This window comes from Acinonyx jubatus, chromosome A1 (genome assembly GCF_027475565.1).
Source record: "Acinonyx jubatus isolate Ajub_Pintada_27869175 chromosome A1, VMU_Ajub_asm_v1.0, whole genome shotgun sequence".
NCBI classification, from domain to species: Eukaryota; Metazoa; Chordata; class Mammalia; order Carnivora; family Felidae; genus Acinonyx; species Acinonyx jubatus.
In genome coordinates, this window is record NC_069380.1 from 169,082,530 (window position 1) to 169,659,245 (window position 576,716).

At 39.1% G+C, this 576,716-nt stretch overlaps 1 protein-coding gene, 2 long non-coding RNA genes and 2 other non-coding genes across 9 annotated transcripts; 2 read left to right on the plus strand and 3 right to left on the minus strand.

Moving 5' to 3' along the window:
• The first annotated feature begins 1,070 nt into the window (after positions 1-1,070).
• On the plus strand, positions 1,071-26,634 carry LOC128316344 (uncharacterized). Its single transcript, XR_008300095.1, has 2 exons — positions 1,071-1,371; positions 26,539-26,634. It is a non-coding gene; the product is annotated as an uncharacterized LOC128316344 (long non-coding RNA).
• On the minus strand, positions 22,351-218,896 carry LOC106973158 (uncharacterized). Its single transcript, XR_008300091.1, has 10 exons — positions 218,667-218,896; positions 218,141-218,253; positions 193,494-193,607; positions 179,162-179,294; positions 163,341-163,384; positions 147,432-147,495; positions 137,577-137,664; positions 73,249-73,429; positions 72,932-72,992; positions 22,351-22,495 (listed from the first exon to the last, which is right to left on the minus strand). It is a non-coding gene; the product is annotated as an uncharacterized LOC106973158 (long non-coding RNA).
• An 885-nt stretch (positions 218,897-219,781) lies between these two features.
• On the plus strand, positions 219,782-219,915 carry LOC113594897 (small nucleolar RNA SNORA13). Its single transcript, XR_003415384.1, has one exon. It is a non-coding gene; the product is annotated as a small nucleolar RNA SNORA13 (small nucleolar RNA).
• Positions 219,916-222,255: 2,340 nt separating this feature from the next.
• Positions 222,256-473,920, minus strand: EPB41L4A (erythrocyte membrane protein band 4.1 like 4A). Of its 5 annotated transcripts, none has more exons than XM_027036063.2 (23): positions 473,505-473,919; positions 360,598-360,702; positions 335,322-335,373; positions 328,168-328,246; positions 319,816-319,913; positions 318,546-318,666; positions 315,984-316,071; positions 313,667-313,755; positions 313,001-313,064; positions 296,928-297,019; positions 295,476-295,553; positions 289,959-290,080; positions 269,242-269,332; positions 266,025-266,108; positions 265,218-265,328; positions 258,347-258,394; positions 257,269-257,346; positions 245,102-245,221; positions 229,455-229,502; positions 228,793-228,861; positions 227,428-227,538; positions 226,102-226,183; positions 222,256-222,997 (listed from the first exon to the last, which is right to left on the minus strand). In XM_027036063.2, the coding sequence occupies exons 1-23, from the start codon at positions 473,601-473,603 to the stop codon at positions 222,863-222,865; spliced, it is 2,064 nt and encodes a 687-aa protein (XP_026891864.1). In that variant the 5' UTR covers positions 473,604-473,919; the 3' UTR covers positions 222,256-222,862. The 5 variants fall into 5 exon arrangements, with proteins under 5 accessions (XP_026891864.1, XP_053081745.1, XP_026891874.1 ...); XM_053225770.1 differs by lacking the exon at positions 473,505-473,919 and adding an exon at positions 361,766-362,659; XM_027036073.2 differs by lacking the exon at positions 258,347-258,394 and having other exon boundaries at positions 473,505-473,920.
• LOC113594921 (small nucleolar RNA U13) lies at positions 409,289-409,392 on the minus strand. The gene has a single exon (XR_003415413.1). It is a non-coding gene; the product is annotated as a small nucleolar RNA U13 (small nucleolar RNA).
• Positions 473,921-576,716: the final 102,796 nt, after the last annotated feature.

Below are 576,716 nucleotides of genomic sequence, written 5' to 3' on the forward strand. Positions count from 1 at the left end.
CACTGAAATAAAGATTTAGGAATACAAAATGATTAAATGTGTAACAGCAAAGAGAAGGAGAGCAGGGTGATGTTCATCAGTACATTGATGGGTTTCAGTAAATACATCAAAGGTAGAAAATGGCAAGATGTGCATGGCCTATGACACAGCAATTACACTCCTGGGATACATGTAAGTTTCCTTCTCACATAGGTCTATTGGGTACGTGTGTTCAAATAGTCTTTGCATATGTACACAGTGGTCATTATGGTAGTGGGGAGCTAGAAGAAACTTAGGGAAATAGATAATTAAGGAGGAGTGAATGCATTCCAGGATACACTAGGTAGCAACAGAAAAGTGATAAAGTAAGTGAAAATTTAGTGAATAAAGTAGAAACAGAATGAAAAAGCACAAGATCACTTATATAAATGAAAAACTCTAAAACACAATGGTGCATATTATAAAAATTGCATACTGTATATTTAAAGGACATGTGAATACATCACTGTGGTTTCCAATAGGGGAAAGGCAGGTGGAAAGGAATGGGAATGGGGATTAGGGAAGAAGGGAAATAAATATAATAACAGAGCGTACTCATTTAAATTACTAATAACTATGTGATCTGCACATGGTACCTGGGGTCCTATTGAAAAATATGTTGAATAGATGGATTGGATGACAAAGGGAGGGGGAAGCCACATTTCAGAATGAACTAGAAGGGAACTAATCTGTACACTCTAACATGAAGAGGATCCTGCACCATTTACACTGAGAATCTCCTTGAGGATGCACTCTAAATTTTGACTGTAAGCAAGTCTAAACAATTTTATTTTTCACTATGCTGAATACGTTACTTAGATTAAAAAATAAAAATTAATGACTGAGTTGGTTAAGCATCCAGCTTCAGCTCAGGTCATGATCTCATGGCTCGTGGGTTCGAGCCCCATGTCGGGCTCCGTGCTAGCAGCTCAGAGCCTGGAGCCTGCTTCAGATTCTGTCTCCCTCTCTCTCTGCCCCTCCCCCACTCACACTCTGTCTGTCTCTCTCTCTCAAAAAAAATGAATGTTAAAAAATTAAAGAAAAATTAAAAATTAAATAAGAGGGTTGAGATATATTGAAAAAAATTCAACTTCCTCCCTTTTTTGCAAAGAACACAGTGAGACTGCCTGAAGGAAATGTAGGTCAAGACTTTAACATGCAGAGTACCTACAGTCTTATGTATTCAAAAACTTGATTTCTCCTCTGTGCATATGAAGAAAACCACTCAGAAGACTGACGTGAGGCTCTGGAGAGTGGCTGCCCCAGAGCAACCATCCATGAGAGCAACCATCCATGACACTGGTTTAGGCTTCCGTCAACCCTATGAGGACTTGGGTTTCTTAGGATGTGAAGGTTAGTGAATCTTTTATTAATAAAAGTCAAGCTCAGAGGCGCCTGGGTGGCTCAGTTGGTTAAGTGACTTCAGCTCAGGTCATGATCTCACAGTCCGTGAGTTTGAGCCCCGCGTTGGGCTCTGGGCTGACCGCTCGGAGCCTGGAACCTGCTTTGGATTCTGTGTCTGCCCCTCTCTCTGCCCCTCCCCTGCTCATGTTCTGTCTCTGTCTCAAAAATAAATAAAAACATTTTTTAAAAATTAAAAAAAATTTTTTTAAAAAGTCAAGCCCATCTTCTACTACATGAAAGGAAAATACTGAAAAACTGAACCAAGCACTAAATTAGAGAAAATCTAGAACTCCAGTGGAAAACAACTTTATTGATTCCCTATGTTTGCCACTGACATCGCAGCAGCAGGTCTCATGACACGACTCAGCAAGTCCAGCTCAGTCAGAAGGTTTGCTATGTTATATGGCAGTTGCAGCCAGACCTTCCTGTCTAGGTGAAGAGATCATCCAAATCCCAGGAAAACAAAACACAGGCTAAAAAGCCCTGCAGCTGCAAATAATTTCTGTCCAGTCATCAAAATGGCTCTTTGCTTTCACTGTGATTACCATATAAAAGTTCAGAACTAAATAGGGAAATAACACAAAAACATGATACTTGGGCAATACTCGGACAGCTGGGAGATTCTGTGTACACTGTAAGTTGAGTAAAGAAAATAATTGAGGCTTTTAAGAAAAGAAGCAGTACAGTTGTTTCACCGATCAAAGACAAAATGGATAAGCTCTCAGAACACTTTCTTTCTCCTCTATAGGTTATCACTGGGCATTATCTCAGGGGACAGTCAAATATCATTTAAAAATGTTTCTATTGAAACTTTATTCCTTATTTCCAAAGCAAAAACTTACAAGGAAACTATTCAGTCATTTTAGAGCATGAAAATGAAAAACTAAGGGGCTGCCTGGATGGCCTTAATCGGTTGAGTGTCTGACTTCATCTCGGGTTGTGATCTCACAGCTCCACTAGTGAGTTCAAGCCCCCCACAGGTTCTCTGCTGTCAGGGCGGAGGCTGCTTTGGATCCTCTGTCTCCCTCTTTCTCTGCACCTGCCCCGCTCACACTTTTTCTCAAAAATAAACAAACATTAAAAAAAATAACACAATGGAAAATTAAGGCCACATCAAATGGTGTCTGAAGATACATCTATCTCAAGGGTTGAATTTAAGTAGCTGATTTACCATTTAATCTTGGGACTGCCTGAGCATTCACAATTCTTTTTACAATCTTATAGTTATCATGAGACAAAAGAGCAGAATTTTTATGAGGTCTAAAAAATACAGTAACTCCAATTTGTGAATTGCTCCAGTTTTGTAAATAATAATAGAATAATAATTTTTGAAAAACTCTTGGCTTATCTTACTTCAAATACAGCATATTAAATATAATCAATATAAATAGCTCTGTTTATGATGAACAATTTTATTGTTTCAAGAAAAGTGGACATTTCTGTGATTAAGGCTTAAAATCAGTTTACATTTTCTGTCAGCACACCTTGTGCAATTTTTTTTCTTTTGTTTCGTTTTGCTTTGATTTTTTTGATTCATTTGTTTGAGGTCCTGCTGAAGCAAAATTAAATATGGTGAAATTGGGGGATTTAGTTGTGATTTTCCTTGAAATTTGACCTTTTAGAATCAAACCAAATGGAAAACCAAGCAGTTTTTCAAAAGCAAAATTACTTTAAAAAAATGTTTATTTATTTATGAGAGAGAGAGAGAGAAAACACAAGCAAAGGAGGGGCAGAGAGAGGGAGACACAGAATCCCAAACAGGCTCCAAGCTCTGACCTATCAGCACAGAGCCCAATGAGAGGCTCAAACTCCCAAAATGTGAGATCATTGCCTGAGCCGAAGCCAGAAGCTTAGCCAACTGAGCCACCTAGGTGCCCTACAAGTACTTTGGTGATTTAACCTGGTTTCCTAATTTCAAAGACAAACTAACCTACTGATTCCAAAGCAACTCAAATGTTGGCCAGCTCTTTACTGTACTGATGATCCAGGCTGCCTGAATGTCTTTTATTTTCAGGCACCGAGACTATAATTGTTGATGGACAAGAGCAGACACCCCTGTGGGTATGTGCCTTAAGGTTATGACCAGAGTGGAGTTATGTCAAGGTCAGGATGGGGAGGCTGTTCACATGAAGTTAGGAGTCATCACAATATTTACACAGCTATCAGGGTAAATTGAAATCAGATCTTCTGTAATAGCATTGTAAGATGTTTAATCACCAGGAAAGTTATAACGCAAGTTAAGCACAGGATGCTTAGGCAAACAATCTTGGTGAACAAGTCTTAGAATATCATCCAAGTAGAAGGCTCAGGGGGATGGCTTTAGTTATCATGCCTTTTGAAGTTGCTTTATGCTGCTGATGCTGGGGATGTCGACAAAGCAGTCATTTTAATTCAGAGACAATCTGATGGGGACTAAAAACTAATCAATACACTTTTGACTGTTTTTTATTACCCAATGATGTGTGAAACTGATATGCTTATATTATCCTAAAACCTCACTACACCCTTTAGAGACTGGGGATTGAGCGGAGCTTAGGAATTGGCAATAGTGAAAAATAAGTGAGTCTGGGGGAGAAGGATGGGTATGAAAGGGACAGATAGACACACAGCAAATATCAAGGCATTGCTCTCCACGCTGAGGCAGAGAAATACTTTCTTCTATCATGTAACTTACACTCGAGGTCAGAGTGGTTGAGAAAAAACAACAAATAACTTAACAAGGTAACATCAGACAGCTTCAGTGTTATGAAAAAAAAATTAAACAAATAATATGATAGAGAACTCCTGGGGGAGTATTCATTTGCCAGGCAGACCAAGAAGGCAATGGAGCATAATAAGTGAGAGAAAGAGAGAGAGAGAGAGAGAGAGAGAGAGCAGTACAGATGAGGCTGGCCGGGATAAGAGTGATCTCAGTGTGGCTCATCCTGGGCATTATTGACATTTAAGGCCAGATGATTCTGTGTTGCAGGGGGGTGTTGAGTCCTGCAGGGTGTTCAGCTTTGCTCCTGGCCCCTCCCTAATGCCAGTAACACTCCACAATTGTGACAACCCAAAATGTCTCCAGATTTTGCCAAATGTCCTCTAGGACATTTGAAATTCTCCAGCTGGGAACTACTAGCTCATGTAAGGCCTTAGAAGCAGGAGTAATAGACAAAATATAGAACACCTCATGTGGCATGAACATCAGCCAATCAGGTTGGGCGCTGTCTGTAAATAATCCATATGGCTGTACCAGTGTATCCTGGATGAGTATCAACCCCGCTACAGCTCATGGTAAATTCTTTGGATCTTATCATAATTGTGACTTAAAGCTATCGTAGTATTTTAAGAAAGAGAGCAACATTTTTGTTTTCTTTTTATGTTTTTAAAAATACCATCTTCACTGCTAAGCAGAGACTAGATTTCCGAGCAGGGCAGCATGAGAGGAAGCAGGGAGATTAGTGGGAGGCTGTTGAAAAAGTGTGTGTGCAAGATGCTGGAGTAGTCACAGCAGTGGAGATAAACTGAAGTGATCACAACACATTTTAGAGATGGAGAGCAACCAAAGAATCAAGGATTGTAACTGGGTTTTGGCTTAACAATTGAGTAAATGGTGGTCATTTACTAAGATGGAGAAGACTAGGGCAAGAACAGATTTTTGCGGGAAAAATCAAGAATTTTATTCTAGGTATGTTAAGTTTCAGATGCCTCTGGAACATCCAAATGAAGTTGTGTAACAGGTACCAGTGCCATTTGGATACCTGAGTCTACAAAGTTTGTATATTTGATCATCAACCAGCATATACAAATATAGTAACAACGAATATCCAGATGTCTATGCGTGAACTTAGATAATCAACACAGGAAAGGCCACCAACCACTTAAACCAGAGTATCTGCTCATTTTCTGAGGAATAACTTACATATTTTATGTCCTGCCTCCCATAGCTTCTGATTTCCCCATTACATTTGACTAAGATTAGCCTCATTTAACATCAATTAACAAATAGACTGACCTTTGTACTTACTTTGTTTTCCACCAAAAAATCTTGAGCAAATACCCCTGTGTACTGTTCAAAGTGTTAATAATGCAAAATTCAGTGCAAATCTATTAGACACTGGGGTGGGGCAAAGGGCAGGGATAGGAACTCACAGCAGATGTTTGGGTCACAATATAATTCCTTATTGTTCCTCCTTGAGAGTCCAGGAACCCACAATTAAATACCATCTATTCTTTCTTTTATTTATTATTTTTTGATGTTTATTTATTTTTGAAGGAGAGAGAGAGACAGAGCATGAGGGGGGAGGGGCAGAGAGAGAGGGAGACACAGAATCCAAAGCAGGCTACAGGCTCTGAGCTGTCAGCACAGAGCCCCACATGGGGCTCGAACCCGTAAACCACAAGATCATGACCTGAGCCGAAGTTGGAGGCTTAACCGACTGAGCCACCCAGGTGCCCCGATACCATCTATTCTTTCAATATTCAGTAAATTTTATCATCATACATGTCATTTAGTATTATTGAATTCTTGATTATAGTATTGGTTTTGAAGGACAGGTGTCATTTCATTAGAATCAAACCTGGCTCTAACAGAGGTCAGCATACACCACTATTAAAAATAAACAGAATCTTACGTTCTAATGACACACTGTGATTTTTCAAAGCACTTCCTGCGCTGATGAAATTTTATTTTCACCACAATTTGTGACATGGGAAAGGCAGATATTTGTATATCTATTTTAAAATAAGGAAACTGTTGTCCAACTAGAGTCAATGATCTGGCCATGGTCCTATGTTGGTAAATATTAAAAACATAATTGGAACATAAGTGTTTTGACAACGAGTCCAGTACTGAAAATAAGTACTCTGCCAGTGAATTCTACAGTCTAACGCACACCACATGACACCAAAAGTGAACTCTTGCTTGACTTTTTCCTGAAGAGAATCTGAGCTGGTTCTCAACACAGACATATTTTCCTATGTTCCTTCTCTGTAATCTAATTTTCCCGTGCTTGACAAAATTAATGTGGCTGCCTTCTGTGTTAAACATGCTGTTTTTCCTTCTGCTTTCTTGGCTCATCTCTGTCCTAGCTGATATCTTCTTGAGACTTCTTTGTTGGCATCCTAACTTTTCCATGATTACTTCACAGTCTTATTATGACTCAAACAGTGGGACAGACTATGAAACTTGAATTATCTTCTCTTTTTCCAAGCTTAGTGGGTTTACTCTAACTTTTTTTCTCCATTATTAATAGACTCCCTTTTGCTAACCTAAACTCTTTATTCTGCACTGAAAAAAATATTTTTTTACTGATTTAAAAAATAATATATGCTATTATGGAAATGTAGCAAATGACATACAAGTACAAAGAAGAAAATTAAATTACCCACATTCCCACTAATCAAAGATTAGTGAAATTTGATTGCTTGATTTCTTCTCTTGTTTCTTGAATTAAATACTTAATTAACAATTTAAAATCCTTTCTTGTTAATGTGAGGAGATTCAAGTCTATGAATTTTACTCCAAGCACAACTTTGGCTGCGTTCCATAATCTTGGGAGAGAAAGGAATAACATGAATTTAGAGAGGCAACGTGACAGATCGTGTAGGGCCTTGTCAGCCATTGTGAAAACTTAGCCTTTTACTGGAGTGAAAGAGAGGTTACTGGAGAATTTCAGGCAGAGTAGTGACATAATTTAACTTAAAGGGTCAATTAAATTGCAAAGTTAAAATGCCACAAAAGTACAAATCAATCTAAGAAAATTAATAAGCAATTTAGCCCTCCTGTCTGTAGGTGATTTCATAGAAATATGTTTTCTAATTGCAATAACCAAAGTCTAATAAGCACTTAAGTAAGTATTAATTATTATCATGTGATCCTAAAGTTTTAACTTCATAATACCTAGACTATTATATCTTACATAACAAGTTCTCAATAAATACCTGTTAAATTAAAAGAAGAAGAAAGGAAGGGAAGGAGAGAGATGAAGGGAGTGAGAAGAAGAGGGGAGGAGGGGAAGAGGAGGAGGGGACAGTAAAATCACTTCATCTACCTACTTCTACAAATAGGGAAGTACTTCTATTGTTTAGGGAAAAAAATTAGGGTAACACATCTACTAATAGTCTTTTTATTTTTTTCATTTATTTAAATTCAAGTTAGTTAACATATAGTGTAGGATTGGCTTCAGGAGTAGAACCCAGTGATTCATATAACACCCAGTGCTCATTCCAAGTGCCCTCCTTAATGCCCATCACACATTTAGCCCACCCCACCTCCACGTCCCCAGTAATCTCTTAATATTTAGGAAATATATAAGCCTATGGTTTAAAAGCAAAGAACTTAGAATTCTTACATGTCTTAAAACTGCTCTTAAAAATTTACTGAGGTTGTGTCTGTTTTTACCTGTATAATATTTGCTTTCCTTACCTTCGTCAGTAATACCAATTTTTTAAAGTTATATTCCTAGCTCCCACCCCTCTATATACGCACAGAGAGAAAGACAAATTCTTGTGAAAAACTGAGATGGTGCAAGAAGATAGAGCTGAGTTTCTTCCCTGATTAAGAGCAGAACAACAAAGTGCTCATTTGGGCTTGGTTTTGTTATTAGTATTTTAAACAACACTGATTTTTACACTGAAGATTGCTTAATTAAAGGATTATATATTAAAGAGTTATTTTATGCATTTACAAAATGAAATATGACCAGCTTCTCTATCACTGAATTGAGCAGCTTGCTATATCATTGGATAATGAACTGAGTGGTAAATTTGCTTTTCCCATGTGAAGCCACTTCCAGCCCAAGTGGCTTCTAAGTCTTTATGATCTAAAAGCACCAAAAAGACAACAGAGATACTTGAACAGAGATTACAGCAGAGAAGTATATTTGTGCAAATCCCCATTATCCTTCTGTAAGGGCTGACACATCAAATATATCCCATCTACATGTCATTTTCAGTTTCTGATACAAATTCCACCCAGAGCCTCAATACCAAGCTATGTTCTCTTCAGTCTTTCCAATCAAAGATAGATAACAGATCTAACAGTAACAATTCATCTGACAGTTCTGTGATGAACATGTGAGCCACAATTGGATACAGATTGCTCTGCCATCATTGCATTATCATCCCTGCAATTCTAAACATAAAATCCTCCTTTTGTGGATTAGGTAGGCAGTTATAATTTAAATGTCTGGGCCACAGCTTTGTGATTTCCTTCTTTCCACATCTAAGACTGACCTGATTAGTAAGTCTCGGGCAGGCACCATATGATTTACTGTTATCATATAATGCACATTTACAAGAGAATATAAATGACTGAATTTTTCGTAGACTAATGTTATATTTTCCATTTCCTTAAATTCAATTATCCTCAGCTAGCCAAATTTATCCTGATTATACCCTGGTAAAACCATCTGCACTTCTGATTGTCTATATACCTCCCTGAATTTTCACTCTGGTACCAAAGAAAGATAACATTAATTTTAGTCTCTGACATAAAAGCATTTTAAATGTTTATAAATACAGATTAAATAAAGAACTTGTCACTTCTCTATAAGGGTAAGTTAAATCATCTTTTTTCTATAATGAGAGTTCTCACAGGGAATATCAGAGACAGTCAATGTGTGAGAATTAATTGGCTGCTGTCTTTATTACGGGGGAATGGTAGGAGGGTATCCTCACAACCAAAAAGATGTTAAGAACTGAACAACTCAGAAGGACCCACAGACTTCTCAGAATCGGCTTCCTCCATGAGAAGAAGTTTATGGTAAATTATAACTTGTATCTAAGGGGTGCCTGGGTGGCTCAGTTGGTTAAGCAATCAACTCTTGATTTCAGCTCAGGTCATGATCTCAGGGTCTTGAGATCAAGCCCCTCATCAGGCTCCACACTGAGCTCGGAGCCTGCTTAAGACTCTCTCTCTTTGCTGTCCCCCCACTTCTAAAAATATTTTTTTTTAATTCTAAGATAAGGTTTAAACAGTATGATTGATGCTAAGGATAAAAATGCTTGCCAAGTATGGGTTTGGGCATGGTGCTGTTAGTCACTATCACAGCCCTGGACTGTGGAATGGAGGAACTTGGCCTTAAACTACAAGACCTTAGACTACAAGGCATTCCCAGGAGAGAAGCCCTCTAATGCCATTGGAGTAACTTGCCCAAAAGAAAACCCCATGAGAAGGGACTTACCTGTCTTGTTCACTGCCAGAATGCATCAGTATACCTGGCTTTCTAAAACACAAGTTTCCAAATATAAAATTATTATTTCTGACTCGTCCTTATATACATACTGGTGTGTATCCCTCAAATGGTCTTCTATCACCCCAGCCCCTTCTTGGTCCAGGATGCTTCAGGGGGAGCATCACCTGGCAGAGAAAAGCACCTCTACCATCACTAGTGGTAGTTCTCATTAGCGTTCAAGTGATACTGGCTGCCAAGTATTCTAGAAATCATCCCTTCACCCACTATTCTGGATTATCCCAAGTGCACAGAGCAGTGTCTGCCACATGCCAGCTGATCAATACATTTTTCTGAGTAAATTGATGGATAAATGACCTATTTGCTTTCCTTATTTTGACTTATGCATTTTCCCAGGAACGTTACCTATTGCTAGTTCAATCCAATAAATACCAAATATCTGCATTGGTATCATCCACATTTACAATGCCATTCATTAAGACAAATCCTGACCAAGCACCTCCTATGTGGCAGAAATCCTTCTGGTCCCTGAAGGGACCCTCCAGGAGCCTGAGTGAGCTGGAGATGTGTTTGGACTTTTTCCCAAAAGCACAAATCCCATAAATAATTCACAAATACGAAAGAAAAAGAAATGGCAAAGAGATTAAATGACTCATAAGTGTGCTACTATTCTTCAGGCTTAACATAACTTCTTTTTGGCTTTGGTCATAGTGTCTGAAAGTTATTTTTATGAACAGCTAGAGACATAAAAATAGTCACAACCATATTAGAGGCTGCATCAGCTTGAGGAGACCTCCAGACAGACATGTAAAATCCAAACCCCAAATAACTTATACTCATTGCCTACCTACTATGTGCCACACCCTGTCCTGAGACATATGTACACAGCCTTTCATTTAGTACCCAGAACTATCCCATGAGCAAATTCTAGTTTTTATCTCATAGATGGCATAATTAAGTTGTGAATAGGCCAAATAACTTTCCAAAGGTAACCAGCTGATAAGTGGCAAGAACAAACGTAATCTCCAGTCTTTCTGCTCTAAAATTCAGACGGTAAGCACTGTACCATCTACCTTATACAGATGTACATCTAGTAAGCTTAATTTCTCTAACATTACAAATTTTATGCTAGAATATCCAATTTTTAAACTAAAACAGTCTTTTCACTTTTTGTCCACTTTTTCTTCCCATTTCATGAATTGGTATAAGTTGCTAGGACAACACTCGTCAGCTTTTTCCTTCCTCTCTTCGTTTATCATACTCTTCTCTCTGGCTCCCTCATTCAGCGTGGTGTGACTCCCACAAGTGGCTAAACCCAAGATGGGCTAGGGTCTGCCTGGCCACATTTCAGGTGAACATGATTTACCTGTTAAGCCTCTTTATCCACTCCGCACATTCCCCTGTTCTCCTGATGCCCTTGACTACTAATCTGTTGCCTATCTACTGTGTCCAGTTACTGACCTTACCATTGGAGCTTGACTTATAATCTATTCTATGTATCTGAATGATCTATTCCTCAATTTTCGTAAAAGATACAGATTTGTCTCTTTTCTTGGACTCTGAACTTTCACAGACAAACTTCAAAGAGGATCAATATCTTGCCTTTCCAATATCCAAAATGCCTAAAGACTTGATTCGCCACACTCAATTATAAGCCAACATGGGACTATGTACCCATTTTTTATATCTTTCAGAGTACCCAGCCCAGCCTTTTGTACCTACTAAGTCCATAAGTAAGTTAACAAATAAATGAAGAGTTGCCTACTGGGTGAATAGACTATAAAACACCTGGTATAGTGCATAGATGAAGTAGAATCTAATTTCAGAGGTACCACTTGTATTTCTTTCTTTCTGTACAAAGTGCCTAAGAAATATTTGTTCATGAAGATTACCAGCATTATTTGGTTTACAGTGTTTTTAACGTATTAGTTGCAATATATAAGACATCTACTACCTATCAGACACTAACTTAGATACGCTTTATAATTTTTAATTAAATAGCCCCAAAAATATGGGAGGTAAGTAAGTGTTGGGATCCCTTTTTTATAGTTTTATAAAGGCAAGTTAGGCAGATTCAGAGAGGTTACATAACTACAGATGATCTCCTAGGGAATAAGAAAGAGATTGATTGGATCCAAGGTCACTTTAATTTCAAATCCAAGACTTCATTCCTTCTACTACACTACATTGCCTCATTGAGAGAGTCCTATTAAAGTATTCCTCTTAAATCTGCAGGTGTTTTGGGGAGATGGTGGGACTAATATGTTGTCTTTAATCCATTACCACAAACTAGTTGACAAAAGCATCAAGCTATCTCCTAGCAGCAACAATGACCTTGTATAAATAGAAGTCAGGGTAGGTACACTGTAATGGGAGAAAAGGAGGTTTAAGATTTAAATAGGCATCTTCCCACATTAACAGGGAGGTGAGACTGTACTTCAGGACCCTATATGACCAAAGAATAAGATGATGACACCAAATGACCAGAAGGGAGAGAACCAGAAACCAAAAGAAGAAACTAATAGGACAATAAGGCAGAGAAATGATGGGTACTGAGAACAGGTTTTTCTACTTCACAAAAGGAAAAGGGCAATTTCTCAGTTCTCTCTTTTCAGCATCTCTTGCTCTGATAGTAGGGATGGTCCTATCACTACACAAGATTAACAAGGTATGAGAGGATAAGAGAAGTAGAACAGATTCCACTCTGAAATAATACCAGCTTTTAAAGTTACCTAATGATGTACGAGGGCATCTTAAATTCAAGATATACTTTTAAAAACTAAAAGGATTCCCAGCTTGAATTAGGGGATAAAGTGAATGCAAGTATCCTAGAAAATAAATAGGAAAAAATAGAAGTGGAAATAGCAGTCAAGTGCAAAAGTAGGCACGAGGCTAAGGGAAATATTCTTACTTCAGATCCAAGGATCACCATAGAGAACCATGTAGGCAAGACATCAGTAGGTCTTTAGCGGAAGTAGTTATTGAAAAATAGAGTTCTCAGCCTCTCTTCTTCTGCTTAAAGAATACATCTTTAAGGCAGAACATTTCCATCTTAGATAGTTAGTTAAACTTGAGAAGCTTAAATGTGTAGTCTTCTCTGATATAAACTAGGAATGTGCCCAACATCACTCTTGGGAGTAGCCTTCCTAATTTTTGTAAAAATCTTGCTTTTCACTTTCACTTATTCTCTTCAACTATGCATCTGCATTAATAAAAGTCCATATATGGTAATGGATGTTAGACTTACTGTGGTGATCCTTTCACAATATATACAAATATTAAACAAATATCAAATCATTCTACATGAAAAAAAAAGTTCTTTTAAGTATAGGCACAGATAGCCAATCTAACTGGATATAGTAAATGTTACAAATCCACCCTGAAGCCCTTGGATCCCTTTGACCTTTTCTGTGTCTTTGTGTTGGTTTTGTTGTGCTGTTGCTTTCTGTGGCCTTATCATGACTTTTCTTTTGAGGACCAGCTCAGGCTGCTGAGATGAACACACACAGGGAGCTGGACATGCCTGGGAGTTTGCATTCCCCCAGAGTAGTCCTAAGCCAATGACTGGTACAGGATGGTAAAAGTCCAGCTTTCTGGTCTCTGGTCAAGGGAGCTCTACCCTCCGTAGACTTGGCCTGAAATCACACCTCACACTCTTCTCTTACAGTGCTCTCTCCACTTCCTTCCTGCTTCCCTTGGGAGAACTTCCTTAATAAATTACTTGCCCATGATTTCTCTTCGCAGAGTCAGCCTCTAGGGAACCTGACCTAAGACACTAGCCAAATAAAAACTGACTGGAGTGGTTTGGGTAAAGCTTCAAAGAAGGCAATCGCAGACGAAGGAAAAGGGCACAGCATTGTCTTGGGAACTGGCTCAAGAGCATTTGGGTCTCAGTCAGTGCTTCTCTCCCCAGCACACTTCCATGTCACGCAAAGTGGTTTGATGCCTTTTGTGTGTCTTTCTGCCGCATGCCCCTCGCTACAGACAGCCTTCCCAAATTTTAGGCAGCCATGTCCAAGGACACTCAGGTTAGGAACATAAGACTGGTCACCTAAGTGTACCCTTTCATTAGAGGTGCACACACACACACACACACACACACACCCTGTTAAGTTGTGAGGTACACATGTGGATGAAGCTGAGGGCAAGTAGATGAAAGCCAATTCATGGAATACAGATATACTGGTATATTACTGTGAATATTTTATACTTGAAAATATACCAGTAATTATATACAAAAAAATTGTATGAGAACAGAACTATTTAGGTACCCCAGTTTACAAGTTTTATTAGCCTTTCACCCAGGTGTAATTACTTTGTATTCTAGAATAGATGATTAAGATATAATTCATCTTGCCAAAAAAAGGTATTTGTGTGGCAGGGGAGTGAGAGGGGCAAAGTGAATTGTGGCCTTTTCTTTCCACCTTACTACAGTGTGAGAAAATATTTACATGTTTCTTGGACCTGCCTCGTATTTTGTGGTACCAACAATCATTAAGGCAATTCGGAACACCATCTCTCAATCCTTCCCACCGCTCTTCTGTCAGAAGATATAACACACTATTAGTCACATGAACCCTATGGCCATGGTTTTCAATCAGTTTTAGCCCATAGTAACCCCACAACCCAACATATGCCTACACACAGGCTCATACATAATAAAAACATAAACACAATCAAAGCAAACATTTGGTGAAATAAGATTTGTTCTTCCTACCTGTGTTGCACTCTATTTTCCAATGTTTTCTGTTACAAATGAATCCATTTCATTTTTTAAAATGCTAACAGCAACCAACTAAATTGATTTCAAGGCCCATTAGTAGGTTACAACCAGTGCCTTGGGACATTAAGGGCTTCATCTAGATGCTAATATTCCTAGAAGAGTTGCCCCTGTAAGTTATTATCACCCACGAACACCTTGTTGTCCATCATGTCATTATTCATGTAACAAATGTGTTTTGAGCACATGATCCAGGCAGGGGATGTTGGTGGAAGCCAAAAAGAATATAAGGAAAGAACCCCCCCCCCACCTTTAAAAGCTCACCATCAGGGTCCTTTGTTGTAAGCAATAGGAGCCTATTCTGGCTGATATAATATATAGGAGCTATATATTCTATATAGTATCTAGTTCTAAATGTAATTATAAAGAGTTATATAGTTACATAGATAGAAAGAAAGAAAGAAAGAAAGAAAGAAAGAGAGAGAGAGAGAGAGAGAGAGAGAGAGAGAAAGAAAGAAAGAAAGAAAGAAAGAAAGAAAGAAAGAAAGAAAGAAAGAAAGAAAGAAAGAAAGAAAGGAAAAGTTTTCTCAGGACTATCAGAAGAAAGAGAGAACCAGGTAGACAGTTGCATGGCCAAAGCCACAATCGTAGGCACATTCTAGAAGTGATCCACAACTACCCTGCTGGCTTTCCAAGCTGCATTCTATGTGGTCAGCACTCTGAGCCAGCCCTGGACTCATGGTCACTGCTGTCCTTAGAGAGTCCAGGTAGTGGACAGTGGCTCTTCCCAGTCCTAGGTGGACTATCTTGTCACTGTTTTTCTTAAATACCAGCTCTTGAACCCAAGTCTGCAGTGATTATATGTGTTTGAACTTGGGCCATGTATGTTTGTATGGTGACTTAGAACTTAGATTCTGGAATCAAATTCCTTGAGTTCAAATCTTGGCTTTTCAAATTACCTGCTGTGTGACCATGAGCAAGTTACTTTCTCTCTCTGTGCTTCAGGTTCCTGAACGGCATCAATTTGTTAATAGTATCTACTTCACAAGATTATTGAGGATTAAATGAGTTACTATGTGTCAAGTGCTTAGAAGTGATGATGTCTATTACTATGAGGAGTTGGAAAAGGGAGTATTTGGGCTTTCAGATTTTATCATGGGAGACAGGCTTAGCATACAATCAAGACCCAAATGATGGGGAAATTTCCAAACCACATGATGGCAGTCATAAAAGAATGTCCAATGTCCATTATATAACCTGGTAGACTAGTTTAAAAGATGAGTCAAGTGATGCTCTTGGAGGTCAGGGCTCTGAGGGAATGAAACCCAGAATGGAATGAAGAGCAAGAACTATGGAGATATCTGCAGCCTTGGAGGCTCTGGACTGGGTAAGCCCTGCTGCCAGAAATCTTGAAAACAAACTCTCCAGGGGAAAGTTAGAGTGGAGAAAGAAGGAGGGATAAACGCCAGAGGCTTCCTCAGTTCACAATTTTGCCACGGGCTACTCCTATACCTCTCCATCTGACATAATACGGCATTTTGGAGTACAAGTCTTCAAATACTTTTAGTCATACATCCCCTAAAAGAATTTTGCAAACTATTTACACCCCACAAATTTTTAACATCTAGAATTTTTATCATAAATTTAAATAGTTGAAAAGGTTGTGATTTCTGGAATATAATATACATGCTTTAAATAGATTTTCCTCAAAATCTTGAAGTCTCAGACTTAGCTTTTTTAATTTATAGAAATTGTCTGTCCTTAGGGGGAAAATAGCAATTAAAGCACTCACTTTCAAATCCGTTGGGCAAAACAGACTTAATTTTTGTCAGAAAAAAAATATCTGACATTGTATTTTAATTGAAATGCATGTATTAATCTGTGTTCCTGGTTAACCATCTGACTTCTGAATTCCAATTCTAACATATATAATGGAAGCAAGGAGTCTTGACTTTAGTTTGAAACCTGATGAAATAACATGTTTCTCACTTAAGATTTTTCTATTAGAAGCGCTCTCTCTCTCTGTTTCTCTCTCTCTCTCTCTCTCTCTCTCTCTCTCTCTCACACACACACACACACACACACACACACACACAATGCTCCCTATGAGCTGTGAAGTCTCAAATTGTCCCTTGGGCACCTTGATAGTCCTGAACAATGCATCAGAGTCAAATTTAGAATGAATAAAGTGGGAGGGAGGTAACTATAGAAGGAGAGATGGGAAGAAAGAACCTATAGATTACAGACATATTCTTAGGTGGCCAATTTAAGAAAGAATTCATTTAGAAGTTAAAGAATGGAAGTTTGTTCCTTAAAACAATCCTAGCTTACATACTCTCTGGAAAATGTTCATGTATCCCCTGCAGTATGTGTGTCCCAGTTTAAAACACGCACACACGCACACCTATTCTGGAACATTGTCTAACATGGCACTCTTTAAATCATTATACACTTGTTTTCCATTAGGATAGGTGTAATAAATGTATATGTTTTGTATCTAGAATTAGAGCCAATCAGGGCCAATATGGTAGAGTAGGTAACACTCTTCTCTCTAATCCCACCCCCCCCAACAAAAAAAGGAAAAGGATCATTTAGCAAATGATATTTTAGATGATACATTTATTTCTGCTGTCTTACAAGTAGAAATAACTGCGTCACATGATCAAGATTAAACCAATCGCAGGCAAGAGGAGAATTACCATGAGTGACTTATATTGATCGAGATGTATTCCTGAGTGAGCGATCAGCATATCTATCCTGAGGTAGATACTGAAACAGATTAGAGTTTCCTTTGCAAGAAAGAGAGGAAAATGGCTATTGGATTGACCGTGAACAGGTAGCTAGCTGTGGGAGCTTAACTTTTTATGGGTCCTACAACGCCTTTAGTTCCAAATCAATCTTGGCAAAATAATCTTGTGAAATGATATGAATATTTTATAAAGTGCTATGCCTTTTGGAGCAAATATATAATCCAAACAAGGCAAACTTTAAGACAGTACGGAATTTTGCCAAAGCCCTTTAATGGGGAAAGCCAATGGGTTGAGGAATCAAGAAGTCCTTAGTCCTCCACCTACCCTGGTGGTCAGCCTCAGGGCCTCAGAAGCCAACAACAGCAAACCACGTCTACAGAGGTCTGGCCTCTGGTCAAGGGCCTTTCCCCACCACATGCTCTAAGGAGCTTGTGCTGGCCACAAATATTTAGACACTTTTAAGCTCGATTCCCTGATTTTGTCAAATTGGTTTTTTTTTTAAATCTTTCTTTCTCTTAACATGTGCATGACTGACAGAATTCTATAGGAAATAAGAAATCTGTACAGCAACTTTTACACAATTTCAGGGCTCACAAAATCCTTAGGGAATTAATTCTGTGTGCTGGAATTCCTATGCTACTCCATTTGTCATGGTAACTCCTGTGTGGCAAACAATGTTTTCTACTCCCAGTCATTCACTTGCTCCTTGAGTGATTAGAAACTGAAATCCTTAGGTAGACTCAAAACTAAATAAGTACATGAGTGAATGAGGAAAAGAAGGAAGGGAAGTAGTAAGAAAAACATACTAAATGCAAAGCACCTAGCCAAATTCCTCTGCAGTAAGCAAGTTTAGCCTTTCTCCTAAGAAGGGCAGATATTTTTGCTTTATTCTCTCCCTTCAGTTCCCTTGAATTTGTCTCAAGCAGTTGTCCAGCAGTTGTAAAAACTCCATGAAATTACTAAAACGGATTGAAGCTGAGACATGACAAAATGCTGGAGAGATTCACTTTGGGTGAGCAATGCTGAAAACCTGAATAGCTCTGCAGGTCTCAGGAGCATAGAGAAGCAAGAGCAATGCCTTATGCAGGGCTCTAATTTACCAAGAGCATTGAGAAGTTTGAAACTGAGGAGAAATAACATATAAGACAGCCAATTCAATACTAGATAATTTAATACACAGCTCAAGACTTTGCTTTCAGTGTTAGGCTTCCATGAGGACAAATGGCAAATTTTACTCTGTTAATAACACCAAATGGGAAGAAATGTAGCCCTACCCCTACCCCCACTGGTATAATAGTTCTCTTGTGAGTGGTGAATTTAGTTTCATCTCTAACCTGTTCTTCCAACAACACTGAATATTATTAAAGATGTGTTTTGAGATTATATATTCTCATTTTTTTTAAGACCTTTTAACTAGAATGAGTTTTATATAAACAACAGCTGAGGGGTTCCCCAGGTTTGATCTTCTGTCTAAAGTATAAGCCTTTATATTCTTTTTTTTAATTTTTTAAAATGTTTTTTATTTATTTTTGAGACAGAGAGAGACACACCATGAGCAGGGGAGGAGCAGAGAGAGAGGGAGACACAGAATCCGAAGCAGGCTCCGGGCTCTGAGCTGTCAGCACAGAGCCCAACGCGGGGCTCAAACTCATGGCCTGTGAGATCATGACCTGAACTGAAGTCGGATGCCCAACCGACTGAGCCACCCAGGCGTCCCTAAGCCTTTATATTCTACAAAAGAGGTGACATTGTCCTGTACGCATGGCATGGTGACTGGAAGACTGTTATGGAGGGAGGTGAAGGATCCATGGCAATCTACCTGTTCATTGTCAACCTAGTAGTCATTCCCTGCCCTTCCTTGTAAAGGGAACTCTAATCTGTTTCAGGGTCCACCACCTCAGGGCACATGTCCTGACCCTGAGTCTACAAAAGTCTACCTAAGACACTCATGGCCATCTCCTTCCTCTTGTCTGTGATTGGTTTAGTCTTGAGCATATGATGTAGTTCTGACCCACTAGCAAGACAGAAAGCCAGGAGAGCTCCCAACAAAGGTTCCCTTATGCAAAAATCATGACACCAAGAAGATGCAATCCATTTGTTCTTCTGGATATTGTGACTGGACAGGACAGCTGGTATTTGTGCAGTCATTTCACAACTATGTTGGGAACTAACCTGAACACAAAGCCAAGTCATTAAGCATGGCAGAACAGAAGATGGAAACAACTTGGATTCTTGATGATGGCATTGATGTGCTGAACTAAATAGTCTAGGCAGTGCCCTATTTTGCCTCTTCTCATGTCCTTGTTATTTAAACCTCCTGTGGTAGCTTTAACATATGTCCACAATTCTTTCACTCTTTTCCTTCTAGGAGGTGGAACCTAAATCTCCTCAAGTGTGAGCTGGACTTAGTGACTCACTTCTAAGTGAATAAAGCACAAGTGACAGTATACAGCCTCAGAGACAAGATCTTGAAAGGCACCACAGCTTCCTTTTCACTCTCTCTCTCTCTCTCCCCCTATCACTCATGGTCAGTGAAGCTAGCTATCATGTCATGAACACGCACAAGCAGCCTAAGGAGACATACGTGTGGTGAGGAACTGAGGTCACCTGCCAAGAGACATGTAGGTGAGCCATCTTGGAAACACACCTTCCAGTCCCAGCCAGGCCTCAAGATGACTGCAGTCTCTGCCTACAACCTGACTACAACTTCCTAAGAGACTCTTAGCCAGAACAAACCAGCTAAGTCATTCCTGAATTCCCAGCTCACAGAGACTGTGACACCTTTGTCGTTTTAACAAACTACATATGGGGAAATTGTTGTACAACAGTAGATAGGATAATTTTTAAAATTCGGTCTAACATTTTCTGACAAAGGTATGTTAATTAATAAAATGCTCTAAAAGACAGCATTCCAAAGCCACAGAGTTACAGGTCCTCTGGTTCGTTTTCCTTCTCTAAAAGTCTATATAATGCTATCTGAGATAAAGAGACATCTTTCTCATCAGGCCTTCCAAAAAAGGAGCTAACAGTTGCTCCAGGGGCTTTACTTTCACAACCATCTGGTGAGAGGCTAAAATCCCTCTGGTCATGATTAAACAATTGCATCTCATTGTATCCCTAGAATTGACTAGTGTTTCCCAAACTCTCTGACATAAAAAGGATCCTGAATAATATTAACGGATATTCTACCAAAAAAAAAAAAGGAGAGGAAAACTAGAGACTCAAAATATGTACACAGCATATTGAACAGTTCAGAAAAGTTTTTCAACAAAGACACCTGCTTCACTTTTGTTTAACCCAGAATTTCTCAAGTTTAAGGTGACCATAAACTGTCCCCTTCATGCTCCTTCCCCATCAACAAAAATACCTATAAGCATTGCTTGGGATATAAATTTTCTTCAGAACATAGGGAAACATGAGTGTGGATGAGAAAGAGCTCATCACAATACATTGAATGAATGTATTAGCATGAATGATCAAAATAATCCAGCACTATACTCAAAATACCATAACCATCCTACAGAGACACAGTCACATCCACTATCTGAGTAATCCAAAGTATCTAAGTTTAGACTTAGATTACAAGTCAGAAATGGTACAAGTCAAGAATTACCAATGTGCAATCAGTAGCAAAATAGGACTCATGCACATTTACTCAAAATGAAAGTGCTTTTCTCCAAAAAGATTAGTTTCTTCATTCCCATTATGCAAAAAAAAAAAAAAAATCTGTTCCCCCTTTTAAAATGTTTAGTATTTCAGATGAATGTTTCCTCTCAAATATTTGGTATATGGAAAAAAACCTCTTAAAGAGAATTTTGAAATATTGATATCTGGTATGTAAGACCTCAAATGAGCACATCAATGCTAGTTAAAACTCAAATAATTCACTGATGATGCAGGCAATGCAGCCAAGAGAGCCAAGGAAGCCAAGCTCTCTTGACTGGTAGTGCCAGTCCTTGGACTGTGTCCTTCTGTTAAGCCCACAAATCAAGTGAAGCAAGCCCCACACTCCTGAATAAGTAGGAAGATGACATAGCAGTTCATTAGGACTTGCCCCAACCAGACATTGTCACATAAGGTAGATGGTTCTGCTCTGGAGTTGGGCCAAATGTGACATGACCAGAATACCTCTAACTTCTTAGTATTACACTCTTTTGCCTCTTAAAAATCAAACCCACAATTATTTAGTCCTTCAGCAAAAATGAGATTTATGAAGAGAAATGTATGCAAGTGGGTATGTGAGGAGTCCTACTTCCCCCTCCATCCTCATAGCTCTCTATCTTTGATTCCTGATGTTTCACCATGCCCACCAACCATGAAAGAAGACTACTTTTTTATTGATTCAAGCAAAGACATGAATCCTTTTCTTAGTTCCCTTAGTACAAATGGAGATATGCTGTCATTTGGGAAAGTATCTGATATCTAAAAAGGGATCCCCAAAGAAAATAAATTGATTAATTATGGAGTAATCTTTGAGTGGTCAAGTTTCAAAAGGATGGGATTCTGAAGCTACAACTATACATTGGCCCTAATGGCTAGTAAATCTGTTTGGACTCCTTCCTGGTTTCTTCTGTTAGTTACCCCTTAAGTGGTTAGCCCTTTCCATCTGAGTCAAGGATAAAATGGCTATCTTCTTTCTCACCCACATCCATTACCCTGAACTCTCCAAGTTCCTTATTTTCTGTGACATGAGAGATTCTCTTCTACAGCTTAACTTCGCATATCCAATGGTCAGCAAACCCATGAAGGGTATTACTGCACAGTTCCAAAATCTCTAAGAGCTTCAAGGCACCTGTACCATTCATTTTTCTTTGCTTGAGGGAAAAACAGATATTGCATGTTAGACTGCGCTCACAAAGAGAACTCACAGCTACTACTCTAGAAGCTAGGGAGGACTTAGATGGTGTCAGAAACCAGAGATGGTCCATGAATGGCATCACACAGGACCTGAACAGACCTTGGCTGCCTTAGTCTAGCTTCTCCGTTGAGCCAGACATGAGTGACTCTGAGACTTTTCCTGGACTCTCAGGTGAAAGAAAATGTGCCTGCAGTTCCAGGATGGGAACCAGCCCACATTGCCTACTGCCTTAAGCAATGAGCTACTTAGTATTTGATTTATGTGAGGCCCAACAGAGATTTATTCCAAGTGGACTGTTGTGCCAGTGCAGGTGCCTGAGAAACCTGGAGATAGTAGGATTGTCCTGGAAGGACAGAGAACATCATGGGGGGAACAAGCAGCAAATCCAAGATGGAGGAGGCAGTAACTTTAGCGAGACTTACCTACACAACTTTGAGAGGCTGAAGAATAGATCACCCACACAGCCAGATGCTGCTTTGCCTGTGGGAGTTACTGTCCTCGAAGAACACATTCTGGATGGAGACGCAAAGCATGGTGATGTGGGTGAGTAGGAGGAGCTTGAGAGGGCCACCTAGAAAAGAAAGAGGACTTTTATAGGATTTTTGAGGGGTAGTTTTAGTAATTATTTTTCTAGAAGAGAAATGTAGATGTACAGCATTTTTGAAAGCTAACTGATAATTTCCCACCAATATTTCCCCACTTTTCCCTTCCCTACCTTACACTCAGAGCCACCAGGCTGTGTTCATAACCACATGGAAGAGAGGTGACAGCAAAAAGGTAGAGATTAAAAAAATATTCTATCCAATCCCCAAACAACAAAAGAAAGAAGCTGTTTACTTAATGTAGGAAATAGGACCTTAGACAACACCCTAGAGATCTCTATAACCTAGCATGGTTTGCACTTACCAAAGAATACCAATAGACCTGGAAGGCCAGGAGCAAAGGAACAGAGAATCTCAACAGACCCACAGAGACCAAGGACTGATACCTAGAGAGGAGGATGGACATTCCCAGAGGGGAAAGATGCTGCCCAGACAAATGCAGCTTTACCCCCTTCCACACAGTAGTACTTACTACACATGTACTTTGAAATGTAGCTATAAATCTTAGGGGGTGAGGGAATGAGGACATCTTAAGTGTGTGCCACATAAATGAAATAAAATAAAAATTAATTGAACTGTGGGGGGAAAATAAGGTCCTGTCTTGTTTGAGGTAAGATTATTCCTGAAACAATTACATTAAAAATGTAGGCTATAATTGTAATTCCCACCCCCTTTTCAGAAATGTAAAATGTACATCTTTTTTTTAATATGAAATTTGTTGTCAAATTTGTTTCCATACAACACCCAGTGCTCATCCAAACAGATGCCCTCCTCAATGCCCATCACCCACTTTACCCTCCCTCCCACCCCCATCAACCCTTAGTTTATTCTCAGTTTTTAAGAGTCTCTCTCTCGTGCTCTAGTTTCTCTTCAGATCGCATAAACCCTTTTTTAAGAGTCTCTTATGGTTCTTAGAAGAAGGGAATACAGTCCTCTTTCTATCATTTTAATGGTATGTTCTAGGCACATGTGAATAAGAGTCTGTAGTAGTTTTCTGTAGCTGCCATAATCACGGATCACAAACTGGGTGGTTTCAACAACAGAAAGTCATTCTCTCATAGTTCTATAGACTAGAAGTCAGAAATCAAGGGCTCAGCAGGACCATGCTTTCTCTGAAGGCTCAAAGAGAGAATCCTTCCTTGACTCTTCCTAGTTTCTGGTGTGGTTGTTGGCAATCCTTGGTACCCCATGGCTCATAAACACATCACTCCGATCTCTGCCTCATCCCTGTCTTCCACATATTCTCTTCCATGTCTGTCGCTGTGCCTCTTAAGTACACCAGTCATACTGAATTATGGGGTATGGTCATCTTAACTAATTACATCGACAATAGCCCTATTTCCAAATAAAGTCACATTCTGAGCTTCTGGAGATAGCATGAATTTGGGGAAGGGGGCACTGTTCAATCCAGTATAGTACCCATTGCCATGCTGCCTTCACAGCTGCATCCCAAATGCACAATTATCCTCTTAATTCTCTACAGAGAGAGCAGAGACCAAAGGACAACTTTTGACAAATTTTCTACTAAAGGAGCATAGAAAAGTCATTGAAATGTAGCAAACAAAGTAAATTATAATCCTACTAGCCATGGTTCCTTTCAACGTCAGCAGTTCTAGGCCCATCCAGGTATCTCCTTGACTAATCCAAGAGCGGATTCCATGGACAGAAACCAACTTATTCCCACCAATGAAAGTATTCTTGACTCTTTGGTCCTGGAAACTAGACTTGAGGCCCCAGAGAACTGTTTATCCTTCCCTAGGGTCCAGGGTCTAATTCCCTTTCATTTTCTACTCTTGGACAAACTTTTTTTTTTTTTTTTTACAAGATAACTGGCAATAGTAATGTCCCTTCAGGAGAATAGTACCTTCTACCTGCAGAAGAAGAGAGTGGTCTTATGTAATTAATTAAGAAAGAAAGAAAGTCTTACTATCATTCATGGCATAATTACAGCAGAGCTTAGAAGTTACACTTCAGTACATTCTGAGGTTTTCAGTTTTAAAGGACACCAAAAATTAAGAAGACAATTTTATTCAGTTAACTTAGCAACTCAATGTAGCTTCCAGGAGTCCAGGGGTCATATCTGTCTTTCTCACTAGAATAATTCCCACAGCAGAATCCTCCATGTGATAAGTGAGCTCAACCACAATTCACTGAACGAATGAATCAAAGTTGAATTCAAAGCTTTTTAAACGCTTTTTTTGATCTCCTCCCCAGCATAAAGTAATGCTCATTCCCACTCTCCCTTTCAAATACAAAGTTCCTACACAAAACTCTCAACACTTACTCCCTTCTCCCCACAAAATCATACATTACCCGGGGAAAAAGTATCAGCATAAGGCATAGCTATTTAACTGCACACAGAGGAAAGAAACATGAAACATCCTTCCTCCCCCCAAAAGCAACTAAGTTCTAGGAGACATCGCTCTGGTTAAAGATAAGGCAACTATGTAAATTATAAAATAGAACTCCTGGGTAACCAAAGGACCCATCTATTTTCCCCAAACAAAGGAATACCCTCTTCCCAGGTCTCTGATTCTATCTAGAAATGTGTCAAGGACATTTTTCTGGCTTCTCTACTTCCATCCTTGTGCCCCATCTGCCCTTCCTCCTGTCCTACCAGGTAGCTCTCCATCCGGGTTGACACCAGCCTCTTATCCACACCCCTTGTGGGTTCACTGGGCCCACCATTCTGCAGCTCCAATTCACCTGCCTGTTTAAGATTTAGGTTGTCCAAAACTGACCATTGACTTTTGACCTGCTATTGACTTCTCAGTCCTTCCTTTTGAAATGCTCCTTATGCTGACTTCTGCCATTTCTGGCTTCCCTGTCTTGCTCATGTAATTTAACCTCAACATCTATCTGCCCCTCTGGCTTCTGACTCCTCTCTGGCTCAGCTTTCCTTCAGTATTTCCTCTGGCCTTGTGTCTATCCAGCCCTTCTTAGATTACCAGTCACCCTGGCCGTAGCCTTTGAGTTCTTGTAGTAACACACTCCTCCCTGGCCATCCTCCCCAAGGACACTAGACTTCTGTCTCTCACTATCCATCTCACTGGGCACTCCAATCCTTTGTCCATATTCCTTGTCTGTAATATGAAGACCTTCACAAATGGATCCTTACATCCTCTCCCTGTTCTACTTGCTGCACATGAGGATTATCATACGGGTCATCAGATTACTGAACACTAATTATCCAACACTAAAGTTGGATAAACACTTTATAAACCCAAACTACCCAAATCTACACTGTGAGATATTGTCAGTAACTGCATCTCATTTTTGTTTTATTTTATAATAGATTATACAGTTTTTAGTTCAATTTAAAAAAGTTAATCTTAGCATCTAGACAAGTGAAATTTGAACTTAAAAATTTTCTAAGTTTGCTTCTTCCTTGAGAAAGAACAGTATGAGTATGAGCTCTGTAAGCAGATGGCCTTGTTTGAGTCTTAAATCTGTCACTTACTATATGCATGTCTTCTGGAGCAAATTACCTAAACTATGCCTCATTTTTTTCATCCAGAAACTGGGAATGATACTATTTCTAACCTCAAAGGCCTATTATAAGGTTGAAATGCCTTCAAAAATGTAAAGGGCTTACAACAGAATTTAGAGCATAAAAAGCTTTCCATGAGTACTCACTACCATTATTATTGTTCCTGATTGAAGACTCAATCTACTGCAGTCAGCAGCTCAGAGGTCATCCATGAACTGTAGCAATACTCGCAGAACCTTCTGGCAAAGCAATTAAGAAAGATGATGGCATCTCTATTACAAATATGTAGATGTAAAGTCTTTATTGGGGGGAAAAAAGAGTGGAGCCCTGCTGTCATGCCTTACAATAGCTGGAAAAGCAGTCTGGATCAGTCCATCACTGGAGAGGCTCTGATCTTACTACTTTAGTCATAATCTATCTAAGTAGACTCACAGATTGTTTTTTAATCAATAGTACCTAGAAACCATCTTCTTCTTTCCTTTTCTACCTCTCTCCTCACAATAACTTTTATTCCTGATACAGAGTCCATGGATCCTCACATGGAATACCATCTAGCAAACAAGCCAAATTCCTTACCAAGACTGAGGACTTCTCATAGCACACATTTGACACATTAGGTAGGTCATAGGAATAGGGATTCTGGCCTTATCCCTTTCAGAATGATGGGGAAAAATATAAGAAGCTCTCATTTCTTACAGAGACATTAACATCATAACCAAAGTACCAATTTCCTTTTAAAGACATTTTAGAACAATCATCATTTTCCTCAGATGATAGTCAATCCTCGTTATTTGTGAATTTGCCTACTTGCTAAAATCTATTTGTAAGCCCAAAATCAATACTCGCAGGACTTTTGCAGTCATTAGTAGGCATCGAGTGCAAAAAATTTGAGTTGCTCCATGTGCAAGTTCCCAGATGAGGTCAAACAACGCAATGTTCTGACTTCTTGTTTCAGCTCTCATACTGTAAGTAAGTATTCTTTTCATGATCTATTTAGTGCACATTGTTCACAGTTTTGTGCCTTTTGTCAGTGGTTCTACAGTTTAAAAGGGCCCAAGAGTAGTGTCAAAGTGCTTCTAGTGCTCCTGAGTGCAAGAAGGCTGTGATGTGCTTAAGGGAGAAAAAAAAATGTGTTAGATAAGCTTCTCTCAGGCATAAGTTGTAGTGTTATTGGCCACGAGGTCAAAGTTACTGAATCAACAGTATATTAAATAAGGTGTCTTTACAGAGAAGCATACATAAAACAAGGTTATTGATCAGTTGATATAATGCTATGACCAGTCATTGGCAGTAAACTAACCATGTATTTTCCCTAGGGGCAATGGTTCAGTATTCACTAATTCAGTGTATATGGCAGCTTTATAAAACACAACATGAGTACAGTATAGACTATAACTGCAACAATGAAAATTAACTGTATATCCAAATCTGCATTAATTCACTCCAAGAATTCCCATTGCTAGCCACTCTAAAAGCATAGTAGGTTTTCATAACAAAACTACTCCTCCAAAGTAAATTTACTTGTTATATAAACTGAAAAATTGATTTAAGGAATCCACCCTTTGATAATAAAGGTGTTGAATATACCTCACCTGAAAGAGAACTGTCAGATAGCAAAAACAAAATTTAGTCTAAGAATGGAGATAAAAGAAAAAATAAAACAAAAACCATTATTGAACTGGGAGTTATCACTCCCTTTTCCACTTCCTGATTTAATTGTCACACCCTCTGAGGGTGCCTGGGTGGCTAAGTCAATTAAGGTTCAGACTCCATTTCGGTTCAGGTCATGATCTCATGATTCATGAGTTCAAGCCCCTTGTCAGGCTCTGCACTGACAGCACCAAGCTCGCTTGGGATTCTCTCTATCCCTCTCTCTTTGCCCCTTCCCTGCTTGTGCTCTCTTTCTCTCAGGATAAATAAACTTTTAAAAAAATTCCAAGCCCTCTATCCCATCAGCCCACCAGATAGCAGAGAGATGACAGGCAACTATCACCAGGCATGAGGTTCTACTGACAAGGAGATCAGAGTCTCTTTGTTTATCTAATCTTCCAGGCCCACAAGAAAAGAGCTCAGTAGACATATACCTCCCTTCCCTTTCATCTTATAGAACAAAAACAGGTGTGGCTTTCTCTACCACCCACCACCAGCTAATGCACCTCAGGATGGGCCCTGGCTCCAGGACAGAAAGAAAAGGTGAGTGACCTAGTGCAAAGAATTAGGAGTATCTAAGACTACCTTCACTTTTAAAACCTAATGCAAGGTCAGAGGGTCCTTAAGACCCTCTCTGGCACCAGTCTCAAGTTTGAGTTTCCCCAAGACCATCCTCAGGTTCAACACAGTGCTAGAAGACTCAGGGAACTCAGCAAAAACCATTATACTCATGGTTATTATTTATTATAGTGAAAGGTTATAGGTCAAAAAGTAGCCAAGGAAAGAGGCACATAGGACAGAAGTCAAGAGTTCCAGGCATGAGCCTCCAGTTGTCCTCTGCCAGTGGAATCATGCAAACAGTGCCTATTTCTCCCAGCAATCATCTCTGACAATACAGAGAGCACAGAGAATTGCCTACCCAGGGAAGACCACCCAAAGTACACCAGAATGTACATTTTTGTTTTATGACATCAATTTCTTTTTTTGGATAAGGAAAAAAGGGATTCCTGCCTCAAGGTTGTTCCTGGGAAAAATCAGAATGACTATGGGATCCCAGCCACCTCTGGGTTACAAGCAAATAAATGGACAAACTTCCCTTTCCCAAACAACTGCAAATTATAAAGGAGGAAATCAATAAAAAAATCATCTGGCTTATCAGGCTTATTGTCTGATTGTTTAATTATCTTGTTACAATCAGGAGTTTAATACCTGGAGTGAAAGCTCAAAATCATACCTTTTTGTACTAGTTTTCTAGGGCTTTTATATATAACACAATAACACAGAGTGGGTGGCTTAAACAACAGAAATTTATTTCTCACAATTCTAGACACAAAGTCCAAGATCAAGGTGCCAGCAGGGCTGGTTTCTTCTGAGACCTCTCTCTGGCTTGTAGATGGCTGTCTTCTCCCTATGTCCTCACAGGGTCTTCCCTCTATGTGTGTCTGTGTCCTAATCTCTTTTTCTCATAAGGACACCAATCATGTTAAATTTATGTCCTTTATAATGACCTCATTTTAACTTAGTTACCTCTTTAAAGACCTAATCTCCAAATACGTCACCCTCTGAGGTACTGGGGGTTAAGATTTCAACATACAAATTTGGAGGTGGAAGTGGGGGTCAATTTAGTACTTGATACTTTTTACAATTAATGAATACAAAGCTGGTATTAGAACTTTATGACAGGGCATCTAAGAATGGGATTAATGGCTAAAAGCCTTAGTGATTCTGGCCTGGAGCATGGCTTACATGTCTTAGAAGTAATTTAAGAAGTTGACCTAAGAGAATCCAATCAATGGAAAGTAAATCTTTCAATTATGTTATTGTCTACATAGATTCTATATTTTCTTTCCTAAAGATATTTAACTTTTTTTATATGGACACAATAATATACTTACTACTGATTAATCTGCACCATGTGTGGACTCAGGATTTGACTCTTGGTAATGTTCGGTCCAACATTTTGTAAAGTAACAAAACTACAAAACTACCTTTTTTTTTTTTTTTTTTTTTGCTTTTGTGTTAAGAGTACCTGTCTCAGGGATCAACTCCATAAGGCATTATCTTTTTCTCATAAATATCGTTTTATTAACTTATCCTCACAACAGACATTTTCTTTATTTTCTTACGGTAATCATCTTAGGAAAAAGTGTTTGCCAGTATTTGATAGCTATTTGTTAATAAAATTTTAATTCTGATGCTTACCATAAAATGTTTAATATCATTTAATATTGTTATTGAGAATGACATCAGATAACACTAAAATAAAAATTACTCATATTTGCTTCAACTGTGGACATTCTGAATTTTTTCACCTAAAAAAGTCTCATGAGATTTGTATTCCCATCTGATAAGTGAGAGTCATGATCACATGTGACGGAGTCATTACTCAGACCTCTGATGCTGGTTAAAAACAGTCTCTCAAATAGGCTCTGTTGCTTTTCCTGGTGTCTTGGCTGCACTGTACTACATCTACAACACTGCAGGTGTCTTTCATTCACTGCAGAGCAGTTTGTGCCATTGAATAACAGCACGTGTGCATGTTCCACTTTCTATGCAGCTTTGACAGTTGGTTCCCTTTTGCATCTCCATTCTGTCCCCTGGTGAATTTGATACCACATTAAGAAAGCACCCTACTATTGCTCACTCTTCAACAATAACAGCAGCTAACATTTGTCAGGATACACTAGGTTTCAGTTACGCTTCTTTCTGTGAAATGCATTCTCTTGCCTACAACATTCTCTTCTAGCCCACATCAAGGATCCCTTTGATTAGGACTTCCAAATTGCTATTTTCAACAATGATGTCTCTGAGTTCCAAACCAGTTTCTTCAAGTCCTTACTCAAATTCAGCAAGAACAAAACTCAACTTTCAATGAATTCACCTTCCCTACCATTTCTCTATTTACAATAATCCTTTGTTGCATCGAAGTCCCAATCATTATATACTCAATATCTCGGAATCATCTTCAACTCTCCGTTATCCCTCTTATTTGATTAGCTAGCAATTTCAACCCATGTCTCTCTTAAAAATTTTTATTATTTGTATCTATTCCTACATCTCTATCCCAATAGATTAACACACCAAGGCAATAACTCTTTCTTTAAGTTTAGGTAACACCCTCATCACTCTTCATGTATGTATTCTCTTCATTTATCGGTGTTTACTATGCACTTCTACCCAAATAATCATCCTAATGTACAACTCTTATCATGCTATGTATTTCCAAAATAAAATAGCTTTAGGATATACATGATAAAGTCCAACATTTATCTTAGTTTTCAGTGCCTTGTATGACCTGATCCTATTTGCTGTAGTTTCTTTTGAAGACCTCTTAAGTAAGAGGGAAAGGAAGAGAAGAAAGGATAAAAAGGAAAGGGAAGGAAAATGTAAAAGGAAAGGTGGAAGAAGAGAGGAAAATGGAAAAGAATATCTTTGTTGGAAATGACAGCCACCAACTTCAAAATAAATTAACCACAAAAATGAAATCATTGACACATATAACTAGGAATGTAAGAGCTGAATTTGGCTTTTGAATAGTTGGATCCAGGGTCCTACATGATATCATTAGTACACTGTGTTTCTATTTCACAGCCCTGTTTTCCTCAGTATCTGCTTTATTCTCAGTCAAGTTTTCTGTAAAAAGATGGAAATGATCTAAACCAGTTTAGCAAGCCTATTTAGATAGCATTGGCTTACCTTACATCTTGTCCCCAACTCTGAAGCAATCACAGTGACCAAGGACAAATGATATGGTCATTAATCTGACTTGAAATATATCCTCTTCCTTAGAGTTAGCCAGTGTGAGCCCCACCCGAACAAAATGGACGGAGAGTCGGGGAGAGGAAACTCTTCAAAAAGATTGTGGTGTGACATAACACATGTATGTAAGAACTAAATTTGTAAAAGTTAGTGAGAATACTTACCAATATGGAATTGCCAATTCTACTAATCATCCATTGGTGAGATCTTGTCAACTTAATTCAGTTTCCTTTTTACTTTACTTTCTTTCACTCACTCACACTCACACACACACAACAAACACAAAATAGGCATCGAATTTATGCCACCAGCTGCTCCAAAAAAAACAAGATCCTCAAATGAACCTTGACAAAGTACTTCCAAAATTACAAATGACAAATGTGTATGGAGTTAAGCATGGGCCTTACATTGAAGTTCCCCACAATATTAATTTATATATGTATAGAGCTATGGATTTTAAAGAACTCTCATGTTAAAGCTTTTTTTTTCTTTCCGTTTTTTTTCTTTGTTGCTACTTATTAAACTTACATCTTAATGAAACGAAGATGTTAGTTGAAAGTTGCTCTAAGCACAATGATGTTTTCAGGAGAAAACTATATGACTTTTCAATTGCTTGTACTTATCAGTTTCTTTTTCTTTACTTTCTCTTTTTTTCTTTTGGGCAGAAGGTTTATGCAGAGCTAGAATAAATAATCCTAAAATTTGTGTGGAACCACAGAAGACCCCAAACAGCCAAAGCAATCTTGAAAAAGAAAAGCAAAGCTGAAAGCATCACATTTCCGGACTTCAAGTTATATTACAAAGCTCTAGTGATCCAGACAGTATGGTAATGGCACAAAAACGGATACATAGATCAATAGAACAGAAGAGAAAACCCAGAAATTGACCCACAACTATATGGTCGATTAATCTTTAACAAAGCAGGAGGGAATACCAATGGAAAAAAAGACAGTCTCTTTAGCAAATGGTGATGGGAAAACTATACAGCAACATGCAAAAGAATGAAACTGGACCACTTTCTTACACCATACAGAAAAGTAAGTTCAAAATGTATGAAACACTTAAATGTGAGACAGGAAACCATTAAAATCCTAGAAGAGAACACAGGCACTAACTTCTTCGACCTCGGCCTGAGCAACTTCTTTCTAGATAGGTCTCCTGAGGCAAGAGAAACAAGGGCAAAAATAAACTATTGGAACTACATCAAAATAAAAAAAAAATGTGCATAGCAAAGGAAACAATTTAAAAAAATAAAAGGTAACTTTCATGTAAGGCCTTTTTTTAAATACAGTTTCAAGTTTTTATTTAAATTCCAGTTAGTTAACATACAGTGTAATATTAGTTTCAGATGTAGGATTTAATGTCATCACTTACATACAACACCCAGTGCTCATCACAAGTGTCCTCCTTAATACCCATCACCCATTTAACCCATCCTCCCACCACCTCCCTTCCAGCAGCCCTCAGTTTGTTCTCCATAGTTAAGAGTCTGTTTTATGGTTTGCCCTCTCCCTTTTTCCCCCACTATGTTCATTTATTTGGTTTCTTAAATTCCACATATGAGTGAAATCATATGGTATTTGTTTTTCTCTGACTTACTTCACTTAGCATAATAATCTCTAGCTCCATCCATGTTGTTGCAAATGGCAAGATTTCGTTCTTTATGGTTGAGTAATATTCCACTATATATACTCTATCCTCTTTATCCTTTCACCTGTTGATGGACATTTGGGCTCATGGATTTGAAGAACAAATATTGTTAAAATGTCTATACTACCCAACATCTACACATTTAACACAATTACTATCAAAATACCAACAGCATTTTTCACAGAAGCCAGGACAAAAAATCCTAACATTTGTATGGAACCACAAAAGACCCCAAATAACCAAAGCGATCTTGAAAAAGAAAAGCAATGCTGGAAGCATCACAATTCCAGACTTCAAACTATGTTACAAAGCTCTAGTGTTCAAGATAGTATGGTGCCAGCACAAAAACAGACACACAGATCAATAGAAAGCCCAGAAATGGACCCACAACTGTGTGTTCAACTAATCTTTGACAAAACAGGAAAGAATATCTAATGGAAAAAAGATAGCCCCTACAGCAAAAGGTGTTGGGAAAACTGGACAGCAACATGCAAAAGAATAAAACTGGACCACTCTCCTACACCATACAGAAAAGTAAATTTGAAATGGATGAAAGGCCTAAATGTGACACAGAAAACCATTAAAATCCTAGAGGAAAGCATAGGCAGTAACCTCTTTCACATCGGCCTTAGCAACTTCTTTCTAGATATGTCTCCAGAGGCAACGGAAACAGAAGGAAAAATGAACTATTTAGACTTCATCAAGATAAAAGTCTTCTGCACAATGAAGGAAACAATCAACAAAACTAAAAGGCAACCTTTGGAATGGAAGAAGATATTTGTAAATGACCTATCTGATGAAGGGTTAATATCCAAATATATAAAGAATTATCAAACTCAACACCCAAAAAACACATAATCCAGTTTTAAAATGGGCAGAAGACATCAATTTTTTCAAAGAAAACATCCAGATGGCTAACAGACATGAAAAGATGCTCAAAATTACTCATCATCAGGGAAATACAAATCAAAACTACAATGATATCACTTCACACCTGTCAGAATGGCTAAAATTAATACCACAGGAAACAATAGATGATGGTGGGGATGTGGAGAAAGGGCAAATCTCTTACACCGTTGGTGGGAATGCGAACTGGTGCAGCCACTCTGGAAAACAGTGAGGAGTTTCCTCAAAAAGCTAAAAATAGAACTACCCTACAATCCAGCAATTGCACTACTAGGGATTTACCCAAAGGATACAAAAATACTGATTGGAAGGGACACATGCACCCTGATGTTTATAGCAGCATTATCAACAATAGCCAATCATATTAAATCCTAGGTGATCTGAATAACACCACCATGAAATACAGTTTTTCATTTTACACACAATGCATTCATTTCTCAGGAGACAGTAAAAGATAGTCCCCTGAAAACTTCTCAGTTGTCATGTAGAATTGGTCATTTCCTCCAGCTCTATTCTCATTCTTTCCAGTAAAGTTCCTTGTGAAGAAGGCATATGGAGGTGCCTCAGTACTGCCTCTGCCAGAGCTCATTTTTTAAGGGGTTGACAATTGTTCAGAGAGCACTGTATTTCCTCTTTGTTCTCCTGCCCAATGAGAAAATAAATTCCCATTGATCCCACCTCCACCCAAAGAATAGCCCAACTTCTTCCAAAATTATTTCTGCTTCTCCTTCCAATCATATGTCCTTCCGAGTTTTATAGTCAACCCACTGGGAAGCCAAAATCAAACCCAACCAACTGAGAAACATAAAAGTTCTTGTAACGAAGAATAAGAAAAATGCTAATCTCTGCACTATTATTCCAAATACTTTTCTAAAACATAATTTAGCTAATAAACTTTAATTCTCCTATGGCAGTGGCTATTTGTGTTTTGTTTGTTTGTTAATGTTTTTATTTATTTTTGAGACAGAGACAGAGCATGAGCAGGGGAGGGGCAGAGAGAGAGAGAGACAGAGAGAGACAGAGAGAGAGAGAGAGAGAGAGACAGAATCTGAAGAAGGCTCCAGGCTCTGACCTTCAGCACAGAGCCCAACACGGGGCTCGACCTCACAGACCGTGAGATCATGACCTGAGCTGAAGTTGGCCGTTTAAATGACTGAGCCACCCAGGCACTCCTGGCAGTGGCTATTTGTAATATTCAGGAGCACATTCTATAGTTTTAATGTTTTCAACAAGCGTAACTTTGACATTTTAAAAGGTATAAATTCAAAGAAATAATGTAAAACTATGGAAATCCCTGTTTTTTTAATTCTTCTTCCATAATATTTCATAGTTGACTATACACAGTAGCTACTTTAAAATGTTTTCCTGGGGCACCTGGATGGCTCAGTCAGTTGACTGTCACAGTCTCACAGTGAGGTCACAGTCTCACAGTGTATGGGTTTGAGCCCCGTGTCGGCCTCTGTGCTGATGCCTCAGAGCCTGGCACCTGCTTTGGATTCTGTGTCTCCCTCTCTCTCTACCTCTCCCCCACTTTGGTTCTCTCTCTCTCTCTCAAAAATAAATACATAAATAAAATGCTTTCTTAAAATTAATTAAAGCATTGTCTTTGGAGATCCAAAATGCCAAACTTGCTAGAGAAAAACTTCTTTAATTCAGATCTCATTAATTCAGATTGCTCTTTCAATTAAGAACTAAATTGTCTACCTTAGTTCTACTAATAAGAAATGTGACATGACAATTATATAATGTAATCATAACAGATATGAATTGAGTGCTGATTGGCAGTGCCAGGAATTACACTGTTTTATAGTATCTTATTAAATCTTTATAATGAATGTAAGTAATTCATCTGTTCTTTACAGATGCAAAAACTAAATTTCAAAGAGAAACTAACAAGGTGGTATCTATAGTGGTTAGAACCTAGCTACAAACACCAGGCTCTTATTCAACACACTATACTCTTTCTCCTTCTAGGAGGTAATCACTTCTTGTAAGAGTGCATTAATTTGGTAATTTTTTTTTTAATTTTTTTTTCAGCGTTTATTTATTTTTGGGACAGAGAGAGACAGAGCATGAACGGGGGAGGGGCAGAGAGAGAGGGAGACACAGAATTGGAAACAGGCTCCAGGCTCTGAGCCATCAGCCCAGAGCCTGACGCGGGGCTCTAACTCACGGACCACGAGATCGTGACCTGGCTGAAGTAGGACGCTTAACCGACTGCGCCACCCAGGCGCCCCTGGTAATTTTTTTTATACATACCTTCAAGTAAAGCATCTTAGCAAGCAATATTTTGACAGCATATTTTATCATGTACATCTATAAGTAATTAAATACATTTCTTTCTTGAGTTTTTTTAAATATATCTTGTCATGAGTTGCTGAGACTTTCCTAGACCCCTCTACTAAATTTACTACCAGTTAGTATGTTTACACTCTGCATTCCATACCCATGACCCTCATTCTCATTACTCATAATTTCTAATTCAATATTTGCTGCCATTTCAGTTTTCAAGAGTCCTATTAAATTCTTTGAATATCAGAGTTACATTTGTTGGGAAACACATTTGTTAGTCTCAGATTTTAATAATTAAGATAAATTGCTGTAGAGAGAGGTAGGAAACTAATCTTTCCTATAAATCCAGGAATATTGAATTTCCCACAAAAGCCTTATTCTAATAATCTCATCTTTCCTGTAATGCTATTTCCCTAGTGGGAAGATCAGGTCAATGTGTTCCACAATTTTTGGACAACTTTGTATTTTGGATCAGAAATGTATGGCAGTGAACAGCTGTGGAGAAAATAGAATGCAGTGTGCTGAATAAACACAGGCCAATTCACACTGAAATTAACTCTCACTGTTTTAGCACAACAACCATACAAACTATATGCTTCTAGTCTTTGTTGTAACTCAATCCTGCCTATATAGGCTACATTAGAGATGCCCTGATGGTATTTACTTCTATGTCAACAATCAGTTGGCTAGAATCTCTCCTAGATATTTCAATTTCATCAACTTCAAAGACCATTTGTCTTCTGTGCCCAGTACAGACAAAAACAAGAGTCCTTCCCAGACAGCTGTGCCTAAGGGCCATGCAAAAGTGAGTGGTAGTCCAAGGCATGTATTTATGGAAAAAATTCCTAAATACTAGAACAAATCCAATACTTCTCTCTCCTGCCCCGTCCATCTGTCACCTTTCCCAAGTATGGAACAGCTCACTGTAAGTGGACGATATGTTCCCAGCTGCGGCTGACTCATATCATGACTATGAATCCAAATCAGCATCTTCCCAGTGTGGGAAAAATCTGAACTTAATCAATTCCCCATGTAGAAGGCACTTCCAATTTGTCTCATCCTCTCTGGAGAACAAGAAAGTCACCTAACTTGGAAGATTTGGTGACCTAAACTCATCCAACTAAGATGTGGAATAAAGGACAAAAATTGTTGGTGAATCTCTTACTAGAATGTTCAAAGAAAAAGAAAACCAAACAAACAGAGAACAACAATGAAACCATGGAATCTAGTCAAGAAAACTGAAGTCATGGTAAAGTACAAAAATGAATAAATGAAAAAACAAAATCCTAAAAACCCTTTCTCCTCTCAGCCAGCAATTTTCCATAGCAACCTATTCCAATCACAAATCAAAGTGTTGCTGAAAGACCAGAGCTATTGAAAGCATTTTCATCATCCAGCACAAATGTTTTTATGTTAAATGTGCTATCAAACACCCCGGACTGACTATGTGGGCCACACCATTGAATGAGATAAGGTAATTGCAGCTGCATATCAGGTCAAAAGCTGCTGCTCAATGCAAAGGCATTCAAAATTAAAACCCCTAGAAATTTTTTCAATCATAAAATATTTGAGACATACAAAAAGTCTAGGATATAATATAATCAGCACTCATTTACGCATATGTTTATCCTCCATGAGCTTAAGAAATAAAACATTAAATCTCAGTTTAAGTCTCCAACGTGTCCCACCCTGGCAGCACTACCTTTTTCTCCACATAGCTTATCATTATCCTAAATTTCGTGTTTGTCTTTCTCAAAAATGTCTTTGTATTTTTACTACATGTGTCTCAAAACAACATAATTGTTTTCTATATTTAAAACTTTAAATTGTATAATTATGTCTGCATCCTTCCTATATAAACATTATGTGAGATTTATTCATGATGATATAGGGTTCTTGTTTATTCTGTTATAGCATTTCATTGAACATATATGTAACAATTCATTTGCCCATTTCTCTAGTGATGGAATTAAGGTTGTTTCTATTGTTTTCTATTACCAACAGTGCCATTTTGAAAATTTTTGTACATTTACCTTTGTGTATATTACTGAGTGTTTCTTTAGTGCAGGATCAGAAACCATGCCTGTGGGCCAAATCTGGCCTGCCATCTGTTTTCGTCAATAAAGTTTTATTGGAATACAACCATGCTTCATTGTTTATACATTGTCTATAGGTGCCTTCACACTACAGTGGTGGAGTTGAGTAGTTGTGTGACAGAATCTGAATTTCTGTCAGATGGTTTGCAAATCTGAAAATATTTATTATCTTGTCTTTTACAGAAAAACTTTGCCCACCTCCACGTTAGGATATAAATTTAACAGTGACATGTTTGAGTCAAAGGCTACACGAGTATTCAATTTCACCAAATGTTGCTAAATGTTCCCCAAAGTTATGTACCAATTTAAACTCTCCTCAATAATATAAAAACATCCCCATCTTTACTGCTTCTCATCCTCACCAGTACTTGAAATCTCAAAAATTTCCAAATTATGTCCATTTATTTTGTGGTTCCATTTCAAATATCCTGGAGTTGTTAGAATGGTTCACATCTATATTTGTGTATAACACATTTCAGAGTAATAATTGAAATGATAGAGCAATGACATAATTCCATCCCAAGGTCAGGCTGAGGCATAAAAGTGCCAAAGGACACCTTCCATTTGGTTCCAAAGAGTTCCTCTTCCCCAAACCCTACATCCCCTTCTCTTTCATGACACCTCTACCCGAATCACACTATCTCTAAAGACCTGGATCTGGTCTGGATCATGTATACCACGTTCTTCTATAGCTCCTAATTTACTATCTGAATATAATTTCCTGAAATTACTAGCTGAAATAATTTCCTACTCTTTCTCTTCACAGACATATTGTACTGCTAATCATAGTCCCAAAGGTTTCTCTTGAGTGGAGAGAAGAAAGGAAAGAAGCCCTACTGTTTTCAGTATGAGACACCTGGTCTCCACATTGCACAACCTGAGGGCAGCCTGCCAGCTAGGCAGAAGCAAGAATATGGGGAAAAAAAAAAAAAAAGGAAAGATTCATCTGTGCCTCTGTCTGCTCCAAGGGTGATACTCCTTGTCTAGGCACCTCTGGGATTATCTGATTTTGTTCATGTTCTTTGATGGAAAAAATATTACCTTTTTATTTTTTATCTTCCCAGGGCCCCTGATATTGTTCTGGAACACAAGAGTTGATTTAAGAGTATAGATTTTATTTCATTTAAAATTAGTTGGCTACGGTAAAGCAAAAACTCTTCCTTGTGGATATTTCTCTAATTTGCATGGGTAAATGAGACAAGGAAGTAGCATGGGATGATTATTGGAACAAACCCAGAGCACTGAAATCCCAAATTATGCCTCAGTTTGATAGTAAAGGCTATTGATATAAGTGATTTTAAGGAGGGGAAAGGGCAAGTGCAAGAGAAAAGGGAAAAGTCATTTGAGGAAGAAGAGAGGAAATCATGATGAAGGAAGAGAAAAGCAGCATGAAGAAAGGTTGAAAAAGAGGGTCATTTAATAAAAGATATGATAAATGATTAGCCCAATTCCAGCCACAGTAAACTACAAGTTGGGCTGTCATAATACAGGTACATGTGTTGATACTTAGAGGATAGGAAGCAGGGACTTCCTACCCTGGGGGTGACTAATTCAGGGCAGTGTAACTCAAAACCTTGTCAAGTATGAACTTCCCAGAAAGGCAAGGCAGAAGCAGTTGCTGGTGTGCTATGAGGCCATTCTGTGGCAGACAGCCATGGCCATGATATGCCTTGGGACTAACTCAATGATTTTCCTTTTGAACACTCTATGATTGGGTACAGAATCATCTGAGGCCATTAGTTTTGTTCCCGAAGATTTTGTCCTTCATTACTGGCAAACTCCACCATTACTATCTTTTTTTCAATCAGACTAGTTGTCTTATAAAAATTTGCAGTTTTTAAGCTTTATCTGAGCATGCATTCATTCTCCAGGCAACATGTGTCCCACAAATATTTATTGAGGGTAAACTCAATACACAAATTACTGAGAATATAATTTTTTTTTTTAGAGAGAGAGAGAGGGAGAGCAAGCATGCTCCAGCAGGGGAGAGGGGTAGAGGGAGAGGGAGGGAGGGAGACAGAGACAGAGACAGAGACAGAGAGAGAGAGAGAGAGAGAGAGAGAGAGAGAGAGAATCTTAAGCAGTCTCCATGCTCAGTGCAGAGACCCAGATGGGGCTTGATCCCATGACCTTGGAGTCATGACCTAAGCTGAAATTAAGAGTCAGACACTCAACTGACTGAGCCACCCAGGCACCCCTAGAATACAAAATTTTAAAGAGACAGAGTCTCTGCCCTCAAAACCCTTACAGACATTTAAGTCACATAATGGATAGAAGAAGGACATGAACCAAGTGTCCAGAGCAGAAAATTGGGGGCAATGAACTGTGCCTGAGGGAGTTAAGGAATAGTTTTCACTAGATTTGAGCTGAATTTTGAAGAATGGTCAAGAGGAAGAAGGACAGTCTAGGTAGATGGACCAACATATGCAATGCACAACAATGTGGGAACACATGACATGTTTAGGGGAAATATTTTGAAATAATCACTACTAAGGGATGTGAAGTCTCAGCCTCATGTCCTTGAAGTCTAAGCACAAGTACCTGTGGAAATGTCAGCAAGTTGAGAATGGATTAGGGACAGAGAGCGAGGTATGAGCCAGCTAAGGAACTGTGACATTATTCTCTAGAGCCCTGCACATCTCACTAACTTGAATTTAATTAAAGTGAATTGACATCTAACTTTCAGCTAAGCACATGATTTAGTCTCATGACAGTTTTTGGCCAAAGTGAAAAAAAAATGGGTTCTTTGATGGCACATTTGATGTATCAATGAAGATGATGATCATCTTCAGATATTGGAAGCACTGTCAGGTAGAAGAGAGATTTCACATTTTATGCCCAGATCCAGATGAAGGCCTAGAACCAATAAATGAAAGTTACAGGAATGCAGACTATTGCTCTGGGTCAGAAAAAAAGAAAAATAAAGGTCTATGCAGTATTTAATTCATTACTAACAAATCTATTAATGCAAAACAATTATGTTAATGGGAAAAGGAACTGTTTCATTATGCAAGTGTTCTTTGGCAAAAGTTTTCAGTTTTATCATAGCTTGGTAGTGATACATTTTGGTTTGATTTTTTTTCTCACTTCATAAAACTTCAAAGAATGACATTTTTTAAGAACCCCAAGTAATGCATTTTAGTATTATTTAAATGACTTGCTCTAATAAATGACAATCTCTGTATACTTCAAAGCAGTGTTAGACTGGAGAATAACATTTTCTTCTTAGCTCACAAATATATATTAAAGAGTTAAGAGGAGAAACACAATCAAAAGATAAAGAAAGGTTGAGAACAGGAATGCAAAGCAAGAAATAATCAATATGCAAAATGGAAAGTAACAGGTTCCACACATGTTACAATAAGGACAGGGAGGCCATAAGCAATTAATGCTTCCTGTGTTTGCACAGAGCTAGAAGCTGGGAAGCTGGTTCCCCATATTGTCTGGGGCCTTGCCCTCAGACCATGCTGTGCCCATCTCCTGCTAGGAACAGAGAGAGGGCAAGAATAAGATGTACAATACCTTTTTGAAAAATACATTTTGATGGATATTGGTGACCATTAAGACTGAGTAAGTGCAAAATGTTGCAGATGACAAAGACTAACCTACTGTCCAAAGCAGATTAGAATTCTTTTAAGAAAAAGAGAGTATGTATATTAGTCTGCTAATGCTGTCATAACACATCATAACAAAATACTTCTAAGTGTCTTGAAAAACAGAAACCTATTTTTTCACAATTCTGAAGGCTAGAAGTCTAAGACCAAGTTGTCAACAGGATTGGTTTCTTGCCTTTTTCTTTGGCTTGCAGATGGCTACCTTCTCACTATATCCTCACATTGACTTTCCTATGTGTTTACACATCCCTGGTGTCTCTCCCTCTTTTTATAAAGACACAACTCCTATTGGATTAGGACCCCACTCTTATGGCCTTAATTAACTTTAATTACCTCCTTAAACATCCTTTCTCCAAATACAATCATATTGGGGGTTCCCATTTCAACATATGGATTTTTTTGGGACATAATTCAGTCCATAACAATATTTAACACCCAAGACGTCAGGCCCAAACAAAAGACAGTAATACCTGCATTACTGTTCCAAAGATTTAACTCTAGCCTCTACTTTGCATGCCTTGTGGCATCTTGCTGACCTCTGAAACCCTACTTTTGCCATTTAAGAATTGTCAAAAATAACAATTTCTTGACTTTATACTTAGACTCGGCTTTTCAACTCTTGCCTGCAGAACTCTGAATTCTATTCAAGGACCTTCTATCAACTGGTTTCTAACACAAACACTTCATCCCCTTAACTCTTTTTTGTTTGTGCCCAAGTAGGAGCCTTTCCTACAAAGTGACTTGAGCATGGTTGTCTTCCTCCCCAACCCCATCCATATGTATTTCCCCCTCAGGCTTCTGAGCAGACCTTACCTGCCAGTCCAGCTTCTCAATGGAGCTTAAAATATCTGCCAGCAAGTGTTCCTCTACCTACCAAACTGCAAGGTTTGAGTCAGAGACTTGTGCCTTGTTCATATTCAATTACTTGAGGACTACCATAGTGCTTAGACAAGTAGCAATTTTCTGAAAAATGGTTTTTGAATAAATGACAAAGAACAAATCAATTTTCCAAAGAAAATACATGAGGAAGAAGGCTAGATATTTGACAGTGAGTCTGGGATTTTTGTTTGTTTTAGAAAGGAGAATACATGTCCACATGCACTGATACTCTTAACAACCAGACCTGCACTTTGCCTGGCTGACACACAAAAGGAAAAGGGAAGAATAAGTAAAGGGTTGTAGTAAGAGTTATACTACCGGTGTTTCATTCCTTCACTCAACCAGCATTTATTGAGCACCAGCTACAATCTAGGAACTACACCGCCCTTACAGATTCAAAGAGGAATCCAGTTCTTGTACTTCTTGAGGTCATGATTTGTATGGCTAACAGATATAAATAAACAGAATTATAATACAGAATTTTATTTATATGCCACCTCATTCTACAAAAATAAATGAGAAAGTTTACAAAAGCTCATTAAATGCTGAAGTACAAATTAAAAGTCGAGAGTCAGAGAAAAGGAAAATCTCACATAAATGCAGCTCAGTCAGGACTCTGTAGCTGTAGGTGCTAGAAGTGAGCAAAAAATTGTACCCAAACTACATAGTGGCTAAAAAAACATTCAGTTTTAAGATTTGTGGTAAGAAACATAACTCATCCTTATGAGTTATGAGTTATGTATTACCTGTAAGAAATTTCTTTCTGTGTTTGTATGATGGGAACACTGTGGAGATTTCTAAGTCAACAGGACATAGTAAGTACATACCTGAAATCCTCACTTGCACTCAAGTAAACTAGAAATACTAAATAAAATATATTAAACTACTTATATTTATGTACATAGTGTGGATGAAAGGAATACTGAGAAATACCCAGATGCCAGAAATGTAGTCATTTTGAGCTGAAGTCTGGCAACTCATGGTAAAGAGGCAGATCCTGGGAGTGAACAGAGCCATAGAGTGTGTATGTTAACGCCAACCTGAGGATAAGAGTCAGAATTACCTGTCTTACCCCTGTGGTGAAAAACTGGTTGGTCTTCAAGCAAGAGAACAGGACTTGATAAGCAAATCATCTATTCAAGCCATGTGATTCCAGAATCTTGGATATGTGTCACATGATTGCAGAGGCCTAGTTAACACTATCTAAGTCCAAAAAATCCAGAGTCAAACACAAACTTAAGAACTTGCTCAGGGATATTTAAAGCCCCTAAGGAAAGCTAAAAAGGGAAATCTCCACAATCCAGGGTATCCGTGAGTGAGCTCAAAGAGAAGATAATGCCCTAGGAAAATGAGCTCACAGAGAAGAATGGTAAAACATATGACAATGTCTGCATCAAGATAATAGACAACAGACATAACTCACCGCAAAGAAATAAGAGAATGAGTAAGGGATGCTTAAATGAGTACATTTTAAGTCTTCCAAGATATAAAGAAATCTTTTGTGAAACAGAAAGTTATAAAATGGTACACTGATATTAAAAAACTCAATAGACAAGGCACCTAGGGGGCTCAGTCCATTAAACACCCGACTTTTGATTTTGGCTCAGGTCACGATCTTATGGTTTGTGAGATTGAACCCTGAGTGGGGCTCTGCACTGAGTGTGGAGCCTGCTTCAGATTCTCTCTTTCTCCCTCTCCACCTCCCCCACTCATGCATGCAAGAGCACTCTCTCTCTCCCTCACTCTCAATATAAAAATGAAATTTTTAAAAAAGCTCAATAGAAGAAATATTAAAAGCAATTGAAAATAGAATATGAAGAGAAACCTAAGGACTTTTTTTTTCAGAATGAAACAGAAAAAAATAATTGAATAGGAAAAAAATTAGATTTCATTAAGAGAAATGAAAGGAAGTATGAGAAGGTGCGAAACACTTCTAAGAGGCATTCCAGATAAAGAATAAAATCGAGTCTCTCCTCAATATTTACAAAGATAATAGTTGGGAATTTTCCAGAAGTGAAGAAAGATTTGAGTCTTCGTTTTTAAAACGCCAATTAAATACATTGGTGTGCAATGTAGTGATATTGCAGAATATCAGATTTAGAAAGAAATTTTCCATTTCCCAGAGAGGAAAAAAAAAATTGCATCCACTGAATAACAGCGGGGGGTGGGGCAGGTGAAGCACACAAATTAAATATACCAGTAATGGGGCGCCTGGGTGGCGCAGTCGGTTAAGCGTCCGACTTCAGCCAGGTCACGATCTGCGGTCCGTGAGTTTGAGCCCCGCCTCGGGCTCTGGGCTGATGGCTCAGAGCCTGGAGCCTGTTTCCGATTCTGTGTCTCCCTCTCTCTCTGCCCCTCCCCCATTCATGCTCTGTCTCTCTGTCCCAAAAATAAATAAACGTTTGAAAAAAAAAAATTAAAAATAAATAAATAAATAAATAAATATACCAGTAATGAAAAGGGGTAACGTTATACATAATTTTGATTTGACAAAATAATACAGGTGTATTAGAATATTTAATGTCACCAAATATTAAAATTTGATAAAATGGAAAATCTTCTAGGAAATGTCGAACTACCAGTACTGAACAATCAGTAATTTAAAAAACCTCAACCGGTCAATATTTACTAAAGAAATCCAACATTAGTATATCCTTTCCCCCAAAGCCAGAACCATATAACTTTATTAAACTTAAAAGCACAGATAATTCCTATCTTATATAAATTCTTCAAGAAAATAAGAGAAAAAAAAATGCTGATTTTTATGACGTTAGTATATTTATGCCAAATCAAGACAGTTCAAGAAAATAAGAAACGAATCTCATTGTGAACATAAATGCAACAATTATAAAAAAGTATTAGCTAAGCAAGTCTAACTTTGTATCTAAATATATGTAGCTTTATATAACAAAATACAACATGACCAAATAGACTTGTAAGAATAGTTCATCATTAGAAAATGTAGGGGAAAATAGAGATTTAAAAACTCACAAGAAAAGCATAAAGGACAAGATATATACATTTGGCCATATCAAATGATCATAAGATGATCATTGCAATGGATTTTTGTAAGACACAATAAAAATGCAACAATACTTATTCATGATTCAAAGAAAGAAATAAGCCCTGGTAAGTAGGGATAGAAGAAAACTTCCATAAGAAGAGCTTTAGAAAACAGCAAACATCTTATGTAGAGACAAACTTTAGAAGCATCCTTTTTTTTTTTTAATCTTTAAAAAATTTTTACTGTTTATTTTTGAGAGAGAGCGAGAGATCGTGCGCGAGTGAGCAGGGGAGGGGCAGAGAGAGAGGGAGACACAGAATCCGAAGCAGGTTCCAGGCTCTGAGCTGTCAGCACAGAGCCGGACGCAGCTCTTGAGTCCACAAGTCATGAGATTGTGACCTGAGCCAAAGTCAGATGCTTAACTGACTGAGCCACCCAGGTACCCCTAGAAGCATTCTCATGAAATTAAGAATGAGATAATTTTCATTATGTAGTAAAATTTATGTGCAGAATTGAGAAAACATCTCATCTCAAGCAATAGTAATATGATATACTCTATTTTGCTAAGTTTTATACATAGTCTTATAAATTGTTCAGAATTAAAATATTGGACAAATGCTAATGCTACCATTTTTCTCATTTACATATATAAAGCTAATTTTCCTCATCTATAAGAATTTAAATAGCTATCCTATCCAATGCAAAAGAAAAGCAAATAGGAGATCTAAAGATTAGAAAAGAAAAAATAAAACTATCATTTATAGATGATATAATTTACTACATAAAAAAATCCAAGAAAAACAAAACGTAATGATTTAAAGTGAAGAAGCTAATTCAGCAAAGCTGCTGGATTCAAAGTGATATTCCAACACTAATATTTATTTTTACACTTTATAACTCATTAGAAGTTAATGGGGGAAAAATCCCATTCAAAATACTAACAAAAAGAAGTTACTCAGTTTTCCTGGGTCTCTCTCATGTATGCAGGAAGTATACATGTCATTAAACTTTTGTTCATTTTTCTGTTTAAAAAAAGTAACACAAACTCAAAAGTATGCAATTAAAACTGCCTAAAATACACAAGAGATTTTTAAGCTTAAAAAATGCAGTTATTATACTGAAAGCGTCAAGGAGAATTAAGTTATTAGAAAAAACAAGCCATGTTCATAGATAAGATTCAACTTTAAAAAAAAAGTTCTTTCTCTCCTTAAATTTATAAATTAAATTTAATGTAATTCCAATCAAAATCCCTACAGGAATTTGCATATTGATTACAACATTTGCTTTGGAAAGCTAGATGAATACAAGATTGAGTCAAGTTTTCATAAAGCTAAATTTGTTGGGGCTCCTGGGTGGCTCAGTTGGTTAAGTGCCCAACTCTTCATTTCTGCTCAGGTCGTGATCTCATGGGTACCTGGGATCAAGTCCCATGTTGAGGTCTGAATGTATAGTGTGAGCCTACTTGGGATTCTCTTCCTTTCTCTCTGCCCCTTCCCTGCACTCTCACTCTCTCTCTCTCTCTCTCTCTCTCTCTCAAAACAAACATTTTAAAAAATCCTAAATTTGTTGATACTAATATTGCAAGATTATCCTTACAACATTTTTAGTACAAAAAGTTCATTCTGTTATAAAAATTATGACTTCTCTTAATGTTAATGGTGGCTATGGGTTTTTAAATATTTACACCTAGCAAAATCAAGTCAGCAAACCTGTGTGCATCCCCAATTTTTGTTTTTCTGAAATTTCACTCATCGCTGACATCCCAAAATCTGAGAATCTACTCTGTACCTCAGCTGTTCCAAGCAGATCACAGCTACAGACTGAATTTTCACACTCTTAAGTACTTAACTAATCACTCATTCATTTTAACACTTTCAATAGATGAATGCTGGAGTGGGGGGGAGGGTTGGTTTGAGGCATAGAAGTCAGTTAGTTTGACTTAATTCCACAGTAAGACCTTTAAAAAATGTCTGCCATTGTTCCCAAGGGCATGGCAATAGATGTAGATCGATTATCATAAATCCATCATCACCGAGAAAAACAACTCAGGGGATGGGTCAAAAACCTCATCTTTGAGAATGACAGCACCTGAGTACAGTACTAAGTGATCTGACCAGGCAAGAATGCGGAAGATCAGACGAAGATCAGTAAAGGTCTAGAGCCCACTTCAAGTAGCTTACGAAGTGGCTGTGACAAACAGGAATGGAAGGAGCTTGAATTCTAAAATGGAATTTACACTTAACTCTGACTCACTCTCATTGTATCTAAATTTAAGTTTATAGTTTAGAAGTAGATGTCTGTGTGATGTTTAAAAGTTTAAATGCTTTTTAAGTTACATAAAAAAAGTGTCGGACACCTGGGTGGCTCAGTTATTAAGCATCTGGCGTCAGCTGGGGTCATGACATCACGGTTTGTGAGTTCAAGTCCCACATCTGGTGAGATGGAGCCCTGCTTCTCTCTCTCACTCTCTCTCTCTCTCTCTCTTCCTCTCTCTCTGCCCCTTGTGGAATTCTCTGTCTCTGCCTGTCTCTCATTTGCACCCTCTCTCTCTCAAAAAAAAAAAAAAAGTTGAACAACCGTAGAAGGTGAAAAACTGGTCCTTCAGTTGTGTAAATATAAAGTGATTTTTAAAAATCAACTGATAATATCATTGGAGATTATTTTGACTTTTTTTTACGTTTATTGAGTCCTAACATGTTGACAATAAGCATTTGTATGGCACAAGTCCTCATATTTTGGGGTCATATTTTAGATTTCTGCCCATTGACATGTTGCTGTGAACTTCCAGTTATAAACCTTGAGATATTTTGTTTCAACCTTTCTCACTTTGCTGGTGAACAACAGACCCAAGAGGGTATGTGCCTGTTCTATAGTCACACAGGTAGTTAGGCCAGAACCAAGGCCACCTGGCTCTCAGCCCAGCGCCGCACTACCTACACCATTTTGCTTCTCATAGATGATCTTTTAAGAGGATAGAAATTATTCCCACTCAAGAAGAGTACTCTTCATCAGTCAGCAACCAGGGCCCACTGAATCTAAGTTTGAAAAGGACAACAAACGTTAATAATCAGGAACTAACTACTGTATTTTTATCAGTATTTCTACTGATAAAGCAAGAAATACTATGTTCCACTTAGAAAAGCTTTCCTAACCTAACAGTAGAATGAGATAACATTTGAAATAACATCTGAAGTTTGCTTTACATGGCAAACCATGCTCAAAATACTCTAAATTTACCTATAACATTTTCTGTTCACTTAATATAAAGGGTTTATATGAGATTTTAAGATGACCAATTCTATCATATTCTACAGTAATAAGTACTTGTTTTATTTACTCTACACTTAGGATTTTCAAGTAGCCCTGTATTTCCTGTGTATAATTTCTTCTGGTTGCAAATCCTGCACTTGAGGAAGCATCAGGTACTGCTAATTCCCTAATCTCTCCTGATTCTATCAACTAGAAGTCCCAAATTTGAACGCTTTTTAGGGACTAAGCAAAAATGTAAACATGCCAAATGATGATTTAAAGTGGTAAGGGCACCTGAGTGGCTCAGTCAGTTAAGCATCTGACTCTTGGTTTTGGTTCAGGCCATGATATTGCAGTTCGTGGGATGGAGCCCCATATCAGGCTTGTGCTGACAGCATGGAGCCTGCTTGGGATTCTCTCGCCCTCTCTCTCTCTCTCTCTGCCCCTCCACTGCTCATGCACGTGTGAGCTCTCTCTCACTCAAAGTAAGTAAACTAAAAAAAAAAAAAAGTTTTTTTCGTAAATAAAGTGGTGAGGAATTGATGAACAGGAGAGCTCATGTCTTTGTTTTCATTCTACATGGATTTTGAAAGCATGTAGAATTCAAGCAGGAGTTTGAGTTTCTGTGAGCACTTAGTTAAAATCCTAAGGAAAAAGGGGAGGGAAACTGAGATAGTCCTCTAGAAATGGAAGGCCCTGCTTCTTTAATTTAGGGCTCCTGTCAAGTGTAGAGTCAAATTCTCACTAAGGTGGCACAATTCACACCACACTGTCTCCATAAGGATAAAGCTCAGGTTGTCTCAGTAGCTCAGTGCTTTTATCCCCAAACCATCACTCTTTTGGCCCAGTGTTGACCAATGATGACCAAAACTTGTTTTTAAACCACTTACAGTCCTTTTCCTACACTTTATTTTGCCTGGGAAAACCCCTTCATTCACTGTCTTTACCTAAGAGATTATTCTAAACTTCTATCATTAAAAAAAGAAAAAATGACAATATGTATAAGTAGGTGAGCCAAAGAAAAGTAATCTGTGTAATAAAACTGACGTAGTCAGAACATTTCTGACATTCTCCAACCATAAACTCCACTAAACTAATCTACAAGAGGAAAAAAAAAATCAGTATCACAGAAGTAATGGTCAAGTACTTTTTCCTTTGTTCTTGAATAGATGTTTCCCTAAATACTCAATGAATCCCTCAGAGTGACAATGTCTCAGAGAGACTCTCTGAAGCATAAGCTACAAGCCTGGGACCAAAATATCATTCCACCAAGAACAAGAGATTTTAAAATGGATCAAAACCTAGTTCAGAATGAGAGGGCAATTTGAGAATTGAAGGCAGTCAACTCAAGGAGACTGAACTTCTTCCCTGAGGCCCTGCCTAATGATGTTGTTTTGGGGCTTTCAAATAGGCCCTGCTGTTCTTATAGCTGTATTTACTACAGAAGTTTCTATGACACCAGGCTCAAATTCACAAGTTTCACGTGCTTTGTACTCCAGGCCAATAGACAGTAAGCTTGAAAAAGAGAAGGAAAGGCAGAATGAGGTGATATCTGATGGGAAAAACAGAAAATGTCCAGAAGTGATTCCATTATCTCAGCTCTTCCATTTACAGAAACAAAAGCTCAGTTTATAATAATGATAATGAAATGCTCAAAGCAAGACTAATTTAAGTAGCAATCTTCATTTACATTTTTTTAAATCCATATCCAGTTCATTTCTAATACACAACACTATTTGTATTGGCTAAGACTTAAAAAAAATCTATTGAAATATCATCAATGCATATACAAGAGCAAATTAAACAGATGTGCATTTTTTAAGATAACAAAGCAACACTTATGAAACCACCATGCAGGTAAAGAATAATAACACTGCCAGTACTTGTAAACACCCTACATGCTCCTCCAGATTGCACTAACAACCTTCTCTAAAGGAAAACACTCTCTCAGGGGATAACTGCTCACTTACTTTACTTTATACCCTTACTACTTAGATATATATGTATTTCCAAACAATGTATTTTTAATTTTGTTCATTTAATGTAATTACACCATTACACATAAACTTTCTTGTCCAACATTTTTCATTCAATATACATTTGTGAGGGGCATCTGGGTGGCTCAGTCAGTTAAGCATCTGACTTCCACTCAGGTCATCATCTCACAGCTTATGAGTTGGAGCCCCATGTCGGGCTCTGTGCTGAGAGCTCCTTCCGTGTCTTCCTCTCTCTCTGCCCCTTCCCAACTTGTGCTGTTTTTCTCTCTCTCTCTCTCTCTCTCTCTCAAAAATAAACATTAAAAACAAAAAAAATCAATACACATTTGTGAGATTTAGCTAGGTTGATGTGCAGAGCTGCAGTTTGCTCATTCTATTGCTGTATCATATTCCGCTACGTGAATATATCAGATTTCATTAATCCATTCAACTGCCAATAGACAACTGGATGTATCCAGTTTGTTGTTATCAAAAATACTATTATGAACATTCTTGAACATGTCTCCAAGAGGCTTACATGTACAAGAGTTTCTTTAGGGTATATACCTAAAGAGAGTAAAATTTCTGTGTTACAGAGTGTGCATAGTCTACTTAGAATGCTTTCTGAAGGAAAGAAATCAAACTCTAACTTAAAATAGTTTAAACAATAAGAAAAATAAGAACATTTACTATTCTATGTAATAAATCTAGACAGAAGGACAATCCAGTATTGTTTGTTTCAGTAGCTCAACAAGGTCATCAAGGATCTGGGAAATTTCCATTTTCTGCTCTGCCATCCTCCATGTCTCTCTCATTTTGTTCTCAGGCTAGACCCCTCAGAGTCACAAAACAGCCATAAAAAGCTCCAGACATCATGCCCATTCACAACCACAGCCAAAGGACGAAGAGGGATCTCGGCTAATGTTTCTCTCCTCGGTGTAAGATAAACTTTCCCTAAAGCCTCCAACAAACTTTCTCTTACCCCACAGGTAACAACTACATCACATACTGTGCCTAAGTCAATCACTGGAAAGGGAAATAAAACTTGTCTTAAGCCAATCAAGATTATCCCCACAGGCTGGAAAGAAGTCACTTCCCTAAGTACCTAGCCACCAGGAGGTGGTTGCATCCTGTGTTTCTTTCCCTTAACTTTTCCTGTCATTAAATACAATGGTGTGTATTTTTTGTGGAAAATGAAATTTTAAACACAGACATAAGAAGAGAGAAAATAAACCCTATCCCATGTACCCACCTTCCAGCTCTACAATTAACTCATGGTCCATCTCCTTTCATCGACATCATTCATCTCCCCATCCCCACCCCTGCATTGTTTTGAAGTAAATCCAGCTGTCATTTATAAATATATCAGTAACATATCCTTAAAAGATAAAGATTACTAAAAACTAAAACCATGATGCCATTGTCACATCTCAAAAAAACAAGTCTCTACTTTGCTGTCCTGCCCACTCCCCCTTTCAGTGTATTCAATAAACTTCCATCTCCTTTGTTCTTCCTTGGGGAGTTCCTTCACTGCCTGTGCTGCTGGCCTCCACCTGATGAGGTCACACCACTTTTGGTTAACACCGCATCGGCAGCCTTTGCCTGCCTGGACAGGACTCTCCCCAGATTCTCCAGGAATTTCTCAGGACTCTCCCTTGGTAGACCGACTCCTCCTTGGGGAACTGACTACCTCCTGCGGAGATTACGCCTCAAAGAGGATCCAAAGCCCCAGGGGGAACCCACTGGATAGCTCTTGCCCTAAAGAGTGAGGGATTTCCCCCCCTTGCACTTCAAAGGTATTCTTCCCTCCTTCTCCTTTCTTTTCAGCCTTCAGCAGTCTAACCCTAGTACTCCTCAGACAACTGAAGGTCTCAGGCCAGGGCAGCTCCCCAGTGTCTGAAGGTCTGAGAGGAACAGGTTGGACTATGCAGGCCTGTGAGGGCAAAGGACCCCTCCCCTCTCCTCTCCTCTTCTCTCCTCTCCCACTCCATCCCCCCAAGGCCTCTGTTCCCAACATATAGCTCACTTGGCAGCAGCCTCTCGTCCAGGGCAAATCTGCACACACTATGGACTTGGTTGGGATCTTTTCCTAATGCTGGCCAACTCTTAGCCGCCTGGCTTCTTTCAAGTCCTGCATTTTTTCCTTTGTTCCCATGGATTTAGCTGCCATCTTCATCAACAGGCAAAATATGTTCCTATGCATATGAGTGAATCCAACAATTCCATATACAAATGATGATTTCACAAGGATTCCAGTCCATACCATCAGAGGACTGCTCCCCCCCCCCCCCCCACCAAATTCCATGCACCTGGCTACCAGGTAATTTCAAATTGCCTACCGGCACTGATATAATATCATGCTCCAGTCTATAGCTGATGGACAGTGCATCACACCGCCCAAGTTGCCCGCCTGCCGTCCAGCAGGAAGCAGCTCCTAAGATGAGACCTCTGCCCAAATGCCAAAGATCTGTCATTGTTGATCTGTCAGGGGGGAATGTAGAGGCCACTTTTAGTCAACAGACTTGAGCAGTGGAAACCTGAGTAGGGTAAAAGGGCCCACAGTGACCACCCGGCTGAATGCAAACAGGCTCATTAGGTGGCCCACTTCAAGAATATCCATAAGCCCTAGCTGACCAATGGGCTACTTACAACCCACCATAGGAACCAAAAAAGGAGTTCCCATACCTCCACATTTCCCCCCTTAACTACAGCCTTCCACCACTGCCTCCTGGTAGTCTCTCCTTTGCTGTCCTGCCCACTTCTCCCTTGCAGTGTTTTCAATAAAATTCTATCTCCTTTAAAACAAAACAAGAACAGCCTCTAACATCAACAAATATCCTGGCAGTATTCAATATCCCCAATTATCTCATGGATGTATGTGTGTGTTTAAAAAGTTTATTTGAGGGGCACCTGGGTGGCGCAGTCGGTTAAGCGTCCGACTTCAGCCAGGTCACGATCTCGCGGTCCGTGAGTTCGAGCCCCGCGTCAGGCTCTGGGCTGATGGCTCAGAGCCTGGAGCCTGTTTCCGATTCTGTGTCTCCCTCTCTCTCTGCCCCTCCCCCGTTCATGCTCTGTCTCTCTCTGTCCCAAAAATAAATAAACGTTGAAAAAAAATTTTTTTAAATAAAAAAAATAAAAAGTTTATTTGACTTGAGATCCAAGTAAGTCGCAAACATTATAATTGGTTGATAGATCTCCTAAGTAGGACTAGGTACTCTTGGGGGGAAAAAAAATCAGGGTTCCGGAAATGCAGAGGATGGGCAGTTGAGGAAATGGGAGTACAGGTTAGAGTTCCCAGGCTAATAGGTCCCAACCAGGCTGTGGATGATCTCTCCAAAACACCCCCCCACCCCCAGCCCCCATGATAATGGTCAATAGCCACACCTGGAAATGCTGTAGTGGGGAAGTCACGTTACACTCTAGCAAACCTTTGTCCCTCAAAGAGCAAAAAAATATTGAAGATTTACATCTCTTGGGGAAAAAGCATACCACAAAGAAATGAAGATCATTGAAAACTGAGTTGTGAAGAGCATGGAATTAATGCTAATTCCACTACAGAGGGAATTTATTTTTAAGAAATCAGCCATGAGCTCTTCACAAAGCTAGAACAAATAATCCTAAAATTTGTATGGAACCAGAAAAGACCCCTAATAGCCAAAGCAATCTTGAAAAAGAAAACCAAAGCAGGAGGCACCACAATCCCAGACTTCAAGCTATACCACAAAGCTGTAATCATCAAGACAGCATGGTACTGGCACAAGAACAGACACTCAGATCAATGGAATAGAGAATCCAGAAATGGATCCACAAATGTATGGGCAACTAATCTTTGACAAAGCAGGAAAGAATATCCAATGGAATAAAGACAGTCTCTTCAGCAAGTGGTGCTGGGAAAACTGGACAGTGACATGCAGAAGAATGAACCTGGACCACTTTCTTACACCATAGACAAAAATAAACTCAAAGTGGATGAAAGACCTCAATGTAAGACAGGAAGCCATCCAAATCCTCAAGGAGAAAGCAGGCAAAAACCTCTTTGATCTTGGCCACAGCAACTTCTTACTCAATACGTCTCCAGAGGCAAGGGAAACAAAAGCAAAAATGAACTACTGGGACCTCATCAAAATAAAAAGCTTCTGCACAGCGAAGGAAACAATCAACAAAACTAAAAGGCAACCCACAGAATGGGAGAAGATATTTGCAAATGACATATCAGATTAAGGGGTAGTATCCAAAATCTACAAAGAACTTATCAAACTCAACAGCCAAAAAACAAATAATCCAGTGAATTTGTTTTCCATGGGCAAAATCCAGGGGCAAAAGACATGAATAGACACTTCTTCAAAGAAGACATCCAGATGGCCAACTGACACATGAAAATATGCTCAACACCACTCATCATCAGGGAAATACAAATCAAAACCACAATGAGATACCACCTTACACCTGTCAGAATGGCTAACATGAACAACTCAGGCAACAACAGATGTTGGCAAGGATGCAGAGAAAGAGGATCTGTTTTGCATTGTTGGTGGGAATGCAAGCTGGTGCAGCCACTCTGGAAAACAGTATGGAGGTTTCTCAAAAAACTAAAAATAGAACTACCCTACGACCCAGCAATTGCACTACTAGGCATTTATCCAAGGGATACAAGTGTGCTGTTTCAAAGGGGCACATGCACCCCCATGTTTATAGCAGCACTATCAACAATAGCCAACGTATGGAAAGAGCCCAAATGTCAATTGATGGATGAATGGATAAAGAAGAAGTGGTATATATATATACAATGGGGTACTACTTGGCAATGAAAAAGAATGAAATCTTGCCATTTGCAACTACATGGATGGAACTGCTTATGCTAAGCAAAATTAGCAAATTAGAGAAAGACAAATATCATATGACTTCACTCATATGAGGACTTTAAAAGACAAAACAGATAAACATAAGGGAAGGGAAAAATAATATAAAAACAGGGAGGGGGACAAAACAAAAGAGACTCAAATATGGAGAACAAACTGAGGGTTGCTGGAGGGGTTGTGGGAGGGGGGATGGGCTAAGGGGCATTAAGGAATCTACTCCTGAAATCATTGCTTCACTATATACTAATTAATTTATTTTAAAAAATAAAAAATAAAGTTAAATTATTAAAAAAAAGAAAAAAAAGAAATCAGCCATAAGCAAGAGATTAATACAGATGGTAAAACACCGAAAATTATAATTCCATGGAAAATGATACCTATTGATTAAAATAAAAACACATAAAAGATAATGGCTTCAACTCACCACTTCTTTGTAATCAATTTTGTTTTTAATCTACACTTAGTTTTTTAAATGAGGTTATAAATACTTGAAATGATTGTGATTCTTTTTTTAATGTGGAGTTAAGCTACTAAAAGTGATATAGTACTAATAAGATTGTTTGATGTTCTTCATTAATACTTCTTGTGCTTCTGAAAATGATTTATAGTCACAAAATAAAATACAGAGATTTCAGAAAATTGGAAAAACATCAAAGCAGAGTAAAAAGGCAAAATTCAAGAAATGAGAGAAGAATAATTAAGCAGAAAATATGGGCTAAAGGAAGGAATTAAACAGAAAACGAGGGCAAGAAAAGCCTTCTAACTGCAATAAAGTAAATCCTACTTTAGTTCATAAGACGTTTACTATTTTTACAAAATAATAAAACCGTAAAGCATGTGCAGTCCTCTTTCTCCATTTTCCAACCTTTTTTTCCTTCTCTTTTGACAGTCAGAGGTAGTAGTTTAATGAGCAGAAAACAATGTTGACTATCAGCACAGCTTCTCCAGGGGCTGGACATGGCAGGGTGGTTGTGCCAAATGAAGGGTCTAAGGCAGGTTGGTTCTCAGCTAGGTTGATTTTGCCCCCGCACCCCAGGGGGCATTTGGCAATATCTGCAGACTTTTTTGTTTGTTACAACTGAGGGGTACAGAGTACTATTGTCTTCTAGTGGGTAGAGGCCAAGGCTGCTGCTAAACATCCTACAAGGCACAGGACAGCCCTCTACCATAATGAATTACCTAACCCCAAATGCCAAGAGGGCCAGGTCGAGAACCCCTGATCTGGTGTCGATAGATGAAGAACAACTCTGAGGCACCAGCCCATAATGCACCATTAACATATACAGAATGACTTCTCTCCTTTGTCCAACAAATTCTACAACTCCTTTCTGTCATTATCTTCACCGCCATCAAAATGCATGCTTTAACATCTCACTTCAGTTTACTGCAGGCTCCAAGGTGATCTGGCTTGCTTTGGTTCATGGGCACAGAGCCGACCAGTTGTTTTTCCTGACATTATAATTAATTCCCTCTCACCTTAAGAACTGCAGTGGCTTCTATTTTGTCTATGATGTCAAAGCTAAAGTCCTCATCCTGACACTAAACTCATTATCCATCAATGGCTGCTATTCTGTCCCTTTTGTAATCTTACTTTAAATCCCTTTAGCTCCTTTACTCCAGCAAAGACATCAAGAGATCTTTCTCCCTTTTATCTCCTTCACCTGTTTCTACTTGCCTCCTGGTTGACTCTTGCTATTTTGGTAAAGAATAGTCTGAAAAAAACAGATTGTTTTTTAACTGCTTCTACCATGAATAAGTGGGATGATAGCAGAATCTACTACAAAATTCATGAACTGGAAAGAACTTAACTATGCTCTTTCTAGTATATCTTCATAGCATATATATGTCAGGAAACTGTTTTCAACATTAAAGGCCAAAACAACAAAAAAACATTTTTCAGGCAAAAAATTTCAATTAATCATTTTTTCCATTTTCCAAAAAGTCTAATTAGTGGAGATTTTATTTCATGAAAATCTTGGTTGGAAGCAAGGAAAATTAGGGAGGTATCGTTCACATCTTTTTTACAATCTGGGTTTTTTTAAATCTTAAAGATACTTCAGGGGAATTTTTTTCACATATTGAAAGTTACTGGCTCAAAAATAAGATTAAAATAAAAAATGAAAATTAAATTTACGTTTACATTTTTCTAATAAGGTATATTGCGTAAGAGACTAACTCCCTTATTTCAGATAATGCTAAGTCAGTAACATTTCTAGTACAGAAATTGGAAATGTTTGGCCTGAGTAAAAGGAAATGGGCATGGTTTTAAAATATTTAAGTTCTTATATAGAAAGAGGAATAGATAAACTTTCAAAGTTGCTCATAAAGAGAGAAGCAGAACAAATAGGAGGCAGTAGCTAGGAGTAAGATTGTGGCTCAATATAAGCAAGTAGACTTACAACCTGATTTTGAAAAAGCTTCAGCAATGTCTCAAGAACATCATTTCAGTTAGGAAAATGTGCCCTGACCAAAAACCAACGGCCTTGGCTTCATCCCTCTTTGATATATTAGGCACATGCCAGCCCTATTCTGATATACCCTCAGTTTCTCAGACCTCTGGATGTCAGCTCCTCCAGACACCTGGGCAGCTGCCGTCCATCTGGATACATTACACTTACATGTAATTATGTTGCTCCTTTGCTCCCCTGCAGGAATCCCCTACTGTTTGCAAAACAGTCACCACCCCTTATCATGATTTTCAAGGCCCTTCACAATCTGCTCACTACCATCAACTCACTGTCCCAGCCCAGGTGGATAAGTAAAGACTTTGATATAAAATAGACTGGATTTACTTATTGTTTTAATATTTATGTATGAGAGAGAGAGACACAGAGTGAGTGTTAGCAGGGGAGGGGCAGAGAAAGAGGGAGACACAGAATCCAAAGCAGGCTCCAGGCTCTGAGCTGTCAGCACAGAGCCCAATGCAGAGCTCGAACTCAAGAACCGTGAGGTCCTGACCTGACCTGAAGTCAGTCGCCTAACCAACTGAGCCACCCAGGCGCCCCTGTTGTTGTTTTTTTTTAATAGAATTAAAGGACTGACTTAGGGAAATGTTATAGTTACAGTGCATCCAGATAGTATAAAGGAATTAAGCAAAATCTCCCAGAAGATCTTTGCAGTCAAGTTAGAAAGATGTGAACCAGATACTAGGACATGTAGAAGAATCTATAACTAGAAAAGTGACCCTCAAGTACTGATTACTGGGTGATTGCCATACTAAAAAGAGATTTCCAGTGATGGAGCACAGAATATTGCCTATGCAACAACATGGGTAAAAATATCAAACTCATGGTCATCATATTTGCAGATCATGATGCTGAGAGAAAAAGCAAATGCAGTGACAGGAAGAAACAGATGAAAAACTAGGATCCCAGAATACTGAATGGTACAAAAAGGGACGAAATTCAACCAACTCAAAAACTAAACTGCAAAACTACAAGACAGAGAGACAGTGATATCCCAGAACCATTTGTGGAAAAGGCATGAATATTTTATTCAATTGCAAGCTTAATATAAGTCAACATGTGACTCTCCCTCCAAAAAAGAAACTAATATGACCTTGAGTTGTATTAATAGACATACAGTAGCTATAATAAAGGAGATAAATGTTCCTCTGTCCTCTACAACCTAAATGGAAAAAAAAAAAACTGGTGATATTTAGCCTGAAGAAAGAAGGTAGATTGATTGTTCTCTTTAAATATTTAAAGAAGTGTCATGTAGAAGCAGCCCTCAAAAGTTCGACATACAAGGGGTAAAATATATGAGGAGATAAATTTGGATTTTCCTCCTTAAAGTGAAAACTGCATGGGAGAAAAGAAAGTCTCCATTACTAGCCTGGGCCATTTTTATACAGGCTGTAGGTTAGATTCAAATCCTGGAGAGTTGATCAGAATGCTAGGTGTTTTGATCTCAGATTCTATGATTTGGAGGGCTGTGGGTCACTAGGTAAAATGGTTGATAGTGGGGAATGGGCGGGGGGGGGGGGGCATTAGTGAAGGAGAGTTGTTCCATCCTCAAGAATGATGAAGCAAAGTTCTGACTGTCTCTGAACAAAGTTTTATTATAGATAAATTGCACCTCCACACTCATTTGGTACAAAACCTAGTAATAATAGAGTTAAAGGGGAAATTCTCTTCCCATTTTATGCTTTATAAAGGCTTCAAAATACTTCCTCTTCCTAAACCCGCTCTGCAAGATCTTTTTTCTAAGTTGCACAAAATGTAGATTTGTTAGGCATTTTCCAGGAGTAATTTTTCAATTTTAATAAGCAAAAGGCTAACGATAAATTGTAAAAGAAATTTGGTCCTGGGACACCTTGGGTGGCTCAGTCGGTTGAGCATCTGACTCTTGATTTCTGCTCAGATCAGGATCCCAGGAATGTGGGATTGAGCCCCGAGTTAGGCTCTATGCTAAGATTTTTTTCTCTCTCTCTCCCTCTGCCCCTTTCCCCAGCTCACACTCACTTGCTCGCTCTCTCAAATTTAAAAAAAAAAAAAATCTGGTCCTTGGAACTGAAATTTGTTGTTCTAAATTTGTTTTTTTATTTGAATTTATTTTGTGTTCCCAAGACATCAAGTAAAATAAACTTACCTGCTGCCTATAGGTGGGTCTCCTCTTCTTACATCAGCATCAAAACGATGGCTTCAGTGTGAGTGTTTTAGCTCCCAATACTAGTGACCGACATTTAGTCAACATTCCTTCAGGGTTTACCTGTTCTGGCTTTGTATCAACAGTCCATAGACATGCTTATTCTCTCCAGCTCCTAGGGACTTCCAGGCTCTAGTCTGCATTTATTTCCCATTCTCACCAAGTCATCATGCATTTCTTCGAGACAGTGGATATGTTTAGAAGTCTTGCTGGCCAAAGCCCTTATAGTTTCATTTGCCTGCCTTTCCTTTCTCTTGAGGCAGGAGTTCTCAAATTTACAGTGCATCTGAATCACCTGGGCAGCTGGTTAAAGTCATGGATTTTGAGATCCCATCCTCAGGTTTTCTGATTTAATAGCTGCCTTGAGAGGACAACACTATTTTTAACAAACTCCCTCCCCCTAAAAAGGTTTTTCTCTAACCAATTTCTTTACACAAGTGGTCAACAGGTTACACTGCGAGAAACCATCTTAAAAGGATTCTAAATTGGAGAAATGTATAATGTGGTATTTTTCTCATCAGACCTCAAAAATAATGATCTACCTCTTTACAACAATGGCTGGTAAAGTTAAAAGAAGTCTCTCTTCTGGGGTGTCTAAGTGGCTCAGTCCGTTGAGCATCTGCCTGTTGATTTTGGCTCAAGTCATGATCCCAAAGTCATGGGATGGAGCCCTGCCTTGGGCTCCCCACACTGGGATCTATGTTGGGCATTGAGACTGCTTGCATTTTCTCTCTGCCCGTCTCCCCCACTCTCTTGCTCTAAAAACGGAAACTAAAAAACACAACAGCAACAATAACAAGATGTCTCTCTCTTCCTAACTCAAGAAGAGATAGCAGTATATATGGTTTCATAAAAACCTGCAGTTCAAATGATGATCTGTTCAAATGGTGATCTGTGTGGAGCTAGTTAGAAATGCCCCACCTCAGACCTGCTGAATCAGAACCTGCCCTATAACAAGATATCCAGGTGATTTATATGAACATTAAGATTTGAGAAGCAGGGCACCTGGGTGGCTCAGTCTGTTAAGCGTTCTGCTCAGGTCACAATCTCTTGGTTTGTAGGTTAGAGCCCCACATCGGGCTCACTGCTGTCAGTGTGGAACCCACTTAGGATCCTCTGTCCCCCTCTTTTTGCCCTCCCCCCTCCAAAAAATAAATAAACATTAAAAAAAAAAGATTTGAGAAGCAACTATACCAGAGCACATTAAAATGGTGATAAGCAATATGGGTCATCATATCAGGATTAGATTTGGCTTCAAATAACCCCAAATAACTATAGCTTGAATAAGAAAGTTTATTCTCTCATATATAAAAGTCCAGATTTAAATAACTATGGCAGGTACTGAAACCTTGTTCCATGAGGTCCTCAGGGGCCCAGACTCCTTCTAGACCAAGTTGTGTTTTGTTGTGCAGAATGTGTACTCCACAGTCCTAAAACAATGCCATTCTCATAGAACAGACTGAATTTATTATGGAAGTTTTTCTGCATCTGGTAATAAAGGATTTACAGAATGGGTGCTTTTTTCTGAATCATAAAAACTTGCTCTAACTTTATGTTCCACCATCCCTTTGTCCTTCTGCTAAGCTGGATTTCCAGACATCATATTCATTTTTCAGGCAGAATCCTGGAAGAAGGGGAAAAAAGCATGTACCTGCTATCTAGTGCTGCTAAATTCATCTAATGCTGCTAGAGTCTGAGCATACATCCCATTGATCAGGCTGAGTCCTAGAGACACACTTAGCTACAAAGGAGGCTGGGAAAGGTAGTTTTTTCCTCGGCAGCCATATGCCCTGCTCAAATGTCTATTCTGATGAAGAATGGGAAAATAGGGATGGAGACAACCAGGGATCATACATCTGAATACAAAGGCCTGTCTTTCTGAGATTTCTATAGCAAAATAGTCAACTCTTTCAGAACCTGTTCCACTCAAATAGATGGTTCTGGTTCAACACTGAGCCTCTCCAAACTGCCTCATTTCATGTACCAACAACTGAGGGTGTCTCAATAGTCTCTCCTTTGTTGTGAAGGGGTAGGGGTAAGAAAGTGGTTAGGAATGAAGCTAGAAAGAAGAACAGAAACCCAGGCACTAAAACCAAGGTATAGAGAAGATGATGTTGAAAACAAAGTGGAGGTCATTATCAAAGAGAGACTATCATCAAGGAGACCTAATACTGACACTTAAGAGAGTCAAGCTCCCTAAGTTTCTTCAATTCTTTGTGTTCAAGGCAAATACTGTCCTAAAGGCAGGAGATATTGAGTGTGTTCATGGAGGGGTCACCACTCAAGGGAGCAGGTCCGACTACAAAATTTGTGGGGCAGAGTGTAAAATAACAATGCAAGGTCCAAGGGTACCTGGGTGGCTCAGTTGGTGAAATGTCAGACTTTTGATTTCAACTCAGGTCAGGATCTCACACTTGGTGAGATCAAGCCTCCATGCTGACAGGGTGGAGCCTGCTTGGGATTCTCTCTCCCTCTCTCCCTCTGCCCCTCCCCTGCTCCCTCTCTCTTGTGTTCTCCCTCTCTCTCAAAATACATAAACTTAAAAAAAGAATGCAAGTTCTCTTGTTCAAAAAGAAGGGGAAAGTACAGTTAAAGTTACTAAAATATAAACATTTTTCCTTTAAAAATATCTTTTTACCTATTAAATGTAATAGGGAAAATAGCAATGCATAAGTAGCAAAATAAATGGACAAATTATAGAAAATATTTTGGTCCTTAATTTTATAATACAATAAATAATAGTTTATTAATTTTAGTAGATCAGGAGCCAATGGTTCTTGCAGAAAAATTTTTAAAAGAATAATTCCCATAAAATCAGTTTCATGCATTTGAATTTAATTATAAATGTAAATAAGTACAGTGGCATTTAAGTATTTCCTCTAACATTTTCTGAAATGGAGATTGTACGAGAAAATAAAAATGGTGTCATAAATTTGTAAATAATTCAAAACACCTACTAATATATTCTATTGTTGTATCTTTCTTTTTTTACCAATTATTTTTTTAAGTTTTAGTTTGAATTCCAGTTAACATACAGTGTTTTATTGATTGCAAGTGTACATTATAGTGATTCAACAATTCCATACATCACCTGTTGCTCAGTACTGCAAGTGCACTCCTCAATCCCCATCACCTATTTTACTCATCCCCCTACCTGCCTCCCCTCTGGTAACCATCAGTTTTTTCTCTATAATTAAGAGTCTGTTTTGCGGTTTCTCTCTCTCCTTTCCCTTTGCTTGTTTCTTTTGTTTCTTAAATTCCACATATGAGTGAAATCATATGGCATTTGTCTTTCTCTCACTAACTTATTTCACTTAGGATTATATTATCTAGCTCCATCTATGTCATTGCAAAAGGCAAAATTTCATTCTTTTTTTTGTGGCTGATTAATATTCCATTGTATATATACCACATCTTCTTTTTTTTTCAGTATATGAAATTTATTGTCAAATTGGTTTCCATACAACACCCAGTGCTCATCCCAAAAGGTGCCCTCCTCAATACCCATCACCCACACTCCCCTCCCTCCCACCCCCCATCAACCCTCAGTTTGTTCTCAGTTTTTAAGAGTCTCTTATGCTTTGGCTCTCTCCCACTCTAACCTCTTTTTTTTTTTCCTTCCCCTCCCCCATGGGTTTCTGTTAAGTTTCTCAGGATCCACAAAAGAGTGAAAACATACGGTATCTGTCTTTCTCTGTATGGCTTATGTCACTTAGCACATAACACTCTCCAGTTCCACCCACGTTGCTACAAAGGGCCATATTTCATTCTTTCTCATTGCCACATAGTACTCCATTGTATATATAAACCACAATTTCTTTATCCATTCATCAGTTGATGGACATTTAGGCTCTTTCCATAATTTGGCTATTGTTGAGAGTGCTGCTATAAACATTGGGGTACAAGTGCCCCTATGCATCAGTACTCCTGTATCCCTTGGGTAAATTCCTAGTAGTGCTACTGCTGGGTCATAGGGTAGGTCTATTTTTAATTTTTTGAGGAACCTCCACACTGTTTTCCAGAGTGGCTGCACCAGTTTGCATTCCCACCAACAGTGCAAGAGGGTTCCCGTTTCTCCACATCCTCTCCAGCATCTATAGTCTCCTGATTTGTTCATTTTGGCCACTCTGACTGGCATGAGGTGATATCTGAGTGTGGTTTTGATTTGTATTTCCCTGATGAGGAGTGACGTTGAGCATCTTTTCATGTGCCTGTTGGCCATCTGGATGTCTTCTTTAGAGAAGTGTCTATTCATGTTTTCTGCCCATTTCTTCACTGGATTATTATACATGGAAAATCCGATAGACTCCACCAAAAGTCTGCTAGAACTGATACATGAATTCAGCAAAGTCGCAGGATACAAAATCAATGTACAGAAATCAGTTGCATTCTTATACACTAACAATGAAGCAACAGAAAGACAAATAAAGAAACTGATCCCATTCACAATTGCACCAAGAAGCATAAAATACCTAGGAATAAATCTAACCAAAGATGTAAAAGATCTGTATGCTGAAAACTATAGAAAGCTTATGAAGGAAATTGAAGAAGATATAAAGAAATGGAAAAACATCCGTGCTCATGGATTGGAAGAATAAATATTGTCAAAATGTCAATACTACCCAAAGCTATCTACACATTCAATGCAATCCCAATCAAAATTGCACCAGCATTCTTCTCAAAGCTAGAACAAGCAATCCTAAAATTCATGTGGAACCACAAAAGGCCCCGAATAGCCAAAGTAATTTTGAAGAGGAAGACCAAAGCAGGAGGCATCACAATCCCAGACTTTAGCCTCTACTACAAAGCTGTAATCATCAAGACAGCATAGTATTGGCACAAAAACAGACACAGAGACCAATGGAATAGAATAGAAACCCCAGAACTAGACCCACAAAAATATGGCCAACTAATCTTTGACAAAGCAGGAAAGAATATTCAATGGAAAAAAGTCTCTTTAACAAATGGTGCTGGGAGAACTGGACAGCAACATGCAGAAGGTTGAAACAGACCACTTTCTCACACCATTCACAATAATAAACTCAAAATGGATAAAGGACCTGAATGTGATACAGGAAACCATCAAAACCCTAGAGGAGAAAACAGGAAAAGACCTCTCTGACCTCAGCTGTAGCAATTTCTTACTTGACACATCCCCAAAGGCAAGAGATTTAAAAGCAAAAATGAACTATTGGGAACTCATCAAAATAAAAAGCTTCTGCACAGTGAAGGAAACAACCAACAAAACTAAAAGGCAACCAACGGAATGGGAAAAGATATTTGCAAATGACATATCAGACAAAGGGCTAGTATCCAAAATCTGTAAAGAGCTCACCAAACTCCACACCCAAAAAACAAATAACCCAGTGAAGAAATGGGCAGAAAACATGAATAGACACTTCTCTAAAGAAGACATCCAGATGGCCAACAGGCACATGAAAAGATGCTCAACGTCACTCCTCATCAGGGAAATACAAATCAAAACCACACTCAGATATCACCTCATGCCAGTCAGAGTGGCCAAAATGAACAAATCAGGAGACTATAGATGCTGGAGAGGATGTGGAGAAACGGGAACCCTCTTGCACTGTTGGTGGGAATGCAAACTGGTGCAGCCACTCTGGAAAACAGTGTGGAGGTTCCTCAAAAAATTAAAAATAGACCTACCCTATGACCCAGCAGTAGCACTACTAGGAATTTACCCAAGGGATACAGGAGTACTGATGCATAGGGGCACTTGTACCCCAATGTTTATAGCAGCACTCTCAACAATAGCCAAATTATGGAAAGAGCCTAAATGTCCATCAACTGATGAATGGATAAAGAAATTGTGGTTTATATATACAATGGAGTACTATGTGGCAATGAGAAAGAATGAAATATGGCCCTTTGTAGCAACGTGGGTGGAACTGGAGAGTGTTATGTGCTAAGTGACATAAGCCATACAGAGAAAGACAGATACCGTATGTTTTCACTCTTTTGTGGATCCTGAGAAACTTAACAGAAACCCATGGGGGAGGGGAAGGAAAAAAAAAAAAGAGGTTAGAGTGGGAGAGAGCCAAAGCATAAGAGACTCTTAAAAACTGAGAACAAACTGAGGGTTGATGGGGGGGGGGAGGGAGGGGAGTGTGGGTGATGGGTATTGAGGAGGGCACCTTTTGGGATGAGCACTGGGTGTTGTATGGAAACCAATTTGACAATAAATTTCATACATTTAAAAATAAATAAATAAATAAATAAATAAATAAATAAATAAATAAATAAATTCTCTATCAGGCATGTTACTTATATCTGTTTTTCTTAGATCTCTGGCTGTGGCCTTGTCCTATTCTTTCATTTGGGATAAATTTCTGTCTTCTCATTTTGTCTGCCTCTTTTTGTCTGTTTCTGTGTGTTAAGAAAGTCAGCTATGTGTTCTACTTTTGAAAGTAGTGGCCTTATGAAGAAGAGGTCCTTCAGTGTCCTGCAGGGCACTGTCTCCTGTTTACCAGGATGTGGCACTTCAGGACAGTATCTTATGTTCATTGCTTATGCCCTGCTGTTGTGTCTGAGTCACTTTTCCTTTCAGTGCAGTTGTGTGCACTGGCTCTCTGCCTGTTGTGGAATGTGCTTTCTCTTTGTAGTGTTAGTGGCACCCAGGAAGGCCAGCTGTGAGGGGGTGTACCTGCTGGGGAACTCAGAAGCAGGGTGGCATGTTAGCAAAATTTGTGCTGGGTCACTAGTCTTATGCTGGATCCCCGGAAATGCTGCAGTGCCTGGGGGCTGTGTGCTGGGGCAGCTGGGCATGGTGTGCAGTGGCAGCTGTGTGGCTAGCAGCTGGGTGGGGCATGCATGCTAACAAAATTTTCCTGAGCCCAGGAATGTCTAGCAGCCTTGGAGTGGGCGAGTCCTCAGGAGAACTTGTGGGCATGGCACACTGCTAGCTGGTTATATAGCAAGTGTCTGTGCAGCGCTATCTCCCACAGGGGGCGCTGTGTTTATGCTGGGGGGCAGGGGAGGAAAATGATGCCTGCTACCTCCCTCATTTTCAAAGTCCCCCAACATGCTCCAAAATCAGTATGAACAGATCTGTCTCCTGTTTGCCCCCAGCACTGTGTAAACTGTGATTTTTATGTTGCCTCTCTGCATAGGCTTCTGTCTCTTTAAGGGCCGGGACTCAGTTATCACTCACCCTTCTGGCTCACCTAGTGCTGAGTCAGCTGACTTTTAAAGCTCCAGGTTCCAAGTCTCACTGGTTTTACAAACCTATGGAATTCAATCCCTCTGAAACCAAAAATTATGGGGATTAACCTTACGTATGTGAGCTCCCTGGTGTGAGGGCCTGTTTCTCTGTCTTCTCCATGCACACAGCTACCTCCCTCCTGCAGGCAGCTCCCATCCTGCCTTTCAGATACAGCTTCTTCTCTGTATTTAGTTGTGGAGTTTGTTCTACCAGTCTTCTGATCACTCTCCCCATTTTTTTTACTTGAATGTGGATATCTCATTGTAAATGTGGAACAAGGAGACCCCAGGGTCCTCATATTCTGCCATCTTCCCCCAGACTCCTCTATTGTATTTTCAAATAAAAGGAAAAATCAATTTTACAATTGTCATCTTCATTAGTAACTGGTTCGTCTGAAGTCTCACGTGAAAATAGTGTTCTTTTCCTTCTAATGGGACAATCCTTAAATTTAATTTCTATTTAGGGGGCACCTGGGTGGCTCAGTCAATTGAGCATCTGACTCTTGTTTTTGGCTCAGGTCATGATCTTGTGGATCATGAGTTCAAGCCCCACATCAGGTTCTGCACTGACCGTGTGAAGCCTGCTTGAGATTCTCACTCTCCCTCTCTCTCTCTCTCTGAACCTCCCCCCCTACTCTCTCTCTCAAAAATAAATAAACTAAACATTTTTTTAAATTTAATTTCTATTTATAAGCCTGTGGACATTTGTTTCACATTGTTGTAGCAGTTTTCAAACCCAGAAATTCTAAACTCTTTGAAAAGTGATAGTAACTCCCTAATATGCTTTACTGCAATATCCATGATATGCTTTTGTTTTGTAATTATTTGTAGGAAAAGTTTACTTCCTTGGTGCCAGTGGGTTTTTTTTTTTTAATGTCTTTATTTATTTTTGAGAGAGAGAGAGAGAGAGAGAGAGACAGATTGCAGGTGGGGCGAGGGGGAGGGGCAGAGAGAGAGGGAGAGACAGAATCTGAAGCAGGCTCCAGGCTCAGAGCTGTCAGCACAGAGCCCGATGTGGGGCTCAAACCCACGAACCATGAGATCATGACCTGAGCCAAAGCTGAATGCTTAACCGCTTAACCAAGTGAGCCACCCAGGTACCCCGGTGCCAGGAGTTATTACACCCATGCTCAGTCTAGAGAATTAATATTTGTGCAGAAGCTCTTGGGCCCAGCTTCCAAGATGAACCACCAAGCCAGTGTCACAACCTGGGTCCCAGTACTGGCCTCCACCACACCCTCCCCTTTCCCAAGGCTGCCGGTGCTGCTGTTGCCACCACTAATCTAGACCCAGGTCCAGCCACAGCCATCTCCTCTGGATCCCCTTAGCATCCTGGACCACCCCTGGCTTTCTGTCTATGCTGGGTGATACTCCATGTATACACTGCTGCCTGCAGCCTCTGGCACCTGAAGATCTGTGCCCTCCAGTACATACCTCTGGAGTAGCCCCTCTGTTCACAAGTGTGCGCCTTGCCCCTTCAGGCTCTATTTACAAAACACAAGTTCAAAGGTAAAATTGCTAAGCATGTCCCAACAGTAACAGCAAAACATTAAAGCAAGCACAGGGCCCCTTCCGGGAGGAGAGCCATGTACCACTGCAAGGTTTGTAGATCCATGAGGTTGGCCCTACTGGGGAGGGAAGCCTTGGAGTTAGCTAGGAATTAAATGGGATGTGACCATATTATGCTGTCATCTCAAGAACACAACAGGACGAGAGACTTCTTTCCTCTGTATTTTACTGTACTCATTTCTCAAAACTGTAGTGTTCAGCATTTCTTCTGATCTTGCAGTGCCAGAAGCTGAAATCTTAATTTATAATTTGCCCTGAGTAGCAAAAAAAAAAAATTTTTTTTTAATTAAGGTTAGAAGTTGTTATTAAGATGAAATCCAGTGGACCTACGATGGCCTGCTAACTTTTATCCATATGTAATGCTTATAGGCATTAGCTTTTTCAAGGAAAAACTGCTTCTCTGCATTTTTGAGTTAACCCAAACTATTTTTAATAATACGGATGGCCAGAGTCATTTGACCAGGATGGAGGCTTGTCAGGGGTTTTCATGAGAGAATATTTTATTTGCTCCTCAGAGTCTTGCAGCCTGGGAATGCAGTCCCAACAAGTCCATGCCCAACGCTGAGACCCAGACATTTCTGACACTTCCTCCTATGCTGCTCATCCAGAGGCCTTTCTCTATCTTGTTGTCTTCATTAACTAGAACAATGGTCATCCCACCTCTGGTTTGTAACTGCCTTGGTATTATGACCTACAGTCTGTTATTTTTGTGATCTACTTTTTCACCTTTCAGGACCTCTCTCCTTCCATTCCTTTTCACAAATCTATATCAAAGTCCTGAGTTTTGAATCCTTCATTCGTAGTTAGCAAAGAAGCCGTATTTGTAACTTGAGTATATGTCTATATTGAAGTTCTCCATTTTCTAAGTTACCAGGTTTAACCCTGTTTTTCTGTCCCTAAAATTTATAAAGTGATTTCTTTCTGAAGTATTTTCCCAAATTACATACACATGTATCAATATATGTATACTATCCATTTCGGTTCTCTATTACTGAACATTCCCCCCATGTTCTGAGTGTTAGCTATACTTGTAGGCACTCAGCCAATAAGAGCTGAGACACATACTGCAAAAACCATTGCCTCTGAGTATGTTGCCTTGCTCTCCTACAGTAAGCATGTTCTGCATGGTATCTACTTTCTTCGGTCTTTATTTCTGCCAATTATTTTGGGTCTGGTCAGGAATTTTTATTCTTAATGGCTAACATAACATTTGAAAGTGATAGAGTTGGACATGGCCCAAAGAAAGCAAGGAAAATGTCATGCTGGATGCTATCATTATACTAGTTGTAATGCAGCTGGTGTCACCCTCAAAGAAATAGATGTGAAAACATAGGGTGAAACTCAGCAGACGATCCAGGGTTGTGGAAATACTGTGACATTAGAATGGCATCATAAATATCCCTGTAGCCTGGGATAACTGACCTGCTATTGCTTGAAAAACACCTAGAAGAAAATTGGGCCAGAAGCATGTCATGACTTCAAGTCATTTGAAGAGAATGGAAGAGGTTACTGTCATTAGATGCCAGGAATGCATGGTCTTGACAGCTGTGCTCTAACAATCCTGTGTGGCGTTATTGGAGGTCCTATTTCTCAAAACACATCCTCCTTGCCAAACAGGGTGTGTACATCTTATACAACAATATCTCTATATAGAAGTCATCACTATAAGAACTATTGGCGTTCAGTTTAACCTAATCCTAAAATAATTACTCAGCTAACTGAGTTCATTATATTTGTTAATCTTCCATTTAAATTATAAGTTCAAGATTATCATCTATCTATAAAATAATAGCTGGCAACATCATCCTATCAAAACTAAACACATTGTTTAAGGCTCTGGAGAGACACAATGGTAGGATACATTGCCTCAGTGCTCAAGGACTTTATGGTCTAGTTTGGGGAAAGTGAAAGTGCCAGTGAGCATATATAGAGAACAAAGGCTATGTAAGTTCTAAGGATAGAGAGATTGCCCAGGTAGTCAGGGAAAGTGGAACTTGGGCTGGATGCTGGTAAAGACAGCTTCCATAAGGGGAGGGAACGGTGACGATCCCAAGGCAGAGGTATGGAGGCAGGAACACAAAAGAGGTTTAGAAAGTAGGCTGAAGAGGAGTGCCTGGCTGGTTCAGTTGGTAGAGCATGTGGCTTTTGATCTCAGGGTTATAAGTTCAAGCCCCACAATGGGTGTAGAGATTATTTAAGAATAAAATCTTAAAAAGAAAAAAAGAAAAGAAAAGAAAAGAAAGTAGGATGAAGAGACCAAATTTATTGAAGAGCTCATATAGGGCAGCAGTGAGGGTGACTGCATTAGTCAGGAATTGCTTGGTTGCATGTGATAGAAACCCAACTTGAACTAGTTGAATCAAAAAGGAGAAAATCAGGATAGCAGAGTGTCTTACACAATTCAAGAAAAGAAATCTGGCACTGAACCTGGGAACAACTGGAACAAGGACTTGTGTTGTCTTTCCTCTTGCTCCTCTGGGCTTGTGCTTCATCTTCTGTTGGACTGTGGAGACCACGCCACATGGTAAGAAATATGGAGACTAGCACCACCCCCAGTATCACATCTTACAGCCTCAGCAATTCAGAGCGAGACAGGCAGAATGGGCTTTATTCCCATTTCTAAAATCCCTGAAAAAGACATTGGATAGGGTATAGAATCCATAGATTACTATAGAGACTCACTCCCTCAGGAAGCCTAGGGATTAATGCAAGGGATGCAGGGTAGTTTAGGGAGGGATGTGGTTCTAAAAAAAAAGTGAGAAGGAAAATGGTTATACTAAAAAAAAATACATATTGCATATAGAAACAGTATCCATAAACAGAGAAATTCATACCAAAAATGAAAAATGCCACATTCTGTGTTTCTTAACTTGGAATTACAAATGCTTAAAGCCTCACATCAAAATGTTAACCTGAAATAGAATCGATTCATTCCCATTATTCTTCCCCCAAAATAGTTCATTTCACCTGTAATTATTAAAGTGGAATGCATTTATATTAAGGACTCGTTGCTGCTTTGTATTCTATGCCAGTGTTTCACCAAATCCACATTCCATCCTCCTGCTTTTCTGTCTTTGTTTAACTAAGGCAGCAGCATATAGAACTCTTTTACAAATTAAGCTGCTCTTTCTTCTAGTTGGAGTGAAAGCTTTTTATAATGATAATTGAGGGAGACTGAGCTAACCCCAAAGAATAGATTAACCACATTATATCAGGATTTTATGGTGCATATTATGTTTTGAGGCCTCAGGTTTTACTAATTTCATATAATAAACCATATTATAACTAATCATTACTGCCGTCATTCAGAAATGATTGTGTAACAGCTTCTGATTTAAATAGGAGCTCTGAATATTTCAATGCTATAGTGAATGGTATAGTTAGAAGCATGATAGAAAAATTGATATTTGTTTTATAGCATCCTTGACACTTTAAGAAATGTAGGTTCTACACCCAGTGTTCCTTTCAGAACAATTTTGCCATTTGTTTCCTGGAACATTCCCCTTTGCTGCACCCCAGTGCCTTCAACCCATGTCTGTCCTACCATGTATCTCAAGGCCAGGGTTCAGCTTCCTGGGAGCAGGAACCTCACTGTGTCACAGCACCTAAAACAATGCCAGGACCATAGTAGGCATTCAGTAAATATTGAATAAATGAATGAATTACACATAAAGTGTTTGTTTTAATAGATACAGATTCATAAACATAGAGTAAAAACACCCCTCATGTAAAAAACCAAGGTTAAAATGGAGAGGTCAGGTGACCTCAGAGATCAGGCGAGACAGGGACAAAACATCCTATAATTGCTTCTTTTAAAAATGTCCCTTAATATGCATAAACAGTAAGTTATTCTTTACATACCAAGATGAAGAATTCCAACTTCTTCCATCTCGATTCTGTTAGTGCTTGGGGATAGAGCTCAGTCTCTAAAGAACAAAGAAGTTTCTTGCCGAGAGTTGGCCAGATGATGGCTCAGGACACAGCGCTGAAGTCCACTGTGATTGTCCAGTGTTTCTTTTGATAAATAGCATGATTGCACTGCCTGGAAAAGTAATTCCCTCTATCAGAAGATATTGGCAACAGAGTCATTCTGGACCATAAAAACTGTAAAAGGAAATGATAAGCATGTCATCAAATTCAATCAGTAGGATGAGATCAGCTTCTATTGGGTTTCTTGGAGAACCAGACAGCACATAGCATACTCTGTGAATTAAATCTATCCAAGCCCAAACATGTAGCTTCACCCAGCATGCCACATGTCTTTCTGCTACACCCAAGACATTTTCCTAATTAGCAGAAAGGAAGAGCATATGGTAGAAGGGAGAGGAGGCACCAGGAGTCTGAGGTAGGTATGGGGCAATCCAGATGGAGATATGCAAGAGCAGATATAAAAGGCTAAAGGTCAGTGATGGTCTAGCTCATAGCTAACTGTACTGAACAGCTTCTGGCCACTGTGCTAAGAGCTTCACCTATGTGAACTCACTTAAGCCTTCCAACAACAGTCCTCTGTGTGTACGCAATCCATTTCCTGTATATTAGCCTTGTGCCCAATATCCTATTTCCTTACACTCTTTCTTTCCAGGCCCAGGTTCTTACCTGTCTTGTCTCCTATCTCTTACGTCACATCTTTTGTCATCTCCTCCCAGTACCTCTTCATCAGCAGCAAAATAAGGACCCTTAAATCCCCACTTTACAGATAAGGAAACAGAGGCTTAGAGAGAATAAATTACCAGTTCCCAACAACAAAAGGTAGAACTGGGATCTAAGCCAGTGTCTTTCTGAATCCAGAGCCTACACCCTTCACCCTCACATATACTGCCTTTTAGAAGAAAGTTGTAGATTTAATCTCTTCTTTCTCTGCCTTACTTCACAGCCAAGCCACTGTCTCTCTCCTTCACTTTCAGTTTAATTGGACCACAGCTGTCACTTCCTATCCCAGTTAGATAGAACTGAAGCACTGGAGTTCTTTCAGAGGTTTCTAAGTGATGGTTCACCAGATGCCTTTGGCCTACAGATTAATTTCTCTTAGCCCAGTTCAGTGAGAACTGCTCCATTGGACCCGTTCTCACTAAGTATACCAGTTAGGATGTTTGGGGATACAATTAGCAAAATACCCAACAGAAAGTAGCCTGAAGAAAGGGTTTTGTTATTTTGTTTTGTCTTTTTGTTTGCTCTACATTTCATGTAACAAGAAAGCCTGAAGCTGGGCAGACCTAGTGGTTGTTCAGTAGATCAATAATGCTCCCAGGGACCCAGTCTCTTTCCACATTTCTGCTCTACACTTTTCTACATGTTGGCTTTGAACCTCCAGCCAGTTGCCCCATGATTGTGCTGTACAGTACAGCCCCAACTGTACTCTCTGACCCAACTGCACCCAAAGTGAAAAAGAAAGGGACAGGGACACTGCTTATATATTTTTCTCTTTACATGAGGGAAGAAAACAGTTACATTTCCCTTTATGTTTCATTGGAAGTGTGTTTTAGGGTCATCTCTAGCTGCAAGGAATGCTAGGGAAGCAAGTATCTGGCATTTTTATGGTCTCAATGTGAAGATCAGGTACTAGGAGCTACCAACATCAAAAAAAGAAAAGGGCCAAGAGAAGGCTCTGCCACCCTGCCATTTACCCACCAGTCCAGAGGAGTCTTTTCAGCCCTGGTTGGATTGGCCACTTCCTGTACACAAGCCTTGTGCCTGATATCCTATTTCCTTACACTCTTTCTTTCCAGGCCCAGGTTCTTACCTTCTTGCCTCCTACCTCTTATGTCACTTCTGTCACCTCCTCCCAATACCTCTTCATCACTGGCAAAATAAGGACACTTGGGCTCATTCCAGGTCATACAAGTGTCTCCAGGGACTAAGCAAAAAATAAATGTGTGGAGGGGGTCATGAGTGATACATAAGGACCACTGGGAACTGTGGGAAACTGGAGAATGCATGCCTCTTTAAAAACACTCCAATTCACATTTTAAAGGGACTGGGCTAAGAAAAATTAATAAGCCAAATGTCTCTGGTGAACCATCACTTTGAAACCTCTGAAAGATCTCCAGTGCTTCAGTCTAACATGTCTTCACATATTTCCCAAAGTAAGTTAAATGTTCATGGAAGCCCGTTAACACTCTAAGACCACAGGTGACATGTGCTCAGGCTGATGTAACAAAATAACACGGATTGGCACCTTAAACAACAGAAATGTATTTTCTTGTAGTTCTGGAGGCTAGAAGTCCAAGTTCAAAGTGACAGTAGGGTTGATTTCTAGTGAAACCTCTCTTCCTGGCTTATGGAAGCCTTCTCACTGTCTTCACACAGACTTTTTCTGTGCACACATGAAGAGAGGGCGAGCACAAGTGAGTGAGCTACAGCATCTCTTAATCTTATAAGGGCACCAACACCTTAGTAATAGGGCCCCACTCTTGTGACTTCATTTGACCTATATTACATCCTTCTAGGCCCTATCTCCAAATACAGTCACATTGGAAATTAGGTCTTCAACATACAAATTTTGGGGAAATAGAATTCAGTCCATAATAGTGCCAGTCACTGCTCACAGAGCGGACATTTGCCAAATAATATTGGCGAGGATTATTGAACAGAGAGTGGTGAGGATATTCTAACTCATTTTAGAGCTTTAAACACAGAGTCAGTCAGGTCATCAGAGGATGGTGATCTAACACCTTAATGCTTACAGAACTAAAGGCTTTTTCAACCAACACAATCCTATAAGCAGATAAAATAGATGGCACCCACAAGTTGTGATTGGAAGGTCATGGGGCAGTTCCTACTGAAAAATATTCTTAATAGTTAGTTATATATAAAATTTTATAGTTGGAAATTCATTACTTTAGGGTTTTTTTGTGTGTGTGTTTTCAAGGATCTTTTGTTATGATACAAATACCTAGGGGCAGACTCTTACATTTATATCAGCTAATACCTTATGGTGGCCAAGGGCAATAAATAGGGAGTAGAGGGAGAAGACAGAGATGATAGAAAGTATATAAAAATATGCAATACAGTTGGTTCTAACACACACACACACACACACACACACACACAATTTTGATTTGCCACTTCTCTTGAGAATTACTTCATAAATTATACGAAACCAAAATGAGCAATTTTTATTTTATAATTGAGATTGTATATTGAAAATGGGATATTTCACATACAAAACAGGCTCTTCATTTGAGAAATCGTAAGATCTAGAAAAACTGAGTGTATATTTCCTAATGCTAATAATCAGAGCTGAGTAACGGCTACTCCTAATAGATGGGGCATGTGTTCTCCTATTCGTCACAGTTCTTACCCTTACCTCTGGTTGTTCCTATCACTAATAGGAATGCCAGTTGCCACTTATCACTGCATTTTTACAGGAGCTTTTCTATCATTGAAAAATATTTCTTATGATTATCTAAAAGTGGAAAACAAAATACTGACTATGTAAGGCATTTCCAAAATATAGGGGAAAGCACATAGTAGAGATTTCTGGTATTCATCAATATCTGTGTTCTTCTCTTCTTCCTGGGCTCTACTTTTCCCAGCCCTGTTGGATCTAAACCAATGGAATGTAAACAAGTGACATAGTAGCCAAGGTTGAAAGGGTTTTAAATGGACACTCTTTCTTCATACATTCTCCTCTAGCCAAATGCAAATGATTGAGTGGAGGACTAGGGGATGGTGGAACCACAAAGTAGAAGTGGACTGGATCCCTCACCTAATCTGCTCTGTAACATGAGTGAGAAGTGTATTATGTTAAGCCACTGAAATCTGAGGGTTGTTTTTTACAGCAAGTAGCTGTCTTCCCTGTCTTAACTAAAACAGAATGTATGTTTACATTATGTTTACATTAATTTACATTACCTTACAGGGCTCTATAGGCATCTCAAACCTAGAATAAAATACTCTGTGTAGCTAAAGATTTGTTAATTTTGTTCATCTTTTCTAAGAATCAAAACTCTTAGTTTTATCAATCTTTTCTATTGTTTTCCTGTTCTCTACTTCATTTATTTTTCCTCTTATCTTTATTGTATCCTTACATCTGCTAACTTTGGGCTTTTTCACCTTTTTCTAATTCCTTGAGCACTAGAAATTTAGGTTCTACTTTGAGTGTTTGAGAGCTTCCAATTTTCTTGATGTATAAAAACAAGGTGTGCATGAAGAAAGATGGGTTATAACAATGGCAGCTCAAACAAGAGTGGTTCTGGGAGCTAAGAGTTATAGACATAGAATGCAAGATGTGTGCCTGGAGAAGGTAGGGAGAAACATAGACATAAAAAGTATTTTCAGTTTTTTTCAGGGTTGACCCTGGCTGATTCTTTGTACTCTCCTCTTATACTCAGTGACCTCTCCCTCCCAGATATATACTCTCTTTCATATTCAATCTATAATATCATTTGCACTTTTTACTTGTTGATCTTGAAATCTCATTTGGTTATTGGAGTTGTTTTATATATTCTCCATCAACATGAGATAATGAATTTAAGATTCATGGCGTAACCATTAAGGACAATAAGATGATCCTAGCCTTTCTAGCTAAAGAGACTCTTTATTTGGGTGAAAACAACTAAAGCCCAGAGCAGGAATTTCAATTAGTTTAAATAAAGTTTTTTGGAAAGAAAGAACACAGACTCACTCAGGCTAAGTCAAGGAAAGTAGATTAATTATAAAAAGAAACAAAAACAGATACCTCATGAGAGTCCAAGAACAGAAACAAGTGAATTTCACAAAGACTGGAGTTGCATTGGGGGAAACTCTAGGGACTTCTGCAGCAAAGTACACACATCTTCCCTGTAAAGGCAATACTATTGAAGGGATTTGATTACTCTCTGTACCTCTTTTTCTTTTGGTACAGATTCTTTTTTCTTTCAGCTTAATTGACATATAATTGACATATAATATTGTGTAATTTTAAGGTGTACAACATGTTGATTTGATACACTTATCTACAACATACCTCATTCTATTGTGCTTTGCTTTATTGCACTTTGTAGATAATTGAGTTTTTTACAAATTAAGATTTCCAGCAACTCTGCATTGAACAAGTCTATCAGCACCATTTCTCCGGCAGCATTTGCCTACTTTATGTCTCTGTGTCACAATTTGCTAATTCTCACAATATTTCAAAGTTTTTCATTATTATTATATTTGAATTGCTGCAACCTCACAATAAAACTTGAACGGATGAGGAGTTGCTTCTTATGGGTGAGGAAAGAAAGTGATTTCTTGAGATGGAATCTACTCCTGGTGAAGATGTTGTGAATGTTGTTGAAACAACAACAAAGGATTTAGAATATTACATAAACTTGGTTGATAAAACAGCAGCAGAGTTTAAGAGGATTGGCTCCAATTTTGAAAGAAGTTCTACTGTGGGTAAAATGTTATCAAATAGCATCACATGCTATAGAGAAATCATTCATGAAAGGAAGAATCAATCAAGGTAGCAATCTTCATTCTTGTCTCATTTTAAGAAATTTCTACAGCTACCCCAGCCTTCAGCAATCACCACTCTGAGCACTCAGCAGCCATCAACATCAAGGCAAGACCCTGCACCAGCAAAAAGATTACAACTTGTTGAAAGCACAGATGATGATTAGAAATTTTTAGCAACAAAGTATTTTTAAATTAATGTGTGCACATTTTAAGATATAATCCTATTTCACACTTAATAGACTACAGTATAGTATAAACATAACTTTTATATGCAGTGAGAAACCAAAAATTTGACTCTTATTGTGACATTCACTTTATTGCAGTGGCCTGGAACCAAACCTGCAATATCTTCAAGGTATGCCTGTGTTGCAAATGATCACCACTATAGTATTAGCTAACACCTCCATCACATCACATCATTATCATTTCTATGGTGGTACAGATTCTTAATTTTCCTCCAATACTAAATGGCTCAACATCAACTCCATAACTTACGTAGCTCAAAACTTCTACTGATCGATTCATTCTCCTTTATAACTTCTATTTGTTCAAGTCCCCTCACAACTCCTTTTCCATCTCATGACATTTGTATGTGTGTAATTTTAGCCTCCACTCAACTGCACCATCAGCTCCTACTTTCACTAGTCAACTATGGACAGATGGAGGCCAGGAATTGTAGTCCTGAAAATGACAGCCTGGGCCAAAGGGCTATGGTTCTAGCAAGCACTGGGACTGACATTACCAAGCTATTAAGTTCCAATGGATGAGTTTCATAGATCTATGGTGTGTAATTTTATCAGTGTTTATGTTGCAGTTTGTGTGAATAGGCAAGCCAGGATGCATGCACTCTTTTGTAAATGATCATAAACATTGGTCACAGCTAAATGTATGAGAATACATAGTTGTCCCCAGCAGGGATCAGGATCTGAAATGAATTTCACAGTGTACTTTCCTAGCTTCATCTACCAACCCTATCTGACAGATATACATCCAGCAGTTTTAAAAATATAGGTAAGTAAAAAATTTTTTTGGATAAAGTAATATAGGTTGATAGAATTTTCAAATATTATACATACCCAATAAAAAATTATGTCTCCCTGACCTCCTTTCCCAGCCTCCCATTTCTTTTCCCTAAAGGTAACCATGGTGCTTCCATGATTTTTACACAAATAGATTCAAATTTAAATAAGCAAAGATAGTCTTAATGGGAAAGTAGGGGAAAAAAGCAATCTTACCCTATTTACTTGGACCATTGTGGAGGACTTATGGACTTAAAGAATGGGCTCCTTTTCTTCTACCAGGAACCCTACTGAGTCTCATTGTCCAGCTAGAAACCTCACAAGGGAAATACCAACAACACAGAGCTGAACACTTCCACCATATTCCAGCAAAGGCTCTTTGCAGATGTCAAGTAGCATGCATTAGGCTCCCTCCAAAATATGTATGAATTAGTAAATTAAAACCAGGTGGTGCCTCTATCAAAGAAAGACCAGTTCTTACGGCAAAAACTGTTCCATTATATACAACTGTTGCAGAAAGAAAAGTCTGTGCATTCAGTAGGAGACCCACAGAAGCCCAACCTGATAAATCAGATTCTCAGTCACACCTTCTGTCCTCCCACCATCATTTATATACCCCAGGAAAGTTTTCTCTCTCCAAATAATAAATGTTGAAGTTCTGAGTCAAAATAGATTTTGATGCCTCAGGAAATTCCATAAACCTTTTGGTAATATAGGTAATGTCTCCTTCTCTCTACTCACATGACACAAAGATCTCTAGAATTACTAATGACTATGTAAAACCTCTATGGGAGTCCTGCCTAAGGTTCTTGTCTCCCCATAGTCCTTTCTCTTACCTTTGAGTCCAGGTAATCCATGTCTGTTTGCATTCCCTGTACTCAATTCCCAGTTCTGCAGTAATTTCCTACACTGCCCTAGAAGAGGATGCTAATCTTATCTTACCCAAAAAATACCAAAAGATGTAGTTAGCCCTCTAGAAGCTGATTCCTTCACTTCTTAATGAAGATTTAGGACAGGGGTCCCCAAACTATAGCCCAAGGGCCAAATCTGGTTGATTGCTTATTTGTGTAAATAGCAATTTATTGGAACACAGCCACACTCATTTGTTTATGTATTGTCTCTGCCTGCATTTGTGTTACAATGGCAACATTGAGTAATTGCAACAGATGCTATATGGCTCACAAAACCTAAAATATTTGTCATCTGGCCTTTTACAGAAAAAGTTCTTTGACCTCCAGTTTTGGCCTATAAGGAGGTTAAATCTATCATAAGTATGCTTTTAGCAAATATGTAAGACCTGACAGAGTGATTTTAACATAATAATATTTACACTATCCTAACCTAAATTCCAGAGTTAGCCAGATTCTAGGTTTATAGATTAAACAGTAGCATCAGAGACCCAGGATCTTTACCCTTGTCTATCCTGCTATCCTCAGCAGGTTGACTTACCACTTTCGAGTTTCCAGATGGCTACAACAGCTAAAAGCATCATCATCGGAGAGCATCCAAAAAAGAAGGAAAGTAAAGGGCAAAAAGACTTTTTCTTATAAAATTCTTTTCTTTATAATAAAAGCAAAACTTTCCCAGAAAACTTTTGTAGAAATTCCCTAACTGGGTTGTGTGAGCAGCTTGGACCATTACAAAGGGAACTGAGATTACTGTGATGTGTTTGGAGCCATGACTGTTATGCCTGGTTGCACATTAGAATTAACCACAGAGTAACCAGCAAATTAGAAAATATCACCATTTATGTTCTTCCTGGAGCTAAGCACATTCCGACATAAACAAAAGCAGATTTCCTTTGTCTGGGATGAAAACCTAACAGCTGATGGCTTTTGGGCAACCAATGGTGTTACATGCCACAGTCATGTAATGAACACTGAAGTAATTCAGATAGATAGTGGGACTAGGAGGGGAAGAGATTGTGAGCAAGAATCCACCCAGAATCCTCAATGAAAGAGAAAAAGTTCCCAGAAAGTTTCTGGGCAACAATTCCAATGAGAGTAGAGAGTCATGGATTTCAATGGGGGAGGAACATGCATATGGAGATCACAGGAGCTGGGGAGTGACAAGGGAAACAAGGAATATAGGAAAGCAAGGAGTTCCAAGGATATATTTAGTTCAGTATTGGCATACAGAGGGTAGAATGTTGATGTCATATCAAGGTTGAGGTGTCTAAGAAGACCCATCAGTCTAGAATTCAAAAAAGAGTTCTTTATAGGACATTTTTGAGAATGATAGGCAGGGAGCTACTAACAATTTCCGCAGAAAACGGACATGAACTATGTATGTCCTGAGAAAACCCTATCTACAGGGATGGGAGACATCATAAGTCTGAGTGAGGTTGTTCTGTTAGGTGTGTTAAACACAGAGAAAGGTAAAAGTCTGCATTCTGGTGTGCAACAAACATAAATCAAGTCTGCTGCCAATCGTTAATAGACTGTAGATGTATAGACTATTTTGAACTTCTGCTAAAGATAATAGAAATTCAAATGTTTTGCTTGACATATTTTAAGCCTTGATGCTAAAATAAAATCACACTGTTTTCAGCTAATACGAACAATACAATTACCAAGCCAAACCCAAGTCTTCTAATTCCAGATCCCTTGGATTAAGTCCTAACTTAATCCAAAGACTGATTTGCACATGACTGTAACCGCAGAATCTGAGTGACCTTTTGGTCTCCAATGAAACACCCTGGGAAAACTGTTTTCCCTGCACTCATTTAAAAACAGTAACTGCTCTACATCATTTAAGATCCTTTGTCAAGGGAATTCAGTTAGCATCAGCCTGAGGTCACCCCAGGATTTCATAAACTTTTTCATCCTGTGGACTCCCCTGGGTTTTCCATGACTCATATCAACTGTCCCCAAAAATGTAAGTTTACTTGTCATCTTACAGATCCTGCAGTAGCTCTGGTCTCCCTCTCAGTATCACAACAAATCTGAAAGGAAGTGCCCGAGGGGAGGCAGTAGGTGGAGAATGCTGGGTCACCCACAGTTCACTGCCTCTTCTCCAAGCAGCTATTCAGGGGACTGGAGATGCTGTCTCTGTGACTTCCTGACAACAGCCCATGATCTCCCTATGGGTCAACTCCCAGTTTAGGAAACACTGGGAAAGTACCAACATCTATTTGGTATAATAACAGACTGTGAATTAAATAGAATCCAAGAATGCTAAAATAATAACATTTGCCAAATTTCCTGTATCAAAGGCACAAGAATAGCAGCTTCAATAAATTGGCAAATATTTATTGTTTGCTATTTTAGTAAAACTAAATACACCAGCCTCACTGAACTAATGTAAGCTTAAAAAAAGGCATTCACTCACTGAGCCTTTAGTTTAACAAATACTTGAGTGCCTACTATGGCCAAGTCATTTGTATAAGGCACAAGGTAAGTGAAACACAGTCCCTGCTTTTCACTAAATTTAAAAATCTAAATATCTAAATAATATCTATGTTTTTTAAAAAAGGTAATATGATATTATTATGGGACAAAGGTGTCAGAGTAAGCACAGCATTCACCACTAGAATTCAAATGTGCTTGATCACACCCACAGGCTTGGTATAATGGGCTTACCAGGAATTCAACCACATGAAGTTGTTCAAAGAAGATATTGAGAAGACAGGATCAGGTAGGCAAGCTTGACCTGGTAGAAATGTGTTCATTGTCACGGGGATGCAATTATGAAAGCTTGTGGCTGTCAATAGGATGTTTCCTTTGCCATTTGAATAAAAGCAGAAAAGAGATGTCTTCATTACATCTGTAAGATATTGGGCCAGATAAGAACATAGCTTGGTAACCTTTTCTCAAGGAGAAAGGCATATAACAAGACCAAATATTAACATGACCAAATTCAGTCACTCCACAAATATTTATCAAAACCCTACAGTGTGGCAGAAATAGTCATAGCGTTGTGTGGCCCAAGAAAAACTGGGTTACAAATAAGGGACATAAGCCACAAAGTAATGAAGCTAATATATTTTAAATTAATGAGGCCCTTATTGTAATGGAGGGTCCAACTGGTGATAAATTTTTAAAGGATGTATAAAGGCTAAAGTGGATTCAAAGAAGAATGGTAAGGATGATTAATTAGGAAAGGAAATTGGGCTCTATGAGAAAAGGTTAAATTAATTCCAGTTATTTAACTTGGAGAAGAGAAGACTAAGGGCTGACTTGATCATAATGGGGGGGGGGTCTGCTTTTCTTTTCCTTAAGAGACATGAGAAAATGGGATAAAAATAAAGCATTTATTTAGCCATTGATTCAGTCAATAAACACATAATATGGGTACTGCATTGTTGCCTAACACAAGAGATTGCAGAAGCACAAAAATGAATACAACATAGTCTTTGCCAATAGAAGCCATTTCATTTGGACATAAGAAAGAACTCCTGTGGAAAAGCTGAGAGCTTTCCCCCTAAGGTCAGGAACAAGACAGGGATGTCCACTCTCACCACTGTTATTCAACATAGTATGGGAAGTCTTAGCCTCTGCTATCAGAAAACACACACAAAAAAGGCATCCAAATTGGCCAGGAGGAGGTCAAACTTTCACTCTTTGCAGATGACATGATACTCTCTATGGAAAACCCAAAAGATTCCACCAAAAAACTGCTAGAACTGATTCATGAATTCACCTAAGTTTCAGGATATAAAATCAATGCACAGAAATCAGTTGCATTCCTATACACCAACAATGAAGCAACAGAAAGAGATATCAAGGAATCGATCTCATTTACAATTGCACCAAAAAACATAAAATACCTAGGAATAAATCTAACCAAAGAGGTGACAAATCTATACACTGAAAACTATAGAAAGCTTATGAAAGAAATTGAAGAAGACACACACACAAAAATGGAAAAATATTCCATGCTCCTGGATAGGAAGAACAAATAATTGTTAAAATGTCAGTACTACCCAAAGCAACCTCCATATTCAATGCAATCCCTATCAAAATAACACCAGCCTTCTTCACAGAGCTAGAACAAATAATCCTAAAATTTGTACGGAACCAGAAAAGATCCCAAATAGCCAAAGCAATCTTGAAAAAGAAAACCAAAGCAGGAGACATCGCAATCCCGTACTTCAAGCTATACCACAAGCTGTAATCATCAAGACAGTATGATACTGGCACAAGAACAGACACTCAGATCAATGGAACAGAATAGAGAACCCAGAAATGGACCCACAAACGTATGGCCAACTAATCTTTGACAAAGCAGGAAAGAATATCCGATGGAATGAAGATAGTCTCTTCAGCAAGTGGTGCTGGGAAAACTGGACAGCAGCATGCAGAAGATTGAACCTGGACCACTTTCTTACACCATACACAAAAATAAACTCAAAGTGGATGAAAGACCTCAATGTAAGACAGGAAGCCACCCAAATCCTCGAGGAGAAAGCAGGCAAAAACCTCTTTGATCTTGGCCACAGCAACTTCTTATTCAACACGTCTCCAGAGGCAAGGGAAACAAAAGCAAAAATGAACTACTGGGACCTCATCAAAATAAAAAGCTTCTGCACAGTGAAGGAAACAACCAGCAAAACTAAAAGGCAACTGGCAGAATGGGAGAAGATATTTGCAAATGACATATCAGATAAAGGGTTAGTATCCAAAATCTATAAAGAACTGCTCAGACTCAACACCCAAAAAACAAATAATACAGTGAAGAAATGGGCAAAAGACATGAATAGACACTTCTCCAAAGAAGACATCCAGATGGCCAATCGACACATGAAAATATGCTCAACATTCTTCACTCATCATCAGGGAAATGCAAATCAAAACCACAATGAGATACCACCTCACACCTGTCAGAATGGCTAACATGAACAACTCAGGCAACAACAGATGTTGGCAAGGATGCAGGGAAAGAAGATCTCTTTTGCACTGCTGGTAAGAATGCAAGCTGGTGCAGCCACTCTGGAAAACAGTATGGAGGTTCCTCAAAAAATTAAAAATAGAACTACCCTACAACCCAGCAATTGCACTACTAGGTATTTAGGGGTACAGGTATGCTGTTCGAAGGGGCACATGCACCCCAATGTTTATAGCAGCACTATTAACAATAGCCAAAGTATGGAAAGAGCCCAAATGCCCACTGATGGATGAATGGATAAAGAAGAAGTGGTGTGTGTGTGTGTGTGTATATATATATATATATATATATATATATATATATATATATATATAATGGAGTATTACTCAGCAATCAAAAAGAATGAAATCTTGCTATTTGCAACTACGTGGATGGAAGTAGAGGGTATTATGCTAAGCAAAATTAGTCAGAGAAAGACAAATATCATATGAATTCACTCACATGAGGACTTTAAGACACAGAACAGATGAACATAAGGGAAGGGAAGCAAAAATAATAAAAAAACAGGAGGGGTACAAAGCATAAGAGACTCTTAAATATGGAGAACAAACAGAGGGTTACTGGAGGGGTTGTGGGAGGGGGGATGGGCTAAATGGGTAAGGGACATTAAGGAATCTACTCCTGAAATCATTATTGCTAACTAATTTGGATATAAATTTAAAAATGAAATTAAAAAAATTTTCTGAGAAAAGAAAAAAAAAGAAATAACTGTGAACAACTAGATGATAAAACTCAAGAACTGGCTGAAGGAGCATATGTAATATAAATGCCTAGAGATTCTCGAGAAGACAATCAAGATTGTTAAGATTGCTATGATCACAGGGGTGCCTGGGTGGCGCAGTCGGTTAAGCGTCAGACTTCAGCTCAGGTCACGATCTCGCGGTCCGTGAGTTCAAGCCCCGCTTCGGGCTCTGGACTGATGGCTCAGAGCCTGGAGCCTGCTTCCGATTCTGTGTCTCCTTCTCTCTCTGCCCCTCCCCCGTTCATGCTCTGTCTCTCTCTGTCTCAAAAATAAATAAAGGTTAAAAAAAAAAAGATTGTTATGATCACAGAACTAAATGATTACTAAAGTTCCTTTCTAGAATCTGTGATACTAAAACCTGTACCCTAGTTTTACAGACAACAGTTTCCTACAAAGCAATATTAAAAGGGATATATAACAATAATACATATAACTGAATTTATATTTGACCATTGACTAATGTTTTGATTTCATGTCAAATATTATTTTGCCCATTTTTAATTGATCTTTAATTAAAAACTATACCTGACACCTTAGATTTAAGGGAAAACGTCTAATAATCCCTTTGGTGAAGAGTTAAGAATTTAAACTGAGGATCAAAATCAATATATAGGTTCCCTCTATAAAATGAGAAGACAATTCAGAATGTGATAATTTTGTTTGAATTTGAGTTGGTCAGGTAGAATATCCAGTATTAGAGAAAAATGGACTATGAAAGCTTTATCAAGTCCTTTTCACGAAATGTACTGAGCTACATACATACAGCCTTGAACCATAGAGTCACATCTAGAACATTTGTTGTTCAGCTAGAATGCTAGAAAGAATAGAAACACTTGAAGCTGCCTGCTAGATATCTCTAATTTGGATATCCCACTCAAATTTCAAATTCAACACTTCAAGAAAAAAGAGTGAGAAAGAGAGAGAGATAGAGAGAGAGATCTTATCTACCTTAACTCAAATTTGTACCTTGTATTCATGTCTCTTGATTAAAAGTGTCACCTTAGCAATTATGTATTGTGCACCTATCATGTGTCTGTCAACCTACTAGGGGTTAGGAGTGCAAAGATATATGTCACTGTATTTGCCCTCAGGTACAAGGCCATGTAACCAATTTTCAGTTTTACATAATCAGGGCAGGTTTTTATTTGTTTGTTTGTTTGTTTTTAATTTCATTGAGACCATTATAAATTCACATATAGTTGTAAGACATAATACAGAGAGACCTCTTCTATACTTTGTCTCATTTCCTCCGGTGGTAACACTTTGCAAAACTATAGTACAGTAAAGTATGCAAGCATTCTCCAGAAACATGCTTGTAATCCAAAGCACTTGTATATCAAAGTCAATTTCAAGAACCATTGGCTCAGTTGTGATCATGTGATGTTCAGTATCATGTACCACTCATATGACAGGACATCACTCATTTATCAAGTTAAAATTTATTAAAAATATTTGATTGTCTTGCAGAACACTCGCAGAACTAGTTACTCACAATCCAAGGTTCTGCTGTGTATCAAACTGGCATATTTACATTGATACAATCCTCCCATCTTATTCAGATTTCACCAGTTTTACTTGTACTCACGTGTGTGTGTGTGTGTGTGTGTGTGTGTGTGTGTGTTAGTTCTACACAATTGTATCAGTCGTGTAGGTTCCTGTATCTACAATGACAGTTAAGATACTGAACAATTCCATACTACAAGACTTGTACTGCCCCTTTATAACTCTACCCACCTCTCTCCCACCCCCTCCTCTATCCCTAACCTCTGGCAGCCACTAATCTATCTTCCATTTTTAAAATTTTGTCATTTCAAAAGCATTACACAAATAGAATCATGCAATATGTAATCTTTAAGTACTGACTTTTTTTCCTCTGAGCACAATACCTGAGAGATTCATCCAAATTATTGCATGTATCAGTAATTTGTTCCTTTTTATTACTGAGTAGTAGTCCACAGTGTGTATTTACCATGGTGTGTTTTACCATTCACCTGCTGAAGGATATCCGGGCTTATTCCAATTTTTGGCTATTCCAAATAATGCTGCAATGAACATTCATGTACAGGTTCTTGTGTGAGTATACACTGTCATTTCTCTTGGATAAATGCCTAGGAGCACAATTGCTGGATCATAGGGTATTTCAGTGTTCAGGTTTGTTTTTTTTTTTAATTTTTAAGAGAGAGACAGCATTAACAGGGAAAAGGGGCAGAGAGAAGAGGGAGAGAGAGAATGTTAAGCAGGCTCCACGCTCAGCATGAAGCCGCATATGGGGCTTGATCCCATGACCCTGGAACCATGACTGAGCTTTTGAAATCAAGAGTTCCATGCTCAACGGATTGAGCCACCCAGGCTCCCCTAGACTTTTTTTTAAAAAAGCTGTCAAACTGTGTCCCAGAATGACTATACCATGTTATATTCCCACAAGCAGCGCATGCATGGCCAAGTTTCTCAGTAATCTCACCAGCATTTGGGATTTTCTCTATTTTTTCTCTTAGCCATTCTGATAGATGTATGGTGGCATGCTACTAAAATAGCTTTATAAAAGACAGATGAGCCTATTGTTCTAGAAGGCAGGGTAGAGAGCAACTACATCCACCAGCATCCCCAGGAAGGAGGACAGGAGAGGTATGGGTAGGAAAACATCCAAAAAGGAGATAATATTTGAATTGGGTTCTTAAAAATTGAGTAGATCTTCAGAAACTAGAAGGAAGAGAAAGATACATCTAGCATAGGGAATATAATATTCAGAATCAAAGGGTTATGCAAGAGCATGAAGAACAGAGAGGTCTAGACAGGTAGAGCCCAGGGTGCCATAAAGGGGAAAGAGGAGCAGTGCAAGGAAGAGGACTTCCGTGTGTCATGTCAGGGATTTCAACTACATTCCACAGGGAAGAGAAAGGCTCAGCTATGATGAGGGCAGTACCAGGATTGTTTCTAGTCTCCATGTGCTCCCACAATGTATCCCATATCTGGCTCTCCTTTCCTTTCTTACTGCCACTCCAGCCTCAGAGGCTCACATATCTCAACTGCCAAACCCGGCTTCCATCCACCCTATCTGCTAATACCGGAGCCATTTTCCTATATATGTATATTGCACAGTATATTATTTCTCTGCTCAGAAATTTTCACTAGCCCCTTCTCCTTGTGCAAAACAAAGTCTGAACTCCTCAGAGCTACCCAGGAACAAAGGTGATGTGGCCCCACTGCTCCAGGAAGAGAAGCTCCAGGTTAATGGGATTGATTTCTAGTCCCCACACGGGAAGTGCTTTATCCAGCCTCTAGGCAGGAAACACAAGTTTCCTCTACCTTCTTAGCCTGTGGAAACACTCCTGATCCTTACAAATTTAGGCTTAGTATGGCTTCCTTTTATGAAGGTTCCCAGTCCCCTTCGTTCCTCTATCCCCAAATTTATGCTATTACTCCTACTTTGGAATTTACTATCATTTTGCTTGTATCGTTACTAAAAGTATTTCTTTCATCCTGCCTTGTGCTATAGCTCTCAAGCTTTTCTCCTCCAATAGACTACAAACTGATGGTAGGCATGGTGATAGAGATGTGAAGTACAAAACTGAGTTGTTCTCCATTTATCTGATATTAACACACTTATATGCCAAGGATTTGGCTGCACCTTGCGTAAGGGATATAAACTTTCAAAAGATTTGGAATCTCAACAAAAAATATGATAGGATAAAAACAATAATAATACAAGGCAGAAAATGACTTGTTTCTTAGGCGTACAAAAAAAGAACTATATTTACTCCACGTTCATCTAAAATGTGATTCTGTCTTTAAGTCTGTTTCACTCGAGGTCCCCTACAAACATTTTCCAACAATAAAAAAATAGAAACAAAAAAGAAAAGTGCCAGGCTTGTTGAAAATGTGGCAAAGTCTATTTTAATTTTTTAGTCTTCACTTCTTTTTCTTTAACTATGGTCTAAACTTGCTATTTTCTCATAAATATACGTGACAGTGTATTCAAAACTGTTTCTACACAAGAAGAGGAACAAAAAAGAACATGGTACTATAGTTCAAAAGCCCCTTCTAACATATTTCTGTAGACATCACATCCACTTCCGATAAATTAATGAAAATGCATAAAGTGAGCTGCATATCAGTAAAGGTGCCAGTTCTAGGTATTTTTCAAATACAAGGTCTCAAATAACAAAACTCTCAGGACTGAGTTCAAGGTGACCACTCATTACCTGTAAGATGTGACCAGACTATTTTTTAATAGTTTTTGCTTAACAATAATAAAAATAGAATCAGAAAGCTTAAAAGAAATAAATATGGAATGATGGGCCAATGAATGTGTTGATCTCACTTGAAATTTATCAGGAAAACTTGACATCCTCTGCTCTTTTTAAAAATAATTTAAATAAATTATTCTCTAAATTAAGACCAAGTAAATGTCACCTTTTTCCTAACAGAATTAGTATTCTATTCCCATAGTGTATCAACGGCATTCAATGTGTTTTCCGTTTAAAGAAAAGGAAAAAGAACTATATGTCAAATAATCTCTTAACATATATAAAATAAAGGCCATAAATACATAAAGGTTAACATAGGATTGCTGGGTCCTCTCCTCCCCTAGACACACGATTGTTAGAAACTGATCACTAGGACTGTCTTTGAGGTTCTTATATAAACTGTTTTTACTTGTTTTTATTTCCTCGGGTCAAGTATATATTCTTTAGTTTCAAAAGAAATTCAGAAACACTGAGATCATGATTTTTATTAACTACTAAAATTACAGCCAGTATCTCAACTACATCTTTTGGTAGGCCTTTAATCAGTTTTTAATCACATTCTCCACAAGTACCAGGCACTGTAATCAAAATTTCCCTCTAACTTATTGGGCCTAAGAGGAGTATAATCTTTGGGAAATTCCAACACATGCTTAGCTGAACACAGACATTTCCTTGGAGCAAAAATTTTATTTCAGCCCTGTTTTCTGATTTAAAAAATGAAAATGAAAAATATTTAACCATTAAGTGTACCAAAGAAATTGAATGGCTGTCTGTATCTTTAAGGGGAAATGCTGCCATCTGGACGAGACCCACATAGACTAATAATTGTGAGGTTCAGTTTACCTATAAAAGATGATAGTTACTAATAATATTGACTTATATAAATGTTTCAACTTTTGTGCTTTTTCCCCTTCTCCTCTAAGATTGAAGGAAGTCAGGCTCTTAAAAAGGAGCTTAGAGGAAGGGAGCAAAGAAGCACACTGGAGGGAGGTTAGAGGGTGGAAACGGAGCCACAGAGCAAAATGCAGTCAGAGTTTTTGATGGATCTATGTCATCGTATTAGAGTGTAATAAGAAAATAAGTTCAAACAGGAAGGAAAGAAGAGAGACTTCAAAAGTCCTCTGATGCTTTTAATAACAATAAAAATAATGCTAATATAAATGCTTCCCATCTGACCCATCTGATTGGTGTTTGGAATTTACAGTGCACTTTCACCCACACACATTTTCTTTCCTAACACTCACAATAGCTCTTTGCAGTTAAAAAAAAAATTAGTTTCACGCCACCTCTTACTGTGACATTCAACCACAGGAATGGCATACCTTCTCTTGGTGGCTCTCTGCGAGAATCTGCATTCTCTAATTTTAAACACGCAAGCAAAGTAATGGATTCAGTCATCTGCAGCATGAATAAGGTCTGCTCAGACTGCATTGATCCAACAAGATTATGGATTGTTGATTTTCTTGTGTGTCTGACCTTACTGCTCAGTGCTTGCATCATGTACCAAATTCTAAAAGCTGCTTCTTAATGTGACTTCTGATAATGTGAGCGGTATAAGCCATTGTCACTTAATGACAAATTCGATAGAATTAAAAGGCAACTCTAGGGGCTTCTCTATGAATAAGACAATTCTGTGCTGTTATCTGACAAATCTTTATTTTTTAAATTAATTTAATCCAATTAAATCTTCCTGACTGGAATAACTGCAATTAAACTGAAAAACTCTGGCCAAGCTCTTTATCCTATTTGTGAAATTCAAGCCTTCAAATGATTTGGTGGGTCAGAAATGAATGGTCACAGTTTCTAACTGAGTTGGATTTACAGAAATATTTTACATCTTTTGTTAGTTTGTCACCTAGGATATGTTTAGTCTAAAATAAAGTAGAGACCATGAACATTATTTTTGTGGCCTGAGTTCTGGCCACATGAGACACACAAAGCCTCAGACAGAACACACTGAGTCAGCATTGTGGCCTAGAATGAGGAGGAATGAGTCCTAGATTGGAGCTCATGTCATGGACCAGAGCCCCACGTAGACCAAACAGCTAATGGAGTTGAGTCATTAGCATCTAGGGGCTAAGCCAATCATTTCCAAACTAAGGAGTTTTTTAGAAGACAGATTCCCAGACCACACCCTGGATCTAATACACCCACATCTCTTGGAATTGGGTCTATGGCTCTGCACTTCTCCAAAGTTTACAGGTGATTGGATGATCAGTAAGTTTGGGGAAATAGAGGGCCAAAACTAAAATTATTCTAAGTGGGCATAAAAGTGGGGAGGAGTTCTCCATCTGCTCAGAGACAGAAAAAGCCTCCTTAAACTACTTCTTCAGCATCTAGTGTTGCTAACTCGAAGTCTGACTACAATTCGACTCTTATTCTTTTCTTGGCCATCTGTTTGGTTTTTTGATTGATTGATTTTCTCTCTGGAAATTTAAAATTTGGAGACCAGAAATTCCCTTAGAATGTAACTATATAAGGACACTATTAGTTTGAAGACTCAAACACTTCAGCTCAAGAGAAATTCTTCTATTTCCTTTTCATCTCTTTCATTTCCTATGCTCTGTTTTTCTAGAACTATTAAGTGGATGTTCAGCATCATGGATTAAAAGTATTGTGTTTTGGGGCATCCGACTTAGGCTCTGGTCATGATCTCACAGTTTGTGAGTTCAAGCCCCACATCGGGCTCTGTGCTGACAGCTCAGAGCCTGGAGCTTGCTTCGGATTCTGTGTCTGCCCCTCCCATGCTCATGCTCTCTCTCTCTCTCTCAATAATAAATGGACATTTAAAAAAATTTTTTTAAGTATTGTGTTTTAATTTTTCTTCCATTTTTTTCTCCAGATTTTGTTTTGTTTTATTTTATTGTCTAGAATACTAATTCAGCCTTCAACAATGTTCATCCTGTTATTCATCTCCCACATTTTTTTTCTATTTTGCCATGAGATTTTTAATTTCTAGAAACAGTTTGTGCTCTCTGACTACTCATCTTCATAGGAGCCTTTTCTTTCCCTTCCTCTTCACCCCTCTGCCTCCCCCTCCCCCTCTCCCTCCTCTTAGTTTGCTTTTCTTTCAATGAATAATAGCCACTTGACTCTCTAAAGATATTTTTAAGTGTTTTTTAAGTTAAGTGTTCATATGTTTCTTGAATTATTTCTTTCATAACCTTGGGTCAGTGGTTCTGTTAGTTAAGTTTGATCCTTCTATTGCTTGGCCTCAACTATCTGGTGATGGTTGATTATCCATTAACAGCTGGCGAAGGTGACTTCTGCAGTTCTGATATTGCACAGGGCCTCAACTTTGTAAGACTGCTTTCAGTTTAGTTAACCATAAATGGTTATGGTGGGTCAATGGGACAAATGTCTTAAGGCTCCTGGGCATGGGCTGGCAGGCAAGCCAGGTATCTGTCCCCTTCCACCACTTGCCAACTTAAGAAGATGTGCGTTGTGGCAGAGGAGTGCTTCAAAGCTTCAACCTCCTGGCAGAGCAGCCTGCCCCTTTTTCTCCTTCTCTGCCTGTATGTGTCTCAAACCCCCCACGTGATCTGCTCTCCTCACTCAGACCCCTAAAGGATTTATTTTTGATAATACTTTTCGGGCTTATCCTGACATTGAATTCCACTTGTGCCTGTCATTTGATATAGTAGGGGAAGTGAAAAAGCTGCACTGGTCTGTTTTTCAGAATTTAGCTCTTGCTTAATGACTCTGATGTCTGTTCCATCACCCTCTCCCCGTCGCCCGCCTCCTCTATATTACGTTACTCCAAGCTTGGAGGTTTTCAGGATTGCATCCTTTTCTAATTTGCAAATATTCTCATTAATTTTTGCCTGCTCATGACATTCTTTCTCCTTTTCCAGGATTTTTATGAATTTTCAGCCACCTAAGGGATTCAGGACAAGAGGAAATTCAGATGTGTGTTGAGTTCAATCTCCTCCTACAATTAACCTCTCTTTGATTCTTTCCATATTAAACCACTGACATATTTAACCACAGAAAGGCACAAATACAAATATTAAACTACATCACTTTTAAAATACATAAGAAAAAAATACACACACACATGCACACAACTCATAAACTAATGACATCTGTTTCTTCATGAAAGCATAAATAGATGAATTATCTTATAATTGGCCATTCTTTTTTACTTTCTTTTTCAAGAAAAGCAACTCTATCTGAAAAGATATCTTCCTAAGAGGAATACTGCTGAAGTTGATAAAGCATGCTATTCAACTGCATATATTTTCTATCATTTTCAAAATATTTAGTTTCAGAGAAACCTAAAGTGAATCCATCATCATGGCCTATTGTGTTATACAAGTTTATAATAGGAATGATACCTACAAGGTAGTATGAAAATCTACATTAATCCTCAGTTTCTTGGATGATTATAGACAATCTGCAGTTACTATCTACACAAGGAAATTATTTCTTGCCAAAGCACAGAAGCAGTGTCAGAGGGTCACAACTTCCTATTAATCAGCATATATGCTTCCCTTAGAGATTGCATTTTGAAATCACGTTATTTATTCTTTGTAAATATCACCCAGGCACTTACCATTTCTCATCTGCCCAGAGTGAAGAATCAGGAATCATTCAGAAGTCACACAGCAATTCTATGTGTTCACTGCAACATTAATCATCAGTATAAACACCATCCAACTGATGTAAATTCAAAACTAAGGGCTTTAGAATATCCGTATCATATCTCCAATTCACATCTACATGGCAAATAGGGCATGAAATGACCCATGACAAGAACTTGTTTGTCATGCACTCATGCATTCAATTTGATCTTGGGGTGATGAAGGTGATATTCTCCATAGACAAAAGTATGAAGGAAGAAGAGCAAGGAGCATCTGTGGTAAATGGTAAATTATACAGATTGCCCAGAGTAGCAAACTTTAAAAGTAACCAGTGGGCCAAAAGGCTATGAAAGTAAGTTAAAAGCATTTCTCAATACCAGGCAATGAAAACAGAGCTGTATCAATAGTGGCAAAAATTGTGATTATTCTTTTCCCTGTTAATTTATAGACATTCTCAAATCAGCCATGTCATAGTAGCTTTCCCTCCCAAATTATGGATTAATAGCAAGCCACCACTAAAGTAGAAAAGAGAGAATCTAAAGAAAGGCAATATTCATGCTAGTGGGAGATCCTATAATTTATATTCAATGCAGGTAAAACATGCCTTGGGTCCCAGAGAGCCAGGGATCTGATAGTGCTAAAATGATACATAAATCATATGCAAAGACAATTTAACTTTGATGACCAAAGTTTAAAATATTTTCTAGTGAGGACAGTGTGTGTCATGTTGAGTTTGGAAAGAGAAATAATTGCATTTTGAGTGTTTACTTGTGTATGGAAATGTATTGGACAAATAAATATAAACATATGTGAAGACTTTTAGGCAGGGAAATCTGAGGAATAAAGTATTTGTGCTGTATTAGTTTTCTAGGTCTGCTTTCGTAGGGCCTACCCTAATGGTCTTATTTTAACTTAAGTACCTCTCCAAAGACTCTATCTCCAAATACAAGTCATTTTCTGAGGTACTGGCTGTTAGGACGTCAATATATGAATGTTTGAGGAGATACATGCTATATCTTTTTGCTAGGTTTTGTTTTCTTTAAGAGAGCAACAGTGAATGGGCAGGAAAGATTACCACTTAATTTCAAGTAAATAAGTTCACAAGAGCCCAAGCAACCGAAATAAATGTCAAGCAAGTGCCCACACTATACAAAGGAAGGAATTCTAGATACTCTTTCTTTTCTTTTTTTCTTTCCTAAATTTTTGAGACAGACAGACAGAGAGAGAGAGAGAGAGAGAGAGAGAGAGAGCAGGGGAGGGGCAGAGGGAGAGGGAAATAAAGAATACCAAGCAGGCTCCATGCTATCAGTGCAGATCCCTACCCTGGGGTTGATCTCAAGAACCTTGAGATCATGACCTGAGACAAAACCAAGAATTGGACACTTAACCAACTGAGCCACCTAGATGCTCCAATATTCTTGATTAGGAAAGAAGTAGTGGCAACTTGAAAGAGACACATTGATTCTTGCATTTGGCCCTTACTAATTCATATTAAGAATAATAATATCCAAAAGTATAGATTCATCAACAGATTAGAGAAACATTTTTAACTGCAAAGTAAACAGCTGATCTAGGATTACTTAAGATGAGATCAGAGTTAATTATGTGTGAAGTTCCTTTACTGGAAAACATGATAATACCATTGGTAGTGACATTGTGATATGGGATAACAAGTCAATGATGTTGTCTAACCAAACTTCCAGTTTTCTAGCATCTATATAGAGGGTGATTTTCATTATTAGGATAAGATTATTGATTGAGGTGTTTGTTTTGTTTCTTGTTTTGTTTTGTTTTCAGGTTTGTTTGTTTGTTTGTTTTGAGGAATATCATTAATAGGATATGAGTAGGAATACAAGTAACATAAAATCTCCTGGCTTTTCGATGCTTACTGAAAAGTCAGGCAGACCTGCCAGGACAGGAGTGAAGACTGGCATATTACTTCATGCTAACATCTTCCATTCTGAATTTTCACCATGAAACATCCATGCATTTAAAATAAAAAGGTATAGCAAATCCACTTCAATAGGATTTTTGACTCTAGCTTTATACTCTCCCTTCCAGACCTCATCAGCTGTCTGGAAATGCCACCGAGCAGTCTAGGTTGAAAGAAGTCAAAAGCATCGATGTTTCTTGGCAAACACATATTCCTCTCTTCTGAGTTTCAATCACAGCTTCAAAACCCTATGGGGTGATGCCGGGGCCCGCTTGATTTAACTTGGGATGTGACCTGTTTTAGCTCTTGTGCTGGTGACTCACTAAACACATCTCTTTTATTAATCCTTGAAACTATTGCTATCAATCAACACTGGGGCTGAAACAGCTTTACCGAATGTCAGAAATAAACACAGTGTTTTCCTGTAAGCTCAGAGGTGGGGAAAAGACGAGGGCATTGGATATATAAAACCATATGCTATATCTATTTGGCTTAGAAGGCTTAATGTTTTTCAAATCTGTCTTTTAAAAGTTGAAGCCTAAGTTTTAATTGTCCCTGCTCAGGTTCTAAGGGACATAATTTGCCTACCCTAGCTCTTTTCAGGTTTCTGGTATCTATAAAAAGGTTGATTTTCATTACTAGGACAAAATTGTTGGGTAAAGTGCTTGGTTTTTGTCTCTGTTTTTCTGCTCATGTGTTTGTTTATTTGTTTGTTTATTTGAAGGAGTTCCATTCCCATGCATTGGTTTTTCCTAAATATCCCTCCATCTCTGCTCACCATAGTTCATAATTATAGTTACTTGAAGTCTCCTAAGATGGGAAGGGATGTGAGGACATGGTCTCTTCAACATAGAAACAAATACAGACAAACTTGAATTAAATTTTCCTTTTGGTACAAATCCTAGAAAAATCTAAATAGATGTATACTCAGAAACATATAAAAAATACTTATGAAGTGTTGTTTGAAGCAGCAATAGAGAAACCACATCTGTTGATGCAGGAGTAGTGAATAAACTATAGGATATCAAAGCAAAGGAGCACTATACAGCACTTAAAGGAATGAGGTGAACCTGCATGTAGCAGACATTTGCCATGCCTTTGTGAGTTTCTTGTATTGATTTTGGCTATCCAGTCTTCAGACCTATTTCTTATTTGAAGGGAATTCTTCTGTCACAAGATAGGAATGTTTGTAGATTCATCATATGACTCATCCATCCACTATGTGCCCCGTATGGATCCAGAAAAATATTCTCTATGCCAAAGCTTTTGGTATTTGGTGGAGACACCAGCATTCAGAATATTTAGAAACAAGTATTAGAACAGTGCCTGCTGCATAACAAGTGCTCAATAAATGTTACCTATTCTTATTACCCATCCACACAGAAACCTACAGTATTAACTGGAATAATTTTGTATTGGGGAATGTGAAACTCAAACTTTTTGTAATACTGCACTCTGATTCTGAGCTAACACTAATTCCTGGGATTCAGAATATCATTGTAGTCTACTGATAAGAGTGAGAGTATAGGGAATTTGGGTTAAAAATAGATTGTTGGTGGGGTGCTGCGGTCGCTCAGTCAGTTGGGCATCTGACTCTTGATTTCGGCTCAGGTCATGATCTCACAGTTTGTAAGTTTGAGCCCTGCATCAGGTTCTGCACTGCCAGTGCAGAGCCTGCTTGGGATTTTCTTCCTCTCTCTCTCACTCTGCCCCTCTCCCACTCACACTTTGTGTGTGTGTCTCTCTCTCAAAATAAATTTTTTAAAAAATTTTAAAAAAGGGGTTGTTGGTAGCCTCATAAGTGGGTCCAAGAGGACTCTGAACCTACTATGGGGTTATCTGCCATTACAAACTTGGAGGCTGAAGAACTAATATCCTTAAACAACCATAGACTTCTCACTCAGTTAATATAGCTTCTTGATTCACAGAGTAAATAATATATGAATAAGTAACAAATGAAATGTTCTGGAACACCTCTTCTAACAAAATATCCAACCAAAAGCTGTACTGCAATGCTGGGAACTGGCCAATGTGATATCATTAAAGCTTTGAAATATATGGATGGTGACTTCTATTTTATCACTACTTAATTCTCCAGCTCGGTTGGTCAGAGAAAGAGATGGATGGATGCTGCAGAGTAATAGTGGGAGAACATAATCCCTGAAGTAAAGTGGTTCCCAAAGCACTCTATTATCAAAAGAAGTGGATTTAAAGATGAAGTTTGAGCAATTCTGAAAGTCCAAGTAAATTGAAAAGGAGAGTTGCTTATACTTATTCTGGTCTGATTGTAGAGCTGCTTTATCATTGGGTTGGCTCTTGGAAGCTACCGCCACCAGACTGACTATCTGGCCCATCTGACAAAACCATCCCTCTCAAGAGATGGAGGTATCACATATCCCAGGACTGGTGCCATTGCAAAGTGAGTTTATTTAAAGCCCTCTTGTTCTGAGTCCACAATCACCACGAAGCTTCTGATTCCCAAGTTGTTTAACTTTTGGGAAAGAACAGACTAATGATACAAATTTCATTCCTGAAATCATTGTATTTTTTTCCATGGCTTCTAACCATGATGAAGCTTCTCATGGAGGTTTGTCTACAGGAAAAGGTTGTGATGATCATGCTCTCACATGCACTCCCAGGCCACATTGTAGTTATATTTTCCTTTGTTAACAAATAAAATAGCATTCTGTTGTCTACCTCAGTCATGCAAGTATTTTGGTTAGCATGAGTCATAGTCTCAGGGCCTAGTCACTCCTGGGAAATACAAGTCACTGGGACTTCAAAAGCTGACCAAATTTAGCTGGCCTCTCTTTTCAATGACACTGCATGCAGGAGCACATGTCCATTCAGAACATTGATTTTTTTTTTTTCAGCTGTTGGGAATATTCATTCTGTACCTGAACTCCATTTTTATTCCTTCATCCCTATTGTATGGTAATTCAATTCCCAATTGCCCTTCTATTCCAAGGTCTTCACTACAGGTTCTAGAAGGATTTTCTGGGAACCCATGGTTTTATTGATATTGTTGTCATTGCTATTGGAGATCATGGTCATATGATGAACCTAGGCCAGGGCCCAGTGTTTCCTTCTATAGCCAGCTGTGTCTAGAAACAATTGATACTTGATGTCCATATAACTAGAAAACTGACTTCTTTATGGGTTCATGGTTTTTTTTCCCCCAGAGATACATAAGCTTATTAGTAGTAGCTCTCCCAAGAACTCCCTGTATTTGCCTGTTACCCAAACCTGTTGGCAAAGTCAATACTCTTTATTTCCTGAGTCTTACTTAAATATATTAATCTGGATTAAATAAAGCAGTTTTCTGCTGACCTGTCAAAAATCAACCCCATAAATGATTAAACTTTTCTCAGGTCGTCTTCCAAACAAGTACTGGGCTGCCCAGAAATTTATCTTGGCAAAACTGGAACACAGAAAACTTAGGGCATGCTGGGTAGAAATCTCATCATTAATCCTCATAGAGGTCACTGAGTTTACTTGGCATTCACCTTTGGCCTTTGGCCAATCATGTAGCAACTTTTTCTTAGTGACAAAATAGAACCAAAGGCATTCAGGAGAGAAAAGGAGAAAAACAGGGAAGGAGGAGAAAGGGGGAATAGAGGAAACACTAAATAAAAAATACATCCCTTTGGACTTATGTATCAGAATAATGTGTTATATTCAAATATCAAATATGGGTTTAAAATTTGTTTTATATGTTATTATTTTTATAATTGGCCTACTAGGAGTAAATTTCCAAAGTGGATTTATTATACCCAAGACTTAACAGTGGTACAGCATAGAACTTTTAAAAATTGTTTTAAAAATCATTAGTTCTCCAAATCATGAGTTAGCATATGAATCAGAATAAATGGCTCACCTAAAAAAAGAAAGCTGTGTTAGAGTTTTCATATAAGGTTAGTTTTTTAAAAACTATTTTAAAGCCAAATAGCCCTATCACCTAAGATTAGATTTAGATGTATTGCATTTTAGAAAGCCACTCTTTTCAAAGCTACAAGGACCTTATGCTCCAGCAGTTAGCAAACAATCACAGTTCTTTTTTTTATGATTTGGTTTGCTTGGAAGATGTCCCACTTTAAAAATATGCTTCAATTAGCTAATTGCTTTTTTGTGGGACACCCTATAACATCATAGTGGAAACAGCTGAATTTGTACTTACACACCTGAAATAAAATGAATAAACATATAGGATGTTTTCATTTTTCAGGCTTCCTCAACAGGAAAATTTTGTCCTAAACCAATAAAATAGAAATTTAAAAGAATATATACACAATTATATAAATATGAAAACAATAACGATAATGGAATTTACATCTTTAGAAGCCATGTGGCTCATTTTGCAGATGAGGAAGCTGAGGTCAAGCGGGTTATAAATTAGACAGCTGGTTTTAAAATAGTAAAAACATTTTCTGTCTTCTTTTAAAAATTACTCTCAAAAAAATATAAATAACAAGAAATGGATACAAAAACTTTAACTTCAGTGCAGCTAGGAGATTTCTCTAACCCTAAACCAAATATTTGAAAGCAGAGAGTAGATGGAGAAATGGTAAATGACTTACTTGGTCAACAACAGGAAAATCAAATCTACAACACTATGATACAAATGAGAAGCAAGCCATTGTGATCTTCAGATGCTGAGAAGTTGCAGGAAATGGGGGCAGCAGTCATTACAAAAGCCAGTTGAAAAGTCCTTTTTTTTTTAAAGCTTATTTATTTTTGAGAGAGAGAGAGAGACTGAGAGCGAATGGGGGAGGGGCAGAGAGAGAGAGAGAGTGAGAGAATTCCAAGCAGGCTCTGGACGGCCAGCACAGAGCCTGATGTGGGGCTCGAACTCATGAACCCATGAGATCATGACCTGAGCTGAAACCAAGAGTCAGACACTTCACCAACTGAGACACCCCCGATGCCCCCGGTTGAAAAGTCTTTATCACGAAGCAGCAAGCACTTCAGGTCCCCACCTCTATTACCAGGCAACATACCTCTTCCACCACCACTGAAATACAGAACCAGAGATCTAGATTGGGACACCAAACACAGAGGAGGACTGGGATGTGGTGCCTTGCTGAGCCCGGATGATTAAATTTTATCTGCATTATAGACAGTGAAACTCCCAAGCCCCTCTGCCTGCACAGATTTTGTATGCTAAAAAGCCATCATTATACCCGCCAGGCAGGAAACTGGAAGATCCTCCTTCTGAGAAGAATTGTATTAAATAAAAATCTACAGAAACTCCTATCTGGAAGAAAAAGCCTGCTGGCCATCTTCTTGATATCCACCAGTCTGTAAGCCCCAGCCAGATACACAGACTCCAATCAGTATTTTGCTGCTTCTCTCTTTGTTTTTTTTAACGTTTTATTTATTTTTCAGAGACACAGAGAGACAGAGAACGAGCAGGGGAGGAACAGAGAGAGAGGGAGACATAGAATCCGAGGCAGGCTCCAGGCTCTGAGCTGTCAGCACAGAGCCCGACGCAGGGCTCAAACCCACGAACCGCAAGATCATGACCTGAGCTGAAGGTCATGACTGAGCTACCCAGGCGCCCCTGATTCTCTCTTAAAAATAAATAGGGCACCTGGGTGGCTCAGTTGGTTAAGCGTCTACCTTCGGCTCAGGTCTTGATCTTGCCGTCTGTGAGTTCAAGCCCCGCACAGCTCTGACAGCTCAGAGCCTGGAGCCTGCTTCAGATTCTGTGTCTCCCTCTCTCTGCCCCTCGCCTGCTCGCACTCTGTTTCTCTCTCTCAAAAATAAATAAATATTTTCAAAAATTAAAAATAAATAACTATAAACAGACAGTTAAGAGTGATCAGACATTGAGAAATGTGAAAGATGGAGACCAGATCTGCCTGAATGGGCTTTGTGATAATTATAGGAGTTGGTAAATTCACGGTGTCTGACTGACTGAAGATACTTATAGTGCATCCATTAGATTCTTGGATAATGTTGAATTCAAGTGTACATTTCTTCCCCTCAGAAAATAAGTAAATATTTATTTTCACAATACAACTTTAAAGGTAGAAGGAGCATTTTGTTGTGTTACTACTGCTCTCATTGTAGTTGTTGTTGTTAAATAAAGTGGAAGGATTATGTCCTTAGCAATTATGAGAGGGAGGTTTGTGGCATGGATACTACAAAAACTGGAAAATTCCTTATCTGTAATGCAGATTCATGGATGGGTACACATCTAGCAACACAACGAGACTAAGAATCTTCAGATGCACACTCTTCATTGTAGGTGTTTGCATCTGGAGTTATCTAGGAAACCATGAGTCAATATAAATAATTTAAAAACAGGACAACCCATAATGATATGGATTACCAACATATTTGCCCTATAACACTGAAAAAAAAAAAGAGATGTTTCACAATACAGTTAAAGAAAGTAAAAGTATGGTGACAGTGTTTCTAGACAGGGTGTCTGATCAGCAATGTAAATGATAAAAGACATAAGAGTAATGTTAGATCAAAGCCCTTTTTCCTCTCTGTTACCAATCCCATCTATTTGAACACTCCCACACTTGTCACAGAGACCTTTGCTGTGAACCTTTCTGTGATTGCTCATCATGCATTCTCTCTTCCTTGAGCAACGGGCCGGGTGGTACTTTTTGTCAATTCTCAGACCAGGTGGATTATATGGAACCAATTCCATTTCCAGGTGTAAGGGTGGACATCTGATCCTTGAGTGCCGGTCAGAACATTGTCCCCTGCCCTCAAGCACAGTAATTGGTTAAGCCAAGAAAACATGACCACATCAGATAGTTCCAGGCCTCTAGATGAGAAATTCTTTCCTTTCTGCTACCCTTGAACATGGGAATATTAAGTCTGAGCTGCTAGGAGACCGCCCAAAGAGAAAGCCCACCTGAGAGGGAAGCCAACTTCAGAAAAATGCAGAGCCAAGATTAACAGGCTGATTTGGTTCTGATTATATCAACATATTCGATTTAGCAATGCTGCAGACAAGAAATACCCTGGACTTTTCAGATATAGGAGCCAATGGGTTTATCTTGTTGTTTAAACCAGTTTGGATTGGATTTTCTATTGCTTGAACTAAAAAACCCTGACTAATGCAATCATGAATTTGTATAAGTATATTCAAGACACAGTATAATCTAGTCTCCTTCTTTAGATCATGTAGGCTAACCCCCCCACAGATGTCTCACATCTAAATAGTCCTCCAGCATAAATAGATATCACATTAATAATAGAGTCAAAAAGTTCTTTTTAATCTTTGATTCCCCAACATCAAGCATACTTAATGAGGGAGAAATGCTCAGTAAATATTTATCGAATGATTTAAAAATGACAGGCTGAATAGATGAATGAATAATGTAGATCCCTGACCTTGTCTAACATCAATCCTTGCAGTGTACATTCTCTGTATAGATAATCATTAATCCTAATTTAATGATTTCCAGGAATCTTTGGAAACTACCAGTAACCTACAGTGGAAAGAAAAATATTCAATTAGCTTTATCTAATGCAAATAGAATGTGTCTACAATATTCTTGGTGCGTGGTTAGGGATTGGAAAAAAGTAAGTTAAATTGGCCTGGTTCTTGTGGATATATTGATATATATGGGGAGAGTTCTAAAGGAAATATGAATATACAACTATACATGTACAGTTAAGTGTAATTACTTTTTCAAAAATTCCTCACATGATACTGAATCCCTTCACAACCTTGGGAGTCCTCCTCTAAAAAATACACTAAATTCTTTGTACAAAATAATAATTGAAGTCATTCATTAAACAATTACTCTGTGCCATGCTCTATGCTAAATTCTTTATATACATTATTACTTCTTGAATTCCTCATAACAATTGTGTATGGTACAAGAGAAGATAATTTATCTGAGTTTAAATACTGTAAACATTCAAATAATGCATTTATGCTTAAAAAAACGTTTTCTATGCTCATTAATTTTTACTCAAATTGTGTAATAATAGAAGATCAGTTTGCTACAATATGCTGTGCTAAGGAACAGTGTGATCTCCAAGATATAAATGACAGGCAGGTGATGACAAAGTGGACAAGGTGGTGTGGATTATTAAGGATGGTTAGAAACTGATTCTGACAAGGCTGTTTGATGCTGTGAAAATTTTATAAATCCCCTGGAACAAAATTTATTCGCTAGTGTGAAGTTACTCCAGATGTATAGGTTGGGAGAGAGCCTTGAAAATAAAGGATGGCACAACCAAGCGGAGGCTCCTGTCTGATCTTTTCCAAAGACCTACTGTATCGTTCTCTCCTGCGGCTGCTACAGAAAAGCAAATGCTGATGATTAGTTATCTTTCCAAACATCTTTCTGCAGGTGAAGAACCAATTTCATGTTTCTAAAATAAATTTGGGGCTTAAAAAAATTACTAGATGCTTTTTTTAAAGGTTTATTTATTTTGATAGAGTAAGCAAGGAGGAGGGGCAGAGAGAGAGAGGGAGAGAGAATCCCAAGCAAGCCCTTCACTGTCAGCACAGAGCCTGATGGAGGTGGGGGAGGGGACTCGATTGCACAAACTGTGAGATCATGACCTGAGCCAAAATTAAGAGACAGATAATCGACGGAGCCATCCAGGCACCCCCCCAGATCCTTTTTTTTAACCATTGTTTAGGAAATGAGTATGGTTTATAAGGTCTAATTTTGCAGTAAAAATTTGGTAGGTAAAATATACTAATTATATTTAATATTTACATCATTAAATACTTATATTTTATGTGATATATTTTTTCCTTTCACAGGTAAACAAATATTTTCATTCAATGCAAAATATCCATAGGTATACAATAAATTCTTTAAGTAATTAAAAGTGATAAATGAAAAAAAGTTTCTGTGGGACATCTATTCATTTTAAACTTATTTCTTAGCATACTTGACATCTCATATACCACAAATGTCCAATTAAATGTCTTTTTTAAATCATTGTATTCTTTTGAGTTAAGATATCTAAATTAAGAAATATTAATCTGGAATGAATCAGGCCCCAAGAGTCCAAGTAAATAATCTTTTACTGTAGGTATTAGAACTCATGCTTTATTAATGGAAAAACTGGGGCTCAGAGAGGTTAAATAACTTTCCCAAGGTCAAATAAATAACAGCTAGCTGAACGAAAATTCAAATCTTTGTCTCTCAGATTCCAAAGCCCATGCTCCTTACTACTGTGATATATTATTCAAAAAGCAATGAATGACCAAAGGAAATGCACTATGACTGGTCTGGCCTAGCCCATTTGGAATACAGTGCATTACACTAGATCCAGCAGTATATAATAAATTACATTAGAATGTAACTCAATGGAATCAAGAATTTTTATCTGTCTTGTTCACTGTTGTAGTTCCAGAATCTATGAGAGGTTAACTCGTTTAGCAATGAGAGAATAAAAGTATATTTGTATTTACACCACTAAAAATATTCTTTTTTCTCATAAGCAAATCCTAAGTCACAACTCTTCCATCATGTAATTGTGAGGTGTTTTAAAATTAATAATTATTTTTTCATTCAACAAATCTTATTAGGTACCTACAGTATGCTGGCATATCTAGGTATTTGAGATCCACTAGCAAACACATACATACAAAACTGCCCTCGTGGAACTTGCATTCTAGAGGGGGGGAAACACAACAAACAATAAAGCTGATAAATAATATAGTGTACTGGAAAATAACAAGTGCTATATAAAAGGAAAAAGGAAAAAGAAAAAAGAAAAAAGAGTAGGTCAAAAGTGCAGGGCTTGGGAGGCATGGGATGCAATTGTTAACATTTAATTGTGTGTCAGAGTAGATCTCCTGAGAAGGTGACACCTGTGCTTGCTTCAGTAGCATATATACCGGGAAGGTGACACTTGAGCAGAAGATGACAGAATTAGGCATGCAGAGATCTGGTGGAAGAGTCCTTCAGGCAGAGGAAACAGCCAACACAAGCCCTAAGGCAGGAATGTGACTGGCACATCTGAGCTAGGGCAAGAAGGCCATTGTGACTGGACCAGAGTGAGCAAAGGGGAGACTAGGAGGAGATGAAGTAGAAGTAGCAGAAGAACGAAGTATACAGACTCTTGTGACCACCGTAAGGCTCTGACTTTCACTCCAAATGAAATGTGGCAGGGTTTTGAGCATAGACTGAAGGGGCCAAAAGTAGAAGCAGGGAGACCATAAGGAGTTCACTGCAGTAATCCGGGCTGGAAATAAGAGCGCCGGGGACCATGGCGGTAACAGTGGAGGTGATGAGACGTGATGAGATTTTGGATACATTTTGAAAGTAGTGTCACCATGCTTTCTTGATGAACAGAATATGGAGTGTGAAATAAAGGGAGATAATACTATGGTTTTTGGTTTAAAAAACTGCAAAGATAGAGCGGTATTAACTGAGATGGGGAACACTATAAATAGAGCAAAGTTGTTGGGGTGGAGATCATTTGTAAACATTTGTAAGAAAAAGGCATTTGGGGAAGAGATCTGAAATGGACATGCACATTTGGGAGTCATGTATAACGATGAGTTTTAAAGCCTTGAAACTAGATGTTCATCAAGTCAATGAATGCAGAAAGAGAAGAGAAGAGAATTGGGAGTGAGCCTTACTTCTAGGACTCCCTAGCTAAGAAGAGACCACACAGAAAAACAAGCAAGGAGAGACCACAGGAAAAAGAAGCAAGGAGAATGAAAATGAGCAGCCAGTAAAGGAGTAGAAAACACAAAGGAATAAAATGTATCAATGAGAAAAGGAGAAATAGCAACAGTGCCAAAGGATGCTGACAAATCAAGTAAAATAAAGATTAAGATCAGTTTTAACAGAATTGTGGAGGCAAAGTCCTGATTATAGTGGGATTAAGAGAAAGTGAGAAAGGAACAGAGACATCATCAAATAAACTCTTTTGAGGAGTTTTGTTCCAAAGAACTGGAGTGAAAGCAAAATCTCAAGGTTTTTTAAGGTAGAACTAGTAGTAGTGTTTATGTGTTTGTGAATATGACCCAGGGGAGAGAAAGAATGAAAGAAAAAAAAAATAGACTGAAATCCCAGAATTCCTGGAATGTTTTTGAGTAAATTAGAGGGACAGGATCCAGTGTATATGTTGGCTGTATGTCTGGTCATAAACAGTTCATCTCTCTAGAAACAAAAAGAAAGGCAAAGTATGTGGGGGCAGAGGAGGTGATGAGTGATGTGGAAGTTCTCATCGGTTTGCTTATATTTTTTTCCAGTGATTGGTGGCAGCATTAAGGGCCCACTTCAGGTCGGTAGTCATGAATTAACAGTGAAGCAAGTCAGCAGGGTAGGGGGCATTTCTTCAGCCATGTTTTTCCATGGATGCATGTAGAGAATTGGATTTTTCCAGCGTTTTAGTTTGTAAAGGACAAAGCCAGAGATGGGCAAGGGAGTGATTATAATGATCAGCTATGAAACTAAACTTGGTGAGGAGGCAACTTAGAATGGTGAGGGGGTAAAAGACAATAAAAGGTGTTGGTAGGATCAATGGAGTGGAAGTACTGAACTTCATTATTTTAGTTTAATCCATTTTTTCAACCATTCAATTATTTCTCAATCTTAATTCTGTTATTAAGACTATTACTTCTTAGGGCTCCTGGGTGGCTCAGTAAGTTGAGTGCCCAACTCTTGATTTCAGCTTGGGTCATAATCCCAGGGTTGTGAGACTGAGCCCTGCATCAGGCTCTGCATGGAGCCTGCTTGAGATTCTCTCTCTCCCTCTGCCCCTCTCCCCTGCTCATGCTCTCTCATTTATATATGTATATATGTAAATATATATGTATATATATATTTGTATACATATATATACATGTGTATACACACACACACACACATATATATAAATAATTCTTTTGGGGGGTCACATGAAAATAATGTTAAATACAGCATTAAGCCAATCATTCTTTCCTCTATTCAAAAAAATTTTACAGATGGACACTAAGTACCAGATGCTATGGAATATAAAGTTAAATAAGATTCGTGTTTGATCTTAAATATTTCACAGCCTAACTAAGGAAACAGATAAATGAGGAATCACAGAACAATGTGGTAAGTACAATGAAAAGCTACTATAGCAGGACAGAGGAGAGGCCTTCAAATTAAACCAGAGGGTAACAGAAGACTCCCATTTGGAGGGGATTCTGAAGCAGTGTTTTGAAGATCAAATAGAAATAAAAAAGGGGCCTTGCATGGCTCATCCAAATTATAAATTAAAATGCTGACTGAGTTTGGGCCAACCTAAGCGTTTGAGGCATATCCCAAAAGATCACCTCCTAAATTATATAATATCACTAAGTAGCCATAACTATTCTACCACACATGGCCATTTCACCCAGCTCTGTTTACCCTGTCTTGTCCATGAAGCCGCTTTGAACAATTACTTCGAAAATCTTGCTGAAATCAAAATGCACTCAGTTTCTCTAATCTCCTAATGTGAGGACTCAATCTAAGGGAGACATTGGTTTGCCATTTGTTCTTAGAAAACTCATGCAGACCCTCATAATTTATCACTGACTTTTTCCCCAACTGCTAACAAATCACTTGTTTAACATTCTGTTTTAGGATTTTGCCACTAACTGACATCAGATTCATCATTTGTAACTTGCCTGTTTACAGGGGATGAAACCAGATTGGAAATCAGTATCTCTTTTTGAAAATGTTTTAGGGAGATGATAGTGTTTGAGAATCACTTTCACGCTATGGGAATTGAGAGGAAAACACTGCCTAAGACAAAGGCTGAAAACAGGGCAAAAGATACGGAATGAAAAGACAGAACATTGCCTGGAGAAATGGTGTTACTTAAGAAGTTTGCATTCAGTTCATGAAGGGGAGTAATCTGGGTCAGCCTGGGTAAAGTCCTTAGAATTCAAAGATAAGGTCTTGGTTCTGACATCTGGTGAAGGGCCCTCTCAGAGATTAAGATAAAAGCCAGACTTACTGGGGAAAAACTTGGAAACCACTTTTAAATAAAACAAAGGAAATTCTTTTCTATGACATCACACTAATTCTGCCAAATCCCAGTTTGCCAGCGCTTGTCACAATGTTTACAATTAAGAATTTGAATACATAAAAGTCCTTGGTTACACTGCAGTTCAGAAAGGCTGCCAAGAATCTGGGATAGCTTCTTCAAGGGAGACGGGAAAAAAACACAGAAACATTAAATTGATGGTGACAAAGACTCACAGCTCAACCCAGATAATAGAGACTAGTTGGTTAAAGAAATTTCATTAAATGGGTCAGTCCAGGCCTATTTGATAGCCAGTCATTAATTGCTTTTTTTTTCCTTTGCTTAATTGTAAAAGTTTATTCCCGAGTTTAGTTTTATTTGATTCCCTTAGGGTCTACATTAATTTTTCAATCTTAAAATCAAAACACAGATTTCACATCACTTTTATCAAGGTTAAAAGAAGTGCCTGATCAAGGATGAGACTTCCTTTGATTATCTTTTGGTTAAATCTTACTAAAAAAAAAATGCTTGAGCAAAAAAATATCTGATGAACAGAAAATCGAATATTCTCTGTTCAGTTTTTTCTGGGGAAGCAGGAGGTAGAAACTAGAAATCCTGAAATTGCCAAAATTAAAATAGTCTGATTAGGTTTCTTCTCAACTTAATATTAGGAACGATTTATTATTATGCCAAGACTTGCCAGCCCTGAAAACAAATATGTTTCCTTTAGGGAAAGCAGCTAAGGCGATTAAAACAATATGCCAATGGTTGCAGTTTAGAAATATCATTGGAATATTCTTTCCATTTCAACAGATTAAAAAAAAATTTTTAACCAACATTACTTAGGAAACAGCAACCAAACGGTGTGAATAATTAAATGGGTGGGTACCCCATGGGTGGGTACTGTTCTCTCTATTATCTTATATTCTCTCAACAGACAGCCATGATACAAAAGCAAGAAATTTTGAAAACTGAGCTACATGAATAATTTAGAGTAAAATGACATTAAATATACACAAAATTAATCTGGCATATTTCACGATAAATCATTGTTATTGTTCTTTTATATTATTGGTGATTATGCATAATTGACAATTAGTTTATGTATGTATTGTAACTAGTTATTTACCCATTTTTTTTTCTCTTCCTTAGATCTCAATGCCTGCTGTCAGTGTTGCTTGACAGTTTCCTCCATTCCATGGTAGATTTTAATTTTTATCACTTTACTCCTTTCATGGAAATTAACACAAGATTCTACACTTGGCACCTCAAATTGAGGCCCAAAGCGCTACTCTGAGGACCCCTGTGCCCCTCAGGGCTTTGCCCACCCTATAGCGCCACAGCTGGCCTTCAAATGCCATTGTAACTACTCTCCATTCAGGCCTCTAAGAAGTTCTGACATCTGAAGAGTCAAGAGAATGAAAATGTCTAAGAGTTGGTGATATGGCAAGCACATGCTGGAAGCAGTATACAATGAGGGAGTGAGGGAGCTGGCCAGTCCACCTGACTGGATGAAAAAGGGAAGAAAAAGATGCCAGGGAGAGAGCAGATGTGAGTTTAAAAGGCTACACCAAGATGCCTTCAAAGAAAACACAAAGCTACTCTGGTTATTTTTTCTTCTTATCTAATTTCTTCCTGACATTTGGCCTTAATAGTACCAGATGACTTAAAAAGAAGGGATAGTTTATCTCCACATTATGTGACCAGACATCTTTTTAATCTTATGTACTGCCTAGCACCTGGACCTAGCATAATACCTTAGATGCTGTAGGAAATCAATGAATAATTGACTTACATTATTTTTAATCTTTTTTAAAGTAACTTCTCACTATTGGATATATATTTTCATGAGAACCAGGCCATTGGGTCAGTTAACCAATTACCCATAGATTGCTAAATCGTTAACCTAGAAACAGTCCAGACATCAAGGGCATAGCAGAAAGAACATGTGCCTAAGTCCAGTTCTGGGTTGTTCATCCAGGGTTCTAGGTATACAACAGGTAGAAATCTATTTTATGTCTCAAACCTACATTTTTGTCCCAAGTAATTGTGTGAATTTGACCCTACTAGTGGCTAGCTGCTTGATCTCAGATACTATACCACCTTGGTTTTCTCATCTTTAAGAGAGGTGTATTCATTTTGCTAAATTTTGTTAAGTGGGTCCTGACTGCAAAACATCAGGCTAGACACTTCTATAGAGGAGAAACATGACAGTGTGATGTTCCCTGTTGTCCTCAGGGGCTGAGACCATCCAAATGGGAAGGTATCTATCCTTGTCTAAACATTCACAAGAAACAGTATTTAGGAACATCTCTTAATAAACAATGTTAACCAAAAAAGTAATTCTTCACTTCCACTTTCTTTTTCTTATATTCCTTTTGGGGTTTAGTAAGGACACTGATAAAATGCCTTACATTCCCTAGAGTTAGAAAGCTTTTTATTTCTAATCTAAATCCTTCCTGCTATAGCTTAAATCCATTTCCTCTTATTCCATTCTCATGGAAGACAGAGAAAAACCATTCATCCTCCTCTACATAATAGTCCATCATGTATTAAAGATTTCAGCCTTCATTTCTCCAGGTTACATAATGCCAATTCCTTTCATTTTACTCATATATCTTATTTTCCTAAGCTCTTAAATTAATTCCACTGCACTCCCCTTGGACTGTATGGATAATGAAATAGTCGTGCAGCCCCTTTCAGACTCTAATTGGGTAATAAAGCTTCAGGGAGGCAAGTATTTTTAAATCTTAAACCAGAATCTCACATGATCTTGGATTTAAAACATTTTTGGAGAGCAGGAGGAGGCTGGAAAGCACATGTAACATTGGCACAGAAAGCATGGGAAGAAGTGGGAAAGTACCATTTGGATGTTATTATTTTATAAAAGAGGAAAGTAAGGCGTGTGTCACAGCAAATAAGGAAAAGATGCAAGATTAAAGTTACAATTAAAATAACCAGCTGCCGATTCCTGGTTTTCTACCAAATTGCTGTCAAGTGACTATTATATCCGATCATTGTAACCTAGGCTGAAGTTCAAAAAAAATGCATTATCACAGTTAAATTGGAGAGTGGGGATTCACTATACACAGTGTTGATATCATTTTTCTGGAAAGTCTTCCAGTTATCTACTCTTACCTTTTCCAACTAAGTTCTGTGAAAGAGTCCCTCATTAATATATTCTACCAGGATAAATAAATAAAACCACTGAGAATAATTTATTAGACCTCATATAATATCTAAATCAATTAGTATGTATATGAAATTTTATTTGCCTTAATTTTGTAATTGATGGATAGCATAAACAAAATGTGGTATATCTATACAATGGAATATTATTCAGTGATAAAAAGGAATGAAATGCTAACACATGCCACATATTATAAATAAATCTTGAAAATGTTATGCTAAGTGAAAGAATCTAGACACAAAAAGCCACATATTGCAGGATTCCATTTGTATGAAATGTTCAAAACAGAGACAGGAGACAGATTAATGGTTGCCAGGGGCTTTGGGGAAGAGGGGTGGAGAGTAACTGCTTAATGGGGACAGCATTTCCTTTTGAGGTGATGAAAAAGTACTGGAAGGACATGGTGGTATACTTGCACAACATTATGAATGCGGTTAATGCCACTGAATCATATGCTTCAAAATAGGAAATTTTATGTCATGTGTATTTTGCCACAATAAAAAAATTATTTGTAGTCTCGAAACTGTATGTATAAACACAAAATTAGGCAGAGATAGAGGTGGGACCCAAGAGGACCCTCTTGCAAGTTGGCAATCAGCCAGTTGAATATTTACTGAGAGCCTAGTGAGAGTCAAGTACTGGGGTGGGCACTGAGACATAGCAGCAACAGAGACAGATGTGGCCTCTGTCCCGGTATGAAACTTCATGAAGCATCCATTCTTCCATTTCTTCTCTTCTGCCAAAGATACATTTATTCTTAAAGGCAAAATAAGAGAAAAAGTAGTGATTGGACTCTATTGATCCAAATCTATATGTGAAAATAAATAACCCAAAATGAAGCATATAGCTGCTTAAATACATACAACAAGTCCATCTTGAGTCCAAAAATAAGGATTGGCAAATTTACACTTAAATTTATGTTTAACCTTACCAGATACCATGAAAAGAAGAAGGCATAGTGTATACTGTATCTGCATATGATTGCACAGATAGAAATCTTTTTGATCTTATATACCATTTTTTATAAAGAATAAAACACATGAGACAGTTTGGATTACTGTTCAATAAATACTCCTTCCACACTTTCCCACCCCTCCAGGGGTGAAATATATTCCCCTGCCCCAGTGATTTGGGGCTTGGCCATATGATTCACTTTGGCCAATGGAACCTTAGAGGATGATGGGCATAGAGACCCTATGTGTGTTTGCACAGTTAAGTTTGGTACTTGTGTTTCCACTTTCTGCCACAAGAATATGTCCTGAGCAGACACTGGTCCAAGGATGGTGAAGGACACATAGAGCAGTCTGAAGAAGAGTTTCCTAGTTGTTCTAGACTAAACCAAACTGTTGTTGTCAGTCATGAAATTTTGAAGCACTTATGCAGTGTTATTGTGGTAATAGCTGATTAATACAACACATACATTGAAATAAACTCACCCAGAATTCTCTCACAATATGACTTTTAAAAATACTTAGCAAGTTAACCATCAATAATGAATTAGTTTTTTCTTTCCATATTTTCTTATTCAGTTATACATTTAGTATTAAAAACTGTCAACTGTATAAGATGGAAATTTAAACCATGTAATCTAACTTTTATCTGTTAGTATAACTGGTAAGATTTGCAAGGATGCATTACTGGGATGTTAAGAAATATAGAAACTACATTTGCTGTGTATATGCTGATATAATCAGGTTCCAGTAAACATCTTGATGAAAGTGAATTAATCACTAATTTGACATTTTCTTTTGGCAAATTAGCACGATTAGGTTTCACATTAAATGAAAATGTGTTTGCACTTAAGTACTCCATCAAAGCAAAACCTCTGATGGCATGAGTAAGGTGTATAATTCAATTAATCTCCTCACTACATTCTTCCATTTCAGACATTTCTATCCTAATTTTCATGTTTTCAGTCCCCAGAGAGGGCTCATAAAGCAATGTCACCTTTTGGTAAAATTTTCCTTATGAAATATTCAAGAAGTTTATAGGGAAAGCATCTGGCATATTCAGAAAAACCTTGATGTTATTCTTTTACCTATGTTCCTCCACTGGTCTAGGTGGAAATTTGAAAATTGAGAAAACCATACAGTAAATATTAAAAAGATGTTCATAAAAACATTGCGTCTCTTAACAAACTGTAATTGTTTTAATTTTTCATAGCGGATAAGGTTTTTTCCTACTAAAATGTTACTTTATCAGATAAGCATTTTTTACAAACTCTGTTGGAACATCATGTGAAGGTAATTTTCCTCTCCCTGGATACTCTCTGTCATTCACAGAAGTTCGCTGGAATAGGAAAATATGCAAAATAACACACCAAGAAGAAGAAAATGAAATAATGCTCTTTTTTTAAGTTTATTTATTTTTGAGAGGGAGAGAGAAAGAGTGCACATGGGGAAGGGGCAGAGAAAGAGGGAAAGAGAATCCCAAGCAGGCTCTGCACTGCCAGCATGGAGCCCGATGCAGGGCTCAAACTCACTAACCGTGAGATCATGACCTGAGCTGAAGTTGGACACTTAACTGACTGAGTCATGCAGGCATCCTGAAACAAAACACTTAAAAAATTGTTTTTAATGTTTATTTATTTTTGAGAGAGAGAAACAGAGTGCGAGCGGGGGAGGGGCAGAGAGAGCAGGAGACAGAAACTGAAGCAGGCTCCAGGCTCTAAGCTGTCAACACAGAGCCCAGTGGGGCTCGAACCCATGAACCCTGTGATCATGACCTGATCCAAAGTCCCACGCTTAACCGACTCAGCCACCCAGGCGCCCCAGAACAACACACTTTAAGAAGCATAAACAATCATGGGCTCCCCGGGGTTGGGGGTGGGGTGGTCTGTCAGTTAAGCCACTGACTTTGGCTGAAGCCATGATCTCACCCTGCCTGGGCTCAAGCCCAGTGTCAGGCTCTGTACTGACGGCTCAAAGCCTGGCGCCTGCCTCGGATTCTGTGTCTCCCTCTCTCTCCGCCCCTCCCCTGCTTGCACTATGCCTCTCAAAACTAAATAATATGTTAAAAAAAATTTTTTTAATTAAAAATGAAGCATAAGGAATTAAAGTTTTTTTTTTAAAAAAAGAAAAACAAAAAACTATTCATCTTTGTGATAGAAAAAATATTTGAGGATAGATAAGTAATAGAAAGAGGCAAGGAGATACAGCATCTACTTCCTTGAGGTGGCTGAGAGTTAAACATGACTGTGAAAAGAGCCAAAACACACCCCTAAATAGCCACAAAAGGAAGTGTACCAGAAACTGTATTTATTCATTCATTCAATAAACATCAATCATAGACTATGTACTTGACTAGAAATTTAAATAAATCAAGGAAATGGAGATTATAGGTTGTAGGAACTCTGAGAAACTAGTGTACCGACTAGAGTAGAAACACAGCAAGGAATTCTGCTCTGGGGTGGGGGTGGGGGGTCAGGGGGAACACTCCAGAGGCAGGTCTCCAGAACAAGTTCATTGTATGTGTCCTTGACTACATTAGAGCCCTGGAAACCTCCTCCTGTATATTCATGCACTGTAAAGCAGTAGGCGTTGTGATCAGAAAGAGAACTGAAAGCAAGAGAAGAAAGTATTTGGAGAGGCCTATCAGTTTCACTGTTGTAAAAACTGACAGATGAAATGTTGTGCTGTGTAAATTCAGAAATGCAGTAGACTCCTACTAAACACATTAAAAAAAACCTAAACATTTTTAATGAATTCCTAATATTTGTAAGACCAAGTAAATTTCAAGTCTAAATTATTTTAATCTTTATTTATTTTTGAGAGACAGAGACAGGGTGTGAGTGGGGGAGGGGCAGAGAGAGGGGGAAACACAGAATCTGAAGCAGGCTCCAGGCTCTGAGCTGTCGGCCCTGATGCAGGGCTTGAACCCATAAACCATGAGATCATGACCTGAGCCAAAGTCAGACGCTTAACCAACTGAGCCACCCAGGCTCCCCAAGTCTAAATTATTTGAAATGTTTAAATAAGTTCCAAACCATTTTTAAAGTTTTTAATTTCTGTAGTGGACAGAACTCTGAGATAGCCTCCTGAGATTCCCAGCATCTGGTGTGCACACATCTTCTCCAGTTATGCAAACGAACAGTAATCCAGGTGCTGCTGTGAAGGGATTTTGCAGAAGTAATTAAGGTCCCCACACAGCAGACCTTAAATTAGGGAAATTACATGGGTGGGCAGGACCTCAACACATTAACCCTTTAAAGTAGAGTTTTCTCCTATTTGTCGCAGAAGAGGAAGTTAGAGATTCAATGAGAGAAAAATTCCCCATTGCTGGCTCTATTCATTTCTGATTGCCTCTGTAGCACATCATGACAGATTTGGTGGCTTACAACAGCGAAAATTTATTCCTCTATGTCCTGGAGGTCAGAAATCCAAATTGAGTCTTTAAGAGGTTAACATTAAAGTGTCAGCAGGTCAGTTCCCTCTGGAAGCTCCAAGGAAGAATTTGTGCCTTGGTCTTACAGCTTCTAGAAACAGAAGCATTTCTTGGTTCCAGGCTATATTACTCCAATCTCTGCTCCTGTATTTTCATTGCCTTCTCTCCTATTAGGACCTTTGTGATGCCATCAGGCCCATCCAGATAATCCAGCATAATCCCCTATCTCAAGATCCTTAGTTTAATCTCATCTGCAAAGTCCTTTTTGCCACATAAGGTAACATATTCATAGGTTTCAGGGATTAGGACAAAGGGATCTTTTGGGGTAGGGCATTATTCACCCTGCTACACTGGCTTTGAAGTTGAAATGAGTGACATGGTAAGGAATGTGGGTGGCCTGTAGGAGCTAAAAGCAACCCCCAGGTGACAGTCAGCAAGGAAAAGAGGACCTCAGTCCTACCACTGCAAGGACTTGGATTTTGCCAACAAGAATGCCATTTAGAAACAGATCTTTTTCCAGAATGTCCAGATGAGAACTCATTCAAGCCAACAGCTTCATTTCAGCTGTGTGATATTTTGAGCAGAAAACCCAGGCATGCCATGCCAGACTTCTAACCTACAGAATGGTAAGCTACTATACAGGCATTGTTTTAAGCCACTAAATTTGCGGTCATTTGTTACACAGCAAAGAAGACTAATACAGTCTCAAAATATTTTAATCTCCAAGTGTTTTTAAAATATTTAAAATATTTAATATTAGTTGCAGTATTCACAATGCTATGCACTAAAAGGTATTGAACACCATCTTTTAAATCATTAAAAACCTGAGTAGCATGGATATGTGCAGGTATCAATATCACCTAGCTATTTGTGTTCTTTATTAACATCAGCATAATTACTTTAGTCAGCACATACTCTAGTGACATATAAAGGAAAGCCTTTGAAACCATAACACTCAGTTACATACTAGTTAGGAGCAGGAGACACAGGAAGGACTTGGGAGAAGATAACACCATGCAACATCTACTCTTTCATTTCAATGAAATTTAAACCCAACCACAGGAGAACACTGAGAACTGAAATCCATCTCCATAATCTTGATCAGAGTACAGTTTTTGTTGTTTTTTTTTTTTTTTTGCAAGAGAAAATATAAATCCCTTAAATAGATAGGGAAAATACCAAATCTATTAAAATAAATAAAACAAGCCTATATAGATATAAAAATCTCATCTATAGAACCAGGGTACTACCACAATTTATACCAAAGACTCCAACATATCTACCTTCCATATACAATGAAATCTGGACCCAAACACAGGAGAAATTTGAGAACTTAAACCCATCTCCATAATCTTCATCAGAGTGTGGTTTTTATTATTTTTTTAAGAGAAAAGATAACATCCCTTAAGTAGAAAGGAAAAATAACCAATGGCCAGATTGAACCATGGAGAAAAACAAAAAAAGCACCTGCTTGAGTCATATTTGCATATCCAAGTACAAACAATGATGCAGGGTTGAAGAAAGTAACATGCACTGTGCCATCTTTATGTGAAGCTAACTGGGATAATCCATTGTTATGATCTTTAATACAGTTAGAAGGCAGTCCTCTTTTCTCATATACTACCCCCATTCCCCCCACCACACACACACACACACACACACACACACACACACACACACACACACACACACACACACACACACACACACAGCAAGACATATCTTAAGGCAGCTGATTAATCAGATCTGGAAAATGTTTAGAAACAACACCTATACCAGGCTACAGACTGCCCTCTATCCAAGTACACACATCTCTGTAACCCCCGACACACACACACACACACACACACACACACACACCCCACAGACATAAACATCTTACCTTCCACGTAAGTGTTAAAGGATCAATTTAAACAATGCTTATGTAAACATGATGGGTTTCCCACCCACTCTCTGACAAATAGCAGATCAAGTACTGATCCTATACATTGATCCTATACATTTATGATCCTATCCCCAATCATCAGGCATCAAGAAGGCCTATTCACAGAGACTGAGACCTATCTTCCCCAAGGCCTTCTACCTAGATTATCAGTGACGTAGAGAGGTTTGCACATAAAATTAACAGCAAGCTCACCCAGAATCCTAACTCCATAAGGTTCAAGGTAGAGTCTCTCTTGTCAAGAGCAAACCCCAGACTGTGTCCCCAGTCAGGGAAATGCCTCCTGTAGGCTTTCTAACACTATAATATAGGGTCAGGTTGGAGTCCACCCACTGAGTCATTTCTTATTGTCTCCATCAATAGGAACCAAGAAGGAGCCTTAAGCATTTGGGCATTCCTGCCAAAGACACAGCTTTCCTACTAATTTCTATGTTGAATCAGTCAGGATGAATCTCATTATGGCCTCTAGCCTTTTTATGTTCATCTCCATAGCCCCAGATATCTAGGTCCACCCTTATCTCCTAATTTGTAATCCCCATAAGGCTCTGATAGTTCCTCATCTAACCCCTTCTCCCACCCCTCCTGAAATCCTTTCACTAGACATTTGAAACTCCATTATTAGCACAATCCCAAACATCCTAGCCCCTTCTCTGATTCTCTCCCTATTTTCTTACTCTAAAGGAAACCTGAAGACACTGGTCCTACACAACCCTCTCAAACACAGGCTGGTTTTCTCACAGTCCTCATATCACTGAGTATGGGAATGAGGTGGATATCCTCTCTGTTGCTCATTACCTTTTCATTCCCATCTACCTACACACCTCCAGCTTTATATTTCATGGCATCAGATGATATTATCTCCCGTTCTTCAATATTATTCTATAACTTCTATATCCGCATACCTTCCTCCAGGTTACTCCCCCTCATTTTTCAAACAATTTCACTTCTGGCTCACTGTCCTCCTCTCCATGACTATTCCTTTCTTAATTTTTGAAGACTGCAAGATACATGTACATGATCCTTCAATTTTCCTAGCTTCCCAGTTCCCTTAACTCCTCTCCTCCAGTGATCTTCCACATTACTTTAGCCACCTACTCCCATGTCACATCGTAGACTTGGTCATTTTAACCTTAATCTCTCCATAGTCATAATTTCATATGTTCTACTATTGGATAACCACCTCCTTTGGTTCTTGTCACTCCTTCTAGCACCCAAACTCCAATGATCTTTTGGCTCCACTGGGATTCCAGATCATTAGTCTTACCAACATTCTGCTGTCCCTCACCTTCTTGATATTTCTTTCCCTTCCTTAACCAGCTTTACTCTCACAATCAGTCATTATAATCCTCCTGCTATACATCCTTAAATCCCTTGTCCTTCTTCTCCATCATTATAGATCATTGGCAAATTTCTAACCCTGATGAAATTCAAACTTTTCAACCTCCACATGCCTGCACCTTCGTAGCTGGATGTGGCTACACACACACACACACACACACACACACACACACACACACACACTTTGACTGGTCTCACTTTGAATTGATGGACACAAACCTCAAATAATCTCCTAATGCTCTCTGGCTATTATAATATACATCCTTAGCCTATTCATTTTCTACTCTTTTAGAAAATTATTTTACTTTTTCTAAAACTTCCATCATCTCCTCCTGCATCCTCATTCTTGATCATGATTTTGCTTCCAACTTCACTATGAAAAGGCAACATTTAGAGATGTCTCCTATCTAACCAACTGACAGCCTTGCGTATGTCACCTTTTACCATGGCAGCTTCCTGATTTTTGCAGAGGAAGTAGCTCCCATAGTACATCAGCTCATAGCAGGTTCTGAGAATCATTCTTTGTGTCCCAGTCTAGAACCTGTTTCTTCTGCCCTTCAAGTGATGCTGTAAATATAAACTTCCCAGCTGTAAATTCCTAGTGCTTAAAATAGCCAAAGTAGCTTTCTTTATCTGCAACTTAACTGACTGATACATTAGTCAAAAATTAATAGGAGACAAAATGCAATTGATAGTATTTTTAAAGTGGAATGAAAGGAACATACCCAACAGATGACATATGAAGAAAATATTTTGAAATGGAGATACTCCAGGAAATAGAAAATTTTAGACCAAATATCTTAAATAGGTAATCAGATCAAAGAGAAGAGATGCAAGAGAACAAAGATGAGATGCTCTTTCAAGTGAAGAAGATGCAAAAAGGAGCTGGCAAAGCTAAGGGGGAAGCATATCATTACAGAAATAAAAACCAAATTGGAAACAGCAAACAATGAGCCAACACTGGTGAAGACACAGTTGTAATATGGAGAGGAAGCTCAAGAAAATAACAGAGAAATGAAGATAATAAATTTGAAAGGCAGTCAATACATAAAGAAGAGAACAAAGTGCAAACATTACTCCTCAGTAAAATTCTTTCTCTAAAAGAACTTATATGTTAATGTTAAAAGGTTATCTGTGCTTCATGAAAAAAAACAAAGAATCATAATCTTTCCTACTAATATTATTGTATTTCAAACACAAAGACTCTTATAAGTACTTGAGGAGAAGTATCAAATCTCCTATAAGTGTTTTTAAATATAGAACAATGTCAGACTCCACTTCAGCAACACTAGAGGCCAAAAAGATTTAAAACTACATCTACAGAGGGATGAAGGGAAAAGAATGGCATCCAAAAACTACATATCCAGCCAGGCTGTCATTCACAGAGTAGGAGGAAATGTCTGATTTTGCGATATCTCAGAAATAAATGCACTAAAAGCTCTTCTTGACAACAAAATATACATGAATTCCTAATAGAACCAACTGAAAGATGATTCAAAACAAAAAAATTCACAAGGGAAGAAAACCCACCACGTAACAACTGTTGGTATACACCGACTCAAAATAATATAAATAATATAAGTAAAATAAGAGTAATAGTATTATAATTCTTAAAAGAAAGGCTATATAAATGTTAACTATGATAACATAATAAGTGATCAATGCAAAAATTCCAAAATGGCCCAAGAAAAACAAAGGAAAATATTAAAGAATATTCACAATATAAAACCCCAATATTGCTAAGTATAAAATAATAAAAAACAAATTAATCAATCAGATAAAATCAAACCACAAAATGAAACTAAAGAAAGGGGAATGAAATAGTAAATAACAGGTACAAGATTAATGAATTAGAAAGTGGAAATACAATAGATTGATAAATCATCCTAGACGTAATTCCTAAAATAATAAATTAAATAAATTGATACCTAAATATTTTAAAATAATACAAACCAACATCCACAAATTAAAGAATGAGAGAAAAACACAACTATACCATAAATTAAGAGAATTATAGGGAAAGATTTGCACAATTTTAAGCTAATACATTTTTAAACTGGGACAAAATGGATAGTGAAATTATTTGGATAATTTCAATCCAAATTAAAAATTTATTACAAAATCATGAAGATGAGTCCAAGAAAAGATTGACAGATTATTTAATATAGTTTATGATTACTGGTTATTTTAATTTTATAAAGATTCTTCCCTAAACATCACTAAACCCCAACAATTTCAAAATAAATTGTTTCAAATCCCCAAGGAATAAAATTCCCATGCTATTTAAACTGTACTGGAGGACATAAAAAAAAAAGAGAGAGAAGTATTTCTCAGACTATTTATAACATTAGCATATCACAGCTATCATAATCACATAAAGGCAGCTTTTAAAAAGAAAATACAGGCTAATTTCACTTTTCTGGTTTTAGTCATTCCAGGAAGGCAAAGATGGATCAAAATTAAGAGTTCTATTAATAATGGTCACCATATAGTAACCTAAATAGATTGCAAAAATACATTTGATAAAATTTAATCTTTTATAAGAATTGGCTTTAAAAATCATTGATTTTTGGTTTCAAAAATGTCAGTAAAATAGGGGCGCCTGAGTGGCTCAGTCAGTTGACCATCTGACCCTTGGTTTCAGCTCAGGTCATGATCTCATGGTTTGTAACTTCAAGCCCCACATCAGGCTCCGTGCTGACACTGTGGTACCTGCTTAGGATTCTGTCTCCCCATCTCTCTCTGCCCCCCACAACATTGTCTCTCAAAATATATTAATAAATTTAAATATGTGTGTATATATATAGATAGATATAGTGGTTATAGTCAGGAAAAAAGGTAAAGAAATAATTTCTAAAAATGTCAATAAAATAAACTTTTATAGCTACTTAACATAATAGCATATATAATCCAAAAGCCAGTGTCTTGCTTAATGCTGAAACACTGAAACATATGATTAAAGAAGGAACAAGGTGAGAAGATGCCTAATAGTACCATGATAGATTCACTTTGCACTGGTAGAACTCTGAAAACAGTGTATCAGAATAAGATTTAGAAATAAAATATAAATAAATAAATAAATAAATAAATAAATAAATAAGGAAGGCAATGTCGTTACTGTTTACAGACTATATGATTATCTTTCTGGAAAACCCAAAGTAAGCAACTGAAAAAGTACCAGCAGAAAATAAAGTATTCAGCATTAGCTGGATCCAAAATTAATATACAAAAATCAATAATTTCCTATTTTCTTATATAACATGATGGAAATATATATTTATAATTGAATCAAAAACTACAAAATATTCTGGAAAAACTTAACCAAAGAGTCATATTACCCCAAAGAAAAGAGCACAAAATCCACTAAGAGACATAAAAGAATACCTGAAAAACTATTTTAATTCTATTTTTGGATAGAAAGACTCAATAGTTTTAAGGTGTTGTTTTTCATCAAATTAATGTATCAAATCAGTGTTATAAAAATTGATATCTCCACTGTACTTTTAAAGCTGGATCCATAATTTGAACAAAGGAAACTAGAAGGTCTCTTAAATATTCAAATATATTAAATCTACAGTAATAAAAACATCCAGGATCAGCACAGAAATAGACAGCCAAAATTAATACAACAAACTGTATGGAAATGTATTATTTGATAAGGATGGTATTCCAATTCAGTGGAGGGGAAAATGGACTATTGAAATAAGCAGGTTGTATAATGAGCTAGCCATTTGGAAAAGGATAGCAATTTGGAAAATAATTAAATTGAATCCATGCTTTATATCTTGTTACAAAATAAATTCCAGAAGGATGAAAAACTTACATACAAAGCAAAAACGTAAATTCACAAAGAAGTTTAAAAAAAAATAGTAAATAGTTGCTATAAACTTAGAATACAAAAAGGATTCTAAGCATTGCATTAAACCTAGAAGCAATAAAATAAATTGTGACTATATATGTTCATGTGAAAATTTGAAAGTTCTGCAAGGCAAAATGTACTATAAACAAAATGAAGAAACAGAGGTAATCAGGGGAAAGTATAGACAATACACAGAAAAGACAAAAGCATAATATCCCTAATATATAGGTAACATATTATATACACAGCATATTAATATATATATTAAAATCAGTGTTTAATAAAGCAAATAACCTAATAGAAAAAAAATGTACATGAACAGACAAGTCATAGAAGACATACCATGGACGTATAAACATATAAAAAAAAAAGCTAAACCTAATAATTAAATAAATTTAAATGAAAACAGGATTAACAAAGGTTAACAAAGACTTATGGTTGATACTAGCCAGTATTGATAAGTAACTGGGGATATGTAGGTTAATACAACTTTATTTGGCAAAGCAATTGATAACATGTTGATGGGCAAAATATGTTATTGGCAATCTACTAAAATTATAAAAGTTCAGAATCTTTGATCCAGCAATACCACCTGCACTAATTTGGAGTACAAAAACAGAAGGAATAGTAGTGGAAGAATGAGAACAAGGGTATGAAAAAGAGGAATAAAAAGAAAAGGAAAGGGAGAAGGAAGATGAAGAGTACAGGGAAGAGGAAGAAGAGACGGAGGAGAGAAAGCCAAAGGAGAAAGAGGAGAAGGGGGAGGAGGAGGACGAGGGGAAGAATCCCACAAAAATTAAAAAATAAACTCTGGAAGAATATACACAAACTGTTAGTTACTTCTGAAGGGTGGGGCTATAGGGGAATTTTACCTTATTGTTAAATATTTGTGAGGCATTTAATTTTTTAATAACAACATATTACTTTTGAAATAATAAAATATTTCAAAGTAAAATGAAAAGGCAAGCAAGCTTAGAAAGAGCACTTCTCCCAAGTTGGTTTCTTAGCCACTCTTTTCCCTGCCAAGTACATATCTAGAGAGACTCCATAGATACAACTTTTGATTTCCATCCCAGTTGTGACCATTCCATCCCCTCTGTTCATACACTGCAAAAATAGAGGAGAATGGAATGGTCTCCATCAAAGCTTTACTCATTAACACCCAGCACTGACACAATCTATCTCCCCGCAGTACTCAGATTGTTGATTTTAAGAGCCATTAGGCAAGACACATTGGAAAGCTAGCACTGAGTTACATAAACAATGATCTGAACGGAATGAAAATGTGCTTTGCCAGGTCAGCAATCTAAGAATTCTGTTGGGGAAGAAACAGAAAGTTGTTTATATCAAGATAGTTTGTGATGTATCCAATAAAACTAAAAATCAAAGAACTTACTTGGACAAGCTTGTTCTTATTAATATTTTGGAAATGTCTTATCAGCTAAGGGCCTGCTAGAAGTTGTTATCTTTGCTGGGCAGAGTGAAGAGGAGGGTTTTCACCTTTTGAACTAAAATTTTTTAATCTTTCCTAGCACTGGTTCAATGCCACAAAAAATTCAGTTTATTATTGACTTCTACATAACAAACAATATATTAAATGGATTTATACATATCCATTTGTATGCTTCTCCATGTTTAAATTTTCAGTGCAGGCAATGATAAAATGAAGAAAGGATCTTGGGAAAATATAGTTTAGTAACCAACTCTCCCAATCAATTCATAAATTATTTTAGTTTGTTTTGTTTTAAGTTTATTTATTTTGAGACAGAGAGAGAGAACACAGTGGAGGAGGAGCAGGAAGAGAGGGAGAGAGAGAATCTCAAGTAGGCTCTGCACTCTCAGTGCAGAGCCAGATGTGGGGCTTGATCCCAGGAACCGTGAGATCATGACCTGAGCCAAGATTCAAGGGTCGGACGCTTAACTGACTGAGCTACGCAGGTGCCCCTAAATTATTTTATTTTTAAAAAAAATTTTTTTTTAACATTTATTTATTTTTGAGACAGAGAGAGACAGAGCATGAACGGGGGAGGGGCAGAGAGAGAGGGAGACACAGAATCGGAAACAGGCTCCAGGCTCTGAGCCATCAGCCCAGAGCCTGACGTGGGGCTCGAACTCACAGACCGTGAGATCGTGACCTGAGCTGAAGTCGGACGCTCAACCAACTGAGCCACCCAGGCGTCCCTAAATTATTTTAATTAAGACAGAGAGTCAAACTTCCCTGAGGATCTTTTTCTTCCCGCTATTATTATTAACTCTATTAGCATTAGATCTATTATCATGTCTATTAGCATAGATGTGACTAACAGAAATTGAAGTCAATACCAACCCATCTTCTGTAACTTGGAAATTGTTTAGGGACGTGTCTATTGGATGGACACATGCATACCCTGGATGCCCCTGGGTGTCCTCCATGAAGAAAAGCAACAGCTTGCTTCCCTTTACCTTTCTCATCTTCCAAATGTCATCTCTCATAGGTGCTAGGTAATTATACTTCAGAGTCACTTTAATTCAAACCTCATTTATGCTTTTAGAAGAAAGTATCTTTGTCTTTTGTAGTTTGCCTGTAGACTGAGCTACAAGTGAAGTATGTGATCATCTAAAAACACATACAAAATTTAAAATGAGGACTCCTCTATGAGCAAAACTACCACAGCTGAACTAGGAAAGAAAGAAATCCTGGTACCAGGTGTTCAAGGACTAAAATTAAGAGGCAGATCATGGCTGACTGTCAATGGAGAATGTACAAAAGAGAAATGAAGTTAATTCTTAAGATATCTTGATCTCATTCAGTTTAGGACAAAAAGGAATCTCATAAGGTGGTAGACACTATCAGGACTCACTAATATTCAGTTCTTTCTCCTGGACACAGAAGGCTGCACCTCCTGGCACACCTATGCCTGAGCAGGGCCTAAAAACTATCTATGGCCAATGTTATGGGCAAAATTGCTGTGCCCCTTCTAGGTTGGGATGTTTCTTCTAGGCTGAAATATTTAAGTACTGGCATGAGACTCTCCAGAGCTCTCCACCTGCTGTGTTGATCATACAAACACATCATAAAATGGCAGTGTCAAGGGTGGTCGTGCAGACTTCATCCTGGGTCCCTGAACAACTACGAAGAGCAGAGATCTGCTGCTGTGACTCATTGGGTGTATTCTTGTTTTAAGCCACTGAGATGTCAGGGATTTGTTACAGCTTCACAATCCAACCTGTCTTGACTGATACATACACGTAATCAGTCATCACGGTAATAGATGAATGATCTTTTTTATTTCATCATTATGGCTGGCAAAGATGAGTTGGGGGCTTAGTATTATCATTTTAAATCTAGAATAAAGTCCATGATATAGTTGATTACACACAGATGTGAACATAAAAATAAATAGGTGGCTAAAAAGAATTCTATAGGTAATTTACATAGACTAATAGTGGATTTTTTTTCAGTTTGCCTTTTATTTCCAAACTCATTGGTTTATTTTTTAACGAGTAATATTGAAAGGAGAGAGAAGATTGGAATAAAAATCATCCTTATCTAGGGAGCAGCACAGACATAGGTAATATGAGTGCTTTTTCTCTGTTTTAGTAGTAAGAAGGAGATATTCTTAAATCAGGATGACATGTGCATAAGCCACAAGATGTATCATACAACATCAGGATACACGTTTAGCCTGAGACAGTTCTATTCTAATGAGACAAACAGTTAATGTACTGGATATTTTCTATTTGCTTAAGGCATATCCTTCTCTATCCTTTCCACCTTACTCTTACCTAACAGGCCTTCAAGCAATTCAGCTTCTTGTTGGGTTCAGCCAATGGATATGTTCAGGTAGAAAATAAAGAGGAAAAATATCAAGGCAAGGGTATTATTGCTCTAATTCTCTTCTTGGAGAGTCACCTGAACCTGGCTTTATCCCTCAAAAGAAAGTCATTGGTTGTCTCAAGACAGTGTGCCCTATGCTCATCCTTCTGGCTTTCAGTAACCTCTCCCTCTCCCATCCCTTCCAGCTAGCAGTAACAGCTTCACTATTCCTAGCTCTGGGTTTCCTCACCACCCTTGTGGGTTCCCTATATACCACCCACAAATTTATAATTAGTCCCCATCAAATTTCCAGTGTATTTGTCATTTATTTCCTTTTGGCACCCTAAGTGATTCCGCTAGTTGCTTACTGTACCAAAAGATTAATGAGGATAAACAACTGTGCCTGAAATAAGCAGAAGCCATGCAGATGCACTTAGCAATGAATTGCAGTGAGATTCCCTATATAATGGGAAATTACATAAATACTTAAACTACATATATATGCATATACATTTATGTATATGCATGCATATAACCATATACATATATATATGTAGACACTCATATTTACATATACTTTGTTGTTCACATAAAGTTGCCAAGCCAACTTTTCTGTATGTAGCAGAAACCTAGGGCAAAGAGTATACAGTGTGAATTCACTGTCCTGTGGGAAAGGAAGTAGGCCACACAGATCAAGCCACTCTGAACATAATGTTCTGCTGACAGGACCATTTTCCCAGCAGCTGGAAATATCACTGAGCTAATTCAGAAAAACTGCAGGGCTGAGAGCTGAAGCCATTTACAATGTACACATCAGGACTGGTCAGCAGTTAGAAGGGCCAGAATCTGGACCTGGCAAGATACAGTTGGACGTAGCTGCTCCTGCCAGATGTAGCCTTAAGAGATGGTGACAGGGCACTCCCAAGAGGGCTCTAGCAAACACTGAGAACTTTCCAGATCTGAATATTTGTATAATATTTTATTTCTTATCACCTTGCAACCTTCAACTCTATTGATTAACCTGTGGATTAGTGTATATAGGAAGATAAAAATACAATTTTAGAAGAACAAATCCCCTATAAACAAAGAACTATCAATTTCTAGCACACATTTGGGACAATGGCCAATATCTACCATGACTATTCCACTGTTCTTAAAATATATATGTCACCCAAGACACAGAAAGAAGTGAACTATGGGGCTAAAAATTTCACACAAAGAGCAGCAATATAGATTTTTCTTATTTGTATCACATTATACTACAAATTAATATCCACACCTTCCAAGAAAACAAGGAATGAACTAAAAGTCCACAACTTGTCATAGTTTGATTTCTATGCACTTTTTAAGGTTTATTTATTTATTTTGAGAGAGAGAGAGAGACAGGATGAGGAGTGGAGGGGCAGAAAGAGAGAATCCCAAGCAGGCTCCATGCTGTACGTGCAGAGCCCAGTGCAGGGCTCAAACTCATGAACAGTGAGATCATGACCCGAGCCAAAATCAAGAGTCAGATGCTTAATCAACTGAGCCACCCGGGCACCCCTCTATGCATTTTTTTAAAACTTGTCAATTGACTCAAGGCCCCTTGCAGAGGCTGAACACCCACTGTTCATGTCAATTTTGTGGCAAATGGACTATACTGTACACAGAATTCTCCAGAAGCTGAACTACAGATAGGCCATTTTGTGCATTTACTCTTTTTTTTTAATATGAAATTTATTGTCAAATTGGTTTCCATACAACACCCAGTGCTCATCCCAATAGGTGCCCTCCTCAATACCCATCACCCACTCACCCCTCCCTCCCACCCCCCCATAAACCCTCAGTTTGTTCTCAGCTTTTAGGAGTCTCTTATGTTTTGGCTCCCTCCCTCTGTAACCATTTTTTTCCCCTTCCTCTCCCCCATGGTCTTCTGTTAGGTTTCTCAGGATTCACATAGGAGTTAAAACATATGGAATCTGTCCTTGTCTGTATAACTTATTTCACTTAGCATAACACTCTCCAGTTCCAGCCACGTTGCTACAGAAGGCCATATTTAATTCCTTCTCATTGCCACATAGTATTTCATGGTATATATAAACCACAATTTCTTTATCCATTCGTCAGTTGATGGGACATTTAGGCTCTTTCCATAATTTAGCTATTGTTGAAAGTGCTGCTATAAACACTGGGGTACAAGTGCCCCTATGCATCAGTACTCCTGTATCCCTTGGGTAAATTCCTAACAGTTCTACTGCTGGGTCATAGGATAGGTCTATTTTTAATTTTTTGAGGAACCTCCACACTGTTTTCCAGAGTGGCTGCACCAGTTTGCATTCCCACCAACAGTGCAAGAGGGTTCCCGTTTCTCCACATCTTCTCCAGCATCTATAGTTGTGCATTTACTCTTAATCTTTAAATTTTATTGTTTCTCATAAAAAGGTGTTTTTATAAATTAACTTTATAAAGCTCTTGTGAAATTATCTTTAATTTTTTACTTATTTTTTTAGTATAGTTCTGATTTTAACTAGCAAGTTTCACCAAATAGCACACATGCATAGAAATCAAACATAACTAAATATGACTACTGTATGTTACCTCAGAGAGTCAGTGGTATAATTATACATTTTTATATTTGTCCTGTTGTGTATAGGTTTTGAGGGTGGGAAGATGAAATAAGAGGTGACAGAAGAGAATAATTATTGGAATATATAAAATTAATTGATATGTTATAGAATTCCATGACAGATCAGACTCAATAAAGAAATGGTTGTTACTATATATTGGGTTGGGAAATAACGTGTTAAACATTTTTGTAATTGAATCACAACATTTCATTTTAAAAAGAGAAGAATAACATCAAGTATTATTTATAAAAGAATCTAATTTGTTATTTCACTGGGGCTCTATCTTCATATTTGTATATTAAAATACTTTCCTGAAGAATCTCCTTGAATCTCTACATAAAATAACAATCAACTAGATGGGAAAACAAAACAACTTTTGCATCAGAACCAGTTGACAAAATAGTCCCACAAATCCACAGAAAGAAGCAGGTAACAATAAATCAACAGCATCCACAAGATCTACATGGCATCAGGGCCTGTGTGAGAAAACACACAGGGATGTCTGATGGGTCTGAAAATGAAAGAGCACAATAGTGCACAGGTATTCCTGGAAAGTAAGACCAGCTGATCTGACAACAGCAGCAGAAACTGGAAAGCAATTTGCCCAGTCCAATAGTGGATGATCACAAGGGGCCCAGTTTCTAAAGACTGAAAAGGACTGAAGCAGTCTGGGCCACATGAGTTGTCAAAAACAAACAACCAGAATTCCCTTTCAAGAGAGAGCCCTACATTTGGCAGAAACTTCATAGAGTGAAATAAAAAATCAGCAAGAATTTGAACAATGGAGACAAATGAAAGAGAGGATCCAGATAAGTTAGAGAAGGGAAAAAGAACCGGGAAATCTCAAAAAAAGTAAGTGAATCTGTGTTTTAACATTTAAAAAAAAAACAAAACACAGAACTGGGAGCACCAAGAAATTAAGAAACCTACCTTGAGCCACATCTTTGGAAAGTTTAGGAAAATCAGTTTCACACAAATATGAGCAAAAGGAAAATATCTAGTCAATCCCAAAGCAAAATACAGAAGAAAAGGGGAGCGAAAAACAGAATAGTATCCTCTAGACAATGAAAACATACCAGGAAGATATGGACCACAAAACAGGTCCAAACACAACCTCCTAAATGAAATTGAACTAGAAGTTAATAAAATTATATAAGATTTAAAAGAACAACATAATTCAGAATTCTAAAACTCAAAAAGAGGGTAAAAGATCTAAGGAAAAGATGAAAAATTTAAAAAGTCATTTTAGAAAAGAAGACTAAGCCAGAGGAGACGTAAGGGCAAATAAACACAATACAAAATACCTTAAGGATAATAAGTTACAGGAGAAAAGAAATAAAGGAAGTTATAAAGTAACAAATACTGAAGATAAGCAAAAAAGAGCCAACATATAGATAATCAGATTGCTTGAATATTAAAACCAAACAAGTAAACACAACAAATACAAAAGCATATATTTCATAAAAACTTTCCTGAACTAGAAGTAAAAAAGATTAAAAGTATACAATTTACATGAGAATAATGACCCAGAATGACCAACTGCAAGACACATTCTTATAAAACTACTAGACTTTAGAGGGGAAAAAATGACTTGAGTATCTAAGCAAAAAGAATATAACTTTTTAAGGGAAAAAGTTAAATTACAATCAAATTCTCAACAGCAACCTTTGCACCAGAAGGAAAAAAAAAAGTATGCATGTTATTCAAGGAAAGAAAGTGCAAGCCTAGGTATTTTATCTAGTAAAACTGACTTTCAAGTATAAAATTCACACACAAGATGTTATCAACATGCAAGAATTCAGAGAACATTATTTCCATGACCCTATCCTGCAGAACAATTGTATATAATCTAAAAATCTAGAAAGACATCTATATAAAGATTGTGGGTGGGCATTAAATATATACTTGCTTGTAGGATTATGACTAAATAAGAATTAAGGAGGAGAAATTAAAGTATGCCATGGCTATGTGATCTGACAATGTAGATATAACAAAACCACTTTTTTTTAATGGGGGAATATTGGGGAGAACATTTGCTGAAACAGAAATCATATTGGAGGTAGTGGTAGTATTAGTGTCATCATTCTGAAATTAATGTGTATAGAAGATGTTCTAATTTTATCATCATCTGTGCCTATGAGAATCAGTTCTTAAGAACTCAGTGTGGAAGGCAGGAGATTCAGATGTATTCTATAAGATGTCAAGTAAAAGTCATTAAATCTTGAATTTGAATTGAAAATATCAGAATGAATTCTGTCCCCTGAAAAGTCCTGGAAACAATGACCAACTGATAGCAACGAGTGACCCTGGTCCCAGATTGTGATCCTGAAATAACACCTCCTACTAAAAGAAATTAGAGGTACATGGAGAAACAGTGATTCTAGCTCCAGGCAGGGAATGTACTAGATAGTTGGCCCTGGAATAGCTTGCCATACTGGAGTAGGTTGAATAATGGCTCCCCAAAATATCTAGTATTTTTTACTAGTTTTTAATTTATTTTTTAAATTTTTTTTAAGATTTTTTTTATTTTAGTGAGAGAGAGAGAGCAAGCTGGGGAGAGGGGCAGAGGGAGAGAAAGAGAAAATCTTAAGCAGGCTCCATGCTCAGTGTAGAGCCCAATGTAGGGCTCGATCCCATGACCCTGGGATCATGACCTGAGCCAAAATCAAAAGTCAGACACAATCAGCTGAGCTGCACAGATGCCCCATTGTAAGTTTTTAATTTTAATTCCAATACAGTTAACATAAAGTACTATATTACCTTCAGGTGTACAATATAGTATTACTTAGTACGTATCATGATAAGTATGCTTCACAGAACTAGAAAAAATAATCCTAAAATTTGTATGGAACCATAAAAGACCCTGAATAGCCAAAACAATCTTGAAAAAGGAAAACAAAGCTGGAGGTATCCCAATTCCGGATTTCAAGTTATACTACAAAACTGTAATCAAAACAGTATGGTACTAGCATAAAAATAGACACATTGATCAATGGAATAGGATAGAAACCCCTGAAACAAACTCATGACAAAAGAAAATGCAATGGGAAAAAGACAGTCTCTTCAACGAATGGTGTTGGGAAACTGGACAGCGACATGTAGAAGGCATGTTTCTTACACCAAACACAAAAATAAACTCAAAACAGATCAAAGACCTAAATGTGAGACCTGAAACCATAAAAATCCTAGAAGTCGGGGTGCCTGGGTGGCTCAGTCAGTAAGTGTCTGACTTCGGCACTGACTTCAGGTCATGATCTCGCAGTTGATGTGTTTGAGCCCCACGTCGGGCTCTGTGCTGACAGCTCAGAGCCTAGAGCCTGCTTCAGATTCTGTGTCTCCTTCTCTCTGCTCCTTTCCCACTTACCCCCTGTCTCTCTCTCAGGAGTAAATAAAATTTAAAAAAAATTTTTTTTTAAATCCTAGAAGTAATTTCTCTGATGCTGTCTGAAGCAACATTTTTCTAGATATGTCTCCTGAAGCAAGGGAAATAAAAACAAAAATAAACTATTGGGACGACATCAAAATAAAAAGCTTTTCTACAGCAAAGGAAACAATCAACAAAAAGACAACCTATTGAATGGGAGAAGATATTTGCAAATGACATATCTAATAAAGGGTTAGTATCAAAAATATATGAAAAACATATACAACTCAACACCCAAAAAATAAATAATCCAAGGGAAAAATGGGCAGAAGGCATGAGCAGACATTTCTCCAAAGAAGACTTCCAGATGGCCAACAGACCCATGACAAGATTCTCAACATCACTCATCATCAGAGATATGCAAATCAAAACCACAATGAGATATCATGTCATACCCGTCAGAATGGCTAAAATCAAAAACACAAGAAACAAGTGTTGGCAAGGATAAAGAGAAAAAGGAACCCAATTGCATTGTTGGTGGGAATGCAAAGTGGTGCAGTCACTGTGGAAAACAGTATGGAAGTCCCTCAAAAAGTTAAAACAAAATACCTAGTCTTAATCCCTGGGACCCGTGAATGTTACCTCATGTAGCAAAAGGGACTTTACAGGTGGGATTAAGTTAAAATGTTTGAGATGGGGAGATTATCCTGGTTTATCTATGAGGGCCTTTTAAGAGGGAAATTGGATGCAGAAGAGAAAAGGCAAGGTGCAAACTGAAGCAAGATGAAATGCTGCTGGTTTTGAAGATGGCAGAAGGGGACATAAGCCATGGAATACAAGAATTCCTCTAGAAGCTGGAAAAGGCCAGAAACGTGGTTTTCCAAAAGAGCTACTGGAAGGAGAATTGCCCTGCTGACACCTTGATTTTGGTCCAGGAAAAAAATTTCAGACCTCTGACCTATGGGGTTATAAAAAAACAATCGTGTGTTGTTTTAAACCATCAAGTTTGTAGTACTTGTTATAGCAGCCTTGGAAAATTAATGCCCATACCAAATAACAAGGATGTGATCTAAGACTAGGGTCATATCAAAGGATACCAAAGACAGTTTGTAGAGGCTCTCACCAGCCACAATTAGGAAAATTTGAACTTCATAAGGAGAATAATTACAATAGATTGAAACCCATCAAAAATATTTAAATTCATTAGCTCATAATAATATTAAAACTTAATTGGATACCTTTGGAAGATGCTAGAGGGTAAAATCTTTATCTGAAAAAATGTTAAATAAATGGAAAGAATCAAATATTAAGGACCTCTTCACTGTACAACGTACATCACTAGATAACCAAATAGTAAATGAAGAGAAGCAGTATTTATAACAGTATTTCAACAGTATTTATTATGGAAAGTAAATAATAACATTGAATATTATCATTTGGCAACCTCCAATTTATTAATGGATCTGGGCATAAGGACCAGTGGCTATTACCATCAGAAAAAAGAGACACCCAAATATTACAAGCCTCCTAGTGACAGAATCCAGCCCCTATCAAGCGGATTAAACCAGATTTCTGACCAGTTCCAGATTTCTAAGCTCTGGATCCAACTGTCAATTTGCAAGAAACACATAGATAGAAAAATGTGTTTAAATGCACCATGAGTGTGCAATCAGCAGCATCCAGACTGTGGGAAACTCTACAAGTCAAACAATTCTGGTCTTTCCACAAATGAAGTTGTAAGAAAACAGAAAAAACTGAAGATGGAATTTGTGGATTAAAAAATTTGAATGGCACATCCAATTTCTTAAAAAGTGGGCATGACTAAATTATAATGTCTGGAAAAATGTACAGTAGTGATACACTTTAAAAAAATTTTTTTAACACTTATTTATTTTTTGAAAGACAGAAAAAGACATAGCATGAACGGAAGAGGGGCAGAGAAAAGAGAGAGTCACAGATTCCAAAGCAGGCTCCAGGCTCCAAGCTGTCAGCACAGAGCCCAATGCAGGGCTTGAACTCACGAACCGTAGGATCATGACCTGAGCCGAAGTTGGACATTCAACCAACTGAGCCACCCAAGCACCCCAGTGACACACTGTTCTTTAAAATTCAACAAGGTGGTAATGTCAGTATAATGTCTTTTTTGTTGTTATTAGAAAGAGGTGATTGTGACAGGGTCCAAGCATATGGGAGACACATGTTTCATTTCTTGACCTGGCATGATGGTTACAAAGGTGCCTATGCAATTCATGAATTGTATTTATTTTATGTGGTTTTCTCAGTTTTACTAGAAAATGATTTGAAAAGAAAAAAATACAAAAAGCTAGAATGAGCTACAAAGAAGCATCAGTTTTGTTATTTATAAGATTGCATTAGAAAAATGTTTGATTCTGTTTGGTCCAGGGGAAAAAATATACAAGATGAGCTCAGAATATCTTGCCATACTAAATAGCAAGACCATTTTGGCCACTCCTCCCTACCACCTCATCACTTTTGAGTAGCAAGTAATATGTTTGAAATTCAAAATAAACAACAAAGTGGAAGGAAATATTTCCAACATATATAATATGCAAAGAATTGATAGCAATAGAATATTAAGAATTTCTAAAATTCATTAAGAAAAACACAGCCAGACCAATAGAAAAAAAAGAAATGATAAATGAAAGAATTCAGTGAATTATCTACATAATTATATAGATAGCCAATAAATACATGGAAAGATGTTTAACTTTGCCAAGTATCAGAAGACTCCAAACTAAACACAAATTAGAACAAAAATTTAAAAGATTTTAAAATTTAATCCCCAAATTTAAAAGATTGATAATATTGAGTGTTGGCAGGGCTGTGAGCAAATGGGTACTGTTAGATCCAGTAGTGGAGATGCAAATTACTGTAGCCTTTTTGGAGGGTCATAAGACAGTATCTTCTAAAATTTTAAAGGTACCTACCATTTGACCACTTCAAATGAAGTATCACTTCAAGGTGTCCATTCTTCAGCAATAGGCACAAGATGCATGTTTAAAGATCACCGAAACACTGTTTGAAAAAGTGAACAATAGCAAATAACCTAAATATCCCTTAATAGCAAAATGATGAGCTATACAACTACTTTGTGAGTATAATACAATAGATAACAAGAATGAGGCAGATCTATTTACCTATGTGGATTCCCAAAATATGTTTTATGTGAGGAAAAAAGCAAAAATCAGAAAACATTTACAATATAAAACCCCCAAAAGAATCCTACATATTTTCACATACACATATATGTACACAGAGATAACATCTGGAAGGCTACACAGCAAACCCTCAACTTCAGACAGGAAATAGGAGATGGTAGTGAAGAAGGCTTTTTGCAAAAGGAGGAGGAGGGGAGTGGAGAGGAAGTGAAAGGGGGACGTGAAGGGGAGGCAGAGGGGGAGGAGGGGGAAAGGAGGAAGGGGAGGGGGAACAGATGTAGAGAGGACAAGATGGAGCCTGGCCTAGTTCCAGCTCAGATGCCCTTCATGTCCTCTGTGGCCCTGTACTCTACGTGAACATCCACAGCCACCAGCATCCTCACTGGCGGGACAGGTCTCTGCACCGCCCCCCCTCCCCTGACAGTATATCATGTATTTATCGTCACTAGGGTTACAGCTCCATGAAAGCCTGAATCAGTTGTGTGTTGGTGTATACCCGCTGTCTCAGCTCACATCTTGATTTCATTCTTGTGAGAGACAGAGCAGCAGTCCTGCTAAGCCACGCCTGGGCTGCTGACCCACAGAAACCCAGAGGAAATAGATGTGTGTTGATTTAAGCCATTAAGCTTGTGGTAATATTGTTTTGCAGCATAGAAAACAAATGTGCTACTTCATCCATTAAATGCTATTCGAAAGTCAAAAGAAAAAACGGTCTTCTTTTGCTTTTTGTTCTATACTTTTTATGTTGACTGGATTATGTATTTCTTGTATACTTAAAAGACAAACAAGAATTGCCACTTAAATGTTGCCCAATAAACTTCAGTTTCAGGGTTCCTGGCTGGTTCAATCGGTGGAGCACGCAACAACCCTTCATCTCGGGATCGTGAGTTTGAGCCCCACATGTTGTGTAGAGTTTACTTGAAAAAAATTTTTTTAATAAACTTCAGTTTCTTTTCCTATACTTATTTGGATTTATTATTGTATTGCACTTATCATGGAGGTTTTTTCCTTTTGGCTTACACCTGGATGGGATTACATCGGGACCAAAACAAGAGACTGGTTTTTTTCTGAAATGTCTGCAATATGGCAATGCCACACCCTTAGGGCCCACGTTATTTACTGATCACAAACCAATAACAGCCTATTCCCGGTTCCTGCCACTCATTTCTTCCAGTGGAGAAATAATGAATAAGAAATATTTGTGCACATATATCATGAACACAACACATATTTCATAAGATGAAAACAGCTATTAAGATCATCTGGTTTGATACTTTTATTTTATACAAGAGAAAACTAAAGCCCAGAGAGGCAAAATGACCTTCCCAAAATTATATATCCCAACATATTGTCATTATTTGTTTAAATGTTTAACTCCTTCCATGCAGGGAGTGTGACTTATTTGTCTTAAAATTTCAGCATGTAGCACAATGCCAAATACATGGTAATAACTCAATAAAGGTTTGAAGATACATCAACAAAAGTCTAACGAGGATAAGAGTTAGATATTTGTTCATCTAACAAATATTCATTGAACTAGAATAGTGAGCCAATCACTATTCTAGGCTTTGGCAAAACCCTATCAAACAAAAACTTCCAGTTTATTGGGGCTAGGGATGGGCAGATAAATCAGAAAGTAGTGTGTTACAGCAGGAATTTTGAAAGGGTGATGATGTCATGCACAGTGGATGAATGGCTACAGTAGGTTGCATGGTAAGGCAAGGCAAGGTAAGATTGTATAGTTCAGTGGGGGTTTTTGTTTAACCATTTATGATGCCTGGGAGAAAAATTATACCAGTCTACCTGTATAAGATATATAGGGTTTTTCTGAAAATATGGGCCTTTTAAAAGAATTGCATTGTATCCCTACTGACTTATGTGTCCCTTCTACTCCAGAAATTTTTAAGTTTCTTATTTATCTCCTTAGGCATGGCTCCTCAAAAAAATTTTTAATTTAGTGATTTCTCTAGCCTCTGTGAAATAATTAATGATATTTAAACAAACTCTTAATTAATAACTAGCATTTATAAAGAATTTAAGATGTGTGCTTTTGTAACTCGAATAATCACTTTCTTATTTATGTCTTAATGTGTAAATTGTAATGTGTAGATAGGGTTTTTATTCCCTCTCAAAATAAATGGAACAAAACTGAGGTTGTTCTTTTTCATTTAAAAAAATTTTTTAGGGACGCCTGGGTGGCGCAGTCGGTTGAGCGTCCGACTTCAGCTCAGGTCACGATCTCACAGTTCGTGAGTTTGAGCCCCGCGTCGGGCTCTGTGCTGACAGCTCAGAGCCTGGAGCCTGTTTCCGATTCTGTGTCTCCCTCTCTCTCTGCCCCTCCCCCGTTCATGCTCTGTCTCTCTCTGTCCCAAAAATAAATAAACGTTAAAAAAATTTTTTTTTAATTTTTTTTAACTTTTTTAATGTTTATTTATATTTGAAAGAGAGAGACAGTGCGTGGGTGGGGGAGGGGCAGAGAGAGAGGGAGACACAGAATCGGAAACAGGCTCCAGGCTCTGAGCTGTCAGCACAGAGCCGACGCGGGGCTCAAACTCACGAACTGTGAGATCGTGACCTGAGCTGAAGTCGGACGCTCAACCGACTGCGCCACCCAGGCGTCCCTCATTTTTTAAATTTTTAATTAAAATGTAGTTGACAAATAATATTATATTAGTATTAGGTATACAACATAATGATTTGACAATTATAACATTATGAAATGTTCACCGCAATAAGTATAGCTACCATGTGTCATCAAACACAGTTATATTATTAACTGTATTCCCTATGCTGTACTTTTCATCCCTATGACTTATTTATTTCATAACTGGAACTTTGTACCTCTTAATCCCCTTCATCTATTTTGCCTATCCCCACCTTTCCTGCCTTCTGGCAACCACTAGTGTGTTCTTTATGTTTACAGTCTGCTGTTGCTGTTGTTTGTTTGTTCTTAATGTAACCAGATTTTAAGTGCATCTGTCCCTGTTGCTTACAAGTCTCAGCTTAGGCCCAAAGCTAAAGACAGTGGGTATTAAGAGTTCATATACCAAAGCTGAGCTGTGAGACCATTTACACTGAATTCACCATCACACTGGCTCTATACCCATCAAACACCCACCCACGACCACCCTCACGTATCTATGACAGAAGATGAGGACAAGGAGACAGGGCACCAGTGCTAAGTCAAGAGGCCTCACAGGCTCCAGCATAAGCCTGCAGCAGAGCATGGGGGAGGGAGATCTTGGGAGAAACTGATCATCTCCCCCAGGAATAGGAGGTCACAGAGCTTGGCTTACGACTGTCTCCTGAAGACATCAGCTGGCCCTGATGGAGGGTGAGGGGAGCCCTGGTGGAGAAGGCACACACCCACCAGTGGCAGGAAAGAGCATGATCCACAGGGAACTGGCTCCCCGAGAAGGAGGGTGCAGTGCACCACCAGAGGCTGGACCTGGAAGCAATCAGAAAGCATCAGTAAGGCAAACATCACCTGCACCGAGGAAATGCAGATGGAAGGTTCCCTACAGTAAAGCTGCCCAAGAACACACTAGAGTGCCCTGTGAGAGGAAGAAAGAATATTTAGGCAACTACTATTCCAGGATACCACCAGCTTGGCCAGTTTATACTCCAATGCCCCCTGCCCCCTCTGTGGTTCTTCCAGGGTGAGGGTGGGAAGAGGGCAAACAACTTCAAGGATAGGGATGAAGAGGTGAAAATCCCAGGAGGGGTAATCAACAGGCAAACTGTGGTCCCCATGCCCATTATGGGTTTCCAAGCCTGGGAAGTTTTTAATTGGGTAAGAGACAAAGGATTTAAACAAGATAGAACTTTCTAACATCTGAACTTGAGACTGTCTCTAATTCCTGAAAATGCCTGGAAGTCTATGAGATCTGCCCAAGATAGCTTCCTGGAGTGGAGAAGGGACATCAGACAGAAAAGGCTCAAGGACAAAGTAAAAATAAATAATGAAACAAAGTTGCTTCCTGCTGGCATCCTACCAATGAAATATTTACATAGTAACATTTCTAGGTCCAGCACAGAAAAGCTACATTCTTTGGAATTCCTCAGGAGAGGGAACCAACAGATAGCGAGGACTGACTCTGTACCCTCAGTGTATATCCTTGTCTTTACAACTCAACAATGATAAAGTAAGGATTCATACATTCTGAATCTTGCAGATGAGGAAACTGAGACTCAGAAAGTTTATGTAAATTGCCCGAGGACACAGCCAATAATAATGATGGGTAGAACATTTGCTGAGTGGGATGTGCCAGCTCTGTGCTAAGAATTTTATATGCATTTCTCATTTAATCTTAACGGGTACCCCGTGAGGTAGGTTCTAGTGTTAGGCCTAAGACAGGAAGTCAAATTCGGGTCTTTCCTGCTTCCTCCTGCTTCACCATCCCGGGCAGCCTGGTACTCAGGAAGCCAAAGAGAAGCTCAGTTCAAGAACTCTCCTCTCACCTGCTTCAGTGTAGGTGAGGACAAGGTCTTAAAGGCACCCTCACAGCGAAAAAAGTGTGTGTTCTAAATTTAATGCCCACTTTTCCTTTCATGACAGGAGCAGGTAGTCGCAACAAAATTGCAGAATAGAGTAGATTTTACTCACTATCCATTTGTAGCCCAAAATTACTTGATTCATACCAATAGTTGCTGGGTTGTTTTAAAAATACTCATTTTCTCTATTTAAAGCTGTCAGACACAAACTCTTGGGTTGCAGCCTGATGTAAAATTAACTACCAAGCATATTTATACTGCCAAGAATAAAAACTTAGAGCCATAAAGTGTGGATGGTTTACTGTGCTATAGTTAACTTTATAGTTAGCATTAGTTTCTTTCCTAAGGACGAGCACAATATAAGGTCTGGGGCATATCACTGAATGCCAGGCAATCACAGAGAAACATATTTCCAGAAGTCATTGAAACTGTGCTAGGTGGAAAAGAAGGATAAATAGTTATAGCACACAAGTATACAAATTACACAAGTCAAAAGGACAATGGAGCAGACAGGAAGATGATCACCCTGGTTTTCTTGAAGCAGTATAGAATGTGGTATTTGTAAATCTTAGTTATGATGGTACTGAATCTACAAAGACACCCTCAGGAATCACCTCAGCCCTTTATTTTTAGCTGCAAGGCAAGGTTACATTCTGCTCTGTTTCAGTAAAAAAATGGAATTTGCTTTCTATTTTCTAGGCTCTGCTTTAATTAAGAAACCCTACTACAGAGACTTAAGTTAATTTTTAGAAATCAATTGTATAACCAAATCCATGTCTCCTCCACCCTTTGGCTGAGCATGTTTTTAGTAAAATGTATTCTGTAGCCAACAACTTTCATTCCTTTGCTGTATCAGGACTTCTTTTTTGGGTCCTTAGCTCATAAGACACAAAGACGTACTTCTGCTGCTACGGAACTGGTCTTCAAGGAAGGCGATAAGAAAAATGGAGGATGATAAAGGCCTTAAGGTCTTTTGACAGATTTCCAAACCACTTTTTCCTTCTTGGAGTTTGCTCAAGTTATTATCCTGTTTATTTTCCCCTCATGATAATTAGTTTTTAAACCATTAAAAATCACAGATCCTGTGTTCTGTTTTGGGTCCAGAAAGCAAAGGAGTACTAGAAAGGTTGCATCTGAATCCTCACCCAGAATCATGGAAAGAGGACACACACACACACACACACACACACACACACACACACACACACACACACAGAGTTTGTGTACCAACATCATTGGTGAAAAAGGAAAATCTTCAAGGAAGAACACCAGACCCTCAGAGCAGATGTGGGCGAGGCTGGAGTGAGTGAAGGGAATATCACATCACGGTGGTTACAAGTCCATGATCTAAATGGCTGCCAACCCTTGCTATGATTTTCCTTTTGGAGACAGTGTGGATGGGCTTGCATTTAGGCGAAGCACCAGGCCACAGTCAGCATACCCAACCCAGTAGGGTCATGTTACACAAAAGTGTTTTTAATTGACCTGAAGGAGGTATGGGCAGACTGTCTCTCCCCAGCAGAGAATTTGGTAAAGAATGTCTACGGGCCCATCTAGCCAACCCAAAAATCCCCCCTAAACTAAAGAGCTAAAGTGACTTTCCATGATTTGGTGTGTTGAACAGTCAGTCTCAAAGCCAAAGAAAAACAGACACCAGCAAAGTGAGTAGAAGGAGAATGAGAACTGACTGAGTCATCATATAGAGAAGTTCCCTTTCTAGGGAAGTTCCAGCTGTTTTTCCTCCCAAGAGCAAGCCCTCAAAAGGAAAGGAAAAAAAAAATAGATGAGTGTACTTTGCACAGATTTGGATATTCATATTTGGAACATCTTTTGAAAGCTTCAACAAAATGGCCACAGAAACCTGAATAAACACGGGCAATTTTTAAAGTAATGACTGCTCCTTTCAAACCAATCTCAGAAGCAACAAAGAGTGTGGTACTGCAACGAATGGTTCAGCAATCCGTAAAAACAATCCCACTTACGGAAGTGGGTGATACTCGTGCATCACAAGTAACAAGGAAACATGCTCTATTTCTGAAGCCTTTATGGTGCATGTGTTGGCATTTATACTGGACTACTCCCTCTTTGATCTTAAGTGACATTGCATTATCTAAATTTAGCCTCTTTTTTCCCTTATCACATTTTTCTTATGTCACATTTGCTCTTGGGTCAACATGAATGCTGCTGCGCAGAAACACACATGCTGGTAATTGTATTTTCCTTACTATGTGTTTCTTCTCTGTTGTGGATTAATTCTTATGATCCTTGTCACAAAGCCAAGCAAATCAGATTTATGTTCATGGAAATATAACAAGAATTTTGGAAATGTTTGCAATTGATCCCACATGTTCCGTTTGCTTAGATTCATAAAGCTGCAAGGGAATTTCAAGAGATAATTTGGGGACTTTAGAGATGAAATTTTATATATTCTGATGTCATTAACTAATTTTCCAGAAGGAAAGATTGTCTGAGCAAAGGAGTGGTTTCTCTGCTATCAGAGAGTTCTCAATGTTCCGATTGAGCCCGCTTTTGTGTAAAAGAATACATGATTTGCAGATAAAGGGATTTCTGATGTCCGCCCCCCCCCCCCCCGTGAAGGTATGAGAAGTCAACTGGTAGACACCACTGAACACCTTTAAAAATTCTAGTATCTAGAGAGATTGATGACACTAGAATTCCAACCAATTAAAAGCACAAAATATCAATGAAGCATTTAAAAGTAGTCATTATTGTTTCCTAAATGTAGTGATGCAATCTAAAATAGAGCAGATTGAGTGTGCTTTCTGCATGGTTGATCTACAAGGACTGGTCTGCTCAGTTGCTCTTCAGTCAGGAAACTGTTTTATCATTTAGCCTCCCAGACAGTGTTTGCCTTGAGGAAACTAAAAATGTTTATAGTCTTTTAGGCCAGCCCACCGCTGTTCAGGTGTCCACAGTTAAATTGTTCAAACTAGGTGGTTGTTCATCTAATTTTTAAGCCCCTTCAGAAACAGGAATCTCATAACCTTCTCCTTCTACTAAAATGCTTCCTAACTGTAAATTTACTCCTCGTGTTACTACCAAACCCACTAGAATGAGGGTAGACTTATCATGGCAGCAGACAGACTTTGTTCACTGATACAGAATTGCCAATGCAGGGTAGGTGGGAAAGAGACAGCAGCAGGAAATGAAGAAGAATATTGGGACTAGCTCATGAGCACATGGCACACAGCAGTGGTTCTCAAAGTGTAACCTGTACCAGAGTCACCTGGGGGGCTCATTAAACAGCTTGCTGGACCCACCTCAGAGTTTCTAATTCAGTATGTCTGGTGTAATATAATGCCTGAAAGTTTGCATTTCTAAAAATTTCCCAGTGATGCTGATGCTGCTGGTCTAGAGACCACATTTTAAGAACAACGGGCCTACAGTATTTGTTCCTGCAAAAAGTCATAGCTCCCTGAGACACAAGAATGTGTACAATATAAAGACAGAAAAACCTTAGGAAAAAATATTTGCTTTCCTTTCTCCTAGAAACATGTTTCACATACCATAAGGATTAGATCTGCAACCATTTGTTTCCCTACTGATGGAGTTAATTGCTCCGATCCAGAAAGACCCCAAATGGTTACAGCCTAGACTGGAGTGTTATCTCCCTAGGTATTTACATTTCAGGGAGGAAGGAGCCCCAGAACTTGCAGACATCTCTTGGTGGTAAAAGCCAAGACACACAGGGCATTCTGGCTCCTGGAGGGATTTTATTTATAAACCAAAGGGCTGGAGCGAGGATTCAGGCCCATTATGTTTCCAAGGAGACAGGAAGGGAGGGGAACAGCTGCCTCCTTTCCCATTAGAAGCAGAGAAAAATAATTTTCCTCGTCTCTCACCTATGAAGTGTCCAGCCACTCAAGTAGGATTATTTGGCCTTTTATCACATTGCCCAGAGATGAGTTCTGGGGCATGAGGAGCTGACACACTTTTAAAATCTCTCTCCTACCTAGAAGACTTTGTGTACACATTCAGGATAAAATTAATAAAAACTAATATGAAAAACCCAACAGCATCCCAATGCTAAATGAGCTCTACTGTGATTAGGATGCCTAGCATCTCTCTCTTTTTTAATTTTTATTTATTTTTGAGACAGAGAGAGACAGAGCATGAGCAGGGGAGGGTCAGAGAGAGATGGAGACACAGAATCCGGAGCAGGCTCCAGGCTCCGAGCTGTCAGCACAGAGCCCGACGCGGGGCTCGAACTCACAGACTGTGAGATCATGACCTGAGCGAAAGTTGGAAGCCTGACTGAGCCACCCAGGCTCCCCTAGCATCTCTTGATAAGAGTCAGGAGTGCAGCCAATTGATCCTATAAAAGGAATATTAAGAAATTTTATCCAAATGATTTCTATCCAATCAATAACCCCCTATGTTACAGTTTATTGCATGTGAGACCATTAACCAGTTTCCAATCTAACTTAACAACCTCATTCTAACATTCTCTTACTAAATTTCCTATAATCGCCCAGTTTCTCAAAATTCTCTTGCAGTCAGCTTTCCATCTTACTGGTTCCCTCATTAATTGAGGAGTTGAGTAAAATCATTGATAGCTATTCAGATTTGTATGAGTTATGCTTTTAACTTTTTGGAAATTATATTTATGGGCAGGTCTAACAACCACCAGTGCAACAGAGCCTGTGGCAACTGGGCCAGCCCCTAGTCTGTGTTGCTGTTGCAACTCCACTACCACCTCATGGAAATTCGGTCCATTTTCTCGACAAACGACTCAGCTGACTTGGGCGAGCATCATCATCCCTCTTCCAACATCAGTGTGCACTCTACCCTGCTTGAAATGGGGGAAAACTTTAACCCTCATGCCAGCTCTTTGGCAAAAGGTCTTCCTAGGGCTTCAGGGAACACAGTTCCAGGCACCCTTGGACAGTCACATAAAATCCCATTTAAATGGTACCCTCCGGAGTTGTGCATTGCGGATGGCTGGGGATAGATCCCAGGGAGAATTGTCTTAGGAGTATTTGTATTTTATCCATACTCATTAAGCCTGTGGTTGTATAATTACCCACTCATCCAGAAGAAAAAGAACTATTCTAGGTCTACATCTGGGACTATACGACTAATAAAGAAAGTAGATGATAGGTTGCTTACAGGTATATAATGAGCCTCAGTCTTTTCCATTTTCTTGCTTTTATGCAGAAAGTCATCTCCTTTTCTGTATGAGAAAATACAATTAGTCATCTATTGACTCTCAAACACTGAAGAAACACAAAGGTCCACAAAGGCAGTGCAAGCTCTACTGATTCCTTTCTAGGATACTTTTGCTTCAGAAGCAAATTCTGGTTCTTCCCTCCAGCTGTATACACAGCCCGTGTACATGGTTTGTAGTGTAATGGCCCCTGGTAGGAATGATTTTGCTGAATTGCTGTTGGTACGACACCACTGATCTACACTGAAGCCTAGATAATCAACAACCCTCAGAGATGTATCACGACACCATAGGAGAACTCTGCTGAGAATATCATTCATTACATCACACCATGTCATTTACATTAAGGCTCCAGGAAATACCTGCCTGTCTCCAGCCTCAGTGACACTTCTGTAGCTTCAGTGCCAAAAATATATTATATAATATGTACCACTTTATCCATCCATATATTTCTTTTCTGAATAGCTTCTAAAACATGAGACACAAACTTGAGACCCTTGGTGGGTCTTTGTGGTTGGCATTTTTAAAAATTAATGTTATTTCTTGCTCCATTTTAATATCCATGTCTTTGTGTTGCTTTTGTCTGTTTTTCTTCAAAATTATATTATCTTGCATTCTCCACCACCCTCTCCTACATACACATACATGCGTATGAGCACACACACAATGGCAAATATCTGTAAACTTAAGATCTTTCTGAACAAGGCAGGCAGTGGAGGGAAGGAACGGTGAATTCTCTAAGGACAAGATGTAGTACTCTAGCCATCTATTGACTTAAGCCCTCATTATTACTCACACATCTTTTTCACCTATGATTCCCCACACCCTGTATTTTCCAACCTTTCTTTCCCACTTTTATCATGAGCAATAATCAGCTTATCCACCATTCAGTAAATTTTCGACAAATACAGTTCTTGATATTAGGGACCTTTTCTCAGTGTCGCAAGACACTGGAATATATTGGTTAAAGAGAGTCATTTGTTTGGGGAGAAGTGGTTTTTTGAATTAGTGGTCAGTAATTTGTATATTCATGTCTCTGTGCCACAAGAGTAAAATTTATTACTGCAGAATATGTTTCTGATTGTGTTTTAAACTTTCACTGGCCACTAGCAGCATATGAAGTACCAGAAACACCAGCATTAGACCTAATTACAGCCCAGTGGGCATGCTGCCTAAAATGGTCATCTTCTTGCTTCTGTCTAATATAATTTTATTTGTTTGGCTTACCCTGTCAATTTAGGTTTTATGTGTCATCTCTTATCCATTATTATTTTTAAAGGCCTATACATACATCGCCAAGAAAAGAAAAATCAAATTTGCACAAAACATCTGAGTCCCAATTTTGTTATAAATTCTGAGATTTATTTCTTTAATAATGTATCAAGAGAATCTGAATAATAGCCTTTTTACAGATTTTAATGTTGCAAATTCTAGATGTTAAACTTTTAGCCTTAATTCTTATAATTTCCAGGAATTCAAGAAATTTGGAAATAACTCCTTCAGAAACATACTTTACTACTGCATGATAATTTCTTGTCTATCATGATTACTCTTAGAAGATCTGGGACCAGGTGAAGGTTACCCTTTCCTCCAAAAGAGGCTCTGGTACTGAGTTTTACTCTTTGTGAGACTACCTAAATATTTGTTAACTGTGAAAGGAAGACACACCTTCCATCATTTCATCTCTGCTGCCCTTGAGATGCTCCAGTTCTAACCCATGCTCCCTCTCTCAGCTCTCTGTATTCTTTGGCTCATAAGCAGACAACATAAGTGGGAAGCATCATTAGCATTAAACATGCAAAAGAAGGTGGGGAAGCAGCAGTCCCTCTTCCTTTATTTAGACTTCATGAAGGCTCACAAAGACAGTAACGTAGAAAGAAATTACAGGGCTCAAATGGAGAGTTGTAAAAGTTCCCTCACCAGAACAGTAATGTAACAAGGGCGCTATAACTCATCCTCCCTACCCCTGATCCCCAACTCATCCAAGTGCTAGGACTGGTTCAAGAATTCATGCTTTTTGTTGGCTACTTCTAAAAATTCCAGATAAGTGACAGCCATTTGGGCATGCTTCCTTCCTTGCAAATCCAAAAATGAAGGGACTGAAATCTAGCACCCCCCACCCCTCCCACGGAGACATGTGAGTCACTCCAAAGCATCAGGAAAGTTTCTATTCTGGCAAAATGTCCACTCTCCCCTCCTTTCCTCATCTTCACAGCAGTTAGAAACACACTGAGAAGCTTCTGGTTATTCCTGGTGTATACAGACCACATGCATTTACCTAGCCTGCCCTTCAACACCCCACTAAGATGACATGGAAGTATGAGAAAAAACCTATGCCTTGTATTAGTTTCTTGAAGCTGCTATAACAAAGTACCATAAACTTGGTGACCTAAAACAGAAGAAACTAGTTTCCTCGCAATTCTAGAGGCTAGAAATCTAAAAGCAATATCACTGGGCAGAAATCAAGATGTCAGCAGAGCCTCTGCAGGCTCTGGAGGAAAAGCTGTTCCTTGCCTCCTCCAGCTTCTGGTGGCCATTAGCATCCCTTGCCTTATGACTGCATGACTGCATCACTTATCTCTGTCTCTGTGGTCACATTTCCTTCTCTTCTTCTGTCTGTAACAAATCTCCCTCTGTCTCCCTCTTATAAGGGTACTTGTGATTGCAACTAGGGCCCATCTGGACATCCAGGATAATATCCCATTTCAAGAGCTCTAATTCAATCACACCTGCCAAGTCTTTGCCACATAAAGGAACACTCAAAGTTTCCAGAGATTAGGACATGGATGTATTTTTTATTTTCAGGTTTGTTTATTTATTTTGAGGGGATGCAGGGAGGGGCAGAGAGGGAGAGAGATGCAGGGCTCGAACCCACAAACCGGGAGATCATGACCTGAGCCAAAATCAGGAGTCGGTTGCTCAACCGACTGAGTCACCCAGGTGCCCCAGGACATAGATGTCTTTTCAGGGAGCAATTATTCAGCCTAATAAGATACCAAGGCAGTAATCAACACAGTCCAAGAAAGCACAATGTTTTAGAAGAATAAAGTAGACGGAACAGTGAGGATTGCTGTAACAGAACAGGGGAGGAGGGGGATACTAACAAAAAGTTAGCTGCTGCATCTACTTAGCATCCCTCTCCCAACCTTACAGGAGGGCACTGATTATTCTCTGGAGACATAACTGTCAGGAAGTCCTCACAGTCATGGCCATCAAGGAGAATGGAGGGGAGGAATATGGCACAGGAAGAAAACTAGGAAAAACTCAAAGTCTCCATGGTGAACTGAAGAAGGTTTGTAAGCCCCTTCCTCTGACTTACTCCCAAAATTCCACCATATAGCCCAAAGTCATGGAAGTGAGGGATTCTTTCCTGGAAGAAAATGAACAATTTCAGAAAAGTGCACCTACAAATAATAACATTTGGGGGCATCCCAATGAAAAGACCAGCTCCTTCCCTTAGGTCCTATAGCAGAGGTTCTTAAATTTTTTGGTCCCAGAACTTCCTTATACTTCCAAAAATTATTGAAAGCTCCAAAGAGCTCTTGTTTTACAAAGTATAGCTATCAAATTTTGCCACTTTAGAAATGAAATTAGGAATTGTAAAAAATACTCATTAATTCATTTCAAAATAACAATACAAACCTCCTATATAATAACATAAATAACATATTTTTATGGAAAATAACCAATTACACAAAACAAAAAATTTTTAGTGGGAGAGTGGTATTTTTGGTAACCTCTTTAATGTCTGCAAAAATACATGTGGGTTCTCATATCTACTTCTGCGTTTAATTTGTTGCAACATATTGTTTTGGTTGAAGTAGATGAAGAAAATGCAGCGTCACACTAATACATAGCTGGCAAATGGAAAATAATTTTAATAGCCTTTTCAGTTAACTATGGATTGGGACTATACCACAACTTGAAAAGCTAAAGTTTCCTAAAGGTTAACTGCAAGGCAGAATCTGAAACCATATCCTCGAACTTTTTGTACTCTGTTACACTGAAGTCCATTGGTCTATTCTGCACTTTGAAAGTATCTTTTAGCCATGCACGATTTGGTAACACCATGCTTCTATCATTTCAAAAATCTTTACTCACTGAGTTATACAAATTTCCCAAATGTTGACACATTTCATTATATGATATCAAAAGGAATCACATTTATGATATTACCACTGATCTCATCAGAAGATTCTGTAACTATTGGTAAGCTGTCAAGTTCCCAGTGGCCAATACAAGTTTTCCAAATTTCTGATTTTTCTTGAAAGCCTGAATTTTATCATTGGCAATAAATATTGTCAGTTGCTCTCCTTAAGTGACAGGCTCACTTTGTGTTAAAAAACTGTCTGCCAAATACCCAAGTCCGACTAACCATAGTTTGTCAGTCATTCTTTCAAGTAAAAATGGTTATGGATCCATGGGGGAAAAAAATGGCGACTTCAATTCTCACCTGAAACAATTGCACTAATGCTTTTCCTTCAAATAGCCATTGTACTACAGTATTTGGCACAAGTGCTGTTAGGCATACTTGCCATTTTCTCACATAAAATATTATGAGATGTGTACTTAATCTATAAGTTTTACTGTTTCACTAAGGTCATTCTTAAGTGAAACCAGCGTATTTTTACAACAGCATGTGGTGGTAAAGAATACTGGTATAGCTTGGTGCCATTTCCTTTGTTCATGGCAAAGGTTTGAGCAGTTTTATCCATCAGTGTTTTGCACCACCAATGAAAAGGCAAATGAGACCTGGTATTAATATGAAAATACTTTTGACCTCGTGAACTCCTGACAAGTTTCTCTGAGACCTCAGTGTCCTTAAACAATACTTTGAAAACCATTGCCCTACAATGAAATGAACAAACCTGCTCTTCATTGTGCATTTTAGTTGCTTATGTAAAATTATGAAGAGTTAATTAAGAATCATGTTCACAATGGACTTCTCCAAAACCACTCAGGCTCAGTGATTCACTAGAAAAACTCACAGGACTAGTAAAGCTGTTATACTCCTGGTTATATTAATAAAAGGATACAGATTAGAATCAGCAAAAGGAAAATGTATATGGGGTAAAGTCCAAGAAAAGCCAGGCACAACCTTCCAGGTTTCCCCTTTCAGTGGAATCATGTAAGAATGCACTTAATCCGGGGTACCTGGGTGGCTCAGTTGGTTGAGCCGCTGACTTCAGCTCAGGTCATGGTCTCGTGGTTCATGGGTTCGAGCCCCGTATTTTGCTCTCTGCTGTCAGTGAAGAACCTGCTTCAGATCCTCTGGCTCCCTCTCTCTGCCCCTCCCTGTGCTGTCTCTCTCTCTCAAAAATAAATAAACATTTAAAAAAATTTAAAAAAAGAATGCATATAATCCTCCCAGCAATAATATGTGACACATGCAAAGTGTTGTCAAATAGGGAAGCTCACCTGAGCCTTTGGTGTCCAGGGTTTTCATTTGAGGTCAGTCATGTAGACAATTAGTACCTGTATGACTGACCTCAGCTACTCAGACTTCAGGCTCCTTCCTCCAGAGCAAAACCAGGAATGCATCATGAATCACACTGTTAGCATAAACTGTTGGATTGCACTGGTACAGTGTGGTCTGAGGCCTCAAACATACAAAATCAATCTTATCAGGCATACAAAATCAATCTTATATTCGAAGGGCTCAGAATTTATCTTCCAGGAGCCAACCAAGAATCTTGAAGACAGGCCTTTGTTTGAGATTGGCTGGTTTTAATGCAGTCCTGCTAAGTTAACCCTTTCCTGCTCAACCTGCCTCCAACATGAAAGAAAAAGATAAAGACCAAGAGCTGAAAGAAACATAGAAGGGACAAAAACGAAGCAAAAGACAAAAAAAAAAAAAAAAAAAAGATATTGCTACACAATAATCAGAGGATAAGAAAGAGCTCTTAAAAACTAATCATCATAAAACATCCAAAATAAAGAAATCAATCAAATGGTCGAAAGTTAAAATAGAAGACATCATTGAGAAAGTAGAGCAAAAAACTAGAGTCAGAAAATATTAAAAGAAGGGTTAAAAAAAGTCCTCTAGAATTGATCTATGGTGGCCAATGAATGACAGGAGTACTAAAATGAAAGAGCAGGGAGGATTGGGTTAAGGAAGTAACACATTTCCCCAAAACTGAAAAACAAGAGTCTCCAGTGTGAAAGAGTCAACCAAGTGACCACAGCAATGAAAGGATATGCATCGTTTCAAAATTTCAGAATGCCAGAGATAGTGAGAAGATCCTAAAAGTTTCTAGAGAGAGAATGCCTGTCAATACAAAAGAATAAAAATGAGAATGGCACCAAACCTCACAATAACAATACTAAATGCTGAAATACAGTGGAGTGATGATGCTTCAAGATCTAAGGGAAAATATTTTTTTCTACTTAAAATTCTTTTCCAAGCCAAAATATCAATCAAGTGTGAAGATAAAATAGTTTTGACACAAAAGGGTTTTTTAAATGAACATCTTATGCACTCTTTTGAAGGATATGCTTCAGCAAACAAGAGAGTCAGTCAACAAAGAGAAATTCATGCATTCCAGGCTCCAACAAAGTGGCTCGAACAAAGGAGACAAAGAAAAGTCCAGTAGGATCATATGTATCACTCTGTCTTCCAGAACATACAACCTCTGGTGGGCAGTACCAGTCTACACAGGTTGGTCATATAACGTCCTTTAACTCTCAAAAATATCCAGATTTGACGATAAATTACGTGGTTATTTTAATTATAAGTCATTGTATTATCAAACAGCTTAGCTAAATTATTCTGTGGTAACAAATGACCCTGAAATCTGAGTTGTTGACAAGAAGATGAATAGGTTTCTTTCCCACTCATGTTCACCACGGGTGTCTCTTCTTTTTGCCTTCATTACAAAGGTCAAGGCTGAAATAAAAGATCCTTGTTAAGAGATGCCAATTTTGAAGCAGAAGGAAAAAATGATGGCAGAACCACAATATGGCTCCTAAAGCCCCTGCTTAGAAGTGGCACATATCACTTTCACTCATATCTTATTGGCCAAAGCAAGTTACATAGCCAAATCTGATCACTGAGTTTAGAATTAAAAAACACCCATAGTGTGGGTTCCAGTAAGGAGAGAATCCATTGGGGTTGGTGGAAGTAAATTATTTTTGAAAATAATTTACTTTACCACAGGTATTTAGAATTACTTAGTTTTAAAACTCTGTATATGTTTCACTTTAATCAAAATAAAAATTTATTTTAAAGTAGTAATTCATGAAAAACCTTGATTCTTGTCCAGGGAGCAGTCACTTGGATAGCTGTGCATTAAATCCTGGCATTATTCGTCAATACAGAACTAATGTTGTTTCATGGAAGTTATAAGTAATATCAGAGCTCTCCAAGTGAGCAGTGTAGATCACTAGGTAAGACTCTACTCACTAGTGACTTACCACATGACAGGCATAAGTTTCAACACAGCCACGCAGTGACAAATTGACCTAAATCTGTGTACTCATTCATTCCTTCATTTAGCACACATGTACTGAATACTGGAAATCCAAACTCAATTAAGATTATATAACTGCCTCCAAGGAGCCCTAAATCTTGTTGAAGATGTGACAATTCTGATAATACATGTGGATGTATACCATCATATTTTTTTACAAAGTTCTTTATGAGCACTGTTGGGTTAACCTCGTTCACTGGTCTGTATCTCACTGTCTCCTTCCTGCTGTGGCCTAGTTGAGGTACTTAGAAATATCTGTAATTTTTAAACTATATGGCATTTCTCCTAAGTAGTTAAGTGACCAAATATTCTACAATGACACACTTTTTTTTTCTTAAGTTTCATGTTAATTAATCATTTCATGCTATCTATCCGGAACATCTTTCTCTGATAGTCACTGCCAATAGCATAAAGGAACACAGAAGCACCATTGTAGGAATTGCCATTTCCCAAAGAAAATCTCATTCCAATTAGATCCATTTACATAAGACCTGATTAAGAGAGCCTAAATTTCATAATTGTAATACCCCAAATTACCAGCTAATGTGTAAACTTTCAGTGGTAAGCAAAAAACAAAACAAAACAAAAACAGTAACAACAAAGTAGAATGAAAGTGTAGAGCATCTTAAATAAAGGTAAACCAAGTAAGAACCAGACTAGGTGAAATGTCAGGCTGCCACTGATGGTGTTCCCTAAAGACCTCTCCTCACTGATCCACATGCTGAATCATGAGTAATGACTGAGTTCCTTCTCCGGGTTGCACATTCCTAAATCTGCAATACATGTCTTCCACCCCTCCCTTGACTTCTACTCACTTCATGAGATCAGCCAAGCCTATTTCTAAAGTCAAGGCAGATCTCAGACACCACCTCCATTATCTGAGGGAAAAAGTATTTCCTTCCATTTTACCCAAGCTGACATCACCTAGGAGTAGAGAAAGATGAGAAAATGTAGGCAAAAACCTTCTGAGAGCTGTGCTTTATCACCCACTGGGAATAGTGCTTGTTATGCAACATCTCATTTTATCTTCTCATGAGACCAGTGGGAACTTCAAATCTCCATCTTACAAACAAAAAAATTATGTCCCAGAAATCTTAACACTTTGCCCAAGATCACATTACTAGTAACTGGTGGAGCTAGGATTGAACCCATCTGGACTTCAGAGCCCATGACCTTAATTGTATATTATACTGCTTCTATGGCTGCAAATATGGAAGAGAATGTAGTAATAGAAACTCCACAGTAGCAAATATCTTTTTTTTGAGAGAGAGAGAGAGAGAGAGAGAGAGAGAGAGAGAGAGAGAGAGAGAACCCAAGCAGGAGAGGGGCAGAGAAAGAGGGAGAGAGAATCTTAAGCAGGCTTCACACCCAGTGCAAAGCCAAAGAGGGGCTCTATCTCATGACAGTGAGATCATGACCTGACCCGAAATCAAGAGTCACTTGCTTCGGGGCGCCTAGGTGGCGCAGTCGGTTAAGCGTCCGACTTCAGCCAGGTCACGATCTCGCGGTCCGTGAGTTCGAGCCCCGCGTCAGGCTCTGGGCTGATGGCTCGGAGCCTGGAGCCTGTTTCTGATTCTGTGTCTCCCTCTCTCTCTGCCCCTCTCCCGTTCATGCTCTGTCTCTCTCTGTCCCAAAAAATGAATAAAAAACGTTGAAAAAAAATTAAAAAAAAAAAAAAGAGTCAGTTGCTTCACCGACTGAGTTACCCAGTGACTCTCAAAGTAGCAAATATCTCGACTATGCACCAATTCAAGTCAATCTGCAGATAGATCAAGGGAACTAGTTAGAAACTCATGTGGAACATGAGTTTTATGTGGAACATCCACCTTTCCTTTCAAACATCCCCAGCTGGAACAACAAATACCAAATGACTGAACATAGTAAGAGGCTAACAATATTAGCTGGGTGAATTTACTCAACAATCTCAACAAGAACCTACACAAAATACCTTAAAAGCTAAATATGTTCATGCTACTTCCTAGAGCTAGTACAGCAGTTTGATTTATTGACAACAATTTGTTCCTTGTTGGGGAAAAAAATCTTACCAGACAGGAGATTTCATATGCATACTCACTGCAAGTTAATAACATCAGGAATTTCAAGAACAGTGAAAGAGAATAGTGTTTTTTAGTTGATAAATAAAATGTTTAGTTTTAAAATATATCATGTCTGTTCTAGTTGTAATTTGAGCAACATTAAAAATTAAAACAAAAATTGTTTTAATTTATTAGCAGCCGTATTTTGTAGAATCAAGTTTTTACTTATAATCTATTATCAGTAAGGAAAAAGACTTGTAACAACACACATATAACACTTACAATTTATTTTTCAGCAGAGATATTCAAGATATTTGTATTTCAAATGTTATATATACTCCAAATATCTAAACCCACTTGTATTTATTCTTTAAAAGGAAAAAAGGTCAATTTCTAATTTCACAGAACATTAGTGTGTACTTTGAAAGTATTGATTTTGCCTCTGACAGAGTTATTTCATTCCATTAGAAAATTATGGCTTAGAGGTTATTAGAAACATAGCAGAATATTACATGTGCATGATGGCAATTTGTTACTGAGTTTTCTCAATTTTATTCCCTGTAGATTTCTACTTCCCTTCATGCAGATTGCCAGACATGCCATACTAAAAAAAAAGGAATGATAAGAAATTTTAATTTGTTAATTGGATTAGAAGAATTTTCAGAATTATTATTCAGACCATTGGTATATTTTAAGTTATATTATTTACATATTCTAGGAATAAAAATAAATATAACTGAGAATTTTCACTTATATTCACTAAAATATTCACAGAATTATTCAAACTAGATTATACAAAGCAAAATTCTTCAACATTTACTTTGATTAGCAAGTATTGGTATATCTATAAGTTGTTTTTATTTCCCAAGTTCAACTGATAGGAATTATTTTATTTTTAAAGGATATATTATCCTATCCTGAACATACTGCGTGGCATTTTTTTAGAATAAGCAAAGTGGAATAATGAAAACAAAATCTTGGGAAATTCAGCTATTCTATTCTAGTCTGTTTAATCTGAAAAAAGGAAAGGCAGAGAGAAGGTAAGGACATCATACAGGATACATCACATGCACAAACACTTTTTAAACCGTATAACTGTATGAAAACTAAAGATATTATTATTCAGAAATAATGACACATTTTTAGCATCAAAAAAGACAAAATATACTGTGAGAACTATAAAACACTGATTAAAGAAACTGAAGATGACACAAACAGAAAGGTATTCCATGCTCATGGATTGAAAGAACAAATATTGTTAAAATGTCCATTCTACCCAAAGCAATCTACAGATTTAATGCAATCTCTATCAAAACATCAACAGCATCTCTCACAGAAGTAGAACAAAAAATCCTAGAATTTGTATGGAACCACAAAAGACCCTTCCAGATATCAAGAGATACTACAAATCTGTAGTAATTGAAAAAAAAAAAATAGTGTGGTACTGGCACAAAAAGAGATACATAGATCAATGAAACAGAATAGAGATCCCAGAAATAAACTCATGATTTATATGGTCAATTAATCTTTGAAAAAGGAGGCAAGAATATCCAATGGGAAAAAGACAGTCTTTTCAACAAACGGTGTTGGGAAAACTGAACAGCTACATACAAAAAGAAAAAGAAAGAAAGAAAGAAAGAAAGAAAGAAAGAAAGAAAGAAAGAAAGAAAGAAAGAGAGGGAGGGAGGAAGAAACAACCACATTCTCACATCATACACAAAAATAAACTCAAAATGGATTAAAGACCTAAATGTGAGACCTGAAACTATAAAAATCCTAAAAGAGAGCACAGACAGTAATTTGTCAGATATCAGTTGTAGCAACATTTTTCTAGATATGTGTCCTCAGGCTAGTGGAACAAAAGCTAAAATAAACTATTAGGACTACCTCAAAATAAAAACCTCTGCGAAGCACAGGAAACAATCAACAGAAGCAAAAGACAACCTACTCAATGGGAGAAAATACTTGCAAATGACATATCTGATAAAGGGTTAGTCTCCAAAATATATAAAGAACTTATACAACTCAACAGTAAAAAAAAAAAAAACACAGATAATCTAATTTTTAAAAACCCAGGCATTTCTCCAAAGAAGACATACAGATGGCCAACAGACATATGGAAAGATTCTCAACATCACTCATCATCAGGGAAATAAAAATCAAAACCACAATGAAGTATCACCTCACACCTGTCAGAATGGCTAAAATAAAAACCACAAGAAACAACAAGCTGTTGGCAAGGATGTGGAGAAAAAGGAATCCTCATGCACCATTGGTGGGAATGTAAACTGGTGCAGTCACCGTGGAAAACAGTATGGAGTTTCCTTAAAAAATTAAAAATAGAATTACCACACAATTTCACTAGTGGATATTTACCCAAAGAATACAAAAACACTAATTCAAAAAGATATATGCACCACTATGTTTATTGCAGCAATATTTACAATAGCCAAATTATGGAAGGAGCCCAAGTGTCCATCAATAGATGAATGTATAAAAAAGACCTGATATTAGGCACCTGTTGATGCTCAGTTGAACATCAAACTCTTGATTTTGGCTCAGGTCATGATCCCAGGGTTGTGGGATTGAGCCCCATGTCAGGCTCTGCGCTGATCTTGGAGCCTATTTGAGATTCTCTCCCTCTCTCTCTCTCTCTCTCTCTCTCTCTCTCTCTCTGCCCCTCTCCCCTGCTCTCTCTCTAATAAAAAAATTTTTAATAAAAAAAAGATGTGATATATATATCTACACACACACAATGGAATATTACCCATCCATAAAAAAGAATGAAATCTTGTGATTAGCAACAATATGAATGGATATAGAGGGTAAAATGCTAAGTGAAATAAGTCAATCAGAGAAAGACAAATACCATATCATTTCAGTCATATGGGGAATTTAAGAAACAAAACAAACAAATTAAAAGAGAGACAAACTAAAATACTGACTCAAATATAGAGAACAAACTGATGGTTACCAGAGGGGAGGTGGGAGAAGAGATGGGTGAAATAGGTGATGGGGATTAAAGAGTACACTTATGATGAACACTGAAAAATCTATAGAATTGTTGAATCACTACATCGTATACCTGAAACTAATAAAATACTGTATGTTAACTATCCTGGAATTAAAATTAAAATTTTTAAAAAATATAAAACACAATTCCTTAAAATTTTGTAACTGAACAGACCCTAAATATTTTAGTCCTTCTAAAAAAGGTAAGCTGGGGTGTATAACTAGTTGACATCAGAAATGAAGCTAAATTTCTATTTCACTCACTTTTTACTTGGCATAGTCATTTTTACATTTCTATATTATTTCTATACTGGCTCTTTCTAAATACACATATTCACTGAACATGTCAGTCACCTCACTGTTTTGAGGATTTTTATAAAAGAGCAACAAGAAAACATTGAAAGGTTTTTAATGGAAAAATGGCATGACTCAATTTATGTTTCTAAAAGGTCTTTCCACTACATGGAGAATGGATTAGAAGTATGCAAAGCAGACACCAAGAGACATGTAGTGTTGAAATGACAGCTAGGATTAGTGTAGGGCTCTATAAATGGAGAGAAGCAGACATATTTAAGATATATTTGAAAGTACAGTACATAAGACTCAGTGATAAATCTGATGGGTGATATGTAAGAAGGAATGACTCTTGGTGTTAGCTTTTTGTTTTAAGTTTATTTATTTTGAGAGAGAGAGAGAGAGAGAGAGATTGAGATCATTAGCAGGAGAGGGGTAGAGGGTGAGGGAGAGAGAATTCCAAGCAGGCTCCACGCTGTCAGGGCAGAGCCAGATCTGGGGCTCGATGTCAGGAACCATGAGGATCATGACCTGAGGCAAAGTCAAGAGTCAGACACTTAACCCACTGAGCCACCCAGGTGCCCCATGCTTTTTATCAATTAGGAATATTTTTGTTTTGAGTTATGTTCTCCCTCTTGGATCTCTATTGTATTAATTCAGAGCATACCTTACTTGTCAGTTTTCCCCACACTTCACCAGACTGTCAGTACAGTTGATTTATCTTCATCAGTGCTACTGTGCCCCCTTCCTGGTAGATTATCACCCAACCCCCCAAAGGAATTGACAACATGGGTTTGAACTGCACTGGTCCACTTATATGTGTATTTTTTTTTTTTGATAAATACAGTACAGTACTATAAATGTATTTTCTCTTATGATTTTAATGACATTTTCTTTTCTCTAGTACTTTAAGAATACAGTATAGATTACATGTAATACACAAAATATGTGTTAATCTACTGCTTATGTTATCAGTAAGGCTTCCAGTCAACAGTAGGCTATTAGTAGTTACTTACGGTGAAAGTTAAAAGTTATACTTGGGTTTTCATCTGCGTGGGGATTGGTTCCCCATGGTCCAAAGGTCAAAATCAAACCATCATTGAGCTGTACACCTTAAACTTATACAGTAATGTATCTCAATTATTTCTTAATATACAGTGGTGTATATCAATTATTTCTTAATAAAACTGGGGTAAAAATAACTCTCTCAATTCAACAGTAAAAAGGCAAATACTCAAGTTTTAAAGTGGGGAAAAAAGATTGAAAATACCTTCATTCTCCAAAGAAGGTATATGGATAGCCAGTAAGTACATGGAAAGATACTCAGCATCATTAGTTACGAGGGAAATGCAAATCAAAACCACAATGAGGTATCAGTTCACACCATTAAGATGACTATTATCAAGAAGACATGCAGTTACAAGTGTTGGTGAGGATGTGGAAAAATTGAAACTCTCACACATTGCCAGTGAGGATATAAAGTAATACTGCCACTATGGGAAACAGTTGGCAGTAACTCAAAATATTATACATAGAGTTACTATATAACCCAGAAATTTCTACATATGAAACTTATAAAAACTGATGTATAAAAAATATATGAATAGTGGAAACAACCCAAATGTCCATCAACTTATGAAAGGATAAACAAAATGTGCTCTATCCATACATTGGAATACTATTTGGCAATAAAAAAGAATAAAGTACTGACACACACAGTAAGAATGAGCCTCAAAAACATTGTGTTAATGAAGAAAGTCAGGCAAAAGGCCACATATTATATGATTCCATTTATATAAAATGTCCAGAATAGGCAAACCTACAGAGATAAAAGTACATTAGTGGTTTTCAGGAGCTGAGGGAAAATGTGAGGTGGGGGAGGGGAGTGATTATTAATGGGTTATAGGATTTATTCTTGGCATGATGAAATGTTCTAAAATTAGATTTTGTGATATTACACAATTTTTTAAGTACAATAAAAAACATTAAACTGTGTGTGCATTTTAAATGAGTGAACTCTAAGTGATATAAATTATATATCAATAAGATTTCTTAAAAGCATATTCACAGCAAAACTGTAACAAAAGAAAACTGAAAATAATCTAAATATCATCAACAATAGAACAAATAAAGAAACTTGAATATGCATGCCCTACAATATCCACAGAAGTAGAAATGAGTGAGCTTTGTAAGAGCATAGAGAAAAACCACAAAAACATATCACTGAATAGTAGGAGGAAGTTACAGAAGTACCAAGAATAATTCCATGTATGGAATTCAAATAGGTAAAACTAATCAAAGTAACACTTCTTTGACTCGATTATTCACTTAAAGGGAAAAAAAAAATCCATGTCATGGTTAACAATTTGTCTATATTATAAAAAACTTTAATTTTATTTATTTATATGTTTGTTTGTTTTTAAGTAGGCTTCATGTCCAGCATGGAGCCCAACACAGGACTTAAACTCATGACTCTGAGATCAAGAGCTGAGCTGAGATCAAGATTTGGATGCTTAAGTGACTGAGCCACCAAGACACCCCAAGAAACTTTAATTTTTAAAGTTAAAGATCATTCTGCTGTGTAAAAAGCCTTCCTCTCTAAAAATAAGCCCTAGCAACATCTTTATCTTCACTCTGTACTTTATTTTACCAAATTCTTATTCAATGAAAGTTAAAAGAAAATAACAATCTCTTGACACCAGAAACGTCAACATAGGTGGTAAAAACTAAACATTACAAAAACATCCACTAAACATGGCAAACACAAGAGTCAGCCCGTATTCTATCCTACTGAGAGTGATAGCATGTTAACAGTACAAATGAGGGCAGGAGCTTCTATTCCAACTGGGCATGAAAGACTTCGTAGAGCTTCAGAGTATTTCAAGAACTTCTGCTTCAAATAGAAACAGGTTGTGAAATAGAGAACGTTTAAAAGCAAACTGTCTTTCTTTTGAGGCCATTTTCTCCTTTCACAATTCTCTGCTTACATATTTACAGTCTGATTAAATGAGAAATAAAACTACAGTGCTCCCACACTTACCGATTTTCCATGTGGTTTGCAAGATGATTTGGGTGGTATCATTTCTGAAAGAGAAGCGAGGGACAAGATCAATGGGTTTCTCGGTTCGACTAACAGGAGATTCTGATTCAGTGAGGCTTAAACATGTGAATATTTTGAAAGGCACCACCAGAAATTTTAAGGAAACCACTGAATTATAGACTTCTTAAAGTCTATAAGTGGCAGGCCTGTGACAGTGCAAGTTTCACATTATAAAATATGATAACTGTGTAAAGCAACTAGCTAGTTAGCAACATCAGAATGGTACAGGGCTGGCCAAGTCATCAAATCACAGATCTTGGAACATAAGCAGAGTCTGCTCTATGATAAGCAGAATAGCTGTCTTATCTAGTCAGAAAAACTGAAATCACACTCCAGTAGGAAGGCCCAACATTTGTTGAACACAAAATCAGTAACCAGAATGCATTCCTTAAGTAATGTACATTCCTCAAGGTACTTACTCCCAGGGAAAATGAGAAATTACATGATAAGGAGTTCTCATTCTCCAGGTATGTGCTAATATTTTTCTTCTAGATAGGTGTAAATAATCTCTACATTGTGATTGGGTCTCAGTTTTTACCCAAAGATTTTTATGCCTTTTTGCAAAAATGGACATTAGGAAACAAGAGAAAATTGTTAAGATCCAGATTTCTCTATTTCTCTAACGTGGCAATGAAGCAGTAGCACAGTATGTAAAACAAAAAAACAAAACAACAACAACAAAAAAAAACCAAACAGCTGGAACTAAGGCAGAAACAGCTAGAACTAACTGAATATTTTATCCATTTGTGGTTATTTAGATAATAGTCATCTCCTACAGACTTCACAGAAATTTTATAAGAAGTAATCTGATTTTTGTTAATGTTTTTCTCATAAGGTCCTCAAATTCCTTTCAAGGGTAGATTCTCTCCTGGGTTTTCCATGGATGCCACTTCCTACAGACATATGTTCATGAAGGGCCAGAGGAATTACCCAAATAGGATGGAAAGAGGGCCAAACACAGTAGTCCAGGCATGTGACAGAGCTGAACCTTTTTTGGTATCTACCAGTTCCCACACCCAGTGCCACCAGACCCCTCTCCAACAGAGCAGGCCTACTGGTCTGATCATACTTCCTCTAGGCTACACATCACAAAGAGGAGGTTTTCTCTCATCCCCTTATTTCTACCTGGGACTGATTCATTGGTTTAACTTCTCAACTTTCTTTGGAAAGGAAGTTACATAAATAAAAACTTTCTTCTTGTTAGGGCATGTTGACTAAAATAAAGTTATCTTTGACTCCCAATATACTTTGAGAGGACAAATGCTAACAATTAAACACTACATAGCAATATGCCTTTTGCATTTTATTCTTTCAAGAAGAGGAAGAATATGAGAATAAGAAAACATACAACTTGTTTAAAAAATGGCCAAAGACTTTAACAGATACCTCACCAAAGAAGATATATAAATGGCAAATAAGCTTACAAAGAAATGCTCCACATCATATATCATCAGGGGAAAAAAAATTAAAGCAACAACGAGATACTACTATACACCTATTAGAATGGCCAATATCTGGAACACTGACAACACCAAATGCTGGCAGGGATGTAGAGCAATAGGAACCCTCATTCATTGCTGGCGGGAATGCAAAAGGGTACAGCCACTTTGAAAGAAAGTTTGGCAATTTCTTACAAAATTAAACACACTTTTACCACAAGATCCAACAATTGTGCTTCTCGGTATTTGTCCAAAGGAGTTGAAAACTTCTGTCCACATAAAAACCTACACATGGATATTTATTGAAGTTTTATTTATAATTGCCAAAAGTTGGAAGCAACCAAGATTTTTTTTAGCAGGTAAATGGAAACTATGGTACATACAGACAATGTAATATTATTCAGTGCTAGAAAGAAAAGAGCTATCCAACCATGCAAAGACATGGAGAAACCTTAAGTTCATATTTCTAAGGGTGATTTCATTCCGTGTGTGTGTGTGTGTGTGTGTGTGTGTGTGTGTGTGTGTGTGTGTTACTTTATTGTGGAAGAGAAATATGGAAGTATACCAATGGCATTCTGGTTTAGTGCAACAGTGATAACCTTACATCCACAATTTCACCTCCCATTTTTTTTCCTTCTTTCTTCCTCTCTTATCTCTTCCCCTATTCTTCTCTACAGTGTAGTCTTCTTTCCTAAATCTATGATGCTTTTTGGGTCATTCAGCAGTTTTCATAATTCTCCTTGAAGATTTTGGTCCTTGGAGCACATATATTCTTTCAGTTCCAGTTAATAAATATACCTTCATAACCTTCTTGGCTTAATAATATGAGAAACAATAGAATATGAGAATAATCTAACTGGAAATTAAGCATCATTAAAGAATGGAAGGACAAATAAACCATGAAAAGTATTTATATGTCCAGTTTAAAATCCTTGCTCAAATGATCAACTGCTGAAATAGGATAAAGTAATTAACTTTATAAATTCAGCTAGCAAGACATATTTCTCCAAAAAGAATGAAAAGAGGGGCACCTGGGTGGCTCAGTCATTTGAGTGTCTAGCTCTTGATTTCAGCTCAGGTCATGATCTCAGGTCGTGGGATCTAGCCCACGTGATGGGATTCTGCTTGAGATTCTCTCTCTCCCTCCACGCCCCCACCCCAAACAAAACAAACAAACAAAAAACAAAAGAATAAAAAGAAAATGGAAAATTGGCCTTTACATTTTAAAAACACATTTTTCTTTCAAAATCGAATAAGGGAAAACTCTTATATTTTTGATGAGCTAATTTTGTTAAAACAAATATAATTAGGCCATGCTTTGAAAAATTTTAAGTGATAACCTTCTATGGATACAGAAATGAACCCCACTCCCAACAAGAATTAATTTTTGCCCTCTTAAAAAGTCTTTTTCCTTTTGTCTTTAAAATCTCTTTAATCAGCAACTGAGTGAGAAGAAGTAAAACGTAATAATAGAGTAGATGATGAACCTGAAGAGTGGGGGAGCACCCAGAAAACCAATAAATATTCATTGGAAGGCACTGCAGACCAGCTTAAGAACAGAAGCTGAAACTGGCAGTTTCTAAAGCTAAAAACAGGTGAGAGGATGAAGTATCTAGTAAACTTTGAAGAGACCCAAGTAGTCTATGAACTTCCAGAAGTGATCAGCTGGGGCTCTCTTCCAAGACAGAGACCACACAGGGAGGAGATCAAGTTAAGCAGGATAGTGACAACTGAGACAAAGGAGGAGAAAAAGCTTATGGGAAGAAACCAGGAAACCTCAGGAAGGAAGTCACCATATTACTTAATACTACCTAAAAACAACAGAAAAAGAAACTAGAAGCTAGAAATACTTCCTGAGTCATCTCCTTCTAAAAGTTGAGAAAAACTGGCTTCTCCTAAAATTTGGAAAGATGAGGATTGAGGTCAAATCTTATACCTTATGAAAAGGAAAAAAGAGAATAAAGGAGCAGAAAAACAGTACCAATAATGAAAGCATGCCAAAAGGATGTGCCCATATATCAGACCAAAACTACTTCAAAATGAGCAAATAGACATTAAGAAATGGTATAAGACATGAAAAAACAATATCAGAATCATAAAAAAAACCCTCAGAAATAAAGTGACAGGGCTCATACAAGAAATAAAAATAAGTTTTAAAAAACCATTTCAGTAATGAGGAATAAACAGAAGGAGCAAAAACCATTTCAGTAATGAGGAACACAGGAGGAGCAAAAAAGCAAATAAACATAATACATAATGCCTGAACAGAATTGTAAGGTGAAAAGAAATATGTTAAAAATTAGAAAGGAATGGAAGACATAAATAAAAAAGGAACAGACAAAGTTAAAAAGGATTTAAGAGACAGTGACAAATACTAAACATAAACAAAGAGACCCAATACTGATAACAGGAGCCTCTGAAAAAAAGAATACCTAAGCAAGGTTTGAGAACATTTGCCAAAAATTGAAAACTCAATAAAACTTCCCTTAAACTCTCTGAAACTACATATCGAGATTCATAATTATCAATACCGAGACATATGCTAGCAAAATGGTTGGACTTTGAAGAAAAAGAGAAATGCCCTTCGAGCACTTTTTAAAAACTGAGCAAGGGACTTATAAAGAAAAGGAAACTAGATATTCATCAAATTAATTATCTGTTGGCACTGTTTTATGCTACAAAGAAAATGCTGTTAACATATATAGTTAAGACATTCTAGGGGCGCCTGAGTGGTGCAGTCGGTTGAGCGTCCGACTTCAGCCAGGTCACGATCTCGCGGTCCGTGAGTTCGAGCCCCGCGTCAGGCTCTGGGCTGATGGCTCAGAGCCTGGAGCCTGTTTCTGATTCTGTGTCTCCCTCTCTCTCTGCCCCTCCCCCGTTCATGCTCTGTCTCTCTCTGTCCCCCAAAAAATAAATACACATTGAAAAAAAAAAAGACATTCTAAGAAAGAAAATGTAAGCCAAGGATTTTACCCAGCCCAAACTGACTTTCAAATATAAAGAACAATTGATATCAATGTGCAAAAAGTTAGCGACTGTGTTCCCATGAGCCCTCCTCAGGATCCACTAGAGAACAAGCTTCAAACAACCTGTATAGCCAGAGAGAGATTACCATAAGACACTAAATAAATTTTATTTAAGCATTAAATAGTTTCATGTAGAACTACAACTAAATGACGATTAAAAGGAGAGAGTATACTACCTGATGACTCTAAGCTCAGACGACACAGATAGTAGAATCATTTTAAAAGGAGGGAAGGGAGAGAGAGAGAAAGAAGAGCATATGCAGAGCACATTTTTAACTGTTTGGAGTAATCATTGTTGGTAATAGCATTAGCACTGCTATTATGAATGTGTTGTGGTACAATGTGGAATAAAGCAAGGGGATAATTACAGGATGTTCAGCTTGGAAGAAAGGAGATGAAGGCATAGTAGAAAAGAAGCTAAGTTAAAAACCCAGTAATACTGAGGTATCCATAGTGCTCAGCTTGTGGTCTTGAAAGATCATTTCCACTAAAATAAACCAGGGCTTTTTAGAGCATGCCCTCAATAGGGTGGTATCACCTCCCTCACCACCAAGGAAGAGAAATTTGATTTGTTGGGGGATGAAAAAACTCTTTTAATACAGTGGTTTGTGGTCTTCCAAAGCTCAACTCTACCTAAAAAAAATCTCATCTCTTAATATTTTATTTCTTTAATTAAGAATACATTAATTTAACTTTAATTTTCTCTTGGGGGTGGTGATGATTTTTTAAAAGGTTGAGAGATAGATACCATCTCAGAAAAAGAGTTGATTCCGGGACTAGGGAGGAAATACATAAAATAAATCTGGAGTATTTTGTCATGCCAGAGAGGAGGAAGCTATGAAAGATTATTAGGGTTATGTCAGGAGGACTCAAGAACCAACTTAAAGAGGCTCCCATCTGCCAAAGATGGACAATTTGAGCTTCACTAAAGATAATAATAGCAATGGACTGAAATCAGCCAAATATATTTGAATCCATCAATTCATAATGATACTAAAAAGTAGTCATTAGTCACCTTCAGAGATTAATATGGAACTAATTCATTATTTCATATCCTACGTTTTTATTAGGCACTATACCATTATTTTGTGAACTCAGTGAATTACGAGATACAGATTACTCCCATTACAAAAATAGAGACAACCAGACATAAAGTTTCCCCCCCACCCCACCACCCCATGGTCTTTCCAAATACCAATTAGAGTTTTACCAAAGGGACTAGGCCTGAGTCAGGTCAGGCTTCTGGATCCATCTTGCAAATACTATGCCAAGAAATAAAATTGATTTTTAAAAAATGATGAGTTTTTGTCAAAAGGATACAGAACAGCTGTAAGTTCTGACTAGCCAAAACTGCATCAAGTTGAGCATCAAAATAAATGATAGCAATGGGTTTTAATTGTTGAATAAGATAATAATCCACGTGTAGTGCCTGATAGAAAGGAAGGAAGGGGAAAAAGGGAAGAAGGAAGGAAGGAGGAGAGAGAAAAAGGAAGAGCAATTTATAATAATACAGTTATTTAGAATAAATATGAAAAGAATGATGGAATTAAAAACTGCAGCCATGGCAGTAATAATTAAATCATGCAAACATCAACAACAGATGCTAAAACTAATAGGAGAGTTTGATGAGAAACATGACATTTACATAATCTCAACACATCTCCCCACAAAGTACTTACTAATTAAAAAGGGATTAAAAATAGGTACTTCACTGTAAAGAAAACTAAACCTTTACAATAAAGAAACCTTAACCAAGTGATTCAATTTAGCATTACCAACAATGGGGAAAATTGATATTGTATGGCTCCTGATGTGATACACTGAGCAAAACAAAGCACCTGTATAATATTTCTGCTGAAAGTACATAAATGGAATTGCATAATGAGGAAACAGCAGACTCCAAAATTGAGGGACATCCAACAAAAACAATAATAACAACAAAAACTGACCTGTATTCTCCTAAAATGTCAAGATCGTAAAAGACAAGAAAATGTTTAGAGACTATTCTAGACTGAATAAAAATGAAGAGACAACTAAAAAGCAACATATGATCCTGAATTGAGTCCTGAATCCATTGTTAGAAAGGGCACCCATTGGGCCAATTAGCAAAATTTAAATAAGGTCTCTGGATTAGATGATAAAGTTGTGTCAATGTTAATTTTCTTATAAAGATGGTTATATTGTGATTACCTAGGTTGTATTGTGATTTTTTGTTTAGAAACTGCATACTAAAATATATAAGGAAAATGGCACATCTTGCCTGTAACTCACTTTTAGTTGATTCAGGAAAAAGGAATAGTGCATGTATTGCACACACTTGAAGAGACAGAGACAATGACAAAGCAAATGTGGTAAAATGTTAACATTTGGTAAAACCAGGTAAGGATATAGGATGGTTCTTTGGCTATTCTCATAACTTCTTTGAAAACTACATACTACTTCAAAATAAAAGGTTAAGAAAAAGCCTCTCTGTTAAACAACTCTTGGGTCAAAGAGGAAATGAAAACCAAAATTGCAGATTATCTTTTTAAGAAAATAATAATAAAAACACTGTATTATAGCCAATGAAGAAAACCTATGGTCTCAAATATTTATATTGCTAATTAAAAAAATCTAAGTATTACATTCAAGAAATTAGAAAAGGCAAGCAAAATAAATCCATGAGAAAGCAATATAACAAACATAAAACCAGTGGTTAATAAATCAGAAAAAAAAGAAAATGAGTAGAATAAATAAAAATCAGATTAACAAAATAAAAACAATAAAATAACCCATGAACAAATTTATTCAAAGAAACATGCAAGTTACAAAACAGCATATAGTATATATTCCATACTTCCCATGTCCTGCCTCACACTCTCTTGACCCAGCTTTGACTGCAGTCATTGCTGTGGTAAGTAATGCACACAGGTGCACCCTATTCCTCAGTTCACCATGGGGTGTTCTGGAGCTATGGCCAAGATAAAACAATCCATCTGAGAGCTGACAGAATTCCCAATTTACTGGCATAAGATCCAAAGCAATCTCTTAAAGTGAAGGAGATACACAAGCAGGCATATGTCCACAGACAAAGAGAACAATGGAATAGTTTATTAAAGGCTCTGCTAAGCTGCCAGTTCCAGAAAGACACGGTGTGAGGTTGGGGGACTCTCCTTCCAGATGTAGTTATGTGTATTGATCTATATAGGTTATGCTGTCCACACCTGGAATCTGAGAAACAGGGTGCCAGTAGGACTGGCCTCTCTCACCATTATTCCTGTGACCAATTTGCAGAATTTGTGTTTTCTGTCCCCTCAACTTTATTCTCGTCTGGACACTTGCTTCCAGAAATGCAGTATGGGTTCCACCGAAGTTGAAGCTTTGACTACCATGAGGACTTTGTGAAAACAGGTAAAGAAAGGAATCACCATATTGGTGGAGATAACTGACTCTAAATACCCGAGGGGTAAGGTTTGCTGTTACACAATGAGAGCAAGAGGAGTATGTATGAAACCCAGCAAAATCACTGGGATAATATGTTTCCATATTCAGTGTTCTGATAAATTTCAGCTGAAGAAAGAGAGCTAAAGATATTGAACACTCAACATATATGTCAGGCATTTGTTTTACATGTACTTTCCCACAAAATCTTTTTTTTTTTAAGTTTATTTATTTATTTATTTATTTACTTACTTACTTATTTATTTTGAGAGAGAGAGAAAGCACGAGTCAGGGAAGGACCGAGAGAGGGGAAGAAAGAGAATCTTGAGCAGGCTCCATGCTGTCAGTGCAGCCTGATGTGGCGCTCGAACTCACCAACGAAGAGATCATGACCTGAGCCCAAGTCAGAAGCTTAATCGACTGAGCCACCCAGGCACCGTTCCCACAAAATCTTTATAACAATCCTAAGGTATAGAAATTATTTCCTTCACTTACCACAGAGAATGACAGGGCAGAGTAAACCCAGATTGGTCTGACATCAGAATCTGTGTCCTTTAATCATCTCACTCCATCTTAGGGCACTGAGAGGAAACTTGAGACATGGCCCCAACCTCACAAGAACACTGTTGGGAAAAATCTCCATCTGTGACATCCATAGATGTCATCCACACTTGAAAAATCCTATGCAAAATAGTAAAATCAATGCATTTGGACTCTGGAATACTCCAGCCTCTTTCTCCTTAACTGATTTAGAAACTCGCCTTTTACAGGCTTACACTGCTGTTAGATCACCCCTTTATTGACCAGATAGCTAGCCCAGGCCTATTCCTAATTCTGTAAAGGTATCTCCTGCTCCATTCCCACGTTTCGTTGAAATTACCATAACTTTGTTGTCATAGGTCCAACTGAGTGTCATAAAAACAATTTTAAAGGTTGACTCATACTAACATATGACCAATATACGTAGCTCTGGAAACAAGTTTAAAAACAATGCTATTATATCATCACTAAAAGTGAAGGCTAGCTATAATTTCCTTCAAAAGACCTAATATAGTACTATAGTACAGTAGAGAGATATATGAAGATATTCTAAAGCCATTCTATGTGGTAAATAAATTAATTAAGCATAGTACATTTATTTAGAAAATGATTACAACTGTCCATGGACAAAGTTAGTGAATTTAGAATTACTACATCTTAGAACAAATATGGTCAACATAATTCAGTGTGTTCCTTACCCTAGAGAAGCCAAAGATACCAGAAGAGAGCAATGGCCTTACAAGAGCACAATCTCTCTAGATAATAAAAATTTTATGTAAGAAGAATGAGCAAAACAGGTATTTATGGGCAGGAACACATCACAGTTCCAAACTAATATGTTCACTCAGTTTCTCACTTTAAGCCCCAGAAGGCACCATCAACAAGTCTTCTTATCCCACAGAAGAAATTTAATATTTATCTTTCTATTAGGCTTATACCAACTACCTAAATAATACAATACACTAGAGAAGCCATGAATAATAGCATGGATTTTAAAAGCTGTATAAGGTAAATAATCCCTTTTCTGCTTGGAAAACAAAGCTAAAACCTCTGGCAACAAGCATATTACTGAGTACTTTCTGGACACAATGCTCGTTAAACTAGTATTTACTGAGTACCTACTATGTACTATACCAGACATTATGCTTAGACCCTGAGGCTACAGTTGATGGTAAAAGCCTCTCAGCCCCTGGTGATCCCTACACCTCCAGTTATTCATCCTGTGTAATCCCCTCCCCTTGAGTATGATATAGACCTAGTGACTCCCTTCTAATGAACAGAAGTGACAAAAGTGATTGGATGTCACTTCTGAGATTAGGCCGTAAGGATACTGTGGCTTCTGTCTTGGATTCTCTCTCTCTCTCTCTCTCTCTCTCTCTCTCTCTCTCTCTCATCAGTCACCTTAGGGAAAGCCACCAGCCATGTAAGGAGGCAGCCAGGCCCATATAAATTAGCCTGGAAGTAGATCACCTAGGTCTGCCAACTACCACAGGAGTGAGCTTGAGAGATCCTTCAGCCCAACCTCAGGAGAGATCCTGAGCCAGAGACACCCAGCTACACCACACATAAATTTCGAACCCACAGAAACTGTAAGGTAATAAATGTGTGCTGTTTTAAGCTGCTACATATGGGGTTAATTCGTTAAGCAACAACTGAGAACTATTACACAATGGTTTATAACACAAACAAGGTCCTCACCTAAGTAGAGCTTACAACTGAGTGGGTAGAGATGGATAATAAACACAGACATAGATAATATAATTTCACATAATTTTAAATGCTATGGAGAAAGTCAAACAAAGTAACGGGATACAGGGTGACTGCATAAGTGAATGGAAAAGGAAGACCTCTCTGCAGAGACCAGAGCGAAGTGGGCCTTTGCATTCGAGGCGAAGTATAAGTGCTATTATAATAAGTTAAATGAAAAGGTAGATATGAGAATCCAGCTAGCTCCTTTTAAACCAAACATTAAATAAATTTGCAAAACTATAAAGCAATGTCATTCTTTTTAATAATTTTTGTTTTTAAAAATACAGTTTTAATTAAAATGTCGGGTAACATGCATTATTGTCTTTAAATGAATTAATAAATATGTTTAAATTTTGTTTAAATTTCTAATATAATAAATATAAACAGCTATAACTCACATAAACAAAGTCTTTTGAGGATCCTCAACAATGTTTAGGAGTGTAAATAGGTGCTGAGACCAAAATGCAGAAGAACTGCTGGTGTGGAGTACTGTAGCAAATGCTATGGAGTATGGATCTCATTCTATGTTGAATGGCATAAAAATTCCATTGAAGGATTTTTAAGCAGGAAGATATGATCTGATTTAAGTTCTTAGAGATTATCTGGAGTTCTGTAAGGAGAATGGACTACATGGGAGAGAAAGATGGAAACCTGGCAGTACTTGGCAAATAATTACCCACACATGTTTTCAGGCAGACCTGAAGAGGATAGTTCTGAAACTGGGGGGTTGGATTTTTTACATCAGAAAAAAAAAATCCCATGTGAAAATAACCGGTATCTCTATTATGCAACTGAAGATGTGCTACTATCATATTAATTTAAAAATAAAGGAATAAACAAATCCTGATGATTTTCAATGCAACATGGAATTTCCTTTCATTTTTTCCTCAGGCCCTGGGGATTTATTTCAAGCCCTTATGTTGTACTCTGTGGACTTTACCTAGGCACACCATATAATTTCTAAGCAAAATAGCAAATTACACTTTGGTGACATTTTCTGCAAGATGAAACAATCAGAAAACAGGGCTACCTGCTGGCTACATTCGGCTTTGCTTTTGCCATTATGAAATTCATGCTTCTATAAATTGGCAGTAATAGAATTTCACCTACCTTATAAATAGCACTTTTCAAGTTGGATAAAATGTTATCTCCAACAGCAGTATGCCACAGAAATAGAAAACAAACAAATCAAACAAAAAGCCCTCTAATTTTTGCATTGTTGGATGAAATGTGGTGGGCTTTTTTTTCCTGCCAACTATCAACCCACAGAAACAACAGGATCTAGTCTGAAGTTCTATAAAGATTTCAGTTAAGATGAATGACTATGGATGTTTTAGATATCTTTACTGAACTTTTCTGCCAACTTCAATGAATACTCACTCAACACTGTCAATGACTAGTAAACCCTAGCTTGATTTTTCTCCCATAAGTAATATTACAGAAAATATAGCTAAAATACTAGGAAAAACAGAAATTATATGTCTTCCCAAATTGTAGGAATTTCTGATCTTGTTCATATCTTCCTTTGTGAATTAAAACACCAAGGTAAGTGCCTACCTAGTGTAACCTAAATATAGTAACACATCTTACTCATTAACATTAGTAATCTCCCTTTTTACCTTTAGAATTGTAAAAAATAAAAACAAACAAAAAAAAACCTCCAATAATTTTATTTTCTCTGAGTAGAAAAGAAAAATCTGCATGGCAAAAGAATAAAATGTAACACCATAAAGAGAAAGGAAAACCTGCTAAGGATTTGGTGTAGTATGCCTGATTTGGGCAACAGGGTACTATTTTAGCTTACATTGCTCAGCCTAGCTTTCAAGACAGGGAAAAGTAAGCAGAAGAAAGATCAGATTTTTAAAATTCTCTTTGGGCCAGCCTCAGGTAAGCAATTTTAATACAGCTATTGACCAGTGGAAGAAAAGAAATTATTTTCCTGGACATGTGATTACAAAATCAAATGTGGAATAAATGCAAACAAACCTGATATTAAAAGGCATAGCTTCTATGAAATGAAAGTGTGATTATTTTTTAAGCACTCTTTCCAACTTAATGAAATTTACCAGAGTGAATTTTAAATAGTATGTCTGAAATAGCACTTTATTTGCAGAAATTCATTTCATGCAAATTTTCAAAACTGTATTTAAAGTAAAGTACATCAGGCTTATTAAATTATGTGCATGATAGCTAGAACAAGGAAACCCTGGAAGTCAGTTTAATTTCCTTCTACTTCTCCCCTTCTCATATCCTTTTCTTTCACTCTTATTGACAGGCTCTCAAGACCCCACTGTTCCTGCTCTGTGGGGTGGTAATTGCCATATGAAGCAGGAAGCTTTAAACAGAAGAGGAATTAGGTATGCCAGGGCCAAGCTTACCTGTGGAAGCTGACATCATCATGTGATTTTAAAAGTTCCAAAAGACCTCCTTGCCCTCCCTCCCAAATTTTGCCCACTGGCTTCTACTTCAGAGCCAGAAATTGCCATAATTTCTACTCATTGACCCAAGGAAGTGAAGACTCTTACCTAAATACCAATATTATATATGAGAAAGAGTGTAGCAAGGTTTAAGTGGAAGGATAAAGAATGAACGTATAAGAGTTGTGAACCTGGCACATCAGTGGGAGACTCTGAAATCCAAGGTAATTAAAGTGGAAATTTCATCTACAATACACTTGGTAAGGGTGAAATGAGGTAGATATAGGGTCAGTAAACTGGAATCTTAGTAGATAAGTAACATGGTGAGTAATGATTGTTCAATTTCCAGAGAAAAATGAATCTTCTCACTGGAGCAGAAGTCCAAAGTCTTGAGAAAAGCTGATTCAGGAGATACAGGGAAAAGTAGGCACCAAAGAAGCAAATCAGAGATAGGTCAGATGAGTTTTTCCCTGGGGACATCTTAAAGGCATCAGACAACTTCCTAATTGATAACAGAGAATATGATCGACTTTTACTCAAACATTTGAGATCACAGCATAGAAGTAAAGTGGAGTTGTCTAGTTGGTTGACAGTAAGTATCTGTAACTTAAAAGATCAAACAAGACTGATGACCTAAGAGAAAAAAATTACAACTCATCCACAGTGAGTTGATGGAGTGAGATCACCAGGAAAATATATTAAAGAGTAAGACAGAGAATATAGCTGCAAAGACCAGGAGTAGCTACTGAGCTAGAAAAGGGGCAAGAGAAAGATTTTGGGATGAAAAAGAGGAGCCAGAAGGGTCTAGAAAACTAAAGGAAGAAAAAAAATTTCAAGAAAAGTGTAGACAACAGTGTCGATAGTTGGAGAGAAGCAGACAGAATAAGAACTCTGAGTAGAGTAAGATGGAGGGCACTGATGAGCTTTCACTGCATAGATTCAGTCAAATATAACAGGCAGTATAGGCTGTGTAAAAAGAAGATGGAGGCACAAAATATAATCTACTCACTGGCCATTAAAGGAAATAGAAAACCGGATGATAACTCAAGGAAGCAGTGATGTCAAGGGAAGAATTTTCTCATGGTAGAGGAGACCAAAAAGAGAAAGTAGATCTTATTTTCTCCTTCTGGCTTGAAGGTAAATAGTGAGCACAAGTAGGCAAGACATGTTTTGACCACAGGTCCCTTTAGAAAACAAACTGGGACAAAATTAACTCCCCCTCGAAAGTAACAGATGTTGGTGTCTCTGCCAGATACATTGTTCAGGAATGAAAGACATTTCTGCAAATACTCCTCACTCCATTGCACCCCATCCCACTCCCACCCTGCAGACACTGTGTGCTTTCTAGCAGTTTCCCACCCACAGGACCTCCATTCAGCCCTTTCCTGCATCAGGCCTGGTGGTGCTAAGACCCATTCACCTCCTCTGTTTCAGCTGAGCCATCTACTTGCCTCTAAACCAAGGTTTCCCAGCTTCTGCACTATTGTCATATTGAACCAGATACTTTTTGTTGCCGTGGCGGTGGGACTTCCTGTGCATTGTAGGGTGCTTAGGAGCCTCCCTGGCCTCTCCCCACTAAATGTCAGTAGCATGCTCTCCTACAGTCCCAACAATTAAAAAAGTCTCCATATACCGCCAAATGTTCTGGGGGCAAAATACTTCAATGCCACATGGAGAATCACTGCTACAGACACTTCTTTCTCTTGATTCTTCCTAGAGTTCAATACACACACCCTCTCCCACCCAGTTTCTCCCACATTTCCTGTCTCTGAAACAAGCAAATGACACTTTTTTCTTTCCAACAATTTTTCACAAGTCTAAACAAATACAATCCTGAAAAATTCCACTTTCAAGTATGCTAACGAAATGGCCATGCCCCTAGATTCCAGGGGAGTATGATGGGAAAGGAGGGCTGCAGGTTCCATGCTCCCTTCCTGGGATTCCTTCTTGGCTAAGCCTGGGATATGGCTGCATCCCAATTATGGTGACACTGGATGCCAGACCCACCTCCTGATTCACAGTCTTGGACACACATAAAGGTTGCACAGCCATTAGATCCGGTAGGTTGGCTTCATTATTTCTTGTCAGGTTTTGGCCTCGCGGTCCCCCCTTTTTGCCAAAAATTTCAGTGTAGTTTCTCGGCAGTCTGTTCTTCTTTTGCTAGTCCTCTAACCTCTATCCTTCCGATATTTGGATTGCCCAAGTTTTGGTCCATTATTTATAGACCTGTATCACATGTAGAGACTTATGGCTCCTAGCCCTCATCCAAACAGGAGAGTGAGGAATAGCATCTCCCACTAGACTCCAAGTCCCCCTCCTTGGCTCCAGGCTGCCCTGCAATGACCTGTGCTCACTCCTTTAGTCTTCCAGGTGGTCTCCAAGGCTCTGGCTGTGTGATCGAGCCCTCTCTCCAGTCTCATTTTTCTCTGCACTTTTCATTTGACTAAAACATCTTTTTGAGTGTTGAAACTAGTTTGAAATGTTAGACTTCAATAAATTCTTCCCATAGTCCAAGCAAAGAAGTACATCCTTGCTCAGTAAAGTGAAAAAATAACAGATACATATTGAGTCTAATAAATTATTAATAAATTTCTAATGGATGACACTTGCTTCACCACTTTTCAAAAGCCTCTCTGAGTCATTATTTTTGTCCTTTCCCTCATCCCTCTGAGGAAGTAGTTCTTTACCAGGTCAAGTCATTTTACACAGACCCCAGCACTAACTGATAATTTAGTTATCTTAGGGTTACATCCCTGACCTCTTGATCAGTGCAGACATTAAAAGTTCTTGCTTCTAACACTCATACATATATCCACATCATTCAACATCATTCTCCTGTAGTCTATTAGTCTCCTTAGGGTCAATTAGCAGTTTTTAAACCAAGATTAATACAAATAAAAAAAATGGTATGGGTTATTATGGGAATATCTCCACAACCTACTAATAACTTAAAAATACAAATTATAAAATAATACAGTTAGCAAAATGTCTTGTGTTTAGAAAAATATATACAAAGCAAAATTATATATATAATCATTTGTATATATAAGTGATTACATGTACATACTATGTATACATTTATAAATCCATATATATGCATATGTATATATAATTTCCAAACATAAAGCTAGAAAAGTTCAAAGACAGAAACCACACTTCAGCAGGGTTACCTTTGAGGAGTCTGGCACTGGAGAGAAGCTGATCCATGGGGAGAATCTTCTATAGTGCTTCACCACGTGGATTCAGGGTAGAGAGACCATTCCCCGGGAGATGAATGTCAGGGTGTTCCTCCTCCACCTGATTCTGTGTTTTAATAAGTAAAAAAGTACATTAAAAAAAAAGTTCTTACTTCTACACTCGGCCACTTTATTTTTGGAAATGTATTTGCATATGTCTTTGGAATCCTCTCTTTGAATGATTTCATTCATTGTAATATAAGGCAATATTTATTGGTCCCATAAAAAGGAAAGACGTTTGGTCTCCTATCTTTCTCATGTTTTTATCATCGTGAGGATGGTTACCATTTATCAAAAACAGTCTATCCTTAATAATACTCTCCACCTGGCTCCCAGATCAATCAACATGCCTGTAAATATTTTTCTTTCAGCCCTCTACCCTCATATAAACACCTAGAGGAATAAGTGCCTGTTTTTCCACTACCTTCTGGATAATTCCTTTAGTCCCTGCTCCAAAAAATAACTAAACACTTCCCCTAAGGCTTTCATAAAAAATTCCTTCTAAATCCTACCAATTCTCCTCTCAAACTATATAACCTAGCTGAGCCACTGACTCCAGCATATGCCTAACTTGAAAGAAAGAAAGAAAGAAAGAAAGAAAGAAAGAAAGAAAGAAAGAAAGAAAGAAAGAAAGAAAGAAAAAAGAAAAAGGAAGGAAGGAAGGAAGGAAGGAAGGAAGGAAGGAAGGAAAGAAGGAAAACAGAAAGGAAGAAAGGAAGAGAGAAAGGAAGAAGAGAAAGAAAAGTCCAACCAGAAATGTCAGTACAGGAGTCCAGGATATCCACTACCACTTTACTTAGGACTGACAGGACACACACACACACACACACACACACACACACACACACACACACAAGCCCAGCCCTTCCCTTGAGCAAAGACTCTTGAGAATCTGTAGAATGTATATATTGAATCGATCTACTCATGTCACAGATACAACAGGAAAGAGCTTTCAGATCATTCTATTTCCTAACCTGCAAGATGAAGAATTATCATTTATAATCATTTCCCACTGCTAAAAACTCAATACATAACAGTAACTTTAACTCTTGGTTTATAACCAAACTTTTTATTTAACTGACCTGGAAGGTTGATTAAAATTCCATTTGGTGTTATAATTTAAAAACAAGTGAGATGACACTTCTAAGAATACATACACATCCACTTTTTTGAGTCATTTGGAAGGATTATAGAAATAAATGAACTGCACAACGAAACCAGTAGAAGTGAGAGTTGGTCCCTGTGGGTGTGTGGGGATTGAGTATAGCAAGGAAGTGATAAATTGGGAAAGGAGAACAGGATGCATCTCTCTTTAGGCCACAGAAAATAACATAGGAAACTGTTAAAGAGTGTAGGAAGGGTTTTCTCCCACTTCTTTCCTCCCACAGGAAGTCACTAATACTTTCTGAGAAAAGAGATAAGTCGTCTAGTTTTTACCCATTAGTTAAAAACAGCAATTTCTAGACTTAAGCATGTTAGTGAGGGCTGCCCTTTACAACAGCTCAAGAAAACTCCACTTAGAAAGAAAACACTTGACAGTAATCCCCATTGTTTCTAAGGTAAACCCACTCTATATTAAATGTAACTTTAAAACTGTGACTTTTATAAAGAATAGCAAGTGGGTTAATACTGGAAATTCTAAGGCCTTGCTAAAAACACTTCAAATGTAAAATAATCCTTATCTAGAATTAATGAAGCAAAAGGGGGAGCATAAACAAACGTATGCTTTTAAGGGGCATTTTAAGTATGAGTATATGACATGCCAGCCTTTTGAGAACCTTTGGTAGAAACAACTCAGTGGACCTACTTGGTGCCCCCATTTCCCTCCTTATACCCTCCTCTGAATGATGTGAAGTAGGTAGCTCATAACAGATCTTAGTCTGGCATCCTTAATCCAGAAAGACACTTTAAGAGGCCAGGTCAGTTTCCATGGAGGATGAGGCTGGAACATCTCCCTTCCACTCCTTACTCCCCCCATACAGGTGCTTACTCCCCGGGCTGTCCCCAGAATTAACCTTGAAGCCCGGCAATCAGAGAAGACAGACATATATTCAATCTGGTAAAAGTCCTGAGGCTAACTTCTCATCTCTAGAATTTAACCACTTACTAGCCTGCTCCTAAATCATTTTCACTAGGTCATGATGAAAAAAACATTTTTATCTCTAATTCAATCACAATTTATGGTTCCAAGAAGAAAATAATGGCATTGAAAGTCAAAAGTTATTTACAGAACTTCTGATATGTTCTGCCTTCTAGTAACATGTGATTCTTTCCATAGTTCTATTTTTTATACTGACTCCAAAGAAATAGGTTCTTAACTGTTTAACAATTTTGAAATTATTATATAATCTTTTTAAATTATTTAGAGATCTACATTTAAAGACTTGAAAACTAGAGAGAATTTACATTGTTGACTTCCACAAAACAGCACATATTCAATACATACCATCCTAAAATTTTGGGATGGGTGAGTGTTGGTTTACAGGTATGTGTTGTAACCTGAATGAAAATACCCCTGAAAAGAATATCTAACTTCCACTGCCATTTGGCATGCCAAGCTCTGGAGGTTCTCTTTCTCCCTGTTTTAGGATCTCTATTCCCTTCACACGTGCTAACTCAGCCCACATTGTTTTGTTGACATGTAGAGAGTGAGGGTAGGGTATAAGTCTTAACAGGTTAGCATTTTGACTGCTAGAAGACTAATATTACTAGGCAACATATCCATGTTTCTTGCCTGATAATTAAGACCCATATTTCGGGGATCCACGGAATCTCAACACCCCAGAAATGCCATGTAGCATTAAATATTTCTGTGCTTTCTTTCCCACTGTTATGGGCTAAATTTGTATCCCCACCTCCCCCAAAATTACTTTGCATAAATAATTACATTAAAATGAGGTTATTAGTTTGGGCCCTGGTCCAATATGACTGGTGTCCTTATAAGAGGAAATTTGGATATAAACATGCACACAAAGGAAAGACAGGAAGAAGGCACAAAGAATATGATAAGACAGGAAGAAGACTATCATCCACAAGCCACAGAGAGAGGCCTGTAACAGATCCTTTGCTCAAGGCCCTCACAAAGAGGCAATCCTGCTCACACCTTGATCTCAGACTTCTAGTCTCCGGAACTGTAAGAAATTAAATTTCTGTTGCTTAAGCCACTCAGTCTGTGGTACTTTGTTATGGCAGCCCTAGGAAACTAATACACTTACCAAAGGAAGAAGAGTACAGGAAGTTTTAAGATGCCAAAATGACAGATTGTAAAACAGTAGGAAATGGGGAAGTTCATTAAGATGACAAGTGGGAGCCAACAGGTTACATAAGAGTACAACTGTTATGCACTCCCCATAAAGGAAAGGATTAATTTTAGGTCCTGCTGGACCATGCAGAAGGTGTAAATTAAAGAAAATTATCTCTCCAATCCTAGGTTTAAAGAAAAAGAAAACCCCATAGAACACTGAAATATAAGATACAAGGTAGAAAAAAGAAATCTGCCATATTGAAAGTCTATTACTTAAAATAAGTAGTCCTAACACTTGAATACATAAGACATTATACAAAGTCTTTGAAGCTGCACAGTGGCAATTCTAGGATTCCTTTATAATGCTGAAAAATGTCCCACTAATGGACTTCCAGGAAAACGCTAGTAAAAACAGGCCTAGGATAATTGCAGAACAGTGAATTTAGGCTGGTAAGAAATAGATTTCAATTATATTTATCTAATCATTGATAATGGATTTTCCCCAAAGTAATTTTTTTATATCTACAAACTTCCTTTTACTAAATAATGATATATAAATGGTGACTTGAAACAAGTCATTAATCAATTTTGGCTCTCTGTTTTCCCATTTATAAAATTGAAAATACATGGGTTATAGCTACACAAATACTTGAGATACCCAGACTGAACTTACTATCTTCCTGGATAAGAGCCAGCAGAGGTGGCACATACAAAGAGCATTTAATATATAACACATTATTCTTTTTTGCTCTGATCATTCTCATTCTATCATCCTGCTCACTAGGGTGGAGAAATGTACCATCTAATGTTTCACAAAAGAGAAAACATTTTTCTGTCTTTCATGTCGTGGAGAAGCCTGAATTATCTTAATCATACATTGTGCTCTTGTCTTAAATATCAACACTCCCCTTGGTTTTCTATCCATGAGCCAGAATATTGGGTTGATTATTCTCCTGGAAGCACACTCTTTGCCAAGGTTTACCATTATTTTTCATTAGTTTCAATTCTGAAAGGAAGGAGACAGAGCCTATATATGATGATGAATGGGGTTAAAGGCCCAAGGACTAACATGATTGTATAAGAAGCTACTGCTGGGTGATATATGAACATATTGGAGTAATACATGCTAAAAATGAGGAGGCAGCACAGAGCAGTTGGCAGGACAACAGGCAGCCTAAATTACATCATTCATTTAATAGGTCTAACATATGGTAGCTATTAGATCTCCAAAACAAATGCAAGGCTAACCAACACTCTCATAGAAAAAAGGCTTCCATTCTTAATTTTTTTTTTTTAATAAAAGGCCTCAGTCCAAGTTGCTGCCAATTCCAACACAATAATAACATATATCTCTAAACGAAATAATAATCTGGACCTTGCCAAGAAATTAACAGTTTCACCTGATAATGTATGCTTTAAAATGTTAAATGTTCTTGTTTTTGTCTTTTACACGTTTCTTAAGGAGCTATGCAGGAATTCAATGGGATAATTTAATGGTTTTAAGCAGCAACTGAATTCTGTAATATATAAATCAGCTCATAATTGTTTTCCGAATGAAAGATACAAATGCTCTATATTAAAGCTGGCCTTTGCTTAAAGCAAGTGAAACATATCTTTGATTCTGTCATTTTCCAATTAATCTCATTTTTGTGTTGCAAAAAACATAGGAGAAAGCTCCAGTGATCTTTTGGGGACGTAATTTTGCCCTTGTTTTACATGGTTTTCAAATAGTTACCCTAATCAGAAAAAAAAAAAGAGAAAGAAAGAAAGAAAATGAGTAAAAGAGCAAAGTACAACCACTATCTCTCTATTAATAATCCCCAGAAATGTTTTTTTATCATAATAAGTAAAACCTTTCATCTAGATGCCAGTTCTTGTGGTGAACTGCTCTGGAAGTCTCAGGCCTTTGTGAACACTCCAGAAGGGAAAGGACCTAAGACTGACAGATGAATACAAAACAACTTCACCCCAAAATTCAAACAGGGACCCAAAAGATAGCTGCTTCCTCATTGCCTGCCTCTGAATTCTATGTTTTATTCAGGTCTTTCCCAGCATGACCCTTGTCCTTTGAATTCAATTCCTTCCAACTTAGCCCCTTGCTTCTTTAATCTGACTTCTCCCTCATCCCACTTTCCTTTTCCCAATTGTTTAAGGCTGGAATATCATTCTTCTGCCCAGAAATTTCCAACATTTTAAACTTTTTTAAGATCATTTCTCAGGGCATCCGGGTGGCTCAGTCTCAGTTAAGTGTCTGACTTCAGCTCAGGTAATGATCTCACAGTTCATGGGTTCGAGTCTGCATCAGGTTCCGTGCTGACCATGTGGAGCCTGCTTGGGATTCTCTCTCTGCCCTTCACTTGCTCGCACGCTCTGTCTGTCTGTCTGTCTCTCTCTCTCTCTCTCTCTCAAAATAAATAAATAAACTAAAAAAAAAAAAAAAAGAAGGGGCACCTGGTGGCTCAGTCGGTTGAGCGACCGACTTCGGCTCAGGTCATGATCTCACGGTTTGTGAGTTTGAGCCCCTCATTGGGCTCTGTGCGGCCAGCTCAGAGCCTGGAGCCTGCTTCTGATTCTGTGTCTCCCTCTCTCTCTGACTCTCCCCCACTCAGGCTCTGTCTCTCTCTGCCTCAGAAATAAATAAACATTAAAAAAAATTTAAAAAAAAAGAATATCATTTCACTTCCCACTATCCATTCACCTTTTTCAAGATGCATTCTCCCAATTTTCCTCTGGTAAACAACTTCTTCCTTATTCTGTGTAAATGCTTATAGTGAAATTAACTCCAGCCCTGTCTCCAGGGGTATGCAAGAATCAAATCATATCAATCAAACAATTACCTTCTACCCCCCTTCTCTTACCATTAATCTCTACTTTAAGGTGATGATGAGTTTAGGATGGGCATGTGAACCAATCAGATCTGATGAGATACAAGTTCTAGAACTGCTGACAAAGACAAACTCTGTTTTATTGGGCATAACCTGGGAAGATACAGACCTGTAGTATTGGTGGACATATTTCCAATACATGAAACCCAAGAATGAAGCCACAGTGAATGATCCAGAGTGAAGAGATGGTGTGAGACCACTGTGAGACTATTTACTGCTGCCATTTACTTCTTACGTTACTATTTAATTATCTCAGGAGTAGAATTGTATACCCCTTGAGATCTTGGTACCTTAAGCTATGTTCTTGGTACCTTAAGCTATGTCTAACATAGTTCTATATTTGCTCTACCAAAAAGGAATTACATAAATCTAATAATGTGTACATTATAATAAAAGGTATGTATATCTTTGCCCCACATTCTCATTCACACCCCAAATTCAAATTAACCTGAGAGACGTAAACTATTCTTCCTTCAATGTGCCTCTCATAGTGTGAGCATCTCACCACACTGAATGTGATTCTAGAATTTAAAGAAACCTTAAAACAACACTGTCCATAAACTCAAGGCACCTACTTCATATGGAGCTCAACTGAAGATTTAATGAGATTTTAAGGGAGGAGTGCCTGACTGACTTACTGGGTAGAGCACGCAACTCTTGATCTCAGGAGAGTTCAACTCATCTCTGGTGAGTTTGAGCTCCATGCTGGGCATAAAGATTACTTTAAGGAAAAGAAGAAGAAGGAGAAGGAGGAGAAGGAGGAGAAGGAGGAGAAGGAGGAGAAGGAGGAGAAGGAGGAGAAGGAGGAGGAGGAGAAGGAGAAGGAGAAGGAGAAGGAGAAGGAGAAGGAGAAGGAGAAGGAGAAGGAGAAGGAGAAGGAGAAGGAGAAGGTTTTAAGGTAATTTTCACTATGAATATTTGTGTCAAGTTGATTTCACAAACAAGCTCCTGAATAATATGCAACTCTGTTTTATGTGACAGGCTACTGCAGACCCCAGTCATACTAAACTCTGAAGAGAGATTGATGTGGGGTCCCTGGGTGGCTCAGTCAGTTAAGCATCTGACTTCAGCTCAGGGCATGATCTCATGGTCTGTGGGTTTGAGCCCCGTGTCAGGCTCTGTGCTGACACCTCAGAGCCAGGAGCCTATTTTGGATTCTGTGTCTCCCTCTCTCTCTGGTCCTCCCCTGCTCATACTCTGTCTCTGTCTCTCTCTCAAAAATAAATAAACATTAAAATTTTTGTTTTAATAAAAAAGATTGATGTGATTTAAGTGTCTGTAGCAGGAGCTTTATATGACATTTCTTTTTTTTATGTTTTTTTTTTAATTTTTGAGAGAGAGAGAAGAGAGAGAGAGAGAGAGAGAGAGCACGTGTGCACGAGCAAGTGGAGGAGGGGCAGACAAAGAGGGGGACAGAGGATCCAAAGTGGGTTCCGCCCTGACAGCAGCAAGCCCGAAACAGGGCTTGAACTCATGAGCTGTGAGATCATGACCTGAGCCAAAGTTGGATGCTCAACCAACTGAGCCACCCAAGGGCCCCAATATGGCATTTGATAGCATACTATAGGAGAAACTTGTCTACTTCTCAGCTTGATTTTCAGTCTCCAGAAGACCATCATTGATTGTCATGAGTCCATGGGGACAGGACAGGTAACTCAGAGAGAATCTGCAATATGAGAGTGTATAAACCTTTAAATTCTTATAAAACAGTTCCTTTTCCTTTTTGGCAATGCTTATGCTTCTCTGAGCCTCATTATGGTTTTTGTCAAGGAGAGCTGATGAATAGGAACATAAAAATATGAAAGTCCCAATACCAGGTATCAGAGTGAGACCTCAGAGATGTATCAGGGCTTCAGACAGAGACTGACCTTGAGGTACATGTAGGCAGATGGGACGCTGACAGCCTCACACAGATGCCTGTGTCCTAGCATGGTACACAGGCACAGAACATTCCTATCTCCTCTAGCCTGGCATAGAAGAAACAGCAGAGAGAGCTACCTGAGCAGAAGGGGCCATGAAGACTGCTAAATGTAAAGGATAGAGAGAATGTGGACACCAGCATGGACGGGTGACCACAGGCCAGGTGGGACAACGTACAGTCCAGAGATCCCAGTGTAGAAACTGCTGCTTCAAGATCCCTGGAGCATAGGAATATATGAGAGGCTCTTCTGGCCCCACTTGCCAGGCATTCCACATAGCCATTCCCCCAGAACGGCACTGGGGCACCAGAGCTTAGAGCCCCTCTCGAAGGCTCCACTGGTTCCCCTTCTCACCCTCCAGCCTACAGGATCTTTCTCTAATCTTGAGGGAAGTCCTATTCTCTTCCTCCTACTCTTTCTAAATATTTTTTCCATACCCCAAATACTCTTAGTTCCCTAAGGACTTAGGGTTTGGAACACAACTCTGGAGAGGTTCTTTCTATGCTGTCACTTCCCTTCCTGAGGTGATGAGCTCAGAGCTGACCATCTGCTCCAAATGGAGAGAGGAAAGGAAGTGCCAAAAAATATATAATAATAAATCTCAAAGATACTATTCCACAATATTTTCTTCCTAAATTAAATATTTATAGCCCTGTAAATGTACTCTATCTGCAGGTGTTACTCCTCACCCTCACCAACTGCACCCTTCCGAACACACACGTACCACAGGTTGAGAGCTGGGTCCAAATCCCAGATGAGAACTGCTGTGCACAAAGCAGCCCCTGACCACAGGAGTGTTATTTCCCCCAGGCTCCCAAAGGTGAGAACAGACCATGGGTGAGTTCTTCCCCTTATAATGCTCCCTATCTGAAGTTCCCCAGGAAATTCTTCCATCCCTCGTTAATAATCCCTTGGCTCCCTGCCCCCCAAATTCACCCATCACTTCCACTGAACTGAGAGGAGGCCTTGAGGGACTCACTTTACAAAAGAAGTGAAAGCTTTTGTTGACTTAAATAAGGCAGCAGGTGTATGACCAGGCTCCCCAACCTGACTCTCCACCATAACTTCATGCCTAAAATCTTTAAGATCTCTGAGCTTTAGAGGTCTGGAGAAAGAAGGGATATGAGGGTTTACTGAACCCAGACTCTTGAAGGTACAAAATGGCTCTATTCTCTGTCCTCTAAGTTTTCTGAGACGCTTTCCTCCTACCTTCACTGAGTAGGCCTTAGCTCCAGTATTAGTGGCTGATGGTTTCATTTAAGGTAATTTCACCATTAAAATATTCTTCTCTTCCTACTAACAAAACAAAATAGGGGTGTTCTTGTACTTCACCAGAGTCTTAGAATTGTCCACCTTCCAATGCAGAGCAGCGTCCTCTCAAGGCTTGTTAAGGAGTCCTTCTCCAAGAGATGTCTGGCTGTGGCCCTGGCCACTGCATCAATCCATAGCACAGTAAAGGGACACCCACTTGGCAGAGCATAAGGATCCTTCTGCCTTGGAAGCTACCTTAAGAACAGCCTGGGTCAGGGGATCCCAAAAGAGCTGCTATGATAACTGCCCATCTGTGCCATCTGTCAGGGCCTGAGCTGGTGCTGCTGGAATCACTCCTTCCTCTCCGGAATCCACTGGCTAAAATCACTGTCTGAGAAAGATGCCTTGAAAAGAACATATCATGCACCTACCTTTTTAACTACCTTCTTGGTACTCATAGAACTCAGATCTACCCATTAACTTTATTAAGGTTAACAATTGTCCTCTTCCTTCTCCCCACCACTCTCAAGTTGCCCAAAAACTTCAAAGCATTTTTTGTAGAACTATTGCCAATTTAAATTTCACTACAGTCCCCTGGTTTTCCTGAAATCACTGGTATCTTGAGTACCTACCTTGTCTTGGCATGGGATCACAGTGTTGCCCCAAATGGCTTGGCCTTAATTCTGGAGAGTATCAGTAATCTGTATTTCAGGATGTGCTGCATGAGGAATCACAGCAATTCCGGACAGGCCTCCATGGGTATTGCATACAAGTCTTGATCCTCAAAGCAAGTGTCCTACCAACACAATATTATTTTTCTATAATTCAGTCTAGCTTTTGTTTTAAGCTCCATTTCACTAAGAGGCAGAAATGATATCTGGTCCTTTGTCATTCTTCCTTTCCCCACTGCCCTTTTCCTGGGTTGTAGCTAAGTCCCCAGGGATTCCACAGTGCCCTGCTATTACTGGTCACCTACTAAGGCATCCAATGTCCTGTCTGGTTTTCTCTCATCACCATTAAGACCTCCCTCACTTCTGTCTGCAGGGCGAGTCCAGTGACTTCCTCCCCTGCTTATGAGCCCTGCTTCAGTGACTCAGGAACTTCTGTGAGGCCATTTGTGGCTGGTATGCTGAAACACACCATGTAGCAGTTCCTGTTCTGGATTTAGATCCTTCCCCATGGTTTCTCCTGGAAAGTGGGCAGAGAGCCCTATCTTGGGTCTCACAAACCTATCTCAGGTTGCAGATTCTCCAGAACATTTGGAGTTAAGTCTCAGAAACACTGGTCATTCCCTGCCAAGGGCTTGGCCTGAAAGACTATGTAGGATGACCATTTTCCACCCATGCCTGGAGAAGTAAAGAAAGCTTGTGTGGAAAGAGAATCAAACAGGTCCCCATAGAGAAGCAGAGAAATAAAGAAAAGGAGCCAGGAAATTGCTACCTTGGATCCTAATGGTTTTTTGGTCATAGTCTAGTTCCTCATGAGGCCAGAATGAATCTTGGCTTTTGGATTCTTTAATATAAACTTTTATCTTTCCAAAAAAATTTAATTTGAGTAGGTATCTGTTAAAATGGATTCACATCTTACTTCCAGGTTTGATTTTAAAGTCAGTAACTTTTTAAAAATCACATACAGTAAAACTATCCTTAAAATACACTGATTAGGGATGCCTGGGTGGCTTAGTTGGTTAAGTGGCTGATTCTTGGTCTCAGCTTAGGTCATGATCTCATGGTTCATGGGTTCGAGCTCTACATTGGCTCTGCATGCAGAGCCTGCTTAGGATTCTCTCTCTCTCTCTCTCTCTCTCTCTCTCTCTCTCTCTCTCTCTCAAAGTAAATGAATAAACTTTAAAAAATACATTGGTTAAAAATTATAGTGTGCAATTTTTTTGGCAACTACAAGTTGATTTTATGCCCCCCCCAATTTATCACTTATAAGTGTTTCACCATTCACTTCAATTAATTCTTCAATTTATTCTTCAAGAATGTGGATGAATCTATCACCACTAATATACCTGATCACCAGAACAATACATTTCTTTCCATTGTCAATGACAAGAATAATTTTAAAATTAAATCATTCATACATTATTTCCATAGGTTTTGACCAACCTGCACTGACTGCTGACTACTTCAATCCTCTGTATTATTTAAACTTTTTCTTTCAATTTCTTTCTCTCTTGCTTTCACTCTTCATTTAAAGAAATTCTGAAGTTGAATAAGTTAATTATGCATATGATGAAATCCTATTACACTTGCAAACAAGCAAATGACATTGGAGATCACCTGCTTTTAGGACAACTTCTATTCATTCTGCCAATGTGGAAACTAAGGGCCAGAGAGCAAGTGCTCACAGTCATTTCAAAAGTATAGAGTGGTGATTAAGAATATAAGCTCTGGAATTAGCTACCAGGGTTAAATGCTGGCTCCACTACCTACTAGCTATGTGCCGTTGGGCAAGTTCCCTAATCTCTCTGGCCTCAATCTTTTCCTCTGTAAAATGAGCATAATTATAATAGTATCTACCTCACTGAGGTGTTGTGATTAAACATGAAAGTATAAGTGAAGGGCTTTGAGCAGCACTTAGCACATAGTGAATGTTCAGTAGAGGGGAGACTGGCTGGCTCAGTCAGTAGAGGATGCAACTCTTGATCTTGGGGTCATGAGTTCAAGCCCCGTGTTGGGCCTAGAGCTTACTTAAAAAAAATTTTTTTTAAGTGAATGTTCAGTATATGTTAGCTGTTGGTTTTTATTAGTCCAAGGACATGAGCCAATTAGTAGCAAAGCTGAAATGAAAACTGAGCTTTCCAAATACTTGGCTGGTGCTCTCCCCGTGCCAGGATCTCTCTCATTGTGTTGTCACGACAGTTACCGACCAATAGTAAGAAGTCAGTATATGCTTGTTGGATGAGTGCAGAGGTGATAATAATCTCTGATCACAGATCACTCCTGTCCTACATGGCACTGCTCTGATCACAGAGCAAAAATCCATGTGTTGGACTTTCAGTGATAATAATGGTGAGTCAAATGAGTCCTTGCAAAAATAATTTATTTAGGAAAATACGCATAATATATTTCTAAATATTCCACAAATTTGAGATGAATGGTGCTAAATATATATATATATACATATATGTATATGTATATATATATACACATATATATGTATGTATAAGAATAATGTGGAAATTTTGTGCATCAAAATGTTAACACTATGGTATATAATTTGGAGTGTTCTTTTGTTGTTTTCCTTTGGGCTTTTATTCACTCTCAAGTGTTCTTCAGGGAGCATGAATTTTTTTTTTTTTACTAGAAGAAACAAATAAATGATTTCATTTAAAGGTAGATGGACCAAACTAAAAGTGAGTTCAATACAAATGGAAAAATTATTGATAGTATCCTTTGTCAGTAATTCTTCATAATTCCCCAGCTTCATAAGGCAATTTTGATGGAATTCAATATGAACAACTCAAGATTATGAAAGTAATTACATTTAGCTTAATTAAAATGACTAATTGTTCCACTTCTGCTCACATAACACCTGGTAGGACTGATGCTCAGGAGGCTGGGCCTAAACAGCTTTAAAAATGCACAGGTGCTAATTAAGAAAAAAATGTTTTCCAAAAATCTCAAGTAGACCACAACTTGGGGTCAGAAATATCACATTTGGCTTGAAATTACATGTCATATACTCCTAAACACATAAGCAGATAAATGTACAAATCAATAATAATAAGAGGTAGATGCCATGTAGTATGTGACACCTTGTCAAAAGTTACTGCGAGCAAAACGTTTAATCCATCGGTGGTTTTGCTTTTCAAAGCTTCCCCCTTCTCTTCTCCCTCTGCCCATTCAAATCAACTGAAGTGAGTGGATATAACAGTGGAATACTGAGTGTGGTGGGCAGCCTTGAAAATGGCCCCGGTGATTACCATCTCTTCCTCTTCAGAATGGCATTCTATAACCCCCATCCCTGCCTTGAGTGTGGGCTGGACTAGTGGATTACTTGTAACAAATACATTATGGCAAAAGTGGTAGGATGTCACTTGCAAGATTAGGTTACAAAAAGACTGTAATTTCCTTCTTGGCCACCCTCCGAGGGAAGCCAGCTGCCATGTTATGAGCTGTTCTAGGACTGTTCCTGTCCTACATGGCAAGGAACTGATGTCTCCATCCAAAGGCCAACAAGGACCTGAGGGCTACCAACAATAATGTGTGTGAGACTGGGTAAGCAGATCCTCCCCAGTCAAGTCTTGAGAAAATGACAGCTCCACCAAACACCTAACCTGCAGCCTTGTGAGGGAGCAGAGGCACCCAGTTCAGCAACCCCCAGACTTCCTGACCCATGGAAATTGTGAGATAATAATGTTTGTTTTAAGCCCCTAAGTTTTGCTGTAATTTGTTATGAAGTAATAGATACCTAGTAGACTGGAGAACAAAAAGAAAGCTTAAACTAATATCATACAATATAATCAATTAATAACAATAATAATAGGCATAAAAACTAGAACAATTTGGGTAACAAAATAATGTTGCATTAGATCATAAAGTGGAATTGGATTATAATGTATACATACATTGATACTGATATATATAAATTATTGAAAAAAAGGAGGAAGGAAGGCATGTATCTTACAGAAAAATTCCAAATAATACATATTAGCTTCTCCCTATCACAAGGAGGTAGATTAATCTCCCATGAAGGGATGAACTTAAAGATTTGATTCCAAAGAATATAGTATAGATAGGGGAAATGTGACTTTACAATGGAGAAACCTGGAAAACTCCACTTTATCTAGTGATCAAGACTAACAACAGCAGGGATAAGTCATGTGGATATATATTGCCCTTTCCCCACAGGGGCACCACACCTCTGTGGTATTCTTCCCCAGAACTCATAACCCAGTCTAATCATGAGAAAAATAGCAGACAAATTCATAGTAGGGGATATTCTACAAAGTATCTTACCAGTACTGCTCAAAACCATCAAGGTCATGAAAAACAAGACTGGGAAACTATCATGAACCAGTGGAGACTATGGAGATGTAACAACTAATGCAATGTAGTGTCCTGGACTGGATCCTAGAACAAAAAAGGGACATCAGTAATAAATAAATAAATAAATAAATAAATAAATAAATAAATAAATAAATAAATAAGCAAGCAAGCAAGCAAGGCTTCTCCACTTCTCCCTGTATGTCTCTCTTCTGTGTGTCTTTTATAAGGACACTTGTCATTAGATTTACAGCCCAATCAAATAATCCAGAACAATCCCATCTTGAGATCCTTAATTTAATTACATCTGCAAAGACTCTTTTTCCAAATAAGGTCACATTCACATATTCCAGGAGTTAGTTTGTGGACATATATTTTGGGGGGCCACCATTCAATCTACTACAGATGTTAACATTAGGAGACGATGGATGAAGTGCACATAGGAACTTGCTATATTGCCTTTGCAAATTTTCTGTGCACATAAAATTATTCCAGAATAAATCATACTTAAAAAAATAGTTAACATTTAAGCAAAGTTGGCTTTTGACATAAAAATTCAGAGACTGAAATAGTAAAAAGAGGTATCCACAGACATCATTTTGAGGACAGCAACATTGGCACAGCAGACAACAACACTGGCAGCAGCTGTTATCTATAATTTTGTAAAGAATAACACTTAGATTAATAACAATACTACAGAAGACACTTGAAATAATTTTGTTTTTTGTAAGTATGTCTAAGTTACCAAAGATGGAAAACCATCCTGCTCTTTCAAATATCTTCAACCAGAACTTGGAAGTGAAGGATGTGAATTTACTTTTATGTTTGGTTACTTTTCCTACCCTTTTTAATTACAGATTTAGAAGAAAGGGGTCAATATGTATGTATGTATGTGTGTGTGCGTATATATATATATATATATATATATATATATATATTTACAGATTCAACATCACAGCACATTTCCAAACTCTACAAAATTTGCTCTAATTTATTCAGTGCTTTAAACAAATGCAAGATAAATAGTTCCAATGGTTGATCCTTCTTCTGTATTTATCAACAAAGGCATTCCTACAGTTCAAACCTGTGATTTAAAAGCTTAAAATTATTATGTGGAGTTGCCCTACCCAACTTTTTTTTTTTTGGTCTCCTTTCTGAGATACATTCCTATCTAATGAACATTGATCTGCTTTCTTTTAATTTCCTTGGGTTATTTTCCTTAATATTATAAAGTGGGATCTATTGTTTCAAATGGTTCATGTTGAAAAGTGATTTCAAGTTTATATAGAATTCTCACTCTTGTGGTTAGAACTCTGCACCTTTTTGGTATAGGGGGAAAAGTCTGCAGTTAGATGACAGTCAGATATGGACAAATTCCCACAGACATGGAGTACAGGAATGTCAGGTTCCACAGCCCTGGGATCTAGCCCTGACTACAGACCAAACTTCACTGACTTGGTAGAATGACCACTCTTTCTTTCCAGAGTCATCCAGGGTCAGGTAGAGATTAACAGAAAAAACAGGAAATTGATTCTCCATTGCAAGTTTCTCTGTGCTTCTGAACACAGAACATGCAAACCCTCTTAAAATAAAGCACTTGGGGCACCTGGATGGCTTAGTCGGTTGGTTAAGCATTCGGCTTCGGCTCAGGTCATGATCTTGCAGTTTGTGGGTTCGAGCCCTGCGTCAGGCTCTGTGCTGACAGCTCAGAGCCTGGAGCCTGCTTCAGATTCTGTGTCTCCCTCTCTCCCTGCCCCTCCCCCACTCATGCTCTGTCTCTCTCAAAAATAAATAAACATTTAAAAACAAACAAACCACTTAGGAAACTCATTAGGGAGAGTGCAATCCCTGGCTTTTTCCCTCTGAGGAAAATACACACTGTTCTTCTCATACCTCATCTTTTCCTCATCATCAGATTCTAAAATTAGAACATATTGTGCTGTTTAAAGTGACATATTTACCAATGTTGAAAAGAAAGCGAAGATATAAGATATTATAATGTTTAAAAACTATACAAATCACTTTTTCCTCTAGTAGCCAGTTTTTAAATCATAAAACCATGCGCTTTCTTTACCAATCCAAAGATGTCCTCCTACTTGTCCTTCTTTACCTCTTCCTGTCTCATTTGAACCATTATGAACACTCCCTTTCCTCACGCCTATATCCCAAATGTAAGTTCTAGTCATCCCACCTCAAATCAAATGATCTCTGAGAAGTTCCCAACTGTTCAGTTCTACTTGCCTAGTGTTATCTTCTGCGAGAAGCCCTTACTTCAATTGCAGGAAGAAATTTCCTGGCAGTTATCTTCTTTAATTTCCCACCATCTGTTTCTTTCTATGTTCTTCCAATCTTCCTTTCTTCACAGTGATCATCCATTTTAATCACTGAATTTCATAAGACAAAGTTGCCTATGTGACCACACCCCTCCCTCACCAACATCCTTTGGACTGTTCTAGAGGAACAATTATAACACTCAGACTATTAAACTAGGCATGCCAGAGGGGCATTAAGCTAAACTTTTTTGCGGGGAGGCATAACGTAGGGCATCTAAGTCTTACACGGCAATAGCAGGCTCTGAGTACATTGCTTCTTTTCCCCATATTCTATCATTTTGAGGATCCTTGGAGAGGGCTGACTCTGGACTGTTCATGAAGACTTTCACACCAGGCTATAAGATTCCTCAATGTAAATGATAGCTACTGCCACCGTTACCCTCCCTAGAATCCTACAGGGTTGAAGTCCACTGTTGCTTTCTTCCATTTGTTGTCAGTCTTCTTCCCATTTTACAGATCTCCTTATGTTCCAGCTTCCCATTTGCCTGAACACATAGTTTCCTCACTACATCTAAATATTGTTTAAAATTTTAAAAGATACTCCAAGTTATTTTACCCATTCTCCCAAAATAACATCTGGTATTTCAAATCATAGCCATGATACAAGAATGAAAATATTAACTTTATTGTGGCTATAAATATGAATGAAAATACTTATAAGAGTGGCTCAAGAATAACCTATTCACAGAAAATTAATACCTTTATTATAATAAACTGTTCATAATAACTGATAAGTCATTCAAAAGTGATCTAAGAAAAGGACTTCAGAAACTAATTAAGTTGTGACATCTGGACTACATAGATCAATCAGCAAGAATAGAAAAACGCTGAAAGAGTGAGATTTTCAGTCAGAAGATTAAGGCTCAAATCCTATCGCTGCTACTTACTAGCCATATGACCTTGAATAAATTTCTTAACTTTTGAAGTATATGCACCCAATACCTTTTTTAGTAAAGTAGTTGTGCTACCATTTTTCATGCCTCCTTATATCCATTCCCTTTGACTTTCAGCTCCTCCCATTAAAAGTGGAGATTTTGGGGGCACCTAGGTGGCTCAGTCGGTTAAACATCCGACTTCAGCTCAGGTCATGATCTCATGGTTCGTGGGTTTGAGCCCCACATCAGGCTCTGTGCTGACAGCTCAGAGCCTGGAGCCTGCCTCAGATTCTGTATCTCCCTCTTCTGTATCTCCCTTCTCCTGCTTGTACTCTCTCTCTCTCAAAAATAAATAAACATTAAAAAAAATTTTTTTTAAAGTGGAGACTATTACCTCATTCCCTGAATGAGGGTAACCTTGTACTTTGGTCCATAGGATGCAGGAGAAGTAGCAAGATGCAGTACCTCACCTGAGCCTTGAGAGGACTTCCTGCCTTCACTCACTCTCCTGGAACCCTCTGACATGCATGTTAACAAGCCCAGGCTAGCCTGCTGGAGACATAAGTCCAGTCACTCCTATGGGGCCCAGCTGAGAAGACCACCAAACTCCAGACCTATGAATGAGGTCATCCCAAACCACTCAGTTCCCAGAAATCTGCCAACTTACTGAAGATGCATGAGTAAGCCTGTTTAAGATCAGCTGAGCCTGTTCTAAACCAGAAGAATCACCCAACCAAGCCACAGACATGGTTAACTAAAGTCTTATTGTTTCAGGCTAGTAAGTTTGGGGACAATTAGCTACCCAGCAATAGCTAACTGATACATATACTATATAGGTTGTTGTGAAGGTTAACTGAAAATAACACAAAACACATCATGTACTCCTTGCCATGCTTAGCACCTGGTAGATGTTTGATAAATTGCAGTTATTTTTATTATCATACCAAAATCATCTGTATTTTTAGGTTTATGAAGTAACATTCCAAAAGACGGTGTTTTCTAATATTTCTGTTTGAAATCTGTATCAGGCAGGGTACAAATGACAGAAATCCAAATCAACTTACATTAAACAAAAAAGGAGTGGTTTATTAGAGCTAACATCATACAGAACTAGAGCCAGACCTCAAACAACATCACCATTTCTTTCCTCTCTTCTTTGTCTCTCTCAGTGTAGGCCTCATTCTGACAATTGCAGAAGGCCTGCTCCACAGAATGATAAAATTAGCCATCCTCAGCTACTCATCCAGCTCCAGGAACTCAAAAGCAAAAGCAGTTTTCCACTATAGGAAAGTCTCAGACCAGGGCTCTCATTGGCCTAGCTTGGGTCATGAGTCATATCTTAACCAATCACAATGGCCAGGGGGAAGAGGCTCTCTGACCCCATTAGGTCTTATGTAGATCCTTGTGTAAAGAGAAGCAGTAGAGACTGCACTAAAAGAGTAGGAAAAAAGAGGAAATGTGCTGAGTTGCAAAAATAATACTGCCAGAAGCCTGGAATAATAACATGTGCTGCTGCCACCCTCTAATTCATGACATGTACAGTTGCCTCTTATTACCACTGGCCTACATCTGTGGACTTGGAAGTCTATAGCTGTGTAAGGAAGAAAAATAACCTGCCCTCAGAAACAGAATTCAGTGCTCTTTGTTGACTTCTTTCTCTGTAAACACTCCTTATAAGTCTCTTAACCACCATGATGTGGAGCAGCTCTGGGAACATAAGGGAAATTAAACTAATGCACATGTATTTTTAAGGAAAGGCATTGTATTACACTTGACTTTCCATTCTCTTACTCTTATTCTATTGCATTCTAACAAGGTTTTTGGTGTTCTGGATACTGAGATTTTAGAGCCGTAAGCTGCCATGGCTGAATTTACACCTAAGCTTTAAAGATGATGTCTCTTGTGAACTAATCATAGGATTGTGGAGATAGAAGAAAACTTAGAGATCATTTAAATCCAAATTGGGTGAAAATAGCAAAGATATCTCAAGTTATAGGCTTTGGAGTCACGGGTGCCACGGTTTTTGCTTTTGCTGCGCTGTTCTAGTTCAATGTATGACATAGATGCTGCTGTATATATAAACATGCAATCCATGTATTGTGCTATATTTCAAAAATCCTCCATTCAGTATCATTACAAAGACTGAATGTCTTTAAAATTCAAAGCTAATAAGTACACGATCTAATTTATAACAAATTATTGCTATTGCTCAAGAGGTCAACCCAGAAATGAGGAATTCCAGCAAAGAACTGAGCAGATTAAGATAAATGTTGCCTTCTCATTTTGTTTATTTTATGATATTCTAATCAGTGGCTCATTTTCATTTGAACTGAAATACACACCTTACTGTATAATTTTAAATAACTAAACTAGTTAAAGCAATGATTTAGTTGTGCCAACCCTTTCCAGGGCATGTCAGAGACTCTGACGGGAATTTATAGTTACATTACCCTACCTTACAGAGCAGTTTTATTATGAAGAGACTTAACATTCAAGACAAACTAAGTCTATTTTTTGTTGCACAATGAGTAAGAACATGCAGAACTATCTCATGAATTCCAAGAGTTCTGGGGAGTTCTTTAATATTTAATTGTATTTAATTGACATTCCTTTTATCTCCTTCAATTTAGTTTGCCTGTGACTTTCCAGCTATAAAATGTAAAAACCACATGTAAACTGAATCAGCAGAATTAATATGGGTAAAACTCTTAAAATATATGTGCTCAAAATGCCGTATCTTACTAAAGCTTATCTATATAAAGTTTAGCAGAGGAAAACTACTAGAGAAATGCAGAAGGTAACAACACTATATCTAGGCACAAAACACAATCAGTATGCTGAAAGAAAATGGAGATCCCCTAATGAAATTTTTTTTCTGAAAGAAGTTCTGGGTATAAATATTTATAAATACTAAAATTTTATACGTATAGAAGACATATATTGTGTATCTTGATTGTGAAGTGAAATTGAAAAAGAACTACATAGCTAAAACAAAGCAGGAGATCATCTACAAGTGAAGAAACTTGGGACCCAAAGAGGTGGGTGACTTGAACCTATGAACACTGCTATTTGGTGAAAGCCCACAACCAGAATCCACGGCTCTGGCATTCCCACTATCTATTTATTAGGTTGGTCTGCACAGGATCCAAGCAGAAAGCAGCTTTATTCTTTTCTACACTGTCTCTTCAAACCTGCTTTCTGGACTCCTTTTCTAAACCCTTGAATGGAAGGTCTAATAGCTCTCTCTATCCCTTTAAGTTGCAAGAATAATCTTACGTATGTTAAAAGTCTCTTGTTTACTATCAAAATTCCAACATCTTATTGAATTTAAATTGGCTCCCCTGAGCTATCTTCCTAAGATGCAGGCCTGTGGGGTTAGGTTACTCTACCTTTCTTGCCCTTAAAAATAACCCCACTTCTGGTCTAGGGAAACACACACCTTTGCTACACCCCTTTCATGGTGGAGAAGATTGTTTCTACCAAAGGTCTCTCTCTCTTTTGAGCTACTGCCAGGTATGGGTAACTTCAGCCAGTCTCTCTTAGTGAGTATCACTGTCCTTGAGTCTCCCAAATTCCAAGGCATACATGTCAAGCTCTCCCAGAAGTTCCCCATGGGGAGATGGGTATCTTACGGCACACTAATGAGTCTCTCAAACAGTCCTCATCACCAACTCTTCAACTCCAACCTCAGAGGTAAGCAATGGGCTAAATACAGGCAGAACTGGTTACCCAATCATTTGACATGACCCATTTAGGTAGTAACTTTAGAATTTGGAAGCACTTGGTACCTATTATGTTTATCTTGGCATTGGGGCTTTGACCATATCTTTGAGACAACAGGAATAAAGGTCACATTTTAAATCTGATACTGCCTCTGCTAACTAAAGACATGGAGAAGAAAAAAAAACATATATTAGAATTAATGAGATAAATTAATATTGAGAAATGTTCAAAGGTACCTTTTCTCTTTTTAAAATGTTTATTTGTTTTGAGAGACAGAGAGAGTGAGAGCAGGCACGTGGGCAAGGGAGAGGCAGAGAGACAGGGAGAGAGAGAATCCAAGCAGGCTCTGCGCTTTTGGCACAGACCCCAATGGGGGCTCAATCTCATGAACCGTGAGATCATAACCTGAGCTGAAATCAAGAGTGGTACACTTAACTGACTGAGCCACCCAGGCATCCCTCAAAGATGCCTTTTCTTAAGGATTTTTTTTTAGCTTAATAATGGGTTAAGAAAATAACCATAAACAGAGAATTGGAAGGGACTTTTAAATTCATTCAACTATCTATCAGTTGCTAAGACATTTCCATGCTTGAATACTCTAATAATGGAGAAGTCACCATCTTTTGAAATAGTCTGTACCTATCTGGGGTTGCTTGCAACCATCAGAGGGTCATTACATGAAATGCAAAACTGTCTAAGGTCTCCACCCCCTCGATTTTGATTTGAACACAGAATAAGTTTAATCCCTCTTTCACATGCAGACTTCCAAATATGTGAAGCCAGTGTTACTCCATCTTCTGATGTAGTATTTTCTAATACTCAGTTTCTTCAGCCATGCCCTTCATAACAGTGTTTGCAGCTCTTATCATCTTGCTTGTCTCCTTCCTGAACAGTCCCTAGCCTAGCAATGCTCCACTCGAGGTACAGCACCCAAAATCGAAGACAGGGTGGTCCAGCCAGTAGAAGAGGGAACATCTCCTCTCTCCTTTGCCATGCCACATTTGTTTAATAAAACCTAAATTAATATTTACTGACAGTCATGGTACACAGCTTATTTATACTATATTCACTGCCAACTACACTCCCTTAAGTCTTTTCTAGATGTGCTACAGCTAAGATATGACTTACCCTGTATATATGCTGTTGATTTTAGGACTCAAGTAGTGGCCTTTACATAGATCCTCTTATTTTTTTTAATATATATTCTCCTTAAAATCACTCTTCTAGCACTCACCAAGTTCAACTAGCCTAAGATTTTAGAACTCTATTTGACCACTTAATTTATTCTCTTTAACTTCATATCATCTCAAACTTTGTAAGAATGCTTTCAACATCTTCATCCAAATCACTAATAAAAAGTATTAAAGAATAAAGGCCAAGGACATCCCTAGAAACATCCCTCCACTTGACGTCAATCTATTAAACAGCACCACCTTGATAGTTAATCAATTATCAATATACATAATGACACTTATACCTCACTTCAGCCAAAGGTGTGTTGAGAGACCTTGTCAAGTGTGTTGCTCAAATCAGATTTCTAGGTTTTCCACCCTTCCCAGCTCTGGAGGTCTGGACACTTTGTTTAAAAAGGAAAGTTTGCTGTGATGGGTGTTAAACCTAGTCTGGCTTCTCGTGAATAAATGGTGCTGTTTCACCAATCATTTATTTTATCTTACAGAATTGATACATTTGTTATTATAATTTACTGAAGTCACTTCTTCTCCTTTTGAAAGTTTGAAGGATAAGAATCCTCAAACTTCTGTCTTTTAGGCCTTTTTGGGCTCTCTATGGTTTCTCACAGATCCCCCCACATCCATGGATGCTCACTTTCAAGTTGCCTCAGTACAAAGGATTTAGTTTACTCAGCTGAGAGACTTCATATCTCTAATGGAGCAGCTGGAAATTCTCTTTCAGTGGCTAAAACAAATATTAACATTAATATAACTAAAGCCACTGATTAGAAAGCCAGGCTTTGGGTTTTGAGCTGTTTGAGCTATTCCATGTACCTGAGGAGCGCCTGTCTTACAGAACATCCTCCAACGCTTCTATCTGCTCCCCAAAGAAAGACTCTAGCACCATGAAAGAGCAAAGTTACTGATATGGAAACAGATGTCTCTAAAAATACCCTTGGAAATATATGGACATGAAACACATGCCATATATATATTTAGTTATAAAAATAAAAAATCATATTTTTATCTAGCAACTATTTATTTCCAGATATGTGACTAAGCACTGCAATCAAGTCATACCTGACTTAAAAAAATACTTAGACAGATTGAGCTGTCTAACCCACAAAAGAAGCATCTATGAATAATTCAACCCCAATTGCCATGTATATTTTCTGGCAGGCTGGCTCCTGACTAAAGCACTGGCTTTACTCTCCTGACTGACTGGCTTAGGACATACAGTTCTGTGGCATAGGTAATCTTACCACTTAAAGATGTGTCAGTCTCGTCTGGACTGGAAGCCATAAGATGTTCTTTTGGGTTACTCAAAGTAACATATTAAAACAGGTCTTTCCTGTCCAACTTCACCAGATTAAAAACAAAAACAAAACAAAACAAAACAAAAAACAAAACCTAACCTCTAAAAAAATAGTATAAAACAAGGTTTTAAAAACACCTAGGAAGATGGGGTGATTCTACTCAAATATGGATATTCAATTACTCATTTCATTCCAGTTAAAGTGTAACTACAAATTACAGTGAAGATTTTGTCCTTTGCTTGTACTGCCACCTGGTGGTATCCTGCTTATACTAAAACAGACCCATAAAGGAATTTTTTAAATTAGCATTCATTTACCATTCAGTTTGCAGTATCACCGTCATTGACAAGTCAGTACTTTCTATAAAATGGTGCAGAGAAAATTTTACAGAAGTCTTTGTTAACCAGGCTAGAGACAAACGACATCTTACTCAAACACACCATTTATATACGAACACATTAAGCATTAATGATTAGTACATTCACAGTGAAAAATCTGTTAAGAAAAACATTTAAGCCCAACTTTCCCAAAATAAGTACAAAATTAAAGAAACAAGGCCTCTATAAACACAAACAGGCCTAGCTTTTAGAAAAAAAAAAGTCGACATAAATATCAGAAAAACAAATTGTAAATTGTAAATTTAGGGGTCAAATAGTATTATTACAAATCAGTAGGGTTACAAAAATATTTTTCACTGAATTCCTTAAGGTGTTGACACTTCTTGGTATGTTTTAGAATTCACGTTTCTCTTTTGTAAAATCTCTCTTTTTGCCTTTGATTCTACTAGGTTCTCAGCGTTCACACGGATTAACATGAATGATTTAATTATTAAGGATTGTATTTGTTATGATTATATTTATTATAAGAATTTGGCCAATATGATACATGGAATTTCTCTTTAATTATTAAAGACAAAGAAATTTAAAATTTTGCCAAATTAAGATTATCAATTATTTTCTTACTCCCTCCAATGGTTTTGTTTTTAAAATAAATTTTATTTATTATTTTGAAAGGTAATACTTTCTCATGATCGAAAAGTAAGATAAATCGCTCTACTACCTCATCATTCATTGTAACCAGTTTCTTGCCACCTTCCAAGCCATTGATTTTCAAGTTTATTCAGTACTGTCTATAATCAAGCAAGTATTTTTACATAGCTCTTTTAACATTTTTTCCCATTTAATTCTGTAAACTACATAGGCCTTATTTTGCTTTACATCAAGTAAAACTTTTTTTTTTTTTTCAACATGACAAGTCACTCTTGCCAGCAACATGTGTGGGTTAAACCCATCTTTCTCTGCTGATTTGGGAAGTTTGCTTTAAGACATATCAAGACTTAACATATACTCAGAATTGCTATGAGTTATATCTTCTATTCCATTGATAGATGAGTACTTGTGCCATTATCATACAGATTTAATTATCTTATAAAGTTTAAAATATGTCTTAATATTAATATTAGAATAGAATTAGAATATGTTGAATATTTGGGGTGCCTGGGTGGCTCAGTCAGTTATGCCCTGACTTGGGCTCAAGTCACAATCTTGGCAGTTCGTGGGTTTAAGCCCCATGTTAGGCTCTGTGCTGGCAACTCTGAGCCTGGAGCCTGCTTCGGATTCTGTGTCTCCCTCTCTCTCTGCCCCTCCCCTGCTCATGCTCTGTATCTACCTCTCTCTCTCTCAAAAACAAACATTAAAAAATTTCTAAAAAATAGAGTATGTTTAACATTTAATATTAAAGAAGGAGTTAGTCCTCTACCATTACTATTTTTCTAAACTGATATGGCTATTCTCATCAATTTCTTATTCCAAATGAACTTGAGAATAATTTTTGTTAGGTTCCCAAAGAATTTGACCAAGTTACTTTAAGAAAGAGACTTGGTGAGAATTTCTCTAAATTATAAATTATTTTGGGAAGAATTATTACCTTTACACATAGGTTATTAGTAGAATAAGCAGCCTTAGTGATAAGCCTTTCTGATGTTCTTAAGCTGGATGATTTTTCAAGGAGCAAATTGATGAAGAAACTCAAAAGGTGTTTTGTGCCTGCAAATATGGCAGGAGAGATATGCAGGAAAACCCCCTAATTCAGAATAATTAAAAGTGCTGGATAAAATATTTTTAAATATCATCCTAAATTAATGGTTGAGTTGGTTAAAAAATAGGGGAAGTCCTCAGAGGCCACAAATAAAAGACAACTTGAATACAAAGCAAGTTCTGGAGCTGGCATTTGCTTGGGACCTCTCTCCGGGTGGCTTAGAGTTTAGGCTTCCTAGAGCCATATGAGAATCAGGAGATAAGACATGAGGCCTGAGTGAAGTGGGAAACAGAACTTTCCATGTATGACCCGTGTGTAAGGTTGTGTCCCATGAAAGGCAACATCCTTGGTAAGTGAATTAGGTGAGGAAAGGGGGAATAACCCTATAGAGACAACCAGTAGAGACAATAAGCCTAAGTATTATGAAGAAGGATAAAATGAGGGGAAAAGTTTCCCTTGAAAATTACTAACACCAGTCTCTGCTCATATAGAATAGGGTACATCCTATCTTATGTGCAGTGGATAGGATAGTCTGAGAGTGTTCATGGGTTAGCAGTGTCCCAAGTACCCAGCAATACCAAACATAACCCTTTCTAGAGGAACAGACCCAAATGGATACCACAACTAAAAAAAAAAAAAAAAAAAACCTAGGAGAAAATAGACAAGTGACAGTGAGTTGAAACAGAGTTAGACTATACAAATTTTTTATCTATAGGATATCAGATGAGTGTTTAATATATTTCAAGAAATAAAAGAGGGTACATAACAAAGGAACAAAAGATATCACAAATAACCTACATCTTTGAGAAAGAACCAAAGAAAAATCCTAGAAAAATTTCTAATAATTGATATTAGCAACTCAACGTTTGGATCAGGTTCAAGATGGCAATAGAAGAGGCTTTTTTTTTTAATTTATATCCAAGTTAGTTAACATATAGCATAATAATGATTTCAGGAATAGAATTTAGTGATTCATTACTTACATATAACATCCAGTGCTCATCCCAACAAGTGTCCTCCTTAATGCCCCTTGCCCATTGAGCCCGTCCCCCAACCCAAAACCCCTCCAGCAACCTTGTTTGTTCTCTGTATCAAAGAGTCGCTTATGGTTTGTCTCCCTCCCTGTTTTTATTACTTTTGCTTCCCTTCCTTTATGTTTATCTGTTTCATATCTTAAATTCCACATATGAGTGAAGTCATATGATATTTGTCTTTCTCTGACTAATTTATTTCACTTAGCAAAATACACTCTAGTTCCATCCATGTTGTTGCAAATGGCAATATTTCATTCTTTTTAATCACTGAGTAATATTCTCATATAAGAGGCTCTTGACCTCACCTCCTCCTATGGACACACCAAATCTACAGCCACATACAGACCAAGTATCTCTGAAAAAAAGCCAGAAACTATCTGAGTGGCTCCCACACATTGGGTAAATGAGAAAAGACTCACATAAAACCCGGCAGAAGAGGCTAACAAACAATCTCACCATAAACCCCACCTCTGGCACAGCAACACACAACCCGGAGGGAACTTCCAACTTCAAGCCTTGCACTTCCACCTAAGAAATGGGTGACCAAAACGCCAGATTTTGAAAGTTAATGGGGCTTGCATCCATGAGACCAACAAGGCTATAGAAAACTAAGAGACAGTTCTTAAAGTGCTTACAAGGACTTACCACAGCAAACTCCTTAGGGTCCAGCTTAAACATGGCCAGTCTTTCTGTGAAAGAGGTCTATCTACACATCTTAATACCTATAGCCTGCACAGTGGGCCTCTAATTTAGTGCACAACAAAGAGCTGACTACAATACCCTCCAGAGACCAGGGAGCTGGTGGGTACCACCTTTGTGCTCTCTTGCTGCTTCATGCCAGATTGCCAATATTTCCAGGAAAGGAGCTTGTGTATACATCTGGGGACCCAGTTTTTGTGGCTGCCATCCAAAAGATGCCCTTTCATCACCTGGCTCTAGTGGCCAGTGTGGCTCACATTTTCAGGTCCCTCCCACAAAACTGTAACAAACAGAGAAATAGTTCTTGGCCACTTATCCCCTCAGGACACAGTGCTGAGGCCACAGACAGAAATGCCCATCTCCCAGTCTTCCCCTGAAAGAGGCATATTTGATATTTTAAAAGCTGCTGCCTGGAAGTTAAGCTTCCAATGAGCCTGAATGTAGGTGTTGACTGAGATCCTCCCCTTTGGGACACTGACAGGTCTTGACACACTTTCAATACTGGAAGCCACCAAGAACAAAAAAGACTGCTTAGGCAATCACAAAGACTTGAGAGAAAAACAATAGCTAGGGCAAGGTTGAATGATATGGTTCTTCTTCCACATGAGAACAAGTCCATCAAGACTAGGAAATGTGTTTATTTTATCTAATGCATAGAAATCATCACTGAGAGGAAAAATGAAGAAATAGAGGAGTATGTTCCAAATGAAAGAATAAAACATCAGAATAAGACTTAATGAAACAAAAATAAGTGATCAACCTGACAAAGAGTTCAAATAATGGTCATAAAGATACTCACTGAGGCCAGGAGAACAATGCATGAACAAAGTAAGAATTTTAACAAAGGGATAGAAAATATAACAAAGTACCATACAGAAACCACAGAGCTAAGGAATACAAAATCTAAGCTGAAAAATTCAATAGAGGGGTTCAATAGCAGACTGGTTGCAGTGGAAAAAGGATCAGTTACTCAAAGATAGAATAGTGGAATTCATCCAATCAGAAGAGCAAAAGAAAAAAGAAAAAAAGATAGCTTAAGGGACTGTTGGGACACTATCAAGCAGGCCAATATTTGCATGATAGGGGATCCAGAAGGAGGAGAAAGAGGTGAAAAACTTACTTGAAGAAACAATGACTGAAAACCTCCCTAACCTGGGGAAGAAAAAAGACATTCAGAACTAGGAATCCTAGAGAGTTCCAATAAGATAAACCCAAGAAGACCTACACCAGGATGCATAATTTAAGTATCAAAAGTAGAAAGAAAGAAGAGAATTTTAGAAGCACCAAGAGAAAAACAATTTGTTATATACAAGGGAACCCCCATTAGACTATCAGCAGAAACTTTGCAGGCCAGCAAGGAGTGGCACAATATATTCAAAGTGCTTAAAGAAAAAACTGCCAATCAAGAATACTCTACCTGGCAAAGTTGTCCTTCAGAACTGAAGGAGAGATAAAAAGTTATCTAGACAAGCAAGAGCTTATGAAGTCCAGCACCACCCCACTGGCCTTATAAGAAATGTTAAGGTGATTTCTTTTTTTTTTTAATTTTTTTTTTCAACGTTTATTTATTTTTGGGACAGAGAGAGACAGAGCATGAACGGGGGAGGGGCAGAGAGAGAGGGAGACACAGAATCGGAAACAGGCTCCAGGCTCTGAGCCATCAGCCCAGAGCCTGACGCGGGGCTCGAACTCACGGACCGCGAGATCGTGACCTGGCTGAAGTCGGACGCTTAACCGACTGCGCCACCCAGGCGCCCCAAGGTGATTTCTTTAAGCTGACATGAAAGGGCTCTAATTAACAACAGGAAAATATCTGAAAGTATAAATCTCACCAGAAAAGGTAAAAACATAGTTAAGTTCAGAATAACCTAATGTAATGGTGGTGGGTTAATCATTTATAAATCTAACATGAAGTTAAAAGACAAAAGTAGTAAATGTAACTGTAACTACAATAATTTGTTAATGGATACACATGTAAAAAGACAAATTATGACATTAAAAATATAAAACATGAGAGGGGAAGTAAAAATGTAAAGCTTTTGAATGCATTTAAATTTAATTGTTATCAGCTTAAAATAGACTAGTATAACTCTAGAATGTTTGATGTAAGCTTCATGGTAACCACAAAGCAAAAGCCTACAGTAAATACACAAAAGATACACAGAAAGGAATCTAAACATATCATTATAGAAAAGTATCAAGTCACAAAGGAAGAAAACAAGAACAAAAGAATTACAAAACAGCGAGAAAACAATTAACAAACTGGCAATAAGTCCATACGTATCAATATTTACTTTAAACATTAATGTACTAAATTCTCTAGTCAAAAGAACAAGAGTAGTTCAATGTAGTAAAAAAATATAAGACCTGGGGCACCTGGCTGTCTCAGTTGGTAGAGCATGCTATTCTTGATCTCAGGGTTGTAAGTTCAAGCCCCATGTTGTGTGTAGAGATTACTTAAAAATGGAATGGAATGGAATAAAATAAAATAAAATAAATAAGACCCAACTATATGCTGCCTACAAAAGACTTACTTCAGCTTTAAGGACACACATAGACTGAAAGTGAAGGAATAGAAAAAGATATTCCCCAACCTGGGGAAGAAAAGAAAGCATGGGTAGCTATACTTAATTAGACAAAACAAACTTTAAGACAAAGACTAATAAGAGACAAAGAAGGTCATTACATGATGATAAAATGGTGAATCCAAGAAGAGGATATAGCAATTGTAAATATTTATGGACCCAACATAGAAGAACCAAGATATACAAAACAAATACTTACAGAACTAAAGGGGGTAATAGACAGCAATACAGTAATAGTAGGGGACTTCAACACCTCATTTTCATCAATGGGTAGATAATCCAGACAGAAAATCAATAAGGAAACATTGGACTTAAACTACACATTATACCAGAGGGATTTAATAGACATTTACAGAACCATTCCATCAAAAAGCAGTAGAATATTTATCTTGAGCAAATGTGGAACATTCTAATTCTCCAGAATAGATCAATCATATGTCAGGCCACAAAACAAGTTTTAATAAATTTAGAAGACTAAAATCATATCAAGCATCTTTTCCAATTCCCATGGTATAAAACTAGAAATCAATTATAAGAAGAAAACTGGAGAATTCACAAATATATAGAAATTAAACACGTTACTGAATAACAATGATCAAAGAAGAAACTAAAAGATAAATAAAAAATATCTTCAGACAAATGAAAAAGGAAATATAACAACCAAGACTGAAGGGATTCAGCAGAAAACAATTGTTAGAGTGAAGTTCACAGCAATAAGTGTCTATAGTAAAAAATGAAAAAGATCTCAAATAAACAATCTAACTTTATACCTTAAGGAACTAAAAAAGAACAAATGAAGCCCAAACTTACCAGAAGGAAGGTCATAAAGTTCATAGCCAAAATAAGTGAAATGGAGATTAAAAAGACAATAGAAAAGATCAATGGAACTAAATGTTCTCTGAAAATATAAGTAAAGTAGGTAAATCTTTAGCTAGATTCACTAAGAAAAAAAGAGCGAGCGAAGATGCAAATAAAATTAGAAATTAAAGAGGAAATGGTGGCATAACTACTAAACAGAAATACAAAGGATCATATGAGACTACTATGAACAATTATACTCTAGCAAATTGGACAACCTAGAAGAAATGAATAAATTCCTAGGAACATACTACCTACCAAGGCTGAATCATGAAGAAATAAAATCTGAACAGACCAATAACAAAGAGACTGAATTAGTAAACAAAAACCTCTTAATAAACAAAATTTCAGGGTCAGATGGCTTTACTGGGGAAGTCTACCAAACATTTAAAGAAGAATTAAGGGGTACCTGGGTGGCTCAGTCAGTTAAGCATCCAACTCTTGGTTTTGGCTTAGGTCATGATTTCATGGTTTAGGCTCTTCACAGACATTATGAAGCCTGCTTGGGATTCAATCTCTCTCCCTCTCTCTACCCCTCCGCTGCTCACATGTTCTCTGTTTCTCAAAATAAACATTTTTAAAAAATGAAGAATCAATATAAATCCTTCTTAGACTCTTCCAAAAAATAGAAAATAAAGGAGCTCTCCCAAACTCATTTTATGAGGCCAGATTTCCTTGGTACCAAAACCAGATAAGGACACTATAAGAAAGAAAATTACCAGCTAATATCCCTGATGAACACACATATAAAAATCCTTAAAAAAAAAAAATTAGCAAACTGAATTCAACAGTACATTAAAAGGATCATACACCATGATCGGGTGGGATTTATTTTAGGGATGTGAGGATGGCTCAATACCTGCAAATCAATCAATATGATATACCACATTAATAAAGTGAAGGATAAAAATCATATGATCATCTCAAAAGATGCAGAAAAAGCATTTGACAGAATTTAGCATCCATTCATGATAAAACTCTCAAAGTGGCTATAGAGGGAACATATCTCAACACAGTGATGCCTTATGCCATATATGCCACATATGACAAGCCCATAGCTAACATCATACTCAACAGTGAAAAACTGAAGACTTTTCTCTTGGAAAAGGACTATGACACCCACTCTTGCCACTTTTATTCATCCAAATAGTGGAAGTCAAGCTAGATTTATTAGGCAAGAAAAAGGGAAAAACAAGCATCCAAATGAGAACAGATGAAGTAAAAGTGTGTCTAATTCCAGATGACATACTATATACAGAAAAACCTAAAGACCATCAAAAAACTTAAATGAATTCAGTAAAGCTGCAGGATACAAAATCATTATACAAAAATCAGTTGTGTTTCTATACACAAAACTGGCAGAAAGAGAAATTAAGAAAACAATCACATTTACAACTGCATCAAAAAAAAAAAAAAATACCTAGGAATAAATTTAATCAATGAGGTAAAAGACCTATACAATGAAAACTATATGCCACTGATAAAGGAAATTGAAGAAGACATAAATAAATGGAAAGATATTCAGTGCTCATGGATTAGAAGAATTAACATTGCTAAAAGGTCCCTAACACCCAAAGTGATCTACAGATTCAATGCAATCCCTATCAAAACTCCAGTGGCAGAGTGCCTGGGTGGCTTAGTCAGTTAAGTGTCCAACTCTTGATTTCAGCTCAGGTCATTACCTCGCGGTTCATGGGATTGATCCCCCTGTCAGGCTCTGTGCTGATAGCACTGAGTCTCCTTGGGATTCTCTCTCTCCTCACTTCCCCTGTGCTCATACCCACACACACTCTCTCTCAAAATAAATAAGCATGAAAAAAAAAAAAAACTCCAAAGGTAGTTTTCATAGAAATAGAACAAATGACCCTAAAATTTGTATGAAACCACAGAAGATTCCAAATAGCCAAAGCAATCTTGAGAAAAAACAATCTAGAAGCATCACACTTCCTGTCTCTAAACTCTATTACAAAGCTATAGTAATCAAAATAGTACAATGTTAGCATAAAAACAGACATATAGATCAATAGAACAGAACAGAGAGCCCAGAAATAAACCCATGTAAGGCCAATTAATATATGGCAGAGGAACCAAAACTATACAATGGGGAAAGGACAGTCTTCAACAGTGACGGGAAAACTGGAAAACAACATGCAAAAGAATGAAACTGGACTACTATCTTATACCACATACAAAAATCAACTCATAATGAATGAAGGACTTGAACATAACACCTGAAACCATAAAGCTCCTAAGAGAAAATATAGACGGACAGTAGGCTCCTTGACATCAATCTTGGCAATGATTTTTTTTTGGATTTGATAACAAAAGCAAAAGCAACAAAAGCAAAAATAAACACATAAGAATTACCTCAAACTAAAAAGCTTCTGCAGAGCAAAGAAAACAACAAAATGTAAAGGCAACCTACAGAATAAAAGAAAATGTGTGCAAATCTGATAAGGGGCTAATATCCAAACTATACAAGGAACTCCTACAACTCAATAGCAAAAAAACAATCCAATTTAAAAATGGGCAGAAGATTTGAACAGACATTTTCCAAAGACATACAGATGGTCAAAAGACATGAAAAAATGTTCAACATCACTAATAATCAAAGAAATGTAAATCAAAACCACAATGAGGTGCCACTTCACACCTGTTAAAATGGATATTATCAAAAAGACAAGAAATAACAAGTGTTTGTAAGGATGTGGAGAACAGGGACCCCTTGTGCACTGTTGGTGGGAATGTAATTGGTGCAGGCACTATGGAAAACAATACTGAGTTTCCTCAAAAAATTAAAAATAGAATTACCATATGACCCAGCAATTTCTCTTTGGGGTATTTATCCAAAGAAAACGAAATTATCATCTTGAATATTTACAATAGCCAAGACATGGAAAAAACCTAATTGCCCATCCATGAAGGAATAGATAAAGCAAATTTTATATCTAAAACAACATATGTGTTTGCTTTATCCATAGTGTGTGTGTGTGTGTGATCAGCCATTAAAAAAGTAGGAAATTCTGCTACTTGCAATAATATGGGTGGATAGACCTTAAGGATATTACACTAAGTAAAATAAGTCAGAGAACTACAAATTCTATATGCTCTCACTCACATGTGGAATATTCAAAAAGAATTGAATTTATAGATACAGAGAACAGATTGGTAGTTGCCAGAGGAAAGGCATGGATGGGGGTGAAGGGAGTAGGCAAATTGGGTGAAGATAGTCAAAAGGTACAAACTTCCAGTTCTAAGATAAAAAAGTCCTGAGGATGGGATGTACAGCATGGTGACAATAGTTAACAATACTGTACCGTACATGGAAAAGTTGCTAAGAGAGTAAATCATAAAAGTGAACAAGAAAAAATTGCAACTATGTGGTGATAGATGTTCACTAAACTTACTGTGGTGATCATTTTACAACATATACACATGTCAAATCACTATGTTGTATACCTGAAACTAATACAATGTCATATATCAATTATATCTCAATAAAATTAATTAAAAGTAAAATAAAAAGATAATCAGATAATATAATAAGGTATGATAAATCTATTTTTGGTCTTTGTCCCTGGTTCTTGGCACAGAGCTCCTAAAACCTTTGGATATTCTGAATGACAAAAGCATCTTTTATTATTCGGGACAAGCCCCTTCCAGTTATGTTTATATCATAAAGGTGACTCTTGATAGTCTCCCTTGGTAGCTTCAGGAGTGGAACTTCTTGCCAGAGGAATCAACCATGTGACTACAGAGATGGAATTTTCAGTTCTACCCATCTAACCCCCATCTTGGGAAAAGTGTGAGGGGTTAGAGATTTTGTTCAATCACCAACAGCCAGTTATTTAACCAATCATTCCTGTGTAGTGGAACCTCCATAAAAACTCCTACTAGACAGGGAGATTCTTGGTTGGTTAATACATCCAAGTGCTGGGAACGTGGCATACCCAGGGAAGGCATAGAAGCTCATGCTCCTCCTCACACTATACTTTGCCTTATGCATCTCTTCCATTTGGCTGTTTCTGAGTTGTAGCCTCTATAATACACTGGTAATAGTAAGCAAAGTGTTTTCCTGAGTATGTGAGTCCTTGTAGTGAATTACCAAACCTGAGGTGGGGGAAGGGTCATGTTAACCCCCAAATTTTTGGTTGGGCAAAAGTGTGAGTAGCCTGACCATCCCATTGCAGCTGGCAAATGAAATGAGGGCAGTCTTGCAGGAGTAAGTTCATAACCTGTAGGGTCTGATGCTAACTCAAGGGAATTAGTATCAGAGTTTAACTGAATTAGACACCCAGTTGGTGTCAAACAATCAAAGAATCGGTTGGTGTGAGGGAAAAAACTCAGAATAATGAACAACTTCCTGCTAACAAACTTGAAAAGAGACATTTTCCTAGGAAAGATGTTTGGAAGTCATTCCAAACATGACTGAAGAAGAAAAAACCTGAATGGTCCTATAACCATTAAAGAAATTCAATCAGTAGTTAAAATTTTTCCCATAAAGAAAATACTAGGTCCAGATAGTCTTAAAAGTCTGTGGCTTATGTTTAAGGCACCTGGGTGGCTCAGTCATTGAGCATCTGATTCCGGCACAGAATCAGATTTTTTTTTTATTTTTAAAATTAAAAAAAATTAATTCTGGGTGTATCTGGGTAGCTCAGTCAGTTGAACATCTGACTCTTAATTTTGGCTCAGGTCATGATGTCGAGGTTCATGAGATTAAGCCCCATATCTGCCTCTGCACTGACAGCGTGGAACCTGTTTGGGATTCACTCTCCTTCTCTCTGCCCCTCCCCTGCTAGAGTGCATGCTCTCTCTCTCTCTCTCTCTCTCTCTCTCTCTCTCTCTCTCTCTCTCTCCCCCCCAAATATAAATAAATAAACACTTTAAAAAGTTAATCCTGACATTATATTAAATTTTTTGGAGAAGAGGAAAATTTCTCCAAGTAAATTTATAAAGCCATTACAGGCATATTCCACAAAACATTTCCCTGATGGATGTTTTCCCAGTAAATTCCCTCCTGTATTTAATTCTCCAATGCCGTACAACGTATATATCTCTCAAACTAACATGTCAACTGATATTTATGTAGGAAATGCTTTATTTAGCACCCCAAAACTCAATACATTTTTACCACCACCACCAACAACAACAAAGGTATAGGAAATGCCTTGAGTTACATTACAAACGTTGGTAAGATGTCCACACCATGTCAGCAAATCAAAAGCATACTGAATATCAAAGAAGGGGATCACAAATGCTACTGGTGATAAAAGAAGCATTAAAATATCATCCTCATTGTGAATCATCCTCTGTCACATTCGCAGTGTCTTTCGTATTTCATATTGCCCTTTTCCCCATGGTTTTATAGAATAAGAACCAAAAATGTTGACAAAGCGTTAAAGAACTTAATGGAGAAGGAAGAAAAAAAAGCAGAAAAGTAGTAACAATGAAAGAGAGGCTGTTACTGCTGACAAAGCAACTATTTATTAACAACTATATTGTTTAGTGATTCAGGAAGCAAAGTTATGAATATTTACATCCTAATGCTATACTTTGCTATTTAATGGAGGTTTGCTTACCATGTTTTAGTTATATTTTAGGAAATTGATTTGGGTTAACAAGCCACCCAAATTTATTTAAATAAATTTATTTAAATAATTTATTTATTTATTTAAAAATTTATTTTAAATTTTACCATTTAAAATAAAAATAGGGGCACTAGGTGGCTCAGTCAGTTGAGCATGTGACTCGTGATTTCAGCTCAGGTCCTCATTTCAAGGTTTGTGAGTTCAAGCCCCATATCAGGCTCCATGCTGAGTGTGGAGCCTGCTTGGGATTCTCTCTCTCCCTCTTTCTCTAGCCCTCCCCCACTTGTGCACATGCTCATGTACTCTTTTTCTCTCTCAAAATAAACTTTAAAAAAAAAATAATGAGAAAGAGATAAAGCTTTTGCAGATGATGTGATTTTTTAGAAGAAAACTCAAAGAAATATGCAAATGACTTTAAATTATAAAAAGTATTCAAATTATTTAATATCTGTTGGATATTAATTTGGATCTATAGCACCCACCATAAACAAACATCAACCTCATAAGGTTAGAATGAAATGTGCATCGTTCATCTGCAAAACTGTACTTATGCTCCTGATGAAAAAATTGGGAGTGGGACAAGGAGGGGGATAAGAAAAACAGCTCACTTCTCACTCTCTGCCCCTTACAGGGAGTTTGTTTGGTTGGTTTGTTTTGCTGCCATAACAAATTAACACAAATTTAGCAGCTTAAAACAACACAAATTTATTATCACACCTCTGTCGACAGAAATCTGGCATGAGCCTCACTGGCTAAAATCAAGGAATCAGCAGGGTCGTGCTCTTTTCTGGAGACTCCAGGAAGGAACCTGTTTCCATGCTCATTCAGGTTGTTGACAGAAGTCAGTTTCCTGCAGTTGTAGAAATGAAGTCCCTGGTCCTTGCTGTCACCTGAGGGCCATTACCAGCTTCTAGAGCTGAAACTGTATTCTTTGACTTCAAAGATCTTCCTCCAGTTTCAAAGCTAGCAATGGAAGGTTGAGTCCCTCTCCTGCCTTCTCTTTGGCCACATCTCTAATTCCTCTGCCGCCTTCTTTGATTTTTATCTCATCTCATGGTCCCTAACATTAATCACGTATTCACAGGTTCAGGAGAGGAGGATGTGGAACATTTGGTGGACCATGATTCTGCCTACCCCACAAGGAAACCCAGCTTCTTCCATGTTTGCACTATCGCTACCTGTAGCTTGTACATCCTTATAATAATGCCTCAACCCCAGCAGGCAAGGGTGGTGGGAAAACTAGGTAGAAAACATCCTCTATATTTTTCTTGTGTCCTTGCTGCTGGCCTTGGCTTAATTATCGGATTTTCTTTATCAGGCTGTGTGAGGTTGAAGCAGACAGGAAGATGAAGAATTTAGAATTGATTTCCTGACAACACTAATCCAGTAATTGGAACAAATGCCTCCCCTCTTTCTACTCTTGAAACCATCCAGAGTTTGGGAAAGAGATATAAAGGGGACAATAGGAAAGAGGAAGGCAGGAGCAAAAATGTCAAGCCATTAAAAGACAAACATAAGCATATTTGTCCTTTCCTTAAGAACTCAACCCAAGAAGATTCCATACCTGGGGTGGTGATAAATGAGAGGAAGAGCTAAGCTCCTAAGAGTCATTTGTTGGGTGTTACGATGTATTACGCAGTGCTAGATGATTCCACAAGCCTTTCTTAATTCTTTAAGCTAACATGTAGTTCATGGGTATAGTTATTATCCTGTAAATGAGGAACCTTGGGGCTCAGAGAGGTGGTCATTTACTTGAGAGAACAAATGTCAGAGCTGGATGTAAACCTAGGTCCGGGGGCTGCTCCAGCTCAAGGGAAGTTCCTCTCTCCCTGACTTCCCCTAGCAAGAAGGCAAGCTTGAGATTTGTTATGAACACTACACTGTTCCCTTCAACGTCTTGAAATTATAGAGGTATCCTCCTTCCCCAACCTTTCCCTCCCCCAGATGTTAATGACTTCCCAATGAAGGTCTCAGTTATTTCCTTTCTTGTGATCATTACACATTACTCCTTCTGTATGTCCCCATTGTCTGAGTTGATGTTACCATTCAGTCTAGTACTTATGTAATGACCACTGGGCCGTGAGCTTGAATTTTCTTTTTCTTTTCTCCTTTTCTCTCCCTCTCTTTTTCAGAAGATTCAAAGAAACAAGGAAAGGTGCTGGCATGTGGTCTCTGGATAAGTCTCCGCTAGGACTTATAGGAGCAAGGAAACCCCCTTGCTATCACACAGCAGGTTTTACTGCAGTCTCTATCCCTTCAATGAGTATGGTTATCAAGCAAAAAGCCAATTAGCAACCTCTGCTTTACTTCTGTGGTAATAATTAATCAACTCTAGAATTTCAGACTAAAATCCCAACTCCTACCGCAAGTACAAAGCCTTATATGATTTGCTCCTACCTGTCTCTTCCGCTGCGTCTTATGCCACTCTGTACTCCTCAGGCACCTGCAGCCACACTGGCCAAGGCCTGCTTCACAGCACTGGAAATGTGACTAGTCTCAACTGAAATGCGCTGGAAGTATAAAATATACACCAGACTTTTAAGCAAAATATATCACTAATATATATCACTAATCACTAATGATTTTATATTGATTACATGTTGGGTTACAATGGAAACTAATTTAATTTGTTCCTTTTTATTTTTTTATTTTTTGTGGCAATTTGAACATTTAAAATGAATTCGTGGTCCGCACTGTATTTCTATGGGACAGTGCTGCTCTACCACATTACCTTCTTTTGTTTCCCTACTTGACACACTGTCTGGACCTACAGTGTCCATGTTATCTGTTTAGTACCTTTCTCGCCCAACCAGGACGTAAGGCAGGAATACTGTCCTCATTCACACCTGATTCCCAGGCATTTAGGACAGAGCCTGAAGCTTCCTAAGTACGCTACAAATAGTCTTTGAAGGAAACGCCTTACTCTTCCTCAGCTGGAGACTGAAGAACTCGAGGTCTCAAGTCCTCTGAGTTACACCCGTGGCTCAGAGCGGACCACATGCTCCCGACCCTGGGAAAGAGGGAGGTGGATGCACAACCAGACGGGAAAAAAGCCTTCCGGAAGGTAGCACCGGTCGCACGACGCACAAACGAGGCGGCAACCCCAAACCCCTTCGCCCTCTTTCCTCCTGGAGCCCCGCCCCACGGCCAATCATTGGGCACTTAGCCCTCGCGCCACATTGCGGCGTCTCGCGAGGGCGCAGCGGCCAGTGGTACAGCCCGTTCCCCCCGCGCTCCCCGGACAGTGGGTCCTTCCAGTCGTAGAAAAGCATTGTGGGAGGAGACCCCGGCCTTTTCTAATTTTGCGCTGCGGGGTAGGGGAGGTGTTTCGCGCTTTCCGGGATGGCGGGGTTGGGGGACGCGGGGTATCTCGGTTTCCGAAGGGCCCAGGCGCTGAGCAGGGACGCGCGGCCACCCTGAGGGCGATGGGATATGGTTCGCCGCTGTGCCGGGCCCGAGGATCCCGTGCCGTGAGTCCGTGGAGGGAAGCGGCCCGGCCTGGTCTCCGCCACGTTGTCCGTGGACCTCAGAAGACCCCAACGCGGCCCCCAGGCTGCGTTCCCACTCCAGGAAGTGGAAGATGGACTTGAGTGCATTTGAGTTTATTGGACGCGTACTGTGTGTCAGGGAATTTTTAATAGAAACAGATTTCTCGTGAAAGAGAAAGGCCTCACCCTGTAACTGCATGTATGCCTACCGTATCCCATTTGAGATCAAGTCTACATAGGAGTAAAGTGCCGTTTAAGGTTTAGATCTCGATATTTGTTTCAAGATAGAGAACTTGGCGAGTGAGCGGCAGCAGCTTCGCAGGTGAGTTTGCATTTAGTGCAAGGAGGAACCAGTTGCATCCCAGCTTTTGAAGGTTTTAACCACTTAAAACACTTTCTACTGCAGTTCTTGTTAACCTAGTCGGGTTTGAATGGCACAAGAAAATCTACAGCTGGTATTAATCACCTTTGAGCTCATCCACAGAACAGTACATTATGGGGTCAGCAACTTTGTGCCATAGATAGAGCAGTCCTTGGGTAGGTTTCTTGTAGCCTTTGTGTTGCCCGTTCACTTTTGGAAACTAGTGAATGTGGTGTCAAAAAAGGCGTAAACTAAACACTTTGCAGCCTTTTCCTGCCCTTGAATTTGGTATCTTTGGCGTAGGAGCTGCACAAGTAACAGTTTATGCTTTTACATTAGTTGACACGTGTGATCTTGAGTCTTAAGCGTATAGCTTCTCTTAAGCAGTTTTTAACTACATTTTGTTCAGGTGAAAGACGGATGCTTGAAGCATATCCTGCTGCTAGCTGAATTCTGTCTTGGAGCACCAAGGGTGATCTAAGGTAGGATGCTGGTGTTGTAGTGCTGTCTTAAAACAGTTATTTGTAATGCAAACTTCTAGGTTGGGGTGCTTTAATGGGTATTAGTACCGCAACGTGTAGTTAAGGTGAAGTTAACGGCAAATAGGAAAGCCTGTTCCCAGCTTAGTTTCGGAATTTTAAAATACGTGTTTCTTTGTGTAGTAACTAAATTTCCAACACTTGCCAAGTCTCAGGTTTTATGTGGACGTTTAAAGCTGAGTCCAAAATGCAATTCAGAAGGATATACTGAGTTTTATTATGAAGCTTTTAATGTTTGATGCACGTGAATATATGTCAAATTCAGTGCTTTATTTTGTCTTTTAGGATGTCCTTGATGAATTCAAAACCATCACAGGAAATCTTGACAAGAGTTGCTTGGATCATTTAAAATTCCCAGGAGTCTGAGGGTGTACTAAAACAACTGTTTTGGAACTGTCCATAAATCTACCTTTAAAATAGTGGGGCTATGAATAAATACTTCTTGTGCTTCTTGGAGGTTTGTGTATTAAGTAATTAACTGCCAGCAAATAGCATTCTTTTGAAAGATCAAAGGGAAAGGGAGGGTTTCTATCCTCCCCGCCCCTGAAACTTGAGAATGGTTTAATCTCAGCTAAGATTGATATTCAGAGCTACCAGTTATGGAGAACTAAGTGCTTGCTTTCAGTGCCTTGGCCTGGTGAACTAGAGTAGTTGGTTTTTAGGTCACAGGTGTGTTTTACGTTGTCACTGCATTTTATTTTTTTACCCTCCACCTCAACTTTGTAGGAAAGAACAAATAGTCTTTGGGCATTGAAACATTTATTGAGTTTTTCAGTAACGTACTAGGAGGTGGGAACACAAGGGTGAGCAAAACACAGTCCCTCCCTTTGGAAGCTTAGAGTTGAATGGCAGAAATATCATCACAGATATGAAACTGCCTTTGTGAGACAAGTCTCATTCATGAGTTGACCAAGGAAACCTGAGAAAGCGGTTGAGATTAAGGGCAGTTATTTTTGCAAGGCAAAGTTGGGAATGGCATATGCAGAGGCCTTGGCCTAGGAAAGATACAGGTTTGTGACAGTTGTAGTTACTTTCCGTCTTAAGCGTCCTGATTTAGATAAGAGTTGAGTGCTTAATGAGGCTTGAAGGTGGCTATTAAGGGAGCCCATGGGTGTTACAGAATGAGCCTGAGCAGGTAAAACAACAGACCACATAGGGCTCTGTTTAAAGCAAGGGGAAATTTTATAGTTGTCATGTGTAAAAAAGGAGATGCAGGTGGGCCAGTTGTTGAAGCAAGAGAGGACCACCTTGGACCAGGGTGGTAGTAAAATTTGGAGATCATTAAGCTATAGAGAGCAGAGCTAACAGGACTTGGTAATAGGGGAGGTGTCTAATGATTGCTATGTGTGTAGTTTTGCACATTCACATGGTAGTGGTCCTGAATCCAGGGAGCAGCATTTTAAACTGTTGAACTGGGATTGCCTTTGAAAAATCTAAGTGGCCTGGCAGAAAGACTAAGCTATGGAAATAAACCTTAAGGCTATGGGCATAAATGAGATCCACCTGGGGTAGAGGAAGAGGCCTAAGCTCTGGGAAACTAATTGATGAGGTAGAATAGCATCTTACTGAAGAGCAGTAAAAGATGGTCAGAACAGTGCAAACAATGAAATACTGCACTAAAAATATGGCAGGGCAGCCTAAAGTTACCTTTGGGATTTGGTGACAGGTGATTTTAGCGTAAGGTGTGTAGTGGAGGAGGATCTTAACAGTTTACAGTCGGGATTAGAAGAATTGACACCAGCTGCAGATAATCCTTTTGAGAAACTTGGAATGGGAGAGGAAAATAGTAGCTGGAGAGGGATTTGTGGTTGGAAAAGTTGGTTGGCTTTTATTTTCCTTTTTTTAGATGGGAGAGTTAATAGTTTAAAACCAAATGGCAAGGATCTAGCTGACAGGAAGTGGACAGGGACAGGAAGGCTGAAGGAGAGTGAGTTCCAAAACACAGGTGCAGGGACAGGAGGAAAGGAAGGATTAGTGTTGATGACAGCTGGAAAGTGTGTGGGTAGGGAGATAATGTCCTGCAGGAGTATCTGTTTTCTCTGGAAAGTGGAGTGGCAAAGTCATCCTCAGATGAACTCATCTTTGGGGGTGGGAGTTAGAGAGCCAGGCAGGATGGAGAGACCATTTGAGGTTGGGTTTCATGAATTTATAAACGGAGGTCAACTGAAATCTACACATAGCATTTTCTTTTTTTTTGAAAACACAAGGACACTAGAAATTCAAAGCAACACTTAAAAAGCTTTTTACATTTGTAAATAACCAGTGGGACTTAATGCCACAAAATACAGTATTACAAAGAACATTTATATGAATAAAAACTTCAGTCTGAAAGTGAGATCTCAGTCTTCATACATCTGTGCACAGGCTGAGATCCACCTAGAGTTGGGAAGAACCTTTTTGTCCACTTCGTGTACCTAGCTAGGCAGCTGCACACTAGGATTCCAGACCTTTGATCAGAACCACCTGATCTTGGTTGTGGACACAAGATAACTGGAGTTTCCAGGAAGGAAAATAGGGCATCAAGGCATGAGTTTTCTCAACCCTTCTTTGAGTTGCCAAATAAAAAGGCCCTTCAGCACAAATACACTGTTAAACATTTAGAAGATGCAACAGACTCCCATTTTTTTTCTGAAGAAACACTTTTTGCAGGTCCAAGATATTTGAATAATTCACAGTTTGAAAGTAAAGGTGGCACACACACACACCCTTCCCACCCCTATTCTCCGGCCCTTCACTGGATCAAGTCCATCTTGAGGCGTGAAGCTTGGACAGTTTTCACTGTTTTTGCTATGTGTTTTCCAGTCAGATTGCTTGTAGATGTCTGAGATTTTTCTTCAATCAGGCTATCTTTAGATCCATTTCTTCTCTAGAAGAAAATATATTCAAAAGATAAAGTAAGATTCAGAGAAGAAAATGGCCAAATCGACTTTATTAATACATCAGAAATTAAGGTTCATAGTATCAAAAGCTGTTCAACAAATACCTTGTTATGACATGAAGATTGTAAAGTTAAGTCTGATTGTAACATGCATAATACACTAAATGCATGAAAATTAGTCCTAAATCACTTCAGCTAAATATTTCTAGTCATTCCTAAACCAGACTCTCTGGTTGAATCAAGATAATTTTAGAGTGTGAGACCTCTGAAATGGAAGATGTCTGGATAATCTGAGGTAGGGGAAGGACAGTGTATGTGAAGAATGGAAAGCTAATACAGCAAGAGAAAAGTTGCTGGGAGGTCACCTAAAACAAGCACTACCTTGTAAGTCACTTTACAGTAAAACCGGTCTCTGCCTGCATATCTTAAGAAAATAAAGTGAGAGTCCATGATTCATCCCACCTTTACCAGCCTTCTGCATGAAAAAAGGAAGTGAGGTGTAGACAGGCCATACCACTACCAGAACTCTGGCACCATGACAGAACTTGGGAAATGCAACTTCCCTGCTTCCCAGTGTCATTCAAGTCCTTTCTCCATGTGGCAACCACATCAGTGGTTTCCTTTTGGCACTTAGAATAAAGCCCTGCGAAATCTGTCCCCACCCTCCTCCATGCTCTGAGCACACTGGTCTTAGCTCAAACGCCCCCGGGACCTTGACAGACTTCTCTCTTGCTCTTCCATCTGCACCTGGGTGGCTCCTACTCTGCAAGTTTCCAGCTTTATACATCAGTTCCTGAGATCACTGGTCACCCTATTTCTGTCATCGGTTTCTGAGTTAACTTTCTTGGACCACCCTATTTCTGTAAAGTCACCTGTTGATTTTCTTTTATTTTTTTTTAAATATATGAAATTTATTGTCAAATTGACCTGTTGATTTTCTAACTGAGCCCTTGGTTTCTTCATAATGCTTCCCTAATGATTTTGTTAACTTTTATGTGTTCTATGTCTAGGCCAGGAGTCTGAACATTTTTCTCAGAAGGGCCTAATTATAGACTACATCTGGTTGCTGTTGCATGTTGTGCCCCCCCCCCACCCCTTAACCCTTAAAAAATGTAAAAGCAATTTATTAGCTCCTAGGCCATACAGAAACAGGTAGGCTGGATTTAGCCCATAGGCTGTAGTTTACTGACTACCCAGCCAGTGCCTGTCTAATGTGCTTATTAGGTATTTGTTGAATTCAAAGAGATGTCACAGAGACCAGCTTTGAATCAGTGCCACACTGATCCGTAGATGCATGTGAGCTGTTGTATGCAGAAAAGTGAGAACTATTTCAATGTGCAGAAGTTTCCTGCGATTCCTTAGTGATGGTGATCAGGGAGTCTAGGGTAGTTAGAAGAGCGAAAGTACAATAAAATTCTTTGTGCTGAATCCAACTTTAAATTTTAAGACAGAAAGTTCTGAAAAATAACTGCCTGTTTATCCTCACAATAACCCTGACAGGTTATTTATGTTGCATAGAAATTGAAGTTTACAAGTTACACGGTTTGCTCAAAGTCACACAAGTGGTATGCAGAGACAAGGAGACACAAATGCAGGTCAATCTGAATGCAAAGCCTAAACTCCTAATCTTGAATATAAATTTTTAAAATACTATTGACTTGAAACAATTGTTTGCACAACCTATTGGCTCTTCCAGATCTACCTAATCAAAAATGAGGAAGATGTTATTGGATGTAGTAACTAATCATCCAGTCCTCCATTCAGGACTGAGGCATTCACTCCCCCAGCTGCTGGGAGTGTTGGCTGATATACGGCTAAAAAACTAAGCCCTCCCCCAGGAACTGCCCTCAGCTGAAGACAGCCCCCTCCTTAGGGCACCCTTCAACAAGTGACTTGTTACATGGTGAGTGTCTGTGTAAAGGCCAAGTGGGAGAGATCCAATAGGCCCTCTCAGCTCTAGAGCTCCCTGTGGAATCAGCTGATGCTTTATTCGGAGAATACTACACCATTCAACATTGGGCTTTCTCTCTCATCCCAATAAGTGTTGATCCTTATGCTTTCCAATAAAGTTCCTCCATGTAAACCTCCATCTCAGAATCTCTTCCCAGGAAATCTAACATAAATTAGTACAGGCATTTCTGACCCTGCTTAAGTCAATGACAAAAATGAATCTGGAGAAACAAAGGGCAGTGTATAAACTGTACCACTGGAGTCAGTTTTCTTAGATTGTCCATAAACTCCCTGGATTTACATATAAAACTGTGCTTACATGCCTTTTTATGGGAGACAGTAGTTAGAATTGCGTTCCAAAGGGATGGAGGATCTAACGAACACCACATCACTACAAACAACGGGTGGACAATGACCCATTATAAACATCAACTTTGTTCTTAGAGTGATGGTTTAAGTAGACCTAAATCCACCCAATGATCTCACGCAGCCTTTTTATCTCTGATTTACCATAAGAGATGGTGTCAAACACCTTGCTGCAATATGTTTGTTAGAGTGCTCCCCTGATAGATCTAATCCAGCTGAGTAAATTGATTTTATTAAGGCAGACAGATAACTTTACTCTGTCCTTGAATTCCCTTTTAACCACATTATTTAAAACATTTCCAGAACAAAAGTAATTTTCTTTGATGGAGAAGACAAATGAAATAGGACTTGAGTAATTGTCTGCCATCAATAATAGAACATGTGCCTGCTCTAAGTCTACCACTTTCTCGCTTCTCTGGCTCAAAAAATATCAAAGAATTTTTTTTTTTTTTAATTAGTGAAGCTATTGTTTCTTTGCTCTGGTTTCAAATAATCTTACCATTTATTTTCATTATCCTTGGCTTTGCTCCAAGGATCAGACTGTTTGAGACCTTGCACTAGCTCTAGCTCTCACTTCTAACTTAACTCTTCCCATGTTGTGCCTTGTCTTGATCATGTAACCCTCCTTCCACGTTTTGTATAATTTCTTTTTAAATTATAGTATCTCAGAATGAGGTTAGAGATTCATTGCCCTATTTCCCCAAAAGAACTTTCAGAAAAGTGCTTCTCAAAAATTTTCATCAATACCAATACCTTAAAACTTTATTATTACCAACCTGATGAACCGTGGAGCCACCAGAACCCTGAGCATCTGAAGAACGTGTCACAGGAAGTGGAGGTACAAGATCTGTTTTTGAACTGCAGAGGATTTGTTTTAGAATTAACAATTGAGATAGTACCTAGAATCACAACTTGAGGTGGAAGAGAACTACAGAATAGAAAACATGTTTGATGTACCTTTATACTCCTTAAGAGTACCTACCACAATACTTTACACGGAGAGATGTTTAATAAATGTTTTTGCATTAAGTTGGGCAGGCTTTGCATTAAGTTGAGCAAGGTTTTGACTTGCTCAAAATCATAGAAGAACCAAGAGTAAAACATAAGTGTGGTTCCCATGTGCTCTAGTTACTGTGACATGTATAAATGGCCTTTCAATTTGTTTCCAAAGAAGCATTTGTGGCCATTTATTCTTTTTCTATAAACCTATGTAGCTATAAATAGCCATGCTCTACATTTTACAAACAAAAAATAAACAAAACCTGGCCTATAACTCTCTCGGCTGGGCTAGCTTATGTCCCAACTTATTAATGTTTATCAAAATTTTGAGCCTTAATTCAGAGTTAAATGATTAACATTCCTACCCAGCAATACATGATACATAATTATTTCATTAACATATTCATTTAAAATATAGCACCTCTTGCGACTGTATTGTGAAATACAGTCAGTTTCCTCAAAAGAAAAACTGAATAACACAAATAACTACAACATACGATATTTGCTATAGTAAAAGAAAATGTCCCAACTTATTAATGTTTATCAAAATTTTGAGCCTTAATTCAGTTAAATGATTAACATTCCTACCCAGCAAGTACATGATACATAATTATTTCATTAACATATTCATTTAAAATATAGCACCTCTTGCGACTATATTGTGAAATACAGTCAGTTTCCTCAAAAGAAAAACTGAATAACACAAATAACTACAACATACGATATTTGCTATAGTAAAAGAAAATGTCATCAGATCAAAAAGAAACATACACCGTTTCTCAAATAAGGATGCATTATTCACAATAGAATAGTTAATGCCTTTTTTTTTCTTCTAAAAGTTTCAGTGCATAGCTTGGAGGTACCATGATTCAGGCTAAGTATGGTCTAGATCTGTGCTGTCCAATATGGTAGCCACTAGCCATACAGGGCTACTTAAATTTAATTAAGAATATTAAATTTTCAGTTTCTCGGTCACACTAGCCATCTTTCAGATACTTAACAGTTATAGATACAGAACATTTCCATCTTTGCAGAAAGTCCTACTGTGCTGTTCCAGAACTGGAGTCCTGCAAGTGATAATGTACTCAAGCTTGCCCACTTACTTCACCTCCGAGAGAACAGATCGCTCTCCATCTGAACACTGAGACCTGCGATACTGGCGGTAACTTCGCGGTGAATGGGAATGCCTGATGCGGATTGGGTCACCTTGAGTCCTGAATAAGCAACCAAAAACATGAAAATAAACCAGAAGTCAGAAGAGGATAATTTGGAATTTTTCCTTAATATGGAAACCACAAAGGAATGACTTCAAGAATTTAAAAAGAACATGATCCCTCTGAGCTTAGAAAGCCTAAGTGGCTTCACTTTCAGGAACTAACAGAAAACTGCCCTCTTGACCATTTACATGACCATTTCATTTACATGAAAATGAAGCTGTATTATTTGTATGCACATGAGTGTGTAGTTTTTTAATGAAAAATTCTAATGAAACTATTCCCTACAGTTGAATTTTTTCCAGTAGTGTGAAAGAAAAAAAATCTGTAACGCAGACAAATGGCATTCCTATGAGGAAAGGTTGGTCCTTATCCTAGCTAATTAGCCTGTCATTAAGAATTCAATCTTTGGCCAAAGATGAGGGGGTGGTAGGAAGGGGAGTTGGGGAGAGTGTGTACAAACCTGCAGTTTGACCAGAGTGGGAAGAAAGCATGGGTTACAGACGGAAATAAAGCAAGGAAATAACCCCCCACCCCCACACACCCTTTCTCTTTACCAATTACAGCAGGGCAGAAAACAGAGTAAATAGATCATCTTCTGCTGCATCCTACACTGAATGGTGATTAGGGAATTCTGTTACGCTTCCATGGAGCACATTCAATGTGCTAGTTCCATGGGCTAATGTGGCAGGATTCAGGGCCAATACAACTATCTTGTAGTGAATAAAAAGAAACATTATTACCAATCAATGAATCCCTTAAAAAAAGAACTTAGGTTTTAGAACACATTAATTATCAAAAGCTCCCGTGTACCCACTTCATACAAACTGGCAGTTAATATATGATTGTGATTGTAGTGCAAAATAACAATTAGCTTTAATACACCCTTTTCTACCTCTTTCTCTACAGTTTGTTTTTTTTTTTAATGTTTATTTTTGAGAGGGAGAGACACAGAATGCAAGCAAGCCAGGGGGCAGAGAGAGAGAGGGAGACACACAATCTGAAGCAGGCTCCAGGCTCTGAGCTGTCAGCACAGAGCCTGACCGAACTCACAAACCGTGAGATCATGACCTGAGCCGAAGTCAGATGCTTAATGGACTGAGCCACTCAGGCACCCCCTTTCCTACAGTTTTAATTTTAGTTAAAATGTAAAGACAAAGCCCTTCATAGAATACCACCGGAAACTAAGAATGGACTATTCACTTATAAGTACTAATAAAACTTTTGTGACAAGATTTTCAAAGACATACTCACTCTATTTTAGTGTATGGAATCTCTTTTAATTGTTCTTCAGACAAACCAGAAGGATCCACAAGTTCCTTTCTAGAAGGGAATGAGCAAGAAAATTAAATTTATGAAGCTGATAGAAATACAACTGGCAGGTGAGTTTTTCCTTCCTAACCTTATCCCCAAACACAGTATTAGTAAAACTAAGAGAAATATAAGCCAGGAGCAAAGATTAAAAACCTAGTATGTATTCAAGGAAAAATAGGGGGAAAAACCTTTTCTGTGGCTCTTCTACCTTTTTTCCAGTTTTTCTATAACTGGAATGTAGACGACTCTTCCATCCATCATTTCTTTACAAAAGATCTGCTTCTCTCCCCTGTAGTATCTTTTTTCCTTCTGAATCTGTTTTCCCTGGTATTTATTTGTAAAACATTGTCCTGAGGCCATTTACAGGTGGGGCTAACTGGCCTTAAGAGAGAAGATGTCAGGGCTACCTGTAGAGGGGCTGCTGGCACGGGAAGGCACCACCACTGTGAGTCCCATGTTCCACATAATGATGGCAATGAAGAAAGACTATGTGACAGGCTTCAGCCAGAGGCTGCCTCTCGGTGTCAGTGGTCTCCCTCGTAAACACCTTAACACTACATGGGTTTTGAAACAAGAAGAGGAAGAAAAAAATCAGTACTTACTGAATATGCTTCCATAACTCTTCTTTTGCTTGGATATCAGGGCTCCTCCTATAAATAGAAAAAACACCACTCATCTCTGCAAACATGCTTCATCGAAAAATCTAACAGCTAACTTTAGCCGAGCTACATTAATAGTTTTCAGACTGTGAAGTTCTTATTTGCCAGCTGGGACCAGACAACGAAAGACTGGGCAGGGAGAGCCAATGTGGGATAGCATAAAGATACAAGATAATTTATCTGCTAGTACTACTGAAAAAAATCACATAAAACCCAGCCACAGCCAAGGCTTTATCTGATGAAAGAGCCTAGAACTTGAAGAGCAAATCCACACACCCTCCACTGGTGATTTTACAGTGAAGATGATTCAGGGCTTCTGTTTCTGGTCCTTCTGGCTATTTCTAAGTAAAGGCAAAGAACTCATCCTGATTCTATTAATAGGAAAGATTCCCAACATGATCTGTGATTACCTAGTGGAAGCAGCAACCACAGGGAAAAGGGAATGGTGGGACAGCCCAGGCTGGCACACTGTGCCAGTGACCTACCTACCTTTCATACTACATTTCATGTTGTGTTTCTGGGCCAGAGCATGGGCCCAGAAATGCTGTGATCTATGTGTGGCTTATACTGTCACCTCTGTATGTCCTTCTCCATCCGAATCTACATACCCCACAAATCTCCAAAAATCCCCGAGTAGAAATTATACCACTACTTTTAATTTCCTAGAATGAGAAATTTCAAGTCTTTATCCATGTGTTCACCCTCCCCACAATAGCAATGAATACTAGAAATCTATTATCACTGCAAGTGTTGCCACAGAATGATTTTTTTTCCTAGTGAGAAAATGATAAGCGTTCGTTAGTCCTTTCAATAGAACCAAGGCCTAATAAAGGCCCAAAGAAAGGACGCAAAACCTAACAATTAAAAGGCCTGGTGCTACGCAAAGCCACAGCAATACTCTGTCCTGTGGAATTTTACGTTCATAATCTGTATCAGCATTTTTGGGCTCAATATCACTTTCAACATATGATATTATCATTGTTTTCATTTTTCTCAGTAATAAGGCACCACTGAGGCATTCTGGTAGGACTTTCTGAGACCACAGAATACAATAAGCTACTTTCTAGCAATTAAATTGACTAAGTGGCTTTTTCCTTTATGGAAAAAAATCTGTAAAGGCCTTTTAACCAATTCAAAAGGAGTCAAAACATGGAAGATAAGGGGAGGGGATGAAGCCTTGGTCTCAAATGTAAAAATGTGATATTGTTAAATGTTGATTTTGTTATATAATAAAATTATATGCTTAAAAAAATTTTTTTAAGTTTATTTTGAGAGACAGAGCATGAGAGACAGAGAGAGGGGAGGGGCAGGGAGAGAGGAAGGAGATAATCCGAAGCAGGCTCTACACTGTCAGCACAGAGCCTGATGCAGGGCTCGATCCCATGAACCATGAGATTGTGACCTGAGCCAAAATCAAGAGTCACTGAGCCACCCAGATGCCCCTATACACTTTTTTTTTTACGTCTTAAGAAATGCTTCTTTGGAAGGATTTTCTGTAAGGAATCTGCCTTTCCTATGTTTGGCTGGTGTGATTCACTAGACAATATTTTAAATGATACTTCCGGAGAAGGTGCTAATACTAAAAAGCACTAAGCTATTTATACTATTCCCAGAGGAAAGATGGTTCTGCTTTACCTATACATCAGCATCTAATTGTCAGAGAGGGTCACCCAATAGTTTTAAGTATTACAGAATATCTAGGTTAGGAAGCCATTCTATTGAAAATCATTCTTATCTCTGAAGGTGCAATAGTAAGGCTATCTTTGAGTTGAAGAGGGTTTCTCAACCTCAACACTATTGACATTCTGGGTCAAATAATTCTTTGCTGTAGAGGGCTGTCCTATGCGTTGTAGGATGATTAGTAGCCCTATGGTCTCTGCCCATGATGTCAGTAATACCTCCCCACTGTGACAAGCAAAAATGTCTCCAGGCATTGCCAAATGTCCCATGGGGTGCAAAACTGCCCAAAACTGGAAATAACTGGTCAAAGGTTTGACCTGAAAGTAAAGTAGTTATGGTTGGGTGGAGGAACTGTGAGGCCAGGTCACTGTAGAGATCCATTATGTGATTACTGACACAGTGTCGGAGAGAATAATAGCAAAGCAGGAACTAAATCTTCAAATAATGAGGTAAGGGACGCATACACAAGGAGTGGTATAATTTGATAGCCTGAGATTCAAAACCGAGTGCTTTGAGGAAAGAGGAAGGGAGAATAAGAAAAAGCAATGAGGGGCAAGTAGGATGTGCCTGTCCCCCATGACCACCATATCAGGCTAGTGAGAGAGAGATGATGAATATAAGCAACATACAAAACACTTGATAACTGGATATTTCTGAGTGCTGGAATTGCAGGTAATGTTATTATTCATACTTACCTATCTTTTCTGATTTATTTTTAGTCAAGAGAATTTTTTTTAAGTTTATTTATTTTTGAGAGAGAGAGAGCACAAGCAGGAGAGGGGCAGAGAGAGAGGGAGACGGAATCCCAAGCTGGCTCCACACTGTCATGGTCAAGAGAATTTCTAACTTTAGGTATCAAAAAAGAAAAACATAAAAATATTTCCATGGTTTAAAAAATTACTATTGTTGCAATTCCACAGGCAATACCTTTCATTCCCATCTTGTAAGAATTAGCAGAAATGTTACCTTAACCCAAATGGGAACATTAGTCCTTGGAGCCATAAATACTGGTCCTAAAAGATTCAGGAATTTAGTCTAGATGTTTAAGTTCTATAGCATCTATAATAAGCATCTACGATTGTCATGTTTAAGTTACTGAGTTCTGAAATGCCCAGCAGTTTCAAGCAGCTTTATGTCAGGGAGAAGTTCCAAAGCTAAAAACAAAAAAAACAAAAACAAAAACAAAAAAAACAATTTCCTCCAATTGCTAGACCACCTGTGATTTAACAAATGTAAATACAGGCAACATGCTAATGAGGAATGTATTATTCTTATGCTTACATCTGCACACATTTAATCAATAATTTAGGATGATTTCATGATCTGCAGCTCAACATCATTTTGTGAATTTAGAAAGCTGTGGGATTTTGACAGCCATTTTTCTTAATTAAAGGACTCTTAATTATGCAGATGTTTTATTTGAACTCTCCAAATAAGTTCCTAAGGAAATAGAGCATATATATATAATATACATGAAGTTCAATATTAGTCCCATATTTTTCAAAAAACAAAACATCCCTCATCTACACCTGATACCAACAGCCCAATATAAATATTCATTTTTCAGAGAAATTAGCTTTGATGAGACATCATTTAGAATCATCATCTCCTTTCTTCCAAAACTCTAAGAACAACACTTGTTAAATCTACAGTGTTTAAACCCCATCACTGCATATAGTCTTTTACATCTCCCTAACGTTACGATTATATTAACTAGAAAACACTATATGTTATACTATGGGATACAATACACTATATTTTTATGTACTATAATAAACTAAAAAAATAAATGAGGTAGCATTTGACTTCATGCTTTTGTGACCTTACCACTGAATGCTGTTCTAAAAGGAAATTTAGACTTGAAAATGTTACTAAGAAAACTGTAAGTTTATAAAACATCTTTATTTTAAAAATTCAAAGCCCTTAACAAATATCTCATTAATTCCTCATCATATTCCTGAGTGGTCAGAATAGACACGATTAAGAGAAAGCTTAATCTTCCACTCCTTCCCTCCCTCTGTCAGAATTAAAGAAGGATTAGGAAGCCACAGGGCTCAGCAACCTGGCTACTGAAGATCATTCAAGGAGTTACTTCCAGAACCTACATGCTAAATCTCTGAGGAATCAGACTTCTGTTTTGTCTTTAATGGGAACATCACTTCACCCTGACAATCCCATCTTCACATCAATTATTTTTGAATAAAAATAGTGAGACCTTACCACCACCAGAGGGAGCATGAGCCTTCTCACACACACAGGTTGAACCTATGAGAACTATTGTTTCAGCTTCATTGCCTCTTCCGAATATACCAATGAGTAAAGTTTTACTAATATAGAAAAGCATTTTCACCAAAAGTTTCTAATGATAAGTAAACAAGAATGTCATGGCAATGCAGCTTCAAAATGTACTAGAAAGAACTGTACTTCTCAACATTTTCCTAGATGCGATCCAATGACATTTTAGCTTAATGTGTTTTAGGAGAGAGGGGGTTTGTATTTTATACTATTGTATGTCTCTGGCATTTATAATACATAAAATTTTCTAGCTTTTTATTGTAAATTTGAAAAATAAAATGAATGAATCATGTGAATGATGTATCATAGCATTCTAAACCCTCAGTGAATATATGTCCATATAGCAATTTATTGACACGGTAGTAGGAATTAAGAATATGGGAGTAATTGACAGTTAAGTGGTTTACTGTATATCTGAAATGTTAATTATATGTGAAGAACAATTTTAATTACTTTCTCAGATCCTGCTCTAGTCATGTTACCATTTTTTTAAAAAGCAGTAGCGATTCTTGGGGTGCCTGAGTGGCTCAGTCAGTTGAGCATCTTATTCTTGGTTTTGGCTCAGGTCATTATCCCAGGGTCGTGGGATCAAGCCCGGCGTTGGGCTGGGCTCTGCACTGAGCGTGGAGCATGCCTAGGATTCTCTCTCTCTCCCTCTCCCCTTCTCCCTGTCTCTCTCTCTCTAAAATTTAAAAAAAAAAAATTTTTTTTAATTAAAAAAAAAACATTAAGAAAAAAGCAGTAGTGGTTCCTAAATTTGCACAGAACCGAATTATAATCTTCATTTGAGTTGGCCCCACCCCGCTCTCTTCACATCTCACCTCCTCTTTATCTCAAGGGAAAAAAATCAGTACCTTACAGCATTTCTAGAGATTGCCCAAGACCTAGAGAACTTACTATAGTAACTGTAATCCCAAGTATGATATCACAGGTACTTGTCATATAGGACTTGAATTTTCAGCAATATGAAAATGGTATTATCTGTTTGTAGAGATGACACTGGGAGTTCATGGAGATTAGGCAGTAAGCTAACATTGGGGAGGCCCAGAAAGCAGAGGTCTGACAATGGCACCCAGCAAATAACTTTCTTAGTTGTCAACAAACTTCAGGTTTTTAATGTCATAGCTCAAATGAAAGAGAGCTCAGTTTGTCCATATAAGGTAGGTATTCCATCATCTTGCAGAGTTGTAACAGTTTTATCCAGTTACCTACTTGACATTTCCATTTGATTACACACTTGGTTTCTCAAACCTAACAAAACAAAAATCTTGACACTCTCTCCACACACATCTCCAGCCCATCTCACCCACTTCAGTAAAACCTCGTGACTTCCTGCTCCACCCATCAGTCCCAGATTGCAAATTCATGCAAAATACCTGTCACACTCCCAAATCCGCCAGCACTGCTTCCAAAATGTGTTTTCATCCACTTCTCTTCATTTCTGAGCTAAAACCACCTCTTACACCTAGCCCACCCCAGAGGTTTTCCAGTTGCTCTTCCTATGTCCTTTCTCCTTCTCAGTCTGCTTTTTACCAAGGAGGTAGAGTAACTTCTGAATGAACTACTCTTCAAATAGATTTTTTTTTCACTTGGAATTTCTTTAACTGCATTTTGGTCATATCAGCTATATAATTAATCAACCAAGTTCAGTTACAAAGTCATCCCAAATATTTGCTAAATCTTTTTTATGGTTTGCTTTAAACCTAAATTCCAGAAAGATGCACATCAAACTCTTAATGGGGTTCTCTCCTACGACTGCATTTTTCTGAGATAATCCTGTACCTGATCTGATATATTTATCATGTAAATAAGATTAAAATTAAAGTTTAAATAATATTTTAAGTTTAAAGTACCATTGGATTCTTCTCTGATTTCAGCTGATCTGATAAAAGCAATACTGAGTTTAAAGGCATAGCTCTACCTCAAAAGGGCATTCTGAACCTCTGCTTCTGGACACAATGGAATAACTGGTTTCAGAGGGACCCTTCCCTCCTCAAGGACTATAAAATAAAACAAAATATACAAAGCAACTGTTTCTCAGACATTGGGCAACAGACAAGATAAGCCTATGATGTTTGAGAGAAGAGAAGCACAAGGCAAGCCCCCTCATTTGCTTCGGTTTTCTCTGGGGGGACTTTCCCAGTATGGGACAGGAAAGTGGAGCTCAAGAGGCAACAGTCTCACGTGGCTGGGGAGGCAGAGATCAGAACGTGAGGCTACTGATCAGGCTGGAATTTACAATGCAGGATAAAATTAGAAAGGGGACTTCAGAAGTCTGTACAGAGTTTTCCATAAGAGGATGGCTGAGTATATTCATTGCACTTAATCTCTACATAAGCGGGGTAAGACTATATGAGGCCTAACAGAGAGAAGCTGCTGTAAGACTTAGAGCCGAGCAGAGACACCAGAGAGTGTGAAGTGGTAGGAGACAGAGTTCTGATGCAGTTGCTGTGGAAAAGCCATGCTGAACACTGTATGCTTCAATTAAGACTCCAAAAAGGCCAAGCTTTAGGAATGGGGATGAAGCCTAAAGTAAAAAAACACATCCTAAACTAATGAAAAAGTCTAAAAAGTCCCACACTACCAAAGCATAAATCCAAGCATAAAAAATAAGATTGAAAGTAGCCACCAGTAATTTAGCCACCTGCCTGAACAAAATTTGACTCTTTAAAGAAAGACAGCATAGGGGCGCCTGGGTGGCTCGGTTAGATAGGCGTCTGACTTCGGCTCAGGCCATGATCTCATGGTCTGTGAGTTCAAGTTCCACGTCAGGCTATGTGCTGACAGCTCAGAGCCTGGAGCCTGCTTCGGATTCTGTGTCTCCCTCTCTCTGCCCCTCCCCTGCTCATGCTGTGTCTCTGTCTCTCAAAAAAAAAGTGAATAAACGTTAAAAAAAAATTTTTTTTAAAGAAAGGCAGCATAATCCAGACCTCCTAATTAGATATCATCTAAAATTTTCAGCATATATGGGGTGCCTGGCTGGCTCAATCAGTACAGCATACAACTCTTGATCTTAGGGTTATGGGTTCGAGCTCCATGTTGGTGTAGAGATTATTTAAAAATAAAAGCTTTAGGGGCACCTGGGTGCCTCAGGCAGTTAAGTGTCCAACTCTTGGTTTTGGCTCAGGTCACAATCTCATGGTTTGTGAGTTTGAGACCCATGTCTGCTTGGGATTCTCTCTCCATGCCCCTCCCCTGCTTACTCACTCATTCTCTCTCTAAAAATAAATAAATAAACTTAAAAAAATAATAAAATCTTTAAAAAATAAATTTTCTGCATACAATAAAAAATTATTATATATGTAGAGAGATAAATATAATCATAATCTAAAAATAATAAAAGTAGTCAATAGAAACATTTTTAAATGTGGGAATTCATAAACAAGAGCTTTAAAACATCTTGTAAATATGTATATGACAACTTCTAGGAAAATATGGACATAATAAATGAATACATGGGAAATCTCAACAGAGAAATGAAAACTGTTAGAAGAACAAAAGTAAAAGTCAGAGAGCTTTAAGAGGAGACTGGATAACACAGGGTGAAAAGAATTGACTAAGCTGAAAACAAGTCAACAGAAATTAAAATTTAAAGGGGAAAAAATATTTTATAAATGAACAAAACCTTAGTTGCTTTTGGGACAATATTAAATGGTCTAGCATATATACAATTTGATACCCAAGAAACAGAGGACTGAATGGGTCAGGAAAAAGAATTGGAAAATATAATGGCCAAAAGTCTCCTAAATTTGGTGAAAAACATCAAATTACAGAAACATAAATAATAAATATAAAGATGACATTTAGCTATACCATAGTCAAACAAATAAAAAGATAATGAAAAAAAATCATAAAAGTAGCTGGTGAAACAAAAGACAAATTCCATACAGTGCCTATGGAATGAAGATAGACTTATCAGAAATGACAGCAACCAGAACACAACAGAACTATCTCTTTAAGTGTGAAAGAAAAAACTATCAACTTAGAATCATATAGCTAGTGAAAACATCTGCTCCAAACAAGGGTAAGATAAAGACATCTTCACATAAACGAAGAGAATTCCTCATCTGCAGACTGGTACTACAAGAAATGCTGAAGGAAGGAAAATGGAATGTCAGACCTAGAGGAAGAAATAAAACACACTGGTCATAGTAAATATGTGGGTAACTGTATTCATTCTTTTTTGCTTATTTATCTTTGAGAGAGAGAGAAAAAGAGAGTGTATGTGCCTAAGCTGGGGAGGGGCAGAGAGAGAGGGAGAGAATCCAAAGCAGGTTCCACCCTACCAGTGCAGAGCCTGATGTGGGGCTTGTGGGCTTGAGCCCACAAACTGTGAGATCATGACCTGAGCTGAAATCAAGAGTTGGATGCTTAGCTGACTGAGCCACCCAGGCACCCCACTGTATTCATTTTCTATTGCTGCTGTAGAAAATTGCCACAAATTTAATGGCTTAAAACAAAACAAAAATTTTTTAATATGAAATTTATTGTCAAATTGGTTTCCATACAACACCCAGTGCTCATCCCAAAAGGTGTCCTCCTCAATACCCATCACCTGCCCCCCTCTCCCTCCCACCCCCCATTAACCCTTAGTTTGTTCTCAGTTTTTAAGAGTCTCTTATGCTAAAACAACACGAATTTTTTATCTTCCAGTTCTGTAGATCAGAAATCTGACCAAGGTCTCACTGGACTAAAATCAAGCTGTGACAGGGATGCATTCCTTTCTGGAGGCTCTAGAAGAAAATCCATTCCCCTATCTCTTCCAACTTTAGAAGCTACCCACATTCTTTGGCTCATTGCCCCTTCCTCCATCTTTAAAGCCAACTACAGCAGATTGAGTTCAAACTGAATAATTTTCACTCCCTCTTCTGTCTTTTCTTCCACTTTTTAAGAACCCTCTGATTACTTTGAGCCCATTTGGATAACTCAGGAAAATATCCCTGGCAGAAGGTCAACTGATTAACAATCTTAATTCTACCTGCAACCTTAATTTCCCTTTGTCATCTAACATAAAATACTTACATGTCATGGAGGTTAAGATGTGGACCTATCTAGGGGACTGTTTTCTGCCTACTACATTACTATAACTTTTCCCCCCTCTTTTCTTAATTTCTTTAAAAAACAACTAAACTGGGGCGCCTGGGTGGTGCAGTCGGTTAAGCGTCCGGCTTCGGCTCAGGTCACGATCTCGCGGTCCATGGGTTCCAGCCCTGCGTCGGGCTCTGGGCTGATGGCTCAGAGCCTGGAGCCTGTTTCCGATTCTGTGTCTCCCTCTCTCTCTGCCCCTCCCCCGTTCATGCTCTGTCTCTCTCTGTCCCAAAAATAAATAAAAGTTGAAAAAAAAAAAAAAACAACTAAACTGTTTAAGCCAAGATAATAACATTATAATATGGGGCTATTAACATGCAAAATTAAACTATATGCCAGTAGCACAAAGGAAAAAGAGAGGGAATAAATGGAGCTATGTTTTTCTAAATTTTACATAAAATATTACATAAAATTTTACATGCATTTTACATGAAATATTATGATATTAATCCTAAACACATTATGATAAATTAAAGAACCATACTGTAAGCCATGGAGAAACCACTAAAGAAAAAAATAATAAGTATAGGGAAGATGTTAATTAAAAGTAAAATGGAGAACCAAAGTATCCATTTAACACAAAATATAATAGGAAAGGAGGAACAAAGCAACAAAAAAGATAAATAGGAAAAAGAGCAAGATAGGAGGCTATTAATGTATTAATAATTATATTAACTGTAAATATACTAACATTCAATTTAAAAGGTAGAGATGGTCAGACTTGATTAAAAAAAAAAAAAAAGACCAACCATTTGCTGTCTACAAGTAATCAAAAGATGGACTCTAAATATAGAGACATACTTTGGTGGTGCCTGATGGCTCAGTTAGTTAAGCCACCAACTCCTGATTGAGGCTCAGATCATGATCTCACAGACATGAGATTGAGCGTGAGGAACTCCGCACGGGGCATGGAGCCTGCCCGACATTTTCTCTCCCTCTCCCTCTGCCCATCCTCTGCTCCTGCATCCTCTCTCTCCCTCTGTCTCTCTCTCTCTCTCTCTCTCTCAAAAAAAAAAAAAAAAAAAAGACATACTTTGGCTTAAAATAAAAGAATTACAAGTACATAACATTCAGTGAGCATGAAAAAGATTTGTAATGGTTATATATATACACACATAAGAGTTTGTGTGCCTGTGTGTGTAGTAGACATAGGGAAAAGAATATTACCAGCAAAAAGAAAACATTTCACTATAATAAAACAGTCAATTCCTCAGGAAGACAAAAAATAATTGCAAATATACCAGAGCTTCAAAATAACTTTAAGCAAAAACTGACAGAACTGGGGTACTTGGGTGGCTCAGTCAGTTAACCTTCCTACTCTTTATTTTGGCTGGGGTCATGATCTCATGGTTGGGTGAGATTGAGCCCTGCATCGACACTGACAATGCAAAGCCTGCTTGGCATTCTCTCTCTCTCCCTCTCCCTCTGCCCCTCCCCCACTTGGGTTCTCCCTCTCTCTCTCTCTCTTTCTCTCTCTCTCTCTCTCAAAATAAATAAAAAGACTTTAAAAAACCTGACAAAACTAAAACAGATAAATTCATAATCATCTTTGGAAATTTTAACATCCCTCTCACTCAATGACTGGAGAGTAAACAAATTGGAAAAGACAGAAGCCATCAGAACACCATCAGCTAACTAGATATACTTGACATTTATAGACTACACCCAATGACTGAGAATACTCATTCTTCCCAAGTCCATCAGATCATTCATCATCATATGCTAGGTCATAAAACAAGTCTCAATAAATTTCAAGGGATTAAAATCTTACAGATTATTTTATCACAATGGAATTAAATTAGATATCAATAATAGGCACAACCTGGGTGGCTCAGTCGGTTAAGCTTCCAACTTTGGCTCAGGTCATGATCTCACAGCTTATGAGTTTGAGCCCCACGTCGGACTCTCTGCCGTCAGCACAAAGCCCACTTCAGATACTCTGTCCCCCTCTCTCTCTGCCCCTCCCCCGTCTCTCTCTCTCTCTCTCTCTCTCTCTCTCAAAAATAAACATAAAAAAAATCAATACTAATGAGATATCTAGAAAACCCCCTAATATCTGGAAATTAATCAACACACTACTAAAAAAAGTCCACCGTCAAAGAAATCACAAGAGAAATTAAAAATTATTTTGAATTACATGATAATGAAAACACTTATTAAAATATGTGACATATAGTTGGAGGGAAATCTGCAACTCTGTACTTATATTTAAAAAGGAGAATGGTTTGCAGAATGCCTGGGTGGCTCAGTTGGTTAAGCAGCCAACTTCAGATCAGGTCATGATCTTGCAGTTCACACAAGTTCAAACCTGGCATAGGGCTCTGTGCCGACGACTTAGATTCCGTGTCTCCCTCTCTCTCTGCCCCTCCACCACTTGCGTGCTCTCTCTCTCTCAAATGTAATAAAAAACATTTAAAAAAAAGGTTTAAAATCGTTGTCATCTTAAGAAGATGAAAAAAGAATAAAAGACAAAATAAACAGAAAGAAATAATAAAGAGTGGAAATCAATGAAATAGACAACAAAGAAAAACCCAAAGTTCTCTGAAAAGATAGATTAAGGGAAAAATTAAGAGAAATACAATCAACATCAGGAATAAAAGAGGTAATATCACAACAGATGTTAAAAAGACACTAAAGCATTATTATGAACAAGTTTTTGCTAAAAGATTTGACAAGTTAGATAAAATGAACAAACTCCTTTTAAAACATATATTACTCAAACTCACACAAAACAAGTAAAAAACCTGAATAGCCCAATTTATCACTATCTGTTTAAAAAATCAAGTTTATAATTTGAAACTTTCCACTAAGGAAATTCCAGACAGAGATGGTTTTACTGGTGAATTATATCAAATATTTAAGGAAGGAATAATGTTAATTTTTTACTTCACTCTTTCAGAAAATGAAGAAAAAGGGAACACTTCCCAAATTATTTTAAATGACCAGTAAAACCCCATTGCCAGAAACCTGACAAAGATACTTACTACAAGAAAATTATAGACCAGTGTTTCTCAACAAAATAGTATCAAATAGAATCCCACAATATACAGAAAAGATAATACATCATGACCCTGAGGGCTTATCTCAGGAATGCAAGCATGTATCATTCAAAGCAAATCACTGTAATTCTCCCACTAACAGCATAAAGAAGAAAACCCATATACAGTCACCTCAGATGCAGAAAAAGCTTGTAACAAAATTCAAGATTCATTCATGATAAAAAAAAAAAAAACCTCTTACACTAGAAACAGAATGGATCTTCCTCAGTCTTACAGCTAGCATCATACTTAACATATTGAACGTTTCCTTTATAGGAAAAAGAACAAGCCAAGGAGGTCTCCTTTCATAACACTTCTTTTCAAAATTGCAATACAACACTAAAATGGAAGACCTAGCAAGTGCATTAAGGAAAAAACAGAAATAAAAAGAAAAAAAAAATAGAAATAAAGGGAAGTAGTCCCTGGTCACAAACAATGGGACTGTAAATGTGGGAAATTCTAAGAAATTAAAAAAAAAAAGCTTCTGGAGATATGAAATCAATTTAACAAAGTTGCAGGATGGCAAGATACAATATTAATATCAAAAAATAATTTGTGTTCCTATCTACTAACCAACAATTGGAGAATAACATTTTTTAAAGGACAGTTCAGTACCATTAAAAATATTAAACACTTAGGGTTAAAAGTAACAAAATAAATGCAATAACTCTGTCCTGAAATCCAAGAAACACTGCTGAAAGTTGTTAAGAGACTTAAATAAATGGATGGTTAAGAATTTTCTCCAAACTGACCTGTAGATTCAGCGTAAGTCTAAAGTCTATTTTTTACTTTTTGGTAGAAGCTAACAAGCTGATTCAAAAATTCACACAGAACTGAAAAGACCTAAAATAGCTAAAGCAATCTTGAAAAAATAATTAGAGAATTTACACTGCCTGATTCAAGTCTTACTATAAAGCTACAGTAACCAAGACAACTTGGTGGCTTAGGGATAGACAACTAGATCAATGGCCCACATATAAGCAGTCAATTGATTTTCAACCAAGGCCCCAAGGCATTTCAATAAAGATAGTCTTTTTTGTAACAAATGGTACTGGAATAGTGCATAAACAACTGGAAAAAACTTCTCAATATCTACCTCTACCTCACACATACTGGACAATTAATTCTAGATGGATGACAGACCTAAATACAAAAGCAAAATCTATAAATCTGCTAGAAAAAGATATGAGAACACCTTTGCAACTTTAGGGTAGGCCCATATTCCTTAAGATATAAAAAAGCCTTAACTATAAATGAAAACAAAATGATACATTGGTCTTCACTGAAATTTAGAAAGTCTGCTTATCAAAAGACAATGTTAAGAACATGATAAAGCAAACCACAGCCAGGAAGAAAATATACACCATACACATATCTGAAAAAGAACTTATATCCAGACTACATAAAGAATGCTACATACAAATAATAAAAAGGAAACAATCCTTAATTAATCCTTAATTTTAATCCAATTAAAATGGGCAAAAACTTCAACACTAAAAGTGAAGATATATGAACAACCAAAAAGCACAGGAAAATGTGGTTAACATCATTAGTCATCAGGCAAATGTTAATCGAAACCATCATGGAATACCTCTTCAGGCCAAGTAGACTACCTAAAACTAATAAGACAAAACTAAGTATCTGCAAGAATGGGGCAGAATTAGAACTCTCATTCATTGCTAGTGGGGGTGTAAAATGATACAGCCTCCTTGGAAATCACGGTGGTAGTTACTCTTACATATAATATGGTTAGAAATATCCCTTAATCCAGCAATTCCACTCAGGTATTTATCCCAGGGCATAAAATAACATACTCCAGGGATACACTTGTATGAATATCTATAGCAACTTTTAACATAATAGCAAAAACTGGAAACCATCCATATGTCCATCAAGAGAAGAATGGATAAACAAATTGTGGTATAATCATACAATGGACTATTACTCAAAAATTTTACATATTGCCTCAAGTAATGTTTTTTGACCTCCTTAAATTTTATATATAAAATTTTTCCTAATTTTATTTTACTTTTCCCTTTTTAATAAATGAAATTTAGTACTGGCATTTAATTGAATTTAGAATGTTTTAGAAATTATTAGAAAAATTAAACATGTTTTTTAAGATTTAACAAGTCACCAAACATTGTGTATAGAAAGTCCCTCATAGAAGAAGATTCTACATGGAAAGGTAAAAGCGTGATTACAAAAGATTTACCAGTGAGTATGTTGCATCCTGATCTTGGGGATTCTGTGCCTTTGGGTTAAACTGTCAACAATGAGGTCTTGATTCTTCCAGTTCTAAACCTCTCTTTTATAATGGAGCTGGGGGAAGGTGGTATCCAAGACAAAGGAAACTTTTTATTAACTTCTGCTTTAAATTGAATATTTTAATTAGGTTCCACAACAAAAACATTATGGAGCAATGAATAAATCTGTAAGGGAGTGGTACACTGCATAGTGACAACTTGCAAATTTTTTATTACAAAAGAAGCAGACATCACTCAATATGATGTACTACCGATAAAAGCAAACTCTAGGATACCTTCCAATTAAAAAGTAAGCATCTAAGACTAAAAAGCATCCCTTAGAGTCACACAGGGTTCTGAGGTGTATCATCTAGAATCCTCTCCTGGCCTCTGTTAACTTGAGCTGCACCCTTCTGCCTGACTTCCTGGAAGCCCCTCACCTACCTACAGCTTGTCTCTGCATCCACTCCCTGGCATCCTTCCACCATTCTGAGACACTAATCCCTTCCTCCACAAATAAGCAACACCAGACAACTAACCACCTAAGATCACAAAGGGATGGGTAGTTAGTCCCAGCTCACTTTCAAAAGGTAAGCTTTGAGAAGGGGTGTGGGGATGGGGATATCTAAATCTGGATGATGCACACATTTAAAAAAAACATAAAAATTTTATCAGCTCAAAAGAAAATTAATCTGGGGGACTGGCAATCTCATCATTACGGGTAATTGTGCTCACACATGGCATTGCCTAGCAACAGAAGGAGCAGGCAAATCCCAACATTGGGGTGTAATGAATCACTCACTGACTACTGCTCACAAATGGTAATTTAATAGAAAGATATTCACATCTGGTTCAATCTCAAACAAGACTTCAGAGAATTCTGCAGACTCCAATTGAGAGAAACAGCAGGTACTTCACCAAGAGCCAGGCTCCAGAACAAAGACTACGCCTACTTACTCGGTTGAATGTATGCTTTGTTTAAAAACAAAACAAAATAAAACATAGTTTTGATAGCCTCGTTTCTGACATTTTGTTTTGGCACTGCTCCAACTTCTATGGCTTCAGATATAGTTAATGAGTGCCACAAACATAAGAAGGTAAATATGACAAACAAACAATGGGACAATCATGGTTGAACTACAATCACTTTAGACCTCAAAGAGACAGCCCAATCTGCCCAAGAATCTGCATGCTACTTCAAGCTCAGTGTTTTTGAAGAAAGCTACAAAAAGAATCCACGTACGAGCGAGATCTATGCCTGGATCGTCTGTTGTTGGGGTCCGCCTGATTTTTTTCCTTTTGTCTCCTTAATACAGCTTCCCACTGAGGCGCTGAATCAACCATATCATTCTCCTGACGTATTCTGAAAAGAAAGACCATTCATCTCAAGTTAATATTCACACATGTGGTGCTCTAGTTTTTGGTTCATCCTAAACTTGGTTTTAAAAGTTAAGAAGTTATCAAATAAGTTATTGAAAACTTATTAAGAAATGAAAAGTTATTCAAGGAACAGTTTTATTAAAATCACTTAAAGCTAAGATGTATTAACTGGATTAATATATCCATAAGTAGATAAGTGTATACACACACATATAAGTCTGTTAGAATATTTATACATAAATACGGAAGTATATATTAGTTTCAAACTTCTATCTTTGGCTTAAAAGCTTCTAAGAAATAGGCATGTCAAACAAAAACCTCATTTAAAACATATTTAAGGTTTGACTAAAGAAACAGTTACTGTCTGCTATAGAGCCATTCTAAAATCATGAAACAAAACATTTTTTAAATGTACTAACCAAAATAGCAATAAATAATTTTACTTTGAAGTACTCTTAAAATTTCACACTAATTGTCAAATTTTTCATGAACGAAAGGTGCCAGATACAATTCCCATTTTTAAGATAGAAAACCAGAAGTACAAGAAGCCACAAGTGGTGGCACCGTGTGTTAGCCGCTGAGCAGGTACATGCCATTCTGATGAGGGCAGCCTCACGAGAGCCAAGAGGCAGGCAAGGTTCAACACTCCTGCAGACAGGGGCCAGACAGGGGCCAGGCAGGGAATGTAAACAAGGGAAAGGAAAACCCAGGGTGGCAGCTACTGGGGATAGAGGCAGCTGCCATGTGAGATTGGACAGTGTTTCCAAATCCTCTGATTTTTTTTTTAAGGATAATCCACAAATTTGGGCTTTTAAAGTGAACTCTTCCAATTTTCAAGTGCTGACAACCAATTCTGAATGTTCAAATCCTGTTTGAACCTAACAATGCCTATCCATGCACCACACTGCAGAAGTTTTGGATTTTTGGTGTATCAAGTCTTTCTTTCTTCTTCTTCTTCTTTTTTTTGAATAGTTTGTTTAATGTTTATTTATTTTTGAGAGAGAGAGACAGAGTGTGAGCGGGTGGGGGCAGAGAGAGAGACACAGAATCTGAAGCAGGCTCCAGGCTCCAAGTGGTCAGCACAGCGCCGACATGGGACTCAAACTCACGAACTGTGAGATCATGACCTGAGTGAAGTCAGACACTTAACCAACTGAGCCACCCAGGTGCTCCTGTATCAAGTCTTTCTAATAACAGAGGTAAGGTGTTGCAGGGGACAGGTTGGGAAGAAGTATTAGTTAAAGCAATCCTGTCTGAAATGCACTGCAATGATTCTATGAAGCCATGGGTATTCTCTACAAAAATCAAACACCTGTTATTTGAATATTTAACTTAAAGTTTTCGTTAGTTCTTCAGGAAGTTGCTCTGGAGTATTCATTTCACACGCTGATGCTCCCAGGGTGTGGGACAGCAGCATGGAACTGTAAGGTCATCATCACAAAACTGTGACTATATGAGAATAACTGCTTCAAAAAAAAAAAAAATGAGAAGAACAGACAGACAAGTCTGGAGACATTTTCTCTCTCTTAACAGATGTCTTTTGGTTGCCCTGTGAACAGCACTTAGTACAGACCATGGGGTGGATATCTAGATTTGCTTATAAATGCAAATCAGTAGATGGGTGACAAATAATTCATTTCACAAATAAGTTAAAGACAATGTAAAGCAAATTCAAGTTAAAAACTATAGTAGCTTATGAAGAAGAAACTATTTAAATCTCTCTAGATTAAAGAGAAATTGTGTTAGGTAAAAAATTATCTGTAACACACTTCAAGCCTTTGAACTGTGTTTCCTCACTAAAGCTTTCATTTCTAATAGGCTGTTATATGAAAATTAACAGGATACAGTGATGCCATGTTTCAGATTCAGAAACATAGTTCTCTCTCTCACAGCATGTACAGAGGAAATTAAAATTGAATATACATTGCTATAGACTTTAATATTAGAAATTTCTAGGGGTACCTGGGTGGCTCAGTCAGTTAAGCATCTGACTCTTGATTTCAATGATCTTATAGGTCGTGAGTTCGAGCCCTATGTTGGGCTCAGCACTAAAAGTGTGGAGCTTGCTTGGGATCCTCTCTCCCTCCCCTCTGCCCCTCCCCCACTCTTTCTCTTTCACTAAAATAAACATTTAAAAAAATTAGATCCAAAGAAAAATATGAGAATGTATACTACTTGAGATTATAATTATTATTCTTTGAAACAAACATTCCCACTTGAAAATGTCACATGCATATACATACACACACACACACACACACACACACACACACATACACACACACATATATGTATTTTCATAGCCAGAACCTACAATCTCTGAACCACTCCATGTTATCATGTGACAGTCCAGTGGGGGAACAATTCTTGGACACTCCCAGGACATGAGGGACCCAGAGTTAGGAAGAGACACTCAATGGGAATATGTCAGACTGGCAGGAGTTACTTCCCCTCCCACAAGAACCCACACCTCAACTTCCCAGAAAAACACATAAAACCCAGGTCTCCTAACTCCTCACCCTGGAGTCTTTTAGACCATAGCTTCCATTCTAAGCCAATTTGCTGCACAGTTCATGGGCAAGACTAAATTTCACAATGTTAAATTTTTTTCACCAGGATGTCAGCATCTTTTAATATTTTTCAGAGGTCAAGCCTACCAGCATGGCAAATATACTTTACCCAGAGGATAGACATTTAAAAGGAAGCACAATTACTATACTCTCATTCTCTTCCAGTGTGGACTTTAGCTCATTACCTTCATACTGAGACTTTACCCTGATAATTAAAAAGTAAAAATAAAAATAAGACAAAGACATGACCACACATAGTTCCAATACCTTGCTAGTAATGAAAACTAAATCGGAAAGAATTTCAGACAATGGCATGTACCTATAACTTCTGTTTTTCTAACAGAAGACTCTAAAGTGAGGGCAGTGAAACCCTGTCAGGTAACATCCACATGTTTCAGAGACAGATGCCCTCTACTGGTGATACTATCTCATACATATTCTAACAAGGTGCATTAAAAATGTAAGGCTCATTGGAGAGTCACAACAGAAGCACATTTTCCCAAGTAATGAGGTTGTGTGGCTACCTAAATCTGTAATGAAGTTTGAAATTACACCCTTACAAATGGTTGCTGGTTAATGGTGCCTCATTACAAGAATGAAAGTGTCATTTCTTCCATCCCTGAAGTGCTCCAGAAAACACAGGTACAGTGTGGAAAGGAAAAATCCTAGCTCTTGGAAGCAAGAATATTATAATGCTCAATCCTTAAAAGGCAGGAGTGAACTATTTTGTGCATGAAAGAATAAAGAAATAGATATTTGGGTGAAAGGCATCCCCTATGATTCTGCCTTGTCTCATTTATCCCTAGGTATGGGATATACCAGTGTTGCTTTTTTTGCTCTTCTGCTATATTTTAATTTTGATGTAGAGATTCATATTTTGAAGAATAAAAACACTGCAAGCATTGTTATCGACATAATACCTTTTAAAAAGTCAAAATGTACTCTTACAGGACAGATAGTCATGAAAGTCTCAAGGGGGAAAAAGGAGTCCACTGTGGGTTATACTAGGGATGTATTCATTTTCAGATGTTGCATTTAAAACTGACCCTCAGGGGCGCCTAGGCGGCTCAGTGGGCATCCAACTTTGGCTCAGGTCATGATCTCACTGTTCCCGGTTTCCAAGTTCGAGGCCCGCATCAGAGCCTGGAGCCTATTTCAGATTCTGTGTCTCCCTCTCTGTCTCTGTCCCCCTCCTCCCCGCTAGTGCTCTGTCTCTGTCAAAAATAAACATTAAACAAATTAAAATAAAATAAAATAGAAGTGAACCTCAAAAATATTAATTGTTTCTTTCATGTACTCTCCAAGGTAATAACAACATTCGTCATATTTTGTCTATCTCCTCATCCACAAGTAAGGAGAGTTAACAGCTGGGTTAAGAAGACTTATCATAACAAGGCTTTCATTTTTTAATCAATATTTAAGGGAGACCATTGCTTTAGAATAAGGTATATCCCAACAATGTTTCAGAATAAGAGAATTCTAATATATTTCCTACATGTCTCACCAAACTTCAACATCCTACTTTTCCAAATGATCTATGCAATTTTGATTATGACTGCACTTGACAATTAAAGTCTGCAAAAGGTTTTGAAGATGAAATGCCATATAATCACTTGATAACAATAATGAAGGTAATGACTATTCCTAGTCTCTTCTTTCCTACTTCCCAATTATAGTTCTGCCTCTTCTACCAAATTCCTCACATTACCAAATGAATTCTTACACAAACCCCATGGGTCTCACTTTGCCCCCCACCTTTACCTGAGGAGTTTTGTTCCTAATAGGACCTTCCTTTATTCCAGTTCTTAACTCATTTCTCATTCACTGGGATAAAGGCCACGTTTAATGCTGACCCTGAGAAAGCCCATGGAGCAAATGTAGAATGAAGCTTCAAGGTAACATGAGCAAGACATGGGCTCCTGAGCTCTGCCTCGTCCCAGCTCTGGGCAAACTGCTCATCTCTGGTCAACTCTCAGATTCTTCACCTACCAAATTATTGCAAAGATCCTTTCTAGTTTTAAAACTCTATGTTTTCTCTATTTGTGTTTTATTTCCAAGCCAGTCAGACACATTGAAACCAACCTCTATTCTTCAGGTATAGCACAATTCTCCAGACAATTGCTTCATATGGCCACTCCATTGCTAATATTAAGCCTGCAGGTCCCAAGTGATGGTGGACTTGTGTTTCTCATCAACTCATTCATTTTTGGATCACCTGCTATAAACCAATCTTCATCTATTTTTTCAGTAATATTTCTTCCCTTGGGAAATTTGTTGGTTCCAGGCATCTGTCGACATACTCCCCAAAGACCAGCAAGCAAAAAATTCATTTGCTTTTCCCAACCTCCCCCTACCATCAATATATTATTCTGATTTGACGTTAAAGGTATTTCTGTCTCTTCCACTTATTCCTTATGCTCTCCCTACAAAAATGGGCTACCTTTGGTGCAATTTCCCTTTCAAACTCTTTCTGTTTTCCTAATTTTGCAACCTGCTTTGCACTCACTCAGTAATCTGATAGCATTCCTCGGTTGCTACAGCTCAGCACCACCAGAGTCATCTCTGTCAACTTTGATTATGCCCTGGAAGCCCTAAATCGTCCCTATCAAACACCTAAATCTTGACATGACTTATTAAAGTGGAAATCCGTAACCCTTACAATCTGTACCATGGTGAGCATTGTTTTTATTGGCTTTGCATGAACTGCCCTCACCATACCCACAATTTTTACCTTGTTTGCAGCCCTTACCTAAATCAGGGACAGGGCAATAGGGAATGCTTACAAGGAAACCTATTTTCAGGCTATGGGGAAAAAATACCCACTGGTTTAAGCTTGTTATCGTTCAAAACTCATCTTTTTCCTTGGGCACAAAGATAATGAAGTTTTTTTTTTTTTTAATGACTCTAACAACAAGAAAACCCTACCAAAATATTCATCCTCTAGATTTTCCCTACTCAGATGTATCATCCCTGTTACAGTGCCATAGAAGACAGTTTCTTTCTTCTTCCTTTTTTTTTCTTTTTAAATTTTTTAAAATGTTTATTTTTGAGATAGAGTATGAGTGGGGAAAGAGCAGAAAGAGGGGGGCAGAGGATCTGAAGCAGACTCTGTGCTGACAGCAGAGAGCCTGATGTGGGGCTCGAACTCAGGAAGAGCAAGATCATGACCTGAGCCAAAGTCGGAAGTTCAACAGACTGAACTACCGAGGGGCCCCTCTTTTTTTTAAAAAAGCAATAATGTATTCAATATTTAAAACCATTTTACCCCATTATTCAAATACAGACTCTAAAGATATCTAAAAGTGCAAGAAGAAATTCTAACAACATTTGTGGTAGAATCAATTTGTTAGAAACACCAACTTCTCTTTTTTGTTAAAGGGTATCATTTTATATATATATATCAGGGACTTCAGATAAAACTGAACAGTGCTGAATGTTCTCATTAATCTAATAGTATCTGTGTATGTATGCAGGGCACTTTCTACTTTTCAAAGTAGAAGGATCTTTACAAACCTCTTGACTAAGCTAATGACTAAATAATCCACAGATGCTCCCCAGTGAATGCTCAAAGGACTGCTGATTTTCATCAAGAGCACATAGGATATTTTGCAGACTGGGTTCTTTGAATGTAATGGATATTCTATTAAGCTCAAGGTATTTGAAGGGAAAGCTGGTTTGTGAAAGGTTTCACACTGTAAGTCTACTTCCGAGGTTCTCCTCCAACATACATCCTGGGCAAGTCCAGAGCAAGGCCCATAGGCTCAAACCTATAGAGACAGACTGGCTGAGACTTCTGATCTCAGGTGCAAGATTCAAAATTCTAACTCATAAAAACAAATATAATCTAATATCCATATAGATCATTAGCTTCATACTGCCTTGTACTTGGTAGGTTCCCAATTTGATAAATTTAGTCCAACTGATTGTTTCATAAATCAGCAGACCAAGGTAAGTAATCTTTAAAGAAAACTTAAGCATTTTAGTTAATCCTGCCAGTGAAGTGAAGTACCAATTTCATTTGCCAATATCAATCTTTTCTTTATAGTTTAGATCATAATGACCACTTGATAACTGTTTGGGGTTACAAAGACACCCCCTTAAGAATCTGATAAAAGCTACAGACCCTATCACCAGAAAATCATATACTTGGAAACACACAGGGACCTAAAATCTACTAAAACCTATTGATGAATCAGAGGATAAGAAGGTCTGGTCTGAAAACAACCAAATGTGTAAAGGTAGGGTAAGTGGGAGAAAGGAATATGAGACTAAAGAAAAGTGGGAAAAGCTGGAGAAAGGGGTGGAAGAGAGCAGAGACAGGCAAAGAAGAGGCCATAATTTCAAAGGTCAGCTATCAGACTACATGGTTCCACCATCAAATTCTCTCATTTCCTAGATTCCATTTATCTTTATAGTGACCCATTCAACAACAAAGATTGGTATACACCCCACTTTAAAGATGAGAAAACTCAGATTTAAATTGGTTTAAAGAGTTGCACAAGGTCACATACCAGTACAAGACAGAACCAAGACCCTGACCCACATCCTTGGGTTTTTTTCTGACACGTCCCTGGCTCCTACATGGAGACATAACTCAGAGAAGACAAAAGAAAGGAAGAAAGAGTGGAGAGAAGCTAAGAAAATAAAAGAAAGAAACTGAGTGAGGAAAAATAATATGATAGATTAAAAAGGGAGGTAGGAGGACAGAGATGAAGCTATAAGCAGAGACACTAAGGGGAAAATAAGGCTTTTGTCATCTTAGATGTTATTTAATACTTATTCATTTAGAGAAAGAGAACATATGCACATGAATGGGGGAGGGGGAGAGAGACAGAGAGAGACAGAGAGAGAGAATCCCAAGCAGGCTCCAAGCTGTCAGTGCAGAGCCCAATGTGGGGCTCAATCCCATGATCCATGAGATCATGACCTGAGCCAAAATCAAGAGTCAGATGTTTAACAAACTGAGCCATGCAGGGACCCCTGTCATCTTATATTTTATAACAACAAACAGTGCCCTAACAAAGGAGTAAAAAACCATCTTCTCAAATCTCAAAACCTAGAAAAAAACTGTAGGGTACTCATCCAGATTACAAAAATAGTAAAGAAATAACTAAGATGGAAAGGTGTAAAGAAAGACATCAACAGGTCCCCAAAATAAAGGAGGAAGCAGAGCCTTCTGGTGCCATAGGAAATGACGCGGACTGGAAGCCCAGTGTTAACACACAAATGACAACAGAAACCTCACCTGTCTAGCCTCAGTAACTTTGGACTAGCTCTGGACCCAGAGGAGAGAGAGGATGTGCTTCCCTACAGCTACATGTTTCTCAAACTGGAACAATCTTTGTTCCTAATATTAGCCTTCCAGTGTTGGTACGAATTATTTTTTCCTTTTTTAAAAAAAATTTTTGTGTTTATTTTTCAGAGAGAGAGAGAGAGAGAGAGCATGAGCAGGGGAGGGGCAGAGAGAGAGAGACACACAGAATTTGAAGCAGGCTCCAGGCTCCAAGCTGTCAGCACAGAGCCTGACATGGGGCTCGAACCCACAAATGGTGAGATCATGACCCAAGACAAAGTCAGATGCTTAACCGACTGAGCCACCCAGGCGCCTCAAATTTTTTCTTTTTTTTAACATTTATTTATTTTTGAGAGAGAGGGAAAGAGGGAGGGAGAGAGGGAGGGAGGGAGGGAGGGAGGGAGGGAGGGAGGGAGGGAGGGAGAGAGAGAGAGAGAGAGAGAGAGAGAGAGAGAGAGAGAGAGAGAGAGAACAAGAGGGGGAGGGGCAGAGAGAGAGAGAGGGAGACAGAGAATTGAAGCAGGTTCTGTACTATCAGCACAAAGCCCAATATGGGCTCAAACCCATGAACTGTGAGATCATGACCTGAGCCAAAGTTGGAAGCTCAAAAGGCTGAGCCACCCAGGTGCCCCTTATTATTTACTTTTAATGGTTGTTAAAAGCCATAAGTACTGCTTTGGGTAAAGCTGATTTATAAATATTGTTTTATTAACTTGTAGTTCTCCTCACACAAAATCAGAGATGTTTAAATTGTTATCCATGGGAACAGCAAAGCAGATTATGCTCCAGTGGGTAGACATTGTAGATAAACTAAACTAAACTAAAAAATAACACCCAGTATTTCAACAGAGGGGCTTCAAATCTAATAGGTAAGACTTCTTTATGTTAAAAAAATAATCCAGCAAGAGGTGCCCAGGTGGCTCCATTGGTTAAGCGTCTGACTTCAGCTCAGGTCATGATCTCACACTCCATGAGTTCGAGCCCCGCGTCGGGCTCTGTGCTGACAGCTCAGAACCTGGAACCTGCTTCAGATTCTGTGTCTCCCTCTCCCTACTCCCTCTCCTGCTTGCACTCTATCTCTCTTTCTCTCAAAAATAAATAAACATTTAAAAAAATTAAAAATAAAAAATAAATAATCCAGCAAGAAGGAGTGACAAAGGGAACAACATCCCCAAAACCACAAAGAATATACACATCTCCACAAAGTAACCCTGACTCTGCCTAAAGTTCCACTAGACACAGCAGAGGCTTCAAAACATTCAAAAAACATATCTGTACAATCTTTGACTGGCTGTCCCAGGGTACAGTTCCCCCAGGGAGACAGGAAAGTGGGGTGTGTCAAGTGCAGGCTCTGGTTTCAAAGGTAATGAAGTATTGGGGCTGAATTTAGAGAATTTGCTGGCAGGAAGTAGCACATCAGCATGCTCAGGATTCAGTTTGCCCCTTTCTAGGGTTACCAGGTTCCTTTAATAAAAACACAAAGGACGCTACTGAGAGTTTGGTTGTGTCACACTACTGGCTGAGATAAGGCAGGGTAAGGTTGAAGAGATTCATCCTCTCCCCCAAAAAGGAGTCTTTGAACAAGTAGGAAGTCAGACACGAGGAAACAACCCTTCATCACAGACAGAAGACTCAACAGGACTGTCAGTAGGGCTGCAGTTTAAATATTCAGATCTCTGCATCCTGATGTGGAATGAATGGGTTCTGGCAAAATCTAAAAGGCTAATAATTGGACAGAAGGGTTAGCGATAGCATAACATAATGAGGAAACGGCACCCAAAGGCAATACGATGTTTCTGTCCCCCCTTCCTCCCTGCACACTGTCACCTGCTGCACCACTTTCAGGAGAAAATGGAACTAGAAGACATATTTTCCCCTCTGCCTAGTTTTTGCTAGGGTCCTGAGAACTCAACCTTAGACTCCATCTTACACAGACAATAGGCAACTTATGTAACCCTGGGGCAGTACTTCTACTGGCAAAATAAATGAGTTGGAAAGGCTTTGGGTCAGAGTGTGTTTGAAAGTGATTTCTCATTAATACCTTACAGAGTATAATGGCATGTCAACATTCAGAGCCACCACCACTCTAGAATACACTACTGACACACTAGAAAGAAAGCCAATCTAAGGGAGAAACTCGTGAGGGAGAAAACACCTATGAGGAATATTAAAGCTGCTCCAACTAGATCGGGAATGGACTATTTAAGGACTTGTTGGCAACTTTTACAGGGTATTTCATTTGTAACAGCAAATGTCACCATGAGCACTTTGGGCCCCAAAAGACATTTTTTTAAATGTTTATTTATTTTGAGAGGGGAGGGAGGGGCAGAGAGAGAGAGAGAGAGAGGGAGACAGAGGATCTGAAGCAGGCTCTGTGCTGTTAGCACAGAGCTAGAACTCATAAACGGCGAGATCATGACCTGAGCCCAAGTTGGACACTTAACCAATTGAGCCACCCAGGTGCCCCCAAAAGACAATTTTTTTTTACAGGTCACCTTCTGAGAAGTTGAGACCAGAGCATCTATGAGCATAACTTAGAATACAACAAGCAAAACAAATAAATTTGTTAAGATACTGGCTTGATCAGTAAGTACAAATAGGAGGGAAATCTGTTTTTTTGTTTTTTGCTATGTTTTGTGTTGTTTATGCAGATACTGAATTTCAGAGTAGGAAGAAGTCACCTGAGGGAAAGCTACCCTCCACACTTGGGCTTTTGCAGATGAAGAAACCATAATCATTTCCTTGAGAAGGGTGTCATAACACACTGAGGTCTTACCTCTATCTAGTGTGACTCCAGCCCCTAAGAAGGTTCCACAGAGAAAAACTTTCCTAAGAAAACAATCCGCTCTTACAATGCTGTCTGGGCTATTATGACACAGGCTTTAGAGTTAGGCAGGACAATTCAGTGTGTGCCAAGCACGAGGGCTTCAAGTACTAAAGAGAGACCTTAGGGATTATCTCCTCTGACTTCCTCACTTTACACAAGGGAAAAAGACGACCCAGAAAAGTAAAGCAACCAGGCCAGAGCTCCCCATGAGGTGGGAATGAGTTTCCTAGTGGTGGCACTACTAACATTTTTTGGACCAGATACGTCTTGGGTGGGAGAGGGTTGTCCTGTGCATTGCAGGATATTTAGTAGCTCCCCTGGCCAATAGCAATCCCCCCACCCAATTGTGACAATCAAAAGTGTCTCAAAACATTGTTGAATGTCCTCAGAGAGTGGAAGGGCAGGACAAAATTGCCCCCGGTTGGGAACCACTGGGTTAGAAGCTGAGACAACCAGAAACCAAATCCCTCTCATTCCTCATATGGTGCTCTTTCACTATGTGAACACTTTTTGTTCAGTAAATACTTTGGGAATAGGGAGAACTGATTAAGGCATTAAGCTATCACTAATACTGAGTACATGTTAAATGATATTACTAACAAGCTCTTAAGAATGAGCCTTTAAATAGCAGTCTTAAAGATATGAACTAAATACATTTATCCATCTAATTGTATGTTCCTGACATGACTATAAATGCATATTTTCATGTACATCTATGAAACAATGAGTCTCTCCGTTTTGGCTGGGCAAAATACGGTAATGTCAGTTAAAAGATACTTCAGGGAGGGGCACCTGGGTGGCTCAGTCGGTTAAGCGCCGACTTCGGCTCAGGTCATGATCTCGAGGTCCGTGAGTTGGAGCCCCGCGTCGGGCTCTGTGCTGACAGCTCAGAGCCTGGAGCCTGTTTCAGATTCTGTGTCTCCCTCTGGCTGACCCTCCCCTGTTCATGCTCTGTCTCTCTCTGTCTCAAAAATAAATAAAACGTTAAAAAAAATTAAAAAAAAAAAAGATACTTCAGGGAGAAATTCCTCTAAAAATGGCAAAATTTCTTACCATCCTTAAACAAACTCACTACACATTGCACCTAAATATAGATCATCTTTTTTTTTAATTAACAAGAAGAGACCCTGATTGCCAAGTTATTTAATCATCTTATTATAAAGATCAGACGCTCAGTTCAAAGAGCTGCAGTTTCCTAAAATAGTGCTTCAAAACAGTGCCAGATTCCTTATTAAACACAGAGGAGAAAATCAGGCTTAAAAATAGAGGATGCACAGCTTCTACCACCAGCAGCCACCTCTGATTTTGGAGTTCCAGATAACTACGGTTTCAGATATTACCTGTTTCTCTTTTTCCGGTGTTCTCTATTAGAATTTTCTGATTCACTACCACTGCTCGTGTTACAGCGTGAGCGTGACCTGAGGACAAAATGAGAAGAACAAAAGAAAAAAACCCACATTTATGACAAATAAAAAAATTTCAGGAAGGTTCATATTGGTTCTTTGGAATGACTTTTGCAGTGAAATGACTAAGCCAAACATAAGTAGCTGTATCATCCCTCCCTCAGTCAGTGTTACTCAATTCAGTAAGACATCCGAATGAGTCTACAGACATGTGAAAGCAGATGAAGGCAAATGTCACCATGCTCCCCAAAAAGACCACAAAATCAAGCACTTCCAACAGCACTCTGACACGGCAAAGCTCTAAGTCCCTGTGGTAGACTAACTATGGACACAAAGTCCTGTCACATCCCCCACCCATCGAAAGAGGTAGAGTCTATTTCCCCTCCCTTTGAATTAGCCCTGGCCCTGTGACTGACTTCATCAACAGAATGACATGGAAGGGATACTCTGCCAGCTCCAGGACTATGTCTTAACAGGGCCGGTAGCTCCTGCTTCCTCCCGGCCGCCATCTCAAGAAGCCTAGACCAGCCAGGGAGAGAGACCATAGAGAGAAAGAAGCCCCAGGCTTCCTACCATTCCGCCAAGACAAAAGCCATGAGAGAGAAAGGCCTCTTGAATATTCCAGTCCTAGCTGCCATCTGACTGCAGCTCATGTGAGACTAGTGAAACCAACCTGTTCATCAACAGAATCATATAACATAAATATGGTTGTTGCTTTAAGCCACTAAGTTTTGGGGTGGTTTTAATATAGCAATAGATAACCAAGAGAGTTCCTCTGAGATACAATGAAGCAGAAAAAAAGAGAAATTGCTAAGGATGCTACAGAAGGTAAGACTGAGAAACAACTGAAGCCAAAAGTGACATTTGAAAGTCAATTTTTTGATCATAGCCTTAAAGTAGCCACTAATAAAATCATAACGACAACAACAAAAAAATCCCCGTTCTTGCTTCAACTCTGAGTAGTGCTAATCCTTCCTCCCTCTCCCTGACCCTCCTTCCATTTTTACTTTTTTACCTCCTCCTTTGCTTTAGATCTGAGTCTTCACCACTGTTATGGGCTTTCCTATAGAAAACAAATAAATGAAGATATTAAAGAAAATAGAAAGTGATCAGTTGGCTAAGGAAAACACAGCAAAATGAGTTTCACTTCAGTTAATGCATCTCAGTTTTGTATTCTTTCATTCACCAAATATTTAAATCACACAATACACCCAGTCCCAAAGTAGAACAGAACACTGGCCTCAAAAAGCCAGCAACCTAACAGAGGTTGCAGACAGTCTACAAACAACAATGCACAGCACGTCTGTTAAATTCTATTCATCTGACGCTAGGGTTGTCTGCAGTTCCTAGGTCTGTAATCTGCCCAGTCAAGTTCTGCCATTATCTAAATGACGTCAGCTCTCACTTACATGTCCTTTCCAACACCCTGGCCCGTGACCAAGTCCCTTGACCATTTTTCGGATGATCTCTTTACGATAACTCAGCAATCCACATCATGGCCACACTTTGGACATTATCATCTATAACCACCTCCAAACTTTGGTCTGTGACCACAATCTCTTCCCCTTCCTGTTTATACCTCTGAACAGCTTGGATGGGGCCTCCTGGTTAAACATGCAGGCTCTGGAGCCAGACAACCTGAACGTGACTCCCATCTCCTCCACTGAGGAGTTGTGTAATTTTTACTTCTCTACTAAGTGCTTTAGTTTTAATGGAACCTCCCACAAGAGTTGTTATGAGGATAAAATGAATTAATACATTTAAAATGCACAGAGTAGGACCTGACTCACTGAAGCACCCAGTAAATGTTAGCTGTTATTAGTATTGCTTTTTTCCACTACTTCCATTCTACCTTTCTTTGATCTCAATAGGACCGTTTGTTTATTGACCTTGCTACTTTCCGTCAGCTTTTCTTGGCCTTCTTCCTGACTCAACTGAGATTTCCCTCATTTCGATAACATGTATGCCAAGACTCAGAACTTCCTCCAACTCTCTGTTTTTGGTTCAGCCTTTTGGGCAAGATCCCATTCATGGGTAAATCAAACTATCCAGGTCCTCTAAGCCAGCCTTCAACAGCTAGCTGAGCAGTGCTGGAGGGAGTTACACAAAAGGGCATATTAGTTACACTACAAATCCATGTTCATAAACTTCAGGTGAATCTACAACATCCTAACGCCTTTCTATGATCTAAATACTCTCTCTCTGCAAAGCAGTTTCAAACCCTTTTTACCTTGTAACCCTCTGATACACTGGTCCCTCTGCATCGGCAGTTGACTTTGTTCTCTCCTTCCAAAGGCAAAAGTAGCCATCAGATGGCAACTCTTTCATCTTCCTGTTACCAAAAATAAAAAATGCCTACATCTTCCTCTGTTATTTACAGATCTGTCCTCACAACTAAGGTCAGTCTCTCCACCTGTGTTGTGTGGGTCCTATCACCTCTTAACTTCTCAATGACTTTCAGTAACTACTATCTTATCCCTGACTTGTCCTTATGGAAAATTCTTTTACCAGGTTTCACGTTATCAAGTTTCTACTATTTAAACATGCACACATCTACTTGACTCCACATCCCCCTTCATCTTTTTCCCAGTCTCTCTTCTCTCCTCCAAAGCACCAAACTTCTTAAGAGAGGTGCCTAAGCTCCTTATCTCTGTTCCTTAACCCTTTATTACATGTGCCTTCACACTCTAATGGGCAGACATGGCTCATGCCACATTCCCCCATTTCTTAAAAAGACATATACCTAACAACATACTGTTGAGAGGTCTCTGTCCTTATATCAAAATTTTCAATAATTTTTATTTAGTATAAACACAACTATATATATGTTCACAGATTATCTATACAGCGTTTAAGGAATACAATTCCATTCTTGTATTGGTTTTACAATTATTTTAAGAGACAATAATTGCCTGGTTTTCTATGTACATATCATTTCCTTAGTTTTCCTTATTCTTATCACTAATTCTTCACCTAAACTCTGAGAGCTACAAAACTCTTCCTGAGATGTATGAACACTTAGGACATCTTCCCTGGACCCCTGTGCCCTCCTGCTCACATCCGGATGGTCTATTCCCTAGTACTGCTGCAGAAACATCACTCTGATTACTCTCGTCACTAAAATCCAGGGAATTCTTTCTGCTTCTTTGTAATGGACCCCCTATTTCTAGTTGTCATGACTCCTTGTCTTGTTTTTGGAGAACATATCTTTCAGTTGTTAACAAAGAAAGTCTGCCTATCAGGTACATTTTTTTTTTTTTTTAGAACTGGAATTTCTCAAAATATCTTTATTTGACTATGTAATTATAGTTTATCTGGGCTTAAAATCCTAAATTTAAAAGAACGTCCCCTCAGCATTTTGAAGGCAATGCTTATCTTCTTTCTCTGATATTGCTGTTAATGAGCCCAATGTCACCATTCTGATTTGTCAACATTTGTGCATGAACTTTTTTTCTCATAATCCTTCCTCCTTCCAACTTTTACAAAACCTCTCTTAACCTACAATGCTTTAAAATTTAATGATGATGGATCTTGGAATAGATCTAATTTTCTAATCTATTATGCCAAATGCCCAGTAGCTTCTCTCTATAAAGTTTGATTATTCAGTCTGGGATATGTTATACTTTGTTATACTACTTCTTTAATAGTTTCCTCTCCTGCATTTTCTTTTTTTTCCTCCCTAGAAATTTCATTAGTCAAATGTTTGATATCTAGGTTTGATCATTTTTATCCTTATTTCCACATATCTGTTTTGTTTTTGTTCTGCTTTGGGGATGATTTCCTTAACTTTACCTTCCAAACCTTCTATTGATTATTTTAAATTCTGCCACAGGAATATGAAGTCTAAGAATTCCCACTTGTTCTTCTCATATCAAAATTTTCTTTTTTCTAAAGATAATTATACTTCTAAGACATTTTCTTTCTTAAATCGTCTCTATTTCCTGTGAGTATATACACATGCTCCTTACTCTGACTCTGTCTTTCCAAACAGAAGCAATCCTCAAATGCCAAGTGATGATGGCTCTCTCCTCATATTTAAGAATTAGGCACTAAAAAGTCTGGAACCCTCTGGATGGTGCAGAGCATGTTAACTGATGGCTTCACTGTGGTGTGGAGCAAAGTAATGTGGGTAATCTCAACCATTTCACTGGAGGATCGCTTGAAAGTTGGTATCTGTAGGTCTTTTGGATCTTGGATCTGTCTTTCGTACAGCGAGAGTCTCTGATCTCATGCTTGGGAGGTACAAACCTGGCGTCTAGCATTCTGGGAATAAAGAGGGAAGGTACCTCTTTAGTAAGCAGATTTTCACTCTTTTGACTTTTCCTATGGCCACAATTTCTCTTTTCTCTTAAAGCAATTTCCTTTGAAGGTAACTCTCTTCAACTAAGCCAAATAAATGCTGGAGTTTCCCTCAGCTGTCACTGGCTTGGTGTTTGCATTCTATCTATAGTATCTATCTAGACAACCTCGTCTCTGTTTCATATTTCAATTTACATCTTTAAGAAATTTACCTTTTAGCCGACAGCCAATCTATCTCCAGACTTCTACCCAACAATCCATGTGAATCCTGCACTTAAACTTCTCAAAAATACCAGAAATTCTACATATCAAAAACCAAACTCACAGTTGTCCTTTTCAAGCCTGTAATGTCCCAGTGACTGTTATTTCAGTGCATCACACTTTAAGTCTGGATTTCATTCCTCACATCTATCACTCCTTCACCCCTCATATCAATCCTCCCAACCCTCCCGATGGGTCTCAAAACCACCCACTTCCTTAAATCTTCACATCACCATCTTGGCCCAAGCTCCTATTAGCCTTCACCAGGGCTTGCACAGTAGCCTGCTGCCAGGCTCTCTCTTTCCACTACTGCCCTCATCCACCCTTGCTCCATAGGACAAGAAAGCTCATCTTTATGTGATACCAATGTGATCTTGTTATAACCCCCTTCTAAAACCTACTGGTCTAACAACCCACATCCTCAACAAGGCTCAGGTGTCCTAAGAGGTGTTTTCTCTCTGGACTCATTTCTAACACATTTCTGTTCACTCTTTATGCTTGAGCAACACTAGCAGCCAGTAAGCCTTCTCGTGCATGTTCCCCACTCCCTTCCAGAGGCTTCCAAAGCTTCCATGCATGCTAACTCCTCCACCTCTCTTTGCCTATTCTTGTCTCATATTCCAGTTCAAAAATCCAGCCTCTGGGAACCTTTCCCTGGCCTCCCTGACTCATCAACTCAGCAAAACTTCCCCTAATAGTCCTGGTTATACAGGTATTTGGATGATCAAAGTTATCAAGTGGTTACTCTTGGGACACGTGTACTTTTCCGTATACATGTTAGGTTTCAATAAAAAGTTTTCTAAAATACCCCTAAGCACCACATAGCTCTCCGTCAAGAATATATAAAAGTCTGAAGTGCACATGCATTTATATGATTCACATATTTCTTCCTCAACAAACTGTAAACTCCCAAAGCGCAGGGACTCTCTTGGGTGATATTTAACACAGTGCCTACATCAAGTAGGCACTCAATAAATATTTCTGAGTGTAAAGATGGATAGGGGTGAAAACTGTATTGTCAGAAGGTAGGCTGGCTTTCTTTTTCTAGAACAGTAACATTTAAAGCAGGCTTCAGGATCTCCATGAACCATGAAAATTACATGAAAGTGTGTACGTATATCTAATTATGTACTTTTTCCCCCTAAGGAATGATCCAATGTTTCATTAGATTCTCAGAGTCCTCTCACCCAAAGAAGGTTAAGGGTCAATGTTCTAACCTCATCCAGAATTTGACAGATGTACTCATCTAATGACAAACAACTGGCAAAATATAAAATTTTTATATCTTCTATAAAACATGTTATTCTGGCATCCATTACAAAATAGAATAACAGAATCCCGTTATTAAATTTAAGTTCTTGAGATTCTTCTACGCTTTTCACAAATCTCAGTTTTAAATGCCAGAGTTACTCTAGCCATGTAAGGATTTGTGCCCAGGGGCAAGGTAAATATCTGTGAAGATAAAACAAGACTGACAAGGACAGGGACACTCAGAGGGCATTTACAGTGGAAAGAAACAAAGAATGAGCTTTAGCTCTTCTTTGCCAACATGTAGCAATGGCTAGTCTCAAAACATACATGCCCAATAAAAGACCTTTCAAGTGATACACATTACTGGACAGAAGGCTCTACGGCCGCTCAGACAACAAGATTCTCTTCCCTATGAATCAAAACAGTCCTTCCCCTGGACTGTGTCAGTGAAAGGACCCTGTATCCACTCACCACAATTACTTGTCTGTACCTCACAGGAAGCCAACAGAAAATGTATCTCAATATAGAAGTCATTAAGTCTAGATTTCAGAATGTATATATTCCAGACTATTGCAAACAATTAGTTTGAGGAAAAAAATGTAAATTTTGGTATATTTTAGCAAAACTTGATAAATTCATTTCCAAGTGTGTTAAAATCAAAATGGCCATCTGCTCAACATGTACAATAATTTTATACAGGGAATGCTGTCAAAGTACACTAGCAATTAAGGATGAAAAAGTATACAAACCTGTGTCTTTAACAATAATCATGCAGTGCCAAATTCTTAATATATTTAGTAGTTCTCACTACCCATGCCCTCTCAAAAGACAGAGGCACTCTAAAGTATCTCCCAGTGGTATTGCCTTGGTTTTAAGTGTTGTCCATGTTGAACCAATCCTTAATAGGGAAATCTTTCCTCCTGCTTTACTTAAATGATGATTAATATCCCTGCCTTTTTCAGACATATAGATCTGTATCCAAACCCAGGTATGTCACAAAGGACAGCTACCTTACCTCCCCCTAGCCTCTGTTTTCTCATCTGGGCCAGGTTATTTTCCATTGGTACTTAGCCCATCCAAACCCATCAATAATCTCCCTTGTTTTGTCAAGACTAGAAGCCTGAGGGGCACCTGGGTGGCTCAGTTGGTTAAGCATCTAGCCTCGGCTCACATCATGATCTCATGGTTCATGAGTTCGAGACCCACATCAGGCTCTGTGCTGACAGCTCAGAGCCTGGAGCCTGCTCCGGATTCTGTGTCTCCCTCTCTCTCCAACCCTCCCCTGCTCCCACTCTGTCTCTCTCTCTCTCAAAAATAAATAAACATTAGGGGTGCCTGGGTGGCTCAGTCGGTTAAGCGTCTGACTTCAGCTCAGGTCATGATCTCACAGTCTGTGAGTTCAAGCCCCACGTCGGGCTCTGTGCTGACAGCTCAGAGCCTGGAGCCTGCTTCAGATTCTGTGTCTCCCTTTCTCTCTGCCCCTCCCCTGCTCATGCTCTGTCTCTTTCTATCTCAAAAATAAATAAAACACACAACTATAATCACACAAATAAGTACACACAAATATAATCACAAAAACAACCTGATCTGCTGGGTAAAATGTAACAGGATCCATTTTCTCTGTATTTGGAAAGGGGCTTTGTTAAAATTTACGCAACAACATCAGTCTGGAAAACAGAGCACCAAGCCTCAGCTAAGATCTACCTATAAACGTAATTTTGTCCTTTCAGGTCAGAACATTTAGTATCTTTTATATATAAAAATAATCATTATTATATATGTTATATATTTATACATACCATATAATATATATTGTTAAAATATGTACATAATATGTATATTTTTAACTTATCAGTCTTAATAGCAATACAGAAAGCAAGTTTCTATCAGTATTTGATGAAATTATTCTCTGAAACTCTGTTTAAAAAGAAATCCTTTTATCTCAATAGAACATAAGCTTTCTGTTATCCTGAGGAGACCGTCATGATATTATGAGAACAACTTGTGGTAAAAAAGTAACTGGGACCCAGACTTCCTGTTGAAAACTAAAAATCAAGTGGTAATGTTCAGCTCACCTCCTCCTTGTCGGCTGTACAGAGTCATCGCTCCCACAGGAGGGGTTTCGGCGACGCGAGGAGGGGAACTTCGGGGATTTCATGCGGTCACTAGGAGAGTTGTAGAGTCCACTGGAGTGGGAGAGGAATGGTCAACAATGCTCGAAGAGGGCTTGGAGGAGCAGACACCCCAGCCCAGATCTACACAAGTATTCATACTCTCAGGGGAATACTGGATCAAGGGCATCCAGCTCTCTTTGCTGACCAGATTTATTCAAAGAAAAGAGAGGTAAGGGGCACCTGGGTGGCTCAGTAGGTTAAGCATCTGACTTTGGCTCAGGTCATGATCTTACAGCCAAGAGTTTGAGCCCCGTGTCAGGTTATCTGCTGACAGCACAGAGCCAGCTTGAGATTCTCTCTCTCCCTCTCTCTCTCTGCCCCTCCCCTGCTCTCGCATGTGCTCTCTCTCAAAATAAATGAAATAAAATAAAGTAAAATACAAATAAAAGAGGGGAAATTATCATTAGTATGTCATTTGGAGTTCAGAAATATACTCTCTTATTCTAAACCATCATAATGACCTTTCAAGCAGTTTCTTAATACACACTGCTTTCTCTTCCTATCTTTCCAGGAGAAAGTTTCATGTTAGGATATATCCTGTTGATTTCTACTTCAGAAGTTCCCAGTCATGCTGATTTAGGAATCTGACTGCCATGTCCATAGCTAGTAATACCCAGCACAAAGCAGTTGGATTCCCTTATTTAATGAGCTGCAATTGCTAATCCCACTTCAACTGTTCTCCTTCAGAAAAACAATGATTCTCTTTACCTCTGGGGGCCATTTTCTTCCCATGGTGCATGAGATTTGTTTCTTTGGATATCAGGGCTGTTCTCATTCTTTGCTTTCTTAAAGCTTTAATTTAAAAAAAAGAAAAGAAAAGAAATTAACTAGAGAATAAATGGGAGTTAACTTACTTCTTCAGTGAAATTGTTTAACAAAATGTTTTAAAATGTAGTCTTTAAAAAAATATTTTAACGTTTATTTATTTTTGAGAGAGAGAGAGAGAGACAGAGACAGAGCACAAGTGAGGGAAGGATAGAGAGAGAGGGAGACACAGAATCCAAAGCAGGCTCTAAGGCTCTGAGCTGTCAGCACAGAGCCCGACACAGGGCTCAAACCCATGAACCATGAGATCATGACTTGAGCCAAAGTTGGATGCTTAACCAACTGGTCCACCAGACAACCCTAAAATGTGTTTTATTTATACTTGTGACTCATTCCAAAAATGGGGTGCCTGGGTGACTCAGTTAAGCATCCAACTTTGGCTCAGGTCATGATCTCATGGTTCGTGAGTTCAAGCCCTGCATCGGGCCTTGTGTTGACAGCTTGCCTCAGATTGTGCCTCCCTCTCTGCCCTCCCCGCCTGTGCGCTCTCACATGCATTCTGTCTCAATAAATAAATAAATAAGTAAGTAAGTAAATAAATAAATAAATATTTTTCAAAAAGAATACGAAGTGGAGGCCTAAAAAAATTCATGTCTCCAGCAAGTACTTTTGGGTCTCCCCTCCACCTTTTTTTCTAGTATTACTGCTTTAAGTCAACAAAAGCCAGGTCATCCACTGTTAAGGAACTTTAAGGAGAGTCTACCTGAAGGAAGCTAGGGCAAGTGTTAAGGCAAGAAAAGAAGAAAGCTGAAAAGGAAGGAAAGCTGGGGTATTGGGGCTTATGGGGCTTACTGCCTCTTTTCAGCTCTGCACGTGGGTCTAAATCTATGCAGGTTGGTCAGCTCTGGACAGGCTCACATTACCCAAATTGACCTTTCCCAGTCCCCCGTTTCCGCCATATCTTGGCTTCCTCCTTCCAAATCAGAATGACTCTTAAATGCTGTTTCCTGACCTAGTATCGTCTTTCTGCCTAAGAATGTAAATATAACTGAGTTGTTATTCAATCCAAACAAAATTTTTTAGACACACATGGGCAGACACAGAGAAAAGCCTGGGGCCACCAGTGGCAGAGGGGAGGTGTATTACCTCTTATTTCCTGGGAGTCTCAGCCTCAGAAAAAGACAGCTGCTTAACTCCCAATCCACATTGAACCCTGGCTTTTTGAGGAATTCTCTACATAACTGTCCTTGAACAGTCACAGCAGGGTTCTTTGTAAGAGCCAACAAAGAAGAAAGAGCAACAAATGACAAGGTCATTTCAAAAAGGAAAATAAACTTGTATCCTAGCATACTATACCCATAGGGAATTCATATAAGCCTGGGGCACCTGAGTGGCTCAGTTGGTTAAGTTTCTGACTCTTGATTTCAGCTCAGGTCATGATTTCATAGTTCTTGAGTTCAAGCCCTACATCCAGCTCTGTGCTAACAGTGTGGAGCCTGCTTGGGATTCTCTCTCTCCCTTTCTACTCCTCCCCGGATTGTGCTCTCTCTCTCTCTCTGCCCCTCCTCTACACATGCACACACTCCCTCTCCCTCTCAAAATAAATAAACTTTAAAAAAAACCTACAAAATTATAGATTTGACAAAGGCACTTAACTCATTGCATTAGCATATAGTATGTAGGTTTTATTTTTGACCAATATATTATTTTGATCAAAATTAAGTAATCGTTTGAAAATCAAATGCCCGAAGTAAAATCTTACTTTTGAAATGAGGAGAAGTAATAAATATGGTAGACACGTAATACACCAGTAGAAAGTGTGTGTGTTTAATAAATCAGAAAGCAAAAGCGAAAAGAGAAAAGGGAGATTGAGAAATTCAGTTGGGAGATGAAAGGGGAAATGGGAGAGCAGGCGAAAGCTAAAGAATAATGAAATCCTGGGTGGCTAATTAATTGCATTCACTCCCTAAGCCATTTCTCATCTGGAGCTTGAGTGGGAAAATCTGGCCACCCTTCAGGTATCAGTCCTATCGGCAAGAATGCAGTTGTAAAGGGGATTGAACTCCTTCTGTACATTCTAAAAAGGTTTGGGATCTGAATTTCATGCCAGATTACTGTTCTTATGTTGGACTTACCATAAGCGTACCCTGTACATACAGATTAAGCTGACGCTCTAGCCACAGCTGTGAGGCTAAGGCAAACACAGTCAACTCTAGCGTATGCAAAGGCAAAGCACCTGTCATTCCAAAAAGAATCTATGAAGGGAGTGTCCTGGAACTAAACAAAAGAAACTGTAGGCAAAACCCAGAGGAAAACACCGCAACTCTGAGAATTCTCGTGTCTTACAGTTATTTTGCTAGGATATTATAAACTGTATTCCTCAATCTAGGTGAATGAAGACACCATTATTTACTAACAAAAGATGGAGTCGGTGATCAAAGAAGTCTGTCAAGGTCACATATTTCTGACTGCTTGGATTTCTCCATGATGTAGGGAGCTATCTCTATAGACAAAGTGAGCTGATGAAAGCTGCTCATTGTATTTCTCAAATGCTGGTCCGTGAACATAATTGGAGATAGGAAAAACTGACGCGGAAACAGCGTCTTAACAGAGAACAAGGCTGATCTTTCATGGAAACAATCCATGTAATATATTGAGAGAAAGTCTTTCTGCTGGGGATTGCTGCTGGGAAAATTGATGCAGAGGACCATGACAACTCTTCATACATATGCAATCACTGACTTCTGAAGCCCTGCGCCTCTAAATGCTATGAACCCTCTTTCCAGGGCCACAGTTCAGTGCACCATGGTAATGAACACAGCACATTAAACATGAATATCATCTACTTTATTTCACAGGTCCCTCTGAGTAAGTCCATTATATCATGCCATTTTAAAAAGCACGTGGAATTTTCCCTGGGCTGCCGAGAACGCAGATCACAGACTGAGAGTTCACCATGCCAGCAGGAGCATTTCCTTCAAATGAGAGAGGCAGGTCCTGATGTTTCTATTCCACTGGCATCTTTCAGGTATTCTTTCTCGCAGACTATTTCGATCAAACGTATTAACTATCAAAGGAAAGAGATTCTTAACCTTGCCAACAGGAAAAAGCATTTTTGTGACAGCACGCAGTAGTATGTTCTTTCGGTTAACTGACTGACCTTTTTATTGGTGAAGGTGCAGTGATTTGAGTTGTTCCTTCATTTTCTCCATTTTCCATGTTTCCTGTTACTCGACTGACGCTGTTTGATCCTAGGAGCAAAGAGGGGGAAGGAAAGATGGAAGAAAAGAGACAGTGGTGAGAAAAACAAAAGGAGACAAGAAGTTATTTTAAACTCCAACTTCAGGGACATCGTGGCACATTTTATTGATAAATTATAATTCTAAATAAATAATGAATCACCCAGTAAATCTTAGGTACCATTTTCTGACATGTACTGAGCCTTTAATACATAATCGTGTCCAAGAGGGTCTAGGATATGACACCACTTTAAAATGGGCCCTTTTGAAACTTTAAGAGTTAACTAAGTCCCCACTTCATGGATATTTAGACTACTAAAATAGGATTCTAAGATATTTAGCACTATACACTGGTATGTAAGACCTAATAACCAATCCCTGATAACCACGTTGTGAAGAAATTACTGTTTTTTGGCATGCCATGATAGTCCCCATTCTAAATCAGACCAAAAATATTTCAACTTATAATGCAAATGGCAAAAAAAAAGAGTAATATAGATGTGATTTCTATCACTCACATGGGGGAAAAAAAAAGTTTTCAAATGTGTTTTTTTTATGCAAACATCCCTAAAAGCCTAAAACTGACTGTTTAAAAGCCACTATTCCACATATTTGCATACAGGCTAGATGCACCAGCAGAGGGAGCCCCCGGCAGACACAATGTTGGAAATCATGATTCATATAAAGGTAAGTGAAGTGTCTAGGCCCATAGAGGAAGTCTGGATCCCATTCTCACTCAGAAGGGAGGCTGTTAAGTCTGCAGGGGAAGTGACACATGGACACTGATGATGACGACTCCCCTCAAGTGGCATGCACCTCACTCTGGGAAGTGCAGGAAAAACCAGCAAGGGGACCCCCAAAGTCCTTGTTCAATTAACTCTAGGTGACATGCAGGTTGTTTTCTTCAAAGTGGCATCTTGCAGAAGTATGTCCAGAGTTCAAGTCCTCTGATCCTAATAGTAATCACCACTAACCACTGATAGTTTTTGAGCCATGAAGTGAGGTTGTAATACTATTAAGAGCTAATATTTATTGAGCACTTACTATGTATCAGTTGCTATCCCAAGCACTTCATGTCTATTTACTCATATAATCTTCAAAATAATCCTAAAAGGTTAATATTATCCCCATCATTAAAGATAAGAAAAACGGGCCTTTCCCAAGGTCCTACAGCTCATGAGTGGTGGGACCAGCTTTGCAAACCAGCAGTCTGGTGCCAGACATTAGCTCTAAACCACCTTACATAGGTTTCCATGTGCCACCTGCACCCCACCCTCAAACAGTTCAAAATTAAGGGTCCGCTGGGAGAGACACACTCTTTAGAACACTTGGAGGCATGTTTGACTACTCATCAGGAAAAATAAACAGTAATGAATACACCTTGGACAGAGAAAACAGTGGTTTCAATTAAGAGCTCCAAAAACGATCACTATAAGGAATTTGACATGGATTCAATATCTGAATTTTGTTCCTATTTTGGAATTCTGAAATGGAAAGGTAAGACTGAAGATATATTAAAAACATTAAAGGTAAGTTCATGTCGGAGCAACATTCAGAATCCAGGCATTAGAAAGTTAGTCTGGAGCCTACAGAAAATTTCACCAGATATGACGAGTGGGACAAAAACCAGTTCCCCTGAATCACCCCATGTGCTATCAGACATCGGCACTAGCTGGTCATTGTCCATTTTGCCATGACCATTAATAACAATTCCAAGGGCAGACTCCCTAAGTTGCAGGCACAGATCTGAGATGGAGCTGCTTCTCAAATGTGAACTCCATGTGGTGTGGCCCTGGGACAGTGGCAGGAAGGATTGATTCATTTGTGCTCTAGACAGTGGGTGTGCACCAACATTAATATATTTATTGTTCCTAATAAACTTTAAAAAAATGTGGTATTGTTTCAGCAGCTATTACGAATTTATAACATAAATGAAGGGACCTTCATGTACCTAGTGCTGTATCCCAGGCTGTGGCGGGGGAGGGGGGGGAAGACAGAACACAGCAGAGAGCCCAATACCCAGTGTTAATAACACGAATGGAAGCAGCACTAAGTAAAGGAGATCATCATGTGAACCCAAGTCCTGTGTGACTAGCCTAAGAATAAACCCAGGTTTGCTCCACTTCTCATCTCTTTAGACTGATTAGTCTTTTCTTAGTCTAATAACCAATCACCTCAGAGCAAGTGAAGGTGCTTATCACGTTTGCCTGTTTCCATCCATCTGAATCTTTTTTCCCCCTAATGTTTATTTGAGAGAGAGAGAGAGAGAGAGAGAGAATGAGCGGGTGAGGGGCATAGAAAGGGGGGAACAGAGGGTCCAAAGCAGGCTCTGTGCTGTCAGCAGCAAGCCCGATGTGGGGCTCGAACTCACAAAACGCGAGATCATGACCTGAGCTGAAGTCAGAAGTTTAACTGACTGAGCCATGCAGGTGCCCCTACCTGAATCTTCTGAAAAATTAATAAACAGGTAGATAAATAAATCCAGGAATATTTTCAAATAGCTAAATTTTAAGTGATGTATGTGTACATACTTTCTAAACAAACCAATATCTGGTTATCTACACTATGCAAATAATTTTTGAAATGAACACAAGATGGATGTTTTTCCAAAAGAATTTCAGGTAGGGGCACCTGCATGGCTCAGTCAGTTAAGCATCTGACTTCAGCTCAGGTCATGATCTCGTGTTTTGTGAGTTCGAGCCCCACATTGGGCTTGCTGCTGTCAGCACAGAGCCTGCTTTGGACCCTCTGTTCCCCCCTCTCTATGCCCCTCACCTGCTCATTCTCTCTCTCTCTCTCTCTCTCTCTCTCTCTCTCTCTCTCTCTCTCTCTCTCTCTCTCAGTCTGATTTTGGCTCAGGTCATAATCTCGTGGTGAGTTCGAGCCCCGCGTTGGGCTCTGTGCTGACAGCTCAGAGCCTGGAGCCTGCTTCGGATTCTGTCTCCCTTTCTCTCTGCCCCTCCCCCGCTCATGCTCTGTCTCTTTCTCTCTCTCTGTCAAAAATAAAACATTAAAAAAAATTTTTAAAAAGAATTTCAGGGAAAAAATCACATATGTGCTGTCTCTCAGACATTCAGAAACAGTTTAGCAAGACTTCTTCAAAATAAATTATGTGACTGTCAGGACTATTTTGCTAACAGTCACAGGACTCTCATATACACAGCATAAATAAATAAGGTATTGGCAGTAATACAATATAATTCATGGTTCTTTTATATTCAAAACAGTGACTACTAACTAAAAACCTGTAGATATGTATTCCCTTTCTCTTTAATAATAGGGTCTTAAAAGTCTCATACGGAAAACAGACTACAGGCTACTTACAGACTACACACAAATGCTACTTACAAGCACTAACTTACTGGGAGCACTTCCGAAGTATCCCTCATATAACATTCATATGCTAACTATAAATTACTCTTTTCTATTTGTGGATGTAGCATTCTTTAAAAAGCCCTAATTAGGCAATAATTATTAGCTTTCTTTATGTTGCTAAAGATGCACTTAAAAGTAATAACTATACTTTTAGAACACTGTATTTTAACTAATTAGGTCAAATTAGTGATATGTTGTCACACTACGATTTGAGAAGAAAGCTAGGCAATTCAGTAAAGCTAGGTTGTGTTGGGTTACTGAAATCTGCAAAGGTGAGAAAGGTTACACGTTATTGAGATTTACTGACTTTCCATGTTGCTGACATGCACTACTATTTTCCTTTCCCAAGCTTCTTCCCCCCTTATCAAACCACCTTTCAGAATCATCCCATCTACATTAGCTCAGATGCTTGCACTACAGAGAAGAGGTGAGCTGACAAACCCATCACACTAAAAGGCTAGTGTTTTCATGTATTATTGGCCACGCAATAGTTCTATCTCATTAAATTTTTTTAATGTTTGTTTGTTTGCTTGTTTGTTTAGAGAGAGGGGCAGAAAGAAAGGGAGAGAGAGAGGTAATTCCAAGCAGGCTCCCTGCTCTCAGCGCAGAGCCTGACTCAGGGTAATGCAGGGAACACAAACTCATGAACCTAAAATCATGACCTAAGCTGAAATCACAAGTCAGATGTTTAACCAACTGAGCCACCCAGGCACCCCAACAGTTCCATTTTAAAGAGGAAAAAGGAAAGCCAAATATTAACTAAAATACTTAATTGATCACAACGGAATTTTAGGCAGTGTCCTAGGAGATATTTTCAGGTTGGAAAAAATCTTTTTCTCCCACTCCTTTTTCACTGTGTTATAATGGACCACACACACACACACACACACACACACACACACGAAATATGAACAGTTTAACAAAGTATTATAAAATGAATGACTGTTTAACCACTATCCACTTTAAGAAATAAAACATTGAGGGCAATTTTCCTACACTGCATAAATCACTCCATTTGGAGCAATTCTTTCTTTTAGATAAAGCCAAACAGTTGTTTACCATCCAAAATATCTAGAAACATGAATTATGTATATATTTCATAAAATATATTTTTAAATTATTTTTAAATTATTAATAAAAGTTAATAAGGCATCAAAATCTTAATAAAATGAAGGATGCATCACTGTACTGCTTCATGACTGTTAACACAGTGCTTTACACATGGTGGGGTATCAGTGAAGGTCTACTATAAAGGATGTATTCGCTTCTACTTTTCCCACTAGAAGGGAAAATTCAGGATAATGATGCTATTTTGTAGAAGTGTCAAAACAAAGTTCAAAAAAAACCTGTATGTGAAGTGCAACACAAGGGACATGTAGCCATATCCCACAGGACTAGGCTACTTTTTAGAGTTCTGAAAGCTACCTTCTGCCATAACTCACTATTCTTTTAAATGATGACTACAGACGATCTATAAGAGATCAGTTATTGGCATATGGTTATTAAGGTGCCTCGTAAATCTGTATTTTATTTTTTTAATGTTTATTTTACTTTTGAGAGAGAGAGAGAGACAGGATGCGAGTGGGTTAGGGGCAGAGAGAGAGGGAGACACAAAATCTGAAGTAGACTCCAGGCTCCGAGCTGTCAGCACAGACCCTGACGTGGGGCTCGAACTCACGAGCTGTGAGATCATGACCTGAGCCAAAGTAGGACGCTTAACTGAGCCACCCAGGCGCTCCTATATTTTATTCTTAATATTAATGCTAGCAAGATCATTTACACAGTTAGGGGCATCCAATTCATTATATATATTGTTCACATTAAAAAGCAATGGACTTTGGGGTGCCTGCGTGGCTCACTTGGCTGGGTGTCTGACTCCTGATTTCAGCTCAAGTCATGATCCCAGGATTGTGGGATTGAGCCCCACCCTCAGTGTGGAGCCTGCTTAAGATTTTCTCTCTGCTCCTCTCCCCAAATTGTGTTCTCTCTAAAATTAAAAAATTTTTTTTAAAAAAGGACAATGGGCCTTATTTCAGGAGGCTAGTCACATTTGGTAAAGTAAGCTAATCAGGGGATTGCTATAGTTTCTTAAGGACCCAAATCTAGGTCCTGTCATCATTTTTGTCTCTGGACTGTTAGTCACTATAGGTTAATATGGGTCCACACAGTTCTCTACAGTTTACACAACACTGCAATGCCAGTGTCCAATGCTTTACGGTACCTTCCTTGTTCGTTTTTTAACATGTTATATGTGAACGTTTCAAGCTTGTGTGCATCAGACCATGACCAGGCTTTTGTGTGGTTTGGCTCTGTTCACGTTTGAGTGCCCTCGTCTTAAATGACCCTTGCCTTCAATTCAGGAAGAGTGGCTGTCAGAAACAAAATCAACTTTCCCAGGATCTATTTAGCTACTTGATCTGGGGGAAATTCTTAAAAGTCATTCCTGTGATGTCAAAATTTGGTGATGGATATGCACGGATTTTCAGTTACAAAAACACTTTGCATTTTAATAGTATTAGGAATCTCACAAAATTTGTAGCTCAATTTGACACCTATCAACCTAAATTAAACTTTTGATGTCATTTAAATGTTGCCAATGCTTTTAATTTACAGAGTAGGCATGAGGATAAATGTGTGACATTAAGTGAAAAAAAGATTTTTCTAAGCAAGTGACAATGCCTTATTCTGTTATATGAGGGGAAGGACAAATAGCCAATTAGTAAAGCAGGATTTCATTATATAAATGATTTCATTTTAAGAACACTCAAATATGATAAATATGTAAACCTTTAGGTTAAATTTTATCCAATTTATTCACATTTTCTTATCTAAATTAAAAGATTAAAAACCTGTATCTGATGCTTAAGACAATCAGGGCAGATTACAACCGTTCCCAATGCAACAGATTATGTATTAGGTTCCAGTAAAACTCATCTGATTTCATATTGCCTAACCCCACGATTTATCATAAGAAATGTGATATTCATGAATTAAGAATGAGCTTTTAATTCGAGATACAGTTTAATGTTATAGTTGTTACAGTGAAGTACAAAGTCACTATGCCTTGGTTTCACCAACTTTAGACTGAGTACTATGGAAAAAATGGCAGAAAGCATAGCAAGTTAGCAAAATAAGACATTTTTTCTAACACTACAAATTATGGTCAAACAGGAGAATTTGGCAAAACAGCCACTCATTAAATTAGGCAAAACAAAACTGAATCTTGAAACACAAAATTTGGAAAATAGAAGTGTTTCATCATCTAGTGGCTAATTCTTTAAAGTTCAAATGCCTGACATCAGCCCATTCATCCCAAACAGGCAGCCAGATTCCTGCTTTTTTAAGAGTTTCTTCATTCAAAAAGCCCAAGGGTGGTATTTAAGCAGTTACTGCTTTAGCAAAAACATAGAGACTTTTAAGACACTGATTTTGCTACATGTCAACTGCAAGATCAAACAAGGCATTCTGCTAAAAAGCTGAAGGCTAGATTATAAAGAATTGGGTGTGGAGGAGAAAGATGCTAGGAAAATATGTCTACACATGAAAGATCGTTTCTCTGGTTGGTCTGCTTCCAATTTCTCCTTCACTGACCCAGTACTCTCCTGGATCCCTCTGCTTTCCTCATCACCAAAATGATCAACTTGGGAGTGTGAGCTGGGTGGAAATGAAGGCATTGCATCCTCTGCTCCTTTGGCGGAGCTACCAAAGTACACACTGAGAGAGACACAGTGTGTCACAGACATCCTTCCTCGTGGGTCAGAAAGGCAGGTTCAAAAACAAGAAAGGCACTTCTGAACCTGCGAAGTCATCTGCTCGGTCCCTGAGGTCCTCGGAGTAGAATGAAAGCGTTCTAGCTAAAGAACTTGTGATCTACACCTGTGCATGCTGGAGGGGCTGTGAGACATGGTAGCAGCAGAAGGGTGTCATCTTTCCTTTCAGCACCCATGGGCTCAATGACAACACCTATCTGTGACTGGCTGGCTGGAATTAAGAAGTGGCAAATCTCTTAAATACCAAGTTTTCTTCTTGTGATAGGAGGACACAATTCAAGGGAAGAAGACTGAGTAAACGCTCACATCCAATCCTGGCAGTACTCTTGCATTCCCCCCAACCCCTTCAAGGGGACCACACAATTTAGAGCAACACACAGTAAACCTTTTCCAAGTCATCTTTTTTTTTTAATTTTTAATATTTATTTATTTGAGAGAGAGAGCGCACGCGTGCACATGATGGTGGGGAGGGGGCAGAAAAAGAGAGGGAAACAGAATCTGAAGCAGGCTCCAGGCTCTGAGATGTCAGCACAGAGCCCGACACGGGGTTGAACTCGAAAACCACAAGATCATGACCAGAGCAGAAGTCAGATGCTTAACCGACTGAGCCACCCAGGTGCCCCTCCAAGTCATTTTCTGTCAATTTATCTCACCTAGTGCAGCAGGTGGACTATTCCATCTCTAAAGTTGGTTCTGCTTCACAGGAATATGCTAGATCCCTGCTTTAGAGGTTTTTATTTGATGCAAGTATAATAGAATATAAAATATATACAAAGTACATATCATTATATGTAAGAACCGCTTTAAAAAGGCTTCTTTAGCTAAGGTAAAATTGAGAAAATTCATATTTTTTTCTGCCTCATAGTTTGAGCTCAGATCTAGGAGGTCTTAACTTGGAGTTCTTTCAGCTTTTTACCCAGTACAAAAGAATCTGAAAAACTATTGTCCCCTAGTGCATGCTTCTAAGGTGATATCAAACATTTTTTATCAAAAGTTTTATAGTTCCAACTTTTTATGGTGACAAATGGTAACTAGATTTATCATGGGGATCATTTAGTAATGTATAAAAATACCAAATCACTGTGATGTACCCCTGAAACTAATAGGATAGTCTATGTCAAGTACAATTGATTTAAAAAAAAAAAAGTTGAAACAATACCAATGTACATCATTTGCAGGATACAGAAAATATTGACACTTTAAAATGGAATTGTGTCACAACTCTTTTCAATGTATCCAATGCAATAAAATACCATAGAAATTGGATACCCACAGTCACCCATTTTAAAAATACATGAAATGAGTTTACATTTGGAAATTTCATGGCATTCTTTATTCTCCTTGTATTTGCATTTCAATTCCACCTCCTCCCAAAAATTTATCCCAAAGTAATACATGTTGTACCACTTGAAAGTTTTATTCACTTCTCAATGACAAAAAATAGAAATAAATTTAAGTTTTATAAAGCTCTAGGTGTTAAAAATTTCTTCTGAACTAAGCCATTACAATTATAGATTATTAGTATACCAAAATAATGTTGAAAAACAATTAAGAGTAAAAAGTAAACTTTTGTTGGAAAGTAATTCTTAATGAGATAAACAAGGTAGTTTTGTTTTCCCAACAAGGACATAGATCATATGCTTTCATGACTATTATTTTGTGCTGGAATAAAACAGGTCGGCAATAATCCCATTCCTGTTTTTATCTGGATAGATTTCAACGCTGAGAAATCTTGTTCACATAAATAAGTAGAGTTGTATGTAAAGAAATTAAGAGTTATGTGTCTAGTAGTGATACATACCTAAAATTATTTCAAATCCTCTATCAGGTGACAAATCAATTGGGTCTTCCTTCAATTTTGTCCAAAGTAAAAATGAGGAAATGACTTAGCAAAGGAAGTCATTAATAATTAAGGCCATTTAGTTTCCAAACACCAGCTCAGGAGGTTTTTAACATTTAAGGACAAAACAGTGTAATGGATTCTGGATGAGGAAAAGGTCTGCCTTTCTTTCGGACAATGGGAAATGGTCCGCTGGTAAAGGGCAGGCTGGAGAGAAGAGCCAGCAAAGCAAGTACACTATGGCAGGCAGATTCCCGTCAGGAAAGAGAATCTGAAAGGCGACTGAATCAAAACTGTCTGTGCTCACACAACCCTCAAGAAAGTCCTCCTGGGGCACCTGGGTGGCTCAGCCAGTTGGGTGGCCAGCTCCTGATTTCAGCTCATGTATTCATCTCAGGGTTTGTGACATCAAGCCCCGCATCTGACTCTGTGCTGACAGCATGGAGAGCCTGCTTAGGTTTCTCTCTGTCTCACTCTGTTCCTCCCCTGCTTGCAGGGGGGGTGTGTGTGCTCCACCTGCCTCTCTCAAAAATGAATAAATACCCTTAAAAAAATAAAAAATAAAAATAAAAAATAAAGTCTTCCTGTACTCTCTTCACCACCAGGAGGTGGATACCTCAGCGTGAAATCTACTGCCCTAATCTAGCCAGCCTTCAAAATCCACTTCCTTCACAATAACATCATAGATTGTACCCTCAGCCGTAAGCAAATTATCCTAGTGGGCACTTAAACTTTTTCAGAGTTCCACTCTGTGACACTTGACACATCCTGCCCACATGTAAGTACATCTTTTACCTCCCTAGCCTGACAAAATGGCTAAGTCTACAAGAGTGGAAGTCCACTTATGTCTCAGCTCTGCCAGTTTACCCATGGTGTGATCTTGGACAAGTTAGTAAATCCCTCTGGGCCTCAGGTTTCTCAACAATAAAATAGAGGTATCACCAACTACTTATATAGTGGATATGAAGATTAGATAATTTTTAAAAAAGTGCTTAGGATGCCTGGCTGGTTCAGTTGGTGCAGCATGAGACTCTTGATCTCTGGGGTCATGAGTTTAGGTTCCACATTGGGCATGGAGTCTCAAGATGAAAAATTTAAATAATAATAATAATAATAATAATAATAATAATAAAGATGAAACAAAGAGAAAGTGCTCAACACAGTGCTTGGCTTTGAATAAGTGTGACATAACTGCTTTATTATTTTTATATGACTAAGTTCCCCCTAAATCAGGGGCCAGGTTTTATTCCTTTCTCTATGCTCCACAGAAAAGAGCCTCCACTGAATGTTTTTTCCAACACCTAACCAAGCAATTCAATTCTCAGAGGACAATGACTGGGTGGCCTGCAATTTAACTCAATTCTCATGCTATCAACCTGGAGATAATGTCAGATCACACATGTTAAGGGCTGAATCCCTCCAGATTGCCTCCTTGTCAGATTAATTTGCTAGAGGGGTTCTCAGAACGCAGAGAAACAGTTTACTTATGAGATCACCAGTTCATTATAAAAACTCAAAAATGGCCAAATGGAAGACATGCACAAGACAAAGTATGAGAAAGGGGCTCTGAGCAACACTCACTGCCTCTCCATGAATTCACCAACCCCTTAGAATTCCATCCTTTGGGGTTTTATGGAGACTTTAATACATAGGCACAATTGATGAAGTTGTTGGCTATCAATGATTGAACTCAATCTCCAACACCTCTTTCCTCTCCAGAGGTCAGGGGCTGGGGCTGAAAATCCCAACTCCTTAATTATGGCTGGCTCCCCTTGTACCCAGCCCCCATCCTTAGGGACTTTCCAAAAGTGACCTCACCAGTGGGTTCAAAAGGGCTTGCTATGAATAACAAAAGATGTTCCTTCACCTCTACTGCTCTTATCATATAGGAAATTCCAATGGTTTTAGGAGCTCTGTGCCAGAAATGGGAATAAACACCAAATACATATTTCTTATTATAAATCACAGTATCACAGGTCTTATGTCAAAGAGGTGCTCAATAAATTCTTGATGAAGGAAAAGGGAATGGGAAACTAAGTATCATTTATGGTAACTCACTAGAGCTATGATATTTAATACACCATAGGCCTTTAGTTTTGCTTGCTTTTCTAATTTGGGTAGCTATGCGTGGAATGCTAAACTTAACTCATGGGAAGAGTGGAAATATTAACATTTTAGAGAAAATCTAACCAGACTTGCTATATATTAAATCTTTTACAGAATGAAAATAAACATCAGCTTCAAGGCAGAATAAAAAAGGGTGCCAACTAAGGAAAAGAGCCATGAACATACACCTGACTATATGATCTACGTGACGTGCCTTGCACTTAAGGCTGTTACTGCCTCTTCCCCTCTTTGCTGGGCAAAATGTCCCAAAGAACTTAGAAGCAGACTGACTTGCTGCTTCTTTATAAATTAGCAGAATGTACTGTCTTCTCAAGAATATCTGTGGAAACAAGTAGATTTAAAGAAGTAAGGAAATCATGCAATAGTAGGAAAAACCAGGGATGTATATTTTCAAACAATTCAAGGAGTTTCACCTTCTTTATTTTCCATTTACTTTCCAAATATATGCTCTAAGATACCAAACACGTAGATTCAAACACTGCTCTTACAATCTGTGTGACCTTGAGTAAGTAATTATTGTTTCTGAGCTTCGGTTTCCTCATGAGTAAAATGAGAATATCACCCATGTTCCTCACGGGATTACCAAAGAAGTAACGTTATCCACTGTTAAGGTGCAAGGAAACCAGACCAAATTAGGGATTCAACTTAAAGGACACCACAGGACCTCACAGAGTGGAATCCATGGCTCCTGTGTCCTATCCCCATTCTCCTCTCAAAGCTGCATGGTCCTTTGGTGTTTCTCAGTGACTCTATTCTTTCTCTGCAAACCCACTTCTTTGTTCATGGGTGTGCCTGGCACCTGGGCTGTAACAGTAGCCCCAAAAGTGGTGGCTCTCCACAGCTGACTCATCTTCTGGGCTCTGATTCCAGCTTCTCAGAAGAAGGAAACCGGGTGGTTTCCTCAGGTGCCCCATTCTCACCCCTGGAGAGAGGGGAGGGGCAAGACCATTGTTACAGAGGGATTTCCTGTCACCCCTCAGGACACTTGGTTCCAAGATCCACATAGCGCATTGTTCAAAGTGCCAAACAGGACACCTGCTCCAGGAAAGGTGGTTCCTTTTTGCCTGCCTCCCCTGCTTTCCCTACACCAACCAAAATAATCCTGAACTCCAGGAATTAATGCCAACCATTTTTCACACTGATACCAATAAGTAAGGAGAGCAGATTACAGAAATCAATCCCAGATTTCTCAAAGTCTGAAGAAGATGCTGACAGAGAAATCACTGTGAATTCTGAATCTGGTAGTAAAACAAAGCTGTGAAATCCTCAGATATTGTCTGCCTAAGAAATCTATCTCAAAACCATCTTAAACAGTTGACAGACATCCTTGAACCTCCATCTGTGTAGAAAGATGGGTGAAAAAGCAGAAACATTTACCTAAATGGTTTGTAAAGTCAAGGCAGAGCCTTAGGACCTGTGACCACAAACAACTGCGAAGGTGGAACCAATTCACACTAACTTCTACAAGAAGAAGTAGGTTCACTAAAGGACTAGTCTTTGGTTATATTCTCTCAGAAGTCAAAGGCAGAGACAAAGCCATGCAAAAACCTGTCCAGAAAGGCCTCTATTTGTACCTAGTAAGATAACACTTTTTTTTTCTTTTCAAATATTTATTTAAATTCTAGTTAGCTCACATACAGTGCAATATTGGCTTCAAGAATACAATTCAGTGATTCATCACTTACACAAAACACCCAGTGCCCATCATAGCAAGTGCCCCCTTTAATACCCAGCACTTACCTAGCCCATCCCCCACCCTCTTCCCTTCATCAACTCTCAGTTTATTCTCTATCTTTGAGTCTCTTATGGTTTGTTTTCCTCTCTCCCTTTTTGACTTCCTCCCATATATTCATCAGTTTTGTTTTTTAAATTCCACAAATGAGTGAAATCATATATTTATCTTTCTCTAACTTATATCACTTAGCATAATACACTCTAGCTCCATCCACGTTATTGCAGGTGGTAAGATTCCATTCTTTTTGATGGCTGAGTAATATTCCAGTGTGTGTGTGTGTGTGTGTGTGTGTGTGTGTGTGTGTGTGGTGTGTCTACACACCACACACACACACACACACACACACACACACACCACATCTTCTTCATCCACTCATCAGTCAATGGACATTTGGACTCTCTCCATAGTTGGCTATGGTTGACAATGCTGCCATAAATATCAGGGTGCATGTATTCCTTTGAATCTATATTTTTGCACCCTTTGTGTAAAAACCAAGTAGTGCAATTGCTGGATCATAGGGTAGTTCTATTTTGAACTTTCTGAGGAACCTCCATACTGTTCTCCAGAATGGCTGCACCAGTTTATATTCCCACCAACAGAAGATAGCACTAATTTCTAACCATGAGTTAACCAAAGAGGTAAAATCCAGATTCATCTGGTCAATTCAGACTAAAAGAACGTCTTAAAAAGCTGTATTAATGAATTGCTTATTGCAATTAATTTCATTCAGGAATATGAATTTCATGTGAACTTAAGTTTTATAAATTTTTTTAATGTTTATTTTATTTTTGACAGAGAGAGAGAGACAGAGCATGAGCGGGGGAGGGGCAGAGAGAGAAGGAAACACAGAATCTGAAGCAGGCTCCAGGCTCTGAGCTGTGAGCACAGAGCCCAACATGGGGCTCGAACTCACAGACCACGAGATCATGACCTGAGCTCAAGTCAGATGCTCAAATGACTGAGCCACCCAGACACCCCTGAACTTAAGTTTTAAAGAACCAACTATACTTCTGTATATAAAAGTATACAAAAACATTGTATATTTCCAAGGAGAAAAATGTATTTTGTGATCTGGTAAGATATCTTCCACGTCTTATAGGTTTCTAAAATAATGATTAAATTTAAAAACTACTCTAAAAAAGCTTTCCAAAATCTTTTGTCATATTTGGTCCTTTTAACACTATGACAGAGAAGCCAGAGAGAAGAAAGAATTTTAGGAAGAGGGATCTTTAGTGATTTTGTACCAGTTCCTTTATTTTATAGATAATGAGATGAAAGATCAGAATATGGAATGATGGTTGTAGGTCACAGCCAAGTTAGACCAGGAATTCAAATTTACTCAAATTGGATACACTACACCTTTTTTTTCCCCTCCCACTGTACCATATGACTTCCCAATGCAGCTGTTTCAATAATCAGTTAAGAGATAATCTAAGACTCAGCAGGAATTCTTCCAGTCCAGGTGAAAAAGAAGCAGGAATCACAGATCTGGATCATTATCTCAGTAGATTGATCAGCTAATTCTTATTTGTTACCTTGAAGAATGAATGTCACAATCACACACTCTCTAAAACAAAGTTAACGCTGTTAAATTTTCAAGAAATCATCTCCAAAACCAGCCACATAACACTCCTGGTCAGAATGCCTTGTTCTAATTCCCTTGTATGAGAATTGATACTAATTTCTTCCCTTCCTGTCTTCTGCTGACTCTCACAGGATAAGCAAACACTCCACGATTCCCATCAGGTGCACAGGAAGGTGCCACAGTCTTCTTCCAGACATTCCTCAGAGTGCCTAGTGATTCTCATCCAGATACCTCCAGGTTCCAGAACATGTGACACTCAGAAATCACTTCACCTCTTTGGGCCCGCGTTTCCTTATACACAACACAAAGTGACTGTCTTACACCTCATCTCATCCAACGACTCCAGGCCCTCCTATGAGCTCTCCTCCTCTGAAACCAAGTATGCTCTCACTTAATGACCTACTTTATTCTATTAAAATGTACAGATATGAATGTGTCTTATGGTCCTTGCCTTAAAGATTTGGGTTGTATCTGTTACAACACAGTAGAAAGTCCTAACATTTGAATTTTGTATGATCAGTCTTGTACTGTTCTGTTACTTTTCCCATAAATTATGATGCATGTTTCCTAGCATAGGAATCAGTGTCTTCCTCTAAGCTTTTCAAAACTCTATTAGAAACGTGAATGTGCAAATGTGTTTATTCAAAAATAAATTTAAAACAAATAACAAAAACAAAAAAAAAACCAGCAACAAAAACCTTTTAAAATACGTTTCTGATTGCCACAGCCAAGTTGGGCTTCTGCTGATGTCATGTCTCACACAATGTGCTAATCAAAGGAAGTACTTAATAAATGATTATTACTTTCTTGACATTACTATTTCTCAACAGCCCAGAGCTATATACTGTATCAATGAACTTGCACTTCACTATGTTAAAGCATTTCTCCATCTGTCCTGCTCTGGGGTGCACCCACGTCAGGTCACCAATAGATGCTGCTCAGCTACCCATGTGTTAATCTTATGCTGCAGGGGCCAGAGCTGTGCAGCACCCACCATCCCCTGGTGTTGGCCAACTGACCTACTAAGAACAAAGTGCTTGTGCTGGGAGTCATGGAGTGTTGAATCCAATTTAGTGATGCTCACAGGGGATGCTGGAGCAACCCGCAGTGAACTCCAGGGACAGGTGGGTTCATACCAGCTGTCAATCAGAGGTTCCAAAGAGGCAGCCCTCGTGTCACATCTGGCTCTCAGGAAGGTTCCAATTTAGCACACAAAAGACTATCTTTAAAATGAAATTGCCACTATTCAAAATTCTGGAAAGTTTACATAAATATCCACATATTATGCTTCCCTTAAAACACTGGAAGTTTGGCAACTCTGGGTCCACTCCCCTGCACAGAAACAAGTGGCTTGGCCTGAGCAGTAGCTGTCTGCTTGCAGACTAGCACAAACCAACCTCGTTCAAAAGTCATTTTCATCACCCCCAGGCATTGTGTTTGCAGCGTTTCCCACAGATGCTGAGTGAGAATGCCAAAATGTCACCGGATCTTGCTTTTCAGTCGTCTGAAGGCTACACTGCAACTATTTATTTCTCTGTTCGTCAGTGTGGTGCCGTTAAGAACCTAAAATGCCATATCAGACAATCACAGCATTGTTTATCCATTGCAAATGGATATGTTTCTTCACCCAGTACTTTTCTTACAGCTAATTATGAGTTATAGCCAGGTATTGTCTGTACTGCCTACCTATAGCTGATTCTCTTCTGACAGGAACCCACCTATGTGGGTTGCCAAGACCTTGTCAGAGAAAGGGCTGTACAAATATGCACTTTTCCTTCCTGACCTCTCGCCTCCTGCTTTACCCCCAAGCTCCCTCTGAGGCCATGCAGATCTGCAGGAATGCTCTGGCTCCCTGCCCTGGCGCTGAGCTCCTGGGGTGGAGCAGCAGGCAGGCTGGGTGCAGGGCTCTTGACTCCGGAATGCACTTCCTCATAGAGGTGCCAAGGCCTAATCTTGGCGGATTCTAAACACAATGGCTTTTTAGCTACCAGGGCATTTATTATTTGTGACTGAGAGGTGGGAAAAAAAAAAAAAGTGCTTTAAATCTCCAGACAACCAAGATGCAAGTTAAGGGGAGAAATCACTGAGTTTGTCTGAAGTATTTTAACTTAAATAAAAGAATGTCTTCTATAGTAATGAGTCATGCACCATCCATTAATGTTATAAACTAACAAAAAATGAAAGCCTCCTACCACAATTAGTTTTTTTTAATTATTATTATATGTAAGTGTTAAATGACGTGAGAATCTATGCCAATAACTCCTGAAACTATAGTTCTAAAATTTTGTTTTAGGGAGAATATCAGCAGAATTTAATCTATGAAAATTAATAGCTGGCCTGTTTGGAGTAGAAAGAGAAAATCTATCTTTTATTTAAACCATAACTCCAGGCACGCCTGGCTGGCTCAGTCAGTAGAGCATCTGGCTCTTGATTTCAGAATCATGAGTTCAAGCCCCAGGTTGGATGTAGACATAGCTCTAAATAAAACTTTTAAATAAATAAATAAACCATAACTCCTTTTTGTCAAATACAGTACAATCTAATCAATCTCTTCTACATCTCAAAATCAGTTTTCTGTTGATCAAAATTTAACGGTCAAAATTTGTAAATGAAAATTTAAGTAACTGTGGCGTCGTAATTTAGTAAAGTAATATTTTTTTCCCCTTTGGTCAGTAAAAAGTAATTTTAAAAAAGACAAGACCTATTGTTCCTTTCCGGCCCAGCCACCCATGAATGGGCCTCAGGAATAGGGAGCTTCCGAGGGAGAGGGTGCTCTGAGCAAGCTGGGGGTGTGGGAAGAAAAAGTAACAGGCTGGAGAAAATGCCTGCGATGGTGAGGAAGGGGACAGAGGCCAGAGGGCTACAGCGACCTGACCTAGTGACCTGCAGGCACTCTCTGAAGCATCCCCTCCCCCAGGCAGCAGAAACTTCACGGAGGACTGCCAGTGAGGTCTCTGCGCAGGCTTGACCCTAAGCACAGCAGGCTCTCAGGCACGCCAAGCCAAAGACCCCTCCCTCTCACACACACATCCCAGCCCAGCTTCGCACAGAACTGCCCACCTTCTTGGGGCCTGGCTGGAACAAGGAGCACAGCAGTGACTAATGTAGATGAAGACAAGAGGACCCTCTTCAAATATTCTGCTCCAAGTCTGAACCCCACCATGACCTGAGAAGTAGGGCATGGCTGAGACTGGGTCACCACCAGCTGGGTTCAGCTGAGGCTCCCAGTAAAGTACATTTGAATTAGAGGAAAGAGAAAATGGAAGATTTGAGAAAGCAAAAAAACATTAATCTCTGCCTCCACCACATTCTCCCTATATGTGTGACAGCAACTGTGACACCTCACCATAGGCATTTGCGAAGTGATCCTTCCCTACCCAAGACAGTCACACAGTCAAAGGGAGGGTCCATCTCTGGATCCCAGAACACATAGCAGTTTTGTGGAATCCAGACTTGAAAAGTCAGACTAAAAGTAATTCAAAATCAAAGTGAAATGTGTACACAGCAAAGTCTGACTTAGTTTCTAAACACAGCATTGTTTAATCCTTTTTATGTTAAAAATGATGAAAATGAACGGTTGTTTAAAATACATGTAATAAATTAGCATGGATGTTTAAAGCTATCACTCCATGGAGATTCACTTTAGTTATATTTATATTCTTCAAAATTTCAAAGAGCTTAAACCATCTAAGAACTAAAGATTGGTTGAATAAATTATATGTCTATCCATCTGTGTAACAGAAAATTATATAGATGCTAAAATGGTGCTAAGAACATTTAGAAACTTATTAAAATATATCCGTGACATATTATTAAATAAGAAAAGCAGATTGTAAAAGACTACTATATTGCTTTTGCAGAAAAGATATACAAACAACTAGAAAGCTACGTAATAAGTGTTAACTATCAGGAGAATGGAATTGAATATGAAAGATTTTTTTCTTTTGGAAGGAAAGGTTCTAAGTTTCTTAACTTTTCTAAAACAAATGTGTATGCATGTATGTATTTTTAAGCAATCTCTACACCCAACATGGGGCTTGAACTCAGGACCCTGAGATCAAGAGTCACATGCTCCACCAATTGAACCAGGCAGGCATTTATAATAATAAATGCATAATGTGGTGCATTTTAAAAAAGTCTCCCAGATGCTGAGAGGCTGTCCTTGAAAAGCCTGGGTGGTACATTAACCACACCCTTATCCCCTACCAAGAAGAGAGTGTGTTTTAATACAACACAAGATGAATGAGGGGTGTGAAAGTCCAAAATCATCCCCTGGGGTTGTTCTCTGCATACGCCAAGAGAAAAACAAAAATAAAACCAAAAACCTTTGTCCCTAAATTAATCAGCTTCAGTATTTGGGCTTCCAAGGAGAGCCACACACCCACACATATACAAAAAGTGTCACAGAGGCAACTATCTTTGTAAGAGGATATGAGAAGAAAAGGAGCAAGGGAGCAGGTTTGTAAACAAAGCATGTATGATTCCCACGTCTTGAGTAGAATGCAATGGTAATTTGAAGCAAGACATGCTTTTGATAGTCTCAGTTGGTCTCACTCATTTCATGAGGCACAGCAATTCAGAAACAGCATAGGATTTGAAAGTTTGCTAATTGTACCACGTTGTATTTGATCCAAATGGAATTTCAGACTGCTCATATACAAAGATAAATAGAAATTATTAAGACAAAAATATTAAATATTACAGGTAAAATTTTTATCCTAAGTTACCTATTTATTATATAATCTTGGACAAATTTGTCCTTTTAACTCTTAGTTTCCTCATCAGCCAAACAGGGAAAACGATAATACTTCTGTGGCAAAGTAACCTATTGCAAAGTTAATTCATGTCTTATTTTGCCACTGCAGAACCAACAGAAAGAATTTAATTTCCTCCCAGCTCAGTGATGGGGGGAAGCTACACTCAGATTTAATTGGGCTTCGAAAGAGTAAGTCAGGTGACACTCTCACACGAGGAGCAGTAGAGCAGAACACTTTCCTCAGAGGCTTGACATAAGGATTAAATGAAACAACAGATGTCACAATGCTATGTCAATTGTCATGCAATGCTCAGATAGAAATTACTGTTATTAAAAATTCCCCTCACTTGCCACAGTATGGTAAAAACAAAAACCAGGAGATCTAGGCTCTTATTCCAGCCCCACACTTCTCTAGATGCTGGAACTATGTCTTCCTCATCTGTAAAATGGGAACATACTCTGTGCCTTGCCCTACCTCACAGGGCTATGGTTGAGACTCAAGTGAAACAGTATGAGAAAAGTCCATGGAGCATGTTAGACAAGGGGGACCTATAGGTAAGACATAAACCAAACTCAGTAACATCACTTTACAAAATAATTCTGTGAGTTCTGAGCATTGAACATGGATTAAAACTGATTAGGTGGTTTTATTACAGAAGTAGTCTTCATTTAAAACAAAAATTTGAATAACCCAGCTGTCCATCAAAAACAGAATGGATAAAGAGAATGTCATAACAGAATACTCACAGCAAGAAAAATGAATGCACTTTAGTATACATACAGCACTGATGGAAGCAAGACACAAACAATGTATGCCATGGTCATTCATATAAATTATGTTAAAAATAGGCAAAAATAAACTTGTTTGTTTGGGGAAGTCTGCACAGTATTAAAATTCTAACAAAAATTAAGGAAATAACTATCATAAAGTTAGATGGGGATTTTCTCTGGTTGGGAAGGGAGATGGTGAAGATATAAATAATTAGGCTAATAGGAAGGACTTTGGGATTACAGGCTATATTAAATTTTGTGTGTGTATGTGCAAGTGTACATATATATGCATGTATGGACATTGTAAACACTTGTCTATACACATATTTCACAATAAAAAACCAACAATAAAAATCCAACTGAATTCTGTATAGTTTAATTTATATCAATACTGTTACTTTTTTTTAAAGGACGTTTGGTAAGAGTTTCAGTTCCAATCTCAGATACATCAAACTAAGAAATTACTCAATTACTTATAGTAACTTACTATATATAAAACTTACTATTTTTAATTTGACCCTGAAGTTACTTATAGTAACTTCTAATTGCTTCGACAGTTTCAGGGTCAAATTAAAAATCCTACTTAACAATAAATGAAACTACATGGCCATAGTCACCACCTGAGCTTATCTTACTCCACCACCCTAAAAGGAAATGCAAGGTTACATCAGTGACTCACCAGCTGGCTGTGTTTGTGCTATTCTCTTTGGGTAAGTCTTGCTTCGACTTCGTGCCACATTCTGATCTGGCCGAGGAAGTTGAATAGAAAGGTCTCGACTCATTTGCAATGCTGTCCTGCCACTTGGAAATGCAACATTTTGGTTAACACAGATAAAACCACACAGTCACAAAATTAAACCACGGCTCATTCACAATATCTACAAAGTATGCAGAGAAGAAAAACAACACAGAGTCACAGAGACCCTAAGTATATAAGGGTTTTCAATTGATTCTCATTGCAATATTAACCAAGGCAGTAATATTAAATTCTAATATGAGAGTCTTAGGTTAGATAGAAGGACAATCTTTCAGAGGCAGAAATTTATTAAAGAGGTTAGGTTTAGATTTAAGTAGAATGAGCTAGAAATAGAGGATACTGATGGTCTTCCAGCTCTACAACTAAATAATAAATTACGTTGGGCTAAATTATACAATAGCAACGATTCTACATGAATCAACATGTCACTAGGTTGTACTTACACAGCAAGTTGTAAAGCATGCCCCACAGGATGGCTTGGTATGATTTTACCCTGAACCCTGCTGTGGCACAACCATTTATTAATGCTCACCTCACCTGTGCCAGATCGAGTTCCCAGAAAGATTTAAAGTAAGCCAAAAGCCCACGCAAAGTGCTGCCTCTCTAAAGAGTCTGAGGATGCAAGGTGAGCTTTCCCTGGGAATGGACTAATCTTCACATAATTTTTCTGGGGATTGGTGTGATTTTGTTTGCTGGATTTCAGTGAACATTCATCTTACTGAAAAATTACTCCACAGCTGCTGAATTTGAGCCAGTGAATGACTCTGACTTTCACACAAGAAAATATCATTTAGGTACAGGAAAAATGAATTTTTGTGTGTCTAGTTTGATTCATCACAAAAAGAGCCCACGTATGGGAGGAAAAAGGCCATTTCATGGCCCCAAATCTTATTCCTCCTACATTTACAGGATAAATGGGATAAAGAGATGAGACTTATACAAGCAAAATTCACCTCCTACACACTTCTGTGAAAGTTCCCCCTTCTTACTGCCCCATCTACCTTTATTAGAAATAAAAAGATGCTTGAAACACTCATCAAAGTGGCTCCCGTCAGGCTAGCTAGGGACACCACTTGATATGAGCTACCATGGCAGGCTCCATCTGTGTGTGCCTCATGTTCAAGAGTTGATGGGAACCAGCATAGAGAATGGGAGAAAGCCTGTGACAGGTTTTCTTTTACTTGAAATTTAACCTTTTTTTAAAGGTAGTACATAAGATAGCACAAACAGCAACATCTCACTCCTAAAAGGCTAAAAAACAAAATTCCATATAAAGAGCAGAATTCCATTGTTATAAATGATTTGAAGCATAAAGATAAGAGCTACTTACAACAAACTCTGTTATCAGAAAGACTTGGATACTGTATTCTTCATTGCAGAGGAAAAAATATTTGCCCTGAAAATACAACCCAGCATATGGACCTACTGTGGCATTTTATAATGAGATTTTACTTTACCATTCAATTTTCCCTCATGGCTTCTCTCTCAGGAATAAAGGATAATGAGAAAATCATATTACAAGATTAATAAAACTAAGGTCCAGAAACATAAACTGATCTGCCACAGCCTACACAGGATTTAGAATGAGGTTTCTGACCTCCAGCTGGTTGTTGTGACATGGCCTGGTGGCCTGGGAGAAAGGGAAGAACACTGAACCATTTGGTATGATGTTACAAGCCCAGTTTGTTTAAATTAAAAAAAAATTTTTTTTAATGTTTATTTATTTTTGAGAGAGAGCGAGCACATGAGCAAATGAGCAGGGAAGGGGCAGATAAAGAGGGAGACACAGAATTTGAAGCAGTCTCCAGGCTCTGAGCTGTGAGCACAGAGGCTGATGTGGGGCTCAAACCAATGGAGCTGTGAGATGTTGACCCAAGCCAAAGTCAGATGCTTAACCAACTGAGCCACCCAGGTGCTCCACCAGCCCAGTTTAAAACACAGCTCTGCTATAACTGTGTGGTCTTCAGCAGATTCTTTTTAAAATCTCTTGGAGCCTCATTTTCCTCATTAAAATATGTATTTTTTTTATGTTTATTTATTTTTGAGAGAGAGAGACAGAGCACAAGCAGGGGAGGGGCAGAGAGAGAAAGAGGGAGACACAGAATCCAAAGCAGGCTCCAGGCTCTGAGCTGTCAGCACAGGGCCTGATGTGGGGCTTGAACCCATGAACCGCGAGATCATGACTCTGAGCCAAAGTCGGATGCTTAACGGACTGAGCCACCCAGGCGCCCCCCACACACACGAAAAAAATTAAAATATATTTCTAGTTGAGGCGCCTGGGTGGCTCAGTAGATTGAGAGTCCAACTCATGACTATAATAAAATTATATCATAATTTTATATATACACACAAACACATACACACACACTTATTCAGAGTATTTCCTAGCGGAATATTCTTGTACAGTATTCTTACTATTTCCTTGCAGCAGAAAGTACTTGATGAAGAGAGAGATTTACAGTGTAAAGTATAAGAGTTCCGATGCATGTCTAGTGGCTCTCCGTAGTGACCAGAAAGAGCTTCTTCCCCATAATCACCACTTCCCTGCCTCCGCACACGCTGGCACACACACTCTTATCCTTTGCAAGAAGTTTTTGAGGGGCTCAGAGAAAGAGATACTAGTGTATCACAAAATACTTCATCAGTATCTATTTTAAATTATTGCTATGTGATAATAAAACAACAACAAAAGAACTAGACTGATTTCAGCTCCGTTTTCCCACAAATTTTGAACTTTTGAGACAACTGGCAGTCATGTATCACTAAAAATGTCAATTTTTTTCCTTCTTAGTAATTCATTTTTCTAAGAGATGTTGGAATCTTCTTGGTGTTCTGTAAGCCCCACGATGGAGGAAAGAGAGAAAAGACAAGAACTCTTCTTCTGTCCCACACACACCAGCAGAAATACAGACACACAAAGCAGGCAGACACCCACACTCACAAACCACAGCCACCTGTTCTGCTGTCCCTTATCCCCCATGCCCCAAAAGCCTGAAGGCTGAAGGAGGGGCTGCCTGTGTTTCCAGGGCTCTGCTTGTATCCCATGGGGCCTCCAGAAAGGAGTCTCAAGAAAGGAGCAGGCATATGACGTGTGTTAAAGGTTGGTTGTTTTTCCACTTTTGACAATCAACAGTCCACGTGCTGGTGACCACCCAGCTGTCAGAGACCCACCTGGGCCTGAGCCTAGCTCTGGGCAGTGGGATGAAACGTCTTTCTTCCAGGGATGGGGTAATGTTAATGCTTCCTACGTACAGACACGGAGATTTGGGTTTCATTACGACTTACTAGGGAGTTAATACCATCCACAAAATTAGAACAGATTTAGTGGAGCTTCCAATTCTGCAAAGGTTACCTTTAATTACTTTCTTGGAAGAAATGATATTTAATATGCAAAACCCAATAACTTTCTAATAATAATTCCCAGTAGTCACAACATTTGCATTTCAATAAATTTAAGAAATCAGGTATGGGTAAATTTGTGGAAACCAACTACAGCATATGTTAAACAGCATAATTACAATTTTAATAGCATGAACACTGACAGATGCTTTTTCACTAGCTTTACTTCAGTGACAAGAAGATAGATTTACACATTCTCTCTATAAACCTCACAAAGTTTTATGCCCCAACTAGAAAAACAGCCCAAATACTATCAGCTCGTCTTCTCAATACAAAAGCAAATACTCTTTCCTTAACTACATCACTATCTAAGGAAGAACCTTGGTAACCTGAAGGTTAAATTTTTAGATATCAATGAATATTTTCTTTTTTTAATTAAAAAAAAATTTTTTTTTTTTACATTTATTTATTTTTGAGACAGAGAGAGGGCATGAACAGGGGAGGGTCAGAGAGAGAGAGGGAGACACAGAATCTGAAACAGGCTCCAGGCTCTGAGCTGTCAGCACAGAGCCCGACGCAGGGCTTGAACTCACGAACCGCAAGATCATGACCTACCGAAGTCAGACGCTTAACCTACTGAGCCACCCAGGCGCCCCTAAAAATTTTTTTTAAATGTTTCTTTTGAGTGGGCGGGGGGAGAGGGGCACAGGGAGGGAAACACAGAATCTGAAGCAGGCTCCAGGCTCCGAGTTGTCAGCACAGAGCCCAACACAGGGCTCAAACCCATGAGTTGTGAGATCATGACCTGAGCCAAAGTCGGAAGCTTAACCGACTGAGCCACCCACGTGCCCTGCAATGAATATTTTCATTCAAATACCAAGAATATCTCTCTAATACAATAACAGTTAAGTCTTGGGCATCAAATGAGCAAATAACCCAAGTGTGTAATACATAATGGTAACACACTGAACATTCACTATTAATCACTCTTTTATTGATTATCTCTGGTTTCAAATTCAGAACCAAAAAAAAGTGGGTTGAAAAAGAGGAATTAAAATCTGGCATACCACTCTCCTGCCAACAATGACTTGGCTTTAAGTCTCCTAGGTAAGAATTTCATTTAGTGCCGTCTCCAGTGGAACTGAGAGAACAGTATCCCACTTCCAGAGTGGCATTTGGGCACCCTACTTGTGTTTTACAGGGCCTGGGACCTGCTTCACTGGAGCTCTCTAAAGGCAGAAGTAGTTAGATCCAATTCTCTATATCTCTGGGCACCCAATCCAATATCTTGCCTCACATATCACAGGCTCTCCACTTAACAGACGAATTGAAACAAAACAGTTCTTTTTCACAACACAGAAGGTTCCCATTTTTAATGCTGGTATTAGAAAAAGACCCAATCAGGCTTTTCCTGCAACATGCTCAGGGTTTGCCTAATAGTCAAAGCAGGGGCTTTGGAGTTAGACTGCCAGGGAAGGGACCACTTTCCTGCTTCTTGGCTGGGTTACCTTGAAAAGTGACTTGTGTCTCTGAACCTTACTTTCCCCACATATTAAGGGGGATAATATTAAAAAGACAGGAATTATTCAATGAAGCAATAAATGGAAAACATTTAGCACAATACATGGTACTTAGTAATTGCTCAGTAAAGTTTAGACATAATTGTAGCATTATACACTTAAGCTTTATGCTGTAGGAAACACGCTTTGATCCACAGTATAAAGTACACATTGTGTTACAACAGGTGATTGACTGAATGGTTCTAAGAACACCACTCAGCTACAATTCAGGATATCTACTTTGTCTCATAATCACATCATTAGCAATAAAGTGATAATTGTATCAAAATGAATTTCTGAAGATCATAAGCTGTACTACATTCTAAAAGTCCTAAACTTAACATAGCTAATACACATATTAAATAGGCTGTTTTTGTCAAGAAAGTTTTAATAAACTGTTATGCTTTTGAAATTCACTGGCAGAAAAATAAAAAAAAATTTAAATCATAAACTTTAGTGTGTGTGTGTATGTGGACAACTGAATTAAATATTTATTTATTCACATGTATATACCCTTCCCCAAAGAAAAAATGCCATTTACCTATACCGGTGCTTATAACTCATGGATCCAAACTTGCTGAGTTTTCTTGACAATGAATTTGATTCATTTTCTGGCATTCTAATAAGTATTTAAAAGAAAATTAGATAAGGATTCATAAATACAGGTACTTACACAACCCTTGAGCAAAAGCTATGTAGAAAATAGAGTGCAACATTGTTTCACAGCTAGTCGAAATATTTGAGTTATTGTACATATTGGCAGGAAATAATTACCAGTTATTTTAAGCTAATATTTGAAATACAAGCATGCTCTAGGATTTTATGTATGTATAATATCAGAGTGTTCATAGTTTCAGCAAGCTATTATATAGATCATTGCCCTTTGGAAGCTTCAGCTGTGAATCAACTTACTTTCTCTACTTAAATTAAGAATAGTGTCACTATGTTGAAATATCCATGCCATGGCTTTCACGACAGATCTGATGTAGTGTTTTACTCCTCTTTATATTCCAGGACTTCCCATTCCAGGGTACCTTCAACAGACACCTTCCATGTGGAGTTCCCTGGCCCAGGCCCCATGGGACTAGAGGCAATGTCTCAGGCTTGCTGGGCCACATCCCTCAACTAATATAAACTCTATAAAGGACATAGGTCATTTTATAAGAATGCTTCTCCAACATCATGCTATTGGGGAGAAGTGCTCCATGCTCCTTCCATCAAATAGGAATAAGGGGAAGAATTAATCTAACTTTAAATTTAAAAAGCAAAACATAAAGCTTAATATATTACCTGATAGGATTTGGTTTTATCTTTACACTAGAAGGATGGGAAACAAAGTGTCACTATAATCCAATGGTCAACTCTCTACCCTCCTCTTACTTGATGTCCTGGGAGCATGCAATGCAGTTGCTGGCTTCTTATTCAGCATGGCATTTTCCTCTCTATTTTCCATTTTCCCATGCACTCTACTGGCTAGGCCGTCTTATACTCCTTCATTAGCTCTACTGCGCTTTACATGCTGGGAGGGTCCTACAGCTCAGTCCTTGGCTTTCTGTTCTCTTTCTTCATTTTTTCCACTGATGACCTCATCCAGTCCCCTTTGCCTTAAATACCTAGTGAATTTACATGGCCAGCTTTGGTCTTTCCAATAAGCCCTGGACACCCAACTGCCTGCTCCACACCTCTACTTAGGTGACTAACAGGCATTTCAAATTTAGTATGTCCATAGAACATTTAATTTCCATCAATACCAAAGCTGAATTTTATATATATGTAAATGTCCTTGACCCTTTCTTATAGTAGGACCAAAGAAGGTATCTGTGTGTGTGTGTGTGTGTATTAATATGATCCAGAAAATTAGGTGGCTGAAAAAAATTAATAGAAGAGAAACACTTCTAAATTTCTACTTATAGACAGAAAAGAACACTTGTTATAAAAACAAATGCAATTTTCACTTATTAGAAATATGCACAAAACTTTCACATTAACATACCTGAAAAATGTATGATGTTCTACACTACACTTCCAAAGATGCTTGCAAGCCGTTTTACTTCGAGCTTCAAAAAAGAATGAAGTTTCATTGCACTGAGAGAAACAAAAAGAGAAAGAGAGAATATGAATTACTGACCATACTAATCTTCAGATGACAGCCACCTTTTATCAAAAGTTTGGGTAGGCAGAGAAATTATTAACACATAAAACAAAAAATAATTATCTCTTGGTAACTATTTTTGGAGGGGTGCCTTCAAACCACCTTCAATAATTAAAATTATGAAATTAAGTTCCACATAAATCGCAGTGCCGTCACCTTTATCACTTACTTCTTCATCACCCCAAAACCATGGATAAGCAGGGCCATGGCAAGGAAGTACTGCAAACTTTTCCATCATAAACGGGCACCCAAACCGGACCACACTGTGTGGAAATCAACTCCCAATAAAGAGGAGATGCCCATAAACCCAGTTATTAACTCTATTACTTTCAGGGATATACATGCTACATTTAAAATGATGACTAAAGCATCTCAGGAGGGGCCAATGCAAGGAGCGACCCCCACAGCTGTGTCATCTAAGCAAAATGAATAATGTCTCTGAGCTTCCACATTCTGCATTCAGTTATTGGGTGAATTAAACTAAATGATATGACCTATGTAAAGTACATAATAGATATACATTAAATTTCAACTATCCAGTAGCTACCTACCTATATTTAGCACATGAGAAATAAAGGCAATATTAGAGATCATTCTAATTGTGCAGAAGATATTATTTATTTTTTTAGGTGACTGAATAGGCAACCACATAAGATAGAATCTAAGTGCTAAAACAATGAACCACAAATTCTGTGAAGCTTTATAACTGTTTTGTTTGTTTGTTTGTTTGTTTTATCTAAAACTAAATTAGCATAGGGCGCCTGGGTGGCTCAGTCGGTTGAGCATCCCACTTCAGCTCAGGTCATGATTTCACAGTCTGTGGGTTCAGGCCCCGCATTGGGCTCTGTGCTGACAGCTCAGAGCCTGGAGCCTGCTTCAGATTCTGTGTCTCCCTCTTTCTCTGCCCCTCCCCCCACTCATGCTCTGTCTCTCTCTCTCTCTCTCCCTCTCAAAAATAAATAAACGTTTAAAAAAATTAAAACTAAATTAGCAAACTTAAGCCTTAAATGCAGAAATGCCCCTGGAATGAGGTTTCTATGGATTTATAAGCACAAAATTGTCAATGCAGATGAGTAATAGAAAAGGATCCTTCCCACCTTTTAATAAGGAAAGAACATTTATATGCATGAAATTTATTCCAAGTCCATCTGGAAGGAAGCTGCCCAGTTTAGAAGTTTATTTGTAAGATGAAAGGGTGTGATGAAAACAGAGCCAATATATGCATGTTACAGCAAGGCCGCCTATAATTCCAAAACCTTGTAAAGTGGAGGAAGGAACTTAAGACAATTCCCAGGTTTCTGGCTTGGGGAATGCTAACTAATGAAATACAGCAAGTAGAAAAAATTGGGCATTTGGATGGCGAGGGAAGAGATAGTAAGTTCAGGCTATTTTGATTTTGAGGTGCCTATGGAATGGGGAACTAAACATACCTAGTGGGCCAGGAGACATGCAGACACACAGCTGAAGAGACAGGCCACACCTGCTGACACAAATGATTTCACCCAAGAGCATAAAAGAAATTGTTCCAGGAGAAAGAACGAAGCGGGTGAAGATAAAATCACAACGAGGATGCTGTGAAGAAGGAGTGCGGGGAGGGAGGGGGGTGTCAAAACGGAACAGGAGGCAACAGTGGCAGAGAGGCTAGAAGGAGAGCACAAGACTCAAGTGACCAGGAAAGGTCAAACAAGGTTTGAAAGGAGGGGACTGCATTTCATGGTAAGACATCTTCGGTGACTTTCATGAAAGGGGCACAAGTAGAGATAAGGGAGCAAAGTCAATGGATTCAGAAAGGGCATTCCTCAAAAGCAAAAGAAATGGGGGAAGGGGGTGCCCAGGAAATCACAGAAGATCCTTGCAGGCAGGGTGGGAAACCAAGCATCCTGTCAGGACATGGGAATGCTTAGAAGGGAAGGGTTTTTCCTTTTTCTTTTCTTTTCTTCATACATAATATACACACATGGTACAAATGCCAAAAGTTACCAAAATGGACACACACTGATAACTAAAATCTCACTCCCATCGTGTTCCCAATCCCCTTCCCCAGAGGCCACCACTATCAAGAGTTTCTTATAGTGTGGTGCCTGGGTGGCTCAGTCAGTTAAGCATCCAAATCTTGATTTCAGCTCAGGTCATGATCTCACGGTGGTGAGATTGAGCCCCATGCTGTGCTCTGTGCTGACAGCTCAGAGCCTGCTTGGGATTCTCTCTCCCTCAGTCTCTGCCCCTCCCCAGCTCATACCTCCCCCCCCCCCCAAATAAATAAATAAACTTAAAAAAAAGAGTTTCTTATATAACCGTACGTGTTTTTAAGGTCACTGCATTATCCAAAAATATAATGCACAGGTCATTTATTTTAAAATAATTTCGCTTGTGATTGCATTGTATCAGGATAAATGATTAGGATAAAGTGAGTACAGGACATGTGGTCCTCTCCCCACCACCACCTTCCTCAGTATCTATACTCCACCTTCCTGTGCCTTCCAACAACGAAAGCTCTACATGTGCCAGGACATACTAGACATTATCACTGACAAGAAATGGTGGCTGGTGAGAACCATTTTGTGACACTGATACTTGAACATTTTAGCAAGAGCATCCACAAATCAGGTGGTATTTACAAACCAAAAGACAAATTTTCAATAAGTTATTTAATTACATATGATCCAAATTTACAGAAACAGAGGAGAAACAAAAAAGCATTCTATCTTAAAAATATAGTAAATCCCAGGGCGCCTGCGTGGCTCAGTTGGTTAAGCGTCTGACTTGGGCTCAGGTCATGATCTCCCGGTTTGTGGGTGCGAGCCCCACATTGGGCTCTGTGCTGAAAGCTCAGAGCCTGCTTCAGATTCTGTGTCTCCCTCTCTTTCTGCCCTTCCCCCATTTGTGCTCTCTCTCTCTCTCTCAAAAATAAATAAAAACATTTGAAAAAAATATATAAACAAATTAAGTCCCCTCAAACTTTTCTTAGATTGGTTTTCATTCTATTCCTCACGTTAACATCTATATTCTTTTTCTTTTCAAATAGAGATCCAGTCACGGGATATGTAATAATTTTTTTTTAACTACCATCACTTAATGAAAGGAGAAAACGTATTTAAGATCCGACCAGAATTGGGTTTTCTCAAGTTTCCTTGGGTACAAATACATTAAAGGAACAAAAGAGGTTCCCACAGGCCTCCTAATTACTTCTGTCCTGTGCAAATGACAAGTATGAACTCATTTTCCATTTGTATGGGGCTGTAACACCAGCTGCCTGGTTTTTATCCCACTGTCAGCAGAATAATCCAAATACTAAAAGGAGTGTTAACATAACTAAAAAAGAAACCAGGAATTCTGAATAAATTCTGTGCGTTTTTGCCACTTAACCGCTGGTATGAATGGCACTGATGTGGCATCACAAAGTCTCTCTCTCCTACTAAGCCTTTTCCAAACAGACTGGGACAATTAGCACCTTTCCATTCATTCAAAGGTGAGTAGATGCTTAACTTCAGAAGTCCATTCCAACCCTCTGCTAAAATACTTTCTCCAAGCATCAACTGCTTGCTTTCAGCAAAAGCACTCAAACACCTTCATAGCTTTTGTCACTTCCTGCCAGAAGCAAAGCTACATGCCGAGTCTCTTTTTAACACAGGCTTTTATCATATTTTTATTTTAAAAACTGAGCAAATTTAAATAGCCTGTATCTGAAACACCATGCGGGGGCTTCACTGCACCTTGGAGCCCTAGGTAAACTTGGCTCAAACTCCCAGTTCTATCATTTGTAAGACTTCAGGACGTGGTATCATACTGATGAATTCCCAACCTAACTCCCTCAGAGCTCTCTGTTTCTTTTCCCACCTTTGCTGGGTGTTTCTCTTTGCAAGCTTCAAGAAATAAATCTACTTCAGTCTGGCTTCTCTGAAGTGTATTGAGATTGCTAGCAGGGTCCTGGAGGGGCTCGCATCAACTGTGCGCTACACAACTTCTTCGCCCCGGGCCCTGCTGACTCTCATTGCCTCTCCCAAGCCTGACCCTTATCGCTACACCCAGCCCATGCTCTAGGGGTTGCTCTGTTGCTGTCTTGGGAAGCAGCCACAACTGGACAGTCTACCTTCCCCAGCTTCCCTACAATTGTGGGGGCGAATATCTTCTCAATCCTATTATACATCTGTCCCACCTCCAGCGTCACAGAAGTAATCTAAAGTACACTGTATAGGCACATATTTTTAAAAGATTAGTACTTTCATAATAGTGACATGTGATCGTTACATAAATACTGGAAAGGCCTACAGCAGAGAGTTTTCCAATCATCAGCAATCCACAGAAGCAGGGGAGAAGATTGAAGGAAGTGTCAAGATTACAAGTCTAAAGTATTGTGGTTTTTTTTAACTGCAATCTCAACAAGAGCTGTAACTGACTTTAGGCACCAGGGGGAAAAACAAAATCAACAGAGGGTGGATAGCCAATGACTGAAATAACCTGATTACTGATAAAGCAAAGGCAGGCAAGGGGTGGAAATGAAAACAGATACCAAAGAGATAACCCAAAATTTTAACTGTTTTGAAAACTGTTATCATTCTAAGTGGTGAGACTGATTGACTACAGTTTTAAAAGCTGAACGATGTCTGTACAAGTGAGAGAGAGGGCACAATGTCTGTTTCAGTGCCTGTCCCCGTGTTTGCCACTGCTCTCTCTCCCAGGCATCCCGAGTTCAGTTAAGAATTCACAGTGAGCCCGGCAACAAAACAAACTAACAATCTTCTTATTTGGAAAAGGAAATTGGGCACAGGTACTTGCTGTTTCCCTGTTTTATATAAATGAGCAAAGCACTTTCTTTCAAGAAAGGGTCTCTTCAGGGCTCTAGATTAGAAAATATTACATGGCACATACACACACACCCCTAACACACACACCCCAGTTACTTTTTAAAAATTCTTTTTGAAATGCACGTAATATTGTTTGAATTAAAGATCACAGTGCATTTCAGGAGGGCACTTGGAGAATCAAATTAATTTCCATTCCTGCATATATATTTTACAATAAAAGAACAAAACCAAAAATATTCCAGTATTCTTTTGTCAGCTGTGTGGGTAATATTCCAAAACACAGAATAAATGTGAAAAACCTTTGTACCTCTTTTTACGGATGAATAAATTAATTCTTTGATGAATAACTGTACGTAACTCTTTCTAGCTCACAGAAACATAAATTACAGCGTTGGAAAGGACGTGTCAGATTGTGTTGCTTCTCCTCTTTTTCCTTTTCCTCCCCAAAATTCAGAAAGAGAAAACATGGGCCAAAACATTAGAGAATATTTAAATCATGTTTCAGTAAACATTGAAGATGATTATGTTGAGCTTATTCTGCTTCCTACTTGAGAAAATACACGGATGCAAACCCAGGAATCCAGATGCGTGGCTTTTGCTGTTGTTTTACTCTATCTTTTCCTCACTTGCTCTTTAGAGAAACCATAGCATTCAGTAAAATGTTCACATTTCCCTCTTATACTTGCAGAGTTATTTTTTTAACGATAACCTCTATCCCCAGTTTACAAATGTTAAAGATTTTTAAGTAATAAGTGTTATTAAAGCTTGTTACAATGAAGGCATATCTAGTAAGTTCTACTGATACTCAATTTAAAAACATTTTAGAGCAGAATTTTACAATTTTTTCCAAATAAGTGGTCCATGTGTTTTAATTATAGAGAAAGTCAACACACATACTAGCAAGTGAAGCAAAGGAAAATGCACGGCCCTGGAAGACCTGTGCTCCCCTTCCCGCCTTGGCACGAGCAACTCATGAGCTGAGACTGGTCAAGGACAAGGTGCTCCCCGAGCCCTTCCTTTGCAAAGCTCCAGTAGCCCTAGGTGACATGATGCCAAGACAACTCCGATTCAGAGACATAAACCTGGAGCCTATTATAAGTCCAACTTCAGACTAGGTGCCTTCAACCTCACCACAACCCTGGAAGGCAGATTTTGTCATTCTCACTTTATAGCTAAGGAAATGTAGGTTACATGTTACTCAGTGAATTGTCCAAAGTTGGACATGTGGGACGCCTGGACCCAAACCATGCTTTCTGACCGCAGGTCTAGCAGTCCATCTCTGAATCTGAGAAATGCCAAACCAAGCTGTTGGCATCAAGATCCAAATACTACTAACAGAGCCACACTTAGGAACACATGGGGGAGAACGTTCCATCTGTAGTTACAGGTGTGCTCATACCCTGTAGATGGAAATGCAAAATGGCACAAAAACTCTAGATGGAGGAGGGGATGTGGAAATATCTAACAAAACTACACATGCACTTGCAATTTGACCATGCAATCCCAATCCTGGGAATTTACCCCAATATAAAAATACATATGCACAAAGTTATTAATTGAAGGGAAATTTATAATTGCAAACTACTGAAAACTACCTAAATTGTCACAGCATAAGAGATCGGTTGAGTAAACCATGGTACACACTCAATGGAGTCCTATATAGCTGCACAAAAGAACAAGAAAGCTCTCAATGGACTGGTATAGAGAGAATTCTAGGAGGTATTACTAGGTGAAATAAGGAAGAAGTAAAAAAATTTTTTTAAGTTTATTTATTTTGAGAGAGAGACAGAGACAGAGAGAGAGAGAGAGAGAGAAAACACACAAACTGGGGAAGGGCAAAGAGAGGGAGAGAGACAATCTCAAGCAGGCTCTGTGCCTCAAGCGCAGAGCCCAACATGGGGCTCAAACTCACAAACTGTGAGATCATGACCTGAGCCAAGCTCAAGAGTTTGGACACTCAACCAATTGAGCCACCCAGGCTCCCAAAGAAGGAAAATGTTCTAAATGTGCTTATCTTTACAAACAGTAACACAGGAAGGATAAACCATAAAACAATAAAGTTGGTTACCTATAAGGGAGGGTGAGGAAATAGGACCGAAAGAATATGGTATTAGTGGTACTTCTCTGTGCCTTTTTCTGTACAGTTTTGACCATGTGGAAGCATGTGAATCTTCTACGTCTTCAAAAATAAAATAAAATAAGTAAGAATACAAAGGGGACTAAAACTGAAAGCAAATGGAGACAAGTAAACCTAACTAGATCTCAAATGAAGACCAAAGCCTCAGTACTAGGGAAAGCCAGAAGGAAGGGCCAACCCTAGTAAATTCAGAACACAGTCACTGACTAAATGCCCTCAGTCTTGGCAGGATGGTATGTGAGTGAAAGCACTGCAAACTGTTAATCTTAGTGGTTTGGACAAAGCAATTCTGCAACTACTTGAGATATATTTTAGAACTGAGCCAACAAGTAAATGTATTTCTGCTGTTGGGAGCCAAGGTTCTCAGCACATACAAACATGAAATGAGGAAAGGCCAGAAAGAACCCTGTGGGAAAGGATGGAAATTGGAGATATGATATCAACACATGATTTCTACTGTGCATATGAGCACATTTATATGCACACATATGTATACATGTATTTATATTTGTATGTATGTATATATGTGTGTATTCCTTAGCTTATCCACTGAAAAGGCCAAAACGCAAAGTCACCCCAATGACAATGACCACACCTAACAGCCCTTCCTGTCTAAACAGAACCAAAGTTCCTCGGAAAAATGGCTGTTAACAGGGCAGATGTAGGTACAGAATGCACCTGAAACACCACATTGTACCAAAAAGGAAGAAAATGGCCAAAAAATGATAGGGTCAGGTCAAAAGGGCACAAGAGCCAGATTAAAGGAGCCCTCACTGACTAAATCTAAGACAATTTGAGCACCAAAAAATTAGGTACCGTAATATATCATAAACCACTGGGGAAAAAAAGGGAATTAATAAGCCCATGCTGATAAGATAGATAAGTAAAAGGGAAAAAAGGTGTGGCTCTTGCTTACAGTGCAATGCCAAGGGATGACTGTGGAGAGTGTGGAAGAGGTAGAAAATCAGCATTTTACAAGCATCACAGTAAAAGATCAGATCAGGCAAGAATCCTCAATGAACACTAAATCTACAGGGAAAGCTTGAAGAGGAGCAGGGTATTTGCACTGAATTAAATACCCCCACAGATTAGTTATTAGTTGCAAAGGAGGAAGAATAAAAACAACTATACAGTGGGAAATCAAATCAACATCCTGACTAGGTGATCAAACTTAGTATAACCACCAAGTGACAGATGGCCATCGTGTGCCTCCAGATGTGCCCTATCATGTGCCCTAATGAGGACACAGCCACCTATATGGCTTTCCAGCAGAGAACAAAGATCTACAGTCCAATCACAAGAAAACAACAGACAAATATGAAATGAGAAGCTTTCTATTGTTTAAAAAGCAGGTGGAATTGTATTCTTTCAAAATGTAAATGTCAAAAAAAAAAACCAAAAATGCTCAAAAGTGTTCCAGATTAAAGAAGACTAATTAATTGGATTCTGTACTGGATAGGGAAAATGCTTTAAGGGACCTTATTAGCCTAACCACCAATAAAACTGGAATGTAGAGAGTAGATGACATAAACGTGTTAAGTTGATAACTGGGGTTCATCAGAGAGCATCCCAGTTCTTAGGAAATACACACTGAAGTATTTAGAGACATGTAACACATGAAGCCCTCAAATCATTCAGCAAAGAATTGTGTGTGTGTGTGTGTGTGTGTGTGTGTGTGTGTGTGTGTGTGTAGAGAGAGAGAGAAATGAAAAAGGAAATGGAGTAAAATGTTAACTGTGATTGTAATCAAAGGTGACCGTGTTCTTTGCAATATTTTCATTTTTGCCACTTTTTGTAAATTTGAAATTACTTTCATATAAAAAACATTTTTAGATCTATAGTTCTACTTAAAATGTGAAAGAATCCCTAGCTGATGTAAGTGAGACCTCTTGGGCTTGCTGACAAAGTGACTGCTCCTGGCCACCAGCACTTCCCGTGTACTTTTCTCAAAGAGTTCGGCCAAGTGGGTCTAATTACTGGTGGCCAGACTTGCCAGGAACCTCTTGGGTCGACATCCTGTCACGCTGGGTAAGTTTAGCTGAGGTTAGCTTAATGATGTATTATACGTAAAAGTAATCACAGCCTCGTTTCATTTATTCAACAAATGTACATGCCAACCTCTGGGCCTACTGTTAGGGGCTGCACGCTCTGTTGATAAAACCAAGGTATTTGGGAATGATCCAAACTCCTCTCCATTTTTCACAAAAGTATTCCATCTGCTACCCATAAGAAGCAGTCTTACCTCCTCAGTGCCTCTCAAATCCACCCTCTTCCCTCCATCCTTGTGGTGATGGCTGTCCCATCACCTCTCCTGATCATTGGGCAGTCTCTTCGAGTGCCTGCCTCTGTTCTTACCTCTCCATGCCCCACGCTGCAGCCACTTTCCTCACAGTGAGTAAAGCCCAGGGCTTGAGGCATAACTTAGTTTTCCCACCGTGCTCAAGTCCCCCAGCCAACAGACAGGTAAGAGAAGCCATCTTCCACACAAGGTGAGACTCAACTGTGCACTGGGACTGTCTCACTTCCCCTAGGTCTTCTAGCTCCACTGCTAGGGTAGATGAGCAGACATGGAAAACCAGCTCTCACTCCCTTCCAATATCCACAGCTTCTCCACCTTCATCTGCCTTGAATCCACTGAACCCCATCTTATTATGGTCTCTTTATCTCAGTCACCCCCAAATGATGCTCAGCACATCCCCTAGTTAGTCCCCTTCCCCCACCATCACTCAACTCCTGAAACCCTTCCTTCGTGCCCTCTGGAATTCATGGCCTAACATCAGTAAAATGCCTTTGCCCCTCAGTCTGCTCTCTTACACTGCCTCAACCCTTCTGTGCCAGGAAAAACCCAGCTCTCCCCTGAGGACATGGTCTTAGCAGTCCACCTGAATGATAGGTAGCTCTGCCTTTTGCCCCCCCACCCGCCATGTTCTCATATCACCAAGCCTAAAAGTGAAGACTCCTCCTTGCTCCACAAGGCCACTTTGAGACCATTTTCTTTCTCTTCCTCCTACAACTCCCAGCTTTGAATCTCCTGCCTCACCCACACTTCGATGCTACTGCAGTCATAGTCACATTCTCCAATACTCCTCTTGTGTTAACTATTGGAAATTTCCATATGTAAATAGAAACAATCCCTCCAACACCCAGACATCTCAGTTCCCTGAACTTCTCAATGATACTGTCTTCCTCCCTGTCCCAACCACTCGCTCTCATGCATGTAACTCCACCCCAGGGTTTCTCAGCTTCAGCATTATTGACATGTATGGGAGTACATTCAACCTCTCCCCTCTAGATGCCAGGCACATCTCTGCCCTGTCCAGCACTGTGACAACCAAAACTGTCTCTAGATGTTGCCAAGAGGTAAGAATCAATGCCCGACAACTTCGCATTTACAATAACTGAGGCTCCTCTGTGATCTCAATGCCTCACACCCAACTTTCTGACCATCACCCTCTCTCTCCAGCTTACTCTTTCCAGTTCTACACCCCCGAACAACTCCACCAGGACCTCCATCCACAGACCCACCACTCTTTCATGGTCTTTGCTCTCTTCCTTTCTCAGTTTCAATTCCATGATAAATCACTGTATTTTCTCCCCTGCCTCACAGGATTCCTGGCCCTTCTCTTTGTATTATTCTCTTGAGAAAGCCAAGTCTCACTTCGTGTCTGCACCAGCACTGTCTAATGTGGTTGGACAAAAGCACACCGTGAGTGGGCTCATTTTATTATTTTTTTCCTGATTTTTGAATATCTATCTATTTATTTATTTTTAATAATGTAATTTATTGTCAAATTGGTTTCTATACAACACCCAGTGCTCATCCTAACAAGTGTGATAGGCTCATTTTAAATTCAGGACCCTCTGTACCACCATGCTATCATAGGTTATCATCAAACTACATGTCTCTTGTCTATTTTCTCTTCAAAATCACTATTTCATACCTCTGCTTCCTTCAGACCCCCACCTCTTCCTCCCCAACTTCAGTTTTAGCTGATGACCTCGATACCTAGTTCCCTCAAAATAAAAAGCAGAACGATCCTAAGAGAACTAACCATCTACCCTAATCTACATTCCCATGCTCTATCTTCCTGCCTGCTAACCATAGATGAACTGTCCTGGCTGCCATCTAAAACCAAGCCCTCTATTTATACACTAGCTGTCATCCACTATTGTCTACTTAAGGAGTATCATTCCAGCATTTCTCTCTCTCCCTGCAACATTGTCAAGTGTTCATTGCATATTGGTTCATCCTCATCAGAGTGTAAATGTGCTATTATTTCTCCCAACTTAAAAAACAAAACCAACCCTCTTGACCAGCTTCCCCTGACAGCCATCTTCCTATTTGTTCCTCTTTGTGCCAAAACTCCTCAAAAGAATTGTCTATACTCACCCTCTCCAATTCTACTCCTATTACCTCTTTTGTTTTTCCTTAATTAGCATGCATCAGTGGTGGTCATTCCCCTAATAATGGACTCCTCTTAGGGTTTTTCTTTCATATAAGTGCTACAGTAAAGATACACGTCCCTTGTGATTCTCTAGCGTGCACAGACCTAACAGTGGAACTGCTGAGTTAAAGCTCACTCTTCAATCCACTGAAAATTGTCTTATCAATGACCTCCTACAATCCTAAATTCAGCAGTCAATTCTTAGTCCTCATCTTATTTGACATATCAGCATCATCTGACATGTAATACATGATTTTTAGCTGGCAAAACTAAATACAATTAGTGTTCTTCCTATCTCCTTCATTATTCCTTCTCAGCTTCCTTTTCTGGTTCCTCCTCTTCTTCTCTATGCTCATTCTCCTAGTGACCTCGTATAGTCTCCTGGCTCTGAATACAAGGATATGTCAATGATTCTTAAATTTTAATATTCTCCCCAAACTTTGGTCCCAAACTCCAGACTTATAGAACCCACTTATTAAACGTCTCCACTTAGATGTCTAACAGATATCTCAGATACAATATATTAAAAAAGGAAGTCTTAACCTTCCTCCCCAAACCTGCTCTATGCAAAGCCCTCCTTACTTCAGTGGATGGCAGCTCCATTCTTCCTGCCTTTCAGGCCAAACACCTGTAAGTCACCAGGACTCCTCTCTCTTATACCTCCTCACATTTACACAACCATGTAGCTAAATCCAGAATCCAACAGCTTCTCAGCACCTTGAATGTTGCTACCCTGGTCTGAGCCACTACCCTCTCTCATTTAGATTATATATAATATAATATAATATAATATAATATAATATAATATAATATAATATAATACAATATAATATAATATATAATATTTTATTCAGATTTTAAGTAATCTCTATACCCAATCTGGGGCTCAAACTCAGAACCTCGAGATCAAGAGTCACATGGTCTACCAAATGAGCCAGCCAGGTGCTCCTTGTCTAGATTTTGAAAATAAACACTAGGTGGTCAATGGGTGAACAAGCAACAATCTTTGCTCTCAAGGAATTCAGTAAACAGCAACCATTTGATAATAGACTTAAAAAAAATTTAAACTTCTCATAATAAACACATGTTCTTAAAACCAAGAGCTAACACATAAGTGGTGGAACAGTGGTATTTTCACTGAAATCAGAAACCAATCAAAGGTGCTTTATATTACTAGATCACTTAACACTCTTCTGTAAGTTACGACCAACACTATAAAATATGAAACATAAATAACAGAAAGGAGCAAATAAATTATTTTTATTTGCAAGCAACAAAATTATATACCTACAAAAATTTATGAGAATAAAATTAAGAACTCTTGGCTAACACACAAGAGTTCAGCAAAACAGCCAGATTTGAGATAAAAATAAAATTCCACAGCTTTCACCTCTACCAGCAGAACACATTTATAAGATACAATAGGAGGAAAACATTGATCCACGACATTAAGAAAAAAAAAGATCAAGCACATAAAACAGTAAAACACATTATCAAACACTGTGTAGGCACATATGAAAAAATGAAATAAAAGGAAAAATGCTTATGATATGAAATTAAGTATAAAACCCACGTATAGAAACACGTAGGGGATGACACATATATATGTGTATATATATGTATATTACACATTCATGCTAACAGAGCAAAATCTGAAAGGGCTTGTTCTGAAATAATAATCATTACCTCTGAATTTTAAGAGGTAATTTTCATTTTCTTCTTTACAGTATATTTCCCAGATTTTCTACAATCATCATGGAAGACCTTTATACTTAAAGTTTTTATTTTTCTGAGAGGTATTATTTAAGCCATAGTACCTATTTGGAAGCTTAACTAATCCACAGAGGTATTTATAATTACCTGCTGAATCTGTCAGAGGACTAAATTTTTACAAAACCAGACTTTAGTTTTAGTTTTACAAAACCAGTGTTTGTTCCTCTCTCAAATCTGAATCAGTGAACTCACTAAGGTTATATCTGAGAAAGATGAGACTGTTATTTATGGATGCAAAGAAATGTATGAATAAATACTATGTGTTAGCACATTATATTTATTAAGATATGATAATGTGTTTTGGTAGACACTGTTAATATTAAAAAGTGGAGTGCGACAGTGTTAGTGGCATAGTGTGACAACAGGAAAAATCTTTTACCTGTAGGACATTGCTGATCTTTTGGGAACTGAATGTCTGAATTTGGCCCTAAGAGCACTGAACATACTGAGTTAAGTCTCTCTGACTGGACCAGTGGAGCAGAAAACCAGAATAAGCATTTCAACCATTTTGCGAGCTGGTTGTGATTACTGTTCCAGGTGACGGGTTTCATGGGGTTTTTATATATAATCTATGATTACAGTTAGGTCTCCATAATAATCAGCTTAATTCCACCATTATGTAAATCATTCCTCACAGATACCCAGGTGGAGAGGGAAGAAAGACTGCAAAGCAAGAACGCTCAGGAAAAGGAGTGCTTTGGTTAAATTAATGTCCTATTAAAAAAAAAAAAATCCCTGTGATTCAAGCCTGAGTTATGTGACCTGCTTCACCGTAAGACATTGGTGACATTAGGCTAATGAACCAGGAGCACGCAGTGCCTCAGGCGACACCCAAACACCCACTCCTCTTCTTTTCTTTCTTTTTTTTTTAATGTTTATTTATTTTTTCAGACAGAGAGAGAGACAGAGGATCTGAAGTGGGTTCCGCACTGACAGCAACAAGCCCAATGTGGGGGTCGAACTCACGAACTGCAAGATCACGACCTGAGCCAAAGTTGGACACTCAACCCACTGAGCCACCCAGGTGCCCCACACCCACTCCTTTTCAAAGCTGCAGAATGGACTGAGGCAAAGCGGGGTTGGGAGGAAACAAGGTCACACCATGACACTGCCATTAAAAAAATAACATGAAAACTATCAATTTTGTTGTTTTGTTTTCACCTAATAATGAAAAAATCTAAGAAGTTAGAAGTTCAAGTTAGCTGACACTTCGACAAATGTTTATCCTGAGGCAGAAGACATTTTAAGGCACTCTAATAATAACATAAAAGTAGTTGACCAAAGGACCTCACTCATGAAAATAACAGGTATGAGGGGGAAAAATGACTCTAAATAATAGTAATGCTTCCACAGAAAGTCTTATTATTTTATAATATTCTTATTAAAAACATGAAACATTATTTTCAACGTATTGAATAGACTTTATTTCTTGCATTAATTCTTGTGAAACCAGTGGCAGGACAGGGAAAAAAATCACGTAGCCCTACTATCCAATTAGCTGTTCTACTTTTGGGATGACTTTAATTCAATCTCACAGCACATCTTTTACCACTGATGTGTCTAATCAGGAACTGAAGAAAACTAGGCTGCTAAGAACCATGATGAGGTGTTGGGACTATCATTTTTTTTTTTATCTAATCTGCAATTTCCCTCCTTACAAGTTAAAACTCATTTCAAAATCCAATTTTAATTTTATCAAAAAATGGCAGCATGTCACACAGTTCAGGGAAGGATCGCTGTATTTTTCTAGAAAAATCAGGCTTTCTGATTTGACAGTATGTAATCTCAGTCCATCCGTTCACAGATTGTTCAACAAATCCTGAGCAGGCACCTGCTATGTGTGAGGCCTTGCCTGGTACCATGCTGCACCTGAGCCAGCGGCCACTCCTTTCCCGTGTCTCAACGTGTAGATGCAGAAGCACAGGTTTTCTTTGCCTCATTTTTACAACAGAATCTCCTCAGAAAGTCCATTCAATGCATCCACTCAGGGTTTGGGTCTACATAAAATTACTACCAAAGAGACAGAAGGATGGTTCTCGTACATCGTATTTCCACTAACTTATCCCATAAATACAAATTAGAGTAATCGCACTTCAAGGGAGCACTCTTTTCACAGGTAGATTAAAAGGAAGCTTTCACATTCTTGCCTTTTTTGGCCCCACTGCTTAAAATCTACCTCCAGACTCTGATAAATACTGTGCCCGTGACCCAAACAATCCTGGAGGACACTGCCAGCTTGCAGGGCAAAGATATTTTTGCACCCTTGCCTTACATTCTCCTTTGAAAGCATCAGAATTTCCCATCTAGCTTATCCACCATGCCAGAGAGAATAGAAGTGTTACTCCCTACAGGTTGTTTAATTTACCCTGGGACAAAATTAGGACACTCTTTATCCTATATGCAGGTTGCACGCTTCTGATGAGATGAATCCTACCTTCATAGACAGTACTTCAAAGCAAACTACTCTAATAATGATAATCACCTCCTCTTCTCTCTTGTGCCCTAGAAAGGGTTTTCTTCTCTTTTTGCTAAAACTAAAATGACACTCCTCTATAATCAACTCGTTCATTTCTACTCACTTCCCTTTCCCTTCCTTGAGAAGAAGTTGTGCACATGAGTCCATTAACCTGGTTCCATGTGGCTGCAGCTGAAGAAACATGGCAGTTTTATTTCACAATGATTTTTAAGTTCTCAACGAGCAGACAACACTTCTCTCCTCAGATAAGGGAAGCTGAGCAGTCAACAAAAACTTACATCTTTTCCCAGTACTCTGAGCTCAAACTGTGTCTCCTTGAAGTGAACCTTTGTAATCCGTGGCCTGAAAAACAAAGCAGATGGCGGCGGTGGTGTAGTTTTTAAGAATTAATCTTTCAGAAATTCAGAGAAGTATCCAGTGGGAAAAGACTGGCTCGTTTCAGTTTCTGTATATACTGCTCCAGTAATTGTAGAGAGTTCCCTGTATGTCATTTGCTCTGGACACTTTCCTAAATAAAATTCCATTTTCATTCTCCTGTACTTCTCCAGTAGATACAGACAAGCTTGGAATCCCCAAAGTCTCAGCAGTCTGCCTTCCCAGACACGGTGTAGGGCTACAGGTTCCCAGGCCCTCCAAATGCCTCCCTCATTTAGAGTTAGAACTCAAAGTAGTCCTGGGCCCACAGCCCACCAGCATACACTGGAATGGATAGGAAATCCTACTACACATAATTTGCATGGACAAGAGAGTCCAGAATCACAGTACCTAAAATTTACAGAGAAAATACATACTAAGATGCACTGGGAGAAAATGTATACCCAGTTTTACTCATTTATTTATCAACCACTGGAAACGTACCTGTTTTCACTGACAAGTAAGCCCCATAAGCCTAGTATATACAGCGTATAATTTTAATACTAACTCTGCCCTCAAGTTATACTTACCAGAAATACTTCCCCACTTGCTTTTTATTCTTGTAGACAACAACACCAACTGGAGTTAATCCTAAGAAATACTCAGATTTGTTTTCTCCCTGCAAAAACAAGCATATGCCTATTACCCATGAATTTATTCATGTCACAGCTCCTTGTCAAACTGTAATTGGCCATACAAACATAATATGTTGTATTAATATTGGGTCTAGTTTGTCAAAGACATCAACTTAGAAAGCTAGCTAAGCTATGGTAACAGCTAGCTTGCTGCTCATTTATTTTCAATTTTTTAATGAAAATTTTTCTTAGTATATTCATACTTAGAACTTCAGTTCATTAAAAGAACCTGGACTACCAATCAGGCCACTGATCGACTCACCCCACGCTGCACCTACAGTGCAGTTCAACCCTGGCTGCACATTAACTGAAATCACCTGTGCAGCTTACCATGCTGATGCCCAGGTGCTACCAAAACCAGTTAAATCAGAATCTGTAATGAAGGGGCCTAGGAATCAAAAATACATAAATACTCCAGGTGATTTCTCCTGTGCAGCCAAGGATTGAGAACCACTGGCTTCTATCAAGAGTTCCTTCCCAAGGGTTGGCTCATCTCGATCTTATTCTTAGATGTAGATAATCATGAAACCTGGCTTTCCACCACCCTTCTCCAGAAAGTTGAGTTCAGGCAGCTGCCTTCAGGCACACACCTGGATTTTCTGATGTTTCTATCATGCTCCCTCCTACTTCCATTTGTGACTTTACTACTCAAAAGAGTTAAAAATACATCTCTTCTGGTAAAGACTGAAGACCCTCAATTTCCAGGAGATGATAAATCCTAATTAAGAAAATGAGATTCTGAAATGACAAAGTCACAAACACTGTGGGTAATGAAGGACATGCACACGTCTGTATGAATTGTATTTCTACTCTAAGGTCAAATAACAGCCTGTAAAGTCATACTCCCAAGAATATAAGACAACTCATATATTTTTGAAGAATCCCAGCTGTTGCCCACTTTCAGTTCTGAAAATTCAATTTTAGAGGAATGTATGGAAGATTCTACTGAATCCAGTTCATTTGCCATAAACTCCTACCATCCACAAAAAAAAGTGTATATGAATTAGGATAAGCATTACACAAAAGCAGAGCCGTGTTTCAGAAGATTCTCTCTTTTACACACTTCCTATATATTTCTTAAAAAACTAAAAGCTCAACATGATTAATGTGGCTAGAAGGGAAAACAGTAACTATTCCACTAAGTTTTAGAGGTGTTCTTAAATGACAGTAGTATAGAGCATGTAATGATGTAATGAGATTGGATATTTTATATCAAGAAACTACTACTTGACCCAAACATGTAACTTTTATTGCCATACTAACAGTATACCCAGAGGTGCTTCTACTTTTTACGAAGAAAACGAGAAGATTTCTTGGTTTAGGAAACTCTGACGAGCAAACGAATATTGCAAAATGAATCCATAAATGAGTTACTTGCATTATGGTAAGTTTAATCAGCATTCCTTAAAAATTACATTCCATAATTTAATTGACCTTGTCTATAGAAAATCTTGAGCAATTCATTTTGTGTAAAGAATAAGGCACCTGGCTCATTTTCTCAAATCATCAAATTTGGACTATTGCTAACTCAACTCTTACAAAATGAAAGGCAATGGCATTTCAACCTCATAGGCAAAGAACTGTCAATTGGTAACCTTTGAGAAATGGTTTCAAGGTTAAGACATGGCTCCAAAACACTCAACACAGATTTAGTATAAACTCTGCCTATATTCAGCCAGTGTTCATCAGCCACTAAAGAAAATTTGCAAAACCATTTCTAATGCAGTGGTGATAACTATAGTAAGCAGTAACCCTAATATTGAGAGAACCTGTACGTCCAACATAGAACCATCAACACCTGCACCTACACTGGTGCCTAAAGGCTACTTTTCTGGTAAGTGATTTCATGAATGCTTTTCGGTCATAAAATTTATTTTTGGAAAATCCTCCTGTTTTCTGTCTCATACAATCAATTATAGACCAATTTTAAATTGTTTTGACGTTTAGCTAAGCCCTATGGAGCTGTTATCCAGATTGTGTTTTCAAGCCCAGTTAATTGTTTTCTACACATGGAAATATAATCACAGACTTTTAAGCAAAACTCATTAGGGTTTAATCCATGCAAGAGATGCTTTGTGTTTGAAAAACAGATGAGAAAGTATCATCTGCTTGCTAAACAACAGGACTACAGCTTTCCTTTGGGAGTTTCGGTGACTTTTTAAGAAAAATGTCATCAGCTTAAAATATCTCGTGTTAATTAAATGTTACTCACATAGACGGGATGGAGGTCAACGCCATACATCTCCAGAGATTTAGCAGTCCTCAAGTAATTCAGCTCTGCTTCAGAAGGAGCCTGACCCCTACACCCAGCATAAAAACAAAGAGCCTTACTTTACTAATAGGTACTGCACTTACAGGATATGAGAACCATCTTCACCATATTCACTGGAGAAATAAATAATCCTTTGTCCTAATGCAAACTTAAGTCTTAGTATTTGAAGAAGTCCCTTGCCTTCTTGGTGACAAAATTTTACACTCTGAGGTGAAACTTGTATTAAGTTAATTTCATTTACCAAATCTGTTTTTGCTCATTAAAGCCAATCCCAATGTCCCAGCATATATTAAAAACTCTGTTTCAGAAACCCTCAAAGAGATTCAGAATATAAGCACTTGAATTAAAGAATATATCCTTTACAAAGAGTAAAACGTCTCCATGCACCAGCAGCTCTCCATCAGGAGGAAAAGGAGAAGAGTAGTGGGCAGGGAGAAGACAATGGGCTCCCCAACACCTAACTGGGGTCTCTCCCCAACACCTAACTCAGCATCTCCTGATTACGTATGTAGTTTGAAAATACATTAATATTTATAAATTGTAAAAAATACTTGTCATTTTCTTAATACAAAGTATAGAAATCATCCCAAAATCTTCATTGGTGATAATTACATAAATGGTATTCATTCCTAATGAGTGTGAGCATCTGCCTGGAATCTCCATGGATGAGTGGAACTCTGTGTGTGTGTGTGTGTGTGTGTGTGTGTGTGTGTGTGTGTGTGTGTGAGAGAGAGAGAGAGAGAGACAGATTTTTAGTTAACAAAAGGAGCTATGAATTTTTTTAATTAATAAATCCTGCTTTGATGCATCCAATGTTTCAGCCATGGTACCCTGCAAATCCAGCAATACACCTCAATTTTGAAATCTATAAAGAATGTTCATGACAAATTAGACACAAGAAAGCTGCTAAATCTTGATCAAGCTTTATTCTCTTAGAAATAACAGTCACACTGTCAATACCATCACATAAAACATGTAAGGCCCTTTACCCAAAGCTCCTTGATAATTTCAAAAATGTAATTGTACTTTGAAACTCCTGGAATTAGTATTCTCAGAATGTGCCAAACACACTGCCCTTCATAATGTTATAAGAGGCACTCTCTTAGCATCCACTTCAGGGAAACCTTAAAATGAAGGACTCTATAATCAGGCTTAAGAGCATTCTGGTGCATGCTAATACAAGATGGAAAGCCTGGTTTCTCTGATTACAATTCAGCAATTGACTTCTGCTGCTACTCACTGAAACAGATCCTTTAGGCAAACATTTTTTGTTGACCAGATTAATTCTACATTTTTTTTCTTAACTATAATAGATCTGAAACCAAGCAAATTCAAGAGGGAATGTTACATAAGAGGGAATAAAGCAAAATTAATCAGTATAGAGGATTTAACCAAAATAACTATAATTAAATTATAACTTCAATGCTGCAGGCCATTAATTGAAAATCCTACTAGGGGAGTGTGTATATTCTCAGAAGTGCATGTGGTGTTAACATAATACCCTCCAAGGTGTCATCATGATTTCCAGATTCATTGCTGTAGACTGAATAGGACTTTGCTTATAACTGTAAAGAATTTACATCCTTAAGATAGACCCAATCCAGAATACATTAAGGCTTTGTGGTTTTAAAATATAACTAGAAGAATAAATTTCACAAGGTACTGATGACTGAAAAAACAGGAAATTGCAAAATAACAATATATACAGAATGATTCCATTAATGTTAAATCATACATACATAAATCTATACAAAATAAATTTTCTTTATGTGAATTTATGCATAAAGAGAGGTCTGGAAGGCCATTAATCAAAAATACATTGACGTTAGGTTTTGAAATTTACTCTCTCCTTTACATTTTTAAAGTTACTTGGGTTTTCTATGAGCATTTTAGTGTTATAAGCAGTTAAAAAAAAACTTAAAAGAAAAAAATACTAGAATGTTCAAGGCATATGTGAAGAATTTATCATTCTAGAAACTTTTCTTAAGACTACCAAAAGCAAAAGATGATACTTAATGGATGATGTAACATAAGACATGATTTTTTTTTCTAGCTTTGGTTGTATATCAAATACAATATATAACACTGTGCAATTTTAAGGAGTACAATGTATTGATTTGATACACTTATATATTGCAAACTGACTATCAACATAGGGTTAGCTAACACCCTCATTTTGTCACATGATTACATTTCTTTCTCGTGTGGTAAGAACATTTAAGATCTACTCTCTTAGCAACTCTCAAGTATATTGATGGTTCTTGAGGGCATTACTCAAAGTGAAATAAGACAGAGAAAGACAAACACTACGAGAGCATTTGAAGTGGAATCTGATAAAGGCAATCTCATAGAAACAAAGACTACAATGGTGGTTGCCAGGGACTGGGGATGGGGGAAATGGGGAGATGCTGACTAAAGAATATAAACTTTTGGTTATAAAATGAAGTATTGGGGATCTAATGTACAGCATGTTGACTATAGTTAATAAAATGTGATTCTTACATTAAAGTTTTATGAATCCTTTCTATGGCTTCTTCAAGTTCTTCCTTCTGATCAGGAACAAACCGGTACTCTGACACATAACCTGCAGTATGCTTATATGGGTCGTAATCTCCAAGCTCAGCTAAAAAACAAATTGTATTTTTTTCCACTTTAGAACAATATTCCTAAAAATACTCAAAAATATTCCTATCATGCCAAAAAATTTTCTTCAAATGTCTTATTAATAAATTCATACATAACTAATTTTAATAAAAAACAACTAGTGAGTATATATGAACGGTATAAATAAAATCTTGTCTTAAGAACATAAGTTCTATATTTTTGCTTTCGGAAAGACTATAATTATCATTTTCATTTCAATTATTCTTACCAGGTTGCATGAAATAAAATGGCATAAATAGAATTTATTGTGCATATATTAGAAAAGCTAGAGGCAAAAAACAATGATGATGTCAACATATCCTCTCAGAAAAAGGCATCAAGAGTATATGAATCAAAATGTATATGCCCCAAACAGCAGTCAGGGAAATTTAACATAATGCTGTATATTAGTTTATACAAAGAAGCAAAATCAAACCAGAAGCTCATCATTACATTTATTAAAGTTTTCCTCCCTATGTTAATCCACCTTCCAAGTCCAACCCAGTTCAGCTATGTGCCATTTTTCCTAGGATATTTTTTTCCACACCATCTCTGAACTGGAAATGCCATAAAGGCAAGGAAAATGCTGTCTCATTGCCCCCATCCCTGGCTTCATTCTTAGAAAGGACTCAGTATTTGTAAGTGGAAACATCCTCAGCCTCCAAAATGACAATGCAGTGTGGAGCTTCCCCCACATGGTTGCCATATTGATGCCAAGAGCTGAAGCGCAATGAGTGACAAATGTGTGCCACACCCTGAACGGTCACTGGCATCTGACCACATGGAATCTTCACAACAGCTGCCTGGGAGCAATGTGATCTCTGAGACAAAACAGCTTGAGGGGATCAATAAAACTCAGGTGGGATGTAGACTAGAAGGGCTTTTCAGACACTCCACCTAATTAAGAATCAATGCTGTTCCTGTGACTAAAACTCCAATGTGACCTATTACAAGGGATATGTAACTGGTTTCACTTTTAACTCTTCTGAGAAAACACTGATTAAAACTTGAATTTTGACTAAATATTTTTTTAGGAAAATATCACTTGATAAGAAGAACTTTAGTACCTAAACTTGCTTAAAAAGAAACATTCACATTTTTTTTCTCAATATGCTTTAGTGGAACCTACACTGGATGGCATATGCTCCCAGCTGAGCAGCGATGTTGACAGGGCAGGGCAGCCGGCCCTGAAGGACATCTTGCTTCACCTGCAAGAAAAACTGATATCTAAAAGAGAAATGGAAAAAAGAGATTAATGATATCTTACACTACCCAGACCTGCAGTTTCAGTCTCTGATAATCACAGCAACAGCCAATCACCTTGAAGGAAAATAAAGCCACTTCTGTGCTTTTATGAGGGGGCTGTTGAGTGAACAGGAACTATTTAAACATACATAAGCAATACAGGGTAGTGGCTCAAAAGTGTAGGCTCTCAAGTGAGACTGGATGGATTGCTTCCCAGCTCCAGTATTCATCTGGGCAGCTACTGACCCTCTCCAACAGCCAGTCTCTGCACCTGCAGAGCTGGGACAGTGAAGTGTCTACACCTCATGAGGTCAATGTGGAAGTTACATAAAAGCTACTCTCACCATTCTCATTAATGCCATTGCCACTACAACTATGACACGGTCTTACTGGTAGGAACAACCTTTATGATGTGTTACCTACAGGGTCTAAAACCATGGGTACAGAATAAAAAGGTCATTATGGTGCAATTCCATCAATTCTCATGCCCATTATCTATGGCTTTGTTCATTCCATTTGCCTAAAAGAACCTGTTAGAATAGTGCCACCCACTGTCCCAAATACTGTTAATATAGTAACTCATTCTAAGTGTTTTACATACAGTAATTTATGTTAAGACTTTAAAATAGGGCCAGTACTATTATTGTCTCCATTTTTCAGAATGAAGTAACTAATAGACACAAAGAGATGAAGTCAAGTATCTCATCCAAGATGTCACAACTAGTTAAGCAGCAGAACCAGAACTGGAACCCAGGCAATACGACTCTAGAACCTCTTAATCAGGATGCTATGCAACTTTGGCTGGCTTGCCCTCCTTCTCTCCCCCATCCAGTCTTTCTGCCTGTGGAGTGAGGGTGAGAGAAGCCAGAGATACATGAACCAATACAATGAACCATCAACACCGTCCTCAGCCACCATTACCTACAATGCAGCATGCATTCACACACTCATGCACCAGGCTGTGTCCTTTGTAATTTCTCTTTCTTTGCAAGCCAACTCTTGATGTCACTGGGAAGGGCAGGAAAAGGGCAAAGGAAATGAATTATAAAAGTCAGCTGTATTAAGTTTCTTTTCTCCAAATGCTCACAACCAAAGGCCATAGTGAGGGAATCCAAATGTTAGATACTACTCTGATTATTTCTAGAAGACTGGACCAAGTTTGATTGCATCCACAAGCTGAAGAGATAATGTTCTTAACACCTTGTGTTTCCTGAATTCCCATTTTAGTAAACAGCACCACAGTCTCCATATATCCAAGTAAGAGAAACCTACCAACAATGTGCAACACTGGCATGCGCATTCAGTCACTAAATCTGTTGTCTTTTGGAATCCACTCCAGGTCACTATCCACCGGATTTCTGAAACCTTCAGTGCTCTGCCAACATTCACACTTATCTCCCTTCCAAACAACCTCCCTGAAAAGTAGATGAAATTCTTAACAGAAAAATAGGATCATATCACTCCCTGGAAAAAATAAGACCTTTAAAAAATTTCATTTTGCTTTCAGAATAAAATTCAGATCCTTAAGAGAGTTTGTGACATGCAGGCCTCGGTCTTGGAGTGGCCTGCCTCAGTCTCCTTTGCAAATGGGCTCTATGGCCTAGGGTCCCCATCTGCACCCCTGCCACTGGTGATCATGCACGAAGGCCCACAAGAGGTGGCTGCACTGGTTTCCACAGGCCCACAAGTGACAGCACAGCAGTCATCCCCTCCAATGGCTCCCTCCTGGCCACCCACGATTATTTCTGGTGCCACCAAGGTTCCATGCCCAATAACAGCTCCTGGGAAATGCAGGGCATCCTGGAGAAGCCACGCCTCACCACCCGGGTCTCCCTAACACCAACCCAAATCCTGGTAGGCAAGCTTCTTTTTCACCAAGTCCACCCTCCAGTCCATGGCTACAGTGTTGGGAGTCCCCAGAATGCTCAGAATCTCCCCCAGGCCTCCAGCGGCACCAATACTTGTGACCTGGCTCTGGAAGCCAGGAGGAGGCAGCCTGGTGGCCAGCCTGACAAGGCCAACATCGGGCCCCAGTCCTGGGTGGCCACCAGCAGCCAGCAGGCTTCAGGAGGTGCTGGGCTCATCAGAGCCCTTCCCTCCCCTCTGCTACCCACTACTAGGCAAGCTGCAGCCAGCAAAAGTGGTTGGGTTCTTCTACAGCAAAACAGCAAAAAGGAAGTTGAGAGAACCCCACTCCTTACTCTCCAAGCCACACTCAAGCCTTCCTGACACTCTGCAACTCGGTGGCTTGCACCAAGAGAAAAATAAACTACAACCAGTTTAAAAAAAATCCTCGGAAGACTTGTGCTTCTTGAGCCAAAATTTCTTGCCATTAACCAATGACTATCTCTACTCCCTAACTTGCGTTTACTTTTCTAGCCCTACTTAACTACTCCCCATGCCCTGAATGCTCATCTTGGATATCACATCCACTTTGTTATAATCATCTATCCTCCCCTTGAGGAGGGAAAAAGCAGAGTAAAGTACTATTAGCAGAACTTAAATACAAAAGCTTATACACTGAAGACACATTTTGCTAGAATTACTACTGCTTGTTGGAAATTAACATTTATTTAGCTACACTCTCTCTATTGTTAACTTGGAATTTCTTTTCCTGAAGTGTTTTTTTTTTTTAAGGAAATGGGTCACAGATGCATATTTGTCTTGTTCTATTAAGACTTTTATAACATCTGACTGAACAGTCAAATCGCTTGCCAAATACGGAAACAGAGGAACCTAATCCCACAAGAGTTTGCTTCAAAGAGAAAAGGAAAGAGAAACAGAGGGGGATGAAAACACAAAGAACTGAAACTGAGAGAAAGACAAACAGATACAAAGAAATGGACCATATTCCATCAGTGACTGTAGTCTCAGTATACAGGTCTGGCACATAGTAATTGCTCAATAAATGTTGACTTGATGGATAGATATACAAATTGAATAGGTAGACAGATGGCTGAAATGGAAAAAACTGAACACTCTTTGCTGTCTCTGAGAAATTCACAAAGAAAAAGAAAAAAGGACATCTGTTCAAACTTCTCTGGACAGCCTGCCTTTTAAAGATACCAGAGATCTTTAAGTCATTGCATTAAAGAAAAATCCACTAAAATCAAAAGACAAGTAAACTATTTTTAATTAAGAATTTGCTTAATCTTTATCACAGCAAGCATCATATCAGTTTTTTATATGACAAATTCATGATACAGTAGAATCATATTTTCATATACTAAACAAATATTTTATCATTATGTCAGGGCCTATTTTTAACTAACTGCATATAACTTATTTTGTCGATTTTATGGGACTTAGTGTACATTTAATATTTTATTTAAATCAGAAATTTAGAGTTGGTGGGTCTTTCCCTCTGTTACTCTGCTTAAGGCTATGATTGGATGCTTGAATCCTTTTTATCTGTGGTTTTAATTAGGGGGAAACTGCATGCCAGTTTGCCTAGGACAGATCTTCTTTATGCCTGTTATACATGTATAACTATTAACAGCTCTTCTCATCATTCTCCAAAGTGTGAGGGTTTTGATGATCAACTCTACTGTGACCCTGGTTATACTATACCCCTATTGGAGAAAAATGGAACACTCATTAAAGATGATCCACTTAATAAGGAAGCTTTCCAGGCATTCTGGTGCAAAGAAGAGGCTTCTTAAAGCAGGTATTGGTTATATTTTCATGTAAATTAATATCTTGGTGTATACACACTGTCTTCCTAGCTAGATCATGAGCCCTGGGGTAAAAAAGCTGGGTCTTCCACCCTGTCCACAGCCACCGCACTACTCCCAGTACAACACAAGTGAAGGGCTTAAAATATTGGCTTCACAGTTTTCTGCTTATCTGACATTCACTGCAAAGAGCTGAGCTGACTCCAACGATGTACAAGCTGTTGAGCACCATTAACAATTTAGCAAGTATCAGAGGTTTGCTTCAAGAAGGGGCAGAGACACCCCACTCTTTCCAGAGCCCAAAAGCAAGGTTCCCTGAAATTCAGTGGCCAAAGATGCTCACACCAACACGCCTGAAGCACACCTTCCAGCGACTTAGGACCCGGTGAGAAAACAGCAATCTGGGGACAGGGAGAAGTCTGATTTCAGTGCCAGGTGAATTTGACACTGAAGAATCTAAGAGGAGAGTAGCTACCTACAGGGAAGCAGGATTGTTTTCTGCCTCCCACACAGAGGGAACCTAGCATGTGATAGGAGCCTAATCATTTCAGATAAAACTTCACTGTGAAGGACAGAGGGAAATGTTTATGATACACAAAATATTGAACATTGCAGGGGAAAATGGCATGTATTGCTTAATAAGGAGAAAAATAGTAGAGGAAGCACACATTGATTCTCAAGAAAAAGTGGCAAAATCAGGAATAACACTTTCATCTCAAAGTATAAAACTCATGATTACAATACAGGAACAAATAGCAATAATATCACCTTACATTTGTATAATCCTTTAAGGTTCACAGATTTCTTTTGCATCCATCCCAGAATGTGACCCTTGTCTCAACTGTGTTGTATCGAAAACCCTTATCCTCACTTAGAGGGGACAGAAACTCTGGACATGAACATGTAGCTGCAGGCCATTCAGCTGGTAAAGAAGCTAAAACAAACAAATCTTCACAAAGTGAAAAATAGGAATTTCCATATTAAAGTAATAAAATTAAAAAAGAAAATAAGCTTAATTTCAGTCTCCAAAGGCTGCTCTAAAACATTATAAAACAAAATTAAAAAATCAAATACCTATGTTAAAAAAAATTTTTAATGTTTATTTTCGAGAGAGAGAAAGAGAGCACAAGCAGGGGAAGAGCAGAAAGAGAGAGACACAGATTCCGAAATAGGCTCCAGGCTCAGAGCTGTCAGCACAGAACCCAACACGGGGCTCGAACTCACAAACCATGAGATCATGACCTGAGCCGAAGCTGGACGCTCAACCGACTGAGCCACCTAGACACCCCCAAATACCAATGTTTAGAAGTTAAAGAGTGTCCATTATGAACGAGTCATTTGGAACATTGTTTTCTTTTTTAGAAACTGTTCTTAGATCCTTGAAGGTTCAGACAGCTTCCAGCGACATCACAGATAGGGTCGTCCAGCAAAGCAGTAGACAGTCTCTCTGTCCTCCTTCTTTGCAAGACGGAAATTCTCTCTTGGGTCACTACTGAATCTACTTGGTACTCAGGGCACTGGACATAGTGCTCCATGTAGTTATTAAATGATGGTAGCTGAATGAGTGAGTTCTGTCCTTACACACAAATTCAAGAAATGTAGGCAAGAGGGCAGACGTAGGAGGATTCATAATTAAATGAACAACTACACCCAGAAAGTTGTGACTAGTGGACTGACTTTAAGCTGGAAGACCCAACCCAGGGCTCCAATCCAAGCTGGTCTTTTCCTCCCTAATTTCTTAATCAATAGTTTGAAAACATAAAGTACTTATCATTATTTTTACTTCAACTACCCCTATCATCTATGGAACATTATATTTTTGTGTTAGGGTCAGTATTTGGCCTGTGTATCATCTTATATATTCCTTTCATTGTCTTCTTGAAAAAATACTTTAATTCGTTTTTGCAGATGAGAAAACGGAGACTTTAAAAGGTTACATAGTTTTCTCAAATTTACACAGCTAGTGAGTGGCAGAGCAAGGATGCAAACCTCAGCCTATCTAACTCCAAAGCCTGTCTTCCTTTTTTTTTTTTAATGTTTATTTATTTATGAGAGAGAGAGAGAGAGAGACAGAGCATGAGCAGGGGAGGGGTAGAGAGAGAATATGAAGCAGGTTCCAGGCTCTGAGCTGTCAGCACAGAGCCCAACGTGGGACTCGAACTCATGAACCATGAGATCATGACCTGAGCTGAAGTCGGATGCTTAACCGACTGAGCCACCCAGGTGCCCCCAAAGCCTGTCTTCTTAACCAAAATGTGTTATGCTTATCAAGTGTGCAGGGGATACAGAGCTATAAATGATCCAAAATATGTGGAAGGCTGTTGTAATATTTTGAATCAGAATTAAAAATAAGCTTAACAGATACCATGAGGACACAAATTATCTAAAGAGCCGATGAAGAGAAGAGACTTTAGATAGCATTAATTTTCATGTCAAAACTTACGAACAACCCAAGAGCCAATACACAGTAGGCTAGAAGAGTTTTCCAGAGAATTGAAGCAAGATAAATGTTCAACTTGCAAATGCTGACCTAAGTACACTTTTCCTTTAATAGCATATATTGGGAGATTTGGGGTTTGGGTTTTAGTTTCACTTTTGCCAAAATCATCTCATGCAATTGACTCCCTTTGTAAGGTCCATGATGCCTATCCATTTAAAGGAACCTATTCATGCAAATTAATGACTTAATCTTCGGGACATCCTAAAAATCAGTATGTAGTGATATCATATTGAGTCATATTAAACTTACTTAAGCTCAACTATATGCTCTGGGCAATAAAAATAAATTATTTTAGGTCATGGTTACTAGCTGGAAGCCAACTCTGTAATCTGGTTCTTAGCTACATGATCTGGTCTAATATGTGAGGCAAAGAAGATTGCAGGGAATATGTCGTGAGGTTGTACGTTACCCACAAATCTATACATTCTGCTCACGAGCTGGTAGTAGATTCTGAAGGGAAATTTCTGTTCATAATATTAGGTGAACAGGTTTAAAATAATGCATTCTAAAACACCCATTTCTCTCCTTATGAATAATAAATCGAGTATCTTTTGGAACCCAACCCTCACTCAAGATGTAACTCCACTGACCTGCTGGAGCGAGGAGAGAATGATATAGTAAGTGCTACCATTTATCAAGCACTTACTGACCAAATGCAGCCAACTAACACAAGCTTTACATTATTTTTAGTACACCATTTCATGCTTACAAAACCTTATGAGACAGGTATATCTCCAAATTTACAGTTGAGGAAAGTGAGGCACAGAGAGGTTACTGACAACCTCAAAATGAAGGACTTTCCTGGTATTTTCATAAAATGTTATTTCCTTGCAATTTCCTAATAAGTTACAAACATGGGTGTGTGTGCCTTTGTGTGTGTTTACCACTTGGACTCAGTTTCCCCATGAGCCCATAACTCAGAAATCCCTCAACTGCAAAGATTATTCACGAAGCTCTAATGTAAATATGACCCCTCTCCTTAATTCCTTCCCAACACAACGGCCCTTCCCCCATAGAGGTGTGTTCCTGGAAGGCCTCACAGGACAGCCCTCCTTTAAAAGTGGTCCTTTATAAAGTAGAGATGGAAGATGTGAATGAAGCTTGGCACAGTTCTAAAAATGAGGCCTAATTACAGCACTCCAGAGAAGCACAGGAAAGGTCCACTTCGCCTCCTCTTTTCTCACTCTTCTGAGTGCAGTCCAGAATCAAGACAAAAGAATCTAAGGAAAACCATGAAAGGATGGAATAGGAACAAAACCACAGACCACCTTCGTTATCAAAGACACAATTTCCAAGGTTTTGAATAACGCATTCAGCTTTCCTTGAGCCAGTGATACGGGTTCACTAAGAAAGCTGACCACTTAGAGTTAAGTCAGGGAAAATGTTTTTGTTTGCTACCACATACAGTCTAGTGGAGTTCAGTGAAAACCTAACACTACTGCCTGCTCTTTATAAGCCACTTTCAAATGTTGGCATGGACTATTTTTAATAATATAATCAATACCAACTGGAAATTCTGCCATAACTGAAATAAAATATTTGATGACAAAGGTGAAAGAATACACTATGAAACGCTGTTGTTGTTGTTGTTGTTTTTCTCCTTTATACTGAAAGCAATTATCTTTTCATTTCCTGTGGAGATAAACAAAAGCCCTGGACAACTCACATTTAAGCTATAACCAAATAAAGAGAAATTACTGGCTCTTCAAATTTGTATTTACATATGCAAACTGAGTATCAAAATATCCTTCTTTTACACAGTTCAAACGGCTACTGACTACAAAGGCCAAATGCAGTCTTCACAATAATGATACAGAAATATCCCATCACAGCAGATGCAAAATCTATCATCATGTCACCCGGGTTCATGCCATTGTTCACACACATCTATCATCAGACACTGATCTTCCTCATGCAATGCTAGTTTAAATTTAACTCTCAGTGGAGATGCATTACAAAACAAGGTAGACACACATCCAAATGTTTGACCCCAGTTTGTATTAAATAAAGCCCTCTGTATATGCCATACATGAATTGTTCAAAAGCAAAGTCAATACTATACCTGGTTATTTCTTCTTTAAGCTTACATGGATCTTCAGCATAGAATTTAATACCAAAATACAAAGTATATGGAGGTCCAGCTAAAATAAGAAAAGTTAAATTTCATATTAAAAATTAGTCAAAGTAGAAGTGTAATATCATACAACTATTAAAACTTACACTCACCAAAAATATTTGCAAACTACATATTCAATAAGGGGCTAATACCCAAAATACATGAGGAACCCCTACAAGTCAATAGCAAAAAACAAACCAATTTAAAAATGGGCAAAGGACCAGAATAGACATTTTTCTAAAGAAGACATACAAATGCCCAACAGACACATGAAAAGATACTCAACATCACTAATCATCAGGGAAATGCAAATCAAAACCATGAGATATCACCAGACGCCTATAAGAATGGCGAGTAGCAATAGGACAAAAGTGTTGGTAAGGATATGGACAAAAGGGAACCCTTGTATACTGTTGCTAGGAATGTAAATTGGTTCAGCCATTATGGAAAACAGTAGGTAAATCCTCAGAAAATTAAAAAGAGAATTACAACATGATCCAGCAATCCCACTACTGTGTATTTATCCAAAGGAAATGAAATGAGGATCTCGGGGATGTATGTGCTCTCCCACGTTCATTGCAGCATTAATCATAATAGCTAAGATATAGAAGCAACGTAAGTGTCCATCAGTGAACTAATGGATATTATCTATATATATCGCATCACATCACACACACACACAGGAATATTATTCAGCCATAAAAAAGAAAGAAATCTTCTCATTTGAGACAACATGGATGAACCTGGAGAACACTATGCAAGGTGAAATAAGCCAGACACAGAGAAAAAATAATACTGCCTGATCGCACTTATATATGGAATCTAAAATAGTCACATACATAGATGCAGAGAGTAAAATGGTGGTTGCCAGGGAATCTGGGAGGGAGAAATGAGGAGATGTTGGCCAAAGGGTACAAAGTTTCAGTTATGCTAGATGAGTGAGTTCTGGGGATCTAATGAACAGCATGGTGTCTACACTTAATGATAACATGCAAACACACACGCACACACACACACACGCATGCACGCAATTATGCAGAGGTGATAGATAAGTTATTTAACTTGATTGTGATGATCTTTTTATGATATATACATAAATTGATCAGCACGGGAGTTTTGACCTGCTCCGTTTCCGACCTGGGTTGGTTCACCCCTCCTTAGGCAACCTGGTGGGCCTGCACTCCCGAGAGGTCACCATATTGATGCCGAACTTAGTGCGGACACCCGATGGGCATAGCGCACTACAGCCCAGAACTCCTGGGCTCAAGCGATCCTCCTGCCTCAGCCTCCTGAGTAGCTGGGACTACAGGCAGGTGCCACCGTGCCCGGCTCATATATTGAAACATTCAACTGTGCACCTTAAATTTATATAATTTTTATATGTTAAAGGTACCTCAATGAAGTTGTTTTAAAAATTACACTCATGGGGCCCCCCCCGGGGGCTCAGTCAGCTCAACGCCTGACTTGATTTCAGCTCAAGCCATTATCTTGTGGTTCCTGGAATCAAGCCCCACACCAGGCTCTGTGCTGACAGTGCAGAGACTGCTTGGGATTCTCTCTCTCCCTTTCTCTGCCCCTGCCCCATGCACACACTTGCTCACTCTCTCTAGAAATAAATAAACTTAAAAAAATTATACTAAGAACTTTTAAACACCCAAGAAAATGTAAAATAAAAAATAGGATTGAGAATTATGTAACAGTAGGACAACTATTGGTATTTAAGTAGGTACACATCTATGTATTCATGAACACAGGAAAAAAAGAGAAGATCAAATATATCAGAATGTTACCAGTTCTTATCTATGGTTAGTGAGGTTATGCACAGTTTTTATTTATTCATAATTTTCCCATTTTCACATTTTCTACAACATACATGTATTTTTCTTCATAATGAAGAAAAGTTAATGATAAAACAAATGGTTTTTAAACCACCCACCTATTACTATTGCAAAAAGTACAAAAATATGCATCTGTAAAAAGCTGATACAAATAAACGGATATAGTATCCAAACTTAAATGCTTAGCAGCAGGTGGACCATTTATGTCAACCACAGGAAGTATATATGGCACCCTGCAACTGTTTAAATGGGCAGAGGGAGAACTCCATGTGCTGACTGGGAAAGATTTCTAATCTATTTCTGATGGCAGAAATATCCCTTTTGTGAAGAAGAAATTATCTATGAAAATATGTATTCCACCCTAGAAGAATACACAAGAAAAAACACTGGCAAACTTTGAGAAGCAGAACTGGAAACTTTTTTTCCACAGCTTTCATGAGGTATAACTGACAAATTAAATTGCAACACATTTAAAATGTGCAATGTGATGATTTGCTATATGTAAACATTATGAAAGGATTCGCCTATAACACATTTGTCCTTCACATAATTACATATTTACTTTTTTTTATTTGTGTGTGAGAACACTTAAATTCCACTCTTAGAAAAACTAATAATTTTCTTTCCATATGTATCTCTACCCTTTAAAAAAAAAAAAGATCATCAGTGAGGCTATGTGGTAGGATTATAAGCAATATTTGTCTCATTCTTAAACTTTTCTGAATCTAAGAATGTGGGTTTTTAAATTTTATTTATTAAAAAATATTTTTTTTGAGAGAGAGAGAGAGAGCAAGCAGGGGAGGGGCAGAGTGAGGGGGAGAGACAGAATCTCAAGCAGGCTCTGCACTTAACACGGAGCCTGATGCAGGGCTCAATCTCATGACCCTGGGATCAAGACCTGAGCCGAAATCAAGAGTCAGACACCCAACCCACCCAGGCGCCCCTGAGAATGTGTTCTTATATATTTAAGAAGACATTTCTCATCTCAGTCATTTACTACACACAGAAGAACAATGTGCACAAATACCAAAAAAAAAAAAAAAAAAAAACCAATGTGCACAAATATCATATATATATATATGGAATAAAGCTGGAATTGTACTTACATGGGGAAACATAAAATATAATTCAGCATTCATATTGTGCAAGAGAACACAAGCCCCCTGGGTGCCAAAAACATCATATTATGCTCTCACTAGACATATTTCTATTTCAGAGGGTCTGAATCTAACCTGTACCGTTTCCAAAACTTCTGTGCAGTGTCGTAACTAGATCTTATATTAAATCTGTTTTAAAATGTATTTCTTACCTGGTATATTAATCAGTGGTCATAATTTCTAATTTTTTTCTTCAACAAAAGCTCTCCCACACAAAAAAAGGATGTCAAGTATACATGTCAGTAAAAATATTTCCACTTACATATTGTGACCCCAAGTCTCTGACAGTGTGTAACTGACACAAAGTAACCCCAGTCTATTTTCATTTTTACTGAGTAGAAAAAAAGGGACAAATTTAGAGGCTGGGGAAAGGAAGTTAAGCTGAACAGGTCATAAAGTCATAATGCATTTTTAATATACAAATTTTGTTATTATTTATTGTTATCATGACACACATGTGCTGTGTCTGTGGAAGCCCTGTTCCTGGCATACAGAAGTTAACCGACAGTAGGGCCTTGCTCCTCTCCCCTCATCTATGCCTTTCTGGACAAGGTGTTCCTTAAGCTAGAGCTTTTTTAAAAACTGAATTTAAAAATTTTTTGTTACAATTTTTTAGCATTAGAGTTGATTCCATATGTTTAATTTCTATGATCACTTAATCACTATGTTTATATTTCTGACAAATGCACCTTTACCCCTGAACATCGATGTCAGGGAGGCACAGATTATTAAATATTTAGAAGAACCAGGAAGTCCACCGTCTGCTGATCCATCTCTGTCAGTCAGCTCTGTGTTGCTGAGCAGATGGGTCCGCCTGTGCCTGCAGGCCACGGGGGGCTGGGATCTAGGGGCCGGGAGGAGCACAGATGCTGTGGAGACAGTGCACAAAGGGAAGAAGGCCCTGTCCAGATTCCAGAGTTGCTTTTATTCTCTGCAATGTGACAGATTACACCCTACTGACCAAGCCTCGCCACTTCAAACGTGCTTAATGATGAGCAGTTAAGCAGAAGTTCAAAAAATACACAATTAAAAACATTCAGTTTTGGCAAATTTTCTTTAAGGACTTTTGGCTCAAATCAGCTATTTCCCACTTGCATATAAAATGGTTTGTGTTCTAAATATAAGGCATCACTACTATTTGACTGCATTTGGCAATGTATAAAAACATTTCGTAAGCATGTGATTTTGCAAAACCACCTGGTAACATAGGGAAGACAGGTAAATATCCAAAGTGGTAAACAACATGGCCAAGATCACAAGGTTGAGAACCAAGTTTGCTAATACCTAGAGTTCAGTGCTTTATGGCCACTATTCCTTATAGCCTCTCAGGGAAAAGAATTATAATGCCTTCAGAGTAAGCAAATACTTTCACACACATCACTGTTTTATAGATCAATCTAAGGCTATGGAAAAGGACACTCTGGAGCAAGGATACATCTGATCAGATATTTTTTGGCTTCCTGTTCTAAGACTGACTATAAATATTAGGCACTGATGAAGAAAACTCCTAAGTTATTATTATCTTGAATCTCTTTCAACAGAATCTACCTTTAAGAAATATTCATGTAAAGTAAGTTAATATTGTTTAGTTTAGCAAAAAATACAGAAGTGAGAAAATGGAAATCCTTGGGGCGCCTGGGTGGCACAGTCGGTTAATTCAGCCAGGTCACGATCTCACGGTCCGTGAGTTCGAGCCCCGCGTCGGGCTCTGGGCTGATGGCTCAGAGCCTGGAGCCTGCTTCCGATTCTGTGTCTCCCTCTCTCTCTGCCCCTCCCCCGTTCATGCTCTGTCTCTCTCTGTCCCAAAAATAAATAAACGTTGAAAAAAAAAATTAAAAAAAAAAAAGAAAATGGAAATCCTCTACTATACCTTTTGTGACTAATTTCAAGGCCTTTAATAATAGTAAGTCTTCAATGAGAAGGAGAAATATCAAGAAATATCAAGAAAAATCAAAACTCACTCATGAGAATCCTGGTAATTAGCAAATACTCCATCATTATTACAGACATTCTTTCTGACTGATCTACTTGAGGCATGACAGCCATTTTCCTTCATTAATTATCAAATTATTTCATGAGATGAAATATAAAGATTATGTATTCTTTAGTTACATCATCTTCCTTTACTATCGGTGTTTTATTCTTACTATGCATCAAATTTTTGATAGGAAGATATTTATTTAGGATTAAAAAGCAATTATACAGATTATACATATTTAAAAAGAATATTTCATACCATGTGAAGAAATAAATACTTCAAATGCACTTAGGAACACCAATAGTGTACCCTAAATAATTTACACTTTTCTTCACCACTTGGATAGAAATCTCAACTTGTTAATAAAAACCCTGTGAGTTTGTTTTAAAATAATCATTCCTGACATTTTTCTAATTTTTAAACTGGTATTTATTTTAAGTATTTGGTTGAAAAAGATAGATTTACTATATTTATTACTATACCTGAATTTTGGAGGGAAGTACAGATTTCTACATCCTGAAGGATGGCACTTTTTAAATTGGCACTCCCACCATTTATATGCAGATACCTCATGGAGGTTGCCTGCATTCATAGCTCACTCCTTGCATCCTCATCCCTCCCCTCTTGGCCTTTAGTAGGCAGCTCATTCAGGAAGAGGACTAGAAATACAGAAGCACTGGAAATCAGAAGACCTGCTACCAACTAGCTTCTCACCCATGGCAAGTCATGAACCCCTTATGAATTACGACTTACTCCTGCGTAGGCTGAGTATGCAGAACTTGGTGATACCTAAGGTATATATTTTGAGGGTTCTTTCTCACCCCCACAGGCTGGCCCCAAGCCCACGTTTCTGAAACCATTGCACAATCTCATCCAGAATGCCCCCTAGCAGCTATGTTTGTATTGACCTTGAGGAAGCCCAGACATGGCCGAATAGACTGAGGTGAGTTCCTGACTCAAACTGGGCTAGTCAGATGTACCCTCCCATAGAACTGGGACCTGCATTCAGAGACAGCCAGTCAAGTCTGCCTGTGGCTACAGCTATAACCTGGAAACTGTGGAGGCTTCCCCCATAGACATGGATAAACAGAGAGAAACAAAAATGATGCTAATGTTCAGAGAAATAGTACTTGCTGAGTTCCTGATAGTTTTGCAATTCCTAGTTTCCAGTTCCTTTCTGAGGCACAGCTTTGTTCCTGCCCTTCAGGTCCGTGAAGTGACCAATTTTATCACCATGAATAAGCCATTATATAAACACATGAAGTACAGATTCAGAATGGGGAGTCATACAGGCCCAATGAATCTACTACATCTTATTAGAAATAATTTTCACATTAAAGCAAAATAGTTTAATGAGTACAAAGTTTCAGTTTGGGATGATGGAAAATTTTTGGAGAAAGTAGTAATGGTTGCACAATGAATGTATTTAATGCCACTCAAAAGTGGTTAACATGGTACATTTTATGTTATATATTTTATCATATTTTTAAAAGGATAATTAAAATATAACTACCCTTTCACATACTTAAGGATCGCATGTATGTGCACACGGGCATATACTTTTATAAATAAAAATCTGTGTTATGGAGTATAACCTTAATTATACTCTCAGTTACCTAATAAGATTCATATTGCTAAAACTAAAAGGTAGCCCCTATAAACAGATGGATCCTTTCTGCAGTCATAGAAATCTTTCAGGACATAAGGGCAGTCCTTAATTACTGCCTCAGCAAATAAGAGTGTGAATGACAAAACCACTCCTTAACCCAAGAAACTCAAGCTCTTTAGAAGGTCAGATGTCCACCTTTTCTTCCAAATCAATGCCTCTCTACGTTTTAATGTGAAATTTTAAAGACAAGAAAATTTTAAAAATCACTGACAAGTCAAGCACAGGCATACCCAAGCCAAATTCAATATTTAGATCCACTCAGTTTCTTTATAACCAAAAATTTAATCGGGGTTTGGAGTCAGAGTCTGGCAATGCACACAACACCCATTTCCATATTCTGGTACTCGAGTACTAGTACTCATTCCTGTAGCACTAAAGCATATCTCTGCATCCAACTAATCACAGACATTGTATCATTTTCAAGGCACCCCTTAAAAAAATTAACATCAAATACCTACTGTTGATTAGTTCTTTGTGTTCAGCAAGGGTTTTTGCAGGATCCAGCCAATACTGTGAGGGGGGAAAAAAAGGGTGATTATAGACATTAGTTGTTTTTCATTGGCCTTCGCTTTAAGAATATTTGTCAAGTGTTATTTGAAATGAAATTTAAATGCTTAATAAATATTTAGCTTATTACATATATACATAAATATACTTAAGAGCTTTCTGTGACTAGAACACTAAAAGAAAAATGATGTTGATGTTCAGAGAGGAGCAGAGAAGAGAAACAGTAGTTGTAGGTTCTTGGTTAAGTTCTCATGCTGATTATAAGGTCAGTAATTTCAAGATGCTGATGAGCAGGAAAACAATGGCTGCAGAGAATGCTCCCCAAGTCTCTTTCCAAAGTCCCATCACAACCGCCCTACAGCCATTTCTCCTTCAAATGCCCTCACCCTCTTCATTTGCGGTCCCATCCCTTACAGGTAGTACTGCTAGATATTAAGAAGAAAGCAAACAAATTAAATCAAATCCTTATCAAGTATCCAGGAAAGGCAACTGAGCACAGTGGCTGAGGGTCCGAGTCCCAGAGCAGAACCAGCTGGATTTGGTCCTGGCTCTTCCTTCATCATCACCATGGAACCTGGAACAAGTTACTTGACTTCTCCAAACATTCTTCATAGGCTTGCTGTGAGGATTAAATACATGAATTCCTGAAGTCTTTAGAATAGTCCCTGGTTCATACTAAATATGCAACACATACTAGTGATGATTATTATTAAGGTCTGAGGGTCAAATTCTTATTAAATGTCTTTAGCCAGTCTAAGGTACTTGTTTATGAATTCAAGTTAATCTTTGAGGAACAGAAATTTAGATAGTAATAGGAGAATTTTTGGCCCTGGTGAGAGGCCTTCCTTAAATCTTACTTTTGTGAAATAAAACCACTTAAAAAAAAGAAAAAAAGGAACAATCCTCTATCCCTGCCCCTGCATGTGGGGGAACAGCAAGGGAGAAGCAATAAAACACAGTGGGGAGCATCGGGGTCTCCCATAGAAGGGCACAGCAGAAGGGCTTCCGGTGCCCTGCGGGTCAAGGGTTGGAGGTCCCAAGGGCCAAACTGACCAGTTTCCATTTTCACACATTCCTCAATGTAGAGGCAATTCTCACAACAGGGAGTAGGAGCTGGTTCACCTTGAGCCACTTTATTCCCAGCACTTTTGTGTTTACCATGGTGAAAACATTCACACTCTCCTGACACCTCTGGGTCAGGAATCACAGGTCATAGGAGGATCCAAGAGAATCTTCCTGCCGGGTTCCCCTTTCCCTGCCCCTTCACTGAGGGGAGAAGTACCTGATCTGTTGTACAATAATAGCAGTAAGTATACAGTGTAATTGTAATGTCTTATACAACCCCCTCACCTCTTATTCCTAGAACAATTATTCACACTAAATGTATGTCATAGTCATATTATTATGATTTTATTACAGTACTGAACTCTATCCCCTGTATGTATCATCTTCATGATTTTCCACTCATACAGCAATTACTGTTTTTCAATGTTTTTAAAAGGTAAAGTAACCAATATATGTAAGTATAGTCACTTGTAACACAATTCTCATTATTCTGATCCTTATCATTTCTCAATTTTTAAAGGTGTAGAATCACTCATTTTAAAATAAAGGCATTTGGAACAGAGGCCAGGATCTGTTAACTGCTTTCAGAGCTCACAGTGACTACTAAGGAGATATGGTTTTGGTGTTATAATAATGGATCCTAGGGAAACGCTGATTTATCCAAATAGAGTGCAATCAATCCAAATGTTAAGCTGTGTGTTGAACACAGAGCAGACCCTTTCCCTCTAAGTATATAAAGTTATGGATGCCTCCTATAACATGGAAACAGGTGGATGGAATGTTTCTTGCCATTCATGTTTAATAAAAAGTTTTGACTATTCCTGGATTTTTCCAAAGAGGATAAAACCAAGGAAAACACACACAAATAACCATAAACACTTGCATTAGGTTTCTATTGCTGTCATAACAACTTATCACAAACTTAGAGGCTTATGACAATGTCCATTTATCATCTCCAAGTTCTAGATTTCTTGGAGCACAGTTTCTCTGCTCCAAAGCCAAAATCAAGGTGTCAGCCACCTTAAGTTGTTGAGGGTTACTGGCCATTAGAAGCTCTCTCCATTTCCTAGATTTCAAGACACACATAGTATGAGGTCTTAGTTTCAGCCCTACATAACATCTACACATGAAGCCTTACCAAGTGCTTGGGACAGGAAAGGAGGGGATGGAATGGGCCACTGGTCTTACTGTTTTCTGTCTAATCTCAACGTGAAACTAAAAAGAAACTGAAGTTTGAGGACAGCTTCCTGTTCTCTCCTCCTAACATCATCATCCCAAGAAAACAAACTTTACAAAAAGATTCTTTAAACTAATTCATTTTTGGTTTTGCTTTCCTTCCAGGATGCTTTTAAGTCACAAAAAAAAAAAAAAAAAAAAAACCAAAAAACAGGAAGCTTTTAACTAAATCTAATAAAGACTCATTAACATGACAAAAAATTCCCATCAATGATAATCTATATAATTTCAAAATAAATCTCTTTCTTTGAGAGCAATCAGATTTGTGTGGTGAAAAGTACAATGAAGCTTCTGAGATGAGTTAGAAATTACAATTCTGCAGCAAAAAAAAAAAAAAAAGGGTAGCAGGACAGTCAAATGCTGTTCAATCAGCTCAGTGCACATTAGATATGCTAGGCGTCAATCCAGCGCTCGCCGTGCACAAATCTTATTTGATTCAAATGGAAACCAGGGGTTACAGAGGTCAGACGATGATAAATGCACCAGAACATAAATAATAAACATGAGCCACCAGTTTCACAAGCTAACATCTTAAAATGTAAAACCCACTTACACTCAACCAAGAGAAAGAAATGACCTTGGAACCAAGGAGTCATACTATAATGGCCCTTGCCACGGCTCATTATCAAAAAGCCATCAAACATAGCACGTGTCTGATCACCACAAAACACATCAGGCAGCTACCCCTAACCCAAAAGTAAAAAGGGCACAAGAATTTGCCAATGAACACGATCCTCCAGTTTTGAGGCTTACATTCAGAACATATGTAGGCTCTAAAACTGGGATATTATTCATTCAACATTTATGGAATACCCACTCTATGCTCTATGTCATATCAGAGCACTCTGTGCTCTATGTCATATCAGACCCTATCCTGGGGCTTATGGGGTAACAAAGACTCAGCCGTGAGGCAGTCACCACCTAGCAAGAGACACAGACATAGAATTACAATACAATATGCTGAGTGAGATAATAATGTACACGAGATGAATACATATGAGATGACAAAATTATATACTAAAAACACTAGTTCTGCAGGTTAAGTGTAGGAAGGCATCACTGAAGAGAAAAACTTTGAATAGCAGTTCATGAATAAAAAACTTTTCCAAAATACAGAAATGGGGAATAGAGCCTTAACTTTTTATAAAGATGATGTCTACCAACTCAGCAACTCATAAAGCAAATACATTTTTAAAATCTAAAAGCATTTTTAAAATTTTTTTTAACGTTTATTTATTTTTGAGAGACAGAGTTAGAGCATGAGTAGGGGAGGAGCAGAGAGAGAGGGAGACACAGAATCCAAAGCTGTCTCTAGGCTCTGAGCTGTCAGCACAGAGCTTGATGCGGGGCTCAAACTCACGGACTGTGAGATCGTGACCTGAGCTGAAGTTGGACGCTTAACCAACTGAGCCACCCAGCTGTCCCTAAAATCTTAAAGCATTTTTAAGTGACAACATAGAAGGTATTCCTCCAAGTCCTTTACAGCTAAGCATGGCATTGAAATCAGCGCTGCCCAATAGCTAACAAACACTCAGCTAAGAAACCAACGTTCACAGAGGACTTCCACTAAGAGAAAAGGTGCATCCAGTCTTTCCATCTGCTCTGGGTTGGGGGGAGGGAGGAGCAGAGAGCAGATCACTGTCCACTGTGGGGCTGGGCTGCAGAGAGTGGCTTTTCTGAATTGCGCTTTGGTGTAAAGCCTACTTGCCTACCTCAATGGTCAGAAGGAGAGATAGCCTCATCTCTCGTTCTCTCTCAACATTTAAGCAGTTCGTTCTCTAGAAAAATCTATCACTTTCTTCCCCTTCTTTCCCCTTACCCTGCTATTTCAAATTTATATCCTGTAATTTGTATATCCTCACAAGCTGGATTAGATCCTCCTTTGTAGAATGGTACCAGTTAACCAAAATGGAATCATCTCTCTTTCTAATTCCTACTGTCAGCTTCCTCACACAAGACAATACGAACAGACTACAGCCCCAAGACACAGTCACTAAGGAGTCAAGACAGTAGCCCTCTTTGGCTCTGGCCCTCTGCCAGGGTACAAGAGGCGAGCAGTTAGGTGTTCTTACCTCTTCGGTCCTATCAATCCTAATAACAGCATTTATGTGACCTGGGAAGAAATGACAGACAGGCCCAAGTTCCTTCTTACTCTCTGACAGTCTTGGCTAAATGCCCTGAGCGTCTTTCATTCACCTTGGCTGATAATGTCTCAATTTCATCAATTTCCTAGGTAACAGTCTTGGAATTAGATCTTAAAACTCTAACACTATCCAGTAAATCAATATCCTAACCTTCAGAAGATATATATTAAATTCACAGTCCGACCTTTCATCTGACAACTGTTCTTTCGGAGAGTCCTAGAGTTCTAACGGTACAACAAGCCCTAAAAATTTTTAGATAAAGCAAGGACAACATAAAATAATAAAAACTTTGCTGCATCTTATTTCACACTGGCTGTAATGCTGATTCTCTTTGGAGATTTTAAGAATGCTACAATGATATTTAATAATGTTTCCTGGAGATCAAAAAAGGTTTTAAAAGCACACACAGTTTTTGTCAGTTAAAAAAAAAAAGCAATCTCTTGATCTAAGGGAGTAGTATAAAAAGAATTGACCATCCATAGGGGACAACAGAGCCACAAAAAAATGATACTACAGTTCATTCCTAGGGAGTTTGAGGAGTCGACATAATTTGCACATACGTTCTAAGAAATCCAGCACTGTTGTGATAGCTATTTGTGCTTTTCCCAGTGCCTCTGTAGACGGATCCCATGACCTCTAAGCAACATGAACAGAATGTGATTTTAATTTGCTCCTTGGTATGAATCACAGAAGCTGTAGCTCCTCAGGTAAAACCACCATAATGGAGCTAAGTCACAGCAGCAACAGAAATAAGGGCCTGAAACTGAACAATCTACATGGGACTGGGGGGAGGATGGGTCGTAATTAGACCTCATTTTTCAATGAAAGTGGATTCCAATGTCTCACTATTGGTTCATTTGGCTCCTCATGAGGTGTCATTGGCCCCAGGGACTATTCCTCAGTTCCCATCCATGGACCCTGGCACCAATCTAAGAGTTCTAGAAATAATGGTTAAAAAAAAAAAAAAAGGGTAATAGTAACATACAACAGTTATTAAATGTTTACCATGTTCCAGGCACGGTTGAAGACATTGCATGTATTTATTCATTTAATCCTCTTATAACTGTATGAAGTAGGAACTACTATAATTGTCATTTTGCAAATTAGGAAACTGAAACACTGAATATTTAAACAACCTGCCCCAAATTATAGAACAGAAGACCCAAGAAACTGACCCCCCTTCCATGTTAACCTAAGGTCAAGCCACTCTCTGGGGCACTGTCTGGATAGGAACATATAACCTCAGTTTCAAGATTCTTACCCTCAACTGCCAATTCCTCCTTTCTCAGCTCACTCCCTCTAAAATTCTGATTCCATCAGGACACACAATTCAGTCATCCTACTGCCTATTCACAGTCCCTCCTTCCCAGCCCACACCCATGTCCTCACTTGCATCACATGCCAGGCAAAGGTGTCACTTCCAGTCTTCCTCATTTCCCTGGCACAATCTTCCCTCCATAATATCCACTGAAAAAAGCCCTTTACCTCGCTATCTTCCTTATGCCAGCACCTAGGAGGCTGGTCATAAACGGAGATTCAAATTGTACAGCCACAAATGTGCTCATTTTATAATTATTTTTAAGTTTATTTTTATTTATTTTGAGAGAGAGAGAGAGAGAGAGAGAGAGAGAGAGAGAATATGAATGAGCAGGGGAGGGGCAGAGAGAGAGAGGGAGACAGAATCCCAAGCAGGCTCACGCTATCAGGGCAGTGCCCAATGCAGGGCTCACGAACTGAACCGATCATGACCTGAGCCGAAATCAGGAGTCAGATGTTTAACCAACTGAGCCACCCAGGCACTCCTAGATGGGCTCATTTTAAATTCATTATCAATAACCCAGGGGAACCGAGAACCCTACCACATTTTATTCTTTCACTTGCCTAGGTAACTCCACACTTTCTCCTCTCCTCTTCTCATACTCTGAGCTGATGACCTTGCTTATTTCACAGAGAAACTTGAAGCAGTTGGAAGACAATGTGCATGGCTTCTCATGACATCTACCAGACCTGCCTGCATCTGTGCTGATGTCTTCTATCACTATAGATGAGTTGTCCCTGCTCCACTGAACCTCATCCCTTCTCCACTATTCAGGAACATTTTTCTAGCAACTTTCTGCTTCCTTTCCAGGACTGAAGTTTCCCTTTCTATAAAATCATTCCTAGCACAATTCATATCTTTATTTCTCTCATAATTAAAAAATAAATAAATAAAAGGTCTTTTTGACCCCAATATCTGCCCGTTTCACTTCTGCATTTTAAATCTCTGGGGAAGAAATGGTTATTCTATACTATGTTTGCTCTCCTCCCTCTTGAACTCCCTTTAGAACACATTCCGCCACCTACTGCTAAATCTAGTGATGGACGCCTTCACCCTTGAAAGGCATTTGTCATGTGGTTTCTAGGACACCTGTCCATATGGCTTCTGCTCTCACCTTACAGGCCATATACACCTTCACAATTTCCCTTACTGGTTGCTCATTATCTCTTTAAGCAGGAGGAAAGCTAGACTGCCCCAGGCTCATACTTACAGCAAGGCTCCTGGCTTTAAATTCCATCTATGTACTGACAACTCCCAAACGCATAGCCAGACCAGAACTGTCCCCAGAATCCAGCTGCCTACTTGACATCTCCACTTAAATGTCTATCAGAATCTCAAACTTTACAAGTCCAAAAGGGAAATGATGGTTCTAATCCCTCCTAGAAAAACCAGTTCTCCTGCAGTCTCCCGCATCCTCATGTATGACGCAACAGTCCTCCATTGGCTCTGGTCAAAACCTCTTTACCGTCTATCTCTTTGATCCATCTGCAAATCCTGTTGGCTCTATGTTGAAAACGTAAACAGAATCTGGTAAATTCTCACCACTCCCAGATCCAAGCGGTCATCCCAGTTTACCTGGATTCCTTTGGCAACCCCTTTACTGGTAAGCCCTCCATCTACCTGTGCATTGAAAGGAATTCTGTTAAAACAGAGATCAGATCACTTTACACTTCTGTTCAACATCCTGCAGTGGTTTCTCTTCTCACTCAAAGTAAAATCCAAAGTCCTTATGACGGCTGATAGGGCCCTGCAGGATCTGGCCTCACTCTCCACTGCGTGTTTTTGCATGAGGCAGCAGGAAGGACCTGAAGGAGAGTGTAAGTGAAAGCCTTGGGGCCCTCAAGAAGGCTGCTGGGAGGGCCTAAAGGAAAGCAAAGAGAAAGCTGTTAGAAGCAAGAAGAAAGAGGACCCTCACTAGGACAAAGAATTTAGCAATGCTGTTGCCTGTGGCAACATGGAAAATAAAAGATGTCCCTAATGAGTTGGATGATCCAGATAAGGAGATGTGCAGGCAGACCGTTCAAAGTGCAAACTGACTTCTTTTGCTGCCTCCAATGAAATCCAAGAGCAGAGAGATAAGCTGAAAAGAACTGTTAAATATAAAGGATCCAGGTCTTACTGGGTTTGAAAATAAAACTCTCATCCCTAGGTTTATCAGAAGGCAAACAGTGTGCTACAATTAAGAAATGGCTTCTGGGCAAAGACTGAATCCAGAGTGCTGTCAGGAAACCATGGATGTAATTAAAATTTTATTAATTCTCAAAGAGATCAAATATGACCCTTTCAAACTAGCAAAAGGTCTTCTAGGAATCTTAAGGGCATTCTTCGCTAAAAGCCTCACAAGGAATTTCAGGTATAGAAGAGGTTATTTCAAAGTGGTTTGTGGGTGTTGCCTTTGTCTAACAGAGCTGATTATAAATCAATTAATAAGAAATACACAGTGTTTTTAAACAGAATTAGTTCGGCCTCAGCTAAAGGAACAGAGACACTACACACTGAAAAGACTCTTTTGGACCTCCAATCCTCGACAGGCAAAAGCAGGCTGAGAACACTACTTAGCTGCTAACACACACCACTTTTCATGGAAAGGGAAGAAAAATTCAGAGAACAGAACCAAAAGCCCAGCCAAGCCAATCAACACGTGAACACTCCTAGGCAGTAAGACCAAGCTCTAATTAAAAGAAAAGGCTACATGTGCCTGGCTGGATTTTGGGACTGTTACAGGTGGGCGACTGCTATGTGCCTGTCTCCCCCCATTCTAAATGAAAGTGTCTTTCCAGTTATCCTACCTATGTGTTGAATAGTAGCGTGGGAGGGTGTGAATTTATCTTTCTTACCCCTTTAATTCACAGGTCTTCAGATTGAGAGGAACCATACTTAAGGGTTTTAACTTGAAGAACAATACCAGAGCCTGATTTGATGAAAATGTGGACCTCAAGTATGGCCTCCAAATCTCATCATAAATGAGATTTGGGGAGACCTTGGGAGGACAGGTGCATTTTACATGCAGGAAGAATACAAATACTTTTGGCCAGGAGACAGACTCCTGTTTAAAAAAAAATTTTTTTAATGTTTATTTATTTTGAGAGAGAGATAGAGAGAGAGCAAGCAGAGGATGGGCAGAGAGAGAGGGAGACACAGAATCCGAAGAAGGCTCCAGGCTTTGAGCTGCCAGCACAGAGTCCAACGCGGGGCATGAACTCACAGACTGCAAGATCATCACCTGAGCCAAAGTTGGACACTTAATCAACTGAGCCACCCAGGTGCCCCTAGACTCCTGTTTTAAAGCTTGTCTGCAAACTGGTTGACACTCTTCCCATCAAATGGTATAATCTACTCTCTCTTCCTTTCCAATTTCCTAAAATGAAAATAACCAAGGTCTCAGGACTGACAGATCCTATGAGAAAAGGGCTGAATCCTATGAGTGGGCCCTAAGACAGCGATTTTGTGTGGCCCAGGAGACACTTGTTCTTTCTTAGCAACTTCTGCTGACATTTCAGATAGCTGAAGTTGCTCCCTACACATTCCTAGCATCTGCATAAGTGAGGTATCACTGTTCAGACTAGGGGATCATTTCATCTTGAAATAAAGTCTTAAATCTGACATACTCTGAAACTGTAGTAATTAAAGTACACAGGTGGTTTAGCTAGGGTTTGGTTAAACTCTGTACTAGTAACTGAACACAAACATAGCTTTATTTTATTTTTTTTACGTTTATTTATTTTTGAGAGACAGAGACAGAGCACAAGTCAGGGAGGGGCAGAGAGAGAATGAGACACAGAATCCGAAGCAGGCTCCAGGCTCCGAGCTGTCAGTGCAGAGCCCAATGCAGGGCTTGAACTCACGAACCATGAGATCACGACCTGAGCTGAAGTCAGACGCTTAACTGACTCAGCTTAAACACAGCTTTAACTAACAAGTTACTTGGCACAGAGGAGCCAAGCCAACCCCAGGGATTATGAAGTAAGTAGGATGTAGACTCCCTGCTCAGCGCCACTGCATGGTTATGCCCAACTCACACAGCTAGCACAGCTGCACATGGCAGCCTTGCCCTTTTTATTCTGCATTTATAGTCTATTTCTCCCTAACAACCTTAAAACCCCTAAAATCTCATGACTTTAAAAACCTAGGGATTCCTAAATGTGACTCTTGCCTTTCAGGAGCCCAAACTATTCACCTAACGTCTCTTCTTGGATGTCCACTGGGCATCTTAAGCTTCACCTATCCCAAACACAACTATTGACTCCTCCACCCCTTCCAAAACCCAGCTTTTCAGTCAGATCCTATCATGTCCACGCTTGAAATTCTTAACAGTATCATCTATGTGGCCCACCCCAGGCTGCTAGGCCCTGTGTAATGTGAACCCCACCAATCCCACTTCATCACCCTCTTTCTTGCTACGATCTTGCATCACTGGTCTTCTTCTAGTTCTGGAACACCTCATATTTGTCCCTGCCTTAGGGCCACTGCCCTGCTGGCTCCTTCTGTCCATTAGGACCTTCCCTTCTTGCCATACAAATCTCATTTTAAATGTCATCTCAGAGATGCTTTTTCTGACACAAGAGAAATGGCATCCCAGTCACTTTGGCACATAATCTTCTCCAAAGCACCTATCACTACCTGATATCTGAACATACATGTGTGGTTTGTAGAATATAAACTCTAAGACTATTGCTGACCATTGTACTCTAGTTCCTGAGACACAGTGGTTAGTCAGTAAATATTTATTGTATGATTGAAATGGAGATGAGAAATAGCAAATGCTCTTCTTTCCTCACAGTCCCAGATCAGGGATGCTGAAGAGAATAAGAACACTAAAGAATGTTAAACAAGAAATTTCCTCAATAAAAATCCTCTGTAAAATATCCTGCAACTCCAAAAATTGATAGATATCTTTTTTTTAAGTTTTTAAAAATTTATTTATTTTGAGAGAGAGAGAGAGGGAGGGAGAGAGGCAGGCAGAGGGAGAGGGAGAGGGGCAGAGAGGGATAGAGGGAAAGAGAGAATCCCAAGCAGACTCTGCACTGTCAGCACAGAGCCCAATGTGGGGCTTGAGCCCATGAACCACAAGATCATGACCTGAACCAAAATCAAGAGTCAGATGCTTAACCAACTGAGCCACCCAGGCACCCCATGGGTATCTTATAAGAAAAAAACTAAGCTCCTATATACCATCAGCTTTTAAAGGGCCTATTTTTGTTGACTCAAAAAGTAACTTTCACAGCAAAATACACAGTCCAAAAGAGAAAATGGCTAAGTTTTGCCTTCCACCTCTCCCGCAAGCACCTGCCCAATTTTGAACAATTCCTGGAGCACCTCTTTACTGGACTTGGTCACACAAAAGGTAGGCAAACTGGTCACCTTAGCTTTTAGAGCATACAATATATTTGAAACTTTATAAAATTTAAGACAAAATAATATAGGAACAACACATAAAATACATCTTTTCAAGTAGGCTACCAGCATATCCCAATCAAATATCTTTTTATATTCATGGAGAAAATCCTTTTAAGATTCAGAATAAAGTCAACTCAAGGTCAATTTATCACTGGTTTGTATCAAAACTCTAAATTAAAAAAAAAACTAGCTTCCAATGATAATCAAGAAAATGTCTAGAATCATTAACTCTAAAACCACTGCTTTCTCATTAGCCAATCAATCAACTGTCTGAAATTCTATCCTGTATAGTTCATTTTGATTTAACCAGGGAGAAGAACAGTCTAACCTAATAAAAATGTTCTTAGTAAAGAAATCAGCAATATTCTTGTCACACACTTACGCAACTAAGAAGATGTGGGTCACAGAAAGCCTGTTTTCATTGACAAAACCACTTAGCATGTCCACATACCTTATTTAAATACAAGCCTATGTGGGGGCATACACACACATGCACACACACACGCACACACACACATGCACACACGCACACACACACTGAGGTTCCTACCCATCATTCTTGACAGTTTTGTTTTAACGTATTTTGTGCTCTTGTCATTTTCACCTGTTCCTTTTTTTTTTTTTAATCTCTTTTTGGTGGAAAAGGGCATCGGGTGCCATTAATGAAGAAACAACTTTCTATGCAAGACAGAATTCAATTCAATTCCCCATCTCCCTAAACCTGAAAAACAACAAACTTATGAAAGCTACAGGAGAAAATATTTTAGTATAGTATACGTGACCGATGGATTGTGCCTATTGTGATCAACCACCTAAGAGAAAAGGATGGAGAAAAAAAAAAGAAAGAGAATTAAAATTAAGTTCAAGATACACCATGAAGTGGACTCTAGGCTAAGCTAGGTCCTTCAAAAACATTTTTGAAACCAGGTCAACATCAACACATACAACAAAGAAACCAAAGAACAATCAAAGCGTGCTCTGCTTCTCCCCAGGTGCTACAGGGAGGAAAGCACGCACACACAGAGCAGCTGGCAGTTTGGTAGGCTCCCTCTCCCCAATTCCCACACTTCTTTCAGGCATGATGGGTCCTGAATTCTCATGATGCATCACATGACTGTGCTCAGAAGAGATCAGACCCACTCTAAACAGAAAATAACTCCAGAGAAACATTTCTTCCTTTCTAAATAGAAACTGTTCGTCACTCTAAATAGAAAAAGCTACTGTTTTATAAAAAATAGTATTTATTAGGAGCACTTTTTTTTTTAAATTATGGGATCCACAACCATAGAGCTACCTATGACATTACCTGAACTCAGATTCTCATCCCTTCTACCACATGACCTACCACTGGAGAAGAATATTCTACATAGCACGCAGTAGCTGCCAGCACACTAATATCATATACCTATAATTCCTTACAATCCCATGCATTTCCCACCTAACATCCTAACATCTCAGTAAAGCTTTTTTTTTTTTTAATACTGATTAAATCTGGTTAAAATGAACAACAGGAAAAGCCTTTCATAAAAGAAGCGAGGCAATACATTCAAAGAACAGCAGAGGAAGGAGATAGCAGACATAGGAAGACAAGACAGGGGAAGGTACTCACCAAGTCCTCTTGTCTAGGTCAGAGTTCTTTTGTTTACTACTATGACAGATCACTCAGGTGCCAGGGATAAAAGGTGCTAACAGAGTGAAGCATAGCACACAATCCCTGTCAAGCAGTATCCCATCAAGTGGGGATATTATTGAACAGGCAAAAACAATGCAGTATTTGAAGGCAGGAGTAAGCCTAAGGCTTTTCTGGAAAGTAACGGAAAGCTTCGGGAAGAAGGGTAACATCAGCGATATCTCAGCTGAGATGGTGAGGAAGAGCAGGATTGAACCAAGTAAAATGAGGAGCAGAAGAGCACAGGTAGACAGTTCAGGTAGGGGAAGCACTCCACCCTGGGACACACAGGTAGGGAGCAGCAGGCAGTTCTGTGCAGCTGTGTCCTAGGTTCCCCTACCAGGACTGCGGTGTGGGTGCTGGATGAGGGGGTGGGTGGAGACAAGAGCTGTACTGCAAGAGAAGCAGCTCAAGAGCATGCAAGGGCCACATATCTTGCAACCCACATTAAGAAATTCCTGAATTTTCCCTTAGGAATCTGTTAGAGCATTTCAAGCCACAGAGGAAAGACATCAATAAAGTTGATGTTCTGGAAGAAAACTGCATCTGCAGCGGGGCAAACATTGTAGGCAGCATGAGTAAAGACAGGAAGCCGGCTTGGAAAGCTTTTACAGAAATTCAAATTCATGTGCTGACCGAAACTAGAATTCAGAGACGGAGATCGATTCTGGAGAGGTTAAGAGGTGACCATCAATCCTGTTCACCATTGCTATCCCAGGGTTGGGGTCACAGTAGCCCTTTTCACTCTCCAAAGTACCCTGGGTTTGGGGGTGAACTCTATAGTTACTCTGTTAAGCAGCAGAATGGAAAGGGCTTGGGGACTGGTTAGCCATGAGGGGATGGAGAGACGATCGAGTAAGGAATGACCCTATTCTGAGCAGTGAGGATGGTGGTGGCTTTCGTTAAGGTATTGATGCAGGCCCCTCAGGGATATGCACCTGAGGATTTCCCAAAGGGCACAAAGGCAACAGGTAGTTGTTAGGGACTGAATTCCCAGATCCTCAGCTTCCACATACATTCCTGCCTGGAACTGACCTAAAACAGCCCTGAGATTGAGATGCCACACCTGTTCTCCTTTCCACTGAGCTCCCCTAGCACAGTTCCCCCCTTCCAAAACAACGGAGAAACACGCTTCTTATCCATTTGAATCTCTCTCTGGCGCACTGCCCCAGGGTGTGAAAAATCCCAGAAGAAACATGGCAACATTTTTAAATACCAGTATTAGCGAAGCTGCCTTTAATAAAGACACCATTAATTATATCTTTCCCTACATATTTCTGGTAAGGACTAGGCAAGGTGATAGAAGAATGGTATTTTGGCCCATAGTTGAGTTACTTGGATGTCATATATAGAATAGGGGGCAGCATGGGGCGCCTGGGTCGCTCAGTTGTTAAGCGTCCGACTTTGGCTCAGTTAATGGTCTCACAGTTCAGTTCGTGAGTTCAAACCCCATGTTGGGCTCTGGCCTGACAGCTCAGAGCCTGGAGCCTGCTTTGGATTCTATGTCTCCCTCTCTCTACCGTTCCCCCACTCACTCTCATAAAAATGAACAGGAAGGAAGGAAGGAAGGAAGGGAGGGAGGGAGGGAGGGAGGGAGGGAGGGAGGGAGGGAGGGAGGAAAGAAAGAAAAGGGAGCAGCAGAGAAATGATGATTTTTGTTTAATTATCTGGCAACTTCCATCTTAAAACTATTATGCATGGCTCATGAAGAAGATCCACATAAGAATAAAATAAATCAAAGTTCTGGTAGGCCTATCTCATCTAAGTGACAAAACACCATGTCTTATCTGTCCATCTGTCTCAAATAAAATTCAAAAGTGAAACACTTTTCACAGAGCACATGTTAACATTTTTATTTAAACTGACAAATGACAGAAAGCAACTGGTTTGGCTGGGTGGTTTGGCAATGACTCTTTGGTTTGCCAAAGAGTTTTATGTTGGATGTTTTCCATACACTGAATGAACTAAATCTGCAGCTCCAAGACTCTGATGAAAATATAAAGTACATAATTAGATAAAAGCATTTTATCAAAAATCTTGCATTGGCAAATGCACATTAAAATTAACAATTTTTAATTTTCCTAGTCCTTTCCAACTAAATTGGATAAAATCTGGTGCCTCCAAGTAAAAGGGAAGAAAAAACATAACTAGCACTCTTTTGATAAATCACAGTAAAAAATTTTTAATTTTCTTAATGTTTACGTTATTTCTGAGGCGGGCGGGGAGAGAGAGTGAGGAAGTGTGGGAGAGGCAGAGAGAGAGGGAGACACAGAATCCAAGCCAGGCTCCAGGCTCTGAGCAGTCAGCACAGAGCCTGACACGGGGCTCAAACTCAAGAACCGCGAGACCGTGACCTGAGCTGAAGTCAGACGCTTAACTGACTGAGCCACCCAGGCAACTCACAGAAAAATATTTTTAATTCATTTCCCAGAAATTGTGAAGTTGAATTACTACAATAATTAACAAATTGTAAGTCAAGTGGTTCTGAATTCATTGCTTTCAACTAAATTGAAAGGGAACCCAATTAGTGGTCTCAGAAATCACTGCTCTCAGGAACATAAGAGCAAATTTACAGGGGACAATGCATTTGAGGTACTAGATTAATAAAAATATCTTTAGACGATGGATCATCATGTGATTTTTGGCATATAATTCAGGAGTTCAAGGAATTGAAGGAATTGAATATAATTCCTTCCTTTTCTATCTTCCTTCCATAGTAGACAAGGTTACTCTGTGCTCATATCTGTAAAAAATCAAAATAAAAAAATTAAATTGTTACTGAGCCATATCTCACTCCAGGAATATATTATAATCATCCAGGAAGGTGGGGGAGGTACACAGACTAATCAAGAAGAAAAAGCCCCATCCATTTCATTAAGAGATGCATTTCCAACTTTTTATTTTTAGTAATTATTAGAATATATAATATTTTGCTTTTAATTATATAATGATAACCATGGTAATAATAACTACTCTTATGGCTCAGTAACAATTGTAGCCTTAAGGTCTCATGAAGTGAAGTTTTAAAATTTTAATGTATATGTATATTATTGTGGATAAATACATTTTATTAATAGAAATATAGGGCAAAATTCTATGAAGAAAGTGAAATCGAATGCAAGTTTAAGGAGATAAAAGAGGTAAAGAAAAATTTCTGACTTTTGATGAAGAGCTTGTTCACATATATTTTTTAAAGGTTAGTGAGTACAAAATTGCTAGGATATATAGATTCAGTGGATACACTTAAGAGTAATGTGACAGATTTTATAATGTCAATATTTATAACCCCCAAACTTGCATCTGTTTAAATTTATGACACAATTTTTATCCTCAACTTAAAATTCTCAACACAGGCACATAGGTTTTTTAAAAAATTCTATAAAATCACCATCAAGAAATTTTTTTAGTAAGAACACGTCTGGAGGGCAAGATGATGACTTCAGTTTTGAACATGTTGCATTTGTGGGTACCACCTGAGGGACATCCAAGTGCACAGTAAGAGCTAACTTACTTATCACACAGTTTAAAGCACGGAGCTGGATGTTTTCTGCAGACTCCTTAAATCCTCACTATCACCCTTTGATGTGGTACTATTAATGTCACCACTTTAGAAATGGGGATACTGAGGCTCAGAGAAGTTAAAAGATTCACCCAATATCACACAGCTCTCCCAACTAGTAGAATATATATGAATCCAGACAGTTGGCATGAAGAGTCTGTATTCTTTGCACCGTATAATGCCTCTTGGGAGGTCTAATTGGAAATACACATTTGAGGGTCACGTGAGCCTTTAGATGGTAACTTAAACCATGAAGCATTTGAGATTAGGTAGGGAGACTGACATTTTTTTAGCAGCAGGAAAATGAGAGCCTCAATGTTAGGGGTCTTTATGAAGATGCTTCTGGCATTCCAATGCAGGCCCCTGGACTCTTGAAAAGCCTCCAGCCATAGTTTCTCAAGGTTTTTCTTTTTCCAGGTACCACTCATTCATATGTTGGTGACAGTCCTCCCAGGCTGCTGCACTGTTTAGGATACTCTTTATAACATCAAAGGGCTACTGAAGAAAACCTTTCCGCTTCTTGATCTTTACCCTCTATGCCCCACTGGATGTTTGAAGATGTTTCAAATAGTACAAGCCCCACCCCCGCCCAGTTTTACTGATATAATTGGCATATGACATTGTATTAGTCTAAGGTGTACAATATAATGATTTGATATATGTACATACTGTGAAATGATCACAGAAGTCAACAACCATCACCTTAGTTATTTTTTCTTGTGATAAGAACTTTCAAGGACCACTCTCTTAGCAACTTTCAAATATACAATATTGTTAACCACAGTCATCACGTGGTACATTAATCCTCAGAAGTCATAATTGGAAGTTTTTACTTGTTGACCACCATCACCCATCCCATTCCCCTACCCCCCTGGAAACCACCAATCTGTTCTCTGTATCTATGAGCTTGGTTTTGGTTTCTGTTTTTCAGGTTCCACATATAAATAAGATCATACAGTAATTGTCTTTGTCTTATATCACTCGGCATAATGCATTTAAGGTCTGTCATGTTGTAATATGATAGGAAAAGACAGGATTCAGTAAGCAGAGAGGGAAAGATTAGGACCTGAGGTCCATGGGTGGGGGGAAAAAACACATATTTTAGAATAATGTCTGACCACAGCAAACCCCCTCAGGTATAAAGTTCCTCATAAGAATGACACCACCACCTCGGGTTTCCCTCAGGAATTGGACTAAAGACCTAATTAAAAGTAAGTAGTAGACCATAAAACACATGACCCGCAAGGAATGATATGACTGTAGACCACCCCTCATACAATGGAAATAGTCAATCAGGAATGGAACAGCCCAGCACTTAGAGCTATGGAGCCAATAAGGGTAGAACCTGAGAAGGAATAAGGGGGAATGGTAGGGGAAGGGCTGACCAGAACCTTATAAAACAAAGACCCTCGTCTATTGTCATGGATATTCACTTTTGAATGCCCCTTCTCTGTAAGGAGAACTTTCATACTATTCTTCCTTTCTCTAATAAACTTTTGCCTGCCGCTCATTTTGTGCCCACCTCTTTACTCCTTGAAGCAGCAAGACAACAAACCTCGGGTATTGAGGTAAAAAATACTGCAACATTGCCACAAACAGGACTTCCTTATTTTTATGGCTATATAATATTCCATTTTATATACATATTTTATATATATAACTATATATAATTATATATTATGTGTGTGTATATAACTATATACACATATATACATATATATTACTATATACATATACATATATATAGTTATATATACACACACACACATAATCTATATATAACTATAATCTCACATCTTGACCCCATTCATTCATTGATAGACACAGGTTGTTTCCCTGTCTTGGCTATAACAGTTTCAACTTGTAATAATCCAGCATGACCAACTTTCTGTCTTTCTTTGCAACAAACAGGACTCACATCACTTACACATCTTATAGGTCAATATGGGTACTTGTCAGAACACAGAGTTACAGAAAGTGAAATCTCACACTGCAAAATACAATAAATCAGGATGCAAAGAAGAACACCATTTACTTATATGGCAGAGCCTACCTGCTAGTGCTCAATGGATAGGGATCATTTTTGCTCAAGTAACAGAGTATTTGGGGAAGGGGAAGCATACAAATGTATACATAGTTTAGTTTATATTTTTTAATGAAGTTATTTCAGAGACAAATAGTGCCAGAAGTAATAGCATTAAATGGGTGAGCCTGTATCCAGGTAGAGCATTAGAAAATCATTGACAAAATCATACCAACATTTTTAGGAAGGGGCAAAGGTAAAATGATCATCAAGACTGAATAGGAATAACCAGAAGAAAACCTGAATAAGAAGAAAACAGGAGAATGTATTGTCATAAGAACAAAATGAGATTTCAAGGGGTGAGTCATTAGGGTCAACTCAACCATAAGGTCAAGAAAGACAAGGGTTGAAATTATCACTTGGATTTAGCAACCAGAAACCCTGAGGACAGTTTCAGTGCCATGATAGGTATCAAAGCTGAATTGTGAGAAGTTTAGGACTAAACAGGATTTGAGAAGTGGAGACAATGAATTTAGACAACGCTTCCTGGAGGTTAGGTGTGACACAGAGGGAGTCAATAAGGCAATAGACAGATAAGGGCATGGGTATGGAGTAAGCGTAGTTTTAAACGATAGAGACTTGAGCATGCCCAAACTCTAAAGGAAAGGATGGAAAAGGGAGGGAGAGGGCCAGGGCTAGTGATAAAAAGCAATAATAATAATTAAAAAAATAAAATAAAATGAGAAGATCCAGGTCAGAGGCATTGGGGCTCTTCTACTGTGAGAGGAAAAGGAAGGATGAGTAAGAAGTGACTAAGAGTGTGTGTAGGGTCAAGAAGTTGGGAAGCTACCATCTGATTGTCTTTATTGTCTTGGTGAAGCAAAAGAAGAGTTCACTGAAGGAAGAGGGTATTTGCATGCTGGCTGTATCTCCAGGCTACACATTTTCCTCCTTTGACCTCTGAAGTCATAGATAGGGCAGAAGATCCAACATCCTCAGTCTCAAAGCCAGGTTGAAGTCCATACTCTGAAAAACTCCATATATTGAACTTCTGCCTTTGAAAGAGAAATTTGTAAAGGGGATCCAAGGGCTAACATTAACGTAAGACATGATAACTGTTCATTTTAAAACCCGAATATTGGGATATCACATTTCTCCTTACTACTGCTTTCAATATCAATTAGACTCATCTTCAAAAATCTCCAGAGATCTTTAAGAGTATGGAGCTTATTTGACTTTGTCTCTTCTATCCTCCAGACTGTTTCCTCCCTTCCCCTACTCCACCTTTTTAAAAAAATACATCACCAGTAGTATTTTCCTCCGTCCTAGTTTCAACATGAAAGGCTTTCTACGCATTTCACACCTTATAATCTACAGAGAGCCTTCACATTTTCTCTACTTTTGTCCTGTAACAATCTTGAGAGTTGGGAGGGTGCATTATTCTTAACATTCAGAAAAATTAAGTGACTTGAACATTCAGGACTCAGACTTGTGTTGTCACTCCAAAGGCAGTTAGTTATCTGTTCTACCACATCACATTCCACTTACAGCAACTTCTGAACACCCAAGGGATGGCTCAAGTTTCTGCCAGTCTCAGAGTAATTTCAAATTCATCCAATTATTTAAAGAAGTCTGTGCTGTAATTTCAATTCGCTGCCTATCATTAATAGATCTCATCATCCCTCCCCCATAATAAGGAACCTGGCTAATCGTGAAGAAGCAACTACTATTGCTCACAGACAGTTGGGGGTGCACATGAAGCCCTAATCACAGAGAAATCCTGAGCATCTGCAGGAGGATGGAGACTATAATGACCCAGGAAAGTAATGGTCTTTCAGGTTTGTGCCTAATTGGTGAATGTAAACAAGAAAGCCTTTATATTTCCACTGAGCAAGCAAAATTAAAATGCTTCCCGCTGTAACCACGTGTATTAGTTTCTTTTTTGCAGCTGTAACAAATTACCGTAAACTTGGCCTAAAACAACAAAATTTTATCATCTTACAATTCTGAAGGTCAGAAATCCAAAATGGTCTCACGGGGCACAATGGACTGAATGTTTGCTCCCTCCGCCACCAAATTCATATGTTTAAATCTTAATCCTAATATGTTGTTATTTGGAGGTGGGGCCTTTGAGAGATAATTAAGGTCACAAGCGGTGAGCCTTCATGAATGGGATTAGTGCCCTTACAAGAAGAGGTCAGAAGAGCTAGCTAATGCTCTTTTTGCCACGTGAAGTTACAAGGAGAACTGGATTGTCTACAACCTGGAAGAGGGCTCTCACCCAATCATGCTGGCACTCTCATCTCAGGTTTCCAGCCTCCGTACTATGAGAAATCAACAGTTCTTGTTTATGTCATCAGTCCATGGTGATTTGTTAGAGCCAACCTAAACTAAGACGCTGGGCTGTTTCTTCTGGAGGCTCCAGGGCAGAATCCGTTTCTGTGATTTTTCAGCTTCTAGTGGCTGCCTGCACTCTCTGGATCAAGGCCCCCTTCCAGTAATCACATGATTTTGACCTCTGCCTCCACTGTTATATTTCTGTCTCTCTGACTCTCCTGTCATGTCTAAGGGGGCTTCTAATTACATGATCCTACCTGGATAATTTAGGATGATGTCCTTGTACAAGATCCTTAATCATAAGTGCAAAGTCATTTTTGCCATGTAAGGTGATATTTACAGGTGCTGGGGATTAGGATGCTCAGCCAAGAGACACCTGGAACCCATTCAAAGCAAAGACACACCAAGCTGAACTGCCAAGCTACACACCATATGCAGAGAATGAGGTGTTCCTGCTGGGCTAGCAACCAAATTGAAGACAGTCAGTCCTAGAATGTACTGGGGAGAGCCATCTTCTCTGGAAGTTCTGCTTTTCTAGAGCAATGGTCAGTATATATGAGAATTTTAAATATTTACCCCTAGTAAGTGGCAGGGTCCTTCAATAAATCTGGGTCTTTCTGTTATGTGTGTTCTCATAATTCCTCTCATCTACCTTAAACTGAGGCTGGGAATTTTCTGTTAAGTTGAACCAAGGCCCTGATATGAAAGAGCTACATCCCTTGCACAGGTCAGTCTTGATCAAGAAAGAATCAGAATGACACAAGCCAAAGCAGAGCAGAAAGTAGGATGTATGCCCAGGCTAAGTGGTCTCCTGTGTATCGTTAGGAAAAGGAAGGGCGAGTATGTGAACCCCACTGCATATCTTTAAGAGACTGTTTTATAAAACTAAGCCTGAATTGAGGCAGACAGCACTGTGTGTTAATTCAGTCCCAATAAGCATGTCTTCATGAAGAAATGCTTTTCTTTCCTAGGGGTTCTTTTATAGACCCTACCTGAAAAGTGAAGTTAAGAAATTATGGTGCCCAATCTTCCAAACCAAGTCAGCTGTACTCTGTGGAGAGAAGTTTGCTTTACAAACATTTGCTTCTGCCTAGCTGTTACCCTTTACACATAGGTGACACCTGAATCAACGCATTTGTTACATGAATTTCCTAGGGCTTGGTTTTATGAAATGCATAGTTTAATAAAACTTGTGTTTCATTTAATATTCCAGGCAGCAAATTTCCTTTCCTCAGAATTCCTGAGACTATGTGAAAAGCAGAGAGAGCTCTAGCACAGGGCCTGCACATATTAGGCATTCTTTAAATTGCTGTTGAACGACCACATAAAAGCATACATACACAAAAAAGGCCTAAATAAACTCTCTTGCCACAGGTCAATCTGAGAAGAGGACTTGTTGGAACATACCATTTAACTCCTCTCAACAAACCCTAAGTATATAAATTGGGGAACAATTCCTTAGTATCCTACATCTGCAAAACCATTCCATCTTACATGCAAGCAAGTCGGGATATTGTGTAGTTGAAGGTCTTGGACACACGAAGCCTTGCGTCTGAATTCTGGTGCTAATACTTGCTGGTTATGTGATCTTGGGGAAGTGGCTTAACCTTTTCAGCTTCCATTTCTTCATCTCTGATAGTATGATAATAATATTTAGCTTGCAAAGTTGTTTTGAGCAGATAATGACAACATGTGGAAAATGTTCAACAGTTTCTGGTGCACTGATGACAAAGATGGTGATGGATGGTGGTGATGATGACATGTCTAGATCCAGCCTTTTGGTTACCCTGCTCCTCAAGGACAGACAAGTTCCCTGCTATGTGAGGTCCATGTGCCTTAGAGACATGCCTCTCAGTCTGCCCCCAGCCAGAGTCTAGGCATGGCCCCAAGGCACTATCCACTGCCAAGGGGAGGGAGGGAGGGAGCCTAGGGCTTCTCACTGATATGAGACACTTCTTCTTAATCCTCATCTTTCTTCTCTTTTACCCCTAGCTCCTTCTCCTACTTTCTCTTTTTATTTGTCTTAAGAGTTGACCTAAAAGGTCCCTCTTAGGGCCTCCAAGTCTTTTCTATGTAGATCTTATTTATGTTCAAGATTGTTGCAAAGCATTCCCTACTAAAAGCAAACCTTTTGGTGCAGAAAAAGATCAAAGCAATGCAGAAAATCCAATCTAATGGATAGTAATTCAGGCAAATTCACAGAAATCATTATTTTTAAAGACAAATTTTTCACTGTGTCCTGTGCCATTCTAACACATGGTTATTTAAATTTTTACCTTAAGTAACTAAGAGCTATGTAGGGCTGCTCTTACTAACATAGAAGATAGAGAAATGTGAATTTGGGTTCACTGACAATTTCCCTAGAAACAAAGCTGTGCCTTGGGTGGTTGCCCTTCTGGAGTGAAAAGCCTGCCAGAGCTATTCCCTGAGGGAAATCCTTAGTTCTGCCTCAATACCCAAAAGAAGCGAAGCAGTAATGGAATCACATTTCTACCTGGATATATACTTCAGCCCTCCAGTATGCTTTGATGTAATGGTTACGTAAAGGAGGGGCAAATTTTCATGACCTTATTCTCACAGCTTCCTACAATAAAAAATATATATATAAAGCAATCAGACAATACATTTTGATGTGAAAAGATTAAGGAATATTTACAAATCACTTCTACTTTATCTTTGTTCACTACAAAGAACTAAATTCAGGAGGCAAAAAATAGATTTTGCATGTGATTTACACACCTGATGTTCTTACCATATCAAAAAACATGACTTAAGAGCTTTCTCATTCTAACTGTAATTTATTTTCTTCTAAAGCCTGCAACGCAAACCCTATCACAAATGCCAACCCTTAGGAATAAAGGTAGGAGAAAAAAAATGTTGATCTTAATATAAACCCTAGAAAACTTTGACTATTTATCAGTATCAACTGCTAATTCTTTTTGCAATGATACAGGCCATTGTTTGAAAATCTCTGACTTTTTTCATATGTTTTTTTCCTTTGAAAAGTTTTTTTAAAAAGGAGGGAGATAAAGTCTATATAATTTTAGCACGACAGTCAATCTTTCCAGGCATGGTCTGACATACCAGATAAGATCAGGAACCAGTGGTGTTCTCTGCTAGGAAAAATGTTCTTTCAAAAATATGAATGTGATGCAAGATAGCTTTGATAGCCTTCAATTTAATCTTTCAATATGGATTTACAGTTCTGCAGTATTGACTTATATCCTATACAGGATAGAATTCAGGCAACTCCTGAATATGTCCATTTCCCTTTCTTTGAAGTGTGCCTTAATGACCGCTTGCCTTTAGAAAGCTATTCCTCTCTATGGAAAGCTAACCAACACACCCAATTTTTTATTCCTGCTTTGTGAAATCCTCCTGTGAAACAAAACAGATTATGAAACTAGCTCAGGAAAAATCACAAGTTACCACCATGAATAGCATTCCATTTGCCTGTCTCTTCTCATCCTAGCACATTCCTGTGACCAGGACAGAAAAAAACCCACTCAGACAATCATGTGCCTCACTGAACAGACCCCAGATGATCCACTGGAGGCTGCGAGAAATGAGGAAGGAAGAAGAGGAAATCTTTATTCCAACAGGAGTTGAATAGCATGAAAATAAAAGCCAAACAGGATTTTTAAGGTAAGGTAAGCATTTTGCACAAGAAGACTGTGTCTGAGGTTAAGATATTCCTCAGACTAAAACGAAAGTCACTAATGAATATCCTTTCATACCCCAAACCACCACCTCCAAAGTCTTTCCTCATTTATCATCCAAGAAATTGCTTTTCAGACTTATAACCATATAGAATCTATACTAACCAATGTAGTGAGTTTCTTAGTAATTCTACTATCCAACCAGCCAGAAAGATGTTATAAGTTAAACTTCGTGAATGATTAACATCAGACACCAAAAACTTGGCTGCCTTTATTACTTACTCCATCAAGCTCATGAATGAAAGCCCCCACTTATTTATTTTATAATTACTCATCCAACTTCTAAAACTTAGGTAAGTACCTTTTTAATACTGCATTTTTTCTCTCTTTAACCATTAACTTTCGTAAAAGGCAGTAAGTAAATATCTGTGGCCTCAAAAGACTCGCCACAAAAAAGAAAAAAAAAACAAGACTAGCCACTTGCCTCCTAACATATTTATTACATGGCTTATTCAGTTCTCCTAACAGCATAAATGAAAAGTACTCTCTAGGATATGGTTCTAAAAATGTAAACCAGGAAAGTCTACTGCAAACAGAAACACACACAAAGAAGTTGTGAATCCTGCAACTCTACAAACTTTTGGCAGAAGAGAAAACAAAATGCAAAAAAAACATTAGCAAGGGAAAACATGTTAAAGGTTTTCAACATCATTTTCAGTTACAAAGAAACTGCCTACCTAAAACTACATCAGGAAAAGCCAGAGAGAGAGAGAGTGAAATTTATAACCAGAAAAATTTAATATGAAGTCATTGTACTCACTGTCTGATGGCTTCTGTCACAGTAACGCAGCCCAAAATAATCTATCTCCACAAGGTTTATGTGTCGGAATACGTGGTCAAGAACAACAGAACCTTTCGTTGACTTCTGCAAAAATAATTCACAGTTTTACTTTTTTAACAAGGTGTCTTCTCTTTCTCAGTGGGACATGGGCACAGCTCTCATCTTCTATTAGCTTTGCCCACAGTGTAAGTGATTTTAGTGGCCCACAGCTCCCTCTTTAAGGTTTGCCTCAATTACAAAGAAAAATAGGGTTTCAAGTAAAGTGTATTCAAGAAATTGCTTTGTAAAACGATTTTTAAATTGTAGTGGGTTTTTAATTAATATAAGCTTCTTTTCTTAAGGGACTGTAAATTATCTTCAGGACAGAATTCTTCTCTTAATAAAGATAATCTTTTAAATGAAAAGCATCTAATGAATTCATCAGACACCACTCACTTTGGTTAAAATCCCACAGTTCTTTCACTTTAAAAAGCAATTTTCACCTCCAGCATCATTCTCACAACTAACACAGAAGATACACAGAATTAAAATGACAATAGCCAAAGCTTTTATTTTCAATCCTCAACTGCTAAACCCATAGATTAAAGCTGCCAAAGTTAATGTTCTGAAAACCCCTTGTGAAGAAATTTTACTTTATCTCTTTCATATGAGCACAGACGTAAAGAGAACATTTCCCCTGGCTGCTTTGTAAGATCTAATATATTAAGATCTAAAATATTAAATACCAATTATCACACATATAAGGTAAACATTTAATCAGCAAGCACCACTCCACATATAACATTAATCTTGAAAATAATCCATTTCAGTGCTCTCTGTACAGATACAGACTTTTCCTTTCTTTTGCCCCTCATTGGCAGGTACAACAGGGTAGTTAAGAGAAATCCCCAAGAAGTGACACATTGTGTTAAGGAAGTAAGGCTTTGTTCAGTTGAATTTTTCCCCAGAGAATTACCATTCTGTGCTTGCTCATATATGGAGGGTACTCAAAACTGCACTGCTCTTAGAAAATCAATCTGTAATGTAAGGGAAATGTTTTGCTTAAATGTATTATAAAATGGATGATAAGAGGTGATAAAAGTACCCACTGGGAGAAAATAGCTCTTGTTACAAAACCCATAGGTATTTTTGTTTTCCTCTAAATTACCTTCATTAAACTTAATTGGTGTCTTTTTCAAAATCCATTGGATGATTTATAAACAAAAGCACTTCCATGATGGATCTTTGGTTTGGGACATGTTCTCCAATAATAACAATGCCACATCCAGTAAATGCTTCTTTGTGCTCATGTACTTAGGTGTTTAGCTAGGGTACAAATCTGGAAGCAAAATTACTCTTTCTAAGGATACACATACTTAACATTACAATGGACACTGCCAAAAAGACCATTACAACTTCTTCAATGGAAGTATATTTCCCCTTTGCCAACATTTGGCTGAGCAAAATTTTCCCCATCTGATTGAGCAAAACAGGGGAGAGGGTAACTGTTCTAATTTGCATTTTCCATATACTTACAAAAGTAAGTGTTCCATCATCTGCTTACTAACCAATTGCATTTTCTAGCATTTGGGTTAGGCATGCTCTAACCCGAGGTATATGAGCAAATTCTCCTTACTTTGTATATTTAGTTCTTCATTCTGTCTGGAAATTATTTTTGTGCTTGGGATAAGGGCCTAATTTTGTTTCCAAATGGATAGACAACAGCACCACTGTTTACTGAATAGGTCATGATTACTTTTTTGATTAAAAACTTCATCATCTACTAAAGTAGCCCTTATTCTACCCCATGGATTATTCCTTAACCAATCCTCAATGATTTTAATGACTTCAATTTTAATGTAATGTATTGGTATCCATCATTCTTTTCCAAACTGTCTTTGCAAATTCTTATACATTTTTCTCTACTGGAGGAAGTTTAGAACCAGATTGCTAATTATTTTTTAAGTTTTTATTTTAATTCCAGTAGTTAGCATACAGTGTTAAACTCCTTTCAAGTATACAATATAGTAATCCAACAGTTCCATATCACCTGATGCTCATCATGAGCAGTGCACTCCTTAATCCCCATCACCTATTTCACCCACCCACCCCCACCTCCCCTCTGATAACCCTCAGTTCTCTATAATTGAGTCTGTTTCTTTTTTTTTTAATGTTTATTTTGAGAGAGAGAGAGCATGCACAAAAGTGAGCAGAGGAGGGGCAGACAGAGAGGGAGAGAGAGAATTCCAAGTAGGCTCTGCACCATCTGCAGAGAGCCCAACACAGGGCTTGATCCCACAGAACTGTGAGATCATGACCTGAGCTAAAATCAAGAGTCAAACACTTGATTGATTAGCCACCCAGGTGCCCCTGATTGAGTCTATTTCTTGATTTTCTTATTTTCTTCCTTTGCTGGTTTGTTTCTTAGATTCCACACATGAGTAAAATCATATAGTATTTGTCTTTCTCTTATTTCACTTAGCATAATACTATCTAGCTCCATCCATGTTGTTACAAATGGCAAAATTACATTCTTTTTGTGGTTGAGTAATATTGCAGGGTGTGTGTGTGTCTGTGTGTGTGTGTGTGTGTGTGTGTGTGTTGTGTGTGTGTGTGTGTGTGTTCCTTATCCATTCATCAATTGATGGACACTTGGGCTGTTTCCATAGTTTGGCTGTTGTAAATAATGATGTTATAAACAGAGGGGTGCATGTATCCCTCTGAATTAGTGTTTTTGTATTCTTTGGGTAAATACCCAGCAGTGTGATTGCTGCATCATAGAGTAGTTCTATTTTTAACTTTTTGAGGAACCTCTATACTGTTTTCCACAGTGGCTGTGCCAGTTTGCATCTTTACCAATAGTGCAAGGGAGTTCCCCTTCCTCCATACCCTCGCCAATACCTTTTGTTTCTTATGTATTTTATTTTAGCCATTCTGACAGGTGTGAGGTGGTATCTGATTGTAGGTTTGATTTATATTCCTCTGATGTGTCTGTTGGCCATCTATATGTATTCTTCAGAGAAATGTCTGTTCATGTCTTCTACCCATTTTTTAACTGAATTGCTTTGCTGGAGTTGTGTAAGTTCTTTATATATTTTGGATACTAACCCTTTATCAGATATGTCATTTGCAAATACCTTCTCCCATTCCATAGGTTGCCTTTTAGTTTTGTTGGCTGTTTCCTTCACTGTGCAGAAGCTTTTTATTTTGATGAAGTCCCAATAGATTATTTTTGCTTTTGTTTCCCTTGCCTGAGAAGATGTACCTAGAAAGAAGCTGCTACAGTGGTTGTCAGAGAGGTTACTACCTGTGCTCTCTTCTAAGATTTTGATAGTTTTTGGTCTCACATTTAGGTCTTTCATCAATTTTGAGTTTGCTTTTATGCATGGTTTAAGAAAGTGGTCCAGTTTCATTCATTTGCACGTTTCTAATTTTCCCAACACCATTTGCTGAAGAGACTGTCTTTTGCTCATTGCATATTCTTTCCTGCTTTACTGAAGATTAACTGGCCATATAATTATGGGTCGATTTCTGGAATTTCTATTCTGTTCCACTGATCTATGTGTCTATTTTTGTGCCAGTACCATACTGTTTAGATTACTGTAGCTTTGTAATATAACTTGAGGTCCAGAATTGTGATGCCTCCAGCTTTGCCTTGCTTTGCTTTTTCAAGATTGCTTTGACTATTCAGGGTCTTTTGTGGTTCCATACAAATTTTAGGATTCTTTGTTCTAGTTCTGTAAAAAATGCTGTTGGTATTTTGATAGGGATTGAATTAAATGTGTAGACTGCTTTGGGTAGTATGGACATGTTAACAATATTTGTTCTTCCAATCCATGAGCGTGGAATGTCTTTCCATTTCCTTGTGTCACCTTCAACTTCTTTCACCAGTGTTTTATAGTTTTCAGACTATAGGTCTTTTACCTCTTTAGTTAAGTTTATTCCTAGATATCTTATTTTGGGTGCAATTAAAATTTTTTTTCTTAATTTCTCTTTCTGCTGCTTCATTATTAGTGCACAGAAATGCAACATATTTCTGTACACTGATTTTATGTCCTATGGCTTTACTAAATTCATTTATCGTTCTAGCAGGTTTTTTTGGTGGACTCTTTAGGGTTTTCTATATATAGTATCACATCATCTGCCAATAGTGAAACTTTCACTTCTTCCTTACCGATTTGGATTTCTTTTTGTTGTCTGATTGCTGTGGCTAGGACTTCCAGTACTATGTTGAATAAAAAGGTGTGAGTAGACATCCTTGTCTTGTTCCTGACCTTAGGGGAAAAGCTCTCAGTTGTTCCCCATTAAGGATGATGTTCAGCTTGCTAATTTAATAAGCAATTCTGTAGGGGGGTTTGCATGGAATTAAATTGAATTGACAGACTAGATGACTTGGGGAGTGAAAAAAAGTGAAACCTATATGGTTTTCTTTTATGTCCTTCAAGGAAGTTTTATACTTTTTTTCATGTTGGTATTATAAAATTCTACTCAGGTACTGTGGCAAACAGAGTTTATAAAGTGCCCCTCTCCCCCTAAAAATAAATCCTGTTCTAATCCCTGGATCTGGTAAAATAAACTGTCATTACTATAACTGTGTTATGTTATAGGTCACAGTTGGCCTTAATATCAAGAGATCATTAGAGGGGATCTGACCTAACCACATGGACTCTAACAAGCAAAGCACTTTCTCCAGCAAAAGACTAAGGCATAAGGGAAGTCAAAGATTTTTCAAAGCAGAAGAAAAACTCCACAGGTCCTTGCCAGTTGAAAGATAGAGGGAGCACCTGAGACAGAAATGCTAGCAGCCTCAAGCTGCTTAGAGTAGGCCCCAAGTAATAAAATGGGAACCTGAGTATTACAGCCACAAGAACTGGCTTTAGCTAATAACCTGAGTTTGGAAGCAGATTCTGCCCCAGAGCCTTCATACTAGTGCCCAGGCAACCAACACCTTGATTTTAGCCTTCTGAGATCAAGCACAGAACCCAGCCATGGTATCCTGGATTTATGACCTACAAAATCATGAGATAATAAATGGCATACACTTAAGCTACTAACTTTTAGAAATTTGTTATGCAGCAATGGAACTAATATGGGCGTATTCTTATCTATTTTTTAGTTTTATTGCTGTTACATTATACTTTCTGATTTCTAATATATAATCAATAGCCAAGCAAATAATTCTTCTTCATTGGTCTATTTCACAGCCATCTTGCTAACCATGTATCAGTGAAAAGAATTTGTCTGTGGAATCTTTTTAGGTAACATTTACTACAAATAGTAAGTGTTCTAGTTCCTCCTTTTCAAAATTCCTCCTCCATACTTCTTTCTTTTTCTTACTGCATTAGCTGGGGCCTCAACAGAAGGATAACTGATAGTTGTGAGAACAATAATCCCAATCTTCTTCCTGAATTAAATGTAATTGCTTCTAAAATTTCATTACTAAGTATACTGATGCTACATAGCCCTTGTAGATACCCTTTATCAAATAGAAGATTCCTTTTATTCCCGATTTCTGGTCTTTTTGGGGTTTTTTTTGTTTTATTTTGTCGTGATTTTTAATTAAAAATGAGTGATAATTTTATCACATCATTTATGGAAATCTGAAAGGACAAAAATCATGTAATCATCTAGGAGTTACATTAAAAGAAGTTCTAATGTCAAATATTCTTAATAAATAATTTCCCAGTATAGTTCTTTTGTTCTAGGTATATAATACCAAACCCCCTCCCTATTTGAAAAGACTCCTGCACTATGTGAGTCTTGGTAGAGGCAGGAAATAGACTCCGTACCACAACTCCTGGAGCTGAGCCATAGCACATGACCTGGTTTCAGCCAAGGACTCTGACTTCTGAGCAAGTAACGCAAAGACAGACAAAGAATTGAAAATTCATTCATGGCAATGGCTCCCAGTGGTAGGGTGTCCCATAGCAGAGGCATCCGGAAGTGAAATCAAATGGGATGAGGAGCAGTGGTGACTGATTCCCATGCCAGGTTTCCCAGCATTCTTGAGGTACTAAATAGGAGCAGCCAGGCAATCCACCAGCATCCCTTCCCTTGCCCCATGGGAACACTGATTATGTACATTTGGACCTAAAAGCCATGCCAGGGTCCTCAATAAAAATCCTAAGAGTACAGAAAATTGGGTCGAATGGTATCTAAAAATATCATGAACACCAACAGTTTATCGTAAGAACAGAAGCATAACAGGCAGGTTTCCTGGTTGCCAACAGTAGTAGTTAACTCTAAGTGACCAGGAAAGGAAATCACTGCAAAGACACTGGTTATCTCACCTCCTCTGTGGCACCACTCTCATGGTTGCTTGCATCTTCTCCTAATCCCAATACAGCCACAATTACTAAGCATGGAGCAACCTTTCTTCCATTATCATCTCCCTCCCATAGTCCTCCTGCCATGTTCTGGGCTCCAGTTTTCATCTACAGTTGTTTCACATTGCCTTTTGCTTCAGGAATTTTGTTTTGTTTTGTTTTGTTGTTTTGTAATTTCTGGCTGACTGAGATCCGCCTTCTTTATTTTCCAGGCTGCTGTGGAAAATGCGCACATTATCTGTCCTCTTCAAAATATTTCTGGAAGGCTGACATACAAACCTAGTGTTCCATCTTGATCTAACCTCTCCTCTGGATCCTTTCTTCTCTCTGGACATGGACAGAGTCACTAGAGCAAGCAGAAGCACACAACTCCCCCTATATCCTCAATCCTAAGCAGGTGAAGAAGGGCTTCGTGAACAGAAGAGGAACAAATTATGCTTGAGATCACAGCACGGAAATGGGGCAGAGTTTTTAGAGAAAATACATGTACATATACATAAATATATATAAACCAAGGCTGTCTTTATGCCTGTATGGAAACTAACATTCCATGATAAATGTTAGCTTTTTCATACACATGATCTATTATTAAAGCATAAATAATAGTCTGCTAATGAAGAATATACACAAAAGCATGCTTGGAAAACCTGCTTAGCAATTCGGAAAGTATATGGAAATAGCACAAGTTTCATGCACAGAAGGAATCACCATTTTCCAAAACTATCACTCCAAAAATACCAGAACTGTAACAGTTTTGTATTTATAGAATCTGGTGCTTACAATTCTTTACAAATATCATCCTTTAGCTCTTTGTCATCCTCTACAGAGAAACCACAAGGAAAATAGGCAGTTTTACACAACGAATCCAGAGCTGACCTAAAAACAAACACGTTATCCCATGATTCCCTCTATAGATTTCTGTATATTGTATGTCTACACGTGAACATGGAGCAGAGGCAGATGAACCTCAAAGATATTATGTTTCTGTTACTACCTCAAGCACACACATACATGAAAACCTCTTAACTTCTCATCTCTCATACTGTAATATGACAAGCCTCAAAAAGCGTGCGTGTTAGCCGTCAATTAGCTACTAGGGTAGGGGGTATGCATCATCACATTTCTGCCAGTCCTGCCCTGAGTCCTTCCAATCACCCTGTCCACTGTCCCCTGTCACCCTGTTTCAATTTGTATTCCATTATTTATGCCTCCTGCTCTTAGGGATAATTGCACTTTTCATGTGGATTCTTCAGAGATTGCCTGTGGGTTGTATTTTGCAGTTCAGATTGGTAGTCTTCAAGTTCAGAAGCAATCATTCTTAAATAAAGAAAATGAGAACTGACAGAGAATGGACATGAGAGCCAAAGTAAGAACTACAAGTACACTGGGCCAGGAACAGGCCAGTTGCAGGATTTATTACTAGAAAAGAATGAGTACATACCATCAAGGATATTATGAAAGAAACATAGGACTTCAAATATCTACTGAGTACCCATTACATGTTGGCAAATGATTAATTTCCAGAAGATGGAAAAAGCATGCTAACAAATGCCAGAAAAAAAGATGCACCCAGAATATAATACAAAGAACCTCCATGGGGTAAGCGGTTGGTTGCCCTATCAGAACCCTGAAGAAATCATGGGAACATGGAGTGATAGAAACTTCTAGAAAGTGAGACAAGGAAGGACTTGATCATCATCAGCTTTTTTACATATTTGAGTAGTTACGATGCACACATTTTACTTGCATTAAAATATTTTTTCAAAGAAAAAATATGCCAAATAGAAACTAGTCATTCATTACTTGTTTTTGTTCACAGAGATAGTTGTTTTGTGGATTTGGTTCATGCACTGTGAGGCATTAAGGAAAATACACACAGACAAAATAGGGGTATGGTGTTTAGCTGTCAATTTGTTGACCATATTTACAGATAAATAATTCATGCTCCCTATTTACCCCCAAAAAAGTTACTATAAGACTTTTTAATCTGAATTTTTCCTAAGCTCTTTGGGCAGGGAACCCTTATCATTACGGGCCATGATATACCAGCATGGAGGCTACATGCCCCCAAATCCTTAAAATGCTGAGGCACTGGGGACTTCACTTAAGTCAGATGGTTAGTTTAAGTTTAAGGAAAAAAATTTTTAGCTTTACTTCTTTCAGTACTTGGCAAAAGAAAAAAAAGAGGAGGGGGGTTAAGAATGGGATTGTGTTTAGCAAAATCAGTTTTTTCTGACCATTTCTGGGAAAAATCTCTACCAAAATGAGAAAATCATCAAGAGACTAGAAAATAAGATATAACTGCAATCATAGCACTTAGCAATATGTCCAAGTACATTTAAAAAGATGAGTAAGTTACAATGTTGTCTTCTACCTACAATGGCTCTCCACTAGTGAGACTTGAGAGAATGAGCTGTGTGGCAACACAATTCTCAGGAAAGGAATTCCTGAGGGCTCCTTGGGCGTTGGCTTGCCTGAGCTGTCTGTTCTCTATACAGGATACCGTTCTTGCTCTGGCACCATCAAAACCCCACTTAATCCTTCAAGATCCAGTTCAAATGCCACCTTCTCCACGAAGCCTGTCCTTATCTCCTCAACCTCACTATGACCTCTGCCTCCACTCAACCTCTTATTTTTGCCTGCCTCTGAGACTTAACACTATTTTCTTTATTGAAGCTATTTTATACTTCTCTTAACTTTTCTACTAATATTTAGACATTTTGAAAGCAGGTGTTAAGGAGCATACACCACTTCCTTTCCATGCAGTTCAATAATTTACACATGGTAAGAACTCCCTAAAAATTCTCTGAATACCAAGAGCCAGCAAACAAGGTAGAGAGAGATGCAATACTGGAAATATGGTAGCCTGTGAATTAAACCTCGATTCCTGTCCGTTGTCAAGATTTCCATTTTCCTGACCAGTCAGAGCGATGAAAGCAAAAAGAAAGATGGATGGATTCATTTATCCTGACCTCAGTATACCCACTGAGTCAAAGCTACACAGTTCACTTTTACTTAAACATTTGTTTCAGTGTTATGTAATTCCAACAAACTCAATGGACTCTAAACAGCATTTAAGTAATAAGTCTTTAAAATAAATTTTTTCATGTTTATTTTTGAGAGAGAGACAGAGTCCGAGCAGGGGATGGGCAGAGAGAAAGGGAAACACAGAATCCAAAGCAGGCTCCAGGCTCTGAGCTGTCAGCACAGAGCCCGATGCGAGGCTCGAACTCACCAACCATGAGGTCATGACCTGAGCCAAAGTCAGATGCTTAACCACTGAGCCACCCACACACCCCAAGAAATAAGTCTTATATCTGAAATCTGTAAGATCTGAAAAAATAAAGTGGTCTTATAGTAAGTTGTAATATATAAAAGTTATATAGAGATATATAATTTTCTTTATGCGATAAAATCTGACAGGATTTTTGTTTTTTATCATAAGGAAATCAGAAGAGATTGGATAGGAGACAGTAAGAAGAAAAGAAGCATCTGACTTTTCCAACTTCATTCAGAAAATGTTCATTTAATGTTACAAGATATTAATTTACTTTTCAAATGACAGTAAATGCCTGTGACATATTTCTGGATTGTGAATTAGATGCCACTTAAATCTCAGCAAATAGAGATAGAATTACTTTTATTACTGACACACTAGCAGCATTATGGCAAGAACAGGGCTACAAAAGGATTATAATCTTGAGAAAGAATCCCAAATAGGACAAGTTTATTTGAAAATACCATCAGGGAAGCTTTCAACCAGAACAAAGAATTCTTCGAATGAGTAATAACACCTTTACAGATTAACGTGACATTACAAACCAGAAAGGCAGGTTTTTACCAGCTGCAGAGAATGATAACTATTACATTTGAGTTTACTCCTTCACAAAGGAGGAATGAACCCTTTAAAAAATTCTTTAATGTTATGCCTTTAAAAATTCACTATTTCTTATTTAGTGTCTTTAACATAATAGATTCCAAGTTCTGTGAGAAAACAAAAATGACGGTAAACATTTTTAGCACAGGCCTGTTAGGATAAGGCAAAATAGAGGCACAGAGTAGAGATTCCTCAGGCACCAATGGTAATTTCTTCTCAGACCAAGTATTGTTAACAACCATCTGCTGGTTTTTTACTACATTACCTTCATCCTCTAGGTGAGGAATAAATATATAACACTTTAAGCTTATTTATTTATTTTTGAGAGAGAGCATGTGCACAAGTAGGAAAAGGTCAGAGAGAATCCCAAGGAGGCTCTGTGCCGTCAGCACAGAGCCTGATGCAGGGCTCAATCTCACCAACCATGAGGTGATGACCTGAGTTGAAACCAAGAGTTGGACACTCAACCGACTGAGCCACCCAGGCAACTAAAAAGAAACAAACAAACAAAAAAAACCCATTTAGTCATTTTTTTAAAAAAAGCAAAATGTTTGGGGCACCTGGGTGGCTCAGTCAGTTAAGTCAGTTCAGCTCAGGTGGTGATTTCATGGCTCAGGTGGTGATTTCATGGTTCATGAGTTAGATCGGGTCCTGTACTGACAGTTCAAAGCCCAGAGTCTGCTTCAGATTCTGTGTCTCCCTCTATCTCTCTGCCCTTGCCCCACTTGTGCACTCCCTCTCTCAAAAATAAATAAGTAAACATTTAAAAAAAAAAACAGTGAAATGTTTGGGGACGCCTGGGTTGCTCAGTTGCTTAAGCATCTGACTTCGGCTCAGGTTATGATTTCATGACTCGTGAGTTCTAGCCCCACGTCAGGCTCTGTGCTGACAGCTCACAGCCTGGAGCCTACTTTGGGTTCTGTCTCCATCTCTCTCTGTCCCTCCCCCACTCACTCACACACTCTCTCTCACACACACACACACACACACACACACACACACTCTCTCTCTCTCTCTCTCTCTCTCTCTCATATAAACATTAAAAAAATTTTTTTTAAAGTAAAATGTTTGAGGCCCCTGGGTGGTTCAGTCAGTTAAGCATCTGACTTTGGCTCAGGTCATGAACTCACAGTTCATGGGTTCGAGCCCCGCCTTGGGCTCTGTGCTGACAGCTCAAAGCCTGGAGCCTGCTTTGGATTCTGTGTCCTTCCCCCACTCATGCTCTGTCTCTCTCTCTCTCTCAAAAATAAATAAACATTAAAAAAATTTACTTTAAGTAAAATGTTTGTTTTTCAAAGTGCTATTTTTCATATGTGTGTTCATACTGATTAACTTCTTCTCATACTTATCTAACATTTTAGCCATCTATTGCTGTGTAGCAAATCACCTCAAAACTTAGTGGCTTCGTGCAAGAATTTGCTCATGATTCTGCAATTTGGGCAGGGCTCAGAAGGGAAAGCTAGTGTCTGTTCCATCTGGTGTTGGCTGGAGAGGTTCACTTGGGCTCGAGAACCCATGATGGCTTCATTCACATATTGATACCTCAGCTGGGCTGAGCAATGGCTGGAGGCTGGTTTGGTCTCTGTCCTTCTCCTCAGTGTCTCTCCTAACCTCGGGCCTCTCGCCTCAGGAGTACAGTCTGACTTTCTGTAATGACTGAGGGCTCCGAGAAAGCAAGAACAGAAGCTGCCAAGTTTCTTCAGGCCCAGACCCAGCAAAGCATCACTCATGCTACACTCTATCAGTCAATTCATAGGGTCAGTCATAGGGTCAGCCCAGATGGAGAAAGAAGAGAACCACACTCCATTTCTTGATAAGAGGAGTAACATGAGCACATAGGGAGTGATTGAAAGAATTACTGGTGGCCATCTTTGCTGACAAACTACCACATCTCACTCCCTGATTTTCCTCTCTAAACTTGTTATATTCTTTATGATGTTTTTCTTCTGCTCAACTCATCTTTAAGGAAAGAGAGTAAATCTTGAGCATCGACATTTACAGAACATGGTAAATGCTTTCATACACTTCATTTCATTCCCTCCACAAGAGCTGTGTGAACTTGGCATGTTTATTCCCATTTTACAAATGAGATTACAGACGTTGGGAGAGGATAAGCGGTTTGGCTATTTCACACAGAAATTTTTTATATTTCACACAGAAATAAATGGTAAAGGCAAGATTCCAATCCAGTAATATCAGACTCAAAAATCTCTGTTCATTCTCTTACACCCCAGGTTCTCAAAGTGTGGCCTGAGGATCCCTGCAAAGACTTAGAGACCTTTCCAGCAGTCCATGAGTCAAACCTGTATTGCCAGTAATTTGTTATTTATCATTTTTGCTCTCTCAAGTATACAATTTTCTAGAGATTACATGGCATATGATCTCGCAACAATGTATAAGGCAGATATGAGAATCAGCTGTCTTCTATTAAACTAGATATTTAAAAAAGCAAATAGGGGCACCTAGGTGGCTCTGCTAAGTGTCAGACTCCTGATTTAGGCTCAGGTCATGATCTCATGATTCATGAGATGGAGTCCCATGTTGGGCTCTGTGCTAACAGCTTGGGATTATCTCTCTCCCTCTTTCTCTGCCCCTCCCTGGCTCACGTTCGTTCTCTCTCTCTCTCTCTCTCTCTCTCTCCCCCTCTCCCTCTCCCTCTCCCTGCCCCTCTCTCCCTCCCTCCCTCCCTCCCTCTCTCTCAAAATAAATAATAAGCTTTAAAAACAAAGAAAAAATAAATTTAAAAATTTAAAAATAGATATTAAAGAATGCAAAAATCTAAGAACAATGTCACTCTCTTCTCACCTAAAATTGTCTTGTTTTGGAAAATACAACCATTTTCATAAAAACATTATTTACACTGACATGTGATGAGTTTCTTTTAAATGAATTAGTTCTTAATTTATCAGTTTTAACTTACAATACAGTAAATATACATAGAGATAACCCTCATAGACAAAGTTCTTTCAGGTCCTCAGTAATTTTAAAGCATGTAAGGTGGGGAACCTGGGCGGCTCAGTCAGTTAAGGGTCTGACTCTTGGTTTCAGCTCAGGTCATGATCCCACAGTTTGTGGGATGGAGCCCCTCATAGGGCTTTGCACTGACAAGGTGAAGCCTGCTTGAGATTATCCCTCTCTTCCTCTCTCTCTTCCCCTCACCCCTACCCCATGCATGCTCGCTCGCTCTCTCTCTCAAAATAAATTTTAAAAATAAATAAAAACTAAAAAAAAAATAAAGCATGTAAAGAAATCCTGAGACAAAAAAATCTTGGAAACAGGTACATACTGTACTAAAGGATGCATTATTGATGACACATAGATTGTGCTGTAAAACAGACTGTGCTCTTGATTCTTATGTATCGGGAGATACAGGCTTGCAGATGAGGAAACTGGGACCCAAGAGATGAGAGAGGTGCCCACAGGTCACAGGGCTAGCTCCCTGAAGTTCTAGGAATAGAACCAATGCCACATAGTTGCCACTGAACAAACATTTGCTTCTTAGTTTCTTATAAATTTTGTTAGAACAGGAGTTCACAAAAATCTTGTCAGTAATAAAACCAAAAGAAAAAACAAGCAGTCCACAAGGAAGTTCAGAGATCAAATAATAGATGGCAGCATTCTTTGCCAACAGAAATCCGAATTCCCAGAGTGGAGAGCTATTTCAAAACTAACATAAAGCATAGTCTTTAGTTTCATCAAATTTGCATTAAAAAAAATTAAGTCCCAATAAGCAGAAATGCCTGTAACACAAGTTAAATTTTTATCTTTCTCCTTTATGTCTTGGACACCTTCTAAGGGTTTCAAATTCATGAATGTTATGAATTTCAAAAATTAATCTTTCTAAATACACTGTGGTATCCTGAAATACATGCTAGAACCAAAAAGAGGACATTAGTGGAAAAACTTGAAATCCAAAAACAATCCACAGTTTAGTTACTAGTACTGTATACAGTATATTGACTGTATGATTTCCTGGTTTTGACAAATATAAGATGATTAAGACACTGACATTAGGGGAAACTGAGTGAAGGGTGTTCAGAAAATCTCTTACTCTTCACAATTCTTCTGTAAATATGATTTGAAATTTAACCTTTGAGCTAAAAAAAAATTCACAGTTAATAAAGAGAACCCTAAAGTGAATGGAAACTGTCAATCTAGTCTATTCATTACAGGTCAAAGAGTAAACTCAACAGTGAAACACTGGGCAATATAAGACATTTCACAACCAACGTCTTTTTTTTTCTTTAAGAAAAATGGATTATATATCTTCAAAAGGAAAACCTTGAGGATTCATTAATAACCTTGATTTAGGACATTTAAGTGATTACTTTTAAGCTCATAAACTTTATAGAACAGGAGAACATGTGTTAAGCCAAAGATCTGGGTTTTATAAATATAATCCCTCATTTAAGATATAATCATTTAAACTTTAATTTGAATGATGAAAAGACTGTTTCAAAACTTTAAATGTACTATGTTCATTATTAAAAATTATTAACAATATTTTGTATAGAAAGAAGGGTTAGGTTTTAAAAACCTGTCCATCTCATGCTCAGTTTTTTCCAAATATGGTGCAGTGAAGATTGCTGCCAACTTGTTGACTCTCTTTCCATCAAGAGGCGGGTCTAATTCTGCTCCTTCATTCTGGCCTAGCCTATGACCACTTTCACTGATATGGTATTGTGCAAGTGTTGCTAAGCCAGTTCCAAGGTAGCTTTCAAAACTGACTGCTTCCTCGCTGGTGTCTTGGAACTCTTGAGAACCATGAAAGAAGTCTAACCACCCAGATCAAGAGACCATGTGGCAAGATCCTGAGACTATCTAAGAAGGAGTGGGGTTCAGCTGGGCCCACGTTTTGATGTCCTGCCAAGACCCCAGGCCTGTGAACAAAGACATCCAGAACAGCACAACTGCCTGGTCAATACCAACAAGTGTCCCCAGTCAACACCACAAGGAGAAAAATTGTCCAGCCAAGCCTTGCTCAATGTCCTGACCTACAAAACATGAGACATAATAAAGTGGCTATTGCTTCAAGCCACTCAACTTTGGTTAGTCTGTTATAGAACTAAATAATGGTAAAACTCAGTTGTTCTCAGCCTAGAAATGCAGATCTCCATGAAGAGTGGTCAAAGCATACACCCAACACTCTATTACTTGTGTCATCCCATTATAGGTTAGATAGGTAAAACACATACATTAGATAGGAGAGCCTCAAAAACTCCTGGTTAAAAGCTATTGTGTACCCACCTTCAATCTGCCTGCACTGTAGCCCCTCTTTCCACCTTTGTTTCTGGCATATCTTGAAGCTTATCCCTGAGTGCCATGGCACTAGCTTGTTATCTGGAACTCTTAAGAGTCTCCATTGTTATCATAATAAATATTTGGTTTTCTTTTTTTTTTTTAATATTTATTTTTTGAGAGAGGGAGCGTGTGAGCAGGGGAGGGGGGGAGAGAGAGAGAGAGAGAGAGAGAGAAAGAGAGAAAGAGAGAGAGAGAGAGAGAGAGAGAGAGAGAGAGAGAATCCCAAGCAGGCTCCATGCTGCCCATGCAGAGCCTGATGCGGGGCTTGAACCCACCAGCCATGAGATTATTACCTGAGCCGAAGTCAGACGCTTCACCAACTGAGCCACCCAGTCGCCCCAATATTTGATTTTCTTAACTAGAAATTCCCATTTGGTACTAATGTTTTTTTCTTTCCTAAGTGGTGCTCCCTGTGGGTAAGACACAGCACATGTTCCCAGACTCCTGTGTTGTTTCAATATATTATCATGATCAAGGCCTTATTTTGCTGGAATTTTTTTCAGAATTGGGAAGAGGAATTTGTTTTTGTCTTGTATAAAATCCACCCATATAATACAAAAATTCTTACCATTCCTTTTTTCTTCAAATGTAAGCAAGTGAACAAAGTGCTGTAAAATATAAACTCCCTCACACAAAACACAATATATGTTCAGTAGAGCAGGCCACCTTTCTTCAGTCAGATGATAACTCCATGGCAACTGAGGCACACATGCTACTGTGAATCCACAGTACAATGACAAGTGTGGTATCAGACTTAAAATGCAGGGCCCCACGTGAATGATTTTTTTGCTTTCATCTCTTTAACAGAGGGGCCTAAGATATCACTTCTGCCTTTTTTCCCTTCTTGCTTGAGTACTTGCAAATTTCAGTTGAAAAGCCACAAAGGTCCCTTCCTCTTCCTCAGTACTTATTAGAGATGGACAGCAGATCTGGGCTGAACAAGGTGGTTATATGGCGGGTTTGGAGATTGAGCCAAACAAGCATCTGGGCGAGGATAGCCGCTGAGGAAGGCAGTGGCCGTGCAAGTTGGGAGATTGGTTATACACTGAGGGATGAAGCAATAAGTACATTTATTGAGAAAAATACAAGACAGGTTTCTCCAGTTAGATAAGAGAAAGGAGAAACCAAGAATGAATGTGCTTTGGACATGGAGGTACTGGTTTGAGTACCTGATTTAATATGTTTAGGTAAATACAGGTATTTATACACATATACTTCAGCCTTTTAGGTCTGCGTGCCAAGAGGGCATGGGAGTAGTGATACCCCAGCAGTAATGACCACATCTAGTATCCATATCTTTGGTTTCTAAATACTATTATCCCCCTTCACCAAGAATACAGATGAATTCAAGACTGAGACAGGAAAATAAACAGCCCAAAATAATTTTTGGTATGAAAAAAGGAAAGGAGTTCTCAAAGAATGAGGGGGACCTTTCCAAAGAACATAGGAGCTAAAATGAAGGGACTCTGGTCAAATCTTGAATAATGTGAGCAACAAAATAAAGGAAAGGATTGGATTATAACCCCAAGAAGAATCCACATTAATATAAATATAAAAATGAATAAGTAAATAAATAGAGGAGAAGGTGCTTCCTTATAGTAAAATGTCAATAAACAGAAGGAACAACAGAATTAGATGATGATCATCACAGGTATAACTGATTCAGTGAAGAATCATCAGTAATATGAAAACACATGGGTGAAAGTCAGAGGAATGGGATAGTTACCAGGTCTCAGAATATCTCCCCACAAAATACTTATTCACTACAAAGGATGAAGAAACATCACAATGGAAAAACGTGACAGCTTCTGCCTTAAACAAACCATCAAAGTTAATTTCGTATTTTTCCTGCCAAAAGTACTTAACAACCTGAATTTAATAATGAGGAAGCATCAGACAAGCCCAAACTGAGAGCCGTTGTACAAAATACTCAGCCTTTTCAAAAATAATAAGGTCATGAAAGTACTAACTGCTCTAGATTGAAGGAGAGATACACAACATAATAAAATTCAAAGAATAATCTGGATTGGATGCTTTTGCTCTAAAGGACAAAACAGAGACAAGAGATAACACTTACATGGGGACTGTGGTTTCAGTGGCCATATTGCACCTCATTTTCTCACATGGAGACAGTTGGGCCCTGATTATGCAGCAGACAGCGCTTGTTTGTAGGTAACAAGCACTAACACATTCAGGGATGATGAGTCTCAGGCTTTCAACTTACAAATAATTCAGTATGAGAGGAGAAAATGATAAAGCCTTTACTGTAAAATGTTAACACCTGAATTTGTGTGTTGAATGGTACGTAAGAGCTCTCTGCATTGTTCTTACAACTCTTCTTTAAGTTTGAAATTACTTCAAAATACAAAGTTCAAGAAAAGATCTTGTCCTCTCCCATGTGAGGCACCCCAAAAGCACCAGACCAGTCACTCTTCCACCCAACAGAACGTTTCTCAGTCCCCCAGTGCCTCTTCCCATCCTTGCTTGGCTCTAGGTCCTCTTCTTCAGGGATCAGAGGGAGGCAGAAATGTGTGGGAAAAGTGGAAGGATACAGTTGTGAAGGCCCTACACGTCAGTAGTCCATATTCTATAGAGTTCTGCTCCAAGTACGGGTTTTATGACACTTTATAACTCTGCCCCATAAAAGCCCCCAAAGTGACCCAAGAAACATTTCACTTAAGTCATTTCAATATTTACAACTATTCTTACTCTTTCTCTTATGCGAAGATATTTTTCCTACACCAGAGTAATTCACAATTGCAGCAGTCTTGGAACAAGCAGCTGGCATGTCCTCCCGTTAAGGGTCTATTTTCCCTCCTGAACAATTCACTGGAAATAGCTTGGGAAGTGAAACATAAGAGCCCGAGAGGCAGAGAGGTTGAAGGAGACCAGTCTGAGTCCAGGGTCAAGTAGGGACAGAACAAGCCACTTGCTCAATCTTTGTGTCCTTCTAAGCAGTTAACATAGAGGCCATAAATTGGAAGACCATGTTTTGTTCACTAGCAGATAGTGATATGAGAAGTCAGGAAATGGTACAAATGCCTCCTCTAGAAGCTCCAAGCACAAGGCAAAAATCAGCTGGGGCATCCCCTCAGCTACCCTGTTGTGTGGGAATGAGCTCTCCAGGTTATCAATCCGCTGCACTCCCTGGCCTGTGCGGGCACCCAAGTTGTACCTCTACATTAACACTAGCAGAAAAGCTTAAGTGACCTAAAGTTTCCCAAGAGGTTTTGAGAGGAAGAGTTACAAGAGTTAATTACAGATCACACAAACTTCAGAGTGTTGTCATCTCACTAGTAGTAGTTTGGATACATATGAAATTCATAATTATAAGCTAGATTATATCAGGGTGCTAGATGAAGAGACAGTTCAAAAAGCTTGGGGTGCACCTGGGTGGCTCAGTCAGTTGAGTATCCTACTCTTGATTTTGGCTCAGGTCATGATCTCAGGGTCGTGGGATCCAGCCCACATTGGGCTCCATGCTGCCATGGAACCTGCTTAAGAGTCTCATATTCTCTTCCCGCCCCCCTCCCTCTCTCCTTCCTTCTGCCCCTCCCTCCTTCTGCCCCTCTCTCCCCTGCCCCCAGGGAAAAAACAAAAAGCTTGGGAACAGAACAGAGAGGTGATAGCAGAGGAATCAGAAAACCTATGAGAAGGAGGTGCTCTTCTGGATCAGAAGATGGATGGGCATGAGGCACTAATGGGCATGGAAGTCAAGAGACCATGAGAAGATGACAACCACAAAGCATACTGCTGACCTGCTTTTCTTCCCACCTTCTCCACAGCAACACAATGACCAAGGTAAGAATTTTATGCAAGGGACACATTCCTTAAGGAATCTCACAATCCAAAACTCATTTCCCCACAGGAATAAAAGAAAAGCATGGGATGCTCTCTTAAGGCACATAAATCTACAATGATTGCCTAAATTAGTACTTTGGTTTATGAAAAAAAATACTGCATTATTATCTATAATATTTGCACAATGCAGTCTCCTGAATTAACAGTACATCTTACCATGATGATTTTTAGCTATTTTGCTGTTTATCACATCTAACTTCTGCTTCAAGTTACTGATTTATGGGAGCATTTCTCTTATGGCCCTACATACCACAGACAAAGGAATACTTGAGAGGCACCTTTTTCTCAAAATAAAAAGGGCTTTTTGAAATACAACAGCAAATAAGAAAACAGCATAGTATTTGCTAAAATTTACTGAAGTTCCAACACACAGGGGTTTTAAACTGATATGAAATAAAGATGACATACATATTTTTTTTGGCAGCTAAAGCAGCTCAAGGGGTGGCTGTACCATAAACACTCAGCTTCCCAACTTTAAAATTACATCATTTTTTATGAAATTTATTTAATTTGGGGGAAATTCCAAATTTAAAAAATTAAGTGAGGCCTTGTTAATATTTTCATTATGCCATAGTATTTCAAGGTCACATAAGTCAGAATCCTATAAAATAATAAAATTGGTAATGCTGACATTCATTGGTACACATTAGTAGTTTATATATACTAACTCACTTAACCCTCACAGCAGCCCTAGGATATGGGAGATAATAATATCTAACACTTATTATTTCTGTGTGCCAGGCAATGTTCTAAGAGCATCTTAGAACATAGATGTGATCTTTCCATAGATGTGATATTCATTTATTTCTCATATCATTTTAAGGAAATGGATGTCATTCTTTTCCTCATTTTATTTTTTAACGTTTATTTATTTTTGAGACAGAGAGAGACAGAGCATGAACAGAGGAGGGGCAGAGAGAGAGGGAGACACAGTATCTGAAACGGGCTCCAGGCTCTGAGCTGTCAGCACAGAGCCTGATGCGGGGCTCAAACTCACGGACCGTGAGATCATGACCTGAGCCAAAGTCGGCCACTTAACCGACTGAGCCACACAGGCGCCCCTCTTTTCCTCATTTTAAAGACAAAATCATTGGAACCCATGGGTTAAGTAATTTCCCCAAGAACACAGACAATAAATGACAGAGTCAGGATTAAAACTCAGGCTTTCTGCATCTAGAAGCTGGGCTCCAAAATGCTCTCATACTGTACCAAGAGAGCTAGAGAATGAGTATGAGGCCAGAGTGCTCTCAAAACTCCTAGGCATTGTAAAAGCACTCTTCCTTTTTCCCAGACAAGGACCCACTTGAGTTAACCACAGATTTTAAAGCTCCCTGAAGTGGCCCAGTCAGAAATCTAAGTTTGTTGGGGCACCTGGGTGGCTCAGCTGGTTAAGCATCTGACTCCTGGTTTTGGCTCAGGTCATAATCTCATGGTTTGTGGGTTCAAGCCCCACAATGGGCTCCATGCTGTCAGTGTGGAGTCTGCTTTGGATTCTCTCTCTCTCCCTATTTCTGGTCCTCCCCACTTGTTCTCTCTCTCTCCCTCTCTCTCTCTCTCTCTCTCTCAAAATAAACAAATTCTAAAAAAATCTAAGTACTTGAGAAGACACTGTGGCTGGTCCCTGGAGGGACTATCTGAACCCGACACCAAACAGACCTCTGTTTAGCTCACTATACTGGTGAGCTAAACAGCTCCTAAAGACCAAGTGGTCTCCTTCCCACTCTTCAGATGATGGGACCCAGTCTGATGTTTTATACTCATCCACTATAACACACAGACTCTTATTTCTTCCAGTATTTAATGATTTACCACTGCCCAAGAGTCCTCTCAGCCTTCTGAGAAGAACTCATTAAAAGACAAAGAACAGTAACATCCCATGTAAGGGGTCTCAGCCACTTCAATGAGGAAAACCACGATGAATAACCAGAAATAGTGTTGTCTCTATTTATCTATGAAAAAGACAAAAGAAAACAGAAGGGGAGAAAGCAATGAGGACTTTCAAAGAGATAGACACACACCAAAAAAAGGCTTTCTAAAGCCAAATAACATGACTTCTAAAGTTAAAATTTCAATAGACAAATGGAAAAGGCATGGCCCCTACTAAGAACAGTCAGTGTCCTCAGGGTGCCTGGGTGGCTCGGTAAGTTAAGCATCCAACTTTGGCTCAGGTCTGATCTCATTGTTCTTAAGTTTGAGCCCCACATCGGGTTCTGTGCTGACAGCTCAGGGCCTGGAGCCCACTTCAGATTCTGTGTCTCCCTCTCTCTCTGACCCTCCCCCACTTGTACTCTGTGTGTGTCTCTCTCTCAAAAATAAACAAGCATTAAAAAAAATTTGTTTTAAAAACATTCAGTGTCCTCAAAGATCAAACAGATATTGTAAGTAAAAATATGTGACATGGAAGACATAATGAGAAGACAGAACATGCACAAAACAGGTTTTCTTCAAACAGAAACAGTAACAGAGAAGAAATGATTAGAAGGGGAGGGCGGTGGGGACAAAACAAAAGAAAAGCTCCCTGAGCTGAAAGAAGGGATAAGGACTCCCAAACAAGCTCAGACAACATTAATGAGGAAACGAAAGACATGTGCCTAGACTTGTAAAATATTTAAACAGAGAAGGAAAATCATCTGCAACCACACATCCTAGTATGTGCATTAACATGACTTCACTATTTCAGCAAACTCTTACCCAGGAAGATGAAGTTTCACATAATTTTACTTTTTGTTTCAAAAACTTTCCAAAATCCCATTCATCTGATAAATAGCTCAACTAATCCTTATTCAAGTAAATACTCCTTGCTTAGCTCACCGATCTTATTTTGTCAAAAATTTTGTCTAATTCCACGTCCTTGCACTTAACAATCTGCCTCAAACCAAACCCTAGCAAATTCTTCATCTCTGTCCTCCCTCCTCTGAAATGTTCAAGGTCATTACCTACCTTATTGCAGTAAGCAGTCGACTTGACTTTGCTTTATCTATAGATTACTCTGCAGTCTTGTGAGTCAGCAGAGACTCTAAAGATTATATAGTTATTCAAACAAATTGAACAGGGGACTAACAGAGGAAGAAGAATCAGATTAGCATCTAGAACATAAACAGAAACTACAGAGATAAAAAAGCCCAACCACCATGTTCTTCACCTGTCAGGGAAAACAAACACTCGTTTCTGAACACGCAGGAATGAAGAAATCACTTAACCAATAAACCCAATCTGAGGAAATCTTAGAAGATGTGCTCTAACCAGACAGAGATCTCACGATATGGAAAACAAAGAGGGGATAAGTAGAACAGTGTTACAAGATGTAATTAATATGACTAGGAACTAACAATTTATCATTTAAATGTTTATTAAAAGACATCCAATAAAAAGCAATTTAATAGTCAAGAAAAAAAATTCTAACTTAAGTAAAACCCGAGGTGAAAGAATATTACTTAATTTTTATATGTTAAGATAGAATGTTTAATTACAGCTGCTCTGAAAATATCTGGTGAGAAAGTAATCACAGGTAGGACAGAAAAGCAAAGGACCTCCATGTCCCTGATGAGATGGGTAGAGAAATTTGACCATGTAGCAAAACAAGAGAAGAATGAGCAATAAAGTAAAATGAACAGTAAATTAAAAATAGATGGAAATAATAAAAACAAACATAGCTTTTATGATGGATGACAAATATGAGTGGTGGAGGACCTTCAGCAATCTTTCAGAAGAGTAATTGGACAGGAAGTATCACCCTTACTCTCAGAACTGGCTATCCCACTTTGGGGAAACCATCCTATGGAAATAAAAGCACCAGCTAGACAGCAATGGAGGTTTGTTGCAGCATTTTCTGAGAGTGGTGTAATAAAATCCCCTAACTTGCATAGCCATCAATAGAAGAATTATTGAATAAATGATAGTCATCCACACCGTGAGAAATTATGCAACAACTGGATAAAAAGAGTTGGATAAATGTGTTGAGTTGATGTCCATAAGGTATTTTAGTTCCAAAAGCAGAGTAGTGTTTTAAATGGACAATGAGGAATTATGAACTTTTTCCTTTATGCATCTCTTTTTCTGGGTGTTTCTGTTGTTTTTACTTATTACATACAACAGGATGTTTTACTTTGGTGATTTCAAATTTCAGAATTTCAGATTTTTCAATTTCAAACACATCTACAATAAGAAAAGAAATGGTTGGGGGCGGGGTGGATCATTCCATGGTAGAAGAACAGCATAGATCAGTGTTCAGAAGCAGCTAAGGAGTTGTGGGGACCTGGGTTTAATTCTGCTCTGTTCCTGACTCACCCTGCAACCTCAGGAGGGCTGCTGAGCCACTCAGAGTCCCCATTTCTTCACCTATGAAGTGGGATAAGTGGACTAAATAACAATCCCTCCCAGCCAGTCAATGAAGTCAGTCATTGACTGTCTTCAGTCAGTCAATGAAGATGCACAAAAAACACACACTGAATCCTTTGGAAACATCCACTTACTGCCTTTTTCTCTGTGAACTTATCCAGGATCTGGGCAAGGATCCCTGATCCACCGTGAAGGCATGCCTAACCCCTCACCCAGGAGGAAATTCCACCAGAGGGTTATTAAGAGGACCAACCGGGCCGACACGGAGCCCGTTCATCAAACCGGCCCTCCCAATTTCACAAGAAAGGCAATAACCACCCCCCTCTCTAGATAGGATCTTGTTTCAGTGCTCTGCTATTTCATTTCTGTTCCTTATTTCAGCACCCCTGCTAAGAATGCAATGGGCAGCAGGTTACAGTGCAAAAGGCTGGTGCTCTTCTCAACCCACCCACCTCTTTTGCTTTCATTCCTACTTCCTTTATTCCTTTCCTTGTCCTCCATTTTTAAGAATCAGCCATATGACTAAAGCCACTTGCACACCTACACTAAGTTCTACATTCAATCAAAAATCTTCAGAGGCAGTCATGTAGTTAACAGTCATCACAGAACCAATTATTTATCTCTTCACCAAGCAAACATTCTCTAAGCACCCACCATCCATATACGTGCTAAAGACTTCTAAGACTTCATTTAGCCCTCACAACAATTGTGTCTGACAAGACAAGAGTGGCCTCAATTTTACCAATCGTGAAACTAAGGTTCAGAGAGGTAAACTAAGTGATTTGCCAAAACCATGGAACCAGTACATGCTGAAGCTGAGGTGTGTGCCCTGGGCTGCCATGCTCATGGTCCTTCCAGAGTGTGATGTTAACACAGAGAAAAGCAGATAGTATTTCTGGCTAGATTAGAAAAGGCTTCCTTAAAGAGGAGAAAGTCAACTCATTGTGGAACCAACAAAACTTTTATCAAGAAAGAACTCTCATGTTTAGATTCAAAGATCCTAAAAATTAATTATCTTCTAAAGCTATGTTTAAGGGTAAACTGTAAAAACTACATGTATCTGCTCAGTAAGACATTTCCTTCTTTTGTAACAGGAACTGCAAACTACAAACTCAAGTTATAAATAGAAGCACCTTGACTACAGTAAGCAACCAATAACTACTCCTGAGTAACAGAAAGAAAAGAAAGGAGGGCAGGAAAGCACTGGACCTGCAGTGAGGTCTGGCTGTCCAGCCACTCCATGCTTCATGTTCACCACACATGTACAAATTTTCATTACAGGCTGTCTCCATTATCAATTTGTTTGGTTTCTGGTTCATACCATCCTTTCATTTCTAACATTTGGGCAAGTTACAGTCCTTTAAAAAAGGTGCTATAAACTATTAGGAAAGAAAGATTCTGTAAATTAAAATAATCTTAGTTGAATTTGACTTTCCAAAGAAATAACATAATGAATAAAGACCTGTAGTCCTGAGCACAAAAAGGTTGTAAATTTGAGGGGCGCCTGGGTGGCTCAGTCGGTTAAGTGGCCGACTTCGGCTCAGGTCATGATCTCGGGGTCCGTGAGTTCGAGCCCCATGTCAGGCTCTGTGCTGACAGCTCAGAGCCTGGAGCCTGTTTCAGATTCTGTGTCTCCCTCTCTCTGACCCTCCCCCATTCATGCTCTGTCTCTCTCTGTCTCAAAAATAAAAAATAAAACCTTAAAAAAAAAGGTTGTAAATTTGAAAAACATTTCTTTTCAGTTTTATTTATTAATCCGTACATCCCACATGGGGCTCAAACTCATAACCCTGAAATAGAAAGTCACATGCTCTTCCAACTGAGCCAGCCAGGCGCCCCTCTGATAACCATTTTTTAATGGTTATATCTAACCTCATTTAAAAAAATGAAGTGACTTTCAATATTGTTATGTAATTAATGAAAAAGATCTAACCTAAACAATTTGCCCCAGAATATATTATAACCAGAGTAGAGACTAGAATCCAATTCTCCTAACTGTTCAATGTTTATCATGCTCACTGATTTAAAATGCCATTAGGGTAACACTTTGTAAGCAATCAATTCCCCTAAAAAGTTGTGAGAAAAATCAAATTTTAATCAATTGAACTATATTATACATTGACTTAGCTGTTTCCTGAAATTTTAATACTTATTCATTAATCCTCAAGTAGCAAAGCAGCCAATAAAATTTCTTAATTCCTTGGATTTTTTTTCGGTGAAATAGTTAATACATTAGAAGGAAACACAAATGTTCTAGAGGGATTTATCTCTTAAAGGCTATATGATGGGGGAGACTGGGTGGCTGAGTTGGTTAAGGCTCTGACTTCGGCTCAGGTCATGATCTCACTTCGGCTCAAGTCATGATCTCACAGTTCGTGGGTTTGAGCCCCACATCAGGCTCTGTGCTGACAGCTCAGAGCCTGGAGCCTGCTTCGGATTCTGTGTCTCACTCTCTCTCTGCCCCTCCCCTGCTCACACGCTGTTTCTCTCTCTCAAAAATAAACAAACATTAAAAAAAATGTTTTAAGTTTTAGCCAAGAGGGATGGCTTTGTTTCAAAACAACTTGGAAAATGTGCATTTAATTAGCCCTTACCTTCTAAGAGCAATGAGGCCCAATCCAGTAGCCACCAGGCACACCACACATGTGTGTGTGGACCTAAAACGTGCCTGGTCCACATTGAGATGGGCTCTAATGTAAAATACACAACTGGATTGTGAAGACAATAAGAAAAACAGAATAATCTTTATAGTGATTATGCATTGAAATATTTTAGATATATTAGATTTAATAAAATATGTTGTTAAACTTAATTTCATTTATTTTTAATGAAGCCACTAGAAAATTAAAAATTACCTATGTGGCTCACATTGTATTTTTATTAGACAGCACTCTACTAAAATGCTTCTCGCTAAAGGAACACAACTGCTGAAAGCTGGTTGCCAGGGTTGGAGAAAAGGTTCTGATAGCCCTGATTATGAATTCCCTTACTACAGGCCCTCTCTATCTGGTGCTGGCTCTGCTCTTAACTAGGTGAGTGACCTGGAACTGTTGTTTAACCTCTCAGCCTTAATTCCTCATCTGTTAACTAGGACAACATCTAATACCAAGGCACCAGCTTAAACAATGAAGACACTGAGACTATACTCCCTGACTTCTAGTTCATTGCTCTTCTCTCTGCACAATTGCAGCAAACCCCTTCCTAATTTTATCTGTTCAGTGACCCCACAGTACTAATCCTAGGGACTGTCCTGAAACATGTGTCACTCCTTTTAGGAAAAGGAGCAAGCCTATCCCACAGTGGGTGGAAACACTCTCAACACTCCCAACCCCATCCTGGCTGAAGGTAAGGACTTTCCCACAGTAGGTGGCCCATGGGGTTATCTGCAGTATCAAAGGAAGGCAGACTTCTGGGCATCCCCACTGCTCTAGGCAAGGCTGTGGGACCTAAGGGCAAGTCTGCTGAATCACATTCACTCTCAGTTTCCTTATTTGCAAAAGGCATTAATAATACCTGCCTAACACACATCACAGGCTGGCTTGGAAGATCAAATAAAACATACCTGGAAGCTCTCTTTCAAAGCACAAAGCACGGTTACAGTCTCATACCTATCATGAAATGCTAGCCAGCACACAATCACAGCACACTTTGCATGAACCAGGCTCTGCAACACTGAACAATAACGGCACCGTTTGATAAATGCGCTAAATGAATTTATGTTTAGGGGGAAAAAAGAGTAGATGTAGATCTCATATTTTTTTAGGTTAAAAAAAAAAAAACAGGGGGGCGCCTGAGTGGCTCAGTCGGTTAAGCGTCTGACTTCAACTCAGGTCACGATCTCGTGGTCCATGAGTTCGAGCCCCGCGTTGGGCTCTGGGCTGATGGCTCAGAGCCTGGAGCCTGCTTCGGATTCTGTGTCTCCCTCTCTCTCTGCCCCTCCCCATTCATGCTCTGTCTCTCTCTGTCTCAAAAATAAATAAACGTTAAAAAAAAATTTTTTTAATAAAAATAAAAATTAAAAAAGACAGGAAGATGCAGAGTAACCAACAGCTTACATTCATTCGGTATTTATTCCGTGCCAATCAGTGTTCTATTTCCTAACATGATCAGATTTGATCGGAACAACCTATGTTACAGATGAGGAAGCTGAGGTACAGAATGGAACTAACCTAATGCTCTAGACATAGTAAAAAGAGGCCAGATTTGAACCCAGACTGCCTTGCTATGCAGGCCATGTTTGCAACCATGCCATCCTGCCTCTAATATGTACAATAAACTCTCCTGGTACAAATAAAAAAAGCTAATACTTTTGGGTCTGTGAATCAATATATGTAAATATATGTATATTTTATATGGTTTGAAAGAAATTATTAATAGTGATTACTTTTTGAGAGCAATTACTGATGGGGGTGGACAGGGAGACAGGTTCTTCATGTTATAAACTTCTATCCTGGTTCAATGTTCTGACCTTGCACATCTTATGCTAACAGACTATTTCAAGTCAGGGAAGTCACCTTTCAACATGTTAAGCAGCTACTTTCTATTCTTGCAAATCCTTAAACCAACATGGTAGGAAAGCCATGGACTCTGTGTCAAGCAAATCCAAGCCCAAATTCCACTTCCCACTACTAAATACTCATATGAATTAGGTAAAGTTCCTTAACCCTCTGTTAACCCAGCATCTTCTTGTAAAAGGAAAACATGCTATCTTCTCACAGGCCTATAGTGAAGATCTATGCACACTATGAACTTGGTCCCAAACTGGTCTCCTGCTATCACTCAAAAACATTACTTCAGTTCCCTTATTACTCCTCTGATACATCGGTTTTAAACATAAACCACTGGGAAGTGTTGACCTGCTGTACCAAATGGCCCCAAGCTGGTGGTTAAGCACTGCTTCCTGACTTTCTTGTTTATATTGGGCAATGAGCACATGCCCTTGGGGATGCCTGAGCACTGGAGAAGTGGGGGTTTCAGAGGGCTGACTTGTCCTACTAGCGTTTCTCAGCATCCAGAAGCAAGTGCCCACCATTCCCCAAACCAATATGGGTGGCGGCGGCAGCAGCTGGAGAGATACTAACTGAACGCTGACCCCCACGGGGTGCCCACTTCTGATCGCATGTGAGAACCACCTGGGCTGCTTTTTCAAAATACTGATCCCTCAACCCCCACCCTCCACTGCCCTTGGCAGCCAGGCATTAGATTCACAGCAAGTGTTTCTTATTAGGAAACAGGCCTGCTACCAAGCAGCTCCTCCTCAAAACAGGTGGACAGAGAATGGAAACTCAAGATACCTAATGGATCTGGTCTGTGGAATGAGCAAAGAAAGCACAGGACATTTGTACCTCCAACTCTATCTTCATGGAGGCAGCTGCAACATTACAGGACTCCTGCCTCTAAAGTTCAAATTCCAAAACCTTAAGGACAGGGAGAAGAGTAAAATGGTCTTTTTGCTTTTAGTTCTCTAATCCAAACTATCTTGTCAAACTATCTGGTCCTACCCCTTAACCATTCTTGCTTAAACAAAGCCTTAGGTGGGGTTAGTACCACTTGTAATTTGGAGACATTATCTAGCTTGGGGACCACCCAGGATCATTTCAGAGTGTGAAAGGTCTGTCCCGAGATAACTGCTTATTGGTTTTTATTTTTAAAGGGCTACACTAAAACTCTGTGCTAAAAGAGATGTAGGGCACAGGTATTCCTGAATGACACCCTGATCGTCTCTGCACTCACTCTTCCACTCTTCAACCATGGCACACTGTTCTATCTCCATCCCTGGCTCTGCCATTTCCCTCTCCCTTCGTGCATGGTTTCTTTCCTAAGTCTTATATTTGAGTGACACTCCCAAGTTATACTTTATGCCCCACTGACAGCTCTCAGAGTAACCACGGTTACCAACAGTACAGTTAAGATTAGGAATTATGGCCTTTAAGGATCGACCCCATTTTCCAAAAAGCATATTATTATTTCTTGTAGCTTTGCTTATGTACTCTGTGGCTGTTTAGAAACAAAGTCCTTCTTCCTTTACTGTTTTAAAAGCAACGCAACATGCCCATCAAGAGATTAGTGTCCAAGGTTTGGAAAAAGGTGCTTCAGAGACTCCAATCACACACAGTATGTGGTGTAAGAGGGCAGGGAGATGGTAGGTATTCATACTTAAGCATAACTCATGGTTTTTCTTAATACTACAGAGTCGCTGATGCCGGTAAATGCTGCAAATACTAAAATCATCAGCAGCCACTTTGCTGAGAAATAGCTTCCTAATAACTGCAAGACTTTTTTTCTCCATCAGTTTAAAATAGAGGCACCCCCTCAAAGGCTTAAAGCATATCACAGTTTGGGAACGAGCCTCTGGCTAAGGAGCCACATCCCTGAGCAGGTTTAATTTCTCAGGCAAGACTCCTAATTCCTCCTGGTTCTGCTGGGCCTTCCTCTCTAGGAAATACACTAGGGCGGGGGAAAGGTGTGGAAAAGGGGGAGGGAAGGGAAGTGGTAGGAATGTGCATGTCAATGTGCTGACCCTACCAGCCAATTAAGGGGATGCACTGCTGGTCTCCAGGGGAAGCTGCAGCCAGCCTCAGATGGAAGGATAATGGCTGTGACACCAAGCCCCAGGAGATGGGGTATTGATGAAACACACACACACACACACACACACACACACACACACACACACACACACACAGCAGAGGCAATCCAGGATGCTATGCTTGCAGTCCCTATTCTCACAATGGATGCCTTGGCCATGAAGGGAAATGTGTCTTCCCAAAATTGCCCGACTTCCTCTGGTTCTCTTTTCTTTCCACACACTCCCCTCCACTTAGGTGTTCTGTGAGGGTCTCTACCCCTCTCTCCCCCTGTTAAATACTGACAGCAGATCTGATGCCACCCTTTCCAGGACACATGTCACCAGCTCTCCTTCTGCATAAGTGCTTCTCTGGCAACCTGGCTGTCTGCCACAGCCTCTGATTAGCCAGAAGGGATATCACATTGACTTATTCTATGTTCACACTCAATGTTGTTAGCATCAGTTTCATCTGTGAATATATACAAACAGCTTACTCAGCACCCACTTCAGGTCACCTCAAGGACTGCAGTGCATGATTAACAGTGAGATTAAGAAAATGAGAAGTAAAAGATGAGACGAACGGAAGTTTCACAGACACCCCAGTGGGTAAGAGCCAACCATTCAACTTTGATAGAGAAAAGAACTACAAAAAACATTTGTGACAATTTTAGGAAACAATACTGAACTCTGGCCTAGACTGGGGTAAAGCCTCACCCTAAAAGTTGTTCTTACTTCTATTAAGTTACTTTAGCACAAAAATGACCACTCTGTCAGAGGAAAGAAGCCAGGAGGCTTTGCACTGATTGGGCAGAAGGAACCATGGACACAGGATGCCTCGCTTGGACCTGGCCAAGGGGAGAGATCTCCATCACCAAAAGGCAAAAAAAACAAAGGCTTTGCCACCAGAGTCTGAATCCACCCAAGCACTGACCTCATAGAGAGACCATCCGTCTTAACCATCAGAAATCTTTTCTGCCTTCTAAGAGAAAGAATTAATCTGTCTTAACAAGAAAAGGTAAACCTAATACAGATTTATAGGCAGAAAATATCACCATTACCTTTATTTGGTTTTTGAAACCCCTTTTTTTTTTTTTAGCCAGATCTATACAAAGGAAATGAGAAATATGAGAAAAATCACTTGAATAGGTCTGGGTCCTTCTAGACTTTGAATCCATTAACCCTGGCCCACAAATCGGCATTTTCCAGATGGTTCATTTTACCCCATTATACCAACTAGACACTGAGATGACTGGACAAGATCGGTGGACACAAGTCTGTCCATGGCTAACCCCACCACTTAAACCAAGCCTTCTGAACTACTGCAAGTGGCCTCCCCATAGCAGCCAGAGTATTTGAAGACATAAACCTGAACTTAACACCTTCTTATTTAAAATTCTTCAATGGAGTGCCAACATTATAAATCACCTTCACCTTGGGGTGCCTGGGTGACTCCGTCAAACATGTGACTTCAGCCCAGGTCATGATCTCATGGTTCGTGGGTTCAAGCCCCACATCGGGCTTTATGCTGACAGGTCAGAGCCTGAAGCCTGCTTCGGATTCTGTGTCTCACTCTCTCTCTGCCCCTCCCCGACATGTGCTCTGTCTCCTTCTGTCTCTCAAAAATAAATAAATGATTTAAAAAATTAAATTTTGGGGCGCCTGGGTGGCGCAGTCGGTTGAGCGTCCGACTTCAGCCAGGTCACGATCTCGCGGTCCGTGAGTTCGAGCCCCGCGTCGGGCTCTGGGCTGACGGCTCAGAGCATGGAGCCTGTTTCCGATTCTGTGTCTCCCTCTCTCTCTGCCCCTCCCCCATTCATGCTCTGTCTCTCTCTGTCCCAAAAATAAATAAACGTTGAAAAAAAAAATTTTTTTAATTAAATTTTATATATATACGTGTATATATATACACATATATATATACATGTATTTATATATATACATGTATATACATGTATATATATAAATACATGTATATATATATATATGTGTGTATATATATATATAATTAAAAAAATTAATTAATTCACTTTGGTCACCATAATCTAGTCCTCATCAGTCACAGCTGGTGTTTCTCTTCCCTGCTCTTAAGTTCCAGCCACATTGACTTCTTTCCTTCCATCCTTTGCACCTGCTATTTCCTTTGTCTGGAAAGGATTCTTCCCCAGTCTTTTTTAATCCATCAGGCACCACCCTTAAATGTCCACAAAGTTATGTTTCCTGATTCCCCGCACTCAGCAAGGAAAGGCTCCCTGGAGGAAATCTTAATGAATGAGGAGGATTTGGATGAGTGGACAGAAAAAAAGAAAAGGCCTTCTAGGTGAAAGGAAAACATGAATGAAGATACAGCGGAGGATTAGAATATACACAACATTTGTAGTTCAAAGAGCTATGCAAAATCCAGAGACCCACATTTAAGTTAATTTTAACAACAAAAATGAATAGGAGTCAGGTAGTAGAAATCTATGCATAATCCTAATCAAAGTAGAGTTTGGGCTAGAACTTCGTCAACAATAGTAATATACTAAGCTAAGTAACCAAAACACACACTGCAGGGCATAGCTGTCAATTATCTAGGGAACTGAGACTGTATGGACTGTCATTTGGAAACATGCAGGTCAAAAAACTCCAAAGTCGTGTGACTTTCTTTCCACTACACACATTCCTGTGGTAGTCATTGCAGCTGCTCACGGAACATGCCCAGTGGTAGGACAGGCACTTGGTGGTTAGGGGGGGACCCTGTGATTAGGGCTTACCACTGTGCTGATTCAAACTTTGAGACCACAGAGCTAGGAGTCATCAGGGAGGCAACAGTACAGAAAGAAGACGACCACAAGGTCCAAACACTAGGTGGTTGTGCCACTGAGGTACCATGAATGCAACCTCTCATTACTGAAGGCCAGACCGGAAAAGACTTTCAGTTACAGGTACAAGAAGTAGGTGGTAGCTTTTAGAGTTGACAAATAACCTAAAGGTACTCTGGGGACAATTACATGCCTTTCAACTTTTTCAAGGCCATGCCTCAAAACTATTTCTGATCTCTCTGGAGCGAATGCATCTTTTCAGTAGAGGCTTCTCTTTCAGTCTCCCCACATTCTGGAGTCCTCTCCTTCTGAGCAATTCAAGACATACCACCTGTGTGTAGGTAGTGCCTGGGGCCACAGAGAACCCCAACACAGTGTGGAACCACTATGCATTGCTGACATTATTACCCCTCAATAATTTGTCTTTCAAACTTGTGCAGATTTTGTAAGATGCAAGAATATTTGATCATTAATACTGATAATGCATTTGTACTAAATGAAATTTTATCAGCTTGTCTTCTGCAATAACATTCTAAGATATCTAGCTGTATTTTAGTTTTTCTGAAATCCCATAATTGGATAGTTACAGAACCAAACTGTTACAGTTAGCTATGCCAAATTTGAGTTGGTCTGTATCCATCTACTCTAGCTGTATGACATTCCCTCCATCAACCAATGTTTTTTGAACATTTACTATATTCCAGGCATTGTATTAAGCATTACTGTAATGTAACAGTAATGCCACTAACAACTGACAAAATTTATTGGACACATAAAACACGAAGACTGGATTTTAAGTGCATCCGTGCAGTATCTCAGCTATCACAAGAGCCTCAAGAGGCTGATAATACTCCTCCATCCTTTCACAGATGAGAAAACGCAGGCTGAGAGAAACAAAGTAACTCACCTAAGGTCACACAGCAAGTGGTGGGACAGCAAAACCTATTTCCCACCACACTATACATTTTGGGATCTTAATCCCAATATCAATAAAGCATTCCTTATCCTCAAGAAGGTTAAAATGCCTAAGAAGTGATGAGTATGTAAACAAATAGCCCTTTCTGACCCACATTGTAAGAGAAGTTCCAGGAAGAAGGTGCTATGAGAATAAGGAAGAGGAGGTGGACCCTCAAGTGGGAGTGATCAGGGTGGGGAAGCCTTTGGGCCCTTCATTCCAAATGAAGGAGCAGACATTCCTGGAGGAATGGCTGGAACAACGGCACCACTGCAGGAAGGCCCGGGCTGGTGAAGAGACACAAGAGGACTCCACAGACCGAGTGTAAAGTCTCCTCTCAAGCCATCTCCTCTGCCACATCCCTGCCTCTCACTCCCCACATGGCCACTTCTCACCTTTTCTGAAAAAGGCTGTCAGTGTTCCTCTCTCTAAAAGCTCCCACGAATAAAGCCAAATGCCTTGGCATGACGTTCAAAACCTACTTTACCAACTTCAGCTCCTTTCACTGCCACGTACCCCATCTAACCTGTTCTCCAGCCAGACCAAACCTCTTATTTTCCACAAGCACATTGTCCTCTCTCACACCTCCAAACCCTTGCACAGGCTACATCCTTTCCTCTCCTGGTGAACTCCTACCAACCTGTCCCTTGGCAGCTGCCTCAGAGTCCCTGCCCACGCTCACCCTGGCACCCCCCCAGCCAGTCTGGCTTCCCTACGGCTCCCTGACTCCAGGAAGCCTCTTCTACTGCATGTCCCATGTTGGGTCCCCAATTTCTTCAGAAGAGGGGGTTTCCTCTTCCAACCAATTTAAAAAAGAACACCCCCTTATACAAACACTCCCCAGCTTCCTCATTTCCTTCATACTGCTTTATTTTCTTCATGGCATTCATCACACACATTGATACACACACACACACACACACACACACACACACACACACACACACATTTTTCATTGTGTATTTGCTAATGGCCTGCCTCACTCTTCATCAGGGTTGGCAGACTATGGTGCATAGCCAAATCTGGCCTGCTGCCTAAGCTCTGACTGGAACAAAAGCACACCATTGTCTCACATACTGTCTACAGCACAGTCGAACGAATAGTTGCCACAGAGACCTCATGACCCACAAAGCCTAAAATATGCCTTACCTGATCCTTTCCAGAAAAGCTCAGCCAATCCAATTCTGGAATGTGCAGCAAACTCCCCATCCCTGTTGCCTCTGTTGCTGTGCTCACAGTTTACCTCTAGCCCTTTTAGTACATTATCTAGCATGAAGCAGGCAGTGAGAAACCATGAGTTAAAGTAAGAGGTAGCAGGAAAAGTGTGAAAGAAAAGGAGAAAATGGATGCAAGAGATGCTGGTGATTGGGTCTGGGTGCCAGAGAAAAGAGGAGGAATCACACGGCAGAAGCATTTTACATGTGGCTGTGTACCTTGGTCAAAGGAGGAGATTCTAACCATCAAACCACAAATACAAGTTCCGCATCAGGGCTGGCTATCTTCCCACTGATGGGTGTAAGATGAAGAGGTCGGGCTTCTCAGCGAGCTGAGTCACTGTCTCTGACAGCACAGCCCCTGTGAATGAATTGGCTTTATTACTAGGCGACTGAAATATATGTTGGAGGATTCAAAGTTTCGGTACCTATAGATAACATGCTTAAGTCTGAGTGGCTAACAACATAGTAACAAATAAATACATTCAAACAAACATATTAACTTAAAAATTTCAAATGCTAAACTATTCATAAGATACAGAAAACCTTAGATCTGATGGAGGAGATCCTTCAATAATTAGAAAATCTCACTTTGGGTTAACAAACAAGAAACTGGGGCCCAGATTGGTCAGCTACTCACACCAAGCCACCCAGGTGGTTGACCGGAGGAGGCTGGAACAGAACCCACAGCTCCTGACTAGGCGCCCAGGACTCCTCCCAAGTATCAACGCTCATAGCAGCACAGAGGTCAGGGCCCTGCCAACCTAGAGCACTCTCGTGAAGTGTTGTGGACAGAGCAAGACTTCCCAGGACTAAGGGAGCCAGGGAGGGATACAAAGAACTGCCCAGTTAGGAACTCTAATGGGGATTTCCAGCCCTTATTTAACTTGACCCTTCTGTGGCACAGTGGTCCTTAAAATTTAGGGAGCAATCACAGTCAGCTGGTAACGTTCCTTAAACAGATAGAGTTTCTAATTTCTGGGGCCCTACCCATAGAGCTTCTAATCTGTTTGGTCTAGAATGGGCCCAGGGGACACTGATGCTATGGATCTAGAGATCACATTTTGGGAACAACTGCTGTGGCAAGTGACCATCACTATGACCTGTGCTGTGGTTTTCTGGATACTCTCTCACCTGGCTCTTCACCTCCCTCTCTGGTTTCTAGTTTTCTTCGATGAAGAGGAGATGGGAAATAGAATGGTGGCTGGTGCAAGTTCAAGGAAGTTACAAAAAAAAAAAAAAAGGACCTGAGATCTTCCACACAGGAGGAAGAGCCGCTCTTGGTGAGGGCATGGTAAAATGTGGGGACGGAAAGAATGGCAGGCGTCACAACAGACAGGAGGGGACAGAATCTATCCAGACAGTAGTGACAAGCTCAGTGCTCTGGAGGTCAAGGAATGAATAACTTTACAAGTGTGCCGGGGTGAATATCTCAAGATGAATGCTACCCAGCTCAAATTCCTGTGATTATTATGCTGTTCTGCCAACAGGGCTGACATGTGTCAAAATAGTTTAGTGCGTCTAGAATTGCCTTCTGAGAATGCAGCACATTCTTTATATATCCTCAACATTTACAAATTGCCATTTGAGGGCAGCTGTAAGTTGGGAAAAATGCAAAAATTATCTGAAGACCAGTTTAATAAAGGTGTTGAGCACACTGAATAACACGGTATTTTCTAGTTAAAAAAATAACATATAAGTTTAAAGTAATTGATTTTTAAAAGGTGTGTTATATATATTACTCAGAGTGGTTCGCAAGACAAATCTAGAAGAAAAGTCCCCAAAGTTCTGTAAGCAACAGTGGAGTACCATTATGCTATACACAAATTCTGCTGAAAAATACACATAGATACACAGTTCTGAAATGTTTTCTTAAAATTGGCCTCACAATTTCCTAACTGTAAGATTGATGTTTAAGTCACCAAACAAAAGATACATAGTAAAGAACAGATGACAGAGACTGACCTGCCAGCACCTTCCTCTTTATGCTCCTCCCATAAAACCAACAGTATTGGGTCTCTAAATTCAGGTCATCACCTCCCTGTCCCTGGAAGAGGGTTCCTCGATGATAAAACAGGTGCTGGCAAGGAGACAAATTAGCATGATTCCCCCAAAGCTGAAAGCCCTGGCTCTGTCGCCAGATTCCATTCCAATCCCAGCTGTACTACTTCCTGAATGTGTAGCTTCAGACAAACAACCTTCTAAAGCTCAAAATTTCCCACTTTAAAAACACAACTGGTAATAAAAACTGCCTCACAGGACTGGTTTAAGAATTAAATGACGGGGCGCCTGGGTGGCTCAGTCGGTTAAACATCCGACTTCAGCTCAGGTCATGATCTCGCGGTCGGTGAGTTCGAGCCCTGCGTCGGGCTCTGTGCTGACAGCTCAGAGTCTGGAGCCTGTTTCAGATTCTGTGTCTCCCTCTCTCTCTGACCCTCCCCCGTTCATGGTCTGTCTCTCTCTGTCTCAAAAATAAATAAACGTTAAAAAAAAAAAGGAATTAAATGACAAGATTCTGTGCTTGGCTGGCACATGCTAATTCACGGTAAGGGTGCCCTCCATGCGAGCTGACATTGTTATCACACTAATGCATCAGCCAAGGTCAGGATGTCCCACTGGAGCCTGAGTGTACCCCATACTCCATCATCCCCCTCCTCTCTGATCATGAGGGCTAAAGCCAGCTCCAGAAACTCAGAAGAGTCAATGGGTACTTTCACAAATCCTACTTCTTCCAAACAGGACTTAGGACCAAGTAAAGCCTCTGTTCTTCAGCACTGGACACAAGCATCTTCTTCCTAAAGCCCCTTCTGGCCAGTGTACTTGAGCCACTGCCTCTCCCCCACAGATAGAAAGACAAGGCCGATGAAGCCTATTTTATGCTTTGTCTTCTAAGTTGATTTTCTATTACTCCTACCACTAATAATTGCCATAAATTACTGAGCACTTAATGTGACCAGACACTATCCTAAAGCGGTTTACAAGGATCATCTCATTACCACAGAAACTCTTTGAGGCTGGAAATACTTTTATACCAGTTCTCAGAGGAGGAAAAATTGAGACACAGAAGTGAAGTAACTTGCTCAAGATCAAATAGACAACAAGCCATGAAGCCAGGATTAAAACACAAGCCATGTCACTCAGAGCCCATTCTCCTAACCACACGCATCCTCAAACACACAGCCAGATTTCAAGGATCCAAATCACAGGCACTCTAAAACTGCCTGACAGCACTCCAGGCAAATGCTTCCTTGGCGATGACCCTAAACCTCCACCATCAGGCCTTTATTTCCTAGTATGAAAACGTAACAGTGCATCTTTGAGTTTTGTTTTTAAGAAGACTTCCTCAACTTACTCCTTTCCCCTCCCTCTGAAAGGCCCAAGTCAACTGTCCTCTTCAGAAGACATGATCATGTGCTTTAGTTCCTCAGGGAGAAGGAACCTTATTCAGTTCATTCTTCTCATGTGTTACTATCAGAGAGCAGCCTTATAAAGTACTAAAGGCAAAAAATAGAAAAAAAATGTAATACAGAGACAGTATTCCTGGAAATGCATTACACTTCCATTGGAGAATCTTTCAACCATTGCATATTTTATGTGACTGCCATATTGCCAAAAATCACATTACCCACTTTAGATAAAGAAATCAACATCCAAATATGAAGTATTCACCGGATAGAAGGAGACCCTGAGGGTGCAAAGGTTATGATCCCAAGGTTATGTGGGCATCTATATTTGCCCTATTCTATGCCTAACTGTCAAGTTGCCAAGACACAAAGTATTTTAAGATTTATCTTCTCATTTCAGTTTTGACAGCTTTAGAAGAAAACAAAATATTCCTTAATGCCCGTATTAGGTTCCTAACACTGCTGTAAGAAAGTACCACACACTGGGTGGCCTACACAACAGAAGCTTATGGTCTCACGGTTCTGGAGGCTCAAAGTCCCAGGTCAACGGGTTGGCAGGTTGGTTCCCTCTGAGGGCCATGAAGGAGAATCTGTTCCATGCCTCTTTCCTAGCTTCCAGTAGCCTCAGGCTTTTCTTGGCTTGTAGATGGCATTTTCCCCATGTCTTCACATTGTCTTCCCTCTGTTCACATCTCCCTCTGTACAAATTTCCCTCTTTTATAAGGACCCAGTCATACATCTTTTGTAGGGACACAATTCAACCCATTACAATGCTTAATAGGGAGTCTTAGAGCACCTCTTTTTTTAATAATATTTTTTAAGTTTATTTATTTTTGAGAGAGACACAGAGAGAGAGAGCAGGGGAGGGGCAGAGAGATAGGGAGAGAGAGAATGTCAAGCAGGCTCTGCGCTGTCAGCACAGAGCCTGATGTGGGGCTCGAACTCACAAACCATGAGATCATGACCTGAGCCAAAACCAAGAGTCAGATGCCCATTAGACTGAGCCACCCAGGCGCCCCTATATCACCTCTTTTAATAAGAAAAGATTTTCTAGTTCTCATGTAAATATTAAATAGTAATAACATATCCCTGATCTGAATATAACAATTTTTAAATGCTACATAACAACATGTTAAGGTTTTATTTTTACCTTTCACCTTTGCTAGTTCTTTTTTTAAAAAGATTTTTTCTTTATTTTTGAGAGAAAGATAGCATGCATGTGGGGGGACAGAGAGGATGGGGGGAGAATCCCAAGCAGGCTCCATGCTGTCAGCTCAGAGCCAACGTGGGGCTCGATCTCACAAACCGTGAGATCATGAGTTGAGCTGAAATCAAGAGTCACACACTTAACCCACTAAGATACCCAGGCGCCCCTACCTTTACTAGTTCTGATACAACTACATATACCTTTCTGCCAATTTCACTTTGCGATGTGAATTTTGTTTGCAAAAGATCCACTTAAAACAATGTATATCTGGGGCGCCTGGGTGGCTCAGTCGTTTGAGCGTCCGACTTCAGCTCAGGTCACGCTCTCGCGGTCCGTGAGTTCGAGCCCCGCGTCAGGCTCTGGGCTGATGGCTCAGAGCCTGGAGCCTGCTTCCGATTCTGTGTCTCCCTCTCTCCCTGCCCCTCCCCCGTTCATGCTCTGACTCTCTCTGTCTCAAAAACAAATAAATGTTAAAAAATTAAAAAAAAAAAAAACAATGTATATCTTAGTACTTTACACCTTGGATAAAGATCCCGTTTAGACGCAAGCCCCAAACACTCACTCAGCCCTAAAATAATCCTCTGTATTGTTCATAAACAGGTACTCACACACACACACACCCAAGGGTCTCCACACATGCTGTTCACTCTGCAAGCATACTTCCTTCTCTCCATCAGTTAGTCAGGTGGTTTGCCACCTTTCTTCATTCAGGTTTCTGTTCCAAGGTGTCCTCATCTGAAAGGCTGTCCCCAAACACTGCTCCATCCTCCCCACTCCCAACACTCCTGTCCCCTTCATCCAACTTTTTCTTCTTAACATCTACTGTATATTTTTTCTGTGTGTAATGGTCTCCTCCCACCAGAATGTAAGTTTCACTGGAACAGGGACAGCCTGACACAAGGACACTCAATGACTTTTAGTCCAATTTATTCAATGAATCCTTATCAAGTTCCAAAAATCCCACATGCAATTCATTGTGTTTGATTATAATCTTCCTACTTGAAACTGATACAAATGTTGCTTACTTCCCTCACAACCAATTCTTCAAGGAATATGTCTACAAAAATATACTGTGTATGCATGCACATATAAAATTATTTTAATAGAAGTCAAATGTAGCTTTAAAGTATAGGATGCTTGAGCTGCCAACTAAATATCACAGTAATAGGATTCCCTAATACCTATTTCATGATCTCACAAATTAACAAGGCATGTAAACCATTATAAACATTTCTGTTGAGGGTTCACATCCAACAATCCAAAAGGAAGTAATTTTAAATGTTAAAAGCTATATTGCTCATCCTTAACTACATGTTTTAAAAATAGGATAGATCCCTATATCGAAAAAAATAAAAATAAAAAAAATACTGAAAATATTTTTGCGCAGTAACCCAAAATTCTGTATATCATCTTAGCTTAGGTGAAGACATTGTAACAGTATTATGTATGCAAATTAAAAACAGCAAAATTCTTTCAAATAGGTTTATTTAAAGCCATGTACCAACTTCATTCCTCTAGAATGGAACAAAATAACTCATAAAACACTATGAAAAATTATCTGCACTAGAAACTGTAAAATTGTCAGAGAAATAATTCTTGGAAGACATCTACTTAAAAGCTGCTAAAAACTTCACTTTCTAAAAAGAAAAGTTAGGGGTACCTGGGTGGCTTAGTTGGTTAAGAGTGTGTGCTCATTCTCTCTCTCTCTCAAAATAAATAAACATTAAAATAAAATAAAAAGAGAAGTTGGGGTGCCTGGTTAAGCATCCAACTTTGGCTCAAGTCACCATCTCGTGGTTTGTGAGTTCACCCCCCACATTGGGCTTTGTGCTGACAGCTCAGAGCCTGGAGCCTGCTTCGGATTCTGTGTGTCTCCCTCTCTCTCTCTGCTCCTCCCCCACTCATGCTCTATCTCTATCTCTCTGTCAAAAATAAACATTTAAAATTCTTTTTTTAAAAAAAGAGAAGTTAATAAGTAACACTTTTTCATTAAAGACCATTTCGCTAGATATACAGGCAACAAAGAGAAACACACACAGTGTGCAATAAGCAATGGTGCTTATTGGACATAAGAAATGCTATCCCAGCTGGCTCGCCTATTTCTTTTCCTTCCCTCTCTTTGTCTCTTTTCCCTATTCTTTCTCCTATCTCTCTTTCCACTGAATTGTAGACCCATGAAATATACCTTATCTTATCACTGGTCTTTCCTGATGACTTTTCTAAAGCGTTTACTGCCATGGATTTATAGGAGCTGTGCTCAGCCCAATCCAGTTGGGTGGGTTTGAGAAGCCTGGCAGTCCCAAGTGGGTGGGCTGGCAGTGGATTTTATGGAGTTGTAAGAGGAACATATTCTAGGCTCCATTTCATCAGCCAGGCCAATTTCCCCGTTGCTGACTTAGGTACCAGTTTAACCCAATCCTTGTGAAAGGAATGAGAACTGGAAGGGTCTACTTTTAGCATGCTGGGCTGCAGTGGAAGCAGCCAGCTCCATGGCCACCTAGGTTGAAGAAGTGAGGAGGTCACATCTGAAGAGGTGGTCTTGAGGAAAAAGCAACCACCAAGACTCACAGCAATTAGCTTGTATGTTTCCGGTTAGTGGATCGGCATACAAAGTAGGAAAATTCCAGCTACACAGATACTCAGGTTTTGCAGTAAGCTGCTAGACCTCAGAGACATTCACTTCCAAGAGTGCATTTTGGCAGTCCATCTCGTGAGCACAAACAAACCTCTCCTAACCCAGAAAAGAAGACTCATCTAGGAACTGCACGAGGCACTTTTGGCAGGGATGGTTTCTAAACAGGTTTCTGAGAGGTTTTCCGTAATGTTGAAGTGATTTTAAACAAAAATGCCACATTCAGAATGTGGCCTGTAGGACAAGATTCCATTTTAAAGCAAGTGACATACAGAGCACAAATAAGAATCTGGGAATAGCAGGCAGTTGACTTTACAGACATACAGTTTCCATAAGAGCCTTTTACATTAAAGGTTCTCAAGTGCTTTCAACCATTTGTTGATTCCATTCTCCCAACAGCCCTGGAAAATCATTTGGTAAAATTTGCTTCATAATTTCAAACATTCTCAGGTTGAAGGAGGCAGCCAAAATGAATTTCTTATCCCCCGTGCTTACGAAAAAATACAGCATGGAGACAACGTAGCACAGTGATGAAGAATTCAAACTTGGGTGCAGACTGCTTGAATTCTAATTCTGACACTTAACTAGCTGTCTGATGTTGGGGAAGTCAACTGACCCGCCTGGAAGATGGGAACATCTATACTGTGAAGATGAAATGAGCGGACACATGGGAAGGACTTCCCCTGCCTGGCACATAGCAAGCACTCCCAGTTAGCTATGCTGTTGTTGCCATCGTCGGCACCAGCATCCCCAACATCATTTCAGGAAAGGTTAAGAGCTCAGGTTCTGAGTCAGATTTGGCTTGGAGCTCAGCATACACAACTGAACCTTCACCAAACCATCTATTATAAAATGAGTAGGACACACTATCTAGGAAGAACAAATAACCCAGTATTTTCAACAAACAGCAAATCAGAGAAAGCAAAGCTACAGTTTCATAGCTACCAACTGCAGTGTATAGCTCTTGTTTGTATTCTGATCCAAGCTATTAAAAAATATAAAACAATTGATCATTTTCACTTATGAAACAGCCAGCAATGTTAATATTGACTATTTTATATTAAGTACTACTAAATAGGATTTCGGTTATGTTATTAAAAACCTCTTATCTTTTTTTCCTTAATGTTTATTTTTGAGAGAGAGCATGAGCAGGGGAGGGGCAGAGAGAGACAGAGAGAGAGGATCTGAAGCTAAGAGCACAGAGCCCAATGAAGGGACTGAAGTCCCAAACTGTGAGATGACCTGAAGGCAGATGCTTAACTGACTGAGCCACCAGGGTGCCCCGTAAAAACCTCATATATTCTTAAGCGATGCTCTCCAGTACCATAGTCACTACCTACATGTGGCTATTTAACTTTATGTTAATTAAAAGTGAAATTTTAGTTCCTCAGTCTACTATCCAGAAGCCAAGCGCTCAATAGCTTCATGTGGTCAGTGACTACAGATAAAGATATTTCTGTCATCACAGAAAATTCTGTTGGACAGCACTGGGCTAGAGATACATATCTACTGAAATATTTGTGGATAAAATGATATGATGACTAAGACTGGTTTCAAAATAAAACAGGAAGGAGAGACACGAATGAAGGTGTGAATGAAGTAAAACTGGTTCACGGTTGTTGCAGGGGAGATACATGGTGGGGGGTTTATTAAAGTGTCCCGAGTCAATATGGCTAGGCTATAGTCCTCAGTTACTCAAATACTAATCTAGGTGTTACTGTGAAGGTATTGTGCAGACATGATTAAAGTCTATCATCAGTGTAAGAGATTATCCTAGATAAACTACATGGATCTGAATCAATCAGTTATAAGGCCTTGAGTAGAACTGAGGATTCCTGCAAGAATAAGTTCGACCTGTGGCCAGCAGCTCTGCTCATGTCCAAGAGATCCAGTCTGCCCTTCTTGGCCATCTGCTCTGCAGATCTCAGACTTGCCTATCTAGCCCCCATGATGGCCTAAGTTATCCTTGCAACAAATCTCTTCATATACATATCCTACTGATTCTGTTTCTCTAGGAAACCCTAACTGATACAGTGTACTTCTTTAGCATTTGATTCTTTCACACTACCTCACACAGATACTGTGAAATAACAACTCTAAATATCTTAACACAGTACCTACCACTTAAGTCTCAATAAATGCTAACTATTATAGTATTATTTCTTCATTTATGTCAACATAATCTTTTTTTTTAAGTAGGCTCCATGCCCAACCCCAGAGCTCAATGCGGCACTTAAACTCATGACCCTGACATCAAGACCTGAGCTGAGAACAAGAGTAGGATGTTTAACCGACTAAGCCACCCAGGTGCCCCCCAACATAATCTTATTTTGCCAAAATTTGTAGTTCCTGAGACACAGAATACTCACATGATATAACAACCTGCATTAGTATTTTCATTTCCATCTCACTTTATCTGGCTGACGTGACAACAGGCTCCCTTACGGGCATGGATGGAACAGTTCACAGCTCTGCACAGGCTCTTGAATTAAATGGAATCAGCCCTAATTAGAATACACTGACGCATAGCTGAGGAAAAAGTTTTATGCAATTAAGTTTATAAGTCTTACATACAAAAGTGAAGGATTTTAACAACCTCAATATCCAACAATAGGGAACTGATTATATAAAACTGGATACAGTGGGCTAACAGATAGAATGGGCTGTTATACGTAAAGCATATTTAATGACATTTGGAAATGCTAAAAACAGTGTCAATTTTTTATAAAAGTAGGCAATATACACAATAATATCTCAACTTTAAAAAAAAACATACTATACTACAGAGAAATATACAGAATGTTAACCATGGTTATTCCTGGGTACTGAGACTGTATGATAATTTTTTTCTGTACTACAGTATAATTTATATACATATCTAAAGAATACAGTTTGATGAGTTTGGCAAATATACCCATGTAACCCAAAGCCCAATAAAAAAGAGAACAGCTCCATCATTCCAGAAAGTTCCCTAGAGCCCCTTTAGAGTCACTATGTTCACACACATCTCAGGCAACCTAGGATGATTTTTATTTTCTTTTTATATCTTTCTGTTTTCCAAATTTCCAGTATAAACATGTATGTATAAGAAATTTTGATGTTTTGTTCTTTTATTTTAAAGAGTTAGGATGGTATACAGTTCTTTGATTTGATTGATAAGGACAAGGGAGATTAATTCATTTGCCCAGAAATCTTAGTTTACTAGAAATACTAGGAGCAAGACTGTTAATTCATAGCACTCCACAATTATTTGTGCTTTCTCTTTTCAAGCTTCTCAGTGTTTTTGTATGTCACATCATTTACCCACACAGATATGGGGTGTTGTATTTTCAAACATCTGATAGAAAAGATCCTTTAAAGTTAACAAAATAAACCAAACAAGAAAGAACTTATAAGATGCCTATAGGTTAACAAACAGAAATTGAAAGAAGTCAAACTGAGAAAAGGTACTTCCTTCTGGTTCTCATAAAAAATGTTAGTCCCAGAGGTTCATAAACAGAAACATCGCAGCCATATACACCATACTGTAGAAATGTTACTGTCAATGCTTTCTAATGTTACCATGTTATTTCACAGTAATAACTGAAGATAAACAAAAACAAATTTTGGTGAAACAAATTTGCAAATCATCATCTCCCTGTTCTATGAACCAATGCAAGTTTTAGCCACTGAAATCCTGAGACTTCTAAGGCTACAACTTCGAAAGGAAGGCTACATCTATATGAATTCTTAAAACCCCAGTACTCTTTCCAGCCTTCTAAACATCAAGGTGGAGATCTGAGGGTGGGCACCCAATATTTGGCATTTTGACAGTTATAGCCCAGATAGCCAGCTACATGTCTGATCCTAACCCCTAACCCCAAATCCAAGTTGGACACAAAACCAGTAAACCAACTGTGTCCTAAGCCACAACATGGATAGAAACACTAAGATCTACACATAATTCTGAAGAAACACTAAGTGAATAGCAAAGCAACTAAAATCTACAAATATTTACTATCATCTAGACATCAAACTGGGCTGGAATAACAAAAGGATCATTAGATACACACCACACACACACACACACACACACACACACACACACAAGCATTTTCAAAGTGTGATCCATTAAGGGGTTCAGGAGGTCAAAACTGTGTTTATATTAATTATAAGGTGTTACTTGCCTGCTTCACTGTGTTGACATCTGCACTGATGAAGGAAATACAATGATTAGGAAAAGGGTGAGGAACATGCAGAAGGAATCAACTGAATTTTTAAAAACTGAGGAACACTCTGGCAATTCTTCAGGCAATGTGAATAATTTTTACTGCTTATTAAAATGTGGAATTTAGGTAAGTACTAACATTTTGATTAGAGATTTTTCCCTCCCTCACCAATTCTTTCTCCTACAGCCATGACCTTCTAGCATCTTGGACCTTACACGGGTTTACCTAAGAACACGTGGTTGCTGTGTTCACATCAAATATGCTTTTGGACCTTCAGGTGGCTTTTAATTATTCATTTTTAAGTAGCTGTTCTTCTTCCCTTTTGCTACCTAAGCTTTGGATCTCCATTCAGAACATAATTGATACCTGTGGAATAGAGTAAGCAACAGAAAGACTAAAGTAGCTGCAATTTAGAGAAAAGTCTGAGTGCAAGAAGCTGAGCAGCCACAATCTTAGTCACAAATCAGAGTGGAGCACAGCCAAGGGCAGCCTCCACCTCCCGGCCCCCTGCACTCGGCAGAAGTCCAGGATCACGACCACCCTAGGCTAGCTAGCCACCCAGCCATAGGTGCCCTGCTTCAATCCCTTCAAACCCAACTTAACTCTTACTGCCAGATGCAGCTTCCCAGTGCCTGATCATCACACCTGTCCTCTGACAAAAACCCTGAAGAGCGCCCAGCACTTATCACATCTGCACTATGTAGGCTGGCATTTGAAGTTCTCCAATTTGTGGCTCAACTTACCCTCCCACGTTTATCTCCCCATATGCCCTTATTTTCAATAAACTGCAATATTTGATATTAGCCAACACATGCCACTTTTCACCACCTTTACTCACATCCCTCCATGTGAACTGCCATCCTCACTCTAGTCTCTGCCTATTGAAAGGCTTGCCCAGCCTTCAAGGTCTTCCTCAAGTCACCTCCTTCATGAAACCTTCCAAGCAACATCCCGCCTCTGTCCATTATCACATTGTGCCTGTATTATAATCATCGCCTTACTGTCACCTCAAAAGCCATGGTTTTCATGCTTTATTTCTCTTTCAATGTCTAATAACAGACAGTCCTCTCAAATTGCTTTAAAAATCATTTTCAGATATTAAAAATAACGTGCCCAAATCCTACTTTATGGGAAGCCATTTTTTTTAGAAAATATGATTTAAAAACACAGTAGATCTGAATGTTTCTTGGCTACGGACAAAACCTAAAACATCTGGGAAGTCCCATGAGTTACCCTGTAGGGCAAGTTGGAGGCCAGCTAGAGGAGGCAGGTGTGTGTGTGGAGGTGGGGGGCTGGGTTCCAGGCAGATCTGCACAGTGAGACCGTCTGTAATTGATAGGACACTGACATTGACAAAGCATTCAGGAGTGGAGGCAGAAAACCTACCTTAACAGTGGGCTCCCAAACATATATAAGGGATTGCATCTGTCCACTCAGAACCACACATGTGCAAGTCAAAAATGTGTTTCAAGGTATCCCCAAACTATTTATCCCTTATACATAACTGGGGAGCGTCACCTCACTCAAAATGTTCCTAAACACAATATTCATACCACACACCAGGCCTAATGCTGAGGATTTTTAAATGAAGGTGTGACTAAGACAGGGTCCAAATCCACATAAATAACTCAGTTGGGTGTAATGAGGGCTGTGGGGAGACGGAAAGAGCATGCAGAAGATTCTGGGAAGTAACTGGAGAGCCAGGAGGAGAACAGGCTCGTATCATGAATCCCAACAGAGAAGGAAGTTTCAGTGAAACAGGAGTGGCACAGCTTCAAATGACACTGCAGAGAACCAGTCTGGCATCTGGAGGCCCCTCATCATATGGAGGGAACAGGTTCGGGAGACTGGCAGGCATGGAGGCCAGACTGAAGGGAGCTGAAGTTTGCCAAAACAGGAAAAGAAGGGGATAAGGACACCATTTTATGGGGATGCACAGTGAAGAAAACACTGAGCGTTTCTGGGTTTTTGGTTTTTTGTTGTTTTGTTTTGTTTTTCACGTCAGACAGGTAATGTGCTGATGTTGTAACAAGGTTTAAGAGTGGCACATGTCACACAACAGCGTGAACACCCAATCATCACACTTAAGAATTACAAAAGGATCGGGTTTCTGGGTTTTTTTAAGGATGGAAGAGACTTGACAAAGCCCTGGTATAGGAAGATGGGGCTTGCATAACCAACTAGGGAGAGGAGCCTTAGAAGGAGCAGGCCCCTTCTCTGAGATGAAGGAGAAAAGAAGCATGGGTGCAGCGGGGTGTGAAGACAGAGAGGAGGGAAGCACAGGGAGTTTCTGCAGACTGCCTTCAGGCTCTCCTGAATGAACAGGGGTCCTGTGCTCAGGCCTGCAGGATGGGAAGCCCAGGGTGGAGAGGGGGAAGGTCTACAACAGCCACTGTGGGGAAAAAGGGAGAGCTATAGAAGACTCAAAGGACTGCCACGCAGAGACGAGTTCCCAAATGAGATTGGAAAACTGTGCTGACATCTGTTAGAAGACAAGCTTTTCTCTAGCAACACTGGGGCAGGGGTAGCAGAGAATGTATACAGATTCACATCCAGCATTAGAGCTGGCCAATCTGGGTATGGCAGGAAAAGAGAAAATGGAAGCCACAGCAGGAAATATGTCCAGGACAGGACTGACCAGGGGATCCAAAATTCAACAGAAAAAGAAAGAAAGCCTAGAAGAAGTTGACAAGGGGAAAATGTGTAAGCAGAGAGGCTGACATATAAAAATCAACTGGAGAGAGGACAGGAGGCTCCAATCAAAGAGGGAGTTATGAGTTTAAGATTTTGCAAAGTAGACAAGTTTCAGGTGATGACAAGGTCTAGGGTTTAGCCTCATCTGTGGACTGCTATAAAGAATAGTGGTCAGGGTCATGAGGTCAAGGCAGCAGTGTGAGGGATGGGAGATAGCATGGTGTAGAGCAGTGCTCCCTAACACAACTTCTGTAGTGATAGAAATATTCTGTCTATGGGGTCCCACAGCAGTCACCAGTCACATGTGGCGATGGACCACTTAAAATGTCCCAAGTATGACTGATGAAGTGAGTTTTTATTTACTTAGAGTTCATTTAAACTTAAATAAGCACATGACTAGAAGCTGCCATACTACATAATGAAGATGTAGAACAATGGTTTTCAACTTTGTTCAACAGAATTACCTGGAGAGACTTAAAACATACAGCTTCCTGGGTCCCACTCCCCAGAGACTGATTTAATTAGTTGGGCATGGTCTTAGGCATCAGTATATTTTAAATATCTTTTTCTAATTTAGTTTTGTTTTTGAGAGAGAAAGCATACACATGAGCAGGGGAGGGGGCAGAGGGAGGAAGAGAGAGACAGAGAGAGAAATCTTAATCAGGCTCCATGCTCAGCACAGAGCCCAATATGGGGCTTGATCCCACACCCCTGGGATTATGAGCTGAGCCAAAAATCAAGAGTCAAATGCTCAACCGACTGAGCCACCCAGGCACCCCAGTGTCAGTATATTTTAAACTTGACCAGATGCAGTCAAGTTTGAGAACCACTGGTAGAGGGGTTAAGAACACAGATTCTAGGGTCAGATGACATGAGTTCAAAACCAAATCTGCTGATTTTGACTTCTGTGACTTTGAGCAAGTAACTTCATCTGTAAAATGGGGATAATGACCTATCTACCTCAGAGGGCTAGTCTGAAGATTACATGACATACATAAAAGTGGTTGATAACAGTGCCTGGAACATCTTAGTTCCTTAAATGTTAGTCATTATTATTCCAAACAGATGTTGGAGGCTGACAGCTCAAGGAGAAAACAGTGGATGGGAGTCGCCAAAGGCCTAAATCTATGTTGAGGAGGTACCTGGAAGTCAGGAAATGACAGGGAAGAGGGTAAGAAGAAAGTAAGAGAGAACAATAAATAAAGGGAAGAGAAACAACCTGGAAGAGGCAGTAATAAATAAGGCAAGAAAATGCAGACCCTACTCTGTGGCAAAATGGGAAACTACACATGAGGAGAAAGAACATGGGAACCCATGTATCAGGAGAAGGCCAAATTTTAGTTAGGGAAGAACATGGAAAAAATGTTTAGTTCAATTTGACAGAATCCTACCTCCTCACCCAAAATGTTAACATAAGTTAATTATCAGTCAAGTAATGATTTTCATATCCCCCCCCCCCCCCCGCCATACAGTTCACCATTTATGAAAACATCCAGGAAGCACTTCCGATGGTGAAAATACCATTTTCTAATTGGGACATCACAGGAAGAGCCACCTCTGCACAACTTAAGAGTAAATACTTTATGATTCATACTTGATCCAGTTCAAACCCGGCTTCATCAGGGTTCACGTCTTTGCAAACCATATGCACAGACTCTATGTGCAAACCTGTTTTATTTGTCCTTTTAACTAAGTCTTTTTAAGTCTTAGGCAACACTCATGCCACTAATAAACACAGTATTATTACCTTCGGGTAAGAAAAATGAGTATTATGTGTGACTAAGGTTAAAAGTATTTAAAAAATTTTAAGAACAGGTGGATGTGGAAGGGAAAAGTAACCACCAGTAAATGTCTTAGGTTGCAATTTTTTTTCTATTTCTCTAGAATTCCACATAATTTAATGAACACAGATTTTTACTCAAATTTCAATGTCACCACCAGATTATTTCTTCAGCTTGCAAATGAAAATTAGTAATAAAGTATTCAGTTATTGGTAACTAGGTAGACAAGTTACTAGAAAGCTCAACAGTTATTTCAAAGATAGTTTCTATGCAACTCAAGTGGCTGAAGTTAAGCAATACAGTGCATGTAGATTAAGTGTTTCAAATGGATCCATTATATTTTTACCAAACAAACAAAAAAAACTAAGTCTGAAATTTCTTTATGGACTAGTTATTTGCCATGAGAAAGATAAACACCTACAACCTCTTTCCTATAAGCATGTGTCACACTTCAAAGTGACATTTCACATGGTTTGGGTTTGCTAAGTGGGTTTATATATTAGCACAAGTGCAGTTTCACTGCTGAAACACAATTTCCAATACAATGAAGTTCATTTCTAGTTCCTTATCAGGAGCCAGTTTGAGAGCACTGACAATGTAAAAATAAAAACACTCTTCCGAACCCAATCCTAACACAACTACAAGCTCTGCAGGGACTACCTTTTACAAAAGAACTACCAGGCATGCAGAATTCCACTCCTTCAGCTGTTCCTCCCATAACTGCCCACTAGAGATGCTTGTCTCAGTGCTATGTTGAGATCTGGTAGCTGGAAACAAAAGCATAACCAATGCACATTCTATTTGTTTTGATTCCTTCAGCAAGCAATCCTTACTTTTCTTTTAAGTTAGAGCTCCATTAAATCCTAGGGACCTAAATACCACCATCAACCAGTCTAAGTCAAGTTTATTGTGGTCAGGGGATTGATGATGTTTTGGCCTCTTCCATCTCATGGTGGAACCAATAAATCTGTGGATCCACCCTATGGTTATTTTGCAGTTTCTCAATGCATTACCAGAGTAAACATATGTAACTACTGGGAGAATTCCCACAATGGCTTCCTGACTATGGAAGATGGGCAATTATGGTAAGAATGACCAAGTGAAACATCCTGAACTTCCCTCCTTACCAGCACAGTAAACCAATAGAAATGCCACATCTGTGGGAAAACTATAGACATTAACACTGATGAAGAAGCATATGGCAAGCTGATACCCTGCAAACCAAACCACCCCCAACAAAGTGGGATATGTGGCACTCCTGGCTGCCCAAGAACAAAGGAAAGGACAGAAAACAAAGGGTTAAACTGATAGAGTCTCCTTCAGTTTACAAATATCTTAGTAATATTACAAGAAAAAGGAGATCTTATCAATAGCCTAATCTCCAGGAACTCCCTACTGTCTTAATGAAAAAACCTGAGGTTTTGTTTTTTTTTTTTTTTTTACAATAGCTAGGCCTTCAGTAATCTGTGTCTTCTTTAGCATATGGAAATCCCTTTAAGAAACTCCGTCTTGACTTTTATCTCCCCCAACTCCACAGTATATAAGCAGTCACTCTTCACAACCTCAGTGCAGCTCTTGCTGCCCAGGGGTTCCGTCCCCATGCTTTGACAAGATCACCTTTTTGCATCAAAGACATTTTCAAGAATTCTTTCTTAGCCGTCGGCTCCGAACCCCCACCACCATTCCAAAACCCCATCATACCACCACCAAAAGCTTGACATTTTAAGAACAGATAATTCCTATCACATTCCTGTTTAATTCACCTTTTTTTGTCTGGGCAGAAAGCAGGTAGATCTTGGAAAATGGCCAGGGATTATCCTAAATCCATTCAGGCAGTGGCTCTGATGTGGCTGATTTACCAAATTAAGTACTTTTCTGGAGCACATCTAGTGCCTGATATCTGATATGAAGCTACTAATCTGGAAAATGCTTTACCAATATGTAAAGAACACATGAAGCCATTTGCTTTTATTTTGCAAGGTCAAGAACAGCAACAACTCTCCTCTCAGCTATAATCTCATCTACAGAGCTGTTGCTTGTCTTCACATCCTGCAGACCATCACACTGGGCCCCTGCATTGATTACACCATGCTGCCAGGACCTGATAAACAGGAAGTAACAAATCCTTCAGATGTCTTAGTAAAATGCATTCAAGCTTGATGATGAAAAACAAAACCATGAAGATTCAAAGACTTCAACCTCAGTAAAGTGTCTGGGAATCCAGTGGTCTGGAACGTGTTGGAATATCCCCTCCAAAGTGAAATGCAAGTTGCTGAACCCTGAACTGCTTCCACTAAAAAAAGAGGCACATGATTCATGGGCCTTTTTTGCATTTTTAAGACAATGCATACCACATTTAACAATCTGCTCACTCCTTTACTATGTAACCTATAAGACCATCAGTATTGAGTAGGGCCCAGAGCAAGAGATGGTTATGCAGCATGTCTGGGCTGCAGCACAAACCACTATGCACTTGGGTCTTACCATGCAGCAGATCCAATTCACTGAATCCAGTAGGATCCAGAGAACTGCAGCACAAAACTCTCAGGTTCTGGAACGAAGCCAAGTCCTCTTCTGCAGATAACAGTCCTTTTAAGAAATGACTCCTGGATTGCCACTAGGTCTTGTCAGGGCCTGATTAAAGGTTATTAAGTAACCATGTGACCTGAGCTGCCGTGGCAATCTAAATGTTATCTGACCCCCCTGGTCATAAGGTTGGGCATGTACAGAAGCAATCCATCACCAAAAGACAACGGTATGAAAGCGATCAGATTCAAGCATGACTACAAGGCACAAGAAGTTGCATGGGAAGATGGCTCAGATAGGTCTAATATCTACTCCTACTGTACTACCACACCTAGAGCCTCACAAAGAGCTCCTTATGACCAGCTGACTGAGAAGGAAACTTGGGCCTGGGTTAGAGACAGTTTGCATGGTATCCACACACCAAGCAAAAGTGGACTCCTACAGCCTTACATCCCCAATAGTGTCCCTAAAATACACTTCATGAAGAGAAATCATCCCAGCAAATAGAACTATGACCAGTACATGTGCCTGTCCACTCCATCAATACTGAGAAATGGCCAGGATCACAGATCTACACTGAGTCATGTGCAAAGGCTAATGGTTAATCTGGACATTCAAGGACTTGGTGAAAAAACTGAATTCAGAAGAAGGGGTGTAAGAAGACCTAGCGAAGGTGCAAATGGATAGACCTTTCAGAATGAGCACAGTGTATGAAAAATATTTTTGTTCCATGTGAATGTATACCAAAGGCCTTCCAATGCAGAAGGGCCTCTTAATAACCAGGTGAACAAAATTACCAATCTGTGGATGTCAACCCCTTTCATCAGCCACCCCCATGCTTCCTCAGTAGACTTCAAGTAGAAGTGACCACAGTGACAGCAACAGAGCATATGTATGGATTCAACAACATGGACTTCTCACAAAGGCTAACGTGGCTCTTGTCAATAATGAGTACCTAATATGCCAACAGTGAAACCAGTCCTCAGTGCCCAAGATGGCAACATTCCCCTGGAGGATCAGACAACCACTCAGTGGCAGAGGGATTACACTGGATCCTTTCCATCAAGGAGGAGGCAATGATTTGTCCTCACTGTATATATCCCAGTTACACAAATGTACGTGCATGCAGATACACACACACATCCCCATGTATTTATTTTTCTTCACTTTTCCTTTCTTCATCCTTTTCAAGAAGAATTGATCATGGTGGTTAACTTTACAGTTTAGTTTCTAGGTTACAGATTATTCCTCTGGAATTGTGAATATACTAGAGAAGATCATTTCACCCAGAGGCAAATAACTGTTACCCAGCAATTAAGTTCTTAATCAGAGATCCTGCTGTCCATAGTTAATGGATTGCAATCACATGGGGGGGAAAAAACAAGTCACCCACCTGAATTGCAAAATTTTTAAAGACCGATAATACCAAGTGTTGGCAAGTAGGTGGAACAATTGGAATTCTCATATATTGCTAACTGGAGAGTAAACTGGTATATCCACTTTGGACAACTGTTTGGCATTATCTTCTAAAGTTAAACACACATGTACCCTATGATGCAGGAATTCTACTTCTAGCTGTACATGTAAGAGAAATGAGTGCATATGTCCACAAAAAGACTCAGCACTCTTTAAGAATGCTCAGAATAACTTATAATAGCTAAACCTGGTCCGTCACCAGTAGAATGGATAAATTGTACTATATTTATACAAAAGAACATCACACCGAAACGGAAAGGGTGGGGGGGGGGGTGGAGAACTTCTGCTACGAGCAATAACATGAAAGAATTCCAACGCATTATGCTAAGCAAAAGAAGTCAGAGAGAAAAGAATACATGTTGTCCTATTCCATTTAAACAATGTCATAAACAGGTGAAATTCATGTACAGTGCTAAAGGTCAAAGTAGTGGTCTCCCTCCAGGTGGATGAGTTGAGTGGGAAGGGAGGTAATGTTTAAAAAGAGACACAAAGGAGCCTCCTGGGGTACCAAAAATATTCTGTATCTTGTTCTGGATGGTATTTACATAATTGTGTCTACACGCAAAAATTCATCCAGTTGTATATTTAACAACTGTGTATTTTACTGTAGGTTATATATCAATAAAATTGTTTTTAAGAGATTTATTAATATGTATGGATTAGTTAGGAGAGAATCTAGAGGAGTTTTTGTGGGGGGTTTTCCAGTTCTCTAATGGTCAGTGATCCAACAAAGGTAAAAAACAAAAACAAAACAGATAATTCATCAAATTTTCAATTGAGAGCTTGCTTAGAGAAACTTCCATCTTCCTACATAGCCAGACGTACCCAATCATCTAATACAGCCAATTTCAATCACTCTCTATGCTCTCTAATATTCATATGGCTGGAATAACTTAATTGTTTAATTTGAACCAACTTATTTCTTGCTTCCGTTTCAAGGATAAGTAGGAAAAATGTCCCTGAAAGCCTTGATGAGCTAATTTTAAATGTAAGTCCTATATCATATACTACTTTAAAGTTACCCTAAATGATTATGATACAGCATCTTCACTTTCCATCTTAACATACCATGTTTCAAATCTCAAAATATCCATTTGAACTCTAGAATTACTTAAATGCACATTAAAAAAATAAAGCACTTTTATCCAGACTAGGGAGCCAATAGAAATCCAATACATTTGTAAAAGTGATTATCAAAGAAAATAAGAGCATCTGATTCTTAAAATATTTTATTATGTTGATATTTTTTTCTCCTTTCTTGACAAGCCAGGCTATCAAGGTAAACTAATTTAAATTCTTGGGCTTGTTGGTAATAACAAACCAAATGGATGAGCTTACCATTAGACTAAGGATCCTGTTTTAGATTTATAAAACAAACAGACCATTAATTTTAAAAGTCAACCAAAACATTGACCTCAGTTTGCCAAGGTTAATGTCAACATTGCTCAAAATTAAACCTTAGGGGACAACAGATAAGTCTTCAACACTCAACTAAAGTTCCCTAAAGTAATCATTAACAATGGTCTTTACCCCACTCTTCCAAACATTACCCTCCTTAAGACAATTCGTCATTTCTAAAATAATAAATGTGGTAAAATGATACCAACTCTGAGGGCTCATCCCAAATCTCATCTGATGGCTCAGGAGGTTTTCAGAGCCATCTGATGGCTTAGGAGGTTACCTTTAGGAGGTAGATGCCTTTATCTGTATCTTTATTCAATTATTCTTATAGTCTAAGATTTTAAATATTAAGTTTACAGTTTAAAATTAAACTGTTATATAATACCACTGCATGCACATTTCAGCCGTTTCTATTAAAATTGCATATTAGTGTTTTCCCCTACTTCAATCAGATATTTGCTTCACAACCTAAGTAGTTTCAGTGGTATGTGCCTGTAAATTTTCAGAGTGTAACTCTCATAAAGTATTCAATAATGAAATTTACTTTTAAAAAAGAACAGCATGGACTCCAGGAGAGGTAATAATGAACTTGTGCCAATATTTTTATGCACATTTATTCTATATGAACATTTACAACATTTACATTACATTTACAATGTTTCACTTCCAGTTTTATTGTATTGATCTGGAATTGCTGCTAATACTGTTTCATTTTTTACCAATAATATTGACATTATTGCCAAATTCCTACTGGATATACACCATGATATAAGCACATTCTCATTAAAGGTAAGGCAAATTACCTGAGAAACTCAAAGCAGGGACGGGGGGGGGGGGGGGGGTACTTTTTTCACAAGTATTGTTCCCAAGAGGAAATCATACTATAGGTATGCAGCTTTTTTCCCTAAATTAGGATGTCTGATAAAATGTACCTGATTTCTTAAGAAGCCTTTCTCTCTAAATACTGACTCTGAAGAAATATCTAAACATTCTCTCACCAGACTTTCAGCACTTTTTTGTACTAATTACTGCAGCAAATAAAGGTGTATTATTTCCCAATTCATAATTCCCATCTGTATGTAAAGTTAGAGTCTCTAAGTCTATTTTCACTTCTTAAATTGAACATAAACTGTAAAATAAATATGCAATATGTATATTAGGTCTAAATATAATTTAATACATACATCCTTATATACATAGAACTTTTAGTACCTAATGTGAGCATATAGTACTACATGCTAAAGTAAAATAAATCTGAGCTAAAGAATTAAGGTAAATATCCAGAAAAACAAAAGATACCTATTTCCCATTTGTAAAGAACCTTGTCTGTCTTCCAGATAAAAACAGAGGATCTTAATAGACCTGAATTGTGCAAAAGATTCATAAATTTTATGTTTCACTTTGGGCCTAAATATTATCTTCCTCAAATACTGTAGAACATTTCTCAAATACTGCAGAAAAAAATTGTATGTAAATGTTTTAATAAAGTATTTCTCACTTAATATCAATTTACCTAGATATTAAAGACTGACTTTTTAAAAAAAATTTTTAATGCTTATTTATTTTTGAGAGAGAGAGGCAGAGAGAGGGAGACACAGAATCTGAAGCAGGCTCTAGGCCCTGAGCTGTCAGCACAGAGCCTGATGTGGGGCTCGAACTCAGGAGCTGGGAGATCATGACGTGAGCCGAAGTCGGATGCTTAACTGACTGAGCTACCCAGGCGCCCCAACACTGAATTTTTTTTTTATTTTTTTTTCAACGTTTTTTATTTATTTTTGGGACAGAGAGAGACAGAGCATGAACGGGGGAGGGGCAGAGAGAGAGAGGGAGACACAGAATCGGAAACAGGCTCCAGGCTCTGAGCCATCAGCCCAGAGCCCGACGCGGGGCTCGAAATCACGGACCGCAAGATCGTTGACCTGGCTGAAGTCGGATGCTTAACTGACTGAGCTACCCAGGCGCCCCAAGACTGAATTTTTTAAATAAACATTTTTAAATAGATTTCAGTTTACAGAAAACTTGCAGAGATAAGAGTTCCCAAATCTGGCACCCAGTTTCCTCTACTGCTAACATCTGACATTTACTGTGGTATGTTAGTTACAACTGAAGAGTCAACACTGGCACATTACTGTGAACAAACTTCCATATTTTATTAGGATTTCACGAATTCTTTCCTAATGTCCATGACCTTATGCAGAATACCATATTGCATTTAGTCACTGCATTTCCTTAGCCACCTCTGGTCTCTGACAGTTTCTCAGACTTTTCTTAAGTTTGATGACCTTGACAGTTTTGAGAAGTACTGAGTTTGTCTTAGGTTTTTCTCCTAAGGTTTAATTGTGACATTATTTCCAAATGTTTAACTTAATAATTTCTTTTAAAGCTTTATTTATTTAGGTGATCTCTACACCCCACATGAGGCTTGAGTTCACAACCCCAAGATCAAGAGTCACATGCTCTTCTGACTGAGCAAGCCAGGTGCTCCTTAATAATTTCTGATAGGGCAAAGTACATGGCAAAAAATTTGGCCTTTATCTCCTCATTTATCCAATAACCAAAAAAAAAAAAAAGCATTATTCTGGGAAGAAGCAAACTATAAGTTCAAATTCTGGGCTGCAGATAGAGAGTCTAACTAAGAGGAAACTAAAGTTGACAATGACTGGGAAACAAATCACAGGGCCCTGGGAAAGACTAAAGAGTCAAGGAAGCATTTCAGGAAAACTAGGAGAACAATAATTGGTCATCTATTCTGTCCCAGCCACCACTCTGAAGCTAGAGCTCCACTCCAGAAACCATATTGACCATGGCCACTTGCCACTCTCTTCTTTATTCCAGTTTTATTCACTGTAGTATATTTGTCAATTTTTTGTAATTTGTCTCTCCTCATTTTTAGAAAAAGAAAACAAAGTCACCACTCGGGTCTCAGCAGGAAATGTACCAACCTGAGTTACCAATGTAACTGAGTAAGACAGTGTAATCAAGGAGCCATCTGTGGAGGTGTAGTCAGAGAAACCAATGTGGCATGGCACAGTACCCTGGGGTTGGCAACAATGGGGAGCAGTTGAGAGAGCAAGGGGAGGAAGGCGTTGTCAGACCCCAGAGAGAACAGTGAATGGGAAAGGGCCACCCGACAGGAGATTGGGGGAATGACATTCCACTCCTCTCCCTCCTGCCCTCCAACCCCACTAGTCCCTTCTAATAGCCAGGGTTTAAAGAAAAAAAAAAAAGTGATGTATTCCACAAAGGTGAATGTCCCAGACCACCATGGCTGGGTAGATTAGGAGGGAGAATAAAAGGTCTAGAGGAGCAAATGAAATACATGCAGTTCAGGAAGGGAAGCAAGACAACTTCACACCTTTCGCATGGCTATCTGCATTTTGATGTTTGTCTGTCTTATCCCCTTACTGTACTGGGACCTCCTCAGAAGCAGGGATAGTGGTTTACAGAAAGAGTCACAGATCCTGTGCACAAACCTCCTAGTAGGTGCCCAAGGTCTATCTAAAAGAAGAGATGGAATGGGCCTATCTCAGCTACTGGTCGGGATAGAGCCTGGATCCATCACGGTATGACTCTGCTGCAGAGAAAACATGGCGTGCCTTTGAGCCTGACCTTGACAGCACTAGAAACAGAGGCAGGTGAGGCTAGCCCCCCCATGCTAAAGTGAGAGCCCATCAGCCAGTACTTGCTCCACAAGTAGAGAGAAGCTCCAAGATCTCCGTCAACACCCACATTGATCACTCAGTTCAGCCTAACACCCTCATGTCAATAGAGGACAGAGTTTGTTCATGTGATCATTAGGCAAGAGTCTAGGTTCTAACAAGTAAGAATCTAACCCCTGGGATCATCCTGACCAATACTTCATAAGCTCCAGAGCTCGACCTTGAATCTACTCTTGATAGATTCAGAACAAAATAAAACTTCATTTACATTTCTCTGAATTTCTTCAAATAATTTATCTTGTTTAAGACACTGTAAAACGTCTGGTCTCTGAGACCTTCCATGAGGCACTAGTAGGTCCATGTTTATACAAACACCTTATCTTCTCTTCTCTTCCCTTATCACCTACCACTTGTGTACATCTCTAAAGGTCCTCAGCGCTATGCAGCCCTGCCCTCCCTTCCTCTCTGGCCTTCCTGCTCTTGCCCTCTTTCTCTATGGAATTTACCACTCCACACTCCACACCTGGCAGGGTTGCATTACCAGCTCCTTCTAGGACAGAGCTGCCTCGTCATTTCTTCTAACTTCCTCCCCAATCAGCACCACACTGGGCCACACAGTTAAGTACCTAACAAATTCATGCACTGGATGTGCTGTGTACAGATGCCTTCACATTTTATAAAAGCACTACCCCTCTTTTCAGAGATACAATGAAAATAGGAAAGGCTAAAAGGACCACAAGAATGACATTTACACTTCATCGTGATTGTGCTGTCAATGAAGTCCCAAGTACCTGTTTTTACAAACCATGAACTGCCTGTTCCAAAGAACCCCAAATACCATCAGCCCAGAATCAGAGCTCCACAACAGTGTGGCAAGGAGCTATTACATTTACCTTGCCAAGAACACAAAGCAGATGCTTTAATTTTGTTATTTACAAAAGGAAATAATCAACAATTGTATTTAACTTATCAAAATGGGCTTATACAGAGACTACTTTGGGGGGAAATAGCTCATAAAGCTTATGATACAAAACAATTCAAAAGCAATGAAGAAACAATGTATCTTTTGTATAGCCTTTAGTCTTTTGTTAATCTTATTATTACTCAATGTTACCTTTAAAGATAGGAGACTTTGAAAACAGATTGGCCTTTCAGTGTCAAGTCTTCAAACCTATCTCATCTCTCTGCTTCTACTTATAAAATAGCTCCTACTCCTCCCCTTATATCTCACAGCAACATGAACTATCTCCACTTGAGGCCATTGCATTTGGGGCCATTCCTTCCACAGTATAGCTGATACCACTCCCTGTTCCATCCTCTGCTGCCTGACTCTTCTGCTAATCCCTTTCCCTGTCACCATCTTATCCCCATTGACCTGTTCTTTCTTTCCAGCCTATGTATATATAAAACACAACACACACACCCACACACCCACCCACCCCCCCCCCCACAAACACACACACCCCTTAGTTACTCAAACCCTTAAAAAAAAAAAAACAGTAAAAACTTTCCTGGCCCCTACCTTAGTCTCTGCAGCTACCACCCACCGCTTTCCTTCCCACATGACAGAGACCATTGGTGTTCTGGCTTCCTTCATCTTTACTTCCTGATCTTTTTTCTTGAGCCAAGGCCTGACACCACCATTCTATAGAACCTGCTCTTACAAAGGACATCTGTTTCTTACAGATGCAAAATCCACTTAAGTCATTTCAGCACATGTCTTGCTGGACATCCCTGCCACATTTCCTACCATGAACCTCTCCTTCCCACGACTATTATAGCATTACTCTCGCTTTTCTGCTTCTTCAGAAGTGCCCTGACCATTCCCGCTCACTTTCCTCTCTCGGTGTTTCTCAGCCCACCCTTAAGTATTGCTGTCCCTAATGGTTCTATATTTTGTTACTGCCTCTGCTCTTCTGCCTTCTCATCACGGTGCCTCCAGTCCCCTTCTATCCCATCCCCCAACCTCCCTGCCCTCATTCTCACTCACCCCAAGCTCTCCTTTAAACAGCCTTATCTATTTCCATGGTTCTCTCATCTTTCACTGAAGACTTCAAAGCCTTTTCTTCAGCTACCAATATATATCTGTACAGCTACTTGATGTCCAGTGTTTCAGACTCAACATTAATGCCCCAAGGACACCCTTCCCACCATTAGTCTGCAAGCCAGCAACCTGAAGTCATAACCTCTTCCTAACCTCTTCCTCCTTCCAACATCCAGTCATCACCAAATCTTGCAAGTTTTGTCTCCTAAATATTTTATTTATATTTTTATTTATTTAAGTTCAAGTTAGTTAACAGTGTAGTATTAGTTTCAGGAATAGAACCCAGTGATTCATCACTTACATATAATACCCAGTGCTCATCCCAACAAGAGCCCTCTTAATGCCCATCATCCATTTACCCATCCCCAGCCACCTCCCCTCCAGCAACTCCCAGTTTGTTCTCTGTATCTAACAGTCTCTTATAAAATCAGAGAGGCAAACCAAAAGGGTTTCCTAACTATCTTTAAAACTCATCCCTTCCTTTCCACACTGACTTCCCCAGTACTAGTTTAAGATCTTATCTTTCACCATTGCAAAGCCTCCTAACAAAGCTTCCTGCATCTAGTCCAAACCTCCTTTATTTCACTTCCCTGACACAGCCCTGTAAGATCTACTGAAAATACAAATGCCCCTCACTAGCCCAGTCAATACCCTTAAAAAGCCTTTCCACTAACTTTGCATACCCAGCATAAAGGTTCTCCTCTTTCAGGCTCCATCTTCTCTAGACTTCACTCCCACCTATTCTATTGGTCTTTTCTCGCTGGTAAAATAGAGCTGATAATTGTCACCTGCATGTTTCCCCATGCTATCTCATGCCTCTGTGTCTGCTCATGCTGTTTGATATTCTTGGAATTCTCCTTGGAACTTTCTTCCCTGAGAATCATAGTCATTCTTCTGGTCTCAGGAGAACTTTCCTCCAGGAATCTTCCTTATTGGTCTCATTAAGGGAAATCACTTGCTACCCCTAACAGATTAAGCTGCCAGGGAGCAGAGACCATATCCTATACAGACCTATTCTATGCATAGCATAGCAGAGAAGCACAAGAAATACTTGCTGTGTAAAAAACAAAAAACAAAAAACAAAAAAACAAAAAACACCACACCACACAATAAAAGTAATTTGACTTATTTAAGCAAAAGTTACTAAGATTAAAAGCATTGAAACATTTTAGAGGCAGGGGTGCCTGGGTGGGTCAGTCCATTAAACATCTGACTTTCACTCAGGTCATGATCTCACGGTTCATGCGTTCATGAAGAGGTATGAGCCCTGCTGTGCTGACAGCTCAGAGCCTGGAGGCTGCTTCAGATTCTGTGTCTCCCTCTCTCTCTGCCCCTCCCCTGCTCATGCTCTGTCTCCTTCTGTCTCAAAAATAAATAAAACATTTAAAAAAAATTTTTTAACATTTTAAGAGTATTTTGAATACCATTTACATTTGCATTGAATTACTGGTAAATAAAGAGGACCAAAAGAAAAATTCTTAGAAGCTTTGTTGAGCCACAGGAATATTATCTTTCCCTTTATTATCATGGCAAATAAAACAATACTAAAAATCAGGTTAGCGTGTTTCATTGTTTCCATTCCAATAGATTTTTCAAAGAACGGTTATTTTCCTTATAGATGTTCTTGAAGAAATAACTGTACAGTCAGATCCAGACATGGTATTTCTTTAATTAATCAGAAAATCTTATGAATGTACTTGGGAGTTACTTTTAAAATACCTGTAAGTCCTGGCACCTGTGTGGCTCAGTCTTTAGGCAACTGACTTCAGCTCAGGTCATGACCTCACAGTGAGTGAGTTGAGTCTCACCTTGGGTGAGCTCAAACCCCACTTCAGATGAGCATGGGCCCTGCTTTGGGTGAGCCCTGCCTCCCCCTCTCTTGCCCTCTCTCCCCTCTCACTCTCTCTGCCCCTCCTGAGATTCTCTCTCTGCTCCCTTGCTCACTGTGCCCTCTCTCTCTCTCTCTCTCTCTCTCTCAAAGAAAGAAAGAGCTGTAAGTCTTGTGATTTTTTTTTTTACTAAATGACGATTTATGACATGTTCCTACTTTAATGTTAAGAAATAAAGCACCTGAAATCATGTCTGAAAAAGCTAAGTAAATTCATTTACGTGTGTCTCACTACTTGAGAAGCCAAGGTCTCATACAACTTACTTGCATCCACACAGCACTGAGTGCAGACTGTACGTAGTGTGAGGCTCAATGACCACTTATTTCTATCATGAGCAGTGTGCTGTGCTAAGTATCTTTTTTTCATTCATTTACGTAATATTTACAACATTCTTAAGATAGTTGTTTTATCTACATTGTATGGCTAAAGAAATATTGTGTAACTGAAGAAATACTGAGGGGTCCCCAGCCTGCTACTGGAATTTGCTGGGAGGCAGCAGGAATGCCTGTCATCTGGGAGTTCCCAGTGTTCAGGGTAGAAGGAGAGGACACAGAGCACAGATCGCTTGGCTCCACTTTAGCCTGAAGCAAAAGCCACTGCCGCTAAAGGCTCTCTGGCCTCTAAATTCTGATGAACGCCCCAGGGCACCTGCTCCGGCTCCCTGCCAGCTCTGGGTTGTAGGTCTCCAGAACTGTTCCTGCCTCTGTCCTGGCTTTAACTACTTTTGTTTCTCTGCAAAACTGATAACTCGTCCATCTTTCAGGAATTATTCCAAAATTTTAATCTGTTAATGGCATTATATATCTTTCTTGAATTTTTAAGGATTATTTTTTCTTTAAAAAATTGTCATTTTTGTAGCATTGGTCAGCATATGGATGGCAACGGATGTGCTCATTTTACCATATTTATAAGATGTCCTAATCAAAGTAGACATTTGACTGATGATAAACAATCCAGCTGTCAACCTAATCTGGATTAAATAAAAATATTCATGGATTTTTTAAGAAGATTGAGTTTTCAAGTTACAAATCCTCAATTTAAAAGTGAGTTATGTTCCAAAAGCTTGCAAGCTGGTTGTTTAGAACACAGATTTTTTTTTCCCCTGTCAGAAATGGTTTTATTCATTCATGCAACACCGATCATGGTCTAAGCACTATTTTAAATGCAGATACTGTAATCAATAAAACAGACAAGGTCCCCATCTATTATAATTTCTGTAATTTAGAAAACTTTGGTATAAACAAAGCATATTTTATGTGTGTGTTTACATAGTAAGACTTTACTGACACCCTAGCAGTCATTCGTTAGCACTTCAAGTACTGTTATCAGGAGTTCACACTCCTGCTTAGCACTTTAAATATCACTATTTTAAAATACAACAAAAAGTTTGTTAATTAGCAAAGGGATTTTTTTAAATTTATTTTAGAGAGAGAGAGCATGTGCAAGTGGGGGTGAGGGGCAGAGAGAGGGGGAAAGAGAGAATCTCAAGCAGACTCCATACTCAGCATGAAGCCCAGTGCAGGGTTCCACCCCACAGCCCTGGAATCATGACCCGAGCTGAAATCAAGAGTCAGATGCCTAACCATCTGAGCCACCCAGGTGCCCTGAGCAAAGAGATTGTTAAAAATAACTCATTTGTGAAAGGAACAGAGTTGAAGATAATGAAGATAAAGGTTGGTTAAGGCTGTACAAACTCCCTGTCTGCAAGAAGACATAAAATATCTGGTGAGACCAAAAATCTGACCCCCTGCAATGTGCTGCTCAAGATCTGGAACCTCTCAATCCTGCGTCTCTCCACTCCTCACAGACTCTGTTGCGTAAGTCACAGACAGCTGGCTGGTCTGTCATCAGGTCATATCACATATCTATTTGGAAGGAAATCAGCAGAATGGTCAGGAAAGGCCCTTTCAGGAAAGGATATGTATCTGAGCTGAGCACTGCTCATGAGAGGAGAACTCTCCAGGCATAATAAACTACAAACGCAAAGACCCCAAAGTGAAAAAGAATAGGATGCATTTGAGAAATGAAAGACCTGTGTGGCTGAGGATGGTTTACAGAAGGGAGCAGCACAAGATGGGACTGGAAAGAACAAGAAAGAGCCAGACTGTATCTTATGCATCTTAGAGGTCTTGGTAGGTCATAGCAAGGAGTATGGGCTTTATTCAAAGTATAATGGAAGCCACTGAAGAATTTTAAGAAGCTGCCAGCCTCCAATTCACACGTTACGAATTTTAAGAAGCTGCCAGACTCCAATTCACACATTATGTAAGAAAGAAAGAAAGAAAGAAAGAAAGAAAGAAAGAAAGAAAGGAAGGAAGGAAGGAAGGAAGGAAGGAAGGAAGGAAGGAAGGAAGGAAGGAAGGAAGGAAGGAAGGAAGGAAGGAAGGAAGGAAGAAGAAATAAAAGAAAAAAAATCACTCTGGTTACTAAGTAGAGAAATGAACTGTAATGGTCAAGGAGGTGAGCAGGGGAGACAGGTAGGAGATTATTGCAGCAGTTCAGGTCAGAAGGTCAGAGACGAGGGGCGCCCTGATGGCTCAGTCAGTTAAGTGTCCGACTTTGGCTCAAGTCATGATCTCACGGCTTGTCAGTTCAAGCCCCACATCGGGCTCTGTGCTGACAGCTTGGAGCCGGGAGCCTGCTTTGCTTCTGTGTCTCCCTCTCTCTCTGCCCCTCCCTGACTTGCATTCTCTCTCTCTCTCTCAAAAATAAACAAACTTTTTAAAAAAAAAATTTTTTTTAAGATCAGAGACAATGGCACTTGACAAAGAGGTGGAAGTGGAGGTGGTGGGAGATGGGCAGATATTTTGGAGGAGACAGAAGTGACAGGACTTGGCAGCCCGCAGTTGCTCACTAACCCTTAAAATACCTGACATAACACCAATATGACTAAGCTGCTCTTTTCTGGAGCAATACAGAGCTTAACGGTAAGGAATAATGATGTCTTTTCCCAAAAATATGTATTCAGATACAAACTCAGCACCCCAGCATAGAGGTCCCCACATCGCAGGCTGAGCAAGACACTCAGGGACTCCACTCCACCCATCTGCCCAACGAAGGAGGGGGAGCAAAGATGCTCCTACTTCCTGACCCTTGGCCTGTGGCAAACATTAGTCAGGTCCTGGACAGTGGGAGGGGAGAGCTGATAGGACCAGTGTCTCCAGGGTCCCTGCGGGCCAGCTCCCTGTCACCACAGTCCCCTTTTCTTTTCTCCTGAGATCCCATGAGCCAATCCATGTGCTTCCCTTTCTACTGCCATCAAGGGCTGTTTGATGTGGCTGCTTTTCCCCTGTTGCCCAATCTGGAATTGAATTCCTTTTCATATGTCAGGTGTGCACAAGTGGCAGCCATCTATATTTTATGTCCATTTAAAATAAAAATAGGAGAGTGCCTGGATGGCTCAGTCGGTTAAGCATGCGACTTCAGCTCAGGTCATGATCTCGTGGTTCTTGGGTTTGGGCCCCATGTCAGGCTCTGCCATCGCAGAGCCTGCTTGGGATTCTCTCTCTCTTTGCCCCTCCCCTATTTGTGCGCTTGCTCTCTCTCTCTCTCTCTCTCTCTCTCTCTCTCTCTCTCTCTCAAAATAAGGAAATGCACTTAAAAAGTTTTATTAATAAAATAAAAATAGCTACTTTATTGAGCACTTGATGTGATAGGCCATGTTAATCTGATTTTCTGGAGGTGATCCAAAAACTCCTGAAAATAGTTAAATCTCTGACTTTGAGAACAAGCCTTTTTAAAAATCTGGAAACCATAGTGTGATGTTCAACATTCAGGTTCTTTCGTCTGCAGAACGGTGGCTCTCAATTAAAAGAGTTTTAGAGCTTTCAATGTATTAACTCATTTAATCCTCATACAAATCCTATTCCCATTTTATACAAGGAGAAACCAAAGTACAAAGAAGTTAAGTAACTTGCCCAGCTGGCAAGCTGCAGAGCCAGGACCAGAACCCAGGCAGTCTGGTCTGCTCACAGTCCCCACGCTTTTACCACTTGAGCTACCCTGCTTCTCGAGTCCGGCTTCCAAGGCCTGTGTTTCAGGAATAAAATCAAACAACTGCAGTCAACCACCACAGAAAGGTCCACAATTCAATTCAAAGAGAGCATCCAGCTTTTACATTTTAATGGAGAAAAGCCGCAGTGAATGTTTATGTGGTTCCCATAGTGCTGAAATTACAGGAGTTTGTTTGCATCAAGTTTTGGATCACCTCCAGAAAATCAGATTACCATGCGATGAAGAGAAAACATCCATTTTTCATTTAATATGTGGTAAAAGAGAGCAACTCATGTATACACTTGTCAGCTCTGCCAGAGCGCAACCCCGCAGGGTAGGAAGCACCCAACTTCTGAGAGAACATTCCAGAAAGGGAATCATTAGTGTGGAAGGAGTGCTCAATTCAGAAAGAAATGGGATTCTTCAAAGGTCAGAAGCATCCCCATGGAATAATTCAGGTCCCCAACCAGACTATTAAACTGGTGTGACCAATTGTAGCCTTCAAGAAAGGAGTTCATCTATGTTGACAGCGTTTGGGAATGGAAACAAAAGGGCTGAGAATGTTTTCATTATCCCAAAAGTTCTCTGGCTTAACCTTCCAAAAATGAACAGAAGTGCTTCCTAAGTTTAGAATTCAGAGCCATGGGGTTCTCATCACCCAGAGCTCCAGACAAAAAAATAATAATAAATATATATACACACACCCTCATATATATATTTCTATATATGAAATAGCAGTATTCAGTGAAATGATTACTTTGATAGTTAAAGATGATGAAAAGGTATAGTCTTCTAAATAAAAATGATTCATACTCTAAAACATCACATTAGTCAGGTCACCTAGGTTGCATAACAGTAAGTATAAACATCACTCAGACACAGCAGTATTATGCCACCCAGGCCTTCATGGTGCATTTCAAAATAATTTCAAAGTAACCCCACTAGGAGAGCCCTACAAACACACATCCTTGCTGTTGGGACTTACCACAAATGTAAGCTTTCTCTAGAATCCCACTGTTTTCCTTAAAAATTACATTCTACTCTATTTTTTTAAATGTGTTTTCTTTTCTTTCTTTCTTTTTCTTTTTTTTTTTTTTTTTTTGCAAGGTAGTTTAAAGTGATTTTTCTATCAGGCAAAACGGGTACCCAGGAAGAAGGGCCAAGCTTACCTGCAGCTTTTCACATCCCCCCACCACCACAGAGAATGGAAATAGATAAAACTCTGGTTTTGAGAACAAGGCTTTTTTAAAAATTTGGAAACCACAGCGTGATATTCAACATTCAGATTCTTTCGTCTGCAGAGCAGTGGCTCTCAGCTCTCAGCTGCATGTTACAATCACCTGGTAAGCTTTTAAAAAATACCAGTGACTAAGCTCCACTCCAGACCAAGTGAATCAAAATCTCAGGGTGAAGAAAGAAACCGTCATTTTTGGTTGTTGCCTTTAGCTGCACTGGGTGACTTTAATGGGCAGAGAGGGTGAGAACCACTGCTTAGAAGATGCTAAAGAAATGTAAGGTCCCAGAGTGATGCTGGAAACCAAAGCCAATCCCTGGGGTCAATACGCTTGCCCTTCCTTCCTAACAACCCCTTGGAGACACAGATAGTAAATAGGTGACAACTCTCTCCCATCCTGTATCCAGTGGTATCAAAAGCAGTAGGTTGACATAAGATCCAGAGTCTCAAAACATGATACAAAAATGTCCAGGTTTCAATTAAAAAATCACTCTTCATACCAAGAACCAGGAAGATCTCAAACTGAATGAAAATAAGACAACCAACAGATCCCAATAGATCAACCTGACAGATGTTAGAATTATCTAATAAAAAAAGTTTTATTATTTTTTTAAAATTTATTTATTTTGAGAGAGAGAGAACAAGAGAGAGAATGAGCAGGGGAGGGGCAGAGAGAGAGAGGGAGAGAGAGAATCCCAGAGCAGAGCCTGACACAGGGCTCAAGCCCATGAACCATGAGATCATCACCTGAGCCAAAGTCAGACATTTAAGCAACTGAGCCATGCAAAGTGTCCCATCTGAGTAAAATTTTAAGGCAGCCATGATAAAAACTCTTAGAGGAGAATTTAGGAACATGCTAAATAAACTAGAGGAAATGCCATCATGTTCCTCAAGCCTTCGAAGTAGGTTCATCACTGGCCCAGACAGAAGTATGCAGGTCTGGGCTGTACAGATTGGAAAGTTTGTTTAGTGAAGGATCCCATAGGGCACTAACCCAGCTGTAGGCTGGCCTCTGGTTTCCTAGTGCCTGTGTACTGTAATTCACCTTTGGCTCAATGGATCTAACTTTCTGAATGGGACTATTTAACCAGTTAAAGATGAAAACCCACAGAGGGGAGCTATACTAAACAGTGTCTGTCTCCCCAAGAGGTAGGGTTAGGAAGAAGAGACAAGCTGACTGACCCCAGGGTTGGCTTTTACTTGACATGGAAACTATGAAACCAAGCAAATATAAATTGGATTTCATCAAAACTAATCTCTTCAAAAATTCTGCTCTGCAAAATATCCTCTAAAGAGAATGAAAACAGAGAAAACTGTAGACAGAGAGAAAATATTTGCTACATATCCAAATAAAGGGCTAGTATCTAGAATATATAAAGAATTCTCAAAACTCAGCAACAACAACAACAAAAAAAACAATACATTTACAACATCAGCAAAGATGTAAAGAGACATTTCACCAAAGAGGATATACAGATCACAAATAAGCACATGAAAAGATAATCCAGGAGCGCCTGGGTGGCTCAGTAGGCTGAGCATCTGACTCTTGATTTCGGCTCAAGTCATGATTCCAGGGTGGTGGGATGGAGCCCCATGTTGGGCTCCATGCTGAGCATGGAGCCATCTTAAGATTTTCTCTCTCCCTCTTCCCCACTCCCCCTCTTGCTCTCTCTCTCTCTCAAAAATAAATAAATAAATAAATAAATAAATAACCCATATAATTAGCCACTAGGGAAACGTAAATTAAAAGTACAATGTACAATGAGACACCACTATGTACCAAACACAATAGCAAAAGTAAAAAAAAATAATAATAAAGAAAGAAAAAAATAATGATAATGCTTAATGATGGCACAGATACAAAGAAATTGGGTGGCTCACACGTTGCTGGTAAAACTGTGAAGTCATACAGACTCTTTGGAAAACAATTCGGCAGTATTTAAAAAAATTAAACCTGCAACTGCCATATGACCAAGTAACAGCACTCTTCAGCATTTATCCCAGAAAAATGAAATTTTATTTTCACACATAAAATTTAACACGAGTATTTAAGGCAGCTTTATTCATAAAGCCCAAAACTGTAGGACAGTTTAAGTGAATGGTTGAACAAACTGTGGTCCTTCCAGATCATGGAACACAGCTCAGCAATAAATACTAACACATGCAAAAATCTGGAAGTTCTCTAGAAAATTACACTAAGTCAAAAAAGCCAATCTAAAAGGTGTGATTCCAATGACATAACATTCCTGAAATGATAAAGTTATCAAAATAGAGAAATCTAGAGAAAAGATTAGTGGTTGACAATTTAAGAAGAGGGTAAAGAGGCCGGGATGTGAAGAGGCTGGGATGTGATATGGCTATAAGAGGGCAATGTGAGGAATCTCTGTGGTGATGCTCTGTATCTTGACTGCATCAATGTCAGCACCCTGGTTTTGATTTTGTGCTATAATTTTACAGAAAGTTACCTTGGAGGTAAACTGGTTAAATGGACATGGGTTCTATGTATATTATTTCTTAAACTACCTGAGAATTATCTCAAAATAAAAAGTTTAAATAAAAAAAAAATGCTACTGGGCCACTGAACCCTGACCACAGCACAGAGTCAGTAGTTGGAATTGACCTTTTTTCACGTTCCAGATTTTTATTTACTGGCCATTTTTAGTTCCAGTATTTCACACACAATTCATGAGGCCCAGCAACCTAATTTTATTCAATATGGGGCACTCTGTGGCCTTGCCAAGACTGATTATTTTGTTGGTGACATTCAACATAGTATTAGCTAGCAAGCACACATCACACACACTACTGCCTAAAGTGACCACTTTCTATGCCGCTACTTGCTTTCTTCTCTTCCACCTCTTCAGAGAAAGATGCTAAAATACTTAAATGCCCCTCTCTAGTCCCATGACCTTTCCAGTGCTGTCTTTCAGAATGACATTTTCACATGAACTGGATATAAAATCACCACTGCCAACTCCTCAGCTTTCATATTACAATACACCCAATTCTTTAGGCAAACAAAAAAAGGATATTACTCTACAGTGTATTTGGGACAAGAATTCTTCCGTGGCTTAATTCACATTTGGATTCAGAATGCACAATTACCAGGTCCAAACGTAACAAATTGTAATCTTCACTTTCTACCCACAAGTATAGTACCTAAGACTTCCTCAGACAGGAGAATCCAGGCACCTCATCTGCAGGAAGAAACTTATTTCAACATGGAAAGGTGAAAACATATCCTGAATTAAAAGGTCTCCAGGAATGGAAAATCTATAATCCATCCTGATACTTATTCTGATATTTCACAAACTTCATTTATCAACTCATGCTACCTTCTGCATCACATCTTGGTAAAAATTACGTCTGTTTCCCCTCATGATTGTAGGAGTTGATCTATACAAAATTTCAATCACTCCTAAGAATGCCAGGTTGTCTAAATCAGAGAGTGTAGAACATTTAACTTATGCAAACTGAGCTAGATCAATCTGAGAAAGAGACAGACGGTCAAAGGGAAGGAAGTATCATGGGCCATTCCTGTTCCCTCAGTCTCAGTTCCTGGGCACCTCTCTTAGGTACGTGTTGAAACACTGAGTTTGATCATAGTGGTTTAAGTGCATTTTATTTTTGTACAACACAAAAGCTTCTCAACACAAACTCTTTCTTTATCTGATGCTCAATAGAATGTATAGTAATTGTTCCAAATCAAGAGTAAACATGGGCCATGTTTAATGGCTAATAGGGCAGTTTCCGTGGTGGAGCCTTCCTAAAGGGTTTAAGTCTATTATTGACCAGCACTGTTTTTACATCTGGGACTGACTTTGGAAACCATTCCACTGTGATATGCTCCCCGTAAATGCTTACCCTTCTCCTGTGAATTGGATGTGTGCAGAACTGTACAGGAGTGCATGTACATGAACGCCTTTACAAAGATGGCGGAGCACATTGTGCTAGCACCAAACCAGTGTTTCCTCATCTATGTAGACACTAATTCTCTGAGGGACTAGCAACTGGCAAAACCAAAGCAGCCCACCAGCTTTCAATGGGCAGTAACAGAGGCAAAGGAACATACACATTTCCCCTCAAACATTTAGAATTTTACACTTAAAATTAGAAATTTAAGCACTTCCTTTTATGTAATAAACCTGTAAAACAGAATATGTTCCCTACATATTCTGAAAACCTAGGATTTCTTTATTACAAAACAAGGTGCTGTATTCCCACAAATAAATTGGGAAATAATAGCCAAATGCTTTGGGAAAAAAATGAAGGTCTAACATTATCTTTCACAAGGACAGGCTTTAATGAAACAAAAGGTGAGGAACACAAAGGCCAGGCTGAGGAAATGCCAACAAAGAGCAGAGCTGTTTGCAGGAGAAGAGTCTGGAACAATGCACTGAGACCATCCTGGGAGTCTGTCCATAAGAAAGAGTAACAGAGAAGCACTGAAATGTTCACATGCCTCGCCACTCCTACTTCCTCATCTGTAAAGGAAGAGATTTTACCAGCAGCAAACTGTAGACCATCTACTCTTAGAGAAAACCCAACCACTCTGAAAAACCATGTGTAGCATTTCCCAAACTAATGCAGACTTTGATTTCAGGCCCACCCAAAGTCATGAAAAATTCTCTAGCAGTTAACATGACAGTATCAAGATAATTGCTTACTGGAAATTTTCCCAATCTAAAACCAATCACTTTTACCAAAATAGGAGTTGCTACTATAATTCTATAGGACCCAAAGAAGGCAAATTGAGCTGCCTTTTGCTCAAAGCACTGACCTACTCAAATTTAAGAAGACTATTTGTTTTTTAAATTGAAAGCCATACAATTTCTCTATTTTAGAATCTTAGGAGCATAAAATTTGAGTCAAAATTGAATCTGTTCTTCTGAGCAGACTAACCATCATCACCTGAAGGAGAAGTGGTATGTCATCAAAAGTGTCCTCTCTAATGGAAAGCCTAGTCCTAGTCCCAGAGAACAGTGCAAGAGCCAAGAATCAGACAGAAGTAACTAAGGGGGTCTCATACCAAATTAGGAAACTCAACATGAGTCTATGCTATGGAATCCTAAGAAAAAAGCAGTTAGATTAAGAAGTGACTGAAAATAACTAAAGATCAGTAAAAAAAATTATCAAAGGGTACCTACTTACCTATGTTTAAATACAATGCTTCCTCTCTCCCTATTTATTCAATAAAATTCTAATTCTATTAAAATGTTTTTCATTAACAAATTACTTAGTTGTTATAACCTTATTCATGATACTCTGTAAGATAGGAATTGATAGATAGGAATTGATTGTGGATGCTTACTTTTTCTCATCCATATGCTACTACTTGAAAATTCTTTGACCAATGGATGAATCTGTGGGAAAAACTTCTTCCTTCATAAATGGCATATTTAAGTTCCCAGAAAAAGGAACTTTTTCAAAGGAGAAAAAACAAAAAAGACTCTAGTTTCAGATAGTTCAATGTATATACTTTCAAACTTTCAAAAACCAGTAAGTCTCCAGTTACACAGCTTATTGCTAAGCACAGGAAAAAGACTAAAATGCCCCCAATTAATTTCTGATGCTAGCATAACCTCAGTACCAAAACCAGTCAGAGAAACCATTCCCCTACACATACAAAGACACATGAACACACAACTCAACCAAAGGGAAAGAAGAGGGAAGCACGGATCCCATTCACCCAAAGGACACAGATGTTTTGAAAAACTCCCTCAGACCATTCTTATACTCTGTCTCGTTGAAAGGAAAAATACATTAACACTCCTTCATAAATCCCTTACCCAAAACTCATGGGGCCAGATGTATTTTCAGATTCAAAAACTTTCCAGAAAGACACTTCTGGGCATTTTCAATATACTTCACATGCCTTCAGACAGTCTTGGGCAGCTAGGATATTTCTCCAGCAAAAAATGCATGAATATATACACTAATGTTATAAAGACTTTAAACTGCCTCACATCAGGCAATTTTCCTCAAATATATCCAAGACAGGGCAGGTTTTACAGTCAAATGAGTTATGAAAAAAAAAAAGTCTACATTTTCAGAACTTTTTGGATTTCAGAATTATGGAAAACAGATTGACCCATTAAAGAACATTCCATAAATAATTACTGAACGCCTCCTATGAGACAGAATGTACTTGGCATACATTATCTCTAATTCTATCACCCTGCAAGGTTTTAGAAAGGAGTTTCAGAGAGGTTAAGTGACTTGCCCAAAGCCAGTTACTAAAAGAATCAGGACTTGAACCAGTATCTGTTCACACTCCATCCACTATGCTTTATACATTCAGGTTCTTGACTGCAAGTTATAGAAAGCAACTCTAGCAAACCTAAGCAGAGAAGCAATTTTATGGAAGTGTAGTGAGATCTCACAAGATGGAAAGGCAACCTGGAAAAACAAGTCCACAAAATGAGTAAAAGCTAAGGAAGGCAAGGCTACAGAAGCCATGACCAAGGCCAAGTCCTCAAATCAAGATGCTTCCATTGTCATCTTCTCCACTACTGCTGCCTTTATGCTCCTATCCCAAGATACACATCACCACTGGACTCTTGACAACCAAGCACAGAGTGAAAACTTTCTAAATCGTCCTTTGGTCTTTGTAAGAGTCAAAGTCCCAGCACTTTGGTTAAGCAGCCACATTCTTCTGTGCATACAAAGTGTGAAAAAGGCACTGTGTCCCACCAATTCCACACAAAGGCGGGGTCTTCCCAAAGTGAAATGGTGCTGGGGAACTGGGTAATTTACCTATAAGGGAGGTGACAATGTAGCGTTCTAAATAAAATATTTGTATAACAGGGCGCCTGGGTAGCTCAGTCGGGTAAGTGACTGACTCTTGGTTTCAGCTCAGGTCATGACCTCATAGTGGGTAAGATGGAGCCCCACATTGGGCTCTGTGCTGGCAACACGGTGCCTGCTTGGGATTCTCCCTCTCTCCCCTCCCCTTCTGCCCCTCCAGCATGCTGTAAGTAAGTAAGTAAGTAAGTAAATAAATAAATAAATAAAATTTGTATAAAATATTCAATGGCATGCAATAAAGTATGACTTCTTCCAGAAATAAATTTTTATAAATTTATAATATGGTAATTCATATCAATTACTCAAGAAAACATTTTTAAGAAGTCATTTGGTGCTTAAAAAGATATGTGATATAATTTAACATCCATTCTTGATTTTTAAACTCTCAGTAACTTAGGAAAAGCAAGTTCTTTCCTTAACTTGACATTTTTCACCTCAATCTAATCCTATTTAAAAGATCAAGGCAAAAGGCCTTTCAATTAGTCACCACCATTTCTCCATGTCATTAGAAGGGGTTCTAACCAATGGCTAGAAAATAAGGGTTGTAAACTGTCGTTATTTAGCAGATGATATGACTACATAGCTATAAGGAAGATGGAGACTACAACCCAGAGTGGAGGCTAAAATCTACCCTTGGGAGTGGCCTCTGTATGAATCCTGCATGCACCTGGCTTTTCTTGGAGAAATTCTGACCCAGTGGAGTAATACAAATGCAGCTATTGAGACTTGATGTCAAATATTCTATTTTATAATGCAGGAGTATCTCTTGAAGAACTGACCTCTTTTGAATGAGTGGTTTCTTTTGAAGGGATTAGAAACTTGATTGGTGTCCAGGAATTCAGTGAAAGAGGAAAGGAGAAGGGACTCTCACATGGGCTTTGAGAGTCAGCTAATAAAGAGTGTATAGGAAGCATGTGTGTCTGATACAGTTGTCAAATCTCCTTTCCTGTGTTCTGTTTTTGTTGTTTTTGTTTGTTTTGTTTTGTTTTGTTTTCTTTTGTTTTGTTTTGAGACAGAGAGCATGAGCAGGGGAGAAGGGCAGACAGAGAGGAAGAGGGAGAAGGAGACAGACTGAGAGAAAGAATCTTAAGCAGACTCCACAATCAATGCAAAGCCCGACACAGGGCCCGATCCCACCACCATGGTATCATGACCTGAGCTGAAATCAAGAGTCAGATGTTCAACTGACTGAGACATCCAGACGTCCCTCCTTTCCTTTCCTGCTTTCTAATTCTTTTAGATTATCCTCAAACCTGAATAAAATCACATTATACTCAACACAGACTTGAATTAAAAGCAACTGAGTAAAAAAGGGAGAAGGGTTTGGGTCAAAGCTGAGACTTGTAGAAGCAATGACAAAGCAGTTATAAGAAGCCAGGAGTGACTCTGGAGAAGCTAGAAAGAAAAGCCTAGAACAAGACCCAATAAATGCCAATCAAGAGAAGTTAATTTCCAGGATCAGATATTTCTCTGGTGAATTCAACCAAACAATTTTAAAAGATTAATACCAATCCTCAAGCTCTTCCAAAAAGTTGAAAAGGAAGGAACACTCCCAAACTCATTTTACAAATCCAGTCATTACTCTGATACCAAAGCCAGATAAGGACACTACAAGGAGGAAAAAAAAAAAAAACAACACTACAGATCAATAGATCAATATCCCTGATGATAGATGCAAAAATTCCCCAAAATATTAGCAAACCAAATTCAATAGCACATTAAAAGGATCATACCACATGACCAAGTGGGATTCATCTCGGAGGAGGAGGGTTCAAAATGCACAAACACACAAGAAGTAAGAACCACCACATTAACACAATGAGCAATAAAAATTATGACCATCTCCACGGATGCAGAAAAAGCTTTTGAGCAAACACAACATCCCTCTGGGATAAAGACCTCAACAAATTGAGTATAGAAGGAACACACTTCAACATAATAAAGGCCATACATGACAAGCCTACACCTGACAGATCAACATTGCAAGGCTGAAAGCTTTTGTCCTGAAAGGAACAGGGTAAGTAAGAGCGGCCACCATCACTACATCCTCACTATAGAACTGAAAGTCCTAGTCAGAGCAACCAGGCAAGAAAAAGAAAAGGCAACCAAATTGCAAAGGAAGAAGTTAAATTGTCTTTGTATGCAGAGCATATGATATTTTATATATACATATATATATAATATACATATATATGTATTTATATAATATATATTATATATATATATATATAAAATTCTAACGACTCCAAAATGACCATCAGAACTAATGAATTAATTAAAGTTGCAGGATACAAAAATATTTAAAAATCTGTTGTTTTTCTATACACTAACAGCAAAATATCTGAAAAACAAAACAAAAAAAATAACTGTGAGAAATAAGCCCACCAACCCAATCAAAAGTGGGACACAGAGACTCAGAGCTTAGTGAAGTGAGGCTTTAATCAACGTTCTTGCAAGAACGGGTGTCTGATGGACAGGCACACTCAGGGCAGTTACAGCAGACAATTTACTTCCTAGTATGCAAGTCCCTCATTGGCTGAGTACTACAGAGGTTACAGTCTTACCTACACATTGCCTCTGCCCATGTAAGGTAAAAAGTAGCCTGATTAGAACAAATGTACATTCCCTGAGGTGATACAGAGACTTTCAGTCCTTCCACCCTTTGTTCTTTGGCGCATGCTCGTTGCAAAGCCTGAGAAACTAAGCCCATGAGAAGGAGAGGGGGAAAAAAACCAGGATGTGAAGTGTCTAAGGGTTTGGGACTCCATTGGGGGCGGGGTTCATACATATTTCCAATAAGTTGTAATCTGCTGTTAACTAGACAGCACAGTTTTTATTTTGTATTTCTGAAAATGAATCATCTCCCTTACTTCCCACAATAACATTCACAGTAGCATTAAAAGGAATACAATACTAATAAGTAAATTTAAGGAGCTAAAAGATCTGTACCTTGAAAACTATAAGACTTTGATGAAAGAAACTGAAGAGGACTCAAATAAATAAAAAGATAGCCTGTGTTCATGGATCAGAAGAATGATTATTAAAATATTCATATTACCCAAAGCCATCTTTTCAATGAAATCTCTACTAAAATTCCATTGCATTTTTCACTGAAACAGAAAAAATAATCCTAAAATTAGGATGGAACCACAAAAGACCCTGAAAAGCCAAAGCAATCCTGAGAAAGAAGAACAAAACCTGAGCTATAACTCTTGTTGATGTCAAACTATATTACAAATCTATAGTACTCAAACAGTATGGCATAAAAACAGACACATAGATCAATGGAACAGAATCAAAAGCACAGAAGTAAAACCTCACATGGTCAACTAACATTTGACATGGGAACCAAGAATACTCAATAAGGAAAGAACAGTCCCTTCAATAAATGGTGCTGGGAAAACTGGATAATCACCTACAGAAGAATGAAGCAGGGCCCCTATCTTACACACTCACAAAAATTAACTTAAAATGGATAAAAGACTTAAATCTAAGATTTGAAACCATAAAACTCCTAGAAGAAAACATAGGGGAAAGCTCCTTGACATAGGTGTTGGCAACAATTTTTTGGATAGGATACCAAAAGCACAAGCAACAAAAGCAAAAACACGTAAGTGGGACTACATCAAACTGTCTGTGCACAGCGAAATAAACCACCAAATGAATAAAAAAGAAAACCTACTTCAGTGACAGAAAATATTTGCAAACCATCTATATGTTAAGGGGTTAATATCTAAAATATGCAAGGAACTCATACAACTGAAGAACAAAACAGTTTTAATTTTAAAAGTTTAAAAATGGGCAGAATATCTGAATAGACATTTTTTTCCAAAGACACACAAATAGCCAACAAGTACATGAATCAGTGTGCAACATCACTAATCATCAGGAAAATGCAAATCAAAACCACTGTCATCTCACGCTATTAGAAAGGCGATCATCAAAGAGACAAAAGATAACAAGTGTTGGCCAGAGGGTGGAGAAAAGAGAACCCTTGTGTACTGTTGGTAGGAATGCATATTGGTATAGCCATCATAGAAAACAGTATGAAGTTGCCTCCAAAAATTAAAAATAGAACTACCCTATGATCTGGTGATCTCACTTCTGAGTCTCCATCTAAAGGCAATGAAATCAGGATGTCAAAGAGAACTCTGCACTCCTATATTCACACTGCAGCATATTTATCATGGGCAAGACATGAAAACAACCTAAATGTCTATGGATGGATGAATGGATAAAGATGTGGCTGCTTTTATATATTATATATACACACAAACATACTACACACACACACACACACACACACACACTAGAATATTATCCTGTCATGAGAAAAAAGGAAGTCCTGCCATTTGTGACAACATGGATGGACCCTGAGGGCAATACACTGAGGTAAGTCAGAGAAGAGAAAGACCAATACTGTATATCACTTATATGTAGAATCTTTAAAAAACTGAATTTGTAGAATCATGGTTTCCAGAGGCTGGGGAATAGAGAGAGAGATGTTGGTCAAAGCGTACAAACTTCTATTTATAAGATGAGTAAGCTCTAGGGATCTAATGTACAGCATGGCAACTACAGTTAACAAAACTGTATCATATACTTGATAGAGTGGATTTTAAATGTTCTTACCACACATACACTAAAAAACCACAGTAATTATGTGAGGTGACGTAGATATTAACTAATCCTGCTGTGGTAATCATCTTGCAATATATAATTTATCAAATCATTATGTTGTACATCTTAAACTTACACATCATATGTCAATTATATCTCAGTAAAAACTGGGGAGGTGGGGTGGGAAGTCAACACTCTCCTCAGAGGATCCTCAGTGTGTAGGAGGGTAAATGAACACCCTTCACTTACGTAGGAGGTGCCTTCAGTTTCATGTCATATAGATATTTAAGCAATGTAGGACTCCCAAAGACTGGAAAACTTGGGATATTCAAGAAAACTCAAAGGAGCCAACTAAAGACTTAGAGCAGCCAATAATCAAATTTGGCATAATAGCGAAATAAGGGGCATCTGGGTGGCTCAGTAGGTTAAGCAGTTAAGCATCCGACTTGTGGCTCAGGTCATGATCTCGAGGTGCATGAGTTTGAGCCCTGCATCAGGCTCTGTGCTGACAGCTCAGAGCCTGAAGCCTGCTTCAGATTCTGTGTCTCCCTCTCTGTCCCTCTGCCTGCGCGCACGCGTGCTCTTTCTCTCTCTCAAAAATAAATAAAAACACTTAAAATTTTTTAATAAAAAAATGGAGAAATAAAATTAAAACTCTTCTCTAGTTTTCATATATGCCAGCAACACTCTGCTTTCAAAAAAATGCAATGAAATAAAATTTGCATTCAAAAGGTAACCAAAATGTGACTTTAGGAATAACCCTAAAAAATTAAAAGCAAAAGTGAATTACTGGGACCTTATGAAGATAAAAAGCTTCTGCACAGCAAAGGAAGCAACCAACAAAACTAAAAGGCAACCAACGGAATGGGAAAAGATATTTGCAAATGACATATCGGACAAAGGGCTAGTATCCAAAATCTATAAAGAGCTCACCAAACTCCACACCCGAAAAACAAATAACCCAGTGAAGAAATGGGCAGAAAACATGAATAGACACTTCTCTAAAGAAGACATCCGGATGGCCAACAGGCACATGAAAAGATGTTCAGCGTCGCTCCTTATCAGGGAAATACAAATCAAAACCACACTCAGGTATCACCTCACGCCAGTCAGAGTGGCCAAAATGAACAAATCAGGAGACTATAGATGCTGGAGAGGATGTGGAGAAACGGGAACCCTCTTGCACTGTTGGTGGGAATGCAAATTGGTGCAGCCGCTCTGGAAAGCAGTGTGGAGGTTCCTCAGAAAATTAAAAATAGACCTACCCTATGACCCAGCAATAGCACTGCTAGGAATTTATCCAAGGGATACAGGAGTACTGATGCATAGGGGCACTTGTACCCCAATGTTCATAGCAGCACTCTCAACAATAGCCAAATTATGGAAAGAGCCTAAATGTCCATCAGCTGATGAATGGATAAAGAAATTGTGGTTTATATACACAATGGAATACTACGTGGCAATGAGAAAAAATGAAATATGGCCTTTTGTAGCAACATGGATGGAACTGGAGAGTGTGATGCTAAGTGAAATAAGCCATACAGAGAAAGACAGATACCATATGGTTTCACTCTTATGTGGATCCTGAGAAACTTAACAGAAACCCATGGGGGAGGGGAAGGAAAAAAACAAAAAGAGGTTAGAGTGGAAGAGAGCCAAAGCATAAGAGACTCTTAAAAACTGAGAACAAACTGAGGGTTGATGGGGGGTGGGAGGGAGGAGAGGGTGGGTGATGGGTATTGAGGAGGGCACCTTTTGGGATGAGCACTGGGTGTTGTATGGAAACCAATTTGACAATAAATTTCATATATTAAAAAAAGAAAAAAGAAAAAAGGACTATAGGCTAACCAAATGTGATGATAGAATAAGAGGGAAAAAAAAAACAGAACTAAAGAAGGTAAAAAAAATAAAGGAGAGCCTTTTCACAAATATAAGTTCATTGCCCATTTAATCCTTTTAAAAAAATCTCCTTTGTTTATTTCTATCCCTATTTTCTTTTATTGCTTCTTTCTTCATTTTGGGAATTTTCCTATCTCATTTTTATTCATATTAATGTACAAAACAATTAATGTAAATCCAAAGGCCATGTGGTCCCCCAAAACTTGACTGCTAACTGACCAAAATGTGATAAAATTATCAATAAAACTGAAGGCCTTGATTCACAAAAAAAAAAAAAAAAAAAAAAAGGAATAACCCTAAAAAGGAATTTACAAGATTTCAATGACAAAAGACTATTAAACTTCACTGGAAGATGTAGAAGAAAATTTGAATGGAGAGTCATAGCTTGTTGCTGAATGCCCAGTCTGAATACTTCATAGTTCTTTCAAAACAAAACTACAGGTTTACCACAACCAGATTTAAAACCTAATGAGAATTTTAAGAAAGACAAAGTATTTTAAGGCCTAAAGAAAACAGAAAAAAGAAACCATGAGGGAACTGCTTAAAAACAATTCAAATAGGAGAGTGGGTGCTGACTAAATCAAGAGTAAAATATATTTTAAATCAACAGTAACTCAGACAATTAATGATACAGTAACAGACTGATCATTAAAGGGGAAAAAATCTGAACTAAGTCCTATGTATAAGACATTAACATTTGATTTAAACAAAGTAAATGAAGAAAGAATCAACAAATTATATTGGAATAGTTACTCGTCAATATATAATTTGCATCTACATGTATCAAAATAAATTCTAGACACACTAAAAATCAAATGCAAAAAAGAAAAAATGAAGACAGCCATAGTAATGAAGTCCTAATAGATGCTATACCATGGTTGAATTTTGAAAACATACTAAATGAAAGTCTCAAAGACCATTTATTGTATGATTTAGCCTATGTAAGTGTCCAGTGTAGGCCAACTGGTAGGGAAAGGAAATTAGTGGTTACTTTACCAGGGGTGGAGGAGAATTTGGGGTGATGGCTTAAGAGTAATGAGTTCCTGGGGCGCCTGGGTGGCGCAGTCGGTTAAGCATCCGACTTCAGCCAGGTCACGATCTCACGGTCCGTGAGTTCGAGCCCCGCGTCAGGCTCTGGGCTGATGGCTCAGAGCCTGGAGCCTGTTTCCGATTCTGTGTCTCCCTCTCTCTCTGCCCCTCCCCCATTCATGCTCTGTCTCTCTCTGTCCCAAAAATAAATAAAAAACGTTGAAAAAAAAATTTAAAAAAGAGTAACGAGTTCCTTTTCAAGGTGATAAAGATGTTCTACAGTGAATTAGGGTGATGGTCACACAACTCTAATGCTATAATGTGGGCACTGTATCACAAAGCTGTTACAAAAAAAGATGAAAATGTAGATGACTGCTCCGAAAGAAGATTTTACCTTAGAAATATTTTTTAAATTCCAAAAAGAAAATAATCATAAATATAATTCAATAAAAATTAGAATTTCTTGGCATGCCTGGGTGGCTCAGTCGATTAAGCGTCTGACTTCAGCTCAGGTCATGATATCGTGGTTCGTGACTTCGAGCCCTAAGCTCCAGCTCGGAGTCTGGGTCCTGCTTCAGATTCTGTGTCTCCCTCGCTCTCTGCCCCTTCCCTCCTCGTGCTTTGTCTCTCTCTCTCTCTCTCTCAAAACTAAATAAACATTTTTAAAAATTTGTTTAAAAATTAGAACTTATTAGGGGCACCTAGGTGACTCAGTCAGTTGAGCCTCTGACTCTTGATTTTGGCTCAGGTCATGATTTCACAGTTTGTGAGTTTGAGCCCCACATCAGGTTCAGCTCAGAGCCTGCTTGGGATTCTTTCTCTCCCCCTCTCTCCACCCCTTTCCTTCTTGCACCGCTCTCTATCTCAAAATAAAAAAAATTTTTTTTTAATTAGAACTTCTTTAATCTCAGTTTAAAGGCAAAAAATGGTAAACACGTTCACAATTAACATGCAGATCACGGCTAACTCTAAAAATAAAAAGATAACCCTCTTATAAAAGTCAGTAAAATCCCCATTTAGGGCTTGAGAGCTTTCTGTCACAGGCAAATATGAATTTTTTCCTTCTCATGAAAACAGATGGGAGTGGAAAGTTTATATTACCTGGAAGACAGTACTGGTATCTACATTTTCAAACTAAGGAAGAATGAGTAACCTGTCAAAACCTTGTTTTAAGCACCTTTGTTTACTGAAGAAAAAGAAAAGTCATGAAGGATTTTGTCTGGATTTGGAGAGATTTCAGCATGGACAGTAAATAAATTTTTGTTGCGGCCTCAATAATACACAGAGCTGCCCTATCCATATGCTAGAGTGTTATCTGGGAAATTCCCTTTGTGGTTGGTCTTCATCATTGCATGACCCTATGACCCCTCAGCACACTGAGGCTTCCCTCCTGTGGGAAAAGGCTAGAAATAGCACGTTCGATCCTTGATTTGGTTTCAGTTTTACTTTCTATAAACAGCTGGTGATAACCTTGCTGGCAGAGGCTGCATGGCTCTAGACACTATCAGGTACCCTCCACAGGCTAGAACTTGAATGTGACCAATCCTGGCCAGTGGGAAAGGAACTCTGACTGGGATGTGGGGCTTCTGGGGAGAATGCTCATCTCTGATAGAAAGAGACATGTCTGTAACAGGGCCCAAGGAAGAAATACATAATAGACTAAATTTGGGTAATTTTTAAAAAGTCTAACAAAGGCATAGGAAAGCATGGGTAGGGTAGGGAAAACCATCACAGGTAACACAGAATCCCAAAGCAAAATCCCAAAATCCAAAGCTTTTATCCACCCCAGGCAATCATGAGAAAAAGGGTGAGAAACTCAAAGAAAAGCCACTCCAGAGCCCTGCATCATTAAAACCTCTGAACCAATCCATAACTGCCAACCTCCAGACTTGTTATTTTAGCAGAAAAGTAAACCCTGCTACCTAATGCCAAAAACATAGTCAATTTTTTAAAAAATGGAAGAAATAAAGAGAAAAAAAAACCCCTTGACCAGTCTCTGTATTTTCATCCACTGAAGTTATCTCATCTATACTAAAAGAATTAAAACTATAGCCTAATCCAGCACATTTTAGAAGACCCAATGGGTCAAAGGACACAAAACTCAAAAGAGGAAAACAGAAATGGGTAATATCCAACCTCACAAGCTTTTATATATTTAAATTTGTATTTCTTAAATCTTCAAATACATATCACTCAGAGATAAGTCTCCAATTTCACAAGCTCCCAGTGGGTGTTCCAAATTGGGAGAATGTTTCTGAACATAATGTGGGCAACATGTATTGATTTATTTATAACTAGGTTGTTACTCCTTTCTTCTTCTGATCTCTACTCTCTCAGAAATAGTTGAAGTTGTGAGCTCACAGTTAGCCAAATGATTAACTTTTTAATATGGCTTAATTAGTCCTTTAAATTACAATTATTTCTAGCTACTTTAATAAAGAATTCAACCCCAGTATTTTACATTTTGAAAAGACATATGGAATGAAGCAAAGCCTTGTATCCCTTCCTGTCTTTAGTCAGGTATTTAATAAGCACAGCTGTTTGCGCTAATACCCAACGAAGGCACTATCACCCACAAAGGGGCGCCATATGTCAAATCCTGGAAATGCACAGTGAAGAAATCAACAGCCTCTGAAGCACTAGCCTCGTAAACCCAGCCCATAAAAATGCTCAAACCTTAAATGAAATATTGTTACAGCAAATTACTTCTGTCTGATCCTAAGTTATTCCCAATGGGACAAACCTTCAGTAATAAATTTTATTAGCTTAAAAATTAATAATGTTGATTTCAATAGATTTTAAAAGGCATACACATCTAACAGTAATTATTTTAAAGAAGACAGATTTCTGAGTTCATCTATATGACACAATATTGATTTAAAAGAATGCTTGGGGCATGACGTTTTCTGGGTAATTGAGTTTTCCAAGTTGTTTTAATCCAGTAAATGATTGTTGGATTTCACTGTCAGGCTCTGAGCTGTGAAAGGCTTAAGAGATTGGACTGAGAACTAACTTTAGGACATATTACAGAAATAGAGTTTTTAGCTGAATCTCTGATATTGGGGTGCCTGGGTGGCTCAGTCAGCTGAGCATTCGACTCTTGGTTTCAGCTCAGGTTATGACCTCACAGTTCGGTTCATGAATTTGAGCCCCATGTCAGTGTGGAGCCTGCTTGGGATTCTCTCCCCCTCTCTCTCTGTCCTTTCCCTAATCGTGCTCTCTTTCTCTCTCAAAAGAAGTAAATTTTAAAAGAAACAAACAAACAAACGTTGATATCAACTTTCTTTTTAGTCCTGTTTTTAGGATCATAAGTACAGGATACATCTCAAAATTGAGGTTATAGATTTGTTACATTGACTGGGTAGTTGATTAGAGGAAGATACTATGGCCAGGACATTGGTAGACTATGCTCAGTGGGAATGGAAAGGGATTCTCCTACAAGAAGCAAATACAATTGAGTTAGGGGGGAAACAAACAAGATGATGATCGACTCTTTCCCTCTGCTACCCACTCCACATTGACCTCGCCCTTGACCAAGCCTACCAGCGGGTCTCAGATTTTGCTAAAAAGACAATGAGGAAAAAATAAACACAAACCATAAAAGAAGGCACCAACTGCTACCTGGGTACCTTGAGTATATGTGTCCACCTGGCCTCACATCTGATACAAAAACCAAAAGCCTATGGAAAAGATCTCCCTTTCCACTGAGACTAAAGAGGTCATAAAAGGGCTGAGATTTTGCAAAGACAAAGCCACCCAGTCACCAAGGAGAGCAGGAGCCTTGGGAGGAAGGCCTGAAGGTTGTCTGCCCTTCAGCTCTAGCAGCAAATGTTCCTAAGGGACTGGTTTAAGGTCCTGCAATGCTCAGGGTGCAGTGCCATTAACACTCTCTCCACCTGGACTCTACCTGATAACTTTGCTCAGAAAGGTCCCTAGGCTGACTCTCATGGCACTGGCTTGGCCACATCTAGCTTCAACCAGTGATTAAGGCAGCTGCATGAATGTCTGGCACCTGATGCTGATCATGCCCAACACGGGTACCCTCCCCGAGCACATCCAGACAACCATCCCAACAAGATGCCCCAGCTGCCATTAGAGCCAAGGCTCTTCCATCACTCTAAGTGTCTCAAAGGTAAAGAAACTGCCACTACAAATAAGTGTCAGACTTTGCTGGACTGAACTACTAACTGAATTTCTTACCAGGTGGTAATATTTTAAAGAAACTATGTTAAATAATTTGTGAATTTTCCTTTAAATTGCAAAATAACATTTAGATTTATCACAAAGTCCTCCAAAGTGCATATTTAGAAAGCTTCCACACTATCTGTGAATGAGACTGTAAATGAGGCAATTCTGTATATTGTACGTTTTGCTAAAATGCTGACATTATGATACAACCACCTTCAAGAGAAAAATTTGAAATTCCAGTTAACGCTAAGAGATTTATTCAGAACTCATTAAATACATTCTTAATCTTCCACCTTCTCTACTTAGGCAATGTAAAAGTTACCCACCCAGTTTTTAACAACAATAATAAAGGGGGGAAAAGTAAAATTTCTCAATCTTTTATCACTGCACAAGGCCTGGCAGAGGGCAATTTTAAAATACCAAACCCCAAGAGTTTATCTCTAGGGGCCATGCCCCAAGGAGACTTAGAAATTCAAATTGTTTCAGCAGAAATTCACAGATCATTAAATTAATTCAAAACTCAACAGGGCAGCAAACTAACAACTTACCCTTACTGTATCTGGTTACAGCCTGTGAATTCTCATAAAAATAAATCTCCTTCCTCCTGACCATATAAAAGGACAAGCTGTCGAAGACAGTAGTTTAAAAGTGCAGAACTGATGCCAGAGTCAAGCCTTAAATACACAGATTTAAGGGAGGTGAAGTGGAGGGGAGGAGCCTGGAGAGGCTAAATCTGGAAGCAGAGATCTACCAACCCACCTGGCTTGGGTTCCTGGCTCTCAGGTCCTGGGGTGCAGCTGAATCACCTAGGGGAGGTTTTTTAACTTTAGCCAAGCTCAGATCCCACACAGACCACTTGAATCAGAACTTCTGGTTGGTTTCAAAGTCCCCCAGGTGACTGCACCGTGCATTCAGGGGTCAGCACCACTAGACTGAAGGAAAGAGAAGGGAGGATGAGGAACAGACAGCGGTGTATAGGAAAAGCGCAAGCCCACGGGCTGCCCCGACACAAGATGCTGCTCTGTGCCCCACCTCTCTCAAAGACCTGGTCCAGCCTTCTCATCCACCTGGTCAATTACCGTGTGCAGGCTCAGCTCTGGAGCTCTTCTCTCCCTGTGCTCTAGCTCTCCAGCACTGTGTGCTATGCACAACAGCCATCTTTAATATTCAAAAGGCATCATGGTTGGACCCAGGAAAACAGAGCAGGAATGTGGAACACTGCCAGTTCGGGACAGCTAGGGGAGTCTCCAGGCTCATTACTCTTCCCTTTTAGCCCCTTGCTATGAGTTCTTAAATGTAAACACACACTTAAGAGTAAATTATTGGCTTGCGGGCCTCTGAAACAGTTGGCTCTTTAATTTAATGAGCTATAAACTTATATACTAAAGTAACTTCATACCCCAGAAGAGAAGTGTTTGACACGAAAAAAAAAAAATGTCTGGGGCTTAGCAGGACATTCAGAGCACAAGAGAGGAGGGAAAATAAAATAAAGTACAATAATTTAAAAATCAAAGTTCTCACATTTTCTAATATGAGAAATCAATTTTGTTCCAACTTGTTATTTCCCTGTATTAAAACTGGATTTGCATTGGCATTTAAAATATTTTTTAAAAAAACTAATGAACTCTATACCACTGATATTGTGTAATAAGCATTTACTGTCATAAATATTATCACATTTGATCCTCATAACAATGCTAGAATTGATAGCAGGTGTTAAACCACCAGTGATTTACAAAGGAGGTAACTGAAGGAAACTCGGAGGCTAAGCAACCAGTCCAGTTTCACACAGTAAGGAGAGGATGGGGTCAAGATGCAAAACCAGGTCTGTCTGACTCCAAACCTTGTAACTCAGCTCTGATAAGTGAATTCTGCATCTCTGTTTAAATATGAAAAGATGCCACTGTTAGAAAATCATTTAACACTTTTACTATATTGTCTACATATTTTTAATTTTATTTTGACTATATTGCCTCCATAAGCAGTTTCTTTCCAATATATACTTGTTGTTTTAGAAAATCATATTGAGTTTTTATTTTAGTTTTAAACACTCAGACATCTATAGGACACTAGAGGACAACTATGGGGCTCTACTGCTGTATAACAAATTATCCCAAGACCTACTGGGTTCAAACAACAAATGTTTATTATCTCACACGATGTCTCAGTTATTTTTTTTTTAATTTTCTTATTTAATGTTTATTTATTTTTGAGAGGAGAGAGAGCGAGCAAGCAGATGAGGGGCAGAGAGAGAGGGAGACACACAATCTGAGGCAGGCTTCAGGCTCTGAGCTGTCAGCACAGAGCCCGACGCAGGGCTCAAACCCACGAACTGTAAGATCATGTCCTGAGCCGAAATCAGAAGCTCAACCAACTGACTGAGCCACCCAGCCACCCACCAGTTACTCTTCATAATGCCTCTATAAGGAAGGCAGGTAAGAAATTAAGGGACTAGAATTAAGTAAGCCCTTATCATGGCTGGTAAGTGGCAGATACAGTATTTGACCAAACCTCTCCTAATTCAATAACCAAAGCATGAACCATTATTCTACAGAGCAGCCTATCTAAAAAATAACTGGCCCTATGAAACAAAAGCCTCAAATATCTGCAAACATTTGGATCTAGAAATCCCCCTTCTCAAGTATTCAGACTGGAGACAAAGTAAGCTAAGCCACTAAGCTAAGGAATGCACGTGGCATGTTCATACAATGGTGCATAAAACCAACTGGCCAGAGCAGAATATTTAGACAGAATAGGATCATACAGTTTCAAAATGGAAGCATAGTTTTAGACATTACTTAGTCCAATCCAACCTATTCACTGTACAGGGATAATTATCCAGAATGAAAAATGTCAAACTGTTTTTCTCCAATATGGAGAGACAAAAGAGGAATCCTTTTATAAACAAATGGCTTTTCCTTTTCTTTTTCCTAAAGCTGCCCAATTTCTATCCCCAGGAGTTAATAACCCAGAAGGTCTATCAGCCTCTGTAATTAATGGCCCCATAATAAATGCATTTTTAGAACCTGGGCTTGCTTGCTTTCATGTACAGTCCTTCCAGCAGACCTGTCTTTGCCACAGACTCGGTAATCAGATCAACTAACAGTGCGAGTGCTCATAAAATCAGACTGTTGACTTCAGTTCATATGTTCCAAGTGAAATGTATATGGGCTTTAAAGCATGGGCTTCAAGGTGGCTCATCCAGTGCGTCAGAGACCTCTCCACCCACCCTCCACTGTCAGGATGTTCTCTGGAAGAAAGAAGGTAATGGGAACCTATCCTAGGAAAAGAAAGCAGAGGGAAGGGGAGGGATGGGGAGGGAAGGGAAAGGGGAAGTATGACAGTACACCTTGATTAGAGCCAATCAGAAAAATAAGGTTAGCCCATGTTAAAAGGAGATGTTCATTCAATAAATATTTACTACAAGCCCACTATATGCCAGACATTGTAGTAGGTGTTGAAAAGACCTCTGGACAAATCCTAAAAAGAAGATCCCTTCCCTCATAAAGCATACATTCTAGCAGAAAAAGACAAGCAACAAGCAAAAACAGTAAGTAAACTATACAGTATGTTAGCAGGTGGTAGGTATAATGAAGAGAAAACAGCAGAAAAGACTTAGGGGAAGTGAGTGCAGAGGGTCAGGGAGGCCCTTAGAAAGGAGACATCTAAGCAGAGACTTGAATGGGTGAGGGTAAGCCATGTGGAATTCTGGGGGAAGAGCATTCCAGGCAGAAGAAACAGCAGGAGCTGAGGCTCCAAGGCAGAAATAAGTTGCAAGTTTGAGAAACAAATAGACTATTTCTGACAATTTCATGAATCTTAAGTCTCAGAACTCAGAATACTTAAGATCAATCATTTTATTGTCTGTCAAGAATTTTCTTAAAAAGATAAACCTGATGCTTTTCATGCTTAAAGGGGATAGCCAAAACAAAATAGTATTATTTTGAAGGCACATTTCCCTAGAAAATGGATGCCTTTTAATGAGCACAACTATGTAAAACTGCCCTGACTTTGATCTCAGGTAGGTCACATTCAACAAGACACCAACTAAAGATACAGTCATAATTAGGTAAATCGGCTGTTCTAGGTAATGAACCTTGGTATGTAGGTCCCACCTAGAGGCAGATGGATATACAGGTGAGAGGACAGAAGCAATAGAAGTCTAAATCCATTATCTTCCCACGACTCCCAGCAGATATGTCCACCCCCATCAAATCAAACATTCTAAACCACCAGCTTCCACCAATATTCCCCTCCATACCCTCCTTGCTTATGACAGTAACATACCACCAACAATTTCACTTATCCCCTGACTACACTCCAAACACTAGGGGTTCTCTGCCCTAGGGCCTTTGCATACACTGTTCCCTCTGCCTCCACATTACCACCATTCAACCCAAATAGGACTTCCTCAGGAAAGCTTCCCCGTCTTTCCATCAGAGTCCCTGTTGCACGCTCTTGTGTCATCACCAACATTTCTTCCCCACACCTGTGCACTCACACTCCTGCTCTCCCAGTAAGCTGTAAGCTCCACTCTGGGAGGGGCCGTGTGAGGTGGCCTCACCACTGCATCCTCACCACAGTCTAAAACTGTGTGGTTTCTTTCTATCCCACTCCACGGTCACAGCCCAGCTCTCATCACCTCACCACTATTGCTTTCCCAGACCCCAGGTTCCTCTCACTGCAATCCAGCCTGCAGTGGTAGTTACCTGCCAGCTTACCTCTCTAAAATCCCGCCGGGACTCTCCCCCATTTTGACTTATCACACAGCAGGTCTTGACTCCCCTTCACTGGTTTTCAGGTTCTTCCCTTATCAAATAACACCAAATGGATGCAACGCGATTTTCCCCTTTGCCTCCAGAGTCAGCCAGCCGCCTCATCATCTCAGCTGTTCCACTGGGCAACTCCTCCCTTTCTGTATATCTAAAGCCCACTTGGGGCGCCTGGGTGGCTCAGTCGGTTAAGCGTCCGACTCCAGCTCAGGTCACGATGTCGTGGTCCGTGAGTTCAAGCCCCACGTCGGGCTCTGGGCTGATGGCTCAGAGCCTGGAGCCTGTTTCTGATTCTGTGTCTCCCTCTCTCTCTGCCCCTCCCCCGTTCATGCTCTGTCTCTCTCTCTCTGTCTCAAAAATAAATAAACATTAAAAAAAATTTTAAAAAGCCCACTTATCCTTGAAAGTAAAATTCAAAATTCAAGACACACTTCTTCATGAGACCTTCATGCTCCACACTGCAATATCTCACCTCCAGGCCTTGTCTACATTTAACTATTCTCTTATAATTTTACATATGTTCGTTTTGTATCCCACACAACTAGCTGGAAAGGAAAGTTATTAACCTTTACTGGATGTCACTGGGTGTCAGACATTTCATGAGATATAAAACATCTGGGTACAGGGGCGCCTGGGTGGCTCAGTCAGTTAAGCATCCAACTCTTGATTTCAGCTCAGGTCATGATCTCAAGGTTTGTGAGATCGTGCCCCACATTGGGCTCCGCATTGACAGCCCACGGCCTACTGGAAATCCTCTCTCTCCCTCCCTCTCTGTCCCTCCCCCACTCTGCTCAAAATGAATAAACAAATTTTAAAAACATCTGGTACCTAGTAAATACTGTTAAAACTTTCATTCAATTACTGACTCACATTTTTTTATGGACAACCTTTAACTGTGTATGGTCTTAATGAAGCAGTCTTAAAGAAGAAAATAATAAAATCCAGAAAAAAAGGGAAATGTTTAAAAATTATTTTTTTAAGTTTATTTATTTTGAAAGAGAGCACATATGTGAGTGGGGAAGTGGCAGAGAGAAAGGGAGACAAAGAATCCCAAGCAGGCTCCACACCATCAGTACAGAGCCTAATTCGGGGCTCAATCTCATGAACCCTGAGATCATGACCTGAGCCTAAACCAAGAGTCAGATGCTTAACCAACTGAGCCACCCAGGCGCCCAAAGAGTAATTAAAAAAATTAAATGCTCATGAGTCCAAGAAAGAACAAACTGCTTCCATCTCCTTTCCCTACTAAATCAATCATCCAAGTTGTTGAAAAAAAGAAATGTAATTGATTTTCCCGAGCCCTGTCCACTTTAGGAGGGGAACTGGAAAAGCAACAGTAATCTGAGAAGCCTGAGTAATGAAAAGTTGATTGTTGCTCCGGACTAGATAAACCACAGACATGACCTACAGGCTTGAAAACCAGCACCTGTCACCACAGCCACATCAGACACAACCCATCAGTCTTTCAGAGCTAGAAGGAAACTCAGAGATTTATCCTCATGTTCAAATGCTTGTATCAAACATGCATTTAACATACTCATTACCCAGGATCTGCAGGATCCTTTCCTATCTCTTACTCAGTTAAGAACTAGCAGTTTCTGCATAAGAGGAAACTATTTCTCAGACAAGGGGGTCTCATTACTTTTGAAGATTTTTTACATTTTTTTAACGTTTATTTATTTTTGAGAGGCAGAGAGAGACAGAATGTGAACAGGGGAGGGACAGAAAGAGAGAGAGACACAGAATCTGAAGCAGGCTGCAGGTTCTGAGTTGTCATCACAGAGCCCGACACACGGGGCTTGAGCCCACAAACCGTGAGATTATGACCTGAGCCAAAGTCGGACACTTAACTGACTGAGCCACCCAGGTGCCCCTGAAGAATTTTTTTTAAATGTTATCTCCGCATGCACTGACACAACCAGAAATAACCAGATGCATGTATAGCAAATGTGCATGTAGTTTGTATATGCTATATTCTCAGCCCAAAAGTTTTAAGGGGAACTGTAAAATGTATCAGTAAGCATTATAAAAAATCACAGATGTTTCCAAATATTTGGATTCTCACTGGCTCTTACTCCCTTTTCTGTCTGCACTAGGAATCAAACACAAGAAATACAGCCAAACTGACCCAAATAGTGTCAATGAATCTTCGATGGAGAAAAGACTAACCAAAATGAGAGCCAAGCTCTTTGACAAATACATGCAACAAGACTCAAAATACACCAGTCAGCCTAAGCTATCTTAGCTCATCATCATTTTTGGTGGAACATGCTTAGAAAACTAACAACTCAGCATGTCTAATAAGCCACGGATTCCACTCAGAGCAGCAGCATTTATTACACATGTGGGGAAATGGTCATTTTGTTGTTACTTTGTGACCCCAAACTCAGGCAGAAAGCACAAAATTATCTAACCATTTGAGGACAAAGGCAGAAACTTTGTCCTCTGGTAAATACCTTTGTGTATTTGTAAAGCCAAATAAAGTATGCCTGCCTTCTGCTTTGTGCTGAAAACCACACCACTCTTTGTTGGGAACATGGCTTTGGTCAACTCAGGAGTGACAGTGACAAGGGGAAAAGCACATGGCAGACCCAGGAAACTGTAAGCAATTCAGCACAGAAAATCACCACCCTTCCCCTAGGGGGAAAAGTCCTTATGTCTCTTTCAACTTGTCAACGACACCAGATGGGAAGCAGTTTAAAACATGTATGAATTTACAATGAAAATTTTCAGAAAAATAATTTGTTGAATAAAGCAAGGTACACCTTATTGAATATGCACACCAGTTTTCAGTTGCCCTGATCTTCATACTTAAAAAAATATATATTGTCTCAGGACATAAATACTGTTCATCATTTGAAAACAATATTTAAAAGGAAGATAAGTGGCTTCCTAAAGAGCAGTTAGTCATATATTTATTCTTAAACACAACTGACCCAAATATTAAAATGGTACTTAAATGTTAGGTCACTTATCTTTTTCCTGCTGGTGGGCATATATGTGCACATATTCACACACATGGTTCAGCATTTTCAAGCAGGAGAAAAACTCAAGATTTTTAACCTGAAAGCATATAAGGTGCCCAAGTTTTTTCACCCCAATTCACAGGACCTAAGGGGACTCATCTGCTGTCAGCCTAGGGTCTAATTTCCTTTATAGTCATTCTTTGGGAGTCCCCATCATGCCTGTGTCAATACTGACGTTTCCATGACATTGTCACAGCCTTCTCTACCTGGGTGTCTGTAATAGCTTAAAGCAGTCTAAGGAAAAGTTCTTCAAGGTTTATGGGACAAAAGATTCTAGAAAATAATGATTTATTTAAGTTATCATGATCCTCAAAATAAGGCTATTAAGATCCTTACAAAGACTAAATTGTAATAAGCTCAATTGTCATCATCACTGAAATTCACAAAAAAAAAAAAACTGCAAATCTTCAGTTTTGACTCGTAATTTTAGTCCTACAAAGAATTTTAATGAGTAAATCCTGCCAGATTTCCAAACCGAAGCCTCATGTGTTTGAAACACATCTTCATCAAGTGATCAAGATTATCTAAATTGAACTTAACTCTTTATGCTTGGGTAGGCAAACTGACTACTACATTACCATTAATGCAAAGGGATTTATTTTCAGCTACGACTTTCAGAAGTCTGAAAAGCTGCACATGAAGATCAACCTCAAAAAAAGAGAAGGGGTGGGGAAGAAGCTGGTAGTTGGTTTCAAAGTGATCTCTGTCCAACCCAATAAATCAGTTTTCTAGTCAGCAAATGCAAATACAAACAATAAAAAGCCTTTTCAGGGAAACTGTAATTTGACTCATTGTTTAGAACTGTCTAAAGACACTCTTGAGTCATCATTTCACTTCTTTTTAATCTCCCATTAGGATTAGCACTATATGGCTACATAATAATAACAGCTAATATTTATTTGGTATTTCTCATGTTATCATATGCTAGGCACTACTCTAAGCCTTTACATAGATTATTTCACTCAAACCTCATAGCCGTCTATGAAGTGGGTAGTATTATCATCTTCACTTCACTGATGATGAAACCAAGGCACAGAATTAAATAATTTGCCAAAGTCCACTAGTTAGTAAATTGACACTCCATAACACTTCAGCATTTTGCAAGAGTTTTTTCAGCCATTATCCTCTTTGAACCTCACAATGCTTGTGATATTGATGGGATAACATAGCATCAGTTTAATTTTACAAATGAAAAACTAGGGCTCCAAAACATGGACTTTTCCAAACTAAAAATGAAAGAGCTGGAACAGGAATCCAGGTTTTCTGAGTTTGTACTCTTTCCTTCTCCTACTACACAAGCTACCTTTTTTTTATTGTAGACATTCAATAAAAATATTTTCATCAAGCACTGATCACTTTTCAAAGTTAAAATTCTAGATTTCTCAAAGCATAATTCTAGCTCCAGATGGTTCTCATGATATCTAATTCACCCTTTTATCTCCAGCATCAAGTACAGTGCCTAGCACGCAGTAGACTGAGTCTGAGTATTCTCAGACACCCTTCTTCCTCCACCAAATTTATTCCTCTATGTTCATGCTAATTTGCCACCCTAAACTGGCTTCAGAAGCACAGTCTATCCCCACAAGTCATCACTTTGAGGAGACCAAAGTCTACAAAGAAGTTCACAATCTCTTTTCCACAATCCAAAACCCAAAAAGCTATGAAAACTCTGTATTTTAAGTTTGATGCTAAAACCCATTGGATAACTATGGTAATCCACCTTCAAGAAGGCTCCCAGCGACCCCTGCCTCACCATATTCACTCTTAAACTGTCCCCTCTCACACCAAAGTTGGTTGGTGTGACCAACAGAGTATTGCAAAAGTAAGAGGATGTTAAAAAGACTGTGGCTTCTATCCTGGGTTTTCTCTCTCTCTAGGATCACTCGCTCTGAAGGGAAGCCAGCCGCCATGCTGCAAGAACACTCAGGAGCCGACGAAGAGGCCCTTGTGGTGAGGAACTGAGGCTTGCCAACATGCACGTGAGTAAGCCTGGAACAGCTCCACCATCCCAAGATGACTGAGGTCTCACTTACAATTTGCGTACAACCTCATGAGAGACCCTGAACCTGAATCATCCGGCTAAGCCGCTCCTGGATTCCAGATTCACAGAGTCAGTAGGTGATAAATGTTTGTTCCTTAAGCTGCTAACTTTTGGATATAACATGCCACACAGCAATAGGTAACTAACACAGGGACAAAATCTGTTATACGCTGGCATAAGGCTACTTAGAGTCTCTATTTATATGCCCCCCCACACACACACACATCCACTTATTGTGAATATCCAGAAGATGAGCTGCACAAATGTTAATGTACTTGTTTTATGAGGTGCCACCCCAGACCTGCCAGGGATGATACAAAATACATGGTATATACACCATATCACCTAGCTGGAATCTGAAAATTTTCAAATCTTGACACACCCCTGGCCCCAAAGGTTTCAGGTAAGGTACTGTGAACCTGTATTCACTTTTTTTAAAACCCCTTTTTTTATTAACCCCACCTTGGCATATTAGAAACATGATTTCTTATAAGAATTTCTTTACCTCTTAGAATCTCCACCACATAACTCAATACTTGGTTACAAATTCTTTTCTTGGGTCTGTTGTTTTATAAGTTAATGTTTGTCTTTCCACCTAAAAGCTAAACTTCTTACAGGGAAGAGTCCTCCCTCTATTTTATCATCCCCGCCAGAAATCCTGGATGCTAATGGGCACACAACAAGCTCTGAATGAATTCTTGTAGAATTGGGTTCACAAAGCCATACCGACAATTCCAGACACATGGTATTAGTCCAGACCCCACCCCCCCATACTCTCACACTCAAAAACTATTTATCTTTAAATAACTGTCCCAGAACATGATGTAAAAACAGTGTCTGAAAGAAAAAAAACCTGGCTCTCTGTGGAATTCTGGAAAATTTGCACATCCTCCAAGTGCCCTTGTAAACAGCTGCAGATGCATGAAATAATCGTTATCAAGGGAAAAGATCTATTAGCCTCCTGATGATTGGCCCATCTGAAACCTTTCAACGAAAGAGCAATTTTACCTTTCTGCTCTCCTCCCTTGCACCCGCCCTCAGGCAGTAAAGAAGGGTCACTAATCAGTTTTTAATTTTCCTTCCTAAGGAGATATTCAGAACGGAGCTGTAAGAACTCAGGGCAAAGCTTTACAAAATAAAGACCAAGGAAGAACTATAGACCTTTTAGACAAATAAGCATTTTTTAAGCCAAAATAATTAAAATGCAATGTAGTAAGTGTCGCTCTGAAAAGAAATTCCATGTAAGCAAACTCTTTTCTAAACGGGAAAAAAAAAAAAAAAAAAAAAGATTCCTTGAGACAAAAGGGTCTCTCCTTCCTATAATCTACCTGAAAAGAGAGCCACAAATCCACATGCCAAGACTTCAGAAGGAAATCAGGCCAGACTGTACGCCTATAAAGATTTAAAGAGAAGGAGAGAGGGAAGAGGGGCTTGGGAACATGGGAGGAGATGGGATTGGCAGTAAACCTAAGTGATTTTCAATCAGTTCTGACCTCTTCCTTTATAATCAGCTCCCAGCCCTTCCCTCCTTGCATGCAGCAAAGGAATGAGGGGCGGGTAAGCACGGAGAAAATGACCAGATGGGAAACCAAGAGACAGGGTTCTAGGACCCTATGCTGGGCTCTGGCAAATCGCCCCTCATTGGTCCTCTGTTCCCTCACCTGTAGAATCAGAGGACTAGGTGGAACAATTCCGAACGTCCAGGCCAGCCCTCTCTATTCTAAGTGAAATCCGGTCTGCTATAATTCACGCCATCTCTTACACATTCTCCCCCTGGTGTCTGCTGTGTTTTCTGGCAGCATCTTGGGGCTGCATGAAGTGAGGCCACGTGACCACACACAGGTTAGGTGCAGAGAATCAGACGGCTGAACTGGTGGGCAAAAGAATGAGTGGCTGGCAGGAAAAAACAATGGCAGGTAGAAACGGGTTTGTGTGAAAAATTTGTCGTGCTATGGCATTATCTGGATTCTAGACACTTGAGGTGTTCTTCGCCAAGGAACTGCCTATCGCCAGCTTATCTGTTGGGATTTTTCAACTGTTTCAATACTACCAACTTTCAAAGTGTACAATCCAGACATAACTGTAAAGCGTACCCGATGCCAGTTTCAATACCACTAAGATTTGCTACAATTGTCCTTAGTCATGGGGGATGTTAGTCTAATTCCATAAAGCCATAGTTGCTTCCTAGGTTGAACCTGCACTCCTGCTAGGAATCCTAGAAGTTCAGGGTCCAAAGGAAGTCACAAGGGTGAGGAGAGGGTATGTGTGTTCAGAAGTAGTCTTGAAACCATCTACATCATTTTCCTAGAAGGAAAACCTTGCACAGAACACTGCTCAGGGCAAATCTCTAGCAATCTCTCGGTATGTTTCAAGGTAACAGATAAAATCCACACACCCATTTAAATATTAGCTCATCTAACATGCTACACCTTCACCTATCAAAACTAACAAAATTGGGGCACCTGGGTGGTTCAGTCAGTTAAGCTGCTGACTCTTGATTTCAGCTCATGATCCCATGGTTCGTGAGTTTGAGCCTCACATCAGACTCTTCATTGACAGCGTAGAGCCTACTCGGGATTCTCTCTCTGCCTCTCCCCGGCACCACTCACGTGTGCACTCACTCTTTTTCTCCCTCAAAATAAATAAACTTGAAAAACTATTCATAAAACATGCAAATACCCTTTTTCTAGTTCTCTATCAAGTGGTTTACAGAAAGAGTATACAAGAATCAAAGGCAAATCCTTTATACACAATGTAAATAGCAATAGTCAAAGGATGCACAGAACAGTTTTTGGAAATCTAAATATTCAATCAAGGTTTCAAGTTATAAAAGCAGTAGCTGCAACTTCACTAAAACAATCCTTCTATCAGCCCTTCAAATATGACAAATATTTACTGAGCACCACCATGTGCCTGACACCCTTCCAGATTGAGGATTTTATAGTGGATAAAATAGACAATGTTTTACAGCCCACAGGAAGTTTACAAGATATTTTTTCAAAAGTATTACATACCAAATTTCTTTTGAAGGGAGTTCTCTGTGTCTCTTGGACTTAGATGCTGCTTCCTTCCCCAGATTAGGAAAGTTCTCAGCTATAATTTGTTCAAATAAACCTTCTGTCCCTTTCTCTCACTCTTCTGGAACTCCTATGATACGGGTATTATTTTGTTTCATGGAATCACTTAGCTCTCTAATTCTCCCTTCATGGTCTAGTAATTTCCTGTCCCTCTTTTTTTCAGCTTCATCATTTTCCATAATGTTATCTTCTATCTCACCTATTCTCTCCTCTGCTTCTTCCATCCTTGCGGCCACTGTAGCTAGTTTATTTTGCATCTCATTTAGAGCATTTCTTATTTCATCATGACTATGTCTTAGGTCTTTGATCTCTGCAGCAATAGATTCTCTACTGTCTTTTATGCTTTTCTCAAGCCCACTATTAGTCTTGTGATTGTTATTCTACATTCTTGTTTGGATATATTGTTTATATCTGTTTTGAGCAATTATCTGGCTGTCATTTCTTCCTGGATTTTCTTTTGAGGAGAATTCTTCCATTTCATCATTTTGGCTAGGTTTCTGTCTTTCACGTGTTTTAATAGCTTGTTACATGTCCTGCACCTTCGAGTACTACTATATTAAAAAGGGGTCATAGACTGTCCAGGGTCTGGAACTTCAGGAAGCGTTTTTGGAGTGTGTTGTGCGCTCTCTATTGTTGCGTTTCCACTGCTCTATCCCACTGGTCAGTCCTCAGATTTGCTTTAACCTGGAGTGTTTCTTTGATAAATGACAAACACGTACCTTACCAAGGAACCAATAAAAGATGCATAAAAATAGGCATGTAAATCAATGGAACAGAATTGACAGTCCAGAAATTAATCTCCACGTTTATTGTCAATTGATTTTTTGGTAATAGTACCAAGACAATTCAATAAGAAAAAATAATCTTTCCAAAAACAAGCTAGGACAACCGGATACCCACAGATCTATCTATATCTATGAATCATGGACCTAAATGTAAGAACAAGGCTATAAAACCCTTAGCAGAAAACATAGGAGTAAATCTTCATGACCTTGTGTTAGGTGACAATTTCTCAGATATGACTCCAAAAGCACAGGGAACAAAAGAAAAAATAAACTGGGCTCCATCAAAATTAAAAGTTCTTGTACATGAAAGGACACTGTGAAGGAAGCAAAACAAAAACCCACAGAATGAGAGAAAACATTTCTAAATTAAATATCTGATAAGAGACTTGTATAAAGGACATATACATCCTTTTAAAAAAAACTTTTATACTCAATGTTAAAAAGACAACCCAATTTCAAAATTTGGCAAAGAATAAACATCTCTCCAAAGAAGATGTACAAATGGTCAATAAGCACATTAAAAGATGCCCAACTTCATTATTCATCAGGAAAATACAAATCAAAACCACAATGAGATAACACTTTACACACAATAGGATAGTTACAGTCAAAAATACATATTATAACAAGTGTTGGTGAGAATGTGGAGAAATTGGGAACCTTACACGTTGGTAGGAATGTAAAATGACACAACCATTATGGAAAACAGTTTGGCAGTTCCTCACAAATGTTACACCCATCAATTCCTAGGTATACATCCGAGAGAAATTAAAACCTATGTCCACATAAAAACTTGAACATGAATCTTCTCAGCAACATTATTATACTAGCCAAAGTCCATCAACTATTGGATGGATAAATAAAGCATATCCATACAGTAGAATATTATTCAGCAATAAAATGACATGAAATACTGATACATTAGGAATGAACCTTGAAAGCATTATGCAAAGTGAAGGAGCCAGTCACAAAAGACAACATACTACATGAACCCATTTCTATGAAATGTCCAAAGTGTGAAAATCTACATAGACAGAAAGACTAGTGGTTGCCTAGCTAGGGGGGTGTGGGTGGGAAGGTTAGAAAGACATATGGAGTGGACTGCTACTAGGTATGAGGTTTCTTTCTGGAGTGATGAAATGTTCTAAAGTTGCGGTAATGGCTGCACAACTCTGTGGATATATGAATTGCACACTTCATTTTTCTTTTTTTTTTTAATTTTTTTTTCAACGTTTATTTATTTTTGGGACAGAGAGAGACAGAGCATGAACGGGGGAGGGGCAGAGAGAGAGGGAGACACAGAATCGGAAACAGGCTCCAGGCTCTGAGCCATCAGCCCAGAGACCGACACGGGGCTCGAACTCACGGACCGCGAGATCGTGACCTGGCTGAAGTTGGACGCTTAACCGACTGCGCCACCCAGGCGCCCCGAATTGCACACTTTAAATAGATGAATTGTATAGTGTGTGGTTTATATCTTAAAACTGTTTTTAAAAACTTAAATTAAGAAATTAAGCAGTCAAGCAGGTGCACTATTTGTACCCAGGGAACCTGGGCAGTAAAGAGTAGAAAGATGTCTTTGCTTCCTCAGGTTCATTCATTTATGTCAATCTAGAGGTATCTTTTCTTATTCAGATTAACTCGTGGATACCTACTACTCCTTAGGAACTGGGCTTGACTGGAGATACCCCATAAAAAAGACTTAGTCCTCTCCCTCAAGGCTTTCCATCTCTAATACAACAGCTACCACTCATCAGGCACGGAACTAAGGGTTTCACACGCAGTATCTCAGAATAAGGTGGAAGGCCTACCCTAATTTTCAGATGAGGAAGCAGACTCAGAGAGGGTAAATGACTGGCCAAGTTCATAGCTTGAACAAATGGGAGGGAGACCCGAAGCCACATCTACCTAGACAAAGCCCATGCTCTCTTCACCTTACTATATTCCTCCCAGGGTGAGGTGGACAGGACAGCAGAGGAACTGCTGCAACGAAATGCAGGCTTGACCAGGATCAGAAGAGGGCCTCTCCTGTGCTACACCAAGGAGAAGTCTTCAGAAAAGGTCGTAGCTCATTGAGGGCTGGGACTTCAATCAAACAAGAGGAAGCTGGGTGGGGCTTTACAGGCTGAGAAAAAGACACAGGCAAGGGAGAATGTGGAGCATTCAGACTTGGAAGCATCTCAGTCTGGCTACAATACAAAATAGGTATAAGGAAAAGGTGGGAGAAAGAACAGAGGGAGGTGAGTCCAATCACTAAAGGGCAGGAATGCCGCCCTGCGGCCACCATGAAGGAATTTAAACCTGAGCTGTAGGGGTCGAGATGAGAAAGACCACCCCATAGGTAATCACAAGGAGTTAATGCTAGAGACAAGGGCAGTGGTGAGAAGGCTACTGCAACTGTCCAGCTGACACCTGAGACAGGTCTAAACCACGGCAGGAGTAATGTGAGGAGGAGAAACAAATCTGGAAGATGTTCAGGAGCTGGGAATTCCAACGCCTGGACGGATGTGGAAATTTAAGGAGAGCATGTGTGCCAGAATCCTGACCCAAGGGATCGAGTGAACACTGTCATGGCCAACAACACCCACAAGTCCCTCCTTCCTTCCTGACTGGGCCTCTCCCCCATGCGGTCACTTGCCTCAGGGAAACTGATTCCACCCCCACCCGGCCCCATGGAGGATACGGCACCCCAAAGGTGATCCCATTGCCATTATGGCTCAAGAATGACCACAAGACTCCTTCTGCTAAAAGGCACAAGGGGAAGTCTGCTGAGGGACTTCTGGAGGAAGTGTCTTCTCTCCTAAAAAATAGGCCATCTCTACTCCTATCTCACATACTGCCAATGTACGATTATCATCTCCACAAACGTCTGCTACCACCTGCTGATGACACCCTCCCAAGATGTCAGAGCACAGAAGAGATGGAGAGAAGCTGGGGCCTTGATGTCATCAACCCACCCTCAACTCCTATCCTTGTCCCCAGAGTCCCTGATAGGTGAGCAAACAAATTTCCTCATATTAAAGCTGTTTGTAGTTGGATCTCTGTAACTATAAACCAAAGCATTTTAACTGGTAAAGACCAAGTGTGGTCTCATTCATCAAACTAGGCAGCACAGAAGGAGCAGGACTAGAGGGAGCAGAGGGGTAGTGATGATGGGCTTAAGCATCTTGTGTGATACCCAGTGGGCAATCAGAAGTAAAATTCAGGTGAGAGGAAGGAAGTCTGGCCTAGGGGTACAGATGTAGAGTTTCAGCCTTCCAGTGGTAGCTGAGGCAATGTGAGGCGAAAGAGATCTGACAGATCACTTGTATATATGAATATCAACCACCCTATTCCCCAATTTCTAACACCCACCCACCCCCTCAGAGAGACAGCATCACTTTGGGCAGGAACAAGGGGTTAGATATCACAAACAGGAATTCACAAAGAAATTTATTAGCAAATAATAGATAGTGCATAATAATAACTATCATTTATTGAGCACCTTTTAATCCTATGTGCCTAAATTTTTTTCTCAAATTCTACAGTCATCCAGCAGCTATCATGCCCCCCAACTTACAGATGAGGAAGCAGAGCCTAGTTCCAGGGAAGAGTCACGTGGCCAGTCACAAGCAGAGCAGGGTTTGAACACGGGATAGGGGTGGTGAGACGGGAGAGGCTGAAGGTGGTCACACAGCATCCAGGTTAGAAGCCTGATTCATGTGTGACACATGAGGGCCATGACTACATTGGGATCATTAAGTATGGTAGAGAAAAACCAGTTTTGACAAGTGATAGTTAAGGTGACAGAGGCTCCAAGACTGCCTCTCAAACTCAGCTCTGAATGAAGACCAAGGTGGGACCCAAAACTCAAACAGTCTTTGTTAGGCTAGCCCAGGAATCTGACCCTCTCTCGGGCCACTGTTTGTCTGGAAAGCTGTATTCTGGGACACCATCCCCACAATGCCGGGAACCCCTGGCATCATAAACTGTGCTTTCTCATGTTCTTACACATGTCATTTCTAAATAGTCTGTTGCTACATTTGGTTCTGTCTTCAGTCTTGGTCGGCTAATTCCTCCCCCACTATCTGACCTTTTGGTTATTGTCCATGGGGGCTAGCACTCAGCACCTCTTTTGGTTTTCCTTGCCTGCCACCATCTCCCTTGTCCTAACTTCCTCTTGGCATCTCAATACCCTTAAAAGCAAACTTCTCACACATTTGGAAGCCACTGCTAGGCCCTTTCATGTTTTCAGGATTATTATTAGGAAAGGCTTGGGGGAGCCATCTCATCCTTTGGGGAATCTCCTAAGCAAAATGTTTAGTTAGAGTAATAGATTAACAGTAGGCAGCACTAAGGAACAGTGGCTGTTCCACTTAAACAAACAAGAACTACATACATGGCTCAGAGGATGCAAGAATGCAATCCACATTTTTTAGAATGGTACAGACTCACCAAAATGTAGTTAACAGGCTTTTCAAGTCATACACTAAACAGGCTGGTTCCTGACCTTAACGCACCTAGGCTATACCTAAACAAGTGATGCCTGGTCAATCTTAATACATGAAACTTAGAAACACATCTTGTGATGCAGAAGAAAATGGCAGTTACTCATTACAACCCAAAGCAGGCTGATGAGGAGCACTGAGGCTGAAATATTGCAGACAGCTCAGACAAAGCAGTCAATCCCAGAGAAGTTGGAGAGGCATGGTAAATCTGACCTCTGACTTGTGTTTGTATCTGGTCTGCAGAAAAATACACTGTGCATAGGAATTGAAAACTTATTTGTCATAAAAACCCAGTATTTGAGGCACCTGGGTAGGCTCAGTCATTTGGGTGTCTGACTCTTGATTTTGACTCAGGTCATGATCTCGCGGTTCATGACATTGAGCCCCGCATCGAACTCTGCCCATGGAGCCTGCTTGGGATTCTCTCTCTCTCCCTCTGCCCCTCCCCTGCATGTGCGCGCGCTCTCTCTCTCTCTCTCTCTCTCTCTCAAATAAATGAAACATTTTAAAAACACAATATTTAACTTTTGACATTGTCTGTGCCAGTAAGCCTTACAGCAGTGTCAGATGAGGTTTACACAGCTTCAAGAGTAAAATGGGTGGCATGGCAAGATTAAAAATTACACAATGGCCCCTGATTGTGTAAACCCACACCGTGAAACCAACGGACTATGTCCTCACGTGGTGTACAGAATAGGAGACAAGAAAAAGTAACTAATGTGTGAGAATCTATCTTCCACTCTCGAAACATGCCCCTCTTCCAAAAGACTCAAGTTCTAAGTGGAAAGTTTCTTTATTTTAGAAATAAAGAAAGAGAGAGACGGAAAGACGGAATACTAACCTCTATGATACAAAAAAAGGTATGATTCGGGTTTTCTGAAAAAGCTGCTCATCAGCTGTTCGGTGTGCTGCATACATTCAGTCCACAGCACCATCTCATTTTCCACCCATTATCAATATAAAAATTAGAGTATCTTGGCAACAGACTTTTCACAGTGAGGTTTACTTTATTCTGAGACCTTTTCTAGTAGAAATAAAATGGCAAAGGAACCTCATTATCCATAAGATTTTCAATGTGTCCTGTTCCAGCTGTAACATCACTCCTTTCAACTCTCTATTCAAACGACAGTTAATAAGCATCTATTGCATGAGGTGTGTAGCTCTAGCTGCTAGGGGACCACAGGTAGGGGCTCACAGGCTACCGGAGGAGACAGATGTATCCAGAAATAATGCTTGCAATGCGCTAAGTGCTATTACAGGGCGTATGTGAGGCCAGGACTAGCACTTAAGTTTGCCTGGTCAGCCTGGGTTGAAGGCTTCCTGGCAAGTAGGACACTTGATTCAAGTCTTAAAGGATGAATCCAGAGGAGTGTGTACTTAGGGAAAGGTAAAAGGGTACACCACTCAGCAGGAATCCAGTGCCTAAAAAGGCACAAGAGTCTGGTACATTTGGGAAAGGGAACATTTCCGTGTACCCACAGACCAAGTCATTTGGGTAGGCATTCAGAACTGCTAAAGGTCTAGATAAGGTAGGGTGCTAATGCAAACAATGCAGTTTGGAATTTATGTCTTTTGCCCCTCAGGAGACATTTGGTAACAGCTGGGGATATTTTTGGTTGTCGCAAATGGGCAAGAGGTGCTACGGATATCTCGTGGGTAGAGGCTAGGAACACAGTTATCCCACAATAGACAGGAAAACCTCCCCCAACAAAGAATTGTCTAGCCCTACACTGAGATACAACTTGACACAAACCATCAGAGAAGAGTTTCCCATTTTCTTTGTAAGTGTCTTAATAAAAATAACAAACTACTGTCCATCTGGCTGATCAAAAGAAGAGTCTGGACCTCTGTCTCTACTATTTAGATTTAACTTAGCACCACCTACTATGGTCAGAATGTTTGTGTGCCCCTAAAATCCATTATGTTGGAAACCTAACCCCCAAGGCATTAGGAGTTGGGGCCTTCAAGATTACTGCTCTTACAGAAGAGGGCCAAAAAAGCTCCACAGCCCCTTCTGCCATGTGAGGGTACACAAGAAGTTTTTCACCCAGAAAAAGGCCCTCACCTGACCATGCTGGACTATGAGAAATAAGTTTCTTTTGTTTATAAGCCACCCAGTCTACAGTATGGGTTATAGCAGCCCAAATGGATGAGACACCACCCATGCTCAAGAGCAACAACAGCTCTGTATTATCATCATCATCATTATCATTATTATTGTTAGTAGACTATGTCCAACTTGGGGCTTGAACTCATGACCCCAAGATCAAGAGTTGCATGTTCCTACAACTGAGCCACCCAGGCGCCCCCTAACAGCTCTGCATTAGTTGAAGTTTAGTTCAAAGTCAGTTCAAGTTTAGCATTACAGAATTCAAGAAAAATTATATTAACAGGACTAAAAAAAATTGTGTGGTCCACCAAAAAACAAGGAAATTAGAAGCACTTGGAGAAGGACAGCCATTAGCTACGAGAGCATTTACAGTTTGGGGATCTTGATAAGGCTGTATTGTAGAAATAAAATTTGCTAAGAAAGCAGAACTTATGTACTCTCAACAATAACAAAAAGGTAATTTATGTGAAGTAATGGATGTGTTCATTACCTCAGTGGTGGGATGGTGGGAATCCTTTCACAACTTATATTCTACAAAATCATGTTGTACACTTTAATTTCATTTGTCAATTATACCTTAGTAAAGCTGAAAACAGTTTGAATAATTTTAAAAACAAAAAAGAATTTTTGAAGGAGGATTAATATAGGAGTCCATCTTAAACAGACACAACATGGACATTCTATTTGAATTTCAGAAATGAAGATGCAGTGTCAGTGAGGGCTACATCTAACCCAGTCACATCTAATTTACCAACCAATCAAGACCCACAGCCAATCTCACATTAACAGTAATGTTGGTGTACGATTACTTGCTTCATCTTACGTTTATCAGGTCCCTGACTCTGTATCTTATGAGGCTGATGTTAAAAGATACAGGTATTCACCTATATACTTAATATGATTTATGAACCACTACTGCTTTTCACTGTCTTCTTAATCTTCTTAGGCATTTTCCTCACCAGTCCAAATGGAGTAAAAATTATAATTCTCGGTAACTGAGATGCATATAATTTAAGTCTCCACTTTCTGTTTTTCTAGTTTATTAGGAAGTTTCTGATTGAAGCATCAAAACTGACTCACAATATTCCCTCAGAAACCTCAGGATGATTAGGAAGTAACTTCATTTAAAAGTTAATGGGTAAACTGTACCCTTCAAATGTGTGAAATTGTATATCTCAATAATGCCTTTTAAAAAGTTAATGGAATTTCCATCTTGCTGTCATATTGGTTTCATTAATTTAGTCAAATACAACAAGGGAAAAATGAGCACCTCAGTGTTTATTACATTACTGCTCAGAGCACGACAGCCTCCCTGAAACAAAAATATTAATCCAGTTCATATTTGTAGCAGCAACTTTGAGGACTAAATTTCTAATCAAACCTTGTGATTTGTTTTTCCCTGAAAATCTTTTGCTAATCAAATGTCAACTTACACCAGTAGTTTGAGCCACAAATTTTGCTCTCTCAGACAACAAAAAGAAAGATCCTTACTTCCCCCAGCACAGAGAGCGACAAAGGACGTAACAAAAGTTTCCCTGAGCAAACATTGCTCAAAAAAACCAAAAGACCAACCACAGCAGAAATGCTTACTTAAATAAACAACAGAGATAGCAGCATAGAACAGATAGCTAAAAGCTATTGTGTGGGGGTCAACACACCACCAATAGCTTTCAGTTTATATAAACCTTATTTATAAGATTCTTATAAATCTTAGGGCTCAAACTGCATGCCAAAGACTTCCAGCTTGTCAAGGTGAGGTTACCTCTAAAAAAAAAAAAAAGAAGCAAATTTCTCCATAATGTTAGTATGAATATGAATACAAATATATTATGTTTTTTAATAGAAAATTATTTTCCATTTAGTTGCTATTCATCTTGACATAGAAGACGTGTAACCATCGTCTCAAGGCTGAAGTGCCTTTCCATGGGAACAAACACATCAATTTTTTTTCTTGTTGATGAAAGACTTTGATCTAAGTTGCAGAAAATCACTTCATAACTAACTTTGTAATGTGGCGCTTAAACAAATCCAGAAAGTGTTTTTCAAAATGGCACACAGAAAATATGTTTTACCACGCTTCTCTATTTCTTCTACTTAAATTTACTATAATTAATCTTTTTTTAAACTCACAATACATTATTATAACAGCAATACAAGCAAATTCTTAAGTGATTATTTAATAATCAGTAAAATTCCTTCCATGAAGGAATGAAATAGGTGAGTAATTTTAATGCAAAATTAATGGTCTTTATTTCATTTGAGATAGAACATGGAAAAGGGTCATCTCAAAATGTTAGAAAATACTTTTTAAAAACAAAAAGATTTTTCTATTTTAATTTCAGGAGGTAAATGGGCTAATTGATGTCATATGCTTAATTTTGACTTTAATGATAATAAAAGTTTTCAAATGTACTTTTCCAAGGGGAAACACCATTATAGTTATTGGCTATTTCATTTACATTTTAGTTTACTATTTCACTCATAACTAAAGGAGTTAAAAAGAAAACGCAATGTACAGAATAATAATATACACATAACCATTCAACGTTTGAATACCATCTACACGTGAGATGCTATTCGTACATTATTCCATTTATAAATACACATATGTGTTTAATTTAGTACATACCACAAGTAGATAGGTGCTTAACACATGCATTTCATGGTAGCCTGGTAGTTACAGATAATGTGGTTAACTTCAGCAGACAACATCTGTGTTACACATATGGCCATCAAAATAATTGTGGCATGCTTTTGTGACACTGAAAGAGGCCAAGCCTGTTGCAAAATGATTACTTCCAACAAAAGCCTGCTTAAATTATTGTTTACTTAAATGGCACATATCCAAAATAACAGCATTATAAAGTTGCTATTGCCTTTGAATCACTCACCAATTTTCAACATATTTGTAAAACAAGATAAGCACCATCAGGTTATAAAAAGCAATTATGGATCAGGATTTTTTATTCATGTTTCTTTGACAAAATTATTCCATTTGATCCCGAGTCTTGGCTGCTCTCTTGACAGAATAATGTACATGCTCCACAGCTGACAGGGATATGGCTTTCATGATTAAATAGGAAGCTCACACTCCAGATGACTTTATAGACTTTGCACTTCAGAAAGATTTCTTTGTTGGTTTAGTATCAGATCATCCGTTATCTTTTTCTAATGGTTTCTTTCCCCGAGCCAAAGAGAATCTATGTATTATCAAAAATTTATGGGTTTTTTTTTTTATTTTTGCCTATTTGCACAGTACACCAAAGAATGTTACATCATCTTGAACAGTTCTTTTCCTGATTTCATGGGGGTGGAGGGGTGGAACATAAAGCAAAAGGTGAAAATATAAAATATGAAACACCCTTTTCCAAGAGTCTTTTCCTGGCTTTTAAAGGAAACACCAAACGAGAATCTGATTGACTTTTGCTTTTTATAATTACTGGAAAACAACTGCTCAAAACAATTTCCTAAAGGAAGGGTTAACTTTATCTTGTGACTTTAATTGATCATTTTTGCCCCCGCCCCCATCTCCAGCAGAAGAACACCTGTGAAATTAGAATTCTGTACACCAAGAATGGTAACATCAAAGCTGAAGCTTTTAGCCAGGAACAGTTACTCTGGCGTGCATAAAGCTATGTAAAAACTGATTCACACAAGGAAATGACCAGGGCCTACGCCATTAGGATTAACTTCTGACATACAAGACCAGAAGAGGATACTGGCAGCTTGAACTTCTTTCTCAGACCTCCAGCATTACCAGGATGGAGAGTGGGGGACAATAGGGGGGGGGGGGCGGTAGCCCCTCACCAGACTCAGCTGCTAAGGTTACTTAAAAAGCTCCCGTGATTTAAATACGGAGAAAGAGAAACAAAACGTTCCGAATTCCGATCACCTTTTGGTAACTACGTGGTTGCAAGAGCGAAACAAGCGCGCAGGCGCGTGGGTCAGGTTGTCAACCATAAACATAAGAACTCTTCAAAATTAAGGAAGTGGATCTCTGCAATCTCCCACAGCCTTTTTGTTTGGGTTCTCTAGGTTAATAGTAATGATTCCATTTTAATGACCTACAGACAGGCGCAAAGTTATTTACCGAGTCGCTTTGAGAGATGTTTACTTAAATATGGGGATAAAACCAGTTCGCTTGTGGAACTGGAAATTATCTTCCATCCAAACGTAGCATTACTCATCTACAAACCCAGGGAACACAATCACAGCCACCCAGTAAATGTGTTTCTGCGAGTCAACTAGATTACTTCCCCAATGACACTAACAGAAAAAAGCCTCAACAAAGCCACGGGAAACCGTGCCTTCAACACTGTATTCAGCCTGTATATTCAGGTTTGCGCGTCTTTGGAGCTGCGGGGGCCTTAGATGCTTTTGGAGGAAACCGGTCCCGGGAAGAGTTTGGGTCTCAGTTGCAGGACTGTGGGTTGCAGCTGAGAGTCGATGAGCGAACACCCTTTGAGACGTGAAACTTACTTCCCTTTATGAAGGGACTCGAAGTGAATCCACCCCGACACGTCCACACTCCACCTGAGCGCAGGGCAGCTGCGGCTCCTTCCCACCGCGCAGAGAGCAGTCGCCGGCCGAGACCCGTGACAGCCCTCAGACAAAGCCTAGGACCCCCGCGCCCGCCCGGCTGCCGATCCCCGGAACACGCCCCCGGCCCGCGCCTACCTTGATGCCCTGCTGCTGGGTGGTGAGGGTTAACTTGGATTCATTCAGAAGCAAAACTTCGCAGTAAAATTCTTCTGGAACAGCGCAGAAGCAGCCCATGTTGGCTGTGGCCGTCTCCAGCCAGGAGAGAAAGCTGCGACCCAGGCGCCGAGCCGCCCCCTCCCCTCAAGCGCGAGGCATTAATTTATTGTCCGCGCCGGGGCCAGGGCGAGGGGACCGGTTCCCGGCGAGGTCCAGGGCCGCGCGGACGAGCCGCCCGGCGCCGGCTGGAAGGAAGGAGGGCGGAGAAGCCCGGAGTCAGCGCCCGGGAGCCGCCGGGGAAGCACCGGCGGAACTGAGCACAGAGGGCGGCGGCGCGTCCCCGCGCATCCTGCGGCTCGGGCTCCTCCGAAGGCGGGGGCGCCGCGGCCCCTCCCGCAGTCCTGGGGACGACAAAAGTCGTCTGGCAATGGGGGCAAGAAGCAAGAAAAGGGAGGAATGCGAGCTCGAGGCCCTCCCCAGACGAGGAAACCCTTGGGAGCTGTGCAGCCCCCTCCGCCTGTCCCCGGCCGGAGTGCTACCGAGACACCCGGCCTCCTTCCCCTGTGGAGTCCCCGGAGGGCTCCCACTTCCAGCTCCGACCCCACCCCGCAGCCCCCAGTCCGGTCTGCCGACTAGGGAACACTCGGCTGTTCCTTTGTGTCAGGGGTACCCGCGACGTCCCAGTCCCACGGCAGGGCCAGTGGCGAGGATCGTCAGTCTACCTCGGACACCCGGAACCCCGAGAAGTATCGGAAAGGGCAGCGGGCTCCTTACCAAGACCGGCGAGTGCAAGTCAGCTCGTGGCGGGACGCGGCTCCCGTCTGGGGACCGTGGAACTCATCACGGGGGGTTGCGTGTGCCTAAGTTCAAGCTGGCCCTCCGAGAACGCCTTTGCTGCGGCGGCGGAGCGCTGCTCCTCCGGGATTTTCAGAGAACTGGGGAGTCAGAGGGCTTGCAGGCGCGCCGGCGGGCGGAGAAGCGGGCGCCCAGGCTGGGAACGCGCTGGCGGGTGGGTGGGGGTGTGCCCTGGACGCGCAGGCCGCGGCGGCTCCCGGGAAAGTTCTCTTGGCTGCGCGAGGGGTGGCGCCCCGGGCGGGAGCAGCCCAGGTGCAGCTGGGCCGGGCCCGAGTGTCTGCAGAGAGCCCTGGAACGAAGCTGGGGCCCAGAGGCCGGGAAGGGGCGCCCCTTCTGGGCGGGGTCTCGGCTGAGAGCGGAAGGCGGAGCGGAGGTGGTCCAACGGCGAGGTGCGGGCAGGTCCGCACCGGAGCCCGCGCGCACCACCCCGGCCGCTCGGCTGTTCGGAGCCCTGGTTCTGATTGCTGTAGCCGTTTCCCGGGGAGACGGAAGGTTGGCTCTAGGAAGGCCGGGCGCAGTTCTGCTCGGACCCTGGCGTTCGGCGCTCCCAGTCCCACGCCCTCCGCACGGCGGGTCTTGTCCAGGAGTGGCGGGCACAATAGCTCTGAGGCTGCAGTGACCCCTGGTGGGTCCTCGAGTCCGTGCACAAGCAGCCGAGGCTGAGCGCAGGATGAGGCCGGGCCCCGCTGGACTTCGGAGCAGGTGCAGCCGGTGCTCTCCAGCTGGGAACCACCAGCGAGTTAATGAGAGCCGAGAGGACGTGGGCCGGGGTTGACGGTAGGCCTCCCAGAAAACTTCCCTACTTTATATATATTGAGTGTTAGAGCAAGAGCTTTGGCATCAAACATAGTTTTGAGTTCCCTCCTCTACCACTTACAAGCTAGGTGGTCAAAACTCACAAAATTTGCTTAAAACTTAGGACATTAGTAACTTAAAAAAATTTAAAAAAAAAAAAACCGAGTAGAATGGAAATGAACAATTTGCAACTTTAGAAGGAGTTTCCTTCCATAGTGATTTTCCACAAAGGACCTTCTAAGGCTTCTCCTTTCCTGATATCTCAGCCCCTTCTAAACGTGAATTAGCACAATCCCCAAAGTGCAATAGATAAACCCTCATGTTTAATGCGAATTTTACCTAAAGCTAAGAACCAAACCCTGTTGTACCTTCCAAGCCTTCTGTGAAATTGAAGCAGGTTTTGAATTCCTAATCAAATTCTGTGTCCAACTTTGGGCTGTACTGTCAATGTTTTGCCTGACATGAGCCAACACATTATTTTGAATTTTAGCGTCTTTACCTCAGGAGGCTTTTCTGTAACAGAACGCTCCTGACATAAATTACCAAATGTGATTGAAAGGCTTCGTAACAGACTTCCATTCTTTACCACAATATCCAATAGGGTCACCTGTGCTTGCAAAAACAAAAGATAAAGTCCGAGTTGCAATGACTTGTTTTCCAGTTTAGAGTTTTGTTGCTACCTGTTTTATGCCCTTTGACTTTGTTTTGTTCTGGTTTTACCACCAGTGGTAATGGAAAGGCTGGGGGTTTGAGGTGGGGACAAGGATTCTGTTCCAGGCCCCTCAGGAGGGAAAGTACAAAGCTGTGAAGTCTCATACATATGACAGCCCTTTCTGAGTGAGGCATTTTCTTTTCCATTTCTTTGTGAGAGATTGAAGAAAAGAAAAAAAATCTAACACAAAATTGGAGTGTCCTAGAGATAATAGGAAGATCCCACGTGTTGTTTTCTTTTTTTAAAACAGCCTTATTGAGCTATAATTGGCATACAGTAAACTGCATATATTTAAAGTTTATAGTTTGATAAGTTTGACATATGTATACATGAAACCACTGCTACAATCAAGATAGCAAAGTATTCATCACCCCTAAAGTTTCCTCCTGTACCTTTATAATTTTTCTCTCTCATTCCTCACCACATCTCACCTGCCAGGCAACCACAGATCTGCTTTCTGTCAGTATGGCTTCTCTGCATTTTCTAGACTTTTCTATAAATAGGATAATAGTGCCAGCTTTTTTTTTTAATCTGGTCTGTTTTCATTCAGCATAATTGAGATTTATCCATGTTGTTGTATATATCAGCAGTTCATTCATTTGTATTGCTCAGTAGTATTCCTTAGTATGTATAAACCACAATTTGTTTATCCATTCATTTGTGTGCTTTTCAGTTTTTTACTATTAGAAATAATACAAATATTACAAATCCTGTTGCTATAAGGATTATACCAGTCAGCTCAGGCCACCATAACAAACTGCCACAGGCTGGGTGGCTTAGACAACAGACACTTACTTTCTTATAGTTATGGAAGCTGGCAGTCCAAAATCAGGGTGCCATCATGGTTGCTTACTGGTGAAACCTTTCTTCCTGATTTATATGTGCCTGCCATCCCACTGGGTGCTCACATGACCTCCTCTTTGTTGGGAAGCATGATAGTTAGCACAAGCCTACAGTGTCTCTTCTTATAAGGACACTAAACCTATTATATCAAGACCCCACCCTTATGACCTCTTTTAACCTTAATTACTTCATTATAGGTCCTACCTCCAAATATAGTCACATTGGGGGTTAGAGCTTCAACATGTATATTTGGAGGGGACATAGTTCAGACCATAGTGAGGATCCCTGTCTTTGTATGGACATGTGGTTTTATTTCTCTTGAAATAAAAAAGAGTAGACTAGTCGGATCATAAGATCTACAAATGGCAAATGAGCACATGAAAAGATGTTCAGCGTCATTAAGGAGATGTAAATTAAAATCACCATAAGGCACCACTACAGACCTTATAGAATGGCTACCATACCACCATACCAGTATCAGTAAGGATGCAGAACAATTTGAATTCTCATACACTGCTAGTACAGATTAAGATGGTACAATCACTCTGGGTAACACTTTGACAGTTTCTGAAAAAGTTGTACATAGACCTTCCACAGAATTTTGGAGGAGGACTTTCTCTGTCTAGCCAAAGAAATAAATTAACAAGATACTATTCAAACACATTTTTCCCCAGGAAAATAGTATAGTTTTCAACATGTGCATAACATAATACAGCCAATTTAAAGCCTTGTGCCAAAGCCTTTGATCTCTTTTCAGAGATTTTTAAGAAAAATACTTTCTTTGGTCAAGATGACATTTGGTCATAATAAGCCTATGTAGATGAGTCAAATGACAAACAAGTTCATAGTAGATATAATATTATGGAAATATGTAGACCATCTGTGAAGGACTGCAGGAACTTCCATCCTGGAAAAAGCAATTTCACTCTACATGGAGCAAGCTCCCACCCCTTGCTGAAACATGCGCTGCAAAATGCCAGACAGAATTCTTTTTAAAGCACCATATTCCTTTTAGGAAGATGTCTTTAAACAGTCTGTGTCTTTCATCATCCTTTTTAATTTTACATTTTCCAAACTTCAGAAAGTTAACTGTGATTTGCAAAAGGAAAAAACACCATATAAAACACTGACAGTAAATAATTTAATTACTTAACTACCCAAAGGCAATGCAGCAGAATCACCAGGAAGACTTATTAAAACATAGATTGCTGGCCCCGCCCCCAGAGTTTCAGATCCAGTACCTGTGAAGTAGGGCCTGAAACTCTGCATTTTTAACAGATTCTCAGGTGATGCTTATGGTGCTGGTTTGAGAACCACTGCTCTAGAGCTTATCTCTCCAATAAATAATAAAAGTTGGTCCTAATTACCTATAAATAATTTTTTCAAAGGGGGTGTCTCATTCTGTACCTCCCTATCAATCTATCCCATTCATCAAAATAATGCCTGTCAAGGAAAAGAGTATTGAAGACCCTGCCAAGTGGCTATATCAGAAAGAGTAGTTTTTAAGGAAGATAAAAATCCCTGTTTTAGTTTTTGACATACTACTGCCTATTTTATTTGAACACCTTGCTCATTTTTCTTTCTAATATAGTATGTGCTCAGGCACATCCCGTTTTTAAGACCATCCTGCCTTCTGACTCACTTCATATATATGTTGCTAACCAGCCATTCTCTTCTCCTAAAGCCTTAGATCCCATTTACTGAAATGCCTCAAGGGTGTTACCCACATTTCAAGAGAAGTCATCTCCTAAAACAACAGTCTAATCTGTTTCTTCATCTTTGTGATCTCCATATAAATGTTCTTTGGGGTTTACTGAAAATCCTTATTTTGCAGTTTTTAATCCTTGTTGGTAAATGCAGTGATATGGTTTGTATTTAGTTTGAATGGTGTGGAACTTTCACTTTGAAAATACCCTAGTTTCCCTTTCACTGTTCATATATATGCTATTTAAAAAAAAATGGGAGCGGGAAAGCTAGTTGATAAGTCTAGTCCTGTTGGGGACTTTTTTTTTTTTTTTTTTTTTTTAGTTTTTTAAACAACCGATTAACGTTCTTTGCCTATTGGATTGAGAGAGATCCCAAGATGGCCAAGAGTGGGTAAAAAGGGCACTTCGATACATTGTTGGTGGGGTTGTAAATTGATTCAGGCTCTCTGGAGTGCAATCTGTCATAAATACAATAATTTAAATATGTGTACACTTTAAACCAGAAATTCAACATCTAGGAATTTAGAGATTTACTACAGCATGTTTATAATATTAACACTCTTTAAACAACCCACATGCTCAATAATAGGGAGTTGTTATATTAATTCTAGTGGATGTGTCTAATAGAATTTCCAGCAGCTATTAGAAAAGATGAAATGGATGTATATAAACTGACATGGAAAGTTATCCAAGGTACACAGTGAGGTAAAAAAAAAAAAGAACAGCTTATATAATAGTGCATATAGAAAGGTCCATTTTTGTTTTTTAAAGAAAGTTTGGATTTTTTCACAATGAGCATTAGTTTAAATGAAAATAGATTTTTTTATATTAAGTAAAAGAATGTCATTAGTGGTTAACAAAATTAACCTTCTTTTAAAAATGAACTACTTTTTTTTTGAGGCACCTGAGTTGCTCAGTCAGTTGAGTGTCCTACTTCAGCTCAGGTCATGATGTCTCAGTCCATGAGTTCAAGCCCCACATCAGGCTCTGTGTTGACGGCTCAGGGCCTGGAGCCTGCTTTGGATTCTGTGTCACCCTCTCTCCCTCTCTCTCTGCCCTACCCCCCTCCCCCCGTTCACACTATCTCTCTAAAAATAAATAAACATTAAAAAAATTTCTTTTTAAATGAACTACTTTTCTAGGTTCTAACCTGGACTCTAATGACTATTTTACCTGCTTCGTATATTCTCGTTCATACCCTGAATAAAGCATATCAGGTTAATTTCATTAACATCAATTTAATGACATGGATATTTATCCACCTATAGAAATTTGCGGAAAGAATGGGGAAATTAGCTTTAGTTATCCCACATTTTTTTGATTTTAGGTCTAACTAGCCACGTGATCTTAAAGAAGTCCCATCATCTATGCCTCAGAATGTTCTTCTATAAAGGACCTGGGACTTGTATTCTGGTGCTTCTAGATCTTCATGCCCAGCATGCTGCTTTCCCATCCCTTTCTTCTGGAAACAACACATTGCCTTCTTGTAAGGGTGGTATCCCAGGGAAGGAACAACCCAGTATAACATCTGGCAAAAAAAAAAAAAAAATCTGAAGAAGTTGAGCTCTGAACTCAATGTCTGGCCTTCTTATTCTGACATTAAGAAGTTGCCAAGGAAAACTGAAAACAGTTATTCACTCCAGGGAGGGAACATGGGTGGTTGGTGGACAAGAACAAAGTAGAGACTTACCATTTTTTTACGTTCCCCTCTGTACATTTGGAATTTTGAATCCTATTATTCTGTACATGTATTGCCTAGTCAGTACATAAATATTTTTAAATAATTTTTTTAACATTTATTCATTTTTGAGACAGAGAGAGACAGAGCATGAACAGGGGAGGGGCAGAGAGAGAGGGAGACACAGAATCTGAAACAGGCTTCAGGCTCTGAGCTGTCAGCACAGAGCCCGACGCGGGGCTCGAACTCACGGATCGTGAGATCATGACCTGAGCCGAAGTCGGACGCTTAACCGACCAAGCCACCCAGGCGCCCCTAAATAATTTTTTAAAAAATGAAGTGTAGTTTATGATCTCATTTCCTTATATGGGCATGCATAGAATAAGGACTAGATTTATGTATGTGAAAATATCAACAGGGGTGCCTGCGTGGCTCAGTCGGTTAAGCCTCTGACTTTGGCTCAGATCATGATCTCACGGTTCGTGGGTTCAACCCCACATCTGTCTCTGTGCTAACAGCTTAGAGCCTGCTTCAAATTCTCTCTCTCTCTCTCTCTCTCTCTCTCTCTCTCTCTGCCCCTCCCCTGCTCGTGCTGTATCTCTGTCTCTCAAAAATAAATAAATGTTAAAAAAAAAATTAAAAAAATATGAACAGCAATTATCTCTGTCAAAGTGTGAGTGAATTTTGTCTTCTTTTCTATGATTTTGTTTATTTTTTATAAATTTTCTTCCATGAATATTACTCCTATGGCCAGATAAGGTTTTGTTTTTTATTTTAAGCATTAATTACATAAAATAAAAAATGTAAACTAAAGAACAAAATGGGGACAAATTAATACACCAAAACAAAGGGGAAGCCATAAAATCTCCATTAGCAACCATGTCACCTTACACATGCAAGTGCTGAGTAGATGGCCTATGAATCACTCACTTCAGCCCCTGAATCCTCATGCCTTCTCTCACTGTGAGCTGTTTTCTCAGCTTAAAGCCCCCCTCTTCCTAAAACCCTCCTCTCTCAAGACCCCCACCTGCTCCCCCGCTTTCATCCATTTGCTGCTGAGGGATCCACTTTGCTCTTCCTTCTCCATGGAGCTCCCTTGACTCCCAAGTTTGTTTTGGGTCCCCATCCAATCTGCATTATTACTACCCCCCTACTCGATTGTAGTTCCTGAAATCAGGACCATGTTTGGCTTGATCACTTTTGTTTCCCAAGCATCTGTTACAGTGCTTGACATAGACTCTCAATAAATATGTGTTGAATGAATGAGATTACTTGTATAGGCTTTGTTTCTGGCATGCTACATGCACATTTCTTTTGAGCACTGTCACCTGGGCTCTATTTTGATTCTGTTCTAGAAAACTCTTACTTTCCCAGCTATCCATCTTCTTAACCAAAAGCAACTTTTGCTAATGTGGTAATAAAGAGTTGGAGTAAGCATATAACCATTGCTATATACTGAAATGTGCATGTTAGCCTAATGGGTTCTCATTGCCCTGTACATCACTGGGTTCTTTGGTTGGCACTTAGATATCTGAAGTGTTATGAGATAGTTCCTTATTTTCTGTAGAAATTAACTTGGATGAGCAATTAGGGCAATAGTAAACACTTTAGACCTTGGTGCAAACTTATAGACCAGAGTTTGCCCTCAAGTTGTAGTGAATAAATACTGAATGCTATTAGAAGTTGCACTTGAGCTGATAACCAAGATATACTGATAAAAGAGTTGCAGTAATCTGTTCCTTTAGTAGGCTGTGTTGAGTTTCCTAAAATGAAAAGCAATCTTTATCTAATAACTCATTCAGTCTGGGTTTAGAGCATGCTTTATTGATATTATATAGCTATTGTCGGTGACATTATGAAACAGCAGCAAGTCATACAATTACATAGGACCTGTAGCATATGAAATCTGGAAGAACTTTTAATGATCACATAATCCCACCCACTAATTATTTTACAGATGAAGACTGAGACACAAAGAAATGAAGTATATAGCTCTTGGCAGAGTTGAGTTTGACCACAAGACTCCTGCCCTTAAGTCTTAATTAACTAATTTTTTTTAATTTATAACTTTCCACTACTTATAATATAACCCCATCCAGAACTCTAGGAAAGTATAAAATTAATTTAAGCTTTGGTGTGTGTGTGTGTGTGTGTGTGTGTGTGTGTGTGTGTGTGTGTAAAATACACGTATCACTAGTGTGTATCTGAGTATGCTTAGTCCAGGCATAGATAGGATAAAGTAATATTTAAGAGATTTATATCCAATAATAATTAAATTACTGTATTTCATTGAATCTAAGATGCCACCAATTACATTAACAACTTATTTTACTGCTAAGAGAGAAAGAAAAACTGTCAGCTAATTGAAGATACTATCAATTGTAGGAAATAGCCCAATTTCAGAAATATTAACATATGAAAAAAATGTCATTTTGAAAATTGAAGAAGTATGGTGTTTGTTAGGATTGTGTTTATACTATTCTTTTCTCCTAAAGTAATATATTTAATATTGTTAATGTCTGTATATTTATACCATGTTCATTGGTAAACATAAGTGGTGGGCACAGGTACAAATATTTTCATGTAACAGATGCAGATAAGAAAGAATGCATGTATATCATTTTTTTTGTTAATCAAATGATATCAGGGTGCTTTTAAAAATCCAACTTAAACCAATCTTTAAAATCGAGTTTATTGCCTCACTGATTATAAATTTCAAACAACATCCAAGAACTGACTCTGATTCTGTCTGTCCTTTCACCTCTACCACCTCCATGTATTGGTCTTGAACTCAGCCCAGCTTCTCTTGAAGCAGTCAGATACTGGAATAGTTCCAAGACTCACATCTGGTATCCACACTACACACAGCAAAGGGAGCCAACCTTCCTAACTCTCTTAGTTGGAGGCCCCAGGTTCACTCTGATTGACCAGCTTGAGTCATAAGCAGTTCCGTGGAGTCATTAGAACATGGATTCCAGAGTCAAACAGACTGAGTTAGACTCCAGCCCACCTCACTATTTACAAACTCTGTGCCTCAGAGCATCATAGACAAGGGGTTATATTAGCACCTATATGATGTGGCTATTGTGAAGATTCAGTGGACTAATGCAATGCTGAAAACAGTGCTTTGCCCTTGGTAAACACTACGAAAGTGTTGTTTATGATGACGATGAAGATGATGATGATGATGATGTCATCCACCCCTGAAGCAATGACAGTGGCTAAAGGTGACTTGTGCTGAATGGCTTAGCCTAAGTTAAAAGATACCTCCAGAGTGATAGGCAGAATTTGCTTCTGTGGAATCACATGGGTCCCCAAATAGGGGCACTGGGAAGGAATGACTAGGCAATGAGGCATAAGAACAAGTAGAAGTAACCTACAAATGCCCATTATACAAATCATAGTTTAAATACACAGTGCTGGGGTGCCTGGGTGGCTCAGTCAGTTGAGCATCTGACTCTTGGCTTTGGCTCAGGTCGTGAGCCTGTTTTATGGGTGTAAGCCCCGTGTCAGGTTCTGCACTGGCAGCACAGAGCCTGCTTGGGATTCTCTACCTGTTGCTTTCTGTGCCCCTCCCCCACTCACACTGTCTCTGTCTCTCTCAAAATAAATAAATGAACTTAAAAATTTTTTAATAAAATGAAATAAAGTAAATACACAGGGTTGTTTGACAAGTCATACTCTAAGATGAAGACCATGTGTTCAAGGTAACTAGTTATTCTGTGCCTTTCATTTTTTACAAATATGTCTTTCCATTCACCAGATTTCCATGTTATATAAATTAGACATTTTTCAAATGCAGACTCTTCTTGTCCTCGCATATTTCCATTCATTTTGCTACTCAGTACTCATTGACAGTCCACCATGTACCAGGCTTAGCAGTGAACAAACCGGACGTGGTCTCTGATCTCATGGAGTTTGCAGTGTAACAGAATGCCAGCTCTCAGCAAGTATTAATCTTCCTTTAGCTACATCACTATTACATAAAATAGAAGTACAAATAGGGCCCTAGAAAATCAATATGTGAATTTTTTTATTGAGTAGTTTATTTTTAACTACAGTATTGTAAATACAAATGCATTTTATGTGTCCATCTTCTTAGTAGACTATAAGCTGCCTGAAGGCAGAGGCAATACCCTATTCATTTTTTTATCTGTAACACCTAGCATACTGCCTGGCACACCCTACATATCTACAGCTTTTAATTAATTAATTTGGTCTATACTCCAAAGCAATAGTGTGTATGGCTAGGGTGGGTAAGAGGTAGAGAGGCAATCCCTGAGTATCCAAAAGATAGTGTTGATTTTGCAATTTATGATAACTTGAGGTTAAAGTTTTCCTTCCTATTATCTACATACGAAAGCAAAATATGGCATATAATCCACCTCTGAAACTAAACCCCAATTTTCATTTGGGCATTTTCTCCAAATTTCCTTCCAAGTACATACGGCCATGTGGGTCAGACCTGGCCAATGAAATGTATGTGTTAAGTATTAAATGATACTTCCTGAGAGTCTTTTAAAAGTCTTCCCAAAAGTCTTTAAAAAGAAGGACCGAGACATGCAATATCTCTGTCCTCCCTCCTAGTGGCTGCAATTTGAATGTGATGACTAGAGCATAAATAGCCAGCTAAAGATGATGGTAAGGGAAGAAGAAAGGAGCCTGTACTCAGCGAGCATGAAGGCACAACACCAAGGTTGGCAGCCTATCTTTGGGCGGCGGCTTCTTCTCCTCCTCCTCCTCCTCCTCCTCCTCCTCCTCCTCCTCCTCCTCCCCCTTCTTCTTCTTCTTCTTCTTCTTCTTTTAATATGTATTTATTTTTGAGAGAGAGAGAGAGAAAGAGTGTGAACAGGGGAGGGGCAAGAGAGAGGGGGACAGAGAATCTGAAACAGGCTCTACGCTGAGAACAGAGAGCCAGACGCAAGACTAGAACTCACAATCCATGAGATCATGACCTGAGCCGAAGTCAGATGCTTTAACTGACTGAGCTACCCAGGTGCCCTGGGCTGCTTTATGAGAATGGAAGAAAGAAATGTCCATCTGTTCACATCCTTGTTGTTTGTTTTTGGGGGGGTGCTTGTTTGTTGTCTCTTTGTTATAGGTGACCAAATGTAATCCCAGTTGAAATCCATACCCATATACTTAACTGTGTAAGATAGCAAAAAACCAAATAACCTCCATAACCTTGTTAAGAACCACTTGCTGATGTGCTATATGCCACTCTTGAAATAATTTTTGTCTATTACTGAATGAAAATATTTAACTTCTCTGATTCTGTGTATCCTTAAATTAGTAAACTTCATTTTTTGAAAATCTATAAATGAATTTCTTAATTCAGAAAGAGGAAAATTCTTCAAAAAAAATTAAGAGGAAAGGGATTTATTCACCTGCAAAAGTCACCGTGGCCACCTCCAAAAGCAGCCTGTCCTGTCTTTGCCCCTCCTTTGGCTACTCTGGGCTTGGGAAACAGGAAGGGGGTCAGAAGGCAAAGGTGGGGTGAAGGTATACTGCAGAATGACTTCTTCTCTGAAGTCATTGTAATTAACTTTTTAAAATCTACAGCCCTATTCTCCATGCCTTGTTATATAATTAACCTCACCCGAACTTCTAAACTCTACAACAAAGACCAGACCAGTATTATTATCTTCCTGATGTTTAGTAAACCCAGGCTCGGGGAGGTGACAGTACCTCCCAATTAAATGGTGTTGCAGGGCAAGAAAGTCTGTTCCACTAAGTCATGTTATCATTGTCCACACACCACTTTCTTGAGTAAAAGCAAAAAGAAAAAACAAACAAACAAACAAAAAAGATATGCTTCTCCTGCTCAGTCTGATTTAACAAAGGCTCCCGTGGGACTATCTGAAGTTGAGTAATCAATACCTATTCTCTTTTTCCTTTCTTGGATTTTAGATGTCGCAAACGGCCCTTGGTGGAAGAATTGGTTTGTGTGGGGGCGGGGGGAGATTAAGGCATAAGCAAGAGAGCCTTATTGATATTTCAGTCTCTCCCCTGACTACACTCCTGAATGACTGAGGCCCCTGCCTGCTAGGCTGGCAGATCCCCTGACTGATAGAAGCTGCCAGCACACTTCAGCTGGCACCCCAGCAAACATATGGTGTCAGGGTCAATATTTACCTTCATTAAACGTGTGCAGCACTTCATCTATTTATTTATTTATTCAGCAGGCAATTAGGCTTTACGGAACAAAATCCCTTTGTTCTCTACATGGGTTACTGAATATCAGAGCCATGGAAAACAGCTTTTAGACAAGACCATCCAATCTTTAGTGTGCAATGTGTGCATGCATTTGCTTCCCCTATGAGAGGAAAAAGGAATACATACACACATGTATGCACATAAAAATAGATTGGGAATATGTTATTATTATATATAATATGTAACATATTTGAGAGCATATTATTAATATATCTTATATATTATTTGGGAAACATTATATGGTATTCTTTTGAATTAGGCATACACCACATCAATATGTTTGTGTTTTTTGGTAACAGAGGCTTTTGCAAACAGAAAGGATTATTTGGGAACATTGCCTTAAAAAAATAAGCAATGTATTGAAGTTAAAAATGAAAAATCTAGGTCTTTCTTGAGATTTTAGTTCATTTACAAATCTTATTGTTCTGTTCATAAAAGTAACAAAGTTTAACAAGTACTTTAAGGCAGTTTTGACTAATGTATTAAATTAATATAAAAACTTAGTTAATAAAAAATACCCTTAAACATTTTAAACTGTATTTATACGTTTTTCTATCTTGAGTATTTCAGTTATCTCAAGAACAACTAAAACCTTTTTAAGAACCTAAATTACTCTTAAACATGGATGTTAAGCATATTTTTCTTTTTTTTTTCTTTTTTTTTTTTGGATGTTAAGCATATTTTTAAATGCCTTTAGATTTCTAATATGGTTTTTAAATTTAGCAAGATATTCTTATATTTTCCAGCTTATAGTCACAAGTTTAAATTAATTATTCACTTACAAGTTTACATTGGAAACAAGGCTGCTTGTTTATTCTAATAGACTCAATTCCCTTAAATATTACAAAGACTTAAGTTCCAAATATGCACAGGTCCCTTAGCACAAAAATCATTGATTCCCGGGTTTTGCTTCTATACCTAATTCTAAATCTTCCTGAGGTTAAAAGATGCTTTAAAATTAAGGACATATGGGCACCTGGGTGGCTCAGTCAGTTAAGAGTCCAACTCTCTTGATTTTGGCTCATGACATGATCTCAGGGTTGTGAGACTGAGCCCTGCATCAGGCTCTATGATAACAGCATGGAACCTGCTTGGAATTCTCTCCCTCCCCCCTCAAAATAAATAAGTGAACTTAAAATAATTTAAAAAATAAAATTAAGGACATAAAATCAGCCCAAGTAATTTTAGAGTTACTGTCTGAGCATGCTCACGTTCCTTCAAGATCACAGAAACTAATTGGGACATGAGGTTAAGGGTTAGAAAGATGCAGCACCTATGGTCAGGCAGAGCTCTTTCTCACTGTCACTATGTCAAATCTAAGTGACTGGGCTCTTGTCTCTCCTGACCCCACAGGGTCGTGGGCTCTTGACAGTAGACGTGCTAGAATCTTTTCTCCCTTTTCTGGGGTCACCACACCTGGCACTTGAGCCAGTAGCCTGGTAGAAGATTTCTCCCTCTCCTTCAATTCGTAACCTATCCAAGCAATGACCAGAATCTTTCTATGTCACCTACAACCTCTGAAATCCATATCACATCTGCCCTGCCTGTCCTTCCAAGCTTCCTCATTCGCCTTGCCTCTCATTACTCAGTAGCCCACTCACCAGTCTTGCCTGTGCCAGAGGCTCTACCTCAAGCCACCTCCTTCAATCATGGCGATAACAAACACCCCACCACCACCATCCACCACCACAGCCATTTACCAGCCCCTTCTGCAAAGCAGGCAACAAGTTGGGTGCTCCACCTGTGTTATCCCATTGTCTTTCACCAGGGCCCTGCTTAAGGTTTTTAAGATGAGTAAGTTGAAGCTCAAAGAGTTTAAATAAGTTTTCAAGGTCATACAACTAGTGTGGAGATAAATCAAGATTTAAAGATATAAACCCAATGCTTAGCTGTTCTCCAAACAAGACTCATCTCCCTTCTCCACCTATAACACTCCTACTATTTTTCAAAAATATATCCATGGATCTCTTCCCCTGGGAAGACTGCCCTACTCCTGACCCTAGTCTACTTTATTTCTGCCCTGGTTTGCCCCAGCACTTTCCACATCCCTTTATCAGAGCACTAAGCACACTTTACTATAAACAATTCCCTGACACTTCTTTACCTTGCCAGCATCAAGGGAAATGCCTGACATGCTGATAATGAGCAGGCGGGGGCGGGGCATGCCTGGGTGGCTCAGTCAGTTGAGCATCTGACTTCAGCTCAGGTCATGATCTCATGGTTGGTTAGTTCGAGCCCCACATTGGGCTCAATGCTGTCAACATGGAGCCTGCTTCGGATCCTCTGTCCCCCTCTCTCTCTTTGCCCCTCCCCTGCTCACACCCTCTCTCTCTTAAAAATAAATAAACATTAAAAGAAATAAATGAGCATGGAATGGGGACAGGAGGAAGCAAACAAACAGCTCCTCAAGCACAGATTTTAGAGACCAGAAGACTCTATTACTTACTAGCCCAGTCACCTCAGGCAAGTCATTTAACCTCTCTGATCTTATTTCAATGATTAAATATGAATAATAATTCCTCTTGCCAGGTTTTTGTGAGAAAAGAATTAAAACAAACAAAGAACACTAGCATACTGCTTGACAAAAAAAGCCCAATAAATAATAGCTGCCATTATGATATCGTTATGGTTCCTGACCACCATTTCTGAGTAGTTGATGTGAATGATGTACATAAAATTGGAGTGTCTTGGGGCACCTGAGTGGCTCAGTTGGTTGAGCATTGGACTTCAGCTCAGGTCATGATCTCATAGTTTGTGAGTTCGAGCCCCACATCAGGCTCTGTGCTGACAGCTCAGAGCCTGGAGCCTGCTTCGGATTCTGTGTCTCCCTCTCTCTCTGACCCTCCCCCATTTATGCTCTGTCTGTCTCTGTCTCAAAAATAAATGAACATTAAAAAAAAAAAAAATTGGAGTGTCTTGCAGACAAGAGCCTGGTCTCCCTGGGAACCAACAATAAATTTGTGACTTCAGAATGTGTTTCCCATCTCTAGACATAGCTTCCTTTCAACCCAATTAGAGGACACTGAAAGTCACCCCTTTCCTATGGTTTTTTTTTATTTTTTATTTTTTACTTAAAAAAATTTTTTTAACGTTTATTTATTTTTGAGACAGAGAGAGAGAGAGCATGAACAGGGGAGGGTCAGAGAAAGAGGGAGACACAGAATCCGAAGCAGGCTCCAGGCTCTGAGCTGCCAGCACAGAGCCTGACACGGGGCTTGAACCCACGGACCGCGAGATCGTGACCTGAGCCGAAGTCGGATGCTTAACTGACTGAGCCACCCAGGTGCCCCTCCTATGGTTTATGCTAATTGAAATTTGGACATTTACTGAGCTCCAACTGGATGCCAAACACAGAGCCTTGAGGAAGATACATTGATGAGAAGCACAGGCCTCTGCCCTCTAGGAGTTGTTTCTAGGTTTCCAGGGAAGAGACTAACTAACACCCACTCAGTGTAGACACAGATGAGGGACATCACTGGGTCCTGTGGAGTTGGGAACATGCAAAGGGGTGAAGAAAAAAGACATTCAGTGGAATCAATGGGTAATTCATGAACTCAGGGCAAGTCTGGGCTGTGGAAAGCCCAAAGCAGCTATAGTATGAAATACTGAGATTGAGGACCAAGCTGAAGAGCTCTTAACATGTAAACGTTCTGTATTTTGCTGCCACGGATTGATGTAACTAAGTCAAAGCCCTTAAATATACATAGATTCTGCTGCTCCATACAATGAATTCTGTGCAGGGCAGGAATCAGATTGTGATAGATTCTGAATCTCTGTTTTACTTTACCCTCTTCTAAACTGTTTTTTTTTTTTGGGGGGGGGGTGTTATTTCACTGGATTCTCATACTGAACTTAGTATTCAGGAACTTCTCCTGCTGAGCCAGGTTAATACGGCTTATCTAGATGATTGCCAGTGTTGTGTGATGTGACAGGCCTGGAAGACCCAGATTCCAAAGCTCTCCATCTCTAAGAAACTTCAGTATCACTAATATATCCCTTTGGGTTAACAACCAACTCCAGAGAGGTCACGTGTTAAGTTGCTGTCTTATATATTTTGGTGTGATCTAGTTAATATCTTTTTAATCAGATGAAAGCTCAAAATATACTTACTGAGCATCTACTACATGACATTCTCGAAGCTAGAGGCTGGATCACAGTAATTAGTAGGTTGCAGTAGCTGCCGTCTAGTGGCTCACAGCTTAGAGCCTAGCACCCTTTGAAGCCTATAGCAGCTTTGCTGAGGGAGTGAGGCAGCTTTGCTGAGGCCCCGTGGTAGAGAGTTCTGGGTACTCCAGGGTAGTATGGGGCCCAGACCACAAAGGTAAGGAAGAACTCAGTGTGAATTTGAGCTATTTCACAAGTTGATCTAGGGCAGCCTTGTTTCCTGGTCTTCTCACTTCTGTCTTGGAGACATCTGCATTAAGCCATGCTAATCTGTATTCTTCACATAGGTGGCCTGTTGATGTCACATTCCAGGTGCTCTGACAGTACCCAGGCCTGTTGCCCTAATGTCCAACCCTTATTTTCTTGCTTCTGGACTTGTCTCTTCACAGCCAGTTACCTCATCTCCCTGCCTCCAGCCCTGTGACTATCCACCACCCTTTCTATGTGCAGCCAGAGTGTCCTTTGGAAACACTAAACATGATCTTCATCACCTTGTTGGCCTGTTTATTCCACTCCCAGAATAAAATTCTGCCAGGGCTTTCCCCTGCATATTCAAGCTCCCAAGCGTTTGCTGATTCTCACCCTGTGTACTTTTCCTACCAAATGTTCACAAACCTGTGAGTTCTAGCCAAAATGAACCACTAGCCAAAGGAGGATATGTGCACTTTTATTTTTAACAGATTCCACCAAATTTCTTTTCCCAAAGATGTAGCAACTATTTGTCCCCATCCTCACTAGCCCTTTAAAAAAAATGTTTATTTTTGAGAGACAGAGCACAAGCAGAGGAGGGGCAGAGAGAGAGACAGTGACATAGAATCTGAAGCAGGATCCAGGCTCTGAGCTGTCAGCCCAGAGCCTGATGTGGAGCTCGAACTCATGAGCTATGAATCATGACTTTGGCCAAAGTCTGACGCTTGCTTAACTGACTGAGCCACCCAGGTGCCCCTAAGCCCTTTTTAATTTTGCCAACCCAATGTGTGAAACATGATATCTCATTGGTGTTTAAATAAGATTCCCCTCACCTTTAGTGTAGCTAGACATATTTTTTTGATGTTTATTTATTTTTGAGAGAGAGAGAGAGAGACAGAATCGGAAGCAGGCTCCAGGCTCCGAGCTATCAGCACAAAGCCTGAGGCAGAGCTCAAACCCATGAACTCCGAGATCATGTCCTGAGCTGAAGTCAGACGCTTAACCAACTGAGCCGGCCAAGCACCCCAGATGTATTTATACACTTATTTATGATTAGGATTTCCTCCTCTATAAATTGCCTGTTCATAATCCTTGCTTAATTTTCTGTTAGAGTGTTTTTACCACTGTATTAATGTGTAGAAGCTCTTTGTGACATGTTTTGATTTCCTAGTAAACATAACAGCTAACAATTATTGAGTGCTTTTATGCACTGTTTCCCCAGTCAGTAGATCTTTTTAATTTTGTTCATGTTATATTTTTCTAAGTATAAATCAGTAAATGTTTAATGAATAGTGGATGCATGAATGAATGAATAAGTTGAATGAATGAAATGTGTAAATTTTATCTGCCCCCAAAGACTGGGTTTTTGATCAGAAGCTATTTCATCTTAAGATTCCTCTGTATTCTCTTGTGCCTCTTTATCTCCTTTCCAAGTCCTTCCAACCACCACTCTCTGCCTTTTGTTTGGCCAGGTAGTAGGTACACCAGAGACACTTAATAAATGCTTTCAGAATGTCAATGCCTTTCTCTCCCTTAAATGTTGGCCTTTGAAAAAGAGCTCAGGGAACACATTCGAAATGAGAGGAGAAAACGGTTTTTGTTTTGTGAATTGTATGCAGGGTGCAGTTATTAGTTACTTGAAAATGATATGCCTAGCACATAAGGACGTGAATGATCTTGGCAATGAGGCAACTAAGATTTTAGTGTTATTTCTTTAATTCACTGTATCCTTCTGAGAGGAGTTTAAAATCCTTTCTGGCTTATTTATAAAGCACCAGCCAGCTTGCAGAACTCTACAGAGAGATTTCTTCCCTGTTCTAGCTTCCAGAAAAAGGAGCACAATCCATGACAATTGGGCAAAGTAGAAAGGCGGAAAAATATTAAACCAAAATGAGAGAGATTTTACCCCCAAAGCATGAATTGGATAGTTTTCTTTTAATTTTAGAAAAGCTTTGCATTTCAATTTATACCAGCATGCCCCAGTGTAATTCAAGATTAAATTATTCCTTCATGATCCCACCCCACTCCTGCTGCTGAGACTACAAAACAACCTCCCTGCTTCCTTCTTGCTTCCCCCCACCATACGCACACCCAGTTTTTCTTTAGCAGTCCTTTTTCGTAAATGACTCGGAAATTACACTCAGTGCATTTGGGACACTTTGTGTGTTATCCTCAGATAAAACACTTAAGTGTTTCATTTGGAATCAAACAGTTTCCTGAGGAAATAACTAAAATCATAGAATTGTTGAATAAGCTGATAAGCAAAATCAGGTTACCAGGCAAAAGTCATTTTATTTTTTTGGACAGAGAATCTAAAGCAGCTTTTAAAAAGAAAAATAATAAATAAATAAATAAATAAATAAATAAATAAATAAATAAATAAATAAAAATAAAGCAGCTTTACAACACACACAAACAGAAAAGCCTCCATCTAGAAATCAACCAAAATACCAGGCTTAGGCAATCAGAAAGTAAAGGTTTTAGTAAAAAATGAAGAGCAGACCAGGTTCCATGATCTCTTCAGGAATAACTACAAACACTGCTTCCCTGGAGATGGATCCATGGCATCTCACTTCCAAGTGCCCCTGTCTCCTGGCCAGAAGCAGAGTTCTAGACGAGATGATCAAAACACTGTCCATAACTTATTCTAGCCTGAGGATGATCATTGACATTGGACTTTGGTGAACCTTGAACAGGATCAATTCATTTGTTCATTCATTATTCAATGAATATTTATAGTGCACATTCTCTAGTAATATATTATGGGGGTGGAGAGGAGGAGGAACGGTCCCTATTTTAAAATCTACTAGGGGTAGCCAAGTGAAATGCCTGCAGAAGCCAGGCCGGTAACATAAATGAGTCAGGCCGGATGGGAATTGTGAACTGAGGTAGATTGAAGAGTAGAAGCTCCATCAAAAAGGCGCTGCCTGTATTCAGTTCCATTGATTATTTCCATAAGAGAATGTGAGCTCAGTTTCACCATGCTTTCCAGTTTTCAAAAACCAGTCCTCCAATACCAATTTTATTGTGAAATTTCTCCTTTTTTAAACATTGGCAACAAAATACAAACTTTTTAAAAATGTTATATCACCAAAACAAAACATGACTGCAAGGCAAAATTGGAGCTGAACAGCCAGTTTACAACCTCCGATGCAGAACAGTATATAGTATTTTAAAACATGAACAATGAATTTCACAGTGTTGCCATTACCCTCTCCCTCTCCCCTCAGCTCTTAGAAATAAATGAAATGTGGATAGCTACTCTTAAGATAAGTTTGACTTAAAACCAGCTTTTTTAAATTGCTGGAATATAATGCTATAAATCTTTCCCCACCCTGCTCCCCCACCACCATTTTGAGTGTCTAGGATTCCCTCTGCAATGACTGAAAATATGGGAAACTTTCTTTTTATTCTATTTTATTTTTTAAAATGTTTATTCATTTTTGAGAGACAGAGAGAGAGAAAGAGTGCAAGCATGGGAGGGGCAGAGAGAGAGGGAGACACAGAATCTCAAGCAGGCTCTAGGCTCTGAGCTGTCAGCACAGCCCAACACGGGGCTTGAACTCATGAACCGTGAGATCATGACGTGAGCGAAAGTCAGACACCTAACCAACTGAGCCACCCAGGTACCCCACTTTTTTTTCAAGAAAGAGAGAGAGCAGAGGAGAGAGGCAGAGGGAGAGAGAGAGAGAGAAGGAGAGAGATAGAGAGTCTTAAGCAGATTCCATGCTCAGTACAGATCCCAACTTGGGGCTCCATCTCATGACCCTGGGATCATGACCTAAGCCAAAATCAAGAGCTGGACACACAACCTACTGAGCCACCCAGGTGCTCCTGAAAGTATAGGAACGCTTCTAACCAAGTGTCCTTACTGCCTACACACCATTGGACCTCCTGTTGTCCACCACACACTCTGGGGCTATCTCAAGATCGAGATGCTCCCCTTTTGCATATCTGAAACTCAGGGCCCTCTGGTACTCTGAATCCTCACTGATTTTTTGAAGGGAAAGATAACTGTTTCCTTTTTCTGTGGATCCCCATCGTCTCTCTCTCTACTCCTAGACAGGCTCCCATTCTTGGTCTTCACGCTCAGCCAGAGAGTTGCACCCACCCTAGCAGTAGTGCTAGCCTATACCGCAACTGTGTGCAAATGGGAAAAGGGCCCCTTGACAAGGCACTTCACTAACACTTGTTGGAAGGTTGTTAGAATATACAAATCTCTGACTTCATGAATATTCTCCCTTAGAGTTGTGCAGCACACAAGGTGCACAATAGTAAGGGGTGACTCTGTGCCCATCCCCTCTAGGGACTTTCTCTCCAATCCATCTATAAATTCCCGTTTTGTTTTGTTTTGTTTTGGCACCTTATAAACCCATGGCCGTTTGTTTCCAACTTCCCATTTCCTCAAGCAGTCAGTAATGAAGGACCTAAACTATGTTTATCCATCCCCACTCCCAGGTCTAGATCTTGTAAAGGACTGACAGGCAGAGTCCCCTTTATTGGGTTATGTGAAAGGGACAATTTGAACAAACTGGAACAGAGAGAAGGGAGTATGGCATTCGGCACTTTCCAGAGATTCTTGAGTCCAGGCTTTAGGAAAAAGACTGAAAATTGGAAGCCACAACTATAAACTAATTCAGTATGCCCTAAGAATATAGTTTACTTATTTTTGGTTTTGCCTGCACATTTTTTCCTAAAGTTTGGATTTTAATGCTTTTAAGATTGTAACCGCTCCTAATTGTCTTATACACCATGTTAATTCACAAATAGATTCCGCCACTAAAACAAGGACCCAGAGTAACAGTGGCTTAAGTGAAATGAATTTGGCTTTTGCTTATGTAATATAGTTTAAGCATAAGCAGTACAGAGCTAAGATGCAGATCCATGGTAGGAGGAACCCAGGCCCCTTCTAGGTTGTTGCTCATCCATCCCTAAGGCATTGTTGTCATCTGAGTGGTCTAAGATGGCTGTCTGCCACTATGAACCGGTTCCTACTGATGAGAAAGAGAAGAGGAGAGTGTGTGCATTCTCTATAATGGTACAACCCAAAAGTTGTGCTTATAATTTCCGTTCATACCTCATTGGCCAGGACTTAACCATGGGGTGTCCTCTGTTCAAGCTGCCATAACAAAGCACCATAGACTGGGTGGTGTAAATGACAGAAATTTATTTCTCCCAGTTCTGAAGTCTGGGAACTCCAAGATCAGGGTGGTGGCTGATTTGGTTTGTGGTAAGAGCTGTCTTCTTGGCTTGCAGATGGCCAACTTCCTGCTGTGTCCCCACAGGTAGAGAGAGACAGAGACATCCTTTCCTCTTCTTCAAAAGCCACAGTCCTGTCAGATTAAGGTCTCACCCTTATGACCTCATTTAAACTTAATTACCTCCTGAAGACTCTATCTCCAGATACAGTCACATGGGGTATTGGGGGGGGGGGAGGGCAGGGATTCATATAACATGAATTTTAGGAAGGCACAATTCAGTCCATAGCATATGGCCTCACCTAGTTGCAAGGGAGGCTGGGAAGCATAGTGTGTATTCTGAGCAGAATGCTATTATTACTAATATTGAAGATCCATTAGTAGTCACTCATACAATCCAACTTTTGTATGTGCTTGGTTCTTCTAGGCAGTTCCTTTGGCAACACTGTTTTAGTGTCTTTGTTATTATATTTGCAGTTTTCTGAATCCCAGCACCATTGTCCTATCTATATTCAGAAATAAATATACCATAGAGACCAACATAAATGATGTTTTATTGCCCACCACAGCTCTCCCTACTGCTGTAAATGAATGTTGATTTAGCATCTCAGAAAACAAAAGTGACCAGTGAGCTAACACTAATTATATAAAACCATTTTAATAAAATAAAGGAACGCAGTGCCACATTTTGTTTTTCTACTAGTGACTGGTCCAGCTCCAGCTTAGTGCGGCCTTATAACCTGACAGAGTGAGGCAGTGTTCAGAGACTTCCCGCTTGCTCCACAGAGCCAAGAAAGCCTGCAAAATCAGATTTTTTAAGTATGCAAATTAAGGTCAAACAGCCCCACGTCTGAGATTTAATGGCTAATCTATTCAGACAGCTGCTTCTTGGCTATTATATTACAAGGTGACTGAGTTCATTAAGATTTTCACACACAACTGACTCTTCAAATTGTATTCCATACTTTTTTAGACCTTCATGGGCAAAGCTAGTCAGATGAGCTATGGTTATAGCAGAAAGAGCCAATCTGTCGCTATTTGTTTTCCAATAGACAAAGGGGCATTATTTTCAGGTTGATTAAAACTGGTCACTCAAGCCAAATTCCAGGATGAGGTCATGAAGATCAGTCACTGTGGGGCTTATTGCCAAAGGCAACTGGGGAGAGTCTAGTTTTCTTTGCTGAAAGACATAGTGCCAAAAATTCAAATTAAACTTTAAAATTATGTTACCTTTACCTGTGTTATACTGTACACATTAAAAACAATGAAGCCAAATGCAAGTCCTTAAACATTAGTCTTATGTATAGACATTGTTTAATATTTACACATCATGGAGTTAGATCAGGCATTGTCTATGATTGTTGCCATTTTATTTCCTGTTCTCTAACAATTGAAAACTTCTTTGTTTTATAAAACTACATTTATAAGCAAAATGATGTAGAACATGTTTCATTCTGCACATACAACTTATTTAACATTATTTTGTTATTAAGTATAAGAGAATTTTAATGTGATTATTTCACCAAACTTTCCCATATATAATATAAGCTACTTTCTTTCCACAGAACTGTCTAGCCAGTGAAATGAAATTACTGTGAGCTCTTAAACCAACATACGGTAAGTCTGTTATGATAAAATCTCATAAACTGGAAACAATAAGGAAGTGGCTATTCTACCAAGTGACAATTCTTTTTTTTTATTATTTTTTTTTAACGTTTATTTATTTTTGAGACAGGGAGAGACAGAGCATGAACGGGGGAGGGTCGGAGAGAGAGGGAGACACAGAATCTGAAACAGGCTCCAGGCTCTGAGCTGTCAGCACAGAGCCTGATGCAGGGCTCAAACTCCCGGACCGCGAGATCATGACCTGAGCTGAAGTCGGTCGCTCAACTGACTGAGCCACCCAGGCGTCCCCCCAAGTGACAATTCTTAACTGAAAAAATATTTTTAAAAAAAATTTTTTTACATTTATTTATTTTTGAGAAACAGAGTGAGACAAAGCATGAGCGGGGGAGGGGCAGAGAGCGAAGGAGACACAGAATCTGAAGCAGGCTTCAGGCTCTGAGCAAGTGGTCAGCACAGAGCCTGATGTGGGGCTCGAATCCACAAACTGTGAGATCATGACCTGAGCCGAAGTTGGACGCTCAACTGACTGAGCCACCCAGGTGCCCCGAAAAATATTTTTAAAGGCAATGTATCCTTAATATAGTGCATAAAATATAGAAATGAGTAAAATGAAATACTATTGTTTGAACAATAAACACAAACCATTTCCACAAAATAGTTTATTGCTAAAACCAGAAGTTGAAAACTTATAGAATAAATTGTTAATTTATGAGCTTTTGATTTGAAAAAACAACAACAACAAAATAGTGATGAGCATTAGATGAACTTGCCTTTCTTTTGAACCAGTAGGGCCCTGAAATTCACAAAGCAAAAAATAACTTCAATTATAATTAATAAGAACCAATTACACTTTGAATTATCGTGAATCCAAAATGAAATAATCATGAGACTTAAAACAGTTCAATTGGTTCTTGGAATATAGCCAAAGGAAATAAGCTTTAAAAATATTGAAAAAGTTCTATCTACATGATTTGTTATTTATAAGTGAGAAAATCTGTTAGTAATCTAAATATCTTTACAGGATGTGGTTATAAAATCATTTAAAACTACAATCCAAAGAAAATGAGAGATATATGGGAAATAGTTATGATAGAATGTTAACATCAAAAATCAAGTCCTTGGATTTTTTTTTTCTCCCAATGGGATGAATTACTGAGGTGAAGAAAATAATGTTGGTTGTCATTGACAGAAACTATGAGAACAATCAGTGTTTGATGTCTCCTGGTCAAATGTTATAATTTTGATAGTGAAATACAACCCTGCAAACATCAATTCAAATTTTCTCTAGTGAAGCGTGTCCTTGCAATCCAGACTTGTTAACCACTTCTTCCAGTTTCTCTCCAGCATCGCAGATGTAACCGACTCCTAGAATGCATTGGACCCCATGGGGTACAGACAGGAGTCATCTTCAGTTTTCTCTCATGTTGGTCTTCAGGTGTCTCCTCTATTGGATCTTCCTTCTCAGCCCCTGAACAAGAGCTTAGGCAGATTGCATAGATTCGCAGTCCTTTTCAGATATCAAAAGGTAGTATTTTCAGGCGTGGTATTAACAAATTCTGTATGATGTAAATGAAAACTTTGATCTCTTCAGCTTCCCCCTGCCACCATCCATAGACCAACAGCAGGGAAGGGGCATGGTCTACTCTCATCTCCACAATTTTCCTTCTTGGCTCCTCCGCTTTTCCTCTCCCACTCACTGTGTACCTTTTGGTTCTTCCACGGTTGTAGGAGACGGCCGGGAGAGGATAGATAAGGAGGCAAACTGGTCTGACCTGATGAGTCCTGTTGTAACCTGGTGTTAGTAAGCCCTGCATGGCAGATGCACCAAAGCTGGCTCTTTCTCTTTTGGGAGTTCTCTGGGGACTCTGTCCTCAGATACATCCATCACTTTATGTGCTTTGATATAGGTAAGTCGCTTTCCAGATGGCTGCTTCCTCCCACCACCCCAGATCCTGTTTCCAATGGAATGTCCCACATGGGCCACTCTGGCCCCAGGAGTCTTCTGCACCTTGAGGAAAGTACAACCACCATTGCTTGCAGCTGCTCACATTGCCCTGCTTCAGGGGCAAGTGCAGAGAACCCTGAACCTCAGAAGTTTCTAGGCAAGAGTCAAGCCCCAGATCCTCCAAACTGAGAGTCATGTGTCAAAATTTCCTAAGAACTCCCTCACCAGGCTCCATTCCAGCACTATAGCTTCTTGGCCTGAAGTGGGAGAGGGTAGCACTCACTCCTCTACCAGGAGGGTAGGGGCCGTACCACAGAGCTCAGCACCTACCAGACTTGAAGAAATCTTCATTCTCAGTCTTTCACTAAAGCTAGAAGAGGGAGCAGAGCCAGTTTTGAGTCACCTCTTAGTAAGTCCTGTTGTGATGGTCACTATGGGAGTACTTGCCATCTACTGTTCTCGACTTTGTGGCCTCAGTTGAAAGTAAGAAAAATCCTATTTTGCTGTTATGCACAATACCCCTCACTCGGGAAATAATTCTCCTCTACTGTCTCTGCTTGATTCCAATGGATTACCCTGAAAATCAAATGGCAAGCCGATCTCAAGTACTTTTGGTTTTCTGCTCAATTACTCCAAGGTCCTTCTGCTTAAATAGACCGTATGAATGATTGGGTCAGTCTGTTTTCTGCAGTGACTCTTAATCAGGATTCAGACAGGACCAGGCCTGTCTGCTGAACTGGTAGGACAGGCCTGCCAGAGAATTGGCTTTGTTTCATTGGTTGAAAAAGAAGAGAAGCAGGGTGCCCAAGTCCTGGAGGGAAGGAGATGTGGGGGAACATGGCAGAATTTCAGTGATGTTCTCTTGACTTGGACAGCCCCATAGACCTGGGGTTGAGTATATGGAGAGAGTGACTGCAGCCGGAGGCTGAGGGAGCTGTTTTTATTAGGGGCCCTGTGTGTCACTATGAGGCATGAGGACGTAAGCAGTGTAGCTTCTGTGCCCAGATAAGGAGGAGGGTTCTTCTCCCCACTTAGGCACAAACCACAGTATGTCTTCGGAACACTGAGAACTCAGAAAACGGCAGCACAGCTGGTAATTTGCAGCTTTGGGTGTTAGGAGGCGGCAACTTTGGCCAGGACATCAGTAGAGCCTCAGTGTACTTCCAGGACAATGTATATCAAAAAGCTAGTTGCTGGCAAACTACCAAAGGGGAGTTAAACTATGTGTCTTCTATGTACTTGAACCAGCTCCCAGACCACGTGTCTGCGTGATATCCAGTCCCCGTCCAATGTAGCTCTTCATAGTTAGCTGAGTCAAACAGCCCTATAAAAATTAGTGGAATGGAAAGAGAACAGAATAACTTCAGTAACAACTGCCATTTGGGCAAGGGGAGAACACAATTGTCCCTGGACCACACCATATATTCTCTCCTGCTGGACAGGAATATAAAAGACTCCATGCCCTTGCAATCCTTAGTCTACCTGCCAGCTGCCCCAGCTTCTGATCTTGGAGGGTGAATCTCTTTTGCTCACTGATTTCCAGGATCACTGATTCTGCTTTCTGAAGATCTCACTGTATAATAACCTAGAACTACAACAGAAATTGGGGCTGTTCTGGTGGCTATACCTCTTTGTGAAAACACTTTCTATTGGTGTGAATTCTGGAGGCTCAAGAAGTGTAACAGCCATGCTTAAGGGGTTTTCTGATCATGTAATTTAGTTTCATAGGCTATGAACCAATGCCTTAGATCCCTTTGCATCATAGACTTTGGTAATGGAAACTGGCTTTGAAATTCTTTATCCTACCAAAAGGCCTGGGTGCCATTGCTAGTTTTATACCACCCTGTTGGACTCTGCCTCAGGGTAACTTAAAACAATAGACTGAGGTAGACCAGCAACCATTAATCTGCCCATTCTTTGCAGCCACAGCCAATCACACTGAGAAAGATTGTCCCTTTTGCACAGAACAGAAGCCATTTGGATGCACTCAGGGAATCAAGTTTCTTCTAAGACCCATAGAATCCTAAATGATGGCTCTTGCCTCTCTGCTTTTTCTTGCACCAGTGCTACACTGGAAAGACAATTTGGTTTTTTTTTCTTTCCCAGATATTACAGGAAATGGATCTTCTTTATCCATTCATCCATCAATGGACATTTGGGCTCTTTCCATACTTTGGCCATTGTTGATAGTGCTGCTATAAACATTGGCTGCATGTGTCCCTTCGAAACAGCACACCTGTATCCCTTGGATAAATACCTAGTAGTGCAATTGCTGGGTTGTAGGGTAGTTCTATTTTTAATTTTTTGAGGAACCTCCATACTGTTTTTCAGAGTGGCTGCACCAGCTTGCATTTCCACCAGCAGCGCAAAAGAGATCCTCTTTCTCCGCATCCTTGCCAATATCTGTTGTTGCCTGAATTGTTAATGTTAGCCATTCTGACAGGCATGAGGTAGTATCTCATTGTGGTTTTGATTTGTATTTCCCTGATGATGAGTGATGTTGAGCATTTTTTCATGTGTCTGTTAGCCATCTGGATGTCTTCTTTGGATAAGTGGCTATTCATGTCTTTTGCCCATTTCTTCATGGATTATTTGTTTTTGGGGTATTGAGTTTGATAAGTTCTTTATAGATTTTGGATACTAGCCCTTTATCTCATATGTTGTTTGCAAATATCTTCTCCCATTCAGTCAGTTGCCTTTTAGTTTTGCTGATTGTTTCCTTTGCTATGCAGAAGCTTTTTATTTTGATGAGGTCCCAATAGTTCATTTTTGCTTTTGTTTCCCTTGCCTCCGGAGACGTGTTGAGTAAGAAGTTGCTGCGGCCAAGATCAAAGAGGTTTTGGATTCTCCTCGAGGATTTGGATGGCTTCCTGTCTTACATTGAGGTCTTTCATCCACTTTGAGTTTATTTTTGTGTATGGTGTAAGAAAGTGGTCCAGGTTCATCTTTCTGCATGTTGCTGTCCAGTTTTCCCAGCACCACTTGCTGAAGAGAATGTCTTTATTCCATTGGATAGTCTTTTCCTGCTTTGTCAAAGATTAGTTGGCCATACATTTGTGGGTCCATTTCTGGGTTCTCTATTCTGTTCCATTCATCTGAGTGTCTGTTCTTGTGCCACATCTTAGAGAATTTCAACATCTCACTGTCCACTGACTGTTTTATATATAGCTGCAAGGGAATCTGGAAAGGTATGTATTTTAGCTTTTCAGTCTCGTTAGTAGAGCAAGGCAAAAGAAAAGAGACTAATGAAAGGCTCTTGGTTAGGCCATCCATATTGTCCACCACAGTCTGCACCTTTGGCTATACCACAGTCACACATTTTCTTATTGTCATATATTTATGTTCATATGGAATACATTTGCTTCCTCCCCCAAAGAATACAAGTCTATTTACTACATCTCGATCAAAATCCAGCATCTTTGTGTGATATCCAGTTCTGTTCAACAGGTCTAGCTATGGTTCCTTGTGGTCTGGCAAACTTAATTTTGAAAGTAAAGATACCTGCTCCAAATGTACCTGGTACAATTATTGGGGGAGAAACATGATAATTACAATGAAAACTCCAATTTGGAAAGGTTGATGTGAAACACACAGCCCATATTACACCCTGAGAGACAGTAAGATGAGGCCCATCTGCTTAGGCAGTAGAGTTTCTTGCCTCAGACACTGGCTCTGCCTTCTGGAGAAATCCACTTTGATTATCTTCCTTTGCCTTGTGGTTATATATTTGGAAGAAGATATTCCCTGTTGACTGTCTCTCATGGCCACATCTGACATGAGCATTTAGAAGAATGCTCTTTCTAAAGCCTTCTCAGTTTTTCACCACCTTTCTACAGGTTTTAATTCAGTCTAAGAGGCCAGTTGGTGACAAGTTGTCAACCAGTCTTGAGTTTTTGTTTCATTGCTTTGTTTTGTTTCTGTTGTTGTTTTTGCAATAGAATTTTACCATAAAACAACTAGGCTTCTGTATTGGTTTGTTTCATTTGTCCCCCTGCACTCCTCTCTATTCATTCCAGCCCTGCTCTGTGCTCTGGGAAGCTGATCTGTATATACAGCTTCAGTGATTCCCCTGCCGTCTAGCTTTCTGTTGGGTTTGGCCAATGGGAGAAACCTGCAGGAGGTCATAGGGAAAAGGCAGTGTGAAATTAGGGTATCTTTTCCCCCATATCTCTTTCTGCTGGGTTGCCATGGGACTACAAAAGGTCACAGCTCCTGTCAAGTGGCCGTCTCTGAATTATGTTAACTGTTTCCTCTCCTTGCCCTTCACGTTCAATAATGGCAATGGCTCCCTGGTATTACTCCATCTGGGGTGCCATCCTATCCCTTGTGATTTCCCTATACCCTCTTCACATCTGTCAATAGTCCCCTTTAAAACTCTCCTCAAATTACCCAAATCCAGTGTGCTATCCATTTCTTGCCAGGATTCTAACTGCTACAACTTCCAGTTTATTTGCTTCTAATCAAGTATGTACATAGGTATGTATGTTCAGGAAAATTGCATAATGTCATGGAAAGTAGTGTGAGATATTTGAGAAACTTGAAACTTATATAGTAGAGGGAGAATCAAACCAATTATGGATTACTATTATAATAGAGCTGAATGTATTATAACTATACCACTGGAGATCATGTAGATGTTTGAAAATAATAGAATAAGAATGCAATTAGGTGAATGGGTGGTTTAAATACGTGGGTGGTTTTGGAAATTAGTGATAAGTGTTCTATTATTATTTCCATTTTACAGTTGAGGAGAGTAAAAAAAAAAAAATCCTGAGAGGTAAGTAACTTGGCCATGGTCAAACAATTAAGCAGGAGAGCTGGGATTTGAACTCACAGGGTCTGGCTCCAAAGCCTAAACTCTTAATGTCACCCATTGATTCTCAAGGCAGTGCCTGCAAGTAGTTGGACCTCAAGCAGGTTCAGGCATAGCACACATATTAGAAATCTCAGATCCTAAATTTTGAAACCATATGGTGTCCTGTAATTTCTCATGGTTAAGTGAAGAGACCACTTTGGAGCTGTGAAACAAACTTAGATCTTTTGAAAACCATGTGATTCTATGACTTTCAGAAACTTTCTACCACATACAGGTTGAGTTAGCTTCTTTTTCTGTTTCTATAACACTGTGAACACACCCCTTTTATATCTTTTATTGTAGTGTTGTAATTGTTTCTATGTGTCTGTCTTCTGCGCTGTGAGCTCTTCAAAGAAAAAATTTGTCTTATTCAACCTCATTAATGCCCTATAATGAGACATTTAATGAAGGACCAATTAATATCTAATCTACAAATATCCATCTAATTATATCTTTATTTACTCATCCACACAGCTAGCCACAATGTAGATTAACTTCTTTGGGCTTTATTGTCATTAGCAATTACATATTTTAGGACCCAATTAGTATTTTTACTATTATCAGTATCGAGACAATTATTAAGATTTAATATAGGCATACATACATAAAAAACTAAAAGCTAAGCAAAAAGAGATGTTAAAAAATAACAACAAAAGAAGTAAAACCTGTTTTCCCTAAATTGAACCTTAGAAACATAAATTAAAAGAAGGTGTATTATTAATTACGTCCTAAAAATGTTCTGGTTTATTTCCAGCTCAGTTAACCCCTTTAAGCATCTGCACCAAATCAGGGAAGCATGCAGGGTCCATGATCACTTTATTCAGAAGCTGCAGTGACAGCATGATGAAAGATAACAGAGAAACTTCTACTTGGTTACTCTCCGCTCCACGTTGGAATATTGGGTTTATACAAACTTTTCTACTGCATTATTCTATCCAACCACTTCCCCTCTGCTTCTCCAAGCAGGAAAATAATTATTGAGATATTTACCCCATGTCATTTTCTCTTCCTTCAACATTTTAATGGGGTGAGGTGCGTTAGAAAAGGGTTTTGTCTGGGAGCACCAGGGTGGCTCAGTCAATTGAGCGCCAACTTCGGCTCAAGTCATGATCTCACGGTTCATGGGTTTGAGTCCCAAGTTGGGCTCTGTGCTGACAGCTTAGAGTCTGAAACCTGCTTCGGATTCTGTGTCCCCCTCTCTCTCTGCCCCTCCCCTTCTTGCGCTCTGTCTCTCTCTCAAAAATAAAATAAACATTAAAAAAAATTTTTTTAAAGGAAAAGGGTTTTGTCTGGACATAGTTATTGTGACCACTCTGTGTTGCTTTGATTCCTACATCTTATCCTTGAGAGAAATTGCAAGGATATTGGGCAGTGCTAAAAGTACAACCCCCAGATTACCTCCATCTGGCTTGACAAATGAGCTCAACCTATAAGTTTATATTGATCTGTCCTAGGCACAGAGGAGAATTCATTTAACCATATTCATTAGCTCAATGAATGCTGTCTAATGCCTAATTTGTGCCAAACACCATGGCAGAAGTAAGATTAGTAAAGTAGTCCCTACTCTGAGCAGTTAAAAATCTGTTAGGAAGTCAAGACCATCTCACCTGAAACAAACGGTAAACAATATACAATATAATATGTGATAACTTTTTTAAATTAAACTTAATTTTAAAGTAATTATAGATTCACATGCATTTGTTAGAAATTCCCTTTACACAGGTTCCTCCAAATGATAATATCTTACAAATAGTTCAGTATCACACCCAGGATATTGACATTGATATAGTCAAGATACAAAACATTTCAATCATTTCCATGAACACAAGGATCCTCCCAAGTTATCTTTTATAGACATACCCATTTTCCTCCTTATGCCACACCCTCCTTCACCTCTGACAACCATTGATCATTAATCCATTTCTATAACTATGTCATTTCAATGGAATCACATAATATGTAACAACTTGGGATTGGCTTTTTTCACTCATACAATTCTCTGGTGCTTCATTCAAGTTGTTGTCTGTACCAATAATTTCTTCTTTTTATTACTGCCTAGTATTCCATGGCATGGATTATCACAGTTTGTTTAACCATTCACCTGTTGAAGGACATTTGGGTTGTTTCCAGTTTGGGGCAATTATATATATAATTGCTACAAACATTCTTGCATAAGCATTTTTTTTTTTTTTGATAAATGTTCTTTTCATTTCTCTGGGGTAAAATACCCAAGAGTTCCATCACTTAGTTGTATGGTAGCTGCACCTTTTGTTTTTTAAGAAACTGACAAATTGTTATCCAGAGTAGCTGTACCACTTTACATTCTCACCAATAATATGTGGGTAACCTATTTTTCCATATTCTTACCAGTATTTGACGTGGTCACTCTTTTTTATCTTAGTCATTCCAATAGGTGTGTAGTGATATTTCACTGTAGTTTGTATTTCTCTAATGGCAAATGATGCTGAATACCTTTTCATGTCCTTGTTTGCCACTTTCTTATTATTTGGTGAAAATTCTTTTACGTCTTTGCTGATGTTCTAAAGGGACCATTTCCTTTTTTACTTTTGAGTTTTGAGAGCTCTTTCTATAGTCTAGAAACTAGTGCTTTGTTCAGATACATGGTTTGCAGATATTTTTTTCTCACTCTGTATCTTTATCCTCTTGCCAGGGTCTTTCACAGAATAAAATCTTAAATTTTGATGAAGTCATTTTATTAATTTTATATATAACTAATTGTTTTAATGTTAATTTATTTTTGAGAGAGGGAGAGAGAGACAGAGCGCTAGCAGGGGAGGGGCTGAGAGAGAGGGAGACACAGAATCTGAAGCAGGCTCCAGGCTCTGAGCTGTCAGCCCAGAGCCAGATTCAGGGCTCAAACCCACAAACTGTGAGATCATGACCTGTACTGAAGTTAGACATTCAACCAACTGAGCCACCCAAGAGCCCCTAATTTTATATATAGGTCATATTTTTGGTTTGAAGTCTGAGAACTTTTTGTCATGTCCTAGATGCCAAAGATTTTCTCTTATGCTTTCTTTGTAGAAGTTTTAGTTTTACATTATACATGTAAGTCCATTATCTACTTTAGTTACTTTTTGTATAAGGAATGAGACATGTCAAGTTTCTGTCTTCTTTCTCTCTTTTTTTCTTTCTTTTCTTTCTTTCTTTCTTTCTTTCTTTCTTTCTTTCTTTCTTTCTTTCTTATTTTTTGCACAGTTTCTTTAAAAGACTATCTTTCCTCCATTGAACTGTTTATGTACCTTTGCCATGAAACAGTTGGGCATGTTTCTATAAGTCTGTTTGGGTTCTCTATGCTGTTCCATTAATCTATGTGTTATCCCACTTCCAATATTATATATTCTTGGCTACTACAGTAATACAGTAAGTCTTGAAATTGGATAAATGGTTTCCCTCACTTTATTCTTTTTTGAGAGAGGCAGAGAGAGAGAGAGAGAGAGAGAGAGAGAGAATGTGTTTGTGTGACTGGGGGAGAGAGGCGGAGAGAGAGAGAGAGAGAGAGAGAGAGAGAGAGAGAGTGAGTGAGTGTTATTCAGGCTCCATGCTCGAGCAGGGCTCTATCCCATGACCCTGGGATCATGACCTGAGCCAAAATCAAGAGTTGGGCACTCAACCAACTGAGCCACCCAGGCCTCCCTCCCTCACTTTATTCTTTTTCAAAGTTTTTTTAACTATTCTAGTTCCTTTACCTGTAAATATAAATTTTGGAATAACTTTGTCTTTATCTTAAAAAAAATCTTGCTGGAATTTTGATGAGAATGTTAAACATGTATATCAACAGAATAGAATTGACATCTTTATTATATTGGGTCCTCTAATCCTGAACATGATATGCCTTTTTAAAATTTTTCTAATGTTTACTTATTTTTGAGAAAGAGAGACAGAGCATGAGCGGGGGAGGGACATAGAGTGAGAGGGAGACACAGAATCCAAAGCAGACTCCAGGCTCTGAGCTGTCAGCATAGCTATATTCATCAGCCAGTGTTCATAATGATAAGTGTACTCCTTCATCCCCATCACCTATTTCACCCATTCTCCCACCAACCTCCCCTCTGGTAAACATCAATTTGTTCTCTATATTTAAGTGTCTGTTTCTTGGTTTCCCTCTCTCTTTCTTTACTTGTTTGCTTTGTTTCTTAAATTCCACGTATGAGTGAAATCATATTGTATTTGTCTTTCTCTGTCTGACTTATTTCATTTAGCATTATATTTCATAGCTCCATCCATGTGTTTGCAAATGGCAAGATTTCACTCCCTCTTATGGCTGATTAATATACCACATCTTTATCCATTCACCTATTGATGAATACTTGGGCTGCTTCCATAATTTGGATGTTGTAAATAATGCTTCAATACGCATAGGGGTGCATATATATTTTTGAGTAAGTGTTTTTATATTCTTTGGGTAAATACTCAGTAGTGCGATTTCTGAATCTAGGGCACTCCTGTTTTTAACTTTTTGAGGAAACTCCATACTGTTTTCCCACCAACAGTGCACAAGTGTTCCTTTTTTTTCCACATCTTCACCAACACTTGCTGTTTCTTGTATTTTTTATTTTATCCATTCTGACAGGTATGAGGTGATATCACATTGTGGTTTTGATTTGCGTTTCCCTGATGATGAGTGATGTTGAGCATCTTTTCATGTGTCTGTTGGCCATCTGGGTGTCTTCTCTGGAGAAATGTCTGTTCAAGTGTTCTGCATAGTTTTTAATTGGTTTGGTTTGGTTTGTTTGTTTTGGTGTTGAGTTGTATAAATTCTTTACATATTTTGGATACTAACCCTTTATCAAATATGTCATTTGCAAGTATCTTCTCCAATTCAGTTGGTTATCTTTTAGTTTTGTTAATTGTTTCCTTTTCTATGCTGAAGCTTTTTCTTTTATTGTAGTCCCAATAATTTATTTTTGCTTTTGTTTCTCTTGCCTCAGAAGACATATCTAGAAAAATATTGTTATGGCTGATGTCAGAGAAATTACTGCCCATGCTCTCTTCTAGGATTTTTATGGTTTCAGGTTTCACATCTAGGTATTTAATCCATTTCGAGTTTATTTTTGTGTTTGGTGTAAGAAAGTGGTCCAATTTCATTCTTTTGCATGTAGCTGTTCATGCAACAGCACCCAACACCATTGTTGAAAAGACTTGTTTTTTTCCCAATGGATATTCTTGCCTCTTTTATCAAAGACTAATGGACCATGTAATCATGGGTTTATTTCTGGGATTTCCCTTCTGTTCCATTGATCTGTGTCTATTTTTGTGCCAGTACCATACTGTTTTGATTACTACAGCTTTATAGTATAACTTGAAATCTGGAATTGTGATACTTCAAGCATTGTTTTTCTTTTTCAAGATTGCTTTGGCTGGGGCACCTGGCTGGCTCTGTCAGTAGTGAATGTGACTTCTGATCACAGGGTCTTGAATTCAAGCCCTATGTTGGGCATAGAGCCCATTAAAAAATGTTTTTTAAGTTTATTTTTAAAAGGTTGCTTTGGCCATTTGGGGTCTTTTGTGGTTCCATACAAATGTTAGTATTATTTGTTCTAGCTCTGTGAAAAAGGCTGTTGGTATTTTGATAGGGATTGCATTAAATCTGTAGATTACTTTGGGTAGTATGAACATTTTAACAATTTTAGTTCTTGCAATCCGTGAGCATGGAATCTTTTTCCATTTGTTGAGTCATCTTCAATTTCTTTCATTAATGCTTTATAGTTTTCAAAGTACAAGTCTTTCACTTCCTTCTTTAAGTTAATTTTGGGTATTTTATCATTTTTGGTGTAATTGTAAATGGGATCGATTCCTTGATTTCTCTTTCTACTGCTTCATTATTAGTGTATTGCAATTCAATGGATTTCTGTACATTGATTTTTGTATCCTATGACCTTACTGAATTCATCTATCAGTTCTAGTAGTTTTTGGTGGAGTCCTTCAAGTTTTCTATATATAGTATCATGTCATCTGCAAATAGTGAAAATTTTACTTCTTCCTTACCAATCTGGATGCCTTTCATTCCTTTTTCTTGTTTGATTGCTATGGCTAGCACCTCCACTACTATGAGGATGAAAGTGGTAAAAGTGGACATTCTTGTCTAGTTTCTGACCTTAGGGGAAAAGCTATTAGTTTTTCCCTATTGAGTGTTATGTTCACTGTGAGTTTTTTTATATATGGCCTTTGTGGTGTTGAAGTATGTTCCCTCTAAACCTACTTTGTTGAGGATTTTTTTTTACCATGAATGGACATTGTACTTTGTCAAATGCTTTTTCTGCATCTATTGAAATGATCATATGATTTTTATCCTTTCTCTTATTGATGTGAGATGTATCACATTTATTTATTTGTGAATATTGAGCCACTCTTGCATACAAGGAATAAATCCCATTTGATCATAGTGAATGATTTTTTTTTAATGTGTTGTTTGGTTTGCTAATATTTTGTTGAGGATTTTTGCATCTATGTACATCTATGGCCTGTAGTTCTCTTTTTTGTAGTGTCTTTACCTGGTTTTAGTGTCAAGGTAATGCTGGACTCAGAGAATAAATTTGGAAGTTTTCCTTCCTCTTTTATTTTTTGGAATAGTTTGAGAAGGATAGGTATGAACACTTCTTTAAATGTTTGATAGAATTCCCCTGTGAAGCTGTTTAGCCCTTGACTTTTGTTTGTTAGGAGTTGTTTATATATATATATATATATAATTTGTCCTTTTTGAATTTTCTGTTTCTTCCTGATTCAGTTTGGGGAAGTTATATGTTTCTATGAATTTATCCATTTCTTCAATGTTGTTCAATTGGTTGGCATATAACTTTTCATAATATTCTCTTACAATCCTTTGTATTTCTGTGGTGTCAGTTGTCATTTCTCCTCTTTCATTTCTGATTTTATTTGAGTCCCATCTCTCTCTATCTTTCTCTCTCTCCATGAGTCTGGCTAAAGGTTTATCAATTTTGTTGGTCTTTTCAAAGAACAAGTTCCTGGTTTCATTGATCTGTTCTAATGTTTTTGTTCATTTGTTTTGCTTTGTTTTGTTTTGGTTTCTGTTTCATTTATTTCTGCTCTAATCTTTATTGTTTCCTTCCTTCTACTGGTTTTGGGTTGTTTGTTCTTCTTTTTCTAGCTCCTTTAGGTTGTTTGAGATTTTTCATGCTTCTTTAGGTAGGCCTATATTGTATAAACTATTCTTTTAGAACCACTTTTGCTGCATCCCAAAGATTTTGGACTGCTGTGTTTTTATTTTCATTTGTCTCCATGTATTTTTTTTTTATTTGTTCTTTGATTTCTTGATTGACCCATTCATTGTTTAGTAGCATGATATTTAACCCCCATGTATTTGTGCTCTTTCCAGCTTTTTTTCTTGTGGTTGATTTCTATTTTCACAGCATTGTGGTCAGAAAAGATGCATGGTATGACTTTGGTCTTTTTTAATTTGTTAAGACTTGTTTTGTGGACTAATATGTGCTCTATTCTGGAGAATGTTCCTTGTGCACTTGAAAAGAATGTGTATTCTTCTCCTTTAGGATGGAATGTTCTGAATATATCTGTTAAATCTATCTGTTCCAATGTGTCATTCAAAGCCACTGTTTCCTTCTTGATTTTCTGATTGAATGATCTGTGCATTGATATAAGTGGGATGTTGAAATCCCCTACTATTATTGTATTACTATCAGTTACTTCCTTTATGTTTGTTATAAACTGTTTTATGTATTTGGGTGCTTCTAGGTTGGGTGCATAAAATTTACAATTGTTATACATTCTTGTTGGATTGTTCTACAATGTCCTTCTTTGTCTCATGACAGTCTTTGTTTTAAGGTCTATTTTGTCAGTTATAAGTTTTGCTACCTTGGCTTTCTTTTCACATCCACTTGCATGATAAATACTTCTCCATCCCTTCATTTTCAGTGTATCTTTAGGTCTGAAATGAGTCTCTTGTAGGCAGCAGATAGATGGGTCTTGATTTTTTTTTTAACCATTCGGTCACCCTGTGTCTTTTGATTGGAACATTGAGTCCATTTACATTCAAAGTAATTATTGGTTGGTATCTATCTATTGCCATTTTGTTACTTTCTTTATGATTTTTTTTGTAGTTCTCCATTCCTTTATTCCCTTGGTCTCTTTTCTCATAATAAGTTGGCTTTATTTAGTTATACTTGGATTCCTTCCTGTTCATTTTTTGTGTATCTATTACTGGTTTTTGATTTGTAGCTACCATTAGGTGTGTATATAACATCTTCTGCATATAGCAGTCTATATTAAGTTGATGGTTGCTTAAGTTTGATGAACCCATTCTTTATTCCTCTCACTTCCATGTTTTAGGTATATGGTGTCATACTTTACATTCTTTTTATTTTGTAAGTGCTTTGACTGATATTTACAGATATACCTATTTTTGTACTTCCCACTTTTCCTACTTTTACTTATGGTCTTTCCTTTCTACTCAAAGAGTCCCTTTTAACATTTCTTGTAGGACTGATTTAATGGTTATGAATCCCTTTAACTTTTGTTTGTCTGGGAAACTCTTCATCTCTCCTTCTATTCTAAATGATAGCCTTGATGGATAGAGTATTCATTCATAGATATTTTCCTTTCGGCACTTGGAATATATCATGCTACTCCCTTTTGGCCTGTAGAGTTTTGCTGAAAAATCTGCTGATAGCCTCCTGGTGTTTCCTTATATGTAACTGATTTCTTTTCTCTTGCTGCTTTTAAAATTCTCTTTTTATCACTACTTTTTGCCATTTTAATTATTATATGTCTTGGTGTGGACCTCCTTGGGTTGGTTTTATTGGGGGAATTTCTGTGCTTTCTGGATCTGAATTTCTGTTTCCTTTTCCAAATTCAGGAAGTTTTCAGCTATTTTTCTTCAAACAAATTTTTCACCCCCTTTTCACTCTCTTCTCTTTCTGGGATCCCTATATGGTGAATGTTATTACACTTGATGGTGTCACTGAGTTCTCTAAGTCTATTCTTGTTTTGCATAATTTCTTTTTTCTCATGTGCTCAGTCAGCTTGATCACTTTCCATTACTCTGTCCTCCAGGTTTCTGATGTGTTCTTCTGCTTCCTCTTCTCTACTATTTATTCCATCTAGTGTATAGTTAATTTCATTTAATCTGTTATTCATCTCTGATTGGTTCTATTTTATCTCTTTGTTAGGGATCTCACTGATGTCTTCCACTCTTATCTCAAGTCCAGTGAGTATCTTTATGTTCATTATTTTTTTAAGCTTATTTATTTTGAGAGAGAGAGGGAGAGAAAGCACGGGGGGGAGGGGCAGAGAGAGAGGGAGAGAATCCCAAGCAGGCTCTGCACTGACAGCATAGAGCCCAATGCAGCACTCAAACTCACAGACCACCAGATCATGACCCAAGTCAAAACCAAGACTTGGATGCTCAACCAACCAAGTCACCCAGGCACCCCAATGGTCATTACTTTAAATTCTCTTTCAGGCATAAGACTTATATCTGTTTTGTTTAGGTCTCTTGCTATGACTTGCTCTTGTTCTTTCATTTGGGACATACTTTTCTGTCTCCTCATTTTGTCTCTCTGTCTCCTCATTTTGTCTCTCTGTCTGTTTCTGTGTGTTAGGAAAGTCAGCTACATCTCCTGCACTTGAAAGTAGTGGCATTATGAAGAAGAGGTCCTGTAGTGCTCTGCAGTTCAGTGTCCCCTGTTCACTGGAAAGTGGCGCTTCAGGGGTGTCTCTTATGTGTGTTGCATTCACCCTGCTGTTGTGGCTGAGCTGCTCTTTCCTTCAGTCCAGTCAACTGCAGTGGCTGTTATGGGCAAATGCTTGGTCCCTGTCGTGTTAGTGGGCCAGTCTGGGCCACCTTGGGCTTAATTGAGTCAGACCAGGCATTTGCCAGAGATGCAGTAGCACCAAATGGTAGGGTGCTTTCCCTGTGTTGTCCCCTGAGAAGCTTTCGTTGGTGGGCAGGGCCTGCAGTCAGACCAGCTGTTTGCCTCCAGCCCTCTGCTAGGGACACAGTCTGACTGGTGTGTGTAGTTATCTCTCTCTCTCTCCCTGATGCAGGAGTCACTTGGGAGCAGTGCTGCTTGTACTGCTGTTGGGCTGCTTGCATGCTGACAGGCTTGTGGCATTTCTTTGCATGGGTTCTGGCCAAGAGTGTATTGGAGAGGGCTGATCTACCATAGTATGAGGGTGCTGGGCAACAGTGGTAGCAAGTTAGATAGAAAGTGTTGGAGTTGCACTGGCTCCCACAGATGACCATATGTTTATTTGAAGGGCAGGGGAAGGAAATAGTGCCTGACAGCTCCTTTGATCCTAGAGGAGTCTCCCAACATCTCTGTCCCTCCAGGACATGCTCTGAGATTAGTAAACTACTCTCCCTTCCATATGCCACAGGTATTTTTCAAACTGCTGCTTCTGTGTTATATTTCTGCAGGCTGTTTGTTGTGCTGTCTCTTTAGGGGCATGGACTCAGTTTCTTCTCCCCTCCTGGCTGTCCTAGAGCCGAATGCAATGATTTTTTAAATTCCAGGTATTAAATCTCACTGGTTGTAAGAACTCACAAAATTCAGCCCCTCTGGTTTTCAAAGCCAAATGTTATGGGGATTCATCTTGCCTATGCAGGCTTTCCAGTGTGAGAGTCTGTTTCTCTCCCCTCTCCATTCCCCTGGGTCACTCCTTCTTGTGGACAGTCCTACAGGTCCACCCTTCCTACTCTCTTCAGTATGATGTCTTCTCTACATTTAACTATGGAGTTTGTTCTGCCAGTCTTGGGGGCCATTTTCTGGGTTATTTACATTGATGTGGGTATTATCTGGTCATACCTGTGGGATGAGGTGAGTTTAGGGTCCTCCTACTCTTCCATCTTGCCCCAATTCTCAGTATTTTTTTTTTGAGCAAATATAAATTGTATTGTGTTTTCAGTTTTGGTTTTCATGTGTTCATTCCTTGTTACCGATGAGTGATGGTGAAAGCCTTGACTCTCTTCTAGGCCTCCTCTGAGATGGCTCCAGGGAAAGGGAGAGGGATAGAAGCCCAGGCTCCCTACTTGGCCTTCTCTGACACACCCCACTGGGAATGAGTAATGAAAGTGTCTCATTAATGCCTCACAAGTGTGGAAGTCTAGGCTCTCCATTTGGTCTTTGCTGGCATGGGTGGGAGTGAAGGCATAGTGTTTTCTGTCATGTTTGGCTGGAGTAGAATTGTTATTGTCTGTAAATTTTCTATCTTGCCAGCCTCCCGCTTTCTTGGTCCTTTGGATAAATAGTTCTTTGGATATAGGCTTTTGTTGGGGATTTTTTTCTGTGTGGGGATTTTGTCTGCTTATTTGGCATTTCTGAGACGATTCCTTCTTCAGATCCAAGTTTGGGATATATGAGACAAAAAGAAATACCAAGGAACTCACACTGTGTGTTCTTTGTGCCCCTAAGTCTTTAGCTGCTCTGCCTTTTTCTTTCTAATTTCCAAAGTCTTCTTCTATTTATTTTATATATAGAATAAAATACATATCCAGGATTTTTAGTTGGATTTGGCAGGAGGAATATGGAAAAACACTCCATCACCCTAGAGTAAAACTAACATTTTCAATATAGATAAAATGTTGCCCACAGAAAAGTAGGTTGGATCAATGAGTACTGACATGGTGGAAAAAGGATTGAGTCTAGCTTGGAAAAATGGTAAATGAAGAGAGTGAGAAAGTAAAAGAGACCAAACCATAAAAAATATATTTTAAAAAAAGAAGGCACTTCTAAGAGGACATAGGATTGGGACCTGAGAGAGACCAGCTTGACTAGTGTGAATAATTCATTTTGGAGTAGAGTGAAGATAATAATAAGAGAATATTCCATTTGTTTTGTACTTAGTACCTTTCAGCTAATAATTTGAAATATGTTGTCTTATTTACTTCTCATAGTTCTTAGATGTAAGTACTAATGTATGTGTTTTATAGATGGGGAAATTGAAGCTCAGGGGAATAACATAATTTGTTCAAGATCACATATTAGTAAATAATGAATCCTGGACTGCACTGAGGTCTTTTTGATATCATAGACTATGTTGTGTGTGTGTGTGTGTGTGTGTGTGTGTGTGTGTGTGTTTAATTTGAGAGAGAGAGAAAGAACATGAGCTGGGGAGAGGGGCAGAGGGAGAAAGAAAGAATCTTAATCAGGATTAATCATGCTCAGCGTGGATGCCGACATGGAACTCAATCCCACGTCTCTGGGATCATGACCTGGGCGGGAATCAAGAGTCAGATGCTCAACTGAGCCACCTAGGCACCTTGACTATGTTTTTAATCACTAGATCTTTCTACTTGGTAGAATGCTCAGATTATGAGCTCCTGGAAATCCACAACGAGTTTGAATTCAATGCCTTAGAAGATGAATAAATGATAAAATTGGTCTCAAAGGAAGATTGATCTGTTAGTGAAAGGCAAAATATACTTAATCTGAGAAAATGAAATCAGTACATATAGAAGACTTGTTTATTTTTGCATTTAATTCATTCATTCACTAAATGTTAATTAAATGCTGTATTAGTAAATTTCCTCCAGAAAAACGGGTAGGGTACACACACACACACACACACACACACACACACACACACACAAAATAGGGTCTCTGCAGATGTACTAAGTTAAGATGAAGTCATACTCAATTAAGGTGGGCCCTAAATCCAATGTCCTTGTAAAAAGAGGGAGATAGAGGGCATCTGGGTGGCTCGGTCGGTTGAGCATCCAACTTTGGCTCAGGTCATGATCTCACTGCTTGTGAGTTCAAGCCCCACATTAGAGGGCAGGGGAACTTATGGCTCAGAGCCTGGAGCTTGCTTCATATTCTGTGTCTCCCTCTCTCTCTGCCCCTTCCCCAATCATGCTCTGTCTCTCTCTCTCTCTCAAAAATAAATAAACATTTAAAAAAAGAAGAAGAGGGAGATAGCAACACAAGGAAAAAGGCCACATGAAAATGGAGGCAGAGATTCCAATGATGCATGTAAAGGCCAATGAGTGCCAAAGATCGCCGACAACTACCAGAAGTTCAAAGAGGCAAGAAAGAATTCTTTCCAAAAGCTTTTGGAGGAAACATGCCCCTACTGACACCTTGGTTTTAGACTTTTGGTTTCCAGGACTGTAAGAGAATTAATTTCTGTTGTTTTAACCCACAGAGTTCATGGTAATTTGTTACAGCAGCCCCAGGAAACTAATATAGAAACCAAGTTCAGTGAGCAGTGTGAAAGATGGGAGAAGATTCAAAAATGGAGACAAACTAAGATCTAGGAATGAGGTAGAATGATCAGATTTAGGCAGAAGTGATTAATTTTCTTGGTAGATAAATAGAACTAGTGTTTGTGCCTTGTGTTACTGTCCTGGCACGTGGGTGTGACTGAATGGCTTGAGGCCAAAAGGTTAAAGTAACCAAGAAAATGAACATTTTTGAAAGTATATGTTCTTTGGCCATTAGGAGAGACCTCAAGGGGAAAAGTGGAGGGAAATAAGGACAGAGGAATGACTAATCTTTAGGATTAATTAGAACTGCAAGAAGAAAAGGGAGCCATTAAAGGAGACAGAGAAAGGATGGTGAGAGAGATGGGGAAATAATAATTTACTACCACAAGAGATGGGAGAAGAAAGAAGGACAAGGGCATGCATTAACTAGACCAAAAACTTTTTGAGGGCAGAGTCTTTGTACTTTCAGTAGCCACAAGAGTCCATAGTTAGCTTTTAATAAATATCTACCAGATTAATAAGTTTATATGTATTCTATAAGTAAGTATTTGATAAGTATCCACCAAATTAATAAAGAGCCATTTCCTGATACAGTTGACATCAACAAGAATGGAGATGGAAATGAGGTATCTGATTTAAGCAAATAGAAGACCCTAAAATCTTAATTAAAACCTTCTGTAATGTGCTGATGCTTGGGGTATTAGAAGTTAGAGAACTAATTATGCAGTCCACCTCTTCATTTTGCAGATGAGGAGTAAAGGTGCAGAAAAATTGCTTTTATGACTTGGGCTTTTTGAATCTGAAGGTGTTTCTGTAACTGTGGCAGGTGATTTTGTGTGTTGTAGCTGACGCTAACCCCTTTCAGTCATTAGGTTCCTACTTAAGTTTTTTCTGTCCTTCAAGGAAATTATCAGTCAGGGTTAGTTATTAAAAACAGAACTGATAATGTGGGGGGTAAAGTGCAAAAAAATGGAAGTTCTGATTAGAGAAAGGAAGAGGAACGATAAGGATGAATTTCATGGTAGTAATTTGGGTCACCACCTAGAACCCAGACTCGCTTTGGAGGGAGGATAGGATCACATGCAGGGTAGTTAATGTAACACTTGGAGCTTGGAGGTGAGGATAGCAGGTCTAGTACTACTCAAATTTCCAATCAGAAAATCGCCACTGTAGTGGTATATCAGTATAATTGACAATGAGATTCACCCCAAATTAGGTGCTTTCATGACTCATTTCTGACATCTTTGCTGGGACTTCAGCAGCAGACCACTGTGGCAGGACCCCACAGAGACCATTAGAGAGCACCATCAGTAATGGCAGTGAAAGGACACAAACCCTCAAATCCCCAGCTGGGGAAACCCTGACAATACAGGTGGGGCTTTTGGAGCCTAACACCAATGGCTGTTTATTAAATAGCTATGAAAGAAGTGGCTCCTTGAAATATTGGTCACCTCTCAAGGTATATTTTTGGTCTTCTAAGACTGACTAATCTATCCCTCCACCTCTTTTTTTACTTTCTTTAGTTTTTAACATCCAGAAAGATAGGATATTATTCCACCCCTATACAAACCTGCAATGACTGCAATGATCTGACATACTGGATGATAAGAGTCTGCTAAAAAAAAAACAAAACAGCTCTAAATTGGAGGCTATTATTCTAATCTTGTTTCAGTCAAGGTGCCCTTGATTTTGCTTTGAATTTCAGTTTCTTTGATTGGAGTTTTTGGAAAAGAAAGAGAAAAAATAAAGAATAGACTTGTGGGAGGTATTCTCAGTCTGACCATCTGCCAGGGTGGGCTGCCAGCTTTCTGCATCCCAGGGGCTCCAACAATGTAGACTGGCCCTGAAGAAGGGTAAGGAAGGTGCCAATGAGGGATTTTTCTGAGACCATTTATTAAATGGTTTGGTTGGAGGAGAAAAATCTCTAAATGTAAAGAGCTGCCTTAAGAAGTATTAAAAATTCAATGACACACATGCTAAAACAATATTTTATTCTATTTTTAAACTTTTGGGTTTTTGGGGGCACCTGGGTGGCTCAGTTGGTTAACCATGTGACTTCGGCTCAGGTCATGATCTCCCAGTTTTTGGGTTCGAGCCCTGCATCGGGCTCTGTGTTAACAGCTCAGAGCCTAGAGCCTGCTTCGGATTCTGTCTCATTCTGTCTCTGCCCCTCCCCCACTTGCTCTCTGTCTCTCTCTGTCTCTCAAAAATAAATAAATGCAAAAAAAATTTTTTTTAACTTTTGCAGTTTTTTTTCCACTGTAAGGTGTGTAATTTAGAGGATAATGGAGACAATTATCAAGATCCCTCATTCAACGCTAATCCCGTGCCAATACATTGCTCTTGTGCTTTTCTGAATGTCACAAGATTAAAACCAATTTGAATCCCATTTTTCTCTTTGTGTTTGAAGATACCATTCAAGTCCTTAGAACTTTAACTTACTGAGAGAGACATAAATTAGTAAGGAAACATAAGAATAATGATTATTCCTACTAAAGTTTACTAATGACTATTTTAATGGATAGTGGGAAAGATGGAAACAAGAAATCTGTCTAACTTAACAAAATTTACTCTCTCTTAAGTAAAAGCAGAATAAGACACATTCAACTAGTTGAACATCTGACAGGACTTGGCAACACCTGAATACATTTTACTGACCCAGAGGGCAACTGCCACATTCATCACAGCCAGAATCCTTAATATAATACAAGGTGATTTGTGGTTACCAGTTAGAAATATCTTATGAAATAATGGAATCATAAGGCTATTCAGGGGAATTCAAAATTCGCCAATAGGTTTACAAAAGCTACTACACTTAACTTTCAATATATGCCTATAAGGAAACCCCACTAATATTCATCATTTAAATAATGGACTAAATTATATTTAATGTGGTTTATTTTCCAGTATTTTATTTGATTTATCCTAACCCACATAGTCACAAGTTTGTCATCCATTTTACAGAAAGTACTAATCTATTTTTTGTTGAGAAAAGATTTAAATGAACAACAGCCTGGAGTTGAAGAGGTTAATCAGTTTTATAAATCCAAATAAAACCTTATAAATCTAAATAGCATCTGCCTCCACAGCTGAATTGTACTGGACCTATAACACTAGAGACATAACATTACTAGCCTGCTAGGTACTTCATTTGAGCTTTAGACAAATCACTTCAACTAGGATCTATGGTTCTTCATAACAAAGAGAAGTCAAGCATATACAATAGGAATGCATGTCTCAAGAACATGCCTCTGGCATTTAATCCACTAACTTATCCCATAAAGTGTTTCTTTTCTCTTTCAAGTAGATGCTTTGGGGACACCTCAATATGATTTGTGGGTATGTGAAGCAATTTGGGAAATGCTAGAAAGTGCCTTATTACCTATATTTTTCTTGCCTCTGAAGCGAAGGAGATTACACTCATCAAAATAAGTTTTATCAGATAAATTGGACCCTTTTCTACTGCTGTGTTCTGTGGCAGTGATTTCTTCACATTTTCTCCAACATTTATTATTACTATCTTTTTTATTATGGCCACCCTACTGGGTATGAAGTGGTTTTGTTTGCATTTCCCTAATGGTTAATGATGTTGAGCATCTTTTCATTGTTTCTTGGCCAATAGCTGATTTAAAGTCCTTATCTAGTGATTTCATCATTTGGGCCTTACTAGGGACTGCTCCTAGGAACAGTACTCTTTCCCCCTGTTTATGGACCATATTATCTTATTTCTTTGCACATCTTAAAATTTTTTTTGTTGAAAACTGGACATTTAAATAATAAATTGTGGCAACTCTGGAAATCAGATTCACTCCTTCTCAGGATTTGTTGCTCTTTGTTGTTTACTTGTTTGTTTTAGTAACTTCTAAATGATAAAGTCTGTGTTCTTTGTCATACATAGCTGCTGAAGTCTCTGCTCATGTAGCTTAGTGGTCAGGTAATGATTGGGCAGAGATTTCCTTAAATGCCTGGACAAGGAGTCTCTCAAGGGGCCACGTGCTGTGTATTGGAGCATACCTTCAGCACTCAGTCAGAAAGTTAACAACTCTGGGGCACCTGGGTGGTTCAGTTGGTTAAGCGTCTGACTTTGGCTCAAGTCATGATCTCACAGTTCGTGGGTTCCAGCTACACATGGGGATCTGTGCTGACAGGTCAGAGCCTGGAGCCTGCTTCGGATTCTGTGTCTTCCTCTCTCTCTGCCCCTCCCCACTTGTGCTCACTCTTTCTCTCTCTCAAAAATAAACATTAAAAAAAATTTTCTTTTAAAGTTAAAATTCTGCGTTAGCCTTCACTTTCTACTCACACAGACTCTCAAGGTCTTCCAGAGCTGAGCGCTTAGGGTCTCCTTTGGTCTTTCTTCAGCATGCACAGATTCCTGGGCAGACATAACTGTATGCATGCACTTGACCTTCTAGATTCCTAGGAATATGTCAAAGCTTTCAAGGTCTCTATGGATAATATCTTATTCCCCATCTTTTCCTTTACATTTTTTGGTTAGCCTATTGTTTATCCTAACTTTATCACCCCTGGCAGCCACAAATGTTAAACAATTGCCACTAATTGTTTTGAGAAACACTGCTGGTGAAAAGGCTTTTTCTACCAGATGAGCTCTACTCTGAGTCACGTCAAATAAAGACAGCTCTGCAAGTAGCATACTTCAGAGAACTACCAGACCAGTCAAACACTGACAATTCTCTGGGAACGAGGCTTTGAAGGAGCTCCAACTCCATTCTGCAACCTCCAGTGGCTGCCAGGTTGCCGGTTTTCAACATGATTACGCGCTGTTTACTTTTAAAGCTATCATAGAGCTAGAGAGAAGGGATGGGAAAAGGACAAGTTAAAATGCCATAAATCTCACTGTTTTTACTGAGATTCAGCCATTTTTTCTTGAAGAAACACTTCCCAGATTGCTACAGGCCTTTGGTTAAATAGCTAAAGTTCGGGAAAAAAAGTTGATTCTGATGACTTTTTTCCAGTTTTCTTATTAATTTTTTGAAGAATTTGTGGAAGTCCTTACTCTCCTATTTTCTCTGCCATCCCTCCTTAGTAGCATATTTGGGGGGGTGACATATTTTGCCACTCAAATGATTGGATCCAATTACTGTATTTTTGGATGGCTAAATCCTACTCATCCTTAAGACTCAGCTCAAGGGTCACTTCCTTGAGCAATGGAATGCTTTCTGCAAATTAAATTTGACAAAGAAGCTGATTAAGTGAATCAGATGCTATCCCAGCTGCTCCTGTTCAATGAGTGAATGAGAACTGGATCCATGCCAGGTCAGCATTCACTTTTTCACCTCCTCCCCACAGTAGTCCTTAAAGCACTGTCTCTGAAAGCCTGAGGCTCTCCGGATCATGGCATATTCTAAGCTAGATGAATGCTTGGTGAAAATTTCAAAAAAGCAGATTTAAGCAGTAGGCAGTCATTGGGCTAGAAAGCATCTAGATCACTTTTAAACAGAAACTATATGTTTTCTTGAATGAAAAGGATGAACAATTACTCTGATGATTCACTAAAAAAGCCATAGTGCCTTTTAGAAAATTATAGAAATATGTAAACTACTGATACATGCCCCCCAAAAGAATAGTTACTGCCTATTTGAAATATGAATACAAGAAATGTTTTAATTGATTATGAAGAATCGTGTGGAGAAATGTTGGCTAAATGAATCTTGAAGACCATTGGCAAAGTATATTGGCTACCACTGCTTTGGATCCCATCTTAGTTTTTCAAATTTAGACAATTGGTATGAATCAACCTGAACATCCCCTGAGACATGTGAGCACTATTTTGGAGACCATAACATTGAATTTTTTAAAGTGTGCTCTAATGGTATTTCTAAGTGAGTTTATAATATTTTTAATATGTGGAATTAATAAAACTGGGCATTTATTGATTTTATGTAAGTTATTATATAACATAACACATGTATAGACTGATATAACATATATTATAGAAAGAAAAGGCTGTTGGCAAAGTAATACCAAAAAAATAGTTGTTGATTATGGTTCTCATAATATTTCTAACAACTCATATACTTTTGAGACAAAAGAGCAAAAAAATGTAGACTTATGGGATTATTATAAAACATGTTCTTTCATGTCTAAAGTTCTAACACAAAGCAAAGAGAAATTGCAATTGGCCAATTATCCTGTGAGCTTTGTCATTGAAGAAATCTAACCTTAATGACTCATGAGAGAATAAAATGCTTTTCTAAAGTCAGATATTTTTGCTTGAATAATTCAGACAATTTCATTGATGTTTCAGTTAGCATTATCCAGAAGATAATTTACATAAGAGGTTTTAAAAATAGAACTCCTAATTGAGGCATTCAAGACAAAAGATAAGATATTCCAAAGCAAGATGAAAATTTATTGAATGATCATTTTAAAAATAACTTTATATTTTGAAATAGTTTAAGACTCACAAGAAATTGCAAAAACAGTTCAGAGGTTCCCATGTTCCCTTCACCCAGCTTTATCCAGTGTTAATGAATATCTTACATAGCCATTATACATGTCAAAACAGGGTTGCATAACTCTTAAACTCCTTATCCACATTGAGCATATAAAAGCATCAGGTTGCTGGAGACCAAAATAAAGGATTTTTGAAGGGTGATATTTATTTAGAAAGAATTCTGGGTGTGCTTTGTGTCCCCCATAATGCTCTGTCCTCAAGTGATTGCAGATCTGTAACAATGGATATTTTCTATTATTTCCAAGAGGCTCCACCTGTCAAAAAACTATAGTGGGAAAAAGCCCATAAGGTAACCTGATGAGTTTTTGGTTTGGCTTCGGTTATTTGGTTATTAGAGAATTTTTTCATTCTTTAATTCAAGAGAGTATTCAAACAAACAAAAATTATCTTTTCCCAGGTAACTGAGATCTAAGCTTTCAAAGGCAAAATTTCTTTCCTTTAAATCTCCCATAGGTACATCTCTAATTCTATCTCTACTTTGTGGTTCTCTCATTCCTGCTTCACTTTAGCAAAATTGTTATTGAAATCTACTTGGGAGAGAAGAGGAACTGCAGTAATGGGGCCAGGGTGGTTTTTATCTGAACACAGACCAAATGCCTGCAGGTGTGTACCCTGGGAAGCCATGCTTTATCACTGAACTCGCCTCTGTAACTCACCTCACTTGGTGGTAGATTACTAACCCTGCATCACCCACATCCTCCCCACTCAGCTGAACTTCTTTTTCTTATTTACCTTTTCAGGTTTGGGTTATTGTTGTTGATCTTGTTTTCAGTCTATTTTTGTATTTCCCACTTTACCTAGCAGAGTGCCTTGACCATAATAGGAACTCAGTGAATGCCTACCGAAAGGATGGATTCCTTCCATAAAGAAAGGAGCTAGAAGGATGACTAATGAAGGCAACTAGTCAGATAATTTAAAACATTTTTGTCTAATTGGACATTTCAGCAATAGTTTTTGTCAATTACATGGATAGTTACCTTAATACACCATATCACTCTTGACACATGTAGAATGCAATATTTGTATACACAAAAAGCAGGTAACCCCAGTTGGATAAAAAATAATCATATTCATAGAAAATATATAAATGAATACAAAAGATACTATTACCAGTATTATTTCTGGGGAGTGAGGAAAAGGAACTGTGAGGATCAGTGAGGTCACTAAATTGTACTTTTTGCTGAACACACTTATGCACTGTTTTAATTTTTATGAGCATGTATTACTTTTCCATTTCAATTTTTAAGATTTTATTAACTAAGGAGAAAACTAAGCAGAGGTACTGTGGTCCTGAACATTTGAGCTTGTGTCTTTCATTGACTCAGAGTAGGGGATACAAAATCAAATGCCTCCAGGGCACAAGCAGGTAATGTAACTAAGCAAACTGGACTGAGGATTGTGGCAAGTGAGGCAGTACCTACTCTGTCTAAAGTGGCCAGATACTACCCAGTTCTAGCCAATTGTTGCCATGTAAGAATATGGCTCTAATGCTGTCAGATGACCCAGTTTCCAAAAGAAGTGAGAAATCCAGAGATTTTAGGGGGCAAAATTTCCTGATTTTTATTTATTTATTTGTTTGTTTGTTTGCTTATTTAATGTTTATTTACTTTTGGGGGCAGGGGGACATAGCATGCATGGGGGAGGAGCAGAGAGAGAGGGAGACACAAAATCCAAAGTAGGCTCCAGGCTCTGAGCTGTCAGCACAGAGACCAATGTAGGGCTTGAACTCACAAACCATGAGATCATGACCTGAGCTGAAATTGGACACCCAACCAACTGAGCCATCCAGACACCGCCAAATTTCCTGATTTTTAAATGAAAGCAATTGATTTAAATTTTCTGTAGTTTAACATGAAAGCCCAACAAATCATGTCAATGGCTTAAATCTAACCTGTGAATCACCATCACCAATTTGTAAACTCTGACTTCGGTAGTAGTCTGGAGTGGTTTGGTTTTTTTCAAAAATAGATTATGTTTCAGGAAACTGGCTTATCTCTTGTTTGTTTTCCTCCTGTATAAAATACCATTTAATGTTCTAGAGCCTACACAGGGCTCTGGGTATTTCCATGGTGAATGAGCAGTAGGACCCAGAAACTGTCAAGCTTCTGCAGGGTTGTAAACTGATTGCCATTAACTGAGCATTCTAGGGCTAGTCATAAAGAATACAGTCTTGGGCAGGGTAGCAGCATTTCCTGAGAGGGCCATGAAGGCCAAGAACTGAAATGGCGTTAATAAAAAAAGTAATCAAATTGGTGGCAGACAGCAGTCTTCAAATCTTAGAGTTGTGGTCAATTGGATTATAAACTCTAAAATAGTCACGAAGGCAAAATTTAGGATATGCCTAATGTGATATTTGGGTATAAGCAAAGGACAAGACATAAAAAACATTCCTTTCTACATATAAACAATGAGAAAGCAGACAAATAGGGAGATTGAGTCCCTTCCAACTTTAGGACTAGTATTCAAGATTAAGCTGTAACGAAGGGATAATCCATAATAGCCCAATGGAGTCTTATTTTCCACTTAAATCATTTGTCACACTATTCAATTAATACCATACAGCTAGTACAGCTACCTGGCAAATGAACTCTTTTGACCCATTTGCTCAATTAAGGTATCATGACAAATATTTTCTCCTTATACATAATAATATCCACCATGTGATTTACCAGCACTTGCTATTGAAAAGTTGGCTAAAAACCAAGAAATAAATGAACATTAACCAACAAGGGTCCTCAGAGCATTCAAAATCATCTTCACAAGCCCAGGCAATAAGGATCACAAGGCTGATTACAGGAACATCTCTCCCTCCACACAGCATATGTGGATCCTACTGGGCACACAATACTGGGAAAATGGACTCTCTGGTTCTTCAATTAAAATAGTTGATGTCTCTGGCACTTTAAAGCAGCAAATAAACACAACACAGCACTTGATAGGCACTACATGATTTTATTAAGGGATAAATGTGAGTAGTAGAAAGAAAGCATAGCTAAAATTATTAGCCAATTGCCTAACAGGGAGAGAGAAGAGAGAAGGCAGATACCCTGAAAAGTTGACACAAGACTTAAAATAACATCTGGGTCTTGGGGCACTTGGGGGACTCAATAGGTTGACTCTTGATTTTGGCTTGGGTCATGATCCCAGGGTCGTGGGATTGAGCCCCACATCGGGCTCCATGCTGAGTGTGGAACCTGCTTGGGATTCTCTCTCTGTCTCACTCTGTCTCTCTCTTTCTCTGCCCTTCTCCCTTGCTTACACTCTCAATCTCTCTCAAACAAAATTTTAAAAAATTTAAAAAATGATAAAATAATAAAATAACATCTGGGTCTAAAAATATTAGGGGTAGGAGTAAAGCTCCTGAGACCATCACTGTATACTGCACAGTGCAAAGCAGCTGCTCTTTATTGGTTGAGAGGGCCCACCTAGGTTCCACTGTAACCAACTGGCTGGGTGCAATTGGACAAGTAGCTTAACCTCTCTTAACTCTGGTTTCCTCACCTATAAAACCTATCTGCCACATAGGGGAGTGTGGATTCAATGAGTTAACACTTGTCAAAAAAAAGAAAGAAAAAAAACTTAGAAGAGTGCCAAGTACATAGAAAATAATAAAGTTATCTGTGGATAAGGATACTATGTTATCATACAAGAGTAGATTATGTTCAGGATAACCTAATTAATAAGGCAGGAATTAAGTAACAAACATATCAAAGACCTTCCAGAATTATTAAAGCAAAAAGTTTTGGTTTGTAGAGAGATAATTTTTTAGCTAGCTGGAAAAGTCACGTGAAATACTTCATTGATGAGCATGGCAGCATAGCTCAGCACAGCGTTCTAGAGAGCTCTGGAAGCAACGCTTGACTAGAATCTCAGCTCTCTCGCTATTAGCTGTGCATCACTGGCAAGTCACTTGATCATGCTTCATACTTTTCATCTATAAAATCAAGATAATTAGAACTACATTAAGATTTTTGTGGGCCCTATAAACATTTGCCTTCATGGGCCTCTTCTTCCATAACATAATAAAACAAATTATATTTTCAGAGCTGCACTGGTCTAAGGACATATAATCCAGGCTGGATTCCTTATTATATATTCAATATTATTAAATTTTTGTCTCCTGACTTTGAAAGACATTAAAGCATTTTTTTTCATGGACCCTAGCCAGGCACTGTGCCCACTGGATAAGCCAGCCCTTATTGTCAAGAGTACTAAATTCACCAGTGTTGGTAAAGCACTTGGAACAATGTCTAACACTATAGTAGGCACTATATGAGTGTTTGTTAAGTAAATAAAAATGTACAGTGTCAGACAAGGCAAGTGTTACTTTCTTCCAGACTTCCTTCTGTTCCCCCTGTCACTCCAATAAGTAAATTATGCTTCAAAATATAGTTAAAAACCATACCACTAGCCTGTAGTTAACATTAGCAACTGAAACCATGAAGGCTTCAGAATAAATTAAGAGTACAAATTGTGCGTAAATTCCATTTTGTTAAAAATAAGTGGAGGTGGTAAGTATTGTTTGCACCTCTTTCCCAAACCCTGTACAACATCAGAGGTGCTGAGCAAGGTGCTACTCAAGGTATCCCAAATGGGGAGAATTTGCTTTCTGGGTTCCAATCTCCTTTATCAGGAGCAACGTTTCATATCAGTGTCTCTCTTATATATGGCTAAAGATGCCAAACTTAAGAAACTATAGAGGGCTTTTCTCCCCCACAGGTTAAAACACACACACACACACACGCACGCACACACATACACACACACACACACACTGTATAATAGTCTTCTTTTCAAGAATTACATTAGTGGTACCTGGGTGGCTCAGTTGGTTGAGCATCCAACTTCAGCTCAGGTCATGATCTCAGAGTTCGTGGGTTTGAGCCCTACGTCAGGCTCTGTGCTGTCAGTATGGATCCCACTGGGGATTCTCTGCCCCCCACCCCCACCCCCACCTGCCTGTCCCCCACTTGTGTTCTCTCTCAAAAATAAATAAACATTTAAAAAAAGAATTACATTAAATGCCTAACAGACAACTGAATTTTTATTATGGTAATTCACTCCATTATACAAGAGGGCTAAAAGAACATTTGAGCCCTCTGTAAACTCCTTCAGGATCAGAAAAATATATGATTGTCTGTATTTCCCCTCTCAAGGACTAACATGGACTTAGAACATAGTCAACACTGTTTGGTCTCACTTTTGGCCATTTGAGTCAGATGGACTCTCACCCACACAGAAAACAAGATTAAAACACCAACCACTGTTTAAATTTATATTCAGAATACCTAGCCATGCTTTCTTCTTGATTTCAACTTTGTTTAGTTTCTCTTATCTCCCCTACTTCAAACTCCTGATTCCACTGCCCAACTCTGGCCTCCATACTCAACCCATGAATTTGGGGTTCACCCTTACTACCTCCTGTGTCCTAATGTCAGCCTAGCTCACTCCTTGGGCAGTCATTATCTACCCCTCTCACCAGTGTTGGCTACAAAATTTGTGGGACCTAGTGCAAAATGAAAATGTGGGACCTGTCATCTAAAAAACAAAAGAAAAATCTATTTCTTTATTTTGTGGTCTCTCTTGACTTGTCATGGTGTTTTCTCTGTGCTGTTTGATGTTGTACTCCCTTGTGCTCCAGGATACATGAGGAACAAATGAGGCCCAGTCCCACAACTCAACAAGTGGCACATGTGCAGCATGAACATACCTCACCCCAAACCTTCCTGCTTCACACCCAGGCCCCAACCAGGGCCTAGGTGCCAATGGTTGCTGGGGTCCCTGGCAGCTGAGAACCAGGGAGCAGGAGATGGTGAAAAACAGAATTGCTTATGAGCCAAGTCCCCAAGTCCCTGGTCATGCTTCATGGTCCCATTTGACTTCACTTATAGAACATAAATTCAAAGATAAAATTAGTAAAAATTTCAAGATAGCAATCGCAAAACATTAAGCTTCAAGCACGGGATCCTCCTGAGCAGCGGGCCCTGTGCAACAGCACTCGTGCGCTCATGGTGCATGAGCCCTGCCTTCTAACATTTGAATTCCTAATCCACACCCAGGAGCTAAAAATCCAATCCCCATTTGAGCCTCTCAGCCAACACCCTGGTCCTCTGTGAGGGAATCTGATTCAGACACTGTCCTTCACAAACAATGTAAACTCATGACCAGAATCCAGAACTCAGTCCAGTTATTCCTTGGGTTTCTTGCTATATTCTGTGTGTCTGACTTCCCTGGAAATGTACTCAACATGAACAAGTACCTCAGGACCGGAAATGAACAAGCCTTACTTTTCTCATGCTAGTCTCTGCTTCCCTTTCCAGAACATTTCCAAGTGCCTGAGCTCCTAAGAGGAGTGCTGGACCAGATCCCAATACATGCACAAAACTAACAGGACATCCTTCATCCAAGACCTTTTCTTTTTATCTTTTTTCCCTCCTTAACTTTCTCTAGCTCCATCCTCTAACTCATATTTCAAGTTAGTCTGTGTACAGTACAGGAAGTCCCTGATTATTCTTACAAGAGGCATTCTGATCCAGCCGTAACAAGAGAAAGAATCAAACAAAAGCCACTGTAATACCCTTCAGAGTAATCTGAGAAGGCTATATGCATTTGATAGTAACCAGCCATGTGCTTCTGGCTATAAGCTCCTAGATTGAATTTCTGTGCTACCAGTAAATATTAGAGAGATCTTCTACCAGTTCTCTGGAGAAATAAAAACAAGATATACACAAACAGACCATTTTTATTTCAGATGAATTGATAGTTGCTTCATCTTGAACACTTAAAAAATTTGTTAGGTTGGGGCACCTGAGTGGCTCACTTGGTTAAGCATCTGACCCTTGATTTCGGCTCAGGTCATGATCTCTTAGTTCATGAGTTTGAGCCCCGCGTCAGGCCCTGAACTGATAGCACAGAGCCTGCTTTGGATTCTCTCTCTCCCTCTTTCTCTGTCCCTCCCCAGCTCATGCATGCTCTCTCTCTCTCTTTCTCTCTCTCTCTCTCAATATAAATAAATACAACATTAAAAAAAAAAAAAGAAAAATTTGTTAGGCTCAAAAGAGTTTGAATTTAAATATGAAAATTATGGTCATCTTTAATTTAGTCCTTGCCTTATCCTTTTATCCATCACATTGTATGAAATCATATCACTTAATCATTTCATATCACAGTTTAAAAATGAAAAAAACCTTGAAACCATCTCACGTACTCAGTTCATTTCACAGAGGAGGAAACTGATACCCAGAGAAATTAATCCCAGAGTCACACACAGTACATTAGGTACTGTTGAGAGCACAGCGGGACCTGGCTTGTGACTTGCTGCTGGCCCTGGCCTGATTTTATAGCATAATAACTCAAAGAATCCAAAGAAATAAAAGTAATGTTTTTTGGATATATTTACAATTTTTTTCTCAACAAATGACAAATTAGCCTCAAATTTAAAAAATTAAACTGTTTTAAAGAAAATTAAAAGGCCAACTACAAACTGGGAAACTTATTCAAATTCTGCAACACATAAACTCTATTGTTCTTATTAGATTAGAAAGCATTTACATAGTTACATAATTACAAATTAATTGTCATTAATATTTGAGGTTATTTAGAATCTTGCTTTTTGTTCCTTTCCAGGATACCATGTAATGATTATTTGGGGCCAATGAAGCCATTCCTTTTGATAATAATGTACTTGGAATTACTTTCATTAAGCATGACTTTAGCAGAAATGACCAATATAAGAATTTAATTCATGCCAAGTATACTACATTCAATGCTACAGAAGGGGTTGAACAATGGCCATAGAGCCAGGCATAGTGGACGTAAAACATTGCCTGGGGTGTAGACACATGAGGCTGGCCTCATCCTGACCCAGTGCCTGTGCACAAAGAAAAGAGTAACTCCTTATCTAGGCCCATAATACCTACTCTGGCTGAACAGCCATGGAGAATTATGCCAATTAGGATGGAGCTGTCATAAAGTCTTAAGGGGTCTAGAAAGCCATTGCCCAGGCTGTTTAACAGGAATAACTCTCTCAGTGGCTTGGAAGTCTCCCAGGTCCCTGCAGAGGAAGCTGGTCCTGGTCAGAGAAGGCTTTGAGAGCAGTGATGAGAGGCTCAGGAGGAGGGAATTCATGAAAGGACCATTTCTAGAAAAAGAAAGAAAAGCACGAGGCACAAAGTACATCCAGATAGAACTAGAGATTGAGACTATCCCATGGATGTTTGGCTAAGCTGGCCTCTTTCATTTGAGTGAGATCACAGTAAACATAGTAAATGCCCCCTAACTTGGAGGAATGCCTGATCTGGCACTGGCACTGATGCCTTTTGTACCAGTTGGTATAGAAGACACTACACACCAGATGCCTGTCTGTCTTACCATGTTTCCCATCATCCAGAGGCAGCTGGCCCAACAGAATCATGGATGCTCACTGAAAACTAGGTCATGGTGCCAGTTAAGAGACAACATCCCAGGTGCACCTGGGTGGCTCAGTCAGTTAGGCGTCTGACTCTTGATTTTGGCTCAGATCATGATCTCATAGTTCATGGGATTGAGCCCTGCGTCAAGCCCTGTGCTGACAGCACTGAACCTGCTTGGGATTCTCTCTCTCCCCCTCTGTCTGCCCCTCCCCCATGCTCTCTCTCAAAATAAATAATTAAACATTTTTTTTATTTGGATTTGACCTGTGGGTTGGAGTTTATCAACTCCTGATATAAACTAATTTTGTATTTCTTCTTCTCCTTCCTCTTACTAATTTTACATAAGAAAATTTAGTCTTTCATTAACGGTATGTTCTGGTGAGATTTCAAATTTGAGAGTAACTAAGACAGCTCAAAGATGGATGATGTTACTGTCTCCCAGAGGTAGATACAAGGACTGCTGGAACTTGAGGGGACTGTTGGGAATTGAGATACAATGAGATTGAGGACATCTTCCTTTCCGTGTATGGAAACCCTAGGGAAGCTCTTGTGTGGAACAAAGATGCTGAGTAGCCAAAGGAGCGGCCAGTTAGAAAATTATTGTTTCCCAGCCTTTCATATCCTTTGTGATTGCAGGGCTGGGACTCCACAGACCTCAGTTCTCCCTTATTGGCTGGGGTTCGTCAATAGGTGGCACTAGAGACTGGAGGGAAAGAGGCACGCTCCCTGCTCCCTCGGGGTACCTCCTGTTTCTTTCTGTCTTACTATTCCTGTCAGCACCATCCTAGCAAAGGATTTGCACCCCAGGGCCAGCAGCAGATTGCTCCAGCAGTGTAGTTGATTCTGGTTTGCATTTCTTCCAACACTGCAGCACCATCACATCCCCTAGTGACAGACCCCAGCACCAGCAAATCCGCATCCTTCCTCAGAGGAAGGTCTGGGCCTCGCCCCACAGGTGAGCCTTCAAGCTCCTGAGGCAACAGGACAGCTGAGCAGTGACCATTCTGAGAGGTCTGAATTTCAACTCTGCAGGATCCCTCCTCAGACTTCTCAACCTTAACAGTCCCCAAATCTGCCATTCATTCCCCCAGTTCTAGGGTGGTAGCCCCTTGCTAAAACTGCTACTTTCTTAGTGTTTCCTTTTTTGCCTATTTCATTTCTTCAATATTTGGTTGACTATTCTTTATGTGAAGTTCTCTGTTAAAATAACTGGGTGATTTCTGTCTCCTAACTGATGTAATCAATCCAACCCCTCCACCATAAGGTTATATCCATTTTCTGGATGAGAAAATTGAGACCTAGAATAGGTAAATAACTGGACCAAAGCCATACAACTCGTATGAGACAGGAATAGGACTTAAACCTAGGTCTTTCTGGTTGTAAAGCCCTTCCTCTTTTTTTTTTTAAATGTTTATGTATTTATTTTGAGAGAGAGAGAGAGAGACAGAGAATCCCAAACAGGCTCCATGCTGCCAGCGCAGAGCCCAACAGGGGCTTGAATTCACGAAACTGTGACATCATGACCTGAGCCAAAACCAAGAGTTGGATGCTTAACTGACTGAGCCACCCAGGCGCCTCAAGCACTTCCTCATTTAAACACTGCTGAGCTCTGCAAGGTGAAGGCAGATCTAGTCAATAGCTTGCTGGCCTCTTTTAGCAAGGAGACAGGTATTCAAATGAGACTGGGTTCAACTAAGGTAGGCCATGGAAATAAATACAAGAGTGAGCATACCTGGCAGCCTTAGGAGACTTTATAACACTGATGTGAGCTTCTATAATAATCTCCAGGAAAAAAGGCGGGGGAGGGGGGCGAATAGAATAGAATAGAATAGAATAGAATAGAATAGAATAGAATAGAATAGTGGGGGAAGTTAATGGCTTTTCCCTTTTGTGAAATAGATAGTTTTCACATTAATCTCCAGCAAATATCTAGGATGTCTTGCGTAAACTTTTAGCAAAACTGCCTGATCCCCAAGAACAAGCATGTGAAACCAACTAAGCTCATTTACATTCACAAAGTGCTATATGATATGTTCGTGGGTAAACGGTGAAATGAGGAATGGATGCAGATCCCAATTTGGGGTAATAAACATACTTGTTTGAAATAAAGCAAGGTTAGAAGCAGCGTTGGTGTTTGGGCTGGACCCAGCAGGCAGTTTCTAAGAGGAAGAGCCAAGAGCCCTTCATCACTCTGCCAACCTGGGCTTCTCCTGTGCCTCCAGGGAAAATGAATCCAGGAAAGAGTAATGCCAATAAGGATGGGCTGTCAAAATCACCCTGAGGATCACATGAGGAAGGTGAGGCAGACCTGGGTGTTATTGCTTGAGAGATTAGATAAATCTATAAGACCTTGCAGTCAAGTGTTACTTTCTAAGGGAGGAGCTCCAGGGGTCCCTTTGCATCGCTGTTTCCAAGTCTGCCCAAAGGATGGTGATTAAGATGGTGACCGTGTGGTCCTTTGTTGGTTGTGTCACCAGCATCGACATCTCCTCCTTCTGGCAGTTCCTTGATCTTTGTTTGCAGGAACCCCCATTACTTCACTGGCTACATTCTGTGTGAACATCGAGAAGTTCTACCACCACCCCCAGAATGGGTGGACATGAGACCCAAGCCAAGCCAATCAGGTTCTCTCTCCTCAAAATTTCAGTCTTGATCAGAGGGACAACCGAAAACAATTATTGCTGAAACAATAGAAGGACCTTGAAAACACAGGTCATTAGTCCTACTATTTAGATGCCCAAAGCTGCCACTGTTCTGCTCTCTCCAAGCCTGATCCTTCCACTGTCCCCTCAATTTTCTGAGCTACCCTATTTCCCTCAAATAGATCCTTTTTTGTTTGTGTGTGTGTGTGTGTGTGTGTGTGTGTGTGTGTGTGTGCGCGCGCGCGCGCGCGCGCGCATGCGCGTATGTGTTTGTGTTTTTGTTTTTGTTTTTTTTACCAGAGCCTTTGTTCATTATTTTGCTTGCTTGCAGCCAAGGAATCCTCACTGACTCCACAAACTGTATTGGTAAGGGAAAATCTAAGATTTCCTATAACTTTGGAGGACTCTCAGATAGGAAAAAGATAACTGTCTTGTTTTATAAGGCTTCTAGTTGCAGATATCCAGAGAGAAGTCACAGGGAAGCAGACTGTAGCTTCCGTATATTCAGGGACCAAGTTAATTTTGTCCCCCACTAGATCTGAAGTGTTCAGCACAGTGCTTGGCACAGCATAGCTGCTAAATTAATATCAGATGCATGAATAAATAGAAATAGAGAAATCGTTTTCCAATGATTTGTTCAATACTGGAATTGCTACATCGTGAAACAGTGATCTCCTTGTCACTGCAGAGATTTAAATAGAACGTAGGGATGCCTGAGTGGCTCAGTGACTCTTGATCTCAGCTCAGGTCTTGATCTCAGGGTCATGAGCTCAAGCCCCCCATTGGGCTCCATGCTGGGCATGAAGCCTACTTAGAAAAAAAATGAGTGAATAAATAGAACCTAGATCTCTTAAGATGAAACAAATCCTGCATTGAGCAGGTGGTTTCCAAAATACATTGTAATTCATCTTTGTTATTCCACAATTGTTTCTTATTTGTTCTTAGAAAATACATTTATTTATTTATTTACTTACTTATTTATTTATTTACAATTTATTTTTTTAATGTTTATTTATGTATTTTGAGGGGGAAAAGAGAGAGAGGGAGAGAGAATCCCAAGCAGGCTCTGTGCTGTCATCACAGAGCCCAACACAGGGCTTGAAACCATAAACCATGAGATCATGGCCTGAACCAAAATCAAGAGTCAGATGCTTAACCGACTGAACCACCCAGGTGCCCCTAGAAAATATATTTTAAAATAAAAATATGCATTAAGGTAGTATGTAGAACAAAGACTAGATAAGTAGAACAAATAATTTTTCTATGTTAAAAAGGCATTTCCTTATAATCCCACAAAAAGCCAGCCAAAGCCATAGTAGGAGATGTAAACCATTGCTGGTCTTATTTGTGATGACCTACACTTGATCTATTTTTAGTCTCAAGAAAAGTGAAGTAATAAGAAAATGGATAGTTTGGTTGCCATGGTTATTCCCATCCATTGGCTCATCTCACCACCCATTTTCCATCATTTCTAGTAATCCAGTTTCCCAGCATGATATCTTAGGAGACTAACTAAGGCTCTTTATTAAATGGGTTTCCTTGGTACCACCCTCCTCTGGCCAGTTTTCACAGTTTCCCTTTGTCTTGCCAGTCTTCAGCATGGCTGGGGAGTGGAAAATAACCAGCCTAAGACCACCAAGATTTTTTAGTGTGGGTAAGTCTCATGCTTGGTCACAACCACTTAAGGGTCTGAAGGGTTCATGTGTTCCTGAACATTAAAGATACATCCTTCCCCATTAGCAGGGCAAAAAGCAATTGAGATTATGGGTTGCCATTTTCTTTAACATGGATTTCACTGACTGTATAAGTAGCACATCTTGGCAGTAAAGGCAGGTGGAATTGAAGGCAACACAGTCTGGAGAATATGCTTGCTACCTTGTGAAACTGAGTTAGACATCTGTCTTGGTTGCTTTGGATTTCTTTAGTAGTTAACAAAGACAGTACCTCTGCTTTTGGCCAAAACCCATGAAAATGGAAAGAACCAATTTGGGGCCTCTTAAGAGATACTTTGTGGGGAACTATGCTCCCTTGAGAAATTCTGGTCTTTGTTATAGCAGGGTATGGAAATTTGACTTTGTACTGACTCGGACACTTTTTTTTAAGGTATTGCTGGTGCCACACATCTACACATCTAAACACTAGGTGGCAACCTTGCCTTTCGTGTCACCAACATGAGCTATGGGGGAATTCCATGGTGAACAAGAGACAGCAAGGTCCTTGCTTTCGCAGAGCTTGCACAGAAGTAGAAGAGGTAGACACTAAACAAGCAAATAGAAATAATTTTAGATAATAGCTGCAATGAAAACATGACGTCATAGTGTAATAGCAAGTGGGCACGAGGGGAAAAGGATGGTGGTCAGGAAAGGCCTCCGAGGAGCCAGTACATGACCCTTAGTCCAAATGAAGAGATGGAGTTATCGGGGCCAAGAACTGGGGAAACAGTGTTCAGGAGGAGGGAAAATCAGTGTAGTGGCCCAGGAGGGGACAAGCTTTAAGTATGAAAGAACTAGAAAGAAGCTAGTGTGGATTGAGCATGGGGAGGGGAGGAAAGAATGGGATATGAGGCTGGACGATAAGCAGGGGTCAGACCACATAAGGACAGCGGGCCAACGAAGGAGATAGTATTGTATTCCAAGCTCAATAGAAAACACTGGAGGGAGTTAGGTGGTGAGGAGGCCTGAAATCATCCTCACCATTATCACCCACAAGGATGTAATAAGCTCCTTGCAATGCTCACAGTGGACTGACCATTAAGATAGCAGACTTGGTAGGGGTGCCTCGACGGTGCAGTCAGTTGAGCGCCTGACTCTTAATCTCTGCTCAGGTCATGGGTTTGAGCCCCGCATCAGGCTCTGCACTGACAGTGTGGAGCCTGCTTGGGATTCTGTCTCTCCCTCCTTCTGCCTCTTCTCTGCTTGCACTCTCTCTCTCAAAATAAATATATATTTTTTAAATAGCAGTTTGGTAGATATGGCTTCCCCCCCAGAACCTCCCAACCAAGAAAAGACTTTGAGGACACAGCACACCCCAATGAAGGCATCCTGTTGAGTGTAGATCCCTGCAAGAAAAAGGCATAAGCAGGGGGGAGAAAATTCAATTTTTGGAAACACTGAACACTGTGACAAAAAACCATTTCCTGCTGAGAAAGTATTTTAACACACAAACCTCCTTTATGCCAGAAAGAAAAACAAAAGAGGTAGAATTTTCCCATCGTGATATGCACAGATCAAATTCAGGCTCCAGGACACCTCAGTTCAGCACAGCTCTCTTTTCCTAAGGAAGCTTTATGATAAATGGTGATGGCAACTAACCAATAGATTGTCTATTTAGTGCAATAACTGAGGCATTTTAGCCAGAAGGCAAACATTCTTAAATAAATGCAGCCTTGCCCGGCTGGTCTCAAGCCTTTCCTTTTGATACAGCCACACTGAGACCTCTTTATGGGCTATTCTGCTCACTTAGCCTAAAGGTGTAGCTCTGAGCAGCACCTACCTCCAGTGGCTGTGAGCAGAAGCGGCAGGAGGAGGCTTTGCCCCCTCAGCACTCAAAGACGAAGGTGCAGGACTGCTTTTCATGCCAACTGCATGGGTGCACACAGACGCTCACATAGAGTTAAGCCCCCTTTTTACGACTCCCCCACCCCTGCTTTTTAAGGCTGCTCTGGTTGAGTATTACGAACTGAGACGCTGGCCCATTCAAGTAACAGAAATGAGGAATGTCTATCTAGTGGGGTTCATGTCCAAGTAGAGAGGACAGCCACTCTCCACTCCAGCTCCCGTCAGATGTTTCCATACAAGAATGTGGAGCCTGATGTTATAAGATCTCCTGATGTTTCTAGAGAAACCAGAAATCCAGATTTTAATGTGAAGTCTCCTGCTTTTTAAAATGTTTCCAACTGATTCTGGGGCGCCTGGGTGGCTCAGTTAAGCCTCCGACTCTTGATTTCAGCTCAGGTCATGATCTCACGGTATTGGGAACAAGCCCCACGTCAGGCTTCACACTGAGCATGGAGCCTACCTGAGATTCTCTCCCTCCCCCTCTCCCTCTGCCCCTCTGCCCTTGCGTGCTCACTCTCTCGCATTCTCAAAAACTTTTTAAAAACAATTTTTTAATTTTAAAAAATTTATAAAATGTTTGCAAGTGATTCAATAAAAAGAAATTTTTATGGCCAGTCACATTCTGTGGGCCTTATGTGGCCTATAGGCCACTGGTTTGTAAACTCCAGTCTTCTATTTTCCAATATTTATTATAATTTCAAATGTGTAGAGAAGTCAAAATAATTTTACAACGGACACCTCTATATATCTAAAACCTAGATTCTAGTTGCTTTGTCATATATCCCTATTCAGCTACTTATTTTAAAGAAATTTTAACTGTTATGGAAATTTGAAGGAGCAGGAGAGAGGAAAGGAGAGACAAAGTCCTGCAGAGGTGACTCTAGTCTATTAACTCATTTCTTAAAATTCAACTTCAGGGACAGGAGAAATGGGGAATTACTAATGAACAGGTGTAAAGTTTCAGCTAAACAAAATGAGTTAAGTTATGAAAGTCTGCTATACAACATTGTACCTATAGGTATCAATGCTGTATTGTACACTTAAAAATCTGTTAAGAGGGTAGGTCTTAAGTGTTCTCACCAGCAATAAAATGAGTAATAATAACATTTTAAAATTCAACTTCTTTCATCCAGCTTTCTATTTGGCCATGATTTTTATTCTTTTTGTTTTTATTTTATTTTTTTATTTGAGAGAGAGAGAGAGCATGCAAGCAGGGGAGAGGGGCAGAGGGAGAGAGAGAGAGAGAAAGAGAGAGAGAGAAAGAGAATCTCAAGCAGGCTCCACACTGAGTGTGAAGCCTGACACAGGGCTCAATCCCACAATCCTAGAATCATGACCTAAGCCTAAATCAGGGACACTCAGCTGACTGAGCCACCCAGGTACCTTTGGCCATGATTCTTAGATGGAGCTTAGGAGTTACATATTTCAAAGCCCTGGTGAGCCAAGTCATCCCTGGGTCGATAGAAGCTACCTCTCCAAGTGACATCCTGAGAAGTGAGCCCCTGGATTCTTGAGGGTTTGTGGAGCACACATGCTTCTCCCATCTGTCTGGATACAGAAACTCTGACACCCCTGAGTGAGGCCTGGAAGGTTCAGGCATGCCATAGATTATCATTCACTGCCCTCAATATAGTCAGAAAGGGCTGGACACAGACGTTGGGATCCCCACTGGGAGGAGAGTGTGCAGTTAGAGCTATCACTTGCTGAATATGTGTGAGCACGACTTTTTGCACATGGGATGCTCATTTTGTGTGGGAGGTTAGAGTCAAAGCCTTGGCTGTGAAAACTGATTATTTTAATTAAGTCCCCTGAGACTTACTGCAGAACACTTTTCGAAGGTTGAAAATAGTCTTTCTCAGGGTTCCCACATGTGCACTGGGACCCAAGAAAAGTATTTAAATCCTGACAGCTGCTCTCGTGTTGGCTCGTCTGGAGAGATGGATCAGCAGCCTGCTCTCGTCCTTTGTGGCGACTGAGGAGTACCTAGGGACAGAGTGGGGAGAGAAAGCTGTTATGCCTACTACTGTTCCCCCACTGCTTTCCACTGAGCTTAAAAAAATTACATTTCCCGTGTGGTAGCAGCGTATCATTAAGGGATGGTAATCACCATGGTAACCAGGGGTAGTCTGCTACAAGCAAAGGAAGAAAGAAAACCATCGGCCAGAGCTTGCTGCACCCACATTAGCTCAAAATGCCCAGGCTCTTAAGTAATATGGAAAAGGAATATTTTTCTAGAATGACAGCTAAACCAAATTTTAGAATCATTAAATCATTACACTGTAAGAGTGACAGAATTACAGAATGACCACAGGCTGTAACTCCATACCCTCAGGATCAGCCAATCAGGTAAATTATCAGGCCAGTGACCCCACGGTGGTGGAAGGAGGGAGAGGGTCCGGAAAACTGTGGCCACACTCTGAGAGAAGGAGTAACAGCTTCTGCAGCTGCAGCGACTCGTAGCAATGCAAGAACCAGTCCTGTTACATCAGGTCATGCAATTTCCAAAGGAAGCTGAGAATGCAGATTTTATGTGAAATATACCAAAATGACTACTACTCAGAACTAATTTCAAGCAGGTCTAATAAAATACCTCTGGGAACTCCAGTTTACAACATTCACTTCAATACCCGCGCCCACTCCTTCTTAAACTCTGAGGATACTGAGGGCCAGAAAAGTTGTTATTTATTCAGGTCACACAGTCAGTGAATAAGTAGGACCTCTTGGGGTCTGGATTCCCGGTACAGTGCCCCTTCCCTTCTAAAATATTGTGGAGACAAGCCAGCTTAGCTCATTTCCACTTTAATGGGTACAAAAAGTCTCCTGGCACAGACGCGCCTGGGTGGCTCAGTCAGTTCAGTGTCCTACTTCAGCTGAAGTTATGATCTTGAGGGTCACGAGTTAAAGCCCCGCCTCGGGTTCTGTGCTGACAGCTCAGAGCCTGGAGCCTGCTTCGGATTCTGTGTCTCCCTCTCTCTGCTCCTCCCCTGCTCACATTCTGTCGGTCTCTCTCTCAAAAATAAATAAACAATTTAAAAAAATTTTTTAAACCTGTTGGCAGTCAGTCTTTACTGATTTTTAAACCATAAAATCAGTTCTCAGAGAGTATGAGATGTGTGAGTCTATCCACTCCTATCCATTCCTTGTTAGATCATTTCCTAATAGTTTGTGTTGACTGTTACTGTAAATGGGATTTTCAAATTATATTTTTGACTAATAGCTCTTTGTATATAGAAACATATAATTTTCTCATTACATTTGTAGTACCCACTTTACTGAATTTTCTTTTCTGTAATGACACATCAACTCATTGTCATGGAATTTCTAAATATAGAATCAAATCTTCTGCAACTGTTATTTTACTCCTTCATTTCTTTTTTTGTCTTTGTATAATTAATATTTACATAGGACAGTGTTAACTAAGAGTATTTAGGGGGCATCTTTGTCTTATTCCAAAATTTAATAGGAATTCTTCTGTCTCACCATTAAGCATGATGCTGGCTTTATATCTACATCTTTATCTTAAACATATTAAGAAAGTATCTATTTCTATTTTATTAAAGACACCTTAGAAAATAATGAATATATGTTACATTATATCAAATTCTTGTTTTAGCACCAATGGAAATAACTAAATGTTTTACTCCTTTCAGAAATATGAAGAATTATATTACTCAATATCCTAGGGTGGAACTACTTTTGCCTTCCCCAAATGAAGTCTATTCTTTTTTTTTTTAAGTTTTGTTTATTTAAGTAATCTCTATACCCAACGTGGGGCTCAAACTCACAACCCCGAGATCAAGATTCACCAGCTTTTCTGACTGAGCCAGCCAGGCACTCCAGTCTATTCTTTTAAAGTTCCACTGGATTCTGGTTGCAAACATTTCATCTCAGACGCTTGTATTCATATATCTTTTTGTTGTGATATCTTTGACAGGTTTTGTCATCAGCGTCATTCTATGCTTATAAAGTAATTTGGAGGCTTTGCTTCTCTGCGCTCTTGAACAGTTTAAACAGCATGGGGGCTGTCTGCTCATTAAAGACTTGATTGGCTTAAACTATTAAAATATCCAAGTTCCCTTGGCCTTGACCAAGTCCTTTACACTGGAGTATGCTCTCTGCTTTGGTGTCCAGGAACAGTTTTATCTCCCCTCCTTTAATCCTGTTTCGTAATCCCTCTGGCTATAAACCCCATGTCTCCTTCATGGTGGCCTTGGAGCCTTCACAGATACTAGAACCCTTCTGTGTCAGCACAGAATGGCGGAGGTGTAAATGTAGATTACATTCATATCTCTATCCCTTTCCTCTTGCTTAGAAGGAGTACCACACTCAGATTCTTGTTACATTTAATCACTGGTCTTTAGCATTTGTTAGAGCCCTGAATATTAAATGACTATTTATATCTAGGCCAGCACAGATGTGTCTCTTCTCCTCTTTTTCTTTGTCCAGTTTTTATCCTCTTTACTTTTTCCTTTCCTTCCTCTCTCTCTTTTTTCTAGTCCTTTCCTCCTGCTAATGACAGAGGTGTGAATATAGATTAGACCACAAGAACAGGAGACTTTGTTTGTTTAACTTGTAACCCGGATTCTAGCCTTTCACTGACATTTTTTTTTTTTTTTTGCAATAAAGGCAAGACCATCCCACAGAGTCTCCTAGTCACCCCAAATGAATCATTTGGTGATGAAACAAACCATCTTTTCTCACCATCCTTCACATAGGTAAAACTACCACTGGAATTGACTACAGATGGGTGGAAAAGATCTTCTGCAGGAAACATTTCACATCTTCATCAGGATGCTCTCAAACTAACAAGCCAGCTCAAGAGTTTTCTGGACTCAATGGATATTTGTGATCCAGAGAAGAAAAACTCCAGGGCTTGACCACATGCCTTTAGTTAAAACAGGCAAGTTGAAAATCTCATGCGCTAAAGATGAGAACCAGAAGTTGTCCTTCCCTAGAGATTTTATTATCAAAAGGAAGAACGTGTATGTTCTTGGGGTGGGGATGTGAGGATCCCTTTTAAATCAGGCAAAACTGTGCCACCCATTTCCTGGGATCTTGGTGCCCAACTCTATGTTCTTTCTGAAGACCACCATCCAAAATGAGGTTGGGGTAATACTGCAACCAAAAAAAAAAGAAATTTGCTGATGACAGGAACATGGTTCTCACAGCAGTAAACATGAACAGGTGGTTGAGCAGCAGGTTCTTAAAGACTGTGCCACTCACTACAAGAGAAGGAAGACAGAAGATACAACATTTGCACTTGTAAAAATATCTTGCCTTTAATAACAAATTTACACTGTAAATGCAAATGATATGTTAAACTCCATGGGGGAATGGCATGATATTGCCATAGTTATTTGGTAGGACAATAAAACAATGGTAGCAGGAGCCCTGCTGGGCACTTGTATGGTACTTGACATTTTCAAAGGCTCTGACAGGCACCAATTCATCGTAAGGCTTTTCACATGCTCTCTCTGGTCTGACAGTGCTTTAGAGGCATGTAAATAACTCTTTTCTACACGTATACCTTAATGCAGTAGCTAACTTAGTTTATATCCTCAATTGACAGTTTTTAAAGTTGCTGTAACCATGTAGGAAATAAGTCAAATTATGTACTAGTTAACAGCCTAGAGATTAGTGGTTCTTAGCTTGAGACTCTAACATCAGTTATGGAGGATAAATAATACTAACTTCTCTTCCTGGGTTTTACTTTTCTCTGCCAACATATCCCATTAACAGAGCCCCAAAGTACACAAAGACTTTAATCAGATTTTAAAAATGCACGTGCACTAACTTTGTGCAAAATAACAAATACTTTTGCATAAAAACAAAAACTTTGTGCAATAATAACAAAAACTTCATGGGCCAAAATACATTTTTATCTATGCCCTCCTCCCACAGAATTTACCATCCGTATTACTGACCAAATATGTGAAAGCAACCTATCCCATAAATAATTTACTGTACATTTTTATTGGCTCAAGGCATGTATTTCTTTTGAGGGTAATACTCAAACTCCCTTGGATTCTTTCTCAGAGTTCATTATGGTCTTTTCCCCCTAGGTTATGAAAATATTCTTTCCTTGACCAAACTTTAATCATAATCAGGTTCCTGGACCTTCTCCTAGGCTCATCTGTGCACGTCCTTGTAACATCTAACTTTAGCAAGAACCCTGCTAAGTCAGTTTCACAAGAGGCCCCGTTCCCAGTATCTGATCAGCCTCAATATCTGATCAAGGTCTTCATCCTCCACTGTCTTCCAGGTGATGTCTGACCACCCTGGTCTGTCTTCAGCAGTGATCCTGTTAGGTCAGGGTAGCCAGGGTTCCCATCAACGCTGATGTTTCCCCTTAGAGATTTTCTATCCACTGATCCCCACCCTGCTTCTTGGCTGTGAATTGCCACTTGCCCATGCTGTATTCAGAATTGAGCCTGGTTCTACTCTGAGGTCTCTTTTCCCCTATTGCAATAGTCCTGAATATAATCTGTTTTTACTGCTTTACCTGCTTTCCAGCTCCAGTTCTTCTTTGACAACTATTAAACAACTATAGTCATGTATTTATTGTCCACTTCTAGGAAAATTACTTAAAAATAAATACCTATGGGGCGCCTGGGTGGCTCAGTCAGTTGAGCATCTGACTTGAGCTCAGGTCATGATCTCATGGCTCATGGGTTCGAGCCCCGCGTCACATTCTGTGCTGACAGCTCAGAGCCTGGAGCCTCCTTCAGATCCTGTGTCTCCCTGTCTCTCTGCCCCGCCCCCATTAGTGCTCTGTCTCCATCTCTCTCTCAAAAATAAACGCTAAAAAAATTATAAATAAATAAATAAATAAATAAATAAACAAATACCTATGGACAAGTTAGAAGAAATAAACGTTCAACTTTTCTTTATGCTGAAAACCAGTATACAAACATAAATATTAAGTGTACTTCAATCCACACATGGAATTACTGAGGTTGTGCTAGGCATAAGGATACCAATACAACGTGATTCCTACCTTTACAGATTTCATAGCCTATCTAGGTAAGGGGAAATGTCTATGTTGAATACAGTCTAATAATATTTAAAATAGAGATGTGCCAGATAGACAAACAGGCAGATAGAATGGAGGCTCGAAGGAGAAAGCAATCCATACACTTGGGATCATGGGGTGATCAGAGAAAGCCAGAGAGAGGAGATAGCATTTTAACTTATCTATGAAGGTGAAGTAAGCAGTTTCCAGCTGGACAGGGAGAAGGTAGTTGTTGGTAGAGGGCAGAGGAACCACAAAAGCAAAGGTGGAGAACAAGACACAGGGCACTGTTCCCCTCACTCCTGCAGGGAAGCGTTGGAGCATAGCATGAAGGCATTTGCTGAGTGCACAGAAGCATACAGGAATGAGAGGGTCTAGAGAAGAAATGTAAAGCATTGATGTCAAGTTTGAGACAGTCTTGAGGAGCTGATTTCACTCACATGTGACATCTGACAGAAAGCAATGGCTGGACCAGTGAGTTTGTGAAGGTATATGAGAGGTCTTAGAACTCTAGCTGCATTTCTCACTAGAGTGAAGCTTCTGATCATGAGAAACATTTCAGCAGAAAAAGATCAGAACTGGAATGGCCATTAGTGAGCGTCTAATTCAGTCCCTAGCGGCTACAATGATGGCCTCCAGCTTCAGGACCTGTGTCCAGGGGTGCCCCCCCCTCCCCTGCCGCACAGTCAACACAGAATGACCTCTCAGTGAAAGCCTCTGGCCACGCTGAAGGAAAAAGCATAGGAAAGATGAAAGGGATATATGGAAAGAAAAGCGGGCAGGCTGGCAGGCAAGCAGGCAGGCTGACTGGCCTGTGACCCTGGCTTGAGATTTGGCCGGCATTTGGTTTATTCTCAGCATCTCGCTGGAAGGGAAACTCCCTTGAGCCCAGTTCCCATCAGAGCAAAGGAATGGCTTTTCACAGCCTACTACACAGAAACAAGACTGCCTTCAGTCCCTCTTGGGGAAGAAGGGCTTTTGTGGTACTTCAGCTGCATGGTTGGTCCTTTTTTCTCACTTCACCAGAGCAATTGGTTGTGAGTTTCCAACCCAGCCCTTCAAACCCTTACAGGAAATTCCTAGAGACTAATTAGTCCGGCTACAAAGTTTTTGGCAGCTCAGCTCTGAAGCCCTCCTTTGAATTCTAAAGGAATCGGCAGGGGCACCTGGGCCTCTACTCCTGTGTTTTCCTCAGCTTTGACCCAGAGACCTGGGTGGGATGGGTTTCCCCACGTGGAACAAAATTGACCCTTGATTTCTTTGCCCCAGTGTTCTCCTACACCAGGTGTCCTGAATTAAGTATTCTTCCTACAGAAGAGGAGGTTTAACCCAGTGCTTGTTAAACTTTAGCATGCGTCAAAATCACCTGTAGGGTTTGCTAAAGCACAGATTTACTTGAGGACCCACTCTCCATTTCTGATTCAGTAGGTTCAAGATGGAACCTGAATTTGATTTCCCACCAAGTCCCAGAGATGATGCTAATGCTTGTGTGCCATTGCTCACACTTTAAGAACCACCAAATCAGGAATCAGGTCTTGTATTCTCTCTCTCTCTCTGTCTCTTTTTTTTCCTACCTACCTATGCCTCAAAATTGCCAGGAATTCCCAAGTTAGGAATCAAGCCATATATATATATGTATGTATACACACACACATATATACATATATATGTGTGTATACACACATATATGTGTATACACACACATATATGTATATATATACACACATGTATATGTATATATATATGTATACATATTTTTTTCTGCAAACAAGTTCTTCTCTGTCCTCCTATACCCCTGTCCTTCTTAGAAACATAATCATTTCATTGATTAATTACTATTCAACCCAGTATCACTACAACAGTTTTGTTCCTGGCATCATGAGACATTCCTAATTTTATTTCCTGTCCCTCTTGTCTAGACCAGAATCTTATTTATAATCTCCAGGCCCAAATACATGTATAATAGAAACAAAAAAAAATCAAAACAATACAGCCTAGGGAACAATGACAGTGTTCTTTCCTAAGAAAAAGGAGCTTCAGTTGAAAGCGTATGCAAGCTTTAGACAAAATGGAGTTGTGTGCACATAGAGTGATGGTAAATTTCCTGCTAGCATTCTATTAGGTTGTGCTAGTGAGGAGATTTTTTTCCCTGGAGAAGATTAGGAATTGGTGCCAGAATTAATTAAGGAATAAAGGTGAGTGAATCTTCCTCTGTTGAATAGAGTCTATTCCACATGGCCTTGCCTGCTCTAATAATACCAGACAAGTCATAGTATGAATATACCTTCCTGCAAGAGATGCCAGGGCAAGGCCGTTATGCTTGTAGAGGAGCTGGCTAAATTCACAAACTCCCACTTATAATGATTTTTCACATGTTGAACTACTTCCGAAGAGAGAAGGAATCTCCATGGGCAGTATTTGCAAGGTCAGGGAAAGACACAATCAGAAGCCAGTTTTAGAGGTGGCCAGCTTGGGCCCTCAGATGGCTGGCCTGGGTGGAGATACAGAGAGCTATAGTTCACTCTGGATGTTACCAGCTACCAAAAGCTACAGTTATTTGTAGGTAGCATGGGGCCACAGGTTGGGTAACAGAGCAGGTGCTAAAGGGTCGTGAAATGTGAATTGAATGTGGAAAAGAATGTGTCTAAGAGAGAAATGACGGAAGGTTGTAGAGGGTTGTGATGGGTAGACATGAATTTTTAAAGGAGACTATCAAACCCACTAGGACATGAGGTAGAAGGTGGGAGAGATGCTGTCAGCTGACAAAGAAAGTGCTTCATGGACTGGGGCGGGGGGGGCGGCGGTGCGGTGCAACGTGGAACATCTTGAACACACTTGGTTAGGTCACTGGGGTCGGAATATTTCACCTAAACACTGAACATTCTCCAAGATTCCATGTTGTGCTGGACTGGCTTACAGCCGTGCCATTTTGTTACAAAGTGTACAACCTTTGCATTCTACAATAAGGGGCTTGGTGCTGGGTTTATACCAAAATGACCGAAATAAAATCACTGACGAGAAGAAGCGAAAAGTAGAACACTTTCCAACTCTGAAATCATGATTTGATTAGACAATCTCCAGCTTTTATTTGTGCCATTTCTTCTCTTTGCTCAGGTGTATCACCTCACACCTACGTTTATTCTGTTTCTTACCACTTCCTTGTAGAAACACAGACTCTGGGCTAGGAGGCAAGCTTCCAGGAGGGCATGAACTCTGACGGCTTTGTTCACGAACATGTACTCTGTGCCTGGTGCCTGTGTGGCATAGTGTGTGCTCAATAAATGTTTGTTGAATGAATAAAGAGAGGGAGGGTACACAGGGGAGAAAACTAGAGGGGAAGAAATGTTTCTGAACAGTGGATCTGGCCCAGAGTCCCCTTAACCAGTGTCATCACTTTGGATGTTGTGCCTTAAATTCTCAGAACAGCACTTTTCCTTAATAGTAAAATAGGAATAATTATGCCTGTCTGGCAGGGCTGTTGTGGGGATTGGAGAAATATGTGTAAAGTACTTCGCTCTGTACCTGATGGAGAGGAGGAGTTCAATAAATGATAATCATTATTATTATTCAATCATTCTGGTTTTCTTTTCACTACAGCCAAAGACATCCTTAAAACATGAAGCCTATGTTAATCCATATAGTTTGCAATTTGGTGTTTTTAAACCCAGCAGTATATCGTATTGTTCTTATTTTCTCTTTTCTCAATTGAAAAGATGCCAGAAGCAAATAACTAGCCACCTATAGTTTGGACAGCAGTTTCCAACCAGCGCGCAAACACTCTGATAATGCGTTATAGCATGCAAGTCAATTGTACATTGGATTTTCCAAACAGACTCTCGGCCTTCTGTATCAAGAGGATTATATCTGCCATCTACTCTCTCTGGCTGTACTGTGGTGAGGATTACTGAGTTGATATGTATTGAGTACTTTGAGCTGCAGTGAGGAAAAGGTGTCACAGGAACACAAAGAAGCATTAAATGCCAAACAAATTGCTTTAGCCCAGTGGCATGTTGGAGGCTTCACAAAGAAAATAATAAGCGAACAGTGAATCACGATGTCCACAAAGACTTCAACTCCTTTATGGTTTTTCATGCTTGTGTGAGCTAATATACAAAATAGAGAATAATTCTAAAAGTTATTAATTTGCTCCTGTTTAAACTTTAAACATCCTCAAAGCTAATTAGTTGTTTAGTTTTAATAAGTTTTAATGAAAATACTTCATACATATGTTGGATCCTCACAGCAAAAGTCAAGATTCATCAAATATTTTATGTGATTGCATTTATGATCAAGGCAAAATGCCTTAATTACACAAGTAATTAGCCTTGAGAGAAATGAACACAAAAGTCCAATTAGTGAATTTGTTAACTGTTCCTCCCAGTGACTGAACCCATAGTCACTCCATATGTAGTTAGATATTATAAGTACTTGGATCATGGGAATTGCACGTGATCTGAAATGCACAATGACAACAATAAAAACACTAAGGTAAAGTAATGAACCTGAATACAATGTAGCAGGATGAAGATTAGACTAGGAGCCAAGAAACCTGGGTTTTAGTTCAGGCTGCCACTCATAAGCTGTGTGCCTTACGGTAAGTTACCCTGATCTTCCTGGGCCTCAGTTTTCTCAATTACAAACTATGGCATCTGGACTACATGATAGCTCAAGTTCCTTCTGGCGTTAACATTTTTTAAGCTGGTGTTGAGGAATTCCTCCTTTTCAATTTTCGTTTCGGAAGCCACTTGCTTCCTAGCACTGTGCCTGTCAAACAGCATTGCTGCCAACAGCTTATAAGGTAGGTCTGTTGGTGCAGGAGAAAGGCGTCTGCCTGATCTGGTTTTGTTTACAGTGGCAGCATTTCAGCACATCCTCTGTGCTTTCAGCGGGAAGCAACCAGGCAGCAAAATTGCTCTAGCATAAAACAAATCCAGCTGCAGGACATCTTCAAAATGCTCCCTATGTGTTTTTCGATTTAGCCTACCATTAACATTTTAAAGCACAATTTAGAGCTACAGTGTGCAGTCTTCTGTTACAAAATGAATCCAGGTTTCTCATTACTGGAGTTGGGATGGTGGGGGGGCACGGGGTAGAGAGAAGGGGGATGTTTAGAGACAGAAGATAACTTAGAATGCGGGGCATGATTGGCCTTCGATCCCTCCTGTCCAAGCATTCATCACCTGTGCCTCACACAGCTCATCAGCCCCATTCTTCCTTCAACAAAGCCCCTTTGGAGCTTCAGGTAAACTGCAGACTGAGAGAGGGGTTTGGGGCAGGGCCTGCAGATGGAATGGGTGTGGTTTGGGAGAGAGGTGTGACCTGATAAGCTGTGTGTCTGGATTGGCAGGAGGGGTGCAAAAGGGGTGGAAGCAGCAAATACCCTGAGCAAGCAGGAAGAACAGAGTCATCAGGCATAGAGGAAGGAAGAGTATAGTATGTTTGAACAGTGCAACTAGATTTTAGTGGCTCTGCATTTAATGGAAGAAAAAGCAAGAGATAAGATGGGGAAATAGGCACTGACCACTGTGTTGTGCTGCCTGATCCCTGCTCCGGGACTGAGGTTCGCATTCAGTAGCTGTCACTCACCCAAGGCCACACCCACTTCCCCAGGAGCCACCCACATTGAATAACTTGTGGATGTTGGGGGTCCAGCAGATATAAAGGTTCCCAAGAACACCCCCTACTATATTTCCTTCATGCTAATCTGCAACTCACATTGCACTTCTTAGAGAGCCCAACCTACAACACTATGCTGTAGAGAGTAGTCGTTCTGTGTCAGCAGTGGTGAGACACTGAAAGGGTGTAGACAAGTTAACCCTGATCAGATTTGCATTTTCAAAAGCTTACTCTACAGCAGTATGTGGAGGATATTTTGGAGTCGGCGAACACAGAGGAATAGTGTTGTGTGGGAAATGACCTTGATGCCATGAAGCCCCAGGTATACAACCAGGAGCGCTATTCCAGAAACAAAGCTCTCCCACAGAATGGAAAAGCTCCACAGCACAAGTTAAAAGGCTCAAACCACATTGTTCATTAGATCAATGTGAAACCCGTGGTGAGAACAAGGGGCAGTCAATGGACTATGTCAACACAGTTAGGATGGGGCGTGAGCAGGTGAAAGGACCATGGTGCCTGAGTTGTGTTCACACACCCTCCTCCACCCACCCACATCGCATCAGTGTTCCCCACTGGTGATGTGGTGGTTAAGACCACACTCGAGGTTTGAGCAAGGGGCCCCAGAGGGAAAGTCCCAGAGACTTAGGGCATGCTTGTCCCATTGAAGGGGCACAAGCAAGTACCTGCCAGAGTTGTAGCAGTTCAAATAGGCTGCTGCACAGCTACAAGTTTTATCTGCAATTCTTGGTCAGAGCACACATGGAGCTAGAAGGAAATCATAATCATACTGAGTGTCACCATTGGGTGACTGATTAGGGGTGACATATCACTGTCAGCCCAGTGAAAACACAATCATCTGTCAGCAACTCTCTTGCTTATTATATCATATTTGCTATTTTTTCCATGTATCCCCTACATGTCTCATAGGTTAGTAAGTTATTATCTATTTTGAACACAGCTTATGAATTCTACCTAAGTCTCACATGTTACTTGTTTAATCATTCTCTATGTTGACCACATGACATGAGTTTTGACTATGTCTCATGAGCCCTTTGTTTACTTACTACCAATGCTTCATACTTCTTAAGTATACATCCATACTATCCATTTGTTTTCTATCTTAGAGAAGAATTGAGTATTCTCAAATACTACAGCAAAAGCACATTGCAAGGAGAGACCATTTTAGAGATTTTTTGCAAAAGGGGAGGCAAAAGATGAGGTGGTTTTGAATTAGAGAGGTGGCTGTGGAGATTCAAGAGCAACTCTGTGGGGTGAAATGAACAGAAGTGATGAATGAATACATGTAGTAGGTGAAGATGACGGACACTGTTGGTTGACCGACCCAACATCCATTGCCTCCCTCCACTCCCTCTTAGTGTAGAGGCTAGAAAATGTAAATACTCTCTAACAGCCTCTCTTGTTCCTGGGGGTGGCCATAGGTCATGGTTCTAGCCAATGGGATAAATAAGGACGTCTGCTAGAGGGAATTCTGTGAAAGACGTTGCTTCTCTTAGTAATACAAAGGACAGGTAAAGCTGGAGCCATCCCTCCCACCTTAAACAAGAAAGTGATGCTTGGAGCTATGGCAACCATTGTGCTATCTACCGTGATGTGGAAAGCCACTATACTAAGAATGGCAGAGTGGAAATATAGGAAGAGTATGGACTCGATGACATCTTTGATCTGCTTCTTCAGCTCTGGACTGCCAATCTCCAGACTTATTGTTATAGGAGAAAAATGAGCCCTATTGTTAAATCACCATGCGCTGGATTTTCTGCCACTCATAGCCAAAAACATCCTAAATTCTCACTGAAAAGGCAAGAGGAGGCAGGATAACTCAATCAAATGGCCAGACCTTGATGTAAAAGGCACTGTGAAATACAGCCTTTATTTTAGGTTACCATACACCCAACTAAAAAATGAAAGATCTCTTACTAGTGTAAGGGAACAACTAGCAGTATTTTCCACAGGAGGATCCAAACTACTAGTGCAAAGTCAAGGTTCTTGTCCTCTCTGGTTCCCTAGAATCCCACAATTGCAAATGAATTCAGACTGATTAAACTAGAGCCTTGGAAATGGCAGATCCTAAGCTCAACATTTTTTAAAGCTCTTCAGATTACTCTAATGAGTAGCGAGGGTTGAGAACCTCTAGTTTTTAATGAATACATCTGTTTTAGGATAAGAATGTGGTCACTCCTTCCTCCTTCTAAGCTTTATATGTTGTTGGACTTAGTTATCTGGATTTCTGAGCAGAGGTGGGAAATACCGGGACATTAGACATTTACAGATACCTGTTTCCACCTGTAGATTAATTGTGGTACTGTGAATCTTGAATGCAAACTACGGGGCCATGCTTTCTAGAGCATCAAGATAAAGTCAGCTGAGTGACATATTGACATTCCACTACATTTTTCTGTCAACTGCAAGTATCACCAAATCTCCCATCTACATTACAAAGAGAAATAATCCCACTGCTTTCTTCTGTCCACAAATTTTTCTAGTCTAGAATCCTTTTTATCAAAGGCCTTTTCTGGTGTCTCAGTTCAGCCTTAACTTTGTAGTGGTCATAATATTCTGGCAACGAAACTCAGGTAAAAACCTATATTTTCCGGGGAGCCTGGGTAGCTCAGTCAGTTGGGCATTCGACTTCAGCTCAGGTCATGATCTCGAGGTTTGTGAGTTCAAGCCCCGTGGCAGGCTCTGTGCTGACAGCTCAGAGCCTGGAGCCTGCTTCGGATTCTGTGTCTCCCTCTCTCTCTGCCCCTCCCCCACTTGTGCACTGTCTCTCTCTATCAAAAATAAATAAAATTTAAAAAAATTTTTTTAAAAACCCTATATTTTCCATAACTGATTCCAATTTCTGTCTTGAGCCCCCATACTATTTGATGGCAGAGCTAGAAAGGTCAATTCCAAGGAATCTTGATCCATTTAGGGTTTTCCTCCCTTCCGCCTTTGCCCCCCAGGATTTGGGGGGAGATTGATAGAACATCTGGACATAGAGGGGGCTCATCTGGTCTTTTGTTGTCATCTGTCCATGCTGGCATCCTCTGCCATGTGCTTATTCCTAGGAGTCGCCAATTGTCAGCATCTCTCCCCACTGGCATCCATAGAGGCAACTGAGTTCCCATCTGGCCTCTGATATAAGGACAGTGCTGACATCTGCTCTTGGGCCCCTCTTCCCAATTCACAGCATCTCCTAATCTGCCAGGAGGTACTCCTGTACCTGTCTCAGATAAACATGGATGTACTTCTGGCCACTCCAAGCTGTGGGACACTCAGGACTGAACTGCTATGGAAATTTCTTCTCCCTGACTCAAAAAGGTGAGATAATCTCAGACCTCCATTACTTTCCTGGGTTCCCCCGGAAAGAAAAAACAGCTCTTGTCAGCCATTGAGCCCCCCATTCCCATCAACCCAGAAAGGGGCCAGTCTTGGGCTGCCCCTCAGAGATACACAGCAGTGTTCCCTCTTCTCCTTCATTCCCAGCCCATGGGTCTTCAGCCGTCAGAGTAAACAGGAAAAATGCTGGCTCAATGTGGGGACAGAGTAGGGACAAAAAACACTAATCTTTGGACAGATAGTAATGAATTTAAATTAAATTTATTAACACACAAAATCTACTTAAAATATATGAATACTTCAAAAATATTATTCTGCCATACACCTTGGCAAGCTGGGAAGTCTGGCTATAATTCACTTATTATTGTCAAGAAAAATTGCATAAAAAGCTAGACACAATAAAACAGACTTTTTCTCAATAGTAGGAATATCAAAGCTCTTTTTTTCTCTTATACCACCTTTCCTACATTTTTCAAATTTCTACTGTCAACTTTTTTGCTTTCTATTTCTGCAGTAAAAATATCTGAAAAACATCCAACTAAACCTCTGCTGAAAAGGCATAAAGGAAAAGATGGACAAACCCAATCAGATACCAATGAAAATTTAAGGTGAAAAACACTCTATAAACAAAATGAAAAGGCAAATGACAGAACTAAAAGAAAACAATTTCTCACATGTGATAGTGAAAGGATTCATGAAAAAGCTAAAGAGGCAAACTATACAGATAGCCTGTTAACAAAAAAATAAAAGTAAATGGCAAAAAACATAAAAAGAACCTCACTCAATTTTACAGAAACACAAATCAAACAAAACTGATATATCGTTTTTACTTACTAGATTTTTGCAAAGTGAAAAAAATATGTAAAACTTAGTAATTGGTTAGGGGGTAGAAAAAGATGTTACACTGTTCTTGAGAATATAAATCTGAATAGCTGTTTTTGGATAGATTTGGCAAATTGATCAAAATTTTAAATATGTTTCTAAGAGCCCCTTGCAAAAGTACATCATAATATGAACAAGGCTAATCATTGCAGGATTATCTGGGAACAGCCAAAAAGAGGAGGGGCAGGATGGGAATGGAAACAAAAGGACTATCAAAAGCAAATAAAGAAATTATAGTACAGCAATATAATCAAATACTATATAACAGTTTAAGACAAACATGAAATGATGTGTCATATTTTAACATGGAAAATTCTCCAAGATATATTATTAACTGAAAAAAATAATGTGCAGGACAGATTGAAGAGTACAATGATCCTTTTCATATAAATAAAGTATATCATGTAATATGTAAATATCAGTGCTATGTATTCACAGAAAATATATTTTGGGGAAGTAATCTGAACTGCCAACAATTTCTCTACACTTTGAATATTCTAACCAAGTCCATGTTTCATGCTTATTATTTGTTTAATGTCAACCACGATTATCTACCTGTGGAATTACAGATAATTCTGATTCTGTGTAAAATTTCTATTTCAAAAATTGTGCACTAGGTTAATTTAGAAAAGCAGTAAGATGTAGAATTTCCTGTCTTCTGTCTGACTTGGCTACAAATTCAGGGGTCCTACCCCCTTCAGGTTTGATAATAATTCACTAGAATGGCTCACAGAACTAAGGAAAGTATTTTGCTCATGACTACTGGTTTACTATAAAGGATACAACTCAAGATGGAAGAATTGTATAGGGCAAGGCGCGGGGTGCGGGGGTGGAGGAAGAGCTTCCATCCCCTCTCTGGGCACACCACTCTCCCAACACATTGATGTGTTGTTCCTCAACTTGAAAGCTCTCCAGACCTCATCATTCAAGAGTTTTTATGGAAGTTTTGCTACATAAGCATGACTGATTAAATCATCAGCAATTGGTGATCCATCTGAATCTCCAGCCGGCCTCCTCACCATGAAGGGAAGGCTGAAATTTCCAACCCTCTAACCACATGCTTCTTTTTGTGACCAGCCCCTATCCTGAAGCTATCAAGGGGCCCTGCCCTCAGTTGCCTCATTAGCATAAACTCAGATGTGGCCTGAAGGAGCTTGTTATGAATAACAGAAGACACTCCTAATATTCAGGAAATTCCAAAGGTTTTAGGAGCTCTGTGCCAGGAACTGGGGCAAAGACTAAACATATATTTTTATTATACCATCCTGTGATCCTTCCAGAGACATTTAATCATATACAAACAAACATTTATATATATACATATATAAAACATGTTATATAATAGTATAAATGTGAAAATAATGTATACTAATAATAATATATACACTATACTTCATCTGGCTTTTTTCATCTAGTTGTTTATCTTAGAGAGCAACTCATTTCTGAACATGAAGCACATTCTCATTTTTTTATTGACTATATTCCATTACATGGAAATATTATAATTCATGTAACTAGTCCCAACATACAAACATTGAGGTTGTTTTCAAACTTTTGCTACTATGAACACTTGGAAACACCATCTCTGGGGTACACTGTAGGTGCATTTCAATTTTGATTCCAGTGCCTTTCATCCTCCGCGGTGTCATACCAACTTACACTCCCTCTAGGAATACCTGAGGATGCCTGTTTCCCCATACTGTCACCACTACAATATATAGAAAATCTGATCAGCAAAAAATTGTTGTCTTAGTATAACGTTATGTTTGTTTTATTACAAATGAGAGTATGTTTTCCAGTATGAAGAGCCATTTGTATTACCCGTTCTGTAATCAGTCTGTTATATACTTTGTCCACTTGACCTTTGGGTTTGGGGACTTATTAATATGTAGATCTTTTATATATCTACATGTAAAATTGGGAAATTTGGGAAAATCGCTATTCAGGAAAAGCATGAAAGGGGTGAGGGAAGCAGGACAGGGAAGGGGCAAGAACGGAGCAAAGGAGAGCTTATGTTCCACATAAACCTCCTTGCAGAATTGTCCTCTAGGAAGGCAAGAGGCCTCAGTATCATTTGGTGGTTGGTTGTGAGGATAACTTCCAGAACAAGGTGGGTCACATCAGCTGAAAGCAATTCTCCAGAGAAGGGGCAGCTGTGAGCCATTAGCAGCCAACACTCACAGCAGCTGGGGAAAGGGTGCTCTGATCCGGTAACGAGGAATGGGTGGGCCAACAAAAGAAGGTACACCACAGGAAGTGAAAACAAGTGTTTCATTTTGGACATGGTAAGTCTGAGACATATTTGAGATATCAAGGGTCAAGTAAGCAGTCAGGAAATCTAGAACACAGATAAGAGGTCTATATGGGACATAGAAGTATGGTGGTGGTTAGTATCTAAATGGTATTTTTAAAAGTCATGTGAATATCTCTACTGATATAGAAAGAGTTCTAGCATATACAGTAAAAATTTTTTTTAACATGCAAAATAGTGTTTATGATACTGCCTTTTGTATAAGGGGAGAAATAAGTATATATAGACACATACACATCCATATACATACATCTACATTTACAAAAGGAAACCCTGGAAAAATACACAAGAAACTAATAAAGTGCTTACCTGAAAGGTAAAGGGGTAGAGGTGGCTGGGAACAGGAGTAGACAGGAGATGTCTTAAAATATTTTTATATCATTTCAATTTTTAAGTTATTGCTGTGGTAAAAATAAATACAGTTAAATTTTTTTTTAAGGAAAGAAAACCATGTGGATAGTTGAGATCTTCTATGAAGAAAGAAAGGAAAAGAGAAGAGGGCCTAGATCTAAGACCTAAAGAAGGTTAACGTTTAGAAATTTGGTAACAGAGGAAGGACCAAACAATGCAAGAAGGTAAGAAAGGAGAAAACCAGGAATAAATGGTGCTAACATTCCATTCATGGAAGCAGTGGTATGTGAGCCCTGTCAAACTGTTGGTAGCTTGATGTTGGCCACAGTTGGAGTACTGGTTCACACTTTGGAAAAGGAAAATGCTACAAACCAGTCCTGCCCTCCCCCTCACCACCAGTTAACCAGCACACTAGTGCATGGAAGCCAGGAGAAGATAGTTTTGAGAAGAGGGGAGAGTATTCAGCAGCATGAAATGCTACTGAGAAGCCAAATATGACAGGGATAGAAAAACCTATTATTTGCAGGGTTATCAGCACAAGAGAAATTGAGTGGAGACGTGGGCATGGAAGCCTCACCTGGAGAGAGGAGTGAGTAAAAGTGAGGAAGTAAGACACTATGTAGAGACAACTCTTTCAAAAAGTTTTGCTGAGCAGGGAGGAGTTAAATCAATAGGTTGCTGGTTGGAAATCAAAGGAAGAGAATGTATGTGTTTTAAAATGAGTAATATTAAAACCAATATGTCCAGTGGTAAGATTATCCAGGAGAGAGAGAGAACGTTGAAGAGACAGGGGAAATGACTACGGTCTTGTCCTTGGGAGGGCATCCAGAATGCAAGTAGAAGGGCTCTCGTTTGATAGGAGAAACATTTCTCCCATTAAAGGAGGAAGTTTATGAATCTGTAAGCAGCATCTGTGAGGGGGCAGTGCCCAGATACACAAGGCCCTGCCATCTCCCTGTCCATGCAAGTTCATTACTAACACCTTGACATTGTTCTTAAGGCAGCATATACACATGTGTCTTGCTGTGAGACCTGTCACCAATTAGTAAATTTCTAGGCATCCTCGATCTCTCAAAGGAAGCTGGAGTACATACCTAGAAACCCAGGACTCCAGCTATGGAAACAAGGAAACCTGCTGAAGGGTGTAAATATTCTAGGCAAATGAGTTTCTCCCCCCCCTCCCCCGCCCGCCCCCCAAAAAAAGAAAAAGAAAAAAAGAAAAGGTTAGAGGTAATTATGTGTCAGGATTTTACTGTCTGCCACTTCGAGATTATGCTTGACTTCAAAAAAGTGCTAATGTTTGATTAATGCTTTCTTGCTTTTAGTAGCTCAGCTAAAAGCATAGCTTCTAGTGAGCAGGTGGCACATTAAATTGAAGCATAAAAGAAAGGGTCTAAAAGTGCTTGAAATGAGAAGGAAAAAGGCCTTCAGAAGATGGGAGTAATGATTACCTTAATTGTTTCAAAAGGAAGAGGACTGATCTATCACTTAGTGGGAGGCTCCAGCCAATGTAGCAATTTTCCACCATCTTCCAACTATGTTGCAGCCATGGAGACCAACGCCTTTGATGAATCACATTCAAATGGGGTCCTTGCTATATTAACTGAATGTCCATAGAGTTATGTAGTGAAAAGATTGAGGTGTTTGGTTACAAGGCCTAGCACCCAATCTGTGACAAATAACAAATATCAATTATTACTATCATTTGATCATTTTGTCATTCATTTCTGAAAATTCTGCTATTCTGTTGTTCTTTGAATGTGTGAACATGACCTGTGGCTTGCGTTCCTTCATGAGCTGTTATGTCAGGTGAATTGTCCAGTGGTTAATAACTGTGACTATTATGTGAAGGATGAGTTTCTATTTGCAACTCTGCTGGATATTAAGATATTTCCAATCAAATGAAGACCCCTGTCTATGAATACCATATCCAGATCAATGTCTATTGTAACTGTATGTGACCAATTGGCAGCCTCTTATATTTCAAGTGGTAGGTAAGTGCATCTTAAGAGTTTCAAACTAGTGTTTGGGACTCAGCCACCTTGCTCTCAATAGCAGTATAGTGTTAGGGAGGATTTCTCTAACCCTATTTGGGAGGATGCCTTAGGACAAGTTCCTTGGAAGCAAAAACTGAGATGGAGGTTCTTTTTATTTTTTTTTTAAATATTCATTTATTTTTTTGAGAGAGAGTGTGTGTGTGCAAGCAGGGAAGAGGCAGAGAGAGAGGGAGAGAGAGAATCCCAAGCAGGCTATGTGCCATCAGCACAGAGCCCGACACAGGGCTCAAACTAACCGTGACATCATGACCTGAGCCGAATCAAGAGTTGGACGCCTAACTGAATGAGCCACTCAGGCACCCCAAGATGGGGATTTTTATATAAGCAATTTATTGGCAGAATAATAGAGTACTCTCAGGAAAAACCTGTAAGGGAGTAAGGAAAGCAGAACAAGGGAAGGAAAATCATTAGGAAAGGATGTGGTTTCAGCAGAAGTCTCACTTCAGCCTGATCTCATGGGGAACTCTGGAGCATGAATTGTACCAGTTTGTTCTGCCTTGAGGTGAGGTGGGGGAGGGTGGTGGTTATAGCACCCCCTTTAGTCAGTCATCGGCCACAGGCCACCCTCCCAGGAAGGGAGAACCTCCCTGGCTTCTCTGGACAAGGGGGCTCCCCTTGGCCAAGGGCAGGTGCCCAAAGAAGGGGACAGCTGTGAGCTGCTATTAGCAGCCGACACCCACAGCAAATGCGGGTGGGGTGTTGTGAGGAGGGAGGTCCAGCCTAGAAAAACAGGATCTGCGTGGGACACCAATAGCATCTGCCTCAGAGGACAAATGGCAATGGTGATTCCAATGCTAGACCTTCATCCAGGAGCAGACCCTAAAGGTAATTCGAACTTCCTTAAGCCATGCCATTTGGATCAATGCCAGCAGCTCTTGAATGCTCAGTAATTGAATTCTCAGTGATGAAATTAGAGCTGCCAAGTGGTACCAACTTATCAGAGAACTTGAGTTACAGAAATGTTCAGCCCACAGTGTACTGTTTCTGTTCCCCTATTTTAACTGTTATTAAATATTTTTAGGTTACTCCAGGTAGAAAATAACACATCAGACGCACAATTCTTATTCTAGAAATGCTTACATTTTACAACACTTGATGCTATTAGGAATTGTCCGTATAAAATGATAAGATGACATCATGATGATAGGAGTCTAGCTGTCTCCTTTAGAAGTTAAGTCTCACAGGGCAAAGCTGTGGTTTGGATGAGTAATAATGAAAAAAGTCGCAGGGCAATTTGCTAGGGACATGATGTTATATTGTTAGGAGAAAAATAAGTACATTGTATGCTCTGTGTTTCAGTACCAAAGGTTACTTCAGTAACCCACTCTCTGGGGTTAGCAGATGAACTTCAGGTAAGCAAATAACACAAACCAGTATTTGTTTCTGAAGCATATTAAGCACAGTGAGACTCCCTGCAGATTTCAATTCTCATTCCATCTGCTACTATGCTTTCTGGAGGAATGGATTTCATGACCTGAAAGGGTGGTTATAACAGTGCTCCATTATAACATCACAGTCCATGCTCCGGGCCAGGTAGTACCGGTGTTCTGAATGGAGCTGGAGAGCCTGAATTTGGGAGCACTGGCCACCTGCATGGTTGCTGACAGGTGCAGTTTTCTGGCACGATGCAGTACGCTGTGGAAGGAACCTGGGGCAAGAGTGCAGCGATGAATTCAGGGTCGAGGAGAGAGCATTTTGTCTTGCAACTACTGAAAAGAATTCTCTCCATAGACAACACATAGGGTGGGTCCCAAAGAGAACAAATGGGGAGAAGCATGATTGGGTGCCTAAAGAAATGACAGAAGGCATCCCACGAAAAGTGCAATAATTGTGTCACTTTCCTTGAAACTCTCAAACAGCCACCTGTGCACACGAAAGGAACGTAGCTAAGTAAGCTGGAAGCTCTTGATCATATTTGATTTCTGTTGTCTTCCAGAGTGCCTGATATTCAATAAGCTTATTACATGTGTTAAATTAATTAATATTGTGTTATCATTGATGCCCTAGGGCCCAATTAGTTTTAACTTATACAAGTTTAAACACGTGGTATGAACTGGCCACTTGCATAAAGGGATAGCTTTTTGAGAAATGCTGTATTTATAAATTACCTCAAGAAGACTTGAAGTTTCCCACCCCTTTAGTTAAATAATTTGGTGAGAAAAATCTTGTTTCCTGTTTTCTCTACAGCCCCAAATTTCTCAGAATAATTTTTTGTAGGTAAATGTCGCAGCTCTCTGGGTGATAACCTACTGTTCTTTCCACATCACCAAATATAGCCTGGTGATAAATGGTGTAGCCCAGCAGTCAGAAATAAGAATCTCCTGGGGATCTTGTTAAAATACAGACTTGTAAAAACACCCCAGGGATTACGAATTATTAGGTCTAGGGTGGGGCTCAAACATCTTATTCATAACAAGCACCCAAGTAGTTCGGTTGCACATGTGTCTCCATGGGCTATTGCCACAATAACATTGTATCACAAACCACCTGCATCTCAGGGGCGACAATAAACATCTACCTCTCACTCATCCATGCATCTGTAAGTTAACTGGAGTACGGTTCATCCACGCTGAACTAGGCTCCAAGCTGTTGGTTAGGTCCAGGTCTGTTCCACGTGTGTCTCATCCTCCTTGAACCAGCATCTAGCTAAGGCAGGGCTCTTCTCTTGGAGAAAAGCAGAAGTGGGAGAAGGCAAGCTCTCCACTCAAGCACATGCCAAGCCTCCACTCATATCTGATTCACTCATATCCCACTGGCCAAAGGAAGTAACAGGACCAAAGTCAAAGGAGAGGACATCCTAATGGGGGGAGTAAATATTTGCTGAACACTAATTTAATTCCTCACAAGGTAGTACATAAACTTTGTACTTTGAAAAACACTAAAGTCTTGGGGACCCTGGGTGGCTCAGTCGGTTAAGCGTCTGACTTTTGATATCAGCTCGGGTCACGATCTCACGGTTCTTGAGTTCACACTGTGAGTTTAAGTCCGGCATCGAGCTCTGTGCTGACAGTGCAGAGCCTGCTTGGGATTCTCTCTCTCCTTCTCTCTCTCTCTGCCTCTCCTCCACTTGCTCTCTCTCAAAATAAATAAACATTAAAATTTTTTTTTTGGAAAACACTAAAGTCTCTTGAATTATCCAGGGAAGATGAATGCAAGGACAATTTTGAATTTAGTTATTCAACAAATACTTAATGAATGACTACCAAATGCCAGGGAGGCAGATAATTAATTATTTGTCTTTAAAGAATCCTGTCCAGGGACAGGTAAGTACATAGATAATTACCAGGCAATGAGCCAGTTAATATATAACAGAAGTACAGAAGAGTTACTTTTAAAAATTTTAAACAGACCTAAAAACCAAAATGTAATGCTTTCTGTGGTCCAGGAATTATAAAGAATCCTTAAGATATGGGAGACACACAGAGTCAGATCATAAGATGAAATCAGACCCAGAGTACTCACTGAAGAAGACTGCTACAAACTATGGGGGTGTCCTCTGGAATGTTCCAGCTCACAGGTTTTAGACATGAGGGCAAAGGAGACCTGGGGTACCATCAGTTTAGAAAACAGCAAGAGATGACTTTTCATTGGCCCCAACTGGGGCTCACATCCACCCCTGAACCATTCCTACGACACTATTCAGCCCAATATGGATCATTATCCTGCTCCTAAAGGAAGAAGGTGAGGTGGTCAGCCACATGAACAGTGTGTGAGGTGGTTTCCCAAAGGAAAATCAAGGTACTGGCAAAAGAAATATGTCCTCCATGCTGGAAAACTATACAGCATAAATAAAAAGGTTTATTTATGCTGAAATGGAAATAACTTCAAGACATAGTGTTGAGTAAAATAAAGTTGCGGGGTATTGTATAGGTGGTATTTACGTGAATAAATAGTAGCCTTCTCTCTCTGTTTTAAGTGGGGGGTAGGGTGAAGTGAGAAATGTTGCTGGATGAGAGAATGATAGTAAAAACAAGGTTGGCAAGGCAGAAAGAAAGAGATGTGTTTGGGAAACCGGGAAAAAGTAATTTTTGTTTGTCACACAACACTTGCAGGGTGACAGGAATCTAGTCTGGAAAGGAAGTTAGGCAATATTTTGAAGAGCCTTACATTGCAGGGTAAGAGATGTGCCTAATACTGTTTCTCAAACTTGGCACTATGGATATTTTTAACCAGATAATTCTTTGCACAGGCTGTCCTGTGCATCTGTTTCGTGCCCTGGCCTAATGGTGTTCTTCTTCTCTTTATCTCCTCTCTTCAGACAGCCAGAAATGTCCCCAGACTTTATCATATTCCCTGGGGGCAAAGTTATTCCTGGTTGAACACCACCCCTGTAGACAATGGGAATCGGGGAAGGTTTCAGCAAGCCTTCATATAATCAAAAATATGCTTTCCCTTACCTTCCACATGTAATCCACCACCAAGTAATCTAACCTTTTTTTTTTTAATACCTCTTGAATCCTTTCCTTATATCACTGTTCGTACTGATTTTAGAAAGGCCTTCATCATTCCCACAGAGATCCCTGCAATATCTTCTTACCATATAAATTATATATTCCTGTATATACATTTGTATATCTAAAAATGCATGGAAATGTTATAGGATGCACACTAAAGTCCTAAAAAATAGTAAGTGCTTAACTTGGTGAAGAGACTGGGATTTGGAGAGGAGGTATAATAGAAAGGGATTTCGAATTTTTCTATATTATTTGAGGATGGTTGCCCTTCTCCACTCACTAGAAATCCCAAAACAATAGGACAGAACTTTGACTATCCTGCTCACTACTGTATCTTTAGAGCTTTGAAGAGCGTCTGGCACATTTTTAGTAGGTGCTTAGTAAATGTTGATGAAATGAATGAATGAAGAGGTGCTGTTGGCATGTTTATGGAATGAATGAATGAATGAATGAATGAAGAGCTGTGAGAGGCCATGGGTCGATCAGGAAACTTCAAGTCATTTGGCATGACCACAGTGCTTGGAACAAAAGGAGTGACAGGAGATGAACTGGAAAGGTAGACAAGTGTCCACCCATACACAGTGCAAGGAAATTGCATTATTCACTGGCTGACAGAGACATCAGCTAGGTAGGAGACATGATAGGGTTTACATTTTAGAAAGGCCACTTGTACAGCCATTTGAAGGATGGAATGGAGGAAAATAAGATGCTGAACCAAATATCAGTCAAAGGCCTGTTGTCAGAGCCCAGATGGGAAATGATGACTCCTGAAACCAGGGAGGGGCAGGAGGCATCGATGAGGAGCAGATGATGGTTTTGAGAGATATGCAGGCCCAGTTTACCTATGGATGTTAGGGAGGGTGGGGTGTGGGAGAGGGGGGTTCTAAGACAATCCCAGGTAGCTGGATAGGCAACTTCGGGGATTATGGTGCCAGTCATCTGGAGAGGGGAAAGGTGAAAAGAAGTTCATGGGTGCAGGTTATGAGCTCATCCTCAGATATTGATTTCAAGGATATTCTGGATCATCCTGGTAGAGATGTCCAACAGAAAACCTGGGGTCTGCAGTAAGGTCTCATTTTTTTCCTACCCAGGGAGAGGTTTCAGTATTTCATTGACATTTTTAAAAGGAGCCAGTCCTCAGACAACAGAATGTTTAGTGCTTACTAACTTAACGGAGGAGGGGGAGCCCAGCAGAGATGGTTTTGTCCTAGAGCCAGCTTTCCCTAATAAACATTATCCTCTTGCTTCATTAGCAAGAACAACATACATTGTGTATTTTGCCATAAGGAAAGAGACTGAAAAACGTACTCCTGGGAGAGTTAAAAACAGAAGGTACACAGAGAGGTGTTTGGGGACACAGGTTGCCTTCAATTTAAAGGGATTATCCGGCCGAGAATTGCTGAGGGAGAGACAAAGGAACTCACAATCCTCCCAGCTGGCCGGAATCTCAGCTCTCAGCTCTGAAACCCAGAACACCCATTTCTTTCACCTGCTGGTACAGCATTCTCTCTCTTTGAAGACTCACACCTTACAGGGTGATTAATGGCATGATTTGGGATGAAGGGCCATAAACCTTGATGGCCATGATGTTCTGATTCCCTTGGGAACAGAGTTCTGCACCTGGCACTTCAGCACAGGGAGCAAAGGAGTACAAAAGAGACTTTCACCCTGGATTCTTTTTCCCCACTCTGAAAAGGTGAAGCCTGGGATGAGGAGAACTTTCCTCTCCCACAACAAAAGCTGAAAACTTAAACCTACCTTGCGCCTAACTACCATTTCTGGAAAACCTTCCCTTCTTTGTTTCTTTGTTTTTCACAGCCATTGGAACTGGATTGTTCAAAGAAGTACCTGATCTTGTTTGTCAGATGAGAAACCAAAAATGCTGACCCTGAATTCTTTTATTTGCTCCTGCTGCTAACCTAGCAGTACTGCAGAATCTCAGATGCTTCAGCAGCTTTAGTCAGGCTGGGGGTACAGAATAATGAATGCATAAAGCTCCTTGACAGGAACCTTCTCTTCCCTCTGGAGGGAGGGAGGCCATTACCAAGGAGTAAGCACAAAAAAGAAATGATATGTAGGCAGAGGAGGACAAAGGGTAATTTCAGCCAATGCCGAAATTGACCTGCTGGTAATGTTTCTACTCAGGATTGTTTTTCTGCTTTGTTGTGTTGTCTGGGTCCTGCTATTAATTTTGTCAGAGGAAGAAAGTGAACCCATAAGGGCAGAGGTAGTATTTCATTCATCTCCAGGACTTAGCACAGAATCTCAATTTAGAGAGGCAGAGATTACGGAGAGGGCACCTTTTGCACATTCAAAAGGTAAATCACATTTTCCGTTTGCAAAAGAGAAACATAGGTTTGGAGATGTCAAGAGACTGGTTCAAAATGCAAAGCTGGTCAATACAGTGTTTTAATTGGGCATCTTTGCAGGTAAGCAGCAGAATACAATTCTGGCATATTTAACCAAAAAAAAAAAATCATTTACTGGAGGGATATTGGCATACAGAGAAGATGGGAATCTAGAAACCCAAAGCACAAAAAAGGCCAGGAGTTAGGACAGATGCAAAGATAGTAGAGATTACCCGATAATCTCACTTAGGAGTCAATTCATGCAAACATTTTCCCCTATCCTTGCCCTTACTCTGATCAAGATGGTCAAAGTCCCAGCAAAAAGCATTGGCCAAGATTGCCCAACCTCAGTTGCACATACCCACCACTTGGAGAGCAAGACATTTTCTCTAAGACTTAGATTCCCATCAAGTCTATATACAGTGGGGAAAAGGTTATTCCCCCAAAGGAAAATGGAGCACTGTTCGAAAGGGGGAATGGGGACTGAGTGGCCATAAAATTCAAATGACCACCTCAGAGTTGGGGTTCAAGCTTTGATACCAAAGTTTGTACTCTTTAACTAGGCCAGCATGATATAAGCAGTGGTTCTCAACCAGTGGTTATTTTGTCCCCCTGTGCCCAGGGACACTCAGCAATAATCTAAAGACATTTTTGGTTGTTACAGCTGAGAAGAGGTGCTGTTGGCACCTAGTGGACAGCAGCCAGAGATGCTGAGGAAAATCCTGCAAAGCATAGTACATCCCTCCACAAACCAGTGACCCAAACCACAATGTCAATAGTGCTAAGTTTGAGAAACTCTAGTATAAGCAAAGACAGGGGATGGAGATAATACACTGTGGTTTAAGAAAATTCAATAATTCAATTTGGTGCAAGAATGGGTCACATATAGAAAAGTAGAAGGGGGGGAAAACGCAAAAAAGAGTTTCAGACCAGATTTTGTAGGGTCTTGAATGGCAGGCTAAGTTGTCTAAACTATATTTAATAGGATTGGGTGCTTCTTAGGCCAAAATTATACCTCAGTTGCCTGGGCATGGCAGATCTCTCCATGTATGCTGAATTTTTATCTCTAGAAGACCTTTACAGCACAAGTTTGAATGACATGAGACTGTCAGTGACAAAGCGCCATTAATATCCCCCATCCTAGACAAACTCTCAGGGTCCCAAAGTTTTGCTTCACTGTACTCCTCACATCTTTCAGGTATATGGTATTAGAAAAGCCATCACTTCTTAGAGTGGGTGCTCCTCCTAAAGAGATTAATGCTATTATCAACATTCTTTCAGGTATAGCCACTGAATGATCTTGATTCTTTCCAAAACAACCTGTTTTTATAATTAACGTATTTCCCTGAGTCCCATTTGTTCACATCTCTGAAATCAGGATGAACTTACAATCGATAGTATGGCCTAGTGTCACTGGCAGCCCTTTTTTCTTTCTTAGGGATGTACAAAATAGTGGCACAATCAATGGCACGTTAAATTTAATGAAATATGATATATTTATTTTCTTCTCATTTGTCACTGGTTCAGTTTTATTCACTCTCATTTAAAGAGCTGGCTGTTGGCATTGTATGTAGGTATTAGTGTTGAACTCTGGCAGAATGCTAAGAACCATACGGAATATCATGATGGAACTGGCCCCTCTCTGTCATCATTATTTTGTAATTAGAAATACAACTCTTCTGTTGAACAGAAGAGGTTTTGTAACCATGCAACCATCTCCCCAGTGGGAACATCCAGGGCCTGCCCCCAGTGAAATGTGTTTCAAAGCTTTTAAAGAGTATGTGAAAGAAACATTCATTCAGGTTGAATTGCCTTGGCATATGCTTTTGGGCTGTTCTTATTTTATACAGACTTCCTTGGTCCATCATTAGATAATTTTATTTGTGCAAAGGAAATGGAGTAAAATTTCCTTCTACATCCTTTATCTATTTCTCATCTTCATCCTCTAACAGGACTTCCTCCATTCCTTTTTCATCACCATACATCAGTAAGATTAATATGTAATGAAATCCACCCTCCTGCAATATTATCAGCCTAAGATACAAAGGCATTAAGTAAGGCTAAAGAAGGAGAACGGGCGATGAATAGTGGTGAAGCTTAAGCAACTGTGAATTTCCAGGAAATATTTATGAGCTGATTTAAATACTAATGAGCTGGTAGTCTGACAGAAGCAAGACTAAAATACAGGAGCACAAAGTCTCAGCTGGCCCGTGGGCTGTCTTACATCTACACAAGCTGTACAGTAGAGCGGCCACATTTTAAGCCTCCTGCTGAACAGACATTTCAAAATGCGGTTAAGTGAGAAATTGACATGTTCCCACCGATTTCAATTTTTTATTTCTGTCATCGTATTTACCAGTCAATTTGAATCCCAGGTTGAAAAAGATATCGAAGCCCTGAATGTAAAAACCACTTCCCCCAAACCTGTTATCTAAATGACCACTGTATCAGGAAAGACTCTTTCAATTTCCTTTACTGTGTCCCCTTTAAGGATCCACCAAATAGCCTCCTGTTACAAGTTCCTATGCAGCAGCATGAACAGGTCTCTGGAGTGTAGTAAGAGGTAATTTATCTGAAAGTGTCTCCTGTCTCAGCCTGACTGCAGAAAATACTTCAGTCACCTATGGGTTAGAAAAGATGAAAACACTTGCTATTATAATAAAACAAATTTCACTTCGAAGGAGCTTTGTACATGTATTGCCTTGGGCCTGACAATCTGCTGACTTGATCCAAAATAAACAACTGGGTTTTGCATTTTTAAATCATATTTCAAAGTTCCACACACAGAATTGCTGTTAGGGCTTATCCAGTGGGGATTTTTTTTTCTTTCTTTCTTTTCTTTCCTTTTTTTTTTTTTTTTTTTTTTTGGCATTTTTCCTAACGTGAAGATGCTAAGTAAAGCAAGGAGAAAAATAGGAGGAGCAACCCAGAGAGATTCTGGAAAACTAGTCATCTTTAGAACAGGAAGCTATGTATCTCCACAGTTAGACAGCAGAGAGTTTGGTCACAGCATCTAGAAAACTTACACACATCGTGTTGCCCCAGGGGTACGATGCCCAGCAGGCCTAGGACTAGAATGAGTGCAGTGACACACTAACCTCAGGTGCAAAATAGAAGGTGGCACCAAAGAAGCTCAGTGATCAAGGCAAATACTATCTTTATGTAATATTTTTAAAACTCAAAATTAAGGCAAAAGCCTATAAAAACAACATAGTACCATTTTAAATAAAAACAGGATCCAACAATGCCAGGCCATGTCATATTAGAGCCTGAGGCAAAAGGAACAATGCATACCCCTACAAATATGGTTTTGTGGGTTTTTAAAATGTGTAGGTTTTTTCCCCTAGAAATCAATTTTGAATATATTGCTGATTAGTTTGCTTCTATTAAATCCAGGAAAGTAAAATTATAAAAGAATTCTGTTTGTGGCAGAAGTCAAATGTTTAAACTTAAAATACTATTGCGAATTTTCATATGCCTCCCTTTCCAGTCTTCAATATTTTCTCATCTATATGAATGTTTTGTCCAGAGCTCTGCTGTGATAGCATTGCACAGAACTAGCCCAGCCGTGTTAAAGATATTAAAGATATGCTAGGCTGGAAAACCAAGCTGAAGGCCACGTTAAGACCTCTTGTCAAGGATGTTCTGGTAATCTGGGACCACATTTTATTTTACACACAACATTTGTGGACCACTGCATTAGGGTGCTACAGTTAACAGACAACCCATACTTCATTACTTAATGATGAAAATAATTTGCTTTCAGATAGTAAAAAGTCCAGAGCAAGCGGGGCTACAAGAAACAGTGAGCTCAACATCTCAATGGCACCAACCAAGATCCAGGTCCTTTTCATCGTCCTACTCTGCCAAACAGTTGGCTTCATTGTGGGCTGGCTCTTCTCATAGGTAGAAAGTGGCTGGCTCAATTCCTCAGGTCCCACACAGATCTGACAGGGCCTCACAAAAGAGAAGAGGAAATTTTTTTCCCTTTTGGTCTCATTTTAAGAGTGAGAAACTGCTGGGGCACCTGGGTGGCTCAGTCGGTTAAGCATCTACTTCAGCTCAGGTCATGATCTCACGGTTCTTGAGTTTAAGCCCCACATTGAGCTCTGTGCTGACAGCTCAGAGCCTGGAGCCCGCTCTGGATTCTGTGTCTCCCTCTCTCTCTCTGCTCGTCCCCCGCTTGCATTCTGTTTCTCTCCCTCTCTCAAAAGTAAAATAAAATAAAATAAACATTAAAAAAAAAAGATTTAGAAACTACTTCTTAGAAGCCTTCCAGCAGACCTTTCCTACATCTTATTGGCTAGAATGAGGTCATACACCACCTTTAAAACCAATCCCGGAGAAGGGAAATGGGATAATAAGGATAGGCTCAGGTTAATCAAGATTCACCCTAAGTCACATCATGGGGGGGGGGGGGGGGTGTAGATAGTTACCCAAATGTAGTTAGGGCTTTGTAGCAAGGAAAATGAAAGAAATAGCTGTCAACTGGGCAGCCAGCAATGTCTCCTACAAATGCCAATTATAGGTGGCCAGACAGTGGGTAGGAAATATATCACAAATTTTTGTGTCAGGTTTATCATTCACCAGTATAGGAAATGGCCATGATGTCACACAAGGCAAACTGCAAAAATCTTGAATGAAACAATACAGGTAGATCCAACAATATAGTTAGACCTCCCAGCTGGCAGCAGGAGAAATTCCAAGTAGATCATATAATTAAACGAGACAACTTTACTACTATTAAATGAACACACTGGAGAACTCTATTATAATCTTGGAGTAGGAGAAAACTTTCTAATTATTACTTAAAATCAAGAAGCCATAAAGAAAAAAATTTCAGCATGGAACAAAAACACCAGAAACAAAGCCAAAAGATAATTGATTAACTGGGGGTGGGGCAGACTGTGACTCATATCATAGATAATAACCTAATCTCCCTATTACATAAAAGCTCCTAGAAATCAGCAAGGGACAAAAAAACCAGCAACATGTAGAATAACATAGAATAAGAGGCAAAAGATATAAATATCCAATTCACAAGGGAAAAAACATATGAAATGTTCACTTTCTTTTTTTTCTTTAAGTTTTTATTTGAGAGAGAGAGAGAGAGAGAGAGACAGCACGAGCAGGGGAGGGGCAGAAAGAGAGGAAGACAGAGGATCCAAAGCAGGCTCCGTGCTGACAGCAGAGAGTCGGATATAGGGCTCAAATTCACGAACTGTGAGAACATGACGGGAGCCAAAGCTGGAGGCCTAACTGACTGAGCCACCCAGGCACCCATGAAATGTTCATTTTCACCTGATTTCTTATTAAGAAAATTAAATATTAAAGCTATCCTGAGGGGTACCTGGGTGGCTAAGTCAGTTGAACATCTGACTCTTCATTTCGGCTCAGGTTATGATCCCAGGGTCATGAGATCGAGCCCTGCATCGGGCTCCACACTGAGTGTGGAGTCTGCTTAAGATTCTGTCTCTCTCTCCCTCTGCCCCTCTCCCAACTCATGCACTCTCTCTCTAAAATTAAAAATATAAATAAATAAATAAATAATAAATTTCTGTACAGTGATGTTGTATCCTGTGACTTTACTGAATTCATTTTTCAGTTCTAGCAGTTTTTTGGTGGACTCTTAAGGGTTTTCTATATATGGTATCATGTCATCTGCAAATAATATATATATAATGAAAGTTTTACTCTTCCTTACCAATTTGGATTCCTTTTATTTCTTTTTGTTGTCTGACTGCTGTGGCTAAGACTTCCAGCGCTATGTTGAATAAAAATGGTGAGAGTGGACATCTTTGTTTTGTTCTTGACCTTAGGGGAAAAGCTCTCAGTTTTGCCCCATTGAGCATGATGTTAGCCATGGATTTTTCATATATGGCCTTTATTATGTTGAGGTATGTTCCCTCTAAATCTACTTTGTGAAGGGTTTTTATCATGAATGGATGTACTTTGTCAAATGTTTTTTGTGTATTGAAATGATGATATGGTTCTTATCCTTTCTCTTATTGATGTAATGTATCATGTTGGTTAATTTGTGAATCTTGAACCACACTTGCAATCCAGGAATAAATCCCACTTGATCATGGTTAATGATTTTTTAATATATTGTTGGATTCAGTTTGCTAGTATTTTGTTAAGGATTTTTGCATCGATGTTCATCAGAATAATTGGCCTGTAGTGCTCTTTTTTTGTGTGTTGTCTTTATTTGGTGTCGGTATCAGGGTAATGCTGACCTCATAGAGTGAATCTGGAAGTTTTTCTTTCTTTTCTAATTTTTTGGAATAGTTTGAGAAGAACAGATATTCAATCTTTTTTAAATTTTTGGTATAATTCACCTGTGAAGCCATCTCATCCTGGACTTTTGTTTGTTGGGAGTTTTTAGATTACTGATTCAATTTCTTTGCTGGTTATCAGTCTGTTAAAATCTTTTGTTTCTTCCTATGTCAGTTTTGGTAGGTTATAGGTTTCTAGGAATTTATCCATTTCTTCAAGGTTGACCAATTTGCTGTCATATAAGTCTTCATAATATTCTCTTATAATTGTTTGTATCTCTGTGGTGTTTGTTGTTATTTCTCCTCTCTCATTTATGGTTTTATTTATTTGAGTCTTTTTTTTTCTTAATAAGTCTGACTGGAGGCTTATCAATTTCATTGATTTATTTCAAAGAACCAGCTCCTGGTTTCATTAATCTACTCTATTGTTTGTTTAGTTTCTATATTATTTATTTCTGCTCTAATCTTTATTATTTCATTCCTTCTGCTGGTTTTAGGTTTGGTTTGTTGTTCTTTGTCTAGCTCCTTTATGTGTGAGATAGGTTGTTTAGTTGATATTTTTCTTGCTTCTTGAGGTTGGCCTGTATTGCTATAAAATTCCCTCTTAGAATTGCTTTTGCTGCATCCCAGAGGTTTTGAACCATTAGATTTTCATATCCATTTGTTTCCATGTACTTTTTTACTTCTTTTATTCCTGGCTGACCCAAAAATCTGCATTTCTTCACTGTTGCCTACATTCATGTTCCAAATCTTTAACATGGCATTCAAGGAAAATTACAATTTAGCTCGAATCAATCTTTCCACAGTTGATTCCTACTAAGCTCCCCACTCCTACCCTCCATGCATGATACACACATTCACAACCACTGCTATCCCTGGAACCTCTCCCTAAAGATAATTACTGTTAATAGTTTTCATTTCAGAAAAAATATAATGTGCTTATGCCTACATTTATATTGTATGCACATTGCTTTTCTTTTTTTTTTTTTTAACTTTTTTTTTTTCAACGTTTATTTATTTTTGGGACAGAGAGAGACAGAGCATGAACGGGGGAGGGGCAGAGAGAGAGGGAGACACAGAATCGGAAACAGGCTCCAGGCTCTGAGCCATCAGCCCAGAGCCTGACGCGGGGCTCAAACTCACGGACCGCGAGATCGTGACCTGGCTGAAGTCGGACACTTAACCGACTGCGCCACCCAGGCGCCCCTGCACATTGCTTTTCAAAAAATTTACCTAGGTGATCATCTTTTTATGTATTACATATTTTTAAGAATTTTCCATATCATGAACTTTTCCCTTTTATTTATATATCTTGTGATTTTTATATATCAGTACATATGGGCTTTTTAATGGTTAGATAATATTCTGTCACAGGGATATATCATATTTTAACTTACTTTTTCCCTTGCTGGACTTTTATGTTGTTTCTATTATAGTTGTTGGCACAAGTGATGGTATAATAAACACCTTGGCATGTTTTTACCATAATATCAAAATGTAATTGTTAGACAAATGTTATGTGCATTTAAAAATATGATTGAGGGTTGCCTGGGTGGCTCAGTCAGTTAAGAGTCTGACTTCAGCTTAGGTCATGATCTTATAGTTCGTGAATTAGAGCCTCGCATCAGGCTCTGTGCTGACAGCTCAGAACCTGGAGCCTGCCTTGGATTGTGTGTGTCTCTCTCTCCTTGTCCCTCCCCTGCTTGTGCTCTGTCTCTTCTCTCTCTCTCTCTCAAAAATAAACATTAAAAAAAATTTTTTAATATGATTGATATGGGGTTCCTGGGTGGTTCAGTCAGTTAAACATCCCACTCTTGATTTCAGCTCAGGTCACGATCTCATGGTTCATGAGTTCGAGCCCTGCATCTGCATTGTCAGTGCAGAGCCCGCTTGAGATTCTCTTTCCTTCCCTCCCTCTCTCTCTGCCCCTCCCCTGCTTGTGCATGCACTCTCTCTCTCAAAATAAATAAATAAACTTTAAAAATATAGGGGCGCCTAGGTGGCTCAGTCAGTTGAGCGTCCGACTTCAGCTCGGGTCATGATCTCACAGTCTGTGAGTTTGAGCCCCGCATCGGGCTCTGTGCTGATGGCTCAGAGCCTGGAGCCTGCTTCCGATTCTGTGTCTCCCTCTCTCTCTGCCCCTTCCCTGCTCATGCTCTGTCTTTCTCTGTCTCAAAAATAAATAAAAACATTAAGAAAAAAAAATTTTTAATATATATATATATATATGATTGATAGTGTCAAATTGCCTTCACAAAGGGTGTATCAGGCTATGCTTTCAACAAGTATATGAAACAACTCCTTCCTTCTGCACTCTGTCACCAATATTGATTTTAAAACTTTAAAAAGTTGCCTGATAGGCAAAAAGTATTCTTTTTATGCTTAATTCACATTTCCTTAATTATGAGAATTAATGTTTTTATACAAATTTGTATTTCTTTTTCTATGAACCATCTATTTTAGTTTGGTAGAGTCAAATGAAGCCATCTTTTCTATTATGACTCCAGGGTTTAGAATTGTGTTTAGAAAGGCTTCTCTATTGGGGCACCTGGGTGGCTCGGTTGGTTAAGGGTCCGACTTTGGCTCAGGTCATGATCTCATAGTTCACAAGTTCCCCTCCCCCACTCACACTCTGTGTCTCTTTCTCTCAAAAATAAATAAACATTAAAAAAATTTTTTTAAAAAGAAAGACTTCTCTACTTCCACATGTTACACACAAACATGTACACACACACACACACACACACACACACACACACACACACACAAACTCCCCTATATTTTCTTTTAGTCTCTCCTATATCTTTAAATGTGTAAATCTTTAGCCCATTTGGATTTGGTTGGGGGTAGAAATAAGGTGATTTATCCTGAGAGGTTAGACTGTAATTTAATTATTTTCCCAAATGTCCTAATAGAACTTCCTGAACAATCTATACCTTCTTAATTGTTTTAAATTATAAAGTATATTATATTCTAAATTCCCATAGGTAATAGGTCTTATCTATTCTATTCTATATATCTGAATATCTCTTCTCACCTAATACACATTTAGGTTACTATAGCTTTATAGATATTTTTCAGCTGATGAGGCTGGTCACCACCTCATAGTGCTTTTTTTTTTCTTTACAAAACATTCTTAGCTATTTCAGAATATTTAATCTTCCAGAAGAACGTACAGGATAATTTGAGGAAAATGATATTTTTATACTATCAAGTTCTTCTGACCCTAAGTCCAGTCCTCAAAATGTCACATGAAATCACTAGATAATTACTTAGTGAACCTGAGACCAAATCCTTGTGGACATTTCTGACTAGATTAGTTTGTGTGAGTCATCTGAATCTATGGCATAATTACACAATTCTCCCCTTTCTTGTGTAGGCACATGAGAATTACATGGGTATCAGGGAAACCAGACCCAGAGTAAAAAATAAACAGTCCCTCCATATCCTTCAGGAATTTTTTAATAGAAAAATCAAT

Bases quoted from the DNA above. Each gene is read 5' to 3' on its own strand.
- EPB41L4A (XM_027036063.2), bottom strand. From the start codon at position 473,603: ATGGGCTGCTTCTGCGCTGTTCCAGAAGAATTTTACTGCGAAGTTTTG. The intron at 295,554-296,927 runs GTATGTTAATGT...AATACTTATTAG, and splicing joins GAACATCATACATTTTTCAG to AATGCCAGAAAATGAATCAA. The intron at 269,333-289,958 runs GTGAGTCACTGA...CTTTGCTCCTAG, and splicing joins AGCACAAACACAGCCAGCTG to GATCAAACAGCGTCAGTCGA.